This window comes from Eumetopias jubatus, unplaced genomic scaffold (genome assembly GCF_037043125.1).
Source record: "Eumetopias jubatus isolate StellerSeaLion01/CBP00866 unplaced genomic scaffold, mEumJub1_p1.0 scaffold_5, whole genome shotgun sequence".
NCBI lineage: Eukaryota > Metazoa > Chordata > Mammalia > Carnivora > Otariidae > Eumetopias > Eumetopias jubatus.
Window position 1 is genome coordinate 22016462 of NW_028274811.1, and position 517793 is coordinate 22534254.

At 39.2% G+C, this 517793-nt stretch overlaps 2 protein-coding genes, 1 long non-coding RNA gene, 1 other non-coding gene and 1 pseudogene across 4 annotated transcripts; 3 read left to right on the forward strand and 2 right to left on the reverse strand.

Moving 5' to 3' along the window:
• Window positions 1-20050: 20050 nt before the first annotated feature.
• Window positions 20051-217937, forward strand: CCDC192 (coiled-coil domain containing 192). Its single transcript, XM_028103648.2, is given in 7 exon segments — window positions 20051-20169; window positions 25522-25573; window positions 52013-52120; window positions 77269-77400; window positions 78276-78332; window positions 156247-156379; window positions 217654-217937. Coding segments are annotated over 7 exon segments (885 nt in total).
• Window positions 68545-358362, reverse strand: LOC114209563 (uncharacterized). The gene is made up of 6 exons (XR_015768155.1): window positions 357971-358362; window positions 334819-334909; window positions 229053-229147; window positions 105444-105502; window positions 84254-84304; window positions 68545-68770 (listed from the first exon to the last, which is right to left on the reverse strand). It is a non-coding gene; the product is annotated as an uncharacterized LOC114209563 (long non-coding RNA).
• Window positions 176984-177238, forward strand: LOC114209562 (small ribosomal subunit protein eS27 pseudogene; annotated as a pseudogene).
• On the reverse strand, window positions 200900-200972 carry TRNAG-CCC (transfer RNA glycine (anticodon CCC)). The gene has a single exon. It is a non-coding gene; the product is annotated as a tRNA-Gly (tRNA).
• Window positions 358363-359137: 775 nt separating the features above from the next.
• SLC12A2 (solute carrier family 12 member 2) lies at window positions 359138-462891 on the forward strand. The gene is made up of 27 exons (XM_028103478.2): window positions 359138-359975; window positions 388887-389006; window positions 390430-390505; window positions 390815-390910; window positions 408417-408556; window positions 410356-410466; window positions 412571-412679; window positions 415064-415191; window positions 415289-415373; window positions 417824-417975; window positions 423369-423476; window positions 424743-424866; window positions 425976-426077; window positions 427449-427604; window positions 428852-428951; window positions 433505-433616; window positions 435426-435566; window positions 442375-442481; window positions 445761-445840; window positions 448559-448684; window positions 451443-451490; window positions 452927-453049; window positions 454524-454635; window positions 456666-456752; window positions 458035-458170; window positions 458471-458538; window positions 459964-462891. Exons 1-27 carry the CDS (start codon window positions 359244-359246, stop codon window positions 460097-460099), a joined length of 3615 nt encoding a protein of 1204 aa, XP_027959279.1. The 5' UTR covers window positions 359138-359243; the 3' UTR covers window positions 460100-462891.
• Window positions 462892-517793: the final 54902 nt, after the last annotated feature.

A 517793-nucleotide genomic window follows, 5' to 3' on the forward strand; every position in this document is an offset into this window, starting at 1 on the left:
TCTGTTGACATGTTCCTGTTGTCTAGAGGCTGGACATGCTCACTACTGCCCTTCATTTTTTTGGATCTTATCCATAAGACATAAGGTCCGTTTTCACCACCTTATGACATCTTTCCCAAGCATCTTTCTAACTAGCTAAGACTTAATGTGAGATATGTGTGTGTGTGTGTGTGTGTGTGTGTATCATTAGAAATAATTCAAAATTATTTTCTCAAGTTTTGACAACAGTTTAATTTCTGTTTTCTGGAGACAAAACAGGCTTCTGAAAAACAGAAATGAATATTCCTAATTTTCTAAATTTTGACCATATGATTTATAATAAAATGATGATCACAAATATGACAAGCTTTTAAAATTGCCAAGTAAACAGTCTCGTTTGCTTCTGTGTTTATTATTACTCATCTTCAGCATGTTATACTGTTTTCAGAGTCAGTTGTCCTTGCCATTTTAAAGCTCTCTTTACAAGAAATAGGTGTGAAAATACATTTAATAAAGTAAAGAAAGGCCAGTACAGCGTCAATACAGAGATTCATGCTGAGGAATAATTGGAAATATTATTAATACTGACCATAATAATATAAGTTCCCAGAATGTCTTTCTTGTAGATAGAGATAAATTCACTGAAAATAGCACTGGATAAATCAAAATCATGTTCAATTATAAAAAGAATTATATAATTATATGATTTTTCTATTATTACTTGTATCTTACTGACAAGACCTTGGTTTTGTCATGTATTTAGCAAATGATTATTTAGCAAATGATTATTAACTACTTACTACTTGTTAGGTATTGAGCTTACAGGGGTCTCTGCTCTCACAGAACTTATAATTTTAGTTTCTTTTTTTAAAAAAATTTTTATTTATTTATTTGTCAGAGAGCGAGAGAGCGAGAGAAGGAACACAAGCAGGGGAAGCAGCAGAGGTAGATGCAGGCTCCCAGCTGAGCAGGGAGCCCGATATGGGGCTCGATCCCAGGACCCTGGGATCATGACCTGAGCCGAAGGCAAACACTTAACTGACTGAGCCACCCAGGCGCCCCTAAATTTTAGTTTCTATTTCTATAGAGTGATTCAATTTTCTGTGTAAGAAAGGACTATAATCAAAATTATAATTTTTTCAGGCGTCTTATAGACTCTCTAAATGGTTCTATTTTTGTAAACACTTTTCAAAGATCATTTTAAATAACAATTTAAAAAATATTTTGTGAACATGCTTAAAAGCTAAAAGGGCACTAGAACTTTAAAAATATTTAATTTTGATTTTAAATGTGTATTTGCATTTTCACTTGTGGCCAAGAAGATACTTGGATTTGTGTTGAAAGAAGTAGCGCAGTGAGTTTACTTTTGAAAGGTAACTGCCCCTAAGACACTAGAAGAGGATAAATGATGCTCAGAAATCCCCTGGCTCACTCACTGTTGCCTGAATTAAGAGCTTCATTTTAATATTAGCACTTGGAAGGTAAGCACTAGCAGCCTCCGAGGGAGGTGATGTTCACTGGATATCATATGACTCCAAGTGGGAGGCAGAGAAACTGCTCAACTGCTGACAAACAGGTGAGAAAACGTTTATGCCAGAAACATACACACTCACCATCAGTAACATCACCCTGACTCATCCGCCCCAGGGGATAATAGACATTTTAGAGTCCTCCCAGAAAGATGGCCCTTGTAGGATATGTATTTTACTTTAGATAGCCCTCCGTAGGATGTCAAAAAGAGTCTCTGTGCAGAAAAATAAACCAGATAGCTAATAATTCTTTGGATAATTTAACAGAACCCCATCAAACATCCTTCGTGGCCAGACATTTGGCCAGGCTAGAATGTTCCCAGCATCTCCATTCTCATCAGCGTGCTCTACTCTGCCAAGGTCTTCCACACGTGCTCTGCTGACCTGGGAGGAGATCACTAAGTATTAGGAATGACTTCATAGCCTATATTCATTTTGACAAGTGAAATCAAGTTGGAAGAGGGAAGAACGGGCCTTTTGCGGTTCCATCTCTTGTGCCATTACTGAGGCATGGTACACGGGATCCCAAAGATGTCTCCTTGCCCTTTGCTAGAAATAGCACATAAACTGCCAATCTAGCTCCCTTCTGTAATTCAAAAGTGATCCAACAATTAAAATGTATCTCTGTTTAGAAAGTGTTAGAGCCTAGTTGCTCAGCTGTTTTTCACTTCAAAGCTGAACAATGTATTTTCAAACAGCATTCTCATTAAAGGAGATTTTTGTAAGCTTGCTTTGATTCTTTGAATACTCAGTTGGGTCCTGGTCAGGATATTTTAGTTTGCTTAGTAAGGCCCACATTATGATTTTCTCAGCATAGGTAAAGAGTTCTAGTTAATTAAATCACATCCATGAATTGCTGCCATCACACTCACTTTAGAGATGTGATATACTAATAACTGCTCCTTTTTAAAACCACATTAAGTGGGTCATGAGTAAATGCTAAACCATCTGAAGCATGACTAAGCAAACGAGGAAAATATACCACTGGAAGGGAGCTAATGAGTAGAGGGATTTCTCTTGAATTTATAAACACTGGTTAGGGTCTATGGTGGGGAAGTATTAAAATATTAAGTTACAGGAACCTCGATGTGGCCAAGAATCTTTCTTTTACTGCAGCCTTAGAAGAACAGAGGAGGGCGGCTGGGTGGCTCAGTCGGTTAAGTGACTGCCTTCGGCTTAGGTCATGATCCTGGAGTCCCGGGATCGAGTCCCGGGATCGAGTCCCGCATCGGGCTCCCCGCTCTGCGGGGAGCCTGCTTCTCCCTCTGACCCTCCCCCCTCTCATGTGCTCTCTCTCTCTCTCTCTCTCTCATTCTCACTCTCTCAAAATAAATAAATCTTAAAAAACAACAACAACAAAAAAAACAGAGGGGAGATTCCTAATTCACGTGGGGTGGTGTTTTGCATATCTTAGCCAATCTGAATAGAACCACAGGTAGTTTTTTTCAGTGAGACCTTCACTTTTGCCAGACATCTTAGAATGGAAGAGAGCAAGTCAGGGAAAAGGAAAAATAGGCGAATAACCATTTTCCATTGTATAAGCTGCTATGACCTTCTGTTTTTATAATAAATACCACATAACATAAAACGAATAGAAGAGAAATTACCAAGTGTCCCAGAAGCCCACCTCAGAAAATGTAAAATCAGAAAAAAATCTTTTGAAAACTCTCTTAATGTAGCTCTCTATTTTAGGCTTGTCCTTCTGACCCCACTTCCTTTCTAGTGAGTCAACAGAATTCAATAATCAAATGTTTCATAGGATGCAAAAGGTCTGACATAATTCCCAGGCACAGTTAATGGAGTTACTACTGGGGAGAGGCAGAAACCACAGGTGTGTCTTTGTTTCTTTGTTGAGTCTAGGTCTGACTCAAAACCAGAGGAAAACCATAAAAGCATCAAGCCAAGAAGACAATTGTATGTTTGGCCTTCCTGTAGAGACAATGGTAGGACTACGAGACGTCCACATTGTCTCAAAGCAAGTTTCTGGATTTCCTCTATCATAAATTCCCTTCCTGAGATTCTCAGAGCAGCCCATATTCAAGGACAAGGCGCCGTGCAAAAACAAGATTTAATTAGGGACCCAGGAGGTGGCAAAGATTTAGCATTATGCAATCAAATTAAATATTCTTCTGCAGCTTTTTGTTTTCTTAACAACTTAGCAAAGTTACTCAGAATATAATAAATCCAAAGGAGAATAAAACCAAGTGATTAAATCAATGGTGGCAAACTCTATGACCTTTTCAGAGCATACTTAGTTTTCCATTTTTGTCTGAATCCATTCCAAGAACTAACTTCAGAAACAATGTGGAAAATTATTTGATCCAGTGTCCAAAATTCAGGGTTTGTCAGAAAGAATCAAATTGTGCCTTTATGTCTGAGGATTTTCTGAGTACTGTTTCAGTGAGTTCTTTACCTTTTAAAAGTTTTAGGTCCACCGTGGAATCACTGGGAAAGCACTGGGATCTAGTTCTGGCTTTAGTCATTAACTTGTTCATTCACCAACAGACTCATTCTTTCCACAGATATATGTTGATAACTACTATGTGCCATGCACTGTGCCAGGCATTAGTGATGCCATGAGGACCGAACACAAATAGCCTTTGTGCTCCAAAGCTGACTAGACCAGTGAGGAGGAAATCTATGTTATCAAATTACAACTGCGCTATAAACGTTTCTAAAGGAACATGATCCTATAGGGAATAACATGTATCAAAGCCCGGGGCAGGAGAGAGCACGGTATTTTGGAAAAGTTAAAGAAAGCCCAATGTGATTGGAAGCAGAAACAACTCTAAAAATGGTGTGGATCCTGTTTTTTAGATGTCATTCTTTACTAACAAAAACTAGGACTCCCTGGAAAAATGGCCAGTTCCAGGGCTGGGGAAGGACAAGTACAAGATGAAGCCAGTAAGAAAGTCCTCAAAGCATAGAGAGGAATTGTCAAAATGACACCGAAGCAAAGTCAGCTTTAATTAATTGGACCAAATTTCTGGCAATTTGAGTATCAAAATAGATAATGAAAATAGCACGTTATAAAACGTTGAATAAAAAATGGAATAAAATAGGAAATGATGAGTCCCTAGTGATGTCATTATTATACATGAATAAATTCAAAGTTTGGTGAAGAATGGGATACTTACATGGTCTCAAATTACCTCCCTACAAAACATTTCTTAACTAAAAAAAGGAAACAAAAATTAATGGAGTACCTTGGCAGATACCATCTTCAGGGATCAAAGTTAACATCATTAGTCACCATAAAAATTGAAATTGTCTTCTGTTTTATAGCAATCAATCAGAAGAACACAATATCATTTCTGATTCTTGCCAAGATGCACAACCATCATGAAGAAAAGCCAGACCATTCCAAATGGAGAGAGAGTTTCCAAAATAATTGGCCTGTAGTCTTCAAATTTCAAGATGATGAAAGCCAAAGAAAGAATGAGAAATTGTTCCAAGTCAAGAAGCAGTAGCTAAACACAATTGGTAACTTTCAAACTGGACCTTTGGCTAGGACATTTCCCAAATACCATATAAAAAACTGAATGGGATCTGAGAAATGAATTGACATGAAGTTCCCGATTTTGATGGTTGTATTGTAAGTATGGAGGGAAATGCCCTTGTTTATAAGAAATGCACTAAAGGTTTTGGGGGCTAATGGAGCAGCAATCTATGCACCCAAATAATTAAGGGGAGAAAATGCTGTGTTCTATACTTTCAACTTATCTACAAGCTTGAGACTGTTGCAAAATAAAAAATAAATCACTTAATTAGAAAGGAGAGCAAAAGGCCAACATAGCTAGAAATCTTGGCCCTGTGTGTCACCACCTGGACAACAGGGAGAGTAGTTGAAACCCATGAAGCTCACTCAGCTCCAGTTATACTAGAGTGTGTTACCTGGTCCCCAGGAGTGACACACAAATGAAAAACAATATGTACTAGTTGTCTATTGTTGTGTAACAAATTACCACAAACTTGGTAGCTTAAAAAATACTCATTCATTATCTCCTAGCTCTAGAGTCCAGAAGTCAGGAGGAGCACAGCTGGGTTTTCTGCTGATGGCTGAAATCCGGGCGGCAGCTCACCACATTCTCAGTGTCTCCTCTTGGGCTGTCCTGTTCCAAGCTCATGCCTTTTATTGGCAGAATTCAGTTCCTTGAGGTTTTAGGATTGAAGTTGCCACTTTCTTGCTGGGCACTGCTCTCAGCTCCTAGAGAATGTTCTCAGGTCCCTGTCTTTAGTCCCCTTCATCTCAGCAGTGGAGAGCCTTCCTCACATGAACTCCTTCTCACATTTTCAATCTCTCTGGCTTTCCCTCGTGTGACCCTCTAGAGAAAACACTCTGCTTTTAAAGGGTTCATGTGATTAAGTTACACCACCCAGACCACTTGTCTAGCTTAAGATCAACTGATTCGTAATCTTCACTTCTGCAAAATCCCTTTTGCCATAACACAATCATGGGAATAATCTCGGGGGAGAGAGTTGTGGGGGCCATCTTGGAATTCTGCCTGCCACAGGATGGAAGAAAGAAATGTGTTAGAGTGGCTGTCAAAAAATGTGGGTAAAGAGTGAAGAATGTCCTTCTCGAATTCGTGAACTGGGGGTTGGGAAATTCTGGACTATAATATTTGAAACATCTTCAGCAGTGAAATTCTTTGATTTCTCTTTATTAGGCTGTGAAAACAGGCACAGTGTGTTTCTGATTTACCGTTGCATTCCCAGCACTCAGCTTAAGGCCTGGCACATAGTAGATAATCAGAAATGTCGAGGGTATGAAGGATAAACAGTAAGTGAATGATTGGCTTTGACAACCGAAGATTTATTTTCTTATTTAACTAATCTAAGTCCTCAGTGCTGCTCCCTCAGTGAGTTGTTCTTCCAGAATAGTCTGGTTAAGGGGAAAGCTGACAGTTAATATTCAGTTCCCTTTTGACTGATGATATTTGTGTGCATATGAAATTCCAAAGTTCTTTTTTTTAAGCGAGTATAATTTGCTAAGAAGACTTGAAATATATTCATTGATCAATAAAACCAGCTAATACATTAAAATTGAAAGAATCTTATGATGTATCTTTCAGTCAACATGTATTATGATGAAAACTTAAAACATTCCCAAATAGGGGTATAGGAAGAAATTATACTAAAGATTATTTTGGAAATACTTTTATTGCTATTTGTTATTATAAAATGTGAATATGCTCAAGGTAAAAAAAATGAAAAATGCACAAGAGTATGAAAAAGAAAATAAACATCCATAATCCCACAACTCAAAGATAATCACTATTAATATTTTGATATATGTCCTTTCAGATTTTTTTCTCTGCAATCATGGGTAACAACATACCAGCACATACATGTATAGTTTTACATAGATAATTTTACATAGAGTTGTTATACTCTGCCTCTTTTGTTTAAAAGTATACCATAGACAGAGTTCTAGGATCGTAAATGCACTTATGAACCATCAAATTTAATAGCTGTAATATAGTTTTTTATGTGGTTGTAATAACATATTTTATTTAGTCAGCCCTTCCTGATGGGCTGGCTAAACAAATCATCTTCAGTTTTAAATCATCTCCAATTTTTCTTGAAGTATACGTTTCACTGCAATAACCGCCCCCCTCCCCCGTACCTAAATTTTTGTACTCTGGCTTACTTATTTCTGTAAGTTCAGTATGTCCAAGTACTAGTGATAAGTGAAAAAGTATGCAAATCTTGATATTTCCAGACCGCCCTCAGAAATGTTTAACCCCACAAACAGATTATGAAGTACCTGTTTATCCTTTACCAACAATGGGTATTAACAATTAAATATTTAATCTTTTCCAATTTGACACATAAAATATGTTGTCTTCGTTTGCCAATAAAGATGGAAAAAACATCTTTATGTTTTCTGTTCAGTTTAAAAAAATTTTTAAAGATGGCTCTTAGACATCATTTTCTCTTATTTTTTGTCAGAAAGTGTATTTTTGACCTCTTGTAAATATTTAAGCCATTATCTAAATAATTTCCAAAATGCATTCGTAGGGTAGGCAGCCTACAGGATGGCCCCCAAGGATCCCAGCCACCTGGTATTCACAGCCTTCTGAAACCCCCCTCCCCTTGTGGGTGAGCTGGCCTTGTGGTTCCCTCCTTCGTACTGCCAGAACAACGTGGCGAAGGGGAGGGGAGGTCACTTCTGTGATTAGGTTGTGAGACATCGTGACTTCCATCTGTGAGCAGCTTCTCCCTTTTGGCTTCTTGGCCGCATGCTTTGCTGAAGCAAGGTGCATATGTTGGAGGCCCACGTCACAAGGAACCCACAGGAGGCTTTGGCCAAGAGCCAGCAAGAAACGACACTCTCAGTCCAACAGCCCTGGAGGAAGTGAATCCTCCCAACAGCCATGTAGGCCTGAGAGCGGATCTTTTCCCGGCTCTGTCTTCAGATGCGAGCCCGCGCCTGGTGGGCAGCTTGAATACAGCCACAGAGATCCACAGTCCGTTGTCCTGCGCAGTCTCACGCTGAGATTTCCCCCCTATGGCATATTTTATCTTCAAAGTTTACAATGTGCACTTTCCAGTGTATGGAAATGTGACTTTAACACATTCTATCTTATGGTATAAATCTCAAATATTTTTTTTGAAATTCCTATATAAACAAGTTTTCATAGACTGTATAGCAGTGTGGGCATTTTAGAGTAGCCAGAAGGAAATTTGGTCTGAGATTTATTTACTCTTGACAAAAAAGTTGATGACAACTCTTATGTTTATGCTTGTTATTTTTGTTATAGGACTTACTGGATGCCCTCTCAACATTCTACTTTCCAGCTAGCACTGGGATTCTTAATGGCTCCCTTCTGCTTTGATTTCACAATAAAGATCGGAAATTCCATACCAATTTATTTGCATGTACTTGTGTTTGTATAGATTTCAGCTATGTCCGGACTTGTCTAGATTTTGTGAAAGGTAAAAAAGATAAATCTCTTACTTCTTGATCCTGGGGTGCATAATTCCCCTGGGAAATGTTTCTTGGCAGGGGAGCTGGGTTGTATAAAGGCACACCCATTCTGCCTCCAGAGGATTTGAGGGTACCTCTGCTTCCTCCTCTAGAACAACAATAGTTGTCCCTCAGCATTTCTATGTCAATGCGGGTGAAAGTGTTTAAAACCTTGAAGAGTTTTAGTGATGTAGGGAATTTATCCACGACTTCTCCTTTGGTTCTCTGCCTAGGAGGCTTGGTCAGGGGTCTAAAAATTGTAACTTACTGTGAAAGGAGAAAAATTCTCTTCCCTTTCCACATTGCTTCCCCTCCTTGACTCTATGACTTTCTGCCTTCACCACGTTAAATGCCACTTCAAAATATTCCTTTGGGAGGGGGAAGGGCAACAATTTTCTCCCACTCCTTTAAATGTCTATTAATTGTGAGAGTTAGAGGAAAAATTTAATTACGCCTTATAGGGACTATATTCACACATCCATTAAGTGAAATTCGCCAAGTTTCCACAAAATTGTGAATTCAGCAGTGAACAAAACAAATGTTAAGTTTCTATCCATCAAGTTTTTTTTTTTTTCCTCATACAAAGGAAGGTGACAACACAAGAATCTGAAAGGTGAAAGCTACAGGTGGACTGATGTGGGCAAGGAGAGCTCAGAAGGGAGAGGGATGAAGGGAGAACATATCCCCTCGTTCACAAGTGTAGCCCTGGTCAAGCCATGTCTGAGTGACTACTACACATTCTGTTTTAAGCAAAACAGAGTGATTGCTTCCCTCCTGCCCAAAGTCAGAGTCCTTCTTATTACCAACTTTACCATCTTATTTTTTTTTAATTTTTTATTATGTTATGTTAATCACCATGCATTACATCATTAGTTTTTGATGCAGTGTTCCATGATTCATTGTTTGCATATAACACCCAGTGCTCCACGCAGAACGTGCCCTCCTTAATACCCATCACCGGGCTAACCCATCCCCCCACCCCCCTCCCCTCCAGAACCCTCAGTTTGTTTCTCAGAGTCCATCATCTCTCATGGTTCATCTTATTTTGATTTAACATCTTATTTTATCAAGAGAGGTCCAGAAGTCTGTGTTAAAGGCTAAGAGAGTTCCCAGCCTCAGCATGTCTAAAGAAGTAAATAAAACTTTTGAGCATCCCATGGAAGAGTGGAGAGGATCATTGTACTCCCAGATATGAGCCACAAATGCAAGGGGAAAGACTGTTGCCACAGGGAAGTTCAACAGCACATACTTCTCAATAGGAAGATGGGGATTAATCTACTAGGAGTAGCTCCAGTTCTCCTTTACAGAACACTTGAAGAGTAAGAAAAGTGCCTCCAGGTTTTTTCCCTGATGAGTGACTAATATCTAAGAAGGGACAAGTTTTCACCTCTACTTCCTTCATTAAAGACTTCCAGAATGAACAGATATGCCACGAAGGATGATGGGGACAGAGGACATAATTTGGAATAAGAACACAGCCATTTAACCCAGTACTTCTACCTGTGTGAACAAGTCCTTACACCTCTTGACACCTCAGTTTTCTCACCAGTAACAAAGTCGCCATGTTGTTTTGAAATCTATTGAGATAAAAAGTGTGAAGTGTCTTGTTCTCCACATTACACTTGCGATTTTTATTGCTACGTGTGTGTATAAATTCCAGAACATTTTAAGAGAAGCAGCCTGCCTTAGTTGTCCAAACACAGATGCTGTGACAGAAATGTAACTGTCACTCATAGGCAGCAGGGAGGATTTGAATCTTCATTCCATTCCCTGAGGATACATCTAAAGATATGCCTGGCACAGAAGAGCCCTGCAAAATTTTTACAGTTACCACACACACAACTAAAATAAGCCTGGCTGGTTGTTTACATAAATGACAACCCTTTCTGATGACTTGAGTTTAAGAGAAACCAACCCTTGAATTAAGTCACCACATTTTTTCCTTTTTTTGCAATAGCCAGAAAGTGAACCTAAAAAAAGTTAAGTTTGAAGTTATATTAACTAATCTTTGTTCTTGAAAAGACGTGAGGGAGGGGGTTGGGAGGGAAGGGGAATCTTATCAGTTTCCCAAAGTATATACTGTGATTCTTAGGCCTTCTGATAAATTTTCAGTGGATGAATCTGAGTACTGTACTTGATGACCTACAATATTTTGAGCAGTGGTAGGCTAGAGAAAATGCACTATAGCATCACAGTAAAGAGCATGGATTTTAGTCCCAGAAAGATATGGATTTGAATTTCAGGCTTTTTAGTTACTAGCTGTGAGATCTTGGATAAATAATTTGTGCAAGTCTTGATTTCTTCATGTGGGAAGGGCCAATCATCATAATGATTGTCAGCTACAGTTTTAAGACTTAAAATGAAATAATATAAATAGAACTAAGTTGGGCACATTGTAAGATCTCAATAAGTGATAACTCTGCTTATATTAGTTTTGATGCGCCCTTTAATTGTTTAAAAGTAGAGATGATGGAATATAGTTTAATGATACTCTGATTCCATTCATTTTCATAATTAATATACGTGTACTTTTCATCTTAGAGCAGCATTTTTCTCTTATGTGGGTATATTCCCTTTTGTAAAACAAAATAAATCAATTTGATATTGAGGGGTGGGTATTACACTAAAAAATAGAATTTTTAAACTTTGTTGAAACATACAGACTTTTGAAAATCTCAAGACAGCTGTGTGTCCTCTTTCTGGCCCAGCACACAAGTCCTTACATGGACAAAACTTCGTGTGTAATTAAAGGGGCACATGGACCTCCTCTAGCAAAGAGGAGATTTTTTTTTTAAATGAATAAACATTTGATATTACAAATAAACCAACCCTTAATTTATCTGTTGTATAAACTCAAATTTTCATGTAGCGAGTTTTAGTGAAGTACCTTATATAGACTATCGCTGTTTAATGTTTCTCAAACAGTAAAATGCCACAATGTTTGCTAGATAAAGTTATTTTTAACCCAGGTTTATTATCCATGCTGTACCTAGCAGATTTTTATCCGGTGAGCACTCACTGATATACTTTCAGTATTACTGTCAGGGGCTACTACTGAATCACACAAGCCGATTAATACTTTCCTTTAAAGCTTTTTCTGTACTAAAGAACCAGCAAACATAGTGATCTTTTCTCCCCCCAGAAGAGTTTTTTTTATTTTTATTTTCAATAAGTGTCTTTCAGAGATTTCTATAAAGTACTTATTCTCATAGCATATCAATATCTCTTGGAAATAATCGAACATTTGAATCTTAAAATCAATCACTTAAGGTGGTACGTTTACCAATAAATACTTCGCTTCACTCCTCGACTCAATACCATATTAAAGTTAACGTAATATACTATTTCAATATTTGAAAATAACAAAGGGGTAATAGACTCTATAAAGACTTGCCTGCCAGCAAAATGGGATATTCCTACTAATAAAAACAAATCACAATGATACTTTTGAATATATGTTCAAAGAAATGTTTTGAGAGATATAAAAAATCTTGAGAGAAAGTTTAGCTATTAGACAACTTTTGAATTTTCATTTCTGAAATCTTAAATTAAGCAGGGAAGTAATTTAAGGAGAGGTTGTCACCCTAAGATAACTTACGTTATCTTTTCATTTGTGGTTTTGATCTGCTTCATTAGGTCAACTAATGAAGTCTGATTGTTTGCTTCATTTTTTTTTCCATAGGCTATGGGCCTTAGATAATCCATATGATATTTATGGTATTTTTAATTTTTTTGCAGTTCCATAGTAACGGTGAGAAACAACCTCAAACTGGCAGGAATTTTGTTTGGTTGCTGATATTTGCATCTGTCATGTGTGAAGTGACACCAAGATCATTCAGGAAATTCAATATACCCACAGAGAGAAGCCAAACATGGCAGCTTATTTTGGGAAACATTCTATCATGAGGATACATTTGTTCGTGGAGCAGTCTCAGAAAGCCTCCCCTTTATCAAACTGTGTCCTGATTAAAGGGACAGCTGATGTCTGCTACATAGAGAAGGGTCTTGACAAAGTTGTTAATACTGTTAATGGTATTCCTATTGTAAGGAAGATATTTTATTGTTAAATATTTGATTATTGTCTGTTTCGAGCAGCACAGATCGCAAAATGGTTCCTAGAAGGCTGGGCACAGTCATCTGATAAATTTTAAAATAGTAAATCCTTATAATAATGTATGTGGCATTTTTATTTGTTAACAATATGCTTCTGAAGAAGGAGGCTTGGCAATGTAACTGTTATTTCTTTACATTTTTTTATTTGTAATCTTTATACTTGTAGCATAGTTTATTTAGTAACTAAAATTTGGAAATTAATTCAGAAGCTACTGGTTTTTTTCCCCAGAGCATTTAGATGAAAGCAGATAATACTAATTGTAGATAAAAATTAAGAATGCTATTACTGCACTTAATCGTGTTTTTCATCTTTCATTCTTCTGAATTATTTTCTTTCTCTTACCTATAATTTCTACACAATCTTGAGATTTACTGTTCATGTAACTTCTTTTACTAATGCAAGTCAGAATGGCTAAAATAACCTGTCATAAAGGAGAAGTAAAGAGTATGATATATTGAAAGTAGGTAGGTAGCTCTACCTAACCAGTTTTTGGGAGTTTACACTCATGCTAAATTGCTTTTAGATTTAGCGAGTATCTCAAAAGCCTTCTAGAAAAATAAAATAATCACCACTGTCTTACAAGGACCAGATAAGTCACTGGTTGAGATGTGTCTGGTGGATCGTGAGCATTCTTTGTCCTGTGTGGTATCGGTTGAGTGTGTTGCTACTTGATGCTAACAACATGGACAAAACTGTTTCACTTTTGGAGTCAGACTACTGAAAAAATTTTTTTACTTGCTTCTGACCATCTTCAGTTTCAAATTTCTTCTCTTTGGCTTAGATTGTAGTTAATAATTATTTTCATCCTCGAAATTGAAACTACATTTCTCAAGACTTTTTGGTTATGGAGAATTAACTGACCCTTGGATAATCTTCCTAAGTTGTCTGTGAATCAAATACTGCCCTGCGCTGAATTGGGCAGTTCTAAGACAAATCATTTCTCCACTGCACTGCTGGCTCATGCTGATGACCACTTCTAGAAGGGCAAAACGTTCCCTGCATTGAATAAATACTGGTGGTGCAGATTGTCTTTCCTGCTGGTCATTTGCTTTCAACTCACATTCACATCAAGTTCCAAAGTGCTGTCTTCTTGGCGAAGGATAATGATGAAGACGTGACCTACAGGTTAAAGATGTGGCTTGTCTGTCGTGTTCAGATTCTGGTATTTGAAGTTGAGAACTCTTTGCTGTTATTCAGTGGCCTGGTATTAGCACTTTGGTAAAGGAAATATGTGTACTTTTATCACATCTCTGTTTTCGCCTATCTTTATCCCAACTCTGAATCTTCTGACATCACCTTCAATGTTCTTTGTACTTCAGGAAGGGTATAGAAACCTCTCAAAACCCTTGTCCATTTGTGCAAGCAACACACACACACACACACACACACACACACACATACACACACACACACAAATACATAGTGCCGGGGAGAGCGCCTGGCACAGAGGAAGTAATCAATCAAGTGAATGAATTCAGTGAATAATTGAAAAGATAAAGGAATAACTAATGAAGTGAACTACAGTGAAATGCAAAGGGATATGAAGGAAGATTTCAGTGAATTTTCAGGCTGATCAAGATGTTTTCATTTGTTACTGGCTTATGAAGGTCAAGATGAAGGATAGAGAGATTAAAATGAATGTCTCTTCTAAGTTAAATAAACATATTATTCGATGTAAAAATTTCAAAATAATTTCTAAGCTATAGCTACAAGGTGATTGGTAATTCAATGAATGTAATTAGATTAGTGAGTACAAAGTATTTTAAATAGAAATATTATATTCTAAAAATAAATCCTCTATAAACCAGTAGATAGTTACTGTTCATTAACTTCATAGTTTTAAGACAGTGAGTCTCAAACTATATTTCATAGCAGAGTTTTAAGTGTTCTCCTCACCTTTTCTTTAACTTTTTGCTTCCCTTGGTGGTATATACCTCCCTGAGAAATAGTAAAAATACAGAGAAATAATAACCTTAAGGGTTGAAAAGGTACATTAATCTTATCGAACATTTTCCTAGTCTAGATAATATGAGAAAATATATAAAAAGCACTTATATGGATATATCCTATATTAGTAAAGATATGGTTATAATTTCTATCATAAAATAATCAAATAATAAATACATATGTGAATTATATACCAATTATATGCAAGTATACACTTACATTAGAGAGTTTTAGAGGCTCTCAAAAATATTCCATCCTTCCCCACAATGTAGTATTCATGGGATTTGAAAGGAATTGATCCTACTCTGAGTACTAAGGATGGGTTCTGATGGATCTTTTCGCATTCCCACGGTGCTTCATTTGGGGGAGAACATATAGTTCAGATTTAAGTTAATCAGCATTTCTCCAGCCATAGTGATCCAGATATTTAGGATCTCCCAGTTGGAACAAAACACAGGACTTCTGTTCTAAGGTTATGGAAATCAAATATGATTCTCTATCTTCTGTCATAAACAAAGTCACCTGCAGTCCCAATTACTATTGGCAGCCATTCTCTGCCCATGAAGAAAACAAGCCTTCAGAAGAGGCCAACCCTGTTGACAGATGACTGGCGAGATGGAAAGATTGGAGAGATTATCATGTGCTGATAATATCACTGATTAACCTTGAAGAACTTTGAACCTGTATACTTTCTAGTCACATGAGCCAGCAAATTCCCTTATGAGTTAACTGCTATGAATTGCCTTTCCTATTACTTGTAACTGAAAGTATCTTTCACTGTACAGTATCCATCAAAACATGGTGGTCATTCATTGGCTGTGAGATGTGAGAAAATCCAGGTGAAGAGGACTTTTCTGAGACATGGCTTCTTAGGATTCCCTACTGTCACCTTGGTTTTACTGACTTGCAATTGGTTTTTTTTTTTTTATTGGAAGGATATGAAAATTATTAAAGCAACGAAAATATAATATTCAGATAAATTATATTTAATTTTACAGCTAACAAATCCCTAAGAACTTTTAATAGTGACACAAAGGACACAGATTCTACAGGGCCTAGAGTAGCAAAGCATTAGATAAAAAATGAAGGATTTTAAGGAAAGCGATGGATGTAAGCAAAAGAATAAATGAAGATTGGGCTCCAAATGAAACAGTTGGGTTTCCTGCATTAAAAAAAAAAATGAAAAATGGAAGTACAAACATTAGGCTTTAATTGGTTGGAAGCAAAAGCCAATTCTGGCTGTGAAAAGAGAAAGGGAATTAATTGGTGGTATAACTGGGGCTCATGAAATCAGCAGAGGCTGCAATTAGGGTGAGGAACAGATAGGAAAAAGAAGCCATTCTAGAGACGAAGAAGCAGGACTCACAACAGGGAAAAGCCAAGCGAAGGTGCAGCTATTTAAGGGAGAGGTGACAAGGTGGAGGTTGATGGTGACTTGAGGGAAAGTCATTTCAGTGGAGACCAGGAAAGTTCGGTTGGAGGAAGTTGAAGAGAGATGGAAAAATAAGCGACTGTCTTGATGAATTTTTCCATGAAAGGGAGCATAGAAGGACATGAGATAAGAGACGTTTGCTTGTCTTTTAATGTTACTACTTAGTGTATTTCTATGATGATGGTGCTAACCATTGGCTGGAATACTTTTCCCTGCACGTGTCCCTAGGCTGGTTCCTTCTCCTCCTTCATTATCTCCTCAATCCTACATTACCTCCTGCTCCTGGTCATATATTCTTGTTTTATTTTCTCTACAACATTCGTCGCTGTCTGAAAATATCTTCTGTATGTGTTTGGTTACCTTCACCCGCTAAAATATGAAATTGATAAGAGCAGCAACTTTGTCGGGCTTATCACTGTATCGCCCTCATCTAGAAAAATGCCTGTCACATAGCAGAGTCTCAGTAAATATTTGTGGGATAAATAAGCAAATGGATAACTAGACCTTCAATGGTTTCTTTCATTCTTTTTTTAAAAAGATTTTCCTTTAAAAAAAATTTTTTTTAAGATTTTATTTATTCATCTGACAGAGAGAGAGAGCACAAGCAGGGGAGTGACAGGCAAAGGGGGAGGGAGAAGCAGGCTTCCCACTGAGCCCGACACAGGGCTCCATCCCAGGACCCTGGGATTGTGACCTGAGCTCAAGGCAGACGCTTAACCGACTGAGCCACCCAGGCGCCCCTAAAGGTTTTACTTTTTAAGTAATCTCTATACCCAATGTGGGGCTCAAGAGTCACATACTCCACCAAGTGAACAAGCTGGGCACCCCTGGTTTCTTTCATTCTTAAACCACCAACATTCAAAGTCCCAGGATCCAGTTGCTGAATAGCCAAGTTCAGACCCTTTGTCTGGACAGGGTCTGCTCCATCTTGGGTTATATGCTGGGGAGGGGGGTGAGTACCCGAATTTATTGTCCTTTCAGAGGAGAATATGAGAGGAGAAAGGCAATTCCCACAGGGAAATCTGGGACTATTTGGCATCCCCAAATGGCAGATGCTCATGGCAGTACAGAACTGTAAGGAGGAAAAAGGAATGTTTACTTCCTGCCATAAAAAAATCCATAAATGAAAAGTTTACATTCCTACTCATCAATTAACAGATTTCAATTTTATTCCCTCTGTTTCCTGAGAAAAGACTTTAGGATCAAGTGGTAGGCAAGTCTTTCTGCTCACACAGATAAACATCCCCCTCCATTAAAACAGGTTGGAAGCCTAGAGATAATTAGACCCACTGTGTCAAGCAATCAGCAGACAGTGAAGAGGTCACAAAAAACAAGGACAATAGAGCTGACTAACTCTTGAGAGAAACAGAAGGAAAGCCTTTGCAATCAGTAGAAAGAAGTTTTTGCTTATTGTGTTTCACGGACTGCCATGTACTGGTTTGTGCGATGTTCCTTTGGTGTTTATCTCACCTTCTCCTTCCCGTCTGGTCTTCCCCGAGCAGAGACACACCCAGACTCTCAGACATGGGCACAGTCACCTTGGGTCCATCACAGTGAAAGCTCAGTGAACTTCCCTAGGTCAACTCCGCGAAAGCAGCCCTTTGTCTCCACAGGATTGTATCACTGCAGGAGGAATACCTATGAGGCATTTCTGTTTGCTTTTATTTATTTATTCTTTTTGATGCTTGGGATCTGTTAAGTTAGAAGAGCCCTTTGGAAATCCAAGATCTGCTTCATTGACTCTCTTCCCACTACAACATTCACGCCTGCTAGAACGATAACCTTGATAGAATGATCAGCTCCACGAGAAGAGGGACAGTGTCCATTTCATTCATGCCTAGCACCGTGCCTAGTTCACAATGGGTTTTCAAAAACATATTTGGTGAATGATTGAATAAACAATTAAAAGTGAGTGGATAGATGAAGGCCAAAGGGACTGTAAAGACCTCCACTGGGGCTTTCTCTCCTCTCTTCAGCTGCACCACTTCATTGTAAATCTACTGTCTTTCTTACTCTTTCCTCATTGCTATGTTTCCTCTTTTACCCTCCTTTCTGGTCTTACTGATACTTACTCATCGAAGTTTGATAAGGCTTCCTGATAAACATTAGCACAAGAGCACACGAAGTATGTATAATCATTAAGATTCTTCCTTGTTGTACACATATATGTGATGCGTGATTCTCAGGAAAGATGCATTTTTGACAGATCACAAGGTGATTTTGCAAACTGTATGTAGTAGTCTACAAGAGCCCTGAAGAGCTTACAGTTCTTTTAGTTTAAAATACTGTTAATGGTGGAGATATCAATGATTTATATATATATTTCTAGAAGTTTTGTTGAAACACCCCCTTTGTCCTTTAAACTAGAGGGCAGCGTTGTAGTTGTTGGGTTTTTTTTTTTTAATTCAGTCCATCTTTTAAAAACAAGACCGTTTCAATGATTTTCATGCATAAGGACTTTTCCTTAACTTAATCTAAAAAATAGCATCATATTTATTTCATTATTTAGCCTGGTCCGCCAAGAATTCTGCAGACCAACATGTCTTCAATAAACCTGCTAATTTCTTTACCACCTCCTTCTGAAATCCTTTGGTAATATTCATTTAAGGAGGATTAACAGTGGAAAAGTCACTTTGTTTTTCAAGGACTTTCTGAAAGTCCTTGTTTTTGGACCAGCCATATCTCCCCGCCTCTCTTTTTGATCAGTGAGATGTAAGATAAGATTAATAACCATTATAAATAATTAGTGCTTACACTGCCTTTCGCCAGCCATTATTGAGATGACCTTTTTTTCATAAGTTGTTATGAACCAACTACATGTCAAACATCTGCACATTCCTCTAAAACGCACTAAAGTATAATCTACCCTGTGGGTTTTTTTTTTTTTTTTTAAATAAGAAGGGGTAAGGAAACAGAACAGAATGTTAGAGTTGGAAGGGTTGACAGAAACAACTCAAGTAAGTCCTTTAGAAATAAAAGACCTAAGGCATAGAGAGGTGAGATGATTTTCTGAATTCCAGAGGCTACTAACTAGATGTGAGGCCAATACCCAATCTTTCTACTTCCACACCTACCTAGTTAGTGGGGATTTTTCCACCCAGAACACCAACTGCTCCACAATTCATAACTTTACTCTTAGGTTTTGTTTTGTTTTCTTTAAACTAAGGATTGAGGTGACTTAAAATCTTATTGTAGAAGTAAATGCTAATTATACTCTTGAACTGGTAAGTTCCAACCTTGCCCACTGCTTTTGCAGTCACTTGATCTAATGTGCTCTATCCCTACAAACAAATTCTGTGATTGGAAAAATTGCTGTCATTCCAACCTAAGTTCTTTTGGGATGGGCTATGTGATCAGGTTTGGGTGAGCCTAGGATGGAAAGAATCCAAACCCAGAAGTGATTCCCATCTGTAGATTGTGGAAGTCCTACATGCACTTCCTGCTCCGGCAGGAAGTGCAGTGCATACAGGCTGACCCGGGACCATGAACACATCCAGGGAGAGATACAGCAACTGGCTGGAAGAAAGTGGCTGGTGTCTTTGGACAAGCGAAGGGAAGAAGGAGCAGCGGTGCAGATGAGTTGTGACACTGAACAGAATGCTCATTGGGCACAATTTACCACCTCTGCATCAGGAAAAGAAGCCTTTGTCAGAATGTGGCGAGGTGGAATCTTGGAGTCTGGGGGTCCCCGGGAAAGAAGATCATCACAAGGAGGTGGAGTCTGGGGCAAAAACTACTGCCATCCTGCAAACCCACCCATTTCTGCGGATGCGCCCCTCTTAGACAAGGAGTGTGACTGTCAGCACTGGTTCTAGATGCAAGCAAGCCATGGCTTGAGCGCAAAACCACTGCTTCTGGCCTGCTTTGAATGCATTTTCCAGAAATGATGAATATGTGGTGATTCTTCCTGAATACTCATGCCTGGATCTGATTTGTGAGATGTTTTGAAGGGTTACTGTGGCTTTGTAATTAAGATTTTTTTTTCCCTTGGGAAGTAACTGTTCTTCCCACAACTATTGTGGTTGCCTAGCAACAGGGAACAGTAGAACAGTCCACAGGGATTCTGAAGCTAAGGAATGGGGATAGTTGATGTCTGTCCCATGGACTGGGTACACCAGTGGGCCTGACTTGAAATGGGAGAATGTTATAGCAAGAAATCTGTGGCCCCAGGGCCTGAAACCCCAGAGAGAATCAGGTGAGTTCCCAGCTCCTTCTGTCTCAAAAGAGTTCGTGGGAATTTCTAGATGAAGGAGATTTTATTGAGGGCTTCAAAGAAAACCTTTTTTTAAAGTCTGGGGGAAAACATCAAACAGACTTTTCACCTTATCCTGGAAAAGGACCCCTTTCTTTGAATGGTGCTTTCATAGGGCAGGGTCTGATACACAATAGGTGTTCAATAAATATTTGTTGAATGAATAAAATGTCCCTTACTTGCTCTTCTCAAAATCACATACTCACCCCAACCATTTTATTGGCATGGGGAGGGAAGGCTGAATGTTATTAGAACCACCGTCATGAAACGTCACCTTCACCACTTCCTTGCCAGGAGATGTCCACAAAAGAAGCTAGGTCATTCCAGTTTTCCTCACATAAAACCCCAAATCAACTCTGGCTACAAACATGGAAGTAAAATTCACCTCTGTAATTGATCTACAATTAGTCACAGGGAAGTTCACATGTAGGCACAATACGCATTTCCCCTTCAAATGTAGAAATACCTGCCACTTAGCATTTTCTTTTAAGCCTGGAAAAGGAGATGACCATAACCTCCTCTGTAGAAAGAGCTAGATTGTGATGGGTGGTGTCCTGTGAAAAGCAAATAAAAACAAGGTCCACACATTTCATGTAATGAAAATACATTTGAAAGCCTAACTAAGCAGAGCTATTAGTGCTTTTCACCTTGGGTCTACGGTCCATAGGTGCTGTGGGAAATTCACAAATACCCCAAAACCTTATGTGAGATGTTGTTTCCATGTGCAAAAGGTCTACGACCTTCAAAAGATTAACAGTCTTTGGGAGGGAGGGAGTCTTTGTCTGGTAAAGAAAACGAAATTTAGCAAACACTCATTTTCTTTTAATTTCCCTGAACACAGCCTCTAAAGAGATAATATGTCAACGTGCTGACAATCAGAGAGGTGAACATAATGTTACCAAATGAAGAGAAAATGCCCTGTGATTAACAACTTTAAATAAATAGCCCAGTGTACAACCAGCAGGGAGGCCAAGTGAAAAGCAGGACTGTGCTCTCACTGTAAATTACCATTGGTGTTTTTGTTCTCCTGGTATATGGAGCTGAGTGTTCAGTGCAAGTAGAGAGCAGGGCTGTGAGCTTGGACACAGCTGAGTACATACTACCTTGGCTTACCCTTAGGTGGGTTCAGGTCAGCTCCTTCATTTCTACGCAGGAGCAAACTGGTCCCATGTGCCTGGGACCTACTTTTCTTTCTGTCCTTCTCATGCCCTTGAGACAGATCTTCTCTACAGTTTATAGAAACCAAATGGGAATTTGCTCCTGTGTTGGTCTAAGAAAAGAGGGTTAGTCCTTGGATGTGATTAACCTAGGGAATAAAGAAGGTATTTTCCCAGGAAATTCTTTCCCATAAGAATTGGGTGCTCAATAGCTGTATTTCCAAGCCAGTTTTAGTAAAGTCTTCTAGTCATACGAACGAAGTGGTAACTGATTGCTACCCCTGTAAAAAAACACAGGGTAAATGTTGGAAAACAGATAGATATGTCACTGAAAGGAAGGAAATATTTATGTTCTTGTTACTTACTGAGGAAAAAAAATGACTGTAAAGCTGAAATGTCCTATTAATACTCCCTGCTGATAGAAATTTAAAGGATTTTCTCAGTTTTTCCATGAACCTCGAAGTACAACAAAACCACTGCAATAAAAACAAGCTTCATAAATATATTTGTTAATTCTCATTTTTCTCTCTCTCAAGGCTAATAAGCTTTCTCCTGAGTTATGCTACAAACATGACTTGTACTGTGTATGCGGAGTAGCTATGGTTACTCTGAGGCCATGACTCATGACCTTTAAATATTATTGTCAGGCAGCCAAAGCTCCCTCACTTTTAAATCTGTAGTTTTGTTTCAGGCATTATTAAAAGAAGGTGGTTCCAAATGGTACTTTCTCTTGTACACTTGTGGCGCATCTGCATATGCACAAAGGGGTACTGTACCCACAACTTTTTGTGTTTTTTGTTGGGCTTCATCCAGTGACCGTGTATTAATTTCTTGCGTGGTATGTCACTGGGCGAATAAAAAACAAACAAAGATATTCCTTGTCCTCTAGGAAGTATCACTGAGGAGTGCAAAAACATAGGTCGACAAATAATTACTTACATGATGAAATGTAATCAGGGCTATAATAAGAGACAGACGTACACATACTGCTTTGGACACAGAGGTAAGAAACACTTTTGACCGGTAGGATCAAAAAAGCTTCAGGAAAAGGCAGAATTTGAGTCATGGTGTGAAGAATAGGTTGGATTTTAACTAACGTAGAAGAGAGCAAGAGCATTCTTGTCAGAGGAAATAACCAAAGAAAAGGATAAACACATAGTCTGGGATCACCGGGTAGTACCGTTTGAGAAGAATATCATGTCTGTGAGATGTACTCATAGAAGATAAAATTAGTTAGATGGTAAAAGGGAGCAGCTTATTAAGGTCTTTCAAAACCATTTGTTGTTTTGCCCAGCAACATGATGACAAAGTTTGTTTTCCATTTCATGATAAAGAGGTGCTGTCAAGTAGAAAGCACCAAAATACTGGTTTTTGCTGATTTGGTATGATGCGAGAAGAGCCATTACCTCCCTCAGAACCCCAGCGTGTCCCTCCACTGAGTGGGAATCTAATTAATTTTGTTCAATAGTCACTGATTACTTTGTGAACAATTTAAAAGGTTTTAAGGTTTTTGAAAAGTGAAAGACATGCACAATAACATGGAAATAAAATAATACATTCATTAGGGAGATAGTAGGATAGAGAATCATAGGAGTACCCTGGGATTTTAAAGTAAGGCTTAGTGGTTGGCAGGCAGAAGAACAAGACGTTAAGACTGGCGTGTTACTAAATCATCCATTTATTCATTCATTCGTTAAAAAATATTTACTGACCATTTATAGCCTTACTCAAGATGCCAAGGAAGGGGTAATAAAATAATAATAGAAAAAATTCCCTATCTTCAAGAAGTTTGCCTTTTCAGTCGGGAGGAAACATAATAAGCAAATTCTATAGTATGCTAGAAAGTGGTAAATATAGCAAAGAAAAATTAAGCGAGGCCATGAGGATAGATAGAGGGTGGGCAGGTCAATTTAATTTTGTAAAAAGATTTTCTCATTTATTTTAGAGAGAGAGCACGCACTCAAGTGGGGGGAGGGGCGGAGGGAAGGGAAGAGAGACAATCTCAAGCAGACTCCCCGCTGAGTGTGGAGCTGAACTCAGGGCTCAATCTCATGACCCTGAGATCATGTCCCGAGTTGAAATCAAGAATTGGATGCTCAACCCACTGAGCAAGCCAGGTGCCCTAAGAGGTCAGTTCTAAAGGAGGGCGCATACGGTGGGCCTCACTGAGAAGAGATATTTGAACAAAGACAAGACGGGAGTGGAAAAGAGTCAAGCAGAGAAGGATGGAGTACATGTTCCTGGCATTAGGACTTGACAGGAGAGTCTGTCTATACGAGGAGGTGGAAGAACAGTGAGGAAGCCAGCAGGACTGATTGAGAAGAGTATCAGATGAACTGAGAGAGGCAGAGGTGGGGTGGTATGGGCGGAGAAAGTAGGTGGGAGGGAGTGGGCTGGAGTCCTACAGCGGACGGGAGGGGTGAACGGGTGAGACATCGGTAGGACCTCGTATGCCGTTATACGGGTGTCAGCTTTTATTCTGTGTGAAGTGAGATCCCTTACTGGAGGGTTTTGAGCAGAGGAGTGACATAATTTTTCTTATGGTAGGTGTACGGAAAACAGAACGTAGTGGGCAAAGATGGAAGCAGAGAGCACCATTCAGGAGGCTATTGCAATAATCCAGGCACAAGCTGATGGTGGTCTGAGGCTTGGACCAGGATGTCAGCAGTGAGGATGGTGAGAGCCGGCCAGATACTGGATATATTTTGACTGTCGAGCCAAGAGTTTCTGGCTGGATTGGATATGGATTCTGAGACAAAAAAAAAGGAGTCAAGGTGTCAGCCTGAGTGAGTGGAAGGATGCTGTCATCATCAACTGAGATGGGGAAGACTGCAAGCAGAAAATTGGGGGTACGAATTAGGGGTTAGCTTTGGAAATGGTGAAACTGAGCTATCTATTAGACATCCCAGTGGGGATGTCAAGTAGGCCATTGCATGAATGAATCCGGAATGCAAGGGAGAAGTCTGGAAATGCGTACTTGGCAGTGATCAGCATATTGACAAATTTAAAGCCATGAGGTTGGATGACATTATCAACGGAGTGGATAAGAATAGAGGAGAGAGGAAGCCTTGGAGCATGCCAAGGGTGAGAGCACCGGGAGAGAGAAAGAACCATCAAAGCAAACTGAGAGGGAGCAGCGGGTGGGACAGCAAGAAACCCTGGGAGCTTAGGACGTCCTGCAGCCGCGTGCAGAGAGCCTGTCAAGGAGGAAGCGATAAATCATGTCAAAAGCTGTCAAGTAAGGTGAGATGTGACAAATGATCACTAAATACAGTGATGTGCAGATCGCTGATGAACTAAGGGCAGTTTCTGTGGAATAGTGCTTGTGAGAGTCTGGATGGAGAGCTGCCTTAACAAAACGCAGGAGGAGAGACAGTGAGAATACAGCCTCATTAAAGAGGGGATCAGGGTGGGGCGCCTGGGTGGCTCAGTCGTTAAGCATTTGCCTTCAGCTCCGGTCATGATCCTGGGGTCCTAGGAAGGAGCCCCGTGTTGGGCTCCCTGCTCCGCGGGAAGCCTACTTCTTCCTCTCTCACTCCCCCTGCTTGTGTTCCTTCTCTTGCTGTCTCTCTCTGTCAAATAAATAAATTAAATCTAAAAAAAGAAAAAAAGAAACACCCATTATTAAAAAAAGGGGGGGGATCAGGGTAATCAAGCCGAAAGTAAAGGGTTAAGAGGGCTCAAGATGCAATAAATAACAGCATGTTTGTAAACTACTGGAAATGATCCCAGAAAGAGAGATTGAGTGAGAAACAGCGTAGGAGACAAAGAATTCCCCAAGTCTGCTGTTTAGTAGGATGATAGGCTTTCTTCCACTTTTTCTTTTTCTTTTTTTAGTTGAAATAAGAGATTTTGCAGGTTTTCAGAACAGACTGTACTGTTCAGACTGCTTATTCTCAAGAGAAGCTTTAAAAGCTATTTTATCTTCTTTGAGTGAAGTTTACATTCCATAGTTTTGATTTCCTTTAGAAAAGTTCAGAAACTGACATTTGGAGGAAATACTTTATGACAATTATCTTCAGTGTCACGGCGTAAAGATCTATTTGATGTGGGGTGTGTGTGTGTGTGTATCTGTGTATACAAGTGTGTGCACACCTGAGATAAAATTTTGGAATTCTAAACTCTTACTTTATTTCAGCACCAGGTCTGCAAGTTCAGAGTCAAATATACAACAGAGAAACAAAAAACCGGTAAGAAATGAAGTTTGTGCGAATTCTTTTTTTTTTTAAAGCATTATGGTTAATACAACTGTAACTTCTTTGATTAATGCTGAGATTTTCCTGATCTAGTTTTGCTTTCGCATTTTTATTAGTAAAGATTTTAAAAATAAAACATGGAATATCCTTTTTTTTTCTAGTAGCATGCAGCCAAGCGGGTGGAGTGCCAACTAAGTGATATTATTGGGCAGTAGGGAAGTTAGGTGCGCTATGGTGTGGCCCCACAATATCACAGACATCCTGGTTACTCCAGAGTATTTGCTTATATGTGAGGAAATTCTGGAATTCAAACAAGGTACCGATTGGGTAAATCACATTGTGCAGTTTATTTAGGCTAAGGGTGAAATCACGGTCTATTCTAGGTATTTCCAGTGCCTGCTCTTTCTAGTCGGTTGATGACATACCTAGGTCTGACCTTTGAGATCTTGTCTCTCCCATGAGCTCTCTTATGCCCTGGGACATCTAGGTGCTTTTTCCCTGAGCCCCATCTACTACCTGTCTAGGCCTCAGATAGCAAATGTGAAGGCTGTTGAGAGACGTTACAGCTGGGGGATGGGGACACGGGAGCTCATTACACTAGTCCTCCACTTTTATAAGAGAATTTGAGAATTTCCCTTAAAGAAAAAAAAAAAGCCATCTGTACACGCTTGATTCAGTTTTAGTAAGGATCCCCTAGACTCCACCATGGACATTTCTGGAACAACACTTTCAGCTCTAACGTACAGGCCATATGGTATAGAAGAAAGATCACAGGCCAAGGAATCAGGCCCAAGTGTCCCACCTCCAAGCTGGGTGACCATAACCAAGTCATTTAAACTCTCAGGGTCGTATATTTCATCCATAAAATCAGAATGATGAGCTTTAATAGTCTACTTCAAATACGATATTTGGGATGTGAAAATGGTTGGTAAAGTACCTACCAGTGCGCTGGAGTATAGTTATTTGGAATCAATAGCATTCAAATGGGCTCCCCTGTGGGCCCGGGGACCTTGATCTTGGATTTCTCGATTTCCTTCTGGATTCAGCAGCTCTACCCTACTACTCCTGTCCCATCTCAGCATCATCAGCTAAGAACAGTTGATCTAGTGAGGCGCATATCCAGAAGCCCACTCCTGCCATTATTTTTTCAAAAACATAAACATCTCTTTTCAAAGTTACATTCACTTAACCCGGCCCCAGATAGCCTGGACGTATCCCTCAAATCCATAATTATCTTCAGGAGGAGGGTTTTGTTAAAGAAACAGAAGTCAAGGGAGACCAGCTTAGACTAGTAGAACATGCATTTTATTAAAAATCTACTTGCTAACGGTAGTGATCATTTAATCTTACATTGCTTTTTTTCAGCTGGCAAAAAAAAAAAAAAAGCCTAACAATGAAGATTTTTTTAATACGCCTGTTGGAGCTACTTAGAATTCTGTTGTCCAAAGAAAAAGTATCACTCGCCAGTACCATATGAAAACATCTTTTTCTCCTCTTAGAACTCTTGGATAAGCAGTTAAATTGCAGTTTTGGAAATGAGAGACTTCAGCTCACCAGTCTCCGTTTACCGCCTTTCCCTCTAACAACGCTAATCAATTAGCACCCTAGAGGTAACTCTCTAGTTGGCTGCGTATGACACTGAAAAGGACAGGTGCCAATTACCACATTTAGGATTTCTGCCCAGGGCTCCCAATTAGCTTCCTGGAGTTCAGAATCTACTGCTTTCAATTTACATTTAAGACAGTTGGGAGCCCTGGGGCTGCAAGTAGCTGGTTCTGCTGTGTTCTACTGTGTTTTTACATTTCTCAAAGAATACATTTAGCTGGAGGAGGTTAGAATTAGAGACCTCAAGGCCATAAGACATCCACAATTAGTGCTGTCTGCTCATCACACGATGCCTTTCAGATCTTGCAACTCTTGGAATGGTCACTCATCAGAGCCGATTCTGCTATATACCACGAGGTACATACCAGCTTGCGGGTGCATCTCAGGTGCCTCTTTTAAATAGTGGCTGTTTGCTTTAGCAGAAGACATTGAAATTGAAGGATGAAATCTGTTTAATTCTGTGAAGGTGTCTCGACCACCCATGCATAGCGAAACATTCTCCTCCTATCTGGAGATGGTCGTTTCCTATTTGTCTTTACTACACTGTTCTCTGAATAGTACCTCAATTTTTGGACTCTCCTGGTAAACTACATTCTTAGAGGGAGAACGGGCCTTTCTTTGTTCATCTCTGTGTCCACAAGACAGGGTCTCTGATAGCAAAACAGCACTCAGTCTTTATTGTTTGAAATAGAACAAATGGACTGAGCCCCAGGCATGGCCCTAGGTGATTGACAGAGGCTGTCCTTCCGATTCCTTACCACAGCAGATGGCTGGGGGGTTTCAGAATCACCACTCTCATATTGATACTCTCGTTGTAATTATTACCATGTTAGAAATTAAGAAGTTGAGATTCGGGGAGGTTGGGGAAGATTTCAACTACTGAGTGACCGAGGAATATGTGTGCACCCGTAGTAGGGACATTCTGGGATAATGAGGTGTTAGTCTCACTAAGATGAGATCGACATCTCAGGTGCCAGGTTGTCCCTGTTTATCTGCACCCTATTCTTCTGGGCCTGTTGGAGGTTGAGGATATTATTTAAACTGTTGCCTCTGCTGCATTTGAATATCTTCTGACAGAGAACAGCGAGTGCATATAAATCATCTCATTTGAAGCTGCTGAGTAAATAAAAATTCTCTTGTAAGGAGGCTTGACCTGAACCAGATACCTGGCTCAGGATTTCTCCCTCTGAACTATTCCTGCCCAACTGTGACACACAGAGATGAATCATGTAAAACATGTGATGTCACCGGTTATGTGACATCCTCCAAAAGTGAGCATGTGGGTATGAATTCATTATGCTAGAATATGTATGAAGTAGTTCGCTCGTTGTGCAAAACTAAGCTTATTATAAAACCTCATAAACCTTTAGCTTTCAAGTTGCAATTTAGTGATGACTTCATTAAAGGATCATTATCTTAGGTGCCAAAAATATGAAAGCACTTTTTAAAATTTTTAATCTGTCACACTACACAGAAAGTCAGCTCTCCAAAATGACCTTAAAGTAGCTGAAAGATTTTTGCATTTGATAAACTGGGGAAGGCAAGCAATGCCTTAAATTGTGTCAAATTGTATAAATTCTGTTCTTTTAATACTTGGTATGATATAGCATTATGTTTGCAGGAAGCAGGTATTTTGTTGCAGTCTCCTATTTCTAAATTTTAATGTTCTAAAATGGCTTTCAGAAAATTCTTCCCGTTGAGGAGCAAACTTTCAAATCATTTGTTAATATATTACTTGTGTTTTAAATGACCATTTCAAGTGATTTAGAGGAAATATTCCTATTTATTCTTAGAATGAGATCAATATAGAACTGTATTTCTATGTATATTTAAACATAAAGATTTGTGGCTGTTCTAGAAAATTGGATATATGTGTATTTCACTTTAATTCATGAGAAATGATGTCTCAGAACTTTCTGTTTTGGATTTCTTTCTTTCCTCTGTTCTTTCTCTTTCCTTCCTTCCTTCCTTCCTTCCTTCCTTCCTTCCTTCCTTCCTTCCTTCCTTCCTTCCTTCCTTCTTTCCTTCCTTCCCTTCCTTCCTTCCTTCCTTCTTTCCTTCCCTTCCTTCCTTCCTTCCTTCCTTCTTTCCTTCCTTCCCTTCCTTCCCTCCCTTTCCTTCCTTTCCTTCCTTCTGTCTCTCTCTTACTGAAGCAAACTTGACTTTGACATATGTATACAAACCAGTTAAGAGAAGGAACCTTTCCATCACCCCCAGGAGTTTCTCATGCTCCTCTGTCATCTCTCTCACCCACTTCTCCCCACCTGCCTATAGGCCATTCTCAAGGAAGCACTGAGATGCTTTGTGTCACTGTATACTATTTTGCATTTCCTTGAGCTTTATATAAATGGAGTCACACAGTATGTAACCCCTTTACTGGCTTCTTTCACTTGGCAAAACTATTTTGAGCTTCATCTATGTTGTAGTGTGTATCAATAATTCATTTTTATTGAATAGTATCCCACTGTATTGAATGTATGTTTGTTTATCCCTTCACCTATTGGCTGACATTTAGGTTATTTCAAGTGTTTGACTCTTACAAATAAAGCCGCTATAAACATTCCCATACAACTGTTTGTATGGACATACGCTTTCTCTTCTCTTGGGTGAACACCTAAGGGTGAAACGATTGAATCGTACCGTAGATATACTTTTAATTTTCTTAAAAACCATCAAACTGCTTTTCAAAGTGGTGGTTGCATTTTACGTTTCCACCAGCATGTCGAGAGTTTGAGTTTATCCACATTCTCTCCAGTCCTGGTAGGGTCAGCCTTTTAAGTTTTAGCCATTCTGATAGATGTAGTCCTATGGCAGTGTGGCTTGCATTTGCATTTCCTTAATAGCTAATGGTGCTGAGCACCTTTATTGTGTTTATTTGCCATCCTTACATCTTATCTGGTGAAGTATATATTGAAATCTTTTGTCCATTTTTAAGTTTCTTGTTTCCTGTTATTGGATTAGAATTCTTTATGTATCCTAGACACAAGTAATTTTTCAGATATGTGTTTTGCAATTACTTTCTCCAGGCTCTGGTTACTCTTCTCATTCTCTTAACAGTGTCTTTAGAAGAGCAGAAGTTATTAATTTTTATAAAGTCTAATTTATAACTTTGTACTTTCATGGATCAGGCTTCTGGTATCGGATCTAAGAAATCTTTGTCCAAGCTCACAAATGTTTTGTCTTGTTTTCTTCCAGAAGTCTTATAGTTTTAGGTTTTGCATTTAGATCAACTGATTGATTTTGAGTTCACTGGGCTTGATGATAACTCAGAGCTGAGTGTCTCTCTGGGAATTTCCCTCAGCTGGAAGAGCTCTGATGCCCCAGGGTCATCTTGTATCCAATGACTGGTTGATGCAGGGCCACAAGACCAGGTGTCTTTCCTTAGACTGAGGACAATTCTCAAAGGCCAGACCTGATCCACAAGCGCCACAGAATTGCTGAGGCTGCTGTTGCATTTCTGCTCCCTCTTCCTTTATAGGTGTCAGTCACTCCCAAGAGCCACCTCCAGTAATCTGCTCCCCAGGGACCCTAACCTAACAGAATCACAAAATCAAAATAGGTCTAACCTAATGCATAAGGTTTGGCAAATGGAAATTCACAGGAAATGTAAAACAGCCACTGTGCTGTCACTTAGGGCAAGACAAAAGATGAATAGATACTGTCATTGTAATTTTGATAGCCTTTCAGAGAAACATTTCTTCATAGAAGAGATTTAATGAATATACGTTCGCAGACTTTAAGGAAGCAAACTATTTAGTAAAGTATGAAAATTTATTTGATCTAAAAAAATTGAGTTTTTCCCCACAAAAGAACACAAATAGTATAGAAATTGAGTCTTTACTTCTGAGGATATCTGCTAGTTATCTAGATAGTATCTAACATTATTCTATCTGGAAGAGTAATGTTATCTCCCTAGATGCTGGGATGTGAGATAACACATCCATTGCAGTTTTTATCCATTGTTCATCCTCTCATATAGCTTCTTTCATGTTGAGATCTTGCAATAATTGAGGGGCTGATTCATATCATACTCTCCTGCCCCCATCCCCACTCTGTCCCTGTACGATCATCTCAAATTCACCTAACCTAAATTGTATAGCCTAAATGCTATACATAAGCAACTTCAACAGAGATTTCACATCAAGTAGTGCATCGAATGGTGGTAGTGATGCTAGACTTGTAATCGGTGAGAAAGATAATTCTTCTTTCAGGTATTATCAAGAAATACCAAAACTTCAATTCATTTCAGTTTAATTTGATTATCATTAAAATTTTTTGCAAGCTATTTGTTGCAGGCAGCAAATGGCTTAATATTTTATTTATCTGAAGAATTTGTTTCTTTTTCACAACACCCATCCAGGGTGTGATGGAGAGGGACTCTATTCATCATAGTTACTAAGAGACCCTCTGGATGGAAATTTTACCTGGGAATGCACTTCTGCAGTCCTCACAGGTAGCAAATGAAGGAGGGATAACTTGGAAGTTACATGTACCACTTCTCCTATTTCATTAGTCAAAGAAGTCATGTGGCTCAAAACAGCTTCAAAAGTTGAGGAAGGGAAATAGTATCACAAGCCTAAGAGAATTTTCAAAAATATGTTGGTAGACAAAAATTACAGCAATATAAAACAAGTCTAAAAAGAAAGAATTAAACCTAAAGAAAAGAAAAAGAAATGCTATAGATAGATACAAAAGAAAACATTAGCTCTAGAATTTCTCATTTTAATAATAAGTTCTATTTAACTTGAGAACAGAGGCCATAAGAAAGATCTTAGCAGTTCAAAATGAGGTTGGCCAAAGAACTAGGATTTCTTTAGAAAATGATCCTTCACAAGCAAATGGGCCAGCTGACCTATTTCGTTTTAATTTCTATGATAAAGTATATGTATAAGAAACAAAAGGTCCTGTTTTCACAAGCAAATGTGTTCCTTTATTTTTTTTTAAATGTCAACGGGCAAAGAAATTTAAAAAACATGTGGCACTGAAACAGATTGTTTACAGATAGGATGTTTTTCAGAATTTCCCCAAGAGGCATCAGTGGCTGAAGCATTTGAGTGTCTGCAAATTTGTTTCATCAAATGCGCATGACATTTTTTTCTCCATTTGGCTCCTTCAAATGGCAAAGAGTTTCAAACAACGGGCCCTATTTGGGGAAAGCGTGCCAACTGGTGCTGTGTAGTGCTGACACATTTTATTTTCTGTGAGGGTGGAAATGTTGAGAAGTCTGTATGTGTAGAAGGAAGGAAGTTGTGAAGTACAAAAATGGGACAAAAGTTAAATGTATACACATTTAAATAGATAAAAGTTAAGTACATATATTTCATTTACTTCCAGGGCTATATTCTGAATAAACCCAAGTTTCATGTAAAATTTGCTCAACTTCTCAAACCTGGAGGTTTAGATCAGAGGAAGACATGGCAAGGGGGAAGCGTGTTTCCGGACCATCTAATCAATCAGTCTGACTCTGAGAGCACACTTCAATTGCTGTGGTCCAAAGAAAAATACTTTCCAAAACTGAGAGAGAATATCCTCCCAAAGGGCTAGGACAGTTATTCAATCTAGCCTTTCCCAAAGGAGTATGTCTCCTTGAGACTCAGGGATTAAGCTTGGCCTCTGTCTGCCCTCAATCTCATCAGGCAGATAGAATAACATTGGCTTAATTTATTTTGCTAGTTTTGTTAAACTGAAATTTGCTGCTAGGAATAATAGTCCCAGGTCTTCATGTCAATAGTCGAGCTGTTTGTGTTAGATCAAGTTTCAGAGTCAATTCGTTATTTCAAAATATGGCTAATAATTTGAATCAATGTGATGTGTTATCTGTACTTAATGAGGTTCACAAAAATGAATGTTTCTCCAAGGTTTGATTAGAGTTTGCTTCTTCAAAAAGTTGACTCTCTCCTTGGGCAAATTAATGCATTAAGACACAAGGATGAGAAGCTAATTTAGTCTCTGAAAATTCTATGTCTTGTAAGAAAACTTAACCAGTATTTCAACCCATTTATGAAGTACTTATAAATATACAAAATAAGTAATAGAAAATATTTGTACCATCTATTATAATGTAATATCCTTAATATGTTATGGTCTCATATAAATCAATGAGGAAAAAATTAGCCCTTAAAAATAAAAGTACAAAGGACACAAATCAATTTACAAAAGTCTTAAGGCATACAGATATCCAAGATGTCCACATTTGCAAATATCATATGATAGGTCCAAATAGTAGAAGACAAAGACACTAAAAATTTTTAAACTTAGATATCACATCTACTTGCAAGTGTGACGGATATAAAAAGCATTTAGAAGGGGGGGGGTCCAAGATGGCAATATAGGAATACCCTGAACTCACCTCCTCCCACAGACACACCCACTGTATAGCTACATATAAATCATTTCCCTCTGAAAAGATCTGAAAACTAGATGAACTACTTTCTAAAGCAAAGTATCAAAGGACCACAAAACATGGGTAGGAGAGGCAGAAACATGGTCTCATAAGCCTTTCACCCCTGGCCACAAACACAATAGGGAAGAATCTCACCAGACAGGCACGTCTCCTAGAGGAGCAAGGTATTGGTGCCGTGCATTGGGCACCCCAGCCCCTGGGATCTGCAATGGAAAGATGAGCTGCCAGTATACCTGGCTTGGAAAACCAACAAGGCAGATGTCCAAAAATCCCAAAGTGCCAGGGGAAATTTCAATTTCCCCTTTTGGAGGGCTCACATGTGGTCTCGCTCACCCCAAGACCCAGTGAAAACATAGCTTGAAAAGTACCTGTGAAAGAGATTCATTTGGTGATCCTGAGGCCTTGGCAGGGGGTAGGGCGGGTAGGGGATGGCTGAGACACTACTCAGAGATGGAGGCGTTGGGGAACGCCATTGTTGCACTTTCCTCAGAGCCTGCTAGGGCAAGTGGATGAGCTCAGATACTGCGCCCTCTTATGCCTTGGTGGTACAGCCAAGGGTGAGCTGTTGTGGCATTTGCTGAGGCTGGAGGGCACAGTTGGTTGCAGTCTCCCTTGATCTCTGGCTGGGGCAGGTGAGTGCAAATATTTGTGTCATTCTCCTACTCCCAGCCTAAAGCCAGCATGCTCTCACAGACAAGGCATTCCTTTGCTGCATTGCTGAAGCCCATAAGTGCATACAATTAAGACATCTTCCCACTGCCGTTCTGAAGTCCTGCCTACTACACTCTTTAGCAGCCTTGCTAAAGCCAGAGTGTGCATGCAGTTCACACAGGGAACACCCCCTTGATCACCTGGTGGTCTTGAGGATGGATGCTCCAGAGCTGCACAGGACTGTAACAACCAGAAAGACAGTTCTTGTCAGGCACCACTCTCAGGGCCTTGTACGGACAGCAGGTTGAAACACACCTCCAGTCTTTCTTGAAAAATGCCTATTTTCTTAGTCTGGAGCTTTAGCCTGATGAATAGGCTTCAGGTTTACCACACATCTAGGACTAAGGAAGTGTATCCAGGGAATGTAAGTAGGGAGACACCATCCTTGTATACCCTTTGGCCTCACTACAGCTCAATAAGACTTCTCAGAAAGGGACTTATACACTTGTCTGGAGCCCTGATTTTTGCAACTCTTGTCCAGGGGACACCTTTAGATCTCCTGGTCCGGAAGTCAGCAGAGTTTACAACTTTAGTCCCACAAGGCTGTATATACTGTCATACTTTAAAAGCTGATGCTGGAGTCTGACTTCCAGTCAACCTAAAACTAGGTGCTAAATGAGATTCCTCCCCTTGGATCACTGATAAGTTTTCACACACACCCAACAATGGGGGCATATCAAGAATAGGTCAGGCAGTTAAAATAATCACAAAAGTTCAAGAGACAACCAAGAGCTGGGCAAGGTTGAAGGAGAAGGATTATCATCTTCACAAGGTCACTCCTTCAAGACTGAGAGATGTAGCTGTTCTGCCTAATATGTAGAAACAAACACAAAGAGTTAAGCAAAATGAGGGAATAGGGAAATATGTCCCAAACAAAAGGACACGACCTTAATGATATGGAGACAAGTAGCCCTCCTGATAAAGAATTCAAAGTAATGGTCATAAAGATGCTCACTGAACTCCGGAAAAGAATGGCTGAATGCAGTGAGAACTTCAACAAGGAAAGAGAAAACCTAAAGTACCAAATAGAAGTCACAGAGCTGAGGAAGACAATAACTGAAGGGAACAACATGCTAGAGGATTAAATGGCAGACTGGATGCAGTAGAAGAATGTATTAGAGAGCTGGAAGACAAAGCAGCAAAAAGACAAAAGAATTTTTTAAAAATGAAAATAAGGGGCCTTCACAACAACATAAAGCAGAATAGCATTCCCATTATGGAGGTCCCATAAGGAGAAGATAGAAAGGGGTAGAAATTTTACTTGAAGAAATAAATGATAGATGAAAACTTCCCTTAGCTAGGGAAGGAAACAGACATCCAGGTTCATGAATTCCAGAGAATTTCAAATGAAATGAACCCAAGGAGAGCCACACCAAAGCAGGTTAAAATAAAAATGTCAACAGTTAAAGATGAAGACAGAATCTTAAAAGAAGCAAGAGAAAAAAAAAATTGTTATGTACAAGGGAAATCCCATAAGGCTATCAACAGTTTTCGCACCAGAAACTTTGCAAGGCAGAAGAGAATGCCTTATGGCATATTCAAAGTGATGAAAAAAAAAAAAAAACCCCTAAAAAACAAAAAACTTCTCACCAAAAATATTCTACCCAGCAAGGTTATCATTCATATCTGAAGAAGAGATAAAGAGTTTTCCAACAGGCTAAAGCTAAAGGAGTTCATCACTACTAAACTGGTCTTACAAGAAGTATTAAAGGGACTACTTTAAGCTAAAAAGAAGTGGGCACCAGTTAAATACAAAAGTGAAAATCTCACTAGGAAAGGTAAATATAGTGTCAAGGTAGTAGATTAACCACTTATAAAGCTGCTAAGGAGGTTAAAACAAAAGTAGTAAAATTAACTAAAATTACAATTAGTTAAGTGACACATAAAATAAAAAGTTGTAAAAAGTAAAAACATCAAATGTGGAGGGAGCAAAAATGTAGTTTTGGAATGTGCCTAAATTTAAATTGCTATTAATTTTAGATAGACTGTTAGATACACAGGGTGATATATGTGAAACTCACAGTAACCACAAAGCAAAAACTTATAGTAAATACATAAAGGAAAATGAGAAAGGAATATAAAATAACACTGGAAATGTTATCAATACAGAAGGGAAAAGAGAGAAAAAGAAGAAAGGAACAGAGAGGAACTACAAAAACAGCCAGAAAACAACTAACAAAATGGCAATAAGTACCTATCGATCAGTAATTACTTTAAATATAAATGGAGTAAATTTCCAAGCAAAAGACATTTTACTCTTTGGGTAAAAAACAAAACAAAACAAAAAGAAGACCGATCTGTACACTGCCTACAAGAGATTCACATCAGACACACAGACACTGAAAATGAAGGGATGAAAAAAGATATATTGTGGAAATAAAAACAAACAGAAAGCTGTTGTAGCTATAGTCATATCAGACAAAATAGACTTGTAGATAGATTACAAAAGATTGTAATAAAAGGCAAAGACAGGCACTACATAATAATAAATGGGTCAATTCGGTAAGAACATATAATACTTATGAATATATACACACCCAACATAAGAGCACCAAAATATATACACCAAATATTAATAGACCTAAATGGAGAAATTTCCAGCAATACAATAGTGGTAGGGGATTTTAACATCCCACTTACATCAATGAATGGATCATCCAGGCAGAAAATTAACAAGAAACATCAGCCTTAAATGATGCATTAGACCAAATGGAGATATCTGTATCTATACCTATAGCTACCTACTTTTGTTTTTGATAGTTCATTACTAGTATATGGAAATGCAGCATATTTCTGCATATTTATTTTGTATCCTTCAACTTCACTGAACTATCAGAAAGAGAAATCAAGAAAGCAATCTGATTTACAATCACATCAAAAAGAGTAAAACAGCTAGGAATAAATTTAACCAAGGAAGTGAAAGACCTGTACAATGACATTGATGAAAGAAATTGGATAAGACACAAATAAATGGAAAGATATTCCATGTTCATGGATTGGAAGAATTAATATTGTTAAAATATTCATACTACCCAAAGCAATCTATAGATTCAATGCAATCAAAATTCCAAGGACATTTTTCAGAGAACCAGAACAAAAATTCTAAAATTTGTATGGAACCACAAAAGACCCCAAATTGCCAAAACAATCTTAAAAAAGAAGAACGAAACTGGAGGTGTCATGCTCCCTGATTTCAAACTATACCACAAAGCTATAGTAATCAAAACAGTATGGTAATGGCATAAAAATAGACATATAGATGGATGGAAGAGAATAAAGAGCCCCAAAATAATCCATGTATATACGGTCAATTTATTTATAACCAAGAAGGCAAGAATATACAATGGGGAAAAGACAACCTCTTCAATATATGGTATTGGGAAAAGTGGACAGCTACATGCAAAAGAATGAAACTGGAATCTTATACAATATACAAAAATCAACTCAAAGTAGATTGCAGATTTGAATGTAAGACCTGAAACCTTAAAACTTCTAGGAGAAACAAAGTGAGTAGGCTTCTTGATATCAGTCTAAGTGATTTTTGGGGGCTCTGACTCCAAAGGCAAAGGAAATAAAAGGAAAAATAAATAAATGGGACTATACCAAACCAAAAATCTTCTGCACAGGAAAGGAAACCATCAACAGAATAAAAAGACAACCTACTGAAGAGGAAAAAAATATTTGTGAATTATATATTGGATAAGGGGATAATATCCAAAATATATGAAGAACTCATAAAACTCAATTACAAAGTATCTGATTAAAAAATGGGCAGAGGATCTGAATAGATATTTCTCCAAAGAAGAATACAGATGTCATAGGCACATAAAAAATCTGCTCAACATTATTAATCATCAGGGAAATGCAAATCAAAACTACAATGTGTTGCCATCTAATACTTGTTAGAATGGCTATCATAAAAAAGACAAGAAGTAGCAAGTGTTGGTGAGGATGTGGAGAAAAGGGAACTCTCATGCCCGGTGGATGGGAATGTAAATTGGTGTAGCCACTATGGAAAGCAGTATGGAGGGTCTTCAAAAAATTAGAAATAGCAGTGCCACACGACCCACCAATTCCACTGCTGGGTAATTATCCAAAGAAAATGAAAACACTAAATCAAAAAGGTCTATGCCACACACATGTTCAATGCAGCATTATTTATAACAGCCAACGTATGGACATAACCTACGGATGAATGGATAAAGAAAATGTGGTACATATGTGCAATGGAATATTACTCAGCTATAAAAAAATGAAATCTTGCCATTTGGGCAACATGGATGGACCTTGAGGCTATTATTCTAAGTGAAATAAGTCAGACAAAGACAAATACCATTTGATCTCACTTATACATGAGATCTAAAAAACAAAAGAAACAAAACAGGACCCAAACTTGTAGATACAGAGAACAGATCTTGGTTGCCATAGGGGATGAGGGCTGGGAGTGGGCAAAATGGGGGAAAGAAGATTAATAAGTACAAGCTTCCAGTTATGAAAAAAATAATTATGGAGATGTAATGTACAGCATGGGGAATACAGTCAATAACATTGTATTAACTTTTTAAGGTGACAGACAGTAACTAGATTTATTATGGTGGCCATTTGGCAATGTATATAAGTGTCAAAATACTTTATTATATAGCTGAAACTAATATAATATTGTATGCCAATTATACCTCAAAAAAAGTATTGAAAATGTCGTTACTGGCAAAGTTGTAAGAAAACTTTGATTCTCATGTACTGTGGGTGGGAGGGTTAATTTGTGGGATGTAATCACAAATATGTATTAAGTATATACTCTTTAAAATCCAGTAACCACTTTTCCCGTTTATATTAAGAAAATGAAAAACAAGTCCGCAAGGATGTATAAATATGCTTACTACACGGTGCTCCAATAGTAGGGAAAACTATATGCACTTAGTAAATTTTATTGTGACCTTTAAATATATGGTAATTTTTATTTTTATTTATTTTTATTTTTTTTAAGATTTATTTATTTATTTGAGAGAGCGAGAATGAGAGAGAGTACATGAGAGGGGGTTGGGTCAGAGGGAGAAGCAGGCTCCTTGCTGAGCAGGGAGCCTGATGTGGGACTCGATCCTGGAACTCTGGGATCATGACCTGAGCTGAAGGCAGTCGCTTAACCAACTGAGCCACCCAGGCGCCCTAAATATACGGTAATTTTTAAATTAGAAATTATGGAATATGGGACACTTCACTGGCTTAGTCAGTAGAGCATGCAACTCTTGATCTCAGGGTCATGAGTTCAAGCTACACGTTGGGTGTAGAGCTTACTTAAAAAAATCATGGAATAGAACATCTATCATCATTCAAATATACGTTATACCTATGATACATTGCTAATTGCAAATGATTACAATTTAGCCATATATAACCACGTATACTGTGAATCGATGTTTTACACATTATGTATCTCACAGGAACACACATACAAGTCTAGAAAGTAATGCACACACACACACAGACAAAATAGAAAGTAATGCACCAAATGTGGTCTTAGTCTGCTTGGGCTGCCATAACGAAATACCACAGATTGGGGGGCTTCGAGAATAGACATTTATTTCTCACAGTTCTGGTGGTTAAGTCAGAGATCGAGGTGCCAGCATGGTTGGTCCTGGCTTGCAGATGGTTGCCTGGTTGCTGTATTCTCATATTGTTGGGGTGGGAAGAGATAAGGGGGCAGGGGAAGAGAAAGGGATGAAGGAAAGGAAGGAGAGGGAGAGAGAACAGGTACCAGAGGGACAGAGTACGATGCTTTTATTTTTTTAAGGACACTAATCCCATCATGAGGATCCCACCCTGATGACTACGTCTAAACGTTATGGCTTCCCAGACGCTACATCTCCTAATACCATAACACTGGAAGTCAGGACTGCCACTTATGAATGCCGGTGCGCCTGGGACACATGCAGTCCACAACATGTGTCAGTCTCTGGGTGGTAGGAGTCTGGATGAATTCCTCTTATTTTTATACCTTTTATCATGTTTGAAGTTTGGGGACATAATACATAGAAAATCATGGCACAGAGATAATGTCAATGCATGTCTTTTTCCCTTTCTCCTTTCCTATCCTTATAAAATCGAAGTCTACTTTATCTCTCCTCCTTTTCTCGACCTATATCACATTATGAGCTCCTGCAGGGTAAGGAATTTGATTAATTCATCTTTATCGCCCGGGGTTTAGCTCTGGGTCCCACATAAAAGGAGCTCAATAAATGTGTGAATGATTCTCATTGTGTAATGTTCCTGAATCATACATTTAATGCAAAGGAAAATTAAATTGTAAGATATTTTTAAATTAAATGTGGTTCAGAACATTCTTTGGAAAGGAGTAAGCCCTGTTTTGCTTCCCTCAAATGCCTAAGGAAAATGCTATAAATTCTAGAACAGCCTGCTTTCCCTAGGGGCTCTTTCTACTTGGAATCTTTCTTAAAATAGAAATATCTATGTCCATGGTGACTATATTCTGAATCCTATTAATTTTTCTCCTTCTGAATAAAGCAGCCATTTGGGCTTCTTGCCTTTAGTTGTGTTCTGACATTCTTTTTTGATAATGTCCCTGAAAATCTACAAAAAATTCTCTCGTAATAACTTTCTTTATGGCTGCCTAACATGTAATGCTGAGATCCATATGGTCCAATCTCAAAACTGAGTTGTGGTTTAAAAGAAACAGTCTATGGGGCGCCTGGGTGCCTCAGTTGGTTAAGTGGCTGCCTTCAGCTCAGGTCATGATCCCAGGGTCCAGAGGTCTGTCTCCCTCTGCCCCTCCCCACACTCATGCTCTCTCTCTTTCTCTCTCTCTCTCTCTCTCCCAAACAAATACATACTAAACAAAACAAAAGAAAAAAGAAACAGTCTAGTACCCATAAGGTACCTTTCAAATTCCTCAAGTTCCTAACCCTTAGTATACAAGGAAAATAATCATCATCATTTGCCATTTGGATCAAGTAAACCCAACTAAATTTTTTATTTTTAAAGTCCTTTTTTAAATAATTTACAGAAGAATAAAGGCATAGCTTTTTTTAAAAAATCCTCTTAAGATTTTCATAAAAATTTAAACAGCAAATATCTTTGTTATCTAGTAAAAACTGTGGCACATAAACATCATAAAAGATGGGAAAATATGGTTACACGTCCTCTTAACAAAAAAGGGAAGTCCAAGTTCTTGTTACAAAATATTATGTGATAGACTTTGTCTTTTATGAGAATACCCTATGTCCTATTTAGTCCTTAGAGATGTGTTTTTCATTCATTGATTCATGAGTTTGAGGATATTCATCTAAGTCTCTAGGAAGTCATGAGGTGAAAATGTATAGTCTCTTTCAGTTGCATGATTAATTCCATTATCAACATTAGTGTCTACAGCTACACTGTCCAAAATAAATAAGCTGCGAGCCATCTATGTCATTTTAAATTTTCTAACAGCTACATTAAACACTTAAATAGGTGAAAGCAAATTTTAAGAATATAATTTCATTTAACCTAATGTATCCAAAGCATTGTCATTTTAACATGTACTCAATTTAAAAATATATTGAAATATCTTACATTCTCGTATATAGTGCTAAGTCTTCAAAATCTTGTATGTGTTTTACTTTTTAAATTTTTAAAAAAGATTTTATTTATTTATTTGACAGAGACACGGCGAGAGAGGGAACACAAGCAGGGGGAGTGGCAGAGGGAGAAGCAGGCTCCCCACTGAGCAGAGAGCCTGATGTGGGGCTCGATCCCAGGACCCTGGGATCATGACCTGAGCTGAAGGCAGTCACTTAAGGACTGAGCCACCCAGGCGCCCCTTGTGTGTGTTTTATACTTACAATACATCTCAGTTCAAACTGACCATATCTCAGGTACTCAAAAACCACATATAGTTAATGGCTAGTGTAGCGCACAGTACTGAGCAAGAGTGCTGCTCTTCGTATTCATCTTCTGATTTGCTAAGAACTGTGAAATGTATTTCTCTGTCAATTTTCTTTTCTTTGTGCATTATGAATGGAAGATGAAAAATGCAGTATTCTCACCATGTTTAGTGAAAGCCAAAAGTAATAAAAATAATGTCTCCCCTTTTATACCTTGAAGGCTGATTCAATACTTTTGGCGACACAATAGGAAATTGAAGGATGATTATTAATTTTACTATCGTATTGTACTTCTAGTCAATTACACAGTTCTTTGCCTTTTTGTCTTTTTTAAAAAGTCACATTTGGAAATAATTGATGAATGATGATAAAAAATAATTCTTACAATGATTCAGTGGCAATATGTTTGAAATATAGGAAAAAAGATCATTAAGATCCCACAAGATGTCTTAGCTTCATAAAAGGTTCCAATGGGTGTGTTGATAATTGCAGGATAGAATGAGTTTTACTATGCTTTTAAAAAATTAATATATATTCTCTTTGTTCTTTGTAAGAATCTCTAAAAAAGGATAAAAGACATGAAATATAGATTTTTAAGAATAGAACAGCTTGAAAAAAGAAAGTCAATACTACATTTGGGCCCAGTGAACTCTGCTGGTATACTAAAGATGAAATTGCATTAATTAAACAGTATTATGGGGGGAAGTTTCAGATTATATATATTAATCCTTTCTTTTTCCATAAGGTTCTACTCACAAGACAGCTTGTCTCAAGTTTTTGTATCCCCAGTTCCTTGTGGGGGGGGTGCCTGGCTGGCTCCGTCGAAGAGCATGTGACTCTTGGTCTCTGGGTTGTGAGTTCACACTGGGTGTAGAGATTACACTTTCTCTTCCTCTTGCTCTTCTTCTATCTCCTCCTTTTCATTTCAAAAGCCCAGAACAACGAGGCTAGCAAGAAAGTTAAGGAAGGGAAGAAATGGAGCTGATATAAAAATAACTTTCTTGAGCAGGCAGAAGAGGGCACAGGCTGTGCCCTCTTCTATGTTTCGAATTCTTGCTCTTATATTATGCATAATGATCTACTTTTTCCAACAAAGAGTAACCAGGCTAGGTATAGTCACGTGATGCCAAGACCACTAGAGTTGGTAAGAGTTGCTGGCCTTTGTAATCAACCCTCAGGCTTTTTCCTAGGCTGTGAGCTCCCAGAAGCTACACAATAGAAACCTAAAAACCTAGAGGTTAAAAAGATGATGATCTTTGAAAAAACTTTCTTCTATGGCTCAGGGGCCAGGCTAAGTATTTTTCAGTATTCCCACATTTAATCATTACAGCAGCCCCCATGGACTTACCATTTTCTCCATTTTTAGAGGTGAAGAAATGGAGGCTCAATCAACAAAATTCATTCCAGTTAGTATTAAGGGAAAAATGAGTTACTAAAGGATATTAGGTATTTCAATGGGTTCTCTAGGAGAGTTGGAGAACCAGGCTTGGAGATCATGGCCGATTAACCACCCCAGATTCTGGGGAGGTACCTACTATTGCTGCCACTGGTCATAGGCCCCACATCACTTGTCACTTCCCCCGAACATGAGGTATTACTTCTCAGTTCTCTGTCACTGCAACCTCTGAAAACAGGATGATGACCCTGTCTACCCGGCCACACTCCATTCTATTTGGCACCTTTTTCATACCACTTTCGTCCACCTTGACGTCTCAGGGTGGTGCGTCTGATTGATGGAGCCTGAGTCACAGGCCTACACCTTGGATGCAAAGGATGCTTGTGAGGGTGTTCCTGGCTTTTCCACTTTGGAGAGAAGGGATTCATGAGATGGGAAATTTTCCAAACAGGTGAAGACACTAGGCCATCAAAACAGCATGGCACATGGTTATCTCAGGGCACAAGATGAATTAGGTATAATGGTCTCCTTTCATAGATGAGAAAGCGAAGCCTACCGAGTAGCTAAACTTGGGCTGGTGTGCCCTCTTCTTTGATATGCTGGCCAATGCTTCTTAGTCATATTTTGACTGAGAGACCTTAAAAGAAGTGGAAATTCACAGCAAGAGAGAGCTCTCCCATCTGTCCTCTGCTTACCTTATCATGTTGGAATGCACCATGGAAATTGTTACTGAACTTTTATCTGATCTGAAAGGATTCATAACACATTTCTCCTTTAGATCCTGGTAAAGAGAGGAGTCTGTGCAAATGCCAGGCTGGGTTGGGGTGGGGGAAGGCTTCTCGTGGAAAAGGTTTCTCACAGAACATCAAGTTCAACTGAGGACTTTCTAGCTAGGTTCTGGAACAATATAATTAGAGTACAGAAGTTCTTAACATTACAGTTTAATTTCTTGGATTTTTTTTTTAAGTTTACTTATTTAGAACCTAAAATTCACTGGCAGAAAAAAATTACCTATACACTGAACTATCATAAAACATTTGTTGTTGATTATACACAGTATAGCAATAATTTATTCCCAAAACTGTTTGAAAAGCCACAGCCAATTTGGGCAATAAAAGGCCATCACCTCCCCCATAAGCCAAGCTGAGAATCCTTCTTCCTACAGGCAAGTGCATTTCCTATAAGACTGGCATACAGCAGGAATGTGAAAACATTGTTGGCTAATATGCCAAAGTACTCAAAATCTAAACCTAAGTATGATGTGTGGAAAAAAAATAATCCTGTCACAAAAAGACTCAACTATTCAAAATACTGTCTTTACTAATGGGAAAAGTATTTGCATTATTATATGTCCCACTGAACAAAAATTTTATTTAAAAACAGATAGTATATTTTGGACTTTTTTTTATTAAAGAAATCAAAATCCAAAATTTTTTCATTGGGTTTTCACAACAGTGCTGTGAAATAGGTAAAGAGTAGTTGAATTAATTTTAACATCAACTAATTCCTTCACTCCATAATTTATCTGCTTTATAACTTGTTTTATACTGTTATTTTTCAAAATTGTGATAAAATCCGTATCTTATAAAATGAACCATTTTAATGATTTTTAAAATGTACAGTTGAGTAGTGTAAAGCATGTTTACATTTTTGTGCAACAATCTCCAGAACTTTCTCATTTTGCGAAGCTGAAAGTCTATATCCATTAAGTCCGTATTTTTTCCTCTCATTCATTTTTTAAAGAAATCAAAATCTGTTTTTTAATATCCAATTCCCTTGTTGTGTCCTTTTTTATTATGAAGGAAATATATAGTCATTATTAAAACGTTCACTTCCTGGTCAATAGGTTGGGTTAGCACTGGTTGTTGTGAGGTTTCAGTTATAAGAACCAGGCTCCCCTGGGAAGACATGCTACTTGCTCTCCCCTCCAGAAAGAGAAACTATGTTGTTTCTTTTGAGTTTGGGTCATTTCCCTAGGAAAAAAAGATTATTTTTTTTTAAGAGGCAGCAAGACTGCAGTGACACTCTCATTTATTAAAATTTGATCTTTTACTTTAGAATAAAAACTGAAGGTAGCTAGAATAGAAACGAATTCCTAAACAAGGAATCCAAAATTTGGGCCACATGGATGTCATTGAAGAAGATGTTTAAACAATCTAAAATTACATGCAAAACTGTGGTTGTGTGTGTGTAAGCATGTGCGGGAGCATGTACATGTGTAAGCACGCATGCAACACAAGTATATGCATTTTTTTTCTAATAAGAAAATTCACAGATATTATCAGGTGCCAAAAGAGGTTTGTGATGCTCAAAGTTCTAAGAAATTATCCCCAAAAATGAAAATGGTGGAGGGCTATTTTGGGTCACAGAACAAATTCTGTAACATAGTATGAACCCAACCTGAATACCTGAAAACCAGTCCCAGTTTTACTGTTAATTTTACCTTAAACAATGGAAGATACACATTGTTTACTAGGTCCCTCTTCTCCTCTGATACTCTATGTACATGGTCTCTAAGAAGCTATAAAGCAATGTTATTTGAGAAAGATCTGGAATATTTGAAAACAGGTTAGGACTGCCTCTCACCTCCTTCTAACATCCACCAGAATCCTCATCAAAGAGAAAAGAACAAGCCCCCAGAGCCAAGAACCATAAATTATGAATGAGCATAAAAAGGTTAAATTAACCACCAAACTTCTGACATTCTTTCGATTTTGACATTAAAACTGAAATCCTAGGATTTTTGCACTGGAGAGAAATTCTAAGCTAAGAGTTCTGGTGAGGGTATTAATCCTGTCAGTCTTCTTACTGCTCATTTTTCCCCATTGCTTAGCTTCATCTGGCAAAGAGTGAGTCTTTAATAAATATTTTTTTAACTTGATGTATTGAAGTGTTTTGAAGTGAATTAAAATGAGAGCTAGCTTGTTAAGAGTTTCTGGTAAGCCATTATTTAAAGTTACTTATGAAGCTATCAAATGTCACATGGTCATTTCTCTTTAACTTCCATGGCAACAATCTTTTTATAAGTTAATATCTGAGCCAACGATTCCTTTTGAATTCCTCTTCTTTTATTCTTCTTTCTACCAGTGATACTATAGAAATGAAAAAGTAGTCAAATCTTTCGCAGGACGAAAGATTGACCTTTAGAAATGTATCTGAAGTTGTATCCTGGACCTTGCTACAGCAACTTGATATTGAATACAGGTCCATGTTGGACTTGGTCCAGGGAAATTCAGAGACCATAGTTCTGGAAAGACTGCCTGATAAAACATTCAATTCACAACTTAACAGAGATGACTTAGACAGAGGGTCTCTATACTTTTAGATTTCATAAACCCACAAGAATTTCCACCTCCACAATAATTGGGATTAGATCTCGTAGCACTGCCAACTTTTCATTTTTTTTTGAAGAAAATTCACTAAAAGAATAATTTCCATATATTATCACCATCATTTGTTAAAGAAACATCCTCTTAACACCAAAGTACATAGAACGATCATAATCTCAGAATAAAGGACAGTTCTCTAAATGGAATAAATTTGGTTTCATGAAAAATTCATAATGTTTTTTTTAAAATTTTACTTCCGTCTTTTTCTTGCTACGGGTGGAGATATTATCCCAAACCAACACAGATCTATGGGCTAGCATTTGGGAACCACTCATATAATTAAACCCCTTTGGCCTGAGGTTTCGTTTCTCTTTCCAGATCCATTCTCCACCCTTCCCCTACTCTGCTCCTTTCCAGGCTCACTGGTCTCTCTGGACTTGTCATTCAGGGTCTCTTACCCTCTGGCTTTTTCTGGGCTCAGCCCAAGGGAGATACAGAAGAACACAGGGTGAGAGAAGAGGAACCCAGGCTATTTATTCCACTGGTCTGTCCACCATTAGGTCTGAGCACAGGTTGGCGGTGGTTCTATCTCTCCATCCAGGTGTCAGCTCACAGACATGGCCCTCTCCTCAAGCTCTCTTTCTAGATTCTATATTAATTTTCTGCTATTATCTCTTCCCCCACCTCTCCCATTCAAGGGGAGGCAAAGATTACCTTCACTTCTTGGGAGTGCCCTGCCATCCTTCGTTCATGCCCTTAACTGTGCCCGCAGGTTGGTATACAGTCCCTCCATTAAACTCCCCTCCATCACTCCATTGGAGGGATTGACTGTTTCCTGCTCAGATGTGCCCAGTACATGCCTCCTTTAAAGATGAGAAATTGAGGCCCCAAGAAGTGAAACCTGGAAGTCACACAGCCCAAGGGATGTGGTCAGGTCCAGAATGTGGCCTTCCAGATTATAAGCAGTGCTGTGCTTAGTCAGTGCTCATCTGACATCCTCCCAAAGTCGATCTCCCTCACAGGCATATTGATAGGCACTTTCTAGAACCTTCTTTCCCCTGGACTTTGACAAGAGTTGTAGTGTGTTCAATTTTGAATAAAAAATATCGTATTAGCAGACTGTTTAGGCAATTCCAACACAGAGGAATACTGTTTCCATTAGAATGGATTGAAATCAGGAAAAACTGAGTTTTTTAAACGGTTGCCTAAATAGAAACTGGCAATTTGGCCTAAGATACTGTTGTAAAAGTTAAGCACAAAAGGACATGAGAGTGACGAAATTTCCACTGTAAGATGAATTCTGATGACCAAACAGGGTGGGTAGGGATAACATAAACCGTACAGGGTAAGGGGCTGAGGTGGGAGGCTAGGGAAAATCTTTCATCAGCACGAGAGATATGAGCAGGTTATAGAAAGGTGAAGAAGTTTAGAGCCTTCAGTGCTGGTCAAGCAGGGGGAAAGCTTGCTTTCCCCTTGCTTCCCCCTTTAGAAGAGACATTGAGCATGAAGCTTGACCATTGCAAAATGTGTTGAAAGCATGTTTGATCTGGCATGAAGTGACTGAACCACTGGGCAGGTGCTGCTGCTGGGTCCCTGTACATTCGAAGTTTCAGAATGCTGGAAACATTTAATTGTCTTAAACTGACCCACGTCAAAACACTCTTCTGTGAAGGTACTATTTGCTACCATCACACCTTTATTTAGCAATCTTACTTTTAAACAAATGCCCATGCACATATTTAACACATTAACTTTGTTCTAATTGCATACTTGAATTTCCCGCTACTATCGTTTGGTCACTTGCTGTAACACAAGTGCCTCTAATGGGGACATTCTTTTACTAGGGTTTAAAAATAAGCTAGAAAGTTTTAATATCAAATGATTCTCTTTAAAGAAGTTGGGGCAATGGAATTACTAATAATAACATGAACTGAGCATTTCTAAGTAGTTACCCGCTTTAGCTTACTTAGTCTTCAGGACAACCCTGCCATCATCACCCAATTCATGGCCACCTCCTGGCTTTCTTTTACTCAAGCTTGTACCTGGCCTTTGGCGAGCAGAATTTCCTTAGGGCTCTGACCTGTGCCCGCATCCCAGGCTGGATACATGGAAAGGATTGCTCATAGAAGCCTATCAGCAGAGGGGAGTGGTCCCCTGGTGCAAACCACCTTCTTTGATGGCTGAGCCTTCAATCCATCAACAGCTACGTATTGGGCTCCTACTAAATGCTCAGCGCTGTGCAGTCTGGCCTCTGCAGGCAGGACCCTTTCTACCTGTGTTGCATGTGGATTCAGAGGCAGGGGGAGGATTTGGGTCAGAGACCTTGAACCAGTCCCGAAGAGTGGAAGGAGTTCATGTGGCTGAGGAAGAAGGGCAAGGTCATCATAAGACAAAGAAATACTGACTTAAAAGTAAGGAAGGGGATGATAAAAAGATGCTGAGACGGGTTAGTGTCATCGAGAAAATTTAGGTTGGATAAAAAGAACGGATTTTCCTCCAGATCCTCAAATGAGGAACCTGGACAACTAAACGATAATTGACTCACAATTCTGTAGAAGATTCGTCAATTAGCAAATTGTCAACTTTAACACGCATGCATAAGACTCCAGTGACTTTTTTGTGGCCAAAAAGTTTAATTTGAATTCTTAATTTGTAGCATTCTTTTAGTTTACTCATCTTGGTTATCCTAGTTACCTGTACTTAGATGACTGGATTGATATTTAGGTAGAAGTTTTTAAGACAAAAAGTAGAAGTTCAAAACTGGAAGTCCCATTGAACTGCTGGAATTTACCACTCGAAAATCCACAGACAGGATCAGAACCCAAACACCTGTACAAATCATGTATTTTCAACATGTGATAGCATTTAACAGACTTTTGATTAGTATAATTCACTCATCAATTGCTTTAACTACCAAGACAGTTTTGTGTTCATAATAAACATAAGTGGCTTTATGTGGGGGTGTGGCCATATGTGCCCCAAGCAGAAGGAGCTTTATGCTAGAAGTCCCATTTTCGGCTCTTCCACCTTTCCATCCTGCAAAACTAGGACAGTGACTAACTATGTCTAACTTCTGTAGGGTCCTTGAAACAACACACCTACCTCTAAAACTTTGAACCCCATGTATGTCCTTGTTTCTGAAATTATTCTTGGTTTAATTTTTATTCCTTTGTTTGGTAAATGGGAGTTGCTTCCTTTTAAAGAGTGCTTGCCTATGTAGAAGCCATTTTTACGTCTGCATAGATACATTTGTGGCTCTTTCCCTTAAGGGAGTGGGAGAACGGGCAGGCCAGAGAGTGGAGAGTGATAGCTTGCAGCTGGAGCATAGGTGCTGAAGATAGACTGCATTCTTCAGTTTGCTCAGGACTCTCCCTGTTCGGCAACACATGGTGGTTTCTTGAATCCACGTGTATAAAAAGTCCTATGGCATCTACTGGCACTCTTCAGGCAAGTCTGTTTCATTTGGCTTTGACTTACAGTGCTTCTCTCTTACTGGAAATGATTGTCCTTCTTGGCTAGGGAAATTTGGGATGTTTGGAGAGAAAGGTCTAGAGAAACAGATTAATTGATCTTGCTGGATCTATTCACAAAAAGTTTAAGAAACTTTCTCTTGAGATCAAACATTAGACAAGAAGTTTCTCCCTGGAAATAGCAACTAGATCCAGAATTACCAACCTTTTTGAAATAGTTTGGCCTCTTGAAATTTCCCCTTTCTACATAAAATGTTTTGTAGCATGAATTGTTTATAGGTGTAAATACACAAGAGTTTTGTGTTGAGGTTCATTTTTTGAGATTTATTTTTTCTGGACTGGCTTTTGAAATGTATTGGAATCATTATGGGATGCTAAGGATCATTGATTTATTCCAAATATTGGTGTGGCCCAAGATGTTCATCCCCCAAAGTCTGATTGGTGCAGGGGGGATTGGGGGTGGGGATTATGCAGCCCTGGGTGATCCAGGAGCCAGGCTCTTTTGGAATGTAGCACCATTTCTTTGCCCTGCATCCTATGGAGTTTCATTTATATGAGAGGCCCATGGCAGGGCCTTAGGGTTCAGAGTACTGTAAAAACAACCATAGGACCTGAAGGAATGCTTTATCTTTATGGCTGGTTCCATTTACCACCAGATGGCTCTATTGTATCATTAGGAAATGCACACATGTATAACGTTGGTGGGCTCCTAAACTAAAGGAAGAAAACAAAGCGGCAGTCCAAAAAAAAAAAGGAAAGAAAAGAAAAAAGGAAAAGAAAAGAATGAAAACAGCTCTTTCTTTTTATGGGGTTAATTGGAAGCAGCTATAGGAGCCTGGAGCATTCACAAGAGAACAGGACACACCCAAGAAGGCTGCAGGAAGGTCATAATCCTAGCACTTACAAAGTCTCCCTTTTCCAGTTCTCATATTGCTGTGTAATTGTGAATTAATTGTCAAGATAGCCAGAGTTGTCAGGAAGTGCTCTAGTCTCAGCAGGGCCTGTAAGTGATATTTCCGTACCAATGGTGTATACTCTTTTGCTTGGAGATGAGAAAGATCAACTACAGAAAACCTTGGAGAGGCAAAAATCTCCACAGCTGCCGATTTCAGTCATCCTAGCCATATTCAGGGCAAGAATGATCTGATTCTAAACCCTGTGGTATCTTTGCTTTAATGACACTTGTGATAAGAAAGTGATGATCAGAGGAATCGAGCTTCTCTGAGTTCACATGGTTCTGTTCCTCAGGATAGGTGAATGCTAAAATTAGAGGCATTCTAGGTGACAGCTCTCACTAGGAATGTGAAATTCTGGTCTTGGCCTCTTGAAGGAAGGTTCTGTTTGTATCAAGAACAAAAAGCTGCAGATGAACCAAATTCCAGTGTGGGTAATTTTAGTCTAACTTTCTAAAGTCGTTCATTGTCATAATTTAATATGCATTTTTTACCCTCCCACTTAGACATTAAACTGTTAAGTAAGACTGTTGTTTTTATAACATTTCACTGTTTTATTACCGTGTTGAAGGAAAGGAGATGATTTGTCTGACTTTATTAACCCTGTCCTTAATCCATAAAGTTGCTTAAGATACACTCAGGAAGCTATCCATACCAAAAAGTAATACTTGATTATTTTTTTAAAGAAGGAGTCCCTGGAAACCAGACAGATGGCATTTACTTTGGCTCAACTCGAGGCCTTGGAGATTTGCCTGAAGGAAGCAGAAGAAAAGGCTAAATCCTTATCTGAACAGGTAGTACCTGTCATTCAGACTGGAAATCTATGTTCTTCAAGTGTTCAGTAGAACAAGTGTAAATCTAAATACATGTTTTACAAAAACCAGAAACAGATCTATAAATACAGAGAGCAAACTGATGGTTCCCAGAGGAAAGGGGGGTCAGGGGATGGGCAAAATGGGTGGAAGGAGTGGGAAGGTAGAGGCTTCCAGTTACGGAACGAATAGGTCATGGGAATAAAAGGCAGAGCACAGGGAATAAAGTCAATGATACTATAACAGTGCTATATGAGGACAGATGGCAACTACACTTGCAGGGAGCAGAGCAAACCTGTAGAGACTGTGAATCACTATGTTGTACACCTGAAACTAACATTTCGTGTCAACTATACTCAAGGTAAATAAACAAACCAATCAATCAGTCAATCTGTTTTGACCTCTGCACCTATTGATACACACACACACACACACACACACACACACACACACACAGGACTTCATTCATTTTCGATATAACAATAATTACTTTAATCCTTATGGACCTTTCCAGCCTTTAAAACTCCTTTTACGTTTCTATTTTGGTTTTCGTTCACTAGCCCATGAGTTAGGCAAGCCATCTTTAAGCCAGTAGCTCTCCTGAATCACTGAAGCATATTTGCATTACACACAGATAAGCCCAAAGGTAAGATAAAACCTACAGAAACCACACAGGAGCAATTTTCTCGGATTATTTGAGGAAATAAAGTTTTTTTCAAATATTGGCTTCCCTCTTGGGTTTTTGAAACTCACAGGAGCTAGGGAGCCCAGCCTGTAAGTGGGTAGCGTAGCATCGGACGCTCTAGAGGTGACCTGTGTCCACAGCAAATCTCTGCCTTCAGAGACATTGACTGTGGTATCAGCAAAGCTCAGACCAGGGACTGGACCATTTTCCCAGGATTACACTTTGCAAATAGCATAGTGCCTACAGCAAATCCGAATGTTACGGTTGCCCTTCCCCCTGGGGAGGGGGGCTTGGCCCCAGAGGGCAAAGCTGCCTAGAGTCTGGTGATCCACTTCTGGTGATCATCGGTGGAGAAAAAGGACAGAAATGTTATAAACATTTATTTGATTTTTCATGAATTGGTACATTTTTGTTATATATTTTTAGAAACTTATGAAAAACAATTTTAAGTTTTCTTTTCGTAACAAGGTCTGCCTAGCAAAATCTGATTGCATAAGAATTTTATAAGAATTTTTGCGGGAACTAGGGGAGATGTGCCTGTGTTACAAGAAAAAGAAGTATAATTAACAACTAATGTAGTGACACACGCAAATGGCCTCCATTTCTTTTTCCAATTTACCAAAAAAGTGCATCTCTTACTTTGGGATGTGTTTACTGTTTACTGACCGAGTGTGATTGATGAAAAACTTATGTCGATGAATGAAAGGGTGTTGCCCTAGGCCCAGACCCATTTGGAAAAGTTTCTTTGTTAGCCGCATGCCCTAACCCTGGCTTACCAACGGGTCTTTCTTCTAAAACAAACAAAAACAAGTCTCAAACTGCAGCAAAATTATGATTTATGAAGATTATACTGATGAACCAGAGCCTCCAAACCTGGGAGAAAGTTTGAATGGCTAACAGAAAGTGGGTACCCCTGCTTGTATTAGTTGCGCTGAGAAGATACATGTTTATTTTGCAATTGCATGCCTTTTAATGATTTCTCATTTAAACCAGTAAAATTCGATTCACTCATAAAAGTACTCATCCCTTTTGTTCTTTATAAAATATATATTTTTAAAGATTTTAGTTGTTTATTTGACAGAGAGCAGGAGTGGGGGTAGGGGTGCAGAGGGAGAGCGAGAAGAAGCAGGCTCCCCGCGGAGCAGGGAGCTGGATGTGGGACTCGATGCCAGGACCCTGAGATCATGACCTGAGCCAAAGGCAGACGCTTAACTGACTGACCCACCCAGGCGCCCGTGAAATATTTTTATCCAATACAACTAGCCCTTAATACTGAAGATTCTTAGCTCGAGGATACTTTCTGTAATATCAAACTATGAGTCCCATTTTTTTTTTTTTTTTTTTTTTTTAGTATTTAGCAGTTTAAATATATAAAATAGAAACTGGATTTTACTCAACTGCTTTGTACCTACAATGAGTAAGATGCTAGTTAGGTGTTTGGGGAAGAAAGACATATAAGCAGGGCTTCTGTCCCCAAGTAGCTCACAACCAAAAGAATCACTGAAAGAGCTAGTGAGTGAAAACAGGTGTTTTTATGGCTCCAGATAAACTGCACAATAGCACTAAATTGCAGGGTCTGTGTGTGTTATTTTCCTGAAGTATTGCTTTTGGAGTTGCCAAATTTGCCTAAGTGAATTTAATTGGAAGTTGGTAATGGTTTGCAGAAAAGGAAAGGATGATATGTTAAAAAAAAAAAAGTACATTATAGGCATTTTGAACATTACATTTTTAATTAAGTTGAGTACTTCTTAGATTTGGCTGTCTCTACTGTTGTAGTTGAAAAGGTTAATCAAATAGAGACACTGTTCTAAGAGGAGTTAATCCTGAAATTTTTGCTTCCTCCAGTATTGTAGCTTAGCCTTATTCTTGAAAAGATACAAAGTATAAGAACATTCCCCTCACCTCTATTTTTAAATTCAGTAGACATTTTTCAAATGTGATGGCGGAAGAATAGGGAAAGGCAAGGGGGGGCGGGGCAACTGACCTTTCTTAAGGCTAAGATTGGAGAATATTTCAGAAAGGAACACCTGTGTCAAACAATCAAACGTTTGTCCACTGGGTGCCACTGTCTTCCTTACCAGGCTATGCCACTAAGTGATGGCAAAAAGAGAAATTGTCGCTAATATTCAAGACAATGATGTGTGTGTGTGTCTGTAGGAATATCTCTGCCTGTATCCCCGTATACATGTTAAAGTTTCTTTTAAATATCACTAATTTAGGACTTGTCACAAGGACCGTGGGAAATGCTAGCTGGCGTTCACTGGTAATCCAAATCATTTTGTCAGCCCTGTGGCTGAATATTGGCCAGGTAGGCTGGCCTGGCAGGCTAGAAACAGGTGGGGGGAAGCAGAGGAGATGGTGAGGACAAAGATTTGTGCTGGAATCAAGGAGTGGAACATGGTATTGCCAACAGTCGATCCTGCCTTTGCGAAAACAGTAAATTTCACCGTTAGCCAAATTGTTTCCTCCTGGCTTTGCCTCAGACTAGAACATAGAATTAACACAGAATGGAAATTATAGGTGCCGAAGGTTTCATCTGCACTAAGCACCTGTTGGTCCTGTGCCTCAGTTTATCTACATTGAATCTTTCTATGGTCAGCAAGGTCCAGCAAGTTCTCTGTTGGTCCACTATGAAGAAGAAACCTATAAATAGTGAGGAAATAAGAAGATTGTGTCTAGGGGGTGGGGGGATGGGTTAGCCTGGTGATGGGTATTAAGGAGGGCACGTTCTGCGTGGAGCACTGGGTGTTATGCACAAACAATGAATCGTGGAACACTACATCCAAAACTAATGATGTAATGTATGGTGATTAACATAACAATAAAAAATTATTAAAAAAAAAGAAGAAGATTGTCTACTTCCTATGACATCACACAGGAAGCAGAATTCTTGGTTGTTTTCCCTCTAGCTGACAATTTCTCTTTATTTCTCTGCAGTCATGTCTCTATTGTCAAGATAAAAGCAATATGAGATAAGGATAATTTACAATTAAGATTTATAATCTGAGCTATTTATAGCTGTAAAAATTTTGCAGCAACTCACTTGGCCAGAGTGAGAAAGGGTCATGAGAATCACACTCCTGTCCTGGGTAATACAGTAAATAACTCATCATCAGCAAGTTTTGCTAAAGAAGATACTTGATTATATTTCCAGCAGGTTGAGACGAGTGGGAGGAAATGCCTGGAAATTTGGTAGTAGATAAAGGACCAGGAGGGGCAGGTAGAAACAAAGGAAAGTGTTAGGGGAGTAGAGAGAAAGCAGAGTAAAAATGTTTCTGGAGAAAATCATAAACAGTTTTTGCATGTATGCTGGCTTCTAGCACCGGTGCAGACGAGAGGGACGAAGAAAGGGGCTTCAGGAGGCTGCAGTCTGTGGCCATACCAAATAAATAGATCCCACAGCCTTTGTGCTGGGATCCCAATGCTTTTCGGGCTGAGAAAGTGTCAGGAAAATCCACAGTTTCACAATGGAGCGCAAACCCAGAGATTCCCCCCCAGTGCAGAGGGACTCGGCAGGGCGGCTCCTGAGACACTTCCTCTGGCCACAGTTTTGGCCCGTGTCTCTCTCATTCATCAGCAGCTTCTGGTTCCCAGCTCCTAGCAGCAGACCCAGGAGAGCTCAGGCTCCATTACTTGCCAGTTAACGACAGTGGGCAAGTCGCATGATCTCTCCGATGCTCAGGCAGCTGTCTTATCTAGAAGTGGGTTAGGGGCGCCTGGGTGGCTCAAGTCGGTTAAGTGTCCGACTCTTGATTTCAGCTCAGGTCATGATCTCAGGGTCGTGAGAGGGAGCCCTGTGACTTCCGGCTCTGCGCTCAGCGGGGATTCTGCTTGAGACTCTCTCTCTCCCTCTGCCCCTCCCCCCTCAACTAAATAAATAAATCTAAAAAATACTAAAAGGAGGTAAACATACTGGCTTCACAGGCATTTGTGAAATTTAATGAGAAGTGTATCTGGCTTTTAGCAGTTCCTCAACAAAGGTTTATCTCTACTTTTAGTAGCCATAACAAAACTATATGGTTCTCTGTGTCACGTATCATGGGCTGACGTGTGTATGTGTATAAGGAGTTTCTCTTTTTTTGCTGGTATCTCTCAAAGTGTTTGAAAGACACTTAAGTTGTAACACAGCACTCCTTCAGATTCACGATCTTTGAGTCTTTCAAGCAGGACCCCAGCCCGGTCCCTTTTCCTAGCTTGGCTATTTGAGGGTCCGACTTTCTCATGCACTCTTTCCAAGCTATTCGTGTGGTGAAGGGACCTGAGTACTTTCACCTTGTTCATCCTTTTTACTTCATCTCTTGGGTCTTCTGTTTCTACCCATTCTCTGATTTTGCTCAGAGGGGGAGCTGAATGGGCAGTGCTGGGATGTGGTCATTTCAGGGGTTTATGGGGGAAACTGGGGAGTCAGGGAAATCTGTGATCATTCCGTCACCAAGGAGGTGAATCCAGTGATGATTCTGTAGTCAGAATTAGCTTCAGGATCTTATGGATATCGTACCTAGCAAAATGTTAGTTAATCTATGAGGTGTGCCGTACATACTAGCTGGGAAAGAGACGCGATTTGATGCAAGAGGAAGGAGGTGGGAAGCTTGGTGGGAAACTTGACTTTTCTTTCAAATCATTGTTTTTCCCAGGTAGGAATGAGACAGAGACAAGATACAACAAGGAGCCCCTTTATGGTCTTTTGCAGCATAAAGTTAATTTTGCCCTTTTTGTTTCCATAAAGAGAGAATTATTGGTGGTACTCAGGATGCAGAGACATTAAAATGGAGAACTTGGTAGTATTTCCCAGTTTTTGGAAACAGCGTGTGTGAGCCTTTTTCTTACTTCTTAGTAATAGCTCATGTTTCAGCTATGCATAATTTTTCCCTTACCCGATGAGAAGGACATTTCTGAAGGCCCAAAATAAAACTAGTAATGGGGCCTTCTTGTATCCTGACTCTATAGCAAACTTGACCACTTATGTTATATTCAAAGAAGACTCCTTCCCCTTACTTTCGCCCCCTGGTATCTCCCTGCCTAACATTCACCTCCATCTTAAATAATAACAGAAGCAATAATGGAGACACAGTGTGAAAGGGGGATGTTGGGTTGTGGGGTGGGGTGTCTAAGCAATCCCACAGGACCCCAGCAATGCATTGTAAATGGTAGTCACTGAGTGGAAACTAACATTTATTAACCACCTACACTGTTCTGGGTAATGGGCTTAGATTTATAGATGCTTCATTCAACCGACACAAGAATGCTAGGAGGGCCACCATTATGATGATCCCCATGAGGAACATGAGACTCAAAGACATTAAGTCATTTGCCCAAGGTCATACAATTAATAATGGTCAAGCTGGTATTAGAACCTAAGTATTATTAAAGTCACAGTCACTATTCTTAAGGACACGCGGTCACAAGTCAAAGCCACTTAGAAGAAGTTTCCCACTCAAGCAGCACTGAACAAAAACTTATCTCCAAACTGGAACCTGGAGAGTTCATTGATTGTTGGGCCTTACCCTCAGAGTTTCTATTTCATTAGCTCTGAGGTGGGGGTCAACAATTCACATTTTTCACAGGTTCTCACTCTAAGTTGAGGTTAAGTTCTAGCCCTAACCCAAATCTGTGGGCGAGGGGTTCTCTTCACCCTTGTCTTGTGCCCCAATGGCACAGAAACTGATTCAATCAGTTAGGATTCATCTTGGGTACATAGAACAAACAACCCCCAAAAAGAGTGGCCTAAACAAGTAGATGTTTATTTTTCACTCATATAATGAAAGATTCCTGGACACAGGAAGCCCAGGACAGGTGTGGTAGCTGCTTCACAACCCTCAAAAGCCGGGGCTATGTCTTCCATGCATTCACAAACATGGCTTCTGTTCTCAGCCTCCAAGATGCACCTGCTGCAGCCATTTTTTTAAAGATTTTATTTATTTATTTATTTGAGAGAGAGAGAGAGAGAGAGAGAGAGAGAGAGAGAGAGATTGAGAGGAGCAGAGGGAGAAGCAGACTCCCCGCAGAGCAGGGAGCCCGACACAGGATTCGATCCCAGAACCCTGGGATCATGAGCTGAGCCCAAGGCAGACGCTTAATAGACTGAGCCACCCGGGCGCCCTGCTGCAGCCATTCTACTCACGTGTCAGGCAGCGTGAAGAAGGAAAAAGCAGATGCAAAAAAGGGAAGGACAACTGCTAGCTGTGCAGCCCCTTTCAAGAACTTTGAAGAACTTTTCTCAAAAACTCAGTTTAAAAATTCTTATATATCCCTGACTACTGCTATTTGCGTGGAGGCTAAGAAAGATGAATATTTAGCTGGGCACATTGCCACCCTAAGAGTATGGGGATTCTTTTACTAAGAAGGGGAAAATAGATATCAGGTTGGCAAATAGTGATCTCTGCCTTGCTCATCCAACCCCTTGACCGTACCTTTGCACATGGTACCTTGTCCTAGTAACTTCAAAGTTCTCCTACATGGGATATCCAGTTTTCCCAGCTCCATTTGTTGCAGAGACGATTCTTTCTCCACTAAATGGTCTTGACAGCCTCATAAAAAAAAATCAGCTGTTTATAGATGTAGGATTCTGTAGACTCTCAATTTGGTTCCGTTGCTCTATAACTCTGTGACTTTGAGCAGGTACTTTTGGTTGGAAACCCCACGTAAATTTTTGAGCGGGAATTTAGATTTGGTCTTCTGGGTCCTTTACTGAGATCCTTTCTTACTGTGGGAAGCACAGTGGACCTCTCTTATTTATGCAATTGCTGGAAATTGAATGATTCTTCTAAATGATCTTTCACCTTAAGCATTTAGTATAGCAAGCAGGCAAGCAGACAAGGACAAAGACAAAAGACTATGTTTGACTCTAATAATCCAACATTATTTATCATTTTATACCTAAGGCTCTAAAATAAACTCCCATTATTTGCTTCTTAGTATTCAATCTATATTTCCCTTAAGTATGGGAATAGAAAAAATAAAGATCTTCAGCAAATTTTTAGATGCTAAATATGTGTGTATGAATGGCTAAAAGTGATTGGATACATACTGAGATTGCCCCCCAAAAATGTTCTGGTTCTTTTTTCTTTGTTTAAATGCAACAGTAGATCCCTTGATGTCAAGTTTATTTGAAATAAGTAATGTGCCCTTGGTAGGAGTATTCATTTCTGCAAATGCTCAGAAATTATGCTTGATATGCCAATCTGAAATCATGAGTTTTTGTGAATGAGTTTTTGTTTTCCAGTCTATTTGGAAGTCTACTTTAATGCCATAAAATCACAAGCAGTCTGTTTGACCTGGAATGGGTTTCCTTATGACAATGAGACCTAGTTACTGGGAACTTCATTTAACACTTTGGTTCTGGTTGAGTTTATAGCAGAATTCCCTCTCTAAACACACACACACACACACACACACACACACACACACACACACTCTTACCTAAGCAGGTGTCAATTTTTACCCGCTATTGGATTGTTAGGCATTAATTGAGAGCTTAAGGGAACATAAGGGAAAAAAGACAAGCTAGTGAAGAGATGTGTTGTTTTGAATAGAGTCAGGCACAATGACAAATGGGCTTCTGTTGTTATTGTTGTTACAGGCGGGATGCATGGACTGCTGGCCTGTTACATAACTAAAGACTTCCTTTTGCTTGTAAATGTCAAGATCAAACAGGGGTCAGTTTTAAATAGCTGACTGGGCGCTAATAAATGTGACTTTCTTGTCTAAGAAAAAGCCAAAATGCCTTGTCCCTTAGGAGTCATGGTTCTGCTGATAAAAGCGGGTGTCTTTTTGCATGCACATTTTCTTTATAAGCTTTCTCAGAGATGGCAAACTAACTTTCACTTTCCTTAATCTCTGCAAGGAAATGAGTAAATTAGGTATATGTGTTATATCAATTATTCATTTATTCATTCAGTAAATATTTATTAAGCCTGTACTGTGAGCTAGGCATTTTGCTAGGTACTCCTGTGTATGTTAGCATTTCTTCCGAAGGCCCTGGGAAATCTTATCCCCGTTTTGCAAATGATGAAAGTGTAGCCCTCTTATCCGCTCTTTCTCTACATTCTTCCTTGGTGACCAGCCCAAAGGGCACAAAATCTGCCAAGAACCACCTCTTCATCATTAGTCCTGATCTTCCTCCTGACCGCAGACCTGAATATCCAACTGCCTACTGACTAGTGCCACCAAAGTTCTCATTCAACTCAAGTTCTACTTGTTCATTAGCTTCCTGTTTCAAATCTGTTTCTTTTCCCACATCCCCTAAGCCCGGGACAGGTGTCGCCAGCCACCACCCTGTGGCTCATATCAGAAATCTCTCCTGCTTTGATTCTTTCCTTTTCCTCATCCCACACATCCAGTCAATTGCTAAGTACCTCTCAGCAATGATGCTAAGATGCTAATAATGATACCTCTCAAAGAGTTCTTGCAACCATCTTCTCTTCTTTAACTCTACCATCATTGCCCTTGTTCAGGCCACCAACAGCAGAAACTTTCATTATGGTCCTTGTTTAATGGCTCCTCAACAGTACAGCCAGAGGGAAGACTCCACAACACATATTTCTCCTTGGCTTAACTCCTAAATTTGTTACCTTTTACCATCAGGATCAAATCTACACTCCTTAACTGATCCTACAGTCACCGGTGGTCAGAGTCCCTACTTGTTTCTCCAGTTTTCTCTTACACCACTCCCTGCATATCACTATTATACCACTTTTGATTCCTTGCATGTACGATAGTCTCTCTTACCTTTTTCTCATTGAAGAAAAACAAAAGGCTTTGCGCCTCAGAGTCAAGTTGTATTTAATATATCCCTTCACTCTGCTTCTGCCTAGAATTGCTCCCACTACTTCCTCTTATCTAATAATATCCCATTATCCACAAAATCCTGACCAACTCCTGTTTTCAGATCTTCTATTAGACGCTGCTTCCTCACAAATGCTTTTCTTCTTCCTTCAGTTTGGAGGTTGGATGTCCTTCCTAGGTACTCTCATAATCCATCTCCCATTTCCCCACCAACTGTAATTATCCTACTACACCATGTGCCTCATGGAAGAAGTTCAGACTTCTTGACCTCCCTGAGTCTCAAATCAAGTTCGAATCCACACGCTTACCTCTCTGATGTCAAAGCTCATACTGCTTCCAATATAGCCATTTGAGTCAACCTATGGACGATGGGGAGCCATTAAATGGGGCATATTCATATTTGTACTTAGAAAACTCTGAGGGGGCCAAGAAGGACCTATCTGTGAGGTGACTAGAGCCAGGCACATTGGTGTGTAGGCTCTTTCAAAAACCCAGTTTGGAAATGATAAGTGCCTATTAGTTCTGAAGGGAAGATAGAGACAAGAAATATTTAACAGGTGGATTCAGTGATTAATTAATGGAAAAGTAATATTCAAGACAGATCCCAAGTTGTAGGTGACTGGGTGATCAGTGATTACCCCAACTATCTTATATTTGAATCAATACATATTAAAGGTGATTCATCTCCTTTGAAAGGTTCTATGTGGGCTCAATTTACCCCATGTATGTTCTGGATTCTTGGCAAAGCCTTGTAATTTGGATTTCCTCACTTAGGTCTTCTGAATGTTGTAGTCTTTTGATACTACATCAGACCCTCAATCCACGTCTTAGAAATAGGTTTTTCTCCTCCCCATTTTTCAAGGAGAGGCTTCTTGGAGAAAATTTTGGATGACCATGTGTTTCGTGTATGAAGATCTCATTTATTAGCCTCAGGGACCACTTAATGTTTAAACTTGGAGTTATATAAATGCAAGACTCTTGCCATTATTGAAAGGATGTATAGTGACAGGGCAGTCCTTGATACTCTTCAGGAGATATTCAAAGTCAAAACTATTTGCATAATAACAACTAACATGCTATTGGCCTTTTCCGCTATCATTCTTTAACAAGTAGAGGTTTCCCAGATGTTACATGGAAGACTGAACGTACAGCGGGTATGAGAATCCAGCTGCCCTGTATTAACCTAGACGTTGAAGAAGTTCCAGGAGAAAGGGAGACCCCTGAGAAGAAACTCAAGAATGGCAGAATGCATTTCCCCCAAGCCGGAGAGCAGAGTCAGCGCTGAGTCAGACCAGCAGGGGGAGTCTGTGTCCTGTTGCGTGAAAGTGCTCTGAGAATGTGCTGGAACTTGGACCGACTGGGTGTATCTTAGGAATGAGTCCTAGGCCACTAACAGTTGTTGGCTTTAATTTCTCTGAACCTGATATTATTGCTTTTTGCTTTTACATCCAAGCAAGCATTTGATCTTTATATCCAAGTCAGTGATTAATTGCCTCATTTTTCCCATGTCTCATTTCTCTCTGATATTCTTATCTGTTCATAAGACGCAGAGCGCTTTTTTGGAGATTAAAGAAAACTTAGGAATCTCTATGCCTGGAAATTTATATTTCAATTATCGATTGATCTTTTGGTAAATATTTCTCTCTGTTTTCACTTAGATCTTAAATGTTCCTTTATTACTTAGAGTTCCCTTCCCCAGACAACTTGGGGGTGTTATGGGTTGAACCATGCCCCCTCCAAATTCAAATGTTGAAGTTCTAACTCCCAGGACCTCAGAACGTGACTTTTTTTTTTTTTTTTTTGGAAATGGGGTTGTTGCAGATGCAATTTGTTAAGATGAGGACATAGGGGAGTAAGATGGGCCCCAATCCAACATGGCTGGTGTCCTAATAAAAAGTAGATATCTAAACACAGACATACAGGGAGAAAGTCACATGAAGACAAAGGCAGAGACCAGAGTGATGCATCTACAAGACAGGGAATGTCAAAGATTGCCAGCAAATCACCAGAAGCCAGAGGAGAGATATAGAAGAGATTCTTCATACCCCTTAGAAGGAATCAACCCTACCAACTTTTTGATCCTGGACTTCTAGCCTCCAGAAATGTGAGCCAATAAATTTATGATATTTAAGCCACACAATTTGTGGTACTCTTTTTTTTTTTTTAATTTATTTATTTGACAGAGAGATAGAGAGCACAAGCAGGGGGAGCAGCAGACAGAGGGAGAGGGAGAAACGGACTCCCTGTTGCAGGGCTTGATGCAGGGCTCAATCCCAGGACCCCAGAACCATGACCTGAGCCGAAGGCAGCCGCTTAACCGACTGAGCCACCCAGGCACCCCCAGCTGGTGGTACTCTTTTACAGCAACCCTAGCAAACTAATACAGGGGTAACTATGCTTCCAAATTATAGGCCTTTGGAGGTCTATTTTAAGATGTGCATGAACCTATAAATGGCTAGAAATAACTTTTTAAAGGCAGAAATATTAATAAATGTAAGAGTCTGTTTTGTCTAGGACAGAGGTAGGACGAGGAATGTGTTGTTTGTTTTCAACTGTAAAATTGAAACGAAGACAAACCCAGTTCTGTAAACTAAATGTATCCTCAGCCAGAGGGGGGCCTGCCCATTCCACAGGTGGAATAGGTAATTTTTAAAGTGCTTACGTCCATTATTTATTGCCAAAATATTTTCACAGTTTTTAGTACTAGTCCAAATCAGCTTTCAGAGCATTTTACACAAGGCAAGTCTTTGTTTTTAAATGAAAACCCTCCTTTCTCTGTAGTATAAGCTTTACAAGGTTTGTCAAGACTCAATTTGTTGTTGAGTGACACTGGAAACCTATCCTGCAATATTATTTGCTAGGTGTATGTGTATGGGTTGTGTAGGACTTCTGGGGGAAAAGACAATCAATGAGAAGAGATAAGTGTGAAAATTCACATTAATTAATGGGGTGGTTTTCATAATTGCACTCTGTGATGGACTGGGTGGATGATGAGAGAAAGAGAAGTTTTAAATATATTTGTGGCTTACACATACTGGGTAGGTCGTTCCATTTATTATGAGAGGGAAGTCTGGGGAATGTGTAAATTATGAGGATTTCATTTTGAATACATTAATTTTCAGATGCCTTGCATACATTCAGGGGACAATATTAAGTAGGTTGTTGGATATACATATACATTAGCCTGAAGCTAAGTGGTTGTATGTTAAAAAAATGGGAATAACCAACATGTTTAAATTACGTCACCGAATGAGATCAGCTGGAGAATGAGCATAGATAAGGGAGAGAGTTGGGCCCAAGAGCAAACGCTTAGGTTTCAATATTTAGAGAATTGAAAGAAAAAAAATGTAGCCAAGGAAAATGAGAATCAAGAAGAAATTCAGAGAACCATGAGAATGTTTTAAGAGGCATGGAGTACTCAGAGGTATAACATTTTATTGGGAGATTGAATGAGATGACTAGAAACTTGTCCATTATGTTTGGTAAAATGCAGATCATAAACAACCTTAATAAGATCAGTGTCAGCAGATTAGTGGAGGGAAGAAGGCAATCGAAGAGAGATTAGGAGAGAAATAATAATCCAGGGCAGTCCTTTTCCCAGCACCTGGGAAATTTTTTCCTGTAGTTTGAGAGAGAGAGAAAGAGCGAGAGAGAGAGAGGACACGCCAAGGATGGTGAAGTAAGAGAATTCCGAGAATCTGATTTAAGACTCAGGACATAGAGGTGCCTCTACTTCCTAGTTAAAAAGCCAGTTAATTCTCTCTTTAAGCCAGTTTGCAGTGGATTTCTGTAACATAATCAAAATGGTTCTGACAAAAAGAATTGGTGACATACCTGAAACTCGAACTCAGTACACACACCATGCCCCGTCCCCTCAACCAAAGGAATACCTTCTAGCCTTTTTCTCGACAGTGGCCATGGAAGAAAAGGAGAAAGAAGGTTCCCAGAGGTTAGAAGCAGACTCAAACACATCAGAAACGTCACTCCCTGCACAGTCAGGACCCGCCTTGTTATTGCTAGCCCGTACAATGTGGTGTTCGCAGTGGCCAGTGACAACTGTACGTTGTTTCCCCCTTTCCATTCTTTTAAAAAGGGAATTACACTGTGATTGTCCTGTTTTTAGGGAGGGTATATTTTTTATTTAATCCTTAGGCACTATATCATGATGAGTCTCATCTGCATGAGATTCAGGGTGGAATACACGTAATTTGGAGATCTAAATGAGGAGCTAGATGCAGTAACTTGATATGACTTAGGGTTATCTCCTTTTGGGGGAGAGGGGAGTGCATTTTTGGATTCATGTAGAATAGATGCATCATATTATGCTGGAGCATTTTGGGAAATGCCTATACTTATGACCATGGTATAATTGTGCTTAACACTCAGAGGAGAGACTTTAACTGGCCTCTGTTTCTGTGTCTACCTTTTCTGGGGAAATGCTTTTACCAGCTCCAATCTTATAATAATTCTATGGTTGTCAATCATAGTCAAGGAAATGATCATTGAGTACATGACCTAGGTTCTAGTCAATTATTTTTTTTCTAGTCAGGTATGATACACCATTTTCCTGACCATAAAGGCTAATCCCGGGGAGGTCATATGAACTAATATGGGCCAAATAGAGTCCTTTTCCATTTGTTACTGAAGGACAAATTGTCTTACTATTGAGGTCATGAACCTGGAAGGCTATAGGTAACATTTTTTTCCCACTGTGTGAAGAAAGCCTGTCTGTACTGGGAAATAATAAGGTCAACACATAGGAGTGGCACCAAGATACAGAAGTAAAAAGAGAGAGTAGATGACTTCTTCTGAGTCTGTGGATCTAGTTGTGAGTGAAACAAAAATCTACTTCTGTCTCCCCGATTACATAAGCCATATTTTTTTTTCTTAAAGAAAAAAAAAAAGAGTGAGGTGGGGCACCTGGGTGGCTCAGTCGGTTAAGCGGCTGCCCTCGGCTCAGGTCACGATCCTGGGGTCCTGGGATCAAGTCCCGCATCGGGCTCCCTGCTCCTTGGGAGCCTGCTTCTCCCTCTGCCTCTGCCTCTCTCTCTCTCTCTCTCTCTCTCTCTGTCTCTAATGAATAAATAAATAAAACCTTAAAAGAAAAAAAAGAGTGGGAATATCTAAGAAAGTGACAACAGTATGGGTAGGCAATTATTTTAAGAAAAATCATTATTTTAGGCTGTCAGTGGACATCTTTTGTTCATGGGAATTACTATTAACATGTTTATATGCTAAACAAAATCAACCAGAAGGGGTGAGATAGATAATGCAGAAATGGATGGGGGTGTGTGTGTGTACAGAAATGACAGGGGTGAAGGCTTTGTGATCAAGGAGATCGGCTTCAAAGTCTACTGAAAGGGCTGGGCTTTGATAGAAGAATATCTTCTCCATTTGTGTAATGAAGGATGCTTTCCCCTCTAAGTAACAGAAATCCAATTAAAGTAATGTAATAAGGCCAGCGTGGAAGCATACATTTTAAGGTGGAGCAGTTCCAACAATGGTTAATTTAGTGGCTCAAGAATGTCACCAAGAACACAAGTATTACCCATCCTTTGCTCCACCATCCCCTGTGTCATGTTTATAAGAGATCTGCAGCAATTTCAAGAATTACAGGCAGTCCAAAGACACTGAGAAAAAGAGATTTACTTCCTCCTGTGTGTCTTAAAAAAAAAAAAAATCTGGTAAAATCCTCTTGCTGGGGCTCCAGGGGCCTCTCCTGGGTGCAGGCCCAGGCCTAAAATCATCTTTTGTACCTGGGAATGAGACCAACATAGCTGGCTTAGTTTCATTGTGATTCATTCCCTGGGACTGGACAAGGCCAAGCTCCCCTAAACACATGGCTGCCAGCTAATCCAAATTGGGTGCCTGGTAGCAAGGGATAAATAGGTAAACAACTGTTGGGAAATGAATTAGCAGTGTCTGCTGCAGTAAGGTTCATATATTGGCTGGTAGGAAGGTGAGGGAGTAGCCATCTGGCAGCTTCTATTTTTTTCAGTAAATTATTGATGAGGTGGTCATTTGGGGTGAGGGGTGGGAGTGGAATTCTGAAGAGAGAGAAAGTAAGAAATGACATTTGAGGAAAGAATAGAGAATAATATTATCCCAGAAAAGAGGAACGGCCCTTTACTAGGAGAAAAATAGAATGACAGTTTGATTTCAGGGCAGTGGTACTCAACACTGAGATGTGTGCTCATTAATTTAAAATGAAAGCAGTCAATCCAATTTTATTTTTTTTCCTAATAGCATTCCATGAAATGATGTGATGCTAATAATTTTCATGACCACTGAGAGCTAACTAGAAAGTCATTGTATTTTTATAAAGGTGAAATTCATATAGCATACAATTAGCCATTTTGAAGGACGCAATTCAGGGGCACTGAATGGATTCACAGTGCTGTGCAACCACCACCTCTCTCAAGTTCAACACTATTTCGGGTGGTTCAGTCGGTTAAGCATCTGCTTTCTGCTCAGGTCATGATCCCGGAGTCCTGGGATCGAGCCCCACATCGAGTCCCACATCGAGTCCCATAGCGGGCTCCCTGCTCAGCGGAGAGTCTGCTTCTCCTTCTAACCCTCCCCACTCTTGTGCTCTCTCTCAAATAAATAAATAAAATCTTAAAAAAAAAAGTTCAACACTTTTTCTTCATCACAGAGCACTTCACACCTGTTAAGTAATTGCTCCCCACAACCTCCTCATCCTATCCCCTGACAACCACAAATGTGCTTTCTGTCTCTATGGGTTTACCTATTCTGAAGATTTTGTATGAAAAGAATCATACAGTATGTGACCTTTTGTGTCTGGCTTCTTTCACCTAGCCCAATGTTTTTGCAGTTCATCCAGGTTATAGCAAGCAAGCATCAGTACTTCATTCCTTTTATGGTTGAATAATATTCATCAGATGGATACAACACAATTCCTTTATTCATTCATCTGTTGAGGGACAGTTGGTTTCCATCTTTAAGCTATTATGAAGGATGTTGCTATAAGCATTTCTATACAAATTTCTGGGTAGAGGGCGCCTGGGTGGCTCAGATGGTTAAGCATCTGCCTTCGGCTCAGGTCATGATCCCAGGGTCCTGGGATCGAGTCCCGCATCAGGCTCCCTGCTCGGAAAGGGGTCTGCTTCTTCCTCTCCTTCTGCTGTGCTCTTTCGCTCTCTCTGTCAAATAAATAAATAAAATCTTTAAAAAAAAAAACAACAACAAATTTCTGGGTAGATATATGCTTTTATTTCTCTTGGGTGCATACCCAGGAATGGAATGGTTAGGTCATATGGTAATTCTAACTTTTTGATGAACTACCAAACTGTTTCCCACAACAGTTGCACTATTTTGCATCCCCAACATCAATGTACGGGTTCCTATTTCTCCACATCCTCACCAATACTTTTTATTTTTCATTTTTTAAATTACAGCCATCACGGTGTCTATGAAATGGAATCTCATTGTAGTTTTGACTTGCAGTGAGCAATGCAATGCTATTGAACTTTTTTCTTTTTCTTTTTCTTTCTTTCTTTTTTTTTTTTTGGAATTAGGAAACATTTCCAATTTTAGTCGTACAATTATTAACCAAAGTTACAAAAGTAGATTTGTCAAGTCACATGTCATAACAAAACAGAAAGGAAATGAAATGTATGACATCTTGAAAAGTTCCAAAGAAATACACCCTGGGCTAAAAATCTGCAGTTAAACTGTGGTTGCACAACAAGCTATATTCATTACTGCATTTTCTCAATAAGTTCTTCCTTGTATTTGTTAGACTGATTCACTCTCTTGTACATCAATTGAGATTTCCTACGTTTCCTTCACTCAGTTTTGCTAATTTGTGTATGTCTAAGAGTGTTCCTATTTCATCTAGATAATCTAATTTGCTGGCATCCAACTGTTCATAGTCTCTCTTAATCTTTTTTTATTTCTAGAAGGTTGATAAAGATGTCCTCACTTTTACTTCTCTTTTCAGTTACTTTTGACTTTTCTCTCTTTTTTTTAAAAAGTCAGCATAGCCCCTGGGTGGCTCAGTCAGTTAAGCGTCTGCCTTTGGCTCAGGTCATGATCCCAGGGTCCTGGGACAGAGCCCCATGTTGGGCTCCCTGCTCAGCGGGGAGTCTGCTTCTCCTTCTCCCTCTGTCTGCTGCTTCCCCTGCTTGTGCTCTCTCTCTTGCTGTCAAGTAAATAAATAAATAAATAAATAAATTTAAATCTTTTCAAAAAAGTCAATATAGCTAAAGATTGGTCAACTTCGGGAACCATTTCCAAGAACCAACTTTTGGTTTCATCACTTCTTTTATTTTTCAGTTCTCTATTTTGTTTATCTTCTTAGTCTTTATCATTCGATCCCTCTACTGGCTTTGGGCTTAGTCTGTTCTTTTTCTTCAAGGAGTGAAGTTAAATTGTTGATTTGACATTTCTTCTAAATGTACGTGTTTTCTGCTATAAATTTTCTTCTGGTATTGCCTTTGCTGCATCCCCCAAGTTTTGGTATGTTGTGCTTTTCTTTTCATTTGTGTCTAAGTACTTTCTAATATCTCTTGGGATTTCTTCTTTGACTCACTTATTCTTTAAGAATGTGTTGTTTTATTTCCATTTCCATTCATTTTCAGAGTTTCTAGTTTTCCTTTTGTTACTGATTTCTAGCTTCATTCCATTCTGGTTGGAGAAGGTACTTTGTATCATTTCAATCCTTTTAACATTAGGTCGAACATATGGTCTATTCTGGAGAATGTTCCAAGTGCACTTGGGAAGAATGTGTATTCTGCTGGTGTTGGCTGATATGTCCTATACATATCTATTAGGTCTAGTTAGTTTGAAGTGTTGTTCAAGTCTGTTTCCTTACTGATCTTCTTAGATGTTCTATCCATTATTAAGAGTGGGGTATTGAAGTCCCTAACTATTCTATTACTGTTTATTGCCACTATTTCTCCTTTAAATTTTGTCAGTGGTTTTTGGGGGGGTGTATTGTTTGGTGCATGTATATTTATAATTTTGATGAATTGACACTTCTATCAGTATATAATACCCTTCCTCGTAATTGGTACTAATTTTGACATAGCATCTATTTTGTCTCTCACCCCAGCTCTCTTCTGGCTACTAATTGCATGGAATATCTTTTTTCATCTTTTCACTTTAGACCTATTTGTTTCTTCAAGTCTGAAGTTAGTCTCTTGTAAGCAGCATATAGTTGGATCATGTTTTTTATCCATTCCATAAGTCTCTGTCTTTTAACTGGTGAGTCTAAACCATTTACTTTTATTTATTTATTTTTAAGATGTTATTTATTTATTTGAGAGAGAGCGAGCAGGGTGAAGAGTAGAGGGAGAGGGACAAGCAGACTATATGCTGAGCCCAGAGCCCAACCTGGGGCTTGATCTCAGGACCCCAAGATCATGACCTAAGCCAAAATCAGGAGTACGACGCTCAACCAGATGAGCCACCCAGGCGCTCCTAAACCATTTACTTTTAAAGTACTACTGATAATGAAGTCTGTACTGCCGCCATTTTGCTATTTGTTTTCCATAAATCTTACATCTTTTGGTTCCTCAATTCCTCCAATGCTGCCTTCTTTTGTGTTTAACTTTTCCTTGTATACCATTTTGATTCACTTTGGGTTTTTTGTATCTTTTTTCGTTATTTGCCCCTATAATGTGTATTTAAGTATGCCTTGTAGTGTCCCATAGTTCCCTGAGGTCTATTCATTTCTCTTCATTCTTTTTCCTTTCTGCTCCTCAGATGAGGCAATTTCAGTTGCTCTACCTTCAAGTTTGCTGATTCTTTCATCTGCCTGCTTATATCTGCTCTTAAAGTGTTCTAGGGAATTTTTCATTTTAACTATTTTGCTTTTCAACTTCAGAATTTCTACTTGGCTTCTTTTTATAACTTCTATTCCTTTATTTTTATCTTCTTTCTGCTCATAAGTCATTCTTCTGATTTCCTTTACTTTCCCCCCCTCCATGGTTTCTTTCCACTCTTTTAGCATATTTAACATAGTTCATTTAAAGTATTTGTCCAGTAAGTCCAAAATTCCAATGTCTGAGTTTCTTCAGGTACAGTTTTAATTTAGGTTTTTTTACGTGTTTTGTGGGGGTTTTTGTGTTTTGTTTTGCTGGTTTTTTTGTTTTGTTTTGTTTTTGTTTTTGTTTTTTTTGGTAAATGCACCATACTTTACTTTGTAAGCTTTGAAATTTTTTGTTGAGAACTAGACATTTTGAATACTGCAGTGTGGTAACTCTGGAAATTAGATTCTTCCCTGACCTTTCCCCAAGAATTGCTGTTGTTACTTGTTGAGGACTGCAGTTGTATATTTGTTTAGTTACTTTTCCAAATTAATTTTCCAGAGATTATATTTCTTCTCATGTGTGGTCATCAAATTCTCCTGTTCCATTATCTCTGCAGTAAGCCAGGTGACCTGGCAGAGATTTCCTTGAACGCCAGTCTCTTTCTTCATCCAGTACTTTCCTGGATGCTGCGGGTGTTCTACTAGACTCCAGAGCTCTGAAATGGTTGGTTCTGACAGGTTTTACCAGCTCAATGGTTATTTACGTGGAAGGACCTATTCCTGGAGCTTCCTACTCTGCCAACTTCTGTGAAGTCCAAGTCATTTTGCTTTAACCACTATCTTGAATACAATTCTAAAATATATTAGTACCCTTTATTGACTCTGTTAATAAACTGTACAATGGATAAAATGTACCTTTCTTTCACTTTTAAATGTATTACAATACTTTTATAATGTTCTTTTATGGAACAGGATAAATATTGGAAGTTGATTTTCTTTTAATGGATTTACATAGCCTCAAAGGTACAATATGGAAGTTGCCCCTTTGCTTTATGTAATTCTTAAGACAAATATTATTCATACTTTTCAAGTCATCTCTTCCCTCCAAAATTGTTAAAACCACAGGCAGAAGGGAAAGGTACCTGTTTGTCAAAAAGAGTCAGAAGTAGAACAATAGCCTTCCAACATCATGTGAACCTATGTTTTAGCAAAAGTGGCCAATTAGGATACATGAAAATTGGTCATCTAAAGAAGAGATGTATTTCTACTCTCTTTATGTAAGCAGATACTGATACTAATTGGACTAAACTTGTTTCTTTGCTCCCCAAAACAATTACTTTGTAAAACCATGTGGTTCTTATGAAAAAAGAAAAGAAAGCAACAAAAAAGAAGCAATGTCCAAGGTCCCCAGATTTTAAAATTCAATTATGATATCTTGTAGGGCTACCTTGGATTTCCTCTTACTTACTTTGATGCTTTTTTTCCTATGTCATAATTTGAATTTGAATTTAGACAGCATTCCTAAAGGCTTTCTGAACTGAAAATTAGACTTTAAAAGGTCCTAAAACCTCCATCAAAACAATGGAGTGAATTCAAAATGGCAACTAACATCTTGTGACTCAGCAATAGAGCAGAATCTTTCAGGCAGTGCTTAAATTGAAAAAAAAAAAAAGAACTCTGATGTGTAACTTTTATTTTATTTCATTTTCCTCCCATCTCTTTTCTCTTCTATCCTTTTGGATTATTAGTCTTATTTGATGGGCTATTTTCAAAGAGAGATCAGAGAATATCGTCTTATGCCCATAAACAGTTTCATCATTATAAAAGGGAATGCAACAAGACATTATCCTTTCTTGCCCTCAGTGTATCCATATGTGGAAGAAAAAATAAGATCTCTTTATCCTGCTGCTGTGAGGTGCTGATACATACATATGAAAATTAACTTTAAAAAGTTAATAAATAGAATGATCTTAGCAAAGATTGTTCCTGGCCAATTTGACTGTGTCTTGTAAATTTTGACAGAATTCTCCATTCATCCTTCTGGGGAAATACAATCTAGTTGGAACACATATGACTGGAGAAATAACCTATAAAAATAGAGCGAAGGAGCATGTAAAATCCTATTATGGGTTCCAAGGTCCTAGGGTCAGTGAGTTGTGGGACTGAGACTAAAACATAGATCTCTTGGGCGCCTGGGTGGCTCAGTTGGTTGGGCCACTGCCTTCGGCTCAGGTCATGGTCCTGGAGTCCCGGGATCAAGTCCCACATCGGGCTCCCTGCTCGGTGGGGAGTCTGCTTCTCCCTCTGACCCTCTTCCCTCTCATGCTCTCTGGCTCTCATTCTCTCTCTCAAATAAATAAATAAAATGTTCAAAAAAATAAATAAATAAAACATAGATCTCTTGACTCCAAGTCAGGGTTTCTTAGAATAAAGCTAAGCCTGCAGTAAATATATCTGAGTCAAAGGGATAGTCAGACAGAGGCCCTTTAGAAAAAGAAAAGAAAAAAGATGGTGTTGATGTCTATTAAAAAGGAAGCAAGACGTTAGGATAGAGTTCTCAGGCTTTAGAATAAAAGAAAATAAATCTCTTTCAGGTAAATAGGTAAACATGCTGAGAAAGAATGTTGAGGGTCATGTAGGTAGCGGGGGGCGGGGGGGCGTCCACAGGCCTCATCTGTGCAGGCAGCCTTAGAGTTATGGTTTGGATATAATATAGAACCCAGAGTTGGAGGCAGACCAATGTAGATCCAAATCCAACCTCTTCTCATTAGCTGTGGGCAAGCTAATTCACTCCGAAAAGCATCTAGTTTCTCATTCTTTAAAATGTTGATAATTAACAAAAAATAAAAACAAAACTCCTTATAGAGTTTTGAGCAATGGACTAAGGTAACTTATGTCAAGATAGCACCCAGCAGAATGTGTGGTATGGTATAGCCACCAAACAAATGTTGATTACTGCTGTTGTTCCATAGATTTGACTTATTTGTGGTCAAGAGCATGGCACTTTGGTATCAGACAATAGAATCTGGAATGGAATTGTCAACAGAATGCTTATGGTAGCAAGTAACAGAAAATTCAATTTCTAAACAATAAGGAAGCTTATTAGCTCACTCTGTGGGAGTCAAGGACATGCTTCAAGATTATTTGATAAAACATTTCAATAATGTTGTCCACTCTTCCATTCAGAGGGTTGCTTCGTCATATACTGGTTTCCTGGATGTTTATAGGATGACTACAATAGCATTCATATCTCGTAGGTGAGAGAGATTGTTTCTCCAAATCATCAAAATTCCTCCTGTGCAGTGTGAGGGGCCCAAATTAGATCATTTCTCCTCATACAATAACTGTGATCAAAGAAAAGCCAGACTCTAATTGGTTTAGGCCTTGATTCCTAAATCAATCAGCAGCAAAGAGGATAGGATTTTCATGATTCTCAGGCCCCACTTTAGGAGCTGGGGTCAAATCTGGGTTTAGGGAGTCAGACCCAGTGTCCACTGCTGAAAGCTTGGGTTCCAACACTTACTTGCTATGTCCCTGGGCAAGTTATACAACTTTACTGAACTTACTGAATTCCCCTATCTGCAAAATGGGTATGAAGCGGGATTGAGATAAATAAATGTGAAAACAAAAGGTTCTGCAGAGCACTTGATATGTAGTTAGTACCCAGTAAATTATTAATGTCATTTTATTATCCACCTAAATATGCTCATAGTACATAATAGCTAAAATTGTCTGCCTTTCTGGGTAAAGTGTGAATTTTTTTGAGCATATAAGCAATATCACTCTCATATGTTACCTCTAAGTTTTACATATAATAACTGCTCAACATATCTCTTTAACAAATGAGTGAATAAATGAGTATCTGTTGAATGAATGAAAAAAAAGCCTGAAAACAATGGAAGGTAGATTTAAAAGAAAGACAACCAAATGGTGTCTGGATCAATGACAGCTCAGGTAGGATATGGGAACAAAATAGGTCAGACTGAAAAAAACTATATTTGAGAGAAAAAAATTGCCAGATCTAGAGAGGTCTTTTCCCCTGAACACCATAGTGGTTGCAGGAAGTAAGTGAACTGAATACATTTTGAGTTTAAGGTAACTGGCTCAAAAATGCTGTGATGTCCTCAGATACTTTGTTTTATAATTTGAAAAACAATAAATGTCTGAATAAAACAATCAATACTCACTATCAATACTTATTGTAATCTAGAGGAGGTAGAAGAAAGTATAACAATAGTAGGTACTAAGTACAGGATATGTTTCAAGCATTATTCTAAATATCTCTCTTGCATAAACTCATGTAATCCTCAAAACAAACCTGTGAGGTAAGTAGTATTCTTTTCATCCCCATTCTCATTTACAGATTGGAAATTCAAGCCCAGAGAGACTGAGAAGCTTGCCAAAATCCCATAGATAGTAAGTAGGAAAGTGAGATGTTTACCCCAAGGGCCTGACTCAAGAGTCCATGTGTTTAGCCATTACACTATGTTGTGGAATAAATAGAAGGGTGCCTAGAAAAACCAGGCTACATCTCCAAACTATTATGTACTCAAGAGTTAAATGGGGCGCCTGGGTGGCTCAGTTGGTTAAGCGACTGCCTTCGGCTCAGGTCATGATCCTGGAGTCCCGGGATCGTGTCCCGCATCGGGCTTCCTGCTCAGCAGGGAGTCTGCTTCTCCCTCTGACCCTCTTCCCTCTCGTGCTTTCTATCTCTCATTCTCTCTCTCTCTCAAATAAATAAATAAAATCTTTAAAAAAAAAAAAAAAGAGTTAAATGCATCACTGTCCATGGGGAGCGCTACGGGTCTCTCCCATGTCACTGAGAGCCGAAAGGTATAGCCAACAGTTCATGACATATGTGTCCCCTCTGGTCCTCCACATGGCACTTTTGGAATCTCCAATGCATAACGCAATGGCTGGGCAGCGTGCCAACTAAACAAATAATTGTTAAGTGAATGATTGTGAGGATGAGTGGATTTGGCTCTATGCCCGTATATATATGATGTGCCCACCTTAAGACCAAACTCTTCATGCTTCTGCTTCCCCATTTGGTAAATTGTCTTTAAAAACTTGCTGCATTTTTCAAGATGAGACAGTCTGCTTTACAACAACACTTGGAATAATACGAAAGAGATACTTAAAGATAATTCATGCCTCTAAGGACACACAGGGAACTGGAATGAATACAAGGTGTGTGTCCCTTTCCAGAGACTCTTTCAGAATTGTTGCTGAGCTATAGAGAAAATGCACAATAAGCTGTCTGAATGAAAGGAAATGCTAGTCCAGGGGCTCTCCAAGGGAATTAAGGAACAAGGCACTATCAAACTACCCTTTTCTCAAGAGGAATCTACAAACAGTAAAACAAAGACAGTCATCTGTAGACATTTTCTGGTTAAGATTTAGCATAGATCTGCCTTTGATCAGACTTTAACTTGAAATTCCTGCATTTCCCTTCGGCTGCTTATATGGTGAATATTCAAAGGAGTCAGAATTCCTACTCTTTCTAAAGAGCTGTAGTCCCCCAAGAGTTAAGCTCCAAGAACAATATATAACCCACAATTCAGATTTTAGCTGTACAAGTAAAGTGAAATCTTAAAACACCAGAAAGATGAGTGTTGAGCTTGTTGCATTAGAAATCTCTTGGCCTGTTCTAACTACGAAGGCTCATCTCTTGCCCAGAAAGATCTTTATAAATAAAAATAAAGTCAACACTATTTCCTTATCTCTCTATACCAATATCTGTCAGCTATGAGGAATAGTCCAGAAGGCCTTTTCATGTTTAATAGATATCAATGGCAGGCAAAATATTATAAATTAGACTTTTAAAAGGAGCTCTAAAAAAAAAAAATCACTGTGCTTGCACGCCCTTACAAGAAATGTCTTTAGCTTGCAGCCTCTGAAGGAACAAAATCCAAACTGCTTGAGCAAGTTTCCTGGCTGGAGGAAAAACTAGGGACTCTGGACCATAAGGAAGACAGTGGGGAACCATACAAAAAAATGGTTCTTGCAAAAGACCAGGTACGTTGTAGAAGAAAAAATAATCTTTCTCTTAAAAAGCTACCTAAACTTATATGAACTGACCATTCTGCAGTCCTTTCCGGCTGGCTTGGAAGTTTGTATTTAAGTTCAAGATGGCAAATAATAATATTTGTGTTTGCTAAATATAATTGTATTCACTGATGAATATTCACATACAAATTAATTTTGTTAGTGATATTTTAAGTTTGTTTGATATGGATCCTTTTGAACCATATTAGCTGAATATTCTACTTATTTTGTAAGTGGTATTAACTACACAAATGTTTTCTTGTTTTTAAGGTTGAATTTTATCAAGGAATACTTTCCATGTCATGAAATAAGTGGATCAGAAAATTTGTCATGCGCTTTTATCAATTATAAGAAGCTAATAATCTCGGAATCTTGGAATTTCTGGGCATTTATATAAGTTTTTTTCTTGTTGAACTCAAATGGGTTTGTATCTGCCTTTGGTATATATATGTATATGTATATGTATATATATATATATATATATATGTTTTCTATGAATACAGAAAGATGTTCCAAAGGCAGGTAAAAACCCATTTGATCCTATATATAGGTATATAGGATAGAAGGTAGGTTAGCATTACCTTCAGTACATCAAGCAAACATTATTTTCCCACTCATTTCCTAAATCTTAACATATTTGCGTTCTTTGTTGCTGGGCTCTTCAATAGACAGGATAAAAGTTAGGGATAGGAGCAAGGATTTCTCAATGACAACTTCCAAAACATCTAGCTGAGATTGTGCTGCCATTCACAGGATTTGAGAACTGGTATCTATTTATATCTGGAATCCTTTGCATATGTAAAAGAAAGAGTTACACTCTGTTTCTAAACTTTTTCCCTTTTCAGCGCATTGAGAAATTACAAGCTGAAGTGAAAGCTTCCCAAGAGCAACTTACAGCTCATGTAAGTGTTTTTCTCCTTTTTAATCCCCTAATTTATATCATGGTTCTCCTGGGAATGAACAGTCATTTTTCAGAAGTTGTAACTACTGTCTTTCTGCTGCACACCAAATCATGAGGCTAAGAATCAGTATTTTTACTGCCTCTACAAAGTTGCTTTCCATAAGTAGAATTCTGATTTATGCTGAGGGTAAAAATTATAAAACTGTTGTGTTATCTATAACCACACGATCTAATCAGGGACTATCAGGATAAGCGAACAAGAAACGAAGGGGTAGAAAAACAAGGAAACCAGGCAGGTTTAGTGAGTGAATGGAAGTGGAAATGATTGGCACACCGAATACAGGCCTAGAACAGTGCTGCTTAAACTTCAGTGTTTTGAGAATTACTTGGAAAACTTTTAAAAACAAATTGCCTGGAGATTCTGATTTCTGCACGCCTAGGGTGTGACCCGAGAATTTGTACTTCTAGATGATGCTAGATTCAGGTGATGCTGCTGCTGCCAACTTTGGACCACATTTAAAGTAGCACTGGATTGTGTATATTCATTCTGCCCTAGTCTTGTGATTCTTGGGCAAGTGACCCTAAAAGATAGAGAACTGTTCATTTTCCTTGCAAATACTCCCCTGAGAGACCCTATGAAATTTTCGGGTGTATTTCATTGACACTTTAGCCTATCTTCACTCAGAGAACAATTAACGAGCATCTCCTGCCACAAGATCCTTGTTTGTTCACACACATAAACCAGTTGTCGCCCTACCTCTGTCCCTTCCCAAGGATCTGAACCATCTTGCTGCCTTACAAGTCTCCTGCAAGACTTACTCATCTTCCCTTCAGTGATTTCCTCTACCCATACCTTGGGGACTGGAGGATGGCTTCTTGATTAAGAACATTAGCCGGTCATGTTAAATGGCCAATCTGAGTAACAACAAAGATCATCTGAGACCTAAGGAGCTGCAGTCCAGAAGTCCTACAGAAATGACTGCAAAATGACAAATTCTGGTCACCCTCCCTTCGATATTTGAAATAAGCTAATTTGGATAAATCATGGTAATTGACTTTGTGGGGGGCCCGCGGATAGAGAACAGCTAATCTGCTGTGGAATCTCTTCAGAATCTCTTTTGGCCTTGGATGCTCAACTGACTAAGAGTGAAAATGATTAAGGCCTGCATTTGTGACATGGGGACATATTCAGACAGCAGTATGTCTCATTAGCTCAGTTTTCTGTTGCAGATGCCTCCTTCCAGTCCGACCCCAGTCCGCCCCTGAGGGTGCCAGATAATGACTACTGTCAGAGGATGTCTCCTCATGCCAGATTGATACCCACAGCCATTCACCCAGGGTGGGTTTAGCTCAGAAATTTTTTAAGGAGAGCAGATTGTTCACTAAGGTTCTGATATTAGCTTCCAGCGTCTCTTCATGCAAAGCGGATTAAAAAAAACAAAAACAAAAAACAAAAAACAAACCATAGTCACAGATGCCTTCAGGAAATTCCTGTGGTGTCCTCTTCCATTGCCTAGCTTCTGTGGATTCTATTCCTGTACCATGCTGTTCCTGGTCCAGGCTTGTCTTAACTGGGATTGCTTTCTTGTATTAGGGTATTGATATTCACAACAGAGATTTCTGCCATGTAATTGCTCAAAGTTCAGGTTTTAATACAGCAGTGTGATCACGAAAGCTTTGTTTCAACTCATCAAGAAGATTTATTTTATTTTTTTTTTTTAAAGATTTTATTTATTTAATTGACACAGAGAGAGAGACAGCATGAGAGGGAACGCAAGCAGGAGGAGTGGCAGAGGGAGAAGCAGGCTCCCAGCTGAGCTGGGAGCCTGATGCGGGGCTCGATCCCAGGACCCCAGGATCATGACCTGAGCCGAGGGCAGTCGCTTAACCAACTGAGCCACCCAGGTGCCCCTCATCAAGAAGATTTAAATGAAAACATTAATAACAGTGTTTATCGAGAATAGATTCTGTGTCTACTATGTGGTAGGCGCTTCATATATTTTCTATTTTAAATCTCAATACAACCCAACAAGGTGGGGATTATTTTTCAGGTAGGAAAACAATATTAGAGATTAGACCACTTGTCACACATGTCAATTCTACCCATGCTTTTGCTACCACAATTTGCTTGCTGTCTCTCCAAATTGTATTCTCTGCATGACATTTCGGGTATCAAACGGTGTTTATAGAGGTTCTTTCTGCAAACTTTCTTCTCGCTCTATTCAGTCTGAGTGATTCATCAGTACATAATGCTGCAACTCTCACTTCCGTGCAAATAAACAACCCCCTCCACCCCCATCAAATTCTTTCTATCTTAATCACCCCCTAATTACAGGTCCCTAGGGCTGTAACGATAATTTCTTAAAACATGGCTCCTTGAAAATAACCTTCCCAATGATGTTAATAGGTATTCTGGAAAAACAATGGGAGGGCCATTGGAAATGAAGTTAGATGGGTGTAGTCACTGCAGGATTTATCAGTGTATAACCAATCTCCAAGAAAGGATCATAGTATGTTGTTTGCCAAGGGTGTTTGACCATGAGTGCACAAAGGTTTGGAGACTGCTAGCATGTTGCATCAAGTTAAAGCCTTATGCTTGCTAAATATGACTTGAATATCTTGCCGATACCGTAGGCTCAGCATATACAAAGTCAAATTTATCATCTTCTAATCTTTTCTCTTAAATGTGCCCCTCTTTTTGGATCCCCACCATAGTGAGTAATATCACACTGCTGTTATCTAGTCTACATCCAAAGTACCAAGCAGTATTAAAATCCTACCCCTCTCTGCCTCCATCCCACATTCAGTTAGTTGTCAGGCTGTGAGTATGTCTCTGAAAGTTATCTCACTTCTGTGTCTTCTATTCCATCATACTGCCATATCCCTCTTTCTGACCATATTTCATCTTACTGCTACTGGCCCCCAAATATTAACATATTCAAGTTCAGAAGCTCCCACTGTCCCCCCACAACCCAAATCGCAGTGTAGCCCTCTTGCTCTCACACCATCAAGTCCTGTTTGCAGAGAAGAAAAAGGGTAAAGCTCATGCGTGAAGAAGCAGGGTGGAGGCAGAAAAGCAAACGGAGACAAAGAGTGACACTCAAAGGGAGAATGAAACCTGCTGGAGTGGCAGAAAAGAGAACAGGGGTTGAAGGATCAAGGTGGTCGGAATGGAACTCTGCAGAGGGGGTGACGGTCCTTCCAGGATAGGACACCAGAAGGCTCCTGGGAGGTCTGCGGATGCTTAATATTAAGAAATGACAGAGGATTAACAGGAATTGTCAGGCAGTATATACTTGAATCCCTCTAAATGTTTGGGAGTCACATGGAAAGTTTGGAATTCCTGTTTGGGCCATGCCTCCTAAATGTACCACTACCGTAGGATGTGACCCTGTAGTAGTCTTCTGGCTTCCTTCCCTGCCTCTGCCATGAAAGAGGTTTCCAAAGGACCATTCTTACCACCTCAGCTCCCTCCTCTTTCCCTTCTCCCTCCCTGCCTCCCACTGAATAAGCTAATAAAATGGCACTGCTGTCTTTCTTTATACATCCCTTGCCAGTTGATTCCCTGTGAGTTTGCTCTCTGTGTTCTCTTGGTCTGGACCCTCCCTCCCTCTCCTCCTTATCCAAATAATTCTTACTCTTCTTGTAAGACTTATGCCAGGGATAACCTCTTCCTTAGCCCCCAGACTACTTTCTCAGGGCTCCCATAACCTCCTGTACATACATTTATTTTAGCTCAGAATACCACTTTTTATTGACACTATCTGTTCATGTATCTGTCCCCTACTAGACTCAAAGGTCATTGAGGGCAACATCAAGAATGTATCCCTCTGTCTATTACTCCAAGAACAGGGCTAGGCATATTACAGCTACCCAATATATTTGCTAAGCTGAAATGACTTTTGCTCTGATCATGTCATTTCCCCTGTTGCAAAGCCTAGAGTAAGACAACGGTTGCCGGTTACTCCAGAATAAAGTCCAACCTCCTGACCATGGCATTCCGCACACTGAAAATGAGGCTCTGACCCATTTTCCTGACTCCTCTGTATCACACAGCTGTGACTCCCAAGAATGCCATGCATTCCTACCCTAAGGGTTACGCTCATGGTTTCTTTCAACCTGGAATATCAGTCCCCACCAACAATTCTGATGAAGAATGCCAGGTTTTTCCCATTCTTCGTCAAAATTGTTCCTTCCAGGAGGTATCTCCCGACCATCCAACCAGAAGTAATCTCTTTCTTTGGTACTTTCACGGCACATCTCTACACCTGTCTTTTGTCACTTGTCACACTATGACCCACAAGAGAATTATGTGATGTGAACTAGCTCTTCCCCAGGACTGTGAGCTCATGGGGAACAGGGAGCAAGTCTGTTTATCTTTATGCCTCTCACAGGGTCTAGCTCAATACCTTGTTCGATTTCACCGAAATGAATTATTGAAATGGCTAAATTAAAAATAAAGTCATTCTGGTATTTATAGGAGCCTACTTTAAATTTTATTTCTTAAAAATGACAGTTACATAAGGTGTTACCGTAATCTGAATGTGATACTTTCAAGGTATAACATGGAGAGGACAACAGGTAATGATCTCATAGAATGGAAATAGAAGGAAAAAGTAGCCGCAAAAGAAAATACAGTTCTGGAAAACCCTTATTTCAAAAGAAGAAAGAAGAACATCCAAAGGAAATTATGGTCATAACATGAAAATTAACAACCTTGCAGCTTCCTTTTATTCAGAGTTCACTTGTCTGAAACCCAATAGTTGAATTATATTTTTGTATAATTAAACTGATAGCTATACAATGGAGAGAAGACAGAAGCCTAAAAATTTCAGACTGAGTTGTCACTACTGTTATTTGGAAGCTTAAAATCTCATCTCATTAACTTTAGGTAGTCACAGCTTACACTTTTCAAAGATTACAAAGGGTCGTAAATGCATCCTGGATACCCACGCCAGCCACCCACATGGCTAACTCGCCCAAGGCGTTTTTATCAATCCTTCTCGCATGATTACTTATCTACTTAGAGATCTACACAGGATTAAACAACTATTTGAAGCAAATGTTTATAATGGCTCAAAGGTGATTGTTCATGTCAGGGCAATTTGAGTCAGGACTAAAGTACATTAAGCAAAAGTATCCTTTTTAAAATTAATGCCTTCCAAATTGTTGAATCCATTGTTTCACTATTTTTAATATTTGAGGGGATAAGTACTTAGCCCTGTCTACCCACTCCGTTGCTGATGATCTGATTACGAGCAGTCACCCACAGGTTTGCCTCCCTGCCTTACTTCCATCTCAATGGCCAGCCCACCTCTTGATCTAGCTGCCTCCAAGACTTGGCCATGGCCAAAAGTTCTATAATATTCCATGGGATTATTTCAAAAAGAGAACTCTGGGTACCTGGGAGGTAGGTACTCAAGTGCTATGTTATTCTCCACACCGTCTTGTATGCTTGAAATATTTCTAATAAAGGAAAAAAGTTAAGACTATCCAGAAGAAGGAACCATTCCAGTGAATTGTATAGCATGCTTCAAGCTGTAGGACAGATGAGTATGCCTTTAAATCAGAAGTTCCTGACCTAGAGTTCCTGAGGACATACTTAAACCTGGAAGCAAGAGTCTTGAAGCTTGGAATCAGGAAAACAGGGCACGGGAGGGCCCACCCTGGGTACCCAAGACAAAATTTTCCTGAAGAGTTGATTTCACTTCTTCCTTTCCTCCTCTAAAGAAGCTATCAGCTGCCTTCGAAGAATCTCCAGGAGCCCTCAGTTTAGATCAAGTGCAAACTCCTCTCCCCTGGAATTCCAGGCCCTCTGTTAATTGTTCTTTTCCTACTATGTTAGGAGACATGGACTGTTTTTGTTGTTGTTGTTGTTTCTTGGCTACATAAGCATCCATTAACATCTTTGGCAGTAGTTACCTGATATCCTTTTCAGTTACGTCTCTTCCATCGTGCACAGTCTCGGAGGCTCTGTAATTCAAAGTACCTTATCACACATAGTAGCTGAGGAGTGGGCATGTTCTCTAAGCCAATTAGATTCTGAATATTAATTCAGGTGAAGCAAGAGAGGAAGAACTCTTGGAAGTGGTATCTCCTGCCAGTGATGTCCAGGCAGCATGATGAAGGGGTTTGTGCTGCTGGGACCAGAACTGCTCTAGTTCCTGTCTGTTTCTGGATCTGATACCTGTGCATTTTAGGAACCATTCAACAACCCTCATTAGTTTGAAGGAAATTCCCTTTTTCTTTAAACTAGTCAGAATCAGACTAAGTTTTTAGAGGTGAGAAGTTGCGATTCTCACGCTGTCCAAGTAGTTCTAGAAGAGTGGCCCCTGGACTAGAAGCATCAGAGTCACTGGGACTTGTTTGAAATGCAAATCTTGAGGCCTTATCTCCTACCTCCCAAACCTGAAACACTGGGAGTGAGATCCAGCAATATGCGTTTTTAAAATCCTCCGGGTGATTGTGATGATGGCTAATGTCTGAGAAGAGCTGCACTGTCCAATAAAACCCCTACCACTTTCAACCTGGACCCTTTGTTTTACCAGAATCACAGTCCCTGACCAGCATCTCCCTGTTGGGGGCCCGCTTCCCTGTCCTCATGGTCCTGCCTCTGGGCAACATCTCCAGGCCTGATTCTTAGTACAGCAAGCTGGGATGGCGGCATGGTGGGCATGTTTATTCAACTGATGAGCCAAATGGGAACAATCTCCCTCCTCTTCCCAACTAAATCCCATACTTCTACATACTCTAAAAGTATCACCTCATTCCTGAAGCTTGTCATGACTAATTCTAAGATAAAGTGACAGGAATGAATAATACCTTAGAGTCATATAATGATTTATAGTTTCCGAAATGCTCCCACCCACATTATGTCATGTATTTTTCACAACAATCCTGTGAGGCAGGTATTACTACTCCTCTATCAGATGAAGAAAGTGAGAGTCTGAGACAGTAAGTAGCCTACTCACAGCGAACAGCTAGTAGATTGCAAAGCAAAGACTTACTCCAAGATCCCTGTTGGCATAAGTTTGATTTCACTTTTTAAAATTTCATGTTTAATTCAGAATTTTTGCTGTATATGCCAACACACATAAGCCAGTGTGCTAATAAATTCATTTTTATGACCTTTTAGCTGTATTATATTCTATACACCTCATGGCTGTTAATTATCCTGAGAGACTTTGGTGGTAGGATCTCATGGAGCCCTATCTGAAGCCAATGAGGAATGGGGAAATTCTTGCCCTATGGGTTATTCTTTCAGAGCCAGACTTGTTAATCAAAATGGAAAATTCCACAATGATTATTAATGAACACAGTATGGGTGTGTGGGCGATAAATCTCAGAAATTATATTATAGTCAACCCTCTCTGCAGCCCCCCTTTGGTTAGTTTGTCTGGACTGGATGACTATGGGGTCCCTCATTTGAATCCTATATGTGCTTATTCCATGGTTCATCTCCTACATGCTTGGGCTGGAGAGGTTACAAATCAGAGAATAGCAGAGGCTTTCAAATCCCATTGACGAGTGTTACTACCAAACTTCTCTGCAGGTTTGGAAGGGGAGAGGGTCTGAGTTTTTACTTCACACCAGCAGGATACTCATAACTTAGAATCAGTGCTCTCTGAACTATGAGCCATCAAGCAGACCTAGCCCAGTAAGATGTGGCTAAACAGCTAAATTTCTAGCATGCTGATGAGGCGATACTCAAAATAAAACTTTGGAACTCCATCAGGATCTTATTAAACTTACCTTTTTTTTTCTTTTGCCTAGAAATCCAAGGCACAATAAATTACTGTGGGAACCACTAATCTTAGCTGCTGGATCTCCTAGGGAGGGTAGGTGGAGGTACAGAGACCGAAGGCGTAAGTCTGGTCACATCTTGCAAGCCTAGATTCTGGCTGATGTCCAGGAGGCTAATTTTCCCCTCAACCAGATCTGAGGGCTATTTCTTCATGTTCTGTAGATGATGACTGAGTTTAAGCTGAATAAGCACCCAAAGACAATTCCTGCCACCCCAGCTTTTTAGAACCATCACATGTGCTGGATTTTTGTCTAGCCACTGAATTGGACACAGAGTATAATCCTTTCACTTTTTTTTGGTAAATACCTATTAGCTACCCATGTATTTCTTCAAACTCTTATTTTTGTGCCTTACTTCTCACAGCAATGTTTTATCAAAGGAATACACAAATTTTAGAGGCCCAAACATTCCAATATAGGTCATTGTGATAATTTCCATCTACTTGTCAAAAAATCAGATGGGAACAATGCAGGATTATACAAAGCATTTTCTCCCTTTTGATTCTGGGCTGCATTCATCTAGCCATTAATGCTCACACAGAACTCAAACTGTACTATTGCTAAGAGAATCTAGTACACATTGTATTTTCATTTTTTTTTTTCTTAAGAATTCAAATCACTTTAAGATGAGTGAGAATGATACCTTTCCATTACAAAGGAAGATAAGGTATGGATATAGTTCATGAGGGCACTTTAAAAGCCCCCCTATCTGATTCTTGCCAGAGAGAGGGTAGTAAGAGAGAGCTAGTTACTGGGCTTGAAGGACCTGACAAAGGTTCCTGAAGTTCTGTTCCTCTTATCTGTGAAGAGAAGCTAATAACATTACTTAACCTCACAGGGTATTTTAGAAGTGAAGTAGGGTGATACGTATGAAATAGTTAGCAGAGTGCCCAACACATACAAAGGTTCAAAAAATTTATTGACAGTTATTCCAAAATGAACTGTTTCAGTAAAACTGTTCCACCATTTTTATGGGACTGTGGTCAATAACCTTATAGAATAAAGTACCTCATTTTAGCTGCCAGTTTATTTTATAGGGGGTACTAGGAAGACAAAATTACTCTCTGAGGAGAATCTTGCTGTGTCCTGTCAGCACTTCCTCAGCTCATTTCTTTCCCTGGTGAATGTCTTTTTAAGCCTTTGGTAGAACTATCTCCTTGTAATTTTTCTGTTTCTCTGCATTGTAAGTTTCCTAAGAGTAGAGCCTGCATCCAATTCCTGGTGTCTGGCCCACAGTCAGTTCTCAATAAGTAGGTGTCAGATGACTCAGTCAGTCAGTCAGACAGTGGGTGAGTGGATGAATGGAGGTTGAATTCAAAAAGTATCATTTCAGGCCCCACAATTTCCAAGAGAGGATATCGGTTCTAGCCCCACCTTAATTGTTCAATTCTACCAGAGCGCTCTGGACTTCACTGCACTTTAGGGTCTAACCAGGAGTGTCACTCAATATTTAGCTTTAAAAAGCTTGGATGAGAGAAAGCACATCACAGAGGAGTGCCTGAAATAAAGTCCATGTTTTCTTTTAGAGAGACACCCTCAAATCCTTCCTCAGTTAAGTGAGGTCAGCAGAGAGCCAATTCCTAGACTGAATCAAGTTGCTCTAGAATTGCTTTCACTGAATGTGGGAGAAGTGGCCTGGCATGATGCTAACGACTTAGATTGGGAAGACTTTATAAGAAAGCTCTCCTAAAGGCACCTGGGTGGCTCAGTCTGTTAGGCATCTGGCTTCGGCTCCGGTCATGATCTTGGAGTCCTGAGATCAGGCCTGCGTCCGGCTCTACCCTCAGGGGCGAGTCTGCTTGTCCCTCTCCCTCTGCCCCTCCCCCTGCTTGTGTTCTCTCTCTCAAATAACTAAAATCTTAAAAAAAAAGAAAGAAAGAAAGAAAGAAAGAAAGAAAGAGAGAAAGAAAGAAAGAAAGAAAGAAAGAAAGAAGAAAGAAAGAAAACTGTCCTATAAAGCTCATTATTGTTTGCTGTCAGATTATTATTGAGGAAATTTATTATTGTATCAGAGTATGCCTTCTGCCCCACAAATATTGATACCTCCACTAAGCACGGGGCTTGCTGTTTCTCCATGGATCCTGCCTCTATAAATGGTTATTTTGACTACCAGAAAGTCGAGAGTCAAGTTCTTTGTGCCTCACCTCTAACAAGTGTTTAGGTAGGATGTCAGGACATGAACTGTGTGAACCAAACTTCACACTTGCCCCATCTTACTTTCCTGCCTTTAAATTCCTTTTACCATATATTTCAAGTTTATTTTAGTGGCCTCTAACTTAATATACTTACCTTTTCAAGCTGTACTAATTTTTTTCTGAAATGCATAATTACCAAATGAAATCAGTGAATCATAAGGGAAGTAATCAGACTGATTCCAGAGTTGGTTCCATGGTTGCATGTAAGTCTCTTACTTAAATCTCTCACTGGTTGTTCATCAACCGTAAGAGAGTAAATAGCTATCATGTCAGGTGAGGATCTTGACCAGATCCCTACTACTTTTCCTTTGACAGTTTCATCTCCTGACCTTGTCCCCTGCCTTCTACTGACAATTGACGCTCAACAATGGCACCCATTTGAGGATCTAGGATTCACTAAAGATTCCCCTAGGTTCTGGCCTCCATCCCTTCTCAAGGTGGACACCTTCCCTCTGCTTCACCTACCGCTTGCCTTTCAAAACCTGGAGCACATCTCATCTCCCTCAACTGACAAGCCTCTCTTGACTCCTCAGGCAGAAACTGTCCCTTCCTCTAGTGCATATTCTATGGATCTTTCCTTTAGGCTTGATTCTACTCCATTAGTTGAGTTCCCCAGTTCTGAGACTTGGCTTTAGTCTCATATAGTTCTTGATGCAAAGTATGTGTTCAATAAATGCCTTGTCGAATGAATGACCAAGTAAATACAAGAATCTATCTGTATATGATAGTTGCTCTTTAATGTGAATGTTAAAAAACAAATTAAGTATGCCCCTCTAGTTGATAGCAAATCATCCAGAAAAGATACCAAGAAATTACTTATTACTAATTTTACCCCAGTTTCAAAAGGAAAGAAACAAAACAAGAAAAATATTGTATCTCAAATGGATATGGCCTAGTATTTTAAGAACATTAAGCTTTATGATCTCCTGATATAATTTTATACTGTTATTAAACATTAACTATAATGTTTAATTTAACCATAGTTATTTATTTATACTCTATTTAACTTTGCAAAGAATTTGAGCCTACAAGAAATGTATGTATGAAATAGATGAATTTTTTAAGTACATACATAACTATAAATGAGAATATATATTAAAATAAAATAGCAATAAAAGGAGAAAAATGGAACACACATGTTTAAATCACAACTTCCCGTACAGTATAATTGAAGCAGAAATAGAGCTATGATGCCCTTAACAGCCAAACGCAAAACAGAGAAAATGATAGATGAGTAGTTCTTACTGTCCTGGGGGAGGGATGTTACTAATTATTTTCTAGTGAGTTAATTCTGAAATGAGACTTTATGTTGGATTTTATATAGGGAATATTAAGAGATACAGTCAGAGGGCAAAAACTGTCGGCAATATCAGGCCAACGAATGCAGTTATAGATTTTATATGACTATTTCTATAATTCCCATCAAAAGAAGCCAAGGACGTAGCATGTAAATAATTAAAGTAATCTCTGCTCACTGTAATTATAGTCTAGTTGGTATTGCATATTTTTTTAATCCCCAGCCATTTATGATAATCTAACAGGAACATTCAACGGCACTCAAAGCGCAAGTAAGCAATGCATAAGAGGGAAGATGGCCAGAACAAGTCATGTGGGTCTGGAGGGTGCATATCTTACGGAAAAGGGAGAGTACAGCCCAACTTGGCTAGATAATCGGGTTTTTCAGAAGATGAAAAGCCCGATTTCTTTTTAAAAGATTTTATTTATTTATTTGACAGAGAGAGAGACAGCTAGAGAGGGAACACAAGCAGGGGGAGCGGGAGACGGAGAAGCAGGCTCCGCAGACTCCTGGTTGAGCAGGAAGCCTGATTCAGGGCTTGATCCCAGGACCCTGGGATCATGACCTGAGCCAAAGGCAGACGCTTAACAACTGGGCCACCCAGGCGCTCTGGGACCATACGATAATTCTGTTCAAACCCTTCAAGTGGCTACTCATTTCATCCAGAAAAAAAGGCGAAGTCTTTACAGTAACCACATGATTCCACAAGATGCACTGCACACACACACACACACACACACACACACACACACACACACACGCTCCCGTCTACCTCCCTCCCTTCACTCCAGCCACACTGGTCTTGCAGTTCTTTGGGCAGACTAGGCTTGCTCTTGCCTTCCAATCTTTGTACTGATTACACTGAATGTCTGAATTGTTCTTCCCCCTGACTGTTGCAGGATTTTTTTCTCAATTGGTGCCCGTGGTTCTTGATCACGCCACTTCCAAGAATGAAGAGGTAGACTAGACAGTGGTAGGCAGCAAAGCAAGGTTTATTGAGTATGATAGTACAAAGCTCCCGAGGAGGGAGGGGACCCGAAGGGGTTGCCCGAAAATCCAGATTTTTGTGTGAAATTTCCTCACCTATAAATGTTGGCAACGTATTAAAATAAAATAGAATGCTTTGTGTGGCAAACAAAAGACATTTATAGGTAACCTAAATATGAACTTTACACTGGATTTTAAACTACCATTTTCTTACATCTTTTCTACAATTTGAGAGATACTCTTTACACAGGGGACATGATTGTGTGGTGACTGTAGGTGAGAAAAAGGTCTTATAGTTGTTGTTCCAGCCACTCTAATTTCATGAGTTAGAATAATGCTAGCTATTGTAACAAGTAGACCCCAGAAATTCAGGGGTTTAGCACAATAGAAATTTCTCGCCTATTCAAGTATTGTGAGGGCTCTTGTTGGTGCAGAGGTTCTGCTCATTCATTGTTATTCAGGGTCATTTAGTGATAAAGACTAATGAAGCCTCTGACATCTTCGAAGGGCAGATTCCCACTATGATGATTTGGGATCGTCCCTTTTCTAGATAGTCAGACTAGAAGAGATCAAGGAGGTGTGTGCTTGGAAGCTTATAATGGTCTATAGAGTAGTCCCCATGCACCACCTCATCCTACAGGGGATATGTTTAAAGACCTCCCCCCCAGTAGATGCCTGAAACCACAGATAGTACTGAACTCTGTATGTACCACATTTTTTCGATACATACATATCTATGATGAAGTTTAATTTAAAAATTAAGTACAGTAAGAGATAAACAACAATAAGATAGAACATGTACAATATACTGTAATAAAAGTTATGTAAATAGGCTCTCTCTCTCTCTCTCTCTCTGAAAATATCTTATTGTACCACATTCCCTCTTCTTGTGATGATGTGAGCTGAGAAAATGCCTCTATGATGAGGTGAAGTGAGGGGACTGACATAGGCGTTGTGATGTACCATTAGGCTACTCTTGATCTTCCTTCTGACGTATTGTCAGAAGGAAAATCAGCTGCTTTTAGACCATGGTTGACCTTGGGTGATTAAAACCATGGAAAGCAAAACCACTGATAAGGGGGGGGACTACTTATCTGCAAATGGTGCACCTAACTTCTGCTCACGTTCATTGACTAGAACTTAGTTGTGAGGCCACAGCAGTTGCCGGGAATGCTGGGAAGGGTTATTCTGGCTGTACACCCTGGAAGAAGGGGGAAGTACGGATTTTGGTGAGCAGGTGTTAGATTCCGCCACACCAGTGTTTAAGTCATTTTTCTTATCCTGGATCTATAAGTATTTACAATTTTACCCCAGAGTAAAGAACATCAGAAATTGGTTTATTATTATTACTACCACTACTGTTACTAACCCAGGTAAATACCAGACAATCAAAAGGTATGAGAAAGAATGTACAGTTTGCCTCCATGTCTAACTTCATGAGATTCAATGTACAAAATATAATTTTTTTTCTTAAATAAGATCAAATCTGACTCAGGCCCCTACTGTCATTGTTCACCAGAAGTTCGGTCTCAGTTATTGGTAGGAACAATGGTCCTCCTCTCTCCTCCCTGAGGTCTGCACAGGTACCCCAGGGATTTTACTAGCCAAAAGTCAGGTGGCACTACGTTCATTGTGGCTGCCATTTTCCTGTTCTGTGCCCATGCCTATGGGTCCATAAAAAGACCTGTGGCTCTTCTGGTTTAGTGCTAAGTTTTAACAGAAGATTTGTGGGAACTCCTGGTCTATATATAGCAGTCAGGGCCGAGCCTCCCTTGGCACACCTGCCTATTTGCGGTCTTATTGCCCAAAGGATGTAGGTAGAAGTGGAGTACGCTCCCAGCCATCTGAAGAACCCCCCAGTCCCTCCCCCTCCCTTTGGATGAATCAACTTCCTCCTCTCAGATTTGTTTACTTTCTTTTCCTTCTCAAAGCACCAGATTCCACTCCTTCTCTACTTGAGATACTTTTAGGTTCTTTTATTCATGAGACCAGGCCTCTGAACCAAAGGCTTTCCAAATGCTCAAAACTTCATCAGTGAATGTCAATTTCCCTTCCTTGCATGGGAATCAAGGGTGGTCGGTGTTGGCATATGGGGCAATTCCTCTTTTTTTTTTTTTAAAAAAAGATTTTTATTTTTTATTTGACAGAGAGAGAACACAAGTAGAGGGAGAAGCAGACTCCCGGGGAGCAGGGAGCCCGATGTGGGACTTGGTCCCAGGACCCCGGGGTCATGACCTGAGCTGAAGGCAGACACTTAACCGACTGAGCCACCCAGGCGTCCTGGGGCAATTCCTCTTTATGAGATTGTTGTTTCCAGGTTGGATTTATTTGAAACTTAAACTGTCTAAAGAGTTATGTGGAAATGTGTGCTTAGATAGTCGAGTAGAAATGTAGTATATTTTGTAGTTTATTTTGTTGCTCAATGTGAAGAAGTCCGATGATTATTGATTAAACTAAAATCTGAAGTATTAGCTATTAGCATTGAAATTGATTTGGACTATTCATTCATATCTCAGATAGTTTCTAATCCCCAGGGATTGGTCTATCATCACTACTAGGTATACTAGGCAGGAACCTCCATAAGAGAAAACGTGAGCTCTCACACCAATCACGAGGTATAATAGAGTCTTTGGCAACATCTGAGAAGAAGAGAGAGAGAGAGAGAGAGAGACAGAATAAGCACCGATCTTTCCCTTCTCAACTTCTCCTTCACATGACCCACACACTCCACAAACCCTCCCAATAAACTGGGCATACTGGCTAAATATTCGAGAAATGCTTAAGCATCACCTGCTTGTGTATGAGACCTTTTTCCCACTGCACATTCAAAACAGACTACCTGGGGTTAGGGCACCACTCTTCTAGCTTGCTAGTCATGTGGCTCTGGGTAGGTTGCTTGATCTCTTTGAGGCTCAACGCCCACCATTTCAAAGTGGTTATAATACGGGGATCTAGCTCATGGGGTTGTCATCAAGATTAAATGAGTTAGTATCATACTTAGAAAATTCTTAGATCAGTACTTGCCGTGCTGTAAATTTTATATAAGTGCTTACTAACTAATGAAACACAACAAAAATAACACCACCACCCAAACAAAACAAAACAGGAAACATTCCTATGGCTTCTTCAGTGCTAAGTTTTAATGGCATTCTTGATGAGAAAATTCAGCATCCTGATAGCTATAAAATGCAATCATGATAGAACTCACCTTAATAGGGTTATTGAGAGGATGAAATGAGTTGATAAAAGTAAAGGGCTTAGAATTGTGCCTAGGACATAGCCCACCCTCATTAATGTTGATGTTAATTACTGCCATCCTTGTTGCTTTATCCTGATCATCATTTGCTACATATTCTTTGATGTTTATCTAACAGTTGAAAGCATATATTTTTCAGAACCAGACTCCATTTTATTGAGTTTAACCCTCAAGTACTTCCTTGTATTCACAATAAATACACGTCCCTGTTGAACCCAAAGAAGTGTTAATGCTTATAAGAACTTATTCTTATAGGGACTCATTCTTTCTGTGCATGAGGAGAGCACGTAGGAGACCATCTGCACCCGCCAAAGGAAGCCCAGAGGAACTAATACAGGTGTTTTTGCTCACCTTCGCTTGAGCAAGAACATAGTGATTGTGTTAGGCAGATGTCAAAGCCACAGGGAATGGAAAACTACTGCTGAGAAGTTTTGCAACTGGAATAGATCATCTTTGATGCTCAGAGGCGATTCTGACCCTACTTCTGCCCCTCTACCTTTGTCTTCCTAACCTTTACTTTCTCAGCCCTCTGGGGAATGTCATCCTACCTGATTCTGTCCAGGTCTCGCTTGACCCCTTAAAGAAAAGATCCCAACTGGGAGTTTTGATGGCGCCTATTCCCCCTGTGTAGTGCTAAATGAAATGCAGCTGGTTTAGCGAAAGTTCTTTTGACATTCGTTTTTGGATGCACATTTCTGGAAACAAATGTGTCTTTAGTGGGAGAGCCAGGGGAGGGCAGAGGAGGGTCAGTGGGTGCACAACTTCCTATGAGACCTTTTTGATGTTGTCCTTCACTTTCCTGATTTCAGTACCTAAGATAGGACTTAAATTGGCCCTGTTTTATTCTGCCCTTATTCTGTTTGGCCTCCCCTTTCTCAAAAACGGTCAGGAATTCCTCTAGAACAGAAGCACCCTCAGTTGACTTGAATGAGAAACCTCAGAATTGTCAAGAATTTACTTTTTAAAAGTAAATTTTAATACGGTTTCCTAGAAATTACTGATGATGTCAATCTCCTGTTTTGAAAAATAAAAAGAGGAAGTTGTTTCTAATTTTAAATGGTAATTTAACTAACTGCTTATGTGCAGATGTTTATCATTTGTAGTGTTTCAAACATAAATGATTCTATCTTCTGCCCAATCGTTTCCCTTTGTTGTAAGTGCCACTTACTGAGAGCTGACATAAAGCCCCCCGGGAGGCTGCAGGGAGGGAGAAGGGTCTGAGAGAGTTCTCTTGAGCTTTTATAAATGAAAAGGTATTGTTATAGCCTTAGAACTTCTAACAATAATCAGCAACCATACAAATAATTGATTTAGACAGACTCATCCAAATGGGTGCAATTTCTCAGAGAAGGACAGTCAGGTCACAGAGTTGACAAATGGTTTAGGTATGAGTTATCTCGAAAATAAAACCAAAAATAATAACTCCATACCTTTTCAACTTTTTCCATTAATAAGTTATGGCAATACGATGTTGCAGGAAATAAGGAGGATTCGGGCTTCTCATAGAGAAGACACAAGTAAATGACAAGTTTCCAGAAGAGGTTATGGAATACAAAACCAAAGGAAACAGTTATTAAGTGTTCATTCTTCAACTCTTTCTGCTTATGCTAACAAGCCAGTCTCTTATCCTTCAGGCTTAATGGGTGCAGGGAGCCTGGTTGTGAATTGTTACTGTCTGTCCTCCTGGAAGAAATGGTTATGAGGACGGATTCAAAGGAGCAGAAGGTGGAAGCTTGGTGGTCAAACGGGGAGGCTACTGCCGGTGTAGCAGAAAATGCATAGTGCACCAGGGTGCAAGTGGGAGCTGGAACAATGAAGACAGTCAGACTGGAAGCTCAAAGGAGAGAAGAGGAGGAAATGAGAAGAGGAGGCATTATGCTGCTTTGTGGAATTGCTAATGAGAATATAGCTAGATGTTTACATTAAGCATTAAAAACAAGTTATGTCCAGTTTGAGCTCGTAGGAATGTTTCCCCCTCAACACTACTCCATGCCTGAAACACACTCATCCCCAGAGACAGAGCTCATGAGGTAACCAGAGTAATTAAAGAGCTCTATCACAGTAACCCTTTAAAAGGCTGTAGTGCTCAGCTAGACATTATTGTAGGTAAAAGTCACCCTGGATGGAAATCTAGGATTGAGGTGGATTTTAGCCTGAACAACTAGCATGTTAAATGCTCATAGATGGGGGCGCCTGGGTGGCTCAGTTGGTTAAGCGCCTGCCTTCGGCTCAGGTCATGATCCCAGGGTCCTGGGATCGAGCCCCGCATCGGGCTCCCTGCTCGGCGGGAAGCCTGCTTCTCCCTCTCCCACTCCCCCTGCTTGTGTTCCCTCTCTTGCTGTCTCTCTCTCTCTCTCTCTCTCTCTGTCAATTAAATAAATAAAATTAAAAAAAAATAAAAAATAAAAAATAAATGCTCATAGATGTATAGTTTGGAAAAGTTCAAAGTCGAGGTGAAGAGAGACTCGGAAGATGGTTTCTGATTTCTCCACAAGTGTGTTGCCTGGAGTATTAGTTTGCCATCTGGCCATGGATCTTAGGATAAGAACTTAGACTTCAGAATGACTTCCTAGCAAATCGATCCTTGCTGGTCAGTTTCAAGTCTGACCCCTTTGGGAACTCATGCCAATGGAATCATCTGCCACTTGGCTCCCACTGGTCTCCCATTCATGTCTTATATATCTGTATTATCTTAAACATTGTTAAGGATAAACAGTTGTACTCAAAAATCTTCTTTAAGTATGGAAAATTCTTGGTCTTAGGATACTTTAATTTTGATTCATTTTCATGGATGGGTTTTTATTTGTGTTATCTTTTACATTTGAGACCATATGTTCTGGGAAAATTTTTAGCCTAAAAATATAATTCTCTACAGCCCTTATGAATAAATATTATGACAGCGGGGTCTCTCTCTTTTTGTAATGGACACAGGTCACCTTAAAGATACACGGTACTAAGACTTCAGGCTAGTATTTCTTGATATAGAATAGTATGTTCACAGGTATATTCTTAGGTCCATATGGTGTATGCATGTACCATGTGTCTTGGGAGCTACTGTATCATCAGCTTCCATATATTTTAGGAAGGGTCCATTGATATTTGTGATATTTTCTGTAGACTCCCATATGCCAAAACAAAATAAACCTCAGGTAGGTGGAGGGGAAATATCAGAACCTCAGTTGAAATGCTACCTCTCTCCTGGATTTCATTTCAGAGTGCTCTCAGAAACTCAAAACCCGGTGTCTTAAAGCTGGATCTGTGCAGTAGTCCATTTGAGGATGGAGTGGGGTGGAGAGAGAACCAGCTTTGACAAAATTTCCATACACTGACAGGTTTTTGCATGGAAGTTACCTTTAGCATCACAAAAACAATGTTCTTGTAGGCCTTCCAAATTGCGCACTGGAGTCTGCGGCGTGTCTTTATATAGAAAAGTATAAGAAGGGATTTGTTAAAATCAGTGGTTGGATATATTCTTATCAGATGTTATTAATTATACAACATGTCCATACAAAGTTCAAAAATCACAGATTTATGGGTTTTTTTGTCAAAACTTTCCATCTATCACCAATGTTCAGATAAAGCTATCAACGTATTTTAGAGCTATTGTGGCACATTCATATGTGTTTGCGAAAAATAGTGGGGCAGGGAGGGTGGTTAAGAAATAAGGCCGCCTGAACTTACACGCATGATGGACTTGGTAAAGAGATCGTGATTCAGAATTATTGTTCTGCAGAGAAACCAATATACTGTTGTGGGGATTAATATTTTATTAGTGTCAAATGTCGCAATCACAATCATTCAGACTGCACCTGTGAAACTTTTTACACTCTGAGTGACAGAGAGAATTTGTCAAATTGAGCCATGCAAACAAAGGCTTTTCTGCAAAAGAGATTGGGCATGGCCCTAAAGATAATTAGTGAATTTGGGGCAAGCTTCTCCTTACAGTTCAGCACCAACAGGGTTTCTAAGGTAGGGTCCTGTGATAGCAATCGTATTCTTGTTTAACAGAAATACTTTCTAACCAATTTAAGCAAAAAAAGAATTAACCGGAGACCATGAGTAACTACCAGACTCTCCAGGAGGGCCTCTCCAGAGGACCAGGCTTGGAAGCTGAAACTGGGGTTGATGCTCCCGTTGGACGACATAACTGCCCCAGTGGAACTGCCCACCACTGCATCACCCCAACTAGTACTTCTGATGCCAGCCCTGGAAGCTTCCCCTAGAACAGGAACGTGGGCATGGATGCTTCTGGCTGGTGAAGAGGAAGTCTCAAGCCTGACCTGAGGATGCAAGGGAGATGGCAAGTGAAGTTTAGATCTCTATCTTGAGGTAACGTTGGGAAACCTCTACTCAGGAAAAGAGTTCAAAATGCTTGGAAGGCACAAAGAAGGGAACATTTGCACTACACTTGTCAAACCCAGAATCTGGTTCCTTAGGCAGCCCTAACCAGGTAAACTCTTGGCTCTGACAAAAGAAACAAGAAATTGAGGCAAATTCAACTGTAGCCTGGGAAAATAGTGATTGATTTACTCCTTGCTGTTTGTTTCTTTAAATCCTATCCTTTGCTATGCCGGGATTTAATTTGTCAAACAAAGGCAACAGTGTGATATCACTTATTTATACTCACTTAGCAGTTACCAGTTTGGCAACAGCCATAAGAGGAGATGAGGGTACTGATTCATGCTACAAGATAGAAAAGCTTTGAAAACACTGTGTTCTATGACAAAGGAGCCAAGAATATACCCTGAGGAAAAGACAGTCTCTTCAATAAACCGTGCTGGGAAAACTGGACAGCTACATGTAAAAGAATAAAACTAGACCACTTTCTAACATCGTACACAAAAATAAACTTAAAATGAATTAAAGACCTAACTGTGAGACCTGAAATCCATAACAATTCTAGAAGAGAACAAAGGCAGTAAATTCTCTGACGTTGGCCATAGCAACATTTTTCTAGATATGTCTGCTAAGGAAAGGGAAACTAAAGCAAACATAAACTAATTGGGGGACACCTGGGTGGCTCAGTCAGTTAAGTGTCTGCCTTCGGCTCAGGTCATGATCCCAGGGTCCTGGGATTGAGCCCCGCGTCGGGCTCCCTGCTCAGCGGGGGACCTGCTTCTCCCTCTTCCTCTGTCTGCTGCTCCCCCCGCTTATGATCTCTCTCTGTCAAATAAATAAAATCTTAAAAAAAACCTATTGGGACTACATCAAAATAAAAAGTCTTTGTACAGTGAAGGAAATCATGAATAAAACAATAAGGCAGCCTACTAAATGGGGAAGGTATATTTGCAAATGATAGATCCTATAACGGGTTAATACCCAAAATCTACAAAGAATTTGTACAATTAAATACCCACAAAACCCCAAACAACTTGATATAAAAATGGGCAGAGGTCTTGAAGAGGCATTTTTCCAAAGAAGACATAGAGATGGCCAGCAGACACATGAAAAGATGCTCGATGTCACTAATAATCAGGGAAACACAAATCAAAACCACAATGAGATGCCACCTTGCGCCTGTCAGAATGGCTAAAATCAAAAAGAAAAGGAATAGCAAGCATTGTGGAAGATGTGGAGGAAAAGGAATGCTTGTACACTGTGGGCATGTAAATTGGTACAGTCACTGTGGAAAACTGTATGGAGGTGCCTAAAAAAAGTAAAAATAGAAATACCATATGATCCGTTAATTCTACTATGGGTATCTACTCAAAGAAAACAAAAACACTAATTCAAAAAGATGTAAGCATGCTAATGTTTATTGTAGCATTATTTATGATAGCTAAGATATAGAAGCAACCTAAGTGTCCACTGATATATGTGTCACATGCGCGCGCGCACACACACACACACACACACACACACAGTGGAATATTACACAGCCATAAGAAAGGATGAGATCGTGCCATTTGAAACAACATGGGTGGATGGGTATTATGCTAAGTGAAATAGTCAGAGTGAGAGAGACAAATACCATATAATTCTACTCATATGTGGAATCTAAAAAACCAAACAAATGAATAAAAAAACATAAAGCAGCATCAGACCCATAAACACAGAGAACACACTGATAGTTGCCAGAGGGGAGGGAAGTAGGGGGATGGCCAAAATGGCTGACGGAGAGTGGGACATACAGGCTTCCGGTTATGGAATGAATGTCCTGGGACTAAAAGGCACAACATAAGGAATATAGTCAATGATATGGTAGTAGTATTGTATGGTGACAGAGAATAGTTATGCTTGTGGTGGAGCAAAGCATATACAGAGATCATCCTAACGTGCAACCAAAATTTAGAACCACTGCTATCAGAAAGAGGTGAACCATACATAGGCTATATTGTCCATTATGCCCTATGGTGTGATGACAATAATCAAGAATTACTATAAGAACTCAGAGGAACCATCCCTACCTCAGACTGGCAATGAGGACGGCTCAGAGAAGCCTTCTGACATGGAGTGATAACTGAGCTGAATATTAAAATATGGGGAGCAACTGGCCAAGTGAAGATGGAGGTGACCCCGAAGAGATCTAAGCAGAGGGAGCAGCCTGTGCAGAGGCAAGGAGAGGAAATGTCATCTTTAGGAAAGGACTAAGTCAAAAAGTACAACAGACGTGTCATACATGTTGTAGCTGGTCACAGCCATTGGAAGTGTCCTCAGAGACCAACCTCAGTTGGCAGTGCTGGGACTTTCAGGTCATGGCATCTTCCTATTTTCCTGCATTTGAGGCAAGGCAGCAATATCCTAGTACTTGGGATTATAGACTGACCATAGAAGAAGAAACCAGCAGTGCTGGGCCTCCCCAATGAAGTGATTGGCTGTTGCAATGAATCCGGGAGTGATTTGTTTTCAAAAAATTAATGCATCTCTACTCATCTCAGTTTCAGAGCTGCTTTTCCAGAAGTATTTGAGCCCCTGGTGCCAGGTGAAGTTTTTCTAGTGTCCCTAAATTAAGTACCCCCTGCACAGCAGGAAGGGTATAAACTAGGCAATCACTAGGAAACAGATTGAAAAGGATTTCCTTATAGGGCAAGAGGTGTCTCTTTCCTTCTTATCGCTGTAAGAACTTTGGGAGTTGGAAAGTCACCACCTAATTATGTCCACAGACCCAACTTTAGGGGCCTGGCCCTGTACTCTTACTATCTTGCCAGTCTGATTGCTATTCAAACAGAGGTGGTTCTCACAAAGGGTAAACAATTCATGTGTTATTTCCAGAGGAATATTTGAAGGTCTAGGGAGATTGCCTTTATCTTATGTGGGGGGAGTCATTGATATGCTCACATACGTTCTCTTTTATTGAAGCTGGGTGTCATTACTATAATGCAACTTTAAAGATCTGAAGAGGAGGAAGCTAACATCTTTTTTTTTTTTTTTTTTTAACTACAATTAAACTTAGCACAGGAGCCAGGCCTGCCGATGGCTATTTCTTTTCCAGATGTGTTCATAAAACGTGTGTATTGTATATGGCCCCATGGCTCCCGAGAGGCTTTCACAAAGAAGTTTACTCTCTGCTTGGATGCCCACAATTTATGGGGAGATTCAACAGCTGGTCTAAGATTGGAAAGTCACTGTGTCATACTTGGAATATGCGGAAGGATGGTTAGGCTCCAGCTCCTCAGCACGAATGAATAGTCCATTGTCTAGAAGGTGCTTGAACTTGGTCAGGCGACGTTCATCTCCATTTTCTGGGATACTTTTATCCTTTGTTGTTTCTACAAACTATTTTAAAGCATGTACACACACACACAAACACACACACACACACACACACACACACACACACCCCAGGAAGGCAAAGGGCTTATTATGATGTTGAGGGATACTGCGGGCTAGTGGTGTGCTGGTGAATGTTTGAGAACCAGCTCCATGGAGTGCTGGAGGAGCTTATTTCAGTGGTTTACTCCCTCCCCCCATGGTCCTTTTTAAGCTACTGACATTAGATCAACCAGGTCCCAACTTTCCCGAAATGTTAACAACTTACTCTCACATGCCTGTATGAGCTGCCTCCAGAATGTTCACTGACCGAGGCTATGATGTGCTTGCTGATGGTAGAAGGTGCTGTGACTTGTATAGGGCATCCTGGGGCTGGTGGAGAGACCCATTTAAAGACCAGCCTCTTTTTTTTTTTTTTTTTAAGATTTTACTTATTTACTAGAGAGGGAGAGAGAGAGCACAAGTGGGGTGGGGGGCAGAGAGAGCGGGACAAGCAGACTCTCCACTGAGTGCACAGCCTGACGCAGGGCTCCATCCCAGGACCCCAAGATTATGACCTGAGCCAAAGGCAGATGCTTAATCAACTGGGCCATCCAGGCGCCCCAAGACAAGTCTCTTTTTAAAGAAATCTGAAAAGTTATCTTCGCTCCTTTTCTTGATCCAAAGTTAACAAGAGATTGGAGAGCTCCTCTTTCTATGGATCCCATGAATTTCTTCTAAATTCCCAAAAGATTTCTAATGTGGAGCTGGGCAATCAGGTTTCACAGACTTTACGGATTTATCTCCATTTTATTAATGTTGAAACTAAGCTTGTCCAGGAATCCTGCAGTAAGTCAGCAAACCCAGCTCAAATCTATTGTCTCTGACATTTGGAATTCAGAGTTACAGAGAAGAAGAGAACCTGAGAGATCAAGTACCTGTTCAGGTGGTCCTTAAGCCCACTGATGTCTGGAGAATCTTTTCTAATGGGTGACAAGTTTCCTCCATGGAAAACATAAATGTAACTGCCATAAAAGCCCTCAGATACAAGATGATACTCAGAAACCATGGAACAGAAGGACTAACAGTCATTTATGCATCTTTCTATTAACTTACTTTTAAAATAACTATAAATATTTCCTAAGCTCTACTAGCTGCCTTGGTTTCAAAAAATTCAGTCAAGGGACAGTAAAAGGAAGATTTAAAGACCTTAACATCCAATCATGACTGGATGTTGCATGTGCCAGGGGCACATGTGACCCAGTTGTCCTGTTTCTTTTTCCCTAAGGACCAGAAACTTGTCATGGCCACTCCAAGGACACCTGGTGGGACATGGACATGGTAGCACCCTGCCTTGGAAAGATAAGCAGGAAATCCTGACAACTGTTTGTCCTTCTCAGAGTGAAGAGCTTTCACTTTGCTGCTTGGGTACATTGATTAGTTTAGGTTACACCCTTTGCAAAAAAAAAGCCCTTTCCATCTGTGATTCCCTCTTGGGGCCCAAACAGCCCACAGGTCTGCGGAAATTGAGAGAGATCAGAAGGAGTTAAAGGCTTTGCTTAAGGCCCCATTCATTCATTTCCCAAATGGTCACAGGATGCCTGTGGTGGGATATTATAGTAAACAAAACAGACAAAATCCCTCCCCTCATGGAACTTACATTCTAGAGTAGGGCAAGAAATAGGCCAAGCAAATAAACTAGTAAATATATAAAATAACAGATGGTAAAAGGGCCATGGAGAAAAACAGATTTATGAGATGGGGAGAGGGATCCTAGGAGAGAGGGTTTATTTGATATAGAATGACAAGAGAAGGCTGCACTTGGTAAGATGTCATCAGGGCAGAGAAAGCAGGCGGTAAGCTCGGGAAATGTTTGGGGAAGGACACTCCACCAGAGGCTCCGGAAAGTGCAAAGGCCACAGGCTTGGCTTCACAGCACAGATCTCTGCAGATGAAAACTTGAGGCATGACGAATGGAAGGGCCCTCAAGTGTGAAGAGCTGCTGTGGGCGGAGTCAGAGGCTCTCCCAACTCCCTCGGGCCCCTGAGGCACAGTGAATGACAGTTCCAAGTTTAGACTACGTCTGTGCTGTAGGCTGCAGGCTTTCCTTGGTGGTAGGCCCGAAGGCAAAATTTCCAGGAAGAGAAGGAACCAGTGACCCTCCATGCTCCTCAAGATGTTCCCCCAAACCAGCAAAATCCCTTGCCTATCAGCTCTGCATGGCCACAGAAAAAACCAGGCACACCTGCCATCCCCTAAAGGTGTCTAGTATGGTGTTTGGGTGCTTTATACCTGTCCTCTGAGTAGTTACTGACAGCAATCACACAGATGGTAATCTGATGATACAGGTGTCTCTCCCACATTTTGTATGGGTAACGTCAGTCTTTTCAAGTCTGTGGGTATAGTTGATATTGAAAAGCCTTGGGCTGTTTGCAACCAGACCTCTTTACCCTACCATCTGCCCAGGTCTTTGGTCAGAAAGAATCCCTTTGTTTTTTATTACTGAGTGCCAGGTTGATCCATATGCCCTTGGGATAATCCAGAAGTCTCCATTATGCCACCCTAGCGTTGAAATTCACATTTTAGTATTCCCTAACATATTCTTCTCCTCTCTCTACTTATTTTCCCAATTTCTCAATCCCACACTGAAGATTATTTTACTAGGGAACTAGCCTCTTTCCATCACGTGGTTAAAGGCCACAAAGCTATATGGGTCCAACTTTGCCCCGTGCTAGCCAATAAATTCTATTTTTTTCTTGAAGTCTCTTCCTTACTTCTAAAATAGTCAGTGAGCATGTAGGTTTGCTCTCATTGGAAAGAGCCATCCTCGAGTTCCATTCTCTCTCTGACATCTAGGGTCACCTTGAGAATCCTTCTTCTATGTTCCAAAAAGGTCATGGGATTTTCCCCAATGCCCCTTTACAATCATGTTTCAGAGGTTTTATTAAATTGGTGAAAGGCGTTCTGTTCCAACTGTGCCCACACAAAGGAATCATTATTGATTTGACCCTCAGTTGCCAACTAGTCAATTTTTTCTTTGCTGATGGAAATCATGGGCATTTCCAAAATGCTCACTCCTTGTGCCTCCCAGCAACACAAGGCCAACCAAGCTATCACACTAGTTGTGTGCACCTCCACCCAAGAGCAAGATTCCTAACCATGAGCACACTCAGGAAAAGAAATGACAGCAAACTAATGGAAAATTAAAGACTACTATTACCGCCCTTTGCCCTATGAGAAAGGGGAGTAACACCTAAAAAAGCCTTTCTTCAAGGACATTTCCAAGGCCGGGAGCTCTGCTTCACTTAAGAAAACAACTAGTAGCTGTAGTTTTCTTTGAAACATTAACAATAATATCAACAACTTCCTTTGTAGCCACTCAAAAGGAAAGGATAGGGAGAATAACATAACCTTTAGTTTTGATTGAGAAAGGTACCGGAATTGCTCAATGCCCCATGAAATTCATCTCAATGGATCCTGTTTAAGGATGCCAGCTGGAGGAAATATTATTTATAAAAGCAAACAAGCAACATTCAGTAAGGAAGTGGAACCTGTGAAAGAACGTGGAAAATTTTTATTTCAAAATTCCCATTCTTAATGCTTTCCTCACTGGGGTTCACATAAATTCAAGTGGTTTTGTTTGAATAATTACTAAACTCCCCAAATCCGTCACTTATCGCAGCTCTTTCTGAGCACTATTCTCATGGAATTTCACAGACCCAGGGAAAAAGATACTGTTGCCTAGACTTTGGATATCATTTAATTTCAACATTGTCCTAGATAGATCAAGATGAAATCAAAGTCTGTGTTAAAAAAATCTATTGTGATTCATGGAGACAGAAGCCTTGTGTGCTCTGTAGAATGAGGTTTCACCACATCACTCACCTGCCTTCTCCCCTCCTGCCTCATGGGAGACACTGTCCTCCACTCAAGGTCATGTCCTCCTGGAAAAGAGAATGTTCAGGAAGTCACAGAGGTCCTTACGAAATAGCTTATTTTTTCACCACCCATGTTAAGATAAATGAGGTTGTGTTGATGCCAAATCTTTGAAGCCAAACCTCATTTCAAGAGAAACAATGAAAGTTCTCATGAAAATGTTTTAATATGGAAAGGACAAGTTTGGTAGTTTTTCAAGCACATGAGGTCCTCTTTAAGATAGTCTGGATAACTTGGGGCGCCTGGGTGGCTCAGTCAGATAAGAGTCCAACTCTTGATTTCGGCTCAGGTCATGCTCTCAGGGTCATGAGATCGAGCTCCCAGCACAGAGCCTGCTTAAGATTCTCTCCCTCCCTCTGCCTCTCCCCCCCACCAACCTCTATGTGCGTTCTCTAAAAAAAAAGAAAATAATAATAATCTGGATATCTCGACAGGAACACAACAGAACCATCCAGCTCTTAGACTAGATTTTGATACTGTTACAAAATAAAAAATTAAGGTACCTTCATTAACTATTAGCTTGAAAAGCCTTGTGGAGGAGGATTGATAAAAATTATTAGTCACTTGGAAAGGGATTGCTAATAGTGTTTACTTCTGTTTTATCCACTAAAACTTATTCCCAATTTACAAGGAATATAAAAACTCTCTTTGGCATCAGAGTAACAGTTTGGAGACACAGCCCAGAAACCAGCAAATCATATTAGTGCTGTCTCTCTCTAGAACATAAAAAGCATTGTCTTTGAAACAAAATGTGTAGCTGAAACTCTGAGCAGAAACACGTGTCATCATCTCATCAGTCATAAATGGTGACATCCAGGGTCAGCGGGAGACTTGGAGGCCATCTGGTTCAAAGTCCATGCAAGACTGAAATCTCTCAGCAGCATCCCAGTCCTTGAAGGATGACCAGACATGCTTCAGTAGGCCTGTCTCTGGAGCTCAGCAGTTCACCAGCCTTTTAACTCACACCACAAGAGGTAATAGCTGTTTCCCAAGGAACGGATGGCCCACATCCCCAGGTGTTTCTGGAAAGGCCTTCTGGTGGGCTTCCAAATGATCCCCAAATGCAAATCCTTTCCTTCATTTATTGCCAAAATCTAAAATAGAAAAAACTAAAAATAGAAATACCATGTGGTTCAATACTTCTGCATACATTCACCTTTACATAGAACTAAGATTTTTCGCTAGTTGAATAAAAATTGAGTTATTATGGATTACTGGTATTTGAAGTTCATAAACTCAACTCAGCATGTCATTAGCATTTAAGAAATGGGGTATTTTAATGTAGGGATCCAAAGGGGTACATGCACCCCGATGTTTATAGCAGCAATGTCCACAATAGCCAAACTGTGGAAAGAGCCAAGATGTCCATCGACAGATGAATGGATAAAGAAGATGTGGTATATATACACGATGGAATATTATGCAGCCATCAAAAAGAATGAGATCTTGCCATTTGCAACGACGTGGATGGGACTGGAGGGTATTATGCTGAGCAAAATAAGTCAATCAGAGAAAGACATGTAACATATGACCTCACTGATATGAGGAATTCTTAATCTCAGGAAACAAACTGAGGGTTGCTGGAGTGGTGGGGGGTGGGAGGGATGGGGTGGCTGGGTGATAGACATTGGGGAGGGTATGTGCTATGGCGAGTGCTGTGAATTGTGTGAGACTGTTGAATCACAGACCTGTACCTCTGAAACAAATAATACATTATATGTTAAAGAAAAAAAAAGAAGATAGCAGGAAGGGAAAAATGAAGGGGGGGAAATCGGAGGGGGAGATGAACCATGAGAGACGATGGACTCTGAGAAACAAACTGAGGGTTCTAGAGGGGAGGGGGTTAGGGGGATGGGTTAGCCTGGTGATGGGTATTAAAGAGGGGGCACATACTGAATGGAGCACTGGGTGTTATATGCAAACAATGAATCGTGGAACACTACATCAAAAACTAATGATGTAATGTATGGTGATTAACATAACATAATAAAAAAGAAAAGAAAGGGGGTATTTTATAAGTAGTCAGTTGCTTCAGTGCTTGCAATACTGGAAAGCTAGTAGTAGGCATCAAAACAATCAGGATGCTTTGTTCTCAGAACTTCGTTAACCTTGTGGTTGATTTTTGGTTTTCAGTTGTTGCTTATAAATTAATGTTGGTTTAGCTTTAACATTTTCAACTTAATTTACTGAACATTTTTTGGTTATTGAGGATCATTTGGTTGAAGATAATTTGGTTATCACTGGTTAATGAATATTTGCATTAATGGTATTTTTGGCTTATAATATCTTTCAAATAGCTAGTTACTAAAATATGTGCATGTTAAGGTTTAAATAAAAATCATCCATGTTACTAATGCTAAAGAAGATGTGTACAACCCACACACTACCACCTCAACCTACGTTCACCAAAATGTCTAGTAACATGCACATTGTTGGTAGATGTACTAATTGAATTTGTACAGATTAGTGAGTTTCAACTTTGTATTTAAAATACAAATGTATTAAAGTCAGAGAGGTTTGAGCATGAGCCTTTTTGCTTTTTACTAAGGACATACTCAGATTGCCAAAGAAACCCTGTTAGCAAAGGTGAAACTAAACAAGTGACAAATTTCTTCTCTTCTTTTGACTGTCCTGTGCCCAACCTGTGTGTCCTCTCAAGGTCATTCTCCTTGGGGAGTTTTGGCCATAGTGATCTTTTTTTTGGTTTGTTTGGTTTTTTTGGAGCATAGTTGACACACGATGTTACATTAGTTTCGGGTGTACAATATACTGGTTTAACAAGTTTAAACATTGTACTTACATTCACCATAAATGTAGCTCCCATATGTCACCATCCATTGCTATTCCAATATCAGTGTCTGTATTCTCTATGCTGTGCCTTTTATTCCTGTGACTTACTCATTTCATAACTGGAAGCCTGTACCTCCTGCTCCCCTTCACCACTTTGGTCCATCCCCCACCACCATCACTTCTGGCAACCATCAGTTTGTTCCCTGTGTTTACAGGTCTGATTCCACTTTCTGTTTGTTCATTTGTTTGTTCATTTGGGTTTTTTTTTTCGATTCCACCTATGGGTAAAATCATATGGTATGTGTCTCTTTCACTCTGACTTATTTCACTTAGCATAATACCCTCTAGGTCCTCCATGTTGTTGCAAATGGCAAGACCTTGTCCTTTTCTTATGGCTGTGTAAGAGTCCACTCTGTGTGTGTGTGTACATCTTCCTTATCCATTCATCTACTGATGGACTATTAGGATGTTTCTGTATCTTGCCTATTGTACATAATGCTGCCATATACATAGGTGTGCAGATGTCCTTTCAAATTAGTGTTTTCATTTTCTTTTGGTAAATACCCAGTAGAATTATTGAATCACATGGTATTTCTATTTTTAGTTTTGTTGAGGAACCTCCATACTATTTTCCATAGTGGCTGCACCAATTTACATTCCCACAAAGAGTGTACAAGCATTCCTTTTCCTCCACATCCTCACCAGTGCTTCTTATTTTTTGTCTTTTTGATTTTAGCCATTCTGACAGGTGTAAGGTCGTATCTCATTGTGGTTTGGATTTGCATTTCCCTGATCATTAGGGATGTTGAGCATCTTTTCATGTGCCTGCTGTCCCTCTCTATGTCTTCTCTGGGAAAATGCCTGGTCAAGATCTCTGCCCATTTTTAATCAAGTTGTTTGGTTTTTTGGTGTCGAGTTGTATAAATTCTTTATATATTTTGGATATTAACCCTTTATAGGATATATCATTTGCAAATACTTTCTCCACTCAATAGGTTGCCTTATTGTTTTATTCATGTTTTCCTGCACTGTATAAAAGCTTTTTATTTTGATGTAGTCCCAACAGTTTATTTTTGCTTTAGTTTTCCTTTCCTTAGGAGACATATCTAGAAAAATGTTGCTATAGCCAATGTCAGAGAAATTACTGCCTTTGTTCTCTTCTAGGATTTTTATGGATTCCAGGTCTCACATTTAGGTCTCTAATCCATTCTGAGGTTTTTTTTTTTTTTTTTTTTTTGTCAATAGTAAAAAGTGGTCTAGTTTTATTCTTTTACACATAACTGTCCAGCTTTCCCAGAACTGTTTATTGAAGAGACTGTCTTTTCCCCAGTGTATATCCTGCCTCCTTTGTCATAGATGAATTGACCATTTAACTGAGGGTGCATTTCTGAGCTCTCTATTCTGTTCCATTGATCTGTGTGTCTATTTTTATGTGAATGCCATACTTCTTTACTATAGGCACTGTGGTACCTCCAGCTTTAGCTTTGTTTTTCTTTCTCAAGACTGCTTTGGCTTTTGGGGTCTTTTGTGGCTCCACACAAATTTTAGTATTATTTGTTCTATCTTGTGAAAGATGTTGTTGGTATTTTGATAGGGATTGTATTGAACCTGTAGATTGCTTTGGGTAATATGGACGTTTTAGCAATATTAATTCTTCTAATCCACAAACATGGAATATCTTTCCATTTGTTTGTGTCATCTTCAATTTCTTTCCTCAGTGTTTTATGGTTTCCAGAGTACAGGTCTTTCACATTTTGGTTAAGTTTATTCCTAGGCATTTAATTCTTTTTGGCACAACTGTAAATAGAATTATTATCTTAATTTCTTTTTCTGCCACTTTGTTACCAGTGTATAGAAATACCAATTTCTGGGTTTAATTTTGTACCCTACAGTTTTCCTGAATTCATTTATTACTGCTAGTAGTTTTTTGGTGGAGTTTCTAGAGTTTTCTATGTATAGTATCATGTCATCTACAAATAGTGACAGTTTAACTTCTTCTTTTCCAATATGGATGCTTCTTATTTCTTTTTCTTGTCTGATTGCTGTGGATAGGACTTCCAATACTATGTTGAATACAAGTTGGCATACATTAATCATGACCTGAATTTTCTAATGACATTAGAAATAAGTTCCTTTCACTAAATAACAAGAATAAAGACTGCTTCTCAAGTTTTCCAACCTTTAATGTCCTGATGACATCTTGGTGATAACTTTAATGAAGTAATTTTTTTTAAAGAACTATGTTTCGATCAGTGTACTTTTGTAAAGATAATTTAAAACCAAATATTAAAATATTTGTACTCATTTTTAAGATATGATAAATCAGGATAAAATAGAAAGGCTGAATAAATCATTATTAGTGAAGTAGATGAACAAAGTCACCGATGTAGTTTCTCCAAGGTCTGTGTTCTAAGACGTTGGCAGTGGTAGAAGCAAGATATATGGGTAGGGCTGGGCAGGCTCCACAAAGTAAGCCATAAAAACTCCCAAAGCACAGAGCCTTTTCCAGAGAAGTCCATTTGTTCCTTCATTTCTTCTAGGAAGAGTTACAAGAGGACAGGTTTCTCTGCAGGTACACACCCATTTGGTCTGTTAAGACTTTAGATCCTGGTAGTAAACTTCAAAGAGCAGTTTTTACCGCTTTTAGTTTTCGAGGCCCCACACAATGTTCACTGCATCCTTTGGGAATAAAGCCTGAAAGAAGGAAAGGTTGCCATGAAGTTCTTCCCACCTCAGATGTTCTTAATGGCAGCATCTAAAAACTCATTTTCGATTTAATTTAGGAAAGTTTTATCATTCTAATGGTGAATGATTAGTGTAAAGTCTTGGAGATGTCTGACAATTTAAGACTTTTGATTTGGACTGGCATGGTTTATTGTGCTTTTAAATGCAGAACCTTTCTGTTCTTAAATATTTAATCAGTGTAAAGGAATTGGGCGCAGTCAGCAGAATGCCTTGTGCTGCTGATTGTCATTAATGCTGGCAAGTTTCCCCTGTGCTAGACACAGCTGTGCAACGTACGAGGACTGTCCTAAAATATTGAACCAACATAGAAATGTCAAAACAATAAAAGATAAAGGAACTCTTGCCTCCAGCTTGATCTTTCCCTCGGATAGTAACCTCTTACTCCTTTGGAGTAATCCCAACCGTTCCTGGACAGAAAAACAAGAGGTGTATAGACCCTTATAATCAATTCATTTTGATATCTCTATCCAATTTTTTTCAAGACATTTAAAGTATCCTTCTCTTTCTATACATGTACTCTGGAAAAAAGGCTTGACTTCTCTTGAGTAATTAGAAACCACTGGGAAAAATACATTACACTTGAGAAGAACAGTGAGTCATGGCACTTATTTACTTGCTCTATTATTAAGTAACAGAAATGGCCTAATGAGTCAATGTTTTGATCCATTTGGAATTCGTACCATTTAACTTTCCTTCCCCATCATCATACTGTCCTTAAGAGTTGTATGAGGAATTAGATAAAGGTTCACTTAAAGTAACTTCTGGATTTTTCAACCACATTTGAATGATCGCTTATTTTATTTTAAAACATTCAAACAAAAAGTCAAAATAAAAGGCCCATCAGAAATAGTGTAATCTCTGTTTACTGATTACTTTTTATCTTTTCATTTAATGAATACCTATTAATCACCTATTATGTGCCAGGCTCTGTGCACATACAACAATGAACAACATAAAAACTGCCTTGGTCTTCCGGCATCTTCAAACTGGGGGAATGACACAATCCAGTTAAGCCATTTGCAATGTAGTATGAAAAGTGCTAAAATTGGGTAAGTATGCATCTTTGTGACCACACCTGAGAAGAGCCCTTAATTGAGACTGAGGGCAGATGGGAGGTTTCCCAGAAGAAATGACATACAACCTGAGGTCCAAAGTGTACATGGGAATAACAGGTGAGAGAGACTATCATGCAGATGGGTATAATGTTTATTTCTTCAAAAAGGACTCTGGGCCTTTTCTGGTATAGAAAGGTGTCCAGAAATAAGGCCAAAGAGGTAGACATTTTCAAGAGCAGTTGGTAGCCAGTGAATGGTTTTGGATATAAACAGACTGATATTTTAGAAATGTCAAACTGAGGGCAATGTGGAAAATCAAATGGAGAAGATGGCCCAAGGACACTTACTACAGTGACCGGGTAGGAGGGGATGGTTTTCCTTGAACAGATGCCATGGGGATTGAAAATGGAGGCAACATTGGTGGGACCATAAGAGACTAGAAATGTGCAGAAGGGACATAGGAGAGGAGAAACTGGCAGGAAGTGAGAGACTGGGCAAGGAACTGGCAGGTGGTACCACCCGTTGAGGAAAGAAGCTGTTGATGAGCAAGTTGGGGGCAAAATAATTAATTTGATTTTAAACACACTGCCTTTGATTTGCCTGGGGGACATGTAAAATGCACATGGTCAGGAGTAAGTTGAAAAGGCAGATCTAAAGTGAAAAATGAAAACGGGCTTGGAAACAGTTTTAAGTACAAGTCAAGTAAACAAAATGGGAAATTTAAATCTTCTTTTATATATATTTTTAGAATTGTTTTATCGTGGTTAACTTTGTAAACTTCTGGAGTCTGCAAAGAAGAAAACGCAATCTCCCACCTTTGTCCTTCAAATATCTGTGACAGCTCTATAATTTCTAATGAGTTTATTTGTTTGTTTTTAACATTATTGCTGATAACCAAAGAGAAAAGACAACAGGGAACAAAAGAATGCTACAGGAGGAGCTAGGTAAAGAACAGCCACCTTGTGAAATGTATTTTTAAAATACAAAAAATGAAATATTTCCAATTTCATAAAATATTTGCAATAAAAACTAGATACATGAAGGAAGTAAAATATTTCACTGGGTTTTTATTCTTTAGTTTTTTAAAGTTTACTTCTCAGATTAATAATTTTCAGAATCAGTGCTTTGTGTCTTTCTTGATTTCTCTGGAGGCCATTAAATATACTTAAATACAGTAGCAATATCCTTTCTGTAACCCTCATCACTATTTACTAATGATAATCTAGACACAGACAGGCAACTGAGAATAACCTATTGGTGTCTTGAGTAGAGTCATGAAAAAATGTACTTTTTTCTCAGTACATTATCCATTTTCCTGAAAAATTAAAAATTTGCATTGTGAAGTGGAATGAAAAATAAAATATGAATTCACATTTCTTGTCTACCCTTGATTCATTCCAAATTGATTTCTAAGACTAGAATGGTTTTCAAAGCAGTTGACATTGTCAGATCAATAATATATGCTATATAGCAAAGAAACAAAAACCAACAAAATGCTCACATGCAAAAGATACACAGGTGCCTCTGCATTCTCAAGAAAATAAAGGATTCCTCTAGTGTGCTTGTGTGTTTAGTCTTGTTGACTTTTTTTTGTTAAGACTTTGGTAGATACATTCTTGTCTTGACCAGGCCTCTAAGGCCTCTAGAGAGAGTGAGCTCTGGAAGCGGTTTCCATTTATGACTGCAGAGACTGAACAAAAGGGGTGATTATTCTGTGTATTACTTTGCTAAGGCTGCCATAACAAAGTGCCACAGACTAGGTGGCTTAGACAAAAGAAGTTTATTTTCTCACAGTTCTGTACGTTAAATGTCTAAGATCAAGATGTCATAGAGTTCGTCTCCCCTGAGGGTCTCTCTCTTTGGCTTGCACTGGCCACCTCCTTACTGTGTCCTCACATGGTCTTTCCTTTTTATACATGCATGTTCTTCTTATAAGGACACCAGGCAGACTAGGTTGGGGTTTACCTTAGGGTCCTTAGGATCTTAAGAGATCTCAGTTTTAGCTCAATTGCCTCTTTGAAAACCTCATTTCAAGATACAATCCAGTTACAGTATGAGGTACTGAAAAGATTAGGACTTCAACCTAAGAATTTTGAGAAGACACAGTGGAGTCCATAACACCTTGCTTGCCCCAAATTCATAGGCAGGAGAGTAAGAACAACTCGAACAGTTTGGGAGGCAAGAAGAAATGAGCACTGTTTCCTCCTATTTCTATGACTTTATAATCCAAGAATGAACTAAAAAGATTCTTTTTTATGGAAAAGTAAAACTTTATCTAAATACAGAATGTTAAATGATAGCTTAAGGACATAGTTTGGCAACCCATGGAAATCATAATTGAGTATCTGTTAATGCACTGTTGTCAGCAAACTCACCTAGCAAGCTTGGCAAAGAGGCAAAACCTCCAGGGCTGGTGAGTTGTTTACAGTTAATTCCGAGGGATGTCATGTCTAAATTTGTACTTGAGTTTTTTGTAAAAGCACTAGAGACTTTCTTAATCGAACTGACAGTTTGGAAGATAAGTCCTAACAACAAAATAAAGGTTTTATCCCTAAAACTTTAATTATTTCTTATGTCCCAAAGTTTTTGTATTTCTTGTGCTGTCAAAAATTAAGAAATACTATATTTCTTAAAGTTCATAAGCATTTAGCACTAATTATAGTAAAAGAGGAAATAAATTTAAAATCAAATCTGTAATTATATAAGAAATTATGCTTTCAAATTAAAAAAAAATATTGTGTTTCTGTGTGTGTGTGTATGTCTTCAACCATTGAATGAGCAAACCATGTTGGATGTGAGGCATTTTTTAGTATGAGCTTTCTCACATAACTTTCTTCCCCTCAAAATCAATACTTCTATATTGTGTGTGTGTATGTTTTAAACAGTTATTAGAAAACAATCAGATAATGCTAATAAAGAAACAATTTATTGAGTATTAATCACTGATTATGACATACTGATTTTTAAGAGTCTTGGAAATGAAAAAATAACTACCTAAAAGTACTTCCTAATTGCAGAATGTCAAATATCATGGCATAGCGGTGGAAGTTATATCTTTGGTGTCCTTCCTCTATCAGTGATACTTGTCAAATTTAAGTTTCCTATCTGTCCAAGGATTTCCCTTCATTGCAAAAAGATGTTGAAATAGTAAGGATGGGATTATCAAATAAGTAGATACCCACTCTACCTATCTTAGTAGTAACTCCCTTAGCAGACTCCAAAGCAAAGAAGTAGCCTGTCAACAACAATGACCCAGGACTTTCAGCATTTGTAGAAGACATATTGGACAAGGAAATCTCCCAAGCTGCTGTATAGATGTTGAAACACTGGGCAATATTTAACAATCTCCCCACCCCATACAAGACTTTAAACACATAGCCAGATTAAAACCGAAAGAAGGAAATTCTCAGATACCAGACATGATTAGTACTTCAAAGTGAGCATGTTAAATTGGAGTCAATGCCAAGAGGCTTAAGGGAAATCAGGAACAAGTTATCAATTAATGGCTGGGACTTAGATTACATGGGGAAGGGACGCTAGACCATGGAATCGTGGGAGCACAGAGCTGGAACTGAGCTTCATGCATAAAGCCAGAAGTGAAGTAAGACTGTTTCATAAATGAAATGGAAACAAGAATTTCCTGGAATAACTAGAAGGAAGTTTGCTATTTACCCACTGCTATGTGTTGAAATATAACCAACCCCAAGAAATCGAAGACCTAAGCCTGCCCTGTTCAAAGATAGAGGTCTGAATTTATGTGACACACAAGGTACTATATCCTCAATCTGAGAAATTAATGTAAAACAAATCTACCAGAGCTAGGGCAAATAGGACTGCTACAGGGATGGACCCCATGGAGAAAGAGTTAATAATTTAAAAAAATGACAACCTTTCTGAATAAATTAACCACATAAGAGTGAGTTGACAAACAAATGGTGGATTTGTATAATACACTGGGAATGGAGAAAATGGAACAATTTTAAAGGGACTTCCAATTATTTACAATGTTCAGAAAGAAAGAAAGCCATAAAACAAAAACAGGGCAATATAAAAAAGAAAAGGAAGACTTAAAACATAGCAGGAATTCTAGAAATAAAAATATATAGTTATTGTAATTTCTAAAGTTCAAAAGCCCAAATTTAACAGTAGAGTAATATAATTAAAGAGATTAAGTGAATTAGAAAGAGAAATCCAAGAGAATCATGCAAAACCCTTCACAGAGGAATAAATAAAAAATATGAAAGAGAATTTAAGACATAAGGCAAAAAGAATGAAAAGAGTTCAGAGTTTTTAAAGAGAATAGAGAAGCAAGATTTAAAGCAATAATGTCTTTTAGCATATAAGAAACATATACATCTCCAAGTTGAAGGATTTCATCAAGTTTTCAGCCAAAAAAAATAGAAGTCTGCGTATAGATACATTGTAGTGGGATGGCAAAAGGTAATGATGCGACCTTTTGATATATCAATGTCAAAAAGAGAAAATCTTAAAGGCCACCAGAGAGAAAAAAATATATTGCCCGCAAAGAAACAATTAAACTGATATCAGACGACCCATCAACAATGTAAGAAAAGAATGGGAAAAAAATCCTTAAAGGGCTGAGAGAAAATAGTTGTCATCCCCAAATTCCACACTAAATTATCACTCAAGTGAAAGTGAAATAAAGATAAATGGAGTTAGAAAGATTACACTATTTTCCCATGGAAAGAACGTCTAAAGTCCTACATTAGGAAGGAAACTGAACCAAGAAAGCAGTAGCTGGATGCAAAAATAAACGGTGAATAAAGAAACAGGTAACAGATTTTGGCATATATAATTTAGTATTGACTGTTTAAAAATGTTTTCCAGTAGACTAATTTAGAGAGGTTTAACAGTGAGGTAGCACTCCACTATAAACCCCCCAGAATGGCTAAAATGAAAGAGATCAATAATATCAAGGGTTGACAAGGAATAAATAATAACTAGAACTCTTAAATACTCCTGTAGGCAGGTAAATTAATACAATCACTTTGAAAACTGAGCATAGGCATACCTTGTGACCCCGCAAATCTATTCAGCTAGAATATATCGAAACAGAAAGGTGGATATATTTAACCAGAAGAAATGTTCTAGAATGCTCACAGAAGCTCTATTTATAATATCCCCACTGGAAACTACCCCCAAACCCATAACAGGAAAATGGATAAATAATTTCTATATCCGTACAATGGAATATTAAACAGCAAAAAGAATGAAGAAAAAACAGCCACCATGAAACAATACACAAGAACCTCAACAACAAAATGGTGAGTGAAAGAAGCCAGGCACAGAAAGGTACATCCTCTGTGATTACATTTTGTCAAAGTGTAAAATCAGGCAAAATCAATTTATGATGTTAGAAGTTCAGATAGTAGTTACTCCTGAAGGAAGAAGTGCCTTAAAGAGGGTGTGATGGGAACTTCTAGAATAATGGAAATGTTCTAGATCTCAGGCTGCAGTCCAGTCAGTTAAATGATTATGTTCAGTTTGTGAAACTTTACTAAGCAACACACTAGTAATATACATACTTTTCTTCTACACAGTATTCCACCATTAAAAAAAAATGCTTAAAGGATAGGAGCTCTTACAGATCACTTACTTATTGCAAATGGGGAAACAAGACATTTACAATAATGCCATCTGGAAAACACCACCCTACCCAAGTATCCAGCCTAGCAACAGGAGTAATAGCACATGTTATTATGGGCCTCCTGATAGAAAATATAAAATGTTGTCTATACAGTCTTCTGACCCAAAATGCTTAATCTAATCATGAGGAAAAATAAATGAATCCTGGCTATCTGACATTCTACAGGAACACCGTCTTGAACTCTTCAAAAAATGTCAAGATTATGCAAGAAAATAAAAGGCACAGACTGCTCCAGATTAAAGCAAACTAAAGGAATATGACAACAAAATCCAGTGCATGATCCTTGAAATGATGTTGGATTTAGAAAATAAAATGGTGTAAGGGCTATTTTCAGAGTCATGGGAGAAATTAGAATCAGGACTGGATATTAGATGATTTTCCTGCGTCGCTATGAATTCCCTGGATGTGAGAGCAGCTTTGCGGTCATACAGGAGAAGGTTGTTTTCCGAGGGGATGCTTCCTGAAGCATGCAGGAGTAGTGTTGCATGATGTGAACAACATACGTGATGGAGAGAGATCGCGAAAGCAAAGGTGGCAAAATGTTAATTTCTGGATCTAAATGAAGAGTACATGGTGCTTATTATACTGTTCTTTTAACTTTCCTGTAGGTTTGACTTTGATCTAAATAAAAAGTTGGTGGAGCAGTGAACCGATGTATATCATTTTAAACAATCTGAACATGAAAGGTTTTAGGCGCTGGGGTGAGATTTGGATGAAAGAATCCTAATGTCTTCATAACATCTGGAATATAACAGAAAGAAACCAATCAATCTTAGACTTTGTTAGCTCAGGTAAAGGTGTCTAAAAAAAAATAAAAGTTAAAAGGAAAATAGAGGAACTAGAGTATATAACTGTCAAACTAGTAATGAGAGAAAAAAAATGAGACAAAACAAGAGAATTCTGAAAGCAAAAATATGAGAGAGAAGAAATGGATAAACTTGATCAGTCCTGCATAAGGCCTGAAAGGACAACCAGAAAAAAAGAGAAGCAAAGACAAAGTAGTAGAAAATATCAAATAAGATGACAGAAGTAAGTCCAAATATGAATCACAATAAATGACAAACCTATTAAAGTCAGCAGTAAATGTCAGGGATGAACTGACTGGATTAAAAATATAAAATCCAGCTCTGTGCAGCTCACCTGATACACACTTAAAGCCAAATAGCATAGAACGAGTAAAAATACAGAGATCTATATAAAGAAATACTAGGCAAAGATTAAACTACAAACCATAACTGCCATAATAATAATAATAATGAGGATAAACAACATGGAACTTCATGCAAAAAGGTTTGATAGTGATAGAAAAAGATACCGCATAGAGATAAACAATCTACCAAGAAGACATTAACTCAATGAACATGAACAGTCTTTCAATGTGACCAAGAAAAGAGAGTGTGTGTGTGTGTGTGTGTGTGTGTGTGTGTGTGTGTGTGTGTACTGACAATTACAAGGAAAAAGAGATAAATGCACTCTGACAGCTGGATATTTCAATATACTTTTTTCAGAAACAATGGGTAAATCAGAAAAAATGTTAGCGTATAGAACATTTAAAAAATACGATTGACAGGGCGCCTGGGTGGCTCAGTCGTTAAGCGTCTGCCTTCGGCTCAGGTCATGATCCCAGGGTCCTGGGATCGAGCCCCGCATCGGGCTCCCTGCTCAGCGGGAAGCCTGCTTCTCCCCCTCCCACTCCCCCTGCTTGTGTTCCTGCTCTCGCTGTGTCTCTCTCTGTCAAATAAATAAATAAAATCTTTAAAAAAAAAAAAATACGATTGACAAACTTTTTCTCATATGTAGACCCCTGCATCCATAAAGGAGCAAAAGCATATTATTTTCAAGCACACACAAAACATTTTGAAAAACTGGCTACTGTTCCAATGATTCAGTTATCATGTAGACCATGATCTCTCACTGAAATGAAATTTTAATGAAATTTCTTAATAAAAAGATAGTTAATACATTTGAAAACTAATTATTCACACACATGCACATACATATCACACACTCACTCACGCCTAATTGACCTATGAGTTTAAAATAAATCACAAAAGACATTGTGAAATACTTAGAAAAATATTACAGTAAGAACAGTATATTAAAAAATCCTATGACTATAACTTAAAGTGATATTTAGAAGGAAAATCATAACCTTAACTGTATTTATTTCTTAAAAACTGAAAATAATTTATCTGTTCATTTTAAAATGCTAGGTAAAGAATAAAACTACAAATTCAAATAGATAGAAGGAATGAAATATAAAACAGGCAAAAAAAAAGAACTCTTCATGTCAATTTTTTTAAAAGAAACAGACAACAAAATTAGCAAAGGTGTGAAAAATCAAAACTGACAAGTAAAACTGGGCAATAAATACACGAAAATATTTTTAATGTCACTAGTAATCAGGAAAATAGAAATTAATACAATAAGATACAATTTCATATGATAAAATGGATAAAATAGAAAAAGCATCAAATATTGGAGAGGATGTGAGAAACAGGAAGTCTCACAAAATGCTGGCAAGAGTTTACCTTGGTACATTCACTCTAGAACCATCAGGCAATACCTATACGGATGAAAATGCACAAGTCCAAACCCCTCCCATTCCACTTCTAGGTTTATTTCTTAAAGAAACTCTTGCACCAGAAAAATCAATGAAGATATAGGAGAATCACAAAGATAGAGCTACATATATGCTATTATAAATAGTATAATATCATCAATGTGGAATTTTTAAAAAACACACTAAACAGTAAAGGCATAAAAATGCCTATAGTAAAAGTACATGTAAATGAATCAATAGGATAACATAGACTACATGTTTTTAATCTGAAAGAATAACTATGGAATTCAAAGTAGTAGTTGCCTCTGGGGAGAAAAGAAATTTGGGGGCTAAAACCAAGTGGATTTTAAATCTATTGGTAATATTTATAAAGGCTACGTCCATCTTGGTGGTAATTTATATAGCCTCTAAACTAAATCACCAAAAGCCAATTACATATTTATATCCTGCTCATATCTAGCTGAAAAACAAAACCCAACCCAACCCAGCCAAGCCAGAGTACCTCAGAACCTGGGCATCTGTGAATTATCCTGGAGGCCACGTGTGTTCTCTAAAATGTGCCAGCATGTCCTGTCCAAGCCCCAGGCCACTGGGGGCCCTCTTGGGGCTTGAACCTCCTGATTGTTGAAATGGTAGCCAAATAGCTAGCCTTTTAAAGCATTTATTCTCAACTCAGAGAGAAAAAGGGGTTACTCTGCAGGCTGATAGAAGTTGAGAGAAATATTTAATTAACGGCCTCATTAAAAAGGCTTCCCTTTTTCTTAAGACATAATCTTATTCTTTGGTGGCTTCCACTCCTCCCCCAACCCCCCACGTACTTTTTACTTAGAAAATGGGGCTTGGAGCAAAATTCAAGTGGCCACATTCCCATCTGCTGCTTCTTTCTCATTTCACAGTCCTGCCTTGTTCCCTTTCACTGATAAATTGATAGCAGATACTCAGCTAATTAATTCTCCTACAGCACATAATTTATCCCTCTATTCTAGTCCTTTTATTATTTGAATTATTTCATTCTTTTGTTAGAATTATTTTAAGTGGTCATCACTTTCAAAATGATTTAAGCTTCTAATTCTCCATCCTAGTATCCAATATTAGGTACATTAGGTGCTCGAGAAATACATAATGATGTGAGATTCTTTGATTTATTTCTTCTGGTCTCTGTTTATGCTATGTTATAAATACAAACTAGTAAACTAATTGAGGGCAGGGATATTATCTTCTGTGTACTCTGCTTACATGCCTTACTATTTCTTACTTACATACAGCAATTGCCTCATACTGCTTAAATGATTGCTTAGGCAGAAGAATATTTTTTTTTTTATTTTTTTCTCTTACCAAAGCAAAGCTCTATATCTATAGACCTTCAGAGAGTCCCAGTGCTTAAAGCCAGTAGTTTTTTGCAGCTGATCTGCAACTAACTCCTAGAATTAATAAACCTGCTAATAAAAAAGCTGATTTTCTAGCTATGTAAGATCAAATCACTGCACTTAGCTATAACAGTGTTAGAATAAAGCTGTGTAAAAACAAATTGAATTCTTTGTCTCTCAGGAAATTTCTTCATTTCCAACCAAGACTGAGACCTTGAAAATATCTCTTCTGTCACTTACCAAAAACTTATACATATTTTACTAAGCATTCAAGATAAAGAGAAAAGTAATTAGAAATCGTCAAGAAAATGGAAATCACAATAACAAAAAATGAAACTTTAATATCACTGAATTATTACAGTGCTCAAACTTTATAAATCACACAAGTGTATTCTATATTGTAACATGTTGTAATCATAGCAATTTAGCAGGCAAGGATTTCAGGTTGAAAAACAATAGAAAATCATCACCACAAGAATTTTTTAAAGGGATCAACTGTTTTGTGCAAACAACTACCTCTCCTGGGTAGAATGAAACAATCCCATCCCTTAGGGTCAGCTGCTAATTGCCCAAGTCTCTAGTGAAGGTAACACAGCTGTGAGTGTCTTAGACGTATAAAAACATTATCATCTAATGAGTGAAGAAAATGTGATTGCACAATAATAAAATGCAGATAAATGTGTTGTTCAGTGTCCCAGTAGCCTAAAGGGGCCTGAGTACATTTTTCTTTCACGAAGCAGAGAAAAGTAGATTTTAAGTAATTGGTAAACTTGCTATAAAAAATTTAAAACTGCATAGTTCCAAAAAATTTTCTCTCTCCAGCCAAAGCCTACCAACTGTCTCAACAAGCATCTGCAACTTGAGAGAAGAGATTAAAAATAATGATGCCTTTAAATCCTCTTTAAGCTAACAGGCATGATAAAAAAAAATTTTTTTTTTAAAGTTTAGTTCTTTTTATTTGGTTCTATGGTATGTATCAGGTATATATTCATCCCATCTCATTCCACAAGAAATTCAGAGGGATTACTGAATTGGTGGTACATTTACCGAAACTGAAATATTAAAGAGACAATTGGTCTCACACATTAGGAAATATCCCATACTGTTGAGCAGTCAACCCAGAATCTGCAAAATTTCCCAAATTTACTGTTATTTCCCCCTCTGGAGTCTCTTCTCATCGGGTTCCTTTTGCCCAATTTCTAGGGCTAAATTCCTGATCAACTTGCACAGTCAAGTCCCCAGGGAGCCCTCCATCAAACACTTTTTTCTTCCCTTGGATGCTGGATCTCTCTGATGGCCCTTTTCAGAGGACGCTTCTGGAGAAATCCCTCTCCCCTTATTAGAATGTAAATACCTTGTGCATACGGATTACACTTTGATTATGTGTAAGAGTCACCTTGGAAAATGGCACCCACTAATCTCAAAACAAATTCGTTATTTGATACTGAAGAATAAGCATTAGGCCAGAATCCATACTGAGGCTTCTGAAATACAAACTCTAGAAAGCATTAGTTATACATGTTATCTGACTGCCCCCCACATAAGTAAGCAACTCTGTTCACTCTTCTGTTTCATCCCCTGGATACTTAATACAGTCTCAAACTTTGCCTCAGATGATAGCCTCTGGGAAAGTAGTATCTGTACTTGGTAGTCCATAGAGCACCTAGCACAGTGTCACATATAGAGTTGACATACTGTAGCAAGTGCTGACGAGGACAGAACAGTTAGAGAAAATGCAGTGCTTTATTTTCACTTAGAGGAAGTTATGGTTACTTACTGAATTCTAGATTGTCCGTTTAAAGTTAAAAGTTGTTACGGAAGACTTTCCACTGGGGATACTGAGAAAATACTGGAGTCTTCAAGGGACATTAATTTTTAAGACACATTGTAATAACAGTAGTAAACTTGAAAGCACCCTGGAAATAAAAGCCACAATTGACAGCGGTTATTCTCTGAAGGTGGGACTATGTACAAAATGTCTTCCTGGGGATTAGTGGATGGGCTGTCAGGAGGGTGCAGTCTTCCCATGGGCTTTCTTAAGCCTCCCTTTGTTCCATTCACTGTGACATTTCTCAAGGCTAAGCTCTGCTCTGATGATTACTTGCTGATTTTCCTTCTCTCTTGTCAGTATTAAAAAGAGGGAAAAAGAAAATGAGGCCAAGAAAATGCAGAGCCCTAAAAATGTCTGGAGCAGATTGCCTAGTCTAGATCTAGTTCCCATATCCAGTTTCTAGAACCCAACTGTGTGAAAGCCGTGTCCAGTTTGTAGCCTCCACCTCAATGATATGACCAGAACATAGATGGAGCAAAGACCCTTTTGCTATGGTAACTCAACCTCAAACACACTTGACCACCTGGGCATTTTCTAGTGAGGATGAAATCCCCTCCTGAAGAGGCTGAACAATGCCAAGTAGCAGCTCCACAGGAAGCCACTAGTGTTCTCTTTAGGGAAATGTTTGCTACTGAGCTCTGGCTTTTTCAGACACTTGAGGTTCACATCTCTTCTTTTGTATGGGTGGCACATACCCTTAATTCTACTGATAAGCTAAGGATAACATGATAATGGAAAAGGAAGTATAAGCAGTTCTTGAAACGCTAAGGTGATAATAAGGCTGCCCACCACATGTACTTACAGTGAAACTTGGCAACAATCTAAGTGTTCAGTTATAGGACGACCCTATAGTGGTAAGTTAGATGGCCATTCAAAGTCTTGTGCTCATAGGACATGTAATAACACGGGGCAATGCTCACCATATAATGCAAAATGAAAAGAGAGGGATGCAAAACCACATCGTGCTGTGTTACCAATGCTATAAAAAAAGCCAGGGACATATATAGCAGAATTGGCACTAGCAATATCTTAGTAGGAGTCAAGGTAATTTATATTTCTTCCTTAAATTTCTGCTTTTTAAATTTTTTACAATGAATGTATGGTAGTTTTTAAATCACGAAATGAAAATAATCACTGGTTTTTAAAATTATACATTTACATCTGATCATGAAAAGGCAATCAGAGAGAAAAGTAACAAAGATCACTGTCCTAGTTGCAGAAAAGTGGTCAAGAGATTGGACTCAGGAATAAGAGCTTATGGCCTCATGGCCTTAGATTAACTTCCCTGAGCTTGTGTTTCCTTGTCAATTGAATGAGGATACTATATTTCATCAAACTGAAGATTCCATGGATTGTAAGACACATACACCACCATTTTATGTGCCAATAAGGTTCTAAAATACTGCCAATACTCCATTTTAAGCCACACTACTTTTTAAGAAATGTGAAATAAATGTGTTGGAGCCCTGATGCAATACAGTAATATTTGTATCTACTCCATACGCTTTTGTGAGGATTGACTAACATAATCTACATAAAGTTCTTAGAAAAGTCAATGATACTTAATAAATGCTTAATAAATGTGAGCCATTATGGCACACTCACTTAAGGTGGGACAATGACAAGACAAAGCCTGAGAGTGAAGGCAGGGATTTTAGTTTGAGAGGTCTGACGATGGCAAGTGGACGGACATGGAGAAAACGGTGAAGGTGGCTGAGCATTAGGGAAGAATGACTCTAGCTATGGGAAGACTGGAAGACCAGCGTGCCCTACCCTTGCTTGACTAGGTGTGAGAGCCACGAATAGAAAATGGAGCCGTTGTTTTAGAAAGCAATATTACGTAGGGTCCTAAAACTTGAAATTCTCAAATAACTGGGTAAGAAGTTAAAAGTTGAGGTTTGAAGAGAAAAAAAGAGGAAGAGGAAGAAAACTTGAGGTCGACTGGCTTTGAGTAGTGTAGTCATCAAATTATCTCATGTCTCATTTATCTATTTTATAGAGAGCCTTGCAGTTGCATGTGTAATGGAGAGGAAGTCACAAGTTAAAAGCACAGTCGTGGTGTCTTTTCCTAAAGACTTTCCAAACAAGTGAACAAAATAAAAATATGCATGTAGGAATGCTTGCAGTTTACATGCCTAAATGCGTATATTGCAGTAGCCCTGAATAAAGATAAATGCAAAAAATGGAGATAAGCTAAAAATATGTTTTTATTAAATCGTACACATTTCCTGAGCTACAGCAAGGTTCTAGGAAATTAATGCTTTCCTTCAAGCGTTTCTTTAAAAGACTATAGTGACTGAACACAATGTATTCATAATAATCTTGGCTGAAGAGCAACAGTAATAAGAGAGAGTTACTAAAAGCATTAAAAAAACAATATTTTCCATCATATTGGTCACTTAAGGGACCGATCTATTTGTTTTTATTTACTCACATATAAAGTACTTACCAAATATTTACCATGTGGGTGCTTAAGTTAGATGAATGAAAAAGTGCTGGCAAAAGCTATGGCTAGGAAATAAAGAATGTTGACCAAGTGGGAGAAATCTGGCAGAATGAGTCAGCCAGAACCCTGACCACTGAACCTTTTCAGGTTTTGTATAGAAACAAGGCCTGGCCTGGAAATGGTCCAGAAAAATGAAATACACTATGGTGCCAGGAATCACATAGAGGTCAAACAAAGGGAAAAGGGAACTGTTGACAGAAAGATATTCTTTCAGTTTTCATGCGCTCTTAGCAGGCATATCAGTTTTAGAGTGCAGCCAGCAGCCATAGTGGGATCCATAATAAACTTCAAGCTTAGGGGGAGTTTTGAGGCTCAAGATAACAAAGGACAACATTTGGGGATAGCCATTCAGGAAGAGCTAAGCACTTCAGATCTATCTTCCAAGGTCCCAAGGAGCATGATTTCTTCTTTTCAGAAGGAGAAAGATTCATGAAAGTACAACAGGTGGGGTCAGTGGAATGACTGTTATTCACCACTTCGCATGGGTATGATTTCAAAAGAGGGATATTTGTAAAATTAGTATTCGTGCTTGCCTTTGATTTTTTGTTTTTTGTTTTGTTTTGTTTTAACTTGGAGAACGGAATCTTGCAGGTTTTCATAAAATGATAGACTTTTGCAAATCCCAGAGCGAAAGGGGCTTCATCCATCTTCTAGTCTTAAATTATTCCCTGTTATTCCCCTGGAGGAGGAAAGGCATGTTGATATCATGGAAGAGGGAGGCCCCTGGGGGTCATCCTGAACTGCTTCTTAACATATGCTCACCCTCCTCCCTTGACCTCACTGTCTTAGAACAAAAAGAGTTGTCCAACCTGTGTATGGGTGACTCCCACTTTCGATTAGCAGTAGACCCACTGGTAGTGGGTCACTGCCATCAGTAGGTGATCCGTAAGCATGACCTCGTATGGGTAGTTTGGACCAGAGGGCACAAACTCATTATTTCTACAGTGCCTAGGCAGGTTGTATAAAGGAGCTCAGTGAAGCCATGGTAGAAAAAAAAATCAATCGGGCAGGTGCAATGACAAATGACCAACACTTGGCCTCACTGGAGATCAAGAGACTGAAGGAGGCTGTGGTGGCTGGAAGAAGGTAGGCTCCATTTTAAAGGGGCAGCCACCACTCAGCTCCTACTACTGACTGCCGTCTGAGAAATGTGAGCCTGTTGTCAGCTCCTCTGAATTCTCAACTGATGTTGGCTCCAAGTGCACACAACCTGTACAGTCACACCAGGCCTGCACTTAGAAGGGCCCACACCTGCTTTAACCCTCTGCTGTCCCTGTCATGAATTTCTTAATAATTTTTGAACAAGCGTGTTTGCATTTTCCTTTCGCACTGGGCTCCCCAAATGATGTAGCCAGTCCTTTTTTCAAGAAAAAAACTGTGCATCCATAGTTTCCTGTAATACATTCCAGTTTTTAAATACTGGAAATTCAAATTTTTAAAGGTAGTGAAGACTACACATTTGCAAGCTAATGGGTCTAGGAGTGGGCAACAGACTTTAACCCCACAGACTGTCATCTCAGGGATTATCCGAGAATCTTATTAGCACTTGGAGCTGTGAGATCTTTGAAGCAACCTGGCCAATCCCCTTATCCTCCGGATGAGGGAACAGTCACAAGGACTGAAAATAGAAACACAGGCTGTCATAGAGAACACCCACTATCCTGGGCCTGTTGGGAGCAGCTTTTCCTGGACATACTTCCCATCCTTGAGGAATACGAGTTTTCTGGCATCTCGGCAATGTGTACTTTCTGAATCAGGACTTGAATTTCTTGGATGGTAGAGCTGCCAAGAAAGTTTGTTTCATCTTTGGGCGACTTCTACTTCTTCCTAGTGATTATAAGCCATTATTAATTTTATTATGATTTACATAGTAATTATCCAAGGAATATCTCTTGATTTAATCAGGAGTCTATATACTTCTAGGACCCAGTCTGACTGCAGGATGCACACTATCAGATCCTACCCAAGGGCTGCAGGCTTTAATGTGGGCAATTTCTGGTTTTCCTCCTTTTTTCATGCCACCAGCTTTGGTAACAATCTACGCGATGTAAGAGGCGGGGAAAATAGCACTCACAAATGTATAATCATTTTCTAGTGTGACGTTTAATCTCCTTTATCATCAGTACATTGGAAAAGAATGCGTTCCTGAGTTCCCAGATAGTATAGTGATTGGCTATCTTTAGGAATTTTAATTGTATGTTGGACCTAGACCTATGTTTTTAGAATGTGAAATAAACACCATGATCTCTTTTTAAGAGTTCCCCAGTTTACATTTCTTTGATTTCATGCCCCCATTTCTGTACCTTTCTCCCTGTCCTGTTCTGTGGCATTCTAGGACATATGAGAACTCTGGTGGACTGTTCGTAATTGAGTATGTACTTGGACAGATCCTACAACACGCAACGGTTGTGTTTCTTGTCTAATGATGAAATTTTATATCGGAAGCCACTTGTATAATCATGTCATCCCTGTATGCCTCAAAGTCTGATTTTCAAAATAGATTAAACTTCCTAATGGAGTAGCGGGACTTACAGACAACTCAGTTGAAAGATTGTTAGGGGTAAGAAAGGTGTTTTTAGGAACAGATGTGACAGACTACCAGGTAAAGTGTCAAAACCAAGCAGACTGTGCCTTAAATATAATGGAGCCCTAGTTCCAGCCAGATTAAGGCTTGGATTCAGTTTAAGGGTGTTTTTGTTTGTTTTGTTTTGGAATGTTCAGCCTACCCTGTAAGGGGATCTGTTCTTCCTCAGGTCATTTTGGACCTTTTGTGCCCAGTGCTAGACTGGATTTCCCTCTTGCAGAGACAAAGGTTGGAGAGGAAAGTCTATGTGGCAGACAAGTGAGATGTTTTTGGGGACACAGCAGGATGTGGATGGTGTGGCCGCTCTTTGTGCATTCATGGTGGCAGCCTGCCGGGCCCGCCAGCCCAACAGTGCCCTATGTTTGCTCCTTTGTTGTTTGGTACCATGCAGTGCCAGCAATATTCTGCCAGCTGATACTGTCAGCAGGTGCCCCTAAAATACCAAGTAGCCCTGGGCAGGCAGGAGGAAGTAATGTTTGCGGTCACATAGGGCTTTGTGCCATCATTTTGCAGGGCACTGGCTTTGTTATTTGTTTATTATTTTTACACCAAAGGGTGCCGCCCTTCTTCTCTTCGTGCTTCTTTGAAGACAGCAAGATTCCACTGCTTTCCTCTGTTCTGAAGAAGGGTTATGTGTGGAAGGTAAATAACCCCAAGAAAATAAGAGGGAGCTGGACTGACTTGAAAAGACCACATTGGGAATAAAAACCAGTGAATGCCAACATCCAAGCTTAGCAGAAAAGAAGAGGTTTTCACTTTAAGGAATAGCTGCTATCATCCAAAGAAACTATGTGACATGTGTAGGACTTCTTGGCATATCAAGTGTGTCACTCCTCAAAGATGTGTGGTGTGCACACACAGATCATAAGAAAGATTGCAGTCGGGATCCAGCTGCAGTAAGGAGACGTAAGTCCTTGTGTATATGACCAGCAAACCCTTTCTATTTGCCTACGTGTTTCAGCCCTGTTCTACTAGTGAAAAACACTGTAGTCCAAAATAAGAGTATCCCGTAGGCATATCTGTGACAGGCAGTGACTTCTACTGGAGAGGTAATAGTTGCACGTTGAAAGCGATTTCAGCCATCCACAGTGTAACTCCATCTCCATATTTACGTCAAAATACTGGGTCTATGGAAAGGAGTCCTTTTTCAGTCAAAACCTGGTCTATCAAAGAATAGTCTCCCCCCACCCCCTTTAGAGTTCATTAAATGATCAGTTCAGGGAGAAGAAATGCTTTAGATCTAAAGAATGTAATTGAGTATTTAGGATGACTTACCCAATGTAAATTGTCTCTAAAGGAAGAGAGATGTTCTTGTATACTTTCCTTACCTAGAATCTCATAAATTTTAAAAAATCTGAAAGTACCCAGGGCTATTTCATTACATTCAATCAGTCAAACATATTTTCATTTACTCAACACCTATGGATCAGTCATGGAGACGGGAGCCATGCTGGAGAGGGCTGAGGAATGAGTGGGAGATGACAAGTGGAAACAGTAAGCGTGGGCCTCCCAAGGAATTTGGTTGTGGTAGAAAATAGAAGGTGACAGCTGGAGGAAGATGTGGGATGAATGAGGTGGTTCATTTGTTAATTTGTTTTTAAGAAAGGAAAATAGTATACATATTTATAGCCATTAAGAATGACCCTGGGGTGGGGGAGGAAAGAATGACCCTAGGTATTATGCTAAGGGAAAGAAATCAATCAGAGAAAGATAATCATCCTATGATCTCACTGATATGGGGAATTTAAGAAACAAAACAGAGGATCATAGGGGAAGGGAGGAAAAAATAAAACACAATTAAACCAGAGAGGGAGTCAAACCGTAAGAGACTCTTAATCATAGGAAGCAAACCGAGGGTTGCTGGACGGGAGGTGGGTTGGGGGATGGGGTAACCGGGTGATGGACATGAAGGAGGGCATGTGATGGAACGAGCACTGGATGAATCACAGGCCTGTACCTCTGAAACCAATAATACATTATATGTTAATTAATTAAATTTTAATTAAAAATATTTTAAAATGAAAAAAATAACAAATAATGGACAATCAAAAAAAAAAAAAAGAATGACACTAGAGAGAGTCTGAAGATGTGGGAGAAGGGATATGAGAGAAGGGAAGAGTCCCTGTGAAGGTAGGAGGGGATGGGACCCAGAGCATATAAAGGCAATGGGAGGGATGAGCCACATGCAGACCAAGGGCACCTTTTCCACTGGGACTGCAAAGTGAGGAGGGAAGGATGGACGCCAAAGCAAGTAACCATGGACTTTGGGGCCTGAATTTGAGGGAGCTCCGGTCTGAATTGTTTCCCTGGGTGAGTTTTTTCTTTTCCCTGTATAACAGATGAGCAAAGTCATCTGTGGAGAGTGAGCGTAGCTCAATTTGTTCAGGAGATCTGTGGATCGTAACGAGGGCCTGAGCTAGCCACCATAGCAAATGAGAGCTAGCGGCAGCAGAGGGTCCAAAGAACTGGGGGGCTATTTTGGGAACTCACTGATATCAGAAACCAAGACTGTGGAGCATCACTGAAATACAAGCTTGTGAGGTTCTTCTCCCACAGAGCTCAGCAGCACTGATGTCGGTCCCAGAGAGATAAGGACCAAGGGAAGCATGGCGGGCATAGGGCTGGTGTGTGCAGAAGGATGATGGAGGAAGGTTGTGGACGATATTGAGAAGAGAGCTAAAGGGACAGAACAAGAAGCCACAATGGATGGGCTCACTGGAGCTCAGGGAGGTGGCAATTCAGATCCCCTGTGCAACCTCTTAACAAATAAGGAAACTGAGGCTTAGGGAGGTTAGTTTTAACCTCTGATTTTCTGAAGACTGTCATCAAACAAATCATTATAATGCATTTCCCAGTTTCCTACATGAACGTTGTAATAAATGAGGATTTCATTGCTGAGTAAAACTGTGGCTTCAGGGGCACCTGGGTGGCTCAGTTGGATAAGCGTCGGACTCGATTTCACCTCAGGTCATGATCTCAGGGTTGTGAGATCGAGGCCTGCGTCGGGCTCCGTGCTCAGCGCTGAGTCTGCTTGAGATTCTCTTTCCCTCTCCCTCTGCCCCTCCCCTCATGCTTTTTTCTCTCTCTCTCTCTCAAATAAATAAATAAATCTTTTTAAAAAAATCATGCTAAGTCAAGAGGGACATATATGTGCTATGCATATCACCTATACAAAGAACTTCCATGTACCTCAGTGTACATAGGGAGTAAAATATATTCCGTGTGCATCTGAAATTAACACTCTAGCTACTTTCACTGGGATATAACCTCTAAAAAGGGCAGGACTTTGTCTTTTCTACAATAGCATCCCAGAAACTAGAACAGGACCTGGATGGGTAGGCATTCAATATTTGCGGACTGAATGAATATATTAAACAAGGCTGATTCTTCCCCTTGACCTCCTATAAGTACCTTAAAGCCAAAATGGGACGCACTTTGCACGCATTCTCACCCCCCAACGCCTCCACTCCCACAAAAGAATCTGATCTCTCTCTGTGTTACTTATTTCAGTTAAAGGTGTTTCCATCCACATAGTCAACAAAGCAAAAAAACAAAAACAAAAACAAAAACAGGGAAAAACAGTGAATCCCCCCAGACCATCCCTCATTTCTAGGACTAGCTGGTTCCTACATCCTTCACTGTTATCTTGGAAAAAGCTTGATCAATACTTTCCACTTTCAACATTCCCACAGTCCTGCTCTGTGCAGACCTTCACCGTTTCTCAACTTGATTATTGCACTGGTCCTATATTTAGGTTCACTGACCCAAATTTTCCCCCCACTGGTCCAGTGTTATTTCCAAATATCCATTCACAGGCTAAAAATATGACCTATTATTTTCTACAGAATAAATTTCCTTAGCTTGGCCTTTAAGAGTTTGCAAACTCTAATCCCTTGCTACACTTTGGGCTTTGTCTCTTTCCATTTTGCACTTTTGCTGTTCAGGACTAACCCATATTTTCATAATTTTATGCCTTTTCTTGTATTTCTTCCTCTGCTTAGAATACTTTGCCTTTTAGCCCATATGAAAAAATCATAATTACTCTTCACATTTCCCACCATTAACTCAATAAGCTTCTAATAAACCTCATTGCTTGAAATTCATACAGTGACTAGATACTTTTTTCTGCTGATAGTATTTCTCAAAAAATAAAAACCCCTATTTTAAAAGATATGTAACAATGTTAGTGATATAATATTAAGATAAAATGGCAAATTTAAGTTAATATTTAAATCCAGTATTATTATATTATATGGCAATAAAAAATAAACAGGATATTTGACTTCATAATTAGATTTAAGTAAGCCAGAATAACTCTTTCTTACATTTCTAGTTGGCAAAATACAAAAGTTTGATTTAAGAAACAGGATAGAGGTGCCTGTCTGTATCAGTCGCAAGTGCATGAGGCTCTTGATCTCGGGGTCCTGAGTTTGAGCCCCACAATGGGTGTAGAGCTTACTTCAATGAATAAATAAATACTTAAAAAAAAGGAAAACAAGATAAGCTAGGAGAGGGGCACTCTTAAATAGCTTGTGAGAATGTAAGTTAATATATCCTTTGTGAAAGGAAAATTAACATCTTTATAATGTTTTAATGCCAATACCAACTGTGTTTATGAAATTACTTCTTGGGTCAGCCAGTTATGTCTCTAACTCCTCAGTTGCTCCCATGTTTTCCTCATTAGAAACTGAGATTCAGGGGCACCTGGGTGGCTCAATCTGTTGAGCCACCGGCTCTTGTTTTTGGTTCAGTTCATGATCTCGGGGTCCTGAGATGGAGCCCCATGTCCAGCTCTATGCCCAGCGTGAGGTCTGCTTGGGGAGTCTCTCTCCCCCTCTCCCTCTCACTCTCTCTCTCTCAAATAAATAAATCTTAAAAAAAAAAAAAAGAAATTGAGATTCAGACAGGAATGGGGTCTTAATGTGAATTGGTAAGTACTTCAGTAAATAAATCTTGTTCACTATGGCTGTGTGCCATGAATTTATTTCTTCTGGATAATGCAGATTGTGTTTCAAAAAAAAAAAAAAAAAAAGGGAAAAAGGCCCATGAAGGGTTTTAGTGAATAAGTTACCACAGCCAGAGGATTTGTAGTGGCTGGTCAGGAAATGCGAAACAGGATTTGTCTGCTGACCATATTTGTGAAGATTTGTAGGAAATGGTTGGGAAACTAAAGACGTTCCTTCCGTGGTATGCTAATCAGTGGTAGCAGCAAAGGATAGCCTGGGAGGTAATTCCCTTATCCCCCAAGCGCCCCAAGATAAAACCATGAGCTAACTTACAAGAGTGTGTTTTCTATGCAAACAGGCCTAGACCAGTGTTGGGGCCAAATGCATCATCTGGATTACTGTCCCCAAAGCCTCTGGTCTAGAAATTCTGGAGCTACTACCGAGGTTCATCAGGACCTGAGTTTGACCTATCTACCATCACTACCAGGGAATTAAATCATAGGAAGTAACAAGAAGTGATGGAGGGACGTCTGACCTTTTTGGTTGTGTTTTATTTTTCACCTGACTTGAACAGAACATAGGGTGTTCACTTAGGAGGAAAACATATAACCATTGTAATTGGTTTTCCTTTACTGTAAAATAAAACAAATTTCTTTTATTTTCTATTTTAAGTTGATTTTCTTTTCTTTTCTTTTTTTAATTTTATTTTATTATGTTAGGTTAATCACCATACATTACATCATTAGTTTTTGGTGTTCCATGATTCATTGTGTGCGTCTAACACCCAGTGCTCCATTCAATATGTGCCCTCTTTAATACCCATCACCAGACTAACCCATCCCCCAAACCCCCTCCCCTTTAGAACCCTCAGTTTGTTTCTCAGAGTCCATAGTCTCTCATGGTTCGTCTCCCCCTCCGATGTCCCCCCCTTCATTTTTCCCTTCCTATTATCTTCTTCTTTTTTTAAAAATATATAATGTATTATTTGTTTCAGAGGTACAGGTCTGTGATTCAACAGTCTTACACAATTCACAGCGCTCACCATAGCACATACCCTCCCCAATGTCTATCACCCAGCCACCCCATCCCTCCCACCCCCCACCACTACAGCAACCCTCAAGGCAAGGGAAGCAAGGGAGAAAATGAACTACTGGGACTTCATCAAGATAAAAAGCTTTTGCACAGCAAAGGAAATAGTCAACAAAACCAAAAGACAACTGACAGAATGGGAGAAGATATTTTCAAATGACATATCAGAGAAAGGGCTAGTATCCAAAATCTCTAAAGAACTTATCAAATTCAACACCCAAAGAACAAATAATCCAATCAAGAAATGGGCAGAAGACATGAACAGACATTTTTCCAAAGAAGACATCCAAATGGCCAACAGATACATGAAAAAGTGCTCAACATCGCTCGGCATCAGGGAAATCCAAATCAAAACCTCAATGAGATACCACCTCATACCAGTCAGAATGGCTAAAATTAACAAGTCAGAAAACGACAGATGTTGGCGAGGATGCAGAGAAAGGGGAACCCGCCTACACTGCTGGTGGGAATGCGAGCTGGTGCAGCCACTCTGGAAAACAGTATGGAGGTTCCTGAAAAAGTTGAAAATAGAGCTACCCTACGACTCAGCAATTGCACTACTGGGTATTTACCCCAAAGATACAAATGTAGTGATCCAAAGGGGTATGTGCACCCTGATGTTTATAGCAGCAATGTCCACAATAGCCAAACTATGGAAAGAGCTAAGATGTCCAGCAACAGATGAATGGATTTTCTTCTTTTCTATAATTGATGGCTAAACTGTTGTTTTCTCCTCTTTGCTGCTCCTGAGCACAGACTTGGTTCTTTCTTGTGATTACAGTCGAGGAAGCATTTCCAGGTCCTCTAGAACTGGCCTGTAGAAACCCTCAACATGGCCCCACATTCCCAGTTCTTGTATTCTGAAGGTCATCACACAACTTCACAACAGGTGGGCTGTAGAGGAGTTCAGTCATTACCCAACTTGACAGTGAACTCTGAATCCCCTAGTTTCCAGAGGGTGTTTCCATTTCTGGACTTGCCTTTTCTTTGTCCACATTTATTGCACATCCTTTGGCCATCCAATACCTGAACTCACCTCTGCTAGCCTTCATCCTTTCTTCCCGGAAAGTCTCAGGTGCTTTCTTTCCTAGAGCTAATCTGGCACAGCAACAAAGAGTCCAGACCTGGAGCTAGTCTTTTGGGGTTCAAAACCCATCTCTGCCACTCAGTCGGAGTGACCTCTTACCTAAACCCTGCCATTCACTTTAGCCAGTCTTCTGTGCCTCAGGTTCTTCAACTGCAAAATAAGGATGCTAACTTAAGAATCTCTACCATGGAAAATTCTTATGAGGTTCTCACAAGTTATTATATGTACCTCACAGAGAAAACACTGAACATATCTCAACTCTCATTATTATATCAGAGATACTTAGTTCATCCTGGGAGGAAAGGCACTATCCATTGTTTAAAATGCAATAATTCTAGTTATGTAAATGTCACATGGAATGTAGAATATGCAATAGGAGCAAATCACTACCTATCTTGAAATAAAGGCTTCTGTATAAACATTAGAAATCCTTCTCTACATCTTGTGTTGAATTGAGTTGAAATGAGTAAGTATCGATCACCCTATTGGGTCCTAGTTCTAGAGCCAGAATTTCCAGCTACAGTTTTACCTCCGTGCACTCCCAGCACAGCCCACAGCCCACAGCCCACGGCCCACGGCCCACAGCCCACAGCCCACAGCCCACAGCCCACGGCCCACAGCACACAGCCCATGGCCCACAGGGGCTGGATACTGACGGCATCTGTCGCACTGCTAGGGGCCCACTCTCATCTAGGGCAGTCACAAAAGGTCCAGCCAGCCCCTGATATACCATTAATTTATCCCCAACTGGGGTTAGAGACACATAAGACCCATAAGAGGTGGGAAAAGATAGAAGGTGGAGGGAGTGGAAACAAATATTCAGCTTCTCAGTGTACATTTTCCTCAAGCCAGTCCTGTTTCCCAGACTGAATCGACTGACAGCTCAGGGTTTCCTTTTTTTTTTTAAGATTTTTTTTTAAGATTTCATTTATTGGGGCGCCTGGGTGGCTCAGTCGTTAAGCGTCTGCCTTCGGCCCAGGTCATGATCTTAGGGTCCTGGGATCGAGTCCCTCATCGGGCTCCCTGCTCAGCTGGAGCCTGCTTCTCCCTCTCCCTCTGCCTGTCACTCCCCCTGCTTGTGCTCTCTCGCTCTCTCTCTTTCTCAAATAAAATAAAAATGAAATTGACAGGGCGCCTGGGTGGCTCAGTCATTAAGTGTCTGCCTTCGGCTCAGGTCATGATCCCGGGGTCCTGGGATCGAGCCCCACGTCGGGCTCCCTGCTTGGCGGGAAGCTTGCTTCTCCCTCCTCCACTCCCCCTGCTTGTGTTCCCTCTTTCGCTGTCTCTCTCTCTCTGTCAAATAAATAAATAAAATCTTAAAAAATAAATAAAATAAAAAAATAAAATAAAATTGACAGAGAGAGAGAGGGAGGGAGAGAGTGAGCGCACAAGCAGGGGGAGTGGCAGGCAGAGGGAGAAGCTGACTCCCGGCTGAGCAGGAGGCTGGACTCAATCCCAGGACCCTGAGATCATGACCTGAGCCGAAGACAGACGCTTAACCGACTGAGCCACCCAGGCACCCCACCTCAGGGTTTCCCGAGCTAAAGAAATTCCTTGTGAAGAACACTCTCTCTAATGAATCATTGAACACTACATCAAAAGCTAGTGATGTATTATATGTTGGCTAACTGACCAACGACAAAAAAGGCTTTCTCACCACAGTCTCAGAAAATTCAAATAAGACCCTTCAAATCTTGAGTGAAAACAAAACTTGAACTTACCATGCTTGGCCAGGTCAGATCAGGACAGCAACAACAAAAGAAAAAGGAGTTCATCTGCCTCTTCTGATAACATCTGGCAAATGACTATGAGCAATAGTTCGTGGCTTAAGGAAGGTTGTAAAATAAAGACTTTATTGATTATACAGTTTGGGATCAGTGCTGCCACCTAAACCTGCCACTTCTGGGGGGGGTGTGGTTTCTTGATCACATTTAATCTCTTGGTCTTTGGCACCCGTTGAGCCATCAAGAGCATCACATACAGTTGGGTAGGTTATGCTGTGAACAGGACGCCCAGCTGAAGGGCAGGTGGGGACTAACTTCCAGTTTTATTCTGCTTATCTAACTAAGCACCCTGGCTCAGGAAAGGATGTCCCTAGAAGAAAGGGTACTTAAAAAAAATTCTTTCAAAGTACTCCACCAGCTAATGCACAAGGATACGTCGATCTCCATGGGCATCTTTTACTATTTCCCACGAAGGTACTCCCTGGGATGCATCAGCAATCCTGGTGGACATTCTGAGTTCTCAGAATTCTGATCCCCTTACCTACAATGGGGGAATTCTCCATTATATAGATCTTCAAGAGAAACAGAGCCCACCAGGTGCAGTAGGTCGGATAACTTTCTAGACCCCCTTGCAGCCAGGGTGAAGGAATATGACCAATTACTTGCACATTCCCTGGACTACAAACTGGCGGTTGGAGATGCACAGGAAAGGGCAGGGACAATTCCTCCGAGCAACAGCAAATTCCAGTTTCCAAAGCAGCAGAGGCAGGAATGGCAGGAGCTGTAGAAAGCATCCATCACCTAGTGCCACAGTGAAGGCTTTGCAAGCAGGGCTGCCTACAACTCTAGCCTAGTTCTGCCAGTGAGTTTGGGGGTTGTGCTGGCTGCTGCAGTATCTCCCTTGTGTCCAGCCTGTTTTGCAGTCTGATTCTCCAAGTTTCTCAGCACTAAGTTCTTTTTGTATTTAATGGTCTCAATGGTTTACAAATAAAATTGTTGAGCAGGGATTAGGAAAGGGAGAGCTTTGATGCTGGTAGAGCATTGCATAGAGCTAAAAATTATCCTAGAAACGTTAGCAGACAGGACTCCACCTTCCTACCATGACATACATAGGCGCACCTACTTCTGGGCCAATGCTCAGCTGGTGTGCGATCCAATCCTGTCCCACCAACTCAGGAATCTTAGAATATCAACTATTCATTGTTTTCTGGTATATTTAAACTACTCTTCTCAACCAGATCCTTTCTGTCAATGTTTGAATATGACCACATAGCTCCAAGTGAAATAAAATGATGTGCCTTGAGCCCATATGACAGAGCTATTATTGCTCTATCTCACAGTTTACCAAGTGGAGTGCCAGAGTACTGTGGGTTCCACGAATGGGTTCCAGGGGTGCCAGGAGATATTGAAAGGTAAATAAATATTTGGTAAATTAGAATCTCTACGAGTAGGACCCAAAATGCCCATTTGAAACTTTTTCTGCCAGAACTCAATGTAATTTGTAAGTCTAGGTAATTATGTCTCCATGTCTGGAAATTTCTCCACATTTTTTACCTCAAATATCTCCACATTTTACCTCAAATACCTCACATATTTACCTCAAAAATTACCTCAAATATAAAATTTACCTCATCCCCTTTTCCTTCCTTTTGGAAAGCATCTTAGGCTTAAATTAGATATTCCTCTCCCTACTCTGTATCTCTTTTTTTTTATTTTATTTTATTATGTTATGTTCACCACCATACATTACATCATTAGTTTTTGATGTAGTGTTCCATGATGCTACTCTGTATCTCTTAAATATTCTTCTTCTTTTTTTTTAAGATTTTTTTTATTTGAGAGAGAGAGAATGAGAGACAGAGAGCACGAGAGGGAAGAGGGTCAGAGGGAGAAGCGGACTCCCCGCTGAGCGGGGAGCCCAATGCGGGACTCGATCCCAGGACTCCAGGTTCATGACCTGAGCCGAAGGCAGTCGCTCGACCAACTGAGCCACCCAGGCGCCCTCTTCCTTATTTTCTATCTCTTCACTTCGGTAGGTTCTCATGATTTCACCTAGATTGTCTACAGATGTCCCAGGTCTTTTATCTGCTTCATTCTATGGTTTAACAGATATACTTTACATGATTTTTTTAAAAGATTTTATTTATTTATTTATTTATTTGAGAGAGACAGAGACACTCTCTGTCTGCACAAGAGAGTGAGCACAAATGGTTGGGAAGGGCAGAAGGAGAGGGAGAAGCAGACTTCTCACTAAGCAGGGAGCTCAACATGGGGCTCAATCCCAGGACTCCAGGATCATGACCTGAGCTAAAGGCAGACACTTAACTGACTGGGCCACCCAGGGGCCCCTCAGTGATTTTTATTTTCAAATTTTCACTTGATTCTTTTTTATACTTGTTCTTTTTTTCCCAGAATGCCTCATTCTTGTCATATGATTTTCAAAATTATTTTTGGACATTAAAACCCTTTCAGATTCTTCCACTATTAAGAGTTCCCAGGTGGGGGTGCCTGGGTGGCTCAGCTGGCTAAGCATCTGACTCTTGATTTCACTGAGGTCATGATCTCAGGGTGGTGAGATCAAGCCCTGTGTTGGGCTCCCCACTCAGTGGGGAGTCTGCTGGAGATTCTCTCTCTCCCTCTCCCTCTGCCTTTCCCCCTACTTGCTCTCTCCACGCTCTCTCTCTCTCTCTCTCTCTCTCTCCCTAAAATAAATAAATAAATCTTAAACAAAAAAAGGGTATGGTTCTTCCATTTTTTTGTGTCTGCTGACACTCTCTTTCTCACTGTAGTCAGTCATCTTTTGTACGTTGTAATTTTAGTCTGTGAGCTTATCTTCAGTGAGGATTGTTTCCATGAGAGCTCCTAATACTCAGTAAGTTTGCCTCTCTTCATGTTTCATTAATTCTGGAACCAGTTTATATATATATAATTTTTTTTGGCTCACGGTTTCTGAATGATAAGATAAATATGAATCAAAACCATACACCATACACAACATGGATTCAAGATTCGAATTTCTCCGGGACATCTTTCCTGCATTCTTCAGATGTCCTTGAGTTGTCAAGGGATGAATTTTCAGCCATTTTTCCCAAATGAAATGACTCTTCCTAGCTCAAGTTCACATCTAAGAGAAGGGCAGCCTTATCCCAGCCCCTTTTAGGCACAAGGCCTACAAGGGTTGACTCCCAATCCTAAATGACCATTATAATTCCCACCCCTAAGATTTAGGCTCACAACACCCCTGTAGGCTGATTCATTTCCACTCTTATTCAAGATTACTTGTTTTGAGTTTCCATTGCATTTTGAATATCCAAATAGTTCACGTTTCTCCTTTGGGACTTTTTACGTATCTTTTTAGATCTGTAATGTATTTTTCTGTGTTACCATACGGCTTGTGTGGGAAGGGCGCCTCCCCAGATCAATCCAATCTGTCATCATGATCAACAGTCTGGACTGACATTTTTAACAAACTCACTAGGTAAATCTTATAGACACTAAGGTTTGGAAATCACACAAAAAGTTTGAAAATTACTGCATTATGGAATTCAATACTTTCCTTTTTACTCCTCTCCCACACTCACCACCCCACAAACACATAGCCTATTACTCAAATTCAATTTACTTCCTAAATATTCTTGCCTTTCCACACCCCAATTCACTTGAACCACTGAAATGATTTCATAACTGAAATTCCTGCATCTAGACTTTCTCTCTTAAAATTGTACCCACCTCATACCATCAGGGTGATCTATCTACAGCATGTATTTGTCCAAGCCTAAAATTCTTCCATTTCCTACAAGATAAAGTTCAAACTTCCTAGAATATAAAAGATCACCCATTATGTAGCCTGTATCTCTCCTGCTTTTTATCTCAATTATCTTGAACTTGATCTCATGAGATTTCCTATATAGACAATGTTTATGAACCGTAGTCTTGTGCATACTGGAATGACCTTGTCCTTGTACCTCTTTCTTTCTAACCTATCCTATGCATGTTTCAAGACTCAGATCATACAATATCTCCTCTAGGAAACTGTCTTTGACCCTCCAGGCAGGGCTAAGGATCCTTCATCTGTGCACCCAAAGGACCCTATACGTGTTCTGCCACAAAACATTATAGTGAAAGTCAATATGTCTGTTTCTCACACAAGACAAGAGCTTCCACAGAGAAGGGATTATGTTTTATCTTTGTATTCCCAAAATCTGCCTCAGAGGTTGGCACATAACATGTTTGTTGAACCAAACTAAATTATTGAGAATCCCAAAAAAACAGCTCTTTCTAATGAGCTGGATTCTCTCTTAAAATTTTATCTGCTTTGGAACATTCAACCTGGTCAGAAAAACACACCCTCAAAAGTCTTCATGTAAAAAGTTTTTTTAGTAGATTATGTGCTTAGAAAATTGGGATCAGTCCAGTAGAAATGTTCAACTGTTGTGGATATGCTCTCCTGGCTCTGCCAGGTTGACAGAAATTCCACTTCTTTTTTTTTTTTTTCAATTTAATTTTATTATGTTATGTTAATCACCACACATTACATCATTAGTTTTTGATGTAGTGTTCCATGATTCATTGTTTGCGTATAACACCCAGTGCTCCAGAAATACTACTTCTAATATAATTCCTTATCAAATTTACAGTTTTCCCCCCATTTGCTCTCTCATAGAAAATAGTAATAACAGTCCCAGTGAAAAATAAAAGAGATTGAGAAAAGTAATAAAGAAACAATAAGATACAGTATTTTCTCCCCTTAAAATATGCACAGTGTGAATCCAGTTTGGGATAGGAAAAAAATTTGAAACAATACAAATGAGCAAAGACTGGCTAGTAACTCTATTCCACATTAAACCTTTTCAGACTACTTTAGATTCCTCCTTTTCATACATTGGAATATCTTGGAGTATTTTGAGGTCCTGTAAGATTTTTCCCCATAATGGACAAAATTAGGCTAGCCCTCAAAGATCTTTGAGATATTTAATGCCACAGAAATGACATTTCTTTCTCTTTTCAGCCATGTATGCGTGTGTGTGTGTGTGTGTGTGTGTGTGTGTGTGTGTTAAGTGCACACAGGGATAATCGGGATTTAAAGCAGTCAAGAAGCATGAGTTACTTTTTTAAAACATCTTGAGTTACTTTTATACAAGAAAAATAAAATATGGTTTTAAAGCTAAAAAAAGATTTTCTTGAAATATCCTTTTCATTGTCTCTGTTCCCCACCTCATTTTGAACATTTGAGGCTTAAAGCATTTAATCAGGATGAGTTAATTCATCCATATGTAAACCCTGAGGTGGTTTAAAAAATTCCATTTGTCATTAGAGAAAGGGAACATCAGGCACTTGCCTCAGAGTACTGTGTTGTTGACAGAATTGGGAACAGGACTTAGAATTTTCCTGCTAGATGTCCTTGAAGCTTATGAAAGTCATTGAAATAACTTTGAACAATGCAATGAGTGTGAAAGCAGGGATGGGAACCTTTCCTTAACTTTGCTGACCTGAAAAGAGTTCTAAGGGAATTGTGAGTGAGAAATAAGAATCAGAGAGACTAGGTTTTTTTGTGTTTGTTTGTTTGTTTTTCTCCAAGCCAAAGAAGGAAGTAGTGCTGGAGCATTGAATGGCTTGGTTGCAGTTTGGTACTGTGATTACTATCTCTTTACGTTTACCCTAAGGAAGGAAGGTGATGTACCCCACACATTCCTTCACTGTGCTGCCATCCCATAGTGTTATTTCCAGAACCTGACATTTCTTTGCTCCAATTAATTCCTTTCTTTCTATAGCTGAAATTGGCCAACTATCAAAAAATGGCAGACATGTTACATGGACAAAGCCTGCACAGAAACCTCCCCCATTCGCAACCTTCTAGAGTTGCTGCCGTCCTTACTTCCCAACCACTCATGCCTGCCTCAGTGCCCTCACATGTCCTTAGGACACGCATACTGCCTTTGTGGCTAGCACCTGGCTCTTGTCTCTGGACACTTCTCGAGTTGACCTTTATAGATGTGCACATCAGAATCCCCCCAAAAGTTTAAAAACTAGATTATCCATCCCGCATCCAAACTCTCTCAAATTCCGATTGAGTAGGCCTGGAGAGAAGCTTGAGCTGATGTACTGTTTCAAAAGCTCCTCAGATGGATCTGATGTGCAGGTGTCAAAGTACAGAACAGGAGGGGAAGCCTTAACAGCCCCCTTCCGAAAGGTCAATGAAAGAGAAAGAAACTCATCACTGAGTTAGCTTGTTTGATAATAATCTTCTCTAAGTGTTTCTTTTCTAACAACCACTGGATATCTATCAATTTCTACTCACTTCTTAGGCTGTTGCATTCTTGAGCTGTATCTGCTTAATGACTCCAGGCCTGTTTGCCTGCAGTAGAATTTTGCATTTCCTAATAAAAGCATTGTAAGTCATACTGATAGTAGTATAAACCTTTTCTTTATAAAAAAGGAAGGAAGGCCCTATGTCAGACATAAAAGGCATGGTTTTAGGATCGGAAAGGATTAGATTTCTAATTTAGAAATCTATTATAGAAATTGTCTCACCAAAATCTTTTTGTATGATTTGAGAGGGCTCCTAAATGTCTTCTCACTTTAGGACCAATGTACTTGGTTAACAATGAAAACAAAAAGTAAACATTTTTAGGAAAGGAAAATGCAATTTGTAATCAAAAGATGAAAAGTTTCAGTTCATGTAAGAAAGGCAAGTATTGTAATTATTGTATTGCTATGATCATGATTTCAAGAAACGTCTTCCACACAAGAGCCAAAAAGTGAAAGCATCTCATGTGTCCACTGACAGATGAATGGACAAGCAAAACTCAATATATGCATATGCATACAATGGAATATTATTCAGCCTGAAAAAGGAAGGAAATCCTGTCATATGCTGCAATATGGATGAAGTTTGAGGACACTAGACTAAGTGAAATAAGTCAGTCACCAGAAGACACATACAATATGATTCCACTTATTTAAGGTCTGAGAGTATACAAATTTACAGAAACAGAAAGTAGAATGCTGGTTGCCAGGGTCTGAAAGGAGGGAAAATGGCGAGGTGTTATTTAATAGGTATAGAATCTCAGATTTTCAAGATAAAGTTCTGGAGGTTGGTTGCAAACAATGTGCATACTATTGACACTGCTGAATAGTACACTTAAAAATGGTTATGATAGTAAATTTCATGCCATGTGCTTTTTGCCACAATTAAAAAGAAAAAAAAAATGTCTTCAGGTGTAAAGCTAAGACTCAGTAATTGATATTGTCAGTTTAGATAAGGCACTATAGAATTGAAATTAAACCAAGCAGAAGTCAGTTTTGACTTTGACATATGATATGTGACCAAAATTAGGGACCATATTATTTATCTATTCATTCTTTCAGACAGTCAAAAAGTATTTATTTCTTGTGTATCTCCTGAGTTAGTTTTATAGAAGCTTGACTGGCTCTGGGTCAGCCTCATTCTTATCTGGGGAGGATTAGATTCAGTCCAGGGTGTCGCAACTATATATAGGAGAGACAGACTCTTGAGTCCAACAAAACCAAGGAACTATCTGTATTTGCTGACTTGTTTGTCTAGACTTGTTAAAATATGCAATCTGAAGCTAGTTAATATGTACATAGCAAAAGTTCACATCATCACCACACCTTTCCCTTCCTCTCTGACTCTGCAGGCTATTCACAAGCATCAAATATTTCCTTTATCGGGTTATGCCTTCACAACCCCATCTTGCATGCATATAACTCCATTCACACATAACATCAGATTCTGAAATTAATCTTTTGTTCTAAGGAATATTGAAACCAACTATATATAAATCCAAATATCCTTGTCTCTCTACCTATGAAATGTAGACATGAACAAAACATGTTCATGGCATGAACAAAACAGCCTCTCTAAATAGTGGAGGAAGACAAGACAAAAATGTTTAACTAAAGTCATAGCTGGAACGTTGTGTTTGAGGAACGAAACTGGATTTAGGTTGCAAATACTGCTTAATGTTGAGACCATTTCCCCGAAGTGCAAAGCTCCTGCCACAGAGCAGGACTGACACCTTTTGGTACAGAAGTTTTCAGATGTGGCAAACCACTGCTATTTCTTCCGTCCTCTTTAAAGGTTTTTGGTAAAGGTTGCCCCAGTGGTGAAGGACAGGAATTGCAGGAAAACCGCAAGGGAGAGACTAAGAGAACATTGTCAGATTATAAGGTTTTAGCTCAGAAAAGGAAAGAGTGATTTTGTTGCCATATTGGAAATGTGGTTTTCTTATCATCAAATGGACACAGACTACAATGTCACCATCGCTAGATGAAATGTCATCTACTACACACGCACCCTCAGTATATGTTCATAAAAAATCATGAACGCGAACAGAAGTAGAGAGAAGACAACAAAATGTCTTTGCTCTCAGACCACCAAAGTGATCTTGTCTTGCTGCTCATGGGCAAAGGAACTTCAAGGTAATTCAGTTTTGATCACTGGGTTATATTTATAGGTGTCATCTGTATGTTTGTAATTTATTTCTTTATCAACTGTTCTTTGCTTTGTATCTCTAGCATGTTGAGGAACTTGGTTTTTCTAACTGAAGGCCAGGACATGGGTTTAGTGATCCTCACTATACCATCTGAGTCTTTTTTACAATATGACTTCCTCTTTATTACAGTGACTGACTGAGAAGGAACTGAGAAGAGAAAATTAAGAAAAGAGAATTTTTAAGAGTAGCAACAATAAAAGAACTGTTAAACACCATCTGGTGTTCTAGATAAAAGTATTTGGTCTCAACACAGGCAGACTGTATATCATTGGTTCTGGTTCTGTGGCTCAGTAGTACTAGGTGGTTGGGATTTCCCACCATCTGTTTCATCAACTTATTCCATTCCCTTGAATTTATATTGCTTGATTAGTCGAATATTCAAGTGAATCCTTTTTTTATTATTTTTTTATTTTTTAGTAGAAGAGTCAAAAGACAAATCACATCTCGAGCTAGCAACCAAGTTCAATGCTTTAATTTTTGGTGATTTCTCCACATGCATTTAAATGTCCCTAGTCATATTAACTGTCAAACATTGCTTTCAATGAACCTGATTGACACTTTAAATTTCCTTAGTGGGAAACTTGACTTGAGATTTTTAGCCCGTGTGAAACTTTTGTTTCCAGATTAAAGCAATTGAAAAATTAAAGAATAGACAAATTACTCATTTAATTGCAGCTATATAATATTCAACTAATGGATATTACTGTAAAGATTTATGCTCAATAATTCATTATTGGGAACAGCTATCTTAGAAGTTCTAAAGAGTAAAGATTCTAAGATAATGATGGCAGTGACAACATTACTAACACCATGCCACTCAATAATGTACAAAACACACAGCCATGCACATTGTAAATAGTTTTTTACATGAAATCAGGACCATTTCACTTTAAACTTTGAAGTTTCTGCTGTATGGGGTGCCTGGGTGGCTCAGGCAGTTAAGCATCCAATTCTTGATCTCGACTCAGGTCATGATCTCAGGGTCGTGAGATGGAGCCCCGTGTGGGGTTCCACTTTCAGTGGGGAGTCTGCTTCTTTCCCCGTCCCTCTGCACCTCCCCTCCCCTCTCTCTCTCTCTCTCTCTCTCAAATAAATAAATCTTTAAAAAAAAGTTTCTGTTGTAAAATTGTTTCAAGTCTGCATTAAGAAAGCAGCAGGTGGGCGCCTGGGTGGCTCAGTCGGCTGGGCGTCTGCCTTCGGCTCAGGTCGTGATCCCGGGGTCCTGGGATCGAGTCCCGCATCGGGCTCCCTGCTCTGTCGGGAGCCTGCTTCTTCCTCTCCTCCCCACTTGTGCTCTCTCACTATCTCTGTCTCTCTCTCTCAAATAAATAAAATCGAAAAGAAAAAAAAAAGAAAGCAGCAGGTTGGGGTGCCTGGGTGGCTCAGTCGGTTAAGCGTCTACCTTCGGCTCAGGTCACGATCCCAGTGTCCTGGGATCGAGCCCCGCCTCGGGCTCCCCACTCCACGGGGAGTCTGCTTCTCCCTCTCCCACTCCCCCTGCTTGTGTTCCCACTCTCGCTGTCTCTCTCTGTCAAATAAATAAATAAAATCTTTAAAAAAAAAAAGCAGCAGGTTTTTGGTTTTGTTTTTTCTAAAGATTATTTATTTATTTATTTATTTGAGAGAGAGAGAGAGAGAGAGAGAGAGCATACAAGCTGGGGTGGGGGAGGAGGGGCCGGGGGAGAAGCTGACTCCCCACCGAGGAGGCAGCCCGACTGGAGGGGGGTGGCACTTGAAGTTGGTGGTGGGCTCCATAGGGGGCTCAATGCGGGGCTCCAGCCTAGGACCCTGAGATCATGACCAGAGCCGAAGGCAGACGCTTAACCGACTGAGCCACCCAGGCTCCAGAAAGCTGCAGTTTTTTTAAACATTATATTTCATGGGAAAAAAATACGTAGTGCAGAAAACTTCCCAGGTGGGCAAATTGCTTTCTCTAATTTCTCTTATCCACCGCACAAAGCTTTTTCATGCTATGTGAGAATCATTTCTCCTCTTATGATTATTTTCTTTTCCTTCATTTAGAGTTCTTTATCATTTTTGAAGTTGTCTGAGGGCCAGCTCTTGTACTCACTGAGTTTTTAATCCCCTGTAATGTCTCTGCTTTGAGGGTAGAGTGGGATTTCTGAAGGAGAGAGATACTCACTGAGAAGGTTAACTTACTAGGTTCTCTTTACCACACCAGAAAACCCTTCAAGGTGATTTAAGCACCTTGGTGCTCCAGCATCTCAATTGTCCAGTCTTCAGACACATGCCTTTGCTTTATAATTCAAGGTAAGTCACAAATGGCCAATAGCTGCCTACTTCCTCCCAGAAGGCAGCTTTAGTCAAGTTCAAAACAAGTTCTGGGCACAGAACAGAACAAAACAAAACAAAAACATGTATCTGCCCAGTTATAAAGTCATTGCAGAGAAAAAATTTTTCATCATTTTTATAATCATGTTAGGAGAGCTTAGCAGTATTTTCACAAGGCAGACATGGGAATTCTTTTTCCCCACCTGTACATTCTGTCCTCTGGTTTCTGTTCTCTTCCACCCACATCACTTTTTATAGCAATTTGCCAATGACACCAATACCTGTACAGGTGGGGCTGAGAAACTAAAATTGCTTCATCTACAGCTTGGGCCCTTTAGATTCTCTCTGTCCCCAGGGAAGATTGGACTGGAAAACACCTTCCTAGTAGGCTCTGTTAGGTGTGACAGTGCACTCCTCTCTCTGTTTTCAGGGTGGGTGATTTGAGACTGTGAGATCAAAAACTGGATTTGGCTTTAGCAAGCACTGGCTATACTTTCTTTTTGAAAGAGACCTATTGAACGCTTGGTTTTGTTCTGCGCCGTGCTCAGCCGGTATGAAAACTTATTTATTGCACTGTTGGCACTGTAGGGTTCTTTTCTTTCTCTAAGACCTTGGTTGTCAGCCTGATTAATGTTTACTGGGTAAGAATGATGAGGCAGGGTTACACTCACACACAAAAAGAGCTTGTAGACAATACCCCTTAATCTTAGGAATGAGTTTGTTTGAGTACAGATATTCTAGTGCTGAGGGCAAGCTGACTGGTTGACACTGGTCCAGTTCATTTCTTTGAAGTGAATGGGATCTCAATTACCTAACAACTTCTGCTTTCTATCAAATGTAACCCCCATATGGACTATAGGGAGTGACCTGAATCCAGTCCTTCCTGGCTCTCTGTGTGAAGAGGGATTAAAGGGAAGGAAGCCTGCCTAAATAACTATTTTTGACACTGGGATCTTACACATCAGGGATTTTAGTTACTGGCCAGTTTCTAATCATATACCCATTTCATGGCCCTTCAGTTTGTATGGCCAAGGAGCAACACGATATAGTGGAGGGAAAAAAACCCACCAACATTGAAATGAGGAGTCAGAAAATCTGAACTTGAGTCTTGTTTCTTGCAGTTTTATTAGCTGTGACTTTGGGCAAATCATGTCATTTTTCTCTGCCTATACTTCTGCATCCCTAAAATGCTAGGGCTGGACAATTTGATTTCAAAGATTACACTCAATTCTGTCCCATCGAAGATTCAGTGATTCTGTTGTCCTAAATCATGCTTGAGGGGTCAGCCCATGTCTCAAAGCTTCATGATCAGAAGTTGGACACTTCTTGCTTTCAGAAATGGATTTATAAATAGGAAATGTCATCTTATTTAAATTGCTCACAATGTTAGAACCTGAGTAGGACACTGAGGCATGCCTAGCCTAGGGATGGAAGGGACAGTCTAGAGCTGAATCGCTCAGATTTAAATTGTGGGTCACCATTTGACTTTGGGAAAGTTACTTAAAGCTCTCTGTGCTTCAGTGTTTGCATCTAAAAATGGGATTAATAATAGTTCTACTTCACTGGGTTGCTACAAAAATGAAATTAGCTAGTATGTATCAGCTTCTCAGAACTATGCCTGGCATATTATAGGTGGTAAGTATTAGCTTCTCTCTGGAACATTTCCAATAATACTCTGTATACTACATGAAAGGAAGGGTAGCTTATGGTCTTTTAGGGCAACAAATTCCAACTTCTGGACTGTTGTGTTGTTAGAAACGTCTATCTTATCATTGGAATTCACTCCAAGTTGTAAGTTTTCTCTTTATCTTGCATTAATCTGTAACTTGTCTTACATAAACATAAAAAAATGTCTGTAAGTACACAGACATTTCTGGAAACTAGGACATCTAATGGCAAACTCTGCTTCTGTCTCTAATAATTTATCCCATAGAGGGAAAGAACTGAGACTTGGTTCCAACTATAGGTAAACTCCTCCCCTGTAGTGAGTCAAGATGTTTGTCTAATTATTGGGATTTTGTTTTCTCTTTATTAGAAATTCCAAACCCTCGGGGCACCTGGGTGGCTCAGTTGGTTAAGCGACTGCCTTCGGCTCAGGTCATGATCCTGGAGTCCCGGGATCGAGTCCCGCATCGGGCTCCCTGCTCAGCAGGGAGTCTGCTTCTCCCTCTGACCCTCTTCCCTCTCGTGCTCTCTCTCTATCTCATTCTCTCTCTCTCAAATAAATAAATAAAATCTTTAAAAAAAAAATTCCAAACCCTCCAGATGTAGGGAACAGAATTAAAATTTATTTCTAGGGCGCCTGGGTGGCTCAGTTGGTTAAGCAACTGCCTTCGGCTCAGGTCATGATCCTGGAGTCCTGGGATCAAGTCCCGCATCGGGCTCCCTGCTCAGCAGGGAGTCTGCTTCTCCCTCTGACCCTCTTCCCTCTCGTGCTATCTCTCATTCTCTCTCTCTCAAATAAAAATAAATAAAATCTTAAAAAAAAAGATAAAAAAAATAAAAAATAAAAAATAAAATTTATTTCTATAGTGTGTGATAACATAAAATAAGCTTCTCAAATGGGAGGGATACTGCAAAGAACTGAACAGTATCAGCTATGATTTCCAAAGTCTGACTATTGGTCATGAAATGTCAACAGTGGTCATGTGGCACCCAACTCTTGGTCAAAGTTGAGATGAGGCCTAATGGTTGTGTATTAACAAATCCCCCCATGACCTTATTAAATGAAAGAAGATGAAGCTGCATTTTGCTTTTGTGCTTGGTCTTTCATTCAAGGCATTATATAAGAAAAGTTTCATCTGATCTACTGTTTGTCACTTTAGAGAACTGAACAGAATGGCCACAGGCCCCAGGATCAATTCCAGACCCGCTGATGAGAGACACTAAGAGGGCTCAGATCTACACCAGGCACAGATAGCCCTTAGCTGGGTTCATCAGATATTTCCTTTATTTCTTAGGTTCTCTGGCAAGATGATGGCAGTCCATGCTACAAGTGTCTCACCATCACCCTTCAGTGTCAGTCTTTTATAACCAAGTCTGGTTTATTGCCTTTCTACTTGTACTAATTAGAGCCATGCACGCTCTAACTACAAAAAGCTAGCTTTAAGTAACTTAACAAAGTAATGGTGCTACTGATTAGTGAACCGTTACGCTATCATTGAGAAGAAAAATCAGCCTCTGGAATCAAAAGAACTCGTTGAAGTCAATTCAGCTACTTACTTACTAAGAGACCATGGTTACCATGGTCTACTCAAGTTCTCAGTGCCCTCAACTCTCTCACCTACAAAATAGAGACAGGATCATACATAACAATTAGGTATCATCAATGAGCAGTGGCTACTGGGAGTGTGGATCAAGGACTGTGAAGCCAGGTAGGCAACCTAGGGTGAAGGAAGTCCCAAATCAAAGGCCTACGGTGGAGAAAGGAAGCTACGAGGCACATATTTGCCATTCCTGGACTTCTAAATACTTATCTGGGGATAGCATAAATACAAAACAAAATAAGAGTTGTGAAATTGATTTTCCAAGCCAAGTTGTATCCAAAAGCTATATCACTTTTATGAGTTTTATTATTAACAATGGGCTATTAGAAAAGAAATGAAAGAGGAAATCTGCTTATATGTCCTGTATTCAAATCAAATTCTCTTGGATGTCCTTGGTAGTGAGCATTTTATCAGGGGCCCACTGGAGACAAAACCTGTCTTTGTTATATAGGCTAAGTAAGGAAGGTAAGAAGCTATGCTCCAGCAAGCCTGCCACGGATGCCACTGGCATGAAGAGGTAGGGCTTTAGAAAGTTCCTCACATCATTCCACGGAGGCAGCTACCTACTTTGCCAGGCATCTAGCCAGCTCTGGCAGGAGACTGGATCAAGGCTATTTGCTTATCTGTTTTCAGGACATCGAGCGTTGTCTACCCATACAAAGTGAGGAGGAGATCAATGCAATTATGGAGAAAACTTAATTTAGGAGAAGGAAAAGGTGGCAGATGTGGTGGAAGATAGGGAAGGAGAAAGAAAGAAGACAAGGCAAATCTTGGAAAATGAGAAATCTTGCTTTCAATGAAATACAAATTTTATTTTCTAAAGTGTGACAAAGACATCTTTAGAAAAGGCACTTTAGTGTTCTTAGTGGAGGGTTGAGAGCCTCCCCGATGTATTTCAAAAAATAATGACAAAAAAGAAAGACCTATCTGCCCCTTAGCAAACAGTACTGGGTACTGTCATTTAGGTGTTCAGTCACTGACTCGCCACCAATTATATGCTATGGGAACAAGGGCCTGGAGATGTCATGTGCCCGGCCCAATTTCTCAGGGCCAATAGTTGCCTTAAAATCTGAGGCCACAGTTCAAAGTGTGTGGAAAGACCAGGAAATTTTAAACAATGCTGGCAGCTTCGAGTTGAAACTCATCTATAAATAGTTCCCTGATGATCTCTAATTCCCGATGACTTCGTATAATGCGAGCTATTCGGCAATGTGATATGGATAGATATTTCCTTTTCAAAACATTGCACGAATACATGATTTCCTCCCTCTGTCCACCCTGTAGCAGAAGTAGGAAAAGAGCAAGGTAATAGGAATTTACCTCCAAGCTATAAAGCCTTCCTTTCCTTTTAGTAATCATGGGGGGGAGTGCCTAGTTACTAAGGAGACAATAATAACAGACTCCATTAGGTTCAAGTACAACACTTGGGTTGCCTGGCTAGAGAACGCCAAAAAAGCAAAGGAAAATATTATCATTGCTGAAATCATTTGATGTCTATGACTAATAAAAAACATGTCGGCAAACTGAATTTTTAGAAATGCCCAAAGGGCTTGGTTAGAGCTATGAATTAATGGCATACAGCAGTCCTGTCTGGAGAAAAGGAAAAAAAAAAAAAAAAGACAAAGATGTTAAACTCTTTTAAAATTTATCTGAATAACCGACAGTTCCCAACAGAAATCAATTTAGGTTCTTTATTCAATTTTTAACTTAAATCTAAAGGTCCCTTCCCCTTTCCTTTAGAGCTTAATAATAAAGTTTGCACATCTTGAGTCACAACCGTCCTTGAATTCTAAGGGACCTGCAGGCCTTTTTGATCCTCTTATGCAATATCCCACAAATTCTAGAGTTATTTTTAAGGGATCCCTGAAAACTGTATCCACTTTAGAGACTTTGAGGGCTGAGGTGTCCATTCAGGCATGTGCTGGGTCTCTCAGAGGCTGGAGGAAGCCAAAGGTGGAAAGAATTGGGGGTAAGCCAGACCTCTAATTACCTCTTGACCCAGGTCCCAGAGGTTGCTATGGGCCTGCCTGAAGATGTTCATCCAGTCTCTGCTTGATCATTCCCAGAGCGGGAGGCCTTTGCCAGGACGCATCCTATCTTGTTATGAATTCAGCTCTGGTTGTTGGAGGGTGTTTTCTCATGCTGTGCCAAAATCTGCCTCCTCTTGAGTTTTTTACCCATTGTTCCCCATGGTATCTCTAGAATAATACTGTTTAACTCAACTTCCTTTCCCCTTGACTAGTACCTTAGATTACTGAAGTCAGCTGTCGTAACTCCCCTGTATGCTGTCCTCTCCAAACTAAATATCCTCAGTTTCTTTCTCAGATCATATGGCAAATAAACAAATTAAGAGAGAAGCAATGTAAGGAAACAAACTTTCCTTCTTACTCCTCTCAGTATTTCATTATAAAAAATTTCAAACACAGAAAAGTTGGAAGAATTTTATAGTAAACACCCATATACTTAATAACTAGACACAATTACCATTCTGCTATCTTCCATTACTTACCTATCTATCAGTATCTCTTTCCATCCATCACCCCATCTTACTTTTTTACATATGTCCATATAAAGTGCATTCATCCACACACTTAACCCTCATGCATCAGTTTGTACACCCTTATCATTATCGGTTCTTTTCTGACACTTTTTTTTTTAAAGATTTTATTTATTTATTTAATTGACAGAGAGAAAGAGATAGACAGTGAGAGAGGGAACACAAGCAGGGGGGAGTGGGAGAGGGAGAAGCAGGCTTCCCGCCAAGCAGGGAGCCGGATGCGGGGCTCGATCCCAGGACCCTGGGGTCATGACCTGAGCCGAAGGCAGACGCTTAACCCACTGAGCCACCCAGGCGCCCCTTTTCTGATACTTTCAATTAGCCCTCTCTGCTGAATCCCTTTGCAGCTCTCTCCCTCATTTCTCATTTCTGTATCATTCCTCCCACTTTCTAGCCCCAAGGTTCTAAATGGTAAAAACAAAGTATGAAAAATCTGAGCACAGGAACAGTCTTGGAGTAGCATCAGGAAAGGAGGCTGAGGACCACAAGGGGCCTCACAGGCATTATCACCCCAGGCCTGGGAGGGAGGAGGTTCTCATGAACAAGCTGACACAAACCAACTTACAAGGTGGGGGGCGGGTATTGATGAGCATGCCAACCTAGTAATTTACTATGGGAAACACAGCTAGCTATCAAATACCCAGACCCATGTATTTGTTGATCAGCTCAATCTCTCTCTGAACTAATCTACAGAACAGGTCAAACTGTGAAGGATTTTGGTGAACAGAGACTCAGACAGGAAACAGTAAGAGGGTCTTAGTGGCGCGGAGCCTTATCAGCATTGATGTTTCAACAGCTGGCTCGCACTGTGCCCGACACCAAAGGGGTGCTTTGTAACTAGTACAAAGATGAAATGAGTATGTGAATACTAACTACACTCTAAGAGAACTGCTGAACAGACCAGGAACTCGTGTCGTGGATCAGGGCACCTCTCACCTGGACCGTGCTGGTGAACCATGCCGGATTCTACCCCTCCAGCTCCCGTTAAAGAATTTCCATGATTACTATTCTCATTTGAATAATACATTCTCTTTTAGCCACATGTATGCCATTAATTCAGCTTTCGTGAAATCCTAATCCTGCTTTGGTCTGAAAGACAACCTGTCTTTAAAATGAGTGGTCTATGTCTATCGAATCCCATCTTTGATGAACTGATTTTACCCGCTTTACTCTAAAAAAAAAAAAAAAAAAAAAAAGGAAGTGATTCCCTACTACCTGAGGTTTCCCCTGATGTGCAAAAACCATTCCTTTCCCTATCTCAAGATTTATGTCTGATAAGAAATGTTAGTCATTTATATTCTGGGCTTCCTAATTACCAGTCCACAAAGACTTGGCAAAGTGAGCTCTTCAGTGGAAAGGCAACAACACATAAGTGTAAATACAACACTTTTCACAACAGATAGTTTTTCCGCAGTGACAGATAAATCTAATTCTGACAAATTGATTTCATTTTGCAATCCACAAAAGGAGATTTCTAGTCTTAAAATCTCCAGGTGAATCCTTTGGTCAGGTAACAACTTCCTCAAGTAGTTCTTTCAAAGGCTTAGATGTCATAAATCAGACTAATTTTACAGCAAGCAATTCCTGCCTTCTTATGGCTTAACGATTTGTACCCCTGACCACTTTCCCTATACAGATACCCCAGTAAATATCTGTAAACGTCAGCATTTCGTGGTAGAATCACACTCCTCAGGGTCTACTGGAATGCACAACTTTATGGTATCAGGGTAGAAAATGACACAGAAGCAAGGCTCTCCGAAATAGGCTCACTATTTCACGTGAGTTTACTTACAGACTGAAAAAAAAATCAGGCACCTTTAGGCATTGGCACCTCCGTGGTCAAATGCCAACCACCAACTAGAGTTGCTCTCTAATTGCCTCCATTACAAGCAACCAAAATACAAGGTTCAGAGGCAGATTAAAACCCTTCAAGAGGGTAAAAGATACTCTGCTGTAGAGAGTGGCTTTCGTTGCTGGGGATAGGAACGCTCTGAGAGGGGCTCTCGCACTCTGTTTCAGAGATCTCAGAAAGGACTTAAGCTAGATAAGCAGGGAGCAGTTCACGGAAGCTGGCCCGCAAAGGCATGGTTGTTCAGACTTCGTCAGTTCTTTTTATTCCTTTGATATGTCTGTCTCTAGTGACGGAAACTCTTATTTTTTTTCAAGAAACTAAAGCACAAAAGGAAACTGAAAAAGCTGCAAACGGATTTGGCAACAGCTAAGCAAGAGGCTGCCATCACAGTCCTGGAGCTCAATGAGAAGATAAGGATGCTACGTGAAGGGAAGCCAGCCCCTAGAGGTCAGTATTACCACGTGACAGTCGCACACCAGCCCTCAGGCCTGCGTGAGGTTTATGGTTTTCTTGGCCACAGAGCAAAAGGCAGGGCCACCGTGCCGGGGAGCAGCCTGGCCTGGCCTGACCTCCGTCCGCATGAAAAGCGGACATGACACAAATTACTGACTCCAGGCTGGATTCGCTTTCACTGTACGTGAGGTAGGGAATGAACAAGGAGTTCCTTAGAGGAAAAGTCTCTGAAGCTGAAGAGCTGGACTAAATAGATCTGGTAAGTGTCTTTGCACAAAAGCTGGGTGGCCGTGAGGGAAGGGAAGAGTCTAAGGAAGACCTGAGGGATGAAGCTCTGGAGTGGAGCGAAGAGAGGAGCTTGCCTTCAAGTGTAGACAGGCTTGTACGCTCGGGCAGGCACAGGGAAGTGAAAAAGTGAGGGTTTGAACAACCGCCAATGAATGAGCCAGAAACAAGCAGGGAAGGCTGGGTGAGGATGAAATCTGGGTGGTTTCGAGAAACTGTAATGGCCACTATGGTTTGGAGTTTTGAACAAGTCTTCTCTAAGGGATTATAAACACACATTGGGGTTGGAAAACCCCTCCGACTGCCGCCATGAGGAATGATACGAGTTAACATTTAGTACTACGTGCCAGGCATTTGGCTTAGCACTTCACGTGTATTTAAGTCTCAGAATAACCTCTGAAGTAAGTACATTTATGGATTCCAGAAGAATAAGCGGAGGCTTAGGGATGTTGATTGCTTTGCCCCAGGTTAGACAAGTGGGAGCAACCCCCGGGCAGGGAGCCTCCAGGCAGCCCCTGACCCTACCCAGTGCGCCTGCGCACCTCCGACGCAGAAGCGTCTTTCGTCTCTGCTCTAGAGCAGCGACGTCCAGCCTCGTTCCGCCTGGTGAATCTCATGGAAAACCGTGGTCCCCCGGATAAAGTCTTCCTCTCATGTGTGGCACTCTCGTAAAGCCAGAAACATGCCATTATTCCTACCCTGGCTTCCTTTATGACTCATAAATCATTCTGGAAAAAGAGGAGGACCGTGGAAATAAATGGAGGAGGGCCAAGTAGGCGCTGTGGTGGCTTCGGAAAGGGACACACGTCCAGCATCCTGGCCACTTGGTGGACCTTGAAAATGAGTTTGGTTTTAATTTTCTATTCCGAATAGCCCTTTCCCGGGGTTGAAATGGCATGGAACACAGTCATCTTGAAACACATGCTGAAGGTCAGTTTGTGTTTCTCTTCCCGCAGAACATAATGATAGCTTATGAATTTGCTTTTACCACCATGAAAACTTAGAGAATAAAATCCATTCAAGGATATTATCCACTTAAAAGTCTTTATTCTAGGGCATCAGAGCCAGATTTCAAGTTAGTTGCGTCCCAAGAAGCTGATAATGATTTTACATCACGTTGGAGGAAGTTCTCCAGTTTGCCTGAGAGAAGCATTCAACTTCTCAACTGTATTTTGAATCTAGTGAAAAAAAGATCTTATTGCAAGGTATATAATTCTCATTGTTGAAAAATATATCATTTGCTGTCTAATAACAATTTTGTCCCTTTGATATTTTAGTAGGTCAAAATTAAAATCACACTGAAGTACCAGGACTCCAATGGTTGGGGGGAGGGTAGAAAACATGAAATCCCACCTTTGCCCATTTTCTTTCTGTATTTCTGTTTTAAAAAAAAAAGAAAAAGCTACCTGTACAGGAAAAAATACAAAACCCTAATGTATTATGAACAGATATAAATTTAAATAAAGATAGGTATTCCAAGGTCAATTATGGATGAAAACAGTGACTCTTTCTGGACCTATATGTTGCTTCTCTTATTTGATGGAAAAACTGAGTCAGTAGACTGACTTAAATATTTGCACTTTATTGCTCTCCCCTTGCTCCCATGCTCCTCAACCTGAATTCAGTAGCCCAAGAGAATGTCAAAGCACTTTTGGCTCCAGAGTCATATTAGCTTTCATTCTCAGAGACTTTGGTCACCTTGTCCTACCTCTCAATACACTTGAAAGTAAAATCTGCAAAGATGTTGGTAACTTTAACACACAATGACCTCCATTTAGCCACACAACAATTAGAATTGACCCACCTCCCACACACGTTCCTAGACCAGAACAATACCCCTCCCCTAGTTATCTTGTGTCCTTTTATAAAATGTTTGTTTTCAGTTCTCAGACCTCTGTTTGCAAATGACAGATATCCCAGTCATACATAATAGCTTATGGAAAAAGGGTAATTTACTGGCACAAGTGTAAACAAACTAAGAAAGGGCATGCCATTAGCCATATAGTCCAATGGATACAGAGTCTCACATACCATCAGAACACTCAGTGTCTCTCAACTCTGCTTCTCTCTTCATTGAGACTTCATTCTCTCAAGCAGGATGTCAGAAGAGACATGGCCATAAGCAACTATGGACTCTTCTCATCTTTCCTCCAGAGAGAAAAGAAACCACTTTTCCACCAACTCCAGTTAGAAAAAGTACAATAAAGCACTCTGTCCTGGCTTGGGTCGGGTAGCCATGCGGGGACATGAACCAGTCTGTGGCCAGGGGTGGAGAACTATGGTTGGACAAGCTTAAGTCACGCACCTGCCACTGGGGGGCGGGGTAGAGGGAAATCAGGATGGAAAAGAAGAATGTTCTGGTGGCCTCTGGGTGGCTCAGTTGGGCATCTGCCTACGGCTCGTGTCGTGATCCCAGGGTCCTGCGATTGAGCCCGGCATCGGGCCCCCTGCTCCCACTCCCCCTGCTTGTGTTCCCTCTCTCGCTATCTCTCTCTCTGTGTCAAATAAATAAAATCTTTAAAAAAAAAATGTTCTGACTGGCAGCTTCCACCAGAAGCACAGGGCTCGATTTGGAGAGAAGCGCTTCCTTAAAGGAAGAGATAACCCATTACCAGAACGAAAGAGTGAGGGACAAAACCAACATGTCCAAAACACTCTCAATTAGCAGTCAAGTTAAAATATAATGTAATGCTTAATGAGTCACCCGTCCATGAGTACTTGCACTTTTTAAATAGATTCTTCTTGGTGAACAAAGGACCTTCAGGATCCAAGAAATAAATGTCCAATGATATAATTTCAGACCCCATAAAAATGGAGAGTGAACCACTTTGGGAAAGGAATCCCCTTCCAGCCTCCATCAAGTGACATCATGGTTGCCTATCTGAAGGCCTGCCTTATTGTAACAACTGAAATTGCAAGAGGGGAAAAAAAGTTTTTGTTCTAAATGACATGTTACCTGGATTAACATAAAGCTACTTCTCTGTTATAGTTACAGATTGATGCCTATAGTTCTAACAAGCAGATCAAGATATTTCCAAATAAATTAGAATATTTTTTACCCAAATGTGCATTTTTCCCCCTTGTTTGGTTCATTTTCTATGTCAGTCTATATATATTAGGTTGCCATTCAGCTCTTCTAATCAGAGGAATGTTCCAGAATATTGGGAATACCTTTAAGCATATTCACATTTTGATGAAACAGTGAGCTCCCAAACTTTCTTTTTACTTAAACACAGTAAACTACTTCACTGGCTATGTACTTAAATTACCTCCAAGGAAATAAATGATTTAAGTCAATGGAAAGTTCAACTGAAAAGAAAAACACGTTTATTATAAAACTGGCACAGCAGGAAACTTACAGCTTGAGTGTTGTTTGTTGATTTTGCTTTTTGTGCAAATAATCACAGCCCAAGGCAGATTCCTTCCGTCATTTCCACAGCCTGCACCTGAAATGCTTACGGCTTTATTTACTAGCATAATTCAGTGAAATGCCTATTGTACCCCTTCAGGGTCACCATTTGGTAAACCTTAGTATGCAGGGACCTAAGGTTAAATTTCAAAAACTATCTTTGCTTCTTTCGACTTAAGAGCACAAAGTTACTTCGCAAAAGACATTCGTGACTAAGTCTTGTTGGTACATGAGCGTTAGGTCACTTGCTATGATGAAAGCTCCTATCTTTGACCAGAACATCAGGGACCTGGGTTCATAGATTTCAAGCCAGTGTACGATGCACTCTTCTGGATTTTTTTTTTTTTTCCTTTCAATTCTTTTCTCCTAATATGCACAGCTATTTCACCAAGTAAGGTATCTAGCCCCCACATGCGAGTTCCCACTGCCCCGGTAACAGCCATATCAGCTCTAAGTCATCTCTTGGTTTTACTCCTGTTAAGAAGATACTCCCGGTTAGTGCAGGTACATCCCAGGGCAAGGTTATCCAGGACTCAGTGCCTGAATAGAGCCAACCATTCTTTTCAGGGAGGCCTGGACAAGGATTGACACTTCAGTGATTTTTCAGGGGCACAAGATGGTTTTTAAACACTGTTGATTTTAAGAATTAGACTACTGTTGTTTTATATTGTTAAAAAAAAATCAGGAGATTTATCTCTTTGTCAACATCCCAGAGCCAACTGTGCTCAGTATTTTCAAGAGTATCTTTTATCAGGATGTCCACCCCAGGGACTCAGCCCTCTTATTTGCTCTCCTCCTACAAACTTCCCCAGGATCAAAGCTCCTATTGCAACTAGGTGTTAAAAAAAACTGGGATTTGAGGGTGATAAGAACATTCTGGAATTAAATAGTGATAGTGGTCACGCAACACTGTTAATATAGGAAAATGAATGAATTCCACACTTTAATTGGACACATGGTGTATTTTATGTTATGTGAATTTTATCTCCACTGGGGGAAAAAATGCTCCTCACTAGGATGTAATGACTGACACCCTGTCGAGTTTAAGTGTATTTTATTTATTTATTTATTTACTTACTTACTTACTTGACACAGAGAGAGAACAAATAGGCAGAGCAACAGGCAAAGGGAGAGGGAGAAGCAGGCTCCCCGAGAGCAGGGAGCCCGATGAGGGACTCCATCCCAGGACCGTGAGATCATGACCTGAGCCGAAGGCAGACGCTTAACCGACTGAGCCACCCAGGTGCCCCAAGTTTAAGTGCATTTTAATGTGAGTGCTTTGGGCCCAAGTAAAATCTGGACTTGGTAGAATTCCAAGCATTTAGAGACAGGTCATATTCCTATTTACTGGAGTAAGGCCAATCTTGTGTAGTTGTCCATTTGTGTCTAGGTTTTTTCAACAATGCCAGCCTTTGGCATTGTTTTTCTCTCAGCCTAGCTCTTTGAGAGGCTGTTCTTCCTCAGACGAAGAACCGATAACTTGCTCAATAGTTCTACATGCAACCCTTCTTTCACCATTGAACACAGATATTTATCTTCCCAGAGTTTTCAAAGAAAGTAGCAAGGAAGGTCGTGAGATCTCACTGTTTCAAATGCTGGGACCTTGTCAGAACACACTGTTTGCCACCCATCTCATCAGGCTGCATGGGCTTTGGTCTGAAGGTTGGTCAAAGTGTAAACAGACAGCCTTCCTACCACTGCCAAGGGTGTGACTGCCTTGGACAGAAGGTGACAAGAACTTAGGAAAACAGAAAGTGGAGATTTCCCCCCTCAGACATACATATTATTATCCCAACACCTGTAGAAAAGGGTTTCCTTTTAAGCCCTCCCATTGAATCCTCAAAAAACAGAAGCTATTGCAAGGTGGGATATTTTACCTATAGACCAATAAACACCAGTAATTAACAGCAGGGACAATGAGAGAGCGTAGGAGTGGTAACTTCTGGATGTGCTAAGTATAAGAAGTTCCTGAGGAGTTTCAATATTTACCTCATAGAAATAGCTTATATTTGGGGCACCTTGGTGGCTCAGTTGGTTAAGCGACTGCCTTCAGCTCAGGTCATGATCCTGGAGTCCCGGGATCGAGTCCCACATCGGGCTTCCTGCTCAGCAGGGAGTCTGCTTCTCCCTCTGACCCTCTTCCCTCTCGTGCTTTCTATCTCCCATTCTCTCTCTCTCTCTCTGAAATAAATAAATAAAATCTTTAAAAAAAAAAAAGAAATAGCTTATATTTATCTTTATAATCTCTAGGTCTCATTCAGAGATTTCCTGTCAGTTTGTCTCTTCTTTAGTCCACCAAAGTCTTTCTGAAATAGAGCAGCTTCCTGAAATAGAACCCCATGGTCAAAGTCTGATTTCAGAAGTTTCCTTCAAGGATAAGCAACTGCTCCAGGAGTCCCTGCAAAGCTTACGGATGTTATTTCATGAAGATCCCAAGAAATGTTACTTACTCACTATGTGCAAATTTAGGGTGATTCTAATTCTCAAAAGGACATTCTGGAAACTTCTAGGCCTGAAAATCACTCATGGGAAAACTAGGTGTTGCTCAGGACTTTGTGGGTTGCCAGTGACAAAAACCAAAATGAAACTAGGTTTAAGCAGAAAAGAAGGAAGAAGGCTGAGACACAGGGCTCCTGGACGGCTTATCTGGCTCCTCTTTGCTACTGGCCCTATTTGAGTGACTGCAGGTACAGATCAGGAAGGTTGGCCTGGCTGCCCTGGCCTACAGTGAACATCTGCTTCTGCCTGCTCAGAACCACTTCCCTCTTTCTTCCGTAGCAGAAGCATGATTTTCTGTGGGGGACATGTTCCTCTCCCATTCTGTAAAGTCCTATAGGATTGTTTATCACAATGTCCCTTCCCCCTTCACCCAAGGGAAGCCTTGTGACCAGCTCTCTTATGCTTTTTCTTTTTTTTTTTTAATTTTTTTATTATTATGTTCAATTAGCCAGCATATAGTACATCAGTAGTTTTTTTTTTTAAAGATTTTATTTATTTGAGAGAGAGAGAATGAGAGAGAGAAAGCACGAGAGGGAAGAGGGTCAGAGGGAGAAGCAGACTCCCCGCTGAGCAGGGAGCCCGATGTGGGACTCGATCCCGGGACTCCAGGATCATGACCTGAGCCGAAGGCAGTCGCTTAACCAACTGAGCCATGCAGGCGCCCTCTTACGCTTTTTCTAATTAACTTTTTTTTTCTTTAAGTAGTCAGCATTGGCTTATAATACTTACAACCAAAGAACTTTAATTTATACCCAACTCCAGGGAACAGAACTTCTTTCTCACAGTATTTATTCAGGATCTCACAGAAGGAATTTGATTGACCCTATTTGTATCACATTCTAACCCATGGATCAATCGCTGTGGCCAAGGCCGTGGGATTGTTATCATGGACCATACCTGGGTCATGTGCCAGAAGTCAAGGGCTAGGAAATGTTATCGGGAAAAAAAGAAAATGGGAGAGCTTTCTGGATAGAAGACAAAAAGTATCTTTCACTGTCCTCTTGAATCTACTTTAGTTAAAACTTATAAACCTGGGGAAGATACCCATGAGTTGAAGATCAGTTGTATCTTGTCAGGAAAGCACAAATTTATCTACTTTCAATTTCAAACTGCACATTTAGGCCCTCCCTTTGCAAAAGGCCTGGAAATCTATTTATTTTATAATTAACAAAGGGTAAGAAGATCCATTCTGAAACTTTTGGTAGGGGTCCAAAATTTGGACGTTTGTTAGCTCTACCAGCTGTGGGAATTCAATGAGCTCAAGGTCTCCTCCCTCCTTTGTTTGTAAGACTAATTTTGGAATTATACTATTATCAGGAAATGGTGTCCCTTCCTTCTGTCCATCCCTTAGGAATTTTTTTTTTTTTTTTTAAGTCTCCTGGCTTCTGGATCCAGAGAAGTTAGATAAAAGGGCAAGCCACCAGCTAATATCAAACAAGGCATGTGGGAATTGGAGTTTGATCAATTTTAAAGTTTTCCTACTGAACTTAAACATGGAGACTGCTATGATCACCAGAAGAGCATGTGTTGTTTGGCAATGCTGTTAACCCAGATTAGAGCTGAGAAGGCAGGCAATTTGCAGAGAAATAGTCGAACACTCCTTTGTCAAACATCAGCAGACGGCTGTTTGTCAACATAAGATGAACTGGAGAATGTGGGGTTGCAAACCGTTGTCAGCCAGCTGGAACACCAGTGTAGCTTTTCCTGGGACAAACATCTTGGTGCCCAGGTAGAAAAAGTGAATGTTGTTCTCTCCTGCATTGCCCAGAAACCTCAATATGATTTCATTTAATGACTCAGTGTTTCCTGATAGGAGGCTGAAGCAGAGAATAGCTATGTTGGTCGTATGAATAAATTTGGAGGAATGAGTCGATAATTTTGGGGGGGCTTGAGCTCATCAAATTGAGAAAGGTTACACAGAACAAGATTCCACTGGACAAGTGAATGCCTTTTGTTTGAAGGCACAGGATTTATTTCTGGGAGTAGGATACTGTTAGATATATACTCTTGTATATATATATTAGATATATACCCCTATGTGCATTGTGGTGGTCTATAAGAATATTTGTTTTTAAAGATACACTGCCTTGGACCAGATTATCCTACTATGCTTCTACACTTCTCAATCAAATAAGGCCACAGTTTGATGTTGGGCAAAAAACATGTAACTAAGAAGAAATCAAGAGTGAATGTAAGAGGAACAGCATTATTCCTGATTTGTTTAATATGCAATTGGATGCAGGAGAAACTGGCATAATAATTGGTGCCTGTAAGATCTGAAAACGTTCTTGCTTTTCTCTAGATGCTTTCCTTAATCCCAGAAATTATAGCTGAGAATTGTTGCTCTGCTTTTCCAGTAAGACCTGGAAGTCTTGCCACACCAAGCTGTCATCTAGACCTAGGCCCACTGTTAGAACACCTGCTCCACAAAGATGGTCTAGACATGGTCCAAGGGCCTATTTTTTCATTGGCTACCCCTAGTGAATAAGGAAAGAGCTCTGCTCCCATTCCAGGGGATTTTGACTAGAACTTGGCAAACGAAGGTGGGAAGAGCCCTCAGTCACAAACTGATCTTGAATTCTTATAAATTGATCAATTATAGTTCCAAAAGGTGACATTCCTGAGACCAAGGAATTAAAGGATACAAGACAGATGGTGGAGAGCTACATGCATGTTTCATGAATGGACAAAAGCAAGAATTATAAATTATGAGTCCTCAAAGGAAGAAAAAGCACTTAAAAGATTCAGGTCAATAGGATAAAACCTTCTTAGTTGTACAGAATCCCTAACATTACCTTCACTCTTATATTCCTAAATTTATAAGGTAATAGGTAATAAAACTTTTATCACACTGAGCTATGTATTATATGAGGATTTTGACTTCAAGTAAAAGTCTCATCTTCTAAGCTGATCCCAAGAGGTTAACAACCTTTTTGACAAAGAGTTCCTTCCCATCCCTTTATCCCAGATCACCAGAGAGACACTTTTGATGACATTTTAAGGTAAATAGGTCTTTCTAACTCTGGATGAGTGCCAAAATGTCCAGTCTTATCCCAGGTTGCTAAGTAAATTTCTGATAAAAGGTAGTTAATTTTCAACATGCTTTTATTTTATTTTTTGCCAGGTATGCCACAACCAGATGCTATTCATTTTCATTTAAAGTTACATATAATGTTAATCCATATATAAATTTTGTTTACCCTCTTTCAAAGATTACCTGGAGTTTTAAAAGGAGAACTCTGTTAAAATATACTTTTCATTTCAAAGTTTTAATATCTCACATATCTAGAGAAATCATATTACTAGAACTAAAAACCAAGATACTGACTGACATAAGATCTAGCATATAAATTTATATTCATACTCAAAACTATTTGAAACCAGGGTGCTCCTGGTTGGCTCAGTCCATTAAGTGTCTGCCTGCAGCTCAGGTCATGATCCTGGGGTCCTGAGATCGCTCCCCCCCCCCCGCTCCCCCCCCCCCCCCCGCATCGCTCAGCAGGGAGTCTGCTTGTCCCTCTCCCTCTGCCCTGCCCTCCCCCACTCATGCTCCTGTGCTCTCTCGCTCTCTCTCTGTCTCTCAAATAAATTAAAAAAATCTTAAAAAAAACCTGTTTGAAATCAGGACTGTGCTACAGAATCCCATATATGTTATCATTAAGAGTTTAAAAAGGGGGGCGCCTGGGTGGCTCAGTTGGTTAAGCGACTGCCTTCGGCTCAGGTCATGATCCTGGAGTCCCGGGATCGAGTCCCACATCGGGCTCCCTGCTCAGCAGGGAGTCTGCTTCTCCCTCTGACCCTCTTCCCTCTCATGCTCTCTGTCTCTCGTTCTCTCTCTCTCTCAAATAGATAAATAAAATCTTTAAAAAAAAAGAGTTTAAAAAGGATTTCATGAGATAGTGGAAATGCCACATTTATCTAATTGGTTTTACTTGTGGACCTTAGCAGCTAAGAGTCCTGGGGTCTTAGAAGAGAAAGTTAGTGGAATGTAATTAACACCACAGATCCAGGAGAATGTCAGGAGACATTGAGGGAAACAGAGCTGCCTACTCTGAAAGTGAGACTTAGGGCTTATCTTTCACTAATTATCTCATAAGAAAATATTAGAACCAGACCTTATATAATCCATCTGTCTTAATTCTATAAACATTTCCAGATGCAAGTGGGGCTGATCTTTTTTTTCATAATCATAACTTTTCCATATAAGTCCCAAGAGTCAGTAATTGAATTTGAGAAAAGATGTCCTTCTTTTGAAGTTGCTTTTGATCTAAAGCCAAAGGGAAGTAATTTATTTAGCAGAAGCTGTGGGTTCTAAACAACGATGTATATGTGGGAATATTGGCAAGTGAAATAAAGTACCTTAATTTATTTGTCAATAAAGCAGTACCAAGATGCTAAGAATTCAGTTCAGAATAAATTCTCAAGGAAATGGAAAGTGGTTTGAGGTTTTCTTTTTTCCTTCCCCATGAGCACATGTTGATGAACACTCTTATTTATGTTATATAAATAACAGTCCTTTGAAAACATTCCCAAAGAAAAGTGATAGACCTCATCTTTTATTGCCTCAATTACATCAACTTTCCTTTGGATTAATTTAAAGTAATAAATAAATACTCTTACCCTTTCTTAATGACTGGTTTTACAAGTATATTTCTATTTTGGTGAAATTTTATTTCTATTATTCCTGGAGTTATTACATGCATCCATTATATTAAACACCATTTGGTGCTTCCGAACATTAAGCAAGAGTAAAAAAAAAATCTTGATTGAACTTCAAATCACAGGAGTGGAAAAAACCTAATAAAAAGATTACACCAGAGAAATAAAATCTACATGAAATGAGCAAAATTCAAACCTAATTGAGATACGACAGCCATATGCAACTACTAGGAATTTTCCCCCAAAGTTACCATTCTGCTTGGTACCTAAAGGCTTTGCATTAGCCACTTCCTCTTTCTAAGATGCCATAACCTTGTATATCAGTCTCTACACTTGCCCCCTTTTGTCTTCTGATCCTTCTTCAGAATCGCTTTCCCAACTATTTCCACCACCACTACCATCTCCCCACCCACTCCCCGGCCTTCCCATGAGTTATGTATCCAATAAATCTTGTGTGCACCAAAGTCATAACATCTATTACAAGTATCTCTTCGCTTATTCTTTCTTTTATTACCAACAGACTGGGGGTTTCTTAAAGAGAAACAAGAGATGCTGTCTTATTTTTCTTTGTATCCACAGCCTGGCACAGTGCCTGATGCTTGATAGTCATGAAATGTTGGATGGATGGATACTGAATAAAACTTAATGGGTCCTGGTGTTCTACTGCTTAATATGTTTATGAATTGCTAGGTGATGGAATGAGTTTGCTTATTAAATTAATGATCCTGGAGTCCCGGGATCAAGTCCCGCATCGGGCTCCCTGCTCGGCTGGGAGTCTGCTTCTCCCTCTGACCCTCCCCCGTCTCATGTGCTCTCTCTCTCTCTCTCATTCTTTCTCTCAGACAAATAAAATCTTAAAAAAAAAAAATTCAAAACCAACCCACGTGGCAGATTTACCAAGGAACAAATTATATTTTCAGATTGCCAGTGATACCCATGGAGTTGCTAGCACAGTTACTGGCTCCCAGGTTGAAGTAGATTACCAAATCCTGGGATTGATTTGAACTATTACTGATTCTGCTGCCCTGTATCATAATAAGTTGATTCTGACCTATCTCCAGCTGTGTTATTTTGTGACTTTTCACTTTACTATTTCAACTATGACCAATGTCATATACATATATTTAGATGGCTTAAAATCTGACACCTATGGTCCAAGTCAGAGGTTTGTCATTACATTGGCCAATCCTGTAAAACTGAACTGACCATTAGTTCCAAAATCCTCTATATCTACTCTTAGAACTTGGGGGTCTCCCTGCCCTACTTAGCACTTCAGACCAGTACCCAGCATTCTTGTGTTGGCCATAGCCTATGCCTTGAGCCACCCTGACCCTGCTCATTGTGCATACCGCTTTCTGAACTCTTCCTGACATCTTCTGGCTTTATCACTGGTCAACAATTTTATGATGATTTATTTGGTTTCAATACTCCAGGTGATACCTTGCGTTCTCACTCATTTAGTGACTGACCAATATATCCCTTGATGTATATCTACTTCCAGACATTTATTTAGATAATATCCAGACAGATTCCAGACAGATATTTAGGTAATATCCTGCCTAATCCTAGCCCAGACGTTAGCATTCTCTCCCCTGTGGCCTGATGCTCCCATCAAGTTGGTCTGGTTCCCATAGATACCAAGATCTCTTAGAAATTTAACCTTCAGTGATCTGGTGCAAGTCAACTGTTTGCTTACTTTCATTTAAATCATGATTATCTAGCAGGAGGGGAAGAATGAAGGGGGGGAATCGGAGGGGGAGATGAACCATGAGAGACGATGGACTCTGAAAAACAAACCGAGGGTTCTAGAGGGGAGGGGGTGGGGGGATGGGTTAGCCTGGTGATGGGTATTAAGGAGGGCACGTTCTGCGTGGAGCACTGGGTGTTGTATGCAAATAATGAATCATGGAATGCTACATCAAAAACTAATGATGTAATGTATGGTGATTAACATGACATAATAATTTAAAAAAATCATGATTATCTAATCCCTGGTCCTTCACAAATGGTTCTTTTCTTCAACCACTTCAGCGCTTTACATTAAAGGAAGATAAATTATGCAGAAGTAGAGTTTGGGTTATATCATTTTCATAGTCAGATATACTTCAATAGCTTCCCATTGCCTGTGAAATAAAATTCATTTTTTTAGCTGACATTCAGAGCCCTCCATAAGCTGGGCTCACCTTATCTTTCTAGATTTATTTCTTAAAACTTCCTTTTACACACTCATATTCCCTCTCTCCATCCCTTGCATGACAACACCTCTGATGGAAGCCTTCTGTCTCTGCTCTCTACTCCTGCCGACAAAGTAACAAAACCTGTCGGATTGGTTTTACTTTGCATGATTACAGACCTCAGATGAGTGCCTAACGTTGCCCAGCCAAAGAGCTGAGATTTTTTTCCAGGAGTCTGCTCTCTCACTCTCCAAGACAACTATTCTCTACCCTCTTATCTCTTCTCAAACTTCGCTCCCCTCCTCCACACTTAACACCTAGCTGATGACCTCACCTATAAGTCACTGAGAATACACAGGCCGTCAAATGGGGACTCTCTCATCTTTTCACTGCCAAATCTAAATTCTTGCTTCATATTGTCACATGTGTTCTCCTGATTGTTTTTTGTTATCAGTGGAAAAGGTGTTCCTCCTCCCATTCAAGGTTCTATCCTCCTACTAGTGCTCCTGACCCTGTGGTTTTCACCTTCCTATGTATGTCACTTATTTACCCTACTTCACACTTGCGTCACATACTCCTCTTTTCCAGCTCATTCCTATAGGAACATGTTGGTATCTCACATCTCTGCAAAAACTTTCTCTGATTTCTCATCACTCAGTACCTTTTTCCCACTCTTATTCTAAGATAAACAACTGCCCACGGTCTTCACTTCCTCCCATCCTTCCAATTTGCTGTTTAATCCACCAGTCTTAGTCTCTCCAGCCCATTTAGATGAGTGTGTTCCACTGAAAGTGCTCTCATCAAGGTTCCCAACAATCCTCATGATGCCATACCCAGGATAAACCCTGCTATGTTCATCTTCCTTGAATTTTATAGTCTTGTACAACACAAATGACCACCCCTTTCTTCTTGACACATTTCCATTCTTGGCCTATGTCAAACCACAGAGTCCTGGTTTTTCTTCTTCCTTATTAGTTACTTCTTTGTCTACTTTGTTGAATTCTACTTTATAGTATCTCTAAAGATCTTCAAGACCTAGTTCAAGGCCCCTTCTTGGCGTGAGCCAAGCTACTCATGCTGTTTGACAAAGTCCAAGTATGAGGGACAATCCTGAAAAATCAAGAGACGCCACAGCTGGCTCCTGCTACTTCCTTTCATTTTATTTGCGGCAATCTTTATATAATCAATTCTGGGGTTTCATGATGAAATGATTTATAAATTTAGTTATGCCTATGCAAGCAATCATAATGAAACTGATTCCAAAAAGGCCGACGATGGGGCCAAGAAGTAAAAATACCCAGTGTCCTCCAATCTGTAAGGGAGCTGTTGGATCCAGGCCCAGTAAAAATTCCTATTGATGAGATTCCTCAGGCACCTCTGAAACATCAGGATTCTAAGAAAGGAAAATCTCATTGTCCTTCCCACAGTACAGGGACCTCCCTATGTTGCATACAAATAGGAGGCCACCTCTGGTATGCCCCTCGAGGCAAGCCCTGGAATAGGATTAACTTCCTTACCCCTACTCCTCCCATTCCTTATGCTGGAGTTGATAATGAGGACATGAACAAATGGTATAAGATTAAGGGAAAAAGGGTGCGGGCATCATCTGACAGCCTCTGGGAAAGGATTAAGAGGAGTGATCCTCCGTGGTGTCTATGGAGCAAGGACAAGAGAAGAAAACATATAGAAATGGAATAAGTACTTTGATAAGATAGGGTGCACACGTTGTAAGCTATAAATAAAGTCGCTCCGAGGCTATCGGAGGGAGATGCTTAACAACCTGATCCTGTGTCCGTGTCTCCTCCCTCGCCGACGCCGTCCTTTCCTTCAAGAAACCCTTTCCTGCTGGAGCTGGACTCCGGCACCTTCTTCCTCTGAATCTTCCATTTTTCCCTGAACCATTTTTCCCTGAATTATTTTTTCATTCCCATCACCCTAAATACCACTGATAGCCTAATAATTCTTCCATTTTTATCTCGGGTCCTCTTTCACACTTTGACTCCAGATTCATATGCTTGCAGGTGACCTTTATATTTCCTCTTGTTTATCTAACCTTCCAACTTAACTGTGCTTCAAACATGGTCTTTCCCTGTCTTCTCCCATACTAGGCAACGGCATCACAACCTACCCAATGGCTCAATCAAAATACATTGGTAAGAAGAAAAGCTACAGATTGAGATCATTGCAATAAATAAGTGGAACTCTATGATATAAAGTAAAGGTTGGAATAGAAGGGAAGAAGACGTTGATGAGGTAGGTCAGCAAAAAACGCTTAAAGGAGAGGACATTTCAACTGAAACATGAATTATAAGAAAAAGTCAAGCAAGCAGAGAGGCAGAAGAAAAGCACATTCCAAAAGGAAATAGCAAGGATTTTTCTTTCTTTTTTTATTATGTTCAATTAGGCAAGATATAGTACATCATTAGTTTTTGATGTAGTGTTCAACAATTCATTAGTGGCGTATAACACCCAGTGTCCATCACCACATGTGCCCTCCTTAGTACCCATCACCTGGTCACCCCATGCCCCCCAACCCCTCCTTTCTGTAACCCTCAGTTTGCTTCCCGGAGTCCAGACTCTCTCATCGTTTGTCTCCCTCTCCGACTTCTTCCCATTCAGTTTTCCCTCCCTTCCCCTGCGGGCCTCTGTGCTATTCCTTAGGTTCTGCATATGAGTGAAACCATATGATCATTGTCTTTCTCTGCTTGACTTATTTCACTTAGCCTAATCCCCTCCAGTTCCATCCACGTTGTTGCAAATGGTGGGTATTTGCAAATGGTGGGTTTTTAGCACAATATCATTATTAGGAATGGGAATAAAAAATGTTATGCCAGGGTGCCTGGGTGGCTCAGTCAGTTAAGCATCCAGCTCTTGATTTCATCTCAGGTCATGATCTCATGGTCTTGAGATCAGTCCAGTGTCAGGCTCTGTGCTGAGTGTGGAGCCTGCTTAGGATTCTCTCTCTCCCTTTCCCTCTGCCCCTCCACACCCCACTTGCGCACATGCGCACTCTCTATCTCTAAAAAAAAAAAAGGGTTATGCTAATTACTAAGTGTAAAACAAGCCAAGAGGCTATGAAGAATGGGTTTCAAAAATTATTATTTGAAGACGTTTAAGTTTTTTCCAAAGACTTATTTATTTTAGAGAGAGAGAGAGAGAGAGAGAGAGCACACAAAGGGTAAGGGAGAGGGGCAAAGGGAAAGAGAGAGAGAGAATCTCAGGCAGACTCCTCTCTGAGTGCAGAGCCTGACCCCAAGACCCCAAGATCATGACCTGAGCTGAAACCAAGAGGTTTCGGACACTTAACGGACTGAGCCACCCAGGTGCCCAACTTAAGTTCTTTATTATCAGAAGTAAGTTGTACAATTATCTGATGTCATTACAGTTTTGGAGCAGTGGAGAAAGCCCCCAAGTTACAAAGTAAACATCATAGAACCTTGTTATCTCAAGAGAAAAGGTAGACAATCCTGAGATAATTAAGGGGCTGTGTTTTGCTGTTGTCATTGTTTAGTTTTGTTACCATGTAAATCTAATCATCAGAAAGCACAAGTCCTGGATGGACCGAGCAGTAGAGAAAATACAGATGCAGTCATTTCTAACTTATGTCAAAATTGGTTTAGTATCTAAGTTTCTCACCTTAGTTGAGATGCAGCTTAGATTTCCAAATGCCTTAGAATAATCTATGTGAGTTTAACATGAATTCCTATTATAATTAGAAGTACTTTCAAGTGCGTACATAGATTTCAGATACATGGGTGATACAGAGAGAAATTAATCTCCATCAATCTAACAGTTCACTTGGCAACTTGCAGTCGTTCTCTAAATCACATTATCATTGTTATCCAGTCTTATGAAGATGTAGCATTGTTTCACGTGATGTTCTAAAAGAACCTAGATAATTATGGATTTAAAAAAAAACTTAGAAATCTGTATGAGAGTTGGTCAAATGTGCAAATAAAGATTTAAAAAAAAGTCAAGAGTCTGGTTAAATATAAACCCATGGCTCAGGGTTAGGAAAAGAAACAGTAGAGAGTAGGTTTATGTGAAAATAAAAGAACAGAGAAAATAATGCTCTCCATTGTTCAGAGTGACAAAGAATTGGCAGGCACCCAAATGCCATGGGAGACAAGATTAATACTAAGTATATCTGTCAACATCCTGTTTGAAAATCTTAGCCAGGATCAGAGGTATCTGAAAACATCCAAAGGGGGTTTCGCCTAAGAATGAGTCATATTCTCTGCAGCACAGAGCCCTAAAATATCAGTATAGGATGTTAGAAGTCAAACAGAACTTAGTGATCATCTTGCCCAACTCCTATGTTTTACAGATGAGAAAAATGGGGCCTAGAAAATCCTCTCTCCACTCTGCAGCGCTGGGGGGCACCAGCAAGTAATGTACAGAATATGGACTTTTAGAGCCATACAGAATTAGGTCTGGAACCCAGCTTAGTCACTCAGACAAGTCCCTTCCTATCTCTGACCCTAATTTCCTCAGCTACAACATAGGAGTAACTGTTCTGGAGAGTGGCTGTGATATCAGAAATAAAGTGCACAAAGCATCTGGCACCTAGAGAATCAACAAATGCTAAGTCTTATTCTCCCCAATCCTGGGATTAGTGGCAGAACAAGGAAGCCCACCTCAATCCAAGTGTATCTTCAATATACCCTCAGAGATCCCCAGTGACACTTCCTCCCCCTCCCCCCGCCAAATGTGGTAAGGGCAATACACCATTCTATAAATACTTAGGCTTTTAATAATCTGGAAATATTTAATGAGTCACTACTGTATAAAATGTCAAATGGAACTTCCAGATTTTTCCAGTTCTTAAACATAGCAAAGGGCAGTTGAACACAAGGGGCAGAAATCTAATAACTTGGTGCAAACATTCTAAATACTACTGAGGGAACCTTTTTGAACTGAATCTTTCACACATAAATACGTGTGGAGATGGGGTGTCAATGTTGCATATAGGGATGCCAAACTCGTTTTCTTTTTTTTAAGATTTATTTATTTATTTTAGTGGGGGAGGGGCAGAAGGAGAGGGAGAGAGAGACAGAGAATCCCAAGCAGCCCCCATGCTGAGGGAGCCTGACACAGGGCTCGATCCCACGACCCTGAGATTATGACCTGAGCCAAAATCAAGAGACAGACACTTAATCAAATGAGCCACCCAGGCCCCCCAGGATGCCAATCTAGGTTTTCTAAGTACAACGGCCTTTTTTTTTTTTAATTCAACAAGATTGTGTTAGATTTATCTAACCTCTAAGACAGAAAAAAAAAATTCAAAACTTCAAAGACTGAATGAATTTATAGGAAGGTAAAGGAAGATTTCCGAAGACTTAATGATTTGCCAAAGAATGAGACACTGCTAAAACGTGTATCTGTCCTAAATAGCTATCTCCATTGTGAATGTACATAACATGGAAATACAGGCCCACCGCTGAGACGGTAGACGTAATGAATCACAGGCAATCTGATTGCTGAGACCTTTTGGTCCCATCTAATTCTAACCTATCTGTATAGACACAGTCATTAGCCATGACATATTCAATGAGGGGGAACAATTAAAAGTTTCTACAACCAGGCATCTGCTCTGTTGAACACTCTCTTAGGCTCGCCCTTTTAAAAATGAACATGAATCTTTTAAAATGAGTCAGGATTACATCTTTATTTATTTTTTTTTAAAGATTTTATTTATTTATTCATGAGAGACAGAGAGAGAGAGAGAGGCAGAGGGAGAAGCAGGCTCCCAAGGAGCAGGGAGCCCGACGCGGGACCCGATCCCAGGACTCCGGGATCACGACCTGAGCTGAAGGCAGACGCTTAACTATCTGAGCCACCCAGGCGCCCAGGATTGCATCTTTAGGGAAATATCCCGTAACTAGTTTCTGCTAGTTACCATCTAGGTAGTCACCTCGTGCCTAGAGTTGCCAATACAGTAAATTTAGATCTGGGTAGCTGAGAAAGGTAGGAGATATAAAGGATTTCATAACTAGAAAGGATCGTAAGGAGGCCTACAGGCTAAATCTCATTAACCAAAGTGCTCTATTTACTCCTTAAAGTATGGGCCTGTGCTATATGTTAGATATTTTGCATTAGCTTCAATCATTTAACAATCAGGAGATTTCCCATTATAAGCAGGACTTCCAGCTTCCCTGGAAAAGCAGGACACTGTGGCAATTCTGGGTCTTGAATTCTTGCCTGCCAACCTTTTGTTAGAACTGAACAGTCATGGCTCCCTTAAATGCAGTGAGTTCGCTCCAATGGCCCATCTCCCATCACTCCTGATGGGCTTACCCAGGTCAGTTCCACTCACTGGCCTTACCTTCACAGCTCCTGATAGAGTCCAAACCATATCTGAGAGGCGAGAAAAACCAAAGCCCAGAAAGATCAAAAGACTGATACCAGCTCCAGGACCTAGTTCTCACAGACAACTATATCTTTTCCCATTTTAGAAAGTCTGTGATGGGTAGGTAGTAGAGTGTTGGTTACTTCCTAAGAGATCAGGTAAGCAAACAAAATACAATCCAGAGCAGTATCTATAAGGAACAAAAGACCTAGGTAAAAAGTAATGGCACCACAGACAAAATGTTACAAATTATAATCTTAGGTTACAAATGTATTCTTGAAAGGAGGCCTAATTATTATCAGGCAATTGGCTCAAATAATTTTTAATTTCTAAACTGGCTTTAGTTGGGTTTCAAATGTTAACATACACTAAGAGTCACATGGAGTCTTCGTGGAATTTAAATTTCTAGGCCCTTTTTTGAGGAGGTCCTGATTTAGTAAATCTAGGTGAAATGCAGGAATTTGCATTTTGATGAGTATCATGGGTGATTTATTATACTTACTTGTCATAGTAAGAGGTCACTTTTAGATATTCAGTTCTGATCTCAAGCTCCAGATCTTGAGCATGGGACTCCATCCTCTTCACTCAGAGGAAGTTTACCATGGTCCCTGCATTATTTTCCTTCTTTCTCTGTGTTCTCTGTGTTGTGGTTTATGAAAGAAAAACCCAAAGAAGATATGACTGACAGAGTATGGGGGCTCTGAATGTAATTACCTAAATGTAATTGCTCAATTGGAATGTTTTTTCCATGGTGACTAGGTTAATAATTACAGTATCTCCTACCCACTTTATGGACTCAGCTCCTCTTCCTAAAGAAAACTTCCTTTGAATTGAAAAAAATTCAACTCGAATTGAAAAAAAAAAAATCCTTTATGAACCAAGTCTACCATGAATTTTTAAAAATTTAGTTTGAAACACGAAGTCAACTTGTTTTGTGTTTCCTCCCTAAAATTTATATCTTTTACAGGTTTTATACTTTGTCTCCTATGCCTGTTAAACAGACTTTAATATAACCAAACAAGCAAAAGAAATATTGTTACACAGTAGTTCCCTCCCATGTGACCAACATTTGATTCCACCTAGTTGAACTAGATCTCATATGCTATATTAGAGCAGAATCCACTTAAGCTTATCTTACTTAAAGCAGTTTTAAAGAGAAAAATTCTTTAAAAAAAAAAAAAAGATTTTAGCCTTTCCGGTGGTGACGACCTCTCCACGACAACATGCCCCTTGCGGAGGATCTCCTGCACCCGTCCCCGGGAGAGGAGAAGAGGAAGCACAAGAAGAAGCGCCTGGTGCAGAGTCCCAACTCCTACTTCATGGATGTGAAGTGCCCGGGATGCTACAAAATCACCACCGTCTTTAGCCACGCACAAACGGTAGTTCTGTGTGTCAGCTGCTCCACTGTCCTCTGCCAGCCCAAAGGAGGAAAAGCAAGGCTTACAGAAGGATGCTCCTTCAGGCGGAGGCAGCACTAAAAGCACCCTGAATCAAGATGAGTGGGACACTATCCCAATAAACAGATTTTGGATTAAAAAAAAAAAGATTTTATTTATTTATTTGAGAGAGGGAAAGATAGAGCAAGAGTGGGATGGGGGAGAGCAAAGGGAGAGAGAGAGGCAGACTCCCCCTGAGCAGGAAGCCCAACGTGGGGCTCGATCCCAGGACCCTGGGATCATGACCTGAGCCGAAGGCAGACGCTTAATGACTGAGTCACCCAGGCGCCCCGTAAAGAGGAAAATTCTATATTCAGTCTAAAAAGGTTAAAAAAAAAAAGTGAGTTAAAAAATTAGTTTCTTAGAGAGGAGAGGTTGCCAAAAAGGAATATAATATCTGTCTCCAATTAATCCATACTGAAAGTCTGCCGAAGTAATACCACATTACAGAAGATAACAAGAAGGAAGAAGAATTTCATAGAAGCAGAGCTGAATTCCCAGTAGGGTAGTTCTGAATGTGTAAGTTCGGGTTCTCAGGTTGTAAGTGCAAACAATAAAGCAATTCTTGACATAAAAGCAGGCATATCTAATCAGGCCACTCTTATAAGAAGAGATAAGGCCTTGGAGGACTTTTGATATCATTTAATGGAAACCAACCTTATGTATATATGGAATAATACGGTTTTAAGAAAAGGGCATGTAGGGGGCGCCTGGGTGGCTCAGTCGTTAAGCGTCTGCCTTCCGCTCAGGTCATGATCCCAGGGTCCTGGGGTCGAGTCCTGCGTCAGGCTCCCCGCTCAGCGGGAAGCCTGCTTCTCCCTCTCCCACTCCCCCTGCTTGTGTTCCTGCTCTCGCTGTCTCTCTCTGTCAAATAAATAAATAAAATCTTTAAAAAAAAAAAAACAAAAACAAAAAAGAAAAGGGCATGTATAATGTTTTCTCTTCTCAGTTTTTCTCCTAAGAATTAACTTTAGGGGATTTTCTCATTCCTTTGTTATCTTTCAAAATTTTGCTTTAGAATAGATGTTTTACTTTAGGAAAGCCCTTTTAAAAAATTACTTGAGAATGTGAAAATATTTAAGAGTCTTTCAGCTTCTAATGTGTTTTACTTCGAAAGTAACTTTTATAATACTAAAACATAGGTTAATGTTCTTCAGAGGTAATTAACACGATTCTATCCAGTAATTTAACCCCTCCCTGATATCAAAGAAGTTTAAGGTATTGCGTAGTACAACAGTAATGGTTTTTAAAAGAGTAAAAAAAAAAAAAAAAAGTTAACTTCAGCTTTATCAAACATAGGAACTTAGCAACTGGATAGCTTTAAAACATGCTAAAGAATATTTTAATGGTCTGAAAGAATTCCTAATGTGGTCCCAATATCAATTAATAGAGAAGGAGAACTGGGTTAGTTACTAGAATCAGAGTTCCCTATGTAATATAAGGCTTGTTTATAGGTGCAGAATTTATGAAAAGAAAAGAAAAAAAATATGCCCTACTTTAGGCAACATTAAGTAGCCCTGTTTTGCAGGAATGATGAAGTGGGGAAGAAGGGCCAAGTCGGATGGACTGGGAGGAGATGGGCATTAACACAGCAAGCAGGAAAGGTTGCTGGATCCCATGAAATACCCAGGATATGGAAGGACCAGCCTTATAGTAAGGGGAGCCCATTTCCAGATGTGCATCCTCAGCAGTGTCCTACCAGCTGACAGGCTTGGGGCGGGGTAGGGGGATAGGGGAGAAGGTTGGACGCTGTTGTGGCCAAAGAGGTTCCAGGGTAAATTGTAGCAATTCAGTATTTAGGACAGAATTATGGTTTCTAAACAAGACTTAGGGCTCTGGCGCACACGGGTCACATCCGAGGAGGACAGACTTGCTCTGTGAGCAGGGGCCCCTGCCCTTGGTTTTGCCTTCTCTGTGGTGCCTGCTCCGGATTCCAGGGCAGCGATAACATCCAGAGAGTGGGTTTCATAGAATCAGCTAGCTTTTTAGGAAGAAAATAAAAATTTAATAAATGACTCATGAGTCCCGGATGTGTTTTGAAATTGAGTCCCAAATGTTAGAGAACGCTGATAATTTTAAACTCTAGATTAAAAGTTAGAATTATGTCTTTATTTTCCTGTGCTGCATTTTTTTTTTTTTTTTAAGAGGGTAGAGGTGGGATAGGGGAGACTTTTTTCCAATAAAACAAAAGAAACGGTTTAAGACAGGTTGAAAGAGGGCTAAAAAGCAACCATTCTAAACTGGTGTTTGCTTGATGAGAAAAGATGTACAAGACAAGCAGAGGAAAGACGAAGACACCCAGAAGCAGAGACACAGGCCCTGCTCTGAGGCTGCTGCCTGAGCCTCCATCAGTTCACACAGCATTTGCAGAAGAGGAAATGTTGAGAGAGAGTTTCTGGAACAACAGGGGGCTGGCTTAGTCATAAAGCTCCCGTGTCAGCAAGCAGAAGGCCTGCTTCTGAATTTACAAGGCATATATACAGCTTCTCCAGTGCCAGCCATAAACATGAAAGGTGGTTATACACGCCCTCCCACCAAAGACAGAGAAATAAACAAGAAAAAGGATCAATGAGAAAAAGGAGACCTCAGCTATTGTCCATTCAAACCCAGTCACCCGGCAGAGACCCTGCAGATTCAGAGCTCATCTGTGAGCTTGCAAATAGCCCCGCTGGAAGATTCGGGCCTGATCGTGATCTTGCAGGACCAGGCTCATTATGTACAGTGTCTTCAAAAATATAATGAGTTCTCAAAAGGACCCGCAAGTTTATCTTTGAATATTTACCCAAATATCATGGATGTGTGTACGTTTCAAAGGAAATGGAGTGGGCATAATAAGGAGGAATGGGCTCTAAATTCCGTGTGGGATGGCAGGTGTCCTTAGTGGTTAACCTCAGTCAAGTTCATGTTTCCACTGATGCTCAAGTAGTAGCTTCAGATCCCCAGAGAGAAGTGTCCAGCCAGATCTAAGAAGCACCTGCATTCACAGGTGTTTAGTTGAAGTTTATTCATTGTTTGTTAGAGACATTTTAACACTTGTCTTGTATATCTAATTCTCAGGAGAGAGAACAGAAAATGAAACACAGGGATCTGAATCCCAGCTCTGCTAATCCTAATAGTTTGGCTGTGCCTCAGTATCCTCATTGCTCTAAAACTGAAATAGCGTTGTAAGAGTTTGTTGGAAAAAACATATAGAAACTTTCACGCCACTTCCTCTTCCTGGACGTGTCTCTTCCCCTCAGGGATGCTACACCTATAAAGCTGGGTTGCTTATTTCAGCTCATCCTAAAGTCAGATGTACAGGTAAAATGGAATTGTGTTTATTCTACTAGTTACCAGAGAGTCCCTAAGGCTGGTCCAGTTTCGAGGGGAGGCAAATTAGATTCCACCTCTTGATAGGGGGTAGCCAGTTCACAGTTCAGCAGAGTACGTGAGACAGGATCTTTGGAAATGGCTGGCTGCATAACATAATTTTGAAGGTCAAAAGCAGAGTATAGTCTGCTGGTATTTTCTTTGTAACAAATTCCAATTACTCCTCAGGCAGATACATACTTAGAGTGGATGGGTAGAAAGGATTTTGGGGTCAGGAAGACAAAAGAGAAAAGCATATTAAATATTGTAAAACATTCTCAGGGCACCTAAGACTCAGATAGATTGATAAGGATCCTGAGCCTCAACCTCCTGGACATACTTGCTCGGCCTCCTCCAGGCTTAGCTACCAAGTAAGAGAAGCAGAGCAAGCTCTTTTATTTAATTGGGTTTTCTTTCAAATTATTTTTTATTAAAGCAGTATTCTTTATAAAAGATGATACTGCTGTGTGGATCAAGTCTTACTAAATAGCTGGTGTCTCATCTGCAAAAGGACTGATTTGAGAAAAAAACTCAAACTTCTAAATTCAGGATAAAACTTTTTTTCCCAGACAACATATAATTTGGTTAAAAAATATGTTTAAGTCTTGAATAGGTTATTTTTTAAGCAGAAATATGAATTAATCTAAACAATGAGACATGATTATCGATTTTATTTCACACAATAAAAGCAAGCATCTACTTGGAGCAAACAAAAAACACACATTCCTTGCTTTCATGAAGCTTATTATGTAGTGGAATTCATTCCATGTTGTTTCACTGAAATATTCCTCAGGAAATTAAACTGTTTTGTTAAATTATAGCATTGCAAGATAATGGCATGAAAAATCACTCCATTCCACGGGCGCCTGGGTGGCTCAGTCGGTTAAGCGTCTGCCTTCAGCTCAGGTCATGATCCCAGGGTCCTGGGATTGAGCCCCACGTCCATCTCCATACTCAGTGGGGAGTCTGCTTCTCCCTCTACCCCTCCCCGCAATGCTCCTGCTCTCTTTCTCTCTCTCCCCCAAATAAATAAATAAAATCTTAAAAAAAAAAAAAAATCCTTCCATTCCAAATGGCAAAAAATCAATCATTCCAAAAACCTAAATGGCATGAACAATCATCAGTAATTCGCAGTTCTTCTGGATAGACCTAGGCCAAAGGAGGAGGGCCTAGGAGGCTGGTGCCAAACCTGTGTCTCATTTGTGTTTTCATGAATGATTAGTAAAAGGTTTTGCTGATGAGAAAAATAGATACACGAGGTGCCAGATACCTTATAAAACTATATTCGTGTCCCTACTGAATTTGATTGATTAGAAAAGTGAACAAATATAAAAAGTCTGGAAATTAATAGAGAAATCAGAGACATTAGATATGGAAAGCAAACACAATTAAAAATAAAACCAAAAATAATTAAAAGATGACGGAAGGATTGAGAGAAGGAGGTTGTTTTTACACCAGCTTTGAAGAAAGCCTAAGGGAAGCCAAGAATCTTCCTCATGCCCTAAATCAGGACTTTTTCACCTTTTATATATCCCCATCACACCCAGTTTTGATGGTTCATCTCAAACCCCGCCACCGAAGCAGTCGCAACATTCCGACCCTACTTTACCTTGGTCCTTCCCTGACCTATAGTCCTGATCATATGCTTTGAATTTGACCTGTGTTTCTGCTCTATTCTCTACCACTTCCTAATTGTCATATTTGTAAGTTTTGTCAAACCAGCCCCAGTGCCCAAAGTACGCAGTCTACCTATAGGACTAGCCGGTCAATCACAGAAAGTTAGAGGAGCAGTGAGCAACCTTGTTTTCTCAACGTGGAAATGTGCCAAGTGGAATGAGGTACAGATGAGAGTATCAGAGTAAACAGCAGGATGAAACGAATGAACTTTCTTCAAGGTATTCTTTTTATAAAGGTCCTTGGAGCACATTCCTGCACCAAGGCCAAAGTCGCAAGTGGGCAATACTAACCAGGCACCATCCCCAGCCTTAGTCCGGCAAAAATAAATAAAACTCATTTTTTCCTGACCTCCCTGCCCACACACATCTTACTCAGGGAGTTGGAGGCCTGGGGCTGCGCCACAGATAGATAATGGTCTTAAATGGTTCAGGCAGGGTGGTCAAGGAGCTGGCAGAGAATTCACCCTTCAACTAGGTGACGACTAGTTGCGGGGGGGCGGGGAGCTATTCCTCTACCCTCTTGGGTTTTGTAATCGGAGCCTGTAAATTAAACTGAAACAAGATGATTAACAGGAGAAAAGCATACAAATATATTTGATGTTAATATTTTTACATGACACGGGACTTCGCAGGAAGGAAGTGAAAACCTCAAAGACGTGGTTAGTCCTGAGAGCTTAGACCGCATTTTAACATAGGGTGAGAACTCGGAGACAAAGAACAAAGGGTTTGGGCTTTTAGAAACAGTCAGTTGTGGAAAGGTAAATGTATAGGGAAAATTAATGAAGGATTAGGGTCATTTAGTAAGGTTTGTTTGTACAGATTCCACTCAGATCAACTCCATATTTCTAGTGATAAGGATGGTACAAGGAGGGTACCTTTCTCATGGGAAATTTTCGCTCTGCTCTGAGGGAGAAGGGGGGAGGGGACAAAGACCTTCCTGAATCTGCTGTTTCTCGAACTTCCTTCGGCTCCAAATAACCAACATGCCAAAGCAGCATACTTTGGGGTAGCATGTTCTGATCTCCTTCACTAGCTACCAGTTAAAACCTGAGGAGTTCTATTCAATCATTCAGTCTGTTATCTTTCAAGAGTGTTTTTCAAAGAAGGATTCTGGGATCCTTGGCATCAAAATTACTTTGGATGAAAGACACAAATGCAGAATACTGGGCCTACCCCAGACCAGTTAAAATTAGAGTATCTGGGGTGGGCCTGGAATCCACATGTTTAGCAAGCTTCCAAACAATTCTCAGATTTTGTGTTTTTTCATGCACGGGGCTGCTTTCACGCACAGAGAGGAATGGCAAGAGCTGTGTGTCGCCTGCTTTTGAGATTGCATGTGTTCCAGAGTCCAGCTACAATCCTCACTGGCCCCCTGCACGCACTCACATTTACCTCACTGGCCCATACAGGAATTTGTATTTTCAACCCATGGTTGAGAGCCTTCTGGGTTTTGTGATGAGGGAAGACCGGCAGCCTCTGGTAAATCTAAGAGATGTTTCTGAAAACCTCTGCTGCCTAGTTCACTTCAGTTCAGAAAACAAAACCCCAAATTAGAAACATAGGGACTCCAATATGGCAGACAGCTACATTTATCCTCTTGGGACTTGAGGAAACCTTATGGCCCTTCTCTCTACACCAAATTCTTGTCAGGAAGCTAAGAACTGATTCCCAGAGCCTTATTCTTGTTTCATGGCTGGAACAAGGGGATCAATACAAAGTATCTTTATGTCACTTCTACAACTGCTCAGAAGTCATGAGGGAATTTAAGAGGCAAACTTAGGACAGTTTCCCAAGACCATGTTCATTCTGACCCTTAGGAAACAGAGGTCAGGAGAAAATGTCATAGGAGTAAGAGAAAGGCAACACTGCTTGAAAGTTAATGATAGTCCACTTTAAATCAATGACCCATGAAACTGTTACATACATCCAAACAACCAGAGCATATTTAGATATCATTCTTACATATAAGCTGATTATTCTTATCTCTACCAAAAAATATAGTACTTAACAACTATTTCGTTTATTATGTTAACCAAATTTTTAAGACAAAAATAACTCATAATCTGATTGTCCCAACAAAATATTATTTTTTTCATATTAGCTCTTTTAAATAAATATACTTATATACATACACAGTTTTATAATTAAAGTACTGTATTATATATTCTGCTATTTTAATAAGATCCTTTAAACTTTAGTACTATGGGGATCCCAAATATGGTGAATAAATTACATATACAAGAGAATAATCGCTGAGGGATATAAATCTTTCTTTTAACGATAACTAAAAAATCTAGCAACAGCAGGAAATAGAAAACAGTGTATTCAATTCTTGAATCTGGGTCCTGACATTGACAACATACTCGTTAAAAAAAAAAACTTCCTGCCCTCCTTCAAATAGTTTACTAAATGCTCTTCAAATGACTTTCATAAGCATCGCTTACTTGATCTGATCATTACCCCATTTCCAGATGCTTCCTATCTCTATGTGTTTGTGGAACACATATCATACTTGGTAATGAAAGTACTGCTGGACTGGTCCTCAACAGAGCATTCAACACCCCGCATGACTATAAAGAGAGAAGTAAATGCTCACAAAGATTGCTGACTGCCACAGCTGTAGACAATTTTCTGGGTCTATGTGGCATTGCGGAGAGAATTATCAATGATGACGCCAGTTATTCCGGGCAGGCAGAACCTAGGAAGTACCCTAATGCCTCAGTGATTATTTTAAGTGTGTGAGTCAAAGTTGTTACTTACCTGAAGTTGTTCTGGAGCGTGTGACTTTAACTTGACTAACTGTTCAACTCTGTTGGCTCATTAGTCAAGGCACATGTGGTTGCAAGTGTCAGGAACCCAAATTAATTTAACCCAAATTTAAACAAAAAAAGAGCAAGTGTAGACTTTTGTAATAAAAAAATCTCAAGCATGGCTAGATCCAGATGCTTGGACAATGTCAGTGGGATCCGGGACTCTGTGTCTTCCCACCCTGCTTTCCTCTACAGTGGGTTGTAGACTGAGGTGGACACCAGCAGCATCACACTTGCAATGTATATGCTTAGCAACCCCAGTCAGACAAGAACTCCTTTTCTAGAGCTGTCTCACCTAAGTCCTGCAATTCACTCTCTTGGGAGAATTTTTTTTAATAAATCATTAAAATTGGATAATGTAAAGTTTTAGTTGGGTATGCTCGGTCTCTATGGGTACCAATGGAGCCTCCAGCAAGGTCAGCTGCACCTGAGTTATATAGCCTGAGAGCAGAAAAGGGGAAATTACCCAAAGTTAAACTGGTTTTACTAATAATGGTAGCACTAACAGGAACAAACAAAAAATAGCTGTATACTGCAAACAGACGTGATAAAACCTTGGTCTCAAGTCCTATCTTATGGGACCATATTTAAACCAATAGGTTTTAAAAGAAAGAAAATCCAGGGAAATGGAAACTTCTACCAAAAATCTTATTGTTCTAAGATGGCAACCAGTTATTAACATTAAATTTAAATGAGTGAATTTCATCATGACAAAAAGTGGCTGTGATAGATAATGACTCACCCTGCTCCCGACCACCTGCCCATGATATTCTAATCCTAAACCCTGGACCCTAGGGATATGTTACTTTACATGGCAAGAAGGACTTTGCAGATGCGATTAATATTAAGGTCCTTGAGAAGTGGAGATTATCCTGGATGATCCAGGTGGGCCCTGAGGACATGACTCCTTAAAAACACGGTAACTTACTTGGCTGTGGTCAGAGGGAAATGTGATCACAAAGAAGGGTCAGGGGGATGTAACATTAATGGCACTGAAGATAGAGAACGGGAATCAGGAGCCAAGGAATGTGGACAGCCTCTGGAAAATGGAAAATGTGAGAAATGGATTCTCTTCTGTAGCTTCTAAGAAGGAACACAGCCCGGCCATCACTGTGATTTTTAGCTCAATGGCACCTGTGTTAGTCTTCTGACCTCCAGAACTGTAAGAGAGTAAATTTGTGTTGTTTAAGCTGCTGTTTGTGACATTTTGTTAGGCAGCAACAGAAAACTCACACAATTATTTTGGCATTCAGGACATAGTTCACACCACGTGGAATAGCTCAGGCTGAAGAACCCCATTTTGGCAGAGACATTTCTTGCTCACTGAAGGTGCATGTGTCACCCACCTTTCCCAGGCTCTGTGCAGTCAGGTAGGGTCATACAATTTTGGGTTTAAGTAACATAGATCACATCTCAGGCTGAGACAAGGAAATGCCCCATGCTCTTCCCCTGCCCAGCTCTTTAGTTCTCTGCCTGGGCAAATTGGAAGGCTCTTAAAGAAATGGTGGTGCCCCAAGACACAAACATCCTGCCCGGACCCCTGAGACTCTGCTGAAAAGGCGCTGACTGGAGAACTACTTGCAACAGATTGTTCACAAGTGAAAAATAAATTTTTGTATTTTAAGCTACTGACATTTCCAGGTTTTTGTGTTCCTATAGACTAATCAAGACTACCCTGACTGGTATACTTACTCAGAATAAGGCTATCTCAGGAGATGAAGGATCAAACCTATCTAGCTCAACATGGAAACTACTTTGCAATTCCCTCTCTTATTAACCTATTAAGTTGTATCATTTATGCTTCAATTTCTCTGTACAAACAGTTGGGAGATATGTAATTTTATACAGCACTTGGGAAAATATTCAGTATTCTATAAATGACTATTCCTTTCATTTGCGTTGTTTTCATCAGACAATAATGAATTTTAATTTAGAAAATAGAAAGGAATTTGGTATTTTGTTAAGAAACAACAGTCTTGTTTTTCTGTCATTGGCTGGTAATGATAATGGAGATTCTACACTTTCAATGTTAAGCTTATATGATAAAGATTTATATTTGTGTGATGAAAATTGCTATTTCCTATCAATATTTTACATTTAAGACATCTGCCAAGATATTAATGAATTTTAGCAGAACTGCATGCTTATGGCCATCAAAAAGTATAACTGACAAGAAAAAGTAAACTCACAGTCTGAAATGCTTTCCTAAGACAACTGGAATGCAAAAAAAGTAAAACTGAAATACAGTCCATTTTAAATAGAGTAATGGCTTAATATTTTCCATTTAATCATCCAGGGTGATAATAACAGCTCAAGGAGAGCCAGAGCCAATTCCTCTCCTTTATTTGATAGAAGACAAAACTGAGGACTATTAGTTTATGCCAGTAACCAATAGGGACAGAGATCATACCTGAGGGCAAATCTAAGCTAAGTCAGAAAGTAGGTATGTTGTTAAGGCTAAGCTAGATTTATATGACCAAAATTCACATCTTTCTAATTGTGGTAAAATACATGCAATATAAAAATTCACCATTTCAACCATTTTCATGTGTATAATTTTGTGGCATTACATATATTTGCATTAAGTGTAGCCAGCATTACCACCATTCATCTCCAAAACTTTTCCCTCATCCCAAACCGAAACCCTGTGCCCACTAAATTATTCCCTCCCATGGCCCTGAGTAACCAGATTCTATTTTCTGTCTCTATAAATGTGACACTTTTACGTACCTCCTCTAAATGGACTCAATCACTATTTGTCCTTTTGTGACTGGCCTATTTCTCTAAGCACAATGTCTTCAAGGTTCATCCATGTTGGAGCATGGGTCAGTATTTCCTTCCTTTTTAAGGCCAAGTAATCGTCTATCACAGGCATATGTCATATTTATTCAGCCATTCACCTGTCCACGGACATTAGCTTGTTTCCATGTTTTGGCTATCGTGAGTAATGCTGCTGTGACCAGTGGTGTTTAAATATCGTTGAGTTTTTCCTTTAATTTTTTTTGGGGGGGCATGTATATCTAAAAGTGCAGTTGCTGGATCATATGGTAATTTTATTTTTTGTTTGTTGAAGAATTTCCATTCCGTTTTCAGCAGATGCTGCGCCATCTTACATTCCCACCAACAATGTGTGAGTGTTCAATCTCCCTATATCCTTGCCAATATTTGGTAGTCTCTGGGATTTTGGGGGGTGGTTTTCTTTTGTTTCATAGGAGTCATCCTAATGGGTACGAAATGTTATCTTATTGTGGTTTAGAAAAAAATCACATGTTCTTACCGCTGAGAAATCTTTCCACTGGCTTTGTATGTGGGTGTCACTTGTTTTTTGAATTTGAAAACGTCTGACTTGCTCCTTACAAGAGGAATCATACCAACGAACAATGTCAAACTAACCCATAAGTTAGCATTTTAATCCTTTTAAAGCAACAGAAGTAAATAATTCCTTTATATAGGGGCAAATTTTTTTTTCAAATGTTCTCTTTTAGAACAAATTGAAGTGTTTCGTTTATCTTAAAGCCTTAGATTTAGATTATAATTTGTCTCAAGTCATTCACATTGAAAACTTTTTGCACATTATAATTTTTTAGCTAGTATAATTTAGTGTATCACAGAATTTTTAGATACATCCCAAAATCTTTCAATTGTTTTCTTTCTTGAAAGAATTAGATACTTAGATGTTAGTCTTAACAACTACTTCAAATTTTTACTTTAAATTGGCTCTATTTTAATCACCTATTTCAAATAATTAAATATTTAACCTCAATTTTACTTCAAGAGGTTTTGAGTTTCCATTAACTATACTACCAGCAGCTAAAACTTGTAGGCACAACATGAAAAAAAAAAAAAGTTACCAAAAATCTTTGGTATCGTGGTGACTCTTCAGTAAATGGCACAACCAACGAAACCTATAATAATCCTTATCCCCTTTCTAATCAACTGAGTCGATATGAAATGACCGGTGAGATACTTGATTCAGTGACCCACAGCATTCTGCCCTTCTAGACACAATAGCAACAGTGTATAAACTCTGCAGATATAGCAGCCAGATTGTAATAAATAGGAAGTATATTTGTGAAGGAATGTAGGTGCTTATTGTCTACTTAGGGTTGGTGCTTTCTAAGAATATGATCACAATTCAGAGTGGCTTAATGTCATCATTTTGTTCTTCTGAAGAAGAGTCACGCCATCTGATGCCTCATCTTACACACACACTGATGATACACATCTCATTGCTTGTTCATCTCTAGGACAGCAAACCTTATGGTTCTTTCCCAGGACAGATGATTTTTTTTTTTAAAAGAAGGAAATATTTAAAACATAGTAATACTCTTAAGTTCAGTCATTTCCCCTGGTAATGTAATTTGAGAGCTCTTTGACTTGGACCAGATCAGGTTTTCCCTTAGGAACTTAAAGGTTTAAGGATTTCTACTAAGAACTAAATGAAATAAAGTTTATATGAAGATGTTTTTCTAAATCTGAATTTTTACAGAAGTATAAAGGAATATTAGTCATGGACTAACATTATCATTCATTCTTGTCTCATCTTTCACTTTACCAAAACAGAATAAAAACTTCAAATAAATTAGATCAGAAATAAATTTTAACAACACTTCTCCCTGATAAAATCTAAGTACATTAGTGCTATCATATCACTTGCTCAAGGAACTTAGAATTGTTATACTGGTTTCTGATTTGAATTTTTGTAGTAGTAGAAAAGTGTTTTGAAATATCCTGATATAATTTCTAGTCTTAGTAACTTATTTTTATTTTTATTTCTCCTCAAATTTCCATTTGCCATTAAAAGTGGGACCTTGAAACTAAGACTTACTCCTCAGAAGAGAGCAGAGTAACAACTCTATAGTACAAAGAATAATTGTTTGGGGCACCTGGGTGGCTCAGATGGTTAAGCGTCTGCCTTCGGCTCAGGTCATGATCCCAGGGTCCTGGGATCGAGCCCCACATCGGGCTCCTGGCTCAGCGAGGAGCCTGCTTCTCCCTCTCCCTCTGCCTCTCTCCCGGCTCATGCTCTCTCTCTCTCTCTCTCTCTGTATCTCTGCATCTCAGATGAATAAATAAAATCTTTAAAAAAAAAAAGAATAATTGTTTAACTGTGGCATTCAAAGTGAGATTTTTAAAGCTCCATAAGAAGATAATAGTTTTGAAAATCAGGCTTTGAAGAGGAAGAGTAATTTTTTCAGACTCTCAAAATCATATTCTTTCATAGGTTGAATCACATGAAACTTCTAATATCCAATCATTTTTTACCAATAGGTAATGGAAACCTATTATTATTCATCCTATAACATATTTTAAGAACACAAGCTTGGAGAGCTGGCTCAAGATTGTACCATAGAAAAGGAAAGGAGATTAGGTGATGTGACCTAAAGAAAATTCTTACTTTACTGTCCCTGAGAGGAAGAGCCAAAGAGAGAAGAGCAAGAAAAAGTCTGTGAAGACCATCACAAGGTCAAACCTCTAGGAGAAAGCAATGGGCAATAGTATAAACACCCCGTTACATTGGGGCAAGTTCACTGCTTTACCACGTGGTCAGAAACAGTGTGCCCTCCAAGATACCCCATGCTGAATGGCCGGAAGTGGCAGCACTTCTGATCCTCTATGTCTTAGATATTAGTCAAGGAAATACAGGCGTTCCCTTGTGCCCCATCTGGGGCGAGGATTCAGGGGCAAAAGAGCTGAGAGGGCTAGGGCTGGGGCAAGAAGACAGCTTTGACATTTAGAGAAGAAACCAGGGAATAGTTCCAGTCCAATGTCCAGTTCCACTGCAACATCTGACAAGCAGGTGAAACCAGCTATGTCTCAGCAGGCAGCAATCAGCAAAGGACACAAGAGAGCAGTGAGACAACAGTGACCACAGCAGGACTATGCAAGTATCAGGCACCTTTCTGTCAAACTACACCAGTGGGGTAGTCACTATGGCAATGTATGAAAGAAGGAGGTGAGAAGACCCCAGAACTGACCTCAATCCTATAGAAACAGAGAGATGACTGTTTTCAACTGCAAGGAAATAGCAGCTCTGAGTGGGCAAGATTAGGGTCACTTATTTTTCCCTGGCTTCCAAGTGAGATTAGGAGATCAATAAAAACAAGACATCAATTAAATTTTCAGGCATACCACACTAGACATGGATAAATAGGTTCTTCAAAATGCGCTGCATTTAGGAAACATTTTTTCTATTTTTATCCTATTTGCAACTTTTTAATTTGCTGCCTTCTTTATAGTCTTCTGTGCCCTTCGTATTCAATGGTCCCAATCTCAACAGCTATACATGCTGGAAAGCTAAACAATGTGTCCATCGTCATATGGCTGGCTAATGAAAGAACTAGAAACCGCAGTGGCATTTTCTGACACTAGAAAGTCCAAGAGTGCTTTCTAATAAACAGAGAGTTTGGTTGTTTTGTTTTTTAAGTTTTAGTTATAAAGTGCAAAGATGACGATACACTGAAGTTTACTGAGTCAATGATAAATGGCTTCTTTTATTTTTTTATTTTTCTGGTGAAGATAGACAAATAGAAAAGTTCAAGACTTGATTAAATGACTTATATATATTGTTTCACTTCTCAGAGAAGACCAGAATCTCAATTCATCTTTAAGATGTCTTTTTATTAGCTTTCCTATGAATAAGCATCAACATAAGGATCAAATTTCAGTATTTTCAAAATGTGCTCATTTTAAATTTGGCACAGTTTCCTTACTTCCGCTATGTCTGCCAAGACAAGCACCTGTGTGAAAGAGACATGTCAAACAGATCAAACGGAGGGAGTGACTGACTGTAAGAAGATGGAGACAATCAGAATGTGTTACAAAGGGAAGTTGACCTTCCTGAGTCTCCAGAGCCTCAAGGTGATTTCAGGTCTGCAACTTCTCCCTGAAGCTAGAGGCTAGACCCTTCCTGTCTTGTTTGTATACCTGCAAAATGATATATGCCTATATGTCTTTCAAGGTAATATACTGTAAAGTTCTCTACTTATTTACTTATTTACTTTACTTATTCATTCTTTATTATTCCATTTTAAGGATCACTATGTAGTGGGTCCCTAGAAGCCTTTGACATCCTCATGTAATAGAAAATTCAAAAGCTCAACGGACAAGAACGAGTGGCAGCCCTTGATATTGGCTTCCTAAGTAATTACAAAGAATTCACGATCAAATGAACCAATACTGTACCTTTCTCAGATGTGTTGGTTAATGTATCCATTTTCATTAGCAAGTGAGTGGTGCAGAATGACATAACATAGGGCGCCTGGGTGGCTCAGTCAGTTAAGCAGCTGCCTTCGGCTCAGGTCATGATCCCAGCATCCTGGGATCGAGTCCCACATTGGGCTCCCTGCTCAGCCGGGAGCCTGCTTCTCCCTCTGCCTGCCTCTCTGCCTACTAGTGCTTCTATCTCTCTGTCAAATAAATAAATAAAAAATCTAAAAAAAAAAAAAAATGACATAACATAAAAGGAAACTTCCAGCTGTGCTTCTAAATGGGTTGGGTGTGTAATAGGGAAATCCAGACAACAATAAGCTCTCAGCATTGAACTAGTAATTGTTCAGAACTGAATAAATATACAGGAGTTTAAATAGTTGTACGTAGCACAATTGCCCCAACCATTCCCATTGTTTTCCTGTTGCAGCAAAGATAGGGATTTCTGTTCCCATGCAGGAGCCATAAGAAAGGTAGTATCCAGTAGTAAACAGTGGACCACTGACTATCCAGATCACAGTATTTCACATGACCCCATAGACAGGCTAACAGCAGTGTTCTGCCAAAGTATAACCCATGGGGAATAGGCCTTTGAGGTTGTTTAAAAGTGGCAGGCTGTGAGAGAGAAGCCTATTTCCTTTCTTGGAGCCTAATTTAGCTTGAAAATGAAGATAGAATATGAGTTTCCTGCAGCTTCATGCATTGTGTAATTTTATTGGACATAAACAAACTTGCTCTGAATGACTTATAGTAGCCCACTGAGATACTTACTTTAATGTAAAATGTGACCTTCAAGCTATATATTGCACATCATCCAACAAGAACACAAAATACCTCCCCACAATGCCCCTTTACAACCAGCCGCACCATCAAATCCTAGAACGGAGACTGCTTTCTTAAATTTCACAAGGCGTATAGTGAGTCCTAAAATATTGCGAAGACATCAACCCACATTTGTGGAACACAACCGTGGGGCACATAAGTGTTCAAGCCCTGGAGATCAGAAGCCAGGTGACACCCTGTCTCTATCTGCAAGGAGTTTACATGCCAGAGGAGGAACACGGATGTAGATACTCAAATACTAGTAATCATCCACCATGTTCTGATGCCTGAAGGAAAACTGGGCGATAAACCGGCTGCCGTTATTTAAACTTGGAAAGTCCTCACGATTCCAGAGATGCTGCCATTTATTTGTCATCGAAATGGACATATCCTATACCCTCTCCCATAAAGTGGTCACGGGAGGCTAAATGAGCACACATATATGGTATTCCTCTCAGCACAAGTTGGTATGCTCCATAATTTATACATATTGATTGACAGATATTCATATAGAGACTTTTTTCTTCTTGGCCCACAGAGGGGATGACCACAGAGAGTAAAAGTGAAACAGAGGGAAAGAATTGATACCACAATTCCCTATTTTTGCCTCATTTTAAGCCCTTTACCCATTTATTCTAAGCCCTATACCCACTCATCCCCCATCCCCCACCACCTCCTGCCAAAAAAATTTTTGTCAGGAAACAAGGAAACATCAAGCAAGGAAATGCTATGGTGGTGTCTTCCAACTGCTCTTGAAGTAACACAGAAGATGAGCATCTTCATTGATAGTGTGTAAAAACCAGTTGTATAGCTGTTTTCCTATTTTCTTTTTTTTTTTTAAAGATTTTATTTATTTGAGAGAGAGAGAATGAGAGAGAGAAAGCACATGGGGGGGGAGGGTCAGAGGGAGAAGCAGACTCCCCGCTGAGCAGGGAGCCCGATGCGGGACTCGATCCCAGGACTCCAGGATCATGACCTGAGCCGAAGGCAGTCGCTTAACCAACTGAGCCACCCAGGCGCCCTGTGTTTTCCTATTTTCGCCAATGAGAATAAGTTCCTGGGGTTAGGGGGAAAAAAAGTTGTACTTTACACTTTTTTTTTTTCTTTTAAATATGATATTTAAAGGTTATACCAGAGAGACTGTGGAATTTAAAGTATTCCAGGTAGCCAAGGGCTTCTGCATTTGCAGAAAGCACAGGAGAAAACTGGCTCCTTGATAATGGGTGCAGCCTCTTATCTTGATTGGATTCCTTTGGGTGATAAGAAGGTGTTTCAAGGGAGCTATAATAGTAAGGACACCTGGGCTTGCTCAGGAAGAGGGACTCCTCACTCTCTGTTCAGGTTTTTATAAGCAACTGACATTTCTGCTACAGTTTCTTCTCTTCTGGTCAGCTCTCAATGAGTTCCACAATGCTTCCAATAAGACTTCTTAAGGTTTGCTATGTGGTGCTGTTATCACTGGGTTTCTGTCTATCCATTAAAGACCCACAGTCAAGCCCCTGACTGCTTTTCCTGTCACCTTGTTACTTAGGACAAGGTAGTCTTTGAAATTTAAAAGTAAATTAAAACTGACTACAGCTATGTTCTGCATGTAGCCCTGATCAACACTCTGTCCTATCACCAAAAGTTACACGGTCCAAAAGCTCTTTTACACTCTATTAATATGTACCCATGGTGTTCAGCAGCAGCAGAAATGCTGTGTTTTATGTCTGAACTTTCCAGAGGTAGCATGATGAGATCAGTGGTTTTGGAGTCAAAGAGATCTAAATTTCAATTCCAGCTGAGTAATTTTCTGCTGTGATATGGGGCAATTCTCTAAAAGCAGTAGGAGGATGCCTATTTCAGAGACCAAGAAAATGAAGCCCAGAGAAGTACTTTACTCCAGGATACATAATTAGTAAATGGCTCAGGGAGAATGCAAATTCAAGACATCACTTTACCATACTTCCTTTAAAACTGGGTCTGTACCTCACTGGGGCTTGAAGGCCCCACTCATTTGGATGAATATTTGTTGTAAGCCTACATTTACCTCTTGACTGTTGGCCACATTGTTAACTACGGAGTTGTACATCTTGAGGCTTCCCTGACCACAAAAGAAAAAGAAAACATCCTGAGCACACTGAAAAAAAGATTTTCAGGTTCAGTTCTACCTAGACTGCTGCTTTCTCTAAGTAATGTGAGTGAGATCAGATTTTGAAACCCAGCTGTAGTTACTGCAGTTAATCTGATGTGGAGATTGTCTATTTTGGAGAGTTGTAAAACATATGACTTTAAATCCCCTGGAGATACAGAGGAAGGAGCTGTAGAAGAATTTTCTCCTAGACATCTCTGAAGATCTTAGGAGTCATTAACAAGAATAGGCCTTTTAGATTGAGATCTACTGTCAACTTCCTAAGATAAAACCAGATAAACTGCCTGAAGACTAGGCAATTCTTCCAACGAATAGGTCACGCATAATAGGACGTTTGCTGGAGGGCAAAATGGAGTTCATATGCTTAGAAAGACCCATTCTTCTTGAATCCTTCACCTACCTCAGCTTGAGTTAGGTGGAAAAAGCAATCAAGAATAGGGCTGAGGGAATACATACCTACCACCAACAATTTGAGGGTTTTTTTTCATTGAAGTACAGTTGACTAAAATGTTGTTATTGGTTTCAGGTGTACAACATAGTGATTGGACAACAATTTGAATCTGTTTTGACCTGTACTTTATGATGTGTTTGTATGAATGTGGACAGAGATTGGAGAAGGTGGGTAAGAGAATACAAGTGGAGGGGGTAGAATTATTATAATTTAATGTACATTCCCAAACCAAAATAACTGCCCCTTGGAAATTACAGCAGGAAGAACAAATAGGAGGGAAGACTGATCTAGTGATAATGAATGTCATGGAGGAAACAAGTTTCACATTTTTTGGATCTAGAGAGCTGATTGGTTCAGGATGTTTATAATTGGAGAAACTCACATCCTTGCTTAATAAATCTTGCCTTGCAGAGCCACAGATGGAAATACCATCTATACTGTCTATCCTGCCTAATAGTAGCTCTACAATCACTTATCTGAATCTTGGGGGTCAAATATGCTTCAGAATGCAGAATTTTTCAAATTTGAAAGATAACCCCTATAGGGACAATATTCCATAATCAAATATATTCATACAGTATTTACACTGAATGGGTTATATAAATGCTAGAAATAGCTTCCCATCAGCTCAAATCAGATTTTGTTGCCAAATGAATTCAGATCAGGTCAGGTCAGATTTTGCCACCAGATGAGCTATGAAAAACTTTCTTTTTCCAAAGCTTTTAGGATTTCGGAAATAGAGCTATGGGATTGTGAACCTATACAAATAGAGACTTCTGAGCATTCTACTAGATAGAAACATCAGCTAACATATAGGAAGATGGGAAACTTTGATTCAGGGAATATGCCTAGAAAATATAGGTAGACAATAATAATAATAATACAGTTAACATTTCTTTAGCAATTATTATGTGGCAGGCTCTATCCTAAGAACTTAACATGAATTAACCTACCTAAGTCTCTTACAGTTCTATGAGGTACTATATTGATGTATTTATTGATAGGCCTATTTACAGATGAACAAACTGAAGCACAGTTTTAGTAATTCTTCCATGCTCACATAGCAAGTTGATTGGTAGGGCCCTAGTATGAGCACAGGTTTCTCGTTTCCGTGAATCCTAATACTCTAGTGTTAGGTTCCGCAGAAAGGAAACAGTTCTTATATATCATTCTACGCACATTCCTCTTGACTATAGGAAACTAAGGTATATATAGTACATGTACAGTTATTTTAATACTTCTCAAGATGCTTCCTTTCATCAGGTGCCTAGGTGGCTCAGTTGGTTAAGCAACTGCTTTCAGCTCAGGTCATGATCCTGGAGTCCCAGGATCGAGTCCCGCATCGGGCTCCCTGCTCGGTGAGGAGCCTGCTTCTCCCTCTGACCCTCTCCCCTCTCATGTTCTCTCTCTTTCATTCTCACTCTCTCAAAATAAATAAATAAATAAATCTTAAAAAAAAAAAGATGCTTCCTTTCATCATAGAATGTTTTTGGTATTGGAGAACATTTGCAATTCTCTGTCTTGCAGCTGAGATGATTAACAGAATGTTGACACAAAGAAGCTTATTTTGACTAATAGAAGAACTGGGCATTTATATTTTCCCTTTGAGGGTATATTGGTTTCCAATCGCTGTTTTATCCCTAAGGTCTAACTAAGAGGTTCGGGTATAATAGGTACTTTGCGGGATGAATGAATGCATCCATACTTCCAAAACAAATAAGTCCCATTCAGAAATGCTCATTTATATTATTCCATTTGTTTACACTTTTCTCTTAATTGATGTAAATCCATTAGAATTTTGTATGAAATCAAACTTTTATGTTAACCTGGTTTTGTATAAAAGTATAGCCTTGATGGAAGAAGGATGGTTAACAACTTTGCATTTGGTTGACTATGATTTTACTGGTCTCTACCATCTCCTAGCCATGCTTATATGTATGTACATATATAATGTACGTATGCACATGGAATGTGTGACACATCCAGATAGGATCAGGACTTATTCAACCAGCACTTGAAAAATGATGCTGCTTATCCAGTTTTATTACTCCAGATGCTTGATTGCTATAGTCACATGCTTCCACCTGGTTCCCATGACTATCTCTAACACTATCTAAAGGGTTCTTTGACTCAGAATGTTGTAACAATGAAAGATTGGGAAGGCCTAAAGCCGTACTATGGAACACACTATACACAGTTTTAAAGTTACCTTGAGCAAAGTATGTAGTTCTTATATTAATTTCCAATCCTATTCATTAAGAAATTTGTGTATCAGGAAATAACTTCTTTCTGGTTCTGTCCATATTTTGCATCCTTACCTTTGATCTGCAAGATCCACTGTTCTTTCCTATCCCTTGCACTGTCAGTTTCAGACTGTATATGGTAGAGACATTCTCTTGTATCAGAGCTTCTGTACACAAAGCATAGAATTCTTAGTCTCTCTATCCACAGTTGTACGGAGCTCTCCCTCAAGACACAAAGTCTTTGTCACTAGGGTTTTATAGCAGATTCTACTTTGCTACTACCTAAGACAGTGCTGAGACTTTAAAGAATCACTATTTTCCAAAGCATCCTCTGCAAAATTTGCCCAATGGCTACTCAGTCCTGTTGCTTTTCCCCCTACTATGGTGCCTTGCTAGATCTCATTCTCCTTCTCTCCTCCTTTCTGCCTCTTTCTCTATCTCTGTCTCTCTCTGTCCCTCTGTACTTCTATCTATCTTGTACTACAGGGGCAGGATCAGTTATTGAGACAGAGAGTACAACTTTGAAGGGGGTTAAGTCCAGATAAAGGATCCCCCATTGGGTAATAGCCACTTACCCTCTATTACTTCCTGTGTCACACTACCTGCTTCCTCTCTGGATATTTTTGGACCATGCAGACAGTTGTTTACACATGCACAGATATACACACCTGCACCCCTATGTCACCCTTGCAGAGAGATGTTAATCTGAGGATTTAAGTTGTCCTATAGGTTTTTCAAACATTTATTATAGTAGTTATTACTATAGAACCAATTTTAAAAGTTTTTTACAATTGTAATTGAAATTCTTACTTGGCAGCACTCTTATTTTCCACACTTGAGAGATTCAGGCTCTTACGCAAATATGTAACTTTGTGGTTTATCATCAATCGGGCTCATCAATTCCAGGAAGCAGAAAAAGCTAAAGAAGTATTATTTCTGCCCAGTTTTGGTCCTTTTGGCTGTTTTCCTATAAGACTAACAAGTAGTCTGGGGGCTCATAGTGACATTAAAGGAATACTAAATAAGCTGTTCACTCCTACCCTTCCATCTATTAAAGAAGACAAGGTCATAATCACCATCGTTGCTTCCAATTTAACAGAACAAGAATCTGGCACTTAACGTGTACCCACTACTAGGCAATAAGTATGTAGCATGGGCTGTTATACCAAGCATAAGGAGCTTAAATGCCAACAGGTAAACCAACAATGCAACACATTGTGTTAATGCAAAATAGTTTACTTTATTTTATTTTTTTAAAGATTTTATTTATTTATTTGAGAGAGAGAGAGAATGAGAGATAGAGAGCACGAGAGGGAAGAGGGTCAGAGGGAGAAGCAGACTCCCCGCTGAGCAGGGAGTCCGATGCGGGACTCGATCCCAGGACTCCAGGATCATGACCTGAGCCGAAGGCAGTTGCTTAACAAACTGAGCCACCGAGGCGCCCAGTGCAAAATAGTTTAGAATGTATGCCTGGAAGTTCAATGTCTTTAATACAATCGTAGGACTCTGTAGTCAAAAAAAAAAAAAAAAATTAACATCTTTGTTTTATAAATGAAGAGGCCCATACACAGAGGGGCTGATTTGTCCACAAGTTTAAGTAATTATTGCAGTGGCAATCCATGTAAGTGTAGGCTCTGAACCCTCCCCTTGCATCTTTTGGGAGCTACCCTCTCTCCCTATACTGAGTTACGTAATTCACTGCCTGGCTCTTAGACACTTTTAATTTGTCCAAGGGTATATTTTAGAATGTATAAATACACACACACACACAAACACACACACATGTATATTTTACCCTATGGCGTGTATAGTTGTCATTTTAGAAATGTTGACATTTCTGGCATTAAACATCATCGTACGCTAAAAAGTACATGCTACTAAAAACATTTCTTTTTATTTATTTAGATTTAAAAAGTCTCTTCAAATGATAAACAAATATCAAAGGCAAATTTAAACATAAACTAATTGAATTCTGTGTGTGTTCTTTAGCCAAGAAATAATCTAATTTCCTCAATATCAAAATGTCACAATGAATAACTTCATCTTTTTCAAAACCAAAAATTGCATCCCAAACGGCCAGCTTCTTATTCTGCTAGGATTTTGATGCTGATGTGGCTTTTACTAGATGTTTCCTATAAATTCAATGTTTATGATTTGCTTGGTTTTAAGCTATCTTCCAGACAACAATTATTCAATTTATTGAGACTCTTGCTAGGGAAATGGCTACTCATAATAATTGAAAGAGGTCTTTATTCATCATTCATTCATTCATTTTGTCTTCCTGATTTTTTTTCCACATCTGTTAGAAAATTACTATTATAAATAGCAATTGCTTTAAATATATTACAGTGTTATAAGCTTAAACATCAATTGCATAGCCCATGCACTGGTTCAGAGATGAGCTTATTATAATCTAATATAGGCCAATGGAATGTGAGGGATACTTGCTGAAGATTGAGGGGTAGAAAAGCCTCTTGTTTTTCTATAGTAAATAAGGTAGAGACCCAGGGCGCCTGGGTGGCTCAGTTGGTTAAGCGACTGCCTTCGGCTCAGGTCATGATCCCGGAGTCCTGGGATCAAGTCCCGCATCGGGCTCCCTGTTCAGCAGGGAGTCTGCTTCTCCCTCTGACCCTCCCCCCTCTCATGCTCTCTCTCTCTCTCTCATTCTCTCTCAAATAAATAAATAAATAAAATCTTAAAAAAAAAAAATAAGGTAGAGACCCTAGACAGAAAGAAGGAGTCATCCCAGGAAGACAGTGGCAGTAGTCTGGCTACCAGAATAGTGCTAGGCTTAGGAAGAAGCTCATCTTGTAAAGAGCGGAAAGACCAAATGATCTTCAGTTACATCACTGGGACTACCAGTTCAATTCTTGCCTGAAACTAGCCCTTATCTCTGGAGTTAACACATTCTCTTTATTACTTAAGCCAGTTAGAGTTGGGCTTTCAGCTTTTCTGCAGCACAAATATTACTGAATGATACACTATTTTTGGCTTTTTTTTTTGGTATGTTCTCCACCCAATGTGGGGCTTGAACTCATGACCCTGAGATCGGGAGTCTCATGCTCTACCAACTGAGCCAGCCAGGCACCCCTATTCTCATTTTTAATAAAAAATTTTGTTCACTGTAGCAGATGCTATTTGTCACCTACATAAAAGATACTATTCTTCATCCTTCTTAACGCAACTCCAACTTTATTCATCATTTGGGTAGGTAATGAGTTTCAGGGACCCTCCCCATCCACCCCAGAACATTAATATTTATTAGTCATAACCAATCATAGTGATTCTGTTTCCTTGTCAAGGGCTTCTTTAGGAATATGATATAACTATGAACAAAAATATATAAGGTAAATTCTGCTGAGAGCATCATGGAGGGCTTAACTCTTAAAAAGGGAAGACAAGGGGCACCTGGGTGGCTCAGTTGGTTAAGCATTGTCCTTTGGCTCAGGTCATGATCTCGGGGTCCTGGGATTGAGCCCCATATCAGGCTCCCTGATCAGCGGGGAGTCTACTTCTCCCTCTCCCTCTGCTGCTCTCCCTACTTGTGTATGCACTCTCTTTCTCTCTCAAAAATAAATAAAAAATCTTTTTAAAAAATGGTGGGCACAGAAATCAGTTGCTCTTCTATACACTAACAATGTAACTGTAGAAAGAGAAATTAAGGAATCAATTCCATTTACAATAGCACCAAAAACCATAAGATACCTCGGAATAAACCTAATGAAAGAGGTAAAGGATCTATACTCTAGAAACTACAGAACACTTATGAAAGAAATTGAGGAAGACACAAAAAGATGGAAAAACATTCCATGCTCATGGTTGAGAAGAATAAACATTGTTAAAATGTCTATGCTGCCTAGAGCAATCTACACTTTCAATGCCATCCCTATTAAAATATCATTGGCATTTTTCAAAGAGCTGGAAGAAACAATCCTAAAATTTGTATGGAACCAGAAAAGACCCTAAATTGCCAAGGGAATATTGAAAAAGAAAAACAAAGCTGGGGGCATCACGTTGCCTGACTTCATGCTATATTACAAAACTGTGATCACCAAAACAGCATGGTATTGGCACAAAAACAGACACATAGATCCATGCAACAGAATAGAGACTCCAGATATGGACCCTCAACTCTATGGTCTTGACAAATCCCTGACAAATAAGGAAAAAATATCCAATGGACAAAAAGACAGTCTCTTCAATAAATGGTGCTGGGAAAACTGGACAGCTATATACAAAAGAATGAAACTGGACCATTCTCTTACACCATACACAAAGATAAACTCAAAATGGATGAAAGATCTCAATGTGAGACAGGAATCCATCAAAATCCTAGAGGAGAACATAGGCAGTAACCTCTTTGACATCGGCCATAGAAATTTCTTTCGGGGGCACCTGGGTGGCTCAGTTGGTTAAGCGACTGCCTTCCACTCGGGTCATGATCCTGGAGTCCCAGGATCGAGTCCCACATTGGGCTCCCTGCTCAGCGGGGGGTCTGCTTCTCCCTCTGACCCTCTTCCCTCTCATGCTGTCTCTCAAATAAATAAATAAAATCTTTAAAAAAAAAAAAGAGAGAGAGAGTATCATACCCCATATCACTGGCCCTGAAAAAGATCAAAATTCAGAATTTGAAGTATGGTTTCTCCTGAATGTATATCACTTTCACACCACCATAAAGTTGAAAAATCATCAAGTTGAGCCATCATAACTTGAGTACCACCTGTATTCATAGATAATAGTAATTCTTTGAGGCTAGCTCCAGGTAAAAATAATCTTACTTAATTGATTAAACCCAATCTGAGTCTTAAAAAGTAACAGATACTTTCACAATTTTAGGTATACTTTATCATTTGAAGTTTCAGTTTAAGTAGTTTGAAGAAAAGACATAACCAATTAATTCACGATGCAGATGAAAATTTTTTTTTAAAGATTTTGTTTATTTATTTGAGAGAGAGAGAACAAGAGATAGAGAGCACGAGAGGGAGGAGGGTCAGAGGGAGAAGCAGACTCCCTGCTCAGCAGGGAGCCTGATGCGGGACTCGATCCTGGGACTCCAGGATCATGACCTGAGCCAAAGGCAGTTGCTTAACCAACTGAGCCACCCAGGCGCCGCGCACAATGCAGATGACATTTAACTAATTTAAATAATAATTAAATGATGTACCTTAAGCCAGAAACAAAAGGAGAACTTAGCCTGCTGAAAATTAATGTGTCCCTAAGCTTTTGTTTATCCAGGTGGTTCAAACCAGAAGACACTGGGAGGGTCATCTTGGAAAGTAGCCAGAACAAATGCCCACAAGTCTTAATGGTAATCCAGCTGCCAATTCCTCCAATTCCTATTATCTTAGCATTCTTTTAGATCAGAAATTAGTAATAGATGGAAACAAAAAAGAATGAGACACATAGCCTGTTGTTCTCTTGTTTTAAAGCCAGGAATATTCCATAAACAGCTGAGAAATGCTAAGAATATAACCCCCAATGGATAAATTGTGACTCCAGATCAGAAAAGTGGCCTACATATTTCAGACCTGTGCCTATACGAGTATTGTGGTGGTATTATTGGTCATAATAATGGAAACAAGATGTAAGCATTTACTCTGCTTCATATGCTTGCTGAGCAAGTTCTTAGTAAAATAACACAGTAGGTGCTATGGAAATGTTTATTTCTTTTCCCACTTCCGTTTTCTCTCTCTTTTCCTCCTGTCTTACAAGTATGGAGGGGAGTTGCATAGAAAGAGGAAAAAGTGAAATTGTAGTTATGGGAGTTCTTTGATATCTCTAAAAATTATAAATATTATTTTTCTTTTTTTTTGAGGGGAAGATTTATTTATTTATTTATTTTTAATTTTATTGTTATGTTAATCACCATACATTACATCATTAGTTTTTGATGTAGTATTCCATGATTCATTGTTTGTGCATAACACCCAGTACTCCACGCAGAATGTGCCCTCTTTAATACCCATCACCAGGCTAACCCATCCCCCCACCCCCCTCCCCTCTAGAACCCTCAGTTCGTTTTTCAGAGTCCATCGTCTCTAATGGTTCGTCTCCCCTTCCGACTTACTCCCCTTCATTCTTCCCCTCCTGCTATCTTCTTCTTTTTTTTTTTCTTCAAGTATATTGCATTATTTGTTTCAGAGGTACAGATCTGTGATTCAACAGTCTTAAATATTATTTTTCAAATACTAATATATAATACATCCAAAATATACCATGAAACTTCCCAGTATCAGAAGCATATTTCTCAAGAATTTCAATAGTCTCCTAGACATTTTTTTGTGCTTCTCTATGGTGTCTTCAAATTAAGCCCACCCTGAAAAGAACTCCTTTGCCATTAGCTTTGATAATGTTCTGAAGGCATATAAATTATGTGATAAAGGAGGTTAATTAATGGGGAAAACATCTATGAAAGTTAACATTTGTACCAAATATCAGAAGATTTCCTAAATAAAGAAAAGCTTGTTTGAATTCCCTCATGGAGAATTTCTCCATCACTTCTGAATTATCTTTTGTAATTTCTTGAAATTTCAAAAAAATAAAATAAACCTGATAAAATTGGAATGGCATTCCAATGGGAGGAGGAATTGAAAGAACCGTGTTCCATAGGCTGTTGTCAAGAACAGGGCATTTTTTAAGCTGCCGATTTAAGTTAGTGGAGACATCCCTGGCACTCACCCTTCCCTGAGTCCATTTCTTACTGTTGTCTTCTTACCGTGAAACGTAAACTAACAGCAAGTTGCATAAAATAAAAGAAAGTTAATAAAAACGAAGTTAGACTTGTATAGGAGGTGACACTGATAAGCAATGCTTGTTTCTGTGAGCTATTCCTCTCAAGGGTGCACTTTGACATTTCCTACCCACTTCAACTCTCCACTGTTGTCTCTCATGCACTTAAAGGAACTTCAGGGCTTCTTCTCTAAAACCCACATTTCTCTTGGTCTCTTCTGAACTGAACCTTGGAGATTCCAACAATAAATGTCCAAATGCTCGGGGGGGGGGTCATTATAAAGCCCATTTGTGTCATCTGAAAAGTAGGTCCCACCAACCATTAGTTCCTTATGGCCATCTATTATGATTCCATCAGGTGACTAAAATTGAGGAAGAAATAATGGAGTTTGGGAAAGTCCTTGATAAAAGAGTACTCCGTGGATCTTAAGAACATAATTTTTGAATAAGAATTACAAGTTGAAAGATGTTACAGGAATACATAGCCTATCTAACGGGTACGGAGACAGTTAGACAAAGTTAAGAGTTACTTAGATGTTTGAAACAACAGCACTTAGGGATAAGAGAGATGGAAGAGCATGAGAGTAAAGGAGAAATCTAAAGCAATGCTCAGCTTTCTGACTTTAGCAAGGAGAGGCATGGTGATGCCACTTTACCCAGCTAGGGAATACTGAAAAGGAAATCAATTTTGGAGGTTAGATAATGAGTTCAGTTTAGGACGTACTGTATCTGTGATGTTCGTGAGAGGTCTCAAAGGAGGGGGTCCCAGGTCCAGGGCTCAGGTCTCATCTAGAGTTGTAAACTGGGGCATCATTCACACAAATAGATTGCCACCAAGGCCACAGAAAAGACCTATAGAGAGAAAGAAGAAAGCTTAAGACCAGGCGTTTAAGGATCTCCATGCAGTAATTACTCTGAGGAGGAGCCCACAAAATGAGACCAAAGGGGTAGTCAGAAAGTTTGAGGGAAAACAGTGTCATATTACAGAAGTCAAGGAAAGAGTGTCTTATGGGAGGCTGTCAATAACCACAAATGTTCAGAGGCCCTAGAAGATCAACATTAAGTCCAGTGGATTTAGTGACATCAGTAAGCTCAGCAAGGCGAAGTTGAAAAGTGTAATGGAAAACCAAAGCTATAATGCACTGGGTTGACAAGGAGAAAGGGAGTCGGAGTATAGACAACCCTTTCAAGAGACCTGATAGTAAAGGGGAGAACAGTTATAGAGCAACAGCTGAAGGGGCATTAAGGAGTGAAAGGGTTTTATTTCCTTTTTAAAGATGGTACCAAATGAGTACATTTAAATGCTAATGGCTTGGAGTCAGTGGAAAGGTTAACATTTATAAGGAACAGAGAATAACAAAGGCATGAAATTCCAGAGGATGCAGGAGGGTCTGGAATCCAGACCTCTCTGGATGTTTGGAAACCTTTAGTTGCCCTTAGCTGAAATCCAAGTCCATTGGTGAATTTGCACCTAAATGAGCTTTCTGGGAATCCTATTATGGATAGATTTTCCTCATTCCTTAGTTTTCCCTTCTTTATTTGCTTCCCATTAGTGCTGTAATACATTACCACAAATTTAGTGGCTGAAAACAGCGCAAATTTATTATCTTAAAGTTCTGAAGGCCAGAAGTCTAAAACAGGTGTCACTGGGTTAAAATCAAGGCATCAACAGACTGTGTTCCTTGTGGCAGCTCTAGAGTAGAATCTGCTTCTTTGCCTTTTCCAGCTTCTATAGGCCACGTGTATTCCTTGGCTTGTGGTTCCTTTCTCCATCTTCAAAGCCAGCAGTATGGCACCTTCAGAAACATATTCACAGGTCTGCGGACATCTTTGGGGGCCCATTATTCTGGGTAACTTTGTGGACATCTTTGGAGAGGGGCATTATTTTGCCTACCATACCTCCCTATTTCTAAAGAACTCTGAGAAGCTTGTTGAGAAAATTATGGATGGACCAGAAGAGCGGCCTCTGCTTAATGTTTTACATAATTAAAAATCTCAGTAATTAATCTCAGCAATGTCATTCTCAAAAGACACTTGGAGAACTGTTCTGCATGATGTGAAAATTGACAGTACTAGCAGCAGTTGATATTATCATTTTTAGGATTCCAGGGTAAAATACATCAACAATCTGAATAAATTCTTTGTGATCCTTCAGCTGCTATTTCTAGGGGAAGAAAAAAAAAATCCCAACAATTGTGACACTTGGGAAAACAGTGAGGAAGACTCTATTGAGGGCTACTGATTGCAATTGGTGTCCACAGTAGGAAAGAGAGGGTGGCTCCACTCTACATATGACAAGGAAAAATGGGAATTTATAGTAACGGGTGTGTGTGGGGTTTGTGGGTGGGAGATGAGTAAGGGGGGAGGCAGGCCAGGGTGACCAGATGTCACCTGGGGTGTGGTGGAAGATAAGGAATTTCTTCAGATATGGAGGATGATCAGATACCAAGGGTGGGGATTCTCAAAAAGTGATTGAGCAGACTTCTCTCTGCAACTGGGTGCTTGAAGACAAGGTTTAAGGATGAGTTTCAGAGAAGCCTAACTAAAGTTTGGTTAGGGAAAGTGTCTTTGTCACTATAGTATTTTTTTTTTTTTTTGCAATTTATTACATCCTATGCATAGATTTCTTATCTTCATCCAAGAAGTACTGAGTCTAGCCTAGCACTGAATCTAGGAGGCTAGGAAAATTCGGTGATGCCATCATTGTCATCACAGGGCTATGCAAAAGGAAGAAACTTAGGGAAAGGATAAGACTTAAGGAAGAGAAGAAGCCGTATGTGGTGAGGTATAGCTGCCATGTCACTCCAAATGACTGCATCCAAGTGTCCTATTGTCAGGGACATTTAATAGCACTGTCAAGTCAGCTAAATCAAAATGACTTGCACACCCTCTCCACAAAACCCATTCTTCTGCATAGTTTATACAAGCAAATCCCTAATCCACAAAAATGAAGAATTATTTATCCTATCTTTCTCCATAAAAAAACATTAATTTTCACTGCCCTTTCAAAGAATAACACCGCCAATACTGTTCTTTTTTTTTCCGCCAATACTGTTCTTATTACAGCATCAAATAATTTCTCAAAGCCATGCAACACTAGAAATTATAACAAATAACTGCTTGAAAATTAATGCAAACAACTAAATTGGTGTTCGTCATTCTATAGACTTAGCCTCATATAACCCCTGTGCATGGAGAAGAAAAGCAGGAGTCTCACTATTACGCTTTAGTGCAACATGCAGTCTAAATGATATAAAACCATCTTTACTCATATTCCTCCAATTGACTTTGAGTCCATACTGATTCTACTGCACATAAGCATAGAAATGGTCCTTCATCTACTATCTCTTCTTTTTCTTCTTTTCTCACAGTCTCCTACGTATCTCCCCCCAGCCCCAGTGTGATTTTCCTTTTCCCCTACCAGAGTCCATTTTCACCTTTAGGCCTCCAGCCAGGCATCAGTCATTGTGCTTGAACCACTCTTCAGTGGAGCCAGATTTATAGGAGGGGACTTCAGGTCCTTCTCACTGGAAAAGGTAAAAGACATTCCCCCCAAAAAACCTTTCTTCTGCTTAGATTGATTTCCTCTAGGCATAACTCATGAGCATTGTGATGCTAACAGTGTTTGTGCTGTTTCCCAATCTGGTTGAAGAACTCCTTCTATAGAACAATCTGATAAGATCTGAGACCCTGAAGAGGGTGGGAAGGCACCCCACCCTGAAAGGGAGCAACGGACTAAGTTAACTACAGTGTCCTACCCTCACCCTGGTAAAACAATTTACCCTACTGGTGTAGATAGAAGGTGGGACGCAGCACTGCACTAGGTCCCCACATAGTGCCTAGCCACTGGTTGCTTCCCCTATCTCCCATCATGGACAAGCCTATATTCATTTTGTGGCACCATCTTTGAGATGTCCCCACTTGCTTTTCCACACAAATAAATCTCTCCCACCTCCCAACCTAGTACCAAGGTATTCACACACCTTTCTATCATTATAATGTTCTTTGTCTTTGGGAGGCAGATCACTTGACTTCAGGAAGCTCCAGAAAGAAAATCCTGGATTCAGATCTGCTGAAGGGGATTCACTTGCTCCCAATGTGGCTGTGGTAGCTGTTAAACCCTTATGGAAGCTGAGGAGTCATTGTGCTTGCCCTCAAGGCATCATCTCTCAGGAAATGAGATCTCTCAAAAGAGAGACCTCCTCTCCTTTCCAGACTAGCTTGTGAGGAAATGGATCTATCCATTCACTGAGAAACAGAAACAAAAGCAAAAACAAAACAAATCTCCAAACTCATCATTTTCTCTGGATTCTAGAGATGATTCAGCCAAGTTAGACCTGGCAAGATGTTGCAGAGATTTAAGCTAATTGTGGAGGGAGGGATGGGAAGACCATGGATACATTCAGTCAGTGGTAGCATTCACAGGCAGAGAGATGTCAGGTAACAAGGGAGAGACACTGAGAATATAATAGATGTGATCTCTCTTCTGCTATGTGTACTGCAGCCTTGTCAAGAAGAGGCATGCCTGGAAGATTTCTGGCCTACCTTTTAGGATTTAGCCAGAAATTTAGTTCCCCATGCCTATTACAGGTCAGCAGAAACTCAACTGCCAAAACCTGGCCAATCATCAGAACCACCTAGGGCACTCTGTAAAACTATAGATTCCCAGACACCCTGCCAGATTCACTCAAGCAGAATTTCAGCAGTGAGACCTTGGATTCTCTGTATTGATGAAACTCCCCAGGTGCCAGTGTGAAGAACCATTTTCATAGCTCAGAGAACCTGAGTCACGGATCTGGAAGAGAGCTATCCTAACTTTTCCATTTTTCCTTTTAACAAAAACTTAAATTCACAGATGTTAAGTGCAACGTTGTGCAATCACAATAGTTTATTATCTGGGGTGGGGGGAGGGTGGGGGGGGAATGTAGTAGTGAAAAGTTTTGTGTGAAGAAAATATGTGCCTGGGGAGGAAATCTGGGAACCATCCTAACGATGCACCAATGAAAACCTTTGGACTGGCCATTGCTACCGTGGTTTTATATCATATATGCACTTGATGTTCATCCATTTATTCACTTAACAAATGACTTAAGACATGTGCCAGGCACTGCTTTAGGTAGAGAAGACACAGTAGTGAACAAAACAGTCAAAGATTTCTGCCCTCATGGAGCTTTCATTCTAGTGGGGTAGGAAGAGACTACCAAGAAGATAAACATAAAATAGTCAGACATAGCATTTCAGAATAAAAGCAAAGCAGGGAACAAGGATCTGACTTGTCCAGCAGTGGGGGCTGCATTGAAATTGTAGGCGAGACAACTGGCAGAGGCTTCACTGGGATGAAGGTGACTTTGGAGAGGAGAGACCTGAAGGAACTGAGGGAGCTTGCTGTGTATGCCTCAAAGCTACAATTATCCAGGCAGAGGAAGTAGCAAATATAGAGGCCCTGAGGTGGAAACATGCCTAGTCTGTTAGGAACAAGGAAAGGAAGAACAGATGCGCCCGTGAAGTAAAGGGGGGCCAGATCACATAGTATGTCAGTAGGTGGGGAGGTTTTAGCCTACATGAGATGAAAAATCATTGGAAGATTTCAGGCAAAAGACTGTCAAGACCCAACTTAAAGTTCAATGAGATCTCTCTGTGCAGAGCTGAAACCAAACTGAAAGGGCAGGTCGCAGAAGCAATAGGACCAGACGTGAAGCTATTGTAATACTTCAACTACGGTATTTGTGCTGGGCAAGAGAGAATTAGCCATTTCAATAAACACTAACCATGGGCATCACAGTGCATTTATGCCTCCGAGTCAACCAAGGGAGGAGGGTAGGGATCTGCAGTTCCCTCAATCCCTTTACATCTTAGATATGTCTCCCGGTGAGAGCATCCTACTGCCACAAGAGCAATGCTAACAGTGGGAGGTGCGTGTTTTTCATCCTACCTGGTCCTCAAACACTATACAAGTCCTCAAAGCATCCACATCAGCCCCACACTTCGTGCTGGTTCTGGAGACTGGCATGGGCCCAGCATCTGCGGGAGGCCCCCAAAACTTGAGGCAACAAGTGCTTCCTACAGACTCTCTCTCAGTCCTTGTTTGTCCTGAGTGTTTTCTTCATCAAGTGCTCTATAAGCTCTTTGATCACTCTCCAGAGCACTTCCCCATGTCATCAGCACTGCATCCCTGCCATCGTGGTTTTAAACCAAGTATTTTGTTCCGTCCAAAGCATTTACTAAAACACATGTGTTCAGGATCTAAGGTGTGGGGCTATTGGACTGTAGCTAGGTGAAAATATATAGTTGCTCCAGTCTACCATTGCACCTTAGATTTTTCTGCTAATATAAAATCCTATTGTAACAGTGGTCATCACTAAGATGTGGGAAGTTTTCTGATATACACTGAAAATTTCTAAGCATATATCAAACTACATTTCAGTTCTTTTAACTGACCAAACTTATCTTCATTTGAGAGGGAGAGAGAGCACGGGGAGAGTTGGGGGGAGAGGGGTAGGGAGAGAGAGAATCGCCAAGCAGATTCCCCACTGAGCTTGGAGCCCAACATGGCACTCAATCCCAGGACCCCAAGATCATGACCCGAGCTGAAACCAAGAACCGGACGTCCAATCAACTCTCTTCTTTTAATGCCGCTCTTATTTCCAAATCAACAAACACATGCCAACTTCAAATGTATCCTAAGCGTTCATGGCATTAATGGAAAGTAACTGAAAACTCTTCGAAGTTGGCCATTTGTCACTAGAGACACTGGTCTCCGTATGAATAAAAACACCAAAGGGAGAAAACAGAGAAAACTTCAAGTAGTAAGAATAATCTGACTTTTAAGATGTAAAATACTTGCGCTATAAGAACCCCCAAAATAAGCAAATCATTTATTTCAGAGAAGTACTATTCTCGGATGGTAATTGTGAAAGTCTAGAGAAGGACAGAAAACTAGGAAGGTTATTATTGAAGTTTTGTTTATTATTCAAATAGCGAGAGAGAGAGATTTATAAGGATGAACCAATTTTCAAGTCCAAGTATGGCAATAGATGAAACTGGACTCCCTTGCGGTTACTGAGAAATATACACAGCTTCCAAAACCACATGAAGGTGAGTCAGAGTGATGGCCATTTGTACAGAGAAGGAAGCTGACATGGTCTTTTAGGCCAAACAGTAATCCTGGGTGGCTCTGATGAAATAAAGTATTTAATCACCTCACCGGGAAGAGTCTTTCTTATTGAGTAAACACTTGGCAGCCTTGGTCATTAGCTTGAAAAGCAGAGAGAAAAGTAAACGTTCATGAGCTAGTACGCAGCTGAGATGTTTGTTTAGGCTAAATCCTGAATGTTCTTTGGGGCCTAACTCAATGCTTCCTCTCCCCTCCCCAAGCGTCGAACTGTCAATGTGGAAGCCAACAGCGCATCTGACTCGTTCTCCATGTGCAGGGTGCAAGTGACTGATTACTGATGAATTAATTTTTAAAATGACCATGGAGACCTGCCTGGGGAGAAGTGTGCTTCCCATCATGAGAGGCATGTGAAGCAGACACTAGATCAGTGGTTCTTAGCATTTCTGTGTTCATTGAACTCTTTCTGGTGCTGGCATCAGTGAAGGGATCAAAGGGGAAACATCCATTTTTAGAAACAAACGTTTAGAAAATCTAAAAAAAGCCTCCCAGACACTCACTGGGTCACCCTTCAGCAATGTATCACTTCGGACGCAGAACTATTAACTTCCCGGATGCGCGAAGCAATGTTTTCACGTGATTTAGGTCTTTGAACCTAGTATTGCGCCACACGTCCTTTCTCTGATTAGCAACAAGCTGTATCCTGCTCTCCTCCAGTCTGTCCATCACAGCTCTCCACCCACCACGTATCTAACAATGCGTAGCTGCACTGATGGTAAAAAGCAAATTTTATCCATTGATTACAACTGGCAGCTGACCTATTAAGAGCTGGACAGACACTCATGTCCGGGAGCCACTTAACTTAGTAAAGCATCAGTTAGGCATGTTGTAGACATAAATCCTGTGCAGGTGAGATCAGATGGTCCCAAAATACACATTCTAAGTTAAGTCCTTAGAATGACCTCTGCTGTTATCTCTTTAGTTACTAGTATTTTTAATATAACTCACATATGGCACTTTGCTGAAAGCATGAAGGGTTTAAGGCTATTAAGAATGAGAAGCTGGAAATGGTCAAAAGCAAATGTCACAATTCCGGGCCCTTTGTCTTTTCAAGGCTACATAGAAAAGTGAGCCTAGCAGGCCCCAGCTGCAAGCAAAAGAATGCTCCTGTTGTCTGTCTTCTTTCTAAACCTTTTTAAGCATGCAAAACTGCCACCTTCTCTCATCTCCTCTTTGCCATGACCCCAAGCCATCATTCTCTTTTGTGCTTCAGACCTATTTTAAGTTGAAGCAGAAGGAGGGGAAATCATGAAAAACAGCATGTACTCGTAAAAACCTCTATTATGGTAGCAATTGTGATTTCATAGGCTGACTATGGCTAATCAGGTTTGCTCCCTCCCTGTGACAGAATTTCTCTTGTCTCTGTGTCTCCTGGAGGTCCCTGGGAATGGGGCTAAACCTGAGATTATGCTGTCAGATGACAGAACCCTCCATGCTTCAGGCAGATGTGACCTTGGCAAGACTATATGAGCTGCTAATGAAAATCTAAGAAGGACCACCAGTGTTTGAGATGTGGGGATGGGTAGAGCTGTCAGGAGCTTCCAGATAAGGGAACCTGGATTCAAGGAGAATGGTGCCCATCAGGTCATGCGGAGATTAGTGGTGGAGTCTGGACAAATCACTGGGCTGGCCTTGGGCTAATTCCACTACAAGTAGGATATGAGACTCCTGGAGCCCCCACTTTGTTGAAGAGTTTAAAACACTTCTGTGATTTGTAATGTGTTTAGAAATGGAACAAAAATATTTTTATTGTATGTGTGAAGAGGTCATTAAATAGTAAAATACAGCTGTATGAGAAATTTTCTTCTTGGTGTATATACTTCTTTTTTTCTCCCCCTCCTCCAGTTTTACTGAGATATAATTGACCTATAATATGGTGTAACTTTAAAGTGCACCATGTGGGGTGCCTGGGTAGCTCAGTCGTTAAGCGTCTGCCTTAGGCTCAGGTCATGGTCCCAGGGTCCTGGGATCGAGTCCCACATCGGGCTCCCTGCTCTGCGGGAAGCCTGCTTCTCCCTCTCCCACTCCCCCTGCTTGTGTTCCTGCTCTCGCTATGTCTCTCTCTGTCAAATAAAGGAAGAAAATCTTTAAAATAAAAAAAATAAAGTGCACCATGTGTTCACTGGATACATGTGTATTTTGCAAAATGATTGCCACCACAACGTTAGCTAAGAATACCATCCCATCACAGAAATACCATGTCTATTCTGTGGAGCGAACATTTAAGATCTACTCGCCCAGCAACTTTCAAGTATGCAATACAGTATTATTAATTATAATCATTATGCTACACATTACTCAGAATTTAAGTTTATAACTAGAAATTTGTACACTTAGACCAATACCTCTCCAATTCCTCCCTCCCCATCCCCCATCCTCTTAGTAAACACCACTCGACTCTTTCTCGATCAATTCAGCTTTTAAGTACATTCTGCTTGGTAAAATGCACCAGACAGAGAAAGACAAATACTAAATGATGTCACTTATATGTGGAATCTAAAAAAGCTGGTATATAGATGCACTTTAGCTTATCTCCTTATCAGCATTTTCATTTAATACATGAAAACAATACAGTGAGAATCAAGGCCCTCGCGCTATCTCTCCTTTGCCAATTGTCTTTTCGCTGTGCTATTGTCTGAATTGTGTCCTCAGTGTAATTCATGTGTCGAAGCCCTAACCCCAGTGTGATGGCATTTGGAGATGGTGGCTTTGGGAGTGATTAAGTTTCAATGAGGTCATAAGGGTCGGATCCTGAGACCAGTGCCCCGTGGAAGAAAACATCGGAGAGCTCGTGGTCTCTGTCTGCGCCGTGTAAGGACACAGTGGGAAGGTGGCCCTCTGCAAACCAGACAGTGTTCTCACCAGAACCCAACTAGGCTGCCACCCGGATCTCAAACTATCAGCCTCCAGAACTGTGAGAAAATAAATCTCTGCTCTTTAAGCCCCTGAGTCAATATTTGGTATTGTGTTACGGCAGCCTGCGCTAACCAAGACTCCCTGCCTCCCTTTCCTTCATTCTCTTTCTACCTTCTCTCTCTCTACTACTCTCTTCTGGGAGGGCAGAGACAGAAGATGTAGACCCAGTAACAGCAACTGCCTAGGGAATGCCATCCTGCTGCATTTTTACCCCTTTGTCACTAGACTTAGATGAACAAAATATTCCACCTGTATTGCCTTATTTAAAAAAAAAAACACTGTTTTGACCAGTTTGCCTTCTGTGATGGCTCTAAGCGCCTTTTTTTAGTTGTGTAAATTGGTGGGAAATAGGTCCTCCTGAAAAAAGAGGAAAAACTGGAGAAAGAAAAGTTGGAAGAAGAGGTCAGAGAGAAAGAGGACAAGCCAGCACAACGAGGAGGAAGGCTCCGGAGGCCCTTCTCCAGCCCCAAGCCTCCCGGAGGCCCGGCCTTCCTTATCGTGCCCACCGTTCCTTTCCGTCCTATCTTCTTGCTGCCTCCAGTTGACACTTTCTGTCCTTTCTTTCCTCTCCTGTGGAAACTCACTTCAACCCACAAGCACCCACTCTCCCAAGCCCATTTTTCTATGCCTCCACCTTCGGGAGTCACAGAAAAATGATCTGCGTGCGAACAGTTGAGGGTCAACAGTTCTCCCTCCCAAGTAACAACCATACACGTTGACTAGCGCCACCTACGAGGAACCCATCCACTCGGGTGTCAGAGAGTGCGCATCCAAACGGAAACTCGAGCCCAGCACCAGCCAACAGAAAAGTGAGAGCCACCAGCGCAGGCCACCCAGGATATTTTAAATTTTCTAGGGGCCATGTTTTGAAAACGGGAAAAAAATGAATGAGTGAATATTGTCCTAAAGTGTATTTTATTTTATACAATAGATCCAAAATATTACTGTTTTCATACATAACCAAATTTTTATTTTTTTATTTTATTTTTTTTTACATAACCAAATTTTTATTTTTATTTTTTTATTTTTTATTTTTTAAAGATTTTTTTATTTATTCATTTGTCAGAGAGAGAGAGAGAGAGCACAAGCAGAGGGAGAGGCAGGCTCCCTGCCGAGCAAGGAGCCCGATGCAGGACTCGATCCCAGGACCCCGGGATCATGACCTGAGCCGAAGGCAGACGCTCAACCGACTGAGCCACCCAGGCGTCCCCATAACCAAATTTTTCAATTTTAATGAGATAGTTCACGTTTCTTTCACATTAAGTCTTCAAATCAAATGTGTATTTTATACTTACAGTACACCTCAATTCAGACTAGCCACACTTAATTGCTTAATGCCACATGTGGCTAGTGGCTTCCGTATTGGACAGCACAGCTCTGGCCAGGTAAAAGGTGAGGAGGCCCTGGCGTATCAGCAGATGATGAAAGCCTCCTGCCAAAGGGACTGACTCGCCCGGGTCTAAAAGCACAGGCCCTATTGCAGAGGCAACAAACTACATGTTCCTTTGAGATGTGGAGATGTTTTTCATTGCTTGTAAAGAAAGGTAGGCAAACTACCATCTCCTTCAATATCAGTGCTAAAATTTCACATATTCAGAACAAAAACTTCTCCACAGATTCTTGAAATGGAGGACATTGCTAAGCACAATTGCTAAGAGCAGAGAACATCCTGATCTTTCCTCTCAACACTTTTCGGAGGCCCAAAGCATCCTGCCCCCCATGCAAGTCAGTGTTCAAGCTTTCATCCCATGATCTCTGGGGTCAGAGATCCAAAAAAACAGCAAATGAGTTTTATTTGGTGAGAAATGGGAGATTCCCTGCCTGCATGGACCATCCCAGCAAAATGGCCCCGTCTTCATACAATAGTAGCAGGCATCGGTCTCCTGGACTGGCAGTTAGGTTGCCCTCAGGTGCAGCTGTGGGGTTTGTGTTCACTGAGGACCGAGTAAATGCTGGACCTTTAATTATAGTAATCGGCTGTCAACACCATGCATTCCTATGCTATTAGCTCGAGTAGTCCGACAATGACACCCAAGCCAATTGACATCCCTTACAGCTGATGTCTGCCCTTTATATAACTCAGAGACATGATTTTAATGGTGGAAATTTCAGGATGAGAGCGATAAAGGAGGGTGATCCTGCTAAAGTCTAGTAGGATGAGGTTTGCTTTCAGCAACTACATTTTTTGATGGTCTACTCGGATTTTTTTTTTTCAAGGTTTCCCTGATGCCAGCCACCAATATTTTATCTCTTTATTGGAGCCTCCCTCTTCCTCTTTACTCAGGCTTTTATCCTTATCTGAGGGGTCAGAAATTATAAAGGATAAGCTTTTCTATCCAGGAGATACTAGTGATTTTTATTAAGAAATGCTGAAAAACCTTCAGACCTTTAAAAAAGAATCTCTGTGGCAGATACTATGCTAATAGCTTTCCTGGATCACCTCAAATTATACCCCTGCCAACTGTAAAGCTGACTTGGGTTAAAAAACTAGTCTTTTCTCATCACATCTTCCAGAAGGGGCGATAACAACTTTTTTTTCCTAGTTGAGTTAAAATTCAATTTAAAGTATATCTCTACTCAATTGTCGCTCTCGTGAAAGATTCTCGGGCCAAAGGATACCGTGAAACTTGGGATGGCTCTTGTTCATAGATTGGATTTTCAAGGAGGGCTCATTCCCATGGTTAATTAAAAGTTAAATGTGTGCAAAAAAGAGTTGGCAAAGACTGATTCTCCTCCCTCTCTGGAGGCTTCCAAGTTCTTTTTTCATGAGCACCCAGAAACTTTCCCCTCACCGGATCCAGATTCCATTCTCAGTATATCTAACCAGATGATGCAACATCTGTGTTCCCTTTTAAGAACGTGAGAAATAAAGCTTTTTCATCTTCCCTCTCTTTGAGTTCTGGGAAATCCAGTTAAAACTGTTCAGACTTTCTTTTTCTTCTTTGCTCTAGAAGACAACTCTCAGGAAGAGTCCTGTGGGGGTCTCCCGCCTGTTGAAGAAGGTGATCGAAAAATTAACCTGATCATGGAGTTGTCGACGCAGGTTTCCCTTCAGACTGAGAAGATCACCCAGCTGGAAGATGTTTTAGAGGAAAAGGAAAGGAAAATTCAGCAGCTGGAAGCTGAGCAGGGATCCCAGCCCTTCCAAGAGGCTGAGGACTCTCCAGAATGTTAAGAAGCCCCGATTTCCTTTAATAATATTGTCACCCCTGTGGTCTCTGATGAAGATATGTAAGGATTCTCAGTAAGAAAATAATAAATATTCAGTAAGAAAATAATAAATAATTAATAAATAATAAATAAGGGTCGCCAGTGTAAAGTCCAGAACACAGCTAGCCTCCCCATTAGCAAACTCAAGTTCAAGATGATGGGTTTGAATATATCCTATAACATTTGTATTGGAAGGAAACAAAACCAAGGGGAGTCTTCAGAAGCAATTTCTGAATATTTCCCCTTCAGACATCAGCAGTCAGGTACCCCACACACTTGAGGAATACCCTGTTTTTAGACATCCCAGATAACCATGGGACAGAGAAAAACACCCAACTAGACCGATGGTCAAAGAACGTAGTATCTTTTTCTTATCAGAGGTTTGTCACTCTTCAAGGTGGCACCACACCTGTATCCATAAGCAGCTCATCTGTGCACAGAAAACTGTCATGGAAGGCAAGGTTTAAACCGGGGAATGTTAGGGTCCTGAAGAGGAGAATCATTGCCAGCAGGGCAAACAGACACGAGGTCTGCTTTTTCACGTCCTCTGGAATATATTTCTTTCTTTTTTTTAAAACATGATTTTTGTTTTGTTTTGTTTTAAGGTTTTACTTATTTGGCAGAAATAGAGAGAGAGCACAAATAGGCAGAGCGGCAGGCAGAGGGAGAGGGAGAAGCCGGCTCTCCACTGAGCAGGGAGCCTGACGTGGGGCTCGATCCCAGGACCCTGGGATTGTGACCTGAGCCGAAGGCAGCCGCTTAACCGACTGAGCCACCCAGGCGCCCCTGGAATATATTTCTTTATGGCATGTATCTTATTAGCATTTAGCGAGGGTAGAAATGAAATAAAATTAAAGCAATAAAAATAAATAAAGAATGGATGAATCAGCCCTGTGGTCCTTTAGGAAAAGTGTCCTGGGACAACATCTCCTTGGGAAAACAGACAACACTGATCTTTCCTGTTGGATCAAAACTCAGACCAAAACAAAATATACTCTTCTGTTATTATTGTATCAAGGAGGTGTGGACAGCACAAAATCATGTTGGGAAAAACAGAGGAACAAAGGAAAGCTACCCTACAATTAATGGGCCAGAAGGAATCATATTATGTTCCTCTTTCACACATCCCCTTCAAGTAAACTATTCCCCACACATGAGAATCACCACTTGTATCATGCAAGAGTTCATAGACACACATGAGTCTCCTCAAAAGGAAGAGGGAATGTAACTCAGAGTAAACCTAATTAATGCTGCTTAAAGAGAGCATCTAGGCACTAACTTTGGGGAAGACTTTGGTACTTAATTCTTACCGTCTTAGTACAGAATGACTCAGGCAAACAGCTCTACTCTCCCGTGAATCTGACTACATCACTACTTCTTGATTTAATTAGACCACTTCAACAAATACTCACTGAAACTCTTCTATCTACCAGAGACAACAACAGATGTCAGAAATATCATAGCAAACATGAGAATCACCACTTGTATCATGCAAGAGTTCATAGACACACATGAGTCTCCTCAAATGGAAGGGAGATAAGAAATGGAAGAGGGAATGTAACTCAGAGTAAACCTAATTAATGCTGCTTAATAAAGGTTCTCAAATTTACTGAGCATGAGTAATCAGTAAGAATTCATATTCCTGGTCTTTGGTTTAGGCCCCAGGAACATGCATTTTAACAAACACAGGTGATATTCCTGATGAAAGTTATTTCAGGACCTACAATTTAAGACACATTGGTTTAGGGCTGAATTCGAGCAGAGCTGTCACACTTTTATTCCCCTATTAAAGACTATTCCCAAAAGGAGAATTGCTCCTTGCAAACCAGTGGCGATGTCGTCTGCAAAATGCAACTAGTGCATAATCTGATTATGGCTCCTGACTATCTACAAAACAAAGGTTCCTAATCTGACTTAAAAAAAAAAAAAAGAAGTCATTGAATTTCAGGCTCATAATAGCTTTACAACATGGACTCTAGATGTTCATTCCAAAACAAAACAAAACACACAGATTCTACCAGTAAGTACTGCTTCATACAAAGCTAGAATCTTCCTACATTTGTATATAATCTCAGAGTTTCACATGTAATGCCAGCAAGTATGTACAGGTACAGCCCATGATCCAAAATGAAACCAATTTACAACTCCCTGATCATGAATACACGCCTACCCCAGAAAATGACTCAAGGTACTTTTCCATGGTTCCAAAAAGAACTTTTTCCATGGAGTGTGCTTCAGCCCTTACAGAATCCACTTCAGAAATCCCCTTTCTGGTCCCTTCTCCTTCTCACCTTCTCAAGCCCCATGATGTCTTCAGTCTTTCTATTTCTCTGGCCCCAGGTCTCTCTGTTACAACCTTGAAGTTTTGCCCATTGTTTTGGAGAACATGGCTGAGGGTGGGCATGTCCTCACTGTGTATTTCTGTGAGAAAGCTTTAAATCTTTTTGTTTCTGAAGAGTGGATTATCTCCAAGACAAACTACCACCTCCACAATTTTGAGCTGTTATTATGATCATCAAATTTCCAGCTCTTTATTTTACCAGAGATTGTCTTAATCCCAAGGGACATGGTGGGGGGGGGGGCGGGGAGTGAGAAAGACGGAAAGTAGGGAAGGAGAGAAAAGAAAATCCCATCATATCCCTGAAAGGGGGATGTTAACTTCTAGGTCAGTTTTCCCTGGCTAATGCCCTGGCTAGCCCTCAGAAGGAAAGCAGACTGACAGTGGAGATAAAATGACAGGCGGAGCTGGAACTGCAGGTAATAATTAATGGAGACTGTCTCAAAATATTCTCAAATACCTCAAAATATTCAGGATGAGCCAGTGAAGAAGCAAGCATCAGGGCTCCCATTACCCGGCAAAACCATTCTTACAAGAAGCTCATCTGGGTTACTAGACTCAGGTCCAGGTGATCTCCAGATCAGAAGGGGGAAAAGATTCCACCCAAAGGTGAAAAGACTAATCTCTGCTAGTGAATCTTAGTAACAAGCATTCTTTAATATCCAGGTTTTATGGGGTGGTGTGGGGACAGTTGGGGGGGGTGTTGAAGAAGGGTAGTGGGAAGAGGTATTGCTGGCCTCTGAGGCTTTTCTAAGTGGAAGATTCACATTCCCAGCTGGATAGTTACACCACTGCATGTCCCCCAAGTTCATCTCCATTTTCCGCCATTCCACCAAAGAAGTAAATAGTAATCTTCGATTGTGTTCAACATCTGGTTCAGGTGAACTAAAAATCAGATTATGCCCCACACTGTAGCAAAGTCTATTTTCTTTTTTTTTCTTTTTATTTTTTAAAGATTTTATTTATTTATTTGAGAGAGAGAGAATGAGAGATAGAAAGCACGAGAGGGAAGAGGGTCAGAGGGAGAAGCAGACTCCCTGCTGAGCAGGAAGCCCGATGTGGGACTCGATCCCAGGACTCCAGGATCATGACCTGAGCTGAAGGCAGTCGTTTAACCAACTGAGCCACCCAGGCGCCCCGCAAAGTCTATTTTCTTACAAGCCAGTTAGGTTGCTGAAGCAGCCTAATAATCTTTCAAATATCTGGTGTAAATATCACAAGACAATTAGCATGCTGAGGACCCTACTTCTTAGTGAAAGTTTAGCAAATCTTCAGGTAACATATCTGGTTGATAATGAGAAATTCAGAAAATTAAAACACTTAACAAGTAAGTCAAGCCATTCTCTAACATTCTAAACATTCACAGAAATATATGCATAGTTTTAATTCTCTTTTGTCACCAGTCATTAAATTTTCTCAGCAAGAAAGTTTAATTGAATGTGTAATGTGTCTAATTTAAATAAATGTTGGATTTAAGAATTTAGTTTTATTATTATGTCAGTGTTCTTCCGAATACTTTCATGGCAAGCTGAAATCACAGCAAAGGACTTGTTAAAGACTATGAGGAACCCATGTCATTGGAGGAACCAGCTCAGAAATGTGAAGGGGGTGCCCTAGGATTCCTTGAAGTTCAGCAAAAGCAAAGAAACGATGATATTTTCTGCCTAAATGCATTTCAGGGAAAGAATGAATTGAATCAAGTTTTAATTATCTCCTACACTCCTCCCTGCTTATCCCCAAATCCAATCATTCCCTTCCACATTACGCTGAAATAAAGAATTTTGGATTTAATGCAACAAATGGAGAAGTGTTGATGAATGTTGCAGGCCTAAGTCAAAGTAGTATTTATTTGGCAATTATCAAGTACAGGGATTGCAGAGACAACATTATTCCAAAAGATATAAGAAAACATTTTTTAAAGGACTTGGTAAATCAAATGCCTGAGATTCAAAAAGTCTAACTCTTGTAATTTGAAAAAAAAAATAGAGAAAAAAAAAGGAAAAAGGAAATTATAAAGAGTAAATCAGTATGATGATTTTCCCGTGCTATTACAACATCTTCTATTAAGATTTCCCAGACACAAGAGAGCTTTTTTGCTTAACAGAGGAGAATCAAGTTCAAGTAGGAAATAACCTTTTTAAAATAAAAATACTAGAACACTAGGACAAAGTTCACAGCAAAAGACAGGGCTGGCCATGAGATTTCCCATACCTAATGAAATGAGAACTTTTATGGTAAAACAAAACAAAACCAAAACTAGTTCTTATTCCCAGCTTCCCAAAGAAATTAAACATCTGGAGTCAGATACTCAATACATTCCCATTAACATGAACCTGTGGCAAGATGACATTTAACTGACCATTTCCATCTATAAGATTTACATTTATTTATTTGCTTTTTGTTTAACGAAGAAGGACCCCTAGTACTCAAATCCAAAAATGCCCAATTCTTTGTTCCTGGGTGGGAAAATCCCATGACATAATATCTAATAACTCCCGAATCCATTTTCCCAAGTGTTACAAATACGTCTCGCCAGGAGTTTATTATCTGATATCACCTTTTTCTCAGAATGATGATAGCACAGGCAAAGGATGACAGAAGAATGGAAGAGAAAGAATTATCCCAGCACCAGCTCTTTGTCACGTGGGCTCTAAACAACTTTGGAAACCGTGAGTTCTAGTTAAAAGAAAAAAGGCTGGTAATATAATCACTGGTCTTGTAATAAAAAGGTGTGCCTTCTTGCCTAGCTGCTAATTAAATCAAATTGGTATGAAAGAAACCACAAATAGTGGAAGCCCTTCTTAGGGACCCACATTTACTAGCCATCAGTTATGTATATAGGAATACAGCTAACATTTACATTGCAATTTCTAAAGTATTTTCAAATAAATAATTTCATTTCATCCTGATAAGGTAGGTTTTAACCAAATATCTACTCCCAAGTTTACAACTAGGAAATGTCAGAACCAAGACTTGTGCCCCCAGGACTGCATAACTTCTGCAACACTCGCCGCCTCTGTGTAGTTACAGAAACAAAGACATTCAACTGACCAGGATAGTGTTTGGGGTTTTGTTTCCTCATTATGTTTTTTGCTTTTTATTTATTTATTTTTTAAAGATTTTATTTATGTATTTATTTGTCAGAGGGAGTGAGAACACAAGCAGCGGGAGCTCCTTGCTCCCGCTGAGCAAGGAGCCGGATGCGGGACTTGATCCCCGGACCCTGGGATCAGTACCTGAGCCACAGGCAGACCCTTAACCGACCGAGACACCCAGGCGCCCCATGTTTTTTGCTTTTTAAATTGCTTTTTAAGTAAATGCTTTTAAGAGGCTGGGGCAGCACTGTCCAGTTCTCACTAGACCTCACCATTTCCAGTTGTCTTATTCCTTAAGGCTCCTTGAAATATTTACCTGGCTGGCCCTGTAAATAAATGGGTTTGGAAATCCTGCTGGAAATATTCACAGTGTGTACACGAGATGAATCTTTCTGTTTTGATGTGCTGTGTAGAAAACGGGAATTCTGATAGTAAAAAAGTCATCTTGTCCACATCACCAACCCAAGTAAGCAAGTAAATGATGACTACCAAGACTGGCATTTTCTAAAGGAAGGAATCCCACACATAGTCTCCTTTTTAAGACCACAAAACTCTCGGGTACCTGGGTGGCTCAGTTGGTTAAGCGACTGCCTTCGGCTCAGGTCATGATCCTGGAGTCCCAGGATCGAGTCCCGCATCGGGCTCCCTGCTCAGCAGGGAGTCTGCTTCTCCCTCTGACCCTCTTCCCTCTCGTGCTCTCTCTCTCTCTCTCTCAAATAAATAAATAAAAAATCTTAAAAAAAAAAAAGACCACAAAACTCTCCCTTCGAGGCAGTGGCATGGATTCTATGCTACAAAGGTGGAGAAACAAAGACAATCAGTTAAGTGACATCTACAAAGATTATCAGTTGTAGCTCTATCTGCTTTTGTCTTCTACTTACATGAAAATGCAGGAATTGGGTCTCCTCAGCACACAGAGCATAGTTAGCACTAATGCCTTAAATTTATCAAGCAAAGTAAAAAATTAGGCCTCTATTTATCCTGATGACCCTGTGAGTCACAGGGTTCTCATTTACACGTGGGGAAACTGAGCTCTAGATGTTAGAGCAACAATCTTAGAGTCCCCGACAGGCGTCAACAAACTAGAGCCACAGGCCAAATCCAGTTTGCCACCTGTTTTAGCGTGGCCAGTGAGCCCAGAATAGTTTTTGTATTTTTCAATGACTGAGCAACAACAACAACAAAAATCAAAGAATAACATTTATGGAACAAAAATTATATGATATTCAAATTTTGCTGCCCTAAATTTAAGTTTTCTGGAAAGCAATCATGTTCATTCATTTAGGTGTTGTCTGGGCTCTTCCCTGCTACAATGGCAGAATTGAGTAGTTGTGACAGAGATCTATGGCCAGCAAGCTTAATAGCTGAGCCTTTACAACAAAAGTGAAGTAAAGTTAAGTGAACTACTCAAAGTCATAGAGCTAGTAAGTTTCAGAGCTAGGCTTGAGTCTGATGTTCTTACTCCAATTGGAGTACTACTTGGGATCAGGGAACTAACACTTTTACACAGATTCTTTCTCAACTTGGCATCCTAAAAAATATGTGTTATCCAGGGCTCATCAAATCCCACTAGACTATGGCTGAAAAAATAGGCTCATATGTCTTTTATCATCCTGTAGCAGAATGCTTTTTCAGATTATTAATATGTTTTTCTCCATGTATTGATCTATTTTATTCCCACAATAGAAAGGTAGCTTGCTCTGTGTGATTTTTGCCTAAGACCCAGAAGCTCTGTGTAAAAGGAGCAGAGTATAAGGAGAAACTGACCACAAGATATTTCCTTTCTAGATTGTTCTTTCCCAAGCTTAAGCCCACTGAAGAAAGAAGGGATGAAAAAGTGCCTCTGACAGGAGCATTGGAAACAGGGAAGGATTCCTACCACTACTGAAAGGAGAACGAGAGAGGCATGTGTGTCTCAGCTGCAGCAGGAGCCTGTCCCTGCTCTCTGACACTGTTTTAGGGATGTAACACAATCTCAAAAGGACTGGCTACATGGAACACCAGGAAGGTTGGATTCTGGAGGCCCAGGACGTTAGGCCCTGCTCAGAGCCCCACACCCGCCCACGACTTGGATGTGACCAAACAGCAGACCTGAGGAGACCAAGCTGACTGGGAAGATATGGAACTCAGCATCATCAGGTGACAGAGAAGGATCTCAGAACCAAGAATCCTGGCATAAAGCCAGGGAAATGGAAGACTCAAAATGACTGAGGGTGAATTTCCTGCCTCCCTCGCAGGATAAGGGCTTAGAGTCAACATTCAGTTAATTTATAGAAAATAAAGAAAAGGAATTAGTGTGGACATGAGTTTGCAGATTGAGATTCACATGAGCCACACTATTCAAAGTCCTCATTAAAAATGCAAGTCACAAAGCCTCCATACCTCTATCCAGAAATTCTTATTGGGTCCAACATTTCATTAAGTTCTGCTCCCCTAAAAATTTATGAAGATCCCACTGCTGTTGGTGACTCAACACCTCAGGCCACCATCCTCACTCTGAACCTCTGCAGCTTCAGAGAATGGCTGTCACCTCTGGCCACATTATGACTGCCTCCTCCGCTCCCCCCATGCCTCTACTCTGGTACTGGGATGGGCTTAGGCCACAAGCAGAAGCATCTCCCTCATCCCCCTAAAACACAGACAAACCAGACTGTGGTATTTAACAAAACTTTATTAAATGTTTGGGAACACCCAAAATATGGTGTAAAATACCACACAGTTAGTTCAAGTGACTCATAGGCCTGAACTTAAGATCTCAAGTTCTTGCTTTGTTCTTTCCATGTGGTAGACATCAGGTTACCTACCACCGTTGGCATTTCACTACAGATGCTCTGCTCCTTTCTCAGAGAGAGGAGCAAGTCAACAGTTCACCCAACCCAAAGCTGTTCACTTTGAATCCCACAATGATTAATGGTAACAATATTCTTCTGGAGATAACTCCATCCCACCCACAAGTTGCAGCCTGACTTCATGGACTCTAAGCATATGTCCTAGAACCTGAGTTATTCAAGCTTAAATTACACTCTCTGTGGGATACTGACAATCTTATAGATATCTATACTTAGGAGGAAATATTCTCAATATATACTACTTTACAGAATACTAAATTTCTTAGCCTGCACATCTATATTCATATATAAAGTGACTTTACCGCCAAAAAAGAGAAGTGGGTATTTGCTTTACATCCCGGCAATTAAATGACCATTGTTGTGACTCTCCTAATACAAAGGAAGGCTTCTCTGAAGATGAATTAAAACTATAACTCTAGAAATAGAGCTGCTAATTTATATGGCAGTTTTTGTGGTAAAACAAAGTCTCTTTCTCTGTCATATCATCCTCTCCTATTTCAAAGACTATACAGAGCACTATAAATTGAAGTCAAAATCTTCTCATCACACTGTCACTTTTGGTAAAATTTCCCATTCTTTGATAAATACCCAGAGCTTATTTTCCCTTCACTCAACAAATACTGACTGAGTACTTATTATGAGCTTCTACTTACTGTATGCTCTATCAATCACGTCAGATGTGTAGATTTATCCCAAATTTATACAGAGAATCAAAGAGAGTTTACTACCACCTCAGAGGTATTTACTTTACCTTTTAAGTTTATTAAATAATGAGTTCAAGAAATGCCTGGTAAAAAAGAAATCAGGAGAGGGGGCGTTTTTCTATGCCACAGTTCCTCTTATAAATACATTTGAAATTGGTGAGAGGGATTTTTTTGAAAGCCTCCATGGACTTTCTTGAGTGTATGAACGCTACTTTGCAGGGGTGAACGACCTTCCGAGAGGCAGGCCATGTGCAATCTGCAGCAGATTACAGACTCAGAAGCCTGCAGGAAAGTCTCAGATGGAGAAGGGCTGTGGTTCCCTTTGTTCACTTTACCTCCAGCCTCACAAAGATGCCAAGAATTTAAATTAATCTGATTATCCTCTGGGAGTTATTCAATCCTACTATTTTACCATAGAAACTTTGACCCATTCCATGCAGTTGTTTTTCTAGATTGCTTTTTCCAAAGAACTTGAACAAATGGACAGCCCAAGTCAGAGAAAAAAAAAATTTTTTTTTCCCATCTTGTTATTCCCTCCCCAATTTTGAAACATGGTACTTATCTCCTAAAACGTTAGAATCAGGAGCTCAGGTTGTGGAAGGGGGTATCCATAACAGTGGGAGTTATTTCGAGCATCAGACCATACTGACAGATCCCTGAGACCTCATCAAATATTGAAACTGAATAGGTCTCTAGAGTGATGTATAACTTCAGGGAACAAATTCCCATCTGTTACTTTTTCAGTAAGAACTCAGTGCATACTAAGAAAACAGAATTAGATTTAAAAAGTGAGCCTGTTGTCTATACTGAAATTTCTTTTCTTTAGTAATTAAAATCAGAAAATAAAATACTTAAATTACAAACCAAAGATGGAAAACCCTTTTGGAGGATGAACCCCTCAAAAAACATCTGTCCTCTCTAGTACTATTGTTAACCTTTAACGGGTTGCAGTATTTATGGTATTTTCCCCCCAGGAAAATGTGTGGCAAATCTGTAAGAGTTTTAAGTCCCAACATACAAACATTCTATTGTTTTAATGAACGTTCTATAGGAGTAAGAAGTCCTTAGAAGAAATGAAAAATTCTATGTTACTAAAGAGCAAATAGAGATACAAGTTTCCCCTCACCCCTACCCTTGGCACTATCATAGTTAGCCTTTGATATGTATGATTAAATTACAGTTCTTTCAGATGTGTCTTGAGTAGGCATAATTAACTATGATAGCTAAAGTCTGGACAGGGAACTGTCAATCTGAACTTCTTAGCACTTCTCCAGGTAAAGGGAAAAAGAGTTTAATGTTTTGTGTCATTTCCATCCAGCACTAGCAATAGTGAGGTTTATTTTTTTTTAAAAAGATTTTATTTATTCATTTGAGACACACAGAGAGAGAGAGAGAGAGCTCATGAGCGGGGAGAGAGGCAGAGGGAGAGGGAGAAGCAGGCTCCCCGCTGAGCCAGGAGCCCAATGTGGGGCTCGATCCCAGGTCCCTGGGATCATGACCGGAGCCGAAGGCAGCTGCTTAACCATCTGAGCCACCCAGGTGCCCCAATGAGGTTTATTCTAAGATGAATTTGTTGGAATTTTCCCCCAGAGTAAAGTTAATTAGAATTTGCCGTAAAGTGAGACAACTTGAGAAAGCACATGTCTTATATATATTAGATATTCCTAGATGCTTTTTCATTCTTCCTGGTGACCTAAGCTATACTGAACTAAAGGGAATATCATGGAAGCCTTATAAAATTAGCAACTTACCTTTCCTTCCAGTCGGAGAATACCTTATGAGAGTCTTCAATGTGTTACATTTCTTTGAAAGAATCTTATAGAATCACAGTGGATAAAATTTCTTTGAAAGAATTTTAAAGAATCACAGGGTGCTAGGTAATGAAATGGCACTATCATACTGCTCACCTTGAAAATTATCCACACATGATTAAGAGAACTATCATTTAAAATGCATTCGATAATATGCAATATTTTCTCATCTCCAACAACAGAATTTGATAAGTTATGTATATATAAGGTAATATCTAGAGTAACCATGAAAAAAGCTGTACAAAAAGATATACTCAAAACTGGCATAGATGAATCAAAATGGAATTCTAAAAAATGCTCAAATAACCCAAAGGAGAGCAAGAAAAAGAAAACAGAAGGGCACCTGGCTGGCTCATTTGGAAGAGCACACAACTCTTGATCACGGGGTCATGAGTTTAACACCCACGTTCAGTGTAGAGATTACTTAAATAAATAAACCTAAAAAAAAAAAACCCAGAGAAACAAGTAAGCAAACAAACAAAAAACCAAGGAGAACAAACAGAAAATTAAAAAATAAAACAGCAGGATGAAACCTAACATAGCAGCAGTTAAATATAAATGCAAGTGGTCTAAATACACCAATTAAAACAGAGAAACGCAATGTGGATTTAAAACCATGTCTGAACTATCTGCTGCCTCTAAGAGACTCATTTAAATGTAATGGCATACTTTTGAGTACCATGGATTAAAAATTTACAAACTTGACGCTTAAAAAAAAATAAATGTAATGGTATAGACAAACGGAAACTTAAAAATGTAAAAAGATATATAAACACTGATCAAACAAAAGCAGTGGTTGCTATACTAATACCAGATAAAGTAGACTTCAGAGCAGGGAAAATTACCAGAGCTGGAGAAGGGCAGTGTATTGTGATAAGAGTTGATCCACCAAGAAAATATAGCAATACTAAATGTACATATGCCAAACAAAAGAGCTGCAAAATATGAGAAACAAAACATGATAGAACAAAAAAGAGAAATAAAATCATGATTTTAATTGAGGATTTCAATACTGCTTTTTCAACAACTGGTAGAGCAACTAGGCAAAAAATCAGCAAAGATACAGAAGAACTCAACAACACCAATAACCATCAGGATCTAATCAACACTTCATAGAACACTCCATCAAACAAGAGAACAAACATTATTCTCAAGTGCCTGTGGAACATATACCAAGACAGACCATATCCTGGACCATAAAACAAATCTCAACACATCTAAAAGAAATGAAATCACATGAAGAGTATTCTCTGACCACTATGATATCAAACTAGAAATCAATAACAAAATTACAATAGGAAAATCTCCAACTTGAAAACTCAATAAACAATCCATGAGATAAAGAAGTTCCGAAAGAAATTGAAAAATACCCTGAACTGAATGAAAATTAAAATACAACACATCAAAATTTGTGGGACATTGCTAAAGCAGTGCTAAGAGAGAAATCTGTAACATCAAGTGCATATGTTATAAAAAAGGAAAAGTCCCAAATCAAAAATTAAGTTCTCATAGGAAGAGCCTAGAAATAAATAAACCAAAGCAAGCGGAAAAAATAAAATCATACCATAAGAGCAAAAATCAATGAAATTAAAAACAGAAAAAGAAAAGAGATGATCAATGAAATAAGGAGATAGTTTTTTGTTTCTATTTTTTTTAACAGAGCAATATAATTGACAACCTGTACAAGACTGACAAAAAAATAAAGAAGACACAGCATGTTATTTTAGGAACAAATCTGAGGATATCCATATGGACATCGAAGGGTAGTGTAAGAATGTTGCTGACAACTCTGCACACCTAAATTTGACAATGTAGATGAAACAGACAATTTCTTGAAAAATACAAACCACTACAACTCAGCCAGATTGAAATAGGTAATAAAAATAGCTCTATAAATAGTAAGGAAACTGCATTAATAATTTTGAAATTCAAAAAAAGGAATCTTCAGGCCCAATGGGTTCACCGGCAAATTCTATCAAGTGTTTAAAGAAGTATTTTATTTTTTTTATTTTTTATTTTTTTAAGAAGTATTAACACCAGTTCTATGCAATCTCTTCCAGAATATATTGGAGTGCATTAGAATTCTCCAGAGAAATAGAACCAACAGGGTGTGGGTGTGTGTGTGTGTGGAGATGGGGAGGGATTTATTCTAAGAAAGTGGATCCTGGGATTATGGAGGCTGTCAAGTCCAAAATCTACAGGGTGCGCTATGCAGAAGACCCAGGAATAGTTAATGTTGCAGGTTAAGTCCAAAGGCAGTCTACCGATAAAATTCCCCAACCTTTAAGGAAGGTTAACATTCTTCCATTAAGGCCTTTAACTGCTTGAATGAGGGCTACCCATATTATGAAGGGTAATCTGCTTTACTCAAAGTCCAGTGATTTAAATGTTAATCTCATTTTTAAAATATCTCCACTGAAACATCTAGAATAATATTTGACCAAATATCTGGGTCCTGTGGACTAGCCAAGTTGACACAGGAAATTAACCATCACAAGGAAAGAACACTTTCCAATTCATTTTATAAAGTTAGTATTTCCCCCAATGTCAAAACCTGACAAAGAAAGCTATGATCAATATCCTTCATAAATAATGACTCAAAAATTCTTACAAAATATTAGCAATAGAGTATTTGGCAACAATGAAGAATAATGACATGTCATGACCTAGTGAGATTTATTCCATGGATTCAAGACTGGTACAATAATAAAAACTCAATCAGTATAATCTACCACATTAAAAAGCTAAAGAAGAAAAACCACATGACCATATTAATTGATGTAGAAAAAAAATTTGGTAACATTTAATATGCATTTATGATTAAAGACTCTCGAGATACAGTGATAGAGGGGAAAATTTTTCAACTTGTGCTCTTACGAAGAACTTATTCTCTTGATTAAGAGCATCTACAAAAAACCTTGCAGATAAAATTATACTTAATGATGAGAGATTAAGCCTTTTTCCCCTAAGAATGGGAACAAGGCAAGGATGTCTGGTCTCACCACTATTATTCACCATAGTGCTGGAAGTTATAGCCAGTTCAGTAAGGCAAGGAAGGGAAACAGAAGGCATGTAGACCGGAAAGAAAGAAATAAAACTGTCACTAGTGCAGATGTATGGAGAAGTCCTAGGACTAATACGTGAGTTCAGCGAGGTATCAGGATACAAGATAAAAATACAAAAAATCACTTAAAATTTTTTAAAATTTCTACATGTAAATCTAAGAAAACATGTATAGGACTTGTGTACTGAAAATTAAATACTAATTAAAGGAATTAAAGAAGACTTAAATAAATGGAGAGACACATTGTGTTTATGGATTGAAGACTCAATATAGTAAAGACATCAAATCTCCCCAAAATGATATATAGGTTTACTGCAATTTTGATCAAATCTCAGGAGGACTTTTTGGATACGTAGAGAAGATCGTTCTAAAATATGTAAAGGAAAGGAACTGGAATAGCTCAATAACTTGTAAATACTTGAAGTAACAATGGCCAAGAACTTTCCAAAATTAATGAAAGACACTGTATCACAAATCCGGGAAGGTCAGAGTATGCCAAGCAAGATAAATGTAACACACACACACACACAAACACACCCATGCATATGCATATCATATTCGAACAGCAAAAAGCAGACAAAGAAAATCTTGAATGAACCTAGATGGAAAAAAAACCACCTTACCGAGAGAGGAACAAGAATAAAAATTACACTGGGCTCCTCGTCAGAAACCACAGAAGCAAGATAAGAGTGGAGTGAAATATTTAAACTATTGAAAGAAAAAAGTCACCAACCTAGCATTTTATATCAGCAACATTATTCTTCAAAGGTGACAGAAAAATACAGACTTCCTCAAAATAGCAAAATTGTAGACGTGAAGAACAGATCAGTGGTGGCCAGACGTTAAGGATTGGGGAGGAAAGTAGGTACGGTTATAGAAGGGCAACATGAGGATCCTTATGGTGATGGAAATGGTCTGCACCTTGGCGGTATCAAGGTCAATGTCCTGCTTGTGACATTATACTGATTTTGCAAGCTGTTCCCATCGGAGAGGTTGGGTACAGGGTATACAAGATCTCTCTGTATTATTTCTTCCAACAGCATGTGAATCTTCAATTATCCCAAATAAAAAATCTAAGAGGAAACAACCTCGGTCTGTTCTGGATGGTTTCCTCTTTATCCTCCTCCTGGCATAGATGCTAATAAGTTCTGAGAGGACGTGAGCAGAGGGCACCCCCCCCGCAGCAGCGGGCAATGGGCTTCTGCTTCGGTGTCAGGCCCCATCCAGGCTGGCTTCCTGCTCCATGGGTGGCTCATCCTATCTTATTTCAGTGGTGCTTGGAGGGGGTGCAGATGTTGACCTGGCTTTCACATAGCATCCTGATATCTATCTGCTAACATGTGGTGGTGATAGAACCCCTCATTCTGGCCACAGTACCTACAAAGGCCAGAGGCTCCCCTCCACTTACATCAGTGACCTGCTCTAGAGACTTGGGAGAATTTGAGTGCCCTGGCCCACAACTTTTTTTTTTTAATTTTTTTGTTTTATTGTTATGTTAATCACCATATATTACATAATTTGTTTTGGTGTAGTGTTCCATGATTCATTGTTTGTTCATAACACCCAGTGCTCCATGCAGAATGTGCCCTCTTTAATACCCATCACCAGGCTAACCCATCCCTCTACCCTCCTCCCCTCTAGAAACCTCAGTTTGTTTTTCAGAATCCATCATCTCTCCTGGTTCGTCTCCCCCTCTGACTTACTCCCCTTCATTCTTCCTCTCCTGCTATCTTCTTCTTTTTCTTTTTTCTTAAAATATGTTGCGTTATTTGTTTCAGAAGTACAGATCTGTGATTCAACAGTTTTACACAATTCACAGCGCTCACCGTAGCACATATCTTCCCCAATGTCTAACACCCAGCCACCCCATCCCTCCCACCCCCGACCACTCCAGCAACCCTCAGTTTGTTCCTGAGATTAAGAATTCCTCATATCAGTGAGGTCATGTGATACATGTCTTTCTCTGATTGACTTATTTCACTCAGCATAACACCCTCCAGTTTCATCCACGTCGTTGGCCCACAACTTTAACTGCACGTAGAGCTAGCTCTCTCCACCCCCACTCCTGCCTAGAGCCACTGTGCCACCAGTCCTCACGGATACCTGCCAGTTCTCACATCAAAATGGCATGGTTGGAGGGAAGGGAGAGGGGACATGGCCCTGAGATTTGCTGTTTCCTGGTCCAAACCCTGGTTCTCGGTGTCTATTTTCCAAAGTGCGCACTTAAAAGGGGTTCCTTCATGTCTGCATTCACCCGGACCCGGTCTCAAGAGAAACGGGTTCTACATGGATGATTGTGAATTTTTCCATTTGCCATCAAAATCAGCAGTTTTCAAATGTCAGAAATAAGAATATGCTACTTATTATTCAGCTTCTGTAACATCTCCGTTTCCCCACGGCAATCGGCACCTTCTATCCAACTTATCTAGGCTGAGGGGAAATACGTTTGGGTAAACAAGTGAAGAGATTGAAAGAACCTAGCAAAAAGGACGAAGTACACCAATTACTTCATTGGTGGGTGGGGATTACACCAGTAAAGCGCCTGGTATCGGATCAAGGGTACGAATCGGCAATGCTCCCGCCTCATCGTCCCTCGGAGAGCACGCAGGGCTTCAGCTGTAAGTGCTGCCTACGACTTGTCTTTCAAAAATAAACCCTGCCAGGGACCTCAAGACTGAAGAGGCTCTTTGGGAATACATATTAATGTGAAGGTTTTCATGTTTCTTGAAGAGAAAGGAAGAGATACGTAAGAAAGAAAAAAGGAGGAAAGCCTTGAACGCAAAACCTGAGGGAAACAGGCCATTTGCAAGCCCTTGTCTTAATTTTATCTTGACAATGAGGCTTTCCTTTTCCTTTCCTCTGTGCTGTCCTCCAACTTCCTGATACCTTTCACTGCGCACTGAACCTCTGTTTCCATGTAGACGCTTTGCGATGCCTTTGCACTGCGCACACAAAGGTCCTTTTCAGAAGCTCCGGCAACATACTTGTTTGGTGCTAACCAGCTGCTTGCTAAGTCACCTCACATCCTGGTGCACAGAGCACTATAGATCGTTAACGTTGCAAATTCCCTACAAAAATCCAAACCAGTGTCCCCTTGGTCAAAGATTTCAAACACAAGAAAATCCTTTGTGTGAACAGGAAACTGATTTGCGTACTTACTGTTAACTAGACAAACAACTTGTAAGGGAACTGTATTTGTTCTCTTGGCTGCTCTCTTTGTATAAAGAGGCTTAACTGGAAGATTAAAACAAATTCTATCTTAAAATATTGTGCTGTAAAACCCTACACCTGCTCAGAGTTCAAAGGACTGTGATCTTATTACAGGTTGTATAAGCATCAGGAAAATTTTACATGGAAAATAGTTCACAGTAACAAACCCGGAGGTCCAAGGCAAATCCTCCCCCAAGTCCAAGGTTTCTTGGTCTAGCAAACAGAAAAGAGAAAGCCAGTCTTAGCAGCTTCCTGAAGGAAAGCCATCTAGACTGATAGTGTGAAGCATTTTGGAAACTTCCAAAATACTGGTAATGAGAGGAGCTGATGAACTTTAAAGAGTAGGGAAAACATGAAGTCATTTTTGCATTCCATGTCAGAAGCCAACTTAGGATTTTGCTAATTCCAGCAATAATTGTGGTCATGAACAGTTGCTGCTTCCTCACCTACACTGTGGTTACCCTTCTTTTCTAACAAAGACGAGTGTAGGCTGAGAAAAACAGAAGATAGGAAACGTAGGAGAGGTTTTAGAGGCGCGAGAGGCGGTTCAAGCTGTCACCAAGACTGAAACTTTCTGAGAAACCACCCACACACAAGATAACATTAACATAACCCAGGTGTGCGGCGGGCCATGCAGGGAGAGACGCATTCACCTAGGTGTGAAGAAAGTGCTGTTTTTGTTACCATCTGCAGTTTTCGAACTAATGACCTAATGCTGTGCGGGATGAATAGACCACCTCTTAGAGATTGGTTGGGTTTATTTTTTTAACCCAGAGCAGGAAATGCTCTTTCTGAGCTCTGTCCCTCTCCTGAAGCTGCTCTGGGCATTCTGCCAAGGACTGCTCACCAGGGCCCTATTGTTCTTTTTGATCTTCTCCAAACCTTTTGCCTTATGCTCTCACTTCTTTTCTCACTTTTCTCTTTAAGGTTCCTCCTGCATGTTCGGTAATAGAAGTGACCTGTGTGCCCTGGCTGCCTGCTCAGAGAAGGGCAAGATACCACTTGGGCAGATTTAAAAATAAGTTGTTGGGCTTTGTCCTCAAGGTAGAGGATCACATAAAAATCCACTCCAAGGCGAGAGTGGATTGGGCATTCATGGGGCTCTGGGCTGACTGTGTTTCTCTTAGATGAAACAACTGGTCTTTGGGAGCTTGAGTTCTTCCTGTGGATCCTTCCTGTGTGCTGAGCAAACAGGTGGGTCTCTCACGGGCCCAAGGCCACAGAATCCCCAGTGGCGGTTTATAAGCTTTGGTCCCTTACATAACAAAGGTACTCAAGATCCTGCTAAATTAGGCTCTGGTGTTTTTTCCCTGAAAGAGTTTTGTCTTCATCACTTTCCAGAGAAATTTTATTTACAAAAGCTCTGAAGTTTAAGGCTCTTGGCAGTTTCTTGTCAGTTTTAACAGAGGTTTCGCATAAGCCAGACTCAGAAACACATTCATTATTCAGTTCTGTCTCTCAAGTGCTCTCTCTCTCTCTCTCTCTCTCGGAATACCTGTGTGGCTTCTGAGTAACTAACAGAGTTCACTTTTAAATCCAGTTAAAATCTCCCCAAAATAAAACTCGCAGGGGTTTAGCTCAGGTAGGTGGGATCACGGCTGTTAAGAGGAAAGTCACCTGTCGCAGTCTTCCTGGCTGTTACTACAGAAGACACCGCGCTGTGTGAGCTGCTCTCCAGAAGGCACCCCCCACACATCAGCACGTTGCCCACTCTTCCATCGCCTGCTAGTTCAGCAGGTGGCAGAGCCTCCAGGTTCAAATTTCTATTGCACCACTCGCTACCTGTGTTACTTTGGGGATGGCTCCTTTGACCTCTCCCAGCCTTGGTCCCTGGCTTAGGGCCATGCCAAACAGTCTTATCTGGTCTTCCTTTCTGGGTTTTCCCTTGGAGTCAGAGGCCATTTCCAGCTAAACTGAGAAAGACAAAGCATTGCCACGCAACTCACAAAGAATTGATGCCTGTTCCTTGACCCTCCCTTTATAAGATTTCCTATTTCCTGCTGCAGCTGCTGAAATTAGGGGTCCACTGACATGAACAGTTATTACTGACTCATTTCTCATCTTCCTGTGATGTCCACAACACTTATTTTATGTATTTATACATTTTTATATTTTTATTTGTTACATATATTGATATATAAATATGTGTCTATTTTAATCTATATCTACTTATATAGATGTCCATAGGTGGATATAGAGAGAAAACAGTTAATATGTCATGATGAAAACTTAATGCTTGCTCTATGAGTAAATGACACTTACTCAATGGAAACCGGACAGCATACATGATTTTTAAGACAAAGATGGACAATCGCTTCTCGGCCTTTTGGCTAAGATCAAGTGAAGACGAAGATGGACATACCTGGACCCACAAATGCATGACTTAGCAAAATAGTTTGCAATGCCGAAATTGCACACCCAAATGACCAAATGACTTTAATGGAAAGATTTCATGTTTTGAACTGGGATGTTCCCTTGCCCATTACATTTCCCTATCAATACTGTTCAATGATGAACCCAGAGAGGCCTGATACTCCAAGTTAAAGGAAGGTAAGTTGTCTTTCTGGTTTGTGACACTTATCAGATGTTTCCTTATGTCATGTGTCAAAGGCTATTTTTATGCAGACTCAGAAGTCTTTTGTTCCTAAAGAATAGTACAACAAAATCTGGATACAAAATGACTTAGAAAACATTAAAAGTATAAAAATGGATAACAGTAGCTCTTTCATATGGTCACAGTGAGTTTTAAATGACATCATATGTATTACATACTGAGCACAAAGCCTAGTACATGGTAAGTACTCAGCAAATATTAGCCACTGTCATTTTACCAAAGTGCAAAAGGGCACTTTGAAATCTCATAGAGATTGCCACTAAACTAAAATATGCAATGTTGCTTATAAATATGTATTGATGACAAGGGTCTGCTGTCTTTTATCATCATATCATCATAAAACATCTGTCATAGAAGGGATCCCTAGATGTAGGGCCTGAGTCAGGGAATTTGGGAGTCTGTGAGTGACCAGGGGAGTACTCTTCGGGAGAAACATGTAAAGGGATGAGGAAAGTAAGGTAGGGAAGGGGGTAAAAGCAGAGCACGGATATGGTCTCAGGTCCAGTCTCGTCTGGAAGCTTAAATCACACCACAGAGTAGTTGCCCCCTGAAGCAAAGGGCCTGGCCTTTTGTATTCCAATATCCATCAGTCATTTGCTGAGGACCACATCTCCTTCCCCTTATAGGAAACAGAGGGCATAATCTGTAGAACAAGGCAGCCTCTTTCAGCTGAGGGCAATTCTCCAGGAAAGGGGAGGCATCTGTGAGCCTTTAGCAGCTGAGGCATGAGTATAATGGCCAGGTATGGTAGGTTGTTTGCAAAAATTAGCTTTTCGTTTGCAAAAAATTATTTTCCTCTATGTCCATGCTCCTTTCAATACGACTTTGCAGCTCCCTGCCCTTTTTATCTGGACTGGCTTTATGATTTATTTTGACCAACAATATATAGTGGAAGTGACACTGTGCTCGTTCTAATCCTAGTAAGAAGAAGAAGACTGGTAAGCCTCCACATGCTCTCTTGGAACTCTAATGCTACCCCATGAACGAGCCTGTGATGGTCTGCTAAATGATAAAAGACGCTGCTCCGGCCAACAGCCTGCCAGCCAATCACGAGACATGTGGGTGGAGCAGCCAGCTCACCCTCAACACTCAAGCTGAAAACAGACACATGAGTGAGCCCAGCTGAGATCAGCCAAGCTTGGACAGATCAGCAGAATTTCCCAGCTGACTGGAAGGCTTTGGAGCAAGAGTAAATGGTGATTGTTTAAAGCCACAAGCTTCAGGGCAGGGAGTTGTTGGGTTTTTTTTTTTTTTTTAGGATTTTATTTATTTATTTGACAGAGAGAGATACAGCGAGCGAAGGAACACAAGCAGGGGGAGTGGGAGAGGGAGAAGCAGGCGTCCCCACTGAGCAGGGAGCCCGATGTGGGGCTCCATCCCAGGACCCTGGGACCATGACCTGAGGCGAAGGCAGATGCTTAACGACTGAGCCACCCAGGCGCCCCAGGGCAGGGAGTTTTTAAAACAACAATAAATAATTGATATACTCAACAGAGGGAACCTGAACAGAAATACGGACTTAATGTAGGTGATCGAGCATTCTAAAGCAATAATTCCTATAATCATGCTCGGAATATGCTGAGGACCACCGGGGAGCTTTTTTTTTTTTTAGAGATTTATTTTTAAAGAGAGAGGTCGGGGAGAGGGAGAATCTCAAGCAGACACCCCACTGAGTGTGGAGCTGGACGTGGGGCTCAATCTCACAACCCCGAGATCATGACCTGAGCCGAAATCAAGAGTTGGATGCTTAACTGCCTGAGCCACCCAGGTGCCCCTCAGGGGAGCTTTTTAAAGAAATCATTGATTTTGTGACTTTTTAGAATAATATAAAAACCTAATCTGTCATAATCAGGCACATTCTTCTCAATAAACATTGAATTCAGCCCTACAGTCTTGTTTAATTCCTGTCCAGCCTGAAGTATACTTATCTAGACTTGGAATCAGCTTTTGTCTAAGGACACGGGTTTGATCTTGGTCATTAAAGAAGTCCACATGAAGTGTACTCAGATAAAGAACTTCAGCATGGGTGGACTGGCTCCCCCATTTTTTGTCTAATTTAGCAAATAACCTGTCTGAATCCATTTTCCTATGTGCTAAATGAGGATAATATTCCATATCTATGGAGACAATGTGTCAAGATGCTCAAATGAAGAATCAGTGTGAAAGTCTAGACAAAGTGCAAAGTGTTCCACAAACAGAAGTGAACTCAAGGGGACCTAATCTGTATAACCTCCGCAGAAACTCCGGAATGAGAGGATAAACAGCGAGGAGTCCTTGTGGTGTAAAGGTCTTGAAACTTCCTGAGATAAATGTGAAGTCAATTTTGAAAGACATTTTCTAAATTTGAGCCTTTGTCATTATATTCCCTACACAGTGATGTATGGTGGGTCTCCAAATTCTCACTCTGAGAAGGAGGGCACCTAAGATGTGCCTCAGCAAGGGACCCTGATTGATCATGACCAGGCAATAATAGCCTAATAGCTGAAGCCCAAAATAATTCTGACCTGACCTTGAAATATTTGTTCTAAATTCTTCAACAGAGGGAACGATAAAATGGAAAATCCTGGTTACATATTGAAGGCCTAAACAAAAGAGTTGGCTTTCCCGTTCCAGTTGGCTAACTAAATACTAGATTTACTGCCATTAAAAAAAAAAAATCCCATTAAAATGACAGAATTTTATATATACATATAAAAGATGGGAGTTTATATATAAAATATATATGAGTAAATCTTAGAGTGGCAAATTTGAAAGAGACACCATCAACTGTATCTCTGGAAGATACTCAGCAATTCAGACCAGACTGAAAGTAAAACCTGAAAACTAAGGAAGTCACAATCTCATATAGAAGCAAGAGAAGGTCAAACACAGTGTGTTTTCCCAACGGTGCCCCCAGAATACTCCAAAGAGCAGCAACAGTGGGAACTAGGGGAAAGAGCAGGATGAAGGCAGTTGGTGAGGTGACTAATTAAGAATGATAAAACATTTACATCAGTATCCACCCACGTCCCTGTCGTCATGAAGGGAGTGGTTACTTCTTAGAGCTACAGACTCTTGATTGGTCTGCAGATTCAAGTTGAGGCATAGGAAATTCTGGAGTAGCGGAGGCTGGAGAAGCAGAGCAATACTACAGGCAGCTTGTGGTTACTGGAGGGACCAGGACTCCTGGCACTATGGTCCCACACACGCTTCCCATCTCCCCATGTAAACTGCTGGAGCCAGGCTCCTTTAATCACACCCTGTTTCAATGTTACATGAGCCGTGATTTTAATTCTGGCAAGGACTCACATCTGCAGCTGGGAACAGACAACCTGAATGTCTACATATTTGAGAAAGACCACCTGTAATCAGACCCTGTTTCAATGTTACATGAGCCGTGATTTTAATTCTGGCAAGGACTCACATCTGCAGCTGGGAACAGACAAACTGAATGTCTACATATTTGAGAAAGACCAACAGAAAAGACATCAAATATAATTTTGTAAAATAATAATAATCACAAAGTTCTAAACTCAACAAGTAGGAGGAAAGAGGCCCTGGGGAAATGATGGAATCATAGCAAATTCAACTATCAAATTAGATAAACATAGGAAATTAAACTGCCAAACAAACATAATTAATTTCTTCAAGTTGGTTGGAAGCGATATTGTGTTCAAAAGGAAAGAATAGATTCCAATGAAAAAACAAGGGATATCACTGAAAATATGATCAAAATATGATGGCCCAAATAGCAAAATGTACATAGCTGGAGAGTCAAAAATCATCGGAAGATAGAGACACGTAATTACCCTGCCATGTAGTGTGGAAAGATAAGAGGTGGACAGTGTGGAGGGAAACTTAAGGAACATGAGGAAGAAGAGATCTGGAAGAAGAATCATTCAGTTAGTAGCAATCCTAAAAACCAACAAACCCAGAAGCGTGACAATGGAGGGGAAGAAACACACTTATCAGATCTTTAGGTGAAAAGCCCCAAATTAAAACAACAACAACAAAACATGCAAGGCTCAACCTGGTCAATTTTCAGAACCCAGACAATAAAGAGACTATCCGTGAACACCTCAGAGAGACAAAGAGTCTACCAATAAGAAAAAAGAATCATATTAACACTGAACTGACCTGAAAATAGGGTTGCTGGAAAACAAAGGAACCATATCATCACAATTCTGGAAGCCAACTGAACCTAGAATTCCATATCTAGCCCAGCCCTCATGGAAAGATAAAAACAACGGTTCCTCAAGGTGTTAAGAATAGAGCTACCCTATGACCCAGCAATTGCACTAACTAGGTATTTACCCCAAAGATACAGACACAGTGAAATGGAAAGATAAAAACAACGGTTCCTCAAGGTGTTAAGAATAGAGCTACCCTATGACCCAGCAATTGCACTAACTAGGTATTTACCCCTAAGATACAGACACAGTGAAAAGAAGGGGCACGTGCACCCCAGTGTTCATAGCAGCAATGTCCACAATAGCCCAACTGTGGAAGGAGCTGAGATGCCCTCAACAGACGAATGGATAAAGAAGATGTGGTCCATATACACAATGGAATGTTACTCAGCCATCAGAAACGATGAATACCCATCATTTGCACTGACATGGATGGAACCGGAGGGGGTTATGTTAAGTGAAATAAGTCAAGCAGAGAAAGACAATGATCATATGGTTTCATTCATATGTGGAACATAAGCAATAGCACAGAGGATCATAGGGGAAGGGGGGGAAATCCTAAGGGGGAGAAATCAGAGAAGGAGACGAACCATGAGAGACTATGGACCCTGAGAAACAATCTGGGGGTTTCAAAGGGGAGGAGGCTGGGGGGAGGAGGTAACAGGGTGATGGGTATTGAGGAGGGCACGTGCTGTGATGAGCACTGGGTGTTATACTTAACTAATGAATCATTGAACACTACATCAAAAAGTAATTATATACTAATACAGCGGCTAACTGAACATAATTGAAAAAGAAAAGAAGACATAGTATATACCTATACACAATGGAACCTGATTCAACCATAAAAAAGAATGGAATCTTGTCATTTGGAACAATATGGATGAAGCTACAGAGTATAATACCAAGTGAAATAAGTCAGAGAAAGACAAATACCATATGATTTCACTCATATGTGGAATTTAAGAAAAAAAACAAATGAACGTGGGGTGGGGGGAAGAAAGAGAGAAACCAAGAAACAGACTCTTAACTATAGAGACCAAACTGATGGTTACCAGAGGGGAGGGGGCTGGGGGGGCCTGGGGATTAAAGAGTACACTTATCATGATGAGCACTGATAATGTATAGAATTGTTGACTCACTATATTGTACATCTGCAACTAATATAACACTGTGTGTTAACTATACTGGAATTAAAATTAACATTAAAAAAAAGAACAAGGTAAATATTTGGGAAGCACGTACTTGTATCCTTACTCAGAAAAGGTACCATTGAAAAAAACCCATTCTAAAAGAATATATGAATATCACAATGAATAATTTCATTTAATACATGTAGAGATAACAGTATCATTAACAGTAAGAGAATATACATTCTTTTTAAGTTCCACGAATATTTTCAAAAATTGGTCATGTATTAAGTTGACGTACACACATATATACAAACACTCAATACATTTCAAAATGGAGAATTTATTTCAGCTACATTTTTCTAACCCTCGTGCCTAGTAAATGAATAACAAAAGAAGAGAAAAAATTAAGTATCTTTCTATAATAAAACCTGAGTAAATCCCAAGTAAAAATCAAAAGTATAAACAAGTCAGAGTTGAATGACAAGGAGAACGTGACCTATAGGATGTGGCCAAAGCAATATGCATGAGAAATTCAGAGCCTTAAAAAGATTTAGGACAACATTAAAATTGAAAATAATCTAAGTATCACATTAAGAAACTTATTAGAGGAAAAATACAAATAAATTAGGAATACAAGAAGATAGTACAAAACAGAATACCAACAATTAGGAAATAAAGACTTGATTAGTGACACAAACCAGTGTTGTCTTTTTGAAAGGCAAATTAGTGAAACCTTCAGCAAATATAAAAATGGGTAAAATGTCAACACCTCTGGAAAGATAGGCACAGATGAATGACAAGGATCTTATAAACTGAGCTAAGAGGTTTGAAATGTATTTTGAAGGTCATGCGAGAGTCATTATAGGGATTCCTAAGGAGAGGAATGACATGGTCAGATTTGCAGTTTTGAAAGAAATCCCTCTTAAGCAATGCGGAAAGAAGACCAGAAAATGAAGTCAGAGATTCTAGCAGGTGGGTTTTGCAGGAACCTGAATAAAACAGTGCCCGTGGGGCTAGAAAGTAGCAGAAGGAGTCAAAAAAGATTCAAGCATGAATAAAATATAGGTTTTGATGACTAGATGGTAAGTAAAAGGGAGACAGAGGAGAAACCAGTTTGCAGGCAAAAATGAGGATTTCATGTTTGGACATGTTGAAATTGAGGTCATCCAGGCAGAGATGGGCTGTCAAACATTCAGGTACAAAGCTCGGAGGAGGTCTCAATTAGATAAACAAGTTTGGCTTAAACTGGGTCCAAGGTTAACTAATTGTAGGTCCAAGAAGAGATTTGGTGCCAATTCTGAGCAGTGTGTCCGCAGTGGTAGACTGAAGACACATGCTTGAAAGGACTCTGAGGCCAAGTCAAGGTTAAGCAGGAACGAGCACCAGGAGAAATCATCCATGTGTGCCATGGGCACAGGAGAAAGGTGTGGTGGCAGGCACACAGTATATCCACTTGCCCTGTTATAAGTAGTAGTTGAAGTCATGGGTGAAGGTGAGTTGGCCTCCAGACAACGTGTAGCATGAGAAGGTTAAGAGGAGCCTAACAGATCACCAATAGTTAAGGAGTAATAGAAAAAGGCCTTCGCATAGGTTAGCAAGTTTTATCAACCATTTTATCAATGGGTTTTTAAGCATTTCACCCTTACTACAAGGGGACAAAGGAGTTGCAGGAGTTTGGGCCTACAAATTAATGAGGTGATTTGAAAAGCTGCATGTATCAATTGACTTCACTGCTTTATAGCTACATCCACAAGAATTTGAGCTGGAAGAGATGTTAGTAACCATGCTGGGGTTAATTGTCCTCATTTTTATTAATAAAGAACTCCTATCCACTGCCTTTTGCCTTTTATCCAAGCCTTGAATATTTTAGATCCCGTAACTATAGCTCTAAATGAATGTTCAGAACAAATGCTTTCTTTGGCTATCCTCAAAATACTTCATTGATTTTTTTTCACCATCCACTAAAGTCAGAAATAGCCTACTATCCTTATTAAATTTAAATTAGGCTAAAAATTGATGTGCTAATGTTGAGTTCTTAGGGATGAGATGGCCCAAATCAGAAGTGGGAGAAAACTTTCATACATATCCTAGAACACAAAGTCAAACTGATCATTACAGTATTCTAGAATCTTAATATGTTTCTCATGAATGGGGAAATATTTTTATTGCATTATGCTGTCATGGAGAAAACCCTATACCAGAGGTCAGAAAGCATGGATTCTACTCTGTAGTATACCAATAACTTCTATGAGACTTTGAGTTAGTTAATTGGTTGTTGGGATAACCAACTCATCCCCTTGTGCCTCAGGACTGAAAGCATTGCAGCTCCGGGCAAATCATGATGGTTGGTTGGTCACCATATTAGTTGCTATCTCTGAACTTGAATTTCTTCATTTATAAAAATGTGATGGCTAGAATGAATGATCTATAAAATCTGTTAGGTCTAAAATGCTAAAGACAGGTATATTATATATACAAAAAAAGGTGGCTGCTTGCATGATAACAGTCTTCCCTGAACCAAAAGGACAATCTATTCAAATGTACTACCTCTGCTATAAAACACATTTTAAAATCACTAAGATTCAATTCAACAAAGTTATACAGATGAGTTACAGCTTCACCATCTAACAGAGCAGGATTAACATTTTTCCAGAATCTAATGCTTAGGAGAAACTGGGAGATGCAGAAGCAAGGGGCAATGCTTGGGCCGGGAAAGTGCACATTTTGAGGCGAAGAGGCTTTCACTTCACAGTCCTGGCCCAGCCAACGTCAGGTTTCTCTCCTTCATTCAGTGGCCATCAACAGCAAAAGTCCAGAATGGAGATCAGCCTCCAAGAAGAATGAAAGCAGGGCTTTGTGAAGCCATGAGTACAGGATGCAGTGACCTGCTTAGTACAGGGCTGGTCAGATAAAAAGGAAGTTTTCTCTAGCTAAGACCAAGACGTTGCTTATCTCTACAACTGCCAGTACTGAGTCACTCAGAAAGATAGCAGGTCCAGAAGAGTGTATGCGGTTGTTTCCCTGACCCCCTCCCGTGAACAACCACTTTCAGACAGTTCTGTTTTGAGACACAAGCCATTCTCAGTTGGGCCATCTGAGTTTCACTAGCATCATCAATCTGGATTTCATAGCACCAAAAGAAAACTGACCTCTTCCTTTCTGATAAAGAGCTCACCAAATCCTAAAAAAGCTTTCTATAGAAAAAAATAATAATAAAATAAAACTAAATATCAGGCATTAGGACCCTATGGTTCATGCCGCACAGCCACTGACTTGTTGAGTCAGCCTAATAATGGACAGTTGAGTCCGATGTTCTTCTGTGAACATCTTCAGCAGCAAAACAAAAACTATAATGTCTCGTTAAGGCTCTCAGTTGTGGTGAAATGTACCCTTCAAAGAATGGGGGATGGATTCAGCGGTGCATCTAATTCCAGGAAGAGATAAACATAATTTAATAATTAGGTTGCAGGAAATTAAAATTTTAGTACACAGAAGACAGAAGCTAACAGTAATTTTTTGTCCACCGAGAATGATACAGAAAGTGGGTTTAAGTTTATCATTTTCTCTCCTGCTTATAAAAATAGCCTCCTACACCCCACACAACAAACTCCAAAGTCCTTGGACTGGTAGTATTCAAGGTCCACCACTGCTCATTCCATTTTAGATTTCTCATCTCATCTCCCATTTCTGAGCTCAAATCTTGCTCTCTAGATATTCTGTTCTTTTTTTTTTTTAAGATTGTATGTATTTATTTGAGAGAGAGAGAGAGAGAGAGAAAGTGAGCACAAGCAGTGGCAGAGGGAGAGGCAGACTCCCCGCGGAGCAGGGAGCCCGACCAGGGGCTTGATCCCAGGACCCTGAGATCATGACCTGAGCCAAAGGCAGACACTTAACCAACTGAGCCAGCCAGGCGCCCCCTCTAGCATTCTGTTGTAATCATCATTTCCCAAGTACCCTTATGCCTTACCTTCTCTGTTCTTCACTTGTACGACGCCTTCCATCCGGACTGCCTCCCCACCTCCATCTTCCTCTCGGAATCCCATTTATCCTCCAGTCCCTGCCTTTCACAAAATCTTTCCTGAGTTCTCCAGCCCTCGGTGATTTCTCTTGCTTCTAAATTTCTACAGCACATATTTAAAAGCCAACATTAGGTACTTAATAAACTCACGTGTTAGCTGTTTTTTCACACACATGTGTCTTGCCTCCCAAATAGATGCTTGTATCTTTGAGGACTGGGACTTTTTTTTTTATTTTTTTTTTAATATTTTATTTATTTATTTACCAGAGAGAAAGAGAGAGAGAGAGAGCACAAACAGGTGGAGCAGCAGAGGGAGAGGGAGAAGCAGGCTCTCCACCGAGCAGGGAGCCCGATGTGGGACTCGATCCCGGGACCCTGGGATCATGACCTGAGCTGAAAGCAGACGCCTAACCGACTGAGCCACCCAGGTGTCCCGAGGACTGGGACTTTTATACCTTGCATTTCCCCTCACTACTATTAAATGGAAACAGTGTAATTTACTGAGCTCCTGGATTAAGTACCAAGACCATGCCCTTCCCTTGAGACGAGGACACTTGCCCACTGGTCTGAAACAATTTAAAGGAAGAATAATTAAAGCTGGAGGGATAATTATAGACCCCAGAAGGTTAATAATAGATAACAGATAGATAATAATACCAGACTCCAGAAAGATTCTAAAATTCTAAAATTAGATACAAGCCACTTCTCCTAGGCCAAACAAAAAGTAGGATGGAAAATCTGGGTTTATTTGATAATAACCATTGACTGAGAAATGGAAATATTTAGTCAAGGAATCTATTGGGTTGTTATTATGTCAAACACTGATTCAGAGGTATTATTAATTTTTTGTAGTGAATAAGCATAGCCAACTAGTGTTAGAGGAAAATCAGATTGAGGGCTTTATTGCAAACCAAGCCAGAGCTAAAGTAAGTTCAATTTCCTGCCTTCACTTTTATTCTTAAATTTATCTTCACAAGAGACTGTGTTTTGGCAGAATAATTGAGTGTATTTATTGCAAGATGGAGAGAAAATTAGAAGCTGCAAGCAGATGATGAAATTTGTTCAATGACTGTTAGAAATTTTTACTTAAGACATGAAGAACATTAAAGAGATAGAAACTTTATAAATGAACCTTCTCAACCTTCTGAGAGGGGCTCATTATGAGGTATGTTTCACTTAGAGCCCCATAAAGATCCCATATGTCTTCCTTTCTTTTTCTCTTGTTTTCCCTTTATTTTTAGTATCTCATTTTCTATAAGACGTATGGAGCTGTGCTGCAAAGCAAAAATAATCTTAATATGCAAGCTCAGTAGCACCAAATGTAAAACAGAATTACCAGTGAGAAAGACTTGTTCAAAAGGAAAGGAACAAAATGACCAGCAAGAAAGAATCACATTCATGAAGGCACACATGACAGAACTTTTTTAAAGACTCGATTTTCTATAGCAGTTATAGGTTCACAACAAAATCGATAAAAGGTACAGAGATTTCCTATATCTCCTACCCCCACACATGCATAGCCTTTCCCATTATCAACATTATCATTCACCAGAATGATACTTATTGTTTAACCAAGGATGAACCTACACTGACACGTCACAATCACCGGAGGTCCATAGTTTACTTTAGGGTCCACTCTTGGTGTCGTACATTCTAAGGGCTTGGACATATGTATAATGACATGTATCTACCATTTTTGCTGCCCTAAAAATCGTGTGTTCTACCTAGTCATCTCTCCCTGCCCCCCTCTCCCCACCAGCTGTCATTGACCTTTTACTGTCTGGGTAGTTTCCTCTTTACCAGCATATCATATAGTTGGAATCATAGTATGTAGCCTCTTCAGATTAGCATCTTTCACTTAGTAACATATATTTCATTTTCCTCCATGTCTTTTCATGGCTTGATAGATCATTTCCTCGTAAAGCCAAAAATACTCTGTTCTCTGGATATACCGCAGTTTATTTATATATTTGCTGACTGAATGACATCTTGGTTGCTTCCAAGTTTTGGCAATTATAAATAAAGCTGCTATAAACAGCCATGTGCAGGTTATATGTGACCATATGTTTTCAACTTCTTTGAGTAAATTCCAAAGAACATGATAGCTGGGTTGTATGGTAAGAGTATGTTTAGTTTTCTAAGAAACCATTAAACTGTTTTTCAAAGTGGTTGTACCATTTTGCATTTCCACCAGCAATGTGTAAGAGTTCCTGTGCCCCACATTCTCGCCAGCATTTGGTTTTGTCAGTATTCTGGATTTTGGCTATTTAGTAGGCATGTAGTTGTATCTCATTATTGTTTTGATTTGTATTTCCCTGATGATATATCCTATGGAGCATTTTTTCATGTTTATTTGCCATCTGTAAATCTTATTAGGTGAGGTGTCTATTAAGGTCTTTGGACCATCATTCAATCAGGTTGTTTGTTTTCTGATTGTTGTGTTTTAAGAGTTCTTTGTATATTCTGGATAACAGTCACTTATCAGATGTATCTTTTACAAATATGTTCTCCCAGTGTATGGCTTGTCTTCTAGTTCCCTCGATATTGTCTTTTGCAGAGCAAAACATTTTAAATTTAATGAAGTCTAGGTTATAAATTATTTCTTTCATGGATAGTATCTTTGGCATTGCATCTAAAAAGGCATTACCATACCCCAGATCATCTAGATTTTTTACCTATATTACCTTACAGGAGTTTTACAGTTTTATGTCTTACATTTAGGTCTATGATCCATTTTGAGTTAATTTTTTTGAAATGTGTAAAGTCTGTGTCTGGATTCATTTCTTTGCATGTGGATGTCCAGTTGTTCCAGCACCATTTGAAGAGATTATCTTTGCTCCATTATATTGCCTTTGCTCTATTGTCAAAGATCAGTGGATTATATTATAGGAGTCTATTTCTGACCTCTCCATTCTATTCCACTGATCTATTTGTCTATTCTTTCACCAATACCACACTGGCTTGATTACTGTAGCTTTATACTAAGTCTGTTTTTCTTTTTAAAGATTTTGTTCATTTATTTATTTTAGAGAGAGAGGAGAAAGAGAAAGAATGGGGGGAGAAGCAAAGGGAGAGGGATAAGCAGACTCCACACAGCACAGAGCCAAGTGTGGGCTCGATCCTACGACCTGAGCTGAAATCAAGAGACAGATGCTCAACCAACTGAGCCACCCAGGTGCCCCTATACTAAGTCTTAAAATCAGGGATTATCAGTCCTCTAGCTTCAAAATTGTGTTGGCTGCTCTGGGTCTTTTGCCGCTCTGCCTAAAATTTAGAATCAGTTTGCCAATATCTGTTAAAAAATAAACTTGTTAGAATTTTGATTAAGATTGCTTTGAATCTATAGATCAAGGGGAAAAGAATTGATATCTCGACAGTATTAAATCTTCCTATCTATACACGTGGAATATCTCTCCATTTATTTAGTTCCTCTTTGATTTCATACATCAGAGTTTTATAGTTTTCCTAATATAGATCTGATACATGTTTCATTAGATTTACACCCAAGTGTTTCATATTTTGGGGTGCTAATATAAATGGTATTGTTTTTAATTTTTCAAATTCCACTTTTTTGTTGCTGGTATATAGGATTTGCAATTGACTTTTTATATTAAACTTATATCCCGCAACCTTACTATAATCACTTATGAATTCTAGGAATTTTTTGGGGGGGTCATTTCTTTTAGATTTCCTACATAGACAATCATGTCATCTACAAAGAGAGTTTTATGTCTTCCTTCCCAATCTGTACACCTTCATTTCTTTTTCTTGTCTTATTGCATTAGCTATAACTTCCAGCACAAGTTGAAAAGGAGTGATGATAGGAGACATACTTGCCTTGTACCTGATCTTAGTGGCAAAACTTTGAGTTTCTTACCACTAAGTGTGATGTTAGCAATAGGTTTTTTGTAGATAGTCTTTATCAGGTTGAGAAAATTGCCCTCTATTCCTAGTTCACTAAGAACTTTTTATCATGATAGGTGTTGGATTTGTTGAATGTTTTTTCTGTGTCTGTTAATATGATTATGTGATTTTTCTTTTTTAGTCTGCTGATGTGATAGATTACATTAATTGATTTTTGAATGTTGAACCAGACTTGCATAACTGAGATAAATACCATTTGGTCATGGTATACAGTTCTTTTTATCCTTTCCTAGATAGATTTTCCCTAACTCTCATTAAAAACAGAATGTCCACAATGCCATAATAAAGGCTGAGTCAGCCATACCTAAATGAAAATTCCCATAAAAAAAGAAATAGGGCTTTAAAACATATGGCTACCCACAATTAAACTAAATCTGACATCATTTAATACATTTGTTCTCAGGAGCTCTGTATTCTTTGATGTCTCCCTCTGCTCTTAAATTCCTCCTTCCTCAGGATAAAGGAAGACTTTCTGTCTGCCATTTCAGTGACAGTTTTTTCAACAGCTGATATTCCTCACCATGTTGTCCTACTAATTTGTCTACCTTTTTAAATGCCGATGTCTACACTAACCCTTTTGCCCTTCCTTATCTGAAAAGAGCTACTGCAGATAGTCTGGCCAGTGAACCAAGGGGTCACCTTTTAAATCACTGCCCTTAATTTCTGATTGACAGTCCTCTCCCTCATCTCTTTCAGACTTCCCACAACAATACCTCATCTTCAAGCTCCTAGTCCAGTTATGCTTTTCTCAGTCTCCAGAAAGACTTATCCTATACTTAACGTAGATCAAAGCCGTTTGACAGGATATCCTACAAATTCTCTTTTTTCTCTCAACATATGTCCATGTTTTCACCTTTCCCTTCCCTACCTCTCTCTCTCTGTAAAGTGCAAGGTATCTTTCCTAAGTGAACCCCATCTCTGCCTCCTAGATTGTCTCTTCCCACTTCTTCATTCATCTGGCTCCGTCAGTCATTCCTCTCTCTTGCAGCTCACTCAAGTCTTTCTCATCACTCTTTTCTTATTCTCTGCCTACAGCTCAGTATAGGTCTTTCCATTCTTTTATACAAAAATGTTTTCTAATCCTGTGTGATAAGAACACATTTGAAATTTTAACTCCTAATTGCTTTATACTCACTGGCCTATCCTCCCTTTAATTAGCAAAGGCATCTTATGTTTATTTCTTCAGAGGAAATATGCTATAAAAATCTTTTAAAAAGAAAATTTGAATTCTTTTTTTTTGAATATTTTATTTATTTATTTATTTGACAGAGAGAGACACAGCGAGAGAGGGAACACAAGCAGGGGGAGTGGGAGAGGGAGAAGCAGGCTTCCCGTGGAGCAGGGAGCCCGATGCGGGGCTTGATCCCCATGACCTGAGCCGAAGGCAGATATTTAACAACTGAGCCACCCAGGTGCCCCGAAAATTTGAATTCTTTTCTTTTTTTAAGATTTTATTTATTTATTTGACAGAGAGAGAGAGAGAGCGAGAGAGAGAGAAAGCACAAGCAGGGGTAATGGCAGGCAGAGGGAGAGGGAGAAGCAGGCCTCCCACTGAGCCTGGAGCCCAATGTGGGGCTCAATCCCCAGGACCCTGGGATCATGACCTGAGCTGAAGGCAGATGCTTAACCAACTGAGCCACCCAGACACCCCAATTCTTAACTTTTCTATTTCAAAAGTCTAAACTAATAGAGGATGAAACGTAGAAATAAATAGCACATAGCAACAGATTTCAGAGAACACTGATGAGAAAAAGCCACAGAATAGGACAAGATATTCACATAAATATTTCTAACTTAGGACATGTCATAATATGTAAGTGTTCATAAAATCAACCACAAAAAGAGTGACATACAAATTACTGGTGATGATGTGGAGCAATGAGAATTCTCTTACGCTGCTAATGGTAATATGAAATAATCTAAGTATTTTGAAAAACTGTTTGGCAGTTTCTTATAAAGTTAAACATAAACCTATTCTATTACCCAGATGTCCCATTCTACATCTTTACCCAAGAGAAATTTAAAAAAATGTCCACAAAGACACTTGTGTAATAAGAAGCATTACTATAGTAACTAAAAACAATACAACTGTCCATCAATAACTGAGTGGGGAAATAAATTGCAGTATATCCAAACAATGGAATACTACTCAGAATTAAAAAAGGAACCAAGTATTGATATACTCAATAATATGGTTGAATCTCAAAAACTTAGTATGTAAGAGAAAAAAACTCAGAAACCAAAAACATACTATCTGATTCTATTTATATCAAATTGAAGAACAGACAAATCTGATCTAGGGTGAGAGAATTTGGAACAGAGGTGGTTTCTGGGATTGGAGAAAGGCAAGGGATTGACTCGACAGGGGAAAGTAACTTTCTGGAATGATGGAAATGTTACGTATCTTAATAGAGGTAGGTACTGTATAACCATATGCATTTATCAAAAGTCATCCTACTGAAAACTTAATATGTCCATTTTATTGTATGTAAATCATCTTTATTTAAAAAAAACTTTAAAAATAAAACTAACTCAAAAGTAGAAAAAACTGAAAATATATACATGTATATGACATACATTCCTCAAAGATTGCCTCTGGGTTTTACTTGTGATATATCTTGTCATAATCAGTGATTCACACCCTTTTTGTAGGTACTTTACAAAGCTTGACAAATTATTGATTCCAAAGTACATTCTTTTTTTTTTTAAGATTTTATTTATTTATTTGACAGAGGGAGAGATAGTGAGAGCAGGAGCACAAGCAGGGGGAGTGGGAGAGGGAGAAGCAGGCTTCCCGTGGAGCAGGGAGCCGGATGTGGGGCTCAATCCCAGGACCCTGGGACCATGACCGGAGCCGAAGGCAGATGCTTAACGACTGAGCCACCCAGGCGCTCCTCCAAAGTACATTCTTATAAGCCAAACTGTTTCTTTCTCCAAATAAGAGTCATCAGATTTGGAAGACTAGCATTGCTTGTTTGAACGTCTTTTTTTAAAAATACTTTATTAATTTAAATTCAATTAATTAACATATAGTATATTATTAGTTTCAGAGAGAGTTCAGTGATTCATCAGTCTTATATAACACCTAGTGCTCATCACACATCATGTACCCTCCTTAATGTCCATCATCCAGTTACCCCAACCCCCCACCCCTCTCTCCTCCAGCAACCCTCGGTTTGTTTCCTATGGTTTGTCTCTTATGGTTTGTCTCCCTCTCTGATTTCATCTTGTTTTATTTTTCCCTCTCTTCCCCTATGATCCTCTGTTTTGTTTCTTAAATTCCACATATGCGGGAGATCATATGATAATTGTCTTTCTCTGACTTATTTCGCTTAGCACCATACCCTCTAGTTCCATTCACATCATTGCAAATGACAAGATTTCATTTTTTTGATGGTTCAGTAGTATTCCATTGTGTGTGTGTGTGTGTGTGTATACACACACACACACATACCACATCTTCTTTAGTTTTGATATTCACCTTAAAGAATGAGCTTTTTTTTCTTTGAAGTCAGAGAGAGGCTTGTAAGAAACAAAGCACGTAAGGCACACATCAATGTTAGCCATGTCTGCCTGCTCACCACTGCATTACTAATTCTCAGCCCAAAGCACTATGTGCTTGCAAGCATTCAGCATCTGTGCAATAAATGAACAAGCCAGGATGGGTAGAAAAAAGAAGTGAACGGGGTTACCGGGAAAGAGAAAAAGGTATAACCCCCAAAGACAGATACTCAGCCAATAAAATAATTAATATTAGACATGTAGTTGTATTATGTCAACCATATTAAGGATTTTGCAACATCACCACTTGCCTAAATATGTTATAGAAGAAGAGAGCTCCATAATAGGAGAATGCCAAATGCTTTGGTTTAACTATGCATGAATAATTTAAAGTTTGATTTAGGCACTCAGGGCTGAGACATGAATAAGAAGATCTTTCAAGTTCTTATTAAACTTGATAATAAAAAAATAAACTTGATAATCATATTATGAAGGTACAGGGTTGATAATTTACTCAGCTATCATCCTCACAGAAAACATGTTCAGACACATCTAAATTATACTTCAATATTCTCTAGGGCTATCAGGGTACTAACTGAAGACAGACTTATTTTACCTTGCTTGGGATCTACCAAGATGTCCAGTGTCGGGATGCAGAGGCTCTCCTTTTGCTGCACCCCAATCTGTATCAAATTATCTCAAAAGAGATTCCAATTTTTTTAAAAAAAAGTTTTTAGAGAAGTTTTCTTTTAAATTAGCTCTAGAAAATCCCTGGCCTTTAACGCTTTGGGGGAGGTGAAAAGGGGATCTAGATCAAGCTTGGAAAGGCTTGCATGAATGTATTAGAAAGAAAACAGAAGACTTGAAATTTAAACAGCTGGGAAGCAGGGGAGGGGTGGAAATAAATAAAGACACGAATAAAAGAAGATGGCAGGCCAAAGGAAGACACGTGAAGTAGCCATGGCAATGAGATACAAACACGGCTATGTGACGTAGCCCCAGAGGAGACAGGAGACAAATGGGACTTCATGTTTACTTTATCTTTCCCATTCCTAAATCCCATTCCTAAATCTGGCTTTATTACCCCTCATCTCGAGGGGAGAATATTCCACTACAGGCCTTCTTTCAGCTGTTGGAATCTCCAAGCCAACTTAACTGAGATCCAGCAATGATGCTCAGCCCTGTGCAATTCAACAGGCACACTTTTTCTTCTCTTCTTCCCAACTAATGTCTTCAAAATCACTTCCCAAACTAGCTCCTGCAGCAGGGCTCAGCTCAGGTGACAGGCCCAGGGTGAGGCAACACAGGTGACCCCACTCTTTAAAGAAGTCCCCACTTAGCTCTTTTCCACACAGGATCCCATGTTGTATTCAAGGAAAAAAGTTCAAAGGCATTGCCATTAAATTTAGGAAGCCACTCCTTTGGTTGGTTGGTTTGTTGTCGGTGCCTTTTTTTTTTTTTTTTTTGGTAAGTTATATTTTCAGATAAGTAGTTTTAGCTCCATCAATACATTTTTTTAAAATCCAGGTTCTTAAAATTTGTGATATTTAATTAGAACCCCTCCTTTTCTTAATAAAAATTCTGAAAAGGCTGCCTTCCTTAACCTCAAAAACAGTGAGGGCCTTAGCACATAACCTACAGAGTTTCATAACCTATTTAATTAGGCCCTAATCCAGCCTCCACAACCCCTCAGTCAGCTTGGCCTTTTTTCCACACAGACAAACGCCAGAATTATCTCAGAGTATTTTATACATGTGCTGAAATATCTGGAAGGGAACATTCATACCTGCAGGAGAACAGTCAGTACAAATGGAGTACATTTGCTCCTCTATACACTCAGGCAATTGTTTGGGCTTTCCCTTCCACATTTTCCTTGAAAAAAAAAAAAAAAAAAAGAACAGAGAATGTTGTTCTCCACTCAAAGAAATGGATGACACAGTCTCACATTCGATAGTCCTGAATGCCTGCTATGTGCAGGATATTGGTGCTAGATATTTTGTCTACATTTTTTCCATTTAATCCTTGCAATACTTATATGGGGAAAATATACTTATTTCTATTTTACAGACAATGGAACCGTGACACTGAGATGTTGAGTTCTATCTCATTCTGCCACATCATGTTTTGTTACCTCTTCAGGTCACCAGACTATTTATATTAAACCCACGGAAGTAGCCATGACAGCCCTAAGGACCTTGGTCTGGTCCTGCTTTGGCTGGTGACTTCAGAACTCCTATGTCGATGAGAAGGTAGCCACATTTTCTTCTCCTGAACTGACCAAGGTCACAGGACAGGCACACTGTCCGAAACCGTGTGCTGAGGCTGCAAGGGGCACAGGTGTGGGGTCAGACAGCTGCATCTGGGTCCTAGTTAGCCACGTGACCTTGGGGTAAGTGTGGGATCCTATTAGCCACGTGACCTTGGGGTTGTCATTGCATTCATTTGTTCACCTATTTATTCTACAATATTTACTGAACAGCTACTATGAGCCAGGCATTGTTCTAGATGTTGGAAAAAAAAAAAAAAAACAGCAGGGAACAAAACAAGTCAGGCTCTCACAGAGCCTACACACTCAAGAAATGTAAAACATGCCTCTACTTTCTCCCTGTGTGAAATGGGAGTAACTTCATCTCCCTCACAAGGTTCTGTTAAAGGTTAAGTAAGTTAATATATACAGTGTTTGCCATAGTAACAGGCATACAGAAAGCACTCAATTGATATCAGTCTTTCTTGTCATTTTAAAGTGGAAATTCTGAAGTGCCTGGGTGGCTTCAGCTCAGGTCATGATCCCAGAGTCCTGGGATCAAGCCCCGCATCGGGCTCCCTGCTCAGCGGGAAGCCTGCTTCTCCCTCACCCACTCCCCCTGCTTGTGTTCCCTCTCTCACTGTGTCTCTCTCTGTCAAATAAATAAATAAAAGCATTAAAAATAAAAATAAAGTGGAAATTCTTATCTCTGGCACAAACTGAACCAAAATCAACATAGGTAACAACAGTGGGACTTTCAGTATATAAAGATGGGGTAGGGGGTAGAGAATAATTGTCCCCAGAAGTACCAAGAGTAATTTCTTGTCACATTTAGTTGAGACTTGAGGGCTCTAATGTGAGCTGCTTGACTATCACTCAGTTGAACACTAATGGAAATGTCAGGCTGAATTGAGAGTCTTGTTTCCCTGCAAATTTCAGCATACAAAGTGGACCTGGGGTTTATTTTTGCCTAGTACAAAAAATTGAGGTCTCCTTAGAGAAAGCTAAGTGCAGGTGTTACAGTAATTATTTTAAATAATGCAAGCATAAGAGGGAGAGCTTTTCTATAATACCTTTTGAAACGTAGACATTTTTTTCCTCTATTTTTCAGAAAGCTGGAGCTGTACCTAATCTGCCTTATAAGCTTCAGGAGCTAAAAGGAGTGCACGGAACAATGATTTCATTGGTTAGCAGTTTCCGAGCCATTTCAAGGACTCTCTAGTCAAGACAGTACCAGGAGAGTGTAGGAGACCATCCAAGTTTCAGATAATCAACTTCCTAGAGTCAAGTAGGGGCACTGGCAAGAAATGAGCCATGGCAACAGAAAACTTATTAATCTTCCCCACATCTCAAGTAATATGATGTATCTTTCTGACGGCTGAAGCACTGATCCCAATCTCTTCCTTTGATTGCAGAATCAATCAAATTAAAAATCCCTACCCTTTTTTCAGTTTATTTCTGAGAATATTTAATATTCTTGATTTAAAAAAAGTGTATTTGTTTCATTTCAAACCTATTCATTGGAATTTAAAAAAAGAAAAAAGAAAAAATTAAAATAGACCCTTTCATTTAACCTATATCTTAAAACAATATTGATTGACTGGTCTATCTTTGGTTCAGGGTTAGCAAGTTTGTTGGTGGTTACGGTTTTTGATACAAGTTGCAGTTTGGTTTAAATGCCTGCTCAAAAGTTCTAAAAAGACTCAGAGATGAAGTGAAATCTAAATACAAACAATGAGGGAAAGACATAAATAGACTCTTCAGAAGACATTTCCTACCAAATATTCATAATAAATAAACAAACATCCTGGTTATAACTTAATAGTGATATGGTATTTCCATTCACAAGAATCCTCTCTCTTCTTACACAAAGTAATGCAACTATGATTTTCCTATCTCCTCAGGAGTCCCCAGGAGAGAGCCAAGGGCTTCATGTACTTTTCTGATGTCTGCAGTCCAGACCCTCCAGAGGTAGAAAATATTTGGCTCTGACTTGGGGAAGCCTGCAGACCTCCCTCATAAAAGGGACTTGGAAGGATTATTTTAGCTGACTATGCATATCTTTTGACAATTTGACAGTTATTAGTTTCTTGACTGGAAATCAATCCTGTATAGATTTTCTACCTATCGATTTTCTGAGTTACAGGGTGGGTGTTGATGGGAGTCAGCTGGCTTCTTAGCTAACTCCAAGGAGCACTAACTGCATGTCCTATGCACCTGACTCTGGAAGCCAGCTGGTCTGCTCCTTTGAGGGGGGACAAAAATCACTGGATTGTTCTGTATGGATGTGTATGACAGCCTCCCTAGCTTCTCTGCCAGTAGCCAACCCCCCCCAAATATCCCAGCACTTTAACAACATGTAACAGGAAAGGGAAAGTATTGAACATGAAATCCTAGGAGGTTGGCTTAATTTAAGCCATGACTCTGCCCATAAACGGAAACTGCAAATACACAATAGAAATTAAACACAAAGAATGATTATTTACCCAGGAAAAGTACACTCACATATTTGCCCAGGGAGAAAAATAAAGATGTGATTTTTTTCCTACTGAGTAAGAAAGGCGTCACAGGTTTTTCAGGGTGACTTTTAGAGGTCAATATCATGGAGGGCAGCTGCCAGGCTCAGCCTCAAAATAGATTTTGAGTCTACTGTCCTAGAGTAAACTCTTCCAAAGTCACAGATGACAAATGGGCTGATAACAGCTTTGAGGTGGGCAATCTAGCTCCAGAGCCTAACTCCAGCCTTGCATATAGAAGAGGCTCTGTGGTGGCGTAAGGCCCAAGACTGAGTTCTTACTGTGATCTTAGATGGGTCATTTAGCCTTTCTTGGGCTGAAATCAGATAAGGTTTGTGGCAGAATCTGTGTGCCAGGTTTCCCAGGAAGCCCAAATCAGGTTTCAGGGTCTGGTTGTGCTCAGGAACTGAGAAGTCTGGTGATTCCCAAGTCTATTTCATGAATTGATTTGCCTACAAGTAAAAGGTAATTATGAACTTGAACAAGAAGGTAGATGAGGAAGGAGGAGGAAATTGGATTATGGAGAGGATAGTATGTCTCATCTCCAGCCTGAAGCCTACTTGGGGGAGAGGCTGAAGCTGAGGGACTGTGTTATTTTTGACTTCATCAGGTCTGAGACCTACTCGTGAACATTTGTAGAAACACCTGGGGAGTTCAAGAAATTCCTGGAGCAAAGCGAGAAAAAGGAAGGAGATGACTGGGATACTGAGCACTGAGGTTTGTAGAGGATCTGATCCAGGGAAGTTGGGGTAAAAATGTTAACACGACTTTGCTTCCCCAAACATAAGAGGTCATTTAATCCTCACAGTCGGACGAGGCGGTTAATGTTATCTCTGTTTACCCCATTTCTGAGCTTCAAAGAGTTTAGGTAGATAGCTGAAGTTAACGCTATTATGTTTGTAGTATGATTTGAACTAAGGTCTTGCTAAAAGGCGAATGTCCTTTCCAGGATATCACATCATCTTTAAGCCTCAAATTCTATTCATGGCTGTAAAATTCCTACAGCGAAGCAGCAACCAGCAAGGATGCTCCATTGGTTTTAGAGACAGCACAATTAATAGCATCAAAAAGAGGATTAGTAGCGTTTGGGCCTGAAAACAACACAGGCATAAAAATCAGGAAGCTCAAGTCTTCATACTTTGTATAAACACTTTCCTTTCTTCGGTTCACAAGAAAACAGGGTGGACACTTACAGTGAGATCCCTCTCTCACTGCTCTTCCAAAAGTCAGACACTTCCTTTATCTAACTCAAGTTTCCCCGGGACCACGGCTCAGTCACTCTGGCTCTGGCACTTCGTGCCGGAGATATGAGCCATTGTGGCCGGTCTTGGTGGGGAGCAATGGTAAGCAGCTCTCCCAACAAGCAGTGTTCACTGCTTTTCATGTGCTGACCTTAGGGGTAAAGAAAAACCTCAACAAAGGTGTGATTCTCTCTAGCAGTTTTAACTTTAGCTCAGGTCATGTCTGAGATGTCTGGCTTTCTTAAATCCTGAATGGACCCACAACATCTCGACTTTCTTGGAAGAAATTTCAGTCATTTCTGGATCAGCTACAGAGCCCTTTGCATGTTTTAGAGATACAGCATGTAGTTGCATTGGTCCAAGATCTCCTACCCCATATTGTTAGGCCGGGGCAGTCATTAAGCCTATGTGATCTTAGAGAAAAGATAGGTATGATTGACGCAAGTTAGTTTTTCTATTTATATTTATGAAGAATGCTTTACATTTTCACAACCATTTTTACAAAGTGGTTTTATGTCATTTTCTCACTCGATTCTCACCAGTTCTCTGTAGTTTTGGAAAGGCAGCTAACACTGTCCCCACTTCACAGATAGGGACACTTGAGTCCATGAAAGCTTAACTGACATGATGAAGGTCTTAATGCTAACAAATGGTAGAGGTATTATGACTTCTTATTCTATGCACTGATTCAGGAGTGTTTTATTCACCTATTGCTACAAAACAAACAACCCCAAATTTAATGCTCACAGATTCAGAGGATCAGGAATTTGGATACGGTACAGGGGGGATGACCTGTCTCTGTTCCTCAATGTCTGGGGCCCCAACTAGGCAGAATGGCTTGGAGTGAATAAAATCACTGGGGTTGGAATCATCTGGAAGCTTCTTTACTCACATGGCTGGTGCCTGGGCAAGCATAACAACACTCATCTGGGACTGTAAACCAGAATACCTACACAGTGGCCTCGCCATGTGGCTTAGATTCCTCACAGTATGGCATCTGTGTACTGAGGAGCATCCCAACAAGGAACACCCAGAGGAAGAGTATGTCAAGAGAGTTAAGTAAAAACTGAATGATTCAGATCCTACACAGCGTTTTCTTTAGTGACAAATGAGTCACCAAGCCCAGATTCAGTAGAAGGGGACTCTCAGTGGAGTGGCAACAAGGTCACATTCAGAAGAGCACTTGGGATGGGAGATGTTATTGTAGCCATCTTTGAAAAATACAATCTTCCACAATAAGCACAAATATATTTCCTACACATATAACATGGGATGAGAGAGGGAATGTATCTGAGGGGCGCCTGGGTGGCTCAGTCAGTTAAGCATCCGCCTTCGGCTCAGGTCATGATCCCAGGGTCCTGGGATCGAGCCCCACATCGGGCTCTCTGCGCAGCGGGAAGCCTGCTTCTCCCTTTCCCACTCCCCCTGCTTGTTTCTGCTCTTGCTAAGTGTCTCTCTGTCAAATAAATAAATAAAATCTTTAAAAAAAGAAAAGAAATGTATCTGAAATAAGGTTCTAAATGATTACAAAACAAATAAGCAAATACTAAAAGCTTGCCTACATATCAACAATAATAGATAAGGAAATAAAGTGGGAAAAATATTGAATTTATATCAGCACGACAAAATATAAAAGAATTTAGAAAAAAGTTAACAAAAACTTATATGGTAGTCATATGAAGAAAATGTTAAATATTCTGAAATATACTTAAAAACTAAAATAAATGAAGAAAGATACATTATGTTTCTTCATAGTGTCATTTCTGACCAAACTCAATTTATCTAATGTTTCTCAACAATATTTTTTCTGCTATAAATGTAATTTAATTCCAAGGAAAAGCTCAACATAGAGTTATGTGAATTCAATAATATTAATGTGAAGTTCATAAGGAAGAATGAAAGTATTAGAATAGACAATAGCCTTATTAAATAAAGAATAAAGGAAATAAAAGCATACCAGATATAAAAATGTTATGAAGTCTCAACAATTTCAATGAAATAACTTCTGATAGTTAATTGGATAAGCATATGACCAAGATAGCTCCAGGTTACATCTCTTGTCCCAATATAATTATAATTCCTTTTATTCTCAAAGTGTCCTGGTTTGAAAGATGAACTATATGTCCATCCTACAATTAACACTTAGCTTTACTCCCTCCCCAAACCCCACTTAAATGGCAGTAAATACATTTTTTAAATAGTAGTCCCATGGTCCAAGAGAAGAGAAGGATGGAAAAATGAATGAATGGATAGATGGAAGGGATGGATCAGTGGATAAATACACAGGTAGGTGGACACATAGGTAAACGGATGGATGGACAGGTAGTTCAGTAGATATATAGATAGTAAGTAAATTGATCAATCAACAACCAACCAATAACAAGAGATCAAACAGTGATGTGTAGGTTGTGGTGAGAATTAAAGCTGGGTGTGAGGATCAAGTTACCTTGGCTCTTTGAGGAGAAAGTCTCTTTGGAAGAGATTAAATTTAAGCTGCGATTTGAATGGGAAGGAGCAAGTCATTCATAGAGTTGGAAGGGATGCTTTCAGTTCAGGGACAATAATTAGTGCAAAGGCCATAAGTGAAGACTAAACTTAGCTTGTCTGAGTAACTTAATGCCTATATAGATGAAGGACTAGACCCATAAAAAATGAAGTCTGAGAGGTATGCCAGACCACTTATGGCTTTGCAAGCAAGATTAAGAAGCACGAATTTCATTCTAAATGTGATGTGAAGCAATTAAAGAATTTTAAGAAGAGGAGTAATATCTAATACACATTTTTGTTTATTTTTATTTTTTTAAAAGATTTTATTTATTTATTTAAGAGAGAGAGAGCGAGAGAACGCACAAGAGTGGAGGAGAGGGAGAAGCAGACCCCCTGTAAGCAGGGAGCCCCATCTGGGGCTCCACAGGACCCTGAGATCATGACCTGAGCTGAGGGCAGACGCTTAACCGACTGAGTCACCCAGGCGTCCCATTTTTAAATGGAACAGGTGTGGAGAGTGAGCTGCCGAGAGGCAAGAGTGGAAGCTGGCTACTCAGGACTATGGCACTGGTCTTGGCAAGAGGCAGTAGTGTCTTACGCAAGAACAGGAGAAAAAAAGATGAAGAGAAGGGTTTGGATTTGAGAGGAAGAGTCAGCAGGACCTGGAGAAGATCAATGGATGTGACTGTCTGGGAATGTAAATCTTGTATATCAAAAGGGCCATCAACAAAGTCAAAAGTTAAATGACAAATTAAGAGAAAATATGTGTAACATATATAACAAAGGACTAAGATAAAATATATTTGGTGTGCATAAAAAGAATTAACATCCAAAATATATAAAAAAGGTACAAATCAATAAAAGACAAACTACTCAATAGAAAAGTGTGCTACATTATAAATAGATAATTTATAGAAAAATTACAAAGGGAAATAACATATGCAAAAATATTCAACCCCCCAATAAATAAAGACTTAAAATATCACTTCAGTTTTTCTGATTAGAAAAATTTGGAAGTTGTGAAATTGAAAATAAAAAATATACAAGTTTAAATATTCTGTAATAATTGAGGTTATGAGGAAATACATGCTCTCGTACTCTACTAGTGGGAATATAAATAAATAGGGAAATTTTGAGGGCAACATATCCACATCTATAAAATTTTTAATTAACAAAATTGAATAAGTATCTGGAAAATTCCTGAAGATACCCCTTCAATGGATACATGGAAGTATATAAAGAATATTCATTGCAAGAATATTTGTAATAGGGAAAAGAAGGAAACCATCTACTTGTCCATTTTTAGTGACACATCATACAATATAATGGAAATACTGGGAGCATATAAATAAAGAGTGACATTGAAAAGTATGTACTTACTTGGACATATCTCTATGACATTGTTTGGAGGGGGGAAATCAAGTCACAAAATAATCTGAGGAAGCTGGTTTCATTTATAGGGAGTCGACTAAAACTGTATATGAACATATATAGATACTAGAATGCTATCTGGTAAGCTCTAAGTTAAACACGTAACAATGGATCAACAGTGAAGCAGGGAATTTGTTGGTCTGGGTCATGGGAAAGACGATGGGTGCAGAAACACTTTCACTAACTCCATACATTGTTTGAATGTTTCATAGCATATACCTCTGTATTACTTGAGTAATTCCCTTAAAATATTTTTATTAAGGAGGGCACGTGTTGTGATGAGCACTGGGTGTTACATGCAAATAATGAATCGTTGAACACTACAACAAAAACAAATGATGTACTATATGTTGGCTAACTGAACATAATAAAAAAATAAAAACAGGACATAGAGATAAAAAAATATATTTTTAAAGATTTGTTCAGTTTTTGAATGAAACCTAGAGTCTTGGTAATCATCAATGCCTTTGAAAGAATTATGTCAATATTTTTCTAGGGGCTTTAATGCTAGACAGTTGTGAAACTTTTGAGGGAATTTAAATTTAATAAATCTTGAATGAACAAGGATCACATGAATATAGTTCCACATACAGTCTGGTCAGGTGGTGTGAAAGAAGCCCAAAGGAAGAGCTCCAGGGGAAGAGTCCAGTGACTTGGCAAGGTGGATGGAGCATGGCAGTGAACTCTAGCCTCTCTGGGTCTCCTTTTCGTTACCTATAAAATCAAGTACTGGCCAAAGCAGCTTTGCAAACTCCTTTCTCTTGAACACTTGTAAATCTTCAAAATGCAATCTTATGAAAACCTCACTATTTAAAACTGATAAACACAGTATTTCTCTGGTCAAAGGAAGTCAAAGACCAGAGCCCCATCCCCTCTACTTCCTGGGCACCCCTGTGGGCTGCTCCCAGGGTCCCTGAGGCCCTGCAGAACACTCCTTGAAAACCTGTAGTCTAAAGCCTTTTCATCTCCAGGAAGACATCATTTTCATTTACTAGATGTAATTTACGAGAGCCAGCCAAATGAAAATGCCAGTGAAGATAGTGTGTTGTGTTGGTAGAATAGGACTGAGGGACATGAGGAAGGAGAACCAAAAAAGGGTAGCATCTGTTAGCTGTTAACTCATGCTAGGCATTCAATACCTCACTTGGTTTAATTCTCACAACCACCCTGTAATTTTAGCTTTATATAGATGAGGAAACCAGGAGATAAGGAACTTGCCACGGGTCATACAGTAGGTACTGATCTAACATTTTAACCAGATATGCCTAATAGTAAAGGTCATACTGGCTAGGCCTGGAGCATCGTGTCCTACTAGAGAAAAGGGGACACAACCAATAATAGCAAGTCTGGGGGCTTCAGGAGGTGGCAGAAGATTCCAGGAGAGAGGAGGTGGAAGGACTGCAACATCAGCTCCCTACACTTCCAAGTTTTGCCTGAGACGGTATCTCTATCTATCTAGAAACCTAAGACTGTCACATGTGAAACAATGTTAAGGAAAACATAGGAGGCAGCATGTAATTTAGCTCTTCAACCACATGGGATATTCAAGAATTTGGAGAGCTTTGAGTTATTTTTTAGGAGTGATGATAAATTTATACTACTCTGTTCCACCCTCTCCAGAGCTAGCAGAGCAAGGGTTGTGGTCCCTGCCTATGGTCAAAGCATCACGATGTGTATCTAGCATGACATGCTCACACACATGCATGCTAACCTAATTCCATAAATCTGCCTCTACAGCAGGACCAACTGACCTAAATCCCTACCCTAATAAGTAGGGCTTTTTCCTGCATGCTAATGACCTGTTTGCTAGTTGTCCCTACTTGTAACTTACCATTGTAAATGTAATTTACATTATTTTCCAGGTAACTGATTCACAGAACTACTCAGACAAGAGCTGAGTCATCTTGGAAGACAGCCCCAAATCTCGCCTGCACAGCAAGCTTTACAAAAGATCATTCTGTGTGGAATGCAAACAAAATGGCCTCCACTGTTGATCAATGTTCACAAGAGTTATTATAAATCCCAATATTTTCATACTCAGTTGAATCTAATTATGCAATGTAAACAGGGCATCTGCTCACAAGTTACCCAGAAGGAGCCTGAGGTACAACTGAAGACTCCAGGTCTTGTCACATAAAACTGGGATCCTTTTGTCTTCTAAGCTGGAAGGTTAGGCAAGATTTACACTGAATGCATCCATGACAACCAATGATAAGGCTAGCTAGGATGCATGTTTTTCTGAGTCATCACATTCTTCCATTTGAAGGTGAATAAAATATTGGCATATCCCCATTCAAGCCATTCCTTCAGTGCTATTTATATGAAAGGAAATTCAAAACAGTAAGAAAAGGGGTGCCTGGGTGGCTCACTCGGTTAGGCATCTGCCTTTGGCTCAGGTCATGGTCTCAGGGTCCTGGGATCAAGTTCTATGTCTTTGGGCTCCCTCCTCAGCAGGAAGCCTGCTTCTCCCTCTTCCTCTGCCCCTCCCCCACTTGTGTGTGCTCTCTCGCTCGCTCTCTCAAATAAATAAAATCTTTTTAAAAAATAAATAAAATAGCAAGAAAAAAAGAATTTACTAAGGCATCAAACATAATTTTAATTTTCATATAACTTAAGGAACACCAGCAACTTCACAGGACAAACATCTGATGTGGAAGTTGACATGATTTTTTATTCAAAAAAGCAGACAGGAACTGTATCTATTCATAGATGTATCCCTCATGGCTAGTATGACCTGGCATGCAGTTGTTGCTCAATAAATGTTGATTATGTATATAAAGAAGACTTAGTTATGGGATTTTGTTTGGGTAATATAATATCCACTTCTATTTGAAGACAAACTTTCATTTTTCTGTCAAGGTTTAAAAGTTAGTACACTCTTGTCCATTGCAGTAGAATGCCCACCATAGATTAATATTCTTTCCTTTGCCTCTCTAGTGAAAGAAGTTTATAGTGACCAAACACCCCGGTTTGCCTTGTCTAGGACTAGAGTCCTGATCTAATGATTAATAGTACCCTTTCAGAAATGTCACAGTTTGGGAAACAAATTGAACAAACTATATAGTCATCTAGAAAAGTGCCATAAAATCAACTTTATATCACTGGAGATTGTGCTCTAGGGACAGTGATCCTCACCCAACTAAAAGGCTAGCTGTGGACTTCAAGCTCTATTACAAAGCTGTAATCATCAAGACAGTATGGTACTGGCACAAAAACAGACACATAGATCAATGGAACAGAATAGAGAGCCCACAAATGGACCCTCAACTCTATGGTCAACTCATCTTCCACAAAGAAGGAAAGAATGTCCGATGGAAAAAAGACAGTCTCTTCAACAAATGGTGTTGGGAAAATTGGACAGCACATGCAGAAGAATGAAACTGGACCATTTCCTTACACCACACACAAAAATAGACTCAAAATGGTTGAAAGACCTAAATGTGAGACAGGAGTCCATCCAAATCCTAAAGGAGAACACAGGCAGCAACCTCTTCGACCTCAGCTGCAGCAACTTCTTCCTAGAAACATTGCCAAAGGGAAGGGAAGCAAGGGCAAAAATGAACTATTGGGACTTCATCAAGATAAAAAGCTTTTGCACAGCAAAAGAAAGTCAACAAAACCAAAAGACACCCGACAGAATGGGAGAAGATATTTTCAAATGACATATCAGATAAAGGGCTAGTATCCAAAATCTATAAAGAACTTATCAAACTCAACACCCAAAGAACAAATGATGCAATCAAGAAATGGGCAGAAGACATGAACAGACATTTCAGACATTTTTCCAAAGAAGACATCCAAATGGCCAACAGACACGTGAAAAAGTGCTCCACATTGCTCGGCATCAGGGAAATCCAAATCAAAACCTCAATGAGATACCACCTCACACCAGTCAGAATGGCTAAAATCAACGAGTCAGGAAACGACAGATGTTGGTGAGGATGCGGAGAAAGGGGAACCCTCCTACACTGTTGGTGGGAATGCAAGCTGGTGCAGCCACTCTGGAAAACAGTATGGAGGTTCCTCAAAAAGTTGAAAATAGAGCTACCATATGACCCAGCAATTGCACTACTGGGTATTTACCACAAAGATACAAATGTAGGTATCTGAAGGGGTACGTGCACCCTGATGTTTATAGCAGCAATGTCCCCTATAGCCAAACTATGGAAAGAGCCAAGATGTCCATCAACAGATGGACATGGATGGACAGATGGATAAAGAAGATGTGATATATACACAATGGAATATTATGCAGCCATCAAAAGGAATGAAATCTTGACATTTGCAACGATGTGGATGGAACTGGAGGGTATTATGCTGAGTGAAATAAGTCAATCAGAGAAAGACATATATCATATGACCTCACTGATATGAGGAATTCTTAATCTCAGGAAACAAACCGAGGGTTGCTGGAGTGGTGGGGGGTGGGAGGGAGGGGGTAGCTGGGTGACAGACATTGGGGATAGTATGTGCTATGGCGAGTGCTGTGAATTGTGTAAGACTGTGAATCACAGACCTGTACCTCTGAAACAAATAATACATTATATGTTAAAAAAAAAAAGAAGAAGATAGCAGGAAGGGAAAAATGAAGGGGGAGAAATCAGAGGGGGAGATGAACCATGAGAGACTATAGACTCTGAGAAACAGACTGAGGGTTCTGGAGGGGAGGGGTGTGGGGGAATGAGTTGGCCTGGTGGTGGGTATTTAGGAGGGCACGTACCGAATGGAGCACTGGGTGTTATACACAGGCGATGAATCGTGGAACACCGCATCAAAAACTAATGATGTAATGTGTGGCGATTAACATAACATAATAAAAAAAAAAGGCTAGTTGTGAATACCTTGGAATCACTCTGAAAACTTCTTAGAGGATAAAATACCTTTGAGTTACCAAGGTATCCTCAGAAGAGAGGTTGGACAGTTGTTCTTAGTATGAGGAAATCAACTCTTTCAATGATTCCAAAGGAGAGTGGAGAGCTGTAGTTGTGGACCTATAAGTGGCAAGACATCAACCCAGCACACCTGATGCCTGCTAATACCCTGAGAGGTACCTGTGTGGGAGCTAAACTTAGTGTTCAGAGAGGTGTTGGACTCCCTCCAAGGACTCAGAGTCCTGGGCAAGGTCTAGATCAGTCTAGATCAGTCTAGAACCATATGATCAAGCCACGTACAACAAACACCACCTCTCCTGAGAGCAGTATTCAACAATGAAATCACGTGAAGCTCAGAGGCAATAGGAGCTGATCAGACCCATTTTCTTTCCTTGCTGGGATAGGAGAGCCGGGTTCTTGCCTCTTCCTGGCTCCCTAGTGTTCTTGGAGACACAGAAGAGGCAAACAAAGCAGAAAGGGTTCAAGAGATTGCTTGAAAAGAATAAAAGAAAGGTGGCTTTCATTTAATACGCAGCGTGCAGAGGAATTCACCCAAGATGGACGAAAAGAATAGGGCCTAAATGATAACCAATAATTTTAAGTAGTATTTTGAGAAGAGGTCTTGAACACAGAATGTCTATACCTTGAGTTGTTAAAGTCTCATAGTGGCTTGCAGTCAAATAGACACATGATCGATCAGGGTCCCAAAGTCAGGCAATGACTAGGATCTTCCACTTCTAAATAATTCACTGTTAAGTTAGCTCTAGGCTTGATAACAAAGACCAGAGGGCAGTCTTGTCTTTGTCCAGAAAGAAATCTAGGATGATGGAAAATTATTAATTCTTAGAAGTATGAGGACAGTGACATGGTTTATAGAACTTAAAATTATTGGTAGGACCATCTGAAACTGAGTTTTCTCTACACTCAGAAGTGTTATTAGAATGACTAGCAGAAAAATTAAGACTCTGAATACCAAAAGCCAAACCTAACAGTGCTACTGGACCTAAGTGCTTCCCTTTTTTAAATACTTATCATTCCAAGGAGATCACTTTAGAAACACCAGGAAACTCAATGAAAAAGAGTATAAAGAATGGATAGAAACCAAGAGCACTAGAATATTTATAGAAAAGATACATGTGGGGTTCCTGGCTGGCTCAGTCTGTACAGCATGCTACTCTTGATCTCAGGGTTGTGAGTTTGAGCCGCACGTTGGGTGTAGAGATTACATAAAAATAAAATCTTAAAAAAAAAGGAGAAAAATTGATGTAAAAAGGATTGCTAAGAACAAAGAAAGGAAAAAATGGATGAAGAAAGAAATGCAAGGTAAAATTTATGTAGGAAAACAAGGAAGATAGAATCTACAAGGTACCCCAAACCTGGTACATGCTTTGAGAAAACTACTGATATTATACTATTTTAGGGGGAAACTCCTCAATACAAAAAGATAGTCAAGAGATGTGAATGTATTTAGTCTGGAAAAAAGTGAGGAGTGAGAATCTAGAAATAAAATCCTAAATGTAGAGTTAATTGTTTTCCTTTTAGGTACAAGGCCAGTATTTATTTAAAAAAAAAATATTTATTTTAGACAAAGAGTGGGGGGAGGGGCAGAGGGAGAGAGAGAATCTCAAGCAGACTCCATGCTGAGTGCAGAGCCTGATGTGGGGCTCTATTCCATGACCCTGGGATCATGACCCGAGTGGAAATCAAGAGTCAACGCTCAACCGACTAAGCCACCCAGGTGCCCCCAAAGCCCATCTTTATATAGCCCAGTGTTTGCGTTCATAATTAGGTAAAATGGGATGTGGCACAGTGAGTCACCCAAGTAAGCAGCATGGACCTGGTCAGAATGTATATTGAATTCTCTGATCACTAACTGAATAGATCCACAAGATGGCACATGGAAATTTTCCACAGCGTATAGTCTGGGCCAGGCCCTCCCTTCCATGAATGGTAAATTCATTTCTTTAAAAAGAGCTTGGAGCTTCAAAGGGAAAACTACAGATTGACTCTTAGCTCTCATCTCAATGAAAGTTGAAAAGGGTTAGTTGCTGCCAACTATGAAATACTTCCATTGTTGGCTATTTGGTGGTGAGGTGTCATTTTAAAAAACTGATTTCACTGATAATTATGCAGCATAGGGTTTATGTTCTAACTTCTCTGAGATTTGGTCAGTGGTTTCCCAGTTTTGAAACAGAAGTAGGTTCTTTGAAAACTATATTCTCCAGTCCCTATTCACTGCATCAAGTTCTGATTTTGGAAATCCAAAACTCTCAGTGAGGACATCATGATTGATCTAATTAGTAAACTGGATCCCTTTAGGAATTGTTTTGAGTAACACTTAATATGAAATGAATCATTTCATTAATAGCCAAGGAGAAGAGCTTGTGGCATTTCACTCTCTATTGGGCTATTAAACACAGTTACGAAACATATTTGCAAGAACTAAACAAAGTCAAACACAGAAAGGACATGTTAAGCATCCGGTAGGTACAAAAAAGTAACCCTGTGTTACAGAACAGAAGACAAAAAGAATAATTGTGAACTAATCCAGGACGTGCTGTCATAATTAATTAATTTAAAGTCAAACACAAGGATCTGTCAATCTGAATCAGGAAAAACTTCCTTCAGCCAGTACTCGCTCAACAAGAGTGCCAGTGCTTGTGGATGCGTGGCAAGAGAAGTTGGTGGGCTTCATTGTTGCATAGATCCTCATTTGTATTTCTCACCTTGTTAAGGCTTTGCTCTCTCACATGGGCAAGACATTCACTCATTCAACAAATATGTGTTGATTTGTACAATGAACCAGGTTCCTAGCACACTGTATTTAATGCTTTCTTTCTTTTCCTATAAACCAAAGAACAATAAATACCCTTGCTTGTTAGTAAAATAGGTCGAGATAATCTTTGATGTGAAGAAATGACCCAGTTCTAGCTTACGTTTGATTAGTTGTTAAATAGGTGACCACCAGTAAACTAGATCCTTTGTTTTCTCATTTATAAAATTGGCTTGTAAACAACTGCCCCCATGTACTGCCAAGTATAAGCTCTTATGAAATTTTAAGTGATGATAAACAGTAGGCAAGTTGCTATGTTTTTCATCCAGAAGGGTGTGTTGGGCTTTTAAGTGTCAGAGAAAGTTTTGTTATAGAAAAGGATGGTTGGTAATTCCGTCCTCCCCTTTGCTCTAGTCCCCCACAATGGGCATTTGTAATACGCCCTTCCCTCCCCTTGACAATGATGGGCACACAGAAGCCAGCCCTGTTAGGTCACATAATCAGAAAGCTGTAAGAACCTCAGTCCAGGGGTGTGCTAGCCGTGTCCCTACCAGGCAGAGAATGGTGGGTTACAGAATTAAGCCAATACTCTACTTGTCTAGCAGAGATGAGAGACAAGGAGAATTCTACGGAACGGGAACGACTTTTAGTCTTCTGGAAACCTCTAAAGGCACATTTTCAGTTCTAATACATCTTTTGTGTGTAAGCTAATTTGCATTGGTTTCTGTCACCAATGCAATGGGCTGACCCATAGAAAAAGGGCAGAGAAACTCACATTTCTTTTTGCTTGGATTAAATGCTAGCTATAAGAAGGCATGGGGCTGTGAAAAGTGGTCAGAACTCTTTTCTAAGGGATAGTCAAAGCCACGGTATCTGGCTTTGGTGGAGAAGGGATGCATGTTGATTCATGCACAGGGAAGTGGGCCTGAAGTTCTCTGGCTTAGTTCTGAGCTCAGGCCCCCTGAGCTATGCCATTCTGACCTTTAAGCCACAATTAAGGTATTAGAGGCATAAACAGGATGTTAATCCTGGCAATGCAACCAGGTAAGTTTTTGACTTGGAGCCATTCATATAGCCTCTCCAGGGCTGGTGTGCATCTGCAAAATAAGGGTCTCACATTGCAAAGTGCTGTAATTCTTGAAGCTCTCATGAAAATCTGTTTTAAACATACCAAAAAAAAAAAACTATAAGAAATGCTTTGAGAAGTGTGGATGGGGAGAGATTTAGATGAAAATAGGATTATGTTTCTTTTAAGTAATACTTATAATATCAATAATAACTAAAACCTACAGCATTAGGAGATGACAGGCACTGTTCTAAATGTTAACTCATTTAATCCTGTCAACTCTATGAAATAGACACTATTATTATCCCCAATTTATAGCTGAAGAAACCAAGGCACAGAGAAGTTGAATAACTTGCCCAAGGCTACACATTAGCATGTCAGAAATAAAAACCTAACTCATGCAATTAGCAACCAAAATTCAAGCTCTTAATAACTATGCTATACATCTATTGTTCAGCGCACCCACTTTCCTGCCTGACACAAAGTAAAATTCAACGAGTGCTCATTAACTCTTAGCAGATGAATCAAGTGACCTTTATAAAGGTTGTTTTTTCAGTCACTGTGGCTGTAATGGAGGTACCTGTCCATGAGATAAGATAGCCTTGGGCATATTTTGCAGCCATACTCCCAAGTGAACCCTCCTTTTTGTCATGTTCCCACCAGAGTTCTTAGAGCATTATGTGCAAAGGCTAATTAATTTTTGTTAAAGGTAGGACAATCTCTGTGTGTATTTCCTTGGAAACTGGATTTTACTAAACACACTGGCTTTTGACAAGCAGTCCTACCTCATGCCAATAGGTAAAATCAGGAAATAAGCTCTTAGAGACAAAGAAGAGAAGAGAAAAAGAATATGGTCATCAGAAATATTCATTTTCTTTCCCATTTGTTAAATGAAGGCACTATTTTCTCTCATCAGAGACCTACATAAAAAAATCCTTTAAATTATGTCTTCCTTAGCTCCCAGTTGGCAGAAACGACTTCTATAACTAGTCTACAATTTGGACAATGTCCTTACAATAAGATTTACTGAAGAAAAAGTATTAAGTAAATTGGAATTTAGATCAGAGTAAACTTTGGTAAGTGATCTATCCCTTTAAACTAGAATCAGATTTTCCTACATTAACTTTACTGTAAAGAATTCTATTGCTGGACTCACACTCAGTGGTTTAGTAAAACCACTTCCTCATCGGAATGCTGAGATAAAGTTTATTAGTCCATACCAGCAGAGCTTATCTAAGCAATGGAAAAGACCATTGTAATTATTATCTATGATGTGCTTTTATGAAGCAGCTGAAGTTTAGCAATTTGTACTTCTATTGTACAACAGCTTCAAGGATCCTAGGAACAAAATGGCTTAAAGGATCATTCAAACTCCAACCGTGACAATTACCAGGGTTTGGAAAATTTGGATTATCAGGACAACCAATAGCTCTCATGTGATCAGAACAATAGCTGTGGAAAAAAACTATTAGATCACTCCATCTACTGACCCCCCTGCCAGTTCTAGAGAAGCAATTAGAGCCTCCCTGCTCTGATGTGGCTTCACAGAGCGCAGAGGGACAGCTTTAACTCCTTGTGGTGTAGCCAGGTCTGCGGTGGGGAATGTTGGGGCGCTGCCCATCCAGACTGTGGGGACGCGGGGGTGGGGGTGGGGGTGGGGCGCGCGTTGGGAGGAAGGAAACACGACCGAAGCTGAGTCCTGGACTGAATCTACATCTGTGCTCAAACGTGAATCTTTAAACAGGGTACACCGGGACTGACTTTGCAGAGCTTTCCCACACGTAGAAACACAACCGCCAGAGCAACACCTCGCCAAGCCCTGAGAAGACACAAACACTCCAAACAGGGGACAGCCTACTGAGTTCAGCCCATGGAAAAAGTCCTGCCTATTGGAGCTCAGAAGTCTCTCCAGCTGCACCAGGATACAGGTGCAAGTCTTTACTTGTCAGATGACTGCTGAATTATTTGCAGAAGCTGTGTGACTGTTGTGGCCATAATGCTCTCTAGATGGAGATGCAGCTTTTCTTCAAGGCTGGGCTAGAGGTTTGAGGGAGCCCCTACAGTGACGACAATCCCAACGTCAAAAAGAGGTGGTGCGAGCCATAAAATGAGAGTTTGGCATGATCAAAATTATTTACCCTTACTCTCCTGCCCAGAAAATGAACTAATAAAACAGAATTGAAAAGGTGACTCCTTTCTGCCCGTTCTGACAGTTTGAACAGATAAGAGGGATCCAGAGATGCTAGACTGGGAATAAATTTCTGACCTTGGGCCCCCAAATTAGATGGCTTCAGAAGCATTCCATTTCAAACACTGTAGCAGAAACATGTGTGGGAGGGATCTTTGGATTTTATTTTGGGGGGTAAGATGAGTGGGGGCCCCTGTGGGGCCACATGCTCTCTTGAAACACCGTTCGTAGCTAATACTGTAGCCAGGCTCAAAGATGGCCCCTGACCATCTCTGCCTCCTGGTATTCACACACTAGAATCGTTGTCTGACATTTTGTTCCAAAGCTGCAACAACAGAATATGGCACAAGTAATGGGATGGCATTCCTGAGATTAGATTTTAAGAGACTGTGGCTTCCCTTGGGGTTTTCCCCACCTTGCCACCCCCTGCCTTATCCCTTAGGGAAAGCAGTGAGCCTTAGGAAGAGGTTCACATGACCAGAACTTGCTGGCCTACCAACAGCCAGTGAGGAACTGAGATCCACCAACCACCATGTGCCTGAGCTTGGAAGCAGACTCACTAACCCCAGTCGAGCCATGACATGACGGCAGCCCCAGCCAACTGCTTGGCAGCATTATCATGAAGGACTTTGAGCCAAAACCACCCAGTTGAGCTACACCTGGATTCCAAAATAAGTTGCCACATTTCAGGGTAAATTTGTTACTCGGCAACAGATAACTAATATAACTACAGAGCCTATACTTCTCAGAGTAGATATTCTACGAAACTCTCTTGACAATAGGCATGAAAGAGACAACTGGGGACACAGATAGCTAATGAAGAGTCCAGTTGGATTTTCAGTGGCCCTTGATTTAAATATTTCTGTCCAGCTATCCCAGAACCAAAACTCTCCTCCTTGCCTCCTGGGGAAGACTGCACGGTCCTTTCCTAGTTTGACTACTAATTTTAGTGGAAACTGAGCTGTGCTCATCTAGGTTGCTTCAAGCGGGTCCCTCTGCTGCCTGAGAGGTTTCCATTCCCTGTCCATTTATTTGTTCATTCAACAACAATTTAATGAGTGGCACTGCTCTAGGTGCTGGGGCTCTAGCAGTGAATAAAACTAGTAAGGCCCCTAGCCTCAGGAGCTTACACCTAGCATACTCTCCTGATAAGCTCTATCTCCTTGATGACAGAGCTGTCTTTCTGACCTTTTCTACCAGCTACCTGGGCCCTGAATCCCCATCTAAGCTCTTGCTTATGGGGACCCAGGACTTGACAGCCTTTCAATGGAAGCCTAAAAGACCCATTTCTTCTGTAAGAGGTTGCATTTGTTACAACTCTTAACAGTTACTGGGAGCCATTCAGCCCATAACTGACAAGTGCCTAACACACAGTTATGGGCACATTCATTGGAGGTAGGCATTTGACACACAGACCTTGCTTCCCTGCTCACACTTCACATAAAGTCTTAATAAATCATATTTTATTAGTTGATAGGCATTCTGATGTGACATATCCTGCCCGATATCCAACTGGACTTGGACCATGAAAATCGGTAAGATACAAGCAATTCACTTACATAAAAATTGGATAATAGTGTCTCAAATGCATTACATACCTGAGGTGATTTGTCTACCCTCCTTGGCTCATCTTTATTCTCGCACAAAGTCTAAGTGAGAGGAAAACTCATGTTTCCTAGGTCACTGCAGCCAGAAAAATAAATACATTATGAAAAAAAAATGATCGCAAAACAGTATTTCCTGACTCTGCCCCAATCAGCATCAGTTCCTCCCAAAAAGTACAAAGTACAAAAAGTACAAAAATTCTCGAAGAAACCTCTCTTCTCCTGGTACTTCTCTTCCCTTGTTCTAGATTCACTCCCATTGTGGACACGAAAGTTGGTGGCCACAAGTGATGCCCACTAAAGGCCCAAGGCCCTGTCCTGATGCTGCAAAACCCTGAGCCAAGTCCACTGTCTTCTGAAGCTGCTAGGCCCCTGTCTGGCAAAGCTGCTGAAACTATTACATAGGAATCAGGGATTAGTCTGAGTGTTAGGGATTAATTTGAGGGAGTGGCCACAGGGTCACCCCTCTTCTCTAGTACTGGTTACCTTTTCTTTCTGTAAATGAAATTTTGCTCAGGATACTCATAAACACAGCATATTCCCTACCTCCTTTTTGAAGATTTTTCAGACTTGTTCATGTGGGCCTGAATGATGGGTGAGCTTAGTTTTAGTCTTAAGCTAAGACCCCTGATTTAAGGGTATCCTAGGAAAACTAGTTTGCAGCCCGGATTAACCTGTGTGCTTCCAGGATAACAGTTATTTGTGGAAGTCAACAGAAAGCCTGGAAAACCTCAACTGGCAGAAGTTTACAGACCAAAAACTGGATTCATTCCTTAATCCCACTTAAACTTATTGACAAAAACCTATTTTCCTGCCTTCAACATTTTCATTTCTGTCATTAAGTTTTTGAATCAAAGATAAAGGGTTTTATCACCTTTTTCAGTAGACTAATTTTTAGAAAGCCTCTGAAAAATATGACAAGTTCGGCCCATTATAAAGAGGAGAATCTTTGTTTTAGAGAAACTGGATTTTTTAGTTGCCAGGTATGAAACTATTAAGTTGATGTTTAGCTGTGATTTAAAACAACAACATATAGTTTCTTTTTTTTTGTGATTCAGAGATCAAAGAGGATTTTTTAAAAGATTTTATTTATCTATTTGAGAGAGAGAAGAAGACTCCCTGCTGAGCAGAGAGCCCAACATGGGGCTCTATCCCAGGACCCTGGGATCATGAGCTGAGCTGAAGGCAGATGCTTAACCGATTGAGCCACCCAGGCACCACTGAGATTAAAGAGGGTTTTAATGAAACAGTAAGACTGCAAATTCAAGTTACGTTCATAGCTTTTTCTTTTACCCTGCTTCCTCATTATTTGCGTGTGTTCTATTTATTTCCCTAAGGTTACATTTTATAAGAAATATTTGTTTTTCATAAAAGGTAAATGTTGAATTAAATATACTTCAAGATAAGATAAATTCATTAAGACAGTAAAAATATATAACACCAATCTATGAAAAAGAAAATTATGGGAGAAGGTAGACTGAAAATCAAAGTGACTGTGGTATTTTAATTAGCCAAGAAAAAAAAAAGCGCAAAAACAAAACCCATAAAAACCAGAGATATATATTGGCATTGTATTAAGCAACAAATGGAATAATAGATTGACAATTTTACATTTTCTTTGCCCACTTTGCCCACTCACTTTGCCAAGTAAGTGAATTCGTAAAAGGACCATTTGTAATTTGCATGTTATATTGACCTAAAAGATGTTTTTTTTGAAATTAGTCCTTATAGGCTCAGAACATTTCCCAACTGATGAACATACATGTTCATTTTAGCTAATGAATTAATAAATATATCGGGAAGTATCAGAAAGTAAAAATAATAAATCTTGAAAAGCTTACAAAACATTTATATTGATTATTTCAGACCAGGGAAAGGGTAATTGTTTTCTTTATACTTTTTTTCTTACTACACGATTTTCTATAAAAAACAAATTTTACATTAGAGAAAAGCTTAAAAGAAGGAGGAGAAGGAGTAGGAAAATACCTGCCCAACCCCACGTGTACATTTGTGCCTTTCCTTTGGTAGAACGCTGCACTAACTAGCCAACTGGAAACTGGTCCGCTTAAGCTCTACGTATTCAGGTGTTGATCCTGCATGCTCCATGGGAGTAGGTAAAACGGTACACACCTAAGAGCCAGGCTAACCAGGCAGACTGTTCTCTTGTTTTTGTATACTGACAAACAGCAGGTGACTATTGTCCTTTTTCATTAACGGAAGATGACAGTCACTTTTAGAATGTAGCAAACAAAGTGTGGCTTCTAGCCTGACTACCTTTAAGGAGAGAAGGTCACAATGCCAGGATGGACCATGGTAAGAGGGGAGAAATATTCAAAGGCATCAAATATCTTCTCCATAATTTTGGACTTTGTGGTAGGCTTTTCTGTGCATAAAGATCTATGTAGTGCCTTTTAGAACACTTCTATTTTTATATTATATTCTATCTATGAGCTATGAGTTCAGAATACAGCCTCATGGCTCACGAGTCTTATTTCCCTGCCTCCAAGTAGAAAGGAAAAAATGGAGCCATTAAATGCCTATGAAAAGAAAAAAAAACCGTATGTACAGGCATGTTCAATATAAATATAAATAGCAGGATATCAGACTAGAGAAGGTATAAGATTATTTCAGTGGTATCCAGACATTAATGAAAGCCAATTTGCAATTAGGTGATTAACATAAGAGCCAGTGGTAGCAAGCAATGTGTTCTTATTCCAAACATCTTTGCTACAAATTGCTGTTAAAAGCTTCTCCCTACATTTTCTTTGTCTTTTCCAAGGCATGGTGATGATATAAGGTAATTCACAGTAACTGCAGAATGCTGCATGTCATTTCATGCAGGCCGTTTAGTAACTATGTCAGGTAACCACACAGTAAATCCTTTTAATTACAAGATGTAACAGCTTTCATTACCCTGCTTCAGGCTCTCTAGTTAACCCTGAACTAAAGGTTCATTCTTTTTTTTTTTTTAAAGATTTTATTTATTTATTTGACAGAGAGAGACACAGCGAGAGAGGGAACACAAGCAGGGGGAGTGGGAGAGGGAGAAGCAGGCCTCCCTCTGAGCAGGGAGCCTGATGCGGGGCTCGATCCCAGGACCCTGGGATCACGACCTGAGCCAAAGGCAGACGCTTAACGACTGAGCCACTCAGCGCCCCTAAAAGTTCATTCTTAAAGTTTTCATTTGTCCCCAGGTGTGCTCTGCCAAGCTGCCAGGGCTGCAAGGACTTTGTAGGCTCCTGGAGCTTCAGACACAGGGGGCTGCTCCCTCATCTCTCTGTGCTGGGTACCACAGGCTTGGCTGCAAATGCTGCTTGGATCCACCGGGGCCTGCTAATCAACACTCGACAAATTCTGCCACTCGTGGACTCCATGAAGCGAGCAAAAATTTAATTGTTGATGACTCAGCCCCCACTGAGGAATAAACTAAACAGAGCTTCCCTCACAGCTAATTTGAGCAAATACATGCATACCTACATATATTCATTGTCAGTAATATCGAGTTTGGGGTTACTCCCCTCTGGCATTCTTTCAGACTCTTCCTCATTAGAGAATGGTGACTCATTGAGCCATGTGTGCCTAAGAATAAAGAGAGACTGAGAATCACATACCCGCTACAGTTTTCCTTGTGCCCTCTTCTTTTCTCATCATCTTAGTTACATGTTACCTGCTGAGAGTCCTCTCTTTTGGGGCTGTTCCATTTCCTACCTTAATATGTGTCAGGGCTGTTATTTCCTTCAGCAATGTTGAAAGGCTCATTCGCAGTGCCTATTCAGTATCTTTGATGGTAACTACTCAAAATTCAATTTCCAAACACACATAATGAATTGTATTTATAGCTCTTGCTGTTGCTTTTCCTAATTTGCTAGGGAACACATACTGAGACTTAAAGAGAGATACTCTCCAGGGCCCTCTATAAAATATCTGCCTCTGTGAATGACTGCCCTCAGGCACTTTGGCTTTTGACAGTGTGAGAATGACCACCTTTGGGGCTGGACTGTATTATGGGGGAGAAACTAGATCCTATTGTGCAGAAATGGATCATCTCATTGAGAGCTTTCTGTAGCTACAACCATCAGAGGCCTGTTGCTTAACTATTTCATGACCACACACGAAGGCCACCACGTTTATGAGGAAAAGAAACCATCTTTTTTTTTTTTTTTTTTTCCCTTTCTTTCCATGGGGCTTAGAGGCTTAGGGGTATGGGCAGTGACAGAGAGTGACAGAGAGTGGAATGTTTTGATTCATATTAGTAAAGTTTTATTTTATCTAAAAACTGCATTCTAAAAGTTAAAATATGTCACGTGGCAGAGAAATAATAATGTGGTTTTCTTGGCTCTAAAAAGTCTCAATATTTCTTGTTTTCATAAAGGCTGATAGGTAACAGTATCCTGCCTTGGATTCCTGAGTTAAAGAGACATCCCAACATACATGCCCTAATCTATATCTTTCAGCACCAAATTCTTCCCAATGGGGCCCTTCTCCCAACTTCCTGTATTGTTTTAATACTCCCCTGGCCTGAACTTAGAAAGTCTTCCTTGACTCTTATACACAGTAAACCACACCCCCCCAACCCTTATCAGGTAGCAAAATGCTGTATTTTTCAAACCGTAAGACAGGAAAAGATATATTCAGTTTTTTAAATACCTAGTGTAAGTTATATATTTACCCACAAAACCACAGGGATTTCTTTGTCTTGGCTGGAATTATTTTATATCAGCAAAGTAACTTACTATCTCAGGATTATTAAAACATTCCACTGGCTTTTGATGGCATCAGAAGAATTCCTGAAACATGCATTGTAGATCAGACTTAAATTTAAAATGTCCACCACAGGGACACCTGGGTGGCTCAGTCGGTTAAGTGGCTGCCTTCGGCCCGGGTCATGATCCCAGAGTCCTAGGATCGAGTCCCACATCGGGCTCCTTGCTCAGCAGGGAGCCTGCTTCTCCCTCTCTCTCCCTCTGCTTGTGCTCTGTCAAATAAATAAAATCTTTAAAAATAAATAAATAAAAATTAAAATGTCCACCACATAACTGACCTTGGATATGGGTACAGTGACAAAGACCTGCAACTGAAAGCAGTAAAATTTTATAGATCTGCTCATTTGGTGCTTCTTATCACAACCACGACAATAATGTAACTTTGAGCCCTAGATGATTATCAACTGTTCATTACAATCTGAATGCGTTAATAGTGGGAAAAATAATAACCTCAGATGGAACATTTTTTCTTTGTTTAGTTAAATCCAGTGTGCTTCACTAACGAAATCTTTGGAATTATGGAATCACAGTTGGTAGAAAGACTGGGAATCACCCGTATTGCTGACCTACAAAATAGCTCTTGTGTCTATCACAAGTCCAACTGCCATTGCCCTTGTTGACTTCCTTTCCTTTTACTTGGCTGTTATGGAAGACTTCTAACTAGGCTCCCAACCTTTTGCCCCTCTTGGTTCAATATACTTCTCAATCTTGATCAAAAATTTTCAACACATCTCTGTTAAACATCTTAAGTATAAAATTCTTTGCCCTGGCATTTAAGCCCTCTAACTGCAACCTGCATGCTAAGCTTTAATTCCCATTACTGTCTAACAAAATGTGTCAGTGAAACTTCCTCCTACTATTAATCACAGAGGTTAGGCATCATCTTCTGGGTTGACGACTCCATGGGTTCAAATCCTGACTCTGCTGTTTATTGGCTATGATGATAAGCAAGTTCTTTAACCTCTCTGAACCTCATTGGCAAAATTAAGAAAGCTCAAAACATTAGGAATCTTTATTACTATTTAAAGGGCCCTTCAGTTCTTGCCTCTCCAATATGCTCATCTCTTTCTCTGGGAGAAAGGTTCTCTATTCTTCTTCAAACTTTGTAGGGCAATGGTTCTCCAAGCACTGTCTCTGAAAAAGCACTATGAGAATCACCTAGAAACTTGTTAGAAATACAAAATTTCAGGCCGCACCTCAGACCTACTGAATGGAAAATGTTGAGTGTGGTGCCTAGCAATCTGGATTTTAATACATCCTTCAGATAATCTCGATGCACAGTAAACTTTGAGAATCCAGATCTATATCAAATGCTACCACCTAAGTTTTTCCTTAACCTTCCCAGGGAGCCTGACCTCTTCTGCCATTCAAACCCTGAGAGAACTTTGTACTCTCTGTTAGCATTTACTTTCTTTGCCTTGTATTAACTAAATGTGTATGTTCACCTTATTTTCCCCCTTAACCTTGCCAAGTTGTGCACTTCTTACCAGGAGGAATTTTGCTCCCTAATCTTCAAATAGGAAGCAGGGCTTAACAAAGTTTCTTTCAAATATTTGTTTGGCTGAATTGAATCAAATTATCTTAGGGCTCAAGGTATTAGAGACTGAATGAAGAACTAGAAATAGAAGGAAAACTTTCTTTTTAATAACTATTAAGAAGGTCCCTGCTGCAAAATAGAGCAGCAACACGGATTACATGCTTCAAGTTCTTACTGGAAGCAGAGTTTCAAGATAGGCAGAGGAGTAAAACTTCTAACCTTGCAATCACCTCCTTATTGCTTGATTCTGTAGTGTTAGCCATTTTTTAAACATAATTTTCTAGACGCATGATGATGAGTGGGTGAATGTAATATCAAGGGTTGAGGCAAAATGAATGCACAAGACTGATATTTCTAGGCAAGTGCTTTCTATTTTATCTCCTTATAAAAGGCATATATAGCATTATTGGTGTTTCCCATTTTGCTTAAGTAACTTTGAACTTGGGAATGAAGCCAAGCCTGGCCTACTGAATTACAAATCCTGTTAAAACACTGTATAGTCTCTATACTTTCTGAGTGCATGGAGTTTTTCATATACAAAAGGAAGGAGTCCTATTTGTTATAACATCACTCACTCATTAGTAACCAATAAGCAATTTTTAAAAAGAAGAAACTAGTAGCTACCTAGACTTTTTCAAATTATGTGTACAGAGTTGTGTGTATCTATCTATCTATATATATGAGATAATTATGAACAAGAACACTCTTCGATTGGATACTAGATATCCTCTGAGAGTTGGGCAGTCATTGAGCACAGCCTAATTTTCAAGCAGTTTATAAGTTAGTGTGACTTTTAAAGAGTGTAAAGGACCCCATTGTTATTGGTGAAAACTTGATTTCTTTTGATTTAGTGCTTTTAGCTGTACTCGTTACTTTCCTTGGAGGCACCCTTAAGTTCTCCACAACTTTAACAAATTGATACACAGCCTGAACTCATATGTAATCAAAAGCAGTGGTAATCTCCAGTTCTAACCGGATCGAGGAGACTGTAGGTTCTCTCCCCTTTGACAGAGATTCGTGAGGAGCTGCCCTGTCACATGGGAGGCACAGCCTATCTGAGACAAAATGCAGGTCTCTCCCATCTTTTAAACTTCTCCATCACCTTAGCACCTAACTTTCTTCTCTCACTATTTGAGAAAAAAAACAAAGCCACTTTAAAGGCTAAAGAGATGGGTGAGTTGCAGATAAGGCCTATGCAATATGACTTTTAACAGGTACTTTTCTTTCTTTCTTTCTTTTTTTACAGTTATTTACTTATTTTACAGAAACGGACTGTGAGTGCTAGTGGGGGGAGGGCGAGAGGGAGAGAATCTTCAAGCAGACCCCCTGAGGAGTACGGAGCCCATATGTGAGCCTCCATCCCATGACCCATGAGATCATGACCTGAGCTGAAACCGAGATTTGGACACTCAATCAACTGAGCCACCCAGGTACCCCTACTTTTTCTTTTTTTCCTATTTCTGAGGTCCTCAGCTTTAGAGATTATTCTAAAAGGGTCTAGAAAGAGCTCTTGGAAAAATTCTCAAAGACACCTAAAAAGTTCTGGGATGACTCTACTTGCTGTGCTTGGCTATGCATCAAGATGAGAGCAGAGATTTCAGAAAAACCCTGCTCCTCAGTTGCAAAATGAATAATCAGCACACAAAACTCTATATTCACCTGCTAGTAAAAGCCGAACAAAATTAATGATTCCAGAATCCTTACCTTCGGTATAGGTAGACTCAATTTTTCTCCAAAAAAAGGTGGAGGGGGGTGAGGAGGGGAAGAAGCAAGGTGGATCATGAAATAACCAAAGCTTTCTTGTGAGAAAAAACACGACAGAAAATGCAAACTCTATTGGAGAGATCTAAGAAGAAATACAGATTATAAAAGCAGAGACGAACCTTGAAAACATCATGGTAAGTGAAATGAGACAGACACAACGGGGGAAATATTGTAGGATTCCACTGACTATCTGGAGGTACCTAGAATTGGCAAATTCACAGAGACGGAAAGTAGAATAGGTGTTACTGGGCACTGGTGGGAGAGGAGAATGAAAAGTTAGTGTTTAATGGGCACAGGGTTTCTTTGGAATGACGAAAAAGTTTGCGAAAAAGATACCGGTGACAGTAGCACAACATTGTAAATGTACTTGACGCCACCTAATTATACATTTGAAATTGGTTACAAGGGTAAACTTTGCTATGTACATTTTACCACAGTAAAAAATATGTATATATGATGAAAATAAGCAAATGCAAAACACAAGCTGGGACACCGTGTGACACAAAGTGACTGATGCTAACATGTCATGAACCTGGAGAAAAGAAAAAAGAATTTTCAGAACTAATAAAAGGAATTAAACTAGATTCTCATCTGTAAGGATGATATCATATTTTCCATAGAGGGAAAAAACAACAGAAGATCAAATAATAGAAAAACACCTAGGACGGAGTAGTGCTATTTCTGAGATGGAGGTGAGATAAGTAGAACAAATTATAATATCTTGTCTATTTATGATGATTTTACTAAAGTTAATGTATTCTTAGACTATCATCCTTACTTGTGAAGAGGAAAAACAAGGAAGAAAGAACCTGTCCCTGATAAACAGATGGCTGGAGAGGAAGAGAGTCTTTTCCCAAAGTCCAGGGATGCGGGGTTGGAGCACAAATGGTGAAATTGTTTTAAAGTCCAAAAAGGAAAGGAGATAAAGGACAAAGTTAGAAAATCTGGCCCTGTAAGTTTTGTCCAACACTGGGGAGATTCAGTCATTTGGTAATGCACACATCTTTAGACACATTTTAAGCACTCAGCATCAAGCAAGAAAAAGTGATTGGTAGGCATGCTCCGGGATCACAGAAAAGGATTCACTTTGGTAATAAATATAATTTGCTATAAAAGTACTTCTACTGTATATATCAACACAGCATTTCTTCAAGGGTGACCGCCCGACGGGCAGCAACGGCATCTCCAGGGCACGTGTTGGAGAGGACAATTCCGGACCTCCACCCCAGAACGACTACACCAGAAACCCTGGGAGTGGGGCTAGCACATTACACCTGTGCTATAATAAACTGGACAGGTGATTCCAATGCTAGATCTTGCAAACCACCGCTTTAGGAAGGAATTGGAACCGAGGTAGTTAGGAAGCCTGCAGGTAACCGGTTAACCAGACTGAGCTGACCTGAGGGAGGACCACGGGCGGGTCTCTGGCAGGAGGCAGCTGCTCTGGAAAGTGGGAGAAGCACTACAGCGTGCGGGGCGGGGGGAGGCGGGTATTTTCTTCTCCTTTTCCTGGAGGTGTTCTTATTTGCTTCAGGGGAACTAGGTGTCCACTGTGAGTAAAGCAAAGCTAGCGTCGTTCTGGACGGTGATTCTGCTGATAAGACAGCACAAAGACTCTTCGTAATTTCAGATACCTGCCTCTTCTTTTCCTCCGCATTTCTCCCTATTCGAAATGTATCTGCAATTTATGATGTAGATTTCTTCAAATTCTTCTAAATGCATATTCATAGCTCATGATAGTCCAGAAGAGTTTTTAAGTTAGACCCACTTGTTACAACTATCCAAGAATTTCTACCTCAGAATGGCTCGTTTGGAGATTTAAGGAGTCTCAGTAGATGTGTGGCAATGTTTTTGCTTGGTTTGTGTGTTTGTTTGTCTGTTTCTGTCTTTGCTCTTTTTTCTGTCATGGAATGTCTGGCACCAAAGACCATATTAATATGGTTAAGTATATAATATATATATATTATATAATATATACTTAATATAATATAATAAAGCCCTCTGTCTATATTTAGCCTAAAGTTATGAAACCCCCTGAACCTCAAATGCAGTCAAGTGGTACTACTTTTTAAGTCCACGCACATATATTTCTTTTATAACATCTTTAATGAACATTAGCACTTTTCCCACGTGTCAAAAGAATTCTCTCTTTTCTCAAACTGGACTGTGAGTCTAACTTAATTCCATATCCTTAAGCCTGCAGCCTGCCCCTCACCCCCGCTGCCTGTCTGCCACCTTCCCAGGTACGCTGGCAGCATTCAGAAGGAATGAGATCCAGCTCTCTTCATTGGGTCAGGGCCTATGTCCCAAAGCATTTACGTCCCGCCTCACTTCCTAATGTCCTGACCTGTGGAATTGCCTCTCCTCTGGAGCCTGACATCAATTTCCAAACTGACATTACTTTGGTTATATAGGGGAGGAAAAATGCTCCTCTACCCCCTTAGGGTCTCTGGCTGGGCTTAAGAATTAAATGGATATAAGGCAGATTAACAGGGGAAAAGCATGCAAGTTTTTTTGTTTTTGTTTCTTTTTATGTTCAGTTAGACAGCATACACTACATCATTAGTTTTTGGTGTAGTGTTCCACGATTCATTAATTGCATATAACACCCAGTGCTCATCACATCACGTGCCCTCCTTAATACCCATCCCCCGGCTACCCCCCCCTCCCCCTCCCTTCTGTAACCCTTAGTTCGGTTCCCGGAATCGAGAGTCTCTCATGGTTTGTCTCCCTCTCTGATTTCTTCCCATTCAGTTTTCCCTCCCTTCCCTTATGTGCGTGCAGGGGCGGGGGGTGCAATGGACTCCACAAGAGAACGAAAGCCTGAAGAAGTGACTGGAGCAGAAAGCATTTATACCTTTTGGACAAAGAAATGATAAATTGTGAAAAATAATAAGACGAAGAGGTCTGAGCCGGAGGCAGTAAATTGTGGGAAGGACAAGGAGATGCAGGGAGAGGCGGAACTAGTGGAAGATGAGGTTATCTGAGTACCTTTGTTTGCACAGCTCCATTTCAGCCTCAGTTCCCACTCTCTGTCCATAAGAATAAGTTCTTTTCTCCCTGGTACAGAGAGGGTATCTGTTTCATGGCCTGTTTTTAGGTAGAAAAGGCTAAGTCAGGGGCCCTGGGGTGGCTCAGTCAGTTGGGCGTCTGCTTTCGGCTCAGGTCATGATCCCAGGGTCCTGGGATTGAGCCCCGCATCGGGCTCCCTGCTCGGCGGGGAGCCTGCTTCTCCTTCTCCCCTGACTCTCCCCCTTGCTCATGGGCTCTCTCCCTCCCTCTCAAATAGATTTTTAAAAATCTTAAAAAGAAAGAACGAAAGAAAGGAAAGGCTAAGTCAGAGAGCTCTCCCTGCATCTGCTGTTTACAGGTGCCTTCAGCTCAAAATAGTCAAGATTCCAAAATGGCATATTTGGGGGTAGCATGTCCTAACTCTTTCAGGTACTAACGTCTTGCCACAGTTTGCACTGGTCCCTTGCATTATGTCTATTTCTGGAAGCTCTTGGTAACAACTGCAAAGGATCAAAGGAACAGCCCAGCAAGCTAGCATTTCTACCAGTCTTCCCAAAGAGAACTGGCATCTGGAATCATTTTTTGAGTCACACCATCAAAAAGAGTGGTTAAATGGAGGTTTTCAATGTAGTTTAAGCGATGGCCCCTCCAAAAATAAAAACACAGATATTGACGCCATGCTAGTGCTTAAACTCTGAGTGCCCAGCTGCCCATCTGAGAATTTCTGATTATGGAACTTATTCTTAATGGCAAAGGTAGTGTTGCACAACACTTTAATTAGACCTCTTATTAAGGCATGGAGCACTGCTGAGCCAATGAAATTTAGAAGGGAGGAAACATCATTTCTAAAACTTTGGTAGAGAAGGACGTCATTTTTTAATAAGTCATGAAAATATGCATTGACTCTTAGAGTCAGGGTTTCAAGGAAGTAAGTAAGGTAGCCTGAATAAAGAGGATTAGCTGGTGAGCCCAGTGGAAAATTTAATGCACTTTTTTCTCCTTCCTATTTTATTTGTTTGACCTCCTTGGAATCTATGTTTGTGGAAGAACCAGGGGTTTTATGTGCAACAGCAACATTTTTATGTCCCCATTACCGAGTACAGGAGCCAGTACTCCAGCTCCGTGTATCACTAAAAGCACCAACGTTTGTGAATTGTTCAATTCAAAAGTAATACCAATATAAACAAGAACAACAGCAATAATCACATATAATGCTAGGCTAAGCTACAGTAATAAAAAAACAAAAACCCAAACCATAATGCCTTAACACAATCAACTTTTATTTCATGTTCCATACAGTCCAGAAGTCCTCCCGTTGAAGTTGTCCTTTGATAGTGACTCCAGGATCCAGGCTCCTTGCATATTCTAGCTACGCCATCATCAAGGGTGCTGCTACAGAGGTAGAAGGAGTTGCAGAAAATATATTTTTGGCTTTGAACTGTCTTGGCCCATAAATGCCGCTTCTCCCCTCACATTTCATTGGTCAGACGTAGTCACACGATGCCAACCATCCCAGCAAGGTAGGCTGGGAAGCATAGAAGAACTCAGGAATATTTGCTGAGCCTTTCCCACAAGTCGTGATGATTTAGTGGCCAATGCTATCTATAGTCCAAGCACTGTGCAGGTTAATTTATATGTATTATGTCAGATCCTCAAAACAACCTTTCAAGATTGGTGTTATTAATTTCATTTTGTAAACGAGTAAACCAAGGCTCACAAAAATTAACTAATTACTTGCATTACCGCGGATTCTCACAGAAACTTTTTTTTTTAAGATTTTATTTATTTATTTTTCAGAGAGAAAATGAGAGAGAGAGCACAAGCAGGGAGAGCAGCAGACAAAGCAGGCAGAAGGAGAAGCAGGCTTCCCACTGAGCAAGGAGCCCCACGCGGGACTCCCAGGACCCTGGGATCATGACCTGAGCTGAAGGTAGATGCTTAATCAACTGAGCCACCCAGGTGTCCCTCACAGAAACCTTTAAAGGTATGGATTATTAACTCCAATTTACAAGTGAGACTCACAAACATAAACGGATTTTCCAAAACCCAAATTGTGAAAGGGGGTTTGAATCCTGAAAACGGGCCTATCTCCCTGCTTCTCCACATGATGTGTAGGAAGTATAATGGTAGGCTCTGGAAATATGACCAACAAAACGACGGGGAAGAGAGATGTCTACTCCTCCTAGGATGATTGCAGATACTTTTATCCACACGGCACTCTGGTGCCTCTAAGGGGTATTTATACCTGGACCAGAGATATAAAGAACAGTATTTCCAAAAGCAAAAAGCCCAGGCACTTGGCCAGACTCAGGTTTTCTTTGAAGTTAATAGCATATACAGTTCAGAACCCTCACTTTCACAGGTACCTTCCAAGCTCTGGGAGAGATGCCAGCAATGTGCTCAGAGGATTTTGTATTTCTGTGAAATAAAAAAATATGACATCTTCTAACAGGAATTAGTTAAGACCACTGTCTTTACCCACTCCTATGTCCCAGCAGTCACTTAACTTGTCATTTTGGGGGTGGCAACTTGCGTGTAGGCATGTTTAACCTCCAATTAAGGAGAAATTGAATAGAGTATGAATACATCTACTTTGGCTTCAGTGAGATATATTCATGGATTCACAATCACTTCCATGTATAAATATTATTGCAAGCCATCCTCGTGTAAGAAATGGCTTTCAGGAATATTTCTAATGCTTCCTGTGCTCACTGGCATCACAACGCAAATATACAGAGCTAGAGGTTATATTGTGACATAACGTGTCCTCTGGTGCCCGGCAACAGAAGGATATGGGTGAAGAAGGAAACAGGGAGTCAGAGCTAATCTTTAGAAAACTCTCCCAGTCATCAGACTTGTAAAATTGTGAGTGGAAGTTGCAGTTCCCATAAATGACTAGCGAAAGTAGAAGTTTTGTTTCTGTCAGGCATATACTCAATAAGGCAGCATATACAATTATAAACACACCATATTTTTGTTCCTTTCGATGGCAATTGCATGAAATAAAGTTTATTACAATTTCTGTGTTTGGAGGAATGCTGCAGAGGGTACATTTGTGCATGAAATTTTTAGAGGTTTCCTAAATTTGACAACAACCTATAGGAAATAAAGAAACTTCTGTACACTAACAATGATAAAAAACAAATTTCAATCAACCATTCTAGTGAAAAGTGATATAAAAATTTTAAATTTGTTGATATGTGAAGAGGTAATCAAAGAGCATGCACCCAAAAATATTGGGGAAAGGGAAATTTAATTTCAGGTACTTAATTTAATTTAATTTGTGGCATTTGTCAGCTCTTAAATTTTACGTGTATACGGTTTCTTTTTCTAAATATATATTCACTTTCATATGTACTTCCTGTTCTTTCTTTTTTTGTTGTTTTTTAGAAAATTTTTTAAATTAAAAATAATTTTTTTATTTCCTGTTTTTTCTTAAAGAGTCCTCCAATTATGTCCCTGCTATAGACTGACTCTGTCTCCCACCAAATTTGTATGTTGAAATCCTAATTCCCAATTAGGAGAAAGGGCCTTTGGAAGGTGAGTAGGTCTTGAGGGTGGAGCCCTCATGAGTGGGATTAATGCCCTTATAAAAGAACCCTAGAGAGCTCCCCCGCCCTGTCCATCATGTGAGGACATAGTGACAACACAGCCATCTATGAACCAGAAAGAAGGCCTACTGCAAGTGCCTCAGTCTTGAACTTCCCAGCCTCCAGAACTGTGAGAAATAAATTTCTGTTGCTTATAAGCCACTCAGTCAATGGTATTCTGTTATAGCAGTCTCAAAAGACCGAGACAGTCCCCACTCAAACCTGTATACACATCAGCAGAGAAAATGCCCATCTTCCTGACCCAGCAGAACTTCAATTTGTTGTAACATTTGAAAACCGTGAAAAAATAAAATAATAAAGGGATCTGGATGACAATAATGTAGTTAGTTCACATGCCAGCCACTTCAAAGCAAAGTAAGTTTTTGATGTTTTAAATTATTCATCCCAGGAGATAAGTATTTAATCTGCAAAGACATGTGGATTTGAAAATCCCCTGGCAAAGATAAAGAACAGAGTCTCTAGACTGTTACTAGCTATATCTCTATGCAGATTTTATTTATCAATCATCAGTACTATTCATCTTTAAAGGACGCTTATGGCTAAATTAGGCCAGGGAATAAAGGTCCTTGGATAAAAGCGGCCTTCACAGAACTAAGAACGATGTCCTTCTGATCCATTCTACACAAAACAAAATAATTTATACTCTCTAAGGAGAATGAGAGTTTTTATCTGGCACAAAGTGAAGTCACTCTCTTGTTAGTGGATATAGGATACCTTTAATCCCCCACCAAGATATGCAAAGAAATTGGAGAGTTCCCAGGAAAAACAGGGGGGAGCTTAATACTAATGATTTGCAGCTTAATAAATAATGTGAATGCTTATATACTTAATAAATATCTGATGGATTTTTCTTTTAAAAAGTGTTGCTAATATCATCAACATCCTCAAAAGTTCTGCTTGGAAGGTAGAAATAGTATTTCCCATGTTGAATGTTTTTAATAGCATGAAGAGGAAAGCGAAAGTAAAATAAGACATTGTCCTTATCACTTTTTATTGGAATATCTCAAAACATGTTACAGAAATTTATTTAGTAACCCTTAAGTTCTACCTAATTCTGAATTAATGCCACTATTTATTAGCTGGGCATCTGTGGCCTAGAGAGACAAAGTGATTGTTGAAGGCTAAAGTAGTAAATCAAGTACAAAATTAAGGAGGGGAAGGGGTAATAGAAGCTAGAATCCTGAGCACAAATTCCTGGACTAATCTATTCTAGTAAGTTTCTTCCTAACATAAATGATTCCATGTCTTCTTAAGAAGACACTAAGGTCCTGTTTTCAATAAACTAATATAGTTCCAGAGACTATTTAATGGTCAATCTGAAAGTCATTCAAGTGGATCTAATTATATTCCAACAGATCTGACCACATGGTGAACTACAGAGAATTTTAAAGAATTAGATTCACAGAAAATGTACAGAACAACAAATCGACAGAGACTGTTTATGGTAGAAAATCCATATTGTATAAAAACAGTCCTATTCATACTTTGTATCTCCTCCAAATTCTATTTTACTCAAATTCTAGGAAACAAACAAAAATCTAAAATAAATAAAATCCCAGAATCCTTTTTTTTTTTTTTTAATCTGTAAGGGATTTTAGAAGTCATCCAGTTAGGCTTCAACTTTCTTGTTCTACAGGCACGAAAGTTTAAATGACTTGTCTGAAATAGTCATTTCATCAGAGGCAGAGTTAGGACCAGAAAACAAATATCCATTTCTACTACCACAGGTTCATCATGTCTTACTGCCTTTTCCCAAACCTCTACCCACTCTCCCCCCAAAAAAAGGTAAAGAGAAACAATTTTACAGTGGATGATCATTTGAAAAATACTCCTAGGTTACCTCAGAATTCCTTAGAGCCTGAATTTCGTAAATTGTGTGAATCAAAATAAAACTCATATTCCTAAGAGACAGACAATGGGAATGGGATTTGGCTTTTAGGATTAGGGACGGTGTCAGCACAGGGGTGAAAGAGAAAACCAAATGAAGGGGGAAGCTACACAGAACTATATAGTCAGCAACGCTATTTGAGCCATATGCTAGATGCAGAGGAAAGGAAAAGGAAATGAAAAGCTTTGCAATGCAGCTGTCCCACTCCCTGCTATTTCCACTCAAACCCAACTATTTTTCCACCAGGATCCAACACATGTGCGGTGACACATGGAAACAGGGTGAGCTCATGAACCCTGGGGAATAGAGTTCAGCATTCCCGGTGCAGCACCCTGGAAGCACATGGCCACTCCCAACCTCCCCCCCTCTGAATGGCAATTGTGAAAGAAGACCTAGTGATGGAAAAACCCACATCACAGCAGAAAAGCCAAGCCAAAAACTAACTCAGACACCTAACTGCCATTTATTAATTACACCGGCGGACAATAGATCATTAGATCGAAAAGCAACTTAGTTGTAAAATACCTTTGTTCATTAAAATCAGAGCAACGTACTCCTTTGGGGCACTGGAAGATAATGGTACCAAAAATTAGTCATCAAGGAAGACTGTACAAACATGGGGCAGTGAGTTTTCCATCAAAGTTCCTTAGATGGGTCTTATTTAGCAAAAGAAAACCTCTCGTCGGAACAGTGCGTGACAAAGCTTAATTCATATGATGAAACGAAGCCTTCTTTTATTCCATCTTCTCTTCATGTTTGTACGTTTCTGACACTGCAGTATTAATATTTTAAATTGAATCTTTAAATAATCATTATGATGAGAAGCACATTATTGGGAACACCAGGCTCACTAGATGACCTTAAGTGAGGTGGTTAGCTGCACTGTTTCCGATAATTTTGTTTTGTGATATAGCCTCCTCTTCCTAGGTATTGAGGTCTGGATTGAATTAAAGTCTGCAGCATGCTCAGAGCTCTGAGAGTAACTGAAAGGACATGTTTACAGCTAGAAATCAAAAGGCTTCCTTGTAGTTTGTAGGATATAGTTTATTCATTTAATTACTTACTCATTTGATGACCCCTTATTGGCACCACCCCCCCATGCCCGATGCCAAGCACTGGGCTACGTATACACATAAAACATGACCTACTTTCATCCCTGTTTCTGCCAAGCATTTACCTTATAATGCAGCATGATATTTAGCTGCTCTTTGCCTATTTCCTCTTAGGTTTATTTTACAAACCAAAAGAGATAACATATATAAAATGCTCATTCAGTAGTAGTTTTACAAAAGCAGCCTCTACCTTTGAGCAGCTCAACTTGAAAACATGACATGTACATAAACAATTAAAAATGTAATTTGAGGGGCCCCTGAGTGGCTCAGTCGGTTAAACACCCAACTCTTGATCTCAGCTCAGGTCTTGATCTCAGGGTCATGAGTTCAAGCCCTGCATTGGCGTGGAGCCTCCTTAAAAAAAAAAAAATCGTCATTCACTATTTGCTACAACAGAGGGTGTGTGTACCAAGTAATATGAAAAAACAGAGAAAAGGAGTGGCTAATTTTGTCTGGAATGCGGATGGGAAGAGGTCATCAGTAAAGCATCAGAGAGCAGGGGACTTTCAAGTATGAGTACCAAGGGGCAGAAAGACATTCGGAAGACCTAAGATTGACTCCACCAGGTCCCTGTAAGTGAGTAAATCCCTCCCAGCAGAAGCAGAAGAGTTCATCCCCTCAGGCTAGCATTACTTCCCTTCTTCAGAATTGGAAGTTGCTCATTGTAGGCCATTGGGTGCACTCCTAGCCTTACCCACACCACCTGATGCCATTTCTTCCTCCTCCTACAGAAGAAACTGACCCTTCTGAGGCAGCAATTCCAGAAAAAGATAGGGCAAAATCAGCAGACGAGTCATAGAGGAAGCAGGGTGGGTACTACTGGATAAGCCTAGAGTTTAAAAAAAAAAATAGTTAAAATAACAACATAGTATGCTCAGGGTACTTAGGACTTAGTATGCATTCTACTAGTAGAAAACATTTTCAGCCACTAAAATGTTGGAGCAGCTGTTTCTTCTAACATGTAAGAATAGTGGTCTATCGTCACAAAGTAGTAAGTTTATCACTAATGAAGCAATGAAGTATGGACATGGCAAATAAAAGGTACCGTTGCCCTCTCCCCATCCCTGGGTAGACATCATTAATCAATGTTGACATGCTTTTCCATTGATCCTGGACACAACCTCAGAATCTTGGCCCTTGCTGTCGTGTCTGAACTAGTAGTTCTGTGGAGAATATGCTAATAACAAAGAAACACCGATGTTGTGCCTATAGAAAGATCAGGGCTGCAGTCCCACTGGTCTGATTAAGAGAGTTGAACAAACCAAGGGTCCAACTTGACAACAGGTATTCACTATAAAACGAGGCTGAAACACTATGTTAAATTTTGCGGATTGGCTTACTCAACATTTATGCCAAATCCCTTCTAGTATATAAAGGCTGGAAAACTTAGAAACAAAATGCCCTGGTCCTTTTAAATTTCTGGTTTGGGATTATGGTTCAGAAAGACCTTCAGAGAGAGAGGCAAGGTTCCATGAGCATTTTCCTCTCAAGGTCTGTGGCAGACCCAACATTGTCCTGTGGTCAGCAGCAGTGACAGGGGCCCCCTGATTCGAGGTCTTCCTGGCCCCAGTGGAGGGAGGCTGCAGCAGCTCGTCTGGATGCCCTGTTCTGTAATGAGGTTTGGAGAGTCGTTCCTAGAAGCTCAGCCTACGGTCTGTTTCTTCATCTTCCTCCTCCACAATGATTTCACAAACCTCTTAACAGCCAACGACTTTCTGCTTAGACTCTGTTGTCTACAACTGAACCCTGACTGATAAAGGCATGAAAACCTACCTTAGACCATATTTGCTGGAGGAAAAGTATTTGGCAAAAAAACAGTTCTAACAGTATGAATGTTTTTGTTAAAATTTACATTCTTAGGGTGCCTGGGTGGCTCAGTTAAATGCCTGCCTTCAGCTCAGGTCATGATCCTGGGGTCGAGCCTCCCCATCGAGCCCCGCATCTGGCTCCCTGCTCAGCAGGGAGTCTGCTTCTCCTTCTCCCTCTGCTCCTCCCCACCCCCAAACTTGTGTGCTCTAGCTCTCCAATAAATCAATAAAATCTTAAAAAAAAAAAAAGAAAACTTACATACTTGTAGCTTCAGCTATTCGCTCTGTGAAAATGAATTCAAAATCTGTATTTCTACCTTCAACTTTGGACCCTTTCTGCTTTCTCTCATCTCACACTGTTTCCTGGACTCCTACCCTTGGATTTCCTGCTATCACCAAGAAGTCATACATCTATAATTTCATTCTTCATCTTCTCTTTCATTACCTTGGTCACCTGAACTCAAAATTTCAGCATAGTCTGGTCTCCCTCTTTCTCATGTACCAAACCCTGACAATTCTTCTTTTACATCACCTTTGTTCCATCTCTTTTCCATTGCCCCTATCCTGCCAGCCTCTTCCAGCTCAGGCTTGCACTGTTATATTATTTTCCTATCTGGTTTCCCTACGTTCAGTATCTTTCCAAAGCCCTTAGTCCTCAAATTTACCCTAGCAATGGCAACCCAATTAATATTCCTAAAGATCATTCTCAACTTGACATTTCCCACTCATACATTTCCGGAGTTCCGATACTTTGAACATAAAACTCCAACAACTTGGTTTGGCACTCATGACTTTCATGAATTGACTGCCAACTATCTATCCAAGGTCATTTCCCGCTACTTCCCTCCTCGAATCAACACTACAGCCAACTATACTCACACTGGTCTCTTTATGTCATCTAATTAGCACACTATTTTGAAGACCGATGTCCAGTACACCGTTTTCCCTTCTTGCAGTGCTCTTACTCCCTTCTCTGCATGTCATGTAATGTTGAATGGAAAATCAAAATCTGTCCTCCGTTAGAACGGAAAAGGAAGGGGGGCAGATGCCACATACTATCTGAATGATAAATAGAAGAGACTTTCTTCTTTAAATCGGGAAGATAAAATTTTAGATTATTTTGATTGTTTTAGTCAGTTGACTGTTGAACCCAAGTTTCATTTACATTCTGTGAGAGCTGCAACCTGGTGTTAGTCTCGGTGGTTCTCCAGGTATAAAAAACTGTGCATATGAGTTGAAGCCATCAAATGACCCACATTGCATAAGAAAGAGTACCACTGACTTACAGAAATGACTTTTCTGGTCAATGTGCTTGTCCTTATTGACAGACCAGAACTTGATTAACTTTAACCACGTGAGACACCTAGGCAGATGACTAGCTATCTGAAACCCTCCATCACTACCATATATTTTCTCTGCGAATATTTTAGGCTCAGGATCAGAAATGCATTATTCATTTTATCTAAATCACCAGATGGCCTTGACCCTACTTGTAGAACAATGAGACATTTTTCTTTTGCTTCATCCTCTCTCCTGTTCTCAAAGGTGCTTGCACCAGCAGCAAAGATTCCCTCCCAGGTAGGTAGCTTCTTAACTCACATCATCTTTCCTCTAGCCCTGCCCTGCCAATTGTGCTTGTCTAATGAGGGCTCTGACATGGCAGACTGAGTGATGCATCTGAATTCACACCTGCTGATTATAATCTGAGGCTCATTTTGTTCACCTTGCTTGCTATCTATAGTCATACTACATCAAGGGATGGATGTCTAAGGCTTGAAGTGTTATTTTTGGGCCCTTGCCAACTATCAAAACCTGACAGGCTCCCACAATATTCTTTCCATGTCAACCAGCACTTCCCCAGAGAGCTGGGTGTTTCTGTTCATCTTCTCTTCATCTCCTCCATATTCAGTTTGAAAAACTTTAGACCAAGCAAATGCATTCTTCTCCATTCTAGGAAGAGGTGCCCGCCCCGAGCCAAATGTCTATCTTCCTATTATTTGCAACCATGATTTAAAGACCAAAATCCCCATTTTCAGATCCCAGATCCCATTTTCGAATCCTTATCTTTTAAATCCTTATCACTCAAGTAAAGTCACAGAACTTACCCGGAAAAAAATGAACGACAAATTTCCTACACCTAAAGTACATCAATTTTTTTTTTTCTGGAAACTATTGCCCAAATATGTTTCCAAACTGATTTCTTTTCCAAAATGGGCTCAACAAGTCTTTTGAAACTTGCCACCCCAATTGTGGCCCTGGGGCAAGACAAGTGATGGGCCACATCAAATCTGCATATAGCCACAAAGAGAGAATCATATCTTTCATTTTTCACTCAAAAGGTTCATTTTAAGGCCCCCAATACTTAAGGCCCTCTTTGATGAATCACAATTCTTCCCAGGTCAGCAGTCTACTCTCAGTTTCGTTCTTTTCCTTTTTCCTCTCCTCCAACTCACATTCTCCTGCCCTCCTTTCTCAAGAGCCATCCTTATTGTTGGATTCATCATACTATCTGAATGATAAATAGAAGAGACTTTCTTCTTTAAATCGGGAAGATAAAATTTTAGATTATTTTGATTGTTTTAGTCAGTTGACTGTTGAACCCAAGTTTCATTTACATTCTGTGAGAGCTGCAACCTGGTGTTAGTCTCGGTGGTTCTCCAGGTATAAAAAACTGTGCATATGAGTTGAAGCCATCAAATGACCCACATTGCATAAGAAAGAGTACCACTGACTTACAGAAATGACTTTTCTGGTCAATGTGCTTGTCCTTATTGACAGACCAGAACTTGATTAACTTTAACCACGTGAGACACCTAGGCAGATGACTAGCTATCTGAACAGAAAGTATTGATTCATCCTTATTGTTGGAAGTGTGCATGTTATTTCTTCTGCAGATAGTCCAGATTATCACACTTCTCAGTATGAAGAGGCTCATACTCCTCCCTTGGGATAGATCTTTATCTCCCCTTCCTTTTGTCACGTTCTTCTACTTTTTAGTCTCCTCATTCCAGTATCAGTTCTCTGCCATCTTATTGGAATCTTGTGTTTCCTGGTTTTCTTATTTCCTAATTCTCTACAAGAACTTTTCATCCTTTTTTTTTTTTTAAATATTATTCCCTAAGTCCCTTCACACTCTATTCAAGCCAGACTGCATTTAATTCTTGCATATCTGGTTCTTCCTTTGGACAAGAAGAGCAACAGAACACATTCTCTAATTTACCCTTAGCTCTATTCCTAGGAGCAAGGGATTCTAAGATGTTCTAGGATTGGAATCTCAGATGGAATTCTCATTCTTTGTGACACTTGTCCATAACTGCTTCGGTTGACAAAGTGTTTAATCATACATGTTCCTGCCAAGGAGCCCATCTTGTAAACTAGAATGACTAGAAGCTTGGATTTCATCATCCATCAGGTCTAGCCAGGTAACCCCCTGTTATGTGATCTCAGGGGGCTCTGCACCTTTCCTTCATAGCCCTCTTCACAGTTATTATCAATTATTGGAGTGATTATCTGCTCAACATCTGAATTCTTAACATTGGAACCTACCATCACCCACCAATTTGCTACTTGTTATGCAAAATATGGATCACAGGCAATAGGTTTCATAATCATCACATTGAATATTCAGTTGATGGAGAGCTAACATTTCAACTTGCAGCAAAAGCAAATAACGATGACGATGCCCTTGTAGGCATGTGCTCTGCATGTAGATGGGGTGCCAGTCCACAGGCACTGCAGAAAGCAGGCTGCAGTCACTGAAGAAGATTATAAACATCCTTGCCCCTGTCAGAACCTCCTGGGTAACAGAGCCACAAGAGACATCTCAGTGGAAAAGGCTGCTTGGCTTCAGCTGTAATTACCTGAACACTACACTGGGCAATTAAGCAATTGGCCTCCGGGGTATGCTTTTGGTCACCTTGCTACGGGTGTGCCTTTCTTGCATGGTCCACAGCAACCGCTCACTGCTGTGCCATTCAGACTCCCCTGATCCCCTAGGAAGAACCACGTTTCTTTTTCCTGCCCCAAACTAGAGCACATTAACACTTTTTTCTTCTGAACACTTAGCAATGTTTTATGACTTTTTACAAACCTCTTTTGTGTTTTTATCTCATGGAAATCAGAGGTAGAACAAGTAATGAAGGACAAAAGAGAACTGATTTCTAATCCTGACTTTGCCTTGGCAAGTCACATTTCTGGACCTGTTTCTTCAGCTGTTAAATAAGGATGCCATCTGCTTCAGGATTCAGTTTGGTTTTATTTTTACCTAGGGTAGACCCTCTAGGACAGAGTTTTTCAAACCGGAGGTTATAACTCAGTGGATCATAAAATTGATTTTTGTAAAGGAATGGACTATATCAGAGAATATTACACAGAATAAGAGCATTGTTCTATGAAACTTTTGTTGTGTCTGCATGTGCTTCTATGAGTTGGATGTTTAACATATTTTTATATGGATAGAAGAAAAAAAATTAAAATTCAACCCTAAAAATACAGCAGTAACAGAAAGTACATTAGTGGTTGCCTGGGACTGGGGTAGAAATGGGGAGTGACTGTAAATGGACTTAAGATTTCTTTTTAGTGTGATGGAAAGATTCTAAAATTAGATCATGTTGGTGATTGTATAACTGCACATAGACTAAAGTTCATTAAATTGTACACTGAAAATGGGTGAATTTTATGGGATTTAAGTTACATCTCAAGGTTATTTAAAAATAAAATAAGACACTGCTCTAGAAGGCCATGGATTTGCTTCAGCACATCTGTGGACCCTCCAAAATTATATAGTAAATTTTCTTTTTCTAAGGAGAGGAAGTAGAGCTTCTATCAGATTCTCAAAGGGATCTAAGACTCTTAGAACTTTTAGAACCAGCTGATTACACTGTCAAATTCTGTCAAGCACTAAAATTCTATGATTCTAAAACCCTGAAGTTTATTTTATCTTTGTTTCCTCAGAATTATAACAATAAAGTTCTGCCTCCCAAGCATTTACAAGAGTCCCTTTATTTATTCAGTTATCTGGTGGATTGGACTATATGTATTAAAATGCTTTTAAAAGGAAATTATTGTGAGGATTTTAGGTATTATCAATAATGTTATCATTATTTGATTATGTTTTATTTTTATATATTTTATTATATTTACCTGCATTTGGTATATATCCACAGGTTTGTTTTTTTTTCCTGATCTATGCAGTAAATTTTGGAAAGATTTATTCTTTAGACCCAAGGAAAACAGCATATTTATAATCATGCTTACCCAGTGAAGCTGATCAGACCTGATTAGACTTTCTCTTTTCTCACTAACTCACAGTCAGTTTTTATTCCTATCAAAAATTCAGTAATAGCTCAATTTATCAAGTGATTACTGTATGCAGGGATACAGATTATGTTTTCCATTTACTGTCCCACTTCTTCCTCACCACAGATCTGTGAGATGTGCATTTTTCTCTATCATTAGAAATAGGCAAGCTGAGACACAATAGGACCCAGAGCTGGAATTGCTAAAAGTCCTGTCCAACAACAAAGTCCGAGCTCTTAACTGCTGCAGGTATATCCACAGGGTTTTCAATCATAGCTGCATCTGTAATCTACATGCCAATTGCATATTGCAGTGGCATTTGTACCTCCATTTTTTTTTTCTCATGTTGATGATCCATAGTTCCAAGGGTGAGAGAGCTCACAGATCCTCTAGAACACTTTTCACTGGTGTGCAAACCTTTGGTACTAAAGAAAACCAGAATACGTGACCCACTTTTGCATATTGATTATTTTGTATTAAAGATACTTAAAAAAAATTGCAGGTGCAAGAAAGACACTCATCCTCCTTTTTCTTCCTGGAAGAGAACATAACACTCCCATGTGAAAGGTACCTTGCCTGGACCAAGAGGGGAGAAGGCATTCCTATCAGCCCAGATGGCACCAAAAGAAACTGCAAACAAAACTTATTCCATCATTCCCCCTATATTTTTACCTTCCCATGGCTCCTCACGCTTGGAAGCCTAAAACTAGTTTCCTTTCTCCTGTCATTACTTTACACATTTCTTGTTCTTTGTTAAATATGCTGTATAAGCTGCCCTTTTAAGCTATTACCTAGAATTCTTAGCTGCCATTTTCAGTTAGTTTTGGTTTACGTTTCTCCCCCATGGTGTGCATTGCCCACTTTAAGGAGGTCTTTGTTTTTCTCCTGTTAATCTGTTTTTGCTTTTGTTTGTTTGTTTGTTTTTTGTTAAAGAGTCCCAGCTGAACACCTAAGATTAGTGGAGGTCAAGTTTTGCTTCTCTTACCAAAGATAAAAGAGAGTCGAGAAATATAAAGAGACCAAAAAACAGCTGTGTGGGGGGTGGGATTCTGTATATCTTATATAAAGAGAAAGACAGACTGGGATTTTTCTAGGTAAGGTGGCAATATGGAGACAGGGAAAGGCATATCTGGGTAAAGCAATGTTAATTAGTTTAAGAATTATATTCTTCTGCACAGGCCATGCACGGTCAGCCAACCATTACAGTAGGTTAAGAGCTGTTTGATGGCAAGAAACACGTCTAATTTAAGAATGTTAAAAATAGGGGTGCCTGGGTGGCTCAATCAGTTAAGCATCCAACTCTTGCTTTTGGCTCAGGTCATGATCTCAGGGTCCTGAGATGCAGCCCAGCCACTAGCCTCCCCACTCAGTGGGGAATCTGCTTCCATTCTCCCCCTGCCCCTCCCCCTATTCATGCTCTCTCTCTCTCTCTCTCTCTCTCTCAAATAAACAAATAAATCTTTAATGCTAAAGATAGGGCTTTATATACACTAAGTATTTAATGTTTGTTAAATTGCAATGTGATTTTACATTGCACAGCAGTTGGTAATAGACTGGATACAACCTAAGTGTCCATCAAAAGAGAGGTGGTTGAATAAATCAATACTTCAAACCACTATAATAATCAAGTATGATTCCATGTGCTATTATAAAATGATCTCCAGAATATATTATTAAGTGGAAAAAGCACCTGTATAGAATATCCACTGACTATTATAGGGGGATAGAGAATTGCTCTTCACTATATATCTTTTTGTACTTTGGGGATCTTTTCATGTATAATTTCATTATTTTTAATTTAAAATCTCTTAAAAATAGTACCATAGAAAACAATGCAGTACCGCCATGTATTTAGCTGTTTTCCAACCCTAATCATATTTAATGCAATCAACCACCCATCCTATAGCTGAAGAAAGGGGCTCGGAGACCACAAGTGACTAGTACTATGTCACATAGCTTGACAGTAAACAGCCTATCCAGTATTTGACCCAAATCCTTGGGCTCCACATCCACTGATGCTTTTTTCACAACTCCTATAGACCAAGTGCATATGACTATAAAACCATATACTATGGTTAACATTGTTCAGTCAGTTTAATTACGTGCTCAGGCTTGTTGCTTTTGCTCCAGATGGCCAGTCAAGCTTTAAAGTACCACATAATATTTTCCATAAACCCCCTCCTCCTTCTAGCCCTTACAATTCCTTTTTATGGGGCCCAAATTCTTCATTTACCTGGCTCTTATCTCTGGCTTTAACAACAGGGATTGTATCTTTGCACCAACTCTGGTTTCCAGCTTCTATGTGACTTCTGTTTCCCCTGCTGTCAGGAGCCCCTGAATGCCTGATCTGCCATCTTGGTTCTCTCATGCTACATTCATCACTCTTCTCCAGTATCTTTCTTTCCCACTTTTTTCTCTGAACTCTAACTTCTACCGATTTCCATTTCTTTTTTCCTAAGCACTACATTATCTCCCCATTATATTATACAACTTCCCATTCTCCGACCCACTCCCAAATCCCCAAAATAATCGATCTCTGTTTAGAGTTCCTCATCCTCCACTGGGCTTGGCTATTTTGATACTTTTTATGCCAATCCACATACCTGGATGGTTTTGTACACTATTTTACGATATTACCACAGTCTTTAATAGTACCCGAACTGAACCTCTCTGACATTAAAATGAGAGATAACATATGTCAAAAGCACTTCTTAAAAAGTACAACTATAACCCAATGGTTGGCAGTACAGCCCAGTGGTTAGAAGCATGGCTTTGAAATCAGTTAAATCTGGGTTTTAATCCTACTTCTGTCAGTTAAAAACTGTGAGCTTGAGAAATTTTCTTAATCATATCAATTTATCCTTTTGTAAAATGAGGATAATAGTACTTTCTTTGTAGGGTTTCTATGGTGATTATGCGAGATCATGCAAATCAAGTGCTTGAGATATTCGTGGGTTCAATGTAAATGCCAAGTAAACGCCCCTCCTTTTGTTCTGATATCTCCATCAGCTTTCCATAACCTTGCAAAGTACATCCTTCTCTTCCCCAACCCCCACTTCCACCCACCCTTCAGCCTCAATGCCCATCATCTTCATGGAGACCAAGAAAAACAATCTCATCATGCCATTTACATTAAGAAGTTTGTAGGAAAAAAGATCAAACGGACATCCTCTGGCACACAATGTGTTCTGCCTTACCCTTTTTGCAATAAGCCAAAAAAATTTCCCCTAACTCACAAACCCTAGTTTCTAATCTCTAAGATTTAACTCAATTTTTTTCATAAACAATGAAAATCTAGCGCTGCATTAAAATTCACAAAAAAATTCACAAAAAAAAAAGCTATCCGGTGTTCATTTACATTAATTATAGTGGTGATTGCCTATGGCTAATGCCAGAGAATGTATTCCAGCTTCGAGTTCTATTTTTAGACAACTGCTCTGAGGATCATCAGACACCTGTCCAATTTAGCAGCTGGAATAGTTAAGTACCCTAGTGCTTTTAAAATAGCAGACAAGCCAGCCACAAAGACGTATTTTAAACAAAAGGGTTTTAGTATGGAAGATCATGATTTGAATTCCTTCAAAGCTATCATAATAGAAGTATGTTAAGATTCGAGATAATACAAGGCTGTGACACCAAGGAAAGTTAGATGAAGAAAAAGTGGATTGGGGCGCCTGGCTGGCTCAGTCCCTGGAGCATGTGACTCTTGTGAGTTTGAGCCCCACTTTGGGTGTGGAGATTACTTAAAAATAAAATCTTTAAAATACAAAAAAGAAAAGAAAGAAAAAGTGGATTTACCTGAAGACAAAAGAAAAGAAAAATTTCTTCCCGCCTCTTCCACCTCTTTACCTTGATTGCAGTTGCTGGAATCAAGTAAGAATGGACATGAGCCCCACAAAATCCCCACTAGAATGAAGGGAAATTTTGAACATCTCTAATATGCCAAGGTGTCTTCTGAGCTGGATTTCCCTGATCCAGTCTAACACTAATTCCTTTGTTTTACAGAGCAGGAAACTGAGGCTCAGACAGTGAAAGTGACATTCCCAACATGGATTCTAAAGATTGTCCAATGAATCATGGTAATAGTGGGATTCTACATAAAATGACTTGTATTTCTCACCCAGCCTTAGGGTATAAAACGTAATTGCTCTAAGTGAACATGGTAACCCATCCTCACTGGGTAGAGACTGGGTTACGACACTGAGTTATGAGGAAGCACGTGGGGATGATTTCTGGAAGAGATTTTAATCCCTAAAAGGAAGAGAAACAGTGAGGAAGACTACATCTTACATAAAATCACCCAGTCAAGGATTTGATGCAAGCAACTCTCCAATATTGCACCAGAGGCATAAAAATGCAAAGATGTTACCTTCCAGGTGGTTAAAAGACACTGTTTTGGCTGAAAAATTCTAACAGGTCAGTCCAAAGTGAATGAAGCAGTAAAAGAGTACTGAAAGCGCAAAGCAAGAAGCAATCATTGAAAGCTGGATTTTAAGGAAGATACTCTGAAAAGGCAGAACTTCACATGGACTTGGAAGAAAAAGAAGTATTTGGGCAGAACAGAAAACTGTTTGGTGGCAGTGGAAAAACAAATTAGGGAAGGGAAAATCAACAGTATAAAGTGTTATGCTGGCTGTTCAGTTTGTGTTCAGAAAGGGTAATTTAAAGCTATTTAGGTTTTAAATTAATGTTCAAAAAATTTTTGATTTAATGTTTTCTTAAGCCTTTAAGACCAACAGCCACATTTTCCACTTAAAAATCTAATACTTGTTGGGGCACCTGGGTGGTTCAGTCGATTTAGCGTCTACCTTTGGCTCAGGTAATGATCTCAGGGTCCTAGGATCAAGCCCCAAGCCAGGCTCCCTGCTCAGCCCGGAGCCTGCTTCTCCCTCTCCCTCTGCTCCTCCCTCTCCTTCTGCTTCCCTGCCTATGCTCTCTCACTCTCTCGCTCTCGATCTCAAATAAATAAATAAAATCTTTTTAAAAAATCTAATACTTGTTATATAAAACAAGAAAAATCACTATCATATATTTTTGTTAATGTTCAATTAACTCATGTTGAACACTAATTCCCTTGTTTTACAGAGCAGGAAACTGAGGATTAAAATCACTTAAGTAGTTCTGTTTAAATCCTTAAATACTTCCCAACTTTAAGTTACATATTTAATAGATTTCATTTTTGGTGAGCATTTCAAATGTGTGAGCAGACATACTTAAACTCTAGCAAATAAGATCTTCCTCAGCCCCTACATAACTCTTAAAGATCGAATAAATTATATGAATGTAAATCACAATTGTTCATAAGTAGTACAAAACTGATTTTAAAAGTATTCAAATTCTATTACGCTTTTCCATTTATCACATATCTAAACCAAATTCATATTTCAAATGGGAGTCCCAAGTGCAAATCTCTTAGATTAACAAATATATACCTTTTCCTAATGATTGTGTAAAATGCTCATATGAAAGCATAAGTACCATGGGCTTGGTTTACTTCATTGTATTCATATTTAATTCTAAACCTGCCTGAATATGAAGGCTTAATTAATGGAGATTTATCATCTCAAGTGCAGTAAAGTTATTAAATCAAAGTTCTAGGACCTTCATACAGTTACTTATTGTTTAGAAATTTAAGACCAGGAAGTAGGACATGAGCTCTACATCTCCATGATTTCACTGGAGTCACAAATGGACAGTGTCTTTTTTATATAAACTGTGCCAACAAACCCATGCCACTCATCAAATCAATTTTAATCAACTAGTGTAGCTAGAATTCTGCACCCTCACCCTTGTTGCAATTAACTTCCTTCATTCTTTGATTGGATTCTATTAAGCTATTTACTGCCTCCTGGGATCCTGTAAAATTTCCTATTTTTTTTAGTCCTGATTGGATTTTGCATGCTTCTCATACTTTGGTCTAGGTCTAGACATAACCCGTAATCTTTTTAATGACACAATTGGCTTTGCAGAGGATCTGGCTGACAGTGTCTTATGTTCTTTAACAGAAATCTCTTGCCAAGGAACAGGTGCCAAAGAAGAAGGCCTCTAAGGCCACGAAACGGATGCTCAGGTCATAGAAAATTCAAGAGGGAAGGTAACAGAGAGCGTTGGAATGGTCAGAATGGAAGTCAGGCAGAGAATGAATTCGAGGGAGTCAAAAAAGTCTTCACTGGGGGAAGGTATCACAGTTGCCTGATGGAGGAGAAGTAGAAAAGTCAGCAGCTATGAGAATGTGGTCCTGACAGGGAAATGGCTCTGTTCAAAGTCTCTGGGAAATTTATGATGGTAAAATCCAAGATAATGCTATGCCCACATGCGCAAACAATGTGGTGAAGGTAAAGATGTGCAACATTACAGAGACTGAAGGATTTAGAAGGAGACTAAATTGTACTAATGAAGATGTAAAAAGCCTTAGGGTTGATGACAAAGGTAAAGAAAGAAATTTGATCCCAGAGCTCCAACCATCTACTAGAGAGGACAGCATGGAAAAAAACAAAATTCCCTATTCAGCTAACATTCTGGATAATCCAAGAATGTCTAAGCAATGAGCCAGCTGCCCTTTCATTTCAAGAAACATCTTAAACATCAAAAATTCCAACTGATAACAAGAACTGAGAAAAACAGTCACTTTAGAGCTGGTAGTAATAATGGAATTTGATCTGTGGCAACTTTGCAAATAGTTTTATTGAAAATGAAGTTGTGGAAAAATGATAAAAATGGCATCCATGTTCTTTTACCACATCTACTAATATCATCCATATTTGGAATTATATTCCAAGGTTGGTCTGCATTGTCTTCTATAGTATACTTGAAAATATCTCTGAATTAGTGACCTGTGTTTCAAACAGAAAAACTAAAATGCAAGAAGCTAGGAAACTTCTCATTTCCCATCGAATTCCTAGAAGGAAAGAAGAGGAGAAACTTTGGAGGCTCACGTGGTTTCCTTAAACCCGTATATGGCTTTATCACCCCATCCTTAATTTAAGTGTACTTGCTAGAAACTTAGTGGAAACAAGTGAATTTCACCTGTTCTTCATCAGAGACACCAACTACATTTTTGGTAAAAATTTTAGTTCCAAACAGAGTTGCCAGATTTATCAAATAACACTACAGAATACTCAGTTAAATTTGAATTACAGATAACGAGCTAATTATACCAAAATGTTTTTGGTGTAAGTATGTAACAAATATTGCATGGAACATACTTATACTAAAAAGATTCATTATTTATTTGACATGGAAATTTAACTGGGTGTGCTGAATTTTATGTCAGCACTAGTTCCAAAGCGAGTAGAGTTTAGTGACTTGAAATTAAAGGGTCGTGGAACAGGAGTACCTGACAAAAGCACGAGTAAGGGTAATAATCTAATCTAAGCCACTAAGGTCCTTCTACTCCCTGTCCTTCACTCCGATCCCTGTAATCTATTTTAAATTTTAGTCCATATTCTTATACAGCCAAGAGAGCTAATAAGAAAAGCATTAGGTTTAATGGCAAAGTTTAAGAAAGAGATTTGATCTCAGAGCTCCGGTCACTTACTAGAGAGGACCCCGTGGCAAAAATATCCATATTCAACAACATTCTGGACAATCCAAGGATATCTAAGCAACAAGCCAGCTGCCCCTTCATTTCAAGCAACGCCGGAAACATAAAAAATTCCTACTAGTAACAAGAGCTGAGAAGTTCTTGTACAAGAACAGTCAATTTAGAGATGGTGAGCTGATAAGAAAGTAAGCAGTTTGTACACAGTTGTTACAACCAACTGAATCGGCTAAAACTTGTTTAATAACTGATTGACATGTCATACAAATGGAAATAAGCAACAGTAGATTATTGACTTCACATTTTTAATTAAAATTAAAACCCAAATTCTCAATCCATTGTGTGTCAGTAATAAAAAGTCATCCCCATTGAATGGGTGTCAAATGCATGAGAGTAAATGAAATTCCTGGAGGAGGGAGTGAAGAGAAGACAGAATGTCCATAATATCAGTACAGAGAGGAGAGGAAGAAAAAGGGTTAGCAAAGAAATGGCTATCAAGGTATCATAGGCAGAATTATAACCCTCCCACACAAAGGTGTTCACGCCCTAATCCCTAGAACCTGTTAATATGTTATCTTCCTTGGCAAAAGGGACATTGCAGATGTGATTAAATTTAAGGATCTTGGAATGGGGAGGGTATCCTGGATTATCTAAGTGGACCCCAACTAATCACCTGAGCCTTTAAAAGTAGAGAGTCTTTCCTTGCTGCAGAGAACCAGACAGATGGCAGCATAAGGACACGACACACCATTGCTGGCTTTAAAGATGGTGGAAGGAACGTGAGCCAAGGAATCCAGATGGTGTCTAGAAGCTAGGGAAAAAAAAAAAAACAAAACCCAAAAAACAACAAAAGACAAAAAACAAGGAAATGGCATCTCCGTGAGAGCTTCCAGAGAGAAAGTCAGGACTGCCAACACCTTTATTTTAATCCAGGCAGACCCATGTCTGGCTTCTGACCTGCAGAACTGTAAGATAGTAAGTGTGTGTGGATCTCAACATCTGTATTTGTGGTAATTTACGGCAGCAATAGAAAACTGATACACGAGGCTTGGCTCATTCCAATTAACACGCTTAAAGAATTGGAGTGGCAGTCTCACAGGGAAGGTCTCAGGCCAGGGATCTTTATTAGAAAATAAAAGGATTTTCTCTTGATACCTGGATGTGAATTTGCATGCTTTCTCCCACTGATGGCCACATCTCCTCCCCCAGTTTACAGGGAGTTCTTAGGGACTGTCCAAATCATGACTACCGCACCGTTTTGCATTAGAATCTACTCATGCAGCTATGGTGACACGTACATGATTTTTAAGCACACACACACACACAAAAAGAGGCTGATTCCGACAAATATTTAAGCTCTGAAGCAGAAAATAGTTCAAAATGTTGTCATTCCCTAGGAAGCCTTGTGCTCTGGTAAGCATACACTAGGAATCCACAGCTTTAAAGTGCATTTTAAAGAAAAGATTTGGGTGTGGGTATGAATAGCTAATATCATTTACTATGAGAGTAATCAAGCAAAAATCTTACTTTCTGATTCTTTGGAAAATATTAATTGTAGAACTTCTGCATTACAAAGGACCTTAAAGATAAAATAAGCCAACATCATTCATTCCATACATAAATGCCTTTTTACTCATTCTTCATGTGACATAAAAATGAATTGCTCTAACAAAATCAAGACGGAATTCTTAATTGAATGACAGTAGTATGAATAATTCAAAAGAAGCAAGGAATTTTAGTACCAATGCATTGACGCATTTATAAAGCTAGCAAAACCTTGTCTGTTGTCTGTTACACTTCTCAGGTTAAATTGGAGAAAACCCACTTAGCAATAGAATGAACATTTAGCACTTTCATCTCAGATAATGAACTGGTTGAAGAATTTGGTGACAGGTTATTAAATAATTTGCATTCACCAGCAGAACACAGCAGTACAATGGCAAAAATCCATCTGACTTAAATGTGATGAATTTGCTAACAAAGAGCAATCGTGTAATTTAAAAGCGAGTCTAGAAATTAGCAGTTTAGCACTGTGCCTTTTTCAGCATTTTGATGGATGCAGCGTAGTTTTTAAGGAAAGACCCCAAAACTTGACTTCTCTACAGCTGTTTTTCTAAGAGCAGGTGATTAAATCATGACAATGTTTCTAACTGTGAATGGAGGTCACATATAAGATATGATATTTACCAACTGAAAGCATGTAATTTTCAAGTACAGCTGGGAATTACAGAAACAAACAACACTAGACCCTGTCAGTTCAGAATGGCATGCTTTTAACAGTGTTTTGTCTGCACATTTGCGTTTTCTGCCTCCATAACTTTCCTTTCTTGTCTTCATTTCTGAACATCACAAAGATTTTTAGTTTATTGCAGAGTATTCATAGTTACTGAACTTATCATTTCAAACTAAGCATGACTCAGAATGCCCTCAGTTTTTTGCCCTGCAGCCTTTGGTTGCCTGAAGTTTACCTATTTCTGACATCCCATAGCAGTCAGCTGAAGTCAGGAAACTGGGATCTTCCATTCTGATGATTTTCCTCAGAAAAGTGAAGACAGGGGCGCCTGGGTGGCTCAGTCGTTAAGCGTCTGCCTTCGGCTCAGGTCATGATCCCAGGGTCTTGGGATCGAGCCCCACATCGGGCTCCCTGCTCCGCGGGAAGCCTGCTTCGCTTCTCCCTCTCCCACTCCTCCTGCTTGTGTTCCCTCTCTCACTGTGTCTCTCTCTGTCAAATAAATAAATAAAATCTTTAAAAAAAAAAAAAGAAAAGTGAAGACAGCTGTTGGCTAGTCAGGCTGAAGCACTTGGCTTTTGAATATAAATGAAGTGCTTCTAAAATTTCAGTTCTTTCTTTCCTTATCTGTATTCATTCAACAGCTGATGAAACTGTATTCCATCTTCCAAATTATTTGGCATTTTATTTTGTCTGCAGAATTGTAAAGTCAATATAAATCAGCCGAGAATTTTTTAAAAGTGGCAATAAAAGTCCTGAGGCAAATTCAATGAATTAAAGGCTTCTGATGCATGATTCTGATCCAGTTTAGCTTTTAGGTAATTGCTCTTACTTGAAGGTCAAAGAGGCATCCATCGGAACTGACACTTCCATGTGGGTGTAGTAATCTGAAACTGCAGATGTGAACTACATTTACTATACAACATAAACATCAACACCTTCCAGAGACAAAGGATGAGTGCTCTGCAGCTAAAACAAACCAAGAGAGAAATTTTGTGAAGGATGGACAGACCGCTCTGATTCCGTGGGCCTCCAGGATTCTGCATTCCCTCTAGATGTTTCAGTGCCTGGTGGGCAGCTGGTGAGAAAAGGCCAGAATGAGCTGCGCCATCACATTAATCAGTTGTATAGAGGCATGATAGGGGGCTGGGGCATTGCGGAGGGGGAGAGACCTAATGGCGGGAATAAGAAGAGCCGTGGATTCTGAGAAGATAAATTAATGGGTTCTGAATGAGAAAAATAACACTGGGGACCATGGGAAGGGCTAATGTCTAAACTTTGAGTTAGTACAAAATCTGGCTCACCCTTGAAATGGTTTTATTTCCATAACTTCTGATAATCTGAATAAATTAAAGGCCCCTACGATTCCAAATTTCTTCTCCAAAAGTTTAAAGTAGCAATAAATTCAGATGATATAGTAGTAGAGTTTGCATATATATATATCTATATATACTTATAGTAATGAATTTGCAGACTTGTTCATTATTCAGTTTACTCCAAGTAATTGGTGGTTCTGTATTTAAATTCTCAAGTATAAAATAATCGTACACAATCCACTCATTTTAGAAAGATGAAATGGATAGTTAGCATTTCTTTAAACATTGATAAAGATCTACTTCAGATTCCTGTGATAATTGTCCCACAAGTGCTACTATTTCTAGGTTTTAGAGTGTTTTAAAGCAAAAACCAGGGAAATTTACTGAATATATTAAGCAAGTAGATATTTTTAAATGTTTGTTTAAAATATAAATACAGCATATTGTAATTTATTTAATTTTTTAATTGAAGTATAGTAAACACACAATGTTACGTTGGTTTTAGGTGCACACACAGTGATTCAACTTTTCTGTATGCTATGCTATGCCCCCAACAAATGTAGAGGCCATCTGTCACCAGGCAATGATATTCCAATGCCATTAACTCTAGTCCGTAGGCTGTACCTTTTATCCTCATGGCTTATTCATTCTATACGGGGAAGCTAGCCCATTGTAATTGACTATTAGTTAATCCAATTAATCTAAGGGAATTAATCTAATTCCCTTCATGGTATAATGCTAAGATACTGGCAAAAATGGTCCACTGATAATGCTATGTTTTATCCTGGTCAGTGTTTGGTATAAGTGAAGTGCATTCAAAATCAGAAGATGGAAAAGGGGAGATGTTTGCTGGTACAATTACCGTATCTTGATAAAGTGTAAAATTTAAGGAAAAAAAAAAACTCTTGAGATTTGAGCTGCCCAGATATAAACTACACTTAAAGAAATATGACTATTCTGGGACTTTTTCAAGCAACAAAAATTGGGATCAGTGTTGCTGTTACTGTAGGAATTGCAGAAATTTGTCAATAACTTCATTTTTAAGGGACAATTACTTCATTTAAAAATTTTTTTTAAAGATTTTTAAAATTTATTTGAGAGAGTGTGAGAGAGAGCACAAGCAGGGGGAGGGGCAAAGAGAGGGAGAAGCAGACTCCCTTTTGAGCAGGGAGCCCCACATGGGACTCGATTCCAGGACCCTAAGATCATGACCTGAGCCAAAGGCAGACGCTTAACCGACTGAGCCACCCAGGTGCCCCTACTTCATTTTTTTTTTAAAGTGAAAGATGACCAACATTCAAGAATTTGCATAGACCACTATAAGGAAGTACATATTTTCTTAGATTTGTTTCTTTTCTCATGTCCAAGAGAATTAAGAATTGCTTAGGCTTATTTGTCCCAAGGGCATAGATGACAACTAAATGCCGTAATGTTGCCCTATGGTTTTCAGACTTGATTAAAGTGACTGGTGGAATAAATGTGTGTTGTGGTTGATAGACTTCTAAATTTAATGAAGAACGGTGTAATTACAGCCAATCTTATGTGATGCTCTAAACAAATATTTACAATTGACAATGAGGACATCTTTGTCCTATTTATGACCTGTAACATGGCTTAGAAATTATAGCTTACCTGGATCCTTTGATATAATTAAATATATATTTAGCTGGCTACCTAAGATTTACATGACAAAAATAAAATTGCAAGCCAGTGGGGCTTGGGCTATTTTTTTGTTTGGGTGTTTGTTTGTTTTGGTTCCCCAAGAATTACTTATGTCTGAAGTCAAATGCAATTTTTTTCAAGTAATGCCTATTAGAGACAAGAATAAAAAATACTGTACTTTTGTTCTCAAAAAAGGTCTTCTATAATTTTAAATAAAGGCAACATTTAAGGGACTCATAGAAGTCTATATCAGAAAGACACTTGGAGAAACCAGACTACAAAATGGAGCTGTTTATCCTATATCAAATACAAGTAGAATTAAAATCTTTTACTTAGATTTGTTCACTCTTTATCACCTTTACTATCTTTAAATTCTTTAAATTTTTCCTTATAGCACAAATTTCTTTTCCCACAATTCAAGTCCAATTCCCACTTCCACCTTCAACAGTGATAGGTGGGGCCTACACGTGGTAACTTCCAATAGAAGAGTTTATGCCCATTCACAAAAAAAAAATGTTTTGCACTGTTAAGGATGGCTTATAAATATGTTGTTACTATTGAAATTGGGTTTGTTGGTGAAGGCTCCGCACTCGTCACTCTGATTACAGACTGAGGTGTAGTTCTCTCTTAGGGTCCTTTATTTCGATTGTACCTCATGGCAAAGAACTCACCTTATTGTCAATTCCCACTATCACTCTACCCAATGAGAGGCAGGTGGGTGGTGAGGTGAGGGGTAATAGTGGTTTATTTCTCTTTCACATCAAAGTCCAGAGGTGGTCATAGATAACTGCCACTTACGTCCCCTTGTCCAGAACGAAATGATTTAGCCATTCCTAGCTGGGAGCGAGGAAAGGAGATGCACCCTTGATTTGGGACAGCCATGTGTCCAGATGAATACCAGGATTTTATTAATAGGCAGTAAGTGAAAAGTAGATCTGGGGGAAGGACCAGCAGTCTCTTTCACACTCCACACCACATATTTTAACAATGAATTAACCATCAAATCTCTTGTGCTTAGGATCTGTCATAGGAATTCATTTAATCCTAGTTGGACCCTCACCCAAACTAACATCATTCACAGTTTTCAATTCAAGTATTTCTGTACTTCATGCAGAGAAAAAAAATAAACTGGACTCAAGGACGATACAGAGGAAAAAAATAATATCTCTAAGCATCAGGTTACCTAGAGTTTACAATAAGATGTAAAATACATGGTGTATTTTAGAAGTGAAGAAAGTTATTACATAAATAGATTTCACTATAGTGAAATCTCTTTTTAAACTAAGTTATTTATTTATTAAGTACTTGGCTCTGATCTTTTTTTTTTTCTAGTGACTCGCTGCAGGTTCTCAAAATAATATGAAGTGCTACGTTAAAGGGACAGGACTCAGTTAAAAAACTTAGCTTTGTTTGGGAATTCTAAAGCATGGCCAATTTATTACCATGCCAGAACATTTCAAGGTGCTTCACAAAAGATGCACAATCACTTACCAATTGTAATGCAATCTGTGGTCCCAAGATAAGATTGAAAGCAGAAGGAAACAAATGAGTCATTACAACTATTGGCTTCTATTTTTGATAAGATTATAAAGGAATTGCCTGCCCTCAGTCTTAGCTGCTTCCTATGTGAATATGCACGAAGAATGTAGGTGTGGTAAATAAAACAGAAGAAGCTATTTTCATACATTTTCATAACATCTTGCACATACTTTTAAACTGAGTTCATTGGATGCAATCTGATCACCAACAAATTATACTACATTAAAAACTAAAAGAAAAACAGAAGACAGATCTTCCTATTTTTGCTAAAATAAGCTCCTGATTTGGGGTCTTCTAAATTCCTAGGTACTTGCATTCTATATAGTATGATTTAAATGATCTATACTGAAATTTTCAATATTTAAATGTTTTTTTCTTTTCCTTTTTGGCCAGTATTACTGGGTATATAATACTAACACTTCCAGGGTTCTGGGCTTTGTGTAAGAGTTGGTGGACAATTATATAAAGATATTCTTTTTTCTTCTAAATTATATGCTTTTCTGACTTACTGTAGCTTCAAACAGAGAGTTACTCTTTGATCCCCATCCCTCTGATGGGCTCACAGCTTCATCACTAATGTCTTGGCTTTCCTGGCCTTTGTATACTTTTGACTTAACTCTGTGTCTTTGCTAAGCATACACAAAAACCTGAAGGAATGCCTTGAAAAGATGACTAAAGAACAGTAAACACAAATCTGGGATTTCCAGCAAGGCTATCCTATGATGAGTTTATTTTGATTTCAAACTAGGGATCTCTAGCAAATAATTCTTTTTTTTTTTTTAAAGATTTTATTTATTTATTTGACAGAAAGAGAGACAGCGAGAGCAGGAACACAAGCAGGGGGAGTGGGAGAGGGAGAAGCAGGCTTCCCGCCCAGCAGGGAGCCCGATGTGGGACTCGATCCCAGGACCCTGGGATCATGACCTGAGCCGAAGGCAGACACTTAACGAAGGCAGACACTTAACGACTGAGCCACCCAGGCGCCCTCTCTAGCAAATAATTCTGACAGTGAAGGTTAATAGAAATCACAAGTACTGTCCTGCTGAATTCTTATACCCAGTGCTCAGTGCTTTTTCTTTAGTCATAATAATTGTATCAATAGCTAACATTTATTGAGCATTTGCTATGCATAGACACTGTTGTATGTGCAGTATGCATGCTTGAATTAAATCCTCACAACAATCTATAAGATAGGAATCATTTTCTTTCCAGTTTTACTATTAAGGTAATGAGACTGCAGAATTTGCCCAAAGTCACACAGCTAAGACGTGGCAGATAGGAAATATTCACACAGGCTGTCTTACTCCAGAGTCCATGCTCTTGCTCCCCACACTAATTCATTTTCCTCTTTTGTTCACAACCTAGTCATAGCTGCAAGAGATATTCCTCTTAAAAACAAAATGAAAGATATCTTGGAAGCATTTATAAGTTTTGTGGCTCTATTTGCATAAGACTTGGGTTGCTGCTTCCTTCTCAGATGACTACTCTCTACTCTCCTTCCATCTATAAGTCTACAGTCAAAGCACTAATTTGGCCCTGTCTTCCAGACCACAATTTATTGATCCATGAGTGCACACCTGACTCAAGATGATTCATGGAGACCCCACTGAGACCTCTTCCAGAATATATAGAGTTGATTGCGGTTCCCGTTTTAGCTTGGTTATCTTCTTCAGTAGGGGACATAGACGCTAATAGCAGTGGCCATTTTCTACCCCATTGAAGGGAGGGAGGGAGGGAGGGAGGGAGGGAGGAAGGAAGGAAGGAAGGAAGGAAGGAAGGAAGGAAGGAAGGAAGGAAGGAAGGAAACTGGTGTGTGGTAAAAAAAAAGCGAAGTTTACAGAAAAACAAAGGTGACTTCCTGGGTTTACTCTAGTGGGCAGATTGCAAAACAGGCCTCAGTTCTTCACTCCCCTTCCTGTACTCCACTCTCTTCATAATATGACTTTGCAGCTCTTCCCATCAAGAGCTGGAGCCTAGTATCTCACCTTTTGAATCTGGGCTGAACTTGTACTTGGTGAAAGTGACAGACTCCCAATGTGAAGCTTAGATCACAAGAAGCCTTTTACATGTTTACACTTTTTCCCTTTGACCCACCCATGCTTGGCTGGTGAAAGAATAAGGACCATAGCTATGGTGCCCCATCCAAGGCCACCCTAACAAGCCAGCCCCAAATGACATAGCAGCTGACCAATGAGATATGAAGCAGCCTAGCTGAGATCATCCAGGCCCCACCCAGATGAAAAGAACTACCTGATCAACCCAGAGACTTATAAAAAATAATAAATGGTTATTATTACAAGCCACAAAGTCTTGGGTTGTTATTCTATACCACTAAGTCTTGGTTTGTTATACAGCCTTAGCTAACTGATACAGTTACCTGCAGCACTTCTATCCATGGTTCTGGTGGCCTGGATACCCCAGCCCTAAGGTTCCAGGGCTTGCACTTGAAGTTTTACAATAGATTTTCCAATTTATCTTAAGTTTCCCCAGTTGAGTTTCTGTTATTTGCAACCAAAAGGATCTTAACTAAGTAGGGTTTTGAGAATAGCAGATATATCTTACCCTTTACACAAGGTCCCATAAGAGGTAACTAGGTCTATGATAGTGCTGCTCAAGGATACTGGGTAAGGGATACGGAGTCTGCTAATCAGCTTCTAGTCAAGCAAAACAAAAATTCCAAAATATTTAATTCAAGGAACTGGTTATAAAAATAATGGAAGAGAGAAAATAGAGAAGGAGGGGAGGCAGAGGATAAAAACCAAGAAGAGTGACACCCAAAGAATAGAATCCGTCAAAACTCCTGGGCTGGGGTTCACAAGCCTATACCTGCCACTGTGCTGATGGAGACAGTACTGTAGTCAGCTCTTGATTAGCTGATGAGGTGTCACCCCCACCAGGGATGGAACTTTGGCAACACCATCACGGTAGTAAATACCATTATTGCTGCCTGAGATGGTGTCAGAAATGGGAAGCCATAATAAATCCCTTTCCCTCATTTCCTGTCTTTCAGTATTCTGCCAATGCCTCCCGTAAGCAGCCCTAACCAGGACCCCACTGGCAAGGGGCGCCAGGAAATGTAAACTGCAGACTTCCAGCTCTCCAGAATATTCAAAGAGCAAAGAAGAGCAGCCACAGCTGGGAGCTGAAAGCAAACAGACAAAATGACCAGCACAAGGGAGGTAGCAATAAACTGTAAGAGAAATATCTTGGAGGGTTGTTAAAGAATCCTCACAGTCAAAAATAAGGTAAAAAGAAGCTGAGCTACCTCCATTCAAGAATTTGTGCTTACTATTGAAGACCGGTGGGTCTACTCTACATGTGCCCTGCACAATGTCCCTGGGACTTGGACAGAACCCTCCAGCAGGGGAAGAGAAATCTGAAAAAAGAATGACATTGAATTTTCCCACCACCCAGTAAAAAAGAAATCAAGAGGATTAAATTTTATTTGGAGAAACAAAAGTGACATTTCTTACAACCAGAGCGTTCAAGTTGAGACTCCTACGAACTACAGAGTGGTGGAATTGCAAGAAGCCTCAGCACTCAGTACAGCACGGGATGGATAAGGAAACGAGGGGTGTAATGACATACCCAAGGACTGCACATTTCTTACAGAGCCAGGTGTGCTGACTTCTGAACTTCCCGCTGGACCATGCAGCCACCACAAGCTATCCAACAGGACCTTAGCAAGAGAGGGGCGCCTGGGTGCCTCAGTCGGGTAAGCAGCTGACTTGACTTTGGCTCGGGTCATGATTGCAGGGTTGTGAGGTGGAGTTCTGCCTGGGACTCTGAACTCAGAGGGAAGTCGGCTTGAGATTCTTTGTCCCTCCCCCTCTGCCCCCCTCCGCAGCCTGCGTGCCACCCTCCCCCGCCCCCACTCTCACTCACATGTTCTCTTTCTCTCTCTTAAATTAATAAATAAATAAATCTTTTTAAAAAAAGACAAATAGATAAACCACAAGCTCCACTCTGAATGCTTCAATGTGTTTGTGGCCAGATTCTACTTTTGACGTGATGTTGTCCGTTTTTGTTTTGTTTTTATTATGTAACCAATAGATGAATATATTCTCATTGCAATGACTTAAGAGTATACATATGCCTCAAGTATGAAAATGGAGTTCCCCTCTGCCACCTCCATGCATAGTTAAGACCCTCCTCAGAGAATGGGGGTAGGAGCCGGGCTATTAATCAAGAAACAAGAACCTTAAACTCGTACCTTTATTGAAAGTTGGCCAACTGAAACCTGGATGGAAAAGATAAAAGGCTGTAAGACTGGTCAAAGGAGTGAACAGGTTTTTATTGTTTATTTTGCACTATTGAATCAACTTTTAGGGCAGATTGTTTCTTTGATCTGAAAATCCTGAATAGACCATTTAATTATGTGAGAATTCAGCTGATCCCTCATCTGAATAAAAGATGTTCGAGATGTTGAGCCCCCAAAACTTGAATGTTTTAGTACAAAAAGATTCACACAGGAGGCTGCCTATATAGTGCTTCGTGTGTCACAGGTATTATTCTGTTTGAGAGAAATGATTTGTTTTATTCATTTGGCTTGAGATCTCGCTGTCCTAAAAATACCACTTGTTCTTATATATGTGTGTACATTTGTTTGCAGGCTTGGTGACAAGAAATTGCCGGGTTCTGAGAAGCTGAAGAAGCAATTTTCTTTAGAGTCATGGCACCTGTCAGTGCTGCTTTGAGACTCAGGAGATAGTTGGCAGCTTTCTAAGCACTGTGAAATGGAAGATCCCTTCACAAAGGCAAGCAGCACCATTAGCCCTGGTGAGGGTAAGGCTCCTTTAGAGGCTGTTATGTCAGTGAACAAGGACCCAGGGAGAAAAGAGGTGGTGGACACCTCCTAGAGATCAAAGCAAGCCGAACATGCAACAATGAGAAATAATCAGATTATTCAATATTAACACAAGCCCAGTTTTTAATCACAGGTTATTAAAGCTTGCAATATACCAGTTACAACTTATGTAAATATATACCCCCCAAAATTTTGTTTTTTGAAAGGCTATACACCGAAACTTAACACAGGCTGTCTCTGGATAACAGGATTAAAATGCTTACAAATTCTTTTTTGTACTTTTGCTTTTGTATATTTTCTATTTTTCATCAATATATGTGTACTAGCTGTATAATTTTTTTAATACTTAAAAATTATAGGGGCGCCTGGGTGGCTCAGTTGGTTAAGCGATTGCCTTCGGCTCAGGTCATGATCCTGGAGTCCCGGGATCGGGTCCTGCATCGGGCTCCCTGCTCAGCGGGGGGTCTGTTTCTCCCTCTGACCCTCTTCCCTCTCGTGCTCTCTCTCTCTCATTCTCTCTCTCTCAAATAAATAAATAAAATCTTTTAAAAAATACTTAAAAATTATACCAAAGGAGGAAAACAAAAGAATATAGACTACATTTCAGTTAAGATGAACACCTGCTTTGACCTTTGTTTATGTGCTAGTTTTTGAAAAGCACATGAAAACATCTTTTACTTTCTGAAATATCATTAAATAAAATATAATTTCCGTTCACTAGTGACTGGATTATTTGGACCAGCAGCATTTGGGTGTGTCCTGATAATTTGGTAAACATAGCCTTTCATATAGTCGCTTGGGGTTTGGCTGTTTATCTATTCCTAGGGGAAAATGATAGGATTCTGATTGGAGAACTTATCCTGGCAAATAGGTCTTCAGGCCAGTGAAGTTACTTGTTTGGTCCTCTTTACTACACAGTCAACACACCTCCAAGGTTTCCAGAGTTCCACAGAGTACTTAGAGAAAGAATAAACAAGATATCTGTGTCTTCCTGTTTGCTCTGACAGAAGAACATGTATCCATGGAATCTTAAAGATGGACCTTCTTATTTAAATACATGTATGGTGACCAATTTTAGATATTGTCAGGCTTTTTTGTCTCTAAAAATGTAGTTTAGAAATAGGGAACTTTACCCTTTACATGAGTGAAATGAGTGAATTATTTGACATATGAAATATATCTTAATAAAGCTGTTTTTAAAAAGAAGAGGCTAGGGGCACCTGGGTGCCTCAGTCGGTGAAGTGTTTGACTCTTGATTTTGTCTCAGGTCATGATCTCCAGGTCGTGGGATCGAGCCCCACATCGGGCTCCATGCTGAGCACTGAGCATGGGGCCAGCTTAAGATTCTCCCTCTCCCTCTCCCTCCGCCCCTACTCCCCTCCCCACCCCACCCCTGCCCCAGTTCACGCATGTGCTCTCTCTCTCTCTCTCTCTCTCTCACAAAAAAATAGAAAAATTAAAATAAAGGAGACTACAACACAGAGGTGACATATTGGAACAATAAAGAAAACACAATTCCCTGAACTCAATAAGTATTTGTTAAATGAATGAATGAATGATAGCCTAAATAAATAGATGCATTAAATCAATGTTTTTAAAATAAGCATAATATGTATAATTTAGGATATAAAGCATTGGTAAAAATGCCAGAAACTGCTAAACCCCAAGGCCTAAACTTTAGCAACATTTTAAGGAAGTCTACATGCAAACTATATAATTACAATTGATTTGTGACATTATTTCGAGTGCAAAGAAAAAAATACACAATGGAATCAGAGTTCTAGAAATGTAAATATAAATCAAATTAGAAAGTCAATTTTTATGATCTGAGAATGGTATATGTGGTAGCCAGCCTCCAAGATGACACCTAGTGATTCCTACCTCCTTGTATCCATGCCTTACATACCGCCCCCAAACCTGCCGTGCCCTCATGATATAAGGTTCTGTGTGCCATGGCAGATGGCAAAAGTGATGGATTGCCAGTTCTGAGGCTAAGTCATACAAGACAATGTTGCTTCTATGTCCCCTTGCCCACCAACTCTGTCTCTCAGATAATTTGCTCCAGGATAAATGAGAGGCCTTGTCGTGAGCAGCCCTGTGCAGAGGCCCATGTAGTGAGGTCTCCTGCTAAGAGCCACACAAGTGAGTTTAGAAGAAGATCCCCCAATTAGGTCAAGCTTTCAGAGGACTACAGCCCCAGCTACCTGAACCAGCCAGCTGAGCTCCTTCTGGGTTCCTGACTCTCAGAAACTGTGTACAATAATAAACATTTGTTGCTTTAAGCTACTAAAGTTTGGGGTAATTTGTTATACAGCAGTAGATAACTAATTCAGTAGAGACTAAGACAACTGAAGAAAATGTAGAGAGCCCAGACTTATGTAACACTATAGACTTTTCTAGAAAACAGAACTGATACGATTCTATAATACCTAGTTTGCCTTCAGCCTTTCATCCCATTAATTCCTCCCTCTCTCGAAGTTTTCAACACATTTGACTGGAAGATTTCACTCTTCTGTGGAAGTATATTTCTAGTTGCATAATGAAAGTCCAGAGAAAATTTAGATTTATTTTAAGTTGGTCATGATTTTTCTCTATAAATATTAATGTTCTATTCTTAAATACTAGATGTAGTTTTCTTAGAATAACCATAAAATGCATTACATGAGAAGTGTGATTGTACATTTGTTAATTCTAGAAAAGAAGTGTTAACACATTTTAAAACTCTTCTCCATGATAGAATTTTCTTATTCTCGTGATGAATCGACAATGGATGGCATTCCAGTTGAATCAGAGAGTGAGTGCTCACAGAGAACGGTATCTCCTTTGTAGATGCATAGCTCAAAAACACGTGAAGGTGTTGCTGCCCACTGTCAGATGAAATGAAGTCAGTTTTGGAAAAATCTATTCTTATTAAAGAAAGAAAAAAAATTTCCTTTCTTTTACTGGTTTAACAGTGCCAATTTATTGCAGTAAGTATCTCTCAATAAAAATAAGTGTCCTGAGTGATGAGAATATGAGGGTATTCATGGACTGCTTCCCCAGACCCTCTTGATCTCCCCATCCTTCACACAGCTATGGCTATGCAGTGACTCCTGGCAATCATGTTCATCAAACACCATCCCTTGGCCTCAGCTGAAGGGGCCAAGGTGAACATCTGCTAAACCTGGAAATCTGGAGTGGAGAATGGGGTGGGGCCACAAGAAAGGATTAGGAATGATTTCATTTTTCTCAGGATGGCTGGACCTGTGAGGTATAAACTTGGTTGCTATTGGTGGCCATGCTTTTATGCATATAGTATGAAGCAGAGGGAGACTTTTGGGTGAGAAGGAGGTAATGAATCACAAATTTTAGAAATTAGTATACAGAGGAGTCCAAAGAATGTTTCCAACAAGTTTCTTGTCCTTGAGATCCTCAAGATACCCCCATGTACTTCTAATATATTCCTCTTTTTTGTTAAACTCAAATGGGTTTCTTGAAAATAAGAATTCTAACACAGAAATGACTTAGTGATATTTTCTGAGGATTAATTTAGGAAATCAGGAAAGATTTAACTGAGCAGCTATTGATCATAGCATTGAAAACACTAAACATTTAACAGAAAGGGATTAGTACATCTATAATATACCCCACATAAATTATGTTGTATGGTAATATTAGGGTAGGACTACATATTTATGATACATGTTAATGAAAAAAGCAAGTTTGGGAAGGTTATGTTCTATATGATCACATTTTTAAAAAATTATTCATATATAGGCATACAAAAATTATGGCTTCATATAAACAGTAATGTCAATAGTGGTTCTCTCTAAATTGTGGGATTGTAAAAAATTTTTATTATCCTCCTTTTAAAAAAACAATCTCATTATCAGTAAGGAATTTGTACTTGTCGTACCTTAGGAACAAATAAAGTTTCATGCCAAGTATAAAATTAAAATAATATGTATAATGTTTGTCAGTCTACAAATTGAGTAAGTAAAAGTAAATGCTGTAAAAGTGGATGCCTGGGTGGTTCAGTCGGTTAAGCATTTGCCTTTGGCTTAGGTTGGGATCCCGGGGTCCTGGGATTGAGTTCCGTATCGGGCTCCCTGTTCAGCAGGGAGTCTGCTTCTCCCTCTTCCTCTCTCCCTCCCGCTGCTTCTGTTCTCTCTCACTCTCTCTCAATTAAATAAATAAAATCTTTGAAAGAAAAGAAAAGTTGTCAAAATTAAAAGAGAGAGAGAAAAGTCAGCAGTGGCTTTATATCAATTAAAACCAGATAATACAAGGATCATGAAAATAAGAAACAACAAAACAAATCCTCCAGCAAATGAATTATAGTTTGACTGTCACAGTTAAACTATATAGATAAACAACAGGCTTATAACAATGAATTGGATAAACAATATGCAGTTTGTAAGGCTCAGTAAGGCTCAGTTATGCTCTGTGGGCAATTAGCCACTGTCTCAAATCTCACTCATTCAGTAAATGTTTGATCCAAAGTGTAAATTCAACAGATAACAAACATATCCTGGAGGGATGATGTATGCTAAACTAAGCACACTATGATTAACTGTTATTTATATTTAAAGCAGATGGTTGGGAAGGATCAAAAAGAAAATATTCAATGAAAAAGTAGAAAATGATCAGATTGCATATTGAAAACATTTTTGCAGAAACGGATTATCTAAACCATGACTCACTCAAATATAAAACATTAAAATAAAACTCTCTCTCTAAATACCTGCTTGGCATCTCACCCCTTCTAACCTGTGTTCTACCAGAGAACTTTAATCACAAGATGGGGTTGGCAGTATTTCAGAAATGCTTTTCAACAGCACAAAAACCTTTTTTTGGAAACTAGGATTAGCTTAACACAAATATGGGTATGTAACAGTAGGCACTGAGTTATGCCATATTTATTCAAGTGGAATTCTTCCAATATTTTCTGGAAGAGAAGTACTTTTCAATAATGCCATTCTGTAGGCCAACATCATAGAGAAAGTGCTCGCGAGTATTCATCTTTTTTTTTTAATGAGTGCTCTTGAGAATAAAAAGACATCAAAGTGTGAGAGTAAGATAAATCTCAGAATTTCTGTGATTAATAAATGATTTCAATAGTGCTTATTTAGAAATAAAATAAGCTCAGGATTTATATATAAATATATATATAGGGAAGTTAGCTCCACTACCTTTTTTCCATCCTCTAAGTCCTGGAAATTTAGTGCCCATTGCCTGCTGGTCAATACCATTAAGGAGTAAACTATCTCCACCTACATTATCCTTACATTAATCCATCTATATGACTGTCCTCATCTTTTTACTATATATTACTGTATTTATCTATTTCCATCTTAAGTCTCTTCAGTCTGGTCTCTGACCTGACGGTGGAATTGAACTGTACGTTCTCTCCACTCACCGACCATTACGTGTAACACTAAACTTTTATTTCCTAAGTGCCAAGCAGCTGCCAATTCCTTTCTTGTTGACTCCTGAATTCTGGTAATTATCAGAAATTCAATCTATCGCCCATTGGTCACCTCTTCATAAAGTCTTCTGTGAGAGAACTCATTCACTCACAAGATTTTAACTCTCACTTGATTCCTAAAACTTAGTTCCCATTGCCTGCTGGTCAACGCCATTAAGTTATGGCCTTATCTAGAATGGAACCCTTCATCCTGCCCACCAAGCTGACTATTCTCATTCTTCATTGCTTTATTACTAAGTTCTGTCAATTTTTTCATAGAGTTTCTAATATCCAACTCTTGATTTCTCTTTGCAATTATCTTTCTTGAGCTATGGTCTTATTACCACATTGATGTCTCCCTGTCTCATGCCTGACCCTGGGTGTCTCAAAAGAAGAGCTAAGACATAGGCTTGCCTGTGGTGGACAGTGATCCCAAGAAGCATGATTGAGAGCCTGGGGGAGTGGGACAGAGAAGGAAGGTCAGTCAGTTCAAAGATAACTTATTGAACTGGCCACCACTATGGGTTACTGATATGTTTTTACCAGGATATTTTAATGACCTTGTGAAATGCATCTCTGAAAATCCACGTGGGAGATGAAAGTAGGGAATATTTACTTATAAGCTCTTGTCCCTTACTGATTAAAAACGGCTCAACTGGCAAAAACTCCCCTTCACTTTCTGACTGCACATGTCCAGTTCTGCTGGACTTCACTAAAGCATTAGGGAAGCTCTGGGAAAGAAGTGGTAGGTAACCGTTTCAAGCTTATGTGAGTTTTGTTCAGTTGTACCTATAAGACATGGCACAAAGAGAACTGGGTAACCTACAAAAGGAATATGATATATGGTATTACTTAATTTGCTATGTATGTCTCTTACCTCTTCAATGGGAATCTAAGTGTCTCAGTGGCATAAATCTGTTCTGTAGAGAATATTACCCACAACTACTATCACCCCTCCCTGTCTCTGCCCCCAATAAGGATGTGAAAACACTCCCCACCTACTATTTTTAAAGCTTGTATTTTGAATTGTTTTCTGATGATGCTGCTGTGTTCCTATTATCTGGTTTCCTTAAGACCGCAGCACATCTATGTAGGAAGTTTGACCAGTTTGCTACACAGTCCCTTGCTAAAGAAATAAAGAAAGCAAGTGAACTGTCTGAAGTTGGAACACTGGGCTAATTAGCCCTCACAGTCCAGCCAACTAACCTAAACTTTCAGACTATGTTTTGAAATCTTTTACCCTTGGATCAAGGTCAAATCATTCAAGTAACTCAAAGTTGGTTTTCATCACATTTATTTATCTTTATGTCCTACAACTTAGACATTTTTTACATTCCCTCCTCTATTCCATCAAGATGGGTTGGAAGAAGTTGGCCAGTTGTGTATTCAGTTCAAGTTATCATGACACTCAAACTATGTCTATGTCCAACACACCAATGGTGTTTGTTTATAGAATGTTCTAAAAATGAGAGGAGATAAAACAAATTCACCTTCTTTATCTTTTGGGTACAATATAACATCCAAATAATTTTTTAAGCTCTTTATTTTCCGGTCAGTGGTTTTCAAAAGTTGAAGATAAAGTTAACAGAATACCTCCTCTAGCAGAAATTTGGGGAATTCTTTTGACCCAGAATAAATGTCCTTAATGTTTTTAAATGAGAAAAGTTTGAGAATTTGAAAAATGTACTCATTCACTTAACAAATATTCTTTGAGCACACTATTGTGAAAAAGCACTAAAGGATCTTGTCATCACTTTAAAAACTGGTGTTTATTTTTCTGCTTATAAAATACTAAATATACTCATGCAAAACAAATAAACAAAAATTCAGAAACATAAAAGCACCTGCAATCACTCAGTCATTCAAAGATAAACATTCTTAGCCTCTGATGGATGTCTCTATTGCTTCTTTGGTGGTGTCCTCTCAAAAACACTTTCACAGAAACAAATCGAAGGTTAAAAAAATTCAAGAGTCTCTACTCACGTAGAGTCCACATTTTCCAGGTACTGGGATTATGTCTTACTCTTCATGGTACCTACCCCAAGAACTGACACATACTATGCACTAATAAAAATGTTCAGGGTGACAGTTCCTGAGTCTCATTAAAATCCATACCCAAACAAAATATATTAATAAGCTCTATTCCTCTCAAGTTGTGCTGTTAAAGAGACACCTAGAATGTTCAGTCACATTAACTCTTTCTGATCATAAAGTGATATTCACCAAACTTAAATAAAGTTTCTCTATGTTCACCACAAGATGATCGTGGTATCATTTGGAGCACATATGGTGATGGTGTCAAATTCTATTTTTTGGGGGGGGCGGGTGTCGATTCTTAATACTCTGTCATCTCAGCTCAACCAGAGTAAGGTGAAGATTTATTTATCATATCAGTGACTCATTTTTCACAAATGATAAAAAGTGACTAAACTGTAAAATTATAATTTTAATATTTCTACCTAAAGGCTCAAGTAATTGAAAAACAAACAAGGGGGGAAAGAAGTGAGAACAAAGTCCATTATTTTTCCTTTGTTTGGGAATTACATGGTACTTTCCTTCAGAAAAATGATTCCTAGCAGTTATCTGTGTGCTGGATGTGAACAACTGGACTGTTTTAATATAGATTATTTTCCCTTTAAAACTTGGTATTAAAAGGGACATGCTATTGTTGCCTGACTAGCTCAGTTAGTAGAGCAGGTGACTCTTGATCTAGGGGTTGTAAGTTTAAGCCCCACATTGGGATAGAGATAACTTAAAAATAATATCTTAAAAAAAATAAAAGGACTTGCTAGTCAATTCATGGGGAAGAGTACCTTTCCACTTCCCCATCTTTGCACCTTCAGGACATAAAACAAATATTTCCAATCTCCTGAAAAGTGTGGAAGTGGGTCCCATATTTGTACAACTAAGTTCTTTTTGCCCTTAAGGAAATGAAACTAGGTTTTATGTTGATTTTAGATATAGTTTTAATATGTAATCAAGCTTTACCGTGTTCTTCAAAAGAAGAGAACTTTTGAGTTGAGAAATAAAGAAGTAATAAATCTGACATGGAGGCCTAAGGGGCAATGGGTTGGTACCAGTTATTGAAATGGGAGAGGCAGAGAAGCAGATTTGGGGGAGCGGGAGAATCAGGAATTCTGTGTTACTTGGTGTCTCTGATGACAATTCAACCCTGGTCCTGTGTTCCTGGCACTAATTTGTTTAGCTGAACTTCTGCCTTAGTCTTGGTTCTCATCCTGCTCCAGTACCCCATAATAAGTAAAAATCCTGCTTAGTAGTGCCCAGCTTCCTTACTGGGGCTTGGCATCACCTCAGTTGGGATGGCCATAATATATAAAAACAGGCCATCCAGGTATTACTTCTGGTCTGTCTTTCAAAGACAAATAGCTCCTTTTTCTAGAATCCATGTTGAGCAGCTTTTATATGGAACCCTCTATACTAAAATGATGGATCATCAGTCTTTTAGAAGTCTGGGATGTCACCCAGGGGGTGACTCAATTGGCTAAGTGTCTGCCTTTGGCTCAGGTCATGATTGCATGGTCCTGGGATCAAGTCCCACATCTGGCTCCCTGCTCAGTGGGGAGCCTGCTTCTCCCTCTCCCACTGCCCCTCTCCCCTGCTAGCGCACTTGTGCTCTCTCTCTCACTTGCTCTCAAATAAATAAATAAATACATACATACAATACAATACAATACAATACAATAGAAGTCAGGCCCCTTTCTGATTTGTCTATCTTGTAAACATTCAGCTTTGTCCCCATGAATCCTGAGAGGGCCAGTTGTTTAGGTAAGAGGACTAATTTTCAGACTATTCATCTGTTAGCTGAAGAAAATAAGATGCTATGGGATACATAGACAATAGTATAATTAAAAATAATCATCAAGATCTTTAAGATCCCATCAGGCAGAAGAAAATATATGCTATTTTGCCTCAATCACTAATTAGTGGTAGTTTTCAATAAGAGGCACCTCTGTTTTAAATAACATATCTGAAAACTGAACAAATGCCACTTTTTAAAATAAGCCTCAAAATGATGAAGTACGGAGTTAGAGTTACCGAGTTATTTGAATTGCACAGTTAACCACTGGAATAATTCAGGCTAATTGACTCCACAACCCCTCCATTATCTTGACAATTTAGAAAAATGAGGGGTTCCTATCCTGAATTGCCCAAGAAACTATGGTTGTAGACCTGAGGTATGGTCTTTTTATTGTAAATGATGTTCTGATTTGGGTTGGCAATATTTTAAGTGACGTTTTAGGGTTCAACTTCTTTCTTGGGGGAAAGAGAAAAACCCAAGAAAGAGGTCTTTAGAACCCCATGTATTATAACAGATGCCAGGCACACATTCCACATCCACAAAGCCCAAGTTGAAAGCTGATGTTCATTCTGACATTTCATAGTTCCCATTCTAATTCTCAAGTATGAAAAGACTTAATTGAATGAAAATAACTGGTTTTAAAACAGTGTAGTGGTTTGTTTAATTGAATATATTGAAATTATTTGTTAATAAACATATTTCCTATAGCTGCCAAACTAGTTCTTTCTAATGCATTTTGCCAGGCTATGTGCTCAGCTAAATGGATATCGACCTTATTTTACTCTAGTTGACTGCAGAATCAGTGAGGAGTTCTTAGCTCTAGAATTCACTTCTCCTGGTGGCCCAACAAATGTAAACTTGCTAACTTTCAGGGATGGCATTAAATATTTTCTCTTAGAAATGCTGAATACAAAAAGGAATAATGTTCCCTATCAATGACCAACTCAAGTGTTTTATAAAAGCATTTTAGTAAGCAAGATACAGCCTATATTTTTAGAAATTAGTAAGTCTATCTATTAACATATTTATACCAATTGTTTAATATCATAATACATAGAACAGTTATTGACCAATAAAATAGCAATTACCGATGTAACATAGCGAATTAATATGCATGCTTATACTCCACTGCATTTGCATACAGAACAGCTAAGATATTTTTATTATGAGTAATGCTTTCCCAAGCAAAGTAAGCCTGGTATTTACCTGGGGAATTTAGCCAGCAGAAGGTAACACTGGCAAATTATATGGTTTAAGCCAATTTGAAGAGAAGTTACTTATCTCCTGCAAGCAATATACTCTCATATGCGTATCTTCTGACCTATCTTAAATATATGAGGAATTTGTTCACTCCGGCCTCACGGAACTTGTGTAAAAGTCCATGACATTATCAAATGGCAAAAAGATATCTATTGGTAAGATGCACTTTTTCCATTAACCCATAGTGACCTATAAATGCTAAGCATTTAGAAACAACTGATGACATGAGAGGATTATAAAAACAAAGATATCACTTTTCTTTTTCTCCTCTAAGGAACAAGAAGCCAAATGAGATGAAGAGGGTATGAAAACAAAACAAAACAAAACAAATAAAAAACCCTACAAACAAAAACAAAACAAAACAAAACAAAACAAAAACACCTTGAGTGAGACATCCCTGAACATCCATGGGAAGCCAGGAAAAAGTTAGGAAAAACAGAATCATAAAAGATGTTTGTTTTCTTGAGCCACCCAAATTATTTAGGACAATTACAATGAATTTTAAAGCAAGTTTATCAGTACGAAATTGATTTGGAAAAGTTAGATTGAATATGAGCAAAAAGTGATGAATCAGCAACTGAATGCAAGAAATGCTGATCCAGGAATTAAGCAAGCCAGCTGAGATCTATGCCCAGGGCCAACATTTGTACTAAAAATCACCATAACTTCCCATGTGCTGCTAGCGGCAAGTCAGAAAGTCTAACTTTCAAATATCAATAACAAGTTGCAAATTTTATTTGCAAAGGTTTCTAAGGTTGCCTATGTTTAACCATTGGAAGAGAGCTGCACCGAATTTACCTTGATTATTCTCACACCCCCTGTGGGGATCGGACCCACAGAGAGCTGGTATGAAGATTATTTTACACCAAAGACATTTGAGATTTCACAGATACAGGAAGGAGGCTTTTTGGAGCTTCTCTTATCTAGCTTAAGGCAGCAACTTCTGGGAGTGAGGCTGCCATAAATCCCCTCTCAGGGGAGTTTTACTGGCTGGAAAGAGGACTGAAAAGCCCACTTGCACCTGCATAAACAAATACTAGCACAGACTTTGTTATCTCCCATTTGCTCCTCTAGAAACCCATCTGTTCTTTCCATAAGAGCCTCATCTCCCTCTGCCTTTCCCCTTAATAAGTTAGGTATTTAAACCCCTGTCTTCAGCTGTTTGGAGAGTCAAATTTTCTCTGTGCTCCCACTACATAGGTGAATAAAAGTTGACTTTTCTCTTGCTAATCTGTCTTTTTTCAGCTTAATTCACAAGTCCCCAGTTAATGAACACAAGAGGGTGGAGGAAAAGTTTTTCCTCCAAAGAACCATAAGATGCAAGTAAATCTCATCTTCATCATAGACATGCGATAACAGACTCAGAGCAATTAGGAAACTTGCCCAAGTTCATTGAACCCGAGAAGTCAAGATTCAAATACAAAGCTATATTGTCCCATGGTATATACACTAGTAAAATACATGAAGTTGTTTGTGTTGGATTTAAAGACTCTACTAGTCCATGTGAACTGTCAAATCTTAAAAGCAATTCTTCCAAGACCCTACCATCTGTGTCTTAATTCTGAATGTTTTGGTATTCACTGGGAAGAATATTATTTGGGTGACTACAAGGTTTATCCAAATTATTTGGTGAAAGCAAGGATAAATGAAGCATTTAATTTTACTTCCTTCACAAAGGTTTCCAAGGTTGCCTATGTTTAACCATTGGAGGAAATTCCTTACATACAACTGGAAAATTGACTCAGGGTAAAAGAATCTAGCATGACTAAGATTTGCGTTTGTCACACATGGGTAATGAGGAAGTTGAGCAGACAATACACAGGACCTAGACCCACCAGAGACCAATGTCTCTTAACCCCTAGGCATGCCCTAACCTTGCAATGCTGAAGAAATGGCCCCAGAATGGCTGTTACTAGCAGCCATGAGGGAAGGCAACCAGCCAGGGTCATGGAGAATCAACTGCAGCCCCGAGATGAGGGTTAAAGGAAGAATGGCCTGGGGAGGAGGAAGGGAAGTAGGATGGCAGTGCAAAGATGTAAAAGAAAGTCCCCTGTGATGGGCACAGGAAAGCAAACCACCTACAAAACACTAGAGTAGTTAGCACTAGAGACCTAACTGTGTTACAAGAAGGCAGGATAAATATTACTACCACCATCCACTGAAAACAGTAAGGATGAACTAATAGGGATAGATTTCCAGGGTATTTTTTAAGTCAAGTTACAGAACCCAATGATAATATTTTTGTTTTTAAAAATCCATAAAGTGGAATATATTTCCTAAGGATAAATAGAAATGTCCATCTGTAAATACATGGTAAAAGGACTGGAAGGATACTGTGGAAGTAAAAGAGAGCCCACCAAAGGAGAACAGTCAGAGGCTATTTAGTGAGAGCTTGCTGCTGCAAGGGAGTTAGCCACCATCACTGGTGTTTGGCAGAGACTCAAAGACAGGCTGGTGTCCGTGAAAAGTGGTGGAAAGAAGTGTTACAGTGAAAAAAAAAAGCAAGCTTCAGATACGCTGTGATTGGAAATCGTTGGCATGGGAGGCTAGAGACAGGCTAACTACAGGTCGGGGGTCAGATGTGATTGGTTTGGAGAGCATATTTGGCTTCCTCCGGTTGCTCCTGCGGTGGAAACTGACAGTCATTGATCAAGCTCTGAGATTTCTGGACCAGCTGCTGCAGAGCTTGTGGTTTCGCTTATGAGCCTGCTTGTTGCAGAGGTTGTATATCAGAGTTCTATTGATATATATAGTCTGGCCCTTGACTGTTTATTCAGTCTCTCAATATGCGCCAGACTGATATTAGTGGTCTTTAAAGTCTAAATTCTTTATCTGTAATGTTTTATTTTTTTGTATAAGAAGAATACATTTACTCATTTTTTACTTGTTATAAGTTTTTAAAAAGTCTGAGGCAAAATGGTGGAAGGATGGTAATTGTCATTCCTAATGCTTATGATGGGTCCTATTCTTATTTTATAGTAGAGGGAAATGAGACGTGAAGAAGTTAATCTGCCCAAGGCTGCACTGTTGATAAAAAGCAGACAGAATTTAATTCCAGGTATATCAGATCCTAAAAGTTACTTTTCACTGTGCCATGATGCTGCTTACAAAAGCATAGCGATCCTAACATTAAAAGAGAGAACAGTCACTACCACTCACGAAGGGTAAGCATAGACATGTTGGATTAGCACAATAGTAGTATCTGTTAGTACAATATTAGAATCTATCTATCAATATGCTATTAGAACTCAGAAATGGTTGATGCCCTTTTTCAAATTGAGTTTATAAGATTATCATATAATAGTCCTGGATGAATTATTACAGTCCGATCCTTTGTATTTCCAGAAGAGTAGCTTTGGCTTTTGGAAAAAAATAGCATTTCAAATGCAATTATAACCCATGAGAAAACAGGATAGTATGGAAACTATTTATTTTTCAAATAATTCCGTTCAGAGAACAATCTATCACCTATAGTGCTGATGAAATAGTATATACCAATAGCTCTTCTAGTTGATGCTAATGAATTCTTTTCTGTTGGTTTAAAGCAGGATGTGAACCACTTTACTTTTTCATGTGCAAATAGAGTTATCCTAACTTTGATTATCTTATTGATCAAGAGCTTATAAAGGTGTTATATTTACCTCTGGCTTAAGGAGGGCAAACCAATACTTGAAGGGCTGAACTCTTCTCTTTTTTAAAAAATCTTTAATTGGAATCACAGGTTATCATGACCTATGAATTAAAAAAATAAAAGTAATTTTTATATTAAGTAACTGTAGCACTCACCTGAGACAACAGATTAATATCTATAAATATTTTTTCTAATTTTCTGTCTTGAATTTTACCTCAGTGATTTACACAATAATCCCAAGCTTCACAACATGAAATACCTTAAAATCATCTGGAGGGCTTAGAAAAGTGTATCAATGCCTTCGCCTCCACCACATACACATCCAAAAATTCTGATTTAATTGGTCTAGAGTATCTGCATCAATATTTTTTTTAAAAGCTCACCAGGTGATGCTAGCAGGCAGCCTGAGTTGGAAAGCACCACTATAGACCAAAATGGTTAATACAAAAAGGATTTCATGATGCAGTCGTTGAGTTAGCTTGCCAACATCCATCCCTCTGGGTCCTGGAAGGCTGAATCTACCCCTATCACCCAGAGTCAGTCCTAATGATGTGCACATGACCCAGTTCAGAGTAATCCAGAGCAGAGTGGAAACATCCCTGAGAAGTTTCTGTCAGTCAATAGGAAGTGTACCGTCTTAGGTTCAATAGCTGGGGTCCTATAAAGTAGACCGACAAGAGACCGATTAATAAGGAAAAAACACCCCAGAAGTTTATTAATGTGTACATTGCACATACACATGGGAGAACTCAGTGATGACTAATTCAAAGGAGTGGTTAGAAACCAGGCTTATAGGGGCACCTGGGTGGCTCAGTTGGTTAAGCGTCTGCCTTCGGCTCAGGTCCTGATTCCCGAGTCCTGGAATCGAGCCCCGAGTGGGGCTCTCCTGCTCAGCGGGGAGCCTGCTTCTCCCTCTTCCGCTGCTGCTCCCCCTGCTTGTGCTTTCTCTCTCTCTGTCAAATAAATAAATAAAATTTTTAAAAAAGCAAAAACAAAAAAACTGGGCTTATATTGCATCTTAACGAAAGAAAAATAAATGTGCGATAGTGAAGTGACAAGACAAAGGAAAAGGATTTTAGGCTTCCAAAGGTAGCGAACTATGGGAAGGTAAATACATGGGGGAAACTAAGAAGGTAAAGGCTAGCTAGTAAGGCTTGTTATATAGATTCTTCTCGTGTTATCTCGGGGCAGGTAAGTCTAGAATTACCTCCAGTGATTAAGAATTGTTCGGCCCTTCCTAGTTCGGGGGGGGCGGGCAGAGAGTTTTTCTGTGTTTCCTTTTTCTCAACTAACCGCCTTCTCAAAATCATCCATTTGCCAGATTGGCATATTTTACAGTGGCATATTCTGAATTCTTTCTGAAGGAAGTCCTCTTTTGTGACTGCAAACTGTAAGGACAATGTGAGGAATGGTTTATGGCATTTTATTACCACATGGAGGAATTTTTCACCAATAGAAGAAAAACCATGTTAATATGCAAAGAGAAACAGAATCTAGAGTTGGAGAAAGAGCCCTGGTTTTCATTCAATAAATATTTATTTATTATGTGTCTTGGCTGGTGACAGATAACTGATATTGAGTCCCTGGATCAATCACTAGAGTTTCTACTAGAAGTTCTGTAGTATTAGCTTAAGTATTTCATTCCATTTTGAGTCTGGTTTCTATTGCTTGCAACCAGAAGTGTCCTGAAAAAACATTTTTGTAACATCAGAACCAATTTTTGAAGTCATAGAATAGCTCACCGCTTCCCAACTCCTATTCTTCCAACCACAGCTTTAAAATCTTTTTCTTTTTTGTGAAATATAACGTATTCAGAATAGTACACAAAACACTACGTGTAACCACCACCCAACTCAAGATATAGAATTTTATTAGCAACCCAGATGCTCGCTTGTACTGTTTTCCAATCATTAATTCCTATGCACCCATTGAAGGTAACCAGTGTTCTGACTAGTGGTAATCAGCTTCCTTACATTTCCTTACAGGCTTACACCTTAAGTGTGGATGCCTAAAATATAAAATTTTGCCTGTTTTTGTATTTTACATGATGGGAATCATGTAGTATGCGTGTGTCATATTTGGCTTCTCTCTATATTTGTGAGATCCATCAATGTTCTCGCATGTAGCTGTAGCTCATTCATTTTTATTGCTGTATAATATCTTATTGTATGACTATGTGACAGGTTACTTACTCATTCCACTGTTAGACATGTGAATTATTTCCACTTTTTGGCTACCGTGAATAATGCTGCTGTGGACATACTTGTGCATATCTCTTCATACACATGGGCAAGCATTTCTGTTGGGTATGTATCTATCAGGAGAATCACAGATTATTGAATATAATTATAGTCAACTTTAGGAAATACTGTCAACCTGGTTTCCAAAGTGGGTTTAACTGTCTATATTCCTTCAAGTAATGGAAAATAATTTCTTTTGCTCTAGATCCTCACCAAGACTTGACATTAGCTGCTTCTTAAGTGTGCCTATCCAGTTAGGTGTGCAGAAATTTCATTTTGGTTTTAATCAAAATTAACATGATTACTAAAGAAATTAAGTACCGGTAGTTTACTGGCCATTTGGATACCTCTTTGTTCAAGTCTTTTGCCCACTTTTCTACTGTGTTGTTATAGCATTTTCATATTGATTTGTAGGGAGATTCTCTGTATATCTGAATAGAACCTGCTTTTTATCATATGTGTTGCAAATACATTCTCCCAGTTTGTCTTGACTTTTCACTCTTAATGGTATATTTCGACAAACAGAAGCTCTTCATTTTAATGTAGTCTTACCAAACTTTGCCTTTACAATTAGGGTTGTGTGTGTGTGTGATGTTTAAGAAATCAGTCCCTACCATGAGTTCATAAAAGTACTCTCCTTTATTATTTTCTGGAAGAATTTTTATGGCTCTTACATTTAGATGTAATATCCCACTCAGTTGATTTTTGTGTAAAATGTAAGGAAAGGATCATTTATTTTCTTCTCTATGTGGAAATTCCCTTGTGCAGTACCATATAACGAGAAGACCCTTCTTCCTCCACTATACTGCAGTGGCATGTTTTTTTGTAAATGAAGTGCACATGTGTGTGTGGGTGTCTGGGATCTCTATTCTATTTCATAGGTCTATTTTGTACCAATACTTAGTAGCCTTAATTACAATAACCTTCTCATAAGTCAAAATATCGACTCAAACAAGTCCTTCCACCTTGTTCTTCATGTGTATTTTGGCTATTCTTAACCTTCTGCATTTCCGTATGTATTTTAGAGTCAGTCTGTCACTTGTGCTGCTCCCCACTTAAGTCTCCCCTAAAACAAAGCTGGTTAGGATTCTTATTGGAATTGTACTGATCCAACAGATGAACTCAGGAAGAAATAACTTGTTTATAACATTATAGTCTTCCAGTCTATGGGCATGATATACCCTTCTGCAGGATTTCTTTAATGGCTCTAATAAAATGTGATAGTTTCCTACATGGTGGGCTTGCACATCTTTAGTTAGATCTAATCCATGGTTCTTTTTAATGCTGTTTTAAATAGTAACATTTTATTTTGTTTTATTTTGATTTTATTTATTTATTTGAGAGAGAGAGCGATTGAGCGAGTGTGAGAGTGGTGGGGAGGGGGGTGGAGAGGCAGACGGGGAGGATAAAAGATAGGATAGAGAACCTCGAGCAGCCTCCTTGTTGAGGTTACAACCCAATGCCGGGCTCGATCTCCTGACCCCAAGATCATGACCTGAGCTGAAATCAAGAGTCTGACGCTTAAACGACTGAACAACCGAGGCACCCCTTAAATAATAACATTTAAAAAAAAATTATTTTTTCTGATTTTTTGCCAGTACATAGAAATGCAGTTGATTTTTGTATATTGAGTGTAAATCTAGCAAACTTGCTAAACTCACCTTATGTTTCTTATACTGTATCTGTAAATTCTCTTAGATTTTCTACAATCACATGCATATTGACTATGAACAATAACGGTTTCAGTTCTTCAAGTACTCATTCATTCATTCATTCATTTTATTTATTTGTTTTACTGGCTAGAATTCCAACACAATCTTGAATAAAAGTATTCAACATAATAACATCAATTCAATGTAATAAAAATATGTGATATTCTTATTTTGTTTCCTATCTCAAAGGGAGGCTTTCAATATTTTAAGTATAATGTTTAACCTAGGCTTTTTACTAATGTTTTATCGTATGAAAGAAGTTCCTTCTACTTCTAGTTTACAAAGTGTTTTATTCACAAATAGATGTTGAATTTTATCAAACACCTTTTCTGCATCTATTAAGCTTATGATACAATTAATTATTCTCCTTTATTCAATTAATTTGGTTATTTATACTGATTGCATTTCTAATATTAACTCAGTTTAATTCATGAAATAAACCCAGGTTGGTCATCATGCATAATCTTTTGCATTAATATTGATATATTATCTATGTGTGAGGCAGGTTTTTAACTTCCTTTCTCATTATCTGCTTAAAAGGTCTGAGTATCAAGATTACTCTGGCTTCAGAAAACAAGTTGTTTCCTCTTTTTGTCTTCTCTGAAAGATCTTGTGTAAGATTGACATACTGCATCCTTAAATGTTTGGTAGAAGCCTGGCTCTAGAATTTTCTTGCCAGTGTAGTGATCTATTGTCAAGTTGGCTAATCTTGTTCACATCTTCTACACTCTTGCTGATCACATATACACACACAATTTTTAAATCTGTTCTGTTACTGAGAGAGGTATGTTAAAAATTTTCTGATTTTGAATTTTAGTTCTTCAGTTACATCAATTTATGCTTCATATATTTTGATGCTGTATAATTATACATAAGTATTTTATATCTTCATGGTGAGTTAAAATGTTTATTATTATGAAGCACACATTTTATTTCTAATAATGCCTTTTACCTTAAAGTGTGCTTTCTCTAATATTTATACCACTATCTTAGCATCCCTTTGGTAAGTGTTTGCATTTTTTTCTATCCTTTTATTCTTTTTGCATCTCACATTTTATTTTTTTTTATTTTTAATTTTTTATTGTTATGTTAAACACCATACATTACATCATTAGTTTTGGATGTAGTGTTCCATGATTCATTGTTTGTGCATAACACCCAGTGCTCCACGCAGAACGTGCCCTCTTTAATACCCATCACCAGGCTAACCCACCCCCCCACCCCCTCCCCTTATTTTATTTTATTTTTTTAATTTTATTTATTGATTTGACAGAGAGAGATAGCGAGAGCAGGAACACAAGCAGAGGGAGAAGCAGGCTTCCACGGGGCAGGGAGCCCCATGCTGGGCTCCATCCCAGGGCCCTGGGATCATGACCTGAGCCGAAGGCAGACGACTGAGCCACCCAGGCGCCCAGCACCTCACATTTTAAATGTCATGTTTGTAAACAGCACAACCTTTTGTTTGTCTTTTAATGAAGTATTTAGCTCTTCTACATGTAATGCAATTAATGATATATTTGTGCTTAAAAGCCACCACTTTATGTAGTGCTTTCTGTTTATCTTGTATCTCCTTTCAGCCTTCATTTGGATTTTTTATTTTGCCCTTATATTAACCTGAAGGTTATATACTCTTTTACTATTTCTTTTTAACAATTTTCCTAATGATTAGAACTCATGATTGACTTAGCAAAGTCTACCATTATTTAATAGATTCACCCTCTTCCGAGACAAGGGAAAGTCCTTAGAAAACTCAACACCTTCCTGACTTATATGCCATTCTTCTCAGGTATTTTAATTGTCTCAATATTTCACCCCAAGACATTATTATTTTTTTATTTTATTATGTTATGTTAATCCCCATACATTACATCATTAGTTTTTGATGTAGTGTTCCATGATTCATTGTTTGCGCCTAACACCCAGTGCTCCATGCAGAACGTGCCCTCTTTGATACCCATCACCAGGCTAACCCATCCCCCCACCCTCCTCCCCTCTAGAACCCTCAGTTTGTTTCTCAGAGTCCACAGCCTCTCATGGTTCGTCGCCCCCTCCGATTTCCCCCCCTTCATTTTTCCCTTCCTGCTATCTTTTTTTCATTATTATTATTATTATTGCTTCATACTCTCAGTATTCTTTTATATCCTCCTCCCCCATATTTGCCACTATCATTGTCTTTCTTTCCTTCCTGCATCTTCAACCTTCTGAAATTATTTTACATCTATCTAGAGAACTCTTTTCAGTATTTCCTTTAAGTCGGGTATGATAGCGAATTCTCTTAATTTTTGTTTGTATGAAAACATAATTTTGAAAGGATATTTTCATTGGATATATAATTCTAGTTTGGTAGTTATTTCCCAAAGGCATTTTGAAAATGGTATTCAATTATGTTCTGGCTTATTTATTTTTATTAAGATGTCATCTCTTGGAAAGCAGTTGAGTAGCCATTCAAAAATATAGACATAGAATTACCATATAACCCAGCAATTCCACTCCTAGGTATATACCCAACAGAACTGAAAACAGGTATTCAAACAGACACTTGCACACCACTGTTCAGAGTAGCATCATTTGTAACGCCAAAAGGTGCAGACAACCTATGTGTATCAAAAAACAGATGAATAAACAAAATGTGTGTGTGTGTGTGTATGTGGTACACACATACAATGAAATATTATTCACTCATGAAAATTAATGAAGTTCTGATGTATGCTACAGACTGGATAAACCCTGAAAGTATGCTAAGTAAAATAAGCCAGTCACAAAAGGACAAACATGGTATGATTCCATTTATATGGAATACTTGTAATGAGCAATTTTATAAAGACAGAAAGTACAAGAGACATTACCAGGGTTCGGGGGAGATGAGAATGGAGTTATTTTTTAATGGGTACAGAGTTTTGGTTCGAGATAATGAAAAGTTCTACAAATGAAAAGCAGTAACGGTGGCACAGTATTATGAATGTCATTAATGTCCCTGAATTCTAGATTTAAAAATAGTTAAAACAGTCAATTGTATGTTATATATATATTTTACAACAATGGGAAAAAAGTCAGCTCTCAGACCAGTTGTTGCACTTTTGTGCCATCCTTGTTTTCTTCCCCTGGCTGCTCTAAAATTTTACCCTTGTTTTTGGTTTTCAGCTTTTTTTTTTTTTTTTGCTTTGATGTAAAGTCTTATTTTTACTCTTCTTGCCTATAGTTCCTAGCCACCCTGAAACTGGAGCGTCATGTCTTTGTTAGCTTTGAAAAGTTCTTGGTCATTGTCTCCTCAAATATGGTTTTTGTTCCTCTCTTCCTTTCCTTGCTTTCTGGGAATCTCCAAGAATCTGAGACCTCCCTAGATTTTCTAAGTCCCTCACACTTTCTTACCTATTTCCCATCCTTTTCTCTCTTTCAACTTTATTTTGGATATTTTCTTTAATTTTACTAATTTTCATTTCAACCGTCTCCAAGTTTTCCATGCTTCATTCTGCATATTTTCTTGTGACATATATTCCACCTCACATATTCTCTACATGATGTATCTGATCATTCAGTTAATTTCAATTATATTTTCAATTCTAGAATTTCCACTTGCTTTTTAATTTATAAAATTTCAATATTTTTTTAAAGATTTATTTATTTTAGAGAGAGAGTGAGAGTGGGGAGGAGGGGCAGAGGGAGAGGAAAAGAATCTCATGCAGACTCCATGCCCAGCACAAGGCCGGACACAGGGCTTGATCCTTGGTTCCTGAGCCAAAACCAAGAGTGGATGCAGGGCTTGATCCCTTGTCCCTGAGATCATGACCTGAGCCAAAACCAAGAGTGGACGCTCAACCAATTGACTGAGCCACCCAGGCACTCCTATAAATTTTAAATCTTTTATCCTCACGAAAATTGTAATTGGATAAATAGAGCATGTGCCTGTTAACTCCAATATGTAAAAGTCCCTATGTAACTCTTCTGTTTCTATTGCTTTTTTGTAATACATTTATTTTTTTTATCCTGTTGTCTTGCTCCATCACACAAAATTGTTGGTAAAAATAACTTGAGGCCTAGGATGCTGTTATCTTCCTCAAGAGATTTACAATGAATTAGTCCAAGTTCCTGGGAATACTGGCAATCCAGGATCACCTCCAAATGACCACACATGATTTAAAAGCTGGTGGATGTCCTTGGAAATGCTTATCTTCTTTATGGTTCTCATTTTCTTCTAAGCTGTAATGCCTCGTTCCCAGCCTGATGATGAACAAGTAGTTCACCACTGTCCCTGCTTGGTGGGCCCTGGATTCTCAGCTCTACGCCTTTAAGGGCTTATTCTAGGCTGCAAAACCATGGGGCAGCCACTTCATTTCTATGCCTAGGGAAAAAGCAGCCCCATTATCTAGCCATTTCCCTAGTTCTCATCCCTCCCCCAGATCCCAGCCTGGTAATTCATTATTGTTAACTGTGAGATGCCCACATGCTTTTTTTTAAAATTCTTAAATAGCCTTTTAAGTTGTCCTAGAAGGTTGACTAAAATTGTCTAACATATCAATACTAGATGACCAATTTAGACCCAATGTTTCATATGCTTAGAGAAATTCTTTTCACACAAAACAAGAGCCTCTTGGGTCAACCTCCGCTTTCAGAGGAATCAATTATACATTTTTAGAATAAATCCTCCCAAAAACAATGTAAATTTTTACTGTGAGCACTGTGTCATAGAAGGGACAAGTTGCGTGTCAACTACCGTTAGTATCAAAAAAATCAGAGATATTTGGCTCACAAATCAACTGATTGCCAAGAGTGAGGGTGAGGATGAAAATGTTCCAGAAAAGCCACTTAGGAAAACACTTTTTCTTTTTATTATCTAATTAATTTTGCATATTTTATTTCCCAGCAGATATGCAGCAGCACAAGCTTCATTTTATCATGTCATTTAAAAGCATGGGTGAAAAGCAACCTGTAATAATTAGGTTCTGAGGAACTGGCGAGGAAAGCAGAAGAGCCATTTAATCCCATGTTCAACATCGGAGGCCCATCAGGGCTCTACAACAGCAACATATGGCCCCTTGGTGAGATCGAGCCAGAAGACTGTTTTGGTATGGCCTACAAACTATGAATGGCTTTTATATTTTTAAAGGACCATGTGCACACACACACACACACACACAATCAAAGAAGCATATGTAATAGATACCATATATTATCTAACTCTTTACAGAAAAAGTTTACTGATCCTTGTTCTATATCATCTTGTCAAGACTTATGAAGATTCTGAGAATTTTACCTTATTTGCAAGCTAACAGTTTAGCCTGCTATAGTTTCTTAGATGGTGGCAGAAGACATGAGACCCTATGGTCAGAAACGAAAGACTTATTTCTCACAGTAATAGCAGTCAGAGATAATCAGCATTTGCATCAATTCCCTAAGCCCCAATTCCCACAAGGCAACATGAAGAGAACCAGGCAAAACCTGCACATACAGTGTCTATCTTACAAGAGAGGAATTTAAGGAACCTGAGCCTAGGGAACCTGAACCTTCTTTAATGGGCAGTGAGCATACCTGCTCTCTGCTCCCAGGGGGACATTATCTCAATCTTCAAAGGCTGGTTGCTATACAAACATTAAAAAAAAAAAAAAAGTCTGCAACAAAGGCAATGTCCAAAAGATCCATGGAGAATCATCTCTCAATAAATCTAAACTTGTTATCTACAGCTACCACCTTCAGCATGTTATGATAGCTTTATCATTACAAAAGTTGACCTGAGCCAGAAAAGTATTATTTTCAGTATTCCCTTTAAAAAGCAGAGGAAATAATATATAGAGAGATATTTCTAAAGGCAGTTTAAAATCTTAACATTTAAAAACTATTTTCAGCTACTTTGAAATTTCTGATATTGAGAAAGTTTTCTTTTTTTTTTGACATAATGCTTTATTGTCTCTTTCTGGCACATGGATGTTTGTACACAAATATACACATTTTTTAAAAAAACATACTCTATATAAAGTTTAACAAATTTATCAATTTTATTGGCTCAAATTAGAGCCAAGGTCATTTTTTAAAATGTGCTGAAACAGGACATCAAAATATTCTCTGAATTAAATAATGGTCTCATTTAAAACTGATCCATTACAGAAGAATTTTCAAATCCTCGAGTGTTCTTCTAACTCCCTCATTAATTGCTTCATATCACCTTAATTTTTTTATTTCATTATGTTATGTTAATCACCATACATCATTAGATTTTGATGCAGTGTTCCATGATTCATTGTTTGCGTATAACACCCAGTGCTCCATTCAGTAAGTGTCCTCTTTAATACCCATCACCAGGCAAACCCATCCCCCCACCCCCCTCCCTCTAGGAACCTCAGTTTGTTTCTCAGTGTCCATAGTCTTTCATGGTTCGTCTCCCCCTCAGATTTCCCCCCCTTCATTTTTCCCTTCCTACTATCTCCTTTTTTTTTTGTTTAAACATATAATGTATTATTTGTTTCAGAGGTACAGGTCCGTGATTCACAAATGGCCAACAGACACATGAAAAAGAGCTCAACATCGTTCGGCATCAGGGAAATCCAAATCAATACCTCAATGAGATACCACCTCACACCAGTCAGAATGGCTAAAATTAACAAGTCAGGAAACGACAGATGTTGGCGGGGATGTGGAGAAAGGGGAACCCTCCTACACTGTTGGGAATGCAAGCTGGTGCAGCCAATCTGGAAAGGTTGAGGTTGAGGTTCCTCAAAAGGTTTAAAATAGAGCTACCCTATGACCCAGCAATTGCACCACTGGGTATTTACTCCAAAGATACAAATGTAGTGATCCGAAGGGGTAGGTGCACCCCGATGTTTATAGCAGCAATGTCCACAATAGCCAAACTATGGAAAGAGCCAAGATGTCCATCGACAGATGAATGGATAAAGAAGATGTGGTATACACACACACACACACACACACACACACACACACACACACACACACACACTGGAATATTATGCAGCCATCAAAAGGAAAGAATTCTTGCCATTTGCAATGACGTGGATAGAACTGGAGGGTATTAGGCTGAGCGAAATAAGTCAACCAGAGAAAGACATGTATCATATGATCTCACTGATATGAGAAAGGTTTATTTCTGATAGGGTCCAGTAACTGATAAATTATATTTACCTTCTAACTAACTTCTTAACTGAATCTTACATTTTCTTTTTTGGAGGCACAATTTAGTGTTCAGTTCAACTTTGAATACTACAGTCCAAAATGTTTCTTTAAAGCTCTCCTAGAATTTAATGAGAAATACACATTTTAAACAAAGATACTTAAACATGTTAGGAACATTTTTAATGTATGATCTGACCGGTATTGTAGTTTTTTTTAATTTCTAGAATTGGAGCCAAATAAAGTAGCTTTCTCACAGCACTAGAAATGCAACAGTGTTTAAGTAAAAATTAAGATGCAGTTTAAAAAAAACTCTTAAGATAAAGTTTAATAAGGCTATAAACTAAATAGCATTTAAATATTTAACAAGATGCATTATTGAAAACAATAAGCTTTTGATATTCAGCATCTTTTAGAAAATCTTTAAATGACAGACCTGAAATAGTTACAATTCCCTCAGTCTAATATGAAACTTTCTTAACTTCTAAAGCCAAAAGTATGAGGTCCTGTCTAAACTGGCCTGATGCTTCTATTAGCTTCTAGTAGGCCTGAGCTGAAGAACTCTCGAGAAAGCAAGATTAGTTTGAGGCAATATGGAATCTCATGTTTCCAACTAGAACTCTGGTGGCTTTGAGTTTCTAGTCTATTTACTGAACAACAGCCAAAGATAAGATTTGATGTCATACTAGCTAATTTTACAAAGTAATTTATAAAAAGCTTTAAAATATATATGAAACAAGAAGATAAGCTAAAAATGTCTTGCATGGCTGGTTACTCCCCACTACTTATAACTGTCTGTTACTATTTATTTGAACTTGTTCAGTCTCTTAGTTTAATTTGGATTGAACTAGAAGTCATTTTGGCTTAGAACTGAATCTAAGCTAGGTTCATATAGATTATTTCTATATATGCAAATAATAACTCATTTGGATGTCCTTAAGTGTTTTAAGGATCTTCATGTATCTGTTATCTTTTAAATATTCTATTAAGATATCTATTATAGGTTTCTAAAGCAAATATAAAGTCCATATAAATCAATTTCATTTCATTTATTACAAGCCAAAGTTTATCCATGAATAAATTGTTGTAAGAGGTGCTGCAACTTCTGACAGTATTTGATACGGTGTTTCAGATGAAGTGAGCACATGAAATTGAAGGAAGGTTGGAGAGAGAAGGTTGTATTCTCTAACTTTTTAAGGTACATACTTTATGTCTGATAAGATGCTGTCCCTTACTAATAATACTTTCCTACCCATTGATTTTTAGGGCCACTGAAGGGAGAAGGAAAGAGTAGTCATTTAAATGTTAACCACATTTTTGTTTGACGATCAAAACTGATTAGCTTCATCGTATTCATGATCTATAGTGGTTCCTAGAAGGATGTTCACACATACATCTTTGCAAAAAAGAAAAAAAAGGCTGAGCTATTTGTGAGCTAAATTTAGCTGTCTTTATAAATTGACAAAGCAAATGACAACACATGAAATAGGCTTCTAAGCAATTTGCAAGTTATGTACAATATGAAAATCGTAAGATTAAAGCCTACGTACAAAAAAGTTATAAAGTGTAAAAATTAACCAAAACAGGAAAAGTATCTGCAACACATAATAGACAAAAATGTTAATTTCTTTAATTTGTCATAAGTTTTACAAATTACTCAGGGAAAAAATGCAACTATCCAACAGAAAATTAGGAAAAGGATACTAAGGCAGTTGAACAGAAAAAGGAAAACCAATGGAATCATGCTCAACTTCACTCGTAATTAAATGAATGCAAACAGAATTATATTCTCAACTATCTGAACAGCAAAGTATTCTGACAATATACAGTGCTGACAAATAGTCATTGATTAGAAGGTAAATTGATACAGTTTTTTGGAGGGCAATTTTGCAGTATATATCAAAATTTAAAATGCTTATACACTATGAACCATAATTCTGTAATTACAAATGTACCCAATGAATAAGCTCTCAAATATTACAAGGTATATATATTCCAATGTATTTACGGATCCATCACTGGTAATAATAAAAACTTGGACATGACCTAAATATCCATTAATTAGTTGGTTTCCATCCTTTCTACATGGTATTTTAACTTTAAAATGAAATACAATACCATAACATTTGTTTTCCTCACTCAAGAAACTTAGCAAATATCTGAAGAGATGCTAAAGAACCTTAAAAATAATACCATTCTTGGTACAACCACTTTATTGGACAACAGTCTGTCCTCCATGGTTTGTCACCTTCTATAGATAGATGATGATCTACCAAAGGTAAAGAACATACCCTGTGAACCAGCAATACCCTCCTAAATACAGAACCTACAAAAACTTACACATATCCACCATGACATGTATACTAAATTGTTCATGGCAACAATGTTCACAATAGCAAAAACAAAAACTACCTGGAAACCACCAAAATATTCATTAACAGCAGAATGGCTACATCAATTGGGGTATACCAATACAAGGTAACACTATAGTGTTGTGAAAATAAATGTACTACCACACATACAACATAGATAACTCTTCAAACATAAGCCGAAATGAAGCAAGGCACCAAAAAACCCTGCAGTATGAATCTATTTATATTCTATTTAGGGATATATACGCATATAAAAAAACCAAGGAAATTACCTCAGTCTATCTGGGAGTAGGATAAAAGGGTTGTGAGATGGAAGGGGCATACTTGGGGGCTTCTGGGGGCTGGGCAATGTTATGTTTTGTGACTTCGATGGTGGCTTATACAGATATTTGCTTTGTAATTTTTATCAAGAGGTACATATATATCTTAAACACTTCCCTATATATATGTTATATATCATAATAAAATAAAACAAAGCATTCAGAACTATTCTGCATCAAAACCATGTTTCACATAGACCAACACTGATTCCAAAGGATATCTTATTCTAGTCAGCAAGGAGTCAAAGGCTTGTAGAATGAATTCTAAAGTTTGGGCATTTATAATCCAAAAATAAAGCACAGAGAGGCTGAATGTGAAACTGTGTCCAAACCACCACAATAAAAATCAGTACCAGTCCTAAGAACAGATAGATGAGAAGATAGAATTTCTGATTCTTTCTTCATTATTACATCTTTAATACTCATTCCTAAGTCAGATATAGGTCATTCCTTTTCAGGAATATTATATTTCTTGATGAATTTACTTCATAAATTGCAAATCCTCTTAAACAATCATACTAACGTATCCTTTTTATCATCACTGCTCATATTCACCTAGCCTGCACAGAATCTGAGAGCTGAACAAAAGAGTACCATGCAGCATGTCCAGAGACTTAAAATCATCTAGTTAAGAAAAAAAAAAACTCTTCTGAACTCATGCACAATATTCAAATATGGTGGTAGAGATGGTGAAGGAGGAAGAAGAAAAGATTTGAATTGCTACGGCAGGCGCGCACACACACACTTTATAAAGGGGAAAACCCTTTAAAAATGTTAGCTATGTACTAATCTTGATGTTTCTAGGTACATCTTCAGTTTCCATGTTCAACATAACTACCATTTTAATGCTAGTATTAGGATGTTTTATAATCCTTTAAAATGCATGTTTCTACCCACTGGCAGGACTCCTCATCATAGAAAATACCAGAACTCCATAGGTTTTGGCTGTCCACATGAATGTCCAGTAAAAGATATTTCCCAACCTGCTATGCATAGTGAAGTGCCTAAATCTTGGTCAACAGGATGCAAGTGTGCATGCGCGTGCATGTGTGTATGTGTTGTGTGATGCTAAGGAAGTTGCTTGTTTTCTAACCTCTAGTTCCCCCTTCCCACTGACTGAAAAGTAGCAAGAAGTGAAGCAAGTACCTCTGACCCAGAGAATGAGAGCCTCCTTCCTGAGAAGGCAGAGCTGCCTGGCAAGCTTGAGACATTTCCGGACTGCTGTCTGAGTAAAAGATATATGTCGATCTTATTTAAAACATTGAAATTTGAGGATACTGTTGAAGTATATTCTAACATTAGAACCTAAATACTCAGTTAAATTATTTGTAGAAAATTGTTAAATCATTGTCTCATACAAAAGCAAAAATAAATGTTACGAGAGTTAGGGGATTAAAAATAAAACCATAAATCGAAACATGTACATATTAATTTTTGTACATGAGCTTGTAATGGCAAAGATCTAAACATTACAAAGGTAAAAATAACAAAGAAAAATACTGAAATACTTGACAGCAATACATTTTTTAAAAAATTGAATGCTGATACGACATGAACAAAACTACAATGCAACTGACAAATGGAAGAGAACCAATTTGGTTTAAGGTTTATACATGTGGTACTTAAAAAGCTCTTAAAATTGATAAGCAAAAGATAGAAAAATGGCAAAGAACATTTTATAAATACTGATTCTTGGTTGCAAGCCATAGGAACCAACTATGGTCAACTTAAAGTGAATTACTGGGAAACACGAGAAAGGTAAAAGGAAGAACCAGATGCAGAAAGGACAAGAGAAGTAGTTCCAGAGGGTTTTGGTAGCATGAATTACTATACAGTTTTCCATGAGTGCTGTCACTGGAATAAATGGGCAGGTTCCTGGAAGCAGACACAGGTGGAAGATGGCATAGAGAAGGTTGGCTGGGAAGTGCTCTCAGGAGATACACCCATAGGAAATGGGGAAGGCAGGACTGGGCAGAGGGAAAGGCAGACTCACAAGGAGGATGCAGATGAAGCCTCTGCCAGTCCCCAGGCAAGGCAGTTCTCTAGTGAGGGAGGCAGTGAGGAATGAGCAGCTAAAAGCCCCAGCAACTGGACTTATTTTCTGGCTTTGCATCACACCATTCAAAATTCAAAACTCTTGGGAGAGCCAGATGGCACATTTGTTAATGTGCTCTCAATTCAGCTGGGGTAGGCAAGGTCCTTGAATATTATATCCTTCAAAACTGCACAGAGAGGTCATTCCCATACCCCACCAAAAAACATATGTATGCTATTACCAGAACAAGGCAGAATGGAAGCCAGACTTTCAGGATACAGCAACAGTCTACTACAGACATCAATAGGCAATTGATATATATATATATACATATACATATACGTATATGTATATATGTATATGTGTATATATATAAATGATTTATATTATTAATAAATTTTAAAAAGTTCACCCCCATCAGCAATCAAGGATTGAAAATTAAACCATTTTTTTACTAATCAGATTGAAAAAGATCAGAAGATCCTTCTCAGAATTTGTAAGGGTGGTGGAAGACAAGCACTGAAGTACAATGCTGATAGAAGAATACATTGATATAAGCTTTGGAAAATCAATTTTGCAATGTATGCCAGAAGTTTTAAAAATACACATACCTTGCAATTTTACTTCTAGGAATTTATCCTAAGGAAATAATCAATTAGAAAGAAAGACATATGCATAAAGCAATTCAGCATTGCTTGTTATATTTGTAAAGGAAGGAAATAAACTAAACATTCAAAAAATAGGATAGATTCAGTAACTTAGGATAAACCCAAATGATGCAATATTATGAAGACATTAGGAATCATGCAGTTGCAAGATATTTATATATACAGAAAGATGTTCATGTTAGTGGTAAGTTTTAACAATTACAAAAGATAAAAAAAATTGTTTAAAACCAAAAGGTAAATGTTATTTTAGGATGATGGCATTATATTTCCCTTTTATTTTCCCTATGACTTCTGTATTAAATATAGATTACTTTTATAATTAGAAAAATACCTAATTAATGGACCTCAGAAATATGAACTTTTTAATTTATATTCTAGAATTTCAGGTCTTTGGAAATTGGTAGGAAAAGAATGAGACTTTTAGTGAAAATTTCTTAAAAATTTAGAAACAGTTTTTAACCAATCCAAGAGTTGATTTTTGGGGCCAGATCTGAAGTCTGATGTGCTAAGCCCAGTTTTAAGTAAAAACAATTACTTGTACTGTAAAAGTCTGTCTTTACCTTTACAATCACCAGTTATTTTTTTTAATTGGAATATTGTACCTAATAGTTTTGGCCCACATTTAAAGGCAGATTAAATTGCTTGGAAATGGCCCAGAGGAAAGTAATAAAAATAATTATGTATTTAGAAATTGGGCTCTATAATGACATGTAAGAGGAAATCATTTAGAAACTAAAACAAGAAGTAACCTTACATCTTATGGGTTACCATAACCTAGAATAGGACAAGAAGCACAAATTTGAATTATTAGAAGAATAATTTAGCCATTAGGAAGAATGTCCTTTTCTTAAATAAGCATTTGAGTGTTTATTACGTGTCTAATACTATGGCTATAAGAGCTTGTAGCTGTTATAATGTGTTACTAAAGAAAAAAATGTTTTTTGCGGGGGCGCCTGGCTGGCTCAGTGTATGGAACATGCAACCCTTGATCTCAAGGGTTGTGAGGTCGAGCCCCGTGCTGGATGTAGAGATACTTAGAAATAAAAAACAATGTTTTTTTTTTTAAAGAGTCAAGGGTAGAATAATTATTCTATTTTTCAAAGTAGTGGCTTACTTCATAATCCTTAAGATCTCTTCCACGTTTATGGTTTTTTTGTATTTCAGGCATCTTAAACAATTATAAAAACATACCTCAACTATACTTACTTTTTGAAAGTGAAAAATGGATTAATCATTAATGAATATAATAGAGAAGAGAAAATTAGAGATTTTTCATGAATAGTGAATTTAGTTATGGGATACACTGCAATATTTGACTCCATAAATATTGGCAGTGGGGGAGGCAATTAAACTATTAGGATGTGTATTTTTTAAGTGTTGGCGTGTTATGTTGTTAATCTCTATTTTTTCTAAAGTATAGTAAATACAGTGAATACAGACAAAACATTACTATAACATACTTTGGCATGTAACATACATTTAGTATATAATAGTTTTAGTAATAAACTATTAATTTAAAAGGGCCCAGTAAAAAGAATAAGTGGCTTTAAGGTGAACACGGAACAAATCCTCAATCTAGGGTATTGTTTCATCTTCCAAATAAGTGGCAGGAAAATGATGCTAACAACTGCTTTAAAAAAATTACAAACTCTGTAACAGAAAAAAGCTTACGTACTACTCAAAAAATCACTTAAATCCCTCTCAAAAACAAAACAGAAAGCAAAATTTAAAAACTAAATAGGACACACCCACAAAAAAGATACAACTTAAAAGTCTTGACTGGGTTTGTTTCTTTTTTTTAATAAAATATTTAATGTTTGTATATATAAGGGCTCAACATGTGTCTGGTACTGTTCTAAGCACATTACAGGTAGTAAGTGATATAATCCTCATAAGTCTATGAGGTAGCTACCATTATTATCCCTGATTTACACAGGAGAAAACTGAGGCATAGAGGTCACACTAGCCCATCACATGACTAGGAGCCAGGGAAGCCAAGATTCAAATCCAAGTAGTCTGGCCAAGGAGACCATGACTATAACCACTAAGCTATTCTGTAAAAGTATTTGCTTCATATATTAGTATTTGACAACAATTTTGAACTTCAAAGTTCACAAGTGTTCACAGCCTACAGTTGTAAGTATTAAATCTGTGCAGACAGAAAATAATTTTCTAGTACAAAATTTGAGTAAAAAAGATTTCCTTGACTAGCTTTATTACAAATACATGCATAAGTGGAAGTGGGGAATGAAAAGAGATTGAGACTACGTTTATTTTAAATGTGTTTGCTATGAATGTACTGCTTGGATAAGATTTAAATTCGATAAAACACTGAGCTGTCTTTTTTGAAAGCTATAACTTACAAATATAAATTTTTAAAGAAGAATGTGATTGAGACTTGAGTAAGAAAACAAAATTATGGCATTTACAGCATAAACAAGCTTCTCTAGGGTAACTTTTTTTCCATGATAGGATAATAACTTTATTTGTCAAGAAAAATACCACTGATCTATTCTTTATGCAGAATGCCAGCTAGTAAAAAAGGAAAACCATAACCAGGTGGAATATGAGCACACACAGCACATCCAAGGAAAACTCACCGTAAAACAACAAGAACAACAACCACAAAACCCCAAATATGCTGATTTTAAAGTCTCCACACGGTTTTGTACCTCACTTGTTCTAAATCTGCAGATATGAAGAGTTGTAGATCTAGACATAATCTATGTCTCCTTTTAGGATTTTTAGTATTTGTTAACTGAGAGGCTTGGAATAACAACCTAAGTCCCTTCTAGTCCTAAAATTCTATGTACATTCAATACATACTAGTAAATGCATTGACACATACAATGCCGCAGGCTGACTTTTTGGCAAAAGGGGAAAGTGAGCAAAATGATGGGGGTACTCCATCATGGCACGGACAACTAGTCTGTTCTCCTCAAGGTTAGTCTCTAAATTGACACATGGTAAATCTGATCACCAACTGTTTGCTGACAGTGAAATAACAGAGACCTCTCCTGACAGTGTCTCTACAAGTTTCACATGCACATTTTGATTCTATCTCCTGGAACCCTTGCTCCTCCCCATTATCCTCCCATTGTGTTGGCTAATATAGGTTACTACATTCAATATATTATCACTTTTCATCTTTTTCCATCTCTTGGCCCAATTTAACTCAGCTGACCTTACTTCAAAAATGACTTCATCTGGTTCCCCTTTCATCTCTCAGGCCACTCCTTCTTTTATCTAGTCTTTACATGCTGGAATTACACAAAGCTGGACTCTAGACCTTCTTTGAACTCTATACGTATGCTGTTCAATATGGTAGCCACTAGCTCATGGGACTAATAAACTCAAGAAAATAAAATTATATATTCAGTTCCTCAGTTGCACTAGGCATTTCAAGTGCCCAACAGCCACAAGTGGCTCATGGTTATTATACAGGACAACATTGATATAGAATATTCCCACCACTGCAGAAAGTTCTATTGTACAGTGCTGCTCTATACCATCCCCCTGAGTGATCTTACTCATGTCCATGCTGTCAGTTATCATCTGTTTGCAGAAGACTCACACATTTGTACTCTGTCATACAAACTTCTCCTTTGAGCCCAAGACCCGTGTAGCCAAATAGTTTAACTCTTCCATTTGGATGTCTCAAAAGTACCTCAAGCCCAATATGCTCTAGACCAAATTTCTCATATTCCATCTCCAAACCTAGTTTTGCAATGTTCTTTTTCTCACCAATGTTACCATCATCTAACCCCAGGTAAACAAGTTAGAACATTCATCCTTTATTCTCCTTCATTCCTTCAATCCACTTCCAAGTCCTTTGAGTTACCTCTGAAGTATCTCTCAAATTTTTCCCTTTCCTCATCTCCCGTGTATCCTCCACAATGTAGAGTTTGATTAGTGGAGCAATCTCCCTGAATTCAAATCCTGATTTGGGCTGAGTGACCTTGGAGAAGTTACTTAACCTTTTTTTCTTGACCAAGTTCTTCATCCGTAAAACACGGGTAATGCTATGATTTTCTTCATGGTGTTGTTGTAAGAATTAAGTAAGATTATGAATGCAGAGTTTAGCACCGAATCCAGGACATAAATTCCATATAAATGTTAGCTACTAGTTATTCCATATAAATGTTAGCTACTAGCTATTATCCCAAGCCTAGATTACTGAAATTGTATCCTGTCTTTCTTATTCTTGTTCCTCTCCAATCTTCTGCCCACAATGTAACTAGAGAGACTTTTAGTGAGGTTAAATCTGATCATGCCCCCCTCTATCTCCCTGAAAACCCATTAATGGTTGTACAAGATGCTTTTAGAATAGATAGATTCATCTCCTATCTCTCTGGCCCCTTGAGCTCTATGCTTTAACCAAACTAGCTGCAAGCTCCTTAGTCAGGCCATGTTCAGTCCATGAGGGCTTTTGTTCACAATATTTCCCTTTTTTGAACTCCGCCCCCCCACCGCCCCTGGAAGTTATCATCCTTCAGACCTCAGCTGAAAAGTCACTTCCTCCCTCGCTAAGTCTGGTCCCTTTGCATTCTCATTGTACCATGTTCCAGTCTGTCCTAGAACTTCTCAGTTTTTAACTACCCATTCATATGAGTGACTACTATTTATTACTACACATGTATTTGTTTCCTGCAACAGACATCTCAGACTGAGCTCCTGATGTGCCTCCTACCCAAGCCTGCTCCATTCAGCATCTCCTCCACCTCAGAAAATAGCAACACTATTCTTTCAGTTACTCAAGCAAAAACCCTTGGATTCTCTTTTACACTCCACAACTATCAGAAAATTCTATTGCCTCCCTAGATAGAATTCAACCATTTCTCCCCTCGCCCCCTGGCCCCTTTTCACTGCTACCCATCCTGGTCAAAGCCATATCATCACTTCCTGGATTGTTGAGTTGCCTCTTGACACATCTCCTTGTTTCTTTCTTTATCCCCACCATTTAGATTCTTGTGTATTTACAAGGCAGTTAGATTGATGCTTTAAATATATGTCAGATCATGCCTTTCCTCTACTTGGACTCTCTAATAACTTGCCATCTGCTAAGGAGGTAAGTGACCTTGCCACCCAAATCCATATGTGGAAGCCCTAACCCATGTGACTACATTGCAGATAGTGCCTTTTGGAGAATAAGATTAAATGAGGTCATAAAGGTGGAGCACTGACCCGACAAAACTGGTTCCCTTATAAGAGACACCAGATTTCTCTCTCCACCATGTGAGGACACAGTGATAAGACAGCTGCCTGCCTGCCAGGAAGAAAGCCCTTACCAGAAGCTGACCATGCTCGCACCCTGCTTAGACTTTTCAGCTTCCAGAACTGTAAGGAAATACATTTCTATTATTTAAACAACTCAGTCTATGGTATTGTGTTAGGACAGTCCAAATTAATATACCATCTCACACAAATTAAAAACCAAAGTCCTTCCAAAAGCCAAAGGGGTCCATTCTGGTCTCTTATGCCCCCGATCCCTAAACTCTGACATCATTTCCCTTGATTCTCCCCATCCCTTAAGCAGGCCTATAGGCCCCACTGGCCTATATGCAATTCCAAGAACAAGTCAGGCATGCTGTCTCACCTTTCAGTTTTTGTTTTTCTTCTGCTTGGAACACTACTTTCCCAAATACAACTATCTCTCACTACCTCACTCAAATGTCACCTTCTCAGTGGGGCCCTTCCATGACAAATTCTGCCACCGCCGTCTCACACCGCATACCCCATTCTCCTTCCTCCGCGCTACGAGCGACACTATCTACTGTATCCATTTAACTTTATTGCCTCTCTCTCCCCAACTAGACTAGGATTTCCATGAGAGAAGCGACTGTCTGCTTTGCTCATTGCCGTATCCCCAAAATACAGAGCACCTCGTGGTAAGTGCTTACCGTTTGTTCAGCTCAATGAATGCTGAATTTCAACAGCTACCAAATTAGCTACGGTACCACACCTAGCAGCTACAAAGGCAGCAACGTCCCAGTAGCAACTGCACTGCCTAAAGGGCCACCTGGTTTTTCTGGCCTCTCCTGGTTTTCTGCTATCACTAGAGCTGAAGAGGGACTTTAAAAACCATGGCTACATGATCGGAGCGTGGTTCCTCCCTCTCTCCATTTTTACAACAGAAATAGTAAATTGAGACGAAAAGTTGCCAAGGTCAACTAAGATCATGGCTAGCACAATTCCTTGAAAATTGTCTGGTTGCAACTTTCTTCACAGCATTTCCGAATAATTCTGCGAACTCTAGGGCTCTTGGGCCATACTTCCAGGGTTCAACAAAGGAGGGTGCTTATCCCCGGAACTAAAATTTTAAAATACATAAATACAAATAAATAAAAGACGAGTGGTGGAAGAAACAGTTCGTTGTCGTTATCTGCTTTTACGTGGAGCTGTGGATAGAATTTAGTTTAAAAATAGGTTCTGCTGCTAAGAAAGTTGCAAAATCACTATATTCCCCTACATTTCACAGAAGAGAAAACAGGTCTGCAGAGGAGAGGAGGAAAACAGGAATTCTTCACAACCTAACCCACGCCGAAAGTTCCCGGTCAGGGCTCCACGGTTAGTCATGGCTCTACGGTTACTGCTGTGTATTCGCTTCTGAGCTGAGCTTCCCATCATTTTTGGAAATGCCTCAAGTTAAGAATCGTCTTGAAACGATACGGTATCACAACTTAGCTCCCTTCTCACCTTCAAACATCACAGCTTTTTAAAATAAAGGTGTCATCGAAGTGTGGACACACCCACTGCATCTCCACGGGAGTGTTTCTGGTTATGCAAATCTAACGCGGCCAGGCCGGGAGTCGACCGCCTCAGTGGCGGCTCAAAGGAAATCCTGCCTCCCCCTAGGCCCAGGCCTGGAGTAAGGGAGGGCCGTCGCGGCCGGCCAGAGCCGCGAGCCGACTTCGCCTAGGGGCGCAACTCCGGAAGCACCTGCGGGCCCGACGGGAAAATCCCCGGCATCACCCACCGGAGCGGGGGGCGACCGGCAGCTCTAGCACCGCCTCGGGTACCACACGCCTGAGGTGAAGCGGCCCTGCAGCCCCGCAGCATCTCGCGAGATCTCGCCGGCTCAGCCCAAGCACTGCGAGCTCAGAACTCAAAAAAAAAAAAAAAAATTAAAAAAAAAAAGAAAAAGAGAAGAGAGAGATTGGAGAGAGAGAGCTCCTGAAGCCTCCGCGGTGGTGGCAACTGCCGCGGGCGCATCAGCAGTCGGCGTGCGCCGAGACAGGACTCGGGCGCCCGTTCGCCCGCCGGGCCGGGCGCCGTCCGCCGCTGCCGAGGCCTGGGCTGCCGGCCCACTGACGTGCAGCCCCAGGGGCGGGGAGAGAGGGAGGCGGCCGGGGGGCCCCTCTCCTCTTCGCCGCAAAGGGGGCGGGGGAAGGAGGTGGAGGGGTGGGAGGAGGGCGACGGAAGAGGAGGTAGCGGCGCGGAGATCCCGGCGAAGGCAGTGAGGCGGCACGGCGCCGCGCCTGCTCCCTGGTCGCGCTACCCGAGCGGCTCGCGCTGCCCGAGGCCCGGCGCGGACTGGACGGACGCGATCCTCGCGCAGGCAGCTCTCGCGTGGGGTCTGGCAGAAGCCCGAGAGGGCCGGCCCGCCGAGGGAGCGTCTGCAGCGCGACACTGCGGGACCGCGGGTGGGCGGGCTGAGGGGCGGAGGAGCCGCCGACCCCGCCTCCCGCGTGCTGCTGCCGGAGCCGCCACCGCTGCGGCCCCGCCGAGGCTTTAAACAGCGGGGCCCGCCCCACGCCCACTGTACTCGCGCGCCGACTCGGCTGCCGGCAGCGTTTGTGCGGGTCCGGGCTAGCGGCGGCGGCGGCGGGCCGGCGGGCGGGCGGGCGGAGGGGTTGAGCGATTCCGTCACCTGGCGTTGCGGCCGCGGGCACCGCCGGCGGGGGGCGCGGAGGGCGTGCAGCCCGCGACGTCCGCCAGGCTCTCGGAGTCCGCCGGGGGTCGGGCGGCGATGGAACCGGGGCCCACGGCGCCCTCCTCCGGCGCCCCGAGGCTGGCCGGTGTCGGGGAGACGCCGCCAGCTGCCGCGCTGGCCGCCGCCGCCGGGGTGGACTTGCCCGGCACTGCCGTGCCCTCAGTGTCGGAGGATGCTGCGGCCGCGAGCCGGGGCGGCGGCGGGGTCCGCGGTGAGGGCGCCGCGGCGGCCGGGGACGGACTGGGCAGACCCTTGGGGCCCACCCCGAGCCAGAGCCGCTTCCAGGTGGACCTCGTTTCCGAGAACGCGGGGCGGACTGCGGCCGCCGCGGCGCCTGGGGCCGGGGCTGGGGGTAAGGAGACCCCAGCGGACGGGAAAGCTAGCGGCGAAAGCGGGCCAGGCAAGGGCAGCGAGGAAGCCAAGGGCCGCTTCCGCGTGAACTTCGTGGACCCGGCTGCCTCTTCTGCTGACGAGAGCCTGTCGGATGCGGCGGGGGTCGGAGGCGACGGGCCCAACGTGAGCTTCCAGAACGGCGGGGACACAGTGCTGAGCGAGGGCAGCAGCTTGCACTCGGGCGGTGGCGGCGGCAGTGGGCACCACCAGCACTACTACTATGATACCCACACCAACACTTACTACCTGCGCACCTTTGGCCACAACACCATGGACGCCGTGCCTAGGATCGATCACTACCGGCACACCGTAGCGCAGCTGGGCGAGAAGCTACTCCGGCCCAGCCTGGCTGAGCTCCACGATGAGCTGGAAAAGGTGAGCTCTCCCAGCCCTCCCTCATTCCCAAGCACTGGTCCTCTGGTCCTCGCTGACCGCGGGATGTGGCCGCCGGCTCGCCACGGGTGAGGTGGCGGGAATGGACGTGCACGACTCCGTGGCATCTCTGCAGTCAGCTGTCAAGGGTGGGATTGCGGGAGGAATGTAACTTAATCTCTTAAAAGTTTGCAGCGGGTTAAGCTAGTTCGGTAATAGAAGAGAGACTGCATTTAACAACCTTCACCATCCACTTGTGTATCCGGTGTATGCTTTCTTTCTCACCCACGCTTAACAGCCACCATCCCTCTGAATGACAGTTGTGCTTGTGGGACCCGAGAAGGGAGTGTGCGGGAGGTTGAGGTGAGGATGGCTCTGGGGAGAGAGTGGAGAGCACGTACCATCTTTTTAGATGTCCTTTTTAAAGGTTGTGTTGTATGGTTTATGTATACCCATTAGGGGTCCCGAGAGTGGGAACAGTAGTGTTTGAAAAGAAAATCTTAACAGGGTGTGTTTGTCGTTTCTGAATTATTAAAGCTCAGTTACTGCTGTCTTGAACATGCAAAGGATTATACAAATCTTAGGATACACTGTTGCTGATAATGGCATAGATCTATTTTTTATTATAAACTTTTTGGGTGAGGACTGTATGAAAAGTTGGTGGGCAAAGTGTAAAATAGGAGGAGGGGAAAGAAAGAGAAACAAGAGAAAAATTTTTTTCCCCCCCTGTGGAGGAGGTCTAGATTGAAAGACATTCTGGGGTCTTGCATAAGTAGTTATACTTTGTGAACAGAAAACCATCCCTAAAAGTCTACTGGTTTCCATAATTCTATTTTTTATGGCCACATCCGATTTTTATTTCTTCAGGGTGGAAAATTATTATTTTGAGATAACTTCAATGCTTTTGGAATTTGACTTAATATTTAACTTTTATGAGTTGGTATTACTTGACGCCTGCTTTAACAAGTGTAAAATGATTACGTTGATGAATTTTTGTGAATGCAAAGAGTTGGTACCACCCGGGCTGAGATGTGATAGTGTGGAAAAATTTAAATACAGAAAGCATGTAATTTCTTCAGGTGTGATTGTTTGATTTCATACACTCATTTTATACAAGACTGTACCTGTCCTAGTGTTTGATAATGTAACATTCATACAGTTTGAAATAATTACAGAGGTCCCAATCCTTACAGCCTACTGATTCTTTAAAAGCCTGACATCATTTAGCTTTGGATAATACTACTTCTGTTAACTCCATTATGGTATTTTGTCGTATCAGAAGAAAAACAATTTTTAAAACATTTATACTCTTGTATAAATTCTTTCACATTTATTTTTATCTTAACCAAACTCCATATCTCTGTAAAGTAGATGTATAGCTGGTAATTTCCCTTTCATTATAGCATTTTATTATTAAAAATATCATATGCTATATTTCAGATTGATTGCACCAAAGCTGAAGAATTAAGTAGTAAGGCAGTCTATATTTACCCATAAGTTTTTAAAAGGGTTTGTGAATTGAAGGATATTATATACCTTGAACTTGTAAACATCCTAGGAAAGTTTTTGTTACTCTAAATTCTATGAACAACAAAGCACTTCAAGTTCTCCAAAACTTGAGGGTTTTTTGTTTGGGTGTTTTTGATCAATTTATAGTATCTTAAAAAGAAAACTTGTATTGTTAGCTGTAGAGTTGAAGCAACTACCCAACCTCTGAGGCTCATCTTCCTCAACTTTTGGGGTTATTTTGAAGATTAGAAAAGCAAAGAAAACATCAAGGCCCATGTTCAGTGCCTAGAAAATAATGGCATATGTAGTTATTTTTTTCTATTTTTTTATTAACATATAATGTAATATTTGTTTCAGGGGTACAGGTCTGTGATTCATCAGTCTTACACAATTCAGTGCTCACCATAGCATATACCCTCCCCAATATCCATCACCCAGCAACCCCATCCCTCCCGCCACCCTCCACTCCAGCAACCCTCAGTTTGTTTCCTGAGATTAAGAGTCTCCTACGGTTTGTCTCCCTCTCTGGTTTTGTCTTGTTTCATTTTTCCCTCCCTTCCCCTATGATCTTCTGTCTTGTTTCTCAAATTCCTCATATCAGTGAGATCATACGATACTTGTCTTTCTGTGATTGACTTATTTCGCTTAGCATAATACCCTCTCTAGTTCGATCCATGTTATTTTGACCTATGTTGGCCTTTCAGGAAGTACGCAAACTCTAGGGTTTCAATTTAGATTCTCTTAATTCCTACATGATGAATGTAGTGTATAAATGTTATGTTCATAGCTCCATTTATGCAACAGGTAGTGTAATGAATTCTTTGTAGTTTTTTTTTTTTTTTTACCTTCTGCCACTTGGGCCCTTTATGGTCAGTTAAAAAGGTTTATTAGATTAAGCATAGAACCTCATATAGAAAATAATTTTGTTTAGAATTTCGCAAATGGACTGAAGAAACACGTCATTTTAAGGAGTACAGATCTGACTATAGTGCTGTTGAAGGGGGGCAGGAGAGGTTCTAGCGTAGTTTGACTAGATCCCCAAAAGTTGTTCCTCACCCTGTCTATATTTACTTTTAACTCCATAAAACCTATTCTAATGCTTCTAGCCCTCAGTGAATCATAGTATTTAGAATTTTGTAGCATTTAATTCTAGCACTTGATTGATCACTTTGATCTTTGATCACTAAGTGCTTCAGTTTCCACCTTAACTGGATCTATATACTCTGTACTAGGTTTTATAAAAGAAAAAAGAAGTAAAAGACAAGCACTGTAGAAACCTGTTTACTTTTAACTCCATAAAACCTATTCTAATGCTTCTAGCCCTCAGTGAATCATAGTATTTAGAATTTTGTAGCATTTAATTCTAGCACTTGATTGATCACTTTGATCTTTGATCACTAAGTGCTTCAGTTTCCACCTTAACTGGATCTATATACTCTGTACTAGGTTTTATAAAAGAAAAAAGAAGTAAAAGACAAGCACTCTAGAAACCTGTTAGGGGAAAGGACTATATAGTCTTTCTTCTACTTGAATTCCTTTCTTTACCCACCACTGTGACTTTAAAGTTTTTTCCCTGAAAATTCAGATGAAGTGGAATAGTGCACTCCCATGGTGTCTTATGCAGCCATTGTAGAGCCAGGACTCATGAGTTTTCTATTTGTCACATTTTTACTGGAGAGAGGAGTTTCTTAAGTGTTAGCCACATGGCTCTTGGTACTGTGGGATAATGGAGTGGTTAGCAAAACATATACTTTGTTTGGATATACCTTAACCAAATGGTTGCACAAGTAAGATAGTTACAAGCTTTATTTTCAGGGCTATGTGAGGAAAGTGTAGGATACTAGTAAGGATATAAAGAGACCTAATTTTAATTTGGATTGGGGAGGCCTTTTTCAAGAAATGTGACACTGAAGCCAAAACCTAAAGGATAAGTTGATAGGGCAGAACAGCATTCCAGGTCAAAGAAACAGTGTATGTAAATACAGTGAGAGGAGAGAGTGGTATGTCCAAAGAACTATAAGAACTATAGGAGGCCAGGAGAAGATGTTGTTATAAATGTAGTGGCAAGTTATTGAAGGATTTTTCATGAGGTAGCCACATGATCTGTTTTGTTACACCATCTCTGGCTGCTGGATAAAGAATGGATTGGCAGAACAACAATGGAAGCAGGGAGACCCAAGCTATTACTGAGTTACAGATAATAAGAGTTGGTGGCAGAATGAATCGCATGCAGGTGGATTGGTTGTGGCAGTGAAAGAGGAGCTGATTCCCAGGTTTTGGATGAACAACTGAATAGATGGTGCTACAACCGAGATGGTGAATACAGGAGGAGGACTAGATTTGAGAGGGGAAAGGAGGAATTGTGTTTGAGTAGCAGTTTATAAGACATCTTAGTCCAAGAGTCATTTTGAGGGAGGAGGGCAGAATATATGTTATATCTATGTAAATATAGGTTATATAGATATATATATATCGATATCTATATAAATATCTATAGATATCTATATATAAATTTAAAAGTGGAGGTCAAACTAATATTTGATAGGCAACTTCACGTATAATGGAAATCTATACACAAACGTACGCATGCATGTGTATATATGTATGTGTGTATATACATGTGTATATCTAATACAAGGTGTGTGTGTGTGTGTATATATAGAGAGAGTGTCTAAAGTCATGGACTTGAAATGACTTCGGGAGAGTGGGTAGATAACAGAAAAGAAATGGGGTCTGGGATTAGGCGTAGAGAATACATAAAGGTTTGTTAGAGGTTAAGGAGACACTAACAAAGGGAAGTGAGAAGGAGCCGTTAGGCTGGTGAGAAATAGCCAGGGTAGCAGTGTCAGGGAAGCTGAGAGAGGAGTTATAAAGAAGGCAGAAACTCTTCAGGGCTCTTACCAGGAATTGATTTTTTTTTTTTTTAACCTTTTTCAAAAAGTTAAGTCCCAAGTACTGATTCTTGCCCCTACAAGGAGAAATTTAAAAGTGGAGGTCAAACAAATTAATATTTGATGGGCAACTTCAACACGTATAATGGAAAGCATGATGATCAAATATGGAAGAATTGAGTGGTGGACAATCCATAATAGCTTCTACAGGATTAAAGCATTATTAAAACAGTTTTAAAGGTAGAATAACCTTTGCCCAGTTGTCCTTAGTCAAGGCTTGGGCACCTTTTGCTGGTGGTACGTCATTTTTGCATATGGCCTCTGTTACAGCCTTTCTCATTAATAAAAAGAGAGAGGAACTACATATAATGTCTTTTATGTCTCACTGAGCTTGTTGGTTTTTCGTACAATTCCTAAGAAACAGGTCTTACACATATTTTACTTGTGATAAAATGGGTTCATAGAAGCCAAGAAATTGCTTAATGTCACTCATAGAAAGTGGAACAACTGGAAGTCAGACCCAGGGTTTTCTGACTCTAATGCCAGGACGTAGTAACTTCTCTTTGTTGTTATCTCTTCTTCTTCCTCCCTGTCCCCGGACCTGCTGTGAGATGTCTGGGATGTTGAGGAAGACACATTGGGGATTACCAACATCATCCCTCTGCCCTGACTTCGTGAAGGGGGAATGATGGTAGAGCTGAGAGAAATGAGGAGGAACACTTGTGATAGTGTAATCAGTGATGAATATGACTGTCACTTTCATAGGATCTGAGCTTGTGTCTCATGTATCGCCGTACATAGAACAGGTACTTAATAAACATTTATTCACTGAATGTATCAGGGTAGGCAGTTCTTCCTTCTTAAGGACTTTAAATAAAGCATTAAACAGTATGTTATCTCTACTAACTTGTGTAGCTGCTTCTTTGAGTGGGCTGTGTTGATTCTGGGACAAGAAATTTCACACACTACTGATGACTTTATTACATAACTTGGGTCCTTGAAGTTTCCTGAAGGAAAGAATGGGTCACATCCCGTGAAGAGGGGAGGAGTAGAGGAGTTCCAGGACTGAATAAAGGTAGGACATTGATAAGAAATATTTGCACATGGCAAAGTCAGACTTGAAAGATACCGCACTTTTGGCAGGGGCTTCACTGTGCTAAACCCATGCCACTTGAGGTGAAGTGTGGTTTATCTGTAATACTGTATGTAGTTGCCCAGGTATACACCAGCTGACTGCTTGGGTAGAAGGAAAGATAAACTTTGGGATTTTAAAATGTGGCAGAACTGTACACTGCTCTCATAATTGATGTCTTCTCTATGTGTATTTGTGTTGCCATACTCACATTCCCAATCCCATGAGACTGGAATATAAATGTTTGGAAAGTCCAAAGTAGTAATCCTTTTGGTTTCATGCTGAAGCGAAATGAATTTACTCAACAAAGCCTCACTGAGCACCAACAACAGCACTGTTTTAAATGCTGGAGATAGAGCTACGACCACAGCCAAGTCATGGAGCTTTCATTCTAGTGGTAGGAGTCAGTAAGGAAATAGGTCAGATGTAAGTACTGTGAAGAAACTTAAAGGTGGAGAGATGGTGATGGCCAATGTTGTGCTATATAAGGGTGGTCAGAGAAGGCCTCTCTGATGCTGAGCAGACACAAGAAGGGAGTGAGGATCACCCCTTGCAAATACTTGGGGGAGAAGAGCAGTCCAGGCAGGTGAATGATGAACATCAAGACCCTGAGGTGGAAGTGTGCTGAGCATGACTGAGAAACGAGGAGGCCAGCAAGAGGGAGAATGATACGAGAGGAGGTCAGAACAATAGTGAGGAACAAATCTGAGGTAACAGTGTTTGATGTGATGAGGGATGCTGAGATGCTGGGTGTGTTTAAAAGGTCAAATTGTTGGAATTTGTTGATGTTTTGGATGAGGGGTGTATGGAAGGATTAATGGCAGGGTTTCTCCCCTCTTTAGAATGGAGTTGATATTTATGAACTTGGGGAGGAGTGTGGGAAGAGCAGGTTTGGGAGATGGACTGGAGTTGGGTTTCATTCTGCAAATTAGTTCTGCAGTGGGGCAAACACTAATAACATGGCAGCCACTGGTTTGTGAAATAATAGTATTTAAGAAAATGGGTTTTAATTTGTAGCATAAAAATGTGCTTTTATACTTCAAGTGTTAGGGAAAGCCATGAAAGCCAGTAGTTTTTCAAAAAGCGTACAAAAGGGTGAGCAACTACTGAGACGATTCCAGAAGGTGAGTGAGGGACGGACAACAAGGATATTCAAGTTAAAAACGTATCAGTGGTGGGGCTTCTGGATGACTTAATGGGTTAAGCATTCATTTCTTGATTTTGGTGCAGGTCATTGTCTTAGAGTTTTGAGATGGAGCCCAGCAGTGGGCTCTTGTTCAGCAAGGAGTCCGCTTGAGGTCCTCTCCGTCTGCTCCTCCCTCCGCTTGGAGTGTGTGCGTGCGCATGCGCGCTCTCTCAAATCTTAAAAGTATCGGTAGTGTCTCATACAAAATGTGAATGCTGGGGCACCTGGGAGGCTCAGCTGGTTAAGCTGCTGCCTTTGGCTCAGGTCATGATCCTGGAGTCCTGGGATCGAGCCCTGCGTCACGCTCCCTGCTCAGACAGCAGCCTGCTTCTCCTCATACTGGTCTCGTGCTCTCTCTCAAATAAATAAAATCTTACAAAAATAAAATACAAATGCTGTCATTTGCCACTGGCTACTTTATCCTTTGATATTACTGCTTTTTAAAAGCTATTATGAAAAACTTAGTACTGATAGAGAACTCGAGGATGTCTATTTAGAAGATGGGGAAAATCTGAAAAGCAAAAAATAGCTTAGTGGAATGTTGTCTCTCTGCAGAAGCAATTATAGTAGGTGATTTGAGCTCTGAAATTTCCTTGCTTTAAATTTTCACTATACTGTTCCTGAACATTCACTAATTAGATATTCACATAGGTTAAGAATCATAGAAACATCTGGGATGGTTCTTTGTTAGGTTGGTGTGAATTAGTTCCTTCAACAATGTGGCTTCTAACAGAGTTCAGTATGTGAGTCATTTTGGAGCTTTTGGGGGGTAGTTGGCTTTTTAGGGTAGGCTTGATTTTTCCAGTAGAGATTTAAAGGACCCATGTGGACCCTGACCTTCTACGTAATACATTTTACTTAAATAATTCTTGTTGAAGTTACCAGCGACCTCCGCCCTATTATTAAGTCCAGAAAACTACCCCCTCCCTCCCCTGCCCCATCTCCCATCAGCATTCAACCTTCCAGCAGTATTTGATTTTCTGTTGAGGTCTTGTTTTCTTTTCTTTGGCTTCTACACCATTTTGTCTTTTAACTTTGAGGTTCTTTCAGCCCAGTGTCTTATGCAGTCTCCTTTATCTCCAAATTGGCCATCCTCAAGACTTGATTCTGCCTTTTCTCCTTCCCCTTTTTTTTTCTCTCCCTGTGCTGTATGATTTGTAGGCTAATGAATTCCAAAATTTTGTGTCCTTCCCACATCCATTTGCTAAGTTCAGGCCATCTAATGACTGCTGGATTTTTTTGTTTCTTATCTCAGTGACACCCTGTACTCACAAACTTAGGATTTTCTCCCTCCCCTTCCAAAAGCAAAACAGCCCAGGCCTCTTCCAGTGTTCCCTGTGTCTGCATGGATGGTACCACTATTCATTGTGGTACACAGGTGAGAAGTATATGAGTCATCCTTGATGCTTTCTCTCATCCTTCCACATCCAGTTTATCACCAAGTTCTATCACCTTTATTTCCTCTATCACCTTTATTTCCTAAGTATTTTTTTCATCTTCACTGCTACCATCCTAACCCAAACTGTAGCATGTCCTCTATAGCTTTCTAACTGGGTTCTCCGTATTCACTGTGCTCTCCCATCACTGTTGTGCCCAAAATATTTTTAAAACAGAATTGATATGTTATCCCTTGGCTTAAGACGAGCCCTGCATTGCCCAGGTCTGGCCTACCTGTTCCTTAATGTTTCAGTTGCTCAGTGTCACAGTACTTCCTTTGCCATAAGGCCTTTGTTCATGACACTGTCCATGAACTCTTCCTCCCTTCTCCCCATACACACACTGTTAACTTTTCAGTTTTAAGATTTTGCTTCAATCCTATTATCCTCAGAGAGGAAGCTTTTATCCTCTAGCTAGGAAAAACCACTTTTTCCCTGAGAGCCTTTATTTCAGTTAATAATAGTATATTTATTAACGTGGTTATTTGAGTTGGCTTGAGTTGACTTCAAGCTCCGTGAGAAGCAGACTATGTGGCTACTTATCATTATGTGTCCCTAGTACCTAGTATATAGCCTTGAGGTAGCAGATCCTCAGTCAATACATTTTTTTTTTTTTAGATTTTTTTTTTTTATTTATTTATTTGACAGAGAGACACACGACGAGAGAGGGAGAGAGGGAACACAAGCAGGGGGAGTGGGAGAGGGAGAAGCAGGCCTCCCGCCGAGCAGGGAGCCCGATGCGGGGCTCAATCCCAGGACCCTGGGATCACGACCCGAGCCGAAGGCAGACGCTTAACGACTGAGCCACCCAGGCGCCCCCTCAGTCAATACATTTTTAATAATAGAACTCATTCTTTGTAAATTAATGGACTACAAAAGAAAAACTCTTTGACATACTTATTTGTTATTTAGATAGATGTCTCTATCTAAATGACTCTAAAGGACATTTGACAGATTACCCTGAAAACCCACATCTGGAGTTTGAGAAGCAGAAGAGCTCAGGGGCGTCTGGGTGGCTCAGATGGTTAAGCGTTTGCCTTCGGCTCAGGTCATGATTCCAGGGTCCTGGGATCCAGCCCCATGTTGGGCTCCCTGCTCAGTGGGGGAGTCTGCTTCTCCCTCTCTCTCTGCCTCTCCCCCTGCTTGTGCTCTCTCTTTCAGATAAATAAAATCTTTTTTTTTTTTAAGATTTTATTTATTTGAGAGAGAGAATGAGAGAGAGAGAGAGCACGAGAGGGAAGAGGGTCAGAGGGAGAAGCAGACTCCCTGCTGAGCAGGGAGCCTGATGTGGGACTCGATCCCGGGACTCCGGGATCATGACCTGAGCCAAAGGCAGTTGCTTAACCAACTGAGCCACCCAGGCGCCCTCAAATAAATAAAATCTTAAAAACAAACAAACAAACAAAAAACAGAAGAGCTCAGTAACTGTCCAAAATCACAGGACTTGTAACTGCCTGGGTCAAGGTTGGAACTTGGAACAAATATTCTGACTCTCAGTTGGTGCTAATTCCAGTATCCTATAGTTTAATACTGTATAAATTCTTGTTATTTTTGATTGTTTTTTGTTTTTGTTATGTTAATCACCATGCATTACATCATTAGTTTTTGATGTTATGTTCCATGATTCATTGTTTGCTCTTTAAAATACCCAAACAGTTGTTTTTTAGCTCATTGAAGATAATGTAGAAAGGATTTGGACTCGTCAGTTTTATTGTATGAATGTATCTTTTTCTAGTCAGAAAATCTTCAAAAAAAATTACATAAGGAAATTTCTTTTTTTTTTAAGATTTTATTTTTAAGTAATCTCTGTACCCAACATGGGGCTCGAACTTACAACCCCTGGATCAAGAGTCTCATTGTGTTCTACCCATTGAGCTAGCCAGGTGCCCCTAAGAAAGTTTGTTATAAAAGGAATCTTAACTAAGTTTTTGTTTCCTCTGCCTTTCCCTCTCCATATGCATCTCCCAGAAGACCTACATTTTTAAATGTTCTAGGGCTGTGCTTTATGATACTGTAACCAGTAGTCATATGTGGCTGTGAAACTAAGTCTAAATTTAAGTTAAAAATTCAAGTTTTCAATTACTAGAGCCACATTTTAAGTGCTCAAATACCCACATGGGGCTAATGGCTACCATATTGGATCATTGGAGAGCTGGAACATTTCTATCGTTACAGAAAGATCAATTAGTGTTGTCAAGGAAGTGATATTTAAAGGGACTTTTTTCCTTCTTTCATTCTTCCTTTCTTTTCCTCCATATTAAATAATCACTAGTTTAAAATTATTAGAGTCAAATTTTCTTGTAATTTTGCATGGAATCCTTCTTACATAAAGACGTTTAGACATATTAGTCCATGAAGTGTTTGTCGAATCAGTGGAATGTATTTCCATCTGAGAATGGAAATCTGGGTCTTTAATTGGAAAGGCTATGAAGAATTTCTTAATATTGTATAAAATGTTGAAGTTTCCAGAGCAATTTAACTTATATATCTATATTTGGTCTTCAAATCTGTCTTTGGAGGAAGTAGGTTTTAAGAAGGTCTTGGAGTAGCAGTCTGATTTTACAAGGTTGTGGTTTGCCTAAAGCCACACAACTAGTACTTGGTGAGGCTGAATCTTTTTGAAACTAGGTCTCTCTCTCTCTCTCCTTATCCTTTTCTTATGGAGCAGTGATTTCCAAATTTCTAAAAGAATCACCTGGACAAAAATTACAGACTCCCCTCTACCGAAGAAATATATGTAGTTTTTAAAAAGCTTTCCTGGTGATTTCCAGAGAGCTGGGCTTGAGAACCAGTGTCCCAGAGCATGTTGAGAGTCTTACACTTTGCTTATGTCTGTAACAGTAGTACATTTGTTATTTTTTTGATGTGGTGATACTCAACTTCGGAATACCCTTATATAGATAAGGGGTAACTATCAAAGATCTGACCTTATGGGGCGCCTGGGTGGCTCTGTCGTTAAGCGTCTGCCTTTGGCTCCGGTCATGATCCTGGGGTCCTGGGATCGAGCCCTGCATCGGGCTCCCTGCTCCGCGGGAAGCCTGCTTCTCCCTCTCCCACTCCCCCTGCTTGTGTTCCCTCTCTTGCTGTGTCTCTCTCTGTCAAATAAATAAATAAAATCTTAAAAAAAAAAAAGATCTGACTTTAACCTTTCAATAACTGTATACTGAATTGCATTAAGTTACCAATTATTGGATATCTACCATGTTTCAGGAGCTTTCTATAGTCTGGGCACAATAAACTTCCAAACCAGGTAAATTATAGATAGACAAATTCAGAGGCTGATAGCAACTTGCCCAAGCCTCATAGCCAGTAAGTGATAGATGGCTGTTTTTAAACGTGGGCATGTTAATTGAAAGCTCACATGCGAGGTGTTAGGATGAACATGTATGTTGTTTATTCAGTGGCCTATTAAAATTCTGTAGGGAAATCAGACATTATAAGTACTAAGGGATAAGTCTGAATCCTGGAGAGTTCATGTGGAATAGTTGGACTTATTCCAGAGAGATGCACTGCCTCTCTCTCTCTTTTTTTTTTTTTTTGAAAGACCTTATATAGTTGAGACGGGGAGAGAATGTGCGTGAGTGGGAGGAGGAGCAGAGGGAGAGGGACTAGCAGACTCTGCACTGAGCGGGGAGCCCAAGGTGGAGCTGGATCCCATGACCCTGAGATCATGACCTGAGCAGAAATCAAGAGTTAGATGCTTATGTGACTGAGCTACCCAGGTGCCTCGTACACTCTTTTATAGAGCCTAATGGTTTCAGACATAAACACGCAGGCTCTATTATTTTAGAAATGAAGCTTTATGATAAATTACTTGCAGCACTGACTTAATCTGTAAATTTCTAGAAATAATATTAGGCAAATTTATAAATTGGTAGGCTTGGAGAAATTGCTGAAAAGCCTCACCTGTTTCAATCCCAATTATTTGGAAGATTTGCTGACCTGAGAAAAAGCTGATCTCTTAATTAAAGCAACAACAGTAACATAAAGGCTTTCACTTAAGAGGGATTCACTACACCTATACTTGTGGATTGTATAGTTATACTTTACACACAGTTATAACAAATATGGCACAAAGTAAATTAGAAGGGAAAATGAACATGGCAGAGGTGGATTCAGAGATAGCCAGCATATCATAGAGACAAAAGATAAGAAAAGCATGAAAAGCAGAAACAAAGTTCTCAGTAAATAGCAGTCTAGAGTAGCCTTTAGAATGGATGTAAAGAACAGCTCCTGAGTTTTTTGTTTTTGTTTTTTAAAGATTTTATTTATTTGACAGAGAAAGACACAGCGAGAGAGGGAATACAGGCAGTGGGAGTGGGAGAGGGAGAAGCAGGCTTCCCGCAGAGCAGGGAGCCTGATGCGGGGCGCGATCCCAGGACCCTGAGATCATGACCTGAGCCGAAGGCAGATGCTTAACGACTGAGCCACCCAGGTGCCCCAAGTTTTGGTTTTTGTAGCATCTCCATCCAGCATAGTGCTGGCACAAATTTAAACTGTTTTACTTTTAAAAATTTTTTTAAAAGAGTGTTTTAAATTTTAATACAAAAGAAAGTCAATGAACTACACAATTTTGGGAAATTTCAGTCTCAAGTCGTCTTAGAGTATCAAATTTTAAGAAGCTGAGGATTAATCCTTTTTAAAACTAACACTTTAAGAATGTACTCCAGGGGTTTCATTTTGTACTTTATTTAAAATGTTTGTTATTTCATTATGAAAAGAAAATATAGATAGGGAAAGTTTACAAAATTTTTGTGTTTTTATGTGCATTTGGAAGATAGGGAAAGTTTACAAAATTTTTGTGTTTTTATGTGCATTTTTAATGTATTTTTTTATAAAGATTTTATTTATTTAACAGATATAGTGAGAGAGGGAACACAAGCAGAGGGAGTGGGAGAGGGAGAAGCAGGCTTCACGCTGAGCAGGGAGCCCGATGCAGGACTCCATCCCAGGACCCTGAGATCAAGACCTGAGCTGAAGGCAGACGCTTAATGACTGAGCCACCCAGGTGTCCCTTCATGTGCATTTTAAAACCAAGAGTTTTTTTATTTGACTCTTCCCACCTAGCATTAAATAACTAATCATTAGTAAATAAGTAATATAAGTTTTCTGTCACCCACAATAATCCTGTTTAAGTGAGTGTTTGCATAATACTCTCATACGTGTACCCATATGATATTTATACCGTAACTTGCATTTTCTCTTGTAGACTTATTTAGTCCATTTACATCTATTGCAATTTGGTTGTAATAGGCTTGGTATTTTTGATACTTGTTCACTGTTTCCTCATTTGTTTTGTGATCCCCTAATCCTCTTTTCCTGACAATTTTTGTGCTGATCAGATAATTTTTTAGTATTCCGTTTTAATTCTTCTCTTGACTTTCCAGCGATATATTTCTTTGCATTATTATCTCAGTGGTTGCTCTACTTAGAGATAATATTGAATTTCCTCAGCTAAAATATAAGAACTTTAAAACAATCCTTTCCTTAGTGCTCTGGTTGTCATAAATTAGAAACCCCAGTACAGTGTTGTACATTTTGCTTTCAACAACCATACGGCTTTAAAAAAAGAAAAGAAAAATAGATGTATGGTACTTTATACTCATTTATTTCCATTCATTTTTATTTCTTTTTGTAGATCCGTGTTGCTGGTACTGTTTTCTTTCCTTCAGTACTTCTTGTAAAGGAGGTCAACTGGTAACAAAATTCTTTTTGTTAATGGGAAAATGTCTTTATTTCACTTCACTTTTGAAAGATAGTTTTGCTGGATGTGGTCTTCTTGGTTGACAGGGTTTTCTTTGAGCCCTTTGAGTATGTACCTCTACTGTCTTCTCACCGCCATTGGTTCTGATAAGAGGGCCATTAACCATATCATTTTCTCTTTACTTGTGGCTTTTAGCATTTGTGCGTGGGGGCTGTTTTTTTGTGTGTGTATCGTTTTTTGGATTTGTTAAGTTTCTTCTGTCTGTAAGTTAATGCTTTTCACTGCTTTCTCCTGCTATTTCCCTTCTGCTATTAAGTCCATCTAGTGAACTTTTCATTTCAGGTTTTGTGATTTTTCAGGTCTAGAATTTCTTGATTTTTTAAAATACAGTTTCTGTTTCTCTGTAGAGATTCCATTATTCACTGATATCATATTCAGCTTTAGTTTTTTAACATAGCTGTTTTGAAGTCTTTTTTTTTAAGATTTATTTATTTGAGAGAGAGACAGCACAAGTGACAGTGAGGGGGTTGGGGGGGGCAGAGAAAGAGGGAGAGAATCTCAAGCAGACTCCCCACTGAGTGGGGAACCTGACACTGGGCTGGATCTCGGGACCCTGAGATCATGACCTGACCTGAAATCAAGAGTTGGATGCTCAACCAACTGAGCCACCCAGGTGCCCCTGTTTTGAGGTCTTTATCAACTAAATCCAACACCTGGACCTACTTGGCATTAATTGCTAATGATTGTTTTTTTCCTAATTATGAGTTATAGTTCCCCATTTATTAATACTTGGGAGTAAAAATTGAACATGTAGGTAATACACTGTAGTGCCTTCGGGTGGTGGTGGTGATTTTCTTTTAAGAATTACTGTTTTTTGTTCCACCAGGTGTTTAATTTGCCTGGGTTGAGACTGCAAACTGGTTCCTGTTTCCCAGCTATGTGGTAGCTGATATATCTGTTCTGTTTTTTGGTTTTCAGCTGCTGCTTTTTTAGCCTGCCCCCTTGAGTTGGGGAGGTCTCCCCTATACCTGTGTAATTTAATGGTTAGTCAAGATTTGGGGCTTATAACAATAAAAAATTAAAAAAAAAAGATTTGGGGCTTACCTTTGACATCAATCCCTTTTTTCTCTGGAGATTGCCACTTTAATTTCCAATTCCTCTCTTTGGCTTTGGATTGTCTTCTCTAATATTTCTAGTTACTAAGGCTTCCATCCATTTGAGTTACACACAGTTGGGGAATGGTCTCCATTAAAAAAGGATCTCACCCAGTGCAGCTGTATTTATCAAGTGGTGTTTTGTTTTTTTGTTTCCATCTGCCCTAGGTTCTTTAACACACATGTGTAATTGAGCTGTCATTCGGGATTTAAATCTTGGCCTTTCCACTTAATACTTGTGTGACCCTCAGAAAAAGGACTTGTCCCCTTTGATCCTTGGTTTCCTGCTATAGAGAATGAGAAAGATGATAATTCATAGTGAGAAGTACATGAAATACCAAGTGCACGCCATGCCCTAACTATAGTTTTTGCTATCATGTGGTTCTCTGTATTGCTTTTCCAATATTTTACCCACTTATGATGCCTCTGGTCATGTATTTTTGTCCTTGACAAACTTTTGGTCCTTCTTATTTCAAAAATAAAATAATTTGAAATGTAGATCATAGAGTCATGTTATTAATTGATAGTGGGAGGCATAAGTTTTCTGGTGAGTTAGATTCAATCTATTTGTTGAAGTTAGCAAGTTGTGTGGGATTTGAAATAATGCATACATTATGCTGTTTTTAATGCACAGTGTTGTAACTCAGTCTTGAATGGCTAGTAAAGAACATGATGGGCTAGGTAGAGTACTGAATTCTTTGACTGTAATCAGCAGTTCTGACTTGGTTCATTGTAAAGTCACATGGTCACATCATCCACTTTTATCTGTGGCACTTGAGTTTTGAGCTTTGCATTAATGCCACTGGATATTAATAGGCCATTGTTAACCAGAGCAGATTGGATTCCTGTAAAACAATACGTTGTTTTGAGAGAGTAGTCTGTATGGGGAGCATTACACTGAATACACCAATCACCGACAGCGCGGATAGGAAATGTTTGTAGCTTTGGGATGATATAATTGGCTAGTACTTGATGAAAAAATGGTTAGAATAAACCCAGCCACTTTGGCATCTAAATGTGCGTATGGAAACATACACTTTTAGTTACTGATACGGCTATGTTTCAGGATATTAATTTAATACTTTAGCTTATCTTAGTAGTGAACAGATGCTTTTAAATTATATGAGAGATTTTTATCTTTAAAGTGTCTTTATTATTAGTTCAGAAGTTTGTTTTTAGGATTTAAACTGCATTTTTTGGTGTGAATTTTAACGTTTTTTAGATGTAATTTTGGGTTTATTTATTTATTTATTTTAAGATTTTATTTATTTGACCGAGAGAGAGAGCTTGAGCAGGAACACAAGCAGGGGGAGTGGGAGAGGGAGAAGCAGGCCTCCTGCCAAGCAGGGAGCCCGACATTGGGCTCGGTTCCAGGACCCCAGGATCATGACCCGAGCTGAAGGCAGATGCTTAACGACTGAGCCACCCAGGGGCCCCAGTTTTGGTTTTTTTTAAATCAATAATAAGCTGCTTTTAAACAAAGAATAGTTATTTAGTAATAGTGTCCTGAAATAAAGATTTTCACTCCTCTGCCTGTCATTAACGATGATTTGATTGGCTTAAATAAAGCTGGGCCCAGAAGTTTGCTTCTCTTCTCAGACCATGCTATCTAGCATTAACCCTAGTTGATGTAAAGTGCTTATCATTTGTCACTAAAGGAAATAGAGAGGAAGCTATCTTAGTAAGCACATTTTTCAGTACCAGTTAAGTTGCAGAACTTTTTAGCAGTTTGATCCTTAATAATCAAAGCCATGTTATTTGCGGGCGCCTGGGTGGCTCAGTTGGTTAAGCGACTGCCTTCGGCTCAGGTCATGATCCTAGAGTCCCGCATGAGCAGGGAGCCCACTTCTCCCTCTGACCCTCCCCCCTCTCATGTTCTCTCTCTCAAATAAATAAATAAATCTTTAAAAAAAAAAAAGCCATGTTATTTGCACTGTCTTACTAAGTTGCCGATGGTGTATGTGATATATCTTTTACCACCACGCAGAATGGTGATCCTATATGTATGTAACAGTCATTGTTTTTTATTTTTTTTCTTCCATGGGTAATTTTAAGCCCTGCTAATATCAATTTATAAGAAGCTCTGTAGTACAGTCTAGATTAATGCTGTTTTGTGGTATTTATTTTCACGTATTTGTTCAACATCTGGTTATTTAAGTGCACAACATGGACAGTTGTAGTAATAGATTGCTTACTAGTTGCTTATAATAACAGCAGAAATGTACTGAGTAATTACTTGTTAATGTCAGGCAATGCACCAAGCACTTAAAACATGTTCTTGTTCAATCTTAAAGTCTTTTTTGTTTTTAATTGTGGACTATACCAGAGAAAAACACAAAGCATAAGTGTATAACTTAATTAAGTGAACACCTACACCGTCATCACCCAGATAAAAAGATAGAACATCACTGGTACCCCAGATACACTCCATGCACCCCTTTTAAGTCCTCCTTCCCCCATGGAAAGTAGCTGCTGTCCTGACTTAATGGTGATTATTTCCTTGAGACTTGGTTTCAATTTTTTTTTAAATGCCTTTTATCATCTTTATGTATTCCTGAAGACTCTTAGTCTAGTTTTGCCTTAAAACTTCATATAAATAGAATCATACGGTATACTTTTATCTGTTATCTTTTGCTCACTATTATGGTTGTATTTATAATTCATTCGTTTTTATTGCTACCATCTTCCACTGTATGAAATGCTATGATTTATTTATTCAGCAATTACAGATGTTTGGATTATTACTGTTTTTGTCAATTATTACATAATTTGCCAAACACAATTTGGCAGTTAAACGGTGCTGATACGAACATTTTTATACAGGTGTCCTGCTCCATATAAGTATTTTATGTCTGTAGGGTTATATCTTACAGTAGAATTGCTGGGTTGAACAGCATGCATGTTTTGAATTTGAAAAGATAATGCCCAATTTTCTTTTCCAAAGTTGTTTACCAATTTAGGGTACCACCAGCAGTGTATTGAGAGTTTTTGTGTTCTTTCAATCGTCATGTTTTTTCACTAAATCTTCTCAAACAGTATGGAATAGGCATTTTTATCTCCATTTTACAGATGTGGACACTGACAGCAGAGGGGCTAAATAACTTGCCAGAGTTTGCATAGCTACTGAGTAGCAGAGCTGGAATTATAACCTAGATCTGACTCAGAGACACTTTTAAATTTACTACCATTTCAGGACATTGTGTGGAAAACAGAGATGGCCTATAAAGACTCAAAATTCAGTTGCTTCGTCTTTGGATAAAATCACAGGAAGGGTCTGTGCCCTTGTGGATGCTCCATTTTAATACATACTGAAGGAGTGGGGGTAGATGCGTAGATTACAAGAACTGAGTAAATTAAAAGGCAAATCACAGAGTACGATATGTGCTACGAAGACAGTACAAGGGGCACTGATGAGAGGAAACTGTATGTTGGGCAGCCTAGAAAGGACGAGGCTACATTTAATCGAAGGCCTCGAGGATCTGAGGGACACATTCATCTCCAAAGTGTGTTACAGGCACGGGGAGCAGCAAGCAAAAGGTCTCCCAGGAGAAAGTACTATTAAGACAGTATTTCAATGAAGCAGGATTGTATCACATTAAATATTTCAGTTAGAACCCTGTCATTTTTCTCACTTAACGGACGGAAGTTTGAGGGTGTATAAGGCATGTACAAAAATTTTCAAGCAAAATTAATAGAAATAGGAAAGTGATCTGTGACTGGAAAAACACAGTAGCTTCTAAAACCGACTAATATTTACCTTTTGTTCCGTTGTGTCCAATCTGTGTGTGATAACAAAATGTGGATGTGTAGGTAGGCCCAGGGGTCAAGAGGTTCCAATGGTAAAGCATATAAAGGATGAAAGAAACGTGTATGACCTGCAACATTTGACTGAAAGGGCTTGCGGGCTGGAGCAGGCAATGTGGTTTTTAAGTGGAAAAAGGAAGACCTAGATAACATAGAAACTCAATGATAGACCTATTTTACCTACCTTCCATACCACAGTAGCCTCCAAATACACTTCTGAAGTTAAGTAACACAGCTCTATCTAGTACATAATTTCATATTTAAACATTTGACATGCCTTATCCAGATGGATTGTGTCTGGATGCTGGCCATTCTTTCTCCTCCATAGGTGGTCCAGTGCAGCTGTCTGTAAGAATCTTGTAGGGCAAAGAGTTTTGTAGATACTGTAGACCCTGGGGGATTTTCTACAAAGCACAGATTTAGAAATAATCCCCTGTGGTGCCCTCCAGTGCAGAGTTTCTGTCTTCTTCTTTTTTCCTGTCAAAAGCTTCTTTAGATTTGGAAGCAGAGGAAGGAGGGAAAGATGAAACAATGCTGAAGAGTGAAAACGGCAGGGGAATTGTGAAGTTTGAGCAGACCAGTTTCCTGAGTTGGGTGATTTGTCTATCTTTGGCCCTTAGCCCAGAATACTTTGGCTCACTGTAATATGTGGACTTCTACCATTTAGAATAGTCTTTGTACTGCCACATTAATGGCTGCATGATTTGGGATGCGTCAACCTCTCAAAAGACTGTTTCCTCATTTTTTAAGTGAAGATAATACCTGCCTCTCAAAGATGTGCCAATTTAGGAAAATAGGACATATAAGCATTTAGGGAACTATCTGACACACAGTAGGTTTTTGGTAAATGTGGCTGTTTATATTAAAGTAAGCCATACAGGGGGCACCTCTGTGGCTCAGTCTGTTAAGCATCTGCCTTCAGCTCAGGTCAGGATCCCAGAGTCCTAGGATTGAGCCCTGCATCACATTGGTCTCCCTGCTCAGCGGGGAGTCTGCTGCTCCCTCGCCCTCTGACCTTCTTCCTACCCTTCTCTCTCTCTCTCTCTCTCTCTCAAATAAATAAAATCTTTAAAAAAATAAAAATCTAATAAATAATAAAGTAAGTAAGCCAGATGGATTATGGTAGTCTCATATACTAAGAATTCTTAGTTTATCCCAAAGGTAATGAGTAAACAGACCTAGATTATATACAACTTATATTTTATAAGAAACTTTTGTTTATTGAAAGCTGGAAAAACTGTTTCATTGTATCTTTGAAAGCGGGAAAAACTGTTTCATTGTATCTGGCACAGTTAGTAGAAAAATTCTGGTGTATATGACTGTAGACTTGAATTGATTGGGTTAGATTCAGTGCAGGGTTCACCTTACCCCCCAAAATGCAAAATCAAACTATTTCTTAACCCACAAACCAATTCTCATCCAGAATTGAACTCTTAGAAAGTAATTGGGAAGAAGCCATTATCTCTGTTATATTTACCAAATGTTCATGTGCTTAGAGGAAATAGGGGATTGCTCAGAAACATAGGGAAATAAAGGGAACTAAGTGTACTAAGGCACCTTGGGACACTGCTAAATAAGCTTTTCCATCTTGTTTTTCTTTTAGTGCAAACATGAATATGGGATAGAATTTAAAACTTAACTTTTGGAAGAAATTATTATTTTAGTCTTATTTATATGAGATCTCCCTTAATGTTGGACTTGTAACATTTTTGATGGTTGTAATTAGCAGAATTTTTTAGCATTTAGATGGTGTCTTCTGCCAGAATAATTTGGAATTGGACAACTTAAGGGTAAACATTTTTGCATATTTTCAAATTTCTGTGTTGTTTACCATAGCTACTATATTGTACCTAGCACCTTCTTCTGAGTAAGTAGTTGTTAAATGCATTCAAACTGTATAGCTGTGTATTGACACACCCACCTCCACATTCTTTTCCTGTTCATGTTGGTTTTTTCCTGTCACTTTGGATTATTTGGTAAGGTTGATGTACTGCATAAGGAGGTCAGTTGTGAATGAGATCCAAATTTTATTTCATAGGTTCAAATGCTAGAAAGCAGGGTAACGTTGGGCAGGGTGAATGAATTTTTTACTCCTGTTTTATGGCAGCAAGAAAATGATTAGTTAGTACATATAGCCTTGTCTTACTGAAAAACTAAAACTATGTCATAATCTAGTTTTTTATTTGCAGCTTTATCTTCAGTGAATAATCAGCCTTGGGTTTTTGGTTTGTTTGTTTTTTGTAAAAGAATACCTTATGTGATCCTCACATTAACTATGTAAATTAATGTATTAGTGTAAGAACCACTTTCTAGTTGCAGAGGTGATGACAAAAACAAATTTTGTTCCTGTAAATAAATGGGCCTTTACACAGAAACATAGACTCACAGTGGGTCCATAAAACATGATCAAGATTGGGTGCCTGGGTGGCTCAGTTGGTTAGGCGACTGCCTTCGGCTCAGGTCATGATCCTGGAGTCCCGGGATCGAGTCCCGCATCGGCCTCCCTGCTCAGCAGGGAGTCTGCTTCTCCCTCTGACCCTCCCCTCTCATGTTCTCTCTCATTCTCTCTCTCACATAAATAAATAAAATCTTTAAAAAAAAAAACCACATGATCAAGATTTAATGCAGTATATATTTCTGGGAGGCAGGAGGCAGACAAAAGGAAGAGGCTCTCTAGTTGCAGGAGCTGGCACGGGCTTTAGTCTTCTGGTGCTGGGAGAGGTCAGGACTTCCCAGCAGGTGCCACGGGAGCATCATTGCCTGGGCACTGAGAGCTTGTGGAGTTCTAGGGAAACTGCTGCCCTTGCTCTGATAGGGTCAACTGAGTGTGTAATCTTGTTCTTGTTGAACAGTGGTCAGGCATGGAAAAACCAGGACAACCTAAGAATAAGTTTTCCAATTCTTTTGAAACACATAACTGTAGGTGAGTCATAATCTCACATTTCTAACGTGGCACTTGCATTTAAATTTAAATTGCTAGATTATAATCAAGTTTTATCAGCTGGCTTTATAGCATCAAGCTAGAAATGTCACCTGTTTTCTGGGGCTGTGTTACTAAAAATTGATCATTATTTAGAGAGCCTCAAGACTCCAAGGGGATGGTACTGGTGGGCAGGGACTATTATCTCCATTTTACAGATTGGGAAAGTTACTGTTTAAGGAAAGGCAGTGACTTGAAATAGAGGGTGTTATTGAAAAAGACCCTAACCTTTTTTTTTGACTGAGTTAAGCATTTAATTTTTTTTTTTTAAAGAGTTTATTTATTTATTTATGAGAGACAGAGAGAGGGAGAGAGAGAGAGAGAGAGAGAGGCAGAGGGAGAAGCAGGCTCCCAAGGAGGAGGGAGCCTGATGCGGGACTCGATCCCAGGACTCCGGGATCATGACCTGAGCCGAAGGCAGACTAAGCATTTAATTTAATAGCGGCTACTTTGGTATAGTGGAAAATGTCCCACATTTAAGGTGGGGGACCTGCCGTTCATCTCTAGCCTCTACTATAAAAATGACAAGTCTAAGAGGGCTGGAAAGTACCTATTAGGGTGATTGATAAAAGTGATGAATGAATATTTGTTAAATGAATGAGTAGAAGGATGTGATTGTGATTTATGCCCAGAAGTGGCTTTTTGTAAATGTAGAATCTTCAAATAACAGAAGAATGTTAAGGGTTACTTTGGACTTTTTAATATATTAAATACAGTTAAGGGATTGGAGCATTTCTCTTTTGTAGAGTGTCCATATTTGAGCATCCTTAAGTCTCCCTGGAAACAATACTGTGGCAGTCTTAGGCCTAAAGAGACACCTAGGTACAGCTTTGCTCAGTTCTTTAAAATATGAATGAATAAAACAAAATAAAACTGCAAACATTATCTTTTGCCCACTGTGACTTGAAATTGTTGAGCAAAGACACTTTTACCAGGTTTTTTACCAGTTTAACTATAAAAATTGAGTTTGTATTAAAATGAGTAGATTGGTAATAAACATTGCTAGAAATATGTTTTATTAGTATTTTAACTGTATTCAGAAGTTGCACTATTTAAACAGTCTTGATGTTTCTCTGCCCAACGATAAACACCTTTATCAACTTACCGTGCAAAAAATGTGATCAGAACTCATTCGTATCACTGCACAGTCCTCTTCTGTATTAACATCCTTGTCTGTATAGTTGTAAAGACCACCTATGCTACATTTTATTCTGGAAATGAAAATTCTGTGGATTTAGTTGACTGGAATGTCCAGAGAAGATCACTGACATTTAATGTAATGTGAACTAAAGCATTTAACAATGAGAAGTGCATTGATGTGCATATTTGGGAGCTGAGAAGGATGTACACAGATGACAACCTTGCGCTCCAGGTTACAGAGCTAGTTTAAACCAGTATTAAAGTTTTTAATGGCAGTTTTTTAAAAAACCTGGTCAAGTGTTTTTTTCCTAAAGCTTGATTTTTGTCCAATGTTATGAAAACAAATCTGGTTTTGTCGTACGTTGTCTCTAAAAATCTGAAGAAAATTTTTCTGTTGGGGAAGAAACAGCTTGATTTCATGAGATTTTTCTTTTTTCTTTCTTTTTTTTTTTTTACTGAAAAATGATGAAACTCAGTATATTACAGGTAGTGTCTTCTCTTTGGTCAGAATTGAAATATAACATTTGATATTTAAATGGGTGAATTAAGAGAGACAAGTTTAATTGTTGGATATGGAAGCTGAACAAACTTCACAGCAATTTTTAAGATGTCCATTGAGGAATCTAACATACATTTACATTATAAAGGATTTTAATTTTTAAGACCTTACTGTTTTTCTTGTCAAATTCTTTTTTTTGATAGTTAAGTGTTCGCCAAAACTGATCCAAGAAAGAGAAATCATTTCCTTCTTTTCATTTAGAGGAAAGTTGCTGTTTATAGCACGTTGACAATTTCTTTTTCTTATTTGGTAAGAATTAGAATAGAAAAAAAAATATCCAAGTGGCAACATCAGTATTGACACTCGGGACTCACACTCGAAGGGTAGATCTAATCTGCAAATGAACAGGAGCCATTGCTTATTGCTTAACATATAGGTAGTATTTAAAGCTATGGGTTACTTGAGATGGTGAGATGACTGGAGAAAGAAAATACAGAATGAGAAAAGGAGATGGCTCTAGGACCAAGGGTTCCCGTTTAATTGCTGGGTAGAAGAGGCTCAGAGAAAATGGCATTTCAAGAAATGCTTCAAGAAAGACGGAGTAGTCAACAGTGTCATATGCCATTTCATAAGTCCAGTGGGACAGAGCCTGAAAGATGTACATTAGATTTGGCAGCAGAGAAGTCTTGGGATGTCTTAAAACTATTTTGGCCTTGTGGTGGGGTGAAGCCAGGTTGGCAGTCATTGAGGAATGTGCTATATAGTTCAGCAGATTTGACTGGGCATTTTTTGATGGTGGTGGTTGTGTTTGGGGAGTCATTGTGCAGTAAAAAGCTAACCTTGGTTAGAGGAGCAAGATGGCAGAGGAGTAGGAGACCTAAATTTGGTTTGGTCCCAGAATTCAGCTAGATCGTTATCAAACCATTCTGAACACCTACAAGCTCAGCAGGAGATCGAAGAAGAGAATAGCAGCAATTCTATGAACAGAAAAGCGATCACTTTCTGGAAGATAATACATTTTATGTTGCAGTAAGAAGTTAACCGTGGTTAAAGGAGAAAGAATGATGGAGTTGAGGTGGAAATTTGAATACACAGGGGAAAGAAGAGATTACCCGTACTTCAAAAAACTCTTTTTTTTTCTCTCCTCTCTGCAAAGAAATAATGGCTGTGGAGACCAGAGTTCCTTTTCATTCTTGTATTTTCTTTCCTTTATTTTTTTAGATTTTTTTTTTTCTTTTTATCAAGACACAGAGAGAGAAGAGAGAGTGCGAGAGAGAGCATGAGGGGGAAGGGGCAGATGCAGGGCTCCCCACTGAGCAGGGAGCCAGATGCAGGACCCTGGAATCATGACCTGACCCGAAGGCAGACCCACTGAGCCACCCAGGTGCCTCCTCATTCTTGTATTTTGTATATCCTCAGAAAAATGTTCAACTCCTCACGCTTTCTCTCTGTAAGTTTCTCTTTTCATTGTGTTTCCATAGCTTCACCCACTTGCTCTTTATCCCTGGTCCCTCTCCTAAGTTCCAGTCATGAATTTTTTAACAGCCTGATAGAACTCTTTAATTGTCTCATGACTCCTCAAATTCACCATGTCTGACTGAATTAATCCCTTCCTTTTCAGCCTGCCATAATTTACTAGTATATCCCTTTCTTTCATTTAGAAATGCCTCCAGTTACTGAGGGCCTAACTCTGGATCTTCCACTGTTTCCTCTCTCTCTTCCTCACTTCCCCATTCTGATCCTGCCCCCATCCTCAGTCCCTGCTTGGTAGACTCAGATCACTGTGCTGCTTTTGGAACAATTTTCCCCCCGAATAAGTCCGAATTAATTGGGCTCATTTGGCCTTCCATTTAATATGGTATTACCCATAAAATTCGTTCATGTTGTTATTTTTGACCTTTTATCCGTTATGTGAAAAACAGGAGAAAACACAAACCGATCATTTCTTTGAAACTGTTAGGTAGGTTGAAGATATTATTTATGCAGCTTTGTATCAGCATAATTTTAGTTCATAATTGTAAATGTGAAATTTTCTGATTATAAGGTTTTTAAACAATTTTTTGTATGTAGACAGAATACCACAGTTTCCTTATTTATCCTGAATTAATATATTTAAAGGAACACAGTATATGTATTCTACTTTGTTTTCCTGTTCCTGCAGGAAATTAATACAATTTAACCCAATTTTGTTATATTTAAATCTATTGGTTGAACTGTAAGTTATAAATACTTGATTATAATTTTTGAATTGTACTTCAGAGGTTAATAACATAGTTTTTTAAATAGAGCTATTGAAACGGAGAGGAAGGTAAACTTTCATTTTATGTGGACTCATGTCTGTTTTGAAATACTGCTTTCATACATGCTGGAAAATCTTCATCTGCATTTTTTGAATACAATTGTTTGTAGTATAGTGGAAACTTACATAATTATCTCTAGATCTTCAGCTTTGTGGTAGAATTCTGATAGGCACCCGCAGTAAAAATTTTAAGATGCCTGCATGCTTTTGCAGTGTTAAAAAAGACACCCACATTGATACTTAACCTTAGAAAAGATAGCCTATGACGTATATGCATCTTTCATAGAAATGGGAAGGAAGAGGTCTTTTTGTGCATATTATAGACATTATATTTTCTTGTAATATTTAGAAGATTATATAATATTTTAAGCTTTTTTTTAAGATTTTATTTATTAGCAAGCATGAGTAGGAGAGGGGCAGAAGGAGAGAGAGAGAAGCAAACTCCCCACTGAGCAGGGAACCCAATGCAGGGCTCCATCCCAGGACCCTGGAATCATGACCTGAGACCAAGGCAGACGCTTAATCGACTGAGCCACCCAGGCGCCCCAAGATTATATAATATTTTAAAGTCTCCATTTACAAATTAAATGCAGAACACTATCCTAGAGTGAAAATCAAGGAACTTCTCTCTACCTTAAAGTTAATTGAATTAACAGACAAAAATTTTTATTCTGGCTTTATTTTAATAATTGAACTGGAGTCGTCATGCCTACGAAGAATCTTTTTTTTTTCACTTGGGATCATCATTGATGTTCTGCCATTTAGAGCATCTCCAACAGTGGAAGGAAAGCCAAAGTGGAATGCTCTGTGATTGAACCACACAGGCCCCTGGTCACATTATTTTCCCCTACATATATGTATTTCTAACAATATGGTTACTGATTTCTGTGTTTATACCAGGTGCTAAATGAGGAAGAGGGATAACAATAGACAGATAAATTGACTGAAATGAGTCACACTCAGCAGTCTTATACAAAAGAAGAAGAAAAAATCACCAGACGTAGTCATTTCAAAAATGAGACCCAGCAATTCCACTCCTAGGGGTATTTCCATGATAAATGAAAACTTAGGTCCACACAAAAACTTGTGCACCAGTGTTCATAGCAGCATATTTCATTGTAGCCAGAATGTGGAATAGGTTCACATGTTTATCAGTTGATGCCTAAACAGCTGTGGTATATCTATACAATGTATTGTTATTTGGCAATAAAAAAGAATGAAGTCCTAAAACACGTTGTAACGTGGATGAATCTTGAAAATGTTGGGCTAGGTGAAAGAGGCCACATACAAAGTCCACATATTATATGAGTCCATTCCATGTCTGTGACATGTCAGAATAGCAAATCCATGGAGGCAGAAAGTTGATAAGTGATCGCCAGGAGCTGGGGAAATGGGAGTGACTGCTGATGGACTTGGAGTTTCTTTGTGAGATGATGAAAATGTTCTAAAATTGGTTGTGATAATTGTACAGTTTGATGAATATACTAAAAATCATTGACTTGTGTACTTTAATTGGGTGAGTTGTGTGATTATATGAATTATATCTCAATAAATCTGTTAAAGTATAGCAGATTGGGATCATTGGGATAAAGTATAGCAGATAATTTTTGTTAATGGGAGTGGTTAGTTCTCTATACTATAAGCTTGGGGTATTCCTCTTACAGTACAGAAATCATTGATACAGTAGAAAGTAATTGGGAAACTATGTGTTATAAAGGAAATTATAATAATTTGTGTCCCTTATGATGTTTTTAAAAATCCAACTAATCAGGAATGGTTAACATTAACATTCATCTTTAAGCTCTTAGTGATTTTAGAATGACTTGTTTTCCAAGTGTTTCATACAGTTGAAGTTATTGCCATGTCTTTTGATGCAAACATGAGCATTAGTTGAAAATTTGTTGTTTTGTTGTCATTAAAAAGCCTAGGTAGAATAATTTTCAAAAGATATACTAAAAGAAATTATCGCATCTAACTTACAGTGTTTCTTCTATGGCTTAAAAATCTAAGATTTAGCAGTCATTTAGCTGTATAAATGTGAAATCTAAGAGCTGATACAGGTTGATACATATAGCATTAATACATAAATAGAATTAAATACATTTACTTGGCTAACAGATACTGGTCAAGGGAAAAAGGGAAGTTTGTATTATACAGATTTTTTTCTCCAGTAACAAAGAATTTGATATAGCTCATTTCTAATAAAAAAAATTTACATTAGGAATTCACTGGAGGGTATGAACTACTGGAAATGGTCTTTAAAAAGTATGGTATGAAATCTTGATGGTAATTTTCAGGATTAAATAATAACTGATTTAGTTGGCTTTTCTCCATTTAAAGAATGATTTTGGAAACACAGCTGTATTGTGTTCCCTGCTCTTGACATATGGATAAGGAAGAACTATGGGGATAGTGTCAGGGACATGATTCTAGATCTAAAACATTTTCTCTGCCCCAGCACCTCCCATCACCCCTCATGACCTGTTTAACACACTGTTACTGGTTTGGAAATTTGTCATATAACTTGAGTGTATTGGGACTGAACAACGGAACCATGGGGGGAGAGAGAGAGAGAGAGAGGGAAAATGTAGAGAACAAAAAACTAAAAATACAGTGAGACATGAAGCATTAAAACCAGTTCATGTTTATGAAGAGAAAAATGAAGAGCACATGAAGATATAAAGTGAGTAAAGGCAAGAGTTAGGAATGAATCTTGGGATCCATGGGAATCCTGTTGTAATGGACTACAGAGGGAAAGCTGTGTTAATTGGTGATGGAATTTTAAATTGTTAATGTTGAAATTTCATTTGTGGGAAGGTTGCCAACCAGATATTATAAAGTTGTGGCTGAAGAGACAGGTCTGAACTGACTTTTAGCTAAGCCTATATGTATTTATTTGTTCTCCATATGCCACCAAAGTGTAATTAAAATTTGAAATTATTAAAATGGGTTTGCTGTCCTGATAATATTTAAATTTTTTCAACACCTCGTAATTAAGGTTTTCTTCCACTTTATTACTTTACTTTTTTTTTAAGGTAAAGTATACAGACATCCTTGATTCTTGGAAACCTGTATCCTCCTAAACATGATTAAATGTATTTAGAGATATTTGTTGTCTTTATCAGGTGATTTTTAAACTTTAAATAATTAAGCATAATTCACATTTCCTTTTCTAACCAGGAACCTTTTGAGGATGGATTTGCCAACGGGGAAGAAAGTACTCCAACCAGAGATGCTGTAGTCACATACACTGCGGAAAGTAAAGGAGTTGTGAAGTTTGGCTGGATCAAGGGTGTATTAGTATGTACCTATAGATTGAATATTAGACTAACAGCATTTAAGTTTATTATAAAATCTTCCTAATGTTCTCATCATTTCTTAAGAGAGCTCTTCTTTCTCTTTTTACGTGAGTGTTATCGAAGACCAAATTAATAACTTGTACCTCCTTTTCTTGTGGATATTAAATTCAGTAAAGGAAACAGGATATATGTATTAACAGAATCATATTATACTTGATTTCCTCTAAATTGTATTTTATTACCTCTTGTAAATCTCACATATTGTCATTTTTCAGAAATTAAATATGAAACTATTAAATTGATGGGAGCATCAGAATCAAGAAAGCTGAGCAGGCAGTAAAGCTGATCTATTTCTGCCTCCTTTCCTGCTACCCCATTATTTTTTGAAGAGAAATATATGAAAGTTAACATGGAACAGAATGAAGGAGAAATTGTTTTCCTAAGTGTTGAGGTCACTTCACTAGATAGGTTCAGGTGATTACGTTTCAGATGTATTTCTGTTTTTCTGTATTGGAATAGGCACTAAGGAACTGACTGGAGGAGACTGGGAGACTAAATGACTTCCACTGGGGCTTTGGGAGCATTTAATTAGAGTCATGTTGACATTTAGGGGAGAAGCAGAGGGAAAATCCCAGTTCCAGTAGTAATTTCATTGCTTAATCAATAGGGTAAATGTGAAGCTCCAGATAGTATTGTTTGCCTATTCTTAGATATTTAGTATTTAGAACTCACAGTTCGGAGATTTTTTGTTGTTGTTGTTGTTGTTGTTGTTTTTTATGTTATGTTAGCCACCATACAGTGTATCATTTGTTCACAGTTTTAAAGGATGTGTGAAGGGCACCTGGGTGGCTCAATAGGTTGGGCGTCTGCCTTCGGCTCGGGTTGTGATCCTAGAGTGCCTGCGTGGCTCAGTCAAAGGAATATGCAACTCTTGATCTTGGGGTTGTGAGTCTGAGCCCCACATTGGGTGTAGGGATTACTTAAATAAATAAATAAACTTAAAAAAAAAAAAAAGATGTGTGAACAATTAGCATTTTGTTTTGACATACTTTATAATACTTAAATCTTCTGAAGAAATCATGAAATAAGGATGTTATTAAAGAATAAGCAAAAATTAAACTTAGTAAATAGGAATAGGAACTATTTTTTTAGGGTTGAAGTGGTAAAAGATTTCTTTTACCTTGTTTAGTACCTTTTGCTGTTTTAGATCATTGTGGTGTTATATTACACTTAAATTAGCTCACATTTTAGCTCTCATTAAGTTCTTTTAAAAAAAGTACTACAAAGAGAAGGATAAGAGATTGTAAATGTCTTTCTTTAGTTTTAAATGGATATTGTCCTCCTTTTGGCTAGTTTTGCGTTTACTGATGTATTAAATTTGATCACTTGCCTTCATCTGGGACTTGTCCTCTTTTCTTTCCTAGGTACGTTGTATGTTAAACATTTGGGGTGTTATGCTCTTCATTAGATTGTCATGGATTGTGGGTCAAGCTGGAATAGGTAAGCGAAGTTATATACTGCTTGATTCATTTGAGAATGAAAAAGTGAGGTAGCCTTGTGCTCGTCTAGGCTGTGAACCTCATAGCATTCAAACAACTGGAATTATTCTAAGCTATTTTCTCATTTGTATCAGATTATTGTCTTAATATCTTAAAAATTTTTTTCAAAATTTTGGTTAGATTTTTCTAAAATGGAATAAAAATAAGGTAATTGTTAAATATAATGTAAATTTTGTAGACTAACCAGTTCTAGATAAGGCAGGTTGAAATAAATATAAGTATTCTCAGTCTCTTTTCTTTTTCCCTAAAGGTCTGTCGGTTGTTGTAATTATAATGGCCACTGTTGTGACAACTATCACAGGATTGTCTACTTCAGCAATAGCTACTAATGGATTTGTACGTGGAGGTAAATTCAGTCTTTTCACATCATTGTCACCAGATTACTGTTACTAAGTAAACTGAGGTCTAAATTTTAAAATTATTTTTATCTTAAAAAAAGCAACACAGGTCTGTATTGGTGAGAAACTTGCTACTAAGTACTTTCAAACTAGCATATTAGAATATACAATTTAATTTTGGCCCATACATAAATATGTATGCTTAAAATTAATTAGGATGTTCATTGTATTTGGTAGCAAGATGGAGCTTCTGACCTGGTGTCTTCTCCATTGGGTTGTCCCTTACCTCCTTCCTGGTTTTAGCCCTTGGATCAATAGCATGCATCCTGTATTTGGTTAGTATTATATAGGTGTAACCTTTAGGGAAGCTTAGGGAGAGTTCTTTTCCCATGATCTGACAGCTTGTGTGAGTTACACCTGGGACCTGAATCCATACTATCAACTCTAGCTCTCTTCTTTGGTTGCCCTGAGGTCTCTTTCATTGGAATCCACAAGATTTGCCTTGTGAGATTTTACCTTTCCGGGGAGAGCACCTAGGAGACCAGGAGAATCGCCTTGGGACCTCTGTGAACAAGAAGAAAAGAATTGCATTTTCCAAATCAAAACTCATCATTTGGCTGAAGTGAGGACATCCCTAGAGAAAGGAAAGAAAATGGACTTTACCAGCTCCTGTACAGTGGTCATAGCAATCAACTGAGAAGAGAATCTACTTGTAACATCTGCCTCACCTGTTTTACAGACCCATATTTGACATTATACATAGACAATTTCTGCCTTGTCTGCACCAGGTATTTAGAGAGAGAACTAGATTGAGCCTTTCATTTCTTTTCATTGTCTTCATATTACATACCAGAAGATCCAGATCTCTATGGCCTGCGGGAAGCTGGTAGCCATATGTCCATGCTGAGCATGCGTGACTGTTGGCTGAAGTTGTACATGTACATGAGTCTAGAGTGAGCTATATTGGGGTGAAAGATGTGGATATGTCCAAAAGAGTTAATCAGACAACACTGAGATTCTTTTTGCCTTCTTATGTACTGTGCCCCATGCTTCATTTATTTCTGCTCCTGTTGGGGAATGGTAGTGAAAGAAGAAATGGATGTGGTGGATCAGCAAATTATCAAAGTATTTCTCCTTCTCTTTAGGCTTTCCAGTCAAGGTTGTAAGCCTTAATGGGGCATGAAGCCACTGGCGGCATGAACCCCACAGATTATTCTCCATGTGAACTCAAGCTTAGGGGCAGCATAGATTTTCCTGCATTGGGACTAAAAAGCCATTTAATCTTTCAATACTGTCAGTAGTTTTCATATGTATTCATAAATACATCTACCTCAGACTCTGACCACATACTCTGAAACTTTGCTAGAAGGCGTTCATTTTTCACTTGTCAGTTGGTGACTTTGGAAACCTGGCTGATCCTTTACAGAATACAAGCAAGTTGTATCAGTGAAAGTTTTTTGGAGATTTTTTTCCATGACTGTAAGCCCCTTCTGTCACCGCTTTATCTGCTTCATGGACTTGGACAGCCCTAATGGGATTTAATTTGGTTTCATGAAAAACAGGATTTTCCCCATATGAGAAAGTAGATACAGGTCTAAATCTGGCAAGAATATATCGCACCCTGTAGTCATGATTCTAAATTGAAAGTATTAGTGTGACTTAATATATTTTATCCCAAAAGTGCATGTTGCTTAGTTCTGTTTGCAAAAATGATGTATAACAAATGACCAACCCAGTAGCAGTGAACCACCCCCTAGTGCCCATGTGGTATATTTTCAGTCAGAGGAGCAGAGGACCTTGGAGAAATGATTGGTTCCAGATCTGGGCAGGAAATGTACTTTAAGAGCCTAGACATTTTTTCACATTGGAAAGTAAAGAAGGTGTAACAGAGGCTACTAGTTTCAGGTCAAAAGGACCCAGGAGTCAATTTGAATTAAGAGGCTAGTGCTGACTTGAGTTTGCTTAGTTTGAACAGCAATACTACTACTAATAATAACTAATTTAAATGAAGACATAATGTATGATAAAATCCTTAAGTTCACAGACACCACAAAAAGATCTTATTTTTTACCTTTGAAGAATGCTAGGGAACTAACTTATTATGAAAATTGATAAATAAATGTGAAGAATCTCATCAACATGAGATTCATCAAGTTTTCCTGAATGAAAGTTTCCTTACCTAAAGTCAGTGTAATCAAGAAATTGATGAGATTTGTTCTTTGATAATTGTTCAACGTAGCAAGAGAAGGAAAGAGAATTAAAATATTCCAACTTTGTAAGCTCTTTACTCAGTAAAAGTATCTGTGAAGTATTGTTTCCTGAGAAATTGAATCTGAATTATACCATGCCTGTAGATCCAGAAAGCATTTTATAGAATGTACAGAGGAGAGAGGAACTTACTAAATAACACTGTAGCGTGATAGCAGATTCCAGAGAAGGAATCTCTCTGGAACAAGGAATCTTTAAGTTGTCTCTGCACCCAACATGAGGCTTAAACCCACAACTGTGACATCCAGAGTTGCACGCTTCACTGACCAAGCTAGCCAGGTACCCCAGGAATCTTCCTTGTTTGACATAATTTTCCAAGGAGAAAGAAAGTGTGGGAGTTAGGGTTTAAAGCAAACTATAAGAGACTCATTTTATAGGTGTGAGTTTGTTTGCCATTCGTAACAGTAAACTGCTTTGTCTTTAAGTGGGGTGGGACCAAGAGTGCCAGGTTTGGATCTCCCCTAGCCCAATCACTGAGGACTTGATTTTTACTTCTCTTAAAATGGCTACACAGGGAAGACAGGAATAGAGCTATAAATATCCACAAGTCAGGGTGCCAAAGGCTTAGATTAGAGAAATAGAGGGATACCATGGAAATAGTGATGTCTGGAAATCCATCTCAATTTTCTGTGACTGGAGGTTGATTATTAAGGGAATTAATAAGGAAATATTTTACCTAAAGGTTGTGGTTGCTCTGTATAGTAATTTCAATTTGGAGAGCTCCTTTTGAACTTCCCTAGTAATCTTGTTAATATAAAGAATTATTTTGAGGTAGAGTCCAACAGTTTATGTTGATACTTAACTCAATCACAACATTTATTTATACTTTATTTAATATTGAATAATATTTTATTCTCAGTTTATAGGGTATGTTTCTCTCTCTTTGGCAGTATGTGAGATACATACTTTTCCTAGCGCTATGTGCTTTTTGCCATTAGAGAAATTTAATTTTACCAAGTTACCTTAACATTGACTTTAACAGTACATTTTAGAGATTAAACAGATAGCAATCTAGGAAAGTGTGCTTTTTTTAAAATATTAAGTAACTGCCAATTTGTAAACAAATATAATAATGTCCAGTTATGAAGTCCAGGATAAAAATAATATGACAACATTCAAGGTTTCTTAAAAAAAAAAAACAAAACTAGTCAAAACTTAGAAAATAAAAGCATAGTTTCAGGCTTCATTAGTTTTTAGTCAGGATTTTTGGGTACTGAAACTACTCGGAGGTTACAGAATCATATCCTCAGTTCTCTGCCTGCACAGAATAAGATAGCAGTGCCAAGTAAGTTTGGCAGGTACTCCTCACCTTCATCTCTGCCTCAGTGCCTGGCCTAACAGACAAATATAGTCTACAGATGATTGTGGCCTACTCCAAGCCCAGAGCTCTTTACCATTGTGCAAATCCTTATCGGTGTTTCTGAAAGCTGGGTTTTACTGAATTTACTTGGGCCACATGCAGCAGGTTCTCTAAGAGGGTGCTGGCCAGCAGTCACTTTGACTTAGATCTGCATTTTCTAGATGTCTCAGACCGGAGTTCTTCCATCCTCAAATTAATTAATCTGTGAATATGGTCTCATTTGTGAAATAGTAAATACTAGTTTTTGAATCATGTTGTATTATAGTGCTGAGCCTTAAGTTGAAAGCAGAGTTCAGTGTACTTTCAGATAAAAAGCCAGGTTACATCAAATTCAGACAGGTAGTTCTGAAAATGTAAAATTAATATAAACCTGTCTATTCCATGACTAAGATGAAATTTTATATTACTTGTACATAAGTCATTCAACAGATAATTGTTGAGCTCTTTGTGACAGACACTGGGTTTGTAACAATGAAGGTCAGAGAATATCCTGTTTTCTTGGAGCTGTAATCAGATAATAGTGGCAATTATTTTTTGAAACCTAACTGCTAGGCATGATACACGAAACGTAACTGCTAGGCATGATAATGTAGTCTTGACATACATTATCCATTGGATTTAATGAAGCATTGTTGTTAGTCACATGTATAATTTGTATGGATGAAGAGAGTAGAAATGAAACAATTATACTCATTTTTTCAACAAATTTAAATTTCATCCAGATTTTACTAGCGAATCTTTTTTAAGTGTCTGCATTATGTCAGAATTGTCTTTTTATTCTCCGCTATCTTTTTCATTTCTCTGAAATAATTGAAGACCTCTTCATTCTCTATATAGGTAAAATTAAACATTGGAAGGAATAGTAACATTTTTTACATGGATTGTAAGTGACAGAAAGTGCCTTCTATATTGGTAAAATCAGATGAACATCGATTGTCAAATTTTTTGTTTAGTCCATTATATACCTATTCATTCCTGTCATCACCAAGCAAGGAGTTGTAACTTAGAATTAAGCTCCATAGTTCTTTCCTTTTATTGGTAATTTCTTTCAAATTACAGCTTTCCAGATCAGTGAAATGTTTGAAGAAGCTGTAACAAGGAGTTCTCTAACAGTTGTATTTTGAGATTTTATTAGACTTAAGCTTAACATTGTGTTTTCAGTTTAGTAAAACACTATTTATAAACCACAAATAGTATGAATGTGAATCTGGCAAATAGTTGTAAATAATTTTTGACTTGGGTTTTCTCTTTGACTCATTTGGTGGCATTTCAATTTTGCCAGTCTTTAATGATTAAAAATACTTCAACTTGGTTCTGAAATTGTCTGCTGCATAATTAGGGCAGTATGTCCTGACTCTTCAAGTATAACTTATTCAAGTGATCAGTCACAATGATAATACAGCCCCCAGTCCTAGTCTGAAGATTTCATGTTGGTTAGCACATTTTTCTCTACTTGACTTAATAATGGCAACAGAGCAGAGGAAATTTGTACAGTGTTAAGATGTAGACTATTGTATATTGGTAGACCAGGGTATTAGAATGTATTTCCTAGAATGATAACCAAAATGGATATTGGATCCATTTGGATCCCTTAGAACTCTGTTGTATTCTCAAAATGGTTCCTTGGAATTTTACAAAAGGGGGCTTTGGATAAACTGTTTAGTGAGTGTATAGAAGTAGGTGTTTTAGTACTGTGAGAATTCTGGTGTATTTTCTAATCATAATAGATGAACTCTGAGCAATAATTGTCAAATAGTTGACTTTGGCATTAATAATTTTACGTTTTTGTTATTTTCACCTTTAGATTTGTTTTTTCCTCAATACACCAATAAAACCTTTATTTTACACAATTTTCGTTGATACTGTAAAATACATAGATGAATCATTTATATTGATCATTTCTCCACGGGAGATAAAGGATGTCTGTCGCAAACTTTTCATTTTCCCGTTTCGTGGGTAACAACTTTTTGAAGCTTTTTATTAGTTAGAAATTTTGAATTTTTTTTATTGTAGTTGACCCACAATGTTACCATTAGTTTCAGATCTACAACTTAGTGATTTGCCAAGTTGATACATTATGCTATGTTCACAAGTGTAGCTTCCATCTGTCCCATTACATCCCTATTACAGTATCATTGACTGTATTCCTTATGCTGGGCCTTTTATTCCTGTGACTTATTCTTTCCATAACTGGAAGCCTGTATCTCCTTCTCCCCTTCACCCACTTTGCCCACCTTCCTACTCTCCTCCATTTTGGCAACCATCAGCTTGTTCTCTGTATTTATAGGTCTGATTCTGCTTTTTGTTTGTTTATTCACCTGGGGGTTTAGAGGTTTTTTTGTGTTTGTTTTGTTTTTTTTTTTCAGATTCCTTTTATGAGTTTTTTGTCTTTCTCATTGTGACTTATTTCACTTAGCATAATGCTGCCTAGGTCCATCCATGTTGTCTCAAATGACACAATCTCATTCTTTTTTATGGCTGTGTAATATCTACCACACACATACACACACACACACACACACACACTCACACACTCACACACTCACACACTCACACACTCACACACTCACACCCCTTCCTTATCCATTTGTCTACTGATGGACACTTAAGTTCCTTCCATATCAATTCAATGTAATCCCTATCAAAATTCCAAGGGCATTTTTTAACAGAAATAGGAAAAATTATCATGGAACCATAAAAGACTCCACATTGTCAAACAGTCTTGAGAAAGAACAAAGCTGGAGGCATCACACTTCCTGATTTTAAACTACATTTTAAAGCTGTAGTAATCAAAATGGTATGGTAATGGCATAAAAAGATGCGTAGACATGTGGAATAGAATCGAGAGCCCAGAAATAAACTTACACATGTACACTCATCTAATATTTGACAAGGGAGCTAAGAATACTCGATGTGAAAGGGGTAGTCTCTTAAATGGTGTTGGGAAAACTGGATATTCACATGCAAAAGAAATTGGACCTCTATCTTATACCACTCATAAAAATTTATTCAAAATAGATTAAGTGCTTAAATCTAAGACCTAGAACCATGAAATTCCTGGAACAAAGCATAGGGAAAAAGCCCTTTGACATTGGTCTTGCTAGTGAATTTTTTGGATATGACGCCAAAAGCACAAGAACAAAAGCAAAAATCAACAAATGGAACTATATCAAACTATAGTCTTCCGCACTGTACAAGAAACAATCAACAAAATGAAAAGACAGCCTACAGAATGAGAGAAAATATTTGCAAATCACCTATCTGATAAGGGGTTCATATCCAAAATAGAGAAGGAACTTCTATAACTCAATAGCAACAAACCAAATAGTCTCATTTAAAAGACAGAGGACCTGGATGGACATTTCTCCAGAGAAGACAAGTTCATGAAAAGATGCAACATCACTAATCATGGAAATGCAAATCAAAATCACAATGAGTTATCACCTCGTACCTGTTAGAATGGTTATTATCAAAAATATAAGAGATAAATGTTGGTGAGGATGTGGAGAAAAGAGAACCCTTGTGCACTTTTCTGAATGAAAATTGGTTAAGCCACTGTGGAAAACAGTATGGAGGTTCCTCAAAAAATAGAACTACCATATGATTGTACAGTCCCACTTCCTTGGTATTTATTTAGAGAAAATGAAATTACTATTTGTTACAGATGTTTGTACCCCCATGTTAATTGCAGCATTACTCAAAGTGGCTAAGACATGGAAACAACCTAAGTGTTCATTGATAGGTGAATAAATAAAATGACTCATACACACACACACACACACACACACACACACACACACACACACAATGGAATATTATCTAGCCATATAAAAGGAGATGTTGCCATTTGCAACAACATAGATGAACCTTGAGGGCATTATGCTAAGTGAAATAAGTTAGAGAAAGGCAAATACTATATAATCTCACTTGTATGAGGAATCTCAAAAAGTCAAACTCCTAGAAACAGAGTGCAGAAAAGTGGTTACGAGGGGTCGATGGGTAAGGGAAATGTTGAGATGTTGGTCAGACTTCCAGTTATAAGAAGAAATTATGGGGATCTAACATAGAGCATGCAGACTATAATTAGTATTATATACTTGAAACTTCCTGGTAGTAGATCTTAAATGTTCTTACCATAAAACAACAACAAAAATGGAAATTCTCTGTGGTCAAGGATATATTAACCTTATTTTGGTAAACATTTTGCAACATGTACGTGTGTCAAAACCTCACAGTATCTTATACAATATCATACGTCAGTTATATCTCAGTAAAGCTGGAAAAAAATGAATTGACCCTGCATGTGTAGGTCTATTTCTGGACTCTCTAGTGGTACATTATCTGAAGATCTGTCCTTAATCTAATACCATACTATCTTGTTACTGTGGCTTTATAGGAATTCTTGAAGTTGGGTAGTATGGCTCCTTCAACTTTGTTCTTTTTCAAAATTGTCTCGGCTATTCTAGTTCTCTTGGCTTTCCATACAAATTTTAGAATTACCTTGTCAATTTCTGCAAACTGTCTTGCTGGAATTTAGATTGAAATTGTGTTGAATATAGAGATCAGCTTGGGGAGAATTAACAACTATTAGGGCTTCTATTACATAAATAATCGTTTATCTCTCTTTAGTTCTTCAGTTTGTCAGTACACAGATCTTGCAGATATTTTTTAGATTTATACTTAAAGTATTAACTGTTTTTTGGTGCTATTGTAAGGTTACTATTTAAAATTCTAGTTTCTTACTATTTGTTGCTGTTAAATGGAAATATGATGGATTTCTGGATATTTACCTTATAACATTTTCATATTAGGGTTGTCCAGAGAAACAGAATCAATAGGTTGTGTATGTATATATAAGGAAAGATTTATTTGAAGGTGTTGATTTAGATGATAATGGAATGGAGGCTGGGAAGTCCAAAATCTGCAGGGCACGTCAGCAGTCTGGAGACCCAGAGGACAGGTGATGCAGTTCAAATCTAAAGGCCGTCTGCTGCAGAACTATCTACCTCTTACCGCTTGCTAGGGAGAGGTTTGTTTTTTTTTTTTTTCTGTTCAGGACTTGAGCTGATTGGATGAGGCCCACCCACATTACAGTGGGCAATCTGCTTTACTCTTATTCCATCAGTTCAATGTAAATCTCATCTGAAAACACCCTCACGGAAACCACGTATCTGAGCACCACGTCCAAGCAAGTGGACACATAAAATTATCCCCTCCCTGTGTCACCTTGCTAAGCTTTTATTTTTTATTTTATTTATTTTTAAAGATTTTTATTTATTTGAGAGAAAAAGAGAATGAGCAGAGGGGAGAGGCAGAGGGAGAAGCAGGCTCCCCGCTGAGCAGGGAGCCTGACGTGGGGCTCCAGCTCAGCACCCCAGGATCAAGACCTGAGCTGAAGGCTGACACTTAACCGACTGAGCCACCAGGTGCCCCAAATTAACTTTTATTTTAACTGGAGTCCATTACCCTTCAATTTTTATCTTCTTTTACATGTGTTTTTCTACCGCATAGTTGTATTTGTTTGTATTTTAAATTGAATTACTTTCAAACTACACTTTGGAGGAAGTTCATTTTGGTAGAAAACGTGTCAAAATTTGATTTTGTTCAGACTTTTTTACCCATACCTGAGGCACTGAGGATGCACTGGATCACATGTTGACTGTGATTTTTCAACGTCATATTGGACAGTAAGATTTCTTGTGCAGTTTTTATCAAGGATGAGCAAGAGTTAAAATAAAAGAAGGTGACATAGTTCAAAGGAAATTAACTTTGACTTGGACAGGTTTGTTGGTGTTTCTAAAGGTTAAAAAATTTTTCACATTAATATGCAACATTTAGTCCATGTTAGCAGATAAAAAGAACAAGTCTAAATAGAAGCATGTGTAGTTTTTTTTCCTTAGAATTTTATTGAGATGTAATAAAAATATGGCACTGAATACGGTATTACAGCATAATGACTGGACTTACATATATTGTGGCTAAGTTGCCACATAAGTTTAGTTAACATCCATCATCTCATATAGATATAAGGAAAAAAGAAGAAAAACATGTTATTTCCCTTGTGATGAGAACCTTTAAGAGCCCTGTGTGGTTTAAGAAATGTCTCTTTTGTGGCATAATTGGTAGACGTCCAGAGTGCGTGTTCAAAAGATAGTAAGTACTACTCCTTCCTTCCTGCCTAGTTGCGTGGGCATTCTTGTCTTTGTGTATTTTATTTTGAAGGTGCCATTTGAGTTCAGTTCATTTGTTCTAAATGTTCATAATAGCTGTATCTGATAATCCCATTTTCTACAAAGATTGATTAGTAAATGTACTCCTAATCAAAAATTGCTCCTGACCATGCACATTTACAATGGTTAACAATGGGTTTTTCATTTTTATGGTTCTTATCAGAAAAAACTAAGGTAATCATTGATTAATGCTTTATAACAAAAATTGGCAAGACGGAGCTCACTGGAAGAGGTTTCAAATCTACTGACTCCTGTTTAAAAAAAGAAACAGGATAAAGTCGATTTTTTTTTTTTTTTACTAAAATGTTGTCTACTTTGCAGAAACCTTTGTTACCTCTATACACCATTCATGAAATTCATGAAATTCTATGTTTTAGGTAGCAGCCAAGGAAAAAGATTTTTAGTATTTTTTGCAATAGAATTGTAATAGGGCCTTATTTTTCCCAAGGAGTTTTAAATTAATTCTTAGAACAGTAAGAGATAGAGGAGGCAGTCATTTTAGTGTTGATTTTACTTGGGGACTAATCAGCACATCACTTTAGTCTTTTCATGGCTTTATCCATCACCTGTTGCTTAAAGTCACTACTTATCTGAATCTCTGTGTCCTCATGTAAAATGAGGAGTTTGGCCTGATGACCAGTGAATTGCCTTATAGTACTAGGATTCTGTGAGGTTACACCTAAGAACCACAGAAGTGAATGGAGAGGAGGGAGGGTGCTAGGTGGTGATGAAGAATCTGGGTGACAACTCTCTTCATTTTGCAGATGTTCAATACTAATCCTGAACTTGGGTTGGGTTCTTTGTTTTTACAAAAAAAACCCATGTAGATGGATTTATGGGTTTAATTGCCCTTTTTTTTTTAAAGATTTTTTATTTGAGAGAGAGGGAGAGAGTATGCTCACAGAGGGTAGGGGCAGAAGGAGAGAGAGAATCTTGAGCAGACACTCGGCTGAGCATGGAGCCCACCACAGGCCTCCATCTCATGGCCCTGAGATCATGACCTCAGCCAAAATCAAAAGTTGGATGCTTAATCTACTGAGCCACCTAGGTGCCCCAATTTAATTGCCTTTTAAGAAAAGCTTCAAAAAGAAGAAAAAGAAAAACTTTGATTTAACACAGTCTACCTTAGAAATAACTTTTGTCTCCTTTCGTTATAAGCAGTGAGTTGATGAACTTGCTTGAGACCTTTTTAATCTTCTCTTGAAATCTAGCACATGAATTTTTTTGCTATATCATTTTGTACAGTTCTTAAGTTTTAAAATGCTAGTTGACAATAGATTTATAGTTCATTAGATCATATTATTAAAGTAAAATTCACATGTAGTGAAATGCACTTATTTTAGGTTTACAGTTCAGTGAGTTTTGATAAGTATATAAACCTAGCTCAAACATTTCATCATACTGGAAAGTTCCTTTATAATCATTCCCTCACCTCTAGCCCAGGATGCAGTTATGTTCTATAGAAGGTACTCTTTTTGTGTCTCACCATAATATAGTGTTTTGGGGATTCACCCATGTTTTTCTATATATTAGTAGTTTGTTGTAGATTAGCATTACTATATATTACTCTATTTTATGACTGTATTCTTGTAGTAACAATAAATTACTTAGTACCTATTGCAGGACATTGGGATTATTTTTAGTGTGAGGCTATTATGAATAAGCTGAGAGGAACATTCTTGTATAAGTCTTTGTGGTTATATGTTTTTACTCACGTTGGGAGATAACCTGTGAGTGGATTTGTTGATTTGTGAGGCACTTGTATGTCTCATTTATAAGAAATTGCCAAATGGTTTCCATAGTGGTTGTACCATTTTTATACTACCATCAGCAATATATGAGACTTCCAGTTTTTCTACGTTGTTACCAACACTTGTTATGTATTTTTAATTATAGCTATTCTTGTGGATGATTAATTATGGTAAGCATCTTTACATGTGCTTATGACCACTCGTATATCTTCTTTTGTAATATATTCAAATCTTTTGCTGATATTTAAATTGTATTATCTTTTATTTATTTGTAGGAGCGTTTCTTTTAGTATATTCTGAATACAATTGATTTGTCTAATGTATGTATTTTTTTCCCAGTTTTTGACTTGCCTCATCATTTTTATAATTTTCTTAATCTTATCTTTCAGAGTGCAGAAGTTTACCATTTTGATGACATCCAGATTCTTGGGTATTCTTTTATGGCTAGGGCTTTTATTGTACTGACCTGAAATCTCTTGCTTATCTCAGGGTTATGAAGATAATTCTTTTTTGTTTTGTCTAGAATCTTTATAGTTTTAGCTTAGGTTTTGGCTGTCAATAGCAAACTATTATTAGTGAGACAGATTGTGGTTCTCTCCCCTCCCACCTCCCTGCACAGGTATCCACTTGGTCTAGCACCATTTTTTAAAATGGCTTTCTTTTCTCTTTTGCATTGACTTTGGTGCCATTGTTGAAAAATCAATTGTCTGAGTATTGTCTGGACTGTATGCTGTTCCATTGATAAGTTTGTTTCTCCCACTTAGGGAGAATTATAGGAGTAATTATGCCAGTTACTATTGATTGCTTGCCTTTGTAATTTCTAAGTCTTCCAACTTTGTTCTTTTTCAAGATTGTTTTGGCTCTTCTAGGTCCTTTGCATTTCTACCTAAATTTTTGAATTAGGTGTACCAATTTCTGCTTAAAAACAAACAAAAAACCCCATAAAATCTTAATGGGGTTTGGTATTTCAGTCTTAAAAATCTTTTTGGGAAGAATGGTTACCATTTATTTAGATCTTTTGTTTCTTACAGTAGTGTTTTACATTTTTCAGTATAGCTGTTTTGCCTATATTTTGTTAAATTTACCCTTAAGTTTTTCATGTTCTTTGGTTATAAATGGTATTTGTAAATTTTATTTTCCATGTTTTTGTTTCTCACATAGAGAAGTAAAATAGACTTTTGTATTTTGACACCATTGCTCTGTGATCTTGATAAACATAAACAGACATGTCATCTGTGAATAGACGTGGCTTATACTTTTTCTTGCCCATTTTTAGGATTTTTTTTCTTTCTTTCTCATTTGTTGAATTAGTATTTCCAGTACAGTGGTGAATAGAAGTGATGAGAATAGATATCCTTGCCTTGTTCTCTTTCTTAGGTAGAATAAGTTCAATATATCACAACTAAGAAGATGTTATCTGTGGGGTTTTTGAAGACAGATGTCGTTTGTCAGATTGAGGAAGTTATCATTCTAAATTGTGGAGAATATTTATCATGAATGGATATTCAATTTTGCCATGCTTTTCCCACATCTTCTGAAATGGTTATATGGTTTTCCTCCCTTATTCTGTACTTTCACAAATTATATGGTTTTTTGAATCTTAATCTAGCATTTGTGGGATAAACCCCACTTGCTTAGAGATGATATGCTTTCTGCAACATTTTATTTGCTAACATTTTGTTAAGAATTTTTGAGTCTATGATCATGAAGAATATTCATCTGAAATCTTTCTTTCTTTCTAATAACCTTTGTCAGATTTTGGTGTCAGGATTATGCTCATCTTAAAAGGGATGTTGGCCAGCATTTCCTCTTCCTTTGTTTTCTGAAAGAATTTGTGTAAAATTGATCTTTTCTCCTCTTCTTCAGTGAAGGTATCTAGGCCTGTAGTTTTTTTGAATGTGTGTTTGTGTGTTTGTGGAAGTTTTTATTACAAGTTTAATTTCTTAGCTATAGGATTATATCAGTTTCCTCTTCTTACCTCAGTTTGGGCATCTATTTCATCTGAGTTGCATATTCATTGCAATAAATTTATTATATTATCTTTTAACTTCTTAATGACTGTGGGATTTATCACTGTATATCCCTTTTTTCATTAGTGACTTCGTTTATTTATGTTTTCTTTTTTATTCTTGTTCATTGTCTACCAGTTCAATTAATGTTTTTGAAAACAACTTTTGGCTTTGTTGATTTTCCTTTATTGTTTTCTGTATCAGTGATTTCTGTTCTTTATTACTTTGTTTCTCTTTTAAGTTTTATTTACTCTTTTTTTCTAGCTTCTTATTAGATCATTGATTTTATGTCCTTTTAATACAAACATTTGAATGAGTCCCTCTAGAATTTCTGCTTTAGCTATATCCCACTAATTTTGATATGTTGTATTTTCATTATCATTCATTAAAAATACTTTTTAACTTCCCTGTGGCTTATTCTTTAACCAATGGGTTACTTAAAAGTATGTTGCATAATTTACAGATATTAGGGATCTTCCATACATTTAATTTAATTATTTTGTGGTCAGTAATACTCACTGTATCATTTCAGATCTTTGAAAGTTACTGACACTTATTTTATGGCCAATAATCCATTTTTAATCTTAAGCTCTTGATTACCCTAGTCAGGGTTTTGGTTATTGATGTGAAATTTAGCAAGAGCTATAGGGACATATATCCCCAAATCAATATGTAATAAAAATGGAACCCAGTGTATGTAGTATCATTACTCAGTACTTTGGTATCTGACTCATTTTTGTCCTCTACACTCAGAAGTTGGGGTAGTTTATGGCCATATTATGAAACCCCATGAAGAATTTTTTTTTCAACATTAACATCTGTGTTTGACAAATAGATTTTTTTTGAAAGAAAGTAGTTACTGTTGTCTATTGATGCCTTTTTATCACTCATAATTCTTCATCCTTCTAGTTGCCATTTTCAATAATAACAAAAAGCCTGATTTTTGTCATGCATATTGTATGATAAGGACTCGAGCCAGACCTGAGTTTAAGCCCAATTCTTCCCTGGCTGCTTGTATGACCTTGGTCAACTTACTTAACCTCTCTAAGCCTTCATTTTCTCATATGTAAAATGGGAATGATAATAGTATTTAGCTAGAAGTAAGTAAAATGTAATTTTTAACAAAATAGAAATTTTCTATTCAAGATAAATACCTACTTTATGCTGGTAAAAATACCAGACCAGTGTTTCCAGGTGGTAGGTCTTTAATACTATCTTTTGATTTTGATGAAAACCAAAAACAAAGGAAAACTGCTTTTAAAACTGGTTGTCTCTAGGAAGCAGAAATAGAAGTGAAAGAAACAGGGCAGAGAATGCTTTTCATCAGATTAGCAGATACTCTTATTCTTTATTATCCATGCCCTCTTTATTTTCTTGGAAAAAAATACAAATCTTTTAAAAAATTAACAAAACTAGGTGTGAGGCTTTAAGGTTTAGATATTTTAAATTGTAGAAGATTTAAAAATAGTTCTGAAATGCCAGAATTTGCCTACATATATTCATCATTTCCAAGGTGAATTTCCCCTTCCCATTATGTTTTGCCATATTAAATGTACCTTAAGATATATATTTTTTCTTCTTAGTAATAAAAAGACTTGAAATCAAACTATAAAGTATATCATGAATGAATTCTTTGTTTTTATAGGTCCTATTGGTGATGTTGCTCATTCTCAAGTTTTTTTTTTTTTTTTTAAGATTTTATTTATTTGAGAGAGCAAGCAAGCAAGCACAAGTGGGGGGGAGGAGCAGGGGAGAGGGCGAAGCAGACTCCCTGCTGAGCAGGGAGCCTAACTTGGGCTGGATCCCAGGACCCTGAGATAATGACCTGAGCCAAAGTCAGACGCTTAATCCACTGAGCCACGCAGGCTCCCCTCATTCTCAAGTTTATATTGTCAATTGTTAAAACACATGAGTCATTGAAAGATTTCTTTATTTTTTTTTAAGATATTACTTATTTATTTGAGAGAGAGAGAAAGCAGGAGAGTGCAGGGGCAGAGGGGGAGGGTCAGAGGGAGAAGCAGAGAAGCAGACTCCCCGCTGAGCAGAGAGCCAGATGCCAGGCTAGATCCCGGATTTCACTTAACCTTTCATGGTGACCTAAATTTCTCATCTGTGAAGTCAGGATAAATAATTCATTGTTGGTATTGGAATTAAATAAAATAGTTTAAATCAATTTTGTGAACATATACATTAAATACAGTCTTGATTAATTAGAGTATTCCAGGGATTTTCCTTGTGATTAGTTATAATGGAGTTAATGTCTTAAGCTAAGATCTTTATTTGATATAAAAAACATTTGTCCTTATATAAGTCCATTAGAATTTCTTAGTGTTCAGAAATATTTCTGGGAAATTCCTAAGTAATTTTATCTGATTAAAAACCATAAGACCAATCATTACAAATGATCGGATTGCATTTTTTTCTTGAGGATTTCCAAGGTAGTTGAAATTATTAATTGGTAAAATAAGTAACTGAGGAAATTTTGGGTGGATGGATTTAAAGTATAGAATATTTTGAGAGAATTGATAGAATTAACTACAAAAATGTTACAGATATTTCCAAAATGAAGTTTGCATACTTAGTACTTTATTGAACTATAGAATTTTTTATTGTATTTGTCTTGATTATACTGGGAGAACAGGAGAAATACTCAGCTGTTAAGTGGCATTTCATCATATGGTCTTTTTTTTATGATTTTATTTGTTTGTCAGAGACAGAGAAGAAACACAAGGAGGGGGAGTGGCAGGCAGAAGGAGAAGCAGGCTCTCCGCTGAGCAGGGAGCCCAATATGGGGCTCCATCCCAGGACCCTGGGATCATGCCCTGAGCCGAAGGCAGACGCTTAACTGACTGAGACACTCAGGCATCCCTCATCTTATGGTCTTGAGAATTAAACAGTTCAGGGCGCCTGGGTGGCTCAGTCATTAAGCCTCTGCCTTTGGCTCAGGTCATGATCCCAGGGTCCCGGGATGGAGCCCCACATTGGGTTCCTGCTCAGCAGAGAGCCTGCTTCTCCCTCTCCCACTCCCCGTGCTTGTGTTCCCCCTCTCACTGTCTGTCTCTCTCTCTCTGTCAAATAAACAAATAAAATCTTAAAAAAAAAAAAAGAATTAAACAGTTCATCAGTATCTAAAAAAATGTATATAACTTCATGTAACTTTACTATTACTAAAACTAAGTTTGATTATTATCTAGAGACCAGAAATAAAATAGAATTTTAGAAGAATTCTTAGAGATTTCAACTAAGCATTAGAATTGACTCAAAATCATAATACTGATTAATATTTAAGTTAGAAAAATACTTGTTTCATGATAGTTCATTTAATGTCCTTGTTGACTATTACATTTAGGTAGGATTTATTAAAATATAAATTGTATCTATTTAGGATACGACCTTATGCTTGCTGTTCTTTGCAATTTCTTGGGCAATTTTTTTGAGTCTTAGTAGTCATCTTACCAACAAATTACCATACCAGTATAGGTTATTGAAATCATCTCAACTGTGATTTTAAAAGTTACATTAAGATTAAAACATTACTGAGAAAATCATTAGGAGATGATATTGGTATCTATGAATATGAGTAGGAGGCTTTTGTCCATTCTAGTCTAAGCTTTAGAAGAGAGAATAGGGATTTAAAAAGCCAGATGATTTTATATTTGATACAGGCAGAATTCTCTGGGTTTTGAGAACTGCTAATGAATGAAGTGGATTGTAAAGAATTCTTTTGGGATGTTTCTTCCTGAAAATATGCTCACCCACTTGCTTATTAATATAACAGTTGTGCTTACTGGAGGCATGTGCTTTCTGAACTCTTTTGTGTTATTAAAAGGATTGTTTGACATTTAAATTCCTAACTTGAGTATTTTGGTTTTTTTTTTTTTTTCCCTTTCCTTTAGGAGGAGCATATTATTTAATATCCAGAAGTCTAGGACCAGAATTTGGTGGTGCAATTGGACTGATCTTCGCTTTTGCCAATGCTGTTGCAGTTGCTATGTACGTGGTTGGATTTGCAGAAACTGTGGTGGAGTTGCTTAAGGTAATTTCTGCTTCTGGACATTGGTTTCCCAAATCTTTATTGAGGGTTTATGTGCCACTCCCCATATTGGATCCTATGAAAGCAGTGATGCACACAAAACGTGTCCTTCAAGAAGTTTAGTGTAAGAGATAAAGTGATGGTGATACATTGTCAGAAGTGGGTAGTTATAGAAGACCTTGGCAACACAAAGGGTAATCACTTAACTTACTACCACCCAGGAAAGGGGGTCACAAAGGAATGTGAGTAAGCGTTTTCCAGGGAAGGGAGTCTAGGTGTTAGCAGGCAGGTAGGAGAGGTGGGGGGTACCATGAAGGGGGAATATGGGAGAAAAGGAAACAAAGGCCTGGAAGGGGTAGAGTGCGGTGTGTTTTCTAAAAAAAATTCTGCAAATATTTCTATCTGATTGTAGCACAAAACAGAGATTTAAGACTAGAGAGGGAAAAAAGGGTCGAATCAGGAAAGGTATTGTTTGCTGATAATTGGGGTCTTAATCTCAGTTGGAGTTAGGGGCTGGGACATGATCAGATTGGGGCTTGAAGAAGAATATAGAGCATGGATCTGTGGGCTCACAGGTGGAGAGGGAGATCACTTAGAACGTTGTAGCTATCCTGGGAAAAGGGATGGTGGTGTACATTCAAACAATGACCAGTGTAGCTGGAGAGGTATGGGTGAACTGGAGAGATTTTTAAAATGTTAAATGAGTGGACTTGATGATTACTGGGATATGGGAAATTAGAGAAAGAGAAAGGAGGATTTCAGGTATATATATATATATATACACACATATACACACACACACACACCTGAATATATATATATAAATATATACATATATATATGATAAATAGATTTCTGAGTTGGAGGTTTAAATGGAGGGTAATGGCCGCACAGACAGTGTAGTTTGGGATGTCTGACTGGAAGAACCAGAGGTATATCCAAGTAGAGCTGGCCAGGAAGTAGTTGATAATACTGCTCTGGAATTCAGAGGAGGATTTGTTTGAAAAGAGTCATTGGGATGTGTGTAGTTAAAGCAGTAGAAGTGAAATAGGATTCAGCATTATTAACTGAGAGCAACCTTGAGAGACACCTATAGTGGTTCATGTTAGGTTAGGTTGTAAGTCTGTTCGTCTGTGTTCGGATGCCGTCCATTAGGAAGTGTAAGATCTGAGGGGGACTGACACTTATGTTGGCGTTGCCCTTAGCTGTATAGGCCTAAGGGATGGGGAAAAGCAAGGGCTGTAAGAAAGCAAGCAGTATAACTATTAATGGTTACTATTCTTTTGTTATTTAATTTAGCATGTTTTTAATGTCATTGATATTAAACCACAAATAGTTTTGCTTGTTAGCGTGGGAACAGTGTGTGTTTTTGGACAACTGCATGAACATGTATTCATCTCTTTTTCTTACAGAACATTAAAGACCACTAAAAGCATGAGTTTGCTAATCACAGTAATACAAAATATATTTCTTTAAAAAATACTAACTGTGAGTCCTGCTTAGGCATATTATGATGTATTTGCTTGTTAACAATTTCATTTTTGATTTATTGAGTCTGTATTAAATATAGCCTTTATTAATTTGATCCTATTTTTGATGTCTTGAGTTTTTTGAATGGTGCCTCAGTAGTACATAGTTAGTTATTCCTTTTTCTTAGGCCTTCCTCTTCATTCCTTACATAGGTATTTATTCCACTTCTTCATGTAAGAGATTCTGATGTCTCTGAAATGTTTCCAAAAGAATTAAAGAGCTTATCTGAATAACTGAAATTGCTCATTACGTTTATAATTCTCTTTTTCTAGGAACATTCCATACTTATGATCGATGAAATCAATGATATTCGAATTATTGGAGCCATTACCGTGGTGATCCTTTTAGGTATCTCAGTGGCTGGAATGGAGTGGGAAGCAAAAGTAAGTAATAAACTCACTGGAATATCTGTACATATTTAACATACGAACTTTTAGAGTGTTTGTTTAGGGACCACTCTAAAGTGCGGTGATATTTTTAGATTTCGAAGATTGCTTCAGTGGCCATTTTCAGAGAAGTTTGTGTATCAGGTTATTTTCTATCTGACAAGGCAAGGAATGTTTACAGATAGCAGTCAGTCTAGCATCCACTTAAACACAGTACTTTCGGGGCGCCTGGGTGCACAGTCAGTTAAGCATCTGCCTTCAGCTCAGGTCATGATCCCAGGGTCCTGGGATGGAGCCCCACATCGGGCTCCCTGCTCAGAGGAGAGCCTGCTTCTCTCTGTCCCTCTGCTGCTCCCCCTGCTTGTGCTCTCTCTCTCTCTCTCTCTCTCTCTCTGTAAAAAAAAAACCCAGTACTTTTTAACTTTGGATTCCTGCCCCCTCTCCCCCCCCATTCCTTTCCCCTCTGCTCCCTTAATCTTGATTCAAGTTATTTAGAATCACTTAGGTCAGTATGTTAGGTAGCCCAGATTAAAGTTTTGGCTTTGTAATTTATTTAACAGTTCAATTTCAAAAATAAATACAGGGGCAGTAAACTTCAAGTTAGTGCCCATAAGAGATTAGAGAAGCTCATCTTGCTCCTTGCTGTTGAAGTCTCAGAAATCATGGCTACCAAAGCCAGGACCACTGTGTCTGGGAAGGGTTGCTGAAATCACATGTTAACTTGTAGGCAGAGCACCTGGCATTATTTCTCCACCTTTGAGAGAATATTCCTCAGTACTGCTCTGCTTTCCTGACTAAAGCATATCCACAAAGATCCTGCTGAGGATCTCCAAGTCCCCTCTAGGTGTCGTCATGTTTCCTTTTATAAATTGTGTAAGATCCTATATTTCTGCTGTATGTGAGCCATGATAATATTTATCAGGTCAAAAATTAGGCAAGTTGGAAAGAATAATTTTCCCAAAGTTGTTTAAGTCGTTAGTATATAATTAGCATATAATTAAATCATTTACTTATACTTTTAACCATTTGACTTAACTGAAAAGAATAGAATTTCATCCTACCTGGGACCGGATTAGCATTTAAGCAGTTTTTATTCTCATGGATGACACAGGTTTTCATGAATATCTGCCTAACTTTACTGGGAGGTGAAGAGTGGAGAAGGAGAGGCGGGGGACGGGGGCAAGATAGTGAAGGGAGTCAAATGTGTAAGATTGCAGTTATCAAATAAATGTCATGGCGATACAATGCACAGCATGGTCACTGTCGCTAAGACTGTATTGCATATTTGAAAGTTGCTTTTTTAAAAGAGTAGATCTTAAAAGTTCTCATCACAAGAAAAAAATTTTAAACTATGTATGGTCACGGATATTAACTAGACTTACTGTGGCAATCACTTTACAATTGCATGTGTATGGATATTGAATTGTTATGTGCTACCCCAGAAACTGATAGATTGTTACATGTCCGTTATATCTCACGAGCAAAACAAGAAGCGTGCGGGAGGAGGGATGGCAGTTCTCATAGATGTTCCTTCCAGTCCCATTACTAATTCAGTCCTCCTCCTGCAAATTGTCTTCCTCTTTTTGTACAGTGAGTTTATTACTTACTTTTGCTTCCCACTCCATCCACTTTTTGCACTAAATAAATTACACTTCTTTTCCTGGGGCTGTCAGACATTCAACATTGTGTTTGGACTTGGTGTAAAACTTGTGTTTGTGGCACATCCGTTCCCCGTGTCAAGACTGTACTTCCATCGGAGGGGGCAGTAAATAATGATAAAGGATGAAAAGCCTGCAGTGTTGTGGAATGTATGGGGCTTTATGATTTGTGGGATGACATGCACACCTTTAATTCATTTCAGAAATATTTGGCATGATCCTACTTAGGCGATCCATTTTTTCGCTAGTATACTGAACATTTTAGGATAGTTCTTTAAAGATTGCTTATGTAGTATAAGTTTATTGAGCACCTCAAAAAGCTTTTTGAGGCACTGGGAAAACAAGACAAGTCTCTTCAGTCACAGAAGTTATCCGAGAGTGAAACTAAATCAGTGGAGAGACATGAGAGATTTGATTTTGATTTTTCATGTTTAAAATTCCAGGCTCAGATTGTTCTTTTGGTGATTCTACTACTTGCTATTGCTGATTTCGTCATAGGAACATTTATCCCATTGGACAGCAAGAAGCCCAAAGGTTTCTTTGGTTATAAGTGTAAGTAAAAAAGACAGACTCTCTTTTTAAAGGTGCATGTTATAGCATTATCTATTAGTAAACAAAGTTCACTGTAGGTAATTTGTAATATAATTGATTTTGGTGGAGTGACTCACACTAATTGACAATCCAATTTAGTGTTGCCTCCATTATGTATGTTACGATCAGAGTAAAATACCACTTTTATTTACATCTTCTGGTTGTCATTCTTAGCATCAAAAGATGATAGAAGGTAGAAAAATCAGTGCTCCTGAGGAAAGTTGCCTTTGTTCTCTGTAATTTTGGGAATTTGTAACTGAAATGGTGACTTTTATGCTCACATGGCTTTTTCATTCTTTAAGTTGTATTTCAACACAACAGTCTAAACGTACCTACACCTATGAAGAAAATACTCATTGTATAATGGCAACTTCAGTTTTTCTACCCTTTTACATTATACCTTGTGAGGATTTTCCACAGTTTTCATCTTTGTGACCCTTTTCATTCTGCTTCTAATTGTCCCTGCTGGTGAAATTTACTTGTCATTTGTTATTTCCTTAAGTCTCTATCTGTATTTCCCACCCCATCACCATCCGCCGCTCCCCACCAAATGGAGCCACTCTGCACCTGCATCTGCACAGGGTGAAATGGAGCAGGAAAGAACACTTGGATTAGCGTCAGAGAGGGTTACCGTTTAGGGTAATAGATGTGTCTTCAGTTGACAAAAACTCCTCAAGAAACTCCCTGTTTTGAAACCCTAGAGGGAGAGGCCTAGCTGCGGTACTCCCCAGTTCAGCCCAGAGCTATTCATACAGATCTGTGAAAAGATACAGAATGTACAGCAGTGCCCTTCTTCCTTCACAAAGTCTTACGGGGGGAAAAAAAAATCAGCTGACACAAACTGTGGATCCTAGAGACCTAGTTCGTTTACATTCTGGTGTAAGCTTACTAATCTTTTTGATCACAGTAACAACATATAGTCCTTGATCATTTGTGAGTAGCACTGGTTTGGCTTCTCTCAGACACTGACTTAGTTGTGTGGGTAGTTTTCTGATAGGAATTGTTTCAAGGTTTATACCTTAACCAGTGACATTCACCCATTATTTGTGCCTGCTGGTCCTGGGTTGATAGTGGGATATCTGTTCTTATTACTAATGCTCGTGCCTACGTCTAAACTGGGCTTTAAATTCCTGATTTTCTAGATTGGGGGAAGAGGTGTTTACTAGGCATGCCAGAAGTGAAAATTAAAACCATCACTTAGGTAGATATTTTTTTACATTTTATGCTTTCATAAATTATATTTGTGACATTTCTTGTCCTTAGAAGTGATTTTTTTATGTTATGAATTTTTCTGAACATTTCTTTTTGCAACCTTACTTCTAAAAGAAGTGTTAAAAATTATAGGAAATGATTATTTCTAAAAATATACCTAGTAATTATATATTTTCTGTTTGTGACTTTAGTTGATTTAAAAATAGCTGCCAATATCTGCTAAACCACATTTTTCATTTCCATTTTTTTTTTTCAGATCCTTGGCACCTTATAAAAGTATTGCATTGTTATCTAGTATAGTAATAAATATTGTATAAGTAGTGTATCTGGGTTTATCTCAGTCTGAAGTAAATAAATCTAAATATACTTCAGAATGTGACTTTTCTTTTTTGGTGGTTGATACTGCTTTGCTGCCTTCTCATTCATTTTACTAAGGTAGTGAGATACTTAATGGCTCCAGTAGGAAAACCTGGTGCATGGTAGTTACTCAGATGATGGATGGATGGATGGATGGATGATAGTTAAGTAGTTGTTTCAATGTCAGGGCCCATCAGAATAGATGGAAACAGTAGGACTAGTTGAAGCTTTCATTATTGTTAAAATGGAAAGGGACTTTACCTAGTTTGCCTTAGCTAAAATTATATGGAAGCCTGATGAATAATCCAGCATCAAAAATTACACAGGTCACCACAAGGAAATAGAGAACTGTACAGATAGTATATAAGTTGGATGTAAGAAAAAAAAATGGGTCCAGATTAGTATGATGTTTTTTTATTTTCCTACCTCCTTTCTTATTTCCTTGACTGACCCCAGACATTGAGAAGTTTATCCACGCTTTGATTGACATTTGTACTAGAGATAACAATCAAGTTAGAGGTGCTTGAAACATAATTAGTAAGGTATACAAAATAGTAGGCACGGCCCAGGTCAAATCATCATTGTGATTATAAACTCTTTCCTCATACAAGAAAACAGGCAATGCCATGCTTTTACTAGGAAATAGTCAAGAATTTACCAGTTAACTGAACTGAAGAAAAGCTACATACATACATACATAACACTTACACTTGACCTAAATTATAATGGTCTAATCTGCTGTCCATTAATTGCCAAAGATATTTTGTTCTCCACAGCTGAAATATTTAATGAGAACTTTGGACCAGATTTTCGAGAGGAAGAGACTTTCTTTTCTGTATTTGCCATCTTTTTTCCTGCTGCAACTGGTATTCTTGCTGGAGCAAATATCTCAGGTGATCTTGCAGTAAGTATTACAAAGTACTGTATGGATTTTGTGTAAAAAATGGTATACATATATTTATTTTTAAAGGTAGACTCAAAATTTTTTTCTTGTCCTCTAGGATCCTCAGTCAGCCATACCCAAAGGAACACTCTTAGCCATTTTAATTACTACGGTGGTTTACATAGGAATTGCAGTATCTGTAGGTAAATAGCCTTATATTTCTCTTTCAGAAATTTCATGATATACATACTTTAAATATTTATTTCCATGGTATTATATTTTTAACTTCTAATTTCAGAAATACTTCAATAAAAAGATGAAGAGTTGCGTATTTTAATTCAGAAAGAGTTTTAAGTAAACTAGTAGTGATTTTACAGATACTACCTAAATGCCCAGATGCCCTCTTGTTTTTTTCTCTAGGATCTTTATGAATTAAATTAAAAATTATGTAAAGTCCTCTTTGCAAACTCTTAAATTTGACTTAGCTATATTTTATAGAAAATACAATTCACATAGTAGAAGTAAATGCATTTTACTCTGTGAGCATTATAAAATTCTTAATATTTTTTATGGTGGTTATTTTATATTTGCATGTTAATCTTACTACATATGAAGATTGTTTGAAGACATTTAAGCAATGCTTGGCATTTTTTACCAAAAAAACTGATTTTGGTAGATAGGACAGTCTTTATTGAATGAAGTCTTATTAAATTGAATGAACCTGGTTTTCAACCTTTTATTACATTCATGAAATCATAGCATTTTAAATGAACTGGAAAGGACTTAAGTGGTCAACCAGTCTCTAAATCACTGTTGTACACATGAAGGAATGAAAGCTTAGAGATTTCCTACCAAAGATAAGTGACACTTGATTTAAAGAATTGTTTCCTGGCAAAGAGAGATTTTATTTTGTTTTTTAGTGAATTCTTTAAAGACTCTTAGTTTCTTTAGCTGAAACGTTCCCCCCAAAAAGTAAGTATTGATTTATATATAATTGACATGCACTGATGGATAGTTAAAATTTTTTTAAAACATTTATTTTAGAGAAGGTGAGAGAGAGAGAGAGAGAGCACAAGCAGGGGGAGGGGCAGGCAGAGGGAGAAGCTGACTCCCCACTGAGCAGGGACTGGATCCCAGGACCCTGAGATCATGACTGGAGCCGAAGGCAGACACCTAGCTGACTGAGCCACGCAGGCGCTCCTGTTTATTCTTACAGTCCATATGTAGATTTCTGAAATTCATTTAGAAACAATAATTTTATATATATATATGTATATATATATATAAATAAAAGCTTAGCAAAAATATTTTTGTGTTCCCCTAAAAGTTCCTGGGTCAAGAAAATTTAGTTTTAATTTAAAGAATGATATAACTGATTGTGTTTCAAATTGGAAAATAATTAGTTACACCAAACAAATGTTTTCTGTTTGTATCTGTCTCTCTGATGTGAGCCGTCATACTTATTTCATTCTGTCCATACTAGCCCTTGGAGCAGTAGGAGTAACCCTTCCTCCCTGACACTCAGGAGTGGGGCCAGTTTCTACAAGAGTGCATGTATAACTGGTTCAGAGTAAGGGAACCTTCCCCCCGCCCCCGTCACCTGCGATGTAGAACATCAGAGTATGAAACATAAAATCATAGCTGCTGTAAGGTAGACAGGGCTCTTTTCTCTCCTCACCCCACATGGTTTCACAAGTACCTTTAAGGAAACATGGTTTTGCAAACACTGCTCCGAGAGTTAGATGAAGAAATTTAGGAAGAACTTGATTAAAATATTCTCCCTTTCAAACTTAATTTTCTGTGTGTTGTTCACTTTTGGCTGCAGTGTTTATAATTTTTACTATGTGATGAGACAGGAGTGTTAAAGTGCTTCGAAAGTCTAAGGAATGGTAATTACTAATAGTTACACATCATATGTTGTTCCAAATAATGAAGTGCTTTTTTCCAAGAAAAGTTTTTAAATGTCATAGTATGGAAGTTTTCAGTTTTGCACAAAAGTAGAGTGTATTTTCTAATGAACCATCACCTACTTTCAACAAAGTTACCAAGAAGTAACAGTATATGGTGAATCTTGTTTCACCTGTGCCCATTCCTTCTGCCCCAGGGGTTATTTTTAAGCAAATCTCAGGTATCACGTGCTGTCTTATCCGGATAGACTTACTTGAGCCAAAGGTTTAAATAGAATTATAATTCATTAATGTTCAAATTGTTTCCCTTCACAGAAGATTGATACTACCTGAAGTCTGATCTTTGGCATGTTTCACATATAAAACACTTCGGAGTGCAGGAAAACATTTCTACCATTTGGAACTCTTCCAACAGAGTTTTCATAATTGCTTAACCAAATAGTTTTGCTCATTACCATTTTCCACAACTATATGTATGGGGTTTTTTAAGTGTGCATGTGTGAAATATTCGTCTCTGTAAGATTTTGTTTCACTACTTAAATATTGGGGACCATGATGCTTTTCCAATTCTGTTTGAGGTAAATCTATTTAAACTGTAAATGCTATATGTAAATGCTGAAAATGTAAGTACTGTTAACTAGTATATATTCAGTCAGTACCATAAATTCCTTTATGGATATATGTAATTTTGAAATGAATATAAATTTCAGTTATATTACTTGTTGTTATTGTCCCTTGCCCTTCAGGTTCTTGTGTTGTTCGAGATGCCACTGGGAATGTTAATGACACTATTGTAACAGAGCTAACAAACTGTACTTCTGCAGCCTGCAAATTAAACTTTGACTTTTCATCTTGTGAAAGCAGTCCTTGTTACTATGGCCTAATGAACAATTTCCAGGTGAGCCTCGTATTTATGTTATGCTGACATTGTATATATAGAGGTCAGACTGCTATCAAACCTGAGCATTCAGAGTACAGCAGTCGGTTAGAAGGGAGGACCATTGTAGGACCATTGTTACTTTTTACCCAGATAGCTGTTTGAAAAGTCTGTAGATAAATAATTGGGCAAACAGATAAATACTGAAAGGGTAAAATCTGAAGCTGTTCAAGAGCAAAAGGGCTCCCGAGGGTAATGCTTTTATGATCGTGTATAATATATAGTATATATATATGTAGTGTATAGCTTCAGAAAGCAAGGAAGCATCTCACACATGCTCATATTTGTTGGGTCTATTTCTGGATTCTCTGATCTGTTCTTTGGTGTTTCCATCTATGAGTCCACCAGTACCATACATTCTTGTTTAGAGTAGTTACATGATAAGTCTTGAAGTCAAGTAGATTGATTCCTCCCACTTTATTGTTTTTCAGAATTGTTTTAGCTTAGTTCCTTTTGCTTTTTCATACAAATTTTAGAATAATGTTTATCTACAAAAAGTCTTGCTAGGATTTTGATAGGAACGTATTGAACTTGTGTATCAATTTGGGGAGGATTGGCATGTGTCCCTATATTGAGTGTTCCAATCCATGAACACAGTATGTCTCTTCATTTGTTCAGATCTTTGGTTTCTTTCATCAGCATTGTGTAGTTTTCAGAATACAAGTACTCGACGTGTTTTGTTATACCTAAGTATTTCATTCTTATTTTGAGTATTTTATTATTTTTTTAAAGATTTTCTTTAAAATCTTTAAAAGTCCCCCAGTGTGGGACTTGAACTCACAACCCTGAGAGCAAGAGTTGCATGTTTCACCGACTGAGCCAGCCAGGCCACCCCTTAAGTATTTTAAATGAGTTCTGTACTCAGTGAAATGAGTTCAGTTTTCTAATTTGAGGTGTCTTCATAATTGCTTTATATTTTAACTTCCCTTTTAAAAAAGTGTTGGTATCAATAGTGTTATTAGATAAGGCCCATGTAGTCATGCTGTGGTAAACTCCCATTGAACACTAGAATTAAATTCTTAATGGATGCTTGAAGGTTTGTGACCTTTCAGAACATATGAACTATAACACTACTTGTCTAGAATTTAGAGAATATCATTCCTTTTCCTTTTTGTTATTACCTCTATAAGGTTCCAAAAGCAAAATGAAATTTTTGTAACATTTATGGGCTTTTACAGAGAAGATTATACTAACTCAAAGTGAAAATTAAAAATTTTGATTCTAGTGTTTTTACAGTTTAGTGTAAACATAATCATTGAGAGTTCACTATATTTTAGAACAATATACATTTTATGTAGAATACTTAAATTTTGTAATAAATTTGTCACTTAATTTTTAATCGTTTTTTTTTATTTTGTGTTTTAAGCAATTGACTGCATTTTCATTGGTTATAAATATTGAATCCAATTATGTAATAGAAGTTTGTTTGTTCTAGTCACAAGACCTAGGCATAGTCGTAGGAATGAAAGAAAGTATTCATATCCAGCTAATGATTCAGGCCAGTTCTGACATTGATATTGTGTATGAAAAGCACAAATGTTGATCTCTGCCCGGTGACTGAAAATGCCAATCAGATTTCTGTGTTGTTACCTTAAAATACAAAAGTGTGTTGTCTTTGTCAAGTCTAGTATGGACTCATTAAAGCAAAGAGGAGTTTGGTTTATGTAAAGCAGCTTTTCTAATACAACAAAAAAATTTTTTAAAACAATTTTTAAATGCCTTGTAAAGTGAAACTAAATAGAAAAAAAATCCTGAAAAATGCAAATTGCTTGTCATTTGGAGAATGAAGAATGATGCATAGAACGTATGTGAGGGGCCTCTAAGTTGGAATATGATCATGAAGTCTATACAAAGCCACACTTGATCACACTGTTTTGCATGTAATTGACATTTCATACTTCAGGAGGAAAAGTGATTTGGGTTGCCTTACTTGTCTTAAATTTTTAATTTTACATATATAGTCCTAATGTTTCTGAATGTAGTTCTATATTTTCATGTCCTCTGAAACCTTTGACTCACCGTTGCTTACTAAACAAAGTGTGAGCTTCTTTGCTCTGTCAGTCAAAACCCTTGATACCCAGACTTATATCCCACAGCCTTATATCCATACTGAACTCCAGTGGTTGGATGTTTGTACACATACACATGCATACATGCTTACCCTACTCTCTTGGGGTTGTTTTGTTTTGTTGCTTCACTCTTCTGGGAATGCACCTGCTTTTTTCTTTACATTTGTCCAAATCTGCCTGCTTTCAAGGAGACCCAGTTCCATGAAGATTTTCTAAACTACAGGTCATCAAAACACACACACACACACACACACACACACACACACACACACACACACACACACACTACAGGTCATCAAAACACACACACGCGCACGCGCGCGCGCACACACACACACACACACACACACACACACACACACACCCCGTACAGAATCTTACCATTCATTGCCACTTTTCTACCTTTTATCGGACTTTTGTCTTTTTTCCCCCTTACTAGAGAGAAGACCTGTGTTTTTGTTATCTTTGTTTGTACTTTGTATTCTGGACAACACTGGTGTTACCATTATTTACATTCATTATCATTGTCCTTACTACTCATATTTTATCATTAAATGGTGGAAAATGCAGAGGTTACCAAGTAGGGTAAATATATAACTAGAAAACAGGAAACTTGGCAAATTCTAGAAGCAGAGTATTTCGAGATGCTAAGCATGGAGCATTATTTACCTCAGTTCGTGGAAGAAGAGATGATATAATGGAAGAAGAGAAAATGGAATTTTTCCCCAAAACATGACAGATGAAAAGTCAGTTATATATAGTGCTAGTGGTATATGTTTTGCCTTAATCCAGCAGTGTATCATATTTTCTGTTCCTTGCTTTCTCTCTTCATTTATCTCCTGTCTTTGCATTTGTCTTTGAGGTCATTATAGACAGGCACAGAATTTTGTGTTTCATAAGTATATATAGCAGAAATCAAGTCTGCTACTTTTTTATCTTGGTCCATCTTATATGTCTTTTATAATCTCCTTCCCTAAAGACAGGATTGGCAGTGCTGATCTAGTATTAAAAGCTGTGTAATACAGTGATTGTGAAAAATACATGGCATATACCTAACCAAATTGTTACTAAAGGGCTGAATAGAAAATGATCTTTTCAAGATTTTTTTGCTCCTTGAAATGCTCAGAGAGGGTAATACTAAGGTTCATTAAAACACTTTAGTGTATTTTTAACACTGGGTCTTTTGAAAGATACAGGGGGAGATACTTAAATGAAACAAGGTGGAATTATGTACACTTGTAACCAGATTGTTGCACTATGGCCAGGGATTGTGCCTGTAGTTAACTTTACATCTGGTTTAAAGTATAAAATTACAGTCAAGTGTATAATAGTCACTAACACCTTAAAACCATATCTCCTTTATCTCCTTGGCGTCAGTTGGCACATGGTCTTGGTCAATATAAATGAAAAGTAGGGATGCCTGGGTAGCTTGGTCGGTTAAGTTTCCAACTCTTGATTTTGGCTCAGGTCATGATCTCAGAGTCGTGAGATGGAGCTGGCTTAAGATGGAGCCTGCTTAAGATTCTCTTTCTCCCTCTCTTGCTCTCCCCACTTGGGCACGCACGTGCTCTCTCTCTCTCTCTCTCTCTCTCTAATAAGTAATCTTAAAATATATGTATAAAATATATTTATAAATACTATATATGTATTTATGAATTTTATATATATATATGTATATATGAAGTAAATCTCCTAAGGAAGGAATGAATTTAGGTGATGGTCACCGTTCACTACTGGTGAAATTTATAATTGGATGGGTCAAGTTGACAGTACCTGAGTCCACCAGACATATTTTCCACCTCAATTTTATTTTTTCACAATTTTCAAAAATGTGAAGGGACAGTGCAGTGAATACCTGTATACCTACCCCTTCACTTATATTTATTACTTGTTTATATTTTACCCCATTGCTTTATCTTTGTGTGTATATATATATATTCTTATCTCACTTAAGCAATTTAATGTTGACAGAATACTGTTATCGAAATGTATATTCTATCTTCATCTTTCCCCACTTGTTTCGGTAATGTCCCTTTCAGCTATTTTTCTTAGATCCAAGATACAATCTAGGTCATGCATGGCATTTAGTTATTATTTTAAATCCTTTAATCTAGGGCTTTGTAGCCTGCCTGTTTTAATCTTCCAGGACATTGATATTTTAAAGAGTCCAGGCAAGTTACTTTGCATTTTGCCCCTCAGTTTGGATTTAGCTGGTTGTCTTCTCATGATCTAAGTGATCAATTCATTTTTTTAAAACTTCATTAGGGAAATGTTTGAACATGTGCAAAGATTGAAAAGCAGTGTAATGTATCTAGCATACATTTTCCAGCTTTACCAATCACCAGTGCTTGGCTGACATTACTTTATTTATAACTTCCTACTATCCCAGATTATTTGAAGACCAATCATAAACATAGATCCCTTCAGGTAGAAATACTTCCACAGTTAGCTCTAATATTTAAGGTCTCTTTTTAAAAAGAAAAAACATAACCACAGTACAAATCTACTACCTTAACGTCAAAAAACAAAAACAAAAAACCAGAAAGAAAGAACCTACCTGACAGAAGTGTATTGTACCATCTTGAAATATTACTGCCAGAAAACTTGTGCTTCAGTCTGATGACCTGTCTAGGTCTATGAGTCGACTAGAAATACAGAAGTGAGAGCAGCAGGTTAAATAACAGAAGTTGGAGGTGCAGTCAGCAAAATCCAGAGTGTGAGGCTTCTATAGGACAATGACCTAAAAATAATAAAAAATGAAACAGTGAACCTGTGGATTGAAAAAGACTTAAGAGACATGTGAACCAAATTTAATGTGGAGTCCCTTTGTGGATCCTGATTTAAACAAACTATTTTAAAAGGCAAGAAAAGATGGACAGCTTAGGGGAATTTGAATGCTGATAGGATATTTGGTGGTGTTAAGGAGTTACTTTTCAAACTGTGATAGTGGCTTTGCAGTTAGGATTTTTTAAAGTGCTTATGCATTCGAGGTGCATACTGAAACTTTTATGCATTGATATCTGGGGTTTGACTCACAATGATGTGGGGAATGGTTCATTATGCTATTCTCTGCCATTGTATGTCTTTGAAATTTTACCAAATAAAAAGATTGAAGGTGAGGGTTCATGGTAAATCTGTTTCAGAAATTTTTAATGCATAGAATTATTATTCCTGTTCATTATTATCATATTTCCCTGGTATTAGTCTCCTTCATTACCATAATAAAGATGTGAGTTTTTTGAGTGGTTTGTAAGACTTAATTTTCCATTTTTGTCCCTTTTTAAGGTAATGAGCATGGTGTCAGGATTTGCACCATTAATTTCTGCTGGTATCTTTTCAGCCACTCTTTCTTCTGCATTAGCATCCCTTGTGAGTGCTCCCAAAATATTTCAGGTAGGTATTTTCACATTACAGGCTTTATTGAAGGGGAATTTATGGTAATACATTTCATTTTGAGATTAATTTTTTCAGATTATTTGTTTACCTCATAGGTGTTTATGATTTATACACATGTATCTCAAGCCAGATATGTTTAACTTTGTGTGTTTGAATGTGAATGTTTCTGTTTATATAAACTCTAGTGCATTTACCTACCGTCAGGGTGTAGTCCTTGAGTTGTCTTTCTGGAAGTGGTGATGAATTTTTGCTTTTTTTGACATATTCTCGTTGGTCAAATTTTTCTAATGTCTTATCAAGAATAAGGAATGCATTCCAAGCATAAATCAGAAGAATTAAAGGATCTTGTCCCTCTTAGCATGATGTCAGTCTTTATGTTTTACTTTACAAATATTTGAATGCCTACCATATGTCACACGTTGTGTTAACTACTTAGGGTAGAAAGATGAATAAGGTAGACATTATCTCCCTTTAATGAGCATTCAATAAACAGCCGATACTGAATGGGAAATACTTTTTATTACTGAGTCCAAAAATGAAACGTTGATTCTGCATCCTTGTTCTTAATATTATAGTTGTAGGCAGTGAGTACAGTAAATGTAGAATATATTTCTTAAAAAACAATTTTTAGTAAAGCTTTAAGAAAAGTGGTGAAGTTTATAATTAGGATTTTTATCTGCTTTAAATCTAGGATTCAGAACTTTTTCTTAATGTAGGTCATACTTATGTCATATTTACCAAGTTTTCACATTTCTTTTATTCATGTACCTGCTTCTCTGACTTTTTTATTTTCCTGAAAGAATTTCAATATGAGTGTGGGGTTAAGCAGATTAAAAACTTCAGTGGTATTCTGAACCAACTACCTTTTATTTTTTTTTAAAGATTTTATTTATTTATTTGGCAGAGAGATACAGAGAGAGAACAAGTAGGCAGAGAGGCAGGCAGAGGGAGAGGGAGAAGCAGACTCCCCGCTGAGCAGGGAGCCCGACACGGGGCTCGATCCCAGGACCCTGGGATCATGACCTGAGCTGGAGGCAGCCGCTTAACTGACTGAGCCACCCAGGCGCCCCAGCAACTACCTTTTGATGCTTGAAATGTTTGGTCTCCTTTATGGATTGTAGGTAAAGCAGTATCATACGGGGGAAGAAAGAACAAGAGTTAGAAACTTGTGTTCTATTCCTGAGTAACCTATTAAAACTGTAAGGAAATCTGTATGTCTAACTGTGTTAACATTTCCTTCTAGTATTTACGTTTCTTCCCTAGGCTCTTTGTAAGGACAACATCTACCCAGCTTTCCAGATGTTTGCTAAAGGTTATGGGAAAAATAATGAACCTCTTCGTGGCTACATCTTAACATTCTTAATTGCCCTTGGATTCATCTTAATTGGTTAGTCATATAAGTGGTGTGCTAATACAGATATTGGAGTATTTACAGTATTAGCTCTAAACATTGAATTATTAAATTATAAACAAAACCTTACTTTGCCTAGTAAACAAAGTTAGTTTCTTTGTGGTCAATTTAAAGAGTATATAGAAAATACTGCAAGTAATAGTGCTCAGTGCATATTTGCTGAAATTACTACCTACCGTCATTAAATCCTCATGAGAGGGAACTCCTAGGTTCTTGTCCCTGAAACCAATGAGATAATAGCATAAGGGAAAGGATTTCAGTGCCCCCTCCTGAAGGTACGGCCTTCACTGAGCTACTTTTTGTTTGGCAGTTTTGCCTCTGATCGCAAGTGAGCTAATCAGTCTTCCGCTGCTAAAGATGACAGTGGGCTTTTAATAAATGTCTGATGATACCACCATGTGTGGAAGCTCCCATGTAATGCTGCTAGGTATCTGTTTGGTAAGGCTACCTTGGGAGAACAAATTAGCAGTGTTATGTAAGGTTTCTCACAATCCAGCAATTCTCTTTAGGAGTATTTACCCTAAAGAAACTTGAATATATAACCAAAGAGCCATATGCAGGGATGTCTTTAGTGTCATTAATTACAATAGTGAAAAATAGAAGCAACCTGAATACCTACTAACAGAAGAATGAAACTGCAGAATAATACTCAGGAGTAAAAACAATGATTAAAATTGATTTTCATATATCAATATGAATGAATCTCCAATATAATAAATGTATCAAATCAAATTGCAGAATAATAAATATAGTGTGATATTATTTGTCTAACTTTTAAAATACCAAAATGGGACTACCTAATAATGTTTGTGGACTATATATGTGTAAAACTATATGATATCATTGGAAAAATACACCAACTTTGTAAGGATGAGGTATAAAGGGTTTCAACTATGGACCTAAGGTTTGATTCCTGAAAAGTAAAGTATACAAACTATATCTGACAAAGTGTAAGTATTCATTAAGTCTGAATGGTGGATTTGGGGGTATTCCTAAGGCTGTCATCTAAAGGTTTAAAATAATTTCATTTTTTAAAAAGTCAAAAAGTAATGTGTCAGTAAATATACCTCATGTTTCTTTTGCAGCTGAGCTGAATGTTATTGCTCCAATTATCTCTAACTTCTTCCTTGCATCATATGCATTGATCAATTTTTCGGTGTTCCATGCATCACTTGCAAAATCTCCAGGTGATTTTCCATTTTTAAAAAATTTTGTAAATGCACTAATGTCTTTGATTTTAGAGAAAATAAGACTTTAACATGTTTTAAAAGATGGTATTGTGAGTGTATAGCCCATTAATGCTCAGTCAGCCCTTACAGTTCAGTCAAATTCGCTGAGTTTTCAAAGATCTCTTTATCATGATGTTTCCCAGTAATGTACTGTTTCTTGTCTTAGAACTCGTGTAAGAGTGTTAATCTCAAATTCTGACTAACACTTTGAAAGAATTATTGTGCTTTTCTTTCCCTGTTTTTATTTATTTAGCTGCTTTCTGTTTCAAGTTCTATTCAACACTATTTTGGTGTACCTAACCTGCCCAGAGGAATATTTTCAACACAATAAGTTTGCGGAGTTCTATTATAAAGGCTCTCTTGCAACTGAAAAAGTGCCTCGTATACTTTTATTGAGGGCTTTTTGTTATTAATCATAACGGTTGGACATCAGGGAAAGAATTGAAGGAACAAAAAGCACTTTTCCTTCTAAGGGCCTAAAAGCCTCTCAGAACTTTAAGGATATAAATTTTAGAGGTGTCTTTGTGGCTATGAAGGGCAGCACAAGGGGTGCTTATACTGGCCTCTTCTTTATCTTGGCTGTATTAATAGCAGTATCCTGGTTGTGATATTATAGTATCATTTTGCACGATGTTACCATTGAGGGAAATTAGGTAAAAGGTCCCCAGAATTTCTCTGAATTCTTTCTCATAACTTTGTGTGAAATTTAATTAAAAAAAAAAAGAATATAAAATATATTAAATTATGATTTAAAAATATTTTTTGGCTATGGAATGAAAAATTTAAAACATGGTCTTCAGCATTTTCTTTAGAGTGAGCTTAATTCTTAAATACTTCACCGAAGGTAACTTTCTATACTCAACTGTTAATTTTTCTAGCAGGTTGATCAACTTTTAACAATTTTCAAGAACATTCTGTTTGAACTCTTCTGTATATTCATTAGAATATGGGTATGTCTTATGCTAAAAATCCAGAACATAAAACCACACTACTAAGGGCTGGATTTGAAAACTTTTCAATCTTTTGTAGTTTTTAACCATTCATTAAGATACGTTGATTTAAACATTTTTTTTTTTTTGATGAAGAGTTTATTGAATACAGAAACTAGTAACATAGAATAAAACAGAAGTAAATAGATGGGCTCTCTTCGTGGCCTTCAAAAATTGTGCTCAATAATGCTCTATGACTTTACTGTCATACATTAGCCTTATACTTCTTGTTTAAAGCAACCACAAAGAAAGTTATTTTGTGCATACATATGTACCATTGTCTAAAGCAGATAAGGTATTTGAGTGACTTTGATGTCTCTATTTTATTTGTGATTGTTAGGGTGGCGTCCTGCATTCAAATACTACAACATGTGGATATCACTTCTTGGAGCGATTCTTTGTTGCATAGTGATGTTCGTTATTAACTGGTGGGCTGCATTGCTAACATATGTAATAGTCCTTGGGCTGTATATTTATGTTACCTACAAAAAACCAGGTCAGTAGTTTTTTACATTTATTATGTATATTCAAGCTAGAAAATATCTAGAAGTTCTTTGTGGCTTTTCATATCTAAACATCATCTTTTGTGTACTTGAAAGGTGCTTTGTAAAACCTAAAATACTTCATTTCCAAATACATGTAGTTTTAGTGAAAATAATTACCACAGGGCTTTATTCTCTGGAACTCCTGCTTACCCATAAATTAGATTTAACTAATCCTACTTAAAGAAAAATGACAAATTTGTATTATTAACATGTTGGTGGCCCTCAATATACTTTAAAATTTTCTTTGAAAGGGTTAGACTTAGTGAAATAGCTCCTGTAGTAGCTGTTAGCCTAATAAACATATATATTACTACTGTAGTCTTAGTACCTGCTGTATAGTAAGTACCACAGAATTTATGGTATATTAGAAAGACATAGTATCTTCCCTAATTTGACAAAGGTATTTTTAACTGGGAAATAGTTAAAGATTACCCAGAAGGTGTCACACTGATAACTGTTGGGTGTATCTCCACATAAGACAATGATACTCGGGTATGTTGGGGTTGATCCAGTATAGTATGGTGACCTCTAACTCTGAGGGAAGAACCAGTGAAAAAGGTTTAAGAAGTTTGGGCCCCAAAAGAAGAGTTTAGGAAGAAATTACAAGAGTGGTTGCAGTGTAGTCATGTGAAACTGTGAGGAAACATTTTGTAATCCAGATATGACACAATGAGGTTTTGGATAAGAGTGCTGGCCTTAGAAATGAAATGGACAAAGAAGGTAATGTTTTAACCATCTTAGAAACAATTATTTCTCTAAAATAACAAGTGTCTAAAATCATATTTCGTGCCCAGGCTGTTTATTCAGTACAGAGTGAAATTTGCCTGTTCAGATAACTTAACCATTAAGCACTATAAATGGTACTTCCAGAGTTTTGAAATCTTTCAGTCAGAGAGCTGCCTCTTTCCCCTTAGACCTCTGCCTATATAAACAATAATTTTAAAATAATTTGTGGAACTTCTTGCCCTGTCACCTTCATTTTTTGTACATTTTGCTTTAAAAACAATTACAGTTCAGATGAGCATTTTCGTAGTGTCATGCTATGGACTTGAACTATTGAAAGTTCTGAGTACATTGGTTTATTTTAGCACTTGATTTTTTAAATATGAAAGCACTGTTTACGTCTCTGTGTCTCAAATTGGTTATTGATTGTTGGTGAATATTGGTGTTTTGCTGCATGAACACTGTCTTCCCACAGATGTGAACTGGGGATCCTCTACACAAGCTTTGACTTACCTGAATGCACTACAGCATTCGATTCGTCTTTCAGGAGTGGAAGACCATGTGAAAAACTTTAGGTGAGCAGTAAGGTAACATAGAATCGTTGGTCGTAGGTGGCAGTCAGTTCTTTACTTACCATTCAGTAACATTTTTGTATGCTGCTATTTCATGAGAAGTTTCCTGAAAGCATAGATTATTGTTTTTTGTTTTGGTTGGACTTTGGTTGGGCAGTTTATTCAAAAATAAGGATGAGATTTCTTATCAGAAGTTGACAAAGAGGTGAATTATCTAACTTACCAAAATGTTATGAGAGAGAAAGTGTTCGAAGTCTCCCATTTGAAGGCTTTTAAGTGTCAGCTCTCATAAAGTGAACAGTTTCTTCCCACTGTGGCCATCGAAGTTCTGTAAGTATTGTATACCTACTAAGTAGAGCCAAAGTTAATTTGCCATCAGTAAAAACCTTTTCCTTTGCTTTGTTATAGGAATGGGAACATTGAAAAGATGTATTTTATTCCAAAATACCTTTTTAAATCTTTATCAGAATTACACATAAACATAGTTGAGAGAGGAAAAACTTGGGTTCGTCATGAAAATCTGTAATTGCCCAACTTTTTGTGTCCCTCTTTGTGACATACCACAGGCAACCACTTCGAACTCTTCGCTAATTCATTTAGTAATTACTTGATACTCCCAAACATCATGGTGGTTTTGCTCTACTTTGGATGTTTTAGGCCTTATCTGTTGATGTTTTTCCTTCATTCACATGCGGTGGCTCACGCATGCACTCTTCCCTTCATCCCATCCTCACAGTATCTTTTATGTCACTATTTTGATTAGGCCATACTTCATATTTATGTTTTTATAACGCTTTAAAATGATTCCCAGCTGAGCCATGTAGTAAATTATGATTGCTTTCTCTTTCCTGTACAGCCTTCTTGTTTCCTCTGGAGCCATTTTTTCTTTCTTTCTTTTTTCTTTCTTTCTTTCTTTCTTTCTTTCTTTCTTTCTTTCTTTCTTTCTTTCTTTCTTTCTTTCTTTCTTTCTTTCTTTCTTTCTTTCTCTTTCTTTTTCTTTCTTTCTTTCTTTCTTTTTCTTTCTTTCTTTCTTTCTTTTTCTTTCCTTTCTTTCCTTTCTTTCTTTCCTTTCTTTCTTTCAACTTAATATATATCACCATCTCATCCTTCACCAAACTTAACAAAAGATGTTGTTTTCTGAGCTTCGTAGTTTCTGTTTCTTTGAAGTGTCTTTCTCACTGTTTCCTGTTTCTTTAACTTGGGTTCTTAGATTTAGCCTTGTCTGAAGTAATTGTGGTCCATAGCCAGGGAAACTCTGCATTGGTAGGTGGGGCTTGTCAGTGAAGCCCTTAATGTAGATTAATATGGCTCTACTGGTTCTTTGAGAAATTTAAGTCATCTTGAAGACTTTCTTTTTTTTGATATGATTAGATTGCCCAGAAAAGAATATTTTAATCTGCTTGTTGATAAAAGTCCTGGCTACCAGAGTTCTTAGTCAGGTGGGAAAGGAGGTCGGGAATCTCTGGATTCAGTGTGTAAATAAATGTTTTCTCACTCTCCCCTGATGAAAGTAGCTGTTTTTGCCCTTAGGTGTTGCTGGTGTCTCACAGACCAGAAACCGCCTTTTTTTTTTTTTTAATTAAAAAAAATGCTTTTAATTAATACAATACTGAATTAGCTTTAGAGTCACCTGGCTGGCTCAATGGATAGAACATGATCTCAGGGTCATGAGTTCAAGCCCCATGTTGGGCATAGAGTTTACTTAAAAAAATAATAAAAAATTTTTTTAAAATTTTAAAAATCTAAATTAGCTTAAGGTATACAACATAGTGATTTAACCATTATATACATGATGAAATGCTCACCATGAGAAGTGTATTATAGTATTATCAACTATTCCCGGTGCTATACTTTCCATCCCCAAGACTTACCATCATAACTGGAAGTTTGTACCTCTTAATCCCTTTCACGCGTTTTGCTCATCTCCCCAATCCCCTTCCCTTTGGTGACCATCAGTTTGTTTATATTTATGCATCTGTTTCTCTTTTTGTTGTTGTTGTACTAGTTTGTTCTCCATGAGTCTGTTTCTCCCTTTGTTGCTGTTTGTTTTCTACTTTTTAGACTCCCATGTAAGTGAAATCATACGGTATTTGTCTTTGGCTTATCTTCCTCAGTATAATACCCTCTAGGTTCATTCATGTTGTTGCAAATGGCAAGATTTCATTATTTTTTATGAACAAGTAATATTCTGTTGTGTGTATATATATGTACATATATATACACACCACATATTTTCCATTCATTTATCTATCACTGAATACTTAGGTTTCTTCCATATCTTGACTATTGTAAACAACATTGCAATAAACATATGGGTGCATTTATCTTTCCCAATCAGTGTTTGCATTTTCCTCACGTAAATACCCAATGGTGAAATTACTGGATCCTATGGTACTTCTCTCTTTAAGAATGTTTTGAGGAACCTCCATACTGTTTTCCATAGTGGCAGCATCAATTTACATTCCCCAAACACCAGTGCATGAGGGCTCCCTTTGCTCCACATCCTCACTTACTTTTTGTCTTTTTGGTACTAGCCGTTCTGAGTATTATGAGGTGATACCTCATTGTGGTTTTGAGGCCCTTTCTGGCAAATAAGCCCTAGCCTAACACAGTTGGGGAAGGACAGAGATACTTGTTCATCATAGTGATAGAAATGATTTGGTTCTATCTAGTGGTTTCTTGTGCAGAGTTTAAACCACTGTTTCTTACTTTGGTCTCTTTAATACATAGCCCCTTCCTCTTCCAGAGGCACCTATTACCTCTAACTTATAGGCATTTTGGTGATTTTTTTTTTTTAAGGCATAAAATCAGGTAGCTTCACAGCTTTCTCATAGGCTTTAGGATTTAGCCACTTCCTGATTTGTCTTCCATCTGATCTCTGGTTTTCAGTATTTCCATACTACTGTGTTTTCTCCTGTTCATATTTTTGTGGGTTTTATGCCTTAAAAATCCCATTATATGATGGCATTTTTTGAGGAAGGAGTTAAAATGAAACATGTTTACACTCTGTCATTGTTACTCGTTGTCATCTCTAATATATTTCATACCATACTTTTTTGGCATGATACAACTATACCAAATTAAGCTTTTGTGGTATATTTACCATTTAGTAAAGATAGGGACTACCAGTTATTTAATTGTAGTATAGGTTATGTTAAAGTGTACGTTAAACTACCATTAAAAAAAAGCTGGATTATGCAGTGGCTCTACAAGACGGACATCACTGTTACGTGTGGATGGTTTATGGTGGGCGGATTTGCTGCATTTGCTCATTCAGGTCCCACATTCCCTGTATCTTGTCAGTCTGCCATTTCCTAGCAGGTGTTTTTGTCAGTGTGGTCAAAGTCATCACCACATCCATGGCGTAGCTTACAGGAAAGGGAAACAAAGTGTGGAGGGTAGCCAGCTTCCTTTTTAGAGGAAATGGGCTGTAAGTCACTCAGAGGGTCAGTTGTAAGCTACCAGGCAGGCTAGGAATTATGTAATTTCTATGTGGGGAGCTATTTAACCTGCTAAAGCTTAGATGGGGAGGTGAGCAGTCTGGGCCATAGAGGATGATGTCATGTTGGATTCCCCCAAAGCCATTCTCCCAGACAGGACTGGTTTTTCAGATAGCTTGCTAAAATTCTGAATAGGTTAGTTTTTGTTTTGTTCTGTTTTTTTATGATCTTTATTCAAGTTTTCATGCTTATTTTATGATGTTAGGAACTACCCTAACATTTAATTTAGTGATTAAGTCAGAACTTTTAGTTTACTTTTTGTTAAAGTTTATTTTAATTATATGAAGTCTTGTTTTAAAGAATTTATGGTAATGTTTGAACTTATAAAATGGGTACTTGAATATTTTTTCAGAAAATAACATTGATCTCCGTTTCTAGTTAGCTAAATCAAGAGTTAAGAATATGTGAAAGTCATGCCACTATCTTGTGTCTACAAAGGCAATTGAATTTAGTTTTGATTTTCACCATAATTAATTAGAATTAAAACTTTTACTTCAAATAGAAACCTTCACATCAACTGTAGTGATTTTACTGATATGACAGTTGCCATTGAAATTAAGCTAGATTAGAGAGAGCTGATATTATGAAGTAGAAATCACTATAATGTGATCAAGCCAAGAAGGAAGGTGACCTGTTTGTACATGAAGGGAAGGCAATGCTCTTAGGAAGTTTTGTGAACTCTGTGAAAGAACTGGAATACTTACTACCTTTAGAAGATGAAAAGTTGTTTACATATATTTAATATATTTTAACTATTGTGTGTCTTCCTATAATACCTACCAGAATCTTGATGTATAACATTACCAATTATTTTAGAAGGACATTTTGCATGATGTTAGGTCCAAGAAGTTTTTGTTTCTGCATTTCTCATATACTAAGAAACCCTGGTTAAAAGTCCTCTTCTTTTGAGCATCCTGTGGCCTATGTCCTGAGGACAGTTGCATGAAGGAGATTCTAGTGTAATAATACATTCTTAAGAGAAGTAACTTAAAAACGTCCATGTTCTCAAAAATCTAAACTTCTCTAATTTTGTTTTATTTTTTAATCTTAAATTAGGCCACAGTGTCTTGTTATGACAGGTGCTCCAAACTCACGCCCAGCTTTACTTCATCTTGTTCATGATTTCACAAAAAATGTTGGTTTGATGATCTGTAGTCATGTACATATGGTAAGTGTTTGTATTGTTTTTTTTTATATTAAAACATTTTTTGCTCTGTGTATATAATTTGTAATTTGTGGGGCTTTCTAGGTATGAAACGATTTGACAAGATAAATCTGTTGAGTTTGGGGTTTTTTTGAAGTTAGTTATTTTCTTCAAAATATTATTGCCTCTATTACTGTCTCAAAACCTCATTTTAGAAAAGATTTTAGAATTTTAAATCTTTGTTCTTTCTCTTATTTATTATGAGATTTTACCAAACTATATTTCTCTTATAGAATGGTTTGGCTAAGAAAAGTAGCTTCTTGATAACTAAGGAATCTAAATGAAATACAGTATGTGTATTTTCTTACTAATATTTCTCATAGTGTTCTGAGAACACTGGGAACATTTACTACCCAAAGAAAAAAGAGGTTCGAGGAGGTAGATGAATGGTGGTAAATATCTAGCATTCCAGTACATAAGAAGAACAGAGTGAATGCTGAATTTCCAAGTTTGAACACTGTTAATTGCCTGTTCATTTGTGTTTTAATCATGAGTACTAACATTACTAAAAATAGTGGTAGGGCGCCTGGGTGGCTCAGTCGTTAAGCGTCTGCCTTCGGCTCAGGTCATGATCTCGGGGTCCTGGGATGGAGCCCCGCATCGGGCTCCCTGCTCTGCAGGAAGCCTGCTTCTCCCTCTCCCACTCCCCCTGCTTGTGTTCCCTCTCTCGCTGTGTCTCTCTGTCAAATAAATAAATAAAATCTTTAAAGAAAAGTGGTAAACATTTCACCCAAAAGTAGTTTTCTATTTTTGGCATCTTGGCTCTTGAAAAGAATTGCTAGATGATGGTTCACCTGTTCTGCATGAGAAATTGGAGTATTTGTCAGATCAGCTTTTGTTCCAAACTGTTTTGTTTATCTCATTAGAAATGTGTGTTGGATGCCCCATGTCTCAGCTCCTGCTAGGGTTGATCTTCTGCTTGTATAGTCACAAAGTCAAAGTCGCGTCTGGCCGAGAACATGGACACACTGGCCCCAGGTCCCCCATAGGACTGGTAGAGTTTTTCAGTTTGTTTCCAAGTTGATCAGTTCAGGTTGGGGTTTTGACCGCAGGAAATTACAAATGGGGCAATTTTCCTACCAGGAAAAACAAATTGTATTTGTCCTTTACTTTTTCATGAACAATTAAGGCGTACTTTTAAACCTAGTTTTAGATTTTTGCTTTATATACATTTGCATATAACACATTTTATGTGTTGCTTGCAAGGATCAAAATAGAATTGCAAGTTGAAAATCTCATTTCCTTAATTCTGTTCTTCATCATTTAACAGAAGTATGAAGAAAAAACTGCATTTATATTTTACAGCAAACTTGCATTTTCAGGTTCCTGAGAATTAATAACTCAGACATTGGGGACAAATGAAAAATAAGCTGGGAAACTTTTTGTAGAAAAACAGAAGGCTCTTATTTTTCTCCATGTGATCTCTTCTCCATTTTCAATAATTTCTAATTTCGCTTATTTACTTAGTGTATTGAAAACTTCCTATTTATATTTCAGTATGTATTTCTTCATCTTCTCTTCTCCCTTTTCACGCTGCCTCCTGTGCCTTAACTGTTCCATCAACCGTACCTTGTCATAATCTACAGAAAGAATTCATTGACATGAAAATAAAATGTTAAAAAAAAAAAAAAAAGAAAAGAAAATGTTGTTGTCCTACTTCTTTCCCATCCCCAAGGTTTAGGCACCTTGTTTAAGCTAGTGTAATGGTGATTTTCTTAAGTGCGGACTGCATTATCTTTCAGTTAAAGGCATTATTAATATTCTTCTCCAAAGGGCCCTCGAAGACAAGCCATGAAAGAGATGTGCGTTGATCAAGCCAGATATCAGCGGTGGCTTATCAAAAACAAGATGAAGGCTTTTTATGCTCCAGTACATGCAGATGATTTGAGAGAAGGTGCACAATATTTGATGCAGGTAAATACGTTACACCTCTCAAATAACAAAATTTGAGTTTTGGGTAAGCTTTAAAACCTTTTGTCTTCTAGGTGTCATTCTTCATATTAATAAAAATGGTATATCTTTTCAAATATCTTTATTACTACTAAGATTTGTGTAATCTGAGCACTTAAGGAACTATAGAGATAATGTGCTGTTGGCTGACAGGGGAAAACCTGTCTGGAAATTATCTTAGCCTATTTCCCTAAGGTATTTCCCCCTCATTTTCTGCTGCTATACCTCACTGGGTTTGTTGTTGTTGTTGTTGTTTTAAGTGTTAAGTAATGGCAGTCCTTATGTAATTTTTTAAAAATTCTAGTTCCTTACCGTATTTCTCACTATTTCTTTACTAAACATAGACTTCACTTTCAGTTTTGTGTGTGACACAGTAGTTACATGGGATTTGGAATTAGTCCTGGATTTAAATGCTAGCACTGCCACTTCCTTATTATGAATTTTTGCTGAGCAAGTTACTCAACTTCTCCGAAACTTAATTTCCTCAATCAGCCCTAAAGGTTGTGGGAAGAAATAAATGGACTGAGATAGTATTTGCCATCCTATTTTTTTTTAAGATTTTATTTATTTATTTGATAGAGAGAGACACAGCGAGAGAGGGTACACAAGCAGGGGGAGTGGGAGAGGGAGAAGCAGGCTTCCCGCTGAGCAGGGAGCCCAATGTGGGGCTTGATCCCAGGACCCTGGGATCATAACCTGAGCCGAAGGCAGACACTTAACGACTGAGCCACCCAGGCGCCCCTTGCCATCCTATTTTTGTACGAACCCCTTTCTTCCAAGGAAAGCTTAACTAGAAGCCCATTCACTGTGCTAATTGTGGAGTTGCTTTGTTAAAGCAGAGGTGGGAGGCTCAGAGTGCTGTCATCTGTGCCCCTTCTGTTTGAATGTTTCACATTTCTCACACTTGACAAGCACAAGGGTAAGAATATCTTAGGTGATCCTCAAGAATAATAAGGGATGGAAGTGGGCTTTCTTTGGCAGATATAAAGCCTTATCATAAACTACCATAATTAAGACATAGTGGTATTGAAGTAGTGATAATTAGATTAACGAAACAAAACAGGAGAAATAGAGCCCCTCGTATAGGAAATTTAATACATGACTGAGGTAGCATTAAATCCAGGATGGTCTGGGACAGTTATCTGTGTAAAAAAATAATGTAACAGATCCTTCCAAAGACTGCACAAAAACTATTTCCAGATGGATTAAGGAATATGAAAGGCAAATTTTTAGGCTACTAGAAGATACAGAATACTTTTATGACTTGGACTAGGGAAGGATATTTTAAAATGAGACAGAGAAAGTTGAACTATGAAGAAGAGATAAGTTATTCTTTAGTTAAAATTTAGAACTTTGTGCTTCTTAAAAAAAAAAAAAAAAAACATGAAAACAAAAAAGGAAGCCACAGGCCAGAGAGACAACATGTTACTAGGAAATGAATATGGCCCAGATTATGTAAAGAAATAGTGTCAATTGGTAAGAGGGGGGAAAAAAAGGAGCAAAAATAGAGGAAAAGAAGAGGAGACATAAACAGCAGAAGTAAAAATCAAAACCACAATACACGTGTACTCCATACTCACTAGACTGACCAGAGTTTGGTCTGCCACCTCCAAGTGCTGGGAGCAATGAGAGCACTTGGAAATCTCTGCACTGCTGTAATAACGTAGATGGATCAACCATTTTGGTCAGCAGCCTGGCAGTGTCCTGCAAATTGGAAACTGTGGGCATCCTAGGAGATGCTGTTCTTACATGTGTACCTTAGAGAAAGTTTTACACGCGTAAAGAAGGTTATATGAAACTACGGAGCAGTACTGTTTGTAGTAATGACAAAGAACTGGAAGTAACTTCAACAACCATCAGTCACAGTTTTAAAGATAATGGTATAACCATGCAGTGGAATTCCACATAGCAACAGGGATAAACCTCAAAAACAAAAAGCCTTAAGGAGAATAGCAAGCTAAAAGGAATGATACGGAGATGCTATAAAATTATAAATCTTTATAAATTAAAAATGTATATGTATGTATGCCTAAATAATGGAATACATAGTAAAAATACAAAGAGGGCATGAGAAGGAAACATACGGTGTTTGAAGTGTGTCATGTTTATTTTCTTTAGGTAGTGGGTACGTGATTGATTATTCACTTTTCTATGCAAAATTTTTATTTTTTCAAGTAAAATCCTACCTCTGGTCATAGGGTTGTTTCTAGTGGGTAAATCTTACTTGCTTTTGTACAATTTATAGGAACATTTCTATAACATTTCTTTATTAGTATTTAATAAATGTTATGTTGGAAATGAAGGAAATTACTTCCTTAGAGCAGTGGTTCCTAAACTTGAGCATGCATCAGAATCACCTGGTGGACTTGTTAGAACAGACTGCTGGGCCCCACCTTTGGAATGATTTAGTAGGTCTGCAATGAGTCCAGAGAGTTTGCCGTTCCGTAACTTGACAGGTGCTCCTCAGACAGTCCAGGTCCTACATTTCGAGGACCTCTGTCTTTAAGGGTGTCTGCAGTTAAAATGACACTGTTGATGAGAGCTAGGGTCCATTATCCCCATCACTCACAAGCTAACATGCTCAACCCAGTGGGTCTTTCAGCAGTATGGAGCAAAGGTGGGATGCATCGAACAGTGGTATTCTGAGACTGTCCTATAAACCTGGCATATACAAGCACTTGACAGAGATGCCCAAGAGCTTGACTTTATTCTAGTAGCAGAGCTGTCTGTGTAAAATAAACTTACAGATAGGAGAATTAATCACTGACATCTTGGTGTAAATTGTCACTGGCAGTATTTCTCTTTCCTTCGTACCTTCTGGAAATCTGTTACATAAAACCGCGAATGCCTGTATGTCTGTTAGAGGTTTATAATCTTTGTCAAAATAGTTTTTTGTATGTTGATTTGTTTCTTCAGACTTATGTTATAATCTTGGAGATGTTTTTAGATGGTTTTCATAGGCTTTACTATACCTTCCTCTCTAACTTTTCATTTCTATGTCCCTCCTTTATCTAGTTACTAATGATAAGCATTTATTTATCTTTAAATTAGCATTTAAGTATCCAACTTCCACATTAAAACTTGAGATTCACTTTTTTAAAAAGAGGCAGTCTTACCAGTAGCTTGCTTAAGGAGCCCTTTGGCAGTGACACATTAGCACTGCTGCTGACTCTTTTATGTATTTGGATTTTTCATTTCTTTTTTTTTTTTTTTTTCTGTTTTTAATGGCAGGAACCACTAAACTGTCAATCCAATTTTAAACCTTCATTTCAAAGAGCAAAAACCTATTGTTCTTACTTAAAAATCAGATTACAGAATATGAATGTCCTTTAAATCAAGTGGATCTCATTCAGAGTCTCATTAAAGACATAACTACCTTTTTCCGGGACAAAAATAGCCTAGAGGTATACTCTGTAATATATGCTGAGTGTTTCTGGCACCTTCCCCTTCATCAGCCACATTTTGAGGTAAACAGTAATTTCTTTTAAATTATTCTAAAATAAGTAGACCAAAATAATGTCACATTGCCAATAAGAATATTTGAAATATAAATTATGTCCAGATTCTATAGCCACATCCTAAATCTGTGTGGAGCCATGAAATATTACTAATGATAATTTAAAGCCATCACTATTAGCTGAACATTTTAACCATCCAGGACATGGAGCCAAACTCTACAAGTTTTCTTTTTCACTGATTTTTGAAGTAATACAACTCTCACAGCAGTACTTAACTACATTTAAATAGATAAGCGTAATGTTTGGAAATGTTGTTACTTAATAGTGAAATGTAAAAATAAAAGCCATGTGCCATTGTGGATGTAAGTGGTTCTTTCTGCTGCAGTAAGACCGGTTCGTAATAGGGGCGCCTGGGTGGCTCAGTCGGTTAAGCGTCTGCCTTTGGCTCAGGTCATGATCTCAGGGTCCTGGGATCAAACCCCACATCGAGCTCCTTACTCAGCTGGGAGTCAGCTTCTCCCTCTGTGCTCTATCCCTCCCTCAAAAAAAAAATGGTTATGATAATGTCCAGAAAAATATGATAACAAACTAAACACATTTCTCATCAGCAAGTTGTGGTGGAAGGTGCACAGAAAACATTGCTACAGAGTCAAAGAAACAAATAACACAGTAATGTTTGAAACTAGAGATGAGCTTCAAAGGACTGCATTCTGCCTAATTGGTTTCATTTATGGAATTCCATGAAAAACTGATTTTTTATGAACCAATAAGTCTGTTCCAGAGAAGACATATTTTCAGGAATAAATTATTCTTTAAAACACATGATGTTTTATGGAAACTGAAAACATTACTTCTGACTGAATAGCTACTTTGATTAGAATTTACAAAGGATTTAGGGATGAGTGATACATTTGAAATTTCTTTGCTCAGTCATTCAAGGGAAAGGGATTGAAATAATGAAGTTGAAACGAGCACAGAGTGCTGCAGGATGTTATTGTTAATTTTATAAAAATAAAACATTTTAATTATAATAAGATTGTGACAAAAGTTTGTGATGAAAAAGAAAATAAAAAGAGAATAATAATATTTTGTGCCATCAAAAAGTTACTGGTTATCTTGTGGCTTAGTTCTTTAAAAAAAAAAAAAACTCTAAAACTTAATGTTTCTTGTTTTTCTTTTACCAGACAAACAAACAAAAACAAAACTTTGTGGTTAGTGGCTATCTTCGTACCTAACAGATAGTTATAAAAAACAGTAATGATTATTTTTTTTATCTGTGGGTGGTTTTAATATTGAGTGGGAAAATAATCTTATTTTTTGGAAGAAACCTGTGCATGGAGCAAATGTTTTGAGAATGAATTTAAGTTTTATGTGGTTAAGAATATTTCTAATTATCCCAGGTCCTTAGGACAGTGTCTGACCCGTGGTCAGCACTTAATATATACTGGGATTAATTTAATCTTTGCAAAACATGATTTAAGTATGTCATGTTTAAAAACTTGAGTGTGGGGGTGCCTGGCTGACTCAGCTGGTAGAACATGTGGCTCTTGATCTCTGGTTCATGAGTTTGAGCCCCACATTGGAAGTAGAGTTTCCTTAAAAAATAAAAAAAGTAAATGTGACCTCACATCATGCACAAAAATTGACTCAAAATACATCAGCGATATAGGAGCTAAAGCCATAAAACTCTTAGAAGAAAATGTAGAGGTAATTTTTCATGACCTTGGATTTGGCAGTGTATTTTTAGATATGACACCAGAAGCATGAGCAACAAAAGAAAAAAGTAGATAAATTGGACATCGTCAAAATTAAAAATTTTCATGCATCAAAGGACATTATCAAGAAAGTGAAAGGCACAGAATGGAAGAAAATACTTGTAAATCATACATCTGATGAAGTTTAATATCCAGAATACAAGAACTCCTAAAACAGGAAGAAAAAGACTGACAACCCAGTTGAAAATCCACTAAGGATCTGAGTAAACGTTTCTCCAAGGAAGATCTGAAGATAGCTAATAAGCTCATGAAGAGATGCTCAGTATCCTTAGTCATTAGGGAAATGCATATCAAAATCACAATGAGATAACATTACACTCCCAGGATATCTATAATTTAAAACACCCCACCTTGCCCCCACCCCCCCACCAGAAATCACAGGGGTTGCCAAGGATGTGGAGAAATTGAAATGCGTGCCTTGCTGGTGGGCTCATAGCATGCTGTAGCTGCTGTGAGAAACAGTTCAGTGGTTCCTCAGCACAGCGTGGAATCTGCGTATGACCTGCAATTCTACACCTTGACATACACCCAAAGAAATTGGAGCAGGGGGCCAAAGAGATTGTTATTTTTGTATGCCAGTGTTGATAGCATTTCTCACGGTAGCCAAAAGGTGGAAACAATGTGAACGTCCATCAACAGATGAATGGATGAACAAAATGTGCTACTCACAAACTGGAATATCATTCAGCCACAGAAAAGAATGTAGTTCTGATAGATACTGTAACGTGGATGAACCTGGAAGACATGGTGCTAAATAAACCAGTCACAAGGGACAAACACTGTATGATTACACTTACATGAAACATTGAGGATAAGCAAATTCAAGTGACAGAAGTATATTAGATGTTACCAGGACCTGGAGGGAGGCAAGAAATAGGTAATTACTTCTTTTATGGTTAGAGAATTTTTGTTTGGGGCTCCGAGAGGGCTTTGCAAATAGATACTGGAGTTCAAAAATCAGTGTGTTTTACTATCTACAAAAGAAGAGATTGATGGGATTAGGGGATATGTTAAGCATATTGAATTGCAACTCTTGATGAAGTTGCACAAAAAATATTTTGATGGAAGAGTTGAGGAAGAAAATTAGCCACTTCTCAGGAGAAAGTTGGGCATGATTGGTAGAAGTCAAAATTCAGTGTTGTTGTGATTCACAACTGCAACCAGTAATGCTTCTCTTCTATTGGGACTTTTGCTTCTGGGTGTTAATGGCTATCAAAATAGCTACTTAAGAATACCACTGTATCATTATGATTTTTATGAAAGATTAGATATATTTTATTATCTTTTTCTTACTAAAAATACAGAAATTTTGGCAAATCATAAGAGTATGAAAATGTCCATTTAGAATTTTTAAAGCATTTATCTTCAGTTTTTGTATATGGTTAAGCATAAGTAGTATGTGATCAATGTAATCTATATAGTTTATTAAGGGTGTACAGTTTAAAAATGTTTATAGCCTGTCCATTGGAGGATTTGATCCTTTAAAAAATATTTTGCTGGATGGTATATCTTCAAAGTTGTGTTTTTCCTGTATTTTAGGCTGCTGGTCTTGGGCGTATGAAGCCAAACACACTCGTCCTCGGATTTAAGAAAGATTGGTTGCAAGCAGATGTGAGGGATGTGGATATGTACATAAACATATTTCAGTAAGTATCCTTTTAACACAGTAACTTGGCTCAGAAAATGAAAACTTGAACTGGTTTTTTGAAGCCTTCACTGGTTTGTAAAGGCTGTTTCTCATATTAGTCTCTTCTAGTAGAAGCATAAGAATGAAAAAGAATCAGCTGGCTTCCCATTTAAGTTAGGAAGCTCTCTCGTATCCTTATAGCTATTGCTGAGTGGATTTCCCCAGGGTTGTCAGACCTCTCGCCTTCTGTTACATCGTTATAGTATCTGGAGCTGAGAAAAGCATATCACTGATACCACCCTCAGAGGTTTTGGTTTGCTCTCCTTGGAAACTGATTTTGCAGTTAATTGTTTGATATATGCATTAGCTCATCTACATTTCTTTTTTTTATTGTGCTTACATGCTTTGCTTTTCTACCCTCTTGAGTGTAAGTTCTGAGTCTGCTATTCACTTCTTAGCGGTATTTCAAATGAATGCTATTTATCAGAGAGCATAGTTTTGTTTTACATGCCTTCAGCTGCCTTTGTATAGATTGTCTAATGCATTCTTTTTATTCTTTTTGTTACTTTGTCTTTTTATTTCTCTTTCTGATTTTAGTCTGTTTATGTTACAGTTGATTTTTTATGAACGTATCTGTTTAATCCACAAATGCTTACGTTTTTTAATTCCAATATAGTTAATATACAGTGTTATATTAGTTTCAGGTGTACCATATAGTAAATTCAACAGTTCTCTACATCACTCAGTGCTCATCGTGATAAGGTACTCCTTCATCCCCATCCCCTCTTTCTCCCATTCCCCCTCGCGACTCCCCTCTGGTAACCCTCTATTCTCAATAGCTAAGAGTCCATCATACCACCATTCTTTTTTTAAGTTACCTCTCCACCCAACGTGGGGCTCGAACTCACAGCCCGGAGATCAAGAGTCACATGCTCTACCCACTGAGCCAGCCAGGTGCCCCACACTACCATTCTTGATTGAAGAATAGTTTTTTCTTATTACAGCTGCTGGTAAAACAGAACAGTTCGTTCGTTCTTACAAAGTATTCCTTTATGTACAAACAATTGTCCTTTTTAAAAAAAAAAAAATTTTGTTTGGCAAAGTAGCTCTTATGACCAGATTCAAATCTTAATTTCTCTGAAGTTTGACCTGATTACCCTTAACTCACAAGAGTTATTTCCCTTACTGGAACTCTCGTTGGAACCATAATTACTTACCTGTATCACATAGGATAGTTTTGTTTTCATAGCTACCTTGAAATAACTTTGAAGGAGTAACCAGATGTCATACTGTCCTTTTTAAAACATCTCTTTATATTGATTAGTAAAGTATACAATGTATAAGTTTTCCCAAGTTAATTCTTAAAATGCTTTTAGTAAAATTAAGGCTCTGCTGGTTCTTCAGGTGCTGCAACTGCTCTTTGGCTTTGGGGTTATTACTTTTTTGTAAGCATGATTTCGTCCTGCTTTTCTAATCTGACCTGTGTACTTTGTATATTTGGGGATTTGGAAAGGAAGGACAGTGTAGAAGAAAGATTAAGTCATGTGGGCCATCCTCCACGGGCTTTGCTTTTTCTTTCTCAAGATGAAAGACCAGTGAGATGGAATAATTACCATAGAAAATAGAAAAAGCGACATTTTTGCAAATAATTTTTACACTGTTAGTTGTAGTTGCTCATAGGGAAACACTGGAAGAAAGGGTTCTTTCTGACTCTGATCTTGTAGGAACTGACGTGCATGTTTGAGAGTCAAGTGTTACTCTCAGTATTGTACAGCAGGCAGCAATTAAATGAAAGGTAAAATAATGCTCTCGGGTTTCCAGGGCCGTTGGAGATTGATGGCAGTTTTAAAACAATGATATTGCTTATCCTTTTATCTTGTAACACTTTAGTTTTGGTTGTGATTATAAATATTTTGAGCAATTGAGGTTTACTTTATTTACTGTGCCTAGTGATAGCATGGAAGGTCTGAAACTCCAAATCACTTTTTATAGCTTAGAGAAATTAAATAGCTTATAGAAATCCCTATAGTTGATAGCAAAAGCATTTACCAATTTTAATCCAAAGTAAACTCAGGAATCTGTATTCCCTGGCTTTTCTTGAATCAAATCGATTTTAATTCACTTGTGATTTATTAACTATTTTTTAAATACTTGTAGTTACTCCTCGCTAGTGTTAGGTCTTTCAGTATACAGCGGGGTAGGTTAATATGTCCATTAATTTCTTTTTCCAATGAATCTCTTTAGACCTTAGTTAATTCATTATAGGAATGAGGCCAAAATTGTCTCCCCATGATTTAAAAAAAACAAAACACCAAAACACCAATAAAAGACCTATTACAATGATACATGTTTTTCTGTGTGTCAGTAGGAACCAAAATTTGATTTTTTTTCCAGCTTTTAGCATTTTCTTTTTGTTACATATAACTATAGATAATATATCACTTTTTTGTATATAATGAATATTCGTTGCTAGAACAAGTAAAAATAATAATGAAAGATAAAAGTTAAGCCTGTTACACTCTGGGGAACAACCTGAAGTTTAGGAATTTGTAATTCTTGCAGTAGATTTGAGAAGATCTTGGATCTACATGATTCATGGTTTCAACAAAGTTTTCAGCACTGAAGTGTGGTTTTAGAGTTGTCTTTGGGGTTTTAATGTATTTTGTGTGTGTTATAGGATGTCCCATGTGTGTTTAAAAAACTTAAAAAAGGATATATGAATAATGCCTACAAATACATATAAAATCTTTGGACTACTTATTAAACCGTTTCTGTAAAATGTAAGAATTGCTTTAAAATACACTGGCTCAAGAATTAAAAAAAAATTACACTGACTCCTTTCAGAAGTGATCCCTTTATACTGTCCAGCCTGTTCGCATTCTCAGTAGAATGTCTTTTCTTTGTTTTCATGTATTTATCTTGACTTTAAGGGTATAAGCCTAAATAAAGTATGGTGGGAAACTGACATTATTTTTCTATAATTTTAGTTTGTTTCTGATAGGATGTGATATTAGTACAGGCACTGTTTTTAAATGGCTGGTGTAGGTAGAGTATCAATACTACAAAGATATACATTTAGGAGGTTTTTAAGAGTATTACAGAAAAAAGGTAAGGGAATGATATAGGATTTGAAACCGACATCATATAGGCCTCACTGTATTTTTAAAAGCATATTTTAAAAATCAGACATGTAAAGCTGAAAGAGAAATCATCTCTTATGCCTTCATTTTATAGAGGAAGACACAAACATTTTTGTGATTTTTTTTTTTTTTTTTTAACTTTTTTCTCCCTCTTATAGTGACGCCTTTGACATACAATATGGAGTAGTGGTTATCCGCCTAAAAGAGGGTCTGGATATATCTCATCTTCAAGGACAAGGTAAATCTTGCTTGAATAAGTTTTTTAGTTTAAAAATAGAAGTGACTTTATTAGAAAATTACATGTCATTCTCACATATTCTTCAGTAACTTTAACATTCACCGTCAGTTCAGTCATGTCCTTACTGTGTGGCACACGAAGATCAGATCTGTTTGGCTCCACCAGTTTGTACCAACCTGGATGATGGCTGGTGATTACTAACAGAGAGAATAAAATTCAGTCTAAATCATCTAAAGCTTAAGAGAAACAAGCATTAGTTTTGGTTTTAGATTGGCCAAATTTGTAAAAACACATGATAAATAAAATAGAGGATAAAATGTTAATGACTGCTAAATCATCAGACATTTTCATGGTCACGAAGGTCATGCTTCTTTACACAGAGTTGTACTAATAATGAAAAACTAAACTTGGTGATAGCATTTACTCTGTCTAGAGATAAGACCCTATGAATTATGAATCATTTTTTTTAACTTTTTCATTTTGAAGTAATTATAGATTCATAAGACGTTAGAAATAGTAGACAGGTCCTATGTACCCTTCATCTATTTCTCCCAATGATAACATCTTGCTATCTATCGTTATATGTCATAACCAGGAAATTGACATTGGGACAATTTACCTACCTTATTCAGATTCCAGTAGTATTACTTACACTTGTGTGTGCATGTGTGCATGAACATGTGTAGAGTTCTCTGCCACGTAACACATGTGGTTGATTCATGTAACCACCACATTTAATATACAGAACTGTTCGATCACCGCAAAGATCTCCCTTGCGCTACCCCTTTAAGCCCCCAGAGGCTCTTTGTCTTTCCGCCATCATTAATCCCTGACACTAATCTCTTCTCCAACTTTGTAATTTTTAAAGCATTTAAAAAAAATGTTTTTAGATGAAGCTTAAAATCTAATTAAGGTGTACTGTTTACTTTTACCCACCTTAATAAAAACTGTGGAAAATTCCATACCCTCTAATGATTTTCTAGTAGTTTAACAAATATTATAAGCTGAAGAAAATTGCATACCTAATATTTTACACTTATCAATTAATTAACTAAATCATCAAAAATAGCTAAGCCTAAATAGCTGAGTGGCACATCATGAACTTTTGTCATCTGTTTATGTATTTAAACAGTTGTAATCCTCCCCCTCCTCCCACCATTTTAAGGGTATTGTGCAGTTTTGAAAGGAACGCTTTGAAGTCTTTATCCATGTAACACAAAAGTATGGCTTGCTGAAAATGCATTTTCTTCCTCTGGAGTAGGCCTTGCAAAACACTGTTTCAGTTCTCTCTTGCACTACCAGTGACTGAGGTTTAGGGTACCTCTTAAGACTGCATAATTAGTAGCGTTCCCTTTCACTCTCAAAAGTTTCACAGTTTGACTAATAAATTATATATATAGTTCTGTAATTTATTGAGATTTGAATGTGACCGGAACTTTAAGAAAGTGTTTTCATGTGTTTATAATCATTATGACAGTTGTTTTGGAGGTCTTATTATTCATCATCAGGATTTGGAGACAGGAATTTGGTTCAGCACAGGATTAAGAGCAGAGGCTTTGGAGTCAGATCTCCTTTGAAAATCCCACCTTTTTCTCTTAGTACGGTAGTCTTTCAGCCTGGGCGTATCTGTCGACTTCCGAGCCTCTGTTTCCTCATCTCTTCAGACATCATCACTGGGGCACCTGGCTGGCTCAGTCAGAAGAGCATGCAACTCTTGATCTTGTGGTCATGAGTTCGAGCCCCACATTGGGTGTAGAGATTACTTAAATAAAACTTAAAAAAAAAAAACAAAAACAAACTATACTGACTTCATAAGGGTTGTTGTAAAGACACAGCTTGTGAGGTTCTTAGCATAGTGTTGGTACTTCTTGTAATGTTGTTTCTCTTGATCTTTCTCATGATACACCCAAATCAGCGATGAGGATTATGTGTGCATGGTCCATTTTCATATGTGTTTGTCTTTGTGATGCATGTTTTTATGGTGGAAGTTAACTGTTTACTAACTCCTTCCCAAAAGATAGAAAATGGGAAAAGTACTTTAAAAGTGAAGAAATGGGGGCACCTGGGTGGGTCAGTCGGTTAAGTATCTGCCTTTGGCTCGGGTTGTGATCACAGGGTTCTGGGATCGAGCCCTGCATCAGGCTCCCCGCTCAGCAGGGAGCCTGCTTCTCCCGCTCCCTCTGCAACTCCCCCTACTTGTGTGCTCTCTCTCTCTGTCAGATAAATAAATAAAATCTTTTAAAAAAATAAAAATGAAGAAATGGTACTTTTACCATGAGCTTAATCCTCTGGCTTCAGCTCTCTAGTCCGGAGTATAATTTTTCAGTGTTGTCTGTCATCTTAACATGTATGTGAACATTTGTCACATTTTACAGTTTTTACATGTGTGAATGACTTTGAGAGTAGAGTTCATTCACATTTCATACATCATTCGTTTGTCTACCACATTCTTAAGTTCCTTGAATCTCACTCATTATGAATTCTCCAGCACCTGATTCAAATGTCTGCTGCTTAGCTATGGCTCAAGATATTTGAGTGAATAGTCCTTTCAAAACAGATGATCACATATGTTCACATAAGAAATCATTTTTTGTAAACTTACTATTTCATAATAAACTTTGTTGTGAATTGTCATTTAATTCATATTATACCATGTTGTTTTCATTAATGGTTAAAACAAGATTTAGATAACATCTTGATCACTTTTCATGTCCATAGAAGAATTATTGTCATCACAAGAGAAATCTCCTGGCGTCAAGGATGTGGTACTAAGTATGGAGTATAGTAAAAAATCGGATTTAGATACTTCAAAACCATCTGATGAGAAAGCTGTTACACACAAAGGTAATTTTTATTCAGACGAGATGTTATTCATGGTAATGTTTAATTTTGGGAGAAATGGGTTTTATTGTATAACGTGTCTTAATAAGTAACCCCTTCTCTAATTAGTACCGCTCATTTCTAGTTGATAAGGTAAAATGGATGGCTGCAAAATGACTAGCTATTTTTCAGGTATTAAAGTAGATTGTAGAACAGAAAACATGCCAATTAATTACACTCTCATATGTTCTTGTATGTTTTTATTTATTCTTTGCGCAATTTCGCTTGAAGCATAGGTTCAATCTGAACTTGGAAAGAAATGTGATAATTTGAGAGTAATGCAACAGAGCATAAGATAACCCTGAAAGGAATGAAATTGATAAAAATAATCTACCTAATTTTTCTATAAATCAAGATATTTAAATACCAGGGATTTTATTTATGTGTTGAGATATTCAGAATATTTTTTACATCTACTGCCTGGAGTTGTTGAAGTAAAACCATGTAATAAAAAATCAAATGCAGTTTTATTCCTCATTCTAGTCTCTTGAAGGAACGAGCTGTTGGTATTTGGTTACTGAACTGTTAGGCTGTAATTGCAGACATATTACCCCTGGTTTTAAGCCACACACGGGTTTCTAAATCTCATGAGGTTTTCAGATAATTTCATCCATCTACCTATGTCATGTTTATGAGACGGAAAGAGGGATGACTTCCAAATCTTACTCTCCCACCCTCACTCTCCTACCTCTGATCAGCCCAGTATCTCCATCTGTCCTAGCCCCAGCCGGCGCGCAACAGGAAAAATCTGCACTGTAAATCATCAAACCATATCATACTTGTTTGATTCCTGTCAAAGAATTACCATTCTTTTTCTGAAATTGATTACCTTGGACAAATCCTGTCTCTTTGAAATTGATCTTTTCCAGATTATGCAGAAGCGTTGCTGTTGCTTTTTATTGCTTTCCTTTCTTACCTTGTATGCTTAGAGTAGTGGTAGTTGAGGCTTTAGTTGATACCCATTTCCCCTTTAAGTTCTTTGCTGTATTGATTATCATTTTTTTCCTCTTTCATCTCAAAACTCTATAATAAAGATTTGATAACTGTTCTTACATTCCTGCATTTATTTTTAGTTTATGGTATACATGCTTTCATTTCCTCCTACTTTTTTTTTGCACTGCCATTTTCTTTTTCCTAAAGGAGATCCTTTCTTTACAGAATCTGTTAGGAATTGATAGGTAAAAGTAGGATGGGAAAGAAAGAAGTAGTTAGTAATCATCAGGCATCTACTCTGTGCCTCCCACATTGCAGTGGGCATTATCCATACGTTGGCTCATGACTGCGTGTCACAGTCTTGTGAAGTCATTATTTTTACAGAGTGGGAAACTACTTGCCTTTTTATTATAAAAATGTAAATACCTTTAATACTTTTAAATGCCTTAGTGTAAGTCATTTTTGAGTGTCAGGATTTCCTTGACATTTTTTGAGCTCTTTGAAATGAATACACAGTGTGCCCATATATTTTTATTATCATCAAAGACAGTATCAAATACCTACTTCATAAGAACAATAATATTTAATGCTATAAAAATCAAATGTGATCATTGAAATGTTTCTTGTTCCATCACAGGCATAAGAAATTAGTGTTCAAAAATAGCATTCATTTTATTTTGTGTTTATTTTCTCTCTAGCCAGTTATTTTCAAAATTAGCATAGAAACCGTAGAAAAGTTTATATAATTTGAGAAGTCTCCAGAATATTATAAACATTCCTGTGTAATTATTATATAAGCCTAGATGTTTGGTATGTCTGTCTCGGTTATTGGGGCACACAGAATGCTTACTTTGTGCTAGGCACTGAGATGGGTGCTTTCATGCTTGCAGCATAATGATCTGAAGAGGTAGGTATCCTTCATCCTTCTTCCTAACAAGGAAGGTGAGGAGTTAACTAGTTCAAGCTCACATAGTCAGAAAAAGAGTTAAAAGCAATAATACTGGAATCCTGAGAGCCACTGACTTAAGAGCAGTGAACTCTTTCCTGTCCAAGTCGGGAATTCTGTGTGCCTCACACAACTAGAAGAAGCTTATATGAAGAGAAAAACGGAGATTAGGAAAACTGTTAACTCCAAGAAAATACTTACAGATACTGAAATACAGATGGTCCAGTACATGCATACACACATATATATGCTTATATTTTATATACACACACACACACACACACATATATATAAATTTATGTAGGCCTGTATAACCTGGTGTTTTAAATGAAGCGAAAGACTGTCTCTGATCAAATTCCTTATTATTTCAAGTGAATAATTTTTAAAAATACCAGATTCCATTATGTTTCTAAAATTACTTTTCAGTCATTTGCACCACGATGCAGTGGCACTGATTAAAATTTATGTATTATCTGCAGTGTCAGTCTTTAATGTCCTATTTCTATTCTATAAGCCATAGGTCAGAATCTCTTCAACTGATTTCAAGTATGAAAGTTTAAAAGTTTAAAAATCCTGCTGACGTTTTTATCAATTTCATAGGAATAAAATTTAGGGGTGAGTGTTAATCAGTGGCCCTCTTGGAGAGGGTCTAAAAATATGTTTGCTTTTTTAAAAATCCTCAACACTCAGCGTAGAAAATATCTATCTTCAGTCTTGATTATTTTTCGCAGACTCTCTCTTCATACTGTGCTTTGTTTATAAATGTGCTCTATTTACATTTTCATTATTTTATTAATATAAAAGCAATTAACTTATATTTTGTGTTTTTTAAACATAATCTAGATGAGGAAGAGGATGGCAAGACTCCAACTCAACCACTGTTGAAAAAAGGCAGGCATTTTTCATCATTTTATTTTAATCCCCTTTTTCATACTGTTAACTCTTTAACTCCAACTCTGCTATTTTATTTTTTTTACCTGAGTTTTTATTTCCATGGCGAGGTGATGTTACAGTTATTTATTGAATGCAGATTAGAAAAAAAATCATCTTTAGTTTACCTAAAAAAATTAAATCATCCCAGGGAAAGGTATTATATCAAAAGCAAATTATTTTAAATCATTATAGCATTTCTGAAATACTCCAACCCTGAATGTCAATATTACTTTTTTTTAATTTAAACTGCATGGTTCAGATGATAAGCAGAGACACTGAAATGGGTCTTTGCCAGTGTCACTCACATTCTTTACCATCAGTTGTTCCCAGCCAAGCCCTTAATTTTGATACTAATATATTTTTCATTTCAAAAATTACAATATTTCTCACAGCCCTGCTGCGTTTGGGAGATACACAGTCATGACCCCGTGCATGACTTTTATGAGAAGGAGATAGAGGTGAGAGTTACGGAGCAGTGTGGTTTGGCAGCCATATTATGTCATCATGCAAAATCATTCGTTATGTTTGCGTGCATCATGGCAGCATGAGAAGTGAATGACACATCCTGCCGAAGTGACCAGGTTTCCTCCTGTGGATTCCTGCTTTTAAAAATTTAGTGTAGGAGTCTCGTAATAGTCATTTGCTTGCTCATAGAGTCAGTGCTGATTTTTTTTTTTTTAATTTTTTAATTCCTGGGACTATAAATGGGAACTCCCTTGGTATTTTGTTCTTGAGACCTGCAGCAGATGGTGCCCTTCCAAGGAGTTCCTACCATCTTTCTGTGCTTCAAAGAAAGATGTGTCATTATATGGCTTTTTCTTTGGGCATCGCATACTGAGGGGACAAGTTAGGTCAAGATGAGGGTGTCCTTCTTTAGACTGGGAGGTTTCACTGTGATAATCGTTAGATTGTATTCATTTGTCTTCCACTTCCTTCTGTCTTTTATATTACTAGTAGCAACATTATGTGTAAGAAATTTCTTTGATCTTCATATTATTGAGGAACCACATTACAAAAGAAATATGTTCATGGCATAGGCATAAACTTAATTTGTCCACTTAGCCTAAAATGGTTTCTCAAAAATTAAAATCTAGCAGTTATAATTTTCTTGATTGGTATTTATGATCCTCTATCATTCACAATGCTTCAAATTATTAGAAATTAGGCAAGATAATTTGGATGAGTTTAGCTCTTGTAAAGATATATTTATCTGTAACCATTTTTTTAAAGTACATTTAAATTTTAAACAACTGAAAGCTTATGATGGACTCTGTATACAACTATCTGCATTGTAAACATTTAAATACACAAAAGTTAGGAAACAATAGGAATTCAGCAAAAGGGACTTGAAAATTTATCTCCCTTACATCTTATTTTTCTGCTTAATCCTTTAGAATCCAAAGGCCCTACTGTGCCCTTAAATGTAGCTGACCAAAAGCTTCTTGAAGCTAGTACACAGTTTCAGAAAAAACAAGGAAAGAATACTATTGATGTCTGGTGGCTTTTTGATGATGGAGGTAAGGTTGTTAATATGCTTTTTAGCAATTTTACATAATACTGAAGTTGTGAGAATAATACTGAGAAATGGCAGGTATGCTTCACTCCTAGACAACATTCCCCAAAGCAACAGGATTGGTTACAGAATCAGGTGTCAGGCTTAATTGTTATCTCTTCAGTGTCCTTCACTTTGGAAGTTGACTGGTTATTCCGTGTGCTCATGACCTTAACATTTTTTTTTTAATATGACTGACCATTTTTAGAATGTCACTAGATTTGAAGTACCATTTGAGCTTTCATTATAACTGGTTCAAGTTATGTCATTTTGGTAGAAATCTCACAGAAGTGATGCCTTGCTCTTCTGTCTGTATCTCATCAGGGGGCACATGATGTTGATTTGCCTCATCACTCGTGAAGTTAACTGTCCACTCAGTAAAGTGGTTTTCACTAGATCTTGAGAATAAAAAGTGACCGTTTCCCCTTGTGTAGTTACACATGTTAGGGGATGGGGAGGTACTTTGGGGTTATGTAAAATAGACCATTGTTACTGCAACTTCTATCACCCACCATCTTTAGCATCCATTGATAGTTTTGCCTCTTGTTTTACTGTTGGTGTGGTATGTTTGTGGTTGTCAGATGATGATTTTCCAATCCTGTTAATTCTTCCTCATTTATTAGTTGGCATTTTATTGTAAGGAAGAGCCTTCTCCTTATTTTTATCCTTGCAGAGTCATTGATTCCCATTATATTCAGTAGGAGATGATTTGTCATTCTCATGATTTGTTTTGATGTTCACATTGTTCCCATATTTGGCCAGCGAGATCCTGTGGAGGCTAACTTGTATGTCCATTTGTCATTTCCCAGTCGTTTTTTATTTTCTTATATAATGAGATGTTCTAGGCTCACTTTTGCACTTTGCCTGCACCAGCCATTGAATCACCATCTACCCAAGGAGCCCGGATTGCTTTTAGTAGAGAATAGTATTTAGGGACAATGATCATGGCATTAAATAGGCTTGCTGCTAGGGTGTCCCTGCGCCCCCAGGTTCTCTCAGTGGACGGGTCTTAGAAACATACACGTATATGTTTGTACGTGTAGGTATAAATTGAAAACCAGTTCCAATTCAACACTGCGGGCTTCAGTCCAGCTTCTCCCTTCTTGTCTTTCTCACTTCAGTGAGAAACCTGGCCCCCGTTAGGGTCAATGAATTCTCTCATTCCCTCATTCCTCCTGTATGTGACTGATCTCCTGACTCTGCTGGACCACTCTCCCCATCTCACCGCCTTCCTCACAAAGCCCAGCTCTGTTGGGCTGTCCTCTTTGTTCAGGCCTACCTCATGGCTTTTTGACTGAATTCTTAAGGAAGGACGGAAAGAAAAATTGTGTTGGATATTGAGTTGTAGTAAACATGTTTTTAGAGATTACATTGAATGAAAAGTTCTTACTTGAGAAATTAGCATCTAGTAAATGATTTTTTATATTTTTATGATTCAGGTTTGACTTTACTGATACCTTATCTTCTGACTACCAAGAAAAAGTGGAAAGACTGTAAGATCAGAGTATTCATTGGTGGGAAAATAAATCGAATAGACCATGACCGGAGAGCGTAAGTCTGTTTAAATTGAAGAGCATTTGTCTTACTACGGTATATATTTCATTATTACAGTATGGTACAGGATATATTTGATAGGATAAAACAGACAATCCAGAAAATGTCAGTCATGTTGCCCTGTTCTATACTAAAGCTAAAAATTCTAGTTAAACGGATAAAACTGCATTCTCTTTAATTTAGTCTTCACATTTAAGTTGTGGGTACTTAGTGTTACTGATACCTATCATTTTTTCCTATGTTGACATTTTAGGAAGTATTAAAAACTTGGACCATTGGAATGTTAAGCACCTTTTTAAAACAAAATCAGGGGATGTGCCCCCAAATTACATGTTCGTATGTGAGATACATTTTGTAGACTTGAAGACAACAGAAACGCAGGATGCCATTTGTCACCCACTGTCTTTATTTCCGCTCTGCTGTCACCATTCTAGTTCTGGTTCCAGCGCTTCGCTAAGTACCCTGTATCTTGTCTCTGACCTTTTCAGCATATATTGTACACACTGCTCCTGAGTTCACATTTGAAAACCAAAGCTCTGATCATATGATTCCTCTGCCCAAAATACTTTTAATTTCCTCTCTGTTATATACCATAGAAAGTCTGTCGTGTTCCCCCAACTCTGCCTTATACTTCATTTTACAATTCTGCACCTGCTCCAAATAAGCATGTGGTTTCAGACTCATACTTCTTCCTACTTACAGCATAGTACAGTATATATTTGATATAGTACAGTGCATATTTGATATATTTCTCTACTAGAAATAGCTCTTCACTTGCCTCCCTTCTCTGTGGCAGTACTGCATCCTTTCACGTCCAGCATTGCTATCACTTTCTTCATAACAGCTTCCCTCATTTTTTTTTTTTACCCTTGTCTCCTCATAGTTGTTACCCGTCCTTCCTGAATATCAGGGTTCTTGGTCCACTCACTGTGTCCTGGAGCTCGTTTTATATTTATTTTCATCTCTTAGATTTGAGTTTTGTGGGCCCTGACACATAGACACGTAGTAGATCTATAGTGGAATTCAGTGGAGTGTCCATTTATCTCAAACAAGAAGTATGCAAGAAATACTAGAAATGATTTAAAAGTTAAACCTGTAGCTGGAGTGTTTTCTAATTTCTTAATTTAGAAAACTGTTTCTATTAAAGATAGAATCCTATTTTGCTAACTGCTTTTCCTGTATGTATGTTTCCACTTTTCTGTTGTTGCTGCCAAGGCTTCACAGCCAGCTGCTATGCCTCCAAAAAGGTGTTTCTTTCCTGAAAACTCAGAGGCTTACTGGAGCCCAGCCCCCCCCCCCCCCCCCCGCAGAAATTCTGTGAAATTCATTTGCCATCAGTTACAGCTTTAGTTCGGCCCCAAAAAGTCCTATTTAGACCTTGAGATAGGCATTCTTCATGGGTGGAAGAGTAATCCAAAAATAATTAAACCTCCAAATGTTTACTCGTTTTTGCTGAAATCCATATACTTACCAATGTAATTTGTCTAAAATAGTCTTTACTGAAGTAGAGCTGATGCACAGTGTTCTGTTAGTTGCGGATGTACGGCATGGAGATTCATTACCTCTGTGGGTCATGCTGCTCCCTGCAGATGGAGCTGCCATCTGTCACCATACAACACGAGTAAATACCATTGACTCTCTGCCCCATGCTGTACCTTCCGGCCTCGCAGCTTGTTCGTTCTGGAACTGGAGGTCTGATTGTCTCACTCCCCGTGACAAAAATTAAATTTAAAAACTAGTTGCCATTCAGATTTCATTATTAATGTCTTGCTCTACCCATTCATTATTGGATACTAAGATGAGATTCAGAGAAAGTAAAAGAATGTAACAGGAGTCTCTACTCAGGGAATTTAGATGTCTACTTAGTTGAACATACAATGTGAATTAATTCAGATGGACTTTGTTTAGCACCTGAGACAGTTTTCCTATAAATCATGCTTTTTCAGATATACTGATTCAGCCCAAAACAGAATAAAAATACTTATATACAGCTTTCGTGTATCTCAGTGCTATTCCTTTTGTTTTAGGATGGCTACTTTGCTTAGCAAGTTCCGGATAGACTTCTCCGATATCATGGTCTTAGGCGATATTAATACTAAACCAAAGAAAGAAAAGTAAGTTGTTGGATAAATTACTCTTCACAGATTTCTGATCCTTTTCTGGGTGACCTACTCAGATATTCTAGTAACAGATCATTCTAAACTAATTACCTGGGGTTTTGCCTGCTGTTAGTTATATGTGAAGTCAACTCTTTTTAATCTGGCACTGACGGTTGGCATGCTTATAGCAGATACCAAAGTAAGTCTAAAGGGCTTTCAGTTTTCAGAGAATTCAACTACTGTTGTATAAGTAATTTCTGAAAATCCTAATGCCACAGAAATTCCACATGGTTCTTTAAATTTTGATTTTTCATGCCTATCTTCATTACCACTACTCAATCCCTACCCCATGTTATGTATTACTTCTTACTATTTTGCTTTATTACTAAAATAGGAGAATCTAAGAATTTGCCTATATAATATTTGCATTCAGAATTCTCAAGAGTCAAAGAAAAGTATACTTATGGAATAGTCCACCTGAAAATGGTATATAGAGGATATTATAATTAATGTGCATATTTATACTACCAGGCATAATTTTAATTATTCTCAAATAAATGGTGAATAAATGATGAAGCTGATACAAAGATTTAAATAGAAAATAATAAGGTATGCTTTGTAAGGTTATGACCAGGGAAGGATTTGTTTCCTTTTATAAAATAATATATACCAGGAACTTTATATGAGACTTGATACTGAAAAATGTTTTTCACGTTCATAGAGAATTAGAATATTTTTGGTGTTCTTTTACTGTCTTTTATTAAGTATCTTTGGATCTAGAGATTAATTCTGCATCTTCTTAAATGTTCAATATCTCCCCACTCCTCTCTTCAGAATATTCTAGTACCTTTTCTACTACTACTCTTTTTATTCATGGGTACTTGAACTAGGAACACTCTTGAATATTTTGAGTAAAGGAGCAATACAATTTGACATATTGCTCAAAAGGATCATGTTAGCTACTGTGATGAAAATTTATGTAGGTTGAGGGGGATGGGCATAGGAGCAGGGGGTAAATACAGAGAGGTGAGTGTGAGCCCTTGAAATTGCAATTTTATTATTGTGAATACAGTTCTAAATTTCTTATCAGTTTGAGAAACTAGCGATTGCTGTTTTCTGGATAAGTTGCCGAAGTGATGGTTATAAATTAGGGTATGAAGATGAGCATAATATATGGAAAACACTAACTTCTCAAGTTCTAATTTAGCATTTGAGATCTTAGTGTTAAGGAATTCAAATTGAGGTTAATGGTCAGTATTCTTTCTGGGGTTTTGTTTTGTTTTGTTTTGTTTTCAAGTATTGTAGCTTTTGATGAAATGATTGAGCCATACAGACTTCATGAAGATGACAAAGAGCAAGATATTGCAGATAAAATGAAAGAAGATGAGCCATGGCGAATAACCGACAATGAGCTTGAACTCTACAAGACCAAGGTATTCTGTCTCTTCTGCTTTTCCTTAATATTCCATTGATTTTTTTTTTTAAAAAGATAAGGAAGACGTAAGTATCAAGAACTGTCATTTGTTACGGGAGGAACCAGTGTGTCTCCTCTAAGTTGGGTCTGTATGTGAACAGTGTGTATAAATCATTAATTCTTTTCTAAATTAAGGGACAGATATTTTTATTATAGCAAAATTCTTCTGGTTTCTTTTTGTTTACTTATACTTCTATGAACTGCACTAAATTCCGCTTTCCAAATGGTCCAGGAATGACTTTGTCCTGTTCTATTGCAGACTTACCGGCAGATCAGGTTAAATGAATTATTGAAGGAACATTCAAGTACAGCTAATATCATTGTCATGTAAGTACTGCATCCACTGAGGTTTTCTTGAGCATCCATTTTATGATGATGCAATTAGGATCGGTTTCCATACCAAGTACGAACCTATATAAACCCCAGTAATGACTTAACAGTTAGTTATAAGGAAGAAAAAACAAAACTTCTGTTAATACATTTCGCTTTAAGCATATGGAGAAATCATTTAAGGTAGGAGGAAAGAAAAACAAAAATCTTAAGCTTATATGAATCTAAGTAATTCTTTATCCTAATAGTTTATTTTAGAATTTTTCCTTTATCTTTTTTCCCACCTTTTAAAAAAATTCCTTGGCTTGAAGGACACTACAGCATAGCTGTTAAGCCTATGTGGGGTATGAGGGCCTCAAGTTAAAATTTGGAGCCTGGGGTGTGAGGTGTGGGACACCTGGCTGGCTCAGTCAGTCACAGCGTTTGACTCTTGATTTTGGGTTCATGAGTTCGAACTCCACATTGGGGGGTAGATTGTACTTCAAATAATAAAAAATAAAACCTTAAAAAAAGAAAATATGGACCGTGGGCAACATCCTCATAGAAATAATACCATCAAGTTATCTTGGGGATTAAATTTAAAAAATGGTTCCCGTCAGAATCTGCACCCCTGTATTTCCACACACAAACTTGACAGACAGACATTCTGTCCTCCACTGGATATAGACGCTATCTGGCTTTCCTTTCACTAAAGTCAGATTAGCTACATATTACTTGAACCCAAATTTTCTCTGTCATGGAGTCGCAGTCCTTAAATAGGTAAAAAAAAAAAAAAAAAAGCTCAGGCCTCCAAAAATATGACAAATGATGAAATAAAGCAATACCAAAGGATTGTTATTTTGATTAACAAAAAACAATACAGGAAATTTCAAGTTTTGCTGCTGATGATCAAATATCTGTAATGGAAGATGTTAAAACCTAGAAATCTAGAGAGAAACACTCTATAGAGCAGCTGGTTATACTGCCACTACGTACAGATAAAAATGAAAGAAGATAGGAGATAGAAGTTTAAAATTAATACATAGAATTAATTATGTTTGAATCTCATTTATCCATGTGTGGTTTCTGCTTTCTTAATTTAGGTAGAAACATCCCTTTCCCCTAGAAGAATTCTGTCCTTATTGAAGAAGGGAGGATGGAAGGTTTGATGTTAGAGACCAAATGTGTTGCAGATAATAGAAATGTTCATTTCTGTTATTAGATGAAATTTTAAAAATCTTTTGTTCAAACATGAAAAAGGGGGAAGAGTGATGAATATAGTCCTTGCTACGCCATGTTCACAATTTGTCTGCCTCCAAAATAATGTGTAACCACGGTACTCTTCAGTTACTGTTATTAGTGACTCAATATATAATTTTTATTGTGTTTTATTTTTCTCAACTTAAATGCATTGCCTAATTTCCTTTCTCTTTTTGATACCAGGAGCCTTCCAGTTGCCCGGAAAGGTGCTGTGTCTAGTGCTCTCTATATGGCCTGGTTAGAAGCTCTCTCAAAAAACCTACCACCAATTCTCCTAGTCCGTGGAAATCATCAGAGTGTCCTTACCTTCTATTCCTAACTGCCCCAGTACAGTGGACAGCCCTCCAGATGGTACTTGAGTGCCTAGTGAAGTCACTGAGATCTTCAAAGACACATTAACATCACAATGGCGAAATGTGACTTTTCTTTCACCTTTTCATTAATTTGAAAGCACACAGGGAAGTTGCTCCACTGATACGCGTATGGAGACTTGAGTTTTAGTCAGTTCTGTATTTCAATCTTAATGAATGATGATGATTCCTTGTTGTTGGACTGAAGCTCACGAGAGTAAAGTTTTCCTTTGCTACTTGAATAGCAATAAAAGTGTGTTATTTTGTGATTGATGAAAGGAGTACAAAAAGCCTTTAGCCTTGAGGTGCCTTCTGAAATTAACCAAATTTCATCCATATATCCTCTTTTATAAATCTATAGAATGTCAAATTTTGCCTTCAGCTGTCATTTTCGTTCCTAGTCTCTCCCACCTTAAAATGAAATGGACACTGCTTTTCTTCTTCCATTGACCAGTTAGTGTTGAGTACTGTATGTTTTCTATTACTTTTATAAAGGTATCTGTTAGATACTAAAGGTGAGAATTAGGGCAAGTTAATGAAAAATGCAAAAAAAAAAAAAAAAAACAGAACAAAAAATGGTAGCCAATAAGTGACCCCAAGGTTAGGTTTGTATGGGTACATATAAAATGTAGATGTAGGGAAAAAAGACCCAATAAACCTTTCTTTTTTTAAAATCTCTAATTGGCTGTTATTTGTATTTTTATTTGAAATCTTAGGGAAGGTTGAAGATTTATTCAGTACTTCTGTATACCAGGCTGAAAAATCCCGTTGTCATTCTTTAGACCTAAGTCCTCAAAATCATTTGTATCTATTAGAAGAGCGATCTGTCCTAATTTCTAGTTTTCCTCAAATCTTGAGGGACTTTTAAGAAATGCTAAAAGATTTTTCTCAAGGAAAATTAGACAAAGCAGTGTCATTAGTGGAATATTTCAATAAACAATATGTGGAATTCCACTGTACACATTCTTTATAAATCATTAAAATATTTAGCATTTCATCAAATGGTTAAATGGACCACTGGTTTCTTAGTGAAATGTTTTTAGGCTTAATTCATTCAATTGTCCAGTACACTTAGTCTTAATTAATATACTCAGGTTTGAACAGATTATTCTGAACATTTAAATTTAATCCATTCTTAATACTTTAAAACTTTTGTGTTAAGAAAAACTGCCAGTTTGTGCTTTTGGAATGTCTGTTTTGACATCATAGTCTACTAGTAAAATTTTGACAGTGCGTACGTACTGTTACTAAAAGCTTTATATACAATTATTAATGTGAAGTTTTTCATTTTTTATTCAAGGAACGATTTCCTAAAAACATTTCAAGGGATATATGTCTACATATCTGTATGTGTGTATGTATGTGTATATGCATACACAGATGCATATGTGTATATATAATGACATTTATGTTGCTGGTTTTTTGCATTTTAAAGTGATCAAGATTCATTCGATTAACATTTTTTGATTTCAGTAAACATAAGTTCAAAATTAGATTGAGAGATACAGGTTTCATGGAGAACAAAGGTGATCATTTGAAGGGCATGTAACCTCACACAGTTACTGTTCAGTGAGAAATGGAGAACGCATCCTCTACAGTACTGTTCAGTGAGTTCATTGGTATACATTCTGGTGGTGAAGAATATATGCAGAATTCATGAATCTTGATAGATATCATTAATATCACTACTGTTGTCGATAGTGCAGTATTTTTGCTGCGTGAGCATAAACGAAATGAATAGAAAAGTGGAGATTTGATAATAATTTTGAATTCAGAACGTTAAAATGAAGTAATTGTTTTTCCAGGTTGTTTTTTTTTTCCTACAGTGTAACTCACAGCATTGTTCCATTTATTGCAGGTTTTGTAGTGTTTTGGGGGAAAGACAGTAGAAATGTCATATTATTCAGTAAACAATACCGTGTTTGAACTTTTTAAATGGATAATAGGGCATGAACTGAGTGCTGCTATCTTGAAATGTGCACAGGTACACTTACTATTATTTTTTTTTTTTTTTAATTTTTCCCATTCAGGAAACCATCATTGTGATCTGTACTGCAGGAACCAAATGTCATGCATCATACATATGTGTATAAAGTACATAAAGTATATCTAAATATGCATAATGGGGGGAGGGTAATATTGTCTGTGAAATAATGTAAGAAGCTTTTCACTTAAAAAAAATGCATTACTTTCACTTAACACTAGACACCAGGTCAAAATTTTCAAGGTTGTTGTAGTACTCTAATAAATTTCAGCAATTCTGAGAGATGCTAGCTAGTGTTGAAGCTATTCTAGTTTATTTTGTTTATGCTGAATTTGATTATTTTCATGCCAAATTTTTTTTTTTGAGTTCTAATCATTGGTGATAACTTGGAAATAAATATGTAATGGCATATGACAGTTCGTTATTCCTATAGGTAAATACTCATTGGGTTTGGAGAGAATGGTGGTGTTAAGCTGATGATTAATGGTTAATTAAATCAGATATTTATTTGTTACATTATTTCGTTTGTATTTTAGGTTTCCTTTTACATTCTTTTTATATGCTTTCTGACATTACATATTTTTAAAGACTATGGAAATAATTTAAAGATTTGAGCTCTGGTGGATGTTTATCTACTAAGTTTGAAAATGTAATATTTTGATAATACTGTACTATAACTGTCACACAAATGCTTTTCTAATGTTTTAACGTTGAGTATTGCAGTTGCTGCTTTGTACAGAGGTTACTGCAATAAAGGAAGTGGATTCATTAAAACTATTTAATGTCTACTATTTTATCTGTTTTATAAAGCTGTGGCAACTTTGTGATGTACCCTTGTTTATATAACTGTTATTTCAGAATGTCTGAGTTTTTTAGTGGCTTTTACCTTTAATATTCATGCCTTAGAAAGTTGTTTGAAATTGTACACTATCCCTAAGCCTTTGAAATAGTCACTATTGATACTTGACAGTGGATTGCAGCTCGTTTTGATTTTTTTTAAAAAGTGATTTTACTTTTCTAATTCTTTTTAAATTATTTTTGGGCCAAATCATGCATTTAGGAATGAGGATACTAGACTAAAATGGATCCATAGTCTCTGTCTTTTCTTCAGAAGATTTTTGGCTAAGCTGATTTACAGTTTTATAAAACATTTTCACTTTATCATTTGAACATTATAGTAAGTGAGGACAGTTATATATCCAGGACAGTTACTTTTCTCTCTCTTACTCTTGGGAAAGCAACTTGGAGCAATGTAGGGAATTTTCCGAGGTCTTGTGGTAAATCAGTGAAGAATGTTGGCCCAGAGCCCAGATCTTTCATCCCCAGGGATATCTCTATTACGCACTCACTGCTGCCTGATCCATAACTGACAGGGCTGGGACAGACTGGCCATTTCCAAACTAGTCACCCAATATTGCTAGTGAGTGTGTGCTCAGGTAATGCGAATTCCAATTAGAAATAGATTGGCTACAGGCTGGCTTAATAGATCTGAAACGAAATGTAAGTGTCCATTGCATGCTTTTTGCTTCTTGCTTATTTTCCAATAATCCTACTATTCAGGCTAGTGACTTCTTTGGTGAGTTAAAAGAGAATTCAAAGGCAGCTATGAATGTGGCATTTCCTAGTATCAGAGCATCCAGTGGTTTTCAAAACAGGGATGGAGTTCACCTTCCAGCCAGCAGTATTTTTGGTTCCTTCACCAGGAAGAACAGATAAATGCCTCTGATACAATTCTGTCTTTACGTATCAACTGGATGTTTGTAGGTTCAGAACAAATAGGTGGTAATTTAATGCTTGACTGTTTGAGTAAAGATGGCACAAATCCTGGGAAACATTCATCAGAAAATACTGTTTAGTTTAGCTAGTTTAGGTAGTAGATACACAGAATGTGTTGGTGGGTTAACCAACTTGACATACTTGTTTTTGTAGACGACTAAAATACCTAAAGATCTAAGTCCTGTTGCTCTTAATGGAATCTGGAGGCAGTGCGCAGAGACCTCTTTCACACGTGATAGGCATTTCAGGTAGGCTATTGAATGGAGCATTAAGAACTTAGGCCCATCTTCTCCTCTTGACTCTAGCCTTGAATTTTGTGTTAGACAAGAGTGAGCAAGTACTGTTTTAGGGAAAATGTGAAGGCCTCTGAATCGGTCCCGCCCTATTGTGCAGCCTTACTCATGTAGGCTCCAATCCTAGATCAGGAACTCATCCCCCAAAACTAGCGTCGTGTCCACACATATCCTTCGTTCCACTCTTCTCAGATACGAATGCAAATTACCAAGATGTTCCGACCACAGCTGCAAAGGAAAATCAACTGTACTTTTTTGATCCACAGCATAGGATCAGTGATCCGTGGACACTGAAGGCAAACATAGAGGCCCGTGACTCAGTACTGGTCAGAATCTCACTAGATGACTGCTGAAGCTTTGGGGCTGGGAGGAGAAACATGGAGAGTCTGTCCTGGAAGCGTTCGCTTAGCCAGTCTGATGGGAAGCAGTTTACAGGGCCATTTTATGTCTTATATCTCTAATAACAGATAAACCAGAAAAGTTTTAAAATTAAGCAGTGTTTTTGATTTACGTACGGTTACACATCAAGGCATATTAACTACTTCCGTGAAAGACGATTTTACTTGCTCTTTTATACATACATTTAGCCCCCAATTAAGCCATTTTTGAAGGAGGTTGTTTGAAAAAGGAGCTATAGGAGTTTATCTGAATGACCAATAAGCCACAGATTATTTTTATTTTAAGCCCTCAGCATTTTTGCTGAAGTCTAGGCAGCTCTCCTTTGGGTTCCTAAGAAACTTCACTAGTTAAGAAATTTAAAAGATGACAGGGATAATTGGGGAAAGGGGGTGGGGATGGGTGGAAAGTTAGGCTCCAAGAAAGATCCAAGGATTGTGAAAGGTTGGCCTCTTCATGGCTAAAAGTCTTGCACTCATACTTCCTTCTGGGAACCAGTGAATGGTGAAGAATGAAATTAATTTTTTTCTCTGAATTTTAGAGTCCTTTGATCATAATCTGCATCTATGAGCTACATGGTACCAATCTCAAAGGTATAGCCTACATCCTTGAGGCAGACTTTTGTGACTTTCCCATCAGTGAAGATAATCCCTTGTTTACCGTCTATGCACCTGTGAGTTCAATGTTACTGACGTAAATTTCACACACAGGCTTTTTTCCTAAAGTTGATAGTAACGAAGCACAGGTGTATTATGAATTGAAACACTAACAGTGGTGTGCTTCAGAATCGCCTGGAGAGCTTGTTAAACCCTACCGTCCTCCTGCCGAATCTCTGTTCTGAGTCAAATTCGTCCCCTTCACATCCGCTGCTTCTCAGGATAACCTTCCCTTCTCTAAGGCTGCCTCGGTCCTTCACGCACGCCCCACTGCCTTTCTTCCACAACCACACGTAAACCCATCTCCCCTCAGGCCGGCTGTGAGCTCAAATAATGAGCTCCCCTCCAGGTTCCTCACGCTTTTCCTTGTACATTAATCAGACAGTGGCAGGAACGGAACCCAGAGCCGGCCAACAGAAAAGGGAAGGCCAGGAAGGCCAGGAAGACAGCTGAGGTCAGGGACTCTGAAAGCAGAGACTCAGAGCAGCGTCCTCAGGGCTCCGTCTCTTGACCTTTCCTTCTCTGCGGTTTGCCTCTCTAGGCTTGACTTGACTCTTCAGGTGGACTGTCACCATGGAGAGTGCTCAGTGGTGAACCACTCAAGTAGTTCGGCAGCAACTGTAGTGGAAAGAAGATATGTTGGCAGCAGGAGTAACCCCGTGTAGGTCAGGGGCCATCCCCTCTGCCTTGGGTTTGCCCTTAGAGTCTGGGGTTTGTGTGGCCCGGGACCTGAGGGAAGGGCCTCAGATGTTCGTTCTGCCCCGTCTGGCTGATGCTCCAGGGCCTTGGCTGCCCAGGCTCCAGCAGTTGATTCCGAGGTGGACAGCACTATAGGCCAAACCTAGGCTGCCACCACCTTTACTAGGTTCCCAAAGCTCTGCAGCTCAACGCTTCATATCGTTCCTTCCCCACTCTCCAGCCCAGGCCAGCAGCCGCACAGCCGTGCCCAACTCAAAGTGTGCGCTCAGAGGGCACTTGGCAGAGCATTCCTGGCCCCCTCATCCGTGGCAACTCCATCTGTGGCACCTGTTTCGTCTTTTCTCCTTAGGGTGATATCTCTCTGGAACTCCCACCCACACCACGGGGCAGGATCTCCCCAGCCCTAGAATAAGAACCAGCTCTTCGTGATGAGTCTTCATGGATAGGAAAATGCAGAAAAGCTCAGCTAGTAGGCTCTCGATCACAGAAATGTTTGCTTTTCCCACAGCATCTAGAAATGCAGTCACCATTCAGAAATGTAATAGCAGAGTCTTCCCTCACTAAAACAGAGCATACTTTTTCTAAAACAACTGAGAACAACCTGGTTAACTTTCTCTATTATGTTCCATTAAATCTCAACAGCTCCCCTTATTACCCTTGAATACCAAGTCCAACAAATCTAAGAAGCATGGTGCAGGATTAACTTCTTTGTGAGAAGATACTCATTAGTCCCCAGACTGAGGTGGGAGAGAGGCAGAAATCTGAGATGCTTTGGAGAAAAGAATCAATAGGATTGAGTGATGGGTTGTGCTGTGTTGAGCACGAAGATGGAGTCACAGTGCCTTGATGGGTTGAGTATTGTCTTCTTCCTAATAATTCAGGAAAGATGGGGGGGGAAAGAGGATTCCCATCATCTGAACACTCCCCATATGCTACCTGGTTACTTATTTTAACTTATTTAACTCTCACCAGACCCCTCTGGAATGCGGAGTATTCTCCTCGTGGTAGAGTTGAGGAGCAAGGCTTAGAGGAACTGTGATCACAGTCAGCAGCTGCATCAGGGCAGGAACCTGGGTCAGCTTCTGGAAAGTTTCCTCCACCCTTCCATTTCCTCTCACAGAGGGGCCTTCCAGTACTTTTATCCTCCTTAACTTCTCTGAAAAAACATGGTCTCCTGTAGTAAACAGAAAATCATATTCCTTTCACTGAACTATACTGATGACTTTCTTCCAGGTCACTTTTTTAAAAGTTTAAGAGATTGGGGCCCCTGGCTGGCTCAGTTGGTAGAGCACGCAACTCTTGACCTTGGGGTCGTTGAGTTTGAGCCTCAAAGTTCAAGAGATTGCTCTTGTTTGTCAGTTATTCTAGTACAAATTCATCCAACTTAAGCTTGTTAGAGGTATGAACATGACTTTATAGACTGCTATTTGCAAGATAGTGGTATCTTTTGGATATTAATGAGTATCTCCAGAGGTCGATAGCTTATAGTATACTTTTATAGGATTATGAGAAAAAAATTCCATATGATTTAGGTCATTTCTAATGAGTGGGAGAATTAAAACAAAGAGCATTGCTTTTCTGGATTTGTTTCTTCAGCCATGACACCTGAGGAAGTTAATGGAAGTGATAAATACATTCAAAAAATGTGTCTCTTCTAGGAAACAGAAACAAATCCATCGAGAAATGAGAAAACATGTAAAAAAGGAAAAGAATATATGAAGTATATAAATCTTGAAATTATACAAGCATGCTCTACTTAATTGCTAAAAAAAATTTCAATGCATAGGAATTGACATTTAATGAAGGATTATTAAAATCGACACAGCAACAAATAGAAAACTTAAGGAAACAGTAACCATGGAATGAACTGAACATAATTTAAGTACTGTCTCCAAAGAAGGTTCTGGTCCCAATGATTTTACTGGTAAATTATTTCATTGGTTCAACAGCTAATTGTCACAACTTCCAGACCCCAGTATCTTATGTTTAATTCATATTTAAACACCTCATCCTACATGCACACCTTTTCTCAAACCTGCTTGGTTTCCTGCTTTATCCATTGCCAAATTCCTTCTGCAGCCCTCCTACTTGTTCTCTGAGGCTATCCCATTGTTATTTGATTTCCCAATTAGATTGAGTAACTTCCTTAATACTTTGGCATCTCCAGTGGCTTATTTTAGTTGGGGGCAGTAGGTTTCCATATAGGATTTTTAAATGAATGAAGAAACGAAAAAAATAAATTATTTGAAGGAGAAGGCTGATGATGACAGGGAAGTGGATACGTGGAATTAAGGCATGGAGCCTTATTAGGAATGGAGCTTTCTGAATCAGTGACTTGGATCAGGGCTCTCCAGTCCTAACAACCACACACTGATATGATTTGCCTGCCGGAAAATGTTCCATGTGTGCTTGAATTCTTGAGGCCTAACTTACAATAACTACTATTTCCATTTGTTAATTTAGTTTCCTTCATGCTAGTCATTAGGATATCATTATTTGAAGAAAGCATCATTTAATAAGTGGTTATTGACTCAGTGAATACTTATTGGTGGTTTTCTCCCTAATACTTAGCAAGTGCGTGGCACGTAGTAGGTTGTCAGTAAATATTTATGGAGCAAACGAATGGAATCAACTTGTTTAAAAATAGGGCCTGATTTTCACCAGGTATGCCAATCACTTGTATAAAATGTAATAATGGATCACCCCCCCCCTCACTGGACCGGGAAAGATGCGCACAGAATGTTGGAGCAATGCCTGGTCCCAGCGGTATAATGGGGTCCTCTCCTACTCCCTTTACATCTCCTCATTCTGCTCCTAAACTATTGAGCCATTTCCAATTATAAGTGACCTCTATAAAGACAATTAATTATACAAATATTTATTGAATTACTCCGTCCCAAGTAACGTTCCAGGGACATAAAAGTGAATAGGACCCTGTCCCTGTCCTAGAGGAATTCACAGATGGCTGTTGTAAATAAGTCATTGCAAAGCAATGCCAAAATCCAAGAAGAGCACGAAGCACATTTTTCTAAAAATGTGAGAAAGACACTTGGTGGAGAAAAAGGCCACAACTATTGGCTATTATGGGACTTAAAAGTTACACATTGTTACCTTTTCCATCTAGCTGACTGCAAAGAAACACAGGGGTATGGATCCCTCTCATGAAGGACTTCACAGTAACAGCTTTTCCACGTGTCATCTCATTTAATCCCCAAACCTCCAATAAGCTAGTTTTATTATCCCCGTTTTACAAACAGGCTTCCAGATCTTAGACCATGTCCTTGCCAAGGACCCTTATTTCAACCTCAGAGAAAAATCAGGTGCGGTGTGCTGCAGGTGACATAAGACGAGGAAGCCCGAAGACATCACCTGAAGAAGGCACAAGCCCATGCCCAAAAACCCAGCCTTCAAGAGGGGCCTTCAAGTTCCCAACACTGAAACCCAAATGGGCCAGGTCAAGTAGTTCCGAGAGGCTGAGCCTCGGGGAGGGGAGCATAACCTTGAGACCCTTGCTGCGCAGCCTTAGGGGCGACTTGGTCTAGAGCAGGTGAAGGAGGCAGGAGAGGGAAAGAGAAGGCAAGGGTGCTGAGGGGAAGGCAGCAAGGAGGTGGAAAGTGGGGGAGGGGACCCGGAGGAGGAGTGGGGTGAAGAGGATCTGACGAGAGCGCAGTGGGGTTGGGGGGGGTAAGGGATGGGGAGGAGGAGGGGGCGGGATCAATCGGAGCACTGGGGAGAACTGGGGGGAGGATCAGCGGGGGGGGCGGGAGTAGGTGGGGAAGGACAGTTGGTGGGCAGAGGAAGAGGAAGAATCCCTAGGGGAGAGCTGGGGAGGGGAGCTGGGGCTCGAGAGCTGGGCAGGGGGCGCCCTCCCTGACGTCATCTTTCAAAGCCCCTCCCACGCGACGGGGGCCAGGAAGCCGGCGCGAAGAAAAAGGGGGGTGGGGGCGCTGGTGTGCGGCGGCCAAGTCCAGGAGGAGAGGGAGCCCGCGTTTAGCTAGGTGTCTAGGTGTTTGCTTAAGGGATTAGTCGCCTGCTCGGCCAAGTCCCGGTCCCGGCTGTTACCGTAAATGCCCTTTAAACGCTCCTCCTCGGTGGTTTTTGTTATTTGAGGGTGATTGCACAGTCCCATTGCGGTCTCACAGGTGTCTGCTCTCTTGAGAAAACTTTGCACCCGGAAGTCCACGAATGGAGGCAAATCCCTGTTTATTATTAAACCTCCAGTCTTTTGAGAGGTTCTTTTCCGAGACAGGTGACTCTGAGGTTTGACATAATCTCGGGGTCCTCAAAGGAGCGGGGATTCCTGCTTAACCGGGTCACTCTCCACTCAGGTGCAGACCCACAGGAGGAATCTTGATGATTGATTTCCTCTTTTCCTCTCTCCCTCCCTTTCTTCCTTGTGCCCTGCCTTCTAGCTACTCTAGTCCGGACTTCATTCATTCCCTTCTGTCATCTGACATTTCTCAGGTTTCACCCTTTATTTATGGGGGGCGGGGAGTGTTTTGAAGAAAAGAACGTGACTTGAAAATATTTTCCACTTTTTTTGAAGGATTTTATTTTATTTATCTGAGAGAGAGAGGTAGAGAGAGAGCACAAGCAGGGGGAGCGGCAGGCAGAGGGAGAAGCTGAGCAGGGAGCCCGATGCGGGGCTGGATTCCAGGACCCCGGGATCATGACCTGAGCCGAGGGCAGACGCTTTATGACTTGAGCCACCCAGGCGCCCCTATTTTCTGCTTTTAAAAACAGACTGCCTTCCTTGTTCTGACTGGAGTTTTGTTAAAAGCAACCCGCGGAGGGAGGACTGACAGGGTGGGGGATGGGGGCGGGGGGCGGGGCGGGGCGCTGGGGAGATCCCGCGGGCGGGGCTGCGCGCTCCGCCGATGCCACCCCGCCAGCCGCTTTTACCCCGACAGGGGCTCCCCCGTGTGGCTCCAGGGGCGAGCAACTTCTGTGACTTGAGTATTTACTTCGTTCTCTTTTCAGATTGGAAGGCCGGCCCTCGTGGACTGGCAGGAGAGACGCTCTTGTTCTCTTTTTAGCACATTTTTGCCTCCCTAAGATTAGAAAAAGTTTCCAGCTTTTCTCAGGCTGACATGGACCCCGGCAGAGGAATTTAGGGTCGTCCAGTTTCGAGTAACCAAACTCCGGCCTGGGAAATAATTTGGGGTAGAATGGGCTACTCTTGCCATGCAAAATGCGGTAAAGGAAAGGGGTAAGACCTAGGTGAATTGAATATTCTACGTGCCAGGCATTTTACATGATTATTTAATCTTAGAATATCCCAGCTTGAGTAGGCATTGTGCCATTTTACGGAAGAGGAAATTGAGGTTCTCAGAAGCCCAGGGTCTAAAAACGACGTAGCCAGAGTTCAAACTGTAACCTGACCGACTCCAGAACTTTGCACTAATGAGCACTCCTACAAGAGGGGAGAGTTTGCTACTTAATTCCCTCTCCCTAGAGATGTCACACTCGAGAGAAACTTCCTCGTGTTTCAAGTCCAGTAACCTCACATCTGTATGACTCATCTGTTATGTGAGGATGTCACTTCTGATCTCTGCATTGGTCAGGGATGCTGCATTTTCATATTTAATCTTGAGAACAATTCTATGAGATAATTTTCTGAATTTCAGCTTGATTGAGGTATAGTTGACAACTAAAATCACAAGATGTTTAAAGTATACATTGTGATGATTTGAGATACTTTTACAATGTGAAGAGATTCTTCCAACCAATTAATTTTTTTCTAACCAATTAATACATTTGTCACCATCATCATCGTCGTTATTATTGATAGTCCATACAATGAAGTGAGGCTGAGGAAGATTATGACAGCAAATGCATTGTTTTCCCCATCTAGTTCTGTGAAATCCATTTTTTTAAAAGATTTTATTTTTAGGTAATCTCTACACCCAACGTGGGGCTCGGACTCACATCCCTAAAGATCAAGAGTCACCTGCTCTACCAGCTGAGTCAGCCAGGTGCCCCAATGTGAAATCCATTTGATCCCCATATCAAGTTGCCATACATCTGCCTTTATAGACTAGTTTTTAAAAATTTTTTCAAATGAGGGTGTTAGGTGATACCTAAGGTTATATTAGGAGTTAGGGCCTCAATATATGAACTGGGGCGGGGGGGGGGGCAGACATTCAGTCCATAACAATCACTTTAGCAAATTCAGGCAAAAAAACACACTTGTCTCCCAGAAGGTCCAGCAAAACCTGCGGCTGGCTGGCTGCCATTGGCCCTTGTGGGATCATGAGCTTGTTTTTATACCAATCACTTTGACTAGCCAGGCCATGATGAACCCCGAAGCCAGGAATGGGTCAGCTCCATCAAAATGAGGGAGGAAGAGAAGGAAATTATGAGCTCTCATCAAGGAAAAGGGGCAGGATGAAGGCAAGTGACGACTAGCCCACAGGGCAAGGCCACAAGACAGGGAGGCTGTGTCCAGGCTGGGGTGGGGCTGAGGTTTCCTCCGTGACCAAGGACAAGTCAGCAAACCTCTCTGTGCTCCTGGCATCGCAGGCCAGATCACTGGGAAGACAAGGGGAGACACAGATGTGAAGCCCTTAAGAATCAGCACGCACAGAACTGGGTAGAAGAGACCCTTGGTATCAGTGCAAATGGTGAAGCAACCATGAATCCTCTTATTTATTTATTTATTTATTTATTTATTTATTTATTTATTTAATTTATTTAAGAGAGAGAGACAGCAAATCAAGAGAGTACAAGCTGGGGGGAGGAGCGGAGTGAGAGGGAGAAGCAGATTCCCCGCTGAGCAGGACCCTGGGATCATGACCTGAGTAGAAAGCAGATGCTTAACCGACTGAGCCACTCAGGCGCCCCTAAGTATTTTATTCTTATTGATGCTATTGTAAATGGAATTATTTTCTTAATTTTATGTTCAGATAGTTCATTGCAAATATATAGGAATACAATTCATTTTTGTATATTGAGCCAGTATATTTTTGATGATCTTAAAACAGTTGCAGTTGTATTTTTGGTACTTGGAACTGAAAGAATGCTAACCAATCTTGTTCTCTACACTGTGCTGTAACTGACTTCCCCAAAGGTTGGGATGTAAAAATATATTTAATGATGTATACACAGAACTTTCACGTGATCTTATTTGATCCCCACTCATTTTGGGAGGTGTGCAAGGTGGGTATTTTTACCTACATTTTCAGGTGCAGGAAACTGAAGCTTCAGGGGCTAAATGATTAACGTGGGCCTTCACTCAGTAAATTGCCTATCTGGGACTAGAACCCAGGTCTTCTGACCCCCAGTCCAAAGCCCTTGATGAAGTGTTTTCCTAAGAAGCTCACCAGGCTCGACAGATGTACTGCCCTGATGTGCAGGGAAGCCAGTGCTGAGTGAGGAGACATTATCCCACATAATGACCTAAAAGTAGGGCCTCAGAGAATGGTTCCTGACTGAGTTGAAACTCAAGAAATGAAATTCTAGTACCCACCCTAAGTAAATATGATTACTTATCAACTGCAGAACCTTTTTAAGTCTTAATTCTAAAATGTACAGAAAATGAAACTTCACCCCACCACCCCAAAATGGTTCGCAATATTTGTGGCAGAGAATTTACACCATCTTAGGAACTATACAAACTCTTAAATTGCAAGGCCAATAGCTAAGGAGGCCAATTTGGCATTGCATTTTTGTAATAAACATAATTATAATGAAAGTTGAAGTAAAGGAAATTCAGAAGAGTCTGTGCTATACTTGGCATCTATCTAAACATTAGAGTTAAGGCCGGGGAGGAAGGTCCATTACTTGGCTTGAATGTTGAAAAGTTTCTTTATAATTGCTCTCTGTTGAAGGTCATTTTTTTATTTAAAAATGGTTTCAACCATGTTTTCAGACTTCAGTAGGGCTATGACAAATATAATTGAATGCATTAATAGTGTCTGTTAAAAGGAAGAATGGCTACAAAATTCTCCATCTTACTCTTTAGTCACATTCAAATGGTGATCTCCACTTAAATAAGTGTATTTTATTTTAATTCTTATTTATTATGTGCATGGCAGATAGAGAGAGATGGAGAGTGAGTAAGCAGAGCTTACTGTTTTGATTGTCACATCTCCTGTTAAGGGCTTACTTGGTTCACAACTGGAATACAAGTCTCTCTGTGCCTTGCCCAAAGGAGGTGGAGGGCTGTAGGCTATTTCATAATAATCTGTAGTATGGAGAGGCTAGGGAATTCCTCATTCCTTAGAGTCCTCCCCAGTTACAACTAGCATTTGCTAATGACTCCATGTCTATTCGAGAACTAGAAATCCTGTTTATGACTGTGCATTTTTTGTCCATGAAGATTATAAAGAAGGAAGCTTTTTGTATTATTTAGAAATATGAACACATATCTCTTCATCTGTATAAACCATCTGTGATGATGGCAGAGAAGGCATAGATAAAACATGAAACCCAAGTTGAAGGCCAAGCACTCAGAGGGACAATCCACTCAGCAAGGAAGTCCAGAGGTCAGGGCAGAAGCCTGAGGTAGAAGAGATAAGCCATGCTCAGTCCACGAGCTGGCAGATGGAGGGATTACGCCTCCTCATCACTATGTCAAGTCACTGTGACAGCCGACTGAATGGGTCAAAAGCTTCCAGGAGGGTCCCCAAACTGGAGGTCTGCGGGGGACAGCCCTGGTACCTTCGGAGCACGGGTCCGATGGTCAGGGAAACCTTGGACCCCCACTGCCACCAATGAGGAGTTCCCTCCTTCACCAGTGTTGGGGAGGCAACCAGCCTCCTGAGAGCAGATAGGTGACCTTCTCTCTTACTTTTTCCATCTTCTTTCTGTCCTAGGGGGCTGGGAAAAGAACCAGAAAGAAAGAAACCTCTTTTCCTTAGGTATGCCTCCTCTTTCTCCCGCACATACCAGAGAGTACAAGCTCCTTATCTCCCTGTTGCCTTAGGACAGTTGCTTGTACAGAACTGATTCTCCATGGATTTTGTTAAAATGAATTAAATCTGCAATCAGTCTTACTCACTGTGCTTCTGTTCACTTTAGGTCAACAACAGTGACAGCATAGGGTAATTATGTGATGCCTTTCCACGTAAAGAGTCCACCTCTCTGTTTTTGATCCAGAGGAAGTTATTTCTTGCCCACTCTCATGGAGGCCCTGAGTATGGATTTAAAGTGCATTTGGCATTGAAAGATACTCAGCTCAAACTGGAGTGGCCATTTCCTTGAGAGATCACAAAAGGCTGAGCCAATAGAAAGATCCCTCAAAAAAAATTTTTTTTTAAAGATTTTATTTATTTATTTGACAGAGAGAGACACAGCGAGAGAGTGAACACAAGCAGGGGGAGTGGGAGAAGGAGAAGCAGGCTTCCCGCGGAGCAGGGAGCCCAATGTGGGGCTTGATCCCAGGACCCTGGGACCATGACGTGAGCCGAAGGCAGACGCTTAAAGATTGAGCCACCCAGCCGCCCCTCCCTCAAAATTTTTTAAATGCCAATTTATAAGAAAGCAAATGCAAATAATTATCCGGGAAAAAAAAGTCTCCAGTGCAAACTTGAAAAAGTACAAATTAAAGCAAATTTGAAGCGCCATTTACATCTACTAAATTAGGAAACATCTTCAAATGATAATCAAATATGCTAATGTGTTCGTAGTGAATCTAATTTATTTTTACAGCTGTCTTGGGAAGCAATATGACAATGTTAGTATCTACCAGTAGGATCCTGGGGACCACACCACAACTATGTAAATGGTGGTTCTGCACCTAAAAGTGTTTATCTCATAATCTCTGCTCATGGAGTTTTGTTTTGTTTTGTTTTTGTTTTTTGGGGGCGGGGGTTTGTTTGTTTTCTTCCTGCAGGACATAATGCAAAAGAAGCTAAAAACTGTATGTGTATATGATGAAGACTTCTAGTGCTGGTAATATGACAGAACTGATTCCCTGAAAACCTTCCCACAATACACACCTTGAAATGACAGGTGCAATGTAATAAATATAATAAATAACTAAAATAAGTGAATTACAGTACATGTATCAAACTGACAAAATTTCGAAAATGTGACTTAAACAAAAAATATGATGTAAGCACACACACAAAATTGTACACACAGTATGATGACATTCAGGAAAAGGTTTTAAATACTAAATAATATTACATACTGCTTTTTGATCATACATCTATAGAAGAAGTATAAAGTCAGCCCAGGAAGAATAGCAAATTCACACTACTGGTTACCTCTTGGAGGGGGCTGGCAGTATTTTATTAAGAATGGGCTTTCTACCATATCTTTCAATTTTCTTTCCTTTTTAATTTTATTTTCTTAAAAACAAAAGATCTAAAGCAATATAGCAAAAAAAAGTTAAGATTTGACCAAAGTAGGTACGTGCTAGAAATATTTTTATAGTAAAAAGATATTCACTCTAGCGACTTAACAATTAAAAACATCCTAAATGTTCAATAAATTTTGGAATGATTAGATAAATCATGCCATTTAAATTTTAAACGGCAATTATTCATTGATTAAAAATGAGCATATGAGGCATATGGTGTAATCAAAATAAAGCGAGGCAGTTTTTAAACATAGTCTCCATAGAGAGACTCATTCAAAGAAGTGTCTCTATGAAATCCAATAAATTATTGGAAAACCAACCTCCATCTCTTCTGAAAGCTCTCAAACCTTTATTAAGAGCTCCTCCACTCTTAAGCACAGTAAAACCTCTTAAGACTCATTCTGTATCTCTTATTCTTACTGCTTCACAAACAGGTTAGCTCCCTAGGAAGCCACTAGCCATCCTTCCTTCACATTTTGAACATGATTCCAAGATCATTTTTTCATTCATTCTTCCTTAGCTTCTAGATTTATTTATTTGTTTTCTATCGCCAGTCACTCTGAGCCCTTCCAGTATCAACCATTCAAGCATGTTCCAAAGCCTTCCAGTCTTCCTCCTCACCATCCATTGTCTCCATTCAGCAAATTACAGGCCCTGGACCTGGAGAGAGGCAAAGAAGGAATTTTTGGCCAGTGGGAGGAGGGGGGGGGGCGGTGGATATGACACACTGAATTCACAGTGTACAACTCTGTAAAACTATGCTTGTAAAGACAGGGGAGGGATTTAGGATCTACTGTTGGGCAGAGAAAGTTCCACTATAAAACTGAAGTGTACTATGAAGGAGCCTGGCTGGCTCAGTCGGTTAAGCGTCTGACTCTTGATTTTGGCTCAGGTCAAGTTCGCAGGGTCATGAGATCGAGCCCCGTGTTGGGATCTGGAGCTCAGCATGGAGTCGTATTGAGATTGTCTCCTTCTCCCTCTGACCCTCCCCCTGCCCGCTCATGCACACACTCTCTCTCTCAAATAAATATGTAAAATCTTAAAAAAAAAAAAAGAATTCTAGGTTAGCACTTATTTTTTCTTAACACGTTAAATATATCATTCCATTATTTTCTGACTTTTATTGTTGCTATTCAGAAGCTGGCTGTCGAGCTATCACTCCCTTCAAGTATTTCTTACTGCTTTTTATTGTTTTATTTTTTTTAAAGGTTTTATTTATTTATTTGAGAGAGACAGAGAGCCCTTGAGAGAGTGAGCACAAGTGGGGTGGGGGGGAAGAGCAGAGGGAGAGAGAGAGGGAGAAGCAGGCTCCCCTTTGAGCAGGGAACCTCGTGCGGTACTGGATCCCAGGACCCCAGGATCACCACCTGAGCTGAAGGTAGATGCTTAACCCGCTGAGCCACCCAGGTGCCGCTTTTTACAGCTTTTTAAAATCTTTTTAACTTTTTAATTTTTCCCACCTCTCTTGAGATATAGGTGACATACCACCTTATTATGTAAGTTTGAGGTGTACAATGTGATAATTTAATGCATGTATATATTGTGAAATGATTGCCATGATAAGGTTATCTCATAAATTAATTACCATTTTGTTGTTATTGAGGTAAAAACATTTAAGATCTGCGCTCTCTTAGCAACTTTTAAGTATATAATACAGTATTGTTAAGTGTGGTCACCCTGCTGTACATTAGATGCCCAGACTTATTCCTGTTCCCTGCAGAAATTTTCTAGGTTGTCTTTTATTCAATAAATTAAACTATAAATAAAATAAATCTTTAAAAAAAGTAAAAAGGAATAAGAAATACTGATCATCTTGAAAGGAATGATAGCTTGACAGCCAGCTTCTGAACAGCAACAATACAAGTCAGAAAATAATGGAATGATATATGTAATGTACTAAGAAAAGACAAGTGCTAACCTAGAATTCTTTTTTAAAGAGATTTTATATATTTATTTGAGAGAGAGAGTGTGCATGAGTGGGGGGAGAGGGAGACAATCTCAAGGAGACGCCATGCTGAGCTCAGATCCTGACACGGGCCTCCATCTCATGACCCTGAGACCATGACCTGAGCCAAAACGAAGAGTCGGATGCTTAACTGATGGAGCCACCCAGGAGTCCCTAATCTAGAATTCCATACAGAGTAAAAAATATATATATTTTACAGTAAAATATATTCTAAAGATGGGGTGAAGTAAAGACATTTGCAGACAACAAAAGTTGAGTTCTCTACCACCAATCCTCATAAGAGGAAATTCCAAAAGTTGTTACTTTGGGTGGAAATAAAGTGAATCCAGGAAGAACACTTAGGTGTAAGAATAAATGGAGAGAGAAGAAAAAGGTTAATATATAGGTAAATCTTAGTAAGCAATGACCAGAAAAGGAGTAATATCTTGTGTAGGTTTAAAAAAAAAAAAAAAAAACATTTTAAATAAATAATTTAAATAAAAATTTGGATAGCTTCCAAATTGGAAGAGTGAAAAACAATATGAAAAATACTCAAGGCAAGGATAGAAAAAGAAAGTCTTCTTAGAATAGCAGGAACAAATAGAAAACCCAAAGATGTAATTACACTAAACCTAAATGAATTGCATCTTCTAGTTAAGAGGGGGAAAAATGCCTGTTGGATACACATAACCCAACCATATGTTGTTTAACAAGAGATATGTCTAAATCATAAGGATAAATAGTAGTTGAAAGGAAGAGAATAGAAGTGTATGTGGTGAAGTCTGAAGAAAAGACTAGTGTGGCTATGTTGATATCAGACAAAAGTTGCCCGCAGAACGTATTACTAAAAATAAAGTTGGTTCCTCTTAAAGGATAAAAATGTTCAACTTACAAGGGAGATATAAAAATTTAAATTTTACATACATTTAATAACATATGCTCATAATACAAGGTAAAAATCGGCAGACTTCACAGAAGAAATAGGTAAATACATAATCATAGTAGCAAATTTTAACACACCTCTCTGTAATTGGTAGAAAGAGCAAAAAAGAGGGCAAGGAAACATGCAAAAAAGAGAATACTGATGGGGGTACGCTTGGTCTTGTCTTTAAAACATTTTTCCTCGCCAACACCTGTTAGCCTGGTTGTTTATCAAATAAACAAGAAATAACAGGTGTTGGTGAGGACAGAGAGAAAGGGAGCTCTTGTGCTCTGCTGGTGGGAATGTTCAGTGGTGCAGCCACCGTGGAAAACCCTGTGGAGGTTCCTCAAAAAATGAAAAATGAAAACACCATATGCTCCAGCAATTCCACTTCTGGGGATTAATCTGAGGAAAAGAAAAGCACCTAAACTACCAAACATCATGGCTTAGCTTAGCCTACCTTAAATGTACTCAGAACACGTACATCAGCCTACAGCCGGCAAAATCATCTAACACAAAGCCTACTTTATAATAAAGTGTTGAATATGTCCTGTAATTTACTGAATACGGTACTGAAAGTGAAAAAAAGGGAAAACACTAAATTGAAATAACTGAGGTGTCCATAGACAGATAAATGAATAAAAAAGATGTGGTATAGGGGCGCCTGGGTGGCTCAGTTGTTAAGTGTCTGCCTTTGGCTCAGGTCATGATCCCAGGGTCCTGGGATCGAGGCCCTGAGTTGGACTCTCTGCTCGGCAGGAAGCCTGCTTCTCCCTCTGCCTCTCCCTCTGCCTGCTGCTCCCCCTGCTTGTGCTTTCTCTCTCCCGGTCAAATAAATCAATAAAATCTTTTAAAAAAAAAGTGGTATATATATATATATATATACACACACACACACACACAATGAAATACTATTCATCCATAAAAAGGAAGAAAATCTTGCCATTTGCAAAAACATGGATGGACTTTGAGGGCATTGTGCTAAGTGAAATAAATCAGACAAAGACCAATACCGTACCATCTCTCTTGCATGTGAAATCTAAACACAACAAACAAACAAACCCAAGCTCGCAGATACAAAGAACAGATTGGTAGTTACCAGAGGCAGCAGGGTAGGGGGCAAAGAAGAAACAGGTGAAGGGGGGTCAAAAGGTAAAAATGAGAAAGAAAGCTTTCCCCTAATTTGAATTTACAATTATAGTCAAACAAGAAACAGAGCAGCTGAGCTGAAGCTTCCATGGCTTTGTGTCTTAGGGGAATCTAGAAGTTGAAGTTGCCTGCTGCTAAACATCTCAGCATCTGTGAGTGATTATGAGCAGCAGATGGGGGGGAAAAAACGTGCGGATCAGGTGTTAGCATTTTTCCGAACATGATCCTTCCTGCTTTTCCCAATAACTTTGGTTTTGCGAAGTCTCTTTTTCTGCTCTCAAGTGAACCAAATTGCCTCCCCCAAGAGTGTGCCGTGGCTCCCCACGGGCTGTGTCCACTTTGATCCTGATTCCAAAAGGGGAATGGCCCCAGAAAGGAGCTGGAATCTCAGGGCTGACATCCCATCCTGTGGTGGAGACAAACACACTTCCAAAGATGTGAAAAATGCCACTTGTTCTAAGTCATTTTGCTTTCTGCCTAGGATGTGAAAAGTGGTCCTTGTTCTCTGTGAGGTGGTATGCAGTTTATCCTGGTTTGAGGTAAAGGCAGTTTATATTATTTTATTGTCTGTACGAAATGAACTGTCACCTCCCAAATTATTCCACAGGAGTCTTACAATCTTACTTAGTATCTGAGGAACATAGCCAGGGGCCAGCACAGTTCACCAGAGACTGAACTAACTCTTAAGTGTGGAAGAGAGCCATTCCGAGATGAAAGATGTTTCCCAGTGCCGGGTGAGGTGATGGAAAAATAAAAAGTCAGACAAGTATGTACACAAATATAGAAAGGGCACCTCTTCTCCAACTTCACACAGTACGTAGGGCTTGCTTTTGCAAAACGCCTTTCATACACAGTTTCCAAAACCACTTTACAGTTAATGGAAAGCTCTGTATTAGTCATTTGTCGGTATGTGGTAATAAATCATGGCAGAAGCAGAGGAAAAAATTACGTCCAGGAGATGACACTGCTGTCAACTCTGTGGTGGGTACAGGTTGATGATCCAGTGCTAGGGGCAGTGCTGACCAGCTGGTGCTGATCTAGATCACGGACTGCACTCTTGCAGGGTCTTATGTGGCTGTCAAGCAAGGATATCCCCTTTTCGAGCAGTAACCACAAAGACTGACTTCTCAACGTTTTTCAGGCCTCCCCCACCTCCCTGTGCTCCCCGTCTGTCCGATTCAGAAGGCAGAGATAGCAAACCACACACAAACGACCACTCATTAGGTCAGTTTTGAGTATAGTGATCCTTCCTAATTGGCAGTTTTGCTTTCCTGGTGTTAATTACCGCCATCGGGAAGCAGATGCTGCTCCTTATGACATCTGACCGGAAGGTCAGTAGTAGAGGACTAGGTCCCAACGTCTGCGTCATTCACCAACTCTCTTCCCGCCTAGACGTTTTATCATCTAACAAGGCACAGTATAATAAGATACCGTGAGAGAGTGGCCACATTCACATAACTTCTAGCACGGTTGACTCTTGAAGAACATGGGCGTTAGGAGCCCCATTCCCCAGTCCAGGGGAAAAATCCTTGTGTAACTTTTGTGTCACCCCAAACTTAACGACTAATAGCCTACTGTTGACTGGAAGCCTTACCGCTAACTTAGACGAGCAGCACGTTATTTGCATGTTCTGTGGATTCAATACTGTATACTTCCAGGAAAGAAAGCTGGAGAAAAGAAAATGTTAAGTCATAAGGAAGAGAAAATACATTTGCAGTACTGTACTGTACTTATATATGAAAAAATCTGTATACGTGGACCTTTGTAGCTAAAACCCATGTTGTTCAAGGGTCAACTGTATATTGCAGTTCTGTTTTATGATTATTGTTGTTAGTCTCTTACTGTGCCTGATTTATAAATTAAACTGTTATCATAGGTGTGTATGTATAGGAAAAAAGATAGTATATATGGGGCTTGGTCCTATCTGTGGTTTCAGGCATCCACTGGAGATCTAGAAACATATCCCTTGGGGATCCTTTAGGGAGAATACTGTATAACTAAATTGAGAGTGAGAGCTTGAGGACAGATACACACGGTACAAAATTTGGGAAAAGAAGAAATTTGACTAATTTTAGCCAAGACTTGTCTTCAGTCTCAAGCTACCTCAGTCTCCAACAAGAGATTGTCAAACAGTGGGCCTGTGTAAAACAGAGTTTACTCTGGAAGCTGAAATAGCAACTAAATTAGTTTTCTAAGCTAGAAAAGTTTTCACAGCTGTCAAGAGCAGTTTCTCTTTGGTGATTGTGATATGGAAACGGTAGATGGCGATGTTGCCCTTATTTTGGAGGGGGAGGGGTGCATGGAAGCTGGTGAACTAAAGCAAGCACTTTACAAACTGAGGTTAAAATGTTTCAGTTGTGTTAGGAATGTACCTATTGTATCCCACCGGAAGCTAAAGACTTTCCCTCAACTTTTTATGAGCTTTTTCTACCTTTCTGAAGTGTCGAGGTTGTGTTTTTATACTGCAAGCTGTGACCAAAGTAGTTGGTGTGGGGAAGGAATTTATGCAATCCCAGGCCACTCGCTCTGACCCCCTCGTAAATTCATCAAAGGGGGCGGTCAGCATCTGATAAAAATCTATCCAGCTACCAGTTTTGAAAAAGGTACTCAGGATATTTGTTGGGAGGAAATGGTTGACAAATTGCAGAGTTGATACACTTCCACAATAGCAAATTTTAGGAACTAAGAATAAAAAAAAATGGCCATAATATTACAATATATCCACCATTTACTGAGCGTTTGCTATGAGCCAGGCGCTGTGCCAAGGATTGTACTCATCTATTCTTATGTAATTCTCAGAAAAATCTGTTAAGATTGGCGTTATTACTCCCATTTACAGATGAGGTGGACTTTCAGAAAGTTTAAGGATTTTTCCTGAGGTTTTACAATTAGTCACTGGATTGGCCAGAATTCAGTTTTAAGCCTGTCTAACTTTTTACTGGCTTCCCTGAACTGTAAAAAGAACTTCTTTCTCTTTTTAAAAGCCAGTCAAGTTAAAGGCAAGTTTACGGCTTTCAGAGTGAAACTTCAAAATTTAGATAGATTTCAGGAATGGGGAATAAAGAAGTCTGTGGAGTCAGAGGAAATAAGCTTGTTTAAATTTTTAGGACCTTCTATATCCTACCAAAATAAAGTTTGTGTGTGAGAGTGTGTATCAACATATAAATGTATAATGTGTCATATATAAGTGTATATGTGTGTGTGTGTGTGTGTGTGTGTGTGTGTTCAGATCCACCTTGGCCAGGCTGACTAGCCCCTTGACCTGTGGTTGAGGTAGATTTGAGACGCACCCCTGACCTAATTCATGGGCTGAGCCCCCTTTCCAAGGCTGGCTGCATGAGACCATCTAGGCGAGTCCAGATCTGAAGCCAGTAAGTTATGAAGGTCAGTGGTGTATCGATTTTCTAAAGTAAGGCAAATCTTGCCCTTTGTGTCTTTTTAAAACTCAGCAAAAGGCAAAACACACGAAGGAAATGATGGAACAGAAGGGGAGGCTTCCTGGAGGCTGAACGCTGCCCAGTGCTGTGCTTTGGCTTCGGGCTCTGTGAAATGAAAGATCTGGACTCAGCGGTCTCCAGGTCCTTCCGGGGCTTGCATTTCTGTGACTGGGTTGTATCTCCGGGGTGGCGCATGGTCCTGTGAGTGGGAACCCTGGGTGTTGGCTGATGCTGTTGCAGCGCGGTTCCCAGGCGCTGACAGCCAGTGTTCACAGCCTCCTTGGACAGACGCGTCACTCCCTGTTCTCTTTCCTCTAAGAAATCAGTTGTGTGCCAGACCTCAGGGGGTTACTTTCACAATCCACATCTCAGAGAAAACACAGGCCGTTGGTGACCACAATGTGGAGGGAGGCTGGCAGAAGTCACTGTTGATCCTGGCAGGGTTTCTGCCCTGATGCGGACAGGGCACTAGCCTCCCAGACTCCGGTTTGCTGTACCTGCTCCCCTGCTGTGCAGTCGGGCCTGGGTGTCTGAGACTCCCCGGGGAGCCAAGCAGCTTGCCTCAGGCTTTGTAGCCTGTGCCCACGGGCTCCTGAGGGGCCTTGATATGCTCACATGAGCTCGTGCCTGCAGGTCTGTGGCGGGGCTGGAAGATGACTGCCCCCTGTGGGCAGACCCCGGGCCCGGCGGCTGTTAATGAGAACTGGAACACTGCAGATCACACCTGCAGTGTATGTTGGATACACATGGCAGGAGTACAGGAAGTATTGGCTTGGAGTCCCAGAGCCTCGCACTGTCCCTGAGGCCAGGGAGGACTGTCCAGAGGGAGCTGGAGGACTGAGACAGCAGAGTCGGAGCTTTTAATCGCCAAGCCTTGGGTTCAGGTGTTTTAGGAGCTTGAGACAATCAGCCACAGTGAGCACCCACCTCACCCCCCCCACCCCCACGCCACTAGATAAAGGTGCTCCTGGCTGGGGGAGGGGGTTGTTGAGGGAAGAAAGGGAGCAAGAGTTAGAATTGACTGTGCACGTGGTAGTTGAAGGGGAGGGAGGGCTCTGAACCTGAGCTTACCCCTGTATTTCCTGGGCCAGAGCTGGGGAGGAAACAGTAATATCCCCAGTGGGTCTGATGGTTCCAGAGCAAAGTGACCCTGTGACTCCATTACCTGAGCTCAGCATTGGGAAGCAATTCCCTGTCTCTCGTGTGCTCTGCGAGGCCCTTAGGACTGGGGGACGTTCATGGCATCTCCAGCAGGCCCAGCCTCACCCTTCCAAGTGCTGTGAGAGCACCCCGAAGTTTTGGGGGCCCTCTGATGAGGGCATAGAAGAGAGGAGGAGAGAGCCTTTAACCCCTGGGGGCCATGGCTGTCAGGGAGGGCCGGCACAAGGTGACCTGCATGGAGAGGGAGGCCGGGAGGCCCTGGACATGTCAGGCCATGTGGCGGGCTGGTGGCAGCCGGGTGATGATAGGAGGACTGTGGGCATCATTGGGAATCAGGCAGAACAGCTCAAGGCCGATACATGGGCTGTTCTCCACTCTGCGTGACACAGCCTTGGGTAGACTCCCCTGTTCTTCCCTCTCTCATCCTCAGGGTTTTGGCAGTGAGTCTGTGTGGGTAATCTTGTATTTTGTCTTAGAATGTCTTGAAAAATACACTTGACCATCATTCGAGTCCATCTGCCTGATCTAATAACTCCCCTAGCATAAACAAGCCAATCTGGATCTATTTCCTCCTAACAGAATGTGGGTAGGTACTTTTGTCACCCTTTGCCCATGGTTGCAGTTCTAAGAGAGGAAGAGTCCCACTTAATATCCTGTTTTAAGTAGGTGTATTATCACCATTTTCCCCAGGAAGAAAGTGAGGTTCAGAGAAGTGAGGTACCTCGCCCTGGGTCACAGAGTTCTTGGTTGCACAGGTGCACTCCACACTCCACGCCTGCCTGTTTGCTTCTCAAGCCTTTGCTTTTCCATCACACGGCACCCACTTCTTTCCGACCAGCCTGAGTCAAACATCATGTTGTATATAAAGAGATAACCCAACATGGAGTAACTTTTTAGTGTATGCACACATACACAAAGAGAAGACAAGACAGAAAGGAGAAACTCCACCCAATTCCAAACCAAACCAAACCAAAACAAAAAAAACAAAAAACAAAAAAACCCCTCAAACCCCATAAAATAATAACTGGTTCTCTCCATGCTTGATCCACAGGCACCCTAAATACGTGTCCCATACTGACTGAGCTCATTTCCTTTCTCCTGCTCTAGTCTGCTCTTCTTCCTGTATTTCTGAACTTGGTTATTGGCAATACCACCCAAACACATGTCCCCCCAGGTTAGAAACCATATTGTCATTTTTTATTTCTTTCTCTCTAACCTTCCTTTCTGCTAGTTCCAAGTGGTCAAGCCTTCAGCATTGAAATCCTTCTCAGGAAATCCTTTCCTTTTTGTTTATTTTTTCTGCTGACACTTAAAGAGTGGTCTTCAGACTCTTCTTTTGCTAAATGTTGCTAAAATATCCCCTAAAATAATTTTGAAAAAACTATGTAGCCCCCACGCATTACCATGCTTTCCTCTAAAATGCCTTATGCTTTCAAATATTCGCAAAGGATCTAATCCAGCATATTAGGAATACTGACATTTGAAGGGAAAAGCATTTTGTTACTCATTATTATTCTTTAAAAGGTATCCAATAAAATTTAAAGACAAGTGATTGGCACTTACTATCATTGACTTTAAAAAGTATATGTTTCAACAAGTGGGGTTGGTGCCACTGGGTGTCTGTGTGAAAAATTGGAAACTCCAATTTGATATCAGAATTAACTCAAAATTATCATAGACCTAAAATTAAAAATTGAAAGTATAAAACCTCTAGGAGAAGATGTTTGTAATCTTGGGTTAGGTAAAGTGATTTTAGGTGTGACACCAAAAGCACAATCCATAAAAGAAAAAAAATGATAAATTAGACCTAAAAGTTTTGTTCTTTGAAAGACACTATTAGGAGGTTGAAAAGACAAGCCACTAAGTGGGAGAAAATATTTGTAAATCATGTATCTGGTAAAGGACTATTATCTCTCACAGTCCTATAATGAAAAAAATAAAATTTTGCTAAAATATTTGGATAGTTCATCAAAAATAGATACACAGATGACTGGTATAACCACATGAAAAGATTCTCAGTGTCATTCAGGAAGTGCAAATTAAAACTACCGCATGATGCCGTTGTACACCTATTAGAATGATGAAAACAAAAAAACAACACCCGCAAATCTGACAATCCTAAGTGCTGCCAAGGATGGAAACAACTGGAAGTCTTATGCATCGCTGCTGAGGATGTAGACTGGGAGAGCCAGGGGAAATGGTACAGCGCATAATTTGGCGGTGTCTGTTAAACATGGACTTTCCACTTGACTCAGCAATTGTACTTCAAGGTATTTACCCAAGTGAGATGCAAAACTATGCTCACACTCAGCTTTATTCCTAATGGCCCCAAGCTGGAACCAACTCACATATCCTTCAACTCAGTGGATAAACTCAATGGATAAACTGTGGTATAACCGTACAGTGTAATATTCCTCAGCGAGAGGAATGGATTATTGATGAGCACAGTAAAGTGACTGAAGCCAGACCCCAAAGGTTGAATGATGCTGTTGATATGACATTTTCAAAAAGATAACACTGTAAGGATTGAGAATACATCAGTTACCAATGGTTGGGATGGGGCGGGGGGGAGGAAAGACTACGAAGTTGGCAGCCTTTGAGAATTTGGGGGGTGGGTGCAGATGTTCTGCCTCTTGACTGTGGTGGTGGATACATCTGCCGAAATCCATAGACTTGTAAACTACAAAGAGAATCTTCCTGCATGTGAATTTAAGTATATATATCAATGCACATATACATGAACTGCCTCTTCTTTAGTAATTAAAGTTTTTATGTCATTCCTTCTTTTTAAATACTATTTCCATGTTACCCCTTTTAACAATTTTATCCTTATGTTATATATATATATATTAATTTTATTATCTTAGTCACCATACAATACATCATTAGTTTTTTATGTGATCCACGATCCATCGTTTTCTTATAACACCCAGTGCTCCATGCAGTACGTGCCCTCCTTAATACCCATCACCGGGCTAACCCCTCCCCCCTCCCCCCTCCCCTCTAGAACCCTCAGTTTGTTTCTCAGAGTCCATAGTCTCTCATGGTTTGTCTCCCCCTCCAATTTCCCCCCCTTCATTTTTCCCTTGCTTCTCCTAATGTCCTCCATGCCATTCCTTACGTTCCACAAATAAGTGAAACCATATGATAATTGACTTTCTCTGCTTGACTTATTTCACTTAGCATAATCTCCTCCAGTCCCATCCATGTTGATGTAAAAGCTGGGTATTCATCCTTTCTGATGGCTGAGTCATATTCCATTGTATATATGGACCACATCTTCTTTATCCATTCGTCTGTTGAAGGGCATCTCAGCTCTTTCCACAGTTTGGCTATTGCAGACATTGCTGCTATGAACTTTGGGGTGCATTTGGCCCTTCTTTTCACTACATCTGTGTCTTTGGGATAAATACCCAGGAGTGCAATTGCTGGGTCATAGGGTAGCTCTATTTTTAACTTTTTGAGGAACTTCCACACTGTTTTCCAAAGTGGCTGTACCAACTTGCATTCCCACCAACAGCGTAAGAGGGTTCCCCTTTCTCCACAACCTCTCCAGCATTCGTTGTTTCTTTCCCTGTCCATTTTTGCCTTTCTAACTGTGTAAGGTGGTATCTCAATGTGGTTTTGATTTGAATTTCCCTGATGGCTAAGGGGATGATGAACATTTTTTCATGTGTCTGTTAGCCATTTGTATGTCTTCTTCAGAGAAGTGTCTTTTCATATCTTCTGCCCATTTTTTGACTTGATTATTTGCTTTTTGGGTGTTGAGTTTGAGAAGTTCTTTATAGATCTTGGATACCAGCCCTTTAGCTGTAGTGTCATTTGCAAATATCTTCTCCCATTCTGTGGGTTGCCTCTTTGTTTTGTTGACTGTTTCCTTTGCTGTGCGGAAGCTTTTTATCTTGATGAAGTCCCAAAAGTTCATTTTTGCTTTTGTCTCACTAGCTTTTGGAGATGTATCTTGAAAGAAGTTGCTGTGGCCGATGTCAAAGAGGCTACTGTCTATGTTCTCCTCCAGGATTTTGATGGATTCCTGTCTCACATTGAGGTCTCTCATCCATTTTGAGTTTATCTTTGTGTATGGTGTTAGAGAATGGTCGAGTTTCATTCTTCTGCATGTGGCTGTCCAATTTTCCCAGCACCATTTATTGAAGAGGCTGTCTTTTTTCCATTGCATGTTTTTTCCTGCTTTGTTGAAGATTATTTGACCATAGAGTTGAGGATCCATATCTGGGTTCTCTATTCTGTTCCATTGGTCTATAAGTCTGTTTTTGTGCCAGTACCATGCTGTCTTGGTGATCACTGCCTTGTAATATAGCTTGAAATCAGGCAATGTGATGCCCCCAGCTTTGTTTTTCTTTTTCAACATTTCCTTGGCGATTTGGGGTCTTTTCTGATTCCATAGAAATTTTAGGATTGTTTGTTCCAGCACTTTGAAAAATGTCATTGGAATTTTGATCGGGATGGTGTTGAAGGTATAGATTGCTCTGGGTAGCATAGACATTTTTTTTAAATTTTTTATTGTTATGTTAATCACCATACATTACATCATTAGTTTTTGATGTAGGGTTCCATGATTCATTGTTTGTGCATAACACCCAGTGCTCCACGCAGAATGTGCCCTCTTTGATACCCATCACCAGGCTAACCCATCCCCCCACCCTCCTCCCCTCTAGAACCCTCAGTTTGTTTTTTAGAGTCCATCGTCTCTCATGGTTTGTCTCCCCCTCTGACTTACTCCCCTTCATTCTTCCCCTCCTGCTATCTTCTTCTTTTTCTTTTTTCTTAACATATCTTGCATTATTTGTTTCAGAAGTACAGATCTGTGATTCAACAGTCTTGCACAATTCACAGCGCTCACCATAGCACATACCCTCCCCAATGTCTATCACCCAGCCACCCCATCCCTCCCACCCCCCACCACTCCAGCAACACTCAGTTTGTTTCCTGAGATTAAGAATTCCTCATATCAGTGAGGTCATATGATACATGTCTTTCTCTGATTGACTTATTTCACTCAGCATAACACCCTCCAGTTCCATCCACGTCGTTGCAAATGGCAAGATCTCATTCCTTTTGATGGCTGCATAATATTCCATTGTGTATAGATACCACATCTTCTTTATCCATTCATCTGTCGATGGACATCTTGGCTCTTTCCACAGTTTGGCTATTGTGGACATTGCTGCTATAAACATAGGGGTGCACGTACCCCTTCGGATCCCTACATTTGTATCTTTGTGGTAAATACCCAGTATAGCATAGACATTTTAACAATGTTTATTCTTCCGATCCATGAGCATGGAATACTTTTCCATCTTTTTATGTCTTCTTCAATTTCCTTCATGAGTGTTCTGTAGTTACTAGAGTATAGATCCTTTACCTCTTTGGTTAGGTTTATTCCAAGATATCTTATGGTTTTTGGTGCTATTGTAAATGGAATCATTTCTCTAATTTCTCTTTCTACAGTTGCGTTGTTAGTGTATAAGAAAGCAACTGATTTCTGTGCATTGATTTTGTATCCTGCCACATTACTGAATTGCTGTATGAGTTCTAGTAATTTGGGGGGGGAGTCTTTTGGGTTTTCCACATAAAGTATCATGTCGTCTGTGAAAAGAGAGAGTTTGACTTCTTCTTTGCCAATATGATTACGTTTTATTTCTTTTTGTTGTCTGATTGTTGTTGCTAGGACTTCTAGTACTATAACAATAGTGGTGAGAGTGGGCATCCTTGTTATGTTGCTGATCTTAAGGGAGAGGCTCTCAGCTTTCCCCATTGAGGATGATAATCGCTGTGGGTTTTTCATAGGTGGATTTTATGAACTTGAGGAATATTCCCTCTATCCCTATACTCTGAAGAGTTTTAATCAGGAAAGGATGTTGTATTTTGTCAAATGTTTTCTTCTGCATCAATTGAGAGGACCATATGGTTCTTCTCCCTCCTCTTATTAATGTGTTCTATCACATTGATTGATTTGCGATGTTGAACCACCCTTGCATCCCAGGGATAAATCCCACTTGGTCATGGTGGATGATCCTTTTAATGTATTGTTGGATCCTATTAGCTAGGATTTTGTTGAGGATTTTGGGATCCATATTCATCAGGGATATCTGTCTGAAATTCTCCTTTTTGATGGGGTCTTTGCCTGGTTGGGGGATTAAGATAATCTTGGCCTCATAGAAAGAGTTTGGAAGTTTTCCTTCTGTTTCTACTTTTTGAAACAGTTTCAGTAGAATAGGTATTATTTCTTCTTTGAATGTTTGTTAGAATTCCCCAGAGAATCCATCAGGCCCTGGACTCTTGGGAGGTTTTTGATCACTGCTTCAATCTCGTTACTGGTTATTGGCCTATTCAGGTTGTCAATTTCTTCCTGTTTCAGTCTTGGCAGCTTATAGGTTTCCAGGAAGGCCTCCATTTCATCCAGATTGCTCAGTTTATTGGCATATAGTTGTTGATAATAATTTCTAATAATTGTTTCTATTTCCTTGGTATTGGTCATGATCTCTCCCCTTTCATTCATAATTTTATTAATTTGGGTCCTTTCTCTTTTCTCTTGGATAAGTCTGGCCAGTGGTTTATCGATCTTATTAATTCTTTCAAAGAACCAACTTCTAGTTTCGTTGATCTGATCTACTGTGTTTCTGGTTTCTAATTCATTGATCTCTGCTCTAATTTTAATTATTTCTCTTCTGATGCGTGGCTTAAGCATCGTTTGTTGCTTTTTCTCTAGCTCTTTAAGGTGTAGAATTAGTTGGTGAATTCAGGATTTTTCCATTTTTTTTTGAGTGAGGCTTGGATGGCTATGTATTTCCCCCTTAGGACCACCTTTGCAGTATCCCATAGGTTTTGGACCAATGTTTTTTCGTTCTCATCGATTTCCATGAATTGTTTAAGTTCTTCTTTGATTTTCTTGTTGACCCAAACATTCTTGAGCAGAGTGGTCTTTAGCTTCCAAGTGCTTGAATTTCTGCCAAATTTTTTCTTGTGATTGAGTTCCAGTTTTAATGCATTGTGGTCTAAGAAAATGCAGGAAATAATCTCAATCTTTTGGTATTGGTTGAGACCTGATTTGTGACCCAGTATGTGGTCTATTCTGGAGAAATTTCCATGTGCACTCAAGAAGAATGAGTATTCTGTTATTTTAGGGTGGAATGTTCTGTTAATATCTATGAGGTCCATCTGGTCCAGTGTATCATTCAAAGCTCTTGTTTCCTTGTTGATTTTCTGCTTAGCTCTGTCCATTGCTGAGAGTGGAATATTGAGGTCTCCTACAATTAACATAGTGTTATCCATATGACTCTTTATTTTGGTTAACAGTTGGCTTATGTAGATGGCTGCTCCCATGTTGGGGGCACAGATATTTACAACTATTAGATCTTCTTGTTGGATAGACCCTTTAAGAATGATATAGTGCCCTTCTGTGTCTCTAACTACAGACTTTAGTTTAAAATCTAATTTGTCTGATATAAGAATTGCTACCCCAGCTTTCTTTTGAGGTCCGCTGGCATGGAAGATGGATCTCCATCCCTTTACTTTCAGTCTGGTTGTATCTTTAGGTTCAAAATGAGTCTCTTATATACAGCATATGGATGGGTCCTGTCTTTTTATCCAATCTGCAAGCCTGTGCCATTTTATGGGAGCATTTAGGCCATTCACGTTGAGAGTGATTATTGAAAGCTATGAATTATGTCATCATGTTGCCTGTGAAGACGTTGTTTTTTATAGATTGTCCCTGTAAAGTTCTGTTGTATATCACTCTTGGGGTCTTTCTCCTTTTATAGAACCCCCTTAATATTTCTTGCAGGGCCGGCTTAGTGGTCACATATTCTTTCAGTTTCTGCCGGTCTTGGAAGCTCTGCCTCTCGCCATCCATTCTAAATGACAGCCTTGCCGGATAAAGTATTCTTGGCTGCATGTTCCTCTCATTTAGTGCCCTGAGTATGTCTTGCCAGGCCTTTCTGGCTTGCCAGGTCTCTGTGGATAGGTTTGACATTAATCTGATGTTCCTTCCTCTGTATGTAAATCTCTTCCACCTACCTGCCCTTAAGATGGTTTCCTTGGTTCTAAGATTTGCAAGTATTACTATTACATGCCGGGGTGTTGGCCTGTTTTCCTTGATCTTGGGAGGGGTCCTCTCTGCCTCGAGGACGCGAATGTTTGTTTTATTCCCCAGATTAGGGAAGTTCTCAGCTACGATTTGCTCAAATACATCTTCTAGTCCTCTCTCTCTCTCTCTCTCCACTCCCTCCGGGATTCCAATTATTTTGACATTGGAACGCTTCATGGTGTCACTTATTTCTCTGATTCTATTTTCATGGAGTCTGAGTTGTTTTTCCCTGGCCTCCTCTTTTCCCTTTTTATCTATTATATTGTCTTCCAGGTCGCTTATTCGTTCTGCCTCACTTACCCTAGCTGTTAGATTATCTAGATTGGATTGGATCTCACTGATAGCATTTTTAAGTTCTGCCAATTCAGCTTTCTTTTCTGCCCTTAGAGACTCTATGTTGCCATTAATTGATTTCTCCTTTCTAGCCATTGTCTTCACAATTGCTAGGCTGAATTCCATCTCTGACATCTTGGTTAGATCTGCATCCATTTGTAAATCTGCAGCATAAGTCATAATCTCTGAGGCTTTTCTATTTTGGGGGTTCCTCCTCCTAGTCATTCTGTTGATGGGTGGTTGAGAGAATGTATAGAGTCCCAATTATTGACCAGAACCCAAGCAAGATGCACCTATTTTCTAGGGACCTTAGGGTTGCTGGCCTCTTGTTTTCCCAGCCTGTCTTCTGGGGGAGGGGCCTGCAGTGTTGTTACTCAGGCAACCCTGTTTGGGTGGAGTTGCCCTGCCCCCCTGTGGCAGGGGATGGGCTCAGTGGGAATCAGTTTTGGGGGGCTTTTGTTCTCTGGCAGCTTTCCGCATCTGTTCTGCCGCGAGTCAGAGCAGAAGAGACCGTTTCCAACCCTCTGCCTCAGAGCAGAGAGACCGCAGTCTGTTCTTCAGTGAGCTCTCCAGGCCACACAGTCTCCGTTTCTGTCCGTGCTGCTATAAACTGCAGCAGCCTGGGTTGTGCGCCCCTCCGCAGCACCCCCAGTCCTGCCTCCAGGTCGGGGCACGTCTCTGCCCTTTGCGCTTCTAAAACCGCCAGTTCGCATGCGCGACCCCACAGCTTCGGGTTTCCGCCACGGGTCTGTGAGTCTGTGCCCCGTCCCCAGCGTGCGAGGCTGTCGCTCACCGGCGGTGTAGGATCCCCACGGCCAGGCACCCTCCCGCTGCCGTTTATTCTCCGATATCTGCCTGCAGAATCACAGCTCCCCAATTCGTACCTTGAAACCAACCACCTGCGGTATTCTGTTTGTAGAGATCCAGATCTTCTTACATCTCAGGCTGGTTTCGTGGGTGCTCAGAGTGGTCTGGTAGATATCCAGCTCAATTCCGGGGACCAGTTGAAATAGGGTCCCCTACTCCTCTGCCATGTTTTCTTCCCCTATGTAATATATTTTTATACTTGAAAGTCTTTTATTGATAACCCAGTTATAATTTTCTTTTAGAAAGTATATATAAATTAAAAACTAAAACACTTAAGAATTTTTCATGTGATCCTAAGTCTATATGAAATTTTAAAATGCCAGTTATAGGGGCACCTGGGTGGCTCAATCGGTGAAGCATCTGCCTTTGACTCAGGTCATGATCTCAGGGTCCTGGGATCGAGCCCCACAGAGGGCTCCCTGGTCAGCGGGGAGCCTGCTTCTCCCTCTCCCTCTGCCCCTCCCCCACACTCATGCACCCTCTCTCTCTCCCTCTCAAATAAATAAATAAAATCTTTTAAGGCATCTTTAAAAATGAAATAAAATACCAGAGTTGTTTCTACCATTAATACTAGTTCAGAATGGACTAAGCAGTGGAAATAGACATTTTGGTAATTAATAGACATAGATTTATATAAGAACACATTCACATAAAAAGTAAACGTGTTTTGGAAATGTATCTCCCAACGAGATGGCTGTTGATGTTGTGAGTTGCCCCTCTGTTTGCCTCTTCTCTCCCCTCCCTACTCCACGTCTGTTCACCCAGGGACGTTATGCCGCAGTGAGATTCGGGGGGGTGGGGATGATGCCTGTCTTTCGAGGCGTGGGAGAAGGGATGGCGCACCAGTCCGGCCACTGCGGGCACGCGCTCAGGCTGACCGGCTTGGTGAAGGCGGACCTTCAGGGGTGGGAGATCGGCCTGAGGAGAGCTCGGGAAGACCTGGCTGTTTCCCGCCGTAGAGTTCTCTTTCCCCATCTCTGCCTTGGCCTTTTCTACAGCCCTAGTGCCTGCTTTCCCTTCTCATCCGTGCTGTACCAAGCTCTCAAGCTTGTCTCTCTGGGGGGCCGACTTGACCGTTTCTGGCTTGGCTCACAGAGTTCGCTGCCCACATCGTCCCGCTGCCTCGCCCCGCTCTGCGCACCACACCGCGGTGATCTAGTCTATCCACGCTCCCGAGCTGCTGTCCTCATGAGCGGGCTCCATTATATCCTCACCTGCCCCCACCTCTGCCCTTTGCCCCCCGTCTCCTCTTCTCCTCTGAGCTTTTTCGGAGCATGCTTCTTCCGTTTCTCAGCTCTGTTTTCCTGTGCCAGCAGAGTGCCTGTCATGTCACAGGCTGTTGGGGGATAGCAGAAAATTAAATGTCAGAGAATGGGAAAGAAGAATGCTGCTATTGCTTTCCAAATCGCCGTAAAATGTTTCAGTGCGGAGTAGAAAGAGACAGAGAGAGCTTATACCTATCAAACATGAAGGTTTATAGGACCCTAAAATGATTGGTTCTTGCCTGTGTGGCATTTTAATATTTTTATGAAAAGTATACACCAGATGTGAGCCTTGCCTTTTTGGGCTGTAAAGTCTGAGTGGGGAGGGGCCACGTGTGTGTTCTCTCCATTTCTTCGTGCAGGGTGGGCTGTACGTGTATATTAAATGACAATGAATTGCCAGAGGGTTAGGCTGGTTTGTTAGTCTTGGCACTCCAGTTAACCATGGTGATGTTAATAATGAAATTCCCTATTTGAACATAGCCCCTTTTCATCCACAGTATGACATAATGTGGCTTTGAAGTCTCCTTTTATGAGGGGGAGAACAAAAGGAATGTTAGTGTTAGAAAGTTCCAATACTGCATTTCCCTGAATGTATCTTTTAATTGTACTTCCATGAAAAATGTTGAATCGCCGCAGATAAGGACCTTTCCCATTCTGTCCCAGAAGGAAACTGAATGAGGCGTGTGGATTTGCACACTAGCTTTAGCCTGCCTGGGAAGCCTGCGTGCTGTACCCTGGTCTCTGAATCAAGTTCTTGCCACCAGAAGGGGCCAGCTAAGTCTCGGAGGGACATGTCATGGAGTAACAGCATCAGTCCCAGGGGTCATGGTGGAGTCAAGGTCCAAACACAGAATGCCCTTCAGTTCTTCGCTGTTGCCCCACACAAGAGGCTGACCATATTTCAATTTCACTTATTGTAAAAATCCCCAGGTCTTCATTCAGTTTGGAGTCTCCCTGGCCTCTCCAGGTAATGTATCACAGACACACTGAAGGCTTTCGGAAGGCGAGTGAAGGAAGCCAGTGACAGGCAGCCACAGGACCGTGTGTCAGTTACTGGCCATTGTCAGCCACCTGACTTTCCCTCTGGTCCCACGCCGATAGGTGATCTGGGACACACAGCTTCAGCTGCTCTCCCAGACTACTGGGTCTCAGCAGCTTTAAAGGGCTCGGTGCCTAAGAGTATCAATGAGTCTGGAAATTCAAGTAGAGAAAATCGCTGTCTTGTAACAGAAATGGCTATGTACAGATGGGTAGAATCGGGGGAGGTGGTACGAGGCTTGCAGAGAAAGAGCTGAGTGTTCAGCGATAAGGAAAGGAAAGACTGCCTCCTCTCTCCTCTAGCCAGCTGGATATGGGGCAACCCTCCATTATTAAATGCCCTCAGAAGAAAGCTAAGGGAACAGAAAGACATTCTAGTGACCTGCTTTAGCCTCGTGGTAGTGGCGGCTAGGAAGAAAGAGGTAGTCCTGGAGAATGAGGGTGGGGTGGGAATGGGGCCTTTTTTATTAGAGATATTAATGCCGATTGGGGCCAGGTTTCCGGTGGGTGGGGGTACTGCTGCTTTAAGGGCCTTTCAGGGCCCAGGTCTGTGGAAGTAGGGAGGATACCATTTTTCCAGGAGAGAGCATTGTGCTAACAGGGCAGGCAGCCCTAACTATATGCCCAGTGTCTGAGGGGGATGTGGCCCACTGCCGTGGAGAGAAGGATCTGAGTTGTTTCTTCAGGGCAACCGTGACAGGAACAGAGCCCACGCCTAATCGTGCCTATGCCACCTCTGTGATTTCTACCTCTAACGACAGGTTTCCTTGAGAAAGAATTTTAGCCCTTTGAAGACTTGTAGCACCATATGTACTTATTTATCCTTTCACCCAAATTCACTCTGAATGTCGTAGGACAACCTGGTGAAGTAATCTCCAAGAAGTTGCAAGCTTTTGAGTGAAGGAGTGTAGGACAAAAACCGAGTCGAGACAAGAAAGAGACTTGTACACTTAGGTGACGTTGGGAGGGACTACAGGAATGGAGAATAAATGGGAGGTAGTAAATGAATGAATGAATGAATAAACCATAGGAATGGAACATAATTTTATTTATTTTATTTATACAGACAAGGAAAACAAAATGAAACAAAAGACTTCTTCACACAAGCCAAAGCAGTAGGACAATCAGAGCAAGAATCCATGCTTAGCAATTGCCCATTCAGTACCGTTTCTTGTTCATCAGGCTGTTTTCAAGCTGGGTCCATACGAAACGTGTGTGTGTGTGTGTGTGTGTGTGTGTGTGCACGCGCGCGCGCGCGTTTTGATGAGAGCGGGTGGAGATGGGTACCCGTGGGCCCACAGCATGGGTAGCACATACTTTTAGGCTGATCTATACTAATCCTCAGCAATGACACATTTGGCCGTTGATGGGCTCTGTGATCTCATAATACACACAGACCCCCTATGCCTGCTCTTTTGGCTCCTGTGATGAGGCTGACTCATGGACTTCACAGGCTGCTGGCTAGCTTGGGAATAGTTCACTTCCCTGGAAGAAGTCACTGGCTCATAGACATACTCTTACTGCATGGCCCCTTGACCGTCGATAGTTGGGACCCAGACTCATCCCCACTCTGGGGCTCTGTGATACATGGTCTATGGGGTGAGCGGCAATGCATATTCTTGCTCTGAATGGGATTGTATCATTCTGAAGCTCTTTTGTCCTTCTGAGGTGCTCTGGCCCCACCAAATTTTTTGTAGGGAGAGACCTTATTTGGCATCATCTTTAGGGTCTTACCGTCCTCCAAAGACAGGTACCATGAAAAAAGATGTGAAATTAGATTATTAAATGTCTATTACCTATACTGTTCAAAAACAATTTTTTAAAAAAATCTCTCATGAACGGGGCCCCTGGGTGGCTCAGTCAGTTAAGGGGCTGCCTTTGGCTCAGGTCATGGTCCCAGGGTCCTGGGATCGAGCCCCGCATCGGGCTCCTGGCTCAGCGGGAAGCCTGCTTCTCCCTCTCCCACTCCCCCTGCTTGTTCTCCTCCCCTTCTGACAAATAAGTAAATAGAATCTTTTAAAAAAATCTCTCATGAACATTTATTAGAGATAATAATGCCAACCCAGGCACAATGAACATGTGCAGGACCTCACCACGCTGCATCTTAATTATGCTTCGTTTGCACCAAGGAATTGAGATTTGATTCTTTCCAAACTGCTATTGGCTGACCTTAACCGGGATTAGGTCATTAAACCCCAGTAATTCTTACCCGGATTCTCTGCAGACGCTACACATTCGAGCAATCGTTTGTTTTACTTTTCCTCTTTGCTGAAGCATCTGTTGTAGGTGGCATTGTTTCAACCCCGCTTAATCAACAAATTAAACTTTCCCACAAATGAAGAATGGTCCCTCAAATTTCTGGAACTGCCCTGACTTCCTCTGGGTGAACTTATAAACGCAGCCTGGTAAAAGCTGAATGGTGACCAATGCTACCAAAAATGGGTGTTCTGAATCTTGCACGGTGGTCTCCCTGGTTTGCACTGGGGGCAGTGTTCCACATACCACGAAGAATATGATATACAGATGGAGATGCAAGCCTCTCACAGGCAGGGCCAACTTGTGGGCATATTAGATAATGCAAGAAATGCTCGGAAATTGAAACCTCACATTGTCCCACAGTTTATTGCTGGAGCCCCACAGGAAATACTTCCTCTACTCCCCTCAGAAAACATCGTCATGCTTCTCACTAGTGATGGGTTAGCCCAACGTCTTTATAAAATGTGCTTTTAAAAGTTAATCTCATTTACGGAAGGTCTCCCCCTACTCTTTTTTTTTTTTTTTTAAATAGTGTTTTCTGACTCCAGCTTGTATGTAAATGCCAAGACATTCATTCCCAGCTGGCTTCATTCAGGAACACCTCACGTTCCAAGGCAAATGTGGCAAATTAGGCTGTTCAGGTATTGTACTTTGGCTTCTTCTTGCATGTGCCGGTTTTTTGTTTTTCGAGTTTGTGGTTTTGTTTTGTTTTTTGGTTTTATTTTCTTGGGTTTTTTTTTTTTTTTTTTGGCTGTACCAAGAATGACAAGAAAAACAATTCATAATTCTGAAAAGTTATTCAAAATGAACTGTTAAAGAAGAAAGCCCAAACCCACCCTGGATCGATTAAAGACCACAGGCTCCCCAAGATGCATACCTTGATTTCCTTTGATCAAGGGATAATTTGGGTGTGTCCTTAACAACTTGAGTGGTTCTAGAAGGTTTACAGAGGGAGGCGGTGCTATGATGAAGAAAGGGAGCTGACATTTCTGGGTTGGCAGGGATTAAGTGCTGTTTGGCAGCCATCTGATCACTGAGGTCTAGAAAAAAAAATTAGCAAATCATTGACTAAATTAATTTTGACACACAACACTAAAGATAGCTGGAGGTCACACCAAAAGAATTGGGTCCCCCCTCCTTTAACCATATGGAGAGAAGTGAGGGAGACAGTCAGTCATTTGAGTGTCTTGGTCTGAACATGGTAGAGTGTTAGCCACAGGAGGCCCAGTGGTGAGCAGGAAATGGAGGTGGGTGTAGGCTGAGCACCTGCCCTGTACCTGGTTTTGTGCTACGGGTTCTAAGTGCCTTATTTCCTTTCACCCAGCAGCAGTGTCGGGGAGGCAAGGAGTCATCTCTTCGTGTCACTTCAGTGAAATAATTGGCCAAGCTCACAGAGATAGCACATGCCATAGCTGGACCTGGAACCTTTATTGTCTAATTCGGAAGCCCGTTGTCTTTGTTTTTTTACACTGCTTAGGGTTAGCCCAGCAATGAAACAAGAAACCTCTTTTCCTATCCAGTTGATAAGAAGTTCTTCATTCAGTGATGAAGACCGTTTAGAACTCATTTTTTCCTAGAATGCCCAGATTTTATCCACACGATACCCACCAATTCAAATCATTTTCCTCCCAAATGTAAATAAACCCTGTCAAAAGCAGTTTTCGTCCTTAGAAATAATGCTGAAATATTTCTCCTCCACCAGATGCACTGCTATAGACTGGACATTTGTGTCCACCCAAAATTCATTTCTGGAAACCTAACCCCAATGTGATGGCACATTAGATAAATTTTACCTTCCTCTGCCAACCAGGAGAGAAGATTGCTTTAGATCTTGTGCTGGGCCAAGGGGGAGTTGTATTTTATTTTAGTTTTACAGTGATTTCTCCCAGGAGCTGCTAAGGAGTTAATATTTTTGTGCATCGTTTTTTAATGGTTAATTCTCAGGGGAGAAAGAAAACCGCAGAACTATTCAGGAATTCTCTGACAGTTGCTGCACTGCTTTATTTAAGGACCATAATTTCAAACCGGATCTCTAACCAAGTTCTGGCAGAAGGTCCTCCCTCTGGCCGTCCCCCAAAGTGCCTTCCCATGCCTCTGAGGGAATCCTTCATCCATGAGCTTGGAATGTAGGCAGATCGCTAAGTCTTCTGCAACACATAGGCCAAGTCTTTCTTTCAGAATTTGACAAATGATTGTAGAGACTCTCTGTTGCACATGTAGGAGACATGGAGAAGTTCTCCAAGTCCCCATGTCAAAGTATTTTCAGAACACAAGAACTCGCCACTTAAAAAGTCAACACCACAATGGAAAATACTGTCATCTGTTTCTCATTATTTTCTTATCTGTGTCTCATCCTTCATTTTGATAGGTGTGGTTTTATTTTTAGACTCTTGTCTCTCTGACCTGAGGCTCTTACCCTGGTTTTCCATGCATTTTCACCCCTGTTTTCATCAGTGTGCTTTTAATGGGGGCTTGTTTGGGTTATTTACCTGGCTGCTCAAGTTTAAGTGTTACTGACTTTCCCTGGGCTGGGTCTGTGCTTAACGTATGTGTGTGAGGCGTGTTGCATTTGCAAGCAGCGTTTTCGGGTGAGGGCCGTTCCACTCAGCATTCCCCACGGGTAACATTTTTTTTTTTTAAAGATTTTATTTATTTATTTGAGAGAGAGAGAATGAGAGATAGAGAGCACGAGAGGGGGGAGGGTCAGAGGGAGAAGCAGACTCCCCGCTGAGCAGGGAGCCCCGATGTGGGACTCGATCCCGGGACTCCAGGATCATGACCGGAGCCGAAGGCAGTCGCTTAACCAACTGAGCCACCCAGGCGTCCCCACGGGTAACATTTTTGAGTACCTTTTTTTTGAACCATCCTTGTGGTAGGTCTGATTCATGACTATCAGTGAATTTGGAAGACATGCCTCTTTTTGGGGAGCACGTTGGAGGAGGAGTTCATTTTGCTGCTGGTTTAAGAACGAGATATGGAAGACTATCAGGATATGTACTAATTACTGAATTATTAATTTGCTTTCCAATACATGTCCTTTCTTTCTTCCTGAAGTTACTAGCACTGTTTCCTATAACTTGTCTTATTTTGCACATTGCCAGATATTTCCATTTTTCTTTTTCCTTTTCCTTTGTGAATGTATTACCACATGGTGGTGATGTGGTAAATTCAAGAAATTTAAGGACATCATCCAGATTTCTTGAATGTCCTTTTTCTTTTCTTCTTGTACAGGGTATGGGAAACTGGATGAATTGTGGCACTTTGTTTCCAAGGGCCTGGTTCATGTTCTGCTTGTGAAATGGATGTGTAGAGGAGGGGATGGTTCTGAAAGCAAAATGGCCCTTGGGAAAATCTTGTGTTTGGATTACATTTTCATTGCTTAATGAAGTCTATGTGACTTCTAAATATTAAGAATCTTCCTTGGAGATGCAATACTTTTTCTCTCCCTTTATCAGATAATTTTGATGCTGAACCAAGCTACACTTTGGGGCAATAGCTTCCCAGAGAGAAGACCCATTCTAATGGGGCTCACATCAAACTGGTGGTAGGAACCATTCAGGTCTCCAGCTTGGAAGAAAAGTATGGTGGTTTAAAGAACTTCATTGCACCAGGGTCCCTAAACAGGGACACACTGAAATTGCCTGGTGTTCCTGCAGTGCCATTGGTTCAATGACAGTGAAAGCTGTCCCCACAGGGGAATTCTGTCCTGGTCCTGGCACAGGACAGCTGTGGCAGTTTGGAAAGGCTCAGTCACCACTCAGGGAAGTTCCTTATTCCAGTGTCATCTTTGACTCCCTTGTTTTTCCTTTACTCTCCCAAACCACTTTCACCAACAAATTTGGTGGACTCTACCTCAGGTATATCCAGAAGCATCTCCTTTCCACCACCTCCCCCATGTCCCTCCTCCCCTGGATTAAAGCATTGACTTCCTCTCTGGTTCAACCTTTGCCCTTGTCTTTCCGGGGACAGTTTCCAGAGAAGCTCATTTACAGGGGTGATCAGATCATTTCGTGTCTGCCTTCAAGCCCAGGAGCGGCTTCCCATTTCACTCAAAATAAGATTTAACTCTGATAAAATTCAGTCTCTTTATCAAGGCCTGCAAGTCCCTTCACCTCCCCCATGTCTTCACCCCCCCTTTCCATCTATTTTCTCTGCATTCCACCATATGGCCTTCTTGTTTCCATGCACTTGCCAAGTTCAGGTCTCCTTTGAGTCCTCTGCTCTTAACTCTCTCTGCCTACTAGTTCTTTCCCCAGATTTTTACATGGCTGACTCTTTGTCATTCGGCTCTCAACTCCTCAGCCCTTCCCAGCTGTTCTCCCTGAGAGTCTTCACTGAGTTTTCTGCTTTCATTGTCCTTGTCACTGCCTGGCATTTTCTTGTTGACTCTTTGTATTTCTTGCCTCACCACTAGCTTATATAGTAGATGACATTGGGATCTCGGATATTTTTTCCTCACCAGATGCTCGGAACTTAAATAATGTCTGCACACTGCAGGCTCTTAGTACAGTAAATATTTTTGAGTGAATGAAGAAATCAAGAAAGAATACATTCTCAGTCGTACATATGGAAGATGGGAAACTGGAGAGAAATGGTCTTACTGCCTAGTCATGCTGCATTCTTTAGTCTTCATTAACGTATTCATTTCAGAACTCTTTCATTGCTTAGTATGTGCTAGCGCTGTTTTAGGTCATGTCAGACAGCATAAACCAGACCAGGCTTCTGCCCTCACAGTCATGGCATTTAAATTAAGGACCCAGAAACACATATCCAGGACATCGGATGGCTGTAGGTGCAGTAAACCAGATTAGGAGAATGCGTGGTGTCTGGATGGGCACAAGGATCTGCTAGTTTTAAAATAAAGAGTCATCAGGAAAGGTGTCTCACAAGGGAACATTTGAAGAGAACAAGATACATGGCTGTGTGAAGAGAGTTCCAGGCGGGGCTTGTCTGAGACCCTAAGCAGAAGAAACCCGGGAGCTTCTGCAAACAGTACGGTTAGCTAAAGCAGGAATGGAGTGAGCAAAGGGAAGAATGATAGAAGTCAAAGAGTTGTGGGCATGGGAGCAGGGCACAGCGTGCCTTGGGGGCCATTGTGAGGTCTGCAGAGTTACTCTGGGTGACACAAGAAGCTGCAAGAAGGTTTGAACGGAATCCGCCTTACATTTTTCAGAGGTTGCTTTGGCTCCTGTGAGGTGAACGGACTGTGGCAGGGACAAGGGCAGCGGCAGGGAATGCAGCTGGGAGCCTGCTATAGTAATTCCAGTGCGAGGTGACAGCAGAGGCAGCCCCGAGAGGTGGGGACGTGCTCACATGGGAAGGCAGTGCCCACAGGACGTGATGGAGAGTGTGAGCAGAGAGGAGGCAGGGTCACTCCTTGAATTCGGGACCGGATGATCTCAGAGGCCCCACCCGGCCCTAAGGATTCATACGTACCCGATAGGCAGTAGAAATAAACTCTCAGATTTGACAGGTAGACTTTGCAAAGTCTCACAAAAAATGGATTTATAAACACATTCACTTACTCTGGAGTGCTGCGTTGAGCCCGAGGAATCACACACCCAGTTGGGTTCTCTCCAGCAGTTAGCTTGCTTTATCCCATGGCCCTTGAGTTCGTTAAATGACCAGATTTACCTTTCTGTGGCTGCTACTGAAAAGCTTAATGCTATATTTTATTGTTTTTGCGACATAACAAATCCCCCCAAACCTTAGCGTCTTAACGCCCACTTAACTCATCGCTTCGTGGGTCAGCAGTTTGTCCTGGGCTCAGCTGAGTGGGTTTTCTGGCCTGGTTTACGTAGATGGGGACAGTCATCTGGTGGCTGTTGGTTCAGCCAGGGGTCTCCGTCAGACGAGGCTGGGGCTCCTCACGTGGAGGCTGCATTCCAACTGGTACAAGAGATCTCGAGAGCTGGCCTCAGAAGTTGGACCATGTCCCATCTTCTGCATTCTATGGGTCATAGCAAGTCACATAGCAGCCCATGAGCTTCTCTTGATGGGAGGAACTACAAAGAATTTGTGGCCCTTTTTAATATACCACATGCCAAATGTGTGGGTTGGGAAAACTACACAGGAACTGATTGTACAAATTTTGTATTAACCTCACTTCTGGCTCCTTTATTGGTTCTATGCTTGTTTGCATTTTATTTCACTCCCCCGCCCCACTTCTTTGTTATCTTTCATACACATTATGAAACTCTCTTTAATACTGTTATTTATCAGACCTTACTATAATTTACAATTGGCTTTTTTACTTCTGTATCTGGGATGCTTTGTTTCAAAGAAGTTTCCCGTTAGCTTTATGTGAATTTCTGTCGTACTTCACACTTGCATGTGATCTCACGGTTAGGAGTGGAGGGAGCTAATATCAGGGTTTGGCTAGCACTCCCTCCAAAGCCTGCCTCCATCTTCATGTGATGAAAAGAGGACGTTCCAGCATGTCAGAGCAGCAAACAGGAATTGTCTCCATGTACGCCATGGGAGGGCTCTATGCTAGTTTCATCTCTGTGCTTTGATTAATGGACTTTCACACCCTTGTACTGGAAGGAAATGAGAACCTTGGAGCTGGAGGCTTTTGGAAGAAACATGATCTTTGTGGCTTACTTCTTCTCCCAAGTAGCTGGAAAGTGAAACAGACCCAATTGTAAAAATGAACACTGATGTCCTTACCAACTGGAAAATGATCTGTCGTGATCAGGTTTCTTTGAGGGTTTCTTGCTGGATCTCCTGAGGTCTAACTGCCAAGCCAGATTTCAGGAGACCTATTGTGTTTTTGAAGACAAGCTTCTTCAGTTTCTCAGTTGGCTTTTCTGGGCATGGGGGCCACTGAAAAGAGCTCTTTCTCTAAAGAACTATAAGAAATGTATTTTTAATTTCTTAATTTTTTTATTTCTTAAATTGATACAGAGTTGACACAATGTTACATTAGTTTCAACTCTACACATTATGCTGTGTTTGCTGCAGGTATCACAATGTCATTGACTGTTTTCGCTGTGATGTGCCTTTCACCCCAAACCTATTCATTCCATTCCTGGAAGCCTGTACCTCCCACTCCCCTTCACCCATTCTGCCCACCCTCTCCCACCCACCCCCGGCAACCACCAGTTCTCTGTATATGGGTCTGTTTCTGCCTGTTTGGTTGCTTGGTTGGTTGGTTTTTAGATCCCACATGTGAGCAAAATCATATCTTATTTGTCTTTCTCAGTCTGACTTATTTCACTTAGCATAATACCCTGTAGGTTCATCCATGTCACAAATGGAAAGATCGCTCTCTCTCTCTCTCTCTTTTTTAAATCTCCTCCTTTTTTATGGCTGAGTAATATTCTAGTGTGTGTGTGTGTGTGTGTGTGTGTGTGTGTGTGTGTGTGACACACACACACATCATCTTTAATCATTTATCTATTGATGGGCACTTTGGTTGCTTCCATATCTTCACTATTGTAAATAATGCTGTAGTAAATATAGGGGTGCATATATTTTTCAAAAGAAATTCCTGGATCCTATGATTGTTCTATTTTTGATTTTTGGAGGATCCTCTACACTGTTTTCCACAGTAGTTGCACCAGTTTACATTCTCACCAACAGTGCATGAAGGTTCGTGTTTCTCCACATCCTTGCCAACACTATTTTCATTTCTCTTCTCTTCTCTTCTTTTTCCGTTCTGACAGGTATGCGATATCTCATCATGGTTTCAATTTGCATTTCCCTGATAATTAGTGTATGTTGAATATCTTTTCATGCGTCTTTTGGCCATCAGTTTGTGTTCTTTGGAAAATATATTTTTTAATAATCTTTTTTTAAGATTTGTTTTTAAGTAATCTCTATATCCAACATGGGGTTCAAACTTACAACCCCGAGAGTAAGAGTTGCATGGTCTACTGGCTGAACTAGCCAGGCACCCCTGGAAAATGTCATTTCAGTTTTAAAAATTTGCCTTATTAAAAAGAATGGCAGGATTTGGATCGGAGCACCCCTTCTGTTGCCAGTGCTTTGGCTAAAACCTCTGTCAGCTCTCGCTTGAGTTACTACAATAGTCTCCCAGCTGCTTTCCCTACTTCCATCTTTGTCCCCCGACAGCCCGTTCACCTCACAGTAGCCAGAGTGACCCGTCAGCGGATCCCAGATGACCAGTGTTCTTCTTTCTTTCCCCACTCTAGATTAGAGTTTTGCTTATTTTAGCTTTTCCTATAAACGGAATCATTTTGTGAGTGCTCGTCTGTAAGCCTCTTTCACTCGCCATGATATTTTGAGAGTCATCCTGTCATTGTGTTTATCAGTAGTTTGTTGATTTTTATTGCTGAGTAATATTCCATTGTATGAATATGACACTTTATTCTCTTACTGATGGACATTTGGAATTTTTTCAGTTTTGAGCTGTTAGGAATAAAGCTGCAATGAAAAGTCTTGTATGAGTTTTCTTGTATATGTTCTCATTTGTTTTGAGTAAGTACATAGGAGTAGAAATCCTGGGTCAGAGTGTAGGTATGTGGTTAGGTTTGTTTTGTTGTTGTTGTTGTTTGTTGTTGTTGTTTTTAAGTGGGCTCCAGGCTAGGCATGAACTCACGACCCTGAGATCAAGACCTGAGCTGAGATCAAGAGTCAGATGTTTAACCGACCGAGCCCCCCAGGCAGCCCCTGTTTAGTTTATAATAGTGTCAGACCTTTACCAAAGTGACTGTAACATTTTATATTCCATTCAACAATTTATAAAAGTCTCATTGTTCTCAATCCTTGCCAACATTTGGTATTGTATTTTTTTTTTTTTTTTTGGTATTGTCAGTATTTTTTGTATTTTAGCCCTTCAGGTTGCTGTGTAATGGTATCATATTATTTAATTTTCATTTCACTTATAACTAATTATGTTGAAAACTTTTCCATGTACTTATTGGTTATTTTCATTTGTGAAATGTCTGTTCAATATTTTGCTCATTTTAAAATATTGGGTTATCTTTTTATTACCAAGCTGTAGCTGTTCTTTATATATCTTAGGTCTCAGCCCCTGTGCAATATGTGCTTTGTGAATATTTTCTCCCAGGCTCTGGTGTGCATATTTATTTTCCTAATGGTGTCTTTTGATGAGCAGAAGTTATAAATTTTGACAAAGTCTAAGTTATTAACTTTTTTTTTCTTTTAAGCTTTTGCTTTATTTTATTTTATTTTGGCTTTTATATTTAGATATATGATCCAGTTGGAGTTAATTTTTGTGTATGGTGTGAGGTGGGGGGCAAAGTTAATATTTTTAAGATGACTATTTGCTGAAAGTACTCTAGGTTTCTTATCAAGATTCCTTATAAAAATTGAGTACTTATGTATATTGCTCTTCTATTGGGCTGTGGCAAAATATTACAGACTTAGCAGCTTAAACAATACAGATTTATCGCTAGGGTTCTGTAGGTCAGAAGATGCGCCCAGGATTATCACTGGATTAAGTCAAGGTGTTGGGAGGGTTGTGCTCTTTTCTGGAGGTTCTAGGGAAGAATGTGTTTCTTCGCTTTTTCCAGGTTCTGGAGGTCACTCACATTCTTTGACTCGTGTCCCTCTTGTGGGTTGAGTCGTGTCTCTCAAAAAGATATGTTGAAGTCCTAAGCCCGGGTACCTGTGCATGCGACCCTACTTGGAAATAGAGTCTTTGAGGATGTGACTTAAATGCAAGATTTAAGTGAGGTCATCCTGGAGGAGAGTGGGCCCTTAATCCAATATGACCGGTATCCTTATAAGAAGAGAAGAGACACAGAGACACATACACGAGTGAGGACCACAATGTGATGACCGGCTGGAGACAGAAGAGCTCCATCTGCAAGCGAAGGAATGCAGAGGATTTCTGGCAAGCTACAGAGGTTAGGAAGAAGCGAGGGAGAATTCTCTCCTACAGGCTTCAGAGGGAACGTGGCCTTGCTGACACTTTGATTTTGGACTTCTAGATTCCAGAACTATGAGACAATAAATTTCTGTCTAAGCCACCCAGTCATGGTGCTTTGCTATGGCAGCACTAGGAGATTAAAACCTCCCCCCTCCAACCACCCCCCCCCATATCCATTTTCAATGCAAACAGTGATGGATCCAGTCCTTTTCCATTGCTTTGCTCTGGTCCTTCGGTCTTCACATGTCCCCATGATCACAACCAGGAGGCTTCTCTTTCAGTCCCTTTGGGCTGCGACAACAAAACACCACAGACTGGGTGGCTTATAAACCAGAGATTTATCTCTCACAGTGCTGGAGGCCGGAAGTCTAAGATCAAAGTGCCCGCAAAATTCATTGTCTGGTGAGGATCTGCTTCCTGGTTCTGAGACGGTTGTTCTTTTGCTGTGTCCTCACATGGGAAAAGGAGACAGTTGAGCTTTCTGGGGTCTTTTTGATAAGGGCTCTAATCCCACGTGTGAGTGCTGTACCCTCCTGACCTAATCACCATTCAGAGGCCCCACCAGCTAATACTATCACCTTGGGGATTAGGAGTTCAACATACAAATTTTCGGAGGATACAAACATTCAGTTTATAGCAGATTCTCTGATTCTCTATCTTTTTTTTTTTTTTTAAGATTTATCTATTTGAGAGAGAGAAAGAGTGAGCATGAGTGGGGGGGGAGGGGCAGAGGAAAAGGGAGAGAATCCGCAGGCAGGCTCCCCGCTGAGCACAGAGCCTGACACAGGGCTCGATCCCAGGACGCTGAGATTGTGACCTGAGCCAAAATCAAGAGTTGGCTGCTTAACTGACTGAGCCACCCAGGGGCCCCACAGATTCTCTGCTTTTAAGGGCTCATTTGATTACACGGGTTCACCTAGATAATTAGGATAATTTCCCCATGTTAAGATCCTCAGCCTTTAAGCACAACTGCAAGGTCCCTTTTGACCTGTAAAGTAACCTATTCACAGGCTCTGGGTATAGACATTTTGGGGGCGCTATTAGTTTGTCTATCATAACTTACATTTTCAAATCTTCTGTAGCAAATTAAAAATTTTTTTTATATTCAGAAATTAAAAACAAATGTCATTTTAAACAATAAAAGAATCTCAGATTGGGTTAAAAAAAAAAAAAGGAGCCGGAAAAAAAAAAAAACCTCTTCCCGTGAAACATATAAAATAATATTAATAAGCTTCGACCATGAAATTACTGTTTCTTTGTTAACTTGTTAATATATATGAATATTAGTTTAATTACTGTGTTTGGGCTTACCTGTTAATGCATATAAACGTTAAATTTAGGATAGTTAGTTATATATTTGGGCAAGCATATATTGCAGGGCGTTCCTTAATGTGTTAATTTTATAAAAAGTCTTTATTACATGGGGTGTACACCCAAGAAGTTCATTACGAATACAGTACAGGTTTGGAGAAATTACATTGTCCTAAAGTGGCTTCAATCAATAATAACTTTGGTTTTATAAAGGTCACCTGATCTATTTTCTTAAGGAAAATAAATTTAACACAGATTAAGTAATTATTCCTGCATTATGATATCACAATTGCAAGCTTCAGATCATCTCTTAAAGACAGCTTTCTAATCATTTTAAAAAGCAGTATGGTAATTTCTTTATGACGATCTTGAATAGACATCTATAAGATGAGTGAAAATAACCAGCTGTCCTAACACCCTGCAAACGAGTAGCTGTGGCCTGGGAAACACAACTGTAGTACAGCCCCACTCGAAAAATGCTGGGTCTCAAAACGATTTAGGTGACCCTGGAGAGTTCCTGCTTTGGAAATCTGGGCTAAATTAAGAACACACGTAGGTCAGAGATGCACGCAAGAAATTTAAATAAAATTGGTTGATAAAAATGTGAGTGTGGAGAAATAATCGATATTAAATCAATATATTATTTTAGATAGGATTGCAGTTTTTAAAGTTATGTAACCAAGTACAGAGAAAATAAAATTTAATTATATACACTTCCTAAAATTTATAGATTGTTTGGCCCCACACTCACTCTTTATCTGTAACAGTCTCTCTCCACTGGGAAAAGGGGCGCTTGCCTTACTCTTGGGGTTGCCTCATATTCAGGGGTGTGTGTTTGTGTTACATTAGGAGGCATGATTCGTTTGCTGGCTGGTCAGGTGGCGGCTTTGGATGGAGTCGGGAGCAGGGGCTCGGAAACACAATGCCTCGCCCGGCTCTCTCTCATTCCAGGCTGACTGCGGTTTCCTCTTCTGAAGAGGGGTTAGGCATTTAGGTTTCTTGCGGTAGAAGTAGCTCTCAGGAGGACCCGGAGGGTTGCGCACATGTCACTAGCTATCCCTTCATCGGCCCCTGAAAGAAACTTCAAGGGAAGGAGGGAAGTGGATATTTGTAGTATATGGAAAAGATCTATGCTGTCAAGCAAATCGCTTTTACTATCAATAGCAAAATGGAGCTTACAGATACACAGACTTTCAGGTACGTGGTTATCTCTCCCCTATTTTGTTTTTGCTATAAAACAAATACAAGGGCAAAGTAACACACGTAAAGCAGATAAAAACAAATTTATAACAGACCAGAAAGCTTTTTTTTTTTTTTTTTTTTTTTTTTTTCTGTTCTGAGGACTGTGTGTTGCAGGACCAAGGAGACAAGGGTGAAGAATTAACTGCAAGGTTGCTGGAGAAATAGCTGACCTAACTGGCATTTGGAGAAACTGGTTCTTTAAGATGTGAACTGGCTTTGTTAGGCCAAATGCATTTATTCTTTCAAAAATGTCTTGTGTAATTATTTATTCTACACAAAGCTTCACATGCATGTACTCAGTCAGCCCACGGCACAGTTGAGTGGAATATTGCCGGAAAAACAGAGGATGACAGCAGGGAAAGAAATTTAATTAAAGTGCCTGACACAGAACCACAGCTTTTGATTTCTCTCTCTTCTCTTCAGCTGGGCTATTTCCACTCTTTTGGGGGCTGCTGGGCTGACTCCTTGGGGATCATGAATGGTTTCTCTTACCGCCATTTTTCTCGGTCCTTTGTGGAATGCAAGAAAACTAGCTCCTGGGCAGAGGGCGCCTCACTTTCCCCCGGCTCGGAAACAAAGGGGCCTGTCCGTGGTTGATGTCTCCACCCCTGAGCCCAGCACAGCCCTGCCCACCGCCGTCCTGCCCCAACTAGAGTGGTGCGGAGGATGTGGGAAATCGTGAAAAGAAGTGGGTTCACAAGAGCTTTGTGTGGCCCCACCCTGGCTTAGTTATTCAGGGCTCTTAGAGGGCCCAGGAGATTGGACTGAGGAAAACATCAGGCTTCCTTCCTGACATCATTAGAGGTGGTCTGTTGTGTGCTCTCTATATATCGTAGGCCGTGTGCTTGGAGATTTCCATACTTGTAATGCTCCTAACAGTCCTAGGAGTTTGAGTTCTTAAGATGTAAGTAATAACTATTCTGACAATAAAAGTAATTGACTATAATGTTAGCTCAGAACATTTTGGGAACACTGAAGAACCAGGCTTAGACAGAAGGCAGAATGGATCAGCTCCCGGGATCTGGATGGCTGGAGGTGACCCAGAGTTTCATTGGGGGGCCCTTAGTTTGAACGTGAGAACTGTTTTTTGCTCTTGTTTTATTCTGCTCAAGGTCACATTCCAAGGAGAGAGACCCCAGTGGTACAGGTAGAGACCCCTGATGTCCCAGTATGACTGTCTGTGATTGCAGCTGGGTAGTGAGTGACCCAAAGCGCAGTTGGTAACTTGTCACAGGAATTCCCGGGAAAGGGTGATGCAGATGGGCCCCCCACAGAGACTTACAAAGCTTAACAGAACTTGACTAATTCCACCCAGGGAATGACCGGTAGCCTGGATACACACCCGGTTCTTTTTGCCCGAAAAGCTACCCTTTTCCCCGTCCGCCATGCCACCTTTCAGGTCTGTGGGTGGAAAAGGATCCTGTACGTGGTTGGTTTTCTCACTGCTGGCAACAGAGTGACTCACATACTGAAAGAGATAAAAACTGGAGGCTGTGAAGGGAGAAGATAGATTTTTGTGAGCAGATAACTCTCATGATTCTTTTCTCAAATACCTTCCTATCTAGGCATCCTTGACACTCTCTTCTGGTTTTATGACCACCTCTCCACTTTTTCTTTCCCTCAGGTGCTTGGACATCTCCGATTCTATTTTTGGATAGAATTTCCTAGGGCTTGGTCTTAGGTCCTCTTCTCTTCATCAGCTCTCATCCATACACCAGTGACCCCTCATTAGCTGTTGACTACAGGGGAAGGTCCAAATGGCTCAGCATCACCGTGGGGTCCCTCACACCCGAGCCCCACCCTACCCAGTAATCCTGTCTTTTGTTCTTCATGGCGCCATCACTCAAGGCCCACTGGCCTGCCTTTCCCTGTTCCAGGAGGCCACCAACATTGTCCCTTCCAACACTTGGGCATGCTATTCTATCTTGCAGGTACTCCTTCCTCCTCTCTACCTTGAATCCAAATCTGCCTTGTTCTCTGAGGTCCAGCTCGATTCCCACCATCCCTGGGAAATCAGCTCTGGCAGCTCTAGATTTCAGTGACCACTCCCTTGGCCAAGACGAGTGTAGGCCATTTGAGTTGTTCACCCACGGCCCTTAACCGTGTACCATTTTATAATCTTGTCCGCTTATCTTGTTTCTCTGAATTGACCATCAACTTTTGAGGGCAAAATCCCTTTAGGACTGGATAATATGTGTCCAACAAATATTCACGGACCTCCTTTGTTTCAAAACTAAGAACAGTGTAAGCATTCTGTGAGAAGAGAAGGTATCGGGTTTTTTCTCCCACGCACAACACTACAAAACGGCAGCCAGTCCAGGTTTGGATGAGGATCCCCTCATGTGAAAAATCCAGATTACAGGTCAGCCTTCCCAAAGAGCCTTTCATTTGGCTCTCATCCTGGATGAGATCCATGAGGCTTCCTAGAAAGTTGCAAAAAAAAGCAACATAAATCAAGAAAGCCCTCCAAAATGATGGGAAGATCCTTCCAGAATGATCGCCAGAAATGTGTTCAGATTTCCGGTAACATCGTTACCATGAAACCACCCACTCCTTGGACAGGGTCCAGTTCCCCCAGGGGGCTCCTCACGGGTCCGTGCTGGCTCATTACTACTGAAGGTGGTGGACTCTGGAGAGTCTTAGAGTCCTCGGCTTCCCTTCGTTGTTCAATCACAGTTCTTGGCTCTGTGACTGACCTGGAATGTGAGTTAACTAAGATGTAGGCTCATCCCAGGTGCTGGTACAGGGCTATGGGTCCTAGGCCCCAGCCTCAGGTCCCATACCCACAAACGCACAGGCCTGAGGCTCTAAACCCACCACTGCACAAACAGGCTTCCCAGTGGCACAGGAGGGCCCGGGTCCAGTCGAGTGGAAGCAAGGGGGTAAACCCGGGAGCAGAAACCGCTGAGGCTTAAGCAGGCCCCGGGGTTGCTTTTCTGACACTTTTTCAGGGGTTGGCCGGTCCCAGCATATACCGCTATTTCATTAATGCAACTCACGCATGGAACAGTGGTTGTCTGGGGAAGGCTATTAATGTTCACTTTCCCTATGGCTTGCTCTAAAAATCATGTACAGCGTTTTCCTGTTTTCCTTTGGAAAATGTCTACACTACATCCTGACATTTAATATGCAGGCCTAATGGGGGTGACTAATGGGAGCTGTTGGTTGTTGGCTATTTCAAAAGTAAGCCAACTTAATCTAGTAATATCTTTTTTAGGCTCACAGGGAAAAGGGGGGAAAATGACAATTAAGTAACACAAGCAACCAGTGTGCTTTCTTTAGGCACACTTCGTAAAACAAATGTGTATTTGTTTTCAAAGTTTTGGAGGCCTGGTTTAAATAACACGTTTAGCCCTTTGAAAACCTGGGCTATCGAGGGCTTTTAAAGACATACATGGTTGGGGGGGTGGGGCGCGACTCTGTGGCAGGCCAGTGTCTTGGTGTTCCGGTGTGCACACCGATCTCTGGTCTACAGGAGGCTGGGAGCAGTCACACTGAAGGTAGGGTAGACAAAACACAAACCAGTGCTGGAATCATGCTTGGAAAACATTTGTGGATTCAGTGTGAGCCAAAACCATGGGAACTGGACTATATCCTCAGGGTTTAAAAGAAATCCAAATAGGCTTACCATGTCGTGGAAATAGGAATAGCACCAGACGACAAGCGGGCAGCCAGGGCTCTGGTCTCACCTCCACGGAAACGAGCAATGCAATTAGCTGGGTTACAGCTCTGGGTCTCAGTTGCCCCACGGGTAATATGAGGAGGCTTCTAAAGGGCTTTCTAGCTCTGATATTCCATGACACCAAATCATCCTACAAAGGATTATCCAACGTCTGTGTTCTCTTTCGTGTCTGGTTTCCTTGGGCTCTGTAGATGCGAGGACTCTGGCTGTATCTGTGGCCCAGGCTTCCAGGGCTGTAGCCCACGACTCTAGAAAGCAAAGAGCAGGGTGGAGATTGTAGACGCTCGTGAGTACGCCGGGACTGCCAAAGAGTCCCTAGAGGTGCAGACCATTTAGGAGACATGGCCGGGATGCTCTTTATCTGGATGTGGTCCTACAAGTCTGTGGGAAGGCCCAAGTTTCAGGGCCCTGCTTAGGAAGGAGCTTTGTGTGAATACGGGGCACATTCCCCCGCTAGTGGCTTTGGTCACAGCGGGAGGAAGAGCACGAGGTTACTAAGTGTGGGCCGCGGACCGGGCCCTATGTCGACCATGCAGCCTGTCCTGTCTCACTCAGTCCTCTCAGCCACGTGCTAGGGAAACATCACCCTAGGTAAGAACCCAAGGCTCAGGGAGGTTGGGTAGCTTGTCAGAGGAGAAGGAATCCAACACTGGTGTGCCGAGTGACGTCAGCATCGTGTCTTCTCCCCTTTTATTTACTACTTGCACCTTACGCCAGGACACCCGGGGGATTTCTACCCACCAGTGCATCCCAAAGTGGGTGGATAGGATTTCAGAGGGGGCTTCAGATCCAGGGGAGCCAAGGGAGCCTGCCCCAACCCACGTGCCAAACTCGGGTCAGTCTGATGTGAAGGTTTCTTTCTTTTACCTGCAAGGTGATCCTGCCTTAGGGGTCGACGTGCTGAATTTAAGGAGCTGTATGTACATCCTATTTTAGGACTCCACTGTTCTGCATTGCTGAAGAACAATGAATTTTCAAGAAGAATTTGGGTCAGAAATACATACTTCTTATTAAGCAAGAAAACCATAGCTTTGTATTTATTTGGGAGGGCAATCATGGTTTAAACAAAACAAAACAAAACAAAAACCCAAAAAACCAGAAGCGAGATATCAAAAGCAGGCTGGCTGAGATTGCAAACAGGGCTGTCCCGCTCACTCTCTGGGCGGTGTTAATGAGTCTCCATGTTTTCCCCGTCTCTCCAGAAGTAAAGATGCCCAAAGTTACTTTTTTTTTTTTTAAACATGGTGCTATGTTTCAGTCTTTCCCAGTGGATTTGTTTTTGTCTTTAGACAGCTGCCAGTAATTGCCACAAGGTCCCAGAGATGTGTGATTTAGACTCTGTCCAAAGTTCTTTGGAGCATGAAAGAAAGTGGCTATTTGAATAAATTATGTATATTCTCTTGTGGACTACTGTAAATCAGGAGTACAAATGAGCCACAAGCGGCATGGAACGGAGTGAATGGAATTGGTTGTCTTTCAGAGAGACAGGAACATTTTTAAAAATTTCCAGCTTATTCTAGAGGAGCATGAATATTTCTGTGCCATTAAAGTGAACCCTATGAAATGGGGCCATTCTGTAGGTCAAACATGGCAAAAGGTCGGCGATTCCTCATGGTTCATTTTAACATATGAATTGACCTGTTTTCCCTGAGCACTAAGGATGGGAATGTAAAGGTTGGTAGGACTCAGATAGATTGATGCTCTGTCATTTTAGCTGTATTTTCCACCCACCACCCCAAGCATTTATTTTGTGAACCAAGAAAGCAATGAATGCAAAATAAAACCTCGGGTTATTGAGAAGGGACAGACTGTAACGAATGATCCTGTTTGATATTCCTAGATAGTGTAAAAAGGGCAGGTGTTTGAATTTAGAGTAAAATCCCTGGATTATTTTCATTGTTCCTGTGCAAACATGACCATCAGCTTTCATCTACCACAAGTATTAAGAAGAACTAAATTTTTTTAAAAAGTCCAAGCCTAAATGTTAATGGAAAGAGAATTCTTGTCATCTGAAAACCAAATTATTGCTTATTATTACTAATACAGGTACCCACTGGATTTAGCATATATATCTGGGCTTACTTTTGTATAACTTAGCCAAAGTAATTTCTGAGGGGACATTTTGTGAGAATGACAAAAATGATAAAAAGTATATCATTAGCAGTTAGTTACCAGAGACACAAATTAATCATGGCTGTGTCAGGGCTCAGGGTGAGAGAATTGTAATAAGGCAGCCAGAGGTGCCTGAGAAGGTTCTTCTAGGAGTGTCTTGAGGTAGTCATTTCTTTCCAGTACGTTCTGTGGAAAGCCCTGAATGGTCTTTTATCTTTTCTGTGTAAAGTGCCTGATGGTGTGGATTCTCAAACTTCCCTTAAGAGCAGGTTATTTTAGGCAAACTTAAGAGTGTTGTGGCTCACAGTTCAAAGTTAGAGTCGAATTTGGTTCCAGGTGATTTCACATTATGAGCGCTCCTGCTGTAGCACTAACAGATGTCAGATGACACTCAGTATGTATGTTAAGATACAAAGCGTGCCCTGAGGCAAATACTTTCCTTGCTGATAGGCAGAGGGCAGCATTAGGATCAGTCACATTTCCTTGTTTTCATCCCTCGGATGAAGAAGTTGAGCACACGGATTCTCAAACTTCGCATTGAATTGACTTCTAAGACATTTCTGTGCTCGTTTCAACAGTGTATCAGAAGGGAAAAAAAAGGTTTCAGTTAGGTGACTTGTCGTATCTGGCCACTTACCCACCGAGGGAAGTCTGTAAACACTGTAAGAGATAGGAAGCTTTGGATTCTTTTGGATGAGGAGACACCATTTGGCCCCGGGGTATGCTCAGTGTGTACTGTTGCCTAAAAACTCAAGGTCAGGAAAAGCCTTAAAGAAGAAAGCCTCAGAGAATGTTGTACTTCCTCACAGGTCCTTTAACACAGAGGTCCTCAGAGCCTACGTGGGGATGACATGAAGAGCTTCTCAG

What these genes read in the sequence shown, in the direction of transcription:
- SLC12A2 (XM_028103478.2), top strand. Translation starts at nt 359,244, where the DNA reads ATGGAACCGGGGCCCACGGCGCCCTCCTCCGGCGCCCCGAGGCTGGCC. An exon ending in AGGTTTCTTTGGTTATAAGT is followed by an intron (nt 412,680 to 415,063) that starts GTAAGTAAAAAA and finishes TGTTCTCCACAG; the next exon opens with CTGAAATATTTAATGAGAAC. An exon ending in ATATCTCAGGTGATCTTGCA is followed by an intron (nt 415,192 to 415,288) that starts GTAAGTATTACA and finishes CTTGTCCTCTAG; the next exon opens with GATCCTCAGTCAGCCATACC.